The 531678-nt window shown below is 42.1% G+C and overlaps 3 protein-coding genes and 4 long non-coding RNA genes across 11 annotated transcripts; 3 read left to right on the forward strand and 4 right to left on the reverse strand.

Moving 5' to 3' along the window:
- Positions 1-5371: 5371 nt before the first annotated feature.
- Positions 5372-52651, forward strand: LOC125182125 (uncharacterized). The gene is made up of 3 exons (XR_007161144.2): positions 5372-5748; positions 25759-25817; positions 51905-52651. It is a non-coding gene; the product is annotated as an uncharacterized lncRNA (long non-coding RNA).
- Positions 28240-54475, reverse strand: LOC106039994 (uncharacterized). The gene is made up of 4 exons (XR_010832181.1): positions 53478-54475; positions 52736-52777; positions 29029-29126; positions 28240-28443 (listed from the first exon to the last, which is right to left on the reverse strand). It is a non-coding gene; the product is annotated as an uncharacterized lncRNA (long non-coding RNA).
- Positions 54476-90120: 35645 nt separating this feature from the next.
- TMEFF2 (transmembrane protein with EGF like and two follistatin like domains 2) lies at positions 90121-421827 on the forward strand. 2 transcript variants are annotated; one of them, XM_066999055.1, is made up of 13 exons: positions 90121-90219; positions 187021-187116; positions 236420-238041; positions 301384-301493; positions 307038-307167; positions 309511-309537; positions 373863-373959; positions 391700-391848; positions 392710-392769; positions 413792-413915; positions 415024-415182; positions 420040-420126; positions 420529-421827. In XM_066999055.1, exons 3-13 carry the CDS (start codon positions 237777-237779, stop codon positions 420623-420625), a joined length of 1305 nt encoding a protein of 434 aa, XP_066855156.1. In that variant the 5' UTR covers positions 90121-90219; positions 187021-187116; positions 236420-237776; the 3' UTR covers positions 420626-421827. The 2 variants fall into 2 exon arrangements, with proteins under 2 accessions (XP_066855156.1, XP_066855157.1); XM_066999056.1 differs by lacking the exons at positions 90121-90219; positions 187021-187116; positions 236420-238041 and adding an exon at positions 299769-300216.
- On the reverse strand, positions 415181-470093 carry LOC136791048 (uncharacterized). Of its 3 annotated transcripts, XR_010832172.1 has the most exons (10): positions 466537-470093; positions 465925-466129; positions 463002-463098; positions 453883-454131; positions 431894-432218; positions 430528-430760; positions 429208-429381; positions 425686-425944; positions 422951-422992; positions 415181-416059 (listed from the first exon to the last, which is right to left on the reverse strand). It is a non-coding gene; the product is annotated as an uncharacterized lncRNA (long non-coding RNA). The 3 variants fall into 3 exon arrangements; XR_010832171.1 differs by having other exon boundaries at positions 465925-470093; XR_010832173.1 differs by lacking the exons at positions 465925-466129; positions 466537-470093 and adding an exon at positions 463647-464022.
- Positions 440744-450532, forward strand: CAVIN2 (caveolae associated protein 2). The gene is made up of 2 exons (XM_048058197.2): positions 440744-441158; positions 447950-450532. The coding sequence occupies exons 1-2, from the start codon at positions 440769-440771 to the stop codon at positions 448739-448741; spliced, it is 1182 nt and encodes a 393-aa protein (XP_047914154.2). The 5' UTR covers positions 440744-440768; the 3' UTR covers positions 448742-450532.
- Positions 470094-486955: 16862 nt separating the features above from the next.
- Positions 486956-495575, reverse strand: NABP1 (nucleic acid binding protein 1). The gene is made up of 6 exons (XM_048058198.2): positions 495107-495575; positions 494724-494862; positions 491543-491614; positions 490197-490269; positions 489883-489949; positions 486956-488510 (listed from the first exon to the last, which is right to left on the reverse strand). Exons 1-6 carry the CDS (start codon positions 495558-495560, stop codon positions 488323-488325), a joined length of 993 nt encoding a protein of 330 aa, XP_047914155.2. The 5' UTR covers positions 495561-495575; the 3' UTR covers positions 486956-488322.
- Positions 495576-498062: 2487 nt separating this feature from the next.
- LOC136791049 (uncharacterized) lies at positions 498063-528187 on the reverse strand. 2 transcript variants are annotated; one of them, XR_010832175.1, is made up of 4 exons: positions 527464-528187; positions 514397-514475; positions 510374-510469; positions 498063-500243 (listed from the first exon to the last, which is right to left on the reverse strand). It is a non-coding gene; the product is annotated as an uncharacterized lncRNA (long non-coding RNA). The 2 variants fall into 2 exon arrangements; XR_010832174.1 differs by lacking the exon at positions 527464-528187 and adding an exon at positions 524270-524599.
- Between the last annotated feature and the right edge of the window lie 3491 nt (positions 528188-531678).

Raw genomic sequence — 531678 nt, forward strand, 5'->3', positions numbered from 1 at the left:
AGACATCTCTTATTTCACATCTGTGAAATTAGATTAGATACATCTCTGTGGAAAATGGAGTAGTTATGCCTTCCCCAAACCATCTTCAGGAATTAGGGACTGATTCCATAAGGTATCTAATGCACAAAAAAGTGCTAATTATTACTGTATTAATGTACAGACATTTTTCCTTTTCCCAATTGAAAATATAGTGAAATTTTACGGTGTAAGTGGGATGTTGATACATCTACATTTTTAATAGGTGGATAATGTCATCCTATATTCAGAAAAGTAGAAAGCAACCCTAAGATTTTACATGTAAATAAATAACACAAGCTCATACTGATGCATGTGTATTGGCAGCTGTTGTCCCATCTTGATGTGAAACCATTTCATTTCATGCATCCCATATGTACAAATGAGTATTAAGCAGCCTAGAGTACTGAATGAGGATAGAAGAAAACTACTAATGTCCCAGGCATCTTTCTTCCTTCAGTTCCATGTGATTGTGGTTTACAGATGGACAAAACAGTAATGATGCTTATATTTTTTTGCCAAAAAAAAAAATAAAAATCAGACTTGTGGATAGAAGTATCCTAAGAGTCATCTGTTACTGTATTGGTGGTAGCATTATAGGTCCTTTAAGACTAGAACTCATTTTCCACAAGATAAGGGATGAATCAAACAGTCAAGTGCATTTCAGGCTGCAAGAGCATCAGTAGTCAGAAAAGACACACTTTCAGATACTGTTCAGGTTCACCATGTTGCTAGCTGGCCAAAAATGTAGAAATCTTTGATTATTGTGCTATTATTAACTTAAATTTAAGGACTAGGAAGGTCCAGTGGAGGAAAAGGTATATAATTATCTTGCTGGAAGACTGCTTTAATTAAATTCTCCCAACTGAGACCTGTTCCCATTTTTCAAGTGAAGCATACACTATAATCAGTTACATTAACATTCAACTTGCTTCTCTGCAGATGACCATAAAAGTGAGTGCAACTCAGCTAAGCTGTGCTTCATGTGGGACAGTTCTTTCCGAAACCAGTGAAGCCATCACTCCTCCACTTCTCCCACCCTATTTAGATATCAGCTGATGCAGCCAATAGGAAGAAAAGATGTTTCATATTGCAGATGTTTGTCAATACCCACTTGGGTGTATACATAAAATTACTTTCTTAGGCTCTTTTTAACTGCTTATCAACTCACAAGCTATATACCCCTAACTTCCATTGATATAAGAGCTATTTGCCCCAAATTACACTCATCTGAGTGTAGAGACTTTAACATTCAACCAAATTAATTTGGTAGGTTTAAACCCATGTTTTGGTGTCCTTCAAAGTCACGACTAAATTCAAAGAACTGGAGTTTTTTTCATTTTGGGAAACAGGCTGTGAAATGCTTGGTTGTACGTGAGGATGTGCAGTATATGGGTTGCTTTCAAGCCTCAGTATCAGTCTAACTCTATACTTGTCATGGTAATCATGATTCAGTGTACCAGCTCATGCATCCGTACAAAGCATTTGTGCTAAGGGTGTTTTAGTTGTACTTTGCCTAATTATGATCAGAGCCTGGATTTGCTGAAAGAAAAAGCTTGTAATGCAACGACTTTTAAAGCAGAGTTCTTGTTCAACCATCAATCCTTATCCTTTTTGAAGGACACCTTGTGGATATAAATTATGAGGTCTGTCAGGGGAAGGTTCATAAATAAATGGGTTCAGTCACTGGAATATCACTTCCTACAGAACTGACTACTGAGTAACAGTAAATTGTGGGGACTAAAGAAGTTTGTAAAAGCCAGATCAATTCAATTGCCTCACTCTGAATAGATAGCAGAGTATGCAAAAGTCAAGGATATGGTGTCACATGGCAGGTTCACAAATGTCAACCTGACAATTAAAATATACTTGGCAGTATGATAAAATCCAGCACTAGTATAAGATTAACTGGCTTTAAACTTTAGTTTTTTTTCAAGTGTTGTGTAGATCCATCAAGCACAACACATTAAAAAAAAAAACCAACATTCAAATAAACATTTTTTCTGCCTTGATATCTTCCAGTGTCTATACAGTAACAGTCCCAACCTTTCACAGCTCCATCATTTGTGATCTCTTGCCTTAAATTCTCATCTCAAAGAGTGCACTAGAACAATTCTCTACTTTTTTTTTTTTCTGAAATGCTTGATCAATCCGCTTTGAAATGCTCCATATAAGAAATAAGTAAGATCTCAATCATTTTTGCATATCTGTCACCTCTACTTGTGACCATTATGTTCAATTGTTCCTTGCCTCATTTTAAAAGCTTGGGAAACATCTTTTATGGTGTTTTTTTTTGTTTGTTTGTTCTGTTTTGTTTTGTTTTGTTTTAAACTGTGAGCTAGGTGCTTGTATATCTGTCTGCTGTTGTATGTGAAATAGTTCTGAATGATGAAAGAAACAAGCCCTTTAATGCACGACTGCTCTTTCCCATACTTGCAGAAAGAATGTGAAATAGTTTCCTTGGATACTATCCAGCATGTATGTCAGTTTTTATTTTATTTTTTTTCTTTTTAATTTTTAATGCAGAAGGGCATGATATATCCTATTATTTGTTAAGAAAAAGGGGATTTGGGGGGAGGGGGAGGGGTTGGGTTTCCAGCATTTTCTATTCAGAAGTGCGACCTTAGTCTCATAAAGATGAAATATTTTCTTATACAATAATTATCTCAGGATCATACTAGAGGATCATAAATTTGATTTTCCCCAAGTGTGGCTGGACTAAGTAAATCTGGATTATAATACCAAGGACAAAACTTAAATCTACATAGAATCAATTCCATCATTACATGTTTATTTAACAATTTTGCTGACACAATTTTCTTTGTACATTCAGTGAACTTTTTTTCTTTCTTCGTCAGAAGCTTGGGAAATCATCATCTACTAGATACAAATGGTTTACAGGATGTTAAGAGGAAGACAAATAGAAGGAACACGTGGTTTATAGGAGCCAGTTTAAAGGAAATTCCTGTTTGATAGAGGTGGTTCAGTTTGGGTTTTCATATATGATTCAACTACAGGTTTGGCTCCATCTCCTAGAGAAATACTTCCTTTTCTATTTTATTTTATATTTTGCCTAAAAAGAAGGAATTTAATTCATCTATAAAGACTTAGCTTTCTGGCTTTCTGGTTTTGCTGATTCTTCGTATAGCTCTATACTCAGAAATAAGTGTCCTGGTTCTACTTTAGCTCTAGAAATCTTCATCATCACTGTCTTTCCAATGGAATTTTTGTGTCATGTGTAAGGACAGTTACTCTTCCTTTTGCTTTTCCATTGTTTTTGTTATTTCTGTTCGTGATTTTTGCATCAGACAAGCAGGTGTATGTAATATGTTCTTTAAGGTGCAATACAAATTTGTTAACTTGTCTACATCTGGATTTCACCAAAAATTCCTGCCCCAAAAGGCAAGGCAAAGGTTAGTTGCCATAAATTTTGTGCAGACAGGAAATACTAACACGGAGGCAGCATTCTGATCAAAGATAACAGATATGTAGCCAAAGGAAATCAGAATATGTCCAAAAAATATTTTATATGACCATTGTTTGTATATTTATATGGTTGAACTTTTGATGTGATCTGGGGCCAATAGAAGTGTAGCCCAAATCCTGTCAGTGGAGAATTGTGCACAATTTCTGCATAACTACAAAAATTGATTTTGTGTAATCACCTGAACCAGAAAGTTGATTGAAATTCTTTCTTTTTTTTTTTTTCCTTATCTGCAAAAATCAGATATTTTGGCAATTCATGTGCAGACTAGTGTTACATTGGAAAAATATGTTGCTGAGATATTTTCAATCAGATGCATCTTTTTCCTTTAGAATTTGAAATACACTGATAACCTCTACAAAAGTACATAAACACATATATGAACACTAAGACAGACAACAGAAAGAGATGTATATTCACTTCAAATTTCCTTTAAAAAATGCACCAGGATTAGGTAAATGAACAGGTACTGCTAGTACAGGTAGAACGGATAGTTTTCCTTTACTTTTCACAGTCAGCTTCTGTAATTTCTTCTTATTCATTGTGGGCATGGGTATGGAATTATGTTTCATCCTTTTGTTTCAGGAAATATTGCTTCTTCTGTAGTAGCTTAGAATAACCATTATTATGTTATTTTCTAAAGGGATACTTTCTTTTGCAAATAGAAATTGTTCCTTGTTACAAACCTCCTTTACAAGATTTATAGATTTCTCTTGCTTTCTTTTTGCTTTCCTACCCTGATGAGACATTTCATCCCTGACCTGTGTCCTAATTCCATAAAAACAGAAAAAGAAAAAAAAATGTTCATGGCAAGCCCACAACATAATACATGTTTTCAAAATTGCATTGAATCGCCCACCTCAAATGACTCAACGAGTGGGTAGCAACAGAGTCATTTCAAGTGGCTGTTTTCCAAATCAATGATTACTTACCACATTTCACTGTGGGCTGACTTTCTTCTAGTAAAAGGTATATTTTAGAGCCTGGAGACAAAAAGGTAACATCAGTCTCAGAGTCTTGAATCAGACCTGCTATTGCATTCCTATTGTTAAGCCTTGAACAGCAATATAGACATAATGAACTCCACTGTCTCCCTCAAAAACCACCTGTTTGGTAGGTTGAAGACCTGGAAATGAAAATAAACATCCTTGTGCATGGATATACACACATATATATGCATATACATGTAGCAATAATCAGCCTAAAACCATATGAAAATGTCAGAAACTCATGGAAATTAGTTCAGTTGCATATTTTCCATACTAAGCATATTCATATCTCCAAATAACCAATGTAACTTTTAGCATGTTTATTTTGGCTGGCAGGAATTGTCCCTTTTTTAAAAAGTGAGAAACCTGGTAATAATGTTTGCTATGGAGGGCTTATGTTAGCAGGTGGCGGGCTTCCCAAGCCCCTGAATGGAAAAAAAGCACAGATCTGTTTCACACGTGTATCTTTCAGGGAAGGCAGCCCACTGTAAGGGGTGTGAATACAGCACGCTGTGGAAGCCACTCTGCTCTGAAGCCACTGCTGTGACTGGGGACCAATTTCTGATTGTTTATAATAGATGAGGGATTTATGTAGGAATCACTTCATAAGGATGCTGCTCAAGGATTGCAGTCTTCCTTACATCACAGTAATTTCTTTTTGACAGAAAGTTTTCAGTGAGGAGAGTCAGCTAGGCTGCCGGCCATGTTTTCGCTAGGCCTGAGTTTTAGGTAGGCCACCATTCAGCTGTGGAATTACAGCTGCGTGTACCTGTGGGTACAATCATCCCTCAGATGGGAAGATTACAGATTTGTGGATGCAACTATGTGGCAAAATGATCTTAATTACAGCTGTCCGTGTGCGCTGCCGGGCAGGTGTGACTGCCAGGCCGAGCTTTTGAAAAGAGGCCCACTGGCTTCAACTGCAATGCCAGCCTCACCTCTGCCAGAGCCAAGTTACACACAGGTACCTGTGATTAGCCTTGACTAAGGGCGCGATTGCATTTGCTGGGACTAAAGTATTGTTTTAGGAAGCATTTAAGGCAGGGATTCCAGTGGTCCCCAAATTAACAGAAAAAGCAGGCATCTGGGTGCACCTTGTGGGCAGGTGATGGGGGTGTCAGGGCGCGAGCAGGCTCGCTCTTCACCCTTGAGGGAGAGGAGCGCATTCGTGCGGCCTGGTACGACGCGCGTTTGTGGGGACACCGGGTGTGCAGAGAGGAGTGATAAAGCATTATTTCGAGCTGTGCAGCTTAAACTCTGGTAACTTTTTATTATTTTTTTTATCATGACTGAAAGATTTGTCCTTGTGTGGATGTCATAAGCCCCTGAGTATGATTATTTCCATATGTGATCTGTTCTTATAACTGAACATTGAATTCTTCAAGCTGCTGGCACCTGGTCCTAGGATGACTGTAATGACTCTGTAATGTGTCCTTCCCTGAATAACTTAAATATGATCTCATTTTTCACTTATTTTCTAATGTTGTTTTGACAGGTCACTATTAAGGCAGCCTGACACACCTGATAATAAGATGACGATTCACTTGCTAATTATTTTGCCAGATATTAATCATTTGTACTGAAATTTTACATTCCAGATGTCTATTTGAGGACGTTTTTGGTTGTAAGTTCTTTTAGTTCAATTGAAACGGTCTGTTCATTTCTGACAATGAGGTAGAAAAGGTCTTCACCTTGAGATATTATGAAAATATCGTGATCATTTCTTTGGGAAACTTAACATCTTTAATGGGTTGAAGCAATTTACATTTTCCAGGAGGTATGCAGACATCTTTTGTCGAACATATTGCTCTTAGTCAGTCACATATTCCATTTCTCTTTTGAAAAAAAAAAAAAAAAAGACCCTGGTGGGGGCGAAAATTAGGCAGATTAGGCAGGCAGTGCAGATGGGTTCCTGCTGAGACACTGGGGTCAGGAGTGGAAGGGCACTCAGCCTGTGCCTTGAGCTGGATGGTTGACTTGTTCAGGTAGCATTAGTCCCCTCTTTGGAGCATCTTAATTGCACTAATTTTTGTTTAATGCATGTCTAAAGTCTAGAGACTTACCTAATGCCTACAAATGTCAGTGGAAAGGCTTAGGTCAAGCAGGGCATGTACAGCAGGCACAAACCACTCTCCTGTTTTTAAATGCCCTAATAATGTCATACTGTTGATGCAAGAAGTGTTTTTGTAAATATTAGCTCATGTTTTGAAAACAGCAAAAATACCACAATATCAGAGAAGGTATACATTTATTTTAGTTTTAAGCCAATGTATGAACTTAGTTATGTTAATTAAAAAATGAGTATTAGCATATTTTAAAATTCCTAGCATGCTTTTAGGATTGATTAATAAGGGTAATACTTAGCTGGCACAATGGAATCATTTTCAACATCATTACCTTGTCCCTTGAACAAGTCAAGCTTGAACCCTCGGGATTTGGCAACACTTTGTAAAACAAACATTACCAAATGCATCTGGCTTTCTGAAGGACAAAACTTTTATAGTAATCAAAGCATTTGAATGTACTAAACTGGGAAGTGATGCAAACGAAAAGGAGTGATTTAGAGAGATTAGGATTAGAAAAACTGTTGATGGGAATTAACTAACTATTCTTCAGCCTTGAAAATGCAGGTAGAAACTAAAGTTAAGCCTAGATATATGATGGGAAGATTTACGTGGAAGCACTGAAATGATGGCAGCCACCAAATTAGATACTAGTTAAGTAAGTTAAGTAACTATAGTTGACTTTATCAGATATTTAAATGGATTAAGGATTAAGAATGTATGAATATAACATATATATGTAATAATATATACAAGAAAAATAAAATATTTATTATACAATTAATAAAAATAGGCATTTAGAGGGGGCTGCAAGGCAACTGAGAGATAATTTATATGTGATGCTGTAGAATCATTGCGAGTACATCCCATAAGCACCTTACTACATGCATTGTTGGAACAAAATGAGAGCAGCAATTTCTAGTTGTCTCCCCAAAGATCTCAAGACCAAGCACACTCATGTATTCTGGCAAATATGCTTGGTAAACCTTAAAACATTAACTTTATCCCAGAATATTCCCCTAGAATTTCCTTAGGTCCAACCCCTAGGAGAGTTTAGCCTTAAAGAGAAGCGTCGTCAAGTTGGTTGGGGCGAAACCTGGGATGGAGCTGAGCTTCTCCGTGGCATTCCAGGACAGTGGTGATTCTGCACATGGTCAGGTGAAGATGTATCTTTAATGCTTGAAAACTGAAGGTGAGGTGTGTTTCCCTTCCAGATCAGCTCCGCAGGGAGCTGATCTGATAAAGTTTTGGACTTGGTCTTTGAACTTGGTTTTGTTCTCTTTTTAACTGATTCTCATTACACCATGGTTGTAATTTAGATATCTAATTCAGTTTCAGCAGTGTTACTCTACATAATCATGAAGACATAACCTATAAAACACAGTCCTATGACATTTGTTAAATGCTCTTACAATCATGTGATCCTCAAAGCAACAAAATAATTCTTCAAGAGGAGCATAGAGCTGCTTGGGCTCACGCAGATCAAAAGCATAGGGACTGTCCATATAAATAAATAAATAAATAAAAGTTTTTACCGCTGTTAGAAAGTTTACTGAATAAGCTGGCAAGTGGATAAAGAATACCAGGGAAAAAAAAAAAAAAAAAAGAGGTAATAAAGAAAGGTTATTATACACATTATATAAAAGAGGAAAATAGAGATATTCAAATAGTAGCCTAGTTTCAATTTCTTACATGAAAGTTATGTTAAAAAAAAAAAAAAGCTTGAATTCTTTCCTTCTTGCCCAAACTGCTGTCTTTCACATTTAAATAGTTGCAAGCAAATTGTCAGCCATAATGAGACTTTGCTTTAAACTGAGAGAGGAGCTTTTGAGATTGAAGACAACTTTTGCCGTCCTTTTTGAGCCTTCATCAGCCTCAGTACAGTGTATCTTATCTCTGAAAATGTCAGAAGACTTAGTTTTTCAGTGTGGTTATCTAGCAATTTGGAAACTTGACTTTGGCCAACCAATAGCTATGGCTGTTTTCAAAATCAGCCTTCAGGCTGCGAGAGCGGAAAGGTCAGTTGCCCTGAATATGGCATTGGCCCCAGTATTACAATAATTAAAATTACCAAGGACTTTTTCTTTTTTTTAAACATACGAAAAGTTTGGCTTCATAAATCTTACATGGTATGTTGTCAATTACTATATAGAATAGCATTTAAATATACTTTCTGTTGTACTTTAACATTTCTGTGATTGATCTGTCTGCTGTTGGGTACTTGCAAGTCTTGTACGTCCTGCCTGCTCTCTGCACCTACGTATGTGTTAACATATTTGCATAGTGTCTGCTCAAGTCTGTATATGATTTGCGTAGATTTAATGGGTTCGTCTTCTAAAACAGATTTCCTGTCATCTTAGCTTCATTAAAGCTGACCTGTCTGTGTATCATAAAGTTCTCCTGTTTTAGATAATCACAACAGGCCTATTACACCTCCTGCTGTAGAAGCTCCAGCTGGGACTTGGCCAGGTTATCCTAAAAGGCACCCATCCCTGACAATTAAAATGGGTGGCACAGCAATGACAACATGGATTAAAATGAGCTGGCCCTTGAGGTGTCACCTGTCAGCCTGCTAACTGGGCAGTCTCGAGAGCAGGAAGGCTGGAAAACAGCCTGGCATCTCTCCTAGGCTATTTTAATGTCACTGATTTATAGATCTGTTATTTTGTTTAGAGGATGAGAAAGAATAGCAAAGTAAACATGATGGAGAGGGCATCCACTTAAGGCTAAGGTCAATTACTCCAGGGAATAAATGTGCATAATTGTACACCTGATAACTAACAGCATAAATAGACTGTTGATTTATATCATGAGTTTTAAACTGCAACCCTTTTATCCAAACAATTATAATAATAGGAGGTTGATTATTTGTATTTGTTCCAAGTACTTGTGATGATCATCTTTGCAAAGATACGGGAGAAAAATAGACTAGTGTTCTGTTTGGCAGATACCCTTTCTCATTAGATGATAACTGGCATTGTGGATAAACCTTTTATAGGTTAGGGCAGACAAACACTTTAATTATGCTCAGGAAGATTTTAATTCCCAGATGCCTAGATCAGAGAATCTTCTGGCATCTCAAGTTGTTGAATAAAAAGCATCTATCTGTCTTGCTAGTTCAATGACTTTTCATTAGCAGTGATGTTTTGCCGCTCTTCTCTATTCTTAGCATAACTACAGTAATTAAGAGGCACTTTTTAAAATTCTGTGTTGGAGCTCGGCTTGATTCAGAGATAGAGCTGGGGAAACAGATGTCTGTCGGGCAAACCAGAGGCCAGTCCCCATATTCCAGGCCAAAATCATCACTACTTAACCATACTGACATCCCCAAGCAGCTCAAGTCCAGTCCTGGAAATAGCAGCTTCAGCAGACAGAACTGTGCTTTTGCTGCGTGCATCGGGTGTTAGGGGGTGCTGGGGCTGGGATTAGAAAGGGGGTGTTGGCAGGGAATAGGGATGGCATGAAATTAAAGCAGTATTCAAAACCTGGTGCAGATAGATGTCTTTCATCTTCCAGAGCAGATGTATCTTTTTTCCTCCATGCAGATTTTTTCATCTTTCTTGGCTGCCCCTAAGTCTGTCAGGGTTCAAATCTGAAAACTATTATGCATTTTAGTAACTCCACATATATGCTAGACAAAAATATTGAAAGGTATCTTAAGATTGTTTCAGATAATACTTCAGTTAAATCTTATCTAAATTAATTTTCTGTTTCATTGTAAGTCTCCGTTATCCTTTGCAGATAAATACAGGCATACATTGCACTGTTTGCTAATTTTCCTGTCATGTCACTGATAAATCTGCCTGAATTTTGTGCACTGTTTTCTGCATACTCCTTTTTTTCTGATTTTGGTTGAGGTGAGGTGTAATTCTAAACTGAGACCAAAACAGTCTCAGCCTGGGTTTTTCTCTTTTGCTCCAGAGCTGAGGAACTTCACAGGACTTACTACCTAAGCCCGTAACACAGTAACAAAACCTTGCTAAGCTTCATAACACGGTTCAGCTTTGTCAAAAACTGCTATGACCTCACTAAACTTATTTTATCCAGAATTCTCAAGAAACCGTAAGTGACATAAGTGTTCCTGTATTCAGTATTTACTTTGGTAGCTAATTCTCTGAATTCTGTGAAAGTACCTATAAAAAAAAGTAAATAAATTTGAATTTGAGGGTATCACTTCAATATGTTAAAAAGAATTCCCCCCCCACCCAAAAAAAAAAATATGTATGTTGATGCATTTACTGAGTTCAGTCCTCATATCTAGTGTATCTAGTGAACTCCTAGTTTTCATACCCTTAGCCCTCACAGAAAACAATAAATGGTGCTCCAGCTCGGTCGAATGATTAATGGCATCGGGAGGTGCAGCAAGCAGTGGCAAAGTTGTTCCTTGGGGTGGCTTCCTCCAGCTGGGCAGCAGAACTGCACCACTCTTGCTCCCTCTCCTCCAAGGAAGAGGGGGAGAAAACATGATGAAAAAGGGCTCAGGGCTTGAGATAAGGACAGGGAGATCACCCATCAATTACCATCGCAGACAAAGCAGACTCAGTGTAGAGGGATTAATATAATTTATTGCTTATTACTAATAAGCTAGAGCAGTGAGAAACTAAAAAATAAAAATAAATAAAAATAAAAGAAAAAGAAAAAGAAAAAGAAAAAGAAAAAGAAAAAGAAAAAGAAAAAGAAAAAGAAAAAGAAAAAGAAAAAGAAAAAGAAACTAAAACCACCTTCCCCCCACGAACCCTCTTCTACATCTTCTCAGCAGTGCAGGGGAACGGGGAATAGGGGCTACGGTCAGTCCCTGACGCTTCGTCTCCGCCACTCCTTCACAGTCCCTCCCTGCCCCTGCTCCCCGTGGGGTCCCTCCCACGGGATGCCGTCCTTCCCAAACTGAGCCTGCGGGGGCTGCCCACAGGCAGTAGCTCTTCAAGAACTGCTCCCACACGGCTCCGTACCACGGGGTCCATCCCCCAGGAGCAAACTGCTCCAGCACGGGTCCCCCACGGGTGGCAGCTCCCCCCAGATCCCCTGCTCCTGTGTGGGCTCCTCTCCACCGGCTGCAGCTCCGGCCTAGGGTCTGCCACGTCAGGAGCTCTCCACAGGCCACAGCCTCCTCCAGGCCACATCCACCTGCTCCACTGGGGGCTCCTCCACGGGCTGCAGCGTGGAGATCTGCTCCATGTGGGACCCATGGGCTGCAGGGGGACAGCCTGCTCCACCAGGGGCCTCTCCACAGGCCGCAGGGGAACGGCTGCTTCATGCCTGGAGCACCTCCTGCCCGGGCCTTGGTGTCTGCAAGGCTGGTTCTCTCTCATTTCTCACCCCTCTCTCCCAGCTGCTGTAGCACAGCAGGGTCTTTTTTGATTGCTTTTTCCCCCTTTCTTAAATCTGCTCTCCCAGAGGCCCAACCATTGTCACTTATGGCCTGGCTCTGGCCAGCCGCAGGTCCCTTTGGGAGCTGTCTGAAGCTGGCCGCGGTCTGACATGGGGCAGCTCCTGGGCTCTGCTCACAGAGTCCATGCCTGCAGCTCCCTGATATAAAAACTTTGCCATGTTAACCCAATACATTCCTTCAGACTTCCTCATTTAAAAACCTGCCACACATTCATCTCTCTTCCTTTTGCCCAGTATCTGCTTTCTATAGAGCTGCTGGCCAGCAGAGCACAAGTATGTATTTTGTCCTGTTGGGTTCCCCTTTTCTGTCTACTGTCCTTAAACTCCATAAGTGACCGTGAAACTATTTCTTGGTTACTGAGTGCATCCTAACAGGATGCATCATATAGTTGGAAATTGTACAAGAACATTGTTTGAGGACTTATTTTCAGTACAGGGTAAAATAAATAAATAAATAATAAATTTATTTGCTTGGAAGGAATTTTTTACTTAGGAAGAGGGGAAATGTTCAGCCCTCCCAAATAAGAGCAGCATTGTGATATAGGAGTTGTATGCTGACCTTTTAAATTGTTCCTTCAGTCTTGTGCGTGAAGTCCTGCTCAAGACACAGACACATCATTTACACTGGATCTGTTAAATAAGTTAGTGGTTTGAATGTGTATAGCTTTGTGAATTATAAAATTACTGTTGGTAAAATGTATTTTTGGACTAGATTTTTCAGTTTGCTCTAATTTGATATTACCCATTATAAGATTTGTAAGATTTAGCCATGTATTTGTCCGTGAGAGCAAATTAGAGAAACAGGTAACTAAATAATGACATTTTAACCTGCTATTAAATCAAGTGCAAAATTATGCCTGTGAAAGTGTAAGCTATGTTGAGGCCTGTTTATGCACTTTGAAAATCAGAAGCCTCTTATATCTTATTGTTAAACATATGTTTTATATGTTCAGCAGCAGATATGTATTTTAATACAAGTAAGAGGTCAGTTTCTGAAGAGACTGTGGATATTATTTTAATAGCAGATTAGCACATTAATACATGTTAAAAGGCTATCCCTTGCTTCAGCAAATTGTGCTCAGCTACGGAGATAAGGTATATTTTCAGGAGGCTCCTCTAACTCAATTTGGCATGAACTACGTCAGCCTCTCTTGCCAGTGGTATTTTACCTTCCTTGCTCTGAGAGCGGCCCCTTCTTCAGTAAAGTTCTGGATTACGTCAAATGAGGAAGGACTGAGGATGGCTTCAGAATGGTGGTAGCCAGAGGGTAAACATGAGCAGCTTTATTATACACTTAGAAATAGCTGTTAATGACCTTCACCCCTGGAGGACAGGGAATTATTTGCGCACTTGTACTTTCTTCTGTAATGATCCTTAACAGAATAGCACAAGGTCTTGTAATTTCTCAGTTTCAGAAGCATTACTGAATGAAACTTCATACCCAGTTCTGGTCTCGCAGCCACAACTGGCATGTGTGGGTTTGGCAAGGCCCATCATATTTTTCTCTCACCCCATTCATCCTTCACAAAGAGTCTGGCAGGTCCTAGGAGCACAGCTCAAAGCCTGTGGCTGCAGGTGGAGGGAGTCAAAGAGGTAAACTGCAGTAGTGCAAGCTAACAGGCCGATAGATCTGCCTGCTAAAATTCCTACCCAGAACACAAAGAGATAAGGAAAGGTTGCAGTTTGCAGCCTGTGAATGGGGGTGTTAAGCTAACACTTTGTTAGCTGCTGAAGATGGAAAATATCTGTCTTTGTTATGCCTTCTGAGGGTGTCTCTTGGGAAGTGTGAGTCAGCTCCTCTCAGCTGAATGATTCCTAAGCCCATGCTCAGCCTGCTGAAGAAGTATTCTGGAAAAAAAAAAGTAAGGAACATAGTCTCCAGAGAGCAAAATCAGGGAAAAGGTCTTTGCTGTGTAATTCACTGACACACTAGATTTGGTTTCAGGGAGGCTAAACATTGACAAAGAGGAATGAGAGAAGAGAGAGAACAGAGACTGTTTTGCCTGTATTTTATACCCAAACAAGGTACTTTTAACATTAAAATGGTGGTGGGATGAATAGGACGTGCAGCACAAACATGTTGCCTGCCATTCCCGCAGATCACCTTAGAGCAAGAATTTCAGTTCTACAATCAAAGTACCAGTTGTAATCAAAGTCAATGTTGACTTGGAAAATCTCTTTAGATTTCTATCCATGCCACTGTTTTCTTCCACAAGAAAATCTTGTCTTTTGGACAAGGCTTTGAGGTGAAGTCAGCTCAGGTCATTCATTTCAGTTGAGTGAGAACCATTGAGTTAATCTCAATATCTGATTTTAGGAGCAATTTATCTTTTCCACTATCTCTGTGGTGTTTTACATTATGAAAAAACTGGATAGAAATTTTCAGACTGTCTGTGCACACAGTGTTTGGGGGTAATATCAATTATTATTTTCTTCTTGAAACCAGCATTGAATAAAACAGATGTGGCACATTCTGCTATGAAATCAGAAGTCTTCTCAACAGTGAAAAAGATGGCTTTTAAAGGGCCTCACTCTCAAATCAGCATTCTTGGCAGGATAAATAAAAATAGTTGGATGTTTATGTTAAAACAGGTATAAGTCAGTTATAGCTTCAGAGCTATGATTTCATGTCCTCCTAAACCGCCTGGAGCATCTCACAATTAATGCTTACAATATTATCAGTACAGAAGAATGGATTTAGAGCAAAAGACATGAGTTGAAATTCATTTTTTTCTCAAAAAAAAAAAAGAATAAAGGAAAAGAAAAGGTATAGATGTTTTCTTTGGGAAGAAAGAAATTATTCAGACTGCAATGTACTTTCAAGGTAGAGCTGTTCATTACTTGTCTCATACCAGCCTAGCACTTCTGACTTTTCTGAGTACATTAGCAGGCTGCAGTATGGAAATGTAGATCTACTGTGAAGATCTGAGGATAATTTTGCCCTTAGTTTGGCATGCTGACCCATTCTTCAAGTGGAGTCCACTCTTAAAATCTCTTATTTATGCAGTTAATACGGTTCAACATTATTATGTGATGCTGTTGACCTGAGTGCAGCCAACAGTTGTAACCAGGCTGAGAGAAATTGTATAAATATGCAGGGAATAGTAGGAAGCATGCCTTAAGCCCGTGCCTTAACAAATTCTATGAATTTTCAATGTGCTAAATGTAGTACAATTTATTTGTTCAGAGACCAAGGCAAAGCATTGGAATCTAAAGCTGTTGATATCCTTTGTTTGAAATAAGAAAGCACAGTCAAAACAGACAAGGAGCATTTTAACAGAAATGCACACAAGAGCAGTCACATACAATCAAAGTCACCAGGGTTTTTACCTCTCACACACTACCTATCACCTTTCCTTACAGAGGCATTTACTGATCTCAGCATGTAAATGCAGTCATCACTCCAGCAGTGTTCTCTGCCTTTCACATGGCAAAGCTTTTCTGCAAAGTAGGTCATGTGAAGGCAGGCTGTTGCTCACCTCTCCCCGTCATTTTTTAATATGCAACATGATGGTACTTTCCTCCTTTGTAGAATAATAATAAACCCCCGAATGAAAGTTTTTAGGAGTATTCTTCCTGCCTTTTCGTCCTTATGTTTTTCCATTCTTGCCATGATGTTGAATATGTTCTCAGCTACCTTGAAACCCCAGCCTAATTTTAGAGTTCTATTTCTTGTAAGAGCATCCATGAGATTCTCAGATATCTTTTCATCCTCAAGGTGGTTTAACAGGAAGATGCAACTGAACTCCAGTCAGGATTCCAGTGCAAGAAATAAGCATCCAAATTTTATGGTCAAGCTCTGCTTTTTCTTAATCAGTTTGTGCCCCTTATTCTCCTGATAAAGCATTTTGACTTTGGGTGGTATTAGTAGAAGTAATATAAAACCAGGCAAAATTGGTGTTCTCAGTAATTCTTCACGTGTCAAATCTCCATGTCATTACATCAGGATTTTCCTAGAAATAAAATCTTGAATAGTTGTTCTATTCATTCTTCTCCACTCATTATTGTTAGTGAAAAAGAAAAAAAAAAAAAAGAGAGATAAAATAGTTTATTTTTTAATGAGGCCAAGACATACATAGTATGGCAAAATAGTTCTACTTGCAGGGACAAATAAGTGCTTACATCCAGCAGAAAAATAGACACATAGAGACACACCAACAAGAACGGGAGAAACAGAAGGGCAACTAAGCTCTTGACAATTGCAGAAATTTCTGCTGACTATATGTTAAAATACTTTAAAGAAAAATCTGACTGTAGTTCACTGAAGGTGGGGAAGAGGTGAAATAAGGGAAAAAATACTAGAACAAGGGAGGACTCTTTGCCTAGGGTTTCTGCCTTGTGCAAATGCTCACCAAAGTTCTGCCAGTATCTGCATATCTGCTTATACTCGTTTACTCTTTATTTTTCGTCACTTGCGATCAACCAGGTGTTCTGGTGGTAAAAAGCAATGCTGCTTTACATCTTCTGGGGATCTGTCTCTTGAACAGTAAAGTCATTCAGCAATGTTAAAAATAAATGAAGATAATCTGTAATTTTTGTGGCTGTACCTTTTTACTTTCATTCTTAGCATTCCTTCCTTTTAAATTTCTTAGTTCTGTATTCATGCTCATTTAACTTGACCAGTAAGGAGTCAAGCTCACATGCTATAAACAAAAGCAACCTGTGACCTTCTCTGTGTCACTGATTTCAGCTTACTCGGGCACTAACTAGGGTTCACGTATAAGAAAAGCTCTAGATGAGAGCTGTGACCAGCAACAGTCTGCTCTCCACTGTCATTTAAACCTACTGTATGAAATATTTCTAGAACAACTGCTGTTAAAAAGCAACACCTCTGGTAACAAACGGAAACGAGTTGGTAGGTATGTGCCCAGCTAACTTCAGTAATCATAAATGGAATAATTATAAATCATTACTCACTAAATAGTAGGAAAGTTAAGCTTACCATAATACCTTTCATCTATCTGAGTGTGTAGTCTATAATGGATTCCATGCTGAATGGAGCCTCAGAGATACCCCAGGAAGCAGAGCAATAGCTTACAAAACAACTATGAAATCAATCTGTAACCTGGGGGGAAGTTTAGTTTAGATTAGTGTTTTGGTTTTTTTTTCCCCAATATAACTGCACATTATAGTAATACATACAATTCTATAACAAGGCATACATTCTGTTCACTTAATTTTAAATACTGTTTTTACAATTCTCCTCTGCTATTTTCTAATTATTTCAGGTGACACTACTACAAAAAAAATAAAGAAATAAGTAAAAAAGAGAGAGAGAAACTCTTGGAAAAATGTAAATAGTTCAGTCTGGCCTAGCATGGATAACTAAGCTGCAAATGACTGTACACTGAGAATAAAGATTTAGGAGAGATGGGTGTTTTTTTCTACCTGAAGTCAGTAAATAGAAAACTTATGGGATTGTTTCTTCCCTTCACAGGGACCTGTGAAGGTCCCTGCTACCAAGGGGACCTGTGCACTTGGAGGACCTCCAGGCATCAGGGTGAATTTGGTATTTAAGGCTGTGAAAAGCTGAAATGCTGCAGATTGCTCACAGAATGACTCAGAGGTTCATACACACACCATTTACATCTTGTCTGCTCAGCACACTCTAGGCAACTCTTCATGCCCTTCCATTCATAAAAATCCCTTTTGAAATGCATCCTTCAGTGGCGGAGGCCCTCTTCTTACCACTGCCAAGTGCAAGCAGCAAAATTCCCCTGAAAAATTGTATGACTTCTGTATTCATGTACTTATTTCACACAACCTTTCATACTATCTGTTTCAGACTTCTCAATCTGAAGAAAGTATTCCCTTTTACTTGTGTAATTCTGGAGCTGCATGGGTTTTGGTGGTGGTGGTGTTTGTTTGTTTGTTTTAGTAGTAGTTGTAACTCTATTAAAATTAATTAACTTTTAGCTTTTATAGAAAATAAGTTTATTATTAATAAATTATTTTATGAAAGCCACACAAACCAAGTAAAAAGTTGGAAAAAAAGATGTTTCCATTTTCATACAACAGCAACTCCGGTGTCTCCTGGCCCATTTTTAAATTGGAGAGAAGCAAACAAAGTAGAGAAGAAGTCATAGGGTTTCATAGGTACATTTAACCTATTCGTGGGTCCTAAGTCTCACTCTTTTGCTTTTGCCACAGAAGGCTTTCTTCACGTGTTTGCTTGCCGGAGGCTCCACTGTCTGATCAGCCCCAGAGCCAGGTCTGTACTTTTCCATCTCCCACAGTCTTGGGTGTAAAACCTTTCTGCTCTAATTTGAGCCCCAGGCCTCTCTCTGTTTTTCGTAAGCCATCTCCCTGTACTCCAGACCTCCCTCTAGGCGGTATCATTACCATTCAGACACCTTCTTTGTTCCTGAGCTCTTTCTTATTATCCCCATGTCATATGGCACCTTTGCACTGCTCTACTCTCCCCTGTTGTATGGGATGATGTTGGTGCTTGCTCTTACCTTCTTTCCCCCTCAGCCACTTCACTGCTGCGTTTTACTGGCCTGAGGCTCAGGAATTGTATCTTCAGATCCTTTCTGTCCCAGACAGTCCGATCAGTTTTCAGGGAAAGCATTTTCTAGAATAATACAAAGTTCCTAACACATAAATGAGGCATAACGAATAAAGGATAAATGCCATGTCATTAAACAACTAGACAATGCACTAAAACAATATGAAATGTTGTTCCTAATAAGAAATTACTGTGATAAGGCAATTGTATAAGTATTTACTTAATATTTGCTGATTGTCTCAGTTTATGAAGTTTTCTGACTTCAGAAGGGTCAAATGGAAACAAATAGTTTTGATACTGATGGAGCAAAGATAGGCAGATATTCCAAAGATAGGCAGATATTCATCTGCAAAACATTTAATTGTTCCAGACAGTAGTTAGTAAGGGACTAAATTTTGAACAATGTAATCAAACTAAAAAAAAAAATACCAAATTTATCATAAATGACAAAAAAAGCCTCTCATTTGCACAGAATCATGAGAACCCTTTTAAAGTCTGAATTTATTATAGGAGAGTTAAACCCTTCAGGCAAAGTTAGGTCACTTATGAGAACAATTTATTTTTCATTAGCCTAAACCTGCCTGACCTGTTCATCTGTTTGTGTCCTATAAAATACCCTGTTAGAACATGCAGATGCAGTATTAGCAGAGCAAATTATATTGTCTCTTTGAACCCAAGAATTCTAGGTACAAGTCAGTGAAAACGGTCATCTTCCCCAGAATCCTGCTGGCTGTCTGGAGTGAGCCTTCAGGAAATAAAAAACAGTAGATACCACAAAACAAACTACAAATTGGAAAGTTTTACTTTGAGGTAGCCAGGATTGCTTTGGAAACAAGGTATTACTTAATTTTATGAGGAATGAGTTCTGGAACAGTTTAAAGAGATTGTAAAAGCTGAAGCGATCTCAGAGCAGCACCAGTAACTTTGACTTCCTTACAAAATTTCCAATAGAGCCACTCTATCTGCATCTTAAGGCTCACACAACAGCAAGTTTCTGTAAACGTCTGTTCAAGTAGGTGACACCAATCTGTTTCCTTGTCTAGGGAAGAAGATGGTGATTTTGTATTTAAGAGTATCCCTTACCCATGTATACAGATTTGGGTAATGAAAGAGCAAAATTATTCTTCTTGCAAAATTAAAATAGTCCTTTTTAGGAGAAGTAGTTGCAGAGATTTTAAGCTGTTGCAAATCATTACCACTCTGTGTTTGTGAATGGTGTATGTCTATTGTAACAGCTAAAGCTATTTGTCCATAAAACATTATACATTGGTTCAGAACATGCAGAAAATATTCTGAAAATATATAATTGCAGAAAGTGCTGGAAGGATGCTCTAAAGCCAGTGAAATTTCTGATGTGTTATGCAGTCTTATTTCTTGCACACACATTTCCAGTGTCGGTAACTGCTAAGCAGAAGACAAAGAAGTACATTAAAACAAATGTCTTCATGGAAATTCTGATGATGGGAAACATGCACATTTTTATCCTATTTGTTTAATAAATATGTAGCTTGTAATAAACCTCAAAACATTTAGACTGTGAGCACAAGCATCCAAGGGCATTACAGCAAAGTCAGGACTCCACTACCATTTATTGTGAGACTTTACAAATGCTATGGCAAACCAACAGCCTAATTTTGGTGCTGGCACTATCATCCTTGCAGGCTGTTTGAGCAGCTCCCCAGGGCCTCTAGCCCTCTAGTGTCTTCCTAGATGTGATTCCGTTCTTCCCTTCCACCCAAGCTCAACAATGGAAAGATTTCTCTTCTCTCTCCTTAGAGCGTTGACAGTTTTGTCAAAAGCAGTTTCTCATAGCAGGTATTTAGTTTGCTTGGGCCCTCAACCTGTTCCCTTTCATATATGTGAAGGCTCAGCACCTGCCCACTTATCTTCTGGGCTCACCATCACCCACGGGCTGAGGCATGAAGCGTGAGGGCTGCTTTGTAAAAGGAAGTCTGAAGAACATGCAGGGAAAAAAAAAATCTCAGAAAATAAAAAGGAAGATCAGGGTAAAATTTACTGAATTTTTTAATGTTGATTAAGATCTGCATTACATTAAAAAAAAAAAAAAAAGCCTTTTCTTGAAGTATTTTTTCTATAAAACTGAAATGGGACAGCATGCAGGAAGACTATCAGCATGAATGATGGGAGCCTGAAAGACTAATGGCAGGGAGATTTGTAATATCTCCAAAGCAGTATTACCACTTAGGCAATATAAAATCCAAACTGGAAGTTAAAAGTTTAAAGTTTATCCATCAACACAGCAAGGGGCATTTTTTTAGATGAAACTCCACTACTAGCGTTCCTCCCACCCATAATTCTGCAGGAATACTGGGAACTGAAAAATCTAAGGTGGTAAATATGGTCCTGTAATCTTGAAACTGAGAGAGAGCTTTCCTCCCAGGCTTGGAGTGTCAGGTTAAAAGAATTTCTTCTCCCAAAAGCAAACACAGAATTTCCAAAGAGATGCAAACAGTTTTATTACCCCTCCAGTTGGGGATAATATACCCATTGACAACCCGATTGCTCTGTGCAAAGACATAGTACAGGCTAATACCACATAGGATCAAAAGCAGAGGACGGGTTTTGATTTTACCTCTGCTCTCCAGTGTAACTCCACTGATACCATGGACTTACCTGTTACTAAACCAGTGTGAAATTACATTCTTATTTCTGACTTTTAACAGCGAAATACATTCCACACTAAGAGGAAAGCAGGGGCATAGAGGAAGGAATGCACTTCTGAGGGTAAACATTTGCCTCCTAATTAAGAGTTTCTGCTATTAATTATTTCACATACTTGGAAAGCAGAGATGCTTGAGGTGGAATGTACATATCTACTTGTGCAACACATTTCTTCTTTTTTTGTTCATTCAGATGTTTTTCAAAAGCTTTAGGTTACACTTTGGAATTTCCAGACATTTCTGCCAATGCTAAAGAGCTATTCACCAACTTTACAAGAAATCCTCTGCAGTCCCTTTGTAGGAGAACAGTGTGCTACTTCATTCAAACTTAATGAGTTGAATAACTTGGCATCTAATTGGACTTTAGATCACTGCTTGTCTTGTTAATGCAGTGTTAAAACTGAAGGTGACCAGATGTAATCGCAGTAAAGACTATTTTAGTACTCAGTATGCTACATGAGATCATATTTTAATTCCTATTAAATAGACTTCACTTGGTGTTACAAAATCCCAAGTATTTCTCTGTGCAGGCACCTGTTGAGCACCCTGCATGCTAATTTGTCATACAACATTAATAATAATGAACTTAAAGTCTACTGAAAGTACTTAAAGTGCCAGAATACCCCTGGAAAAATGCTTCTAGAAGATAAAATTACAAGCTTTTTATTTTCTCTATATTTCCAGTCTATTAAACTGCGTTATGAGTTGGGATTCCTTCCATCTTACCATTCTGGGAATGACATAGGGATAGCTATATGGGCTATAGTTATTACGGGCAGCTTTATATCACATTAATATGCTTTGGGGCTACATGAGGATCTCAGAAAGATATTCCAAAAAAAAAAAAAAAAAAGAAGAAGAAGAAAAGCAATGAGGATGAAGGAACAAACCATGACCTTGAATGCACTGAGTGCAGTGCAGAGCAGTAAGAGCTGAATTCAAAAGCAGGGCCAATTTTTATGGGGAGAAAATAAATGTGGAACTGTTTAAGGCCTCTATTCTGTAGTACTTAAGCATGTGTCTGTTTTGAAGCAAGTGACTTCCTTTTATCCAGAAGTCAAATACAAAACCAAATGGAGTTGGGTCTTGTGTCAAGTGTAGGTCTCGCTTAACAATTTGGGCTATGTCCTAAGACCTAACAAACTTCCTTTTTGTTTGCCAGTTCCCAGAGCACCCAGTGCCATTTTTTGAACACTTGCAAAACTGTGTGCCCTAGTGTTGTGCAGTCCATGCAATGCAATTTAAGACGAAATGTAAGGGAAAGAGACATGACTTGAACTATGTCGGAAAGACTGATCCAAATTTGATTGATGCCTTATCTTTTAAAGCTTTATAATCTGTTGGACAGAATATTGTAGGTGCTCATATGGCTTGAGAGTTAGATTTTGTACCGTACCATTTTAGAGCTACAGTCTAGTGATTTATTCGTAGAAGGAAGCTATCAAATATTAACCATTTCAAGGAAAAAAAAAAGTTTATATGGGTAAGGTAAGCATTTGGAACATCAAGGCTGACTAGTGAACACCTAACTACATGCTCTGTCCTTAATCTTGGTTAAGTAGTTCACCATATTGGTGTCACAGAAAAAAATCTGAAATACTTCCACACACTGCCAGTGATTTCTGTGCTTTATGAACTGTACCACAGGTAATATGTACAATCTGAAATGTTTGCGAAGCTTTAAGATTTAGGCTACCTAGATCTAGTGGTACTAAAAGTGAAATGTGGTCAAGGCGGGACCATTCCTTTTGCCTTCAGACAGTAAGAATTCAGTCAGATACAGTCTGCTTGAAATAAAATAAAAAAAAATAAATAAATAAAAAGTACTGGGGCAATAGTAGACAGGGTTGCATTTTTCACAGTTTTTCTTCATTCCTCTAATATTCCATACATATTTTAAGGTGCTTGTCACTTCCAGCATCACAGAAAGTTATTATGCATATACCTGATCTGCCCCAAAAGGAATTCAGCATTTCAAGAAAGCCATTAAATTATGCACTATCTTAGTCTATGACCATCTATTCTTATCTGTATTACAGTTGCTGCCTATCTTCTATTTCTGCTCCCATTTCACTGCTTTCTTCCCCCCACTGCTTAGTTATTTCTTAGTTAAAATTCAATAGCAAGACCTTTGGGAGAAGTATCAGGTCCTCTTCTCCATTGATACAATTCTGTGGTCTGTGAGAACGGAAATGAAAATAAGTTTGAATAAGAAAAGTACTGATGGTTTTGTACGTGACATATCATATTCCTGTTAAATATTTCACTGTATGATTGGAGATGGAAAAAGTATTTTCTCTCTAAACCTATTTGGAACATGTAGAAGGACGTTTGATCTTAAGATTTTCAAGTTCATCCAGCAGGTTTTCAGCTGGAAGACCCTCGCCTCCTAAAACATCCAATAGACTCAAAAAAGAGACTGCTTAATTCACCTCCATAAATCATTTTTTGCTCAGTCTAATTGGAATGTAAGCTTTCCCCTTCTCCCCAGACTTACGTACGTGCTTGGGAGGCCTCCTAGTAATGCTCCCAACTCAGAAATTCCACTTAGGGCATGAAACAGTTTTTGTGAAAACTTCAGTTGATCCTGTTATTTTAGTAATCAGCAATCAGCTATCCATATATAAAGATTTCTGAAAACTTTTCATCCAGCTCCGCGGGTGACATTATTACTGTGTTCTAGAACAAACATGGTGTTTATAATTGTGTATGTTAGCAAGTATTTAATCTAGCTCCTCTTCGGTGTGGGGCCGATAGAAATGCAGGTATTTAATGAACCTTTTCCATTTGCCTAAACATTCTGAATTGGCAGAGAATGGACTTGTGCGAAGCAGTGTTTTTGTCAGTGTCTAATACTCTCCTGTGTAGCTAACCTGAGGAACCGGGAGTTTAAAAAGGCAAGCCTAGCCTAGCCCAGCAGCACAGCCTTGGTGTACAGATGGAAAAGTCTAAAAGGTCAGCTAGAGAGTCAAGTGGGCCCAGAAGCCCTGAGGACAGGCAAGCTTTGTGGGCAGAAGTTACCCTCCATGGACATGGCTTGGGTGCTGCTTGCAGACAGCTACCTGCTTGGAAAAAATAGCAACAACCGGGTTCTCGGAGGGACTGAAAGCTTGAAGTGATACTTGTATTTGGGTATGGTGTATTTCACGGGATCAGACCCAAGAGCGGGAAATTGTCTTCAGAGCTCTTTTATTTTGAAACTGAGCTTTATTTCTGTAATCTTTAAGATTCTGCCAGGAATTATACTATATATTTTCTTTAGATTCAGAAATCTGATTTCTATTAGTGACTGTATGAACTTCAGTTTTATTAAACAGAATATATTGGTGGGAAGGGGAATGTAGTTTATACCGTAAACATATGCCTGTGGGACTTTGGAGAAGTGAATTGTTAAAATGGCTCCAACATGTAAAGACTGCATGAAAATCCCACAAAAACCTGAGATGAAGTTAATGCTGACAGTGTGTAAGCTAATAGTACCTTTATTGTAGACATCTGCAGCCAAAGGATCCTCTTGGGATCACCATTTGCTTACCCAGGAAATTTGTTGACAAGTTAGATGTCAGCATCCTCAAGTTTTATGGACTGGAACGGAAGGGTGTTTCCTGCTCTATGTTTTATAGACCAACTCTTTGGTTAGTGGTGTAGCAGTCAGTTATACTGTTGGACCGGGGAGGGAGACAATTTGTCAGGTCATAGGTGGAGACTGGTTCGGTCAGTGTGCACTGAGAAAGACTACACCAGTCCAGGAGACTCCTGACATAGCAGAAAGTGTTAAATGTCAGCTTAAAATCATCTGTGCTAGTCTCAGACTTCAGTAAATATTCGTAAACAGTCTCTAAATTACAGAGAAATTCCAATAGTATTGCATTCTATATCAAATATCAAATGAAAGCAGCATCATTAGTGACACACTAATGAATACCACATGAATTAATAATAATCAGCTACTTTTTGATGTCTCTCTGGCTTCCATCTGTCTCTTAAATCACTTGAAATAATTAATTGCTTAATGCCTTTCACCTCTGACAGACAGAAATAAATTGCAGATTAAAAATACTTGTGTTGGCAGTGGGCAGAGCCAACTAAGGCAGAAGTACAGCTTTTGCTGCTGATCTAGAGGGATGAGGCATTTTGCCCTGCTGAGCCTACCTTGCCCAGGTAGCAGTACACAAATAGAGGAGGCGATGCTATACTGCTCTCTTCAGTCAGATACTTTCCCAGGCCCACAGGGTTTTTGTGGAGTTTGTTCTCCTCCACAGAGCTGGATCAATAGCTCTGAAGTCTCCAGCCCTCTCTTTGTAGCGCTGCTACAGTAACTTTCCCCTTTAACTTGTGCGTGTTGGTAGGCCACAAGGTAGTGAAACACAGCCTCAGTCACTTCTGCCGAGATGAGTGGGGAGTGTTAGAGGTCATGGATAGAGTCACCTCTCTGTTGAGAACTGCCCTGACGTCTCTCTGGGTGATAAGCAACAAACTGATTGCAAGAAATTCCAGGCTTGTGGACATGGGATAAACGTGAATGACAGCCTGATGTAAATGCAAACGCTGTAATACAGCATTCTTTATTTTGAAAACTGCCTGGCCATGAAGATTTTAGTATTTTAATTTTGATTATCTTTATTTATAGATACTAAGGAATTCAGTTGCTTGGAGACCTGCATCTCGTTATCTGTGCTGAAAGGCCAGGTAAGGCCAGTTATTCAAATAATGTTGTAGTGACCAGAGAATGCATGAGAAGCACATTAATTTTTAATCAGCGTGAGAACGGGGAAGTCAACTGTGATTTTTTCTTCTCAGAAGCTTTGAAAGTTGCAGATTTTGCAATCTTTTCATTTCAAAAAGTATGGGAAGGTATTTAGGATAGGCTGTGGCAGGAGTCCTCCCACCACTGTGTTCTGCTTCATTGTACAAGTGGCAACCCCATTACAGCACTGGATGCAAGAGTATCACTTTCATAAACGGTATAACTGACAACACCTATATATATTATAGTGTCTAGGCAATGTATGAGTTTCATATTTTTTTTTTATTTTAGGCTTTTTTTTCAACTTTTTAAATTGCCTCTTGATAAAGTGTGTGAGAGGGAAGGCATGGGTGCTCTGTGATTCACAGTGAAGGAAAGCCTGAATGTCTGTCTCTCAGCTTATGACAAATGCAGCTCATAGGATTCAGCTGCTAACATAGAATTTAATTTTAGTTCCACATTTTGCCTTCCTCAAGCTTTTAAGCATGATACCAAATCGCCACCTCTTACTTTATACTAAATGTTTTTAAATGCACATTTTCAAGCTCTGGAGTTACTAGGGGAGTTCCTCACAGAAAAATAACATTACCCTGCATGCACAGAGAAAATGGAAGGCAAAACGAATTTGTTTTGCTGGAGTGATAGCTACTAGACCTTCACATATTTAAAGCTCTGGGAAAGCTACTACAGGAAAAAATAAAAACAAATAATTAAATCGTTCTTTTGCACATTTCTATTCCAATAACCACTACAGATTCCTTGCAGAAAATTCCCCAGGCAAAACAGTTTCTTGCAGGTACAATGATGGTAGATTGAAAGAGCTGCAGGGGCTAGGTGCTCACCTGGACGGTCTGTGATCCCCCTAACATCAGGCTGGTGGCAGCAACAGAGCCAGGCTGAGCCTGCCTGAAGGATTTCTGCCCTCCAGCCCTGCTCCTCCAACACGGGGGCTGTGGCGACAGTGGCTCCAGCTGGCTTTGGGTGGCCTTTGCTGTTGCCCATCTCCATGGAAAGGGTTACAGGATGGCACACACAGTTTCTCTCTAAAGGTGTATAAGCACAGCATTTAGGAAGAGATTAAAAAGATACCGAGTATTAGTGGCAGGGAAACTGCAAGTAGAAAAGGTCCCTTTGCTCCTCTACCACTGCCTTGCAGTTCCCGTCACCCAGGTGGCACTGGCAGTGGTTGGGAACCTGTCACTGCAGGGCTGTCCAGCCCCATCCCTGCATCTCTGAGTTCAGTTCTTGCTACAGGGACTGTGTGCAGGAAGCAGAGTCGATGGTAAACCTTGCAGAGGAAATAACATGAAAGTGAGGAAAGACTAGAAATGAAAAGTAGATGTGGTCTAGGAAAAAGTATGAAGCAGAAACAGGCAAGAAAAGCAAACAAAGAAAACAAAAGAATAATGGGCAAGCAAACTAGAAGCAAAGCAATAACAACATAGGACATAGGCTCAGAAGTGTTTTGCAGGGGTATTACAAAACAAAAACTCCACCGGGGAAAGGAGGGCAAGCAGTGGGTTAAGACAAGGTAAGATTTCACTGTGCCTGAAAGCATCTTGTTGAGATGAATTTTCTTTATGCATCCATACCCTTTACCTAAGAGCAGTGAGAATAGTTTGAGGCTTGTTGGGTATGAAATGTATTTATGATTTTCTACTCTCATATAAATGTGTACTTTGTTCAAAAATTGTTTTCCTTATTTACTCGGGGCATGTACTTAGACTGCCGAAGTTAAATGTGACTCCTATCTACTAGAAATATTTTGTTCTGGGTAATAGCCCAATGCCTTTAAAATTCAGAATATTATGCTTTAGTTAAAAATAATGGGCAATATAGCTGTATTTCACAATGAATAAGTGTATTAATTATGAGACAAATCACACTGGATACTGGTTGCTGCTCAATTCCCTTTGAATTTTAATGAATAATAACTTGCTTGAAAATAAAGGACACTTTTAATGCATCCAGCAATGATTAAGTAGGCTAATCACAGGTAATAAATATATTTTTATTGAAATCTTGATGACTACACTTGCATTGTCTTCCAGAAGTATGCTATTCTCATTTGAATTATATACTTTAATATGTCAACTAATTATATATATGTTCCATCCTTAATTTAAAAAAATAAAAAAAAATAATTAAAAAAAAAAAAAAAACAAGTTAGGCAGAATTTCATCAAACACAATTTTCCTCAAGTCACAAGGGTAAAGCTTGGCGTGACCTAAATGGTAGCTACGTTCATTCTGCATTCTGAGGCATAGGAGCTCTCTGTTCACGTTAAGACGTGTTTTGCAAAACAGAGGATGCAGCACTAGAAACTAAGTATTAGTTAAAAAGGCAGGGAGAAATCAGGGAAAAGAAAAGCAATGCTAACCCAGGGCAACGTTAACCCATGCAGAGTTCATCTTCTCATGGCATGCTGGCTCACAGGCATCCTCCCAGGTGAGCTGGAAGGCTTTAGGCTGCTGTTGGCCCCAGCGTTAAAAGCCAGACCTTCTTCAGAGCAATCCCTTTTCTCATCAGTAGAGAGAAACCGCAGGTCCTGTGGAGTTCTTTGTTCTCCTGATTCAATAAAAGTTGCATAAATATCTTTAACCTTCTGAGATGGAGTTGCCAAGCAGTCCCCATGCCCCACTGTCATGTAAAAGAATGTTGGAAATGCTGGACTCCTTTGTGTGACTCTCATAAACATTACGCTCATTTAAATGGTGAGTGATAACCCCCCCCACACAAACAAGTTAAAATATGAGTGTAAAGGTGTCTGAGATTCCCTGAAGCAAAGGAATTAGAGCCCCTAAGATACTGAAATAAATTTTGCTGCCCCATCCCTGCCTAGTCTAACCTCTGGTGAGATCTGGCTTGTTGGAGCTTGGGTATCACCTGCAGGCCGAGAGGCTGTACCATGATGCTCTGGACCCATGATCAGGGGGGAAAAAAAAATCAGACTGTCATCTTAAGTTTTAATTTTGCTTGGTGTAAGTCTCTGCAATGTTCACTTAAACTTAGCTGTTTATGCAAATATGCCTGCTAGTGAATTCATTTTCTGTAATATTAATGGAAAGGGAGCACAAAGGGTACAATCGGTCTAAGTTAATTTCAAAATTCAAATAAATGATTGTGCATAGGTTGTTTTTCTTCAGTACTCACCATTTCTAATTAGGATGCAATATGACATGTCGTTTTCACATTTCATATGCTGCATATTTCAAGTAGCAAATCTAGACTCTCGAGATGATGGCTGGCAACTCGAGAGAAAGAAAAACATAAACAACTAGGAGAAAGAAATTGAATATAATAAAAATAATGTTGAAAATATTCCAAGGCTAAGTCAATTCAGAAATATGTTCAAAATATGGAGTGTGAACATTGGTTTTCTGTAATACAAATGGAATCGATGCAAGCAGAATATTGACTACAGATTAAGCTCGCCTTATCGATAAAGAACTTTTGCAATCTCCATCTTCTGGGGTATCCATCATGTGGTTCCTGTCAATCCTAAAAAAATCTTTCCATCATTAGTGAGGTTCCATTTTTCACTTCAGCAGTCTGAAAACAAAGTTTCTCATCAAGCAAGTTCCTAAAGAAACTTAGCTTTTTTCCTTTTCTTCAGCTATTACAATATCAACTGATTAATATCACTTTCTTCAGCACTATTGAAGAAAAAAGTCTATTTATTAAATAATAGCATTATACTGAAGGCATAATGCAGGTAAAAGTATAAGGACACAGTGGACTGTGAAAGAAAATTTAAAATTATGTAACAAAACATAAATACCATAAAAAGAGTGAAAGAAGTGTCTTCTATAAAAAATATGCAGTACATATTCCAAAACACAGATCTATAAATGGAATAAAAATAGCAAAGCTAATATGGTATTCAGCTCATTCTGCTCCTACAATTAACTGGTTGATCTAGCACACATTTAAAAAAATAATATTTCCATTTGGCAGCTAACAGATGCTAGTGGAAGGAACATAGCCAAACAGTGAGTTTGTGGTTATTTCAAGTCAACAATGAACTATTTTAGTTGTAGATGGGTCATAAGAGCTAGAACAAAGCAACAAACCATGCATTTTCCAAACCAGCAGCAATGGCAGTTCTATCACGAAATGGCAGAGCTCTTCTAATCAGAGCTAAGTGGGACTTAGCAGCCCTTCTTTCACAGGTATGGTTAATTTTGTCAGAAGTTGCCTTACAGATGTATCAGGAAAGAGTAGTGCTGACAATGACCTGAAGGCTAGATTCAGATCAGAAGCTCATTTGACATATGATAAAAAGCCACAAATGGAAAAACTGAACAAATAAACTGCAACATCCTTTTACCTTGTACATAAAACAATAGATCAACCTGCTTTCAATAGTTCAAGTTCAAACTCTGTACCCCAAGCAGGCATGAGAAATCACATCATTTAAATAATTGTGGTCTCCATTTATACCTTTAGAAATGCTCTCTTTAATCCTGTAATCTCAAGTATAGGAATTGTTTGTTTGATTTTTTTACTACATATTCTAAGATAGTTATTGTTAATGCTTAAGAAGACATCAAATGCTTCAGTAACATCAAGGCTAATTGCTCATTTCATTAGCTTGTTCTCAAAGTTGCACAAGTTGTACTCAATACAACAGTAATACTGCTTTTTTCAAGGTATGTAATTGACAGTTTAATAAATTGACAGAATTACGCTTTTCCCTGAAGAGAAGGAAAATAAGAAAATGTTGGAAAAATATTAAGAATGGAGAAGTTAATAACAAACTTCAATGTGTTGTGCAATACTCAAATAGCAGAGATTTCACTTTACCATTAGAAGGGTTAGTTCTTGAAAACTGTCCTGGAAGATAAAATCCTTGAAGAAAGCAGACGTGCGTTGCTAAGTTGGTACAGACTGGGTGATCATGAGAGACATCTCTCCCACACACTCCATTCAGGGTGACTTTGAGGCTTGTTTTGCTCTCATCTCAGTGGCAACTCAAAAGCGTTAGGTACCATCAAAGAGTTTCCACCACATCCAGAACTCTTCCTAGAAGCATTTGTCCATTTGAGAATGTCTCTTCCTTGTAGACTTCCCTGTCACTAAGTATTCCTGTACATATGCTAAAAGGTTCTTGTTCAGACTTTTAAAAAAAAAAAAAAATCAGCTTTGTATCTCATCTAGTAATGGAATACGCTATTAACATGACAAAAGCAAACTTCATGTATTATAAAACTATGCACCACTGTGATTATTTAGAAATACAATATGCCTATAAGTGCATTTAAATTACAGTAAGCAAAACAGCACTTTATGAAGAGTTGGGTGGTGTTGGGTTTGGGGTGATTTTTCTTTTTAATGGACTGAACCACCCACTGAAAGATTTCTGGTTTCTTGGATGATTCATTAATGCTTCCTTCATTTTCCAATTTCTATGGGACCATCTGGCCCATCTTTGTAGAAAGGCATTTAGCTGTAAATATATTTTACAGTCTTTCTCAATTTAAAAGTAGTTGCCCAGCTGCTTCACAGAAACTGTCAGCAATTGGTAAACTCCTCAGAATTGCCAGCCTTCATTAGTAATCCAATCAGGATGTAGTTTAAAATACTGCAAATCAGATTATGCTCCATTGGACAGGAATTGGAGTGACATGATGTGCTGGGTTATCTTATTTTGCATCTGTGATTGCCTTTAATCCAGGAGATGCATGCACTTTCTTTTGAAGAGAGGGCACTTAGGCTAAGATTGGCTGTGCCTATGCATGTATGTGTTTATGTGTGTACGTTCCCCAGAAACGAGTCCTGTACCGGTTTAACCTGTCTGATTGAATCACATTCAATGTCAGGCATTGGTAGTATGAGTTATATGCAGTATTGGCTATGCTTTTGAGTTCCTCTTTTTATCTGGTTTAGATTAATTAGAACTGTAAATTGATGTTTTCTGGTTTCAGTGGATTTTAGATCGTCTCTTTATTTCTCCTTATTATCTTCTGTACTATCAAAATTATATTTCTTTAACAGCTAGCCGTGCTTACCGGTAATAAGATTAAAATGTGGAGGTAAGGCAATAAGGCTGGCACTTGGCTGCATTAAACAATTTCTTTAGTACGTAATTTCTGCATTCGTGTAAGACTGGTACAATATGCAGGTGAGAATATCTGTAAGAAGAACAATCTCATTATTTTTTACACCTAGAGAATGTTATGCGTTAGAGACCAAGCTGTACAAGGACCTGGACAGACAAAGAATCCTGTATTTATTTATAAGGCATAAGTATTGCCTAAATAAATACATTTAAAAAAAAAAAAGCACTTTATACTGGACTGTATATTCTTTGGGCTGTTAATTTCATAGTATTAGATTTTCTGATGGTACAACTCATATGAGTCAGTGAAGAAGTAAAGTTAATCCTGTCTAGTTAACTGGTATTTCCTACGGTACTTTTCTCTATGTTACACTCAAAAGTAACTCTGAACTTTGTGCTTTATACAGGTATTCTGTGTTACTCATTACTATAATAAAAGAAAATGGGGTACCCAATACCTGCTACACAGTTATAGAAATCTCATCATTTGTTAAAAGCTGAAAAGTCTTTTGGTTTCTATCAGTCAGATGCAATCATGTATTATAGAGCTTTTATCAATTGTAATTTATGTGTCTCTAATTAGGTGATCCTGCAGGAACAGCTCTGAAACTATGAAGGGATCATGAAAACTTTATGTAAAAAGTTCTATGAAACATTAATACACTGCTTCCAGTTGAACCAAAGATTTCCTTGGTGTGAGATGTAAAGAGAAATGTTAACAGACTAATGCAATGCCAGAGAAGTTTGTCTAGTCCTTGTTTTTAAGAGGAAGTTAGAAATAGGTAATAATGTGAAGATAGATTCTGACAGACAGACCTATACAAAGTAGAAAAAGAAGACAATCGTGTCTTTGAGATCTATTCAGTTGACAGGACAGAGTAAGAACATGTAAGTGAGTGGAGGAGAAGAGAGACAGAAATTGTTTGGGAAGTTGAAATCATTAAAGTAGCACTTCACTGGTTTTGTCCAATCTGTAACTGAATAGTAATAAAAAGTACTAAAACCAGATGTCTTGGTGGTATGCAAAGATTCAGGTTTAGTGAGTATCTTCTACTCTTGGAAGATAATATGATAATGAATCTACTTTCCAACACAAAGGAAAATCATCTTACAGTTCATTGTGCAATCCATTTTCATCTTTCAAGTAATATTTTTGGTTGGCATTAGGGAAGAAATTACAGAGTGCTAGAAGTGACAAGTATCCATTATCGGATGTTTGGGAGGGGTAATTTTCCTTAATTAAATACATTGTTTATGGAATCATTGGCACTCAGTGGAAAGTTTCAAGATAGCTACTTTTCTCTTAGGCAGTTGCATGGAATTATTTGAGCGTGTTTGGTTACTTTATTAAATTCAGAAAGCTCTGCTCTTTTTGAATTTCATGTATCTCTCCATTTGTCTGCTATCAATGTGATCTGTGAAGACTTTGGCTTTTCAACTAAATACCCCAGTTCAGTTCCTTGCAGGCATAGTTTGAAGACTCATCCTAGTGGATAATTACGTATTTCATGGCATTTTTATGAGTCTTTGCTTCATAGCTTGTGGATGCCTAAATTTTGTATGCTTTACAGTCCATGAAATAAAAGGGTTGTGTTGCAGTACGTTTATACAGCTTATACATATAGCCTGAATGCTAATTTTTGAGAACTGAAATTGTAGAGAAGTGGCATAGTTTTCCTCTTCTGGTAGTGAGGTTGGAATGACTCTACTGAAGCGAATGGAACTGTGCTAATGAAAAGCCTTTGAAAATCTGGTCGGTTCCTAAATACAGCATAGCTCCCAGTGGAATTTTCTCTAATCACAACAGCATTAGAAATTAATCTGTATGTCTTCATATATTTCTCTTGACAATGAGAGTACTAAACACAGACTATTCAAGCAAAATAAACAGTAATGTACAACAGTTTTTCCACAACTGAAAAACTAATATGTGAAGTAGTGATTACATCGATATGAACTCAGCTATCAGAGAAGTAAGTAAAAGGGAAATGAAAAATGGTACATGAAGGGAAGAATGGGAAAAGGAGGAAGATGCAACTCAGCTGTCATCTCCAAAAAATGATCCAGAGGAACAGCTGCTGTCAATTCTCAAGTGTGAGAAAAACAGCTCCCATATTCATGTGAAGACTGCTATCGTTCTGTCCTTGTCTTGTTTAAATATTAGGTTTACTTTTGTTTAACTATTCAGTAAAGAGCAGTTATAAAATTTCATTCCTGCTAGATTTGGTGATTGATTCTTTATTCAGATCTTCATAAAATATCCACCAAGATCTACCACTGAGTTAGCTCTTTTGACTGGTAATACTGACAATTTTATTAATTTAAGTGCAAAAGAGAGTATGATGTTTGTATTCAGAAATCCATAGTTAAAACCCCATGTTTTCTATGTTATTAGTTGATACTGCTATGGATAAAGTCCATACACTGGATATGTAGGATATATTCCATAGCTCTGGCATAGAATTCCTCACTGATTTCACTTTCATAAATGATTGTTGGATAAATCTCAGAGACTTCATAATTCTTCCCTTTTTCTCTTCTGGTCTCTTCCTGATTTCTCTCTTTCACTCCACCTACGTAAGCAGTAGGAAAATGAGATAAAAGGATCAGTGGCATTCTTCCACATCAACTTCTGCTCCAGTTGCAACATGTTTAACTCATGAATTAGGTATTATTTAGCCTTAAGAGCTCTCTATAATATTTAAGTGCAAAATACGCACATACATATTTATACATATTTACGCACATACATATTTATAAGTATTTATAGATTTATGTATAGTTTGTTTAGCAGTTGGTCTTCAGCAAAGCTTTTGTGGATATACAAAAATCCACGGACATTTACTTGAGAAAAAGAAAAGAGGGTTATACTATACAGTTTGATTCAAAGAAAATTCTCTTAAAGACAGCTAAGAAAATGAAATGCATGTTTCTATTGCAATCCAGAAACGATCCTTAGAGAGGTATCTCTATGAAAGTGACATTCTCAGTCACCTTTAGAAGATGAGCAGTAACTAATTAGTTAGTTCTGTTTTGATCCATTTTATGGGGGTTCAACTCTGTCATGCGAGAACCTCAGTTCTTCTGGTACTCGATAAATGCAATGCTGGAATGCTTTGTCTAAACTATAAGTCTAAGTCTATTACTATTAAGTCTAAACTATTTGTCTAAGCTATATATATATAGCTTATAACTTCCTAGTATTTTCACTGGACTTCATAAGAAAATGTGTGGTATTTTGGCACTTCTTTCAGCCATAACCAAACATCACAGAACATAAAAAGGAAAATAATCCAACAAGAAGTTATGCAGAACTTGAAATTAAAATATTTTACTTGGTAAAGATGCAAATCACTGATTGTTTTAAATGATTCTTCTGTATTTTGCTGGTCAAGTAAATGGAACCAGCAGAACAAGATTTGGAATAGGCTGCATTTTGATGACTAAAATGATAAACTGGTATTCTGGAGGAGGAGATGAGCTCTAACTTGACCAATAGTTCAGCTGAAGGTCTGAAATATTAAATTTCAACATCATTTCCTCTTTGTTTATGGACCACTTAAAAAGGGGTTCTAATCCCAGGTGACTTCTAGTGATAAAAAATATTTCAAAGAAAATGAAAAGGGCATACATTGTATCACTTGCAGCTGCAAAAGTCTAAGGGACTGTAAATGAGAAATAAAAGCATAGCTATTCAGTGACTGAAAGTATGTCACTAGACACAACAGTGACTCTGATCCTGGTGTATAAATGGGGAGAAAACAAAGCAGCTTTAGAATTTTGGACATGGACTCTGTAAGAATTATTTGACTAAACTAATAAATTAAAAAACAACTTCATAATGTGTTTTTCCAACCTAACCCTTGATCTGCTTGGGCTTTATTTTTGGACTTTTTACTTTATGTTTTTAATTAGTGTTTATGAGTCTATTTTACAAAACTACTCTTTTTTCTGGTCTCTATTTTTAAAATGATACATTAAAAGTCAATATAAAAATCTACAGGAGAACCATAAATTTTAAGTAAACTAAACATCTAAAGTTAATTTAGTATTCAAGGTTTGGTTTGAACCTGTGACACTTTGAAAAAAAAATCTGAGTCTAAACTATACACAACAGGACACACATTGATTTTTGTGTTTTCCATTTTACATAGTGGACATTGATTTGCATTCCTAATAAGGCCATTAATAACAGAGTGAGAGGAAGGGTAATAGTCATCTGGTATATCTGTAATAAGTAGGAATATCAGTCATTAACTATTATGCCTGTAGTCACTTTCTGAGTACAAAACTCTAGGTGCCCTTTTAGTGTACACAAATTGAGAGAGTATAGTACAAAAGAGATTTTTATGATTTTTTTAAATGGTCTTAATAAAAAATGATGCTTACATCAGATAGATAATATTTATCTGTGCCTGAAGTAAGATGACAATTAAGTAACCTTAATTTAAAGAAATATTTTTATTGAAAGTTTTCTTCACTGGGGAAAACATGGGTGAAATATGGTGGAAATTCAATGGTGAAGTGCATTGCAATTTAATTGGCTGGAGTAATTCAATGAGATAGCAAATGTGAATTACAAAAGTGAAAAATAGTAGGTCAGAACCTCTGTCTACTCAGCGTACTTTAATATAAGTAATAATGGTGGCGCTACCAGCTGGAGGGCAGGAAGGATCCACCTGAATTTGGGCTTTGGGGTTCTAGGAAGTGCTGAGGAAAATTGATTAGTGGATAGGAAACCGATGGTATGAAAAGATGTGTTGTCATGTGGTTACCATCACAGCATAGCCAGAAATAAAATTTAACACTAGAAAACACAGCTACTATGGCGTACATGTAGAAAAGCATCAAACTTAACACATTCACTTTCATCAAAAATCATGCATGTGTTACCAGTCTCCCTGTTGTATGTCCACTTGTATGATTTCTCAATACAAAGATACGCGTGAGAGACACTAACATGTAGTTTGAGCTCTAAGTAGCAGTTTTGTAAGTGTGAAATAATTGAATCATATACCGACCTATTTCATACAAATATTAAACAGAGAAAATATTACATAGATGAAATTACAGATCACCCCTGACATAATTATTAACTTGTATATTCTCCATAATTCCATTAACTTATCCAATATAAGTTCTTCCTTAGTCATTCTCTCTGCAGAGGGTCAAGGATAGAAAGTAGCAAAGAAATATCAGTCTAGGAAATAGTCTTCTTCCTAAGGATGAGGTCTATCAATTAAAATCTTAAAACTCATTTATTATTTACTATTTTTTGTCTGTTGGACACCGTACAGAAACAGCTGGCTTGCTTATAGTGCCACAAACTCCCAAAAGTCTCTTGCATAATTTCTTTCCAATTTATTTTTTATGGTTCCTTAACAAATGCTATCATTCCATGTTGGGCACAACAATTATATCCCTCCTGAAACACTTTGGCGTGCTCCACTGGGAAAGCATAGTCATTCCCTTCTATGGAGAACGTTGCTGTCTTGTGTTTACTGCTCCCCATGCAGTCCCGTCCTTTCTGGCTGGCTCAACGGTTCCCTTTCAAGCACTTTCATAAGTATTTCAAATCAAAGTAATGGTGGATCTGATCATTGCTTTATGATCCTTCTGTATCCCTGTGAGTCTCAATTCTCATGGTTACAGAAGCGTGCTCCCTGGTTTCTTTTGTCCATCAAGTTCATCCAGTCATTGTATTCTTGCCACCAGTAAGTAAGGGAAAACGTAAGCTGCTCTCTAAACTGATCACAGAATTCAGGCTGTGCTTTATCTACCTATTGAACTATCTACCTGCTGATTTGAATGTTAGTCAAAACCAAGTCCAGACATTAGCCAATGTATCTGTAACCACAAAGATCTTGACACTATGGGAGGTCAAGGTTTACTTAAGGTCTAACCACGATAGTACCTTTTTGCTGTTGAAGCAAAATAATACCTGGTCAGAGACTTGTCATGTGCCCACCTTTTGATTCTACATTATAAGAAAAAAAAAATGTTTTAGATGTTTTTGATAGCTTCCTGAGCTTTCTGGTCTTTCCTCCTATGCCTTCATTTTGAACAATTTCAGAAGAATTCAATGTCAAGGATGTTGCTGCTTCTGAAAACTGCACGCCTGCCACTTTCAGAGTATCCATGCAGTTGTCTACTGCCACCTGCAGTACAAGCTCTTTAATATTGAAGTCATCCAAAAGGCCGCCATAATAGTTTAAGTAGGAGTGCCTCTTTTCCACACCTGCAAACATTAGTGCAGACCCTGTTTGACCTGTCAGATCTGTACAGCCACCATCAGTTCCCTTGGGTTTCTTGCCTACTCACCATCATTTCAAACCCCTTTTTAATAGGAATTCTTAATAAGATTCACAACTTAAAGACATTTGCAACAAAACAAAATTCGAAGTTAGTAATGAAGCTGATAGCACCCAGAAGTGTCTCTTTCCCCAAGGGTGGCTGTTTGTGCTAAACCTCCTCCCAGGCCTTGTCTCTCTGAGCTTGATGAGACTAGTCCAATAAACGATGAATATCCTGTGGCATCTCAAGTTTCTGTCATTCTCTGGTTAGCCACTGATAAAGTTTGAAGACAAAGCAAGGGCAAAGGTGATGACCTGTGTGAATAAAGAGTTGCCTTGCTCTTGGTGAGGTAGAGAGAGCAAGGTTTGGTATCTTGTTGGAACCGATAACCCTCTCCTGCTGACCATGTTTTTCTTCCCTGTTTTTTCATGAGCACAATGATCTTTCCTAGTCTTCAACTCTAGCATCCCTGCATATATGATGATAAAGGCATTTTTCAAGAAAAGGTTGCTTTCTTTCCTTGCCTCTGTTTCTACTTTCCCATTTCAGAGAACATGCTCTCTCTACAGTCCTTCTCAGTTTTTCCCTCTTAAGATTGTTGTTCTGATTTCTGATCAATAATTCCTCTCCACATATCTCATGTCAATTAAGCACAGTGAGTAAACACGCTTTTGGTACAGAATTACTTCTGTAATTTGAGTAATGTTTGTCTTCATGTAACAGAGTTTGAATGAATTATTAGTTTGCATAACTGATGAAATTTTCTGAAATATTATCAGCATATGCTCAAAAAATAATTGGCTTTTTAATTTCTTCAGTACCCTATAATCTTCGAGGAAATCAGAGAAGGATCGTGTATTTAGGATGTGTGGGTATGCACAAAGCTTCTCTTACTTACACTCTAGAAAAATCTCAAAATTCTTTTCATTTTCATTTCCACATTTTAAGAGATTACATGTTATACTAGCATACATGCTTGGGAAAATAACTTGCTCTTGAGGTAAGTGTCCAGATATAAATCAGTTTGACATATTCTGTCTCCATGGTTAGGAATGGCATTGAAAGGAAGGTAACATAATTTTAAAGTTAAAGAATAATATGGGCCATGGCAACTGAGACAGTAATGAGTAAAAATTGCTATTCATTGTGCAAACTTGAATATAAATGAAGCCATATCTGAGAAAAGAATCTGAGAAAAAAGCTAAAATCCAGCATCAGTTCATATTTGCTCTTTGAAGTCTGATTTTGTCCACAGAAAATGAAGAAAATAAACTGTGAATGCGTTTTTCTGGTGATCAGTTTTTCAGCTGTTGACAATTCCAGGTTTTTACCTGTTAATACACTGTGTCAAGTATATATTTAAATACATGTAATTGGAGATCAGGAAGATTCCTTTTAATCTTTCTTACCTTCATTGCCAAGCATAATGCTTCAGTGTTAGTGACATGCATATTGCTGTTCAAATCAGCAGGGTAGAAAGAATCAAACCAAGGAGACACCACTCTTCACATCCCAGGATGTTCTGCTTTATTAAAAGAGAATCTCGGGGAAGCAGGTTTAACTGAGAATTGACAGTGCTGTAGCAAAACTGCCAAAACCTCTACTTTTACACAACATTTAACATGACCTTTTTTACTGTATGGTAGAGGAGCTGATATCTGAGAATGAATACAACCACAGCTCCAAAAGTTGGGTGGGAATACTAAGCTGTGTGTACATATTCCATTTTCAGATTGCCATGCTGTCATGGTAAAATCATCTTTGTTATCCTCAGCCCAATGCCCTCTGACCACATTCTTTCAGATATTCCTCAGGTGGAGGGTTTAATGTATAACACAAACTTACTTACTTGAAGTGACTTGAATTTACCCACTATTTTGATTTAGCAGAGTGGTAGAGCAATGAATCGAAAGCACAGCAAAAGTATAAATTACACAAAGCAGTGTAGCAACTGCAATATACAGCTGAATCACAATACAAATGTAAATTTCATTACAAGTCTCTAAAATATTGTCACCAACAAGATGCTGCACATCCCCAATTGGCAGGAAGGAGTACGTGAGTTAAAACCAACTTGATTCTGGTGCTTTCCTCAAAGTTTTTTGTTTTGTTTTGTTTTGTTTCTGTTTGATTTTCATACTTCTATGCTGGGCTGAGCCATGTATATTTTCCCATACTGGTCTGACTAACTCAGGAAGACATGTTTGTATTCCTTTCATTAATTCAGGGACAAACAGTTACACAGCCAGTTGATTTTCTCAGCTGATGTAGCTGAGAAATAATAAATAATAAACACTGCCCTCTGGCTCCCTGAGTGTTAGGAGTATTCCTTTGTACTAGCTGTGGTCAGTCACCCTGTATGTTCTTCCCTGAACTTTATGAGGACATTGCCCTTGCCCATCTCTTCAAAGCCATCTTCCACTGTAGTGGTTCACTGGTTCAACATATTTTTTCTCAAATTCTAGGTGCAATAGACCCTGACCTCCTTCACTTTCAGCACAGAGGTTTCCGTCTTCTTCCAGCTGCTGTCTTTACTATCGGGTCACAAACACCTGTTACAATAGTTTCGTCCAGTAACAAGTAAGTTAATTCATATTGTGAGCAACTGAAGTAAATAGGGAACCAGATCTAGGATCTTGAAGTTAGCAGAATTAGGCTCCCTCCTTTCTCAGGTATCTATTGCACAGCATTTAGCACAATGCAGCTAGAGTGACGGAAATCTTTGGGCTGATCCCTAATCAAAAATAACAACGATGAAATTATCAAGTGTAAAAATAAAAAATGAGAGTCTCTCTCTCTCTCTTTTTTTTTTTTTTCTGACTGATATTGGCTGGTTTATGTGGTTGCAGGGCAGCAAAAGCTTTGCCATTTGTGGCAAATTGTTGATTTCATATGTTGCAGCTGTGTTTGCCTGGAGTTGCAACTCTCACAGCTTCCTGCAAGCTTGTAGCAGGATCTGTGCAGGGAGAAAAAGCAATGGTAAATGTTGCATGAAACTATACCTGTTATCTGCACATCCAGTATGCCACAGGATGCAGTGACCATCCACATCAGCAGCATTTGATGTGTGCTTGGTGCAGGATCATGTTACAGGTGGGGGACTAAGTCTGTCACCAGTCTCCCCATATACTCCCAGATGGACACAGAGGTTTGGGATTCATGCTTTTGTGTTGTTTAGTGGATAGGTGTCATGGAACATTATGCTGTCTGCTGTTACCAAGGAAACTTAGGATACAGATTTTAGAAACTGCCTAGGAAAGAATTAATGAGCAGTTAACTTAGTTTCAGATCTAGCTGAGCAAAACTATTTGTGTGAAAAATGAGGGTTCATCCACACCAAAAACCTTTAGCAAAACCTTGATTCAGGTTCTTTTTCAGGGTTACCTAACTGATTGCTTTGAAAGATATTCCCCCAAATTGTAGTATTTTATTTCATATTTTTCTAATACATTGAACCTTAGAAATGTTAACATTAAAAATATTTTCACTGAAGGAAGGCTTTAAAAAAATAAGGCTGAGAAGGACCATGTTGTCTTCTAGTCCATTTCTTTGCCCCAGGAGAGGAGCTGTTATAGCTGAACAGTTTTTGTCTGATGCTAGTCTAACCAACTCTTGAAAATATAGATCCCTCCACTTAGTCACCTTAATTCCTTCTTTATGCTGTCAGTGATAGGTTTCTCTAATGTAAACCTCCATTGCTGCATTTTATGCACATCACTTCCACCGTATTCCCCAATGGGTATGGAAGACAATTTATTACTATCTTTGCCAGAGTAACGTCCTATACGTGTGACTTGTGCTCCTTTGTCTTCATTTTTCCATTCAAGAGAGAACAATTCTCTCCAAATTTCCTTTGATTTCAATTCAGTCTATCCTCACAAAGTCACTATAAACAAACAACTGCTACTCTTGGAGCAACCTTTACTGAGAGCTGTGAGAATATTCTAGATTCCTTTTTGTGGGAAGGAAAAGCCAAGCATCCAGTCTAATAGGGTGCATTGCAAACCCAACAAAGAAAATTCAAGAAAGTTCCATAACTGACTGAATTAATGGAGAACATTTTTCAAATATCCTGATTATGTCAGGATACCATTATCACAGGTAAATGTGATTCTTTCTGCTTCTTCTATTTACATTGGGTGGATTATTTTTGTTTGCTCTTCATTTTTATTGTTACCTGCTTTCAGTTAGCATGTTATTTTTGAAAACTCATTTTTACATCAGAGCATATAGTTATGTGGAAACATTATCCCTCATCATTACAGCTCAATTATAAGTGGGATGTTTGTTCTCGAACAAATCATATTGAAGAAAATATTACCAGGAGTTAAATCATAACTAAGCATATTTGCACTTGAGGTACATGTTCTACAGTCTCTCTTTTTGCAGAATAAAAGATGGCCTACTTTTCCTAATGTTGCTATTAATAATAGTTTTCTGAAGTTGCCTTTAAAAATAATGTTGTGCACTTCTTTGCAGGAAGGAGTTTATAGCAAATTAAGAAAATCCCATAAGAAGTCAGTTATTTAATTCCGGCAACATATGAAACAATGACAGGTTTGCAAACCACAGCTTTGTTTTCCTATGTAGATTCTGAGATGTGCACCATTGTAGGCATGGGTAGAAGCCTCTTACAGTTAGGGAGACAAATTCCTTCAACAGACTCTCTGGGTTATTAGAGAATCTCCAAGTCTATCTCATTGTTCGCAAGACTTAATCTTACTAGTCTGCTACATGTTAATTACTACTGAGAACTAGTATTTTTCCATCCTGAATTGCACATGTAGGAGCACTGCTCTACATTTTAGTTTGATGAAGAAAAGGATTTGTTCAGCTATTGCCAAGGAGATAATGCCAGAAAAAAAGAACCCCTTTTTAATTGTGCCAGCTTTAGTCAACACAAAATGACTAGTCTAAGTCAAGGAAAGCAAACAGTTCCTGTCCTTGCCATGCCACGTATCAGTGACAAACAGTATCACCTTCACCCAAAAGGAGCATGGTCTGCTCATCCAGGATGCACAAGGGTATAAAATATCCACACCAATCCTATTCAAAAGGAGGGAATAGACCCTAGAGCTGTAGTACAGCAGGAATGTTGTTCTTTCCTTGAATTCTGTCTGCTGTATGTAGTAGGGTATGGCTTACTAGAAGAAAATTATTAAATGGGCACTTGACAATCATGGAAGCTCTTCAGAATATTCTAATATCTGCTTGAGTTGTACTGATACTCAAGCACAGTTTAACAACCTAAAAGAAATTACAGCTTTAAAAAGAGAAGTGGATAATTTTCTGAAATACAGGAAGAAAAAAAAAAAAAAAAAAGATTGGGAAAATATCTTTAAGCTCAAAAAAACCCTGTCTGTCTGGCAAAACCTGCGTGACTGGAGTTTATTACTCATATTCTTGAAGGTCTGCACTGCCCAGGTATTTTTGGTTCACTTGCTTCTTCTTGAACTGGCACACATCACCTGTTTAAAGCAGCTATTGCAAAGCAAACCAAACCTGTGACATTTAGCAGCAATAAGAATTTGTTCTCATGGTGGGAGGAACTAGGCAAAAAAGCCTTTTCCTTAGTCAGTCATATGGGACCCACACCCTTCTCAATTGCTCAATCTGAGAGCACTTTTTTCCCAAGAATGTCATTTGAACTAAGTTTCTTTTCAATTCAGAAGCAAGAAAAATAAAAATTGAATCAAAAGTGAGAAACATAATTTTCACGTTAACTGCACTGTCCATTGCTGACTATTAAGCATCAGTTTAATTTTCATTGGTCAATGAAACTGAGAGACTGTGCTGAATAAAATTAGCTGTCTGTGTTCCAGTAGCAATGTCCTTTCACTTTATATTTGTATATGCTAAGGCAGAATGCAAGTTTATACTGTGTAAATATTTATTTCATTCATGTAATGGTCTGATCTATAAATTAGTGAATATATCTTTTCACCTCTGTTTTGTAGTCAACTTGTGTACTGTTTTACACTGTGAACATACTCTGTTGGTCATTTTTCTACTGAATTAAGATTAAAATAATGTGCAATCATTTATCCACATAACCTGCTGACCCATTCTAAAGAGAAAGCATGCAGCAAGGCTTTCTCACTAAATTGGGATCATCTCTGACAGGACCCTCTGTACCTTGCATGCATTTGGGTTGTAGTCTCATAAAGGTCTATGACACCATGTATTACTGTTTAAACTGCTCATAGTTTCAATTAAACAAGGTTTCTTCCATTTTGTGAACTGCAGTTATGTCTTATTCTTGGTTATTTTTTCACACAGTTCCCTGTGAAGAAAGAATGAAGTGGTATCAGCAGTTTTCATACACACGTACTTTTCTTTTTGTGGACACCCCTTTTTCCCATTTCTTATAGTTCCCAGAATAATATAAACATCTCAGCATATTAGAGTGAAATACTCAGAGTATTAGGGTGCAATGGAAAGAGCTAAAGTTATGAAAAGTCCCCTAAAATTAAAGAACTAATAGCTTTTTGTGAACCCTTAAGATATGTACATTAACCTCTAAAGAGAAGAGCAGCCTTTCCCTCTGAAGTTGAGAGAGAACCTTTCTTCATCTTTAAAAACTGAATGGTGATTTTCACCATAATATTCTGAAGTGTATACATATATATTGTTAGTGCTATGTGGCTAGTTTGCATTCCAGAATTGTGCATTTTTTTACTGCTTAGTAAATTTAAGGCAAACTAACCTGTTTAGAGCCTGCAGTGTAAAAAATATATAATTCTTTACATTCCTCATTTGCATTAATTGCTAACAAACAAACTGTTCTTTTAAGTACAAGGTCAGGCTAATGGTGAAACTAGTTAGGTATCTAATTGTGCATATCGTTTTACAGATACACTTCAGCAGCGCAGTATAGTCTAAATATATATCATTGTTCTCTCCATGTAAATTCTTAAACCATTGTGAAAATATTGCCGTGTAATGGTTTATGCATATTTACTATAAGTATTATGTATCTGTTTACAAACTTATTTTGTCTGCATCTAATGTATAAAGACACAAATTCCAAGTAAAAAGGAATGAAAGAAGTTAATCTTTTCATGGCTCCCAAGTTGGCACCTCTTCCAGTAAATAAATAATTAATAACGCAAAGTAGTAAAAACATTTTATGTTTTATGTAAGTAGCAAGAAAAACTCAAAACTCATATTCAGTTCCTTGTATCTGCACCTGCAATCTACACTTGGAGAACCCTAGTGACTTCTATAAACATTGGTTAGCAGGTGAAAGCATTTAAAAGTCTTGAAAAAGCAACAGATATCTGGCAGTCACCCTGTCCCATGACATGTGAGTGAAAACATTATTAAGGTTATTTTCTTAATGAAAGAAACAGTTTCAGTGTTCACTCTGCATACCTAAAGTAAACCAATTTAAAAATTTCATGACTATCAAGAATGACTACTGGCAGAAAGGTAGGAAATTCTTGAAGAGAGAAAAGAAAACCTTGGTTTAATTCACAAAAAAAAATAATATATATATGTATATATAAATTTGGAAAATACATAATGATAATAGCAATAATAATGTTGGAGAGATTTGAGTCTCATTCCTCTTTCCTCCTAGTAAATTCTTATCCTGGAGCAGATTTTCATGATAGGCAAAAAAAATAAACAGGTAATTTTCCTGCCTACAATAACCTTAAACTTGATGCAGAGGCAGAAGGAAAGCAAAGGAATCAAGTGCCTAAGTGACCTCTGAAATAGGAAGTCTTAAAAGCAAAGTTACAGTGCATTGCACTGGAGGTATTGGCAGCAAAATCTCTTTTTTGTTTGTTTGTTTAGCAATTCCATTAAGTGCTAGTCAAACACTTGCCTGTCCAATTGATCTGTGTTTTTCTCTTCTTTGTGCTTATCGTACCAAGATATTAGTTGTCAAAGCCAGCAAAAGCACAAGGCTCTTAGCGGAAAACACTTGCTCCAGAACGAGGAGGGTGGGAATGAAGAAAGCCAAGTCAAGCTTCTGGAATTTATTCTGGTAGCAGCCTGTGGCAGCATGAGTTTAACAGGAGCTTAACTGAACCCTTCTTGAGGAAAGAAAGGAAATTCTGGTGAAAGCCTGGAACTGTAAGAGGTTATCAGGGACACAAATTTAGCTGATGAAATGTTATGCCACAAAACTTGCTCATTACTAACAACATGAAACAGAGAACATGCTGCAGGATGAACCTAAGTAGTATTCTCTCTACTGATTTTATTCAGTCTGAGTGGCTTTGTACCTATCAGAGCTGATCCCTTCTAAATGAACAGTGCCACAGGTGTTATGTGCTGTTCATAGGTTTCTAGAAAAGGTCTTACCATACGTGCAGAATAACATTTGGAAAAGAATTATGCTCCCAGCAGTCAGCAGGTTATCTTTACACTAAGAATACTTTTACCAGTAATGATATCCCTAGAACCAAGAGTCATTTGTTGTCCTAAAAACCAGAGATTATGGGTACTTCTGCCACAAGAAAGCTCCTTCCCCAGGCAGGCACGCAGATACAGGAAAGGCATAATAGCAGAGTGATCAAAATCTTGAGGTGATACAATGGAATGTGGAAGTTAGAACAGTTTGTCTTAGTTCTGTCATCCAACAATACTTCATAACCCAAAGGACATGGTTTTAATCAGTGGGTCTGAAATGTAAATGAAGCAAATTCTGACAGCCTTTGATCAAAGGCAAAGAGAAGGATGGAAAGCTTCTCAGATAAGTCTCTAAGGGAGCAGTCAGAGTTAGTCAGATAAACAGAACAAAAGTAAAATATATTCACATCCCAAATTTGACTAAATTTAGCTTTGACAAAAGAACCCAGAGGTAGCCTTAAGCCAATGTAATTAACTGGTTAAGAAAGTAGCAGTGGGCTAATACTTTTTGGTGGCAGACTTTCTGCCCACTGAGAACCTGTCTGATAAGGTGTGGGCTACAGAGATGACACCATCAAAGGGATTTTGAACCCTTTGATGGGTGCCGAGAGACACAGTTTCTAAATGAGTATTCAGTTACTTACTGATTGGTAATTCAGAAGAATCAGGTTAATACTTTCAGCTCTGAAAACTCTGAATTAGAGATGGCTGACTTAAGATTCATTAAAAAAGCAATCAGCTGGAGTCAGACTTTGGAGCTCTTTGGTTTTTGCGGAAAGGAAGAAAAGGCATGTTAAGATGTAAGTCCCATAGCAGTTTTCTTTCCAGCAATGGACAGCAATTCATTACTACCATTAAGTGACAAACTAAATACACGTCAGAATCTCATGGTGACGGATGGTATCCCACAAAATTATCCGTTTCCTTTGTTAAAAACAAAACAAACACTAGAGCTTGCGTTATTTCATTCATTTTGAACAATTTACTGTGGGAAATAGATGTGATTGAATTGGTTGCACAATGATCAAAGTCATTGCTCCATTTTTAAACTGTAAGTTTGGAAAAAAGTAGACTTCAGTTAGCATTTAACTGACATACAGTACTGAAATGTTATCAATTTCTAAATAACTGATTTAAATATTATTGTAAGCTTGTAAACAGGACATTTTATACACTGTATTTTTGGAAGTCACTGTTGGAATCACCTGGTCTTGTTACAGAGCATATTCTGTATGTTCTAGCTCTGGTCAGGCATTTTCCAAGTTGTGAAAGTGAGACCATTGCAGAGACTGGGTGTGGTTTCAAAATGTTCAGGAGGGCTATGCATAGGATTTTCACAAAAATCTCTCAGATTGCCTTCCAAAGCTTTCAACAGCCTGCTAAGCTGGCAAATAGGCTGCAGAGGTGGGTGTCTGAGGACTTTCAGGTTCCTCTTGGGCCCAGTAGCCAGGCCACTGATAATCGAGGGCTTCCTTCAGCTCCTTGGCTTCCTTACATCTGCTTAGACAACTAGCAGCACAAGAAACCTTAGGAGATGAAAGCTGATAAATGATTTTTCGTAGTTTCCTTGCTGGCTATCAGTGAGCTGTAGAAAGAAAACCTGACCAGACTCTTCTGGTCAGATTAACAGAAACATAGTGACATTCTTCTGTCTCAAGTCTCTGGTGGGCAGCAGGGAAACCAAGCTGAATTATACAGCACTTTTAATCAACAGCTGCCAGGACAGGGGTTTGCCATCTGGCAGGCAAAGACTGCAGGCTGCTTATATGATTTCGGGAACTTCAAATTTCATTCTTTCTCAATCAAAATACATTTTCATTAAGATTTTTAGGAGCTTAGATTTTTGATCTTAATCTGGGATGAGACATTTTTTTTTTTTTTGAGATTAATTTATTATGTGGAAAATTGGCCACTATTTATAAATTTAACCCCCGCGTATCCATCATTCAGAAGTAACATCATTCCTAGGAATCCTCACAGTTAAGAACAGGTCCACACACTGCTTCATAATTCACTCATCAGTCCTAAACATGTCTGTAATTTAACAAATGATTTTTTTTTAATGATCATGTCAAAACAATCATCTCAATGTCACAATATTTGGTTTTGTGAAACATTACTAAGGGTGTTTCTTTGATTTTGTGTTGTGGGTCTCGTCCATCCCCCTCTCCCCAACTGTAGTGTAGTGTCTTTGAAAATACAGTAAATCTTAAATTAGTTTGATAACACTTGAGAGAATATATAGTGACTCACTTAACTGATTATAAAACATTTCTTTCAGGATAAAAGAGGTATGGAAAATACATTATTAATATTTCTCCAATATTCATTAATGAATCTTCCAGTATACATTTAATAATAAATGGGCATTTACTGAGAGAAGTTCACTTCTAGTTTTAGAAAAAATGTTCATAAGAGAAAAGTAATAATGTATCTGCTAACATCACTTTCTTTATGTTAGAAAAATCCTTTTGCATTGTTCCTTAGTATTAGAACACTGCATATTTCAGAAAGTGAGAGTGTCTGTGAAGCAATACAAATAGGGTACTCTTGACATTAAAATAGGTTGTAAATCTGTAGACAAATCAAAAGAAGTGTCTCTGAATCACAAATTTTGTGCCCCAGTCATGGGGACGGGGAAAGTCCCTCACTGATTTTAGTAATCATTAGATTTTGGCTTAATGCCCACTTCAAGGATTTGAGCACTCAGAATTGTAAAAATAATATAAAGCATATCTAGCTTTACAATATTATTTCACTGACCTTTAAAATGATTTCAGATGGGCCTAGTTTTTCAAAATTTGGAGTACCCCTGCTGAAGATAATGAAAGTTATAGGAACGTCTTCTACATAAGTATATAAATGTAGATGTAGAGCCTACCCTGCAAACAGTAAGAATATTCTTAATTTCTGTGTAGCTAATGGAACTCAAAATCCGCAGTTTTGCAGGTTCATAAACGCATTCAAGGTCAAGTGCAACGTTTTAGTCATCAAATAAATATAAGTACTGAAGATACTTCTATCTTCTGCCTCAAAAAAAAAAAAATATCACTGGATTCAATTTTAAGAGAACAAGCATGATGTGATTTAAACTGTTTGGCTCAGAGTCTTCAAGTTACCTTTCTTCTACTCTAGACAATAATTTTTCCATGGCAGCTGGATCATAAACTATATATTTTTCCGATTGTATTTTACTCCCAATTTACTTGAGTACTTCATAACTCACTCTATATTTGTCTTGTGGAAGGAACATGTCATCAACATGCTAGAGATCACACTTGGGAATAGTGCATATATATTTCATGTGGCTATCTAAAATACACAACTCTCAAGCTCGCAGTGGTTTTTTCATGTTTTATAAATTCACTAGTCCTGGTGTAAATACTTTTGCATACCACTAAGGCACTGGATTTTCCTTTGGACAGTTGTCTGTCTGTCTTCTACAGAGAGAATATAGAGAATATTTGTTTGATATTCACTTAGGCTTCAATTTTTCTTTCTGCTTGAATCAACATTTTTAAGAGGACCAATACCTTTTCTAGAATAGACCTTCAGAAAACTGGATAATAATTAGATTATTAAAAGAAAAAAATCCATCTCAATTAAAGAAAAAAGTCAGAGCTGGAGAAAGAAAACTTGCACACCAATTTTGGATCCAAGCGTGTTTCAAGTAAAAGCTCAGAGTTGCCGTGGACTTAGTGAGCAGAAACGGGCAAAACAAGATGACAAAAGCTGAGGTGTAAGTTACAGAGCCACGTAGTAGCTCATATTAGGAGTATGTCAGTCTTTAGGAACAAACCTATGTAGAGGCTGACTGCAGCTGTGGAGGATAGCTCTGCAGACTCCACTTGCAGAGTGATATAGATACAGCCAGGCAGGACATTTCTTCCTGTAAGGAAAAAAACTTACAGAGAAAATAAGAGTCCATCCTGAAAGCAATAAGACAATCTGAATTCTCAAGGTCAATTGGGTAACCAGCACTGCCTAGTTTCCAGAATATATGAACAAACAATTTGGCATGAGTAGAAACTACATCTACTCCTTTGTAGCCTTTGTCTTAGAGGAGCTCAGTATATATGGTAGGATTGTTTATCACTGCTTCCTACAACTCCAAACAACTCTGGAGATCTGAAGACAAATCGAAAGAACTGTCTCTGAATCCCAAATGTTGTGCCCCAATCCTGGGGACAGTGGAAAGTTTGACTGCAGTTTTGTGTTAATTTACAATATGTTGGCTTTAACTTGTTTAAAACTAAACGTCAGAGTTAGAAGAAATAAAAAATAAAATAGGCTCAGATTAAACTGGGGGATTTATTCCCTGATTTTATGTTGTAGAGAGTTAAGAGCAGTAAACAGGAGTGAGTTAAAAATAATAGTAATAAAAATAAAAATCTCTACCATAAAGCACACTTGCTTTTTTTTTTTTTTTAATACCATTTGAGAACAGCTATTTGGTTAGTAAGAATGGTGGATGTAACTGATTCTTTTCAGCTCTAACTTTCATTAAACTTCATATTCATTTACATGATTGGAATATCAAACTCTATTCCAAAAATCCTTAGGGGAGGCCCTGCAAATACTTTCTGAAGTATCTACAAAAGAAAAGCAAGGGTATTATTAGCAATCTTAAATTCTCTATATAGGCTATCATATCTCCAGAGGAAAATTGTCAGGGTGGCACCTCAAGGAAAGCTGAAAGTCATCACTGTGTTATTAGGATCACAAAAACTTAAGATTATGAAAAATTTTAGTGTAGAAATTCTTTTCTCATATTTTCAGAATATGTTTTACTTTTTAATTGAGCACAATTTCCAGCTGTCATCCTCAGCATTCCTCCATTCTCAGCTGTTGTCTCATAAATGGCTAGAGAATGCTCTTTCACTATTTAGTACTAATTAATTTTGTTAATTAAATGTCACCCTGCTTTTTTCCTTATTAGATGTTTTGTACCAAAATAGTTCCCAGGACATTGCTGCTAAAATCACTAAAGATTAAAAAGAAAGGATGTAAATTGAATGTGCAAGCACTAGAGAATTCATTAAATGCATTGTAAGACTTGCAAATGCCTCTTGACAAGCAGGGTGGGAACTATAAGACACTTTCCTCCAAGGGTGAGTTAATAGGCTAGCCAGCTATGTCAAACGTTTTGGTGGTGAGCAATAGTATCACAAACTGCTCAGCTCAAGAGCCAGTGTCAACATGTAATCCTATTCTGAAATTTCTTGTTATAGCAATTACATTGACTGGGAATTTCCTCGTATTAATTTCGTAAAACCAGTGGACAAACATCTTGTTATTTCTTTTTCCTTTTAGATCTAAAGTAGCAAGTGCACGTGGGAAGAAAATGAGAAAGACAGGCTTTGTCTTCCTCCGATTTGTTGGCTGCTCACCCATCCCTTAAAAAAAGTCTTGGATTCCTTTCTGGGGGCATGTCGATGTATGTAAGTAGGAGCTGGCAAGTCGCCACGTTTAGATGATCACTGCTTTTTGAACCCCTACATAGCCTATGGCACAGTGTACCACATATGTTAATAATGTTCCTTTGTAGCGCTGGAGGGTTTTGCTATCTTTTGCTGGCATGATACCCAAGTAAGGACCAATTGTATTAACACAGAAAACTGCCAGTGAGGAATGTAGTCCAGGATATTATCAGGAGAAACATGCAATCCTTATTGATTTCTTGACACTAGCATTAATAACAGAGGCAAGGTTTCCTATAAGTCTCTCAGGTTTCAGTCAGCACATTCAGTCTGTTCTGCATGCCATTCATCCTTCTCAAAGACTATGAGGGGAGCAGGGAGAGAGAGGGTAAATGCACCCCGTTGTGTTCGAACAGAACCCTTCTGCTTAGGTTTTCTCAGCTGTCCAGGCAGGTGACTGGGAAATACTGCATGCTCTGTGCCAGGCACCAACCCAGGAGAAACATCTGCTGGGCTTGGGTACAGGTTCAGATGATGCCAGAATGAAGCCCCAGATTTCTGTCCACTTTCATGGGTACTGAATGGAGGTATTGGTGCAGGATGTTTTTCTCAACCCCTTTCACTTGTGTATATGCTTGAAAGGCACAGGGAGGACCTGGTTTGTCAAAGGCGATATGGCTAGGAGTTACCACACGTACTGATAAGCTAAACCTGTACTACTTACCCATATCATGTTCAGCCTGTGCTAACCATTTCCAAGCAGCATCTGGAAATGTTCAAAAAAGGTTATATGGTGAACGCAATTAGGGTTTATATAGCTGAGCTCTCTAAAACATTGTAATTCAACATTAATCCCACGTAGAGCCTCTCTTGCTATACAAAACCTCTTTTTCTCCTCCCACCCTCACATAGATCAAGATTTCATGTGGAAAAAAAATCTAACTTGCAAATACAGTAGAGGTCAACCCATGTCCTTTCCAAGACAGGATTTAATTTAGATTTGCTTCATGAACTTTGTAAAATTTAAATATGCATGTACAGAGACAGTCTTGTGACTGCTAATCCTGTTGTGTTAGTTTATTAGCTATTTTAGTTAGAGTATTATTTAATAAAGTGCATGCAAGACTTCTCTTGTCTGTTTCTTTAAGAGTAAAAACCTCTCAGTTACTATTTAGGGAACATAGACACAGAGACAGAGCAATAAGAGTGTTTTCTGATACCAGTGAGAAACTGTTGTGGTTTAACCCGGCCAGCAGCTAAACACCACACAGCCATTCGCTCACTCTCCCCCCTCCCTCTCTGGGATGGGGGATAGAAACGGGAAAGTGAAGCCGGTGAGTTGAGATAAAGACAGTTTATTAACACAGGAAAATAAAATAGTAATAATAGTAATAGTAATAGTAACAGTAACAGTAACAGTAATAATAATGTGTACGAAACAAATGATGCACAATGCAATTGCTCACCACCCGCTGACCGATGCCCAGCCCATCCCCGAGCAGCCGGCCCCCCACCCCGGCCAGCCACCCCTATATATTGTTTAGCATGACGTCAGATGGTATGGAATACCCCTTTGGCCAGTTTGGGTCAGCTGCCCTGGCTCTGTCCCCTCCCAGCTCCTGCTGCACCCCCAGCCTGCTCGTTGGCAGGACAGAGCGAGAAGCTGAAAGGTCCTTGGCCTGGTGTAAAGCACTGCTCTGCAACAATTAAAACATCAGCATGTTATCAGCGCTCTTCTCATCCTAATCCAAAACATAGCATCCTACCAGCTACTAGGAGGAAAATTAACTCTGTCCTAACTGAAACTAGGACAGAAACCAAGGCAAATAGAAGAGACAATAAATCCTCAATAAAGCTGCAATGTAAAATATATAGAGTAAGGAATATATACATGTGCGTGTGTGTGTGGATCTTAAGTAAAAAAGCCTAAATCCAGGAGTATGGTAGATTTATCAAATAGATCCTTTCAAATGGCTTCAACATTCAGTCTTTTAACTACTGTCTAGTAAATATCCACTAGCCTTGAAGCTGCTTTCAATGCCAACATGCACACTTATGTAGGGCAATCCAAAGTTTTCACAGTTTAATGACTGGTTTTGGTTAATGAAGCAGTTAATACAGGTCAGCCACTACTATCCAATTTATCTCCTTGCCATTCTGATGCAACGTGGGAGGCATTTGTTTTGCAGGTTTTTACTAATACCCTTAAGAGATGCTGAAACTGGTCTCTGTCAAATGTCCAAATTCAGCAATCAGAGCCAGCCCCTAAGTTTCTTCACATGTTTTACGAAGTTGTACTTCAGCAAAGATCTCTTACTTTGGTTAAATCTTAAGGAATTCAAGCAGTCTGTGGGCAGAAATATATTGAGCTGATCTGTTTTGTAAATATTTCAAAATAATAAATGTCTGTAAATACTTCAAAATAATGAATGTCTTCCCAGAGTTTTGGACAGCTTATCCACAAACAAACATGCAAACATAATCACTTTTTTTCAAACAAGTTCTTTACAGTTAAGACTTCAGCCAGCTCTGGAGATGTGGCAGTATTATAATGGTTGTCAGGAGAGTAAAAACTATTTTGAGAAGTTTCAAGACAGTAATGTGGCATGAATTAAATATATGAAAAAAAAAAGTATAGAACAAATTTAAAAAAAAAAAAAAGAAGTAATAACAACTATAAATATGCTGGCAACCCTAACAGAAATGGAGGATGAAAACTGTCCAATCAAATCGTAAAACAGCTGGTTAATGTATACATATTACTGGATCTCAGTTATGCTTTTCACGGCATAATAATGGGAAAAAAAAAACTAAACTTGTATCTGGCCTAGAGTTACAACATCACTGGGAAATTGCTTAGAAATAAACTAAAGAATGTGTACTATTAAAATAATCTGCCAAAAGTGCACAGTCGATTGTATAATAATAATAATAATACCCTTTATCCCTGACATTAACATGCTGAGAATATTGAACAACACTATGTCCAAACAGCTCGCGTGGGAAACTAATCCATGAATGCAGGTGTTTGAGATGAACTGGTTTCTAGACACAGGAGAAAATTAGGTTGCCCGTGTGGATGGACAACAGGAGTATTATAACCTGCTCCTGGTAACAGGCTGTCATCAATTACCTCTCTCCTGTACAGGTCAACGGGGGAGCAGAGAAGTCAAAGGCATCGCTGTAGCAAGCAAGATCTAAACCTCAATCATGTCATTGATCCACCCTCAAATGCCCTTTCCTGCGAGTTCCTCGTGGCAAGGTAAATACAGTTATTTTTTCTGACTTCTCACTGTTAGATATTACACACAGTCTCACAGAAGTATAGTCAGTATCTCTGGTGTAGTATACGCTGTACCTATTCTATTGGCTAGCATTCAGCAAGTTTAAGTCAATTCCAATCATTTTCCAACTTAAGTGCCAGGGAGCATTTGGTGCCGTACAGCATAACGCCAATCTGAAAAGGACTGTTACAGGAGATTAGCTTGTAGAAACATCATACTAACTGAGGGTACAGAAATAAAAGGGAAATCAAAGCAAGATTGAAGGTTAAAATATAAATATCAGGAAATCATTTCAGAGCTTACCGGAGAATGGCTGAAGTGAAGCAACCTGAAACAGACAAAAATAAAATGAAAAAAAAATCTTGGGATTGTAGAGAGGATGTGGGAAAATATTACACACCTTATGGTCATGTCTGAAAACACAGTCCTTCTGTCTGCGGAGATACGCGGAAAAAATGAAACATGAACGCCTTGGGTTGTGACATTCCTATGCAGCCAAAAATTGGAGGATTTGAGGGATCTTGTAAATTGAACAGAGCACTGAAAAAATCATTTTAACAGCTTCTGCAAACAACAAATTTTTTATTCGAAAAATGGGACTTGGTTATAAAACTATGTCTGAAAGTATTAGATATACTCTGAGGAAGAGGCTAGTGGATCTAAAAAGACAAAACAAAAACAGAAATCTGGGGTTAAATTAGAATAATAAAAAAACTGTACATAGATGATCAATGATCTATTGATTCTACAATCATTCTTAGAAAGGTTAAAACTTCCCAAATCCAAGTGACAAAAGGGATTTTTTCAAAATCCCTCTCACATATATGTAACAAGTCTGTAAGTTAAGTTAGCCACATGCACAGCACTACCAAATCTGAATGACAGTGCATGGTTAATGGTTTGAAAACTGGTAGTAAAACTTTAGAGATGGGTAGCTGTAGTTGAGGTGTAGGACAGGATCCATACAGGGATAGGGAAGAATGGATGCCTTAGCACACGGGAGGCTAGTTTTGAAATGGGAGAGGAGATAGAGAGCTCCCACATCAGAGCTACCTGACCTGAGCACTCAAGCCTATTGCAATACAGGGGAAAAATATCTGTGGGCAAGAGGTTTTGAATATTTGGCTCTAACACAAGTAGCCCAGGAGCAGAGAGATTTTTTGCCACTCAGCCTTGCAGTCTTCTCTTTAATATCCCTGGTAATTCCATACAGGCAGAGTTTGAGGAATTCCTTGTCAACACTAACCCATTATCTTGTTTCATCTGCGTACATTATGTTTCATCTGCGTACATTATGTTTCATCTGCGTACAAGTGCAGTCATTTGGAGGGGGTTCACAAAATCCAAATAAAATTTTAGACAACAACATGATTTGCAATCAGAGATTATTTTCTAAGAAGTTAAAAGAAACAGCTGAAAACCCATTATTAAACAAAAAAAAATATAAAAGTCCAAAACAAATGTGGAGTAATGTATCGATTCCAAGCATTGTACACTTCTCAGGTACAAACTACTTGGTCTAAATAGCTTTGAGTGACATTCAGAGTCATAGATCTTGGAAGAAGAGCTTGCTCTCCATTTCACTGACTTGTGTGCAAAATTTGACAAGAAAGGCATGCTAAACTAATATTTTGAGGATGATTTACAATTTTAGATTTAAATTTACCGTATAAATCTGTAAGTTTCTGGTGATATTGGTGAGATTTTTGTACTGTCTGGTTTCTCACAGATAGTGTCCTCATTTTTCTAAAGCCTGCAATTCACATGACATACCTATCACTGCATGACATATCTGTTTCTTTGAATGATGGGAATGCAGTTGGTTGCATAAAGAGAAAGTTTAGTGAATTTCTACATTTTTTTCTATTATGTTATGCTATGGTGCTGAAATTTTAATACATTGCTTTGCCTCCAAACATACCTTTAATGTTTCCTTTATTTTATTTTATACAACACCTACTGCTCCTGTTAACATACATATATGAATATATATAAGATGGCTGGTAATATCTGTGTGCATTAAGTGTGTCATATATAGCAATTTCTGTACTGAAGTTTGTATTTAGAAATGTAGTCTTCTAGAAGGATTTCGAGAAAAAAACAATAGAGAACCAAGCACAGCTAGTGGTGGCACAGCACAGCTCATTCATGGTGGAAGGTATTGGTTTGAAATGTTAAGCTTATGCAAAATTAAAACATATTTAATGGGGTCTATCTCTAAGACCAAAGAACCACTTTGGTGCAGCACAGTTCTGCAGGTAAAATAGAGGTAAGGTGTGAAATGAGAACAAAAAATAAACTCATGAAAAATGAGACAGTGGAACTCTACCGTGTTTTGTAAAGCTTGCAATCCATTGTCTTGGGTTTTAACATATTTAGAACAGTTTGATTAACATTCTTTAGGAGGGAAGCAAAACTGAGATGTTGACATAGCTGCTGGAATATTTACATATAGATACAAAAGTAGGGATGAACATGTCTGTATTCTCATGTTCATTCACAAAATGTAGGTGTTCAGTTTCATTTTATGTGTTAGTTTTTGTTTTGTTTTGTTTTATGTATGTGAGGAAGAAGTGATATGAAGAAGATATGAATTCCATGATAACCACAAAGTGCCTGTGCTTGAAGAGTTTCTTGTTCTGTTCTTTTTCTCCCTTAAGGAGAGAACTTTAATGGTTCCAGAGCACTGCTGTAGACTTCAGAAGCAGCATGCCCAGCTCTGCCACAGGCTGCTGCTCCAACCCTGTGGCTGTTGAGGGACGCAGATTTGTGCCTTGCAAAACCATACATGCACACAGAAATACACGTACAGATATACAGAGATACACGTACAGTACAGATAGAGAGATACACGGCACACCTGCATGTTTATATATAATACCCCAAAAGGTCATTTTCTGGTCATTTGAATACTAAATCTAGTCTATATTTACTTTTACCTGTAAATATATTCTAAACATTTATCTATGTGAATATAAAGTCAGTAATTTTATTCTTCCTCCTTCTCATTTTCAAAACAAATATTTTTAAACATATATCCTCTTACTTTCATTGGAATCATAAGTACTACTTCAAAAACTATTATACTTTGTTATGCAATCTACCAGTCTTTAATTAATCTATGTTTTAATATGTAGCAACAGAAAAACAAAACCTTGCTCATATGGACTGTAATTTGGATATTTTACAGTCATGTTTCAAAACAATGAAGCAGCTGAAGCATGTGCAAATTGGGCTACATGCCAGCCAAAATAGCCCAAACTGTGTTTTCTTGTGGGAATTATAAAACATCTGTATTAATGAAGGTAGGATGCAAAGATAGACTGCACTTCGTAATATTTTTCTTGTTGTTGCAAGTGTTTTTAAGTTACTCCGTTCCCTCCTGATGCAAAGACCAGTGAATGATAGAGGTGGCTTGTGACAAGAAAATTCCATGTGAAACCATGGCCAAGTGCAAGCAGCATGACTTTTGCCTTTCATTTCAATGTGGGAAGGTTTTCTTCTGGCATACTTTCACTGTGTATTTACAGACCCAATCCTACAAGTGTCTTCCATGGCCATGCAAGGCTTTTTAGTTTGCATTATCCATTTCCTTTTTTCTGTGGAAAGGTTGCATAAGGTAATAAACAAAGATATGTGGGAGAAAATAGAAAGTTGCTGTTTTTTCTTTGCTAACACCAAAGATCAATAATAATAAATCTTGGCTCGAAATGTAGTATATAGCACTGACAGTATCTTAGTGGGTTTTTGTTGAAATCATTAAGCTGAGCCACTTCTGCAGAGTCTAATCCTCATTGCACACTGTTGCATACAAAGCATCTTCTACTACAAACCTCTGCTCGTGTTATTAAAGGTCATCAAAACAAATTATTCCTTTTCAGATTTTACTGAAAAGTCAATTCTCCTTCTGCTGTCCAGTAAAATTTTTATGGCTAGGATTTTTCTGTCTAGGATGGCTATGCTGGGTCAGGTGGATTTAGGGGATAATAGTAGATGTACTTTTCTTGCCCCACTACCCATTTAAATGATGAGTTAAGGTATCTCTGAAGAGAGTTAATAAAAATGAAGTTGCAGACAGCACAAGAAATCTAGGGTTAGGATATTCTTGTAGCAATGAAGAAGTAAGGATTTCTTCTGAAGACTTTTTAAACTTAGTCCTCTACTCATGTACCTGCTGCTTTAGTGCTGAAGTCTCGTTAATGTTTCTTCATATCAGTGATCATAAGAATTGAATTTGGGTTGTAGCTATGGTTTAATTATCAGATACATTTTGGTTTGTGATTAAAACTAAGTTAACAGAAGAAATTTGTAGTTTCCAAAGATCGTGTCAGGTAACAGGAGTAACAGTGTGTTGATGACCACTCTTACAAACCACTGACAGTGACTCAGAGATATTTGACCAAAGCAGACAAGAGCCATTAATGGGCTGAAACATACCTTCCCCCAAAAAGAATACTGCATAAATACGTATGGTGCTATTCAGCACTATCAAAATAATGAAGACTACTGACATGATTTATTGATATATTTTACAGTCAATAAGTTGTAGTAGAAACTCTGAGGAACAAAAAGAAACAGTAATGCATGCTTTTATTTCCTATTGAGCTACTTTGCACCAACAAGCAAAAAGTTCATAACAGCCATGTTTTTCCTCAGTGTTTTGCTTTTCCATTTCTTTGCAAAATCCATCTGTCAAAGAAATTAGAAATGTGCAAAACAATACAAACAAACAGTAACAAAAGCACAAAATGCTTGATCTAAGGATTGTACAAACCAACTTCAGAAGACAAGTTAGAGCATAAAATTTTATAGAATTTTTGCAGGTTTTTTTTTAGCACAATTGTATATGAAAATATTTTCTATTTTCATTCAGCTCTTGCAAAGGCCTCTCTATGCCTCTTCTTAGCTGTAGTACAACACTGTTAAATCAGCCAGAATAAGATACATATTCAAAGGATGGGGAAAAACAGATAATTAATAGTAAAGAATATCAGTTCTGGATAATGAAGAAAATCATAACTGACAAACTAAACAAAAAAATCTGAGAAAAATCCATAAATCAAGGATGTTAATTGTTATTTCCACTACTTGTTAAGATGAAAGATGACAGTATCTAGGCATTTTCTCAGCATGATCTCTCATAAACAGATGTCCAATGCCTTGGGTAAACCTGTACAAACTGAGAAGTGTCTACTGACTGCATCATTAGTCTTCTTCTGATTTCAAGCCAGGGATACTGAAGAACAAACTAGTCAACTGATCCTTGCCAAAGTTGAGTTTTATGAAGCAAAAGTATTCGTTGAAGGGTAGAAAGGAACACTGTGTGTATGCTTAACTTTATATAACAAGATCCTGGTGAAAAAATATTCTCATAGTTTCAGATTTGAATAATTCTTTGCAAACTTGACATTCTTCTTCCTGTGTCCAATTCATAATTTACATTCATCTTTCCTTTAAAGCATGCACTTTAGACATATTAACAATGTGAATATGCTCGAGAATACATCTGATATTTAAGTAAAATACCACATCATTATTCACATGTACTGTACCCATCACTATTTTCTTGCTTACACCTAATAAAAGAAGTTAAATGAATCCTCAGATCACCCGTATGTGAATTCTCAGCTTTAATAAGCCTGAAGGTAACAGTAAACAGCAAAACCACATTTGATTTCTCCAGGCATTATAATCTGAAAAGTGACTGATGCAGACAAAAATGTATAGAATTAACGTGTTCTTCAATATGTCTCATATTTACTGAAGCTATTTTTGTTGCAATATTTGAAAAGTATTTTGTAAAAACCAGAAAACGTGTTTTGTAAATACCAGAAAGGAAAAGGAGGAATTTTTTAGGGTTATACCTATCTGAAAAGTGGGGAATAATAGAATGAAATGAGGAAAAAAAATAATTCAGACATATCTGGAAGAAATTTCTGACTGAATGATTAGGTCATGGAAAAATACTGCAAAAGACTTAATGGAAGAGAGACATTTTAAGCTCTTATCTGTATATTTCTAATAAAAATAATATCTAAAAAATTAAATTTAAGAAATAATTATACATTAAAGGATGAGTAGTCTGGATGATTATGCATTAAAGGATGAGTAGGTCTGGATTAGATCAATTTAGCATTTCTTCCTATCTCTGCTATCTATAACTCTGTGCTTACTTTGTATGAACACAAACCACAATGAACACAAACCACAATGAATTGCCAGAAACTAATTATCAAGGATGTAAGTGGCCTTAACTTTAAATTTACAGTTATATTGCAAACAGGCTTAAAATAAGGTTGGTAATAGTTTTATTGTCATTGTTTAGCTTTTGTTGTTAGATGAAACAACATAAAAAAATTATGGACTAAAATAAAACAGAGGAGCCCAAAGACCCTTTTTTCCCAGCAGTCCTTATTGCAAAATTTACACTGACTGCTATGCAGTTGCAAAGTTGCAAGTGACCTGATAAGTTGCTTAGCTATTACTGCAGCATCTTTTTACCACTGCTTCAGAAATTAAATTAAATAAGAGCTGATGTATCTTGCAGAGATCTGACCATAATGGCTCTAATAGATGTTTGCCTGAGTTCAGGCTGAATAAAACCAGAGTAAGAACCCAGGAATACAGCCCTTTAATGAGGAATATCCTCATGACGCAGAAGGATGTAAGGACTCTTTTGTGTTTGAAACGAGCCTGATAGGAGTTTGGCTGTTGGCTTCAATAGCAGCAGCACCAAGCTGCAAGCCTCCTGCTCTACCTGGAAGGGAGCATTTACTCTGTGCAGGCAGTTCAGAGCTGCTTTGCCAATCTCTTGCACTCCTTCCGCAGCCCTTGCACATCCAAGGGTGCTCCCCATACATATTTCTGTTCCAGAATTGCTCTCTTTTCCCACAATACTGCATTGCCAAATTCATCATCTTGCGTTAGGGGTAGCAATACATGCAGGAAGTTCAGTGCATACGTCAGATTTTTTTTTCTTTGCACATAATATCCTGAACTAAAAAGCCTATTACTCTTGCTTGCATTACGCTAGTGCATTAGAGGTATTCTGGTTTTCTGAACAGTAGTTTCTTTCTAAACTCATTGGCATTATAAATATTAATGATGCGTGTTTAGAAACAGGTTTGATTAGCAATTCCATTAGATTTGAGTAGACAGCAGAATAGCAAAATGTCAGTGTTTAACTTTGTCTCCCAAGGTATGCAAGATACTTAAAAATAACATTAAAAAATCATAATTACAAAAAAGCCAGTGCTTGTTAATTTAAAATAAAAGTATTACTTGTTTCCATCTCTTCGGCCTATTTAATGTTTCTTAATAACAATATACAATTAATTGGATGACAGGACCAAATGTCTTGCTAGTAGCTTTTGGAAAATTCAGTATGAAATAACTATATTTAAGAGCAAGGAATTTATAGGTAAAATATGAGAAAGCCCTGTCATCTTAAGCACATACTTTACCAGTAGTGTTATTTTATTATTTTTATTATTATTATTTTAGTCTTCCTCACATCTGGGCATTAATTGCAATGCATCCATCAAATACTGCAGCTGATGTGACAAATTGAATATAAATATACATAGAGGTATATTATTTCTCAGTGTATGACTTTAGTATGTTTTTGGTTAGCACTGACAATATGAAGCAGCAAAAGCTTTTATTTAGCCACCAGTCATTTTTTGTTTCAACACCTACATCTGTTTAAGCCATATTCTCTTCCAAAACCAAGTAATAAGAGCAGGCAATTTAGGTGTAAGCTTATTTGAATTTGTGAATGCAATTTGTCTACAGTAGCTGTAAGTATGTATATTAATGCACTGTAATTGCTAAAATACAATAACCAGATATGCTAGATGTATAACCTAGCATAAAATGTGTTAAAGTTTCCCATCAGAGGAAATGTCAAATAACTGCTTTAAAAGATCTTGAGAATATGAATGCTTGCTAAATACGAAACCTACAGCTTACCAAACTAAGATTAATGTATAAAAATATTCACACACAAAGTATTTCTTTAGCATTTTTGTTATTCCTATTATTATCAACTGCAAGACTTGGATGTTTCATGCTTCTATGTCAATTATGCTTTTCATAGTGCAAGAAAGTAATTATTTCAAATAATGCTGCATATTGATGAATGAACTAGAGCTGAATAAACAGCATATCTAGATTAAGCTGTGCATTATTTCAACAGTGCAAGTCTAGTAATTCCAAACTTCATATTGTTTTAACTTCAGTTCCCAACCAGAACTGTGCTAGAGGGTCTCTTATGACAATATGACCCTCCCAAGAGTAATGGAGATGTCTGATGCCAAAAAGCTGAACACAATAGTGCAAGAAAAGCTTGTACATCTAATTTTGTATGCAAGTTCTTGCTGTACATTAAAGTACCTGGTTACTGTGCCTCTGGGCAGCACAACAAAACTCTCAGTACAACATTATGCTGCAGATAACTCTTGCAGTAACTTTATTAAATATTTAACTTCAGAGAAACTTAACAGAGACATTGTGACCCTCGTTTTCCATAGGTTTACATGCACTGTGTGTAAACATTGATGGCTAGTAGGACCAGACATTTTGCCACAGGCCCCAAATGAGAAATCTCCTGGTCTTTTCTCTTACTGAATCATGCTTACCTAGTGTGCCTCTTTACATTAGAAATGAGTGTGCTGGTTCTGACAAATTCAGATTAGGGACTTGAATGTTGGTCTATCACCTTGCTGTGGAGGAATTTGTATACAGCTTGTCTAGGAGGAGAGGTGGATGAAACTCCTTCATTCTCAGTCTCTTGACTCTCAGTCATGTATTCTGAAGATGATTTTTAATATCAGTTTTAAAGTAATAGTATTTAAAATGTTAATATTACTTTGTCAGAAAAGGAATCTGACTATAGGTCAGTGATTCAGAGACTTGCTCCAGCTGGAGTAAGCTGAGGTTAAATCGTAAGATTTATGGACATATTATTCTTAAGCAGTTTTATTATTTGCATTTTTTCATGAAAAATAGGTAAGACAGCTAATTATAACAGGAGTTTGCTCCATAGATTAAGCATAATCTTAATTTAAAAGTCATAAATCTTAAACAGCAATACAGAAGATCTAGTTCATTTGCAGTTTCACCCTACAACAGGGAAAGATGGAAGAAAAACTACAAAGGATAATTTAAAAAAAAAAAAAAGAAGAAAGAAAATAGAAGACATTAGATAGAACCTGAAAGTTGTGAGTGTGGGAATCTTATAAACTCACCCACGTTCATCCTTACTGCTTACAAATCTGGGAAGAACGTGACAGCTGCTTAGAGTCAGAATGGAAAATGATGAATCAGGTAGAAAAGAAAAGGAAGTAGTACAAGACATCTTATTCTCAAAGTACCTACTGAAATGCGGAGGAGTCTGTCATCTGGCACCCATCAGGATATAAACCATGGCAACAAACACAAATAAATCCCAGAGGGAAGTTAGCAATACTTCAAAGACACCAAAGTAAGTTCACAGTTAGCTAGTGATAGGCTGACCTCAGAAGTTTATTATTAAGGGGATATATGAAATATATTTTCTGTGAATAAACTGTGCAGAGATTTAATCCTTTTTTTTTTTTCTGTTGCTTCTTAAAATGGTTAATTTGTTGTTAGTGAGTCTTTGATGAAAAGCTTATGCTAATAAATTTTAGCCTGTACAACATCCATGAACCACTCATTAACTATGAGCTTTTATAGTGGGTGCTTTGCCATTCCAATCATGTGCCGCTTTTTTTGTTTTCCAATTGGATGAGTAAAATATTCAGACATAGAGAAAAAAAATTACCGCTAACAAATGCTTAAAAAAAATGTTTTGCTGTGAATGCCTACCTCTTCACAAAAGCTATGCAGGTATTAATATCGGGAACGGCAATTCTTCAAACATTCATGCAGAATCTTAATAGTCCAGATGTTCATGAATAGTAAATAAAAAGCAGCAAAAACATGAATGAATGGAGCAGCTGCTCAGAATGCAGAAGAATGTTTGCAAACACCATTTTGAAGTATGCAATCAGCCCTGGTTCAGAGGGAAAACTTGGATAGCCAACAAAAAGTTTGAATAAGCAACTGAGCATGTCAACAGTATTATCTAGTCTATCCAAGCTTTGAAACTATTCAGCTGAAACAGAAGTCTCCTGTTCTTTTATTACTCCTTACTTCCAAGTGGATCAAAACTAGAGCAAGAAAAATGCTATCAGTTTTAGGTTGATGTGTTGTTATGAGGGCACAGAGTTCTACACGCTCGTGTACACATCTTTGCTCATTAATCTGACTGCCTTACTTTGGGGTTCTTTAGGTACTTAGGCCCTAAATTTTTAACTCACGAACCTGGCACTCCAAAATTAGGCTTAATTGTTGGGCAAGTGATCAGTGTATTCCACCCTCCCCTCTCTTCTGAAATTCTTAAAATAAGCTATTTACAGGGCTGGTAAATGGGATGGAATAATCTTTATTACTTTAGTTGCCACAACCCATTGCTTGTGAAAGACCTGCCATGGAGCCTCATCTTCAGTCTGTTTCTGAAAGATGTTCTGTCCAAATGAGACCAGGAACCATCCAACAGGGGCTTTTATCTTAATTTACCGCACTCTGAATTTCTCGCTCTAAAAATTGTGCGTTGTAATTTGAGCTCTGGTAAAACACTGACACAGAATTCAAAGCACCTGTTGTGTTTTTGCTGTGTTTAACAGTAGGTGTAAGTAGATCCAGCCCAAACCTCTGGATAGCCATATGGTTAATGCTCTCTGGCCAGTTATTCATAAAAAATAACCCAGTGATGATTTTAAGCTGAGCACCTGCAAACTGCTCCAGAAAATGAATTTCCCCTCTTCTCTTCCTTTACATTCTGCTAGCAGGATCATATTCTGCCACTGTGTGAGAAACTGATATTAACAAACTGATGGTACAGATTGAATTAAAATTCAGAAGAAAGACTAACAAAAATAGCAAAAAAAATTCAGTAATTTGTGTTATTTTCCATTAACAATTTCTGAAACACTCTGTCAATTGTTTGTTTCATATTAATGTTAGGAAACAAAAAACCCACTTCTTTGTGTCTGCACACAGACTGGTTCCAGCCATAATCAAGCATCAGAAATTGAAGATGAGAGAGGTGGGTCTGCTTGAGGAGATCAGCCCAATTGTTTTGACTGCACACAAGCAGTGTGTAGCAGAATTTTTATCTCCAGAGAGGGAGGACTGTTTTGATCTTTGTTCAAATTCTGTTGCTGATTCAGATTTCGTATTTAATGAGCCTTGTCAAAAGCCCAATGAAGCCAATGCAAAGGTCCCATTAAGCTTTAATAAACTCCAGTTTAGGCCCATAACAGAATGGATATACTTATGAGCATAGGGACATAACAAAATGATAAACTTACTGGGTTACAAGTACCTAACAGTCCAAGTAACTGCCTGTATGAATGCATGGATATGTCTCAATAATTGTGTAATTTTATCATTTTAAATTCATATTGTCAGACTAAAATCAGCTCACAGCTAACCTACAGGCAAAACTAATAGGGATGTAGCCTGGAGTTCATCCTAATACCTTTTATGTTTTTCAGAAACACCTTGAGTCTAGAATAACAAGGGCATTACTCTATGCAGACATACAAATACCATTACACTTTTTTTTTTTAAATTAGTTTAAAGATACATGTTTCCAGTCCTGTCTTAACTAAATATGCTCTAAAATTTCCAGCTGCTTATGGAAAATAAGCCTACTTGCATGCCATTCTCTACTTTTATTTTATTAGCCTTTGCTACTTTCTCTGTCAAAATATAAGCATCCAAAATATTCATTTTGGCTCCACGTTACCTACAGTTCTCTTAGTGCAAAGTGTTCCAGTTGCTAGCAGTCTCACATCATCTGTCTCATTCCTCTTTCAAATTTGGCTGGCCAGCTTAGAGTCTTTCAGCAGGAGATTTAAAAAAAAAAAAAAAAACCAAAAAAATGTAAAAATAAGAATAAAAGACAAAACAAAACAAAACTTCATACTGTTTTGAAACCAGTTTACAAAATGAAGCTAATGAAATGAATGGAAAGGGTGGGGTTTAATATTCCCAAAAGCAATAGCACCCAGAGTAAAGGCAGAATTTCTTCCGGCATCTGTGAATGATTTGGGTGAAATCTCTGAGCTATCAATATCAAGAGGTTCTGGTTTACTTTCAGAATCTTCAGTTAGGCTAGCCAAAAAAATAAATCCAGCTAGAGGTGAAATGTTGAGCAGCATTGTCTTCGTGATTCTACTTTAAATCCCTCTGAGGACAGGCAGCTTTGCTAATATTGGTAAGAGCTTATTTAGGGGTATTTTCATAGATTATGTGACAGAAGTAGGATATTGAGTAATGTAATGATCTCACATAGGATAATTCTGCAAAATCAAGTTGGAAGTTTAGACCAGATCTTGCTTATTTGGTCTTTTTTGTGCTTAACCCAGAATTGTCATTTTTGTGAATATCCTTTGCACATTTTTCAAATCAGTTTAACATCACAAAAGGATAAACAATGTTTCACTCAAAACAGCTTACAATTTTCCAGCTGTTCCCTTTGATTTCGTGTTTTGCATGTCTAGTGCTCGTCTACTATAGTTTAATTAGGAGATGCTGGACATTGTATCAATGAATGGTTGAAAAACTTGACATTTTTTACCTTGTTTTCTTATTTGAAATCCCACATGCTGTATTTTTAAATGAAAATAAATGATTATAGTATGACCAGCCATAAAGCATTTTTTGGCAGAGTACTGTGTCATGAAAGGGCATATGCACAGAGCTAAGTGTCTAAAATGAGATCTTTATAGCCAGCCTAGACACAGAGAACAATGGACTGAAAGTGGTCACTAATGACATTGTTAATGATAGATACCATTACCTTAGAACAGATGTCAAAGTGAAATAGCATTATAGCCTTCAAGATGGACTGCCTTGTCCTTCTCAGTAAATCTATTAAGGAGGTATGCAAGAACAAAACATTGGGGTGTTTCTTTTCTCTCCTTTTTCTGAAATGCAAAACACTCTGTGCCATGGTTGTAACTCATTTGCCTGCAAAAGGCTCAAGGAAGAACAAATTTTGTGAGTGGAAAAAGTGTGCGTGGTGGGTGTGAACGGAAGAGAATAGACAGAAAAACAAGGAGATCATGCATATCAAAAAAAAAAAAAAACAAACCTCCAATTCTGACTACACAAAGACAAAAATGTAATTAATCTAGAGAAAGATAAGAAACTAAAACATTGTCAGCACAAACTAGGATGAACAGAAGCTTCGGATTGCTAGAGCTGTACCTAAAAACTGCAAAGAAATCTGCTTGGTGATAGGTATAAGGCTTAACTTTAAGAAACTGTTTATTTCTAATCTGGGAGATATGAATTCCCATGTCTGCTTGCCTACAAATTTCTGTAAGTATGGTTGTGTGTCTATAGGCATAAATACAGCCATGACTATCTTTAGAAAGGCAGGGATAAGTGGCAGTGCAGGACTAAAAATATCAGCAGAGTACAAGGTACCTATAGCTCTTACTTTATTTCATTATTTACTTTTAGACCTATTAATATGAAAGATAAAGTTGTTTTTAAAATTTTAAGTTAAATTATGTATATAGGTAAACTCTCATCTATGAAACATACAAAGGTAAAAAAAAAAAAAGCTGAAATGAAGAATGAATCTGAGAACAGTGACAAAAGAAAAGCCCTGATTTTATATTTTATTCACGTATCATTCAGTAAAGCAGTCAAGTGCACTCCTGCCATATAATAGATCAATGAACATGGGCATCAACTTAAACATGTTACTGAAATATGAATTGTACTTTTTCTGGGTGGTCTATAAGTACAGAGTATAGAAAGTCACTTCAGATGACTGTTATTTGGAATATCACATTGAATATTGGTTGCAAGTGCTCATCATATAAGCTATAGACGGAGTTTATTTTCTAGAATATTACTTCTCTCTATCTGTAGGTTTTATCTACTATAGTATTCATTTCTTTTTGAAATGTGTTTATATTTCTGGTTTAATAATGAAAAAATAAATGGACATAGTCTTTTGGCTAGAACTGTAGTTTAAATTACCTGACAGCAAAATTGAGATATCCATCAAGCATATAAATAAATACATGAAATACTCATGTGTTATGCACTAGTATTATCTTGATGATGTTCAGGGCCTCTGGATCATCAACTGCTGTTGCAGATCATCTGTATTTTATGGCTCTGCAAAGGAATTTGCAAGGTAATATGTGTGGTACCAACTTTAGGAGGATGGCTCAGGTACAGGTAGATGCTCTCAGTATTGTTCAATCAAATTAAATTTCCAGTTTTTAAGGGGGTTTGCAGCATGTCCTGGAACAGGAGTCATTTTGATTTTGTAAGGGGAGGAACACTGGAGAAGAGAGAATATGGATCATAAAAACTGGATCCACAGTTCAGTGAGTACAACAGGATTGTTTCCATTTCTGCTATTTCAATGTGTTCTGGATCATGCTCCAGGAACTGATCTCAGACCAAATTTCCCCATACCCACAAACACATTTCCTCACACAGACAGAGGAAATGTATGTCCAAATTTTGCAGCATTCCTGCCATACAAATTAGGGAACTTGTTATTACTCTCGGTTATTTCATATCCTCAGTAATAAACAGGGAAAATGCCTCACTTCACATTTTGCTTCATGTATCGTTACATTATCTTTGAGGCAGAATTTTTATCATTTTGCTGTTGCACTGAACCTTGCCAAAAAAATCAGCAAAGGAGAGGTAAATGGAAATCATTGTCCTTGCATTCAGCGGTGCCAATTCTGCAATAGCACTGGCTCCAGCTGAGGGAACATGAAGAATTTACGCAGACCCACCCTTCCCAGTGCCTTCTTCCAACTTCCCAAATCTACTTCCAAGGCAAGCAGCAGTGTTGGGTACAGAATTGGGATCAACAGCAGTTGTAGTATCATGCAGAGAGGTGCTCTTTTGCAAACTGACAACAACCATGAGTAAGTTGAATGGGAGCCTAATGAGCAACTGGAGGGACAAGACAGTGATTTTCATGAAGCCCAGTGGGGCCTGTTTGTTTGAGTTGGGATCTTTAATGAACAGCTTGCTGCAGCTATGGTTATTGTCAGCACCTGTATCAGTTGCTGCTTATTGGGACTTGCATTCAAACTGCTGCAGGAAATGTCATTTGGCTTTAGCTTTGGGTTTAAAAAAAATTTCTTGCATGTTGCAACATCGTACCACATTTTCTGATCCTTGGCACTAGCCAGGTGACACTAACAGGAATTAGAGCTCCTACTGACAAAGGACTTTTATGAGCTTAGACATGCTTGTGGCTTCCAGACACTCAGCAAATAATAGAACAGTTGCCAGTCTAACAGACTTTGTTATATATTTTTTCAAATGAAATATGTATATATATATAATTTAAACAAAAAGCCTCTGAGCCAGAAAGCAACAATTTTTAAAGCATTTCTGCTTCTGGGCTCAAAATGTTTACGGAACAGCTGAATACTTCTTCTCTAAACAAGAATGTGAACATGACACAAAGGCAAGTAGTGGTGGTTTTTTGTTGTTGTTGTTGTTTGGTTGGTTGGTTTGTTTTGTGTGGGTTTTTTTTTTTCTGTTTTCATGAGTTTGAAAGAGATTCACAGAGATTAGCCATATGGGTTATCCACATGTGCAAGCAAGAAAAAAACAGCATGCAGCAGAGCCTCCACATCCCCCTGCCTAATGCTTCATTCCCTCAAAAACTCTACTTGACTCCAAAAACAGTCATCTTTCTTCCAAAATCACATCTGGCTCTGGCTCACTTGCACTCTGCTTGTGATTTTGATTGGGTTATCTGGCCACGTGAGCTATCTAAGGATGGGAGTTCTCTAAGAAGGTATTGCATGAAGTAGAATCTTTAATAAAGTTGGGGTAACTGGAGGTGGGGAGGTATTATGCACGAGAAAATATGGCCTTCAAGTTCTCAGCTTCTGTCTTTTATTATAGTTCCTAGAAGAAGCTCTATTAGTAGCTAGATTTCTGCAAGCTGTTAGTGTAAAACTGCAAGCAGGCCTATTATTAGCCCACAAATTCATAGGGAGGATTTTTTTTTAAAAAACTGATTTTCCTGGCTAAAAATACAAGTAGAGTGATGTTAAGTTGATCCAGCTTCCGAGACAATGGTTCTGAGTCAGTTTTACGTCTAATCATTTTTCATAACTTCACTCTGAGAAAGATGAATTTTCTTTCTCTGCTGTTGGAAATTAAAACAAATGGCTGACATTTGATCTGTTGAAGTATCAGACTATATTTTACTTTTCCTGTAAAATAGACTGTCAGAATCACGAATGTATCTGTTAACTTCACCTCACTCTGAACTAAGGAAACTTGCATACTGTCCCACAAATGATGATAAATCCTGCTCCTTCCATGCTGCATCCTCTGGAAGAACTCCTGTCATTGCTAAGTTGTTTATTTATGTACCACAATGTCTCTTCCTGATTTTTGATTTCATACGAATGCTATTTTATCCAACCAGTAATACTATGGACAATGATATGCCTGTCTGAGCTTTTTTGAACACAAACTATGGAGAGGAAACGTATCAGCATACTTGCCTTCTTACAGAACCACAGCTAATTTACAAAGAAAATTCTGTCTTCCAAATATTCATAAATGTACATGCTTTTTTCTGTCTCTACTGAAGGGAGAAAAAAATGTAGAAGTCACACTCAAGTTTCAGACAATTCTTGAGCTTTTAATAAATAAGGATAAAGTCCAAGATCAACAGCCTAATTTCTGGAGTACTTCTTTTCTTGTTCTCCTGTTTTTCACAAATGAGAATACATTTTAACAAAGACAGCCCACTCCCTTCCTAATGCTGAAGAGGAACAGAGGTCTTCCCTGAAGGTTCTGATCTTTAACCCAAGAGATTTTGTAGGAAGGCAATTGTTTGAGTTAAATAATTCCTTTTCAGGAGCCATTTATTTCTTTTTCCTTATGAGCGTACTACATCAGCCTAACGTACCAGATGGACCTACTCTAAAAGCATCACACTCAAAGACTATTTCTGAGAGATTTGTTACAGACCAAAAGAGGCCCACAGGTACAAACAGGTATGACTGAACTATGGTGAAACATTCAGGTAATTCCTGATTCAATTTTATCTCTAACACTCTCTCAGGCTTTAAGTCTGAGGACTTAGATGTCCTAAAATCTTTCATAGAATCTCTGGAATTTGTCAGTTCCAGCTCTTTGGCTTAGGTAAGGTGTGATTTTCTTATTTCTATTGAAATAACACAATGAGCTTATTGTCTTCAGTATCTTCTTTCTCTCTCTCTTTTTTTTTTTCCTCCTCACATCTGGCAAGGCAATCTATATCCTTTATCTGAAATCATATCATTGTAAAATGAGATAAAGCAGAACAAAGAACAATTCTCTGACCTGTGGTGGTCTTCAGATATTGACCAAAGCCAACTATGTTCTCCAATTGGTTAAAAGCTATTTCCCCTGTTTTCTCTATTTGGCAGTTCAGGCGCTTGGACTCGGTGATTTATGTTCTATGCAGGTGTCAGTAAGAAGCTGTCAGAATTGGGGGATATGGATGTTTTTTAGTCAAGCTATGGATGAAAACAGAAAAGATGAAAACTGACACCATAAAACAAGGTGTAGAATCCTGTCCGTATTGCCGTCAATAGCAGATTCCCTAAGATTTCACCAAAGGGATTTTTAAAAGCATGTTGGTGACCTAGGAGCCCTTATAGCAGGGTTTTACAATGGAAACACACACAAACACTTTTTGAAGTTTCTGGCTGACTCAAATTGAAGTATTAACTGGTCGAGTACCTTGTGATTTGCTCTTCTTGATGTCTACACTGTACTTAGGAAGCAATTCAAACAACCCACAATACTAAGGACTGAAATCTCTAAGTTTATTCAAACAAGGGAGGCAGGGTAGCTAACAACTATCAAAAGTTCTCTGTGCTTCTTTATTAACAATTCTCACTTGAAGACTGATGAAAAGTCAGTTTCACCACTGAATTCCTGCAAGTTGTATAATAAGAATTGTATTTTCCATTCTTCTTTAAGGTCCAGATTTCCCTGCTGTGGGGAACTATACGCTACATTCAAACTGCAGGGAAACTTGGACTTAGATGCAATGTGTTTAGAAAATTTTATTCTCTGTATTATTAATATTGAAAACCTAAAATCATGATGGGTAAATTAAATAATACATGGTAATCAGTTTTTTACTGTATTTATAAAGTATGATTAAGAAATAATAAAAAGGAAGAACAATCTATTACATTCATAGCAGACTTCTACCGCTGAAGTTTCTCCTTTCCAAAATACCCACTTATATGTGTATGGCCAAACTTTATGTGTATGGCCAAAATTCATCTATATTGCAGTCAGCAAGGTTTTATTAGTGATTCATCCAGTTCCCTTCAGGTAGATCCGGTTCTTTATTATTTTATATTGTCTGACCAAAACATGAAGAGATTCAGTCAGCTAATTAACTCAAAGAAATGAAGCAACAGCATATGTATCATTCATGAAAAGTAAAAATATCAGGATTGTGCTGTGCACATCTTACATATTCAAGCAGATGCTTTTTACTTCTATTTTTTTGAGTAATTCCTTAGTAATAATAGTAATAATACTCAATTTATTTTGGATGAGAGATGGTGGAAAGGGTTTTCTCTGAGCATAACGAGGACATTTCCAATGACATCTTTTCATTTATGAGAGAAGAAATTATACTTGTATTATATGTTTGTTTTTTAAAAGTCAACAGTTCATCCTGTGGTTGTCTCTGGCTTCCAGAGCTGAGAATAATTGTATGTGCTCTAAATATTACCTGTGGCTTTCTCTTGTCCTTTATTGAAAACAATAACTCTCAAGATCACTACCTTTCATCCCTCCTGTAATTTTGAACTTGGCTGCAAGATAGGCAGTTCAATACAAAGGCTTCTTTATATTGTCTTTTCTCTTTTCTTTCAAACCCAGCATGTCTTCTGGCTTTACCAACTTTCTCATCTCTTTTTTTTCACTCCCAAAGCATTTTCCCCAGCTCTTGTCTACTGTGCTTCACAGGTGATGCCCAGAGTGCTAAATATTGGTCACTGCTGGGCTCAGTGCAATGCCTGTGCTGTGGTCCTGGCACAGGAAGTGGGCTGGGAGCCAGAGCAACGCAGTGGTAGTGCCCCAGCCAGCCCTCAGCTGGTGGAGTCTCGCTTAGGGACTGGTATCAGTTACACGGCTAACCAGGAAGAGCCAGAGGGACAGGCAGCAAGGAGCATCCTGCTTGCTCCTATCATATAGACCAAGCAAAGGTACACCTAGTATTTATGCACTGTTTATTAACAAAAGTATGCTTTACTGCTATGTTGCCTATTTTTCCCTTTTGAACTTTTAGCTGCTGTAATAAGTACCTTCACCATCTTCAGCTAAAGCAAATACCCAACAGGAACAAAAAAGAGAGAATCATGTTGCCAGACACTGAGCAAGAATTAAATGCAACATTTTCCTGCTGCAAAAGTTTGCAAATCCAAACTTCTGTGTGCTGATTATGGCCAAATGCTCCAGAGCACCTTTGAATCCCTTGGTGGGAGCAAATCTCTCTGAGATACAGGTTTTCTATAGCAGAACCCACAAGCGAGCCCACTGCAGCTGTGACAGAAATGCTAGGCCTGGGTTGGGTTGTGCATGAATTTTAGATAGATCAGAATGCAGACCGGTGTATATGCATCTCATTTATGAGAAGCTGAATATAATTAATGAAACAAAGACAACTTTAATCTGTAAGAATGTAACATAGAGTAGACAGTGCTCTTTTAATTCTGCAAGTCAAAATATTTTTTTGCAAAGAAGGAAGCTTACTAAAATCACTGGAAGCCTAATGAAGGCTGAGAGTAGACAAGTTCCTCTTAAATATGTATCTACGGTGAATGACATCTTCCTGTCTCTTAATCATAGGAGGTACTGTCAACCATTGCCTTGCATGAGTATTCTACACACCCAGTCCTTAGACATACCGTGCTTTGAATGACTTAATGTTTGAATACTAATATTTGCAGCATGTAGAGGGAGACTAACAGCAGACTGAAGCCCTCAAACAGTAACTCAATGACAGCAAGAAAGATGGGTGAGGTCATTATGGACCACAAGGATCATAGCAATATGGTCATTCATTTTGAGTTCATTTGAATCATGGGTATTTGTGCTGGGGCAAATTCTTGTTGAGGGCAGCTCTTTCTTTCTTTACCCAGGCTTTCTGCCAACATACTTTTAATGAAATGTCAGTAATTTGTATGCATATTGTCAATTTGATGTAAACATTCTCTTCATCTGACCCATACACGTAGGTTGTAGAGAAACAGTTAGGAGATCACTAAAAATAAAGGTTAATTGTACAACATCAAAAGTAAGTAGGCACAAATGAAGTGAGCAGACATTTCAAAATCTTTCCAACTTTCAAGTATTATTTTCTTACAGGGGGAAGGAATTTTTTATAGGATGTCTACAGTGGCTCCAAATCTAAAACATGCAGCTACTGAAAACAATGGCAGGACACATGCAGCTGTAGGGCTGTTGGTGCTAATAGCAGGCATGGAAGATATTTTACTTACCTGGCACCTTTTGGATAACCCACAAGTGAAATGTGAGATATGTATTTGCTGTAAACTGCAACTAGAGTCACACCCTCTGTAGTGGAGTAGGATCTCTTCCCACTCTGTCACGCACAGTAGCTTTCATGCTGTTAGTGTCTAGTGTTTTCAAAAAAAAAAAAGAAAAAAAAAAAACAAATGCAGTTCATAACAATGCCCACCCATAAGAAGATAGAAGATTATAGGATGGTAGGATTATTCAGGTTGGAAGGGACCTCAAGTAGTCACTTTGCCCAACCTCCTGCTCAAAGCTTTAGCTTTCCCTGCTGCTGCTTACTCCTGGTGGTCTAGCCTCTCCTTGGTTACCACCCATTTAATTGACTGGAGTGTTTGTGGAGCAGAATTAAGTCCTTTCTTCCTGTGTTTGGGTCCTACAAAGCAGCTTAAGCAGCTTTGACTGGGAGTCCCTCTTTTCTCTGCTCACATCTCCATCATCCATCACACTCTTGTGTAAGTGGCAGACAGAATCTGGTGCTTGGGTGAATTGAACGAAATGCTGGATTGGGAGCAGTAGCAAATCCCACCATCCCACTGCAGTTATGAGCTTTTAGTAAATAAATGTAAACATTTCATATAATTAAATAACATCTTAGGAAACCAGAAAAAAAATACCCTAATTTAGAAAATCATTCAGAATGGCACATAAAACATGCTGCTCAAGTGTATTTCATAGTGATTTTGCAGCAGAAGCACACATCTGAATACATTCGTGAAAGACCACAATTATTCAGCACATGATCTTTCAATCCGTTGTGGTTTTTTAATCATTATTTTTTTATTTATTTTTTCCTAGGGCATGTTGTTGCTGACATTGCTTTAATAGCTTTACCATATCCAAACTCCACCTGCCCACCTTTGTGTCCCCTCAAAATTCCCATTTAACCAGGGTTCTCATTTTATCAATCACATTTTGTAATAGAAGTCCGTTTTGTGTCTCCCAAGTGGCTAAGCATTTCCATCCTTATATCAAGAATTAAGCATCTCCTGAGAAGGAAGAGAGGTCAAGTGCTGTAGTAAACCAGATTCCATCAAGAATGTGAAAAAATGCTGCTCTGACCGAAGCTAAATGGAAGTATAGCTGGTTTGAGATGTGATGTGAAAGTATAATGAATAAGCTGAAGCTATTGCTCGAGTTTATGTCCACTATAGTTGATTCTTCCTCGTTCTCTCTGACACTATTTACTCTGAACCGCACTGAAAACTCTTTATACATACATGATGTATTCCGAGAACCAGACCCACAGCCAGATTCAAGTGCCATAATTCCATAACACGTAGCTATGCCTTTGGACTCTGTCCCTTAAAACCATAATAAACCATTGGGAATGAAATCTGAATGAGGAATAAGCATAAAATAGGTATAAGCAGGCAGATATTGAATAAGAAAATAGTTTACCTGACTTCTAGTTCAGAAGGAAAAGTGACTCTGAGAAATCTGTCAGCCTGTCCCTGTAGGTCAATAGGTGAAATGTTTGCCCTATTAATAGCACTGGAAAATCTCCTATTGATTTTGGAGGAAATGGTATTTTCTCCATACTTGATAGCATACCACAATCATTTTTTTCCATTTTGTATATTAAATTACAAGAGGAATGAAATACAGGAGAACAAAAGGGCTTTAGTATTTAGCAGAAACAATGCTGTGTTTGTTGGCTTGCTGTAATATTTCTTTCTGGCAAGAAATCTGGTAATTTTCTTTTTAATGAAAAATTAAAAAAACTGGCTCCCCAAATATTCTGAATATCCAACTAACTGACTGAAATGAAAGAAATTTTTTAATATTTATTCTGAACAGAACATTTATTATCTGATTATTAATTTTTAAAATCTATTTTATCTTTTTATTTATAATTTCTAATGGAATAATGTTGATAATCACTATTAACAACTATTCTTACAAAAATATTGCTTCATATGCAAACTGCAAGAGTTGTGGCTGAGAAGAAATCAGACTTGTATGACTAATACATTACAGGTAGTTGGGAAATATAGATGACATGGAACTCTGTAGATTAATGAAGGTAAAATCAACCTTAAATTTTGAAAATAATACATCAACATATATACATATATAAAACAATATATGTATAAATAATTCCTTAAATTTTTCATAAAATCCTTGAAAACCTTAAATTCCTAATGTTTCTTATGAATACTATGTCTGAAAATATGAACTACCCATCTGATATTATTCCTAAATTACTTTTCTTTAAGATTTCTATTTCTGTGTACTCTGAGAGGAAGCTTACTTTTTTTTTTTTCCCAGTTATATAAATTAAAAATAACAGAGGTATTATAAGTACCTGCAAGCTTTATCTCTACTATATCATAGCACTACAAAATAAAGACAATACAGGACGTTATAACGATTGCCATCTATTTCATATTTTCAAAAATGGAGATGAATGTTGAGTGTTGCTATACAACAATGTGTTGTCCTCTCAAAATAGTGGTGATCAGCATTCCAGGAGCTTTTGAAAGCACCCACCAACTTTGCGACCTGTGCAGTGTTTAACCTACCTACCTGCATTATTAAATAAATACATATATATTTGGAAGTTTCCTTTTCTAGGAGACATTTTCTTGCATAATATCCAGCTGATTTACATTCTCTATCTGCACAAAAGGGAAAAATGGTCATCAGTATGTGGAACTGTGCTGTGTGTTGGGTTCTCTGAATCAGGCCAGGTGAAGCTACAGCTTGTTATTCCTGCTGATTATGGATATCAGTTTCTCAAAATGCTTCAACATTGCTGAAATAAATATTTTCTAGTGAAAAATATTCTCATTTCTTTTTCATATCTTGCAGCCAACTGAGTTTCATCACCATTACTTCTTGCTTTTATGCAAAAAAATACTGAATATTAGTTCTTAGTTTTCACTTTTCTTTCCCTGAACATAGCAGAAAAAATATCCCAGGAATAATATTTTCACCTTAAAGATTAATCAACTGACATTGTTTTTAGAAAGAATGCCAAGATGGAGGCAATTTTATTTTCATAGTCTTTCCAGTGAAGTGGGTAAGGACCATTTCTTTCTTTTTCTTTTTTTTTTCTTTCTTTCTCTTTCTCTTTTTTTCTTTTTTCTTCCTTCCTTCCTTCCTTCCTTCCCTTTTCCTTCCTTCCTTCCTTCCTTCCTTCCTTCCTTCCTTCCTTCCTTCCTTCCTCCCTTCCTTCCTCCTTCCTTCCTCCCTTCCTTCCTCCCTTCCTTCCTCCCTTCCTTCCTTCCCTTTTCCTTCCTTCCTTTCCTCCTTCCTTCCTTCCTTCCTCCCTTCCTCCCTTCCTTCCTTCCTTCCTTCCTTCCTTCCTTCCTTCCCTTTACTTTCCTTCCTTTCTTTCTTTCTGTCTGTCTGTCTGTCTTTCTGTCTTTCTGTCTTCTTTTTTTTTAACAATTGAAAATAGCAAAATTGTAATTGTAAAAGGTACATTTTGAGATTTCTGGACAGAACAAAATGTGAAAAATTTAGTTACATAAACTTTCAGCTCTTTTCCACAGGCACTTTTTTACTTCCATAAATCATAGACTGGTGTCTACTTAGGAATATAAACGTGTTTTTAGTTCTAAGTGTGACTAAAAATAATCAGTCTAAATGAAATAGTTTGAGAAAATTAACTTTGTGAGATTTTCTTTCAGGAAAATAGAACAAAAATACGGGTGTCAGGTAGTATTATCCTGAATTGATTTTTTTTTTTTGAAAAAAACTTTTTCTCTGTGTTTGTATTTTTTTTGAATCAAAAGTGGTATATGCCAGCAAACTTAGTCTCTCAGCAAATGTTGATCTCTGTTGCTTTTCCCTCTATGTGAAGCTTTTTCATTGCAGAAAGAGGCGATGTAGGAAAGTGATTTGCTGGAGGTCAACAAACCAATGGTAGGATCATAAGGATTATAATTTGAAATCCATGTTTCCTGTGCTAAGTGCATGAGGCAGAAGGATTTAGTATATGATGAAGACATATGAGAAAAATAGGGAGATCTCATGGTGGATCTGCCTTTGCAAAACTACCATTAAACAGGAAATTAGTATATATGAGGGAGATAGATTTATATTTTCTTAGTTCCATGTTGTTCATGTGGATTCTGTTTTTTAAAATATTGGAAAAATTCTTGAAGTTAAGAGTCTACAAAACATAATGCTTGTATATGTTTGGAAGCCATATGGGGGCTTCTCACCACAGCTGTATGAACTGTGGTGTGAGGCTGGGGAGAAATGCAGCACATATAGATCACAGGCACTCTCAGCATGCACATATTTAAATTGTGTGTGTGTGTGAGTGTCAGAGAGAAATGTGCCAGAGCTCCCAGCAAGTATGTGTGCACGCACTTCGGACACCAAAATGTTTCCCTGTCTAAAAGGCTTGCTGCAACATTATGATTTAGATGTTTGTTCTTGGACTGATTCCTGCTGTTATTCACTGGAAACATAATCAATTTCTCCGAATTTTGTCTAGTCTTCCTTTAAATACCCAAGTGATGTAATGAAGATGTAAAGCAAGTCTTAAATGAAGTTTTTGTGGCACTTAGAAGAAAAAATTCCAAAATCCCTTTTTACAGCTTTAAAACTAATCTCTCCATTGCAAACTCATGCAGGCATGATATCACCTTTTGGCTTAAAATCATTCCATCTTGCCAAAGAGTGTTGCTACTCCTCACCTTTTAAATGCAATTTGATCTTCTCATGCAGCTCTAACAATAAGATTTTTTTTTTTATGGGTTGAAGGTAATCACAGAAAATAACAACTTGGCACAAGGGAATGTAGAATGACTGATAATTTTGCAGGAAAAAATATAAGTGCTTGGCTTCTGAGGCTGTAGGGCAACAAATGTCCTTGCCTAAGGCATATAAACAAAACAGAGTTTCTAGAGGGTTTTTGTTTTCCTTCTCTATTTCTTAATCTTCCAAAGTCACTCTTATTTTTTTGGTATTTGGGGTTTGGGTTTTTTTTTTTTTTTGCTAATAATTTTACCCTCATGAAAGGGTATCATTGTCATCACAGATTTTCATGTGGCAGGCTTCCTTCCAAATATTTGTTCAAGAGGTGCAAAAATCTATTCCAGACCTCTTCCTTGTTTGACTAATGCTTCTCTACATAGCTGAGAAGAACCCAGGAGCTACACCAAATGCTGGATCCTTTACTATATCCCCAACTAATTTAAACCTAACTCAGTTGCATCGTTACATGACACCGCAGCTTACAACTTGTATAGATACAAGTCCTTAGTCCTTGGTATGTCACTGTTAGTAAGATCATCTCTTTTAAGGTAAAAGAAGCAATAAAAAGGCATCGTAAATTATTTAAGGTAATATATGTGTCATGAGGGAATCTATGTCACTTAACAACTGCTACTGACATTATATTTAATGCTTACAGTATTTTAGCACTGTGGCTGGTACTTGTCAGTTCACTCCTGCTCCAAAAGTACCCCTGCACAATTAGGTTTCAGATATGAAACATATCATTGCAGTGAAGAAAACGGTTTTGGTCCCCATACCATCACTGCCCTGGAAGACATAAGCTCTGAAAAACACATCTGAGTTTTGGAGAAAAGTGTGTTATAATGGAGCTGTACACAGTACTTGCCGATATGTGATAAACTGACATGGTCTTTATAATTTATATTCCTAGCAAAGATATAAAATCCAGTACATAAACAGAAAAGAAAATAAAAAAAATAAATCTGTTTTTTCTATGTGAGCCTCTCACTTGTTTATCAGCAGATATTTACAAGTGAAGGGCATAATTTTTTCCTGATTGTATTGATCATTCAAATTATATACTTAAACCCACTTCTTTGGATATCTCGGTTTCAAGAAATATCACTTTAAAAGTATAAATCAATTCAAAATTTGCCTCTGCAATCTGGAGCCCAGGATGGAATATATAATGTTCCAACTTTCAGCCTGCATGACTATTAGCATTAATTGCTTCCTGAGAATACTGCAAACAAGGCATATTAAGATTTCTTTTCTCCTTGGTAGAAGTCTAACACTATCATTATGGAAAGTTGATATAAATTTTGTTGCTCTATGGGCAGAATTTTAAAATATTAGAATTTGAGCAAGTGTATTACAGGCTGTGTTCAGACTGCTAAGCATCATTAATATTTCCTGCATGTAGAAATATTTTTCCTCATTCTTTTCCCTGGTACTATAATGCTAAAAAACAATCAGTAAGATATAAGTTGTCATACAGACCTTCCACACACAGAAGATGTTAACTATAAAGATTGTGAGAAAATGCTTAAATTTTCATCTAAAATGGTTACATAAAAGGGAATCAAAATATTATCACCCAAGTGAAATATCTCTTGTGTTACACTATATAGATGGTCCTGAGAAGGCAGAAAGAAATTTTCATTGTTTTTTGGGGAAAAAAAAAAAAAAAGGCTGTTGTAATGCCATGGCATTTTATATAGATCAATTTCTGTGATCAAATATGGAATAAAAGATTCATACAAGATTCAGTCCAAGCACTCTACTGCATAATTTAAAAAACTAAACTAATGAAAATGCTTAGCAGTGTAAGTCAATCTGTGCTCAAAAATCACCTTCTTAAGGTGGAGCCTCCAGGCCCCTCCAGACTACTAATCTAGTCCTGAAAAAGAAATGTGACATCACTGCCCAAAACCTCACCCCCCCCTGCTAGTTCTGCCTCCAAATTAATGGGATTTTCAGCAAGTTTTAAAAGTCAACACATTTCATAAGAAGGACTGGAGTGAATTCCAGAGTTGAAATTCTTCCCACAGAAAGACTTGCCAGGATCCAGTCTATATGCCAAGAAGACTAGAGTGAGATATCCTCTGCTGCTGCATTTTCACAAGCAGATAGCTGTGGTCTCACTGGCATGCAGCTTCCAAGCCATTGACATTTCTGCATTTTTCAGAAACATCACACTGCACTCTGCCCACTGTTGGACAGCCAGCCAGTGCACACTAAGGAGCACTCTGCTCTTAATGTGTGGGTCACAGCTTTCTAAATTACCTTGTTTCTAAGCTGATAGGAAAAACAACTTTCTGAGGTGTAATAGTAACAAAAATATTATCTATCATAGTTTCTGTAAAAAGCATAACACCTGAGAAAAATAGTTATTCTTCTCTTTGGATGATCAAGCACAGTTTACTAGCATCTGAAGCTTTCTTTCTCTGTTGCTCCCTCCAGATTAGCACCTCACTTGGCATACTGAGACACAAAATCTTTGAGATACACTAGTTGTTCTCCCAGATCTACCAATATCCCTTCTATTTAATCAGTGTCAGTATTTAGCTTACTGCACTCCACAGCCATTTCTTGGTCTGAGTGATGATAGTGAAACGAGGGAATATTATTAGCAGTCTGTGAACACTCTTCTGCTGCTTTCTTTTCCCTTAAACATCCACATACCCATCCCTCTGGGAGATCAGAGAGACTTTGGTGGCCAAATACGGAGAATCCCTTTAGCAGAGAAATGACTTCAGCAATAATGACTGCAAGTATAGACGTTCCTGGGTATTCGTATTCAAGTGCACTGTGTAGGGTCTAAAGTTCAATGCTGATGATAAAAATGGTCATTAATGGTATTACTGTAATCATTATAATGTTAGATTTTAACAAATTCATCTGTGCCTTTAATAAATTTAAAGGAATAATTACAGGCACTTTCATATACATGAGTGTTTTAAGAATAAATCTTCTGAATATTTGATTTCTTGTTTTATTAAATGAAAAGTCCAGACTAATTAAAGAAACTCATAAGAATTTCTGCTTCTCCTCAAAAAGGGTTCAAGACAAAGAACTATTTCTTGTCCCTAAAATCTTTACTTATCATCTCCATATCCAAACTAATCCTCTGGAATAACGGCTATATTGTTTTTCTATACAGTATGCATTTAGGAAAGACTGAAAATATTAGTAGCTATGACTGGATCGTTGTTTTGCAGGTTTGGCAGAAGTTATAATTATGTATTGCTGTATTTCCACTCTAGATGGTACTCTTAAGGAAGTTAACAAATTAATAAATTGCATCCCTAAAAGCTAAGGGAAGCATGGGAAGAACCATTCCAGGATTAAGGAGCTATAAGGGGTAATGCAAAATGTTGCCATTTCCCCAAATCCATCCATTCTTTCTCCATTGGACGTTTCTTGTGGAAGCTAAGTGTTAGAATACCAACCTGTTTGTTAGGTATTGAACATTTCAGGAGCAATTTAAACAGAATATTTCAATATTTCATTAGGAATGGATGGGTCCATCAGCAGCCAGGAAGGTGTTTGCTTTCCTGTGCCTGCACTCTTAGGGTTTATGTTGCAATTCTGGCCGCTGTATTGGGTATACAGTATTGCTGAATGTTGAGGAGGCAGAATAATCCTCAGTGGTGCTTCAGAAAAACACTCCCTAACTCTGAGAAACACTTTCAAACTTTTATTAATTTTCTTAATATTAAAAAAGATCTACTGTGGCATGTCTCCGAAGGTGTTTTAATCCATCCCTCTAAAGCGTGAGAACCACATTTTGTCATGTTAAAGCTGTTTGCTAGGTTAAAGGTACACATTGATTGTCAGTCTATTTAAGTACCTATCCTTTCATTCGATCAGTCTAAATATTATACCGTTCATTGAGGTGGATTGAACACATTGCATGTGCTCTGTTTCAGTGAGAATGAGTATTTCTAATAATCTGTAATATTTAGTCATGCATTCCCCATGGAGTACATTCACATTTTCCAAGAATTTCTATAGTATCCAAATGTATTTTGTATTCTGAGATGTGTCCAATAACATTAGTTAGCATGAACAGGTCAGAAGTAACATTTTCCATTTATGTATGAGAACGTGAACAGCATTCTTTGAAAAGTAAAGCATTGTTTTTGTATTCTGTCGCATTATCCTGTCCCACTGATTTGCATGTCCACTCAGAGCTGCACATTGAGATGCAGTGGCGGGGCAGGACAGCCCTCTTTGGATTACTGAGGTTCAGGAATGATGCAATCAGTAACCAGCTGTGAACAGAATCATCTGGAAGTTAAATCCCAGCTATAATTAGACTAGCAAAGGTGAACATATAAGAAAACAATGAGTAAATAAGGTAATGGTCTTTCCTATAGTCAGATATGGGAAAAAGAGGACCATCTGATTTTTTTTAGAGTTGTTAGATCCCTGTCTGTAAATAGATGCACTCAAACTGGTAGACGTGGTTTCAGAACAGGCTGTTATCAACCCAGTTTTGAAAAGGCTTTAGCTAATAGTATTTTGACACTGTTTTGACAGAGGGAGTTGGAATGGGTCCTCTCTAGCTTAGGGACTGATTGAAATGTTTCCCCTGAAGAGCAATGTATACCTCAAGCCACTTCAGAAGGAAGCAATTCTGAATATAAAATATTCTTTATTAAACAAAAGACAGTGGAAAATCCATCTAAGCCTGGTGCTTTTCCAGTTTTAACTTTTGTGATTGTTATATTAAGTTTTCTGCTTTCCAAGGGCTACTTTTATAGAAAATAACAGAGAGAGAAATAACTATAGATATATAGAGAAATAATAAAATTGCAAACATCTGCACTGATTCCACTGAGTGTAGCATAAAACTTGTGAAGTCAGTCAGAGATTGTCAAATGTGGTGTTATTCCTGTCCAAAATAGCAACCATTTTTGTTTACCAGGTTTTTTGGATAAACACCCAAAAACATGTCCTGACACACTGAGCCCAAAGGTGTTTTGAAAAAATTAGGGAAATTTTGTCTCTGTTTTTGTAACTTGTTAATTTCAGGTGTGCATTAAGGTCCGTAGCTCCTACAAGGAAAAGACCAATGTATATCATAATCAAAAGCTTTGATTCCTACTATGCCAGCGTTTTACCACTCGTGTAATAAAAACATGCAAAAGGACATCAACTAAGAAATGCATTGCTTGCCATCAAAATATTAAAGAAGGGTCTTTGAAAGCACTCTGAAAAATAAAATAAAAAGCGAAATAAAACTTGTGAAACTGCAGGGCATGTGCTACAAGCGCAGAGAATGGGATTACATTAGGTTGCAAAGTGGGAACAAACAGGGTATGTTTAAAGGGCCAAACTTCACTGCAGCACAAGATCTTTGAAAGTAAATTGCTCTCCTGAAAGTCATCCTTGTTTTCAGTTAGTTCCTGACAAAGTAATTTGGGTCACTGTAGATAGACTGCATTGCAGGAAAGGCAGTGATCCTGAACTGCAGAGCTACACAACCTTCAAACAGAAGGTAGGCTCAGACCTGCCATAGCAGACTGCCTTACAGGTTTGTGCCATGGGAAGAGGCACTGGCTTTTCTGTGATGGAAATTGAGTACCACAGCTACATCACCATCATGGCAGAAACACCATGTGGCATCCGGATTTGCAAAAAAGGTGCAAGTAAATCAGATCATCCACAATTACTGGAAAACAGGAGCTTATCATATCTAGCCTCAGTGAACTGGACTTACATACTGAACTAACTTCATATCTGGAAGCACTTTTTTAAAGATTTGTTCATTTGAATGATTTTTTTTATTTTTTTTTTTTCCCATCTAAGTGGGAGTACCAGTCCCCCCTCCTTAGCATGACAAAGTCCTGTGCCGTAGCTTAACCCCAGGTCCTTTGCAACATGCATCTCCCTCACACCTAACTCCTGGCCACTTCAGCAGTCAAAATGCTGATCAATTTTCCTCTCCCACTTCATTGGATTATTTAGACTCTTTCTATTCGAGAAGGCATACTGAATTATTGGGTATCATTATCACTAACAAAGAGACAGACCACCTGCAGTTACTCAGCACTGAGATGAAAAGGCAGCATAATTCAAGGCAGGTTTTTGACAAGCAAACTGAGCAGGTTCCTGGATCAATGAAATAGAAGGGACAGTTTCTCGAGCTCCACTGGAGAGCAGTGCCACACTGGCTGGCTCAGCTACACCAGCATAAGGACATACTCAGCAAATCCTACACTGCCCAGCAAATTGTTCACTGCCCAGAGCAACGACTGGTTACTTCTGCTTCCGCACTGCTCCCTGGCCTTGCCCAACAACGAGTTTTGACACTTTCATGCATTCATGAATTTGATTCTTGCTCTTCCTAATTTCAGAGCTACTGGAATGCTTCTCTACTTGTAAAGTACCTAGAAGAAACATTACTGAGATAAGAGAAGGAAAAGAAAATTTGAACACTACTTATGCTGCAAAAAAAAGTGTGTTAACAAAAGAAGGAGACAACTGACAAGCTGTAGCTTTTAGACTGCTTCAGATATGCAAGCAAGTCACATTCAGCTTTCAGTCCCAGCATCTTGTAACATACTCAAAATTGAGCTTAAACAGAAAAAGAAGGCAAAAACAACTGTTTACAAAAATAAAAAATATCTCACAATATAACTCACAATATAAAATGTAAATACTAATCCCAGAGTAAGGGTACATAATCATGAGCAATGAATACTGTCGCTGGTCAGTCCTTTGATGCAACCAGCCTGGTCAGCAGCGGGCTGCTTCACTAGACATGCCCAAGTTGTAGATGAAGCAGCAATATGTCACACAATACATAACAAATCCATCAACACAGAGGACTTGGAGGAAATGTGTATAGTATTGCACACAAAAAGTGGGAGAACTTGAGGTCCCTATCCACTCCAAAGAAAGACCCAGCTAGAGAACACGATCAAGTGAAAATAGTTCCAGTAAATATGCTGCAAGCTCGCCAGCAGAGTGCCTCTTACACTTCTTACTAGGGGACAAGAGCAACATCTTCAAAAATTTGGAAATCTTTCAAACAGCATTGAAAAGAAACAAGCCACTGTGGCAGTGTCAGAGCTGGCCATTGTAGAGCTTAATCCAAACAATATTCATTCAGAACAGGAAAAAGCTAAGTCTATTAGGAGACTGCTAGTGATTTATTTGCCTGTTTTATGGAGTCATGCAGTGGGTAAAGGTGGCTAATCTTGTTGGGCTCCATTAAGGAAGTCTCTTCAGACTTCAGAAAGCCATGCATACCCACCTGGGCTTCACAACCAACATGACTGGAAATTTCATGCAATGTTCACAGTCTATTTGCATGGGCCAGGAAGCAGACTTGCATTGATAACACCTGTATGAAGGGCCTAAAAAATCCTGGTCACATCGTTAGACATGCTCCCTGGACATTTTTTCTGCATCAGAAAAGTCGCCTTACTACCTTATTTTTAAGGTACCTTATCCTTTATTTTTGTCACATCCACAATGTTTTTAATAATAGCTTTATAGTACACCTGAAGTCCATGGAGGAAGACATTTTTTAATTGATTCTTTGTGCTAGAGGAGAATAAAGACTTTTAAATATGTCAAACAGTATCTGACTTGCAGGGAGAGATACTACTCTTACACCTTTGAGGTATAAGATACAGAAAAGCAACCATAGGAAGATCATGGGCAGGATTTGCCTAGGAGGGGATGTGAAGTCTGGATTCATTTTGTCACCTATTAAGGAGACTTAGGACACTAAATCTGTACTTCTCACAATCCAGGATTTCCCCTGGAAATGTTTTACATATCCAAACAATCACACAACCAGCTAGTTAAGTAGAAGCTATGGAGCTGCAGAACAACTGTGCCCTTCCCAAGGTCCTTTCAGGTTTGTGGGAAAGGCTTGTTTTGTGAGAGTAATGGTTTTTTCCGAGTTTGCTTTTCTTTTTCCAGCCCAGAGAGAGATGGTTTTAAATTGTGAAAACACACTGTGAGGTTGTCAAGGGGAGGATGGCTGCACGCCAACAAGTACATCTCCACCTCTGAAAGATAAAAGCGGGCTCTTTCCACGGCTGAGTTGCTCTAACAGGTACGCTCACTTAAAAGCAAGAGCTGCTTTCTGCCACTTGCTCACGGCACCGCATCAGACACGGCTGGGGCTCCAGGTGCCCCCTTGCCAAGGGTGTCAGTGCCCATGCCGACAGCAGCTCTGCTCCAAGGTAGCGGCATGGCCTGGGCCAGGCTGGGAGCTGCCAGTCTGGGCCCTTCCTGGGGGTCCCCCAGCATCAGCACTCAGCGCCACCAACTTGTCAGTGAAATCCAGACATCCCAGCAGTTTTGGGGATCTGGTAATGCGTGTGCATTGAACACAGATTACCTCACAGGAACACAGGTCCCCTAAAGTCTAGATGAATGAAAAAATGAGTTTGGCAGCATTCAAGCAATACATTCGTGAAGTCCTTTGGAAAGGGAATTCCAGTATAATTCAGCACGATTGTAAATACTCTAAAATGTGTAAGCCTAAACGGCAAAGGGAATTGTATACTGCAGTTTGTGATAAATGTTCTGTGCAGTGTACTGGTTTGAGCTGCCCCACTTACCCAATGCTCAGTGGAGTTAAGTAGTTAAATTTATATGCATGGTACTGAAACTGTAAAGCTGAGTGTCAACCTCAGACCTGTTTTTTCCTAAAGCATAATAAAAATACCAGTGGAAAAACTCTCCCAAACCTCAGTCTGGTAAAAGGACTGCAAGTCAAGCAGAAAATTTAAAACACCTCTGGTTTTCCTGATCAGGCTGTCACAGCCCGATCTGCTGTGACAGCACGGGAGGCAGAGCCTGAAAGCACGTTGGGGAAGGGGTCACGGCCTAGGCCCCTCTCTTTTTGACAGAGGTGAAAGTCTAGGCACAGAGTGCCTGCTTGCACGTGCTAACAAGGTGGCTGTTCTGTGAGCCATCAAAGACGGAGGTAGGACATGAGGGCTTTCTGCCTCCTGGGAGGTCCCAAGTTTGCCACCATCCTTCTTTCTGGGCTGGAAGTTCTCTTAATTTCCCGTTAAAGCTCTAGCTGTGAATGTACTTGCTTATCCTTAGTGTGAAAAAGACAGTACTAACTGTAACATACAGCTCTCCCTAAATTCTCATTTGAGGGTTTCCAAAGCCATGGCGTAGCAGTGGCTGACCTTTTCTTCCTCAGCCAAGGTGCATGAATTCGTTGTGTGACTTGGGTGAGCACTAGCAAGGGTCGGCCTGCAAAGCATAGTCCTTCTGACCACATCACATTAGAGGGGGGTTCTAGACCCACCTCTGAACCAAAAAGCCTCCCTAACTGCTGACCTAAACAGATGGAAGAGCTACACCTGCGTGGGTAAGACTGGCAGGCCATCTCAGGTGTTAGCGGTCTCTTGGAATGAGACAGGGTAAAGGAAACCAGCTGGAGTTGGGGACACTTTTTGTTTGCAGACAGCTAGCTAGTGCTCTCTTTCTTCAGAAAGTTAGCCTATGGGGAGAAAGTGTTATATGCAAAGCTGGGAAGAGTCCCTCACCGTGCCAGGTACCCCAGGGAGAGGCTGTGAGGGTGAGTTACTACTTATGGCACAACCCTGCTTTTCCTGTGATGTGGATGAGATAGGAGAGTACATCATTCCTGAGGTAAAGGCTTAACAAGATGAGAGATTGGAGAATGCAGAACTGAGTTGTCCTGGCTCTTTTGTTTTGTTTTTTTTTTTGGAACGTGTGAGGTTAAGGACAAGGTGAAGTTACTGGTGGGTATGTCTTCTAAAACATTTTAAGAGGGCCTTTCTTACGGGTGTGCTGATTTCTCTGTCTCTGATTGTGTATGGATAAGTTTTCTGACTACAACTGAAAAAGTTCTGAAGGTTCTCTGCAAAATAACCAAATAAATGACTGCGTTGTGTATCCTAACGTATATCTTGAGTACTAATAACTGTACCTGTATGTAGGGATAGTCCCTTTTATTTTTTTTAATGTGTATATATATATATGTGTGTGTGTGTGTATAAAACCTGTTTGTCTGGCAACTGTCCTGAGTTCCTGCCTTTTTCTGAGGGACTTCCTGGAGCACTGAGTTTTTCTAAACAATTGCAGTATAACACCAGCAGACCTTCGTTTTCTAGGAAAACCAATGCCGTAAAGAACGGAAGCTGTGTACTGATTGCTGTAAGACTTCATATGAAATATGGGGAAAAGGGAGATACTTGCATTATTTAAGCAAAGCTAGCTGTAGTAGAGCCTCATGAGTGCGTTTGTGTGGGTAGGCCCTTGAGATGCTTCTAGCCTCCAGCTAGGAGCCTGAGAGTTATCAACACATCAAAATGGAGAGCATGTTTTCCTTTCCCCACTGTCTGATTTTCTTCAGTTGTTGTTGTTTTTAATAGTAAGTGACTTTTTATTTCTGCTTTTACTGTAGTCTGCTCTTTGCTTTTACTTCTTCAACTGGGTCAGGTGCAATGCCTTTTTTCCCCCTCTAAAAAAAAAAAAAGAAATAGCACGGAGTACTTTCAGTACTTCAAATTATTAGCAAATCTGTTTGTTCTTGTTTGACTAGGATAGTCCCAGACTGCTTTTATTTTGCATTCTTAGCTCAAATGTAGGATGCAAAGTGTTTAATGTGTGTATTCTTTCCGAACACGAAACTGAAGTTTTTGCTGAAAAAGCATTTTAAAAGCAAAAAAAAACATACTTTTTTTTTTTTTTCGTGTTTGACAAACTAATTGAGTAGTTGAGTCAATGTGTATTAAGATCTACTGATTCAAATGGGCACAAGGTTTTTGTGGAGGTATACTTAACTCCTTTTTCACTATCTCAGGAATTAAACAGGTGAGTAAAATTTCAAATGTAAATTATTTTAATATTTCATTGTCTCTTTTTCCCCACATCTGGAGTAAAAAGTTTAAATAGTCGATCCACTGAAAAGATTCTCCAGAGCTTAAAGTTAAGGCTAATATATTTGTGGTTTTGAATTCTTGATTGAAATGCATGAACACGTTTTTACTTTATATGTTATTTATGTTCAGCTTTTTAAAAAAAAAAAAAAACTGTGTTAAGTCTTTCAACATACATTTGTTTGTTTGTTTTTGCAACTCTTTGAATTCCTGAATCTGAATGTGAGATTTCCGGTGACTTGCAGCCAAACTGGGAAAGGGACATTCTGAATAAGATATAAATGTTTTACACTATCAGAACCCGAATACTTAAACTTTGAGGTTGTCACATATGTTGTTGTACAACATGTAACAAATGCACCATAATCAACAAGAAAAACTAAACAGCTCAATATACCAGGGTAGCAGAGGTAACTGTAGCTGTACGGGGTGGGGGAGAACAGAGCCGACTTCTGTTCAATTAGTGATGAAGACTGATGCATCAGGAATGCAAAGCACATTCTGAAAGACAAATTTTCTCTTATTCCTTCTTACTACACCCCCCCACCCCTTTTTTTTTTTCTTGCTAAGTCTCTGCAGCTACATTTCAGAGTATCTGTACATACTTGGAAAGATTGGAAAAGTCTGTACTGACAAACACCTCCGCTGACATCAAAGGGATGACATACCTCTTGTCTCCCCTGCTTTAAGTTTAAATAAATAAAAATGCACAAACTGAAAAAATATATCTACTGCTTAAAGAAGCATTAATACTGACGCCAGAAGGAGAAGGCAGACAGTACCTAAAGGAAGAAAAAAAAAATGAATTAAAGGTAGCTATGATCTCCTCTGATCTCACGCATCTGATGCTGGTTCTGACCTACCAGGCCAACCCTTGACCCCGAGTCCTCCACCTCCCAGCTGCGTCCCTCACCAAAGGCAGCTCTCATCTTGTGCTGCCTTTATTTAAGCCCTTTGTATAAGGAAAACCCTTATACAGCAAAGCCTCTGGGATCCTTCAGCAAATCCTTTAGTCCTGCTGCAGACACTCCCCAAGTTAAAGCTAAGCCTTTTGGGGTTGTCCTGTTGCACTGAGGTCACAGGAGTTATGGATTTCCAACAGGAAGGGCAGCCCCTCCTTCAGACTGAAAATGGTGCAGTGAACAATCATGTTTTTCACTTTGCATTTGATATTATTTCTCAATACTAGGAACGGGGGTGGTACTTTCACAGCAACTGTCTCAGGAAAAGTAAATATGTATGTCAAATGCAATATGCCATTAGGCTTTTTGCCTCCCACTCCCCTCTCACCAACCCCCTGCTCCAATACAAACCATCAGGAGGAAAAAAATATATATATAGGATAAGAGGAGACAGCCCCCCATATTTTGGGGGAGTTATCAAATATATGCTTAGCTAACTGTTCTGAGAGTCTCAAAGCAGTTTTCAAAGCATGATTATGTTTTTATTTAGGTTTTACCTTAATAAAAATTCTTGGTGGCAAGTATACCTGCATACTATTTTAGGTAATGCCATTAGATATAGCAGTGACAAGTTAGCAAGCATGTAATATCCTAAGGCAAATAGATTTGTATGTTCTTTTTCAGACTGGATGATTGTCGCACTCTCTAAAGACATTTTAGATCAGTAAGAATGTCTCCTCAGGGAATCATAGTGATAACTACTTTTGACAGGTAGTAATAACAGAAGTTCAGTCCAACCATGAAATGAAAGACTCATGCTGAAGCCAGGATTACCGGTAGTGGACTGCAGGGGCACTGTAATTGCACACCACTCGGTTTAGTGATGGCACATCTGCATTCACTCTGTCTGTACTTGTGAATTTAGAATTACCTGTTTCATAGTATCAAGCAAAAAGCATAATATTGATTTGAGGAGATCAATCGTAAGAAGCATTGTTTTAACTTATGAGTAGGTAAGATCAATCCCTTCCACAGAAAGCCATTGTATTTTATGTTACAACCTGAAATACAGGGAAAATTCCCAGATTCTCCATGTGACTGATTGACATCACTCCTATCTGATTATAAACAACTTAGAGGATCTTTCAGTAGCTCGGTTAGGTGGCAAGATTCCCCCAAGCAGGTGTTATCATTGTATCATGGTACTTCGGGGTTACCCTTTGCAATGATGACTCTCCCTCAGCTCTTTGTTGTTGTTGCTACTTTACTGAGCCATCAAAGGCTATCGTTATTACACATTGACACCGAGCTACAGAATGGTTGATAAATCTATATTCAAGTTGTGTTTAAGATCAATATTATAGCAGTTACTATGCCAAATCGATATTAACCAAGTTGCTAGCTCCCAGCGCCTGATGTGCTGTAATTATTTCTCTTTTCAGATAGAATATAGGAACCTAATCCAATGCTCGCTGAAGTCAAGAGAGACTCTCATTGATCTCAGACTTTGGATCAACCCTTGCTTGCTTTTATTTACTCATATTTGTCATAGGATTGTACAGAAAATTGCACACAACAGAAGGCCTGTTTATTCGGTCCCTACATCATGTTGTAACGTATGTACTATGAGCTTCTGCTGTTATTAAAGCTGGCACGAAGATGCTAACTTGCTACGGTTGGATTTTTGGACTATTTTGGTAGTGTTATACAGACAGTGACTGCTTAATACAGATTTTAAAGAAATTGCTTCAAAAATAATCCATAAATTCTGATGATACAGCACTTTAGGAACAACACATTTGAGACAGATCAAGTAAGACTAATTATCAAAACAGACTTGTGTAATCATTTATGCTTCCATGTTTTAATTGAACAGTAGGATATTTCTTTCAAAAAGTGTGTTAATTGGGGTCTGCTCATGGGAAGGGCTGACTAATTGAACTGGCATGAGCCTGATAGGTTTTGTCATTAAAATATTAACTTTTAATATCAGTGTTACATTACAAATATTGTCTTTCTTTCAGTTGAACTAGTCTATCTGGCACATGCTAGCTCAATTAGTAGCTTGCTTTCATGAGCAGACCCCAATTAACAAACACATTTCTTAAAGAAATACTCCACAATTTAAATTAGCACATTTACATTAGAAGTAATTATACTGGTTTTGGTTGATAGTTGTTCCTAATTTTTGTGATGATTAAATATGCTTTAACGGAAAATAACACTTGCTGATTAATTAGTCAAGTCATACTCCATTTTTGTAGATCTTCAAATGTGGAAGACAGAAAAGCTAAGCTAAGACCATAAATGGGGGGAGGACATTGTTTATAAACAATTTCCCCACACAATAGGCTGCTATCTCGTCTCCCCTGTGGTATACTAAATTTTTTTTTTTGACTTGTTTCTGTATGTATGGCCTAACTCTGACCTTTGAAGCAGAACCAAGTGAGGTAGCAACTAATTGGGACACCTCAGCTGTAAGATAGGTGAGCTCATTATCTTCTGTGAGTGAAAATACCTAAAAAGGCATCCTTGGCATAATGCAGATATGATGATGAAGGTCTAATCCAGAATGTCAGGGGAAAAACAGGGAAAGCAATGAGCTGGAACAGACAAAAGCGTCTAAGCTCAGCCCTCCCGCTCATGAAGGAGTCTGCTCTCAGGTAACTGTTTAGGGGACTAAAGAAATGGCTGCAAGCTCTCTAAATGTGTATTTAAGAACTATATGAAGAACCTGATCAATCTGTAGCATAGGCTCTTTGCTGTCATTGACTTCCCATGTGACTTGAAGTAAACCATGCTGAAAGTTTTATGTTTGAGTAGTATTGCTGCTGTGTGACAGGGTTTTTGTTTTAGAATAAAGAAATGTTTCAGGCTTAAAAAGGTTTTGGTACTATAATCCATATAAAATATATGAAAGATTTTTTACAATTTGCATTTACGTTTCAAAGGGATCATTAAGCATCGTACCCATATGATGAGTCATTAAATCTTCCTACCTCTCTGTGACTCACCTTTAAAGCACAACTTGTGGCTGGCCAGAGCATTCCTTCCCAAAAAGGCATCCACTCTTCAGGAGATGCAATCTAACATTTTGCTTTGTAGTGTGTTTCAATGATTAATCGCTCTCATTGTCACAAAACTGTCTAATTATCCACCTGGACTTTGTAAGGCTTCAGTTCTTGACTTCTGAATCTATCTAATCGTGGTGGTGGTGGTAGGGATACTTTACTCTTCATCACTGGTTATTTCTCCTTGTTTTAAGAGGTGATACACTCTCAATGTTCCTATAAAAACGTACTTAGTGTTCTAGTGTTCCTCTGCAGAGCTAGCAGGAATACCTATCCCTAGGATAGGGAGGATAAACACTCATGCTGAGAGTCCCTTCTGTTGTAACTCTACATCTTCAATCACTGAAATGTTTGTCTTTGAAGTGTATGTATCCAGTGAAACAATGGTTCTGTGTTGTCAATCCATTTCTAAAAACAGCATTCTCCAGAGCTCCTGTACATCTGACATTTGGAGTTCTCTTAGATACTATGTGAACAAGATATTTAAATATATATATATATTATAACCTATATTAAACCTGACTTGCATAAACTATAAGCTTTGTCAAAACTCATCTGAAAGAAGATGGGAAATTTTGATGAGAGCAAATGTAATCAGGTTATAGCTGAGTGGTTCTGTTTTTCTTAACCCTCCTCTACGTAGTGGCTGTGAAAAACAAGAGAATGCTTTTTCGAAGTGAAGCATCTGTTATGAACAGGCATGTGTGCCATGTAGTACAACATCTGACAGGAAGCCATACTTCAGAAATAATGCAATCCTCTGGAGACTTGTCCAGCAAAAGTATCACTCAAGGTCACTGCGATTCCACCTGCGCAGTGGTACACACAGGCTGGGAGCTGCTTCAGAGGAAAAGATGTAGGGTCACATGAGAGCTATGTTGCTTCTAAAAGCAGAATAACTTTTTTTTTTTAACCTAGCTCAGGGTAAATGTACATAGCAGTAGTGGAGAAATGAAAAGCCAGATGGACAAAACAATTCCTTCCCAGACTAACAACTCACTTCTGGAAATAAACAGAAAGAGCTTTATGTTATACAGCATGAATTTTGAAACTATACAGTGTATTCAAAGAATATGGTCTGTGGTTTTCTGTATCTGTACATGCTCAGATGTGTTGTTAACTGATGGCACGCAGGTAATGGAGAGTCAAATGAAGGATCTCCAGAGATGTATGCACATATCAGAGTTAAAATTATTTTCCTTTAAATTGTGGTAGTCTGCATCAATACAGTGCCACAAGTATGTTAAGGCAAAGAACAAAACACAGCCTACTATCACAGATCCTGTGGGGTTCAGCTCAGGTGAACCTGTAAAATAAGTCATCTTTTAGCTAAAGAGGAGAAATGTGAATTCAGCGTGGTATTGAGGCCTATTTTGAAGAAGAGTGCTTTTAATTTCTCCAAGTACTTCAGCATTTCCTTAGCTGTGCTCTCAACCTGTGGCTCAGGAGAGGCTCACTGCTGTGTTTGCTCAGCCAGTGTCCAATGTGCGTGGGGGCTGTAGTGCTGCTATATGTCTCATTTCTGTGCCATCACAGGTAAGGGAAGAGTAGACACAGAAGAAGAGTGAAAATAATATCTAAAGACCCTGTTACTGAAGAATCTGCTTGTACTTCTTGTGAAGAAGAGGTTACTGCTCCCAGCAAAGTGATAACCCAAAGCCCCTTGCAGAGCTCTGTGCACCTGGGACACGCTGAGAGGAGTTCTGTGCACTGTCACCCAAGTTTCTCAGATGCACTGCTTTCCTTCCCCCTAAGTGCTTTGTGCTGCCTTTTAACAGTAGAAATAGTATCACACTTCAAGAAATAAAAAAAATGACAACTTGTGGCCAGCCTGCCTTTTCTCTAGGAGGATTTTTTAGCTTTGCAAATGTACGTATTATTTAATGCCTTAAGATGGAGTTCATTATTCAACTGGAAGAAAAAACGCTGTCAATAGAAGATCACCCTAAAGCCAACAAGCAGGACTTGAATTCAGTCAGAAATTTGAGTAGTTTATATATGATGGTGTGCATGCTGTATTGTTACATTACTGAAGGTGAATTTGTGACTGGAAATACACCCAGATGCAATTTCCTACTCAGCAGTAGATTTTAACAAGGACGCAGCTTAGGTGACTGATGAGGTCTTTTCCCAACTCTATAATCTGTGTTTCTAAAGGGGAAAAAATAAAAAAAAATCCTTTGTTCAATTAGGTGATAAATTAAGAAATGAACACTAATGCCATCTTTAAAAGACTGTAAGCAAGGGATGGCTATGATATTAACCAAGATATTAATGTGTTGTTCTGTATTTAAAAATTTTAATCTGAGTTTAATTGATAAAGATTCACTTCGTATTGGAATCAGTGAAAAGGTTTGAGGGAGAAAAATGTACAAAATGGAAGAATGGGGCTTTCTAATTTGTTGAGGTAAAGGTATTTTGTGACATAGCATTTTTCTAATTCCCATATAGTCAAATACCCAAGAAGTCTGCTGCTGTTTAGCTATATCCAAAACTTCCTACATGAAAGACAAAGGTGTGGAGGCATCCTTCAAAAGGACTGAACAATTTTTTTAATACTGATCAATAGGCAGGGTTAGTTTCTTCAGTAATCTTAAGATACCTAGAATGCAATGAATATCAAATAAAATGTGTAACCGTAGGCCTCGGATGAGGCCTAATAAACCCCTACAGCCTTGTTCGAAATAGGTTATAACACTTCCATGTTTTTGGGTTTAACTTGCATCTCCTCATAATGTGACTGTAATCCGCCAAAGCCACAATGGTGTAAGAAATCTACCCTGAGTAGGGAGCAATATTTTGTCCTAATAATGCCAACAGCTGTCTTCTAACATTTAACCATGTAACAAGGCTTAAAAAAAAAAAAGAGAAGCAGCATGTACACAGACAACTGAAGTGTGACCATCAGGCAATCCATTAGATAGCCATAATGCACACAGCTGGAAGGTGTTTTTTTTTGAGATGGCATTTGATATCATCATTGTTAGCCTTCATATAATGCAATATTTATTACAGTAAGGGAAGAAGGGAGTATTTTTAGCTGCATCTTGAGTAACTTATCTCCATAGCAACCCCTTACTTTCCTGCCCTGTTGCTGCTCTATAGAATGTTGTCACATTAATAATAAATGGAACACATCTAACACATTTGGCTGCCGCTTGGCTCCCAGCCACATATTTCTCTTGTTCCAGCTGAAGGGTTTGCAAAGCTTAGGGTCCATAAGCAAATTTCATTCATTTTGTTTCTTAGAGAAAATTGCCTTGGATTATATTAAAGCACTCAGGAGGTTTCATCAATGTATGCATTGTGTTTGTTGGGTTGTATTTTTTGTTTGTTTTTGTTTCTAGTTCCACTTGAAAATGCCAAGGAAATCCATGAACAAATACAATTAGAAAAGCTAGAAACCCAGCAGCTGTGGAGTAATTTTATTTGACTTACATTTGTATGGATAAGAAAACAGCATTTTTTAAAATTGCTTATGAGGAACCCCTGTGACATGTTTTTGAAGAACAATACTTTCATTAATGGTAACTTGAAGCAAGCAGCTCTCCAAGTGAGATCCTAGACTTGCTGATCATGTATGCATATATACAAAAAAGCAGCTGCAAGCAGTCAATCCTCATTTTGTGGTCTTAATATATGGATTTCAGATTTGGCAAATGCTTGTTATAAAGGTGAAAATAATAGACAAAAGAACGTTGGATTTCATCTGTAATTGGTCATGTTTTTTCCCCCATAGATTCTAGCACTGGTGAACAATAAAATTGCAACGTGCTTTCAAGTTCACATACTAGGACTTAAAATATTCCCTGCTTGGCATGAGAAACTATTTGGAGCCTGTTCCAATGGCACTGTACAAAAGTACTTAAATATTCCATATTCATATCTAAACAACAGTCCCAATTTCTTTTGTCCAGTCTCCATCTCTTCTCAACCCTTATTTTGAAATCTGCATGAAAGAAAAAGGACAATTAGAGCTGTGTTTGTTGTATTACATGATTATGTGATCTCTTTCTACAGCCAACCTTCAGTTTCTTTAACACCTCAAATAGACACCTCCTTTAACACCTCATACGTGTGCCAATAGAAATAAGGACTCTTATCATTATTTATGGAACACCTATTGCATTTTAGTTTACGTAATGTTATGAATGATAAGTAGCTGGTCTTGGATCATGTATGCATTGATAAAATTTCCAGCTATCTCCCTCAAGTTCAAGACGTAAACAAACATAAAAAATAAAAATTGTTCATTCAGGATCTCAAAACAAACATTCTGCTGTAAGTTAAGAAAAGAGAAGAGCATCCCCAAAATTTACAGAACAGCATTTAACAATTATTAGTTGGGAATGCCAGTCATAAACATGATGTTGCTACTCCCAGAATTTATAAATAAGGGAAAAGAATAGTTCTCAAGTTCTCAAACACTACTGAAGAACTGGAAGTTTCTAAAAGCCTGATCCAAAATACTTAATAGCAATCCCCAGGAGCAATATTACTGACCTCTGAGCTTTGAGTCAGTCTCTACTTTGTGAGGTCAAAAGTCTGTAAAGTTTTTACTCCAGACGCTTTCTCTTTTTTTTCTTCCCTTCCTGTAAAATGTCTAAAAAAACTAGAAGTCCGCATGCAGGGACATTTCGTCTTTTTTTTTTTTCTCTTTTTGTTGTTTTAAATCTTAAACACATACAAGGACTCAGTTTGCTCAGAGAAAGTAAATAGTATCTTTTTTTTTTTTTAAAGGGGGCATTAAACAGTTCTGAGTCTCAAATTCAGTAAATACTCTAGCATTAGTACTATTTGTATTTGGAGAATCCTGCTTGTACCACAATAATGGCGGTACTACCTTTAAGAGAAACATGCTGTGTGTATGTAGAACCCACTGCTTCTCAATCATAGTGGCCCTGTTTAGTAAAAAGCCCCACTCCTAGGACTTCAGACATTCATGCTTATTTAATGTAGAACTGGAACTTGCTTGACATCTGCTGAAAGTCCAAAAGATGAATGAACCTGGAAAGAGATGATTTTCTCTCTGTCGGAGCAAGTTGCTTTATAGGATAGGTGTGCTTCTGAACTTTAAATGAGGGGCTTTGGGCTGTGTAGTGTAGTGGACAAAATAGGAAAGTAAAGTAGGCAAGTAGATAAGAAAGGCGAAGTCTTGCAGGATGCTCATCTCTTGAGCAGCTGGAATTCAGACTTCTCAGTTGCTACGTTTAGCATAGCAGAAAGTCATATTATTAATTAGGGAAATTTTCTAAAGTGCTATGAAGATGAAACTTTATATGTATAATTGCTATTAAGGTGATTACATGTTAATTCTTGGTTCATCTTGGCTTGAGAGAAATCTACAGTCAAAAAGTTCCTATAATTAATTTTTAAGGGATAGATTTCAAAATGAACTGATTCTCTCATCTAGGACTTAGTGAAGAGGAGAAAAAAGGAAGATTACTTCTGTTCTAAGCTTTGTGATACTTTCTGGGAAGACCAGGATTTATTTTTATTTTTTTTTAAGGAAGCACTTGTAACTGAGGCATCATCTTTTAACAGTTTTGCACCTGACTTTAGTGCAGTGAGAGTCTGTCTGTATAAAACAGGAGGTCTGACCTCCACATGTGACTCCTGGTTACAGGCTACATTTCCACCTCACTTCTAGTGCTCTCCTTCAGCCTGTACAGGCAGTGTTATAATAGGTTTGAAAGTGGTTGCAGTGGCTGTCTACATTGTGGAGTTCACTGTTTGACTACACTGGATGAGGGCAAAAAGCACGTCTTATTTTGAATATTTTATTAAATATGTTATGCTTAGTTTATTAAACAGTGTCTTCTCAGAGAACTCTAGATATTTGAAGAAATTCTTTTCATCTGTGACATTATGTATTTCCCTGATTTTTACTTGATTTCTTTGGTGTTGGTTTTTTTTTTTTTTTTTTCCCTCCCCAATGTGTCACTTAACTAAAAATGCTGACTGGAAGCCAGAACCTCAGCATCAGTACAGGAGCTTTAAAGCTGAGATTACTGCATTCTTTGTGCAAAAAAAGGTCTCTTATTCTACATGTAATACTGCAGATTTGGAAAAATACCATGAATTCTTCCTATGCTACATGTGTTTCTATCCTTTCTTAGTCACTGGAGCACAGTACTGTACAGTAAACTAAATCCCAAAGACCACCTTGAGCCTTTTGCTGTTTCCATGATTTAATTCTCTGTAGCTTACTGGCTCAGGTCTTATCTGAGAGCAAGGTAGGAGTAAGCAACATCTTTATTTTAACTGTTTCACTAAACACGCTTTTCCTTTGTCTCAAGGGCACCGCTTTTACTCATTTTATTCTTGGAGTTACCTTTCATCAGGTATATAATGAGCTACTTTAGATTCAGAAAGAAGAGACAGCTCTGCCTGAAAAACAGTCATTAACTCAAAAATTTGGGGAGGGCTCCAAGCTTTCCGGAGTGTGATTTTTTTTTTTTTCCATTTTCTTGTGCTGTTTCCCTGTTCAAACCTGATCCCTGTAAAACCGGGGGGGGGGGGGGGGGGGGGGGGGCAGTAAAAACTGAACAAGTATGAGACATACATGCGTTCTTTGTGGTGAGATGATCGTACTCAAGCTTTTCACAATTGTATTTATTTTTCACTTTCTCATTTACTGTACACCTGTCCCATGCTGGCATGGTTCTTAGATGATTCTCACTTTCAAAGCCAGATTTGTTCTTACTAGCACATAATAAAAAACATTTCCTGCTCTTAGTGAAATGCAGCTAAACAAAGATGCCAGATGGGGTGTACTTATCAGCTTTTTTAGAGTAATAATAATCTTTGCTCTAAATAAATAGCTTTAACAGACTATAATAATAACCTCTTGGCCAGTATACCTCAGGTAAGAAATAGAAGGTACTCCAGTACTTCTGAACACTGAGATTTTTGCAATCGATCTAGCTGAAGCTTGTAGCATAGTTGTTGGTGTAACTGGAATAACAACATATGATGGGTATACATGCAGCTTCAGACAACTGCTTGCACGGGAGTGGTGTAGCAGCTTGTCATTAATAGCTGGGATTCCAGTCTGACTCATATAGGAGATCTGGTCCAGGCTGTGTGTGTTTTTTTTTTTTTTTAAATTAAAAAATAAAAATAAAAATCAAGTTTTGCTGCTGTTTATACAGCAAGAGTTAGTTTTTTTTCCTATATAACTTCTGTATATTTGTGTTAAACTGATCACTCCACTTTCTCTTGCTCCCTCTGCATACACTTATATACTTTAATATGTCTGTGTACATGTGTTTATATACATTACACTTCATAATATGTAAGCAGTGAGTTAATTCATGGTCAGTCCATGTTTTAGTGGAGAGTTAGTTCCATATAAATACGGATTTTGAATATTTTAAGATTTCCAGTATGTACTAGTACATCTAGACTTCTTAAAAGTAGCATATCTGTTACGTGCACAACAACTTATACCTAAACATTTGACAGATGCAAGCGTGCAGCCTTGGTAGATGAAAACGCGTGCATCTGGAATGTCTTACTGCTGAGAATAAGGAGCTATTGTATCCTGTCGAATGTACAATCCTGAACCATCTAAGCTGCTTGTTTAAGGTATGATCTAGGGAAAGAATTTGGCTGGGCGATTAACTGCAAGGATGTGATTACAGTTTTTGTGAGAATATTCGTGTTATTAAAATGATACTTCTGCTTTTTCTGTGCTACTTGTAACTCTGCTTGATGGGATATTTGCATTCTATGTAATTCAAGCATAGTTACACAGACACAGAATGAGTGAACCAGTGTTTTCCTGCAACAGTTTAGCTAGACAATGTGACATAACTGAGTTGTAAATCAGACTTCAGTCTTAATTCATTCCAAATGTTCACTTCCTCAGTTGTTGCATGATTTCTTCTTTTCATTGTGGTTTGTAGAATATGTAGAAACAAACAGATAAGTAATATTTTGGGGAATATTTAACTGCTCTAAAGAAAACAAAAGAAATGAGTATACACTCATCTGAGCGCATACTGGTTCATTTAAATGTGCTGTAACTCTGAACTTGCTGATTATCCTTTTCTTTGTCTTGAACTGTGTGACTAAGAGCAAGATCAAGCACTTGCTCAGATCTGTATTGCTTGCTTTCTTAGAGGCCTAGCTCACTGCCTGAATCTGCTGCTTCATGCTTTGATATGGCTTCAAAAACCCAGATATGTCCCACTGCTGGCTATTAGTTGAATTCACAAGAGACTTTCAAAGAGATTTTGTCTGGACTCATTTCCTGAACTTGAGCTTGGATTATTAACCTTTAAATTGCCTATTTTGTCTAGTATTTCTTGTATGCTTGCTGCAAATTGTTCCTCTCACCTATTCACTGGAAAAAGCAAAACAAAAAAAAAAAACTGCAGATAGGACTGTTGACAATGTCATCAACACTTCTATAAGCAATGGAGGTGGAGAAACACCTCAAAGGAATCTCATCCCTGTTATCTTAGAGATGTATTTCAAGATGGATTGAGTCTTCCTCTGGAGCAGTTGTGTGCACTCTCTTGCTCTCTCTCCAGTCAGAGTTTAGGTGCCTTGTTTAGTTTATCTTAACGTTTAGCCATCACCAAAAGCTTGCTGAGGTCAGTTCTCTCCGTAGGTATATCACAGTTAGGCTGATACCTACTGTTTCAGTGTAACTCTTCCATTCCAGTGCCCCACATCAGTCACGGTCTGGGTTTCCAGAATGCCCAGGAAGTGCTGCTTCCTAAGATGGGTGCTCCCGATGGGTTGTGGTGGGGAGCCCCACAGCTGCAACGGCCCTGTTTGCTATTGCAGAGACAGTCCTCAGATGCTCTGCTAGGAATTGTCTCCCCTTTTGAGGCCTCTCTTTCAATCTCTTTCCCCTAGCAGACAATCAATTCCTAATTCATCACCATATCTTTTATGAAAAAATTGGTTCAGTCAAATTGGTAAATTATTAATTATTCAAACTTCCTTATAAGAACTATAAATCCTCAATATATAAATACACTTGTCTTGGTAGTGGCATTGAAAAACGTCAGCCAATTCTATAGCTGTCTCTTCCAAACCTTGGCTTGCCCTCGCAAAAATCAGTGAGGTCTGTATTAGCTGTCCCACCCATCACAACAAAGCTGAATAAATCTGTCCCATGCTAATCTTTATTGAACTTTCCACTGTGAATGATTCTACATCGCGTGACTCCCTTCAATATCAGTGTGTAAATTGTGTCATCAAGGATATGGCAGTACAGAAGCAATTAAAAGAGCAAACAGAATAATTCAACAACTTAATTTGTGTTCTGAAAAGGCTACAAATGAAGCAACTATGACAAAATCAGGAACCTCTAAGAATTCATAAGCTATTACCATGGTTACAATGTTATCACATATATGTCGGGAAAATAAATCCTCACCTAAATACAGCACGTAGAGAAGAGGAATCTCTTTTGCTTTTGCTTAGTTCTTACATCATACATCTTTTTTTTTTTTTCCTGAATTCCACCACACATCCTTTTTATAAAGTTTTCTGATTGTGATTTGAATCTCATGGTCTCATATGAAGACACATTCCTAGTCTCATGTGTGCTACACTGGGTAATATGCGTGCTCCCTATGCCAGTCTTATTCACATTCCATTTTCACAGCCCTCAGGATGTTGAGCATGGCTACAGATGTCTCCAACTCCTTTGACAGACTGTTAAAGGGAAGTACAGCTGTGGCTTATTGGTCAAGTATTCCAAGAAAGACCTTTGGCTGTTTTTCAGATGACACTGTATAATTATAACCACGTCAGTAAAAGAAGGTCAGATCTATCTTTCAGTCATGCTTTATTATGATGGAAAGACTTTGGAATAATGCTCATGTGGACACAACGCCCAATTACTGGTTATTGATCTGGCATCATTCCATGTCAAATCATAACTTGATTCTTTTGTACTGTGATCTCAGTCAACTGTGGCACTTCTATCCTTTTGTTAACATCTCTTTTGTTAGGAAGTTGTAGAGTAAATATTTTGGTTACTCAGTAATGGGCATCCACAGATGTGCTTTGAGGAGGAAGGAGTATATTTTCTCAATTCCCAATGGGAGAATATCCATGAAGCATCATCTCCACTTTTACCACTCCCAGAAATGGGATACACACTTTAAAGTAGTATGTGCTCTCTTGGCATAGGCATGTTGGTAAGCAGTAGAGGGTACAAACTTCTTCCCTATTTCATGTGAGGTTTATTGCAACTGATGTCTTATGGCCAAGGTTTTCAAAAGTATGTAGTATGTAGAGGAAGTAGCTAGGCAAAGCTTAAACTACTCATCTCGGCCAGTGAGTTAAGTTTTCCTAAAAAGCATAACTTTTAAGGGATCTTACTTGTGACATTCCAAATGCAGCCAAAATACTTCAGAATGTCAGTATTCTCTATATGTTCAGGTGAATGTACTGTTAGCATAGTTACAACACTTCACTCTTCTGGAAATAGAAACCTGCATCAACTTTCCAGAAAACTCAGTGCTGAGAACTCCAAATGTAGTATTTAATTTCTTATGTGGGCTGTTTTATCATGTTATTCTGGAAGTTGTTCCATGGGTGGTGGGGTAGGAGTGTGTGTAGATAGAAAGAGCTGAGTTTTCGTGGATCTATTTATAGTATTCATTAATTGATTTTATTCTTGTGGTTACCCTCCCATTAAAATCTATTTGAAGCTAGAGTGCTCTTGCCTATTAAGCTATTCGCCAAAGGTTTTACATTACTTTGATAACTTAAGGCAAAAACAATGAGATGCTAAGAAATGAGCATATTTTTATAAAATTTTACATTCATAATTTCTCAGCCTGTAATATTCTTTCTAGATTGGTTCAGAATCTCCACAAATTGTGAGTAGGAAAAGGCCATTGAAATTGGAACTAGTTCTTGCTATCGAGCTCAAGCAGTTTATAGAATTCAAAATGCCATGCTTAGCTTGTGTCCTGTTCAGTGTGTAAGTTCATTTCAGTTATGTACAGAGGACTGGAAAAAGGATGTTCAGGTGAAGATGAACAAGTAATAACATTTTTTAACTTAAAAAATAAATTAGATATGCATGTGCTTTTCTGCATTAGAGCACGTGGGAACACAGAAATGATGGTGCCTTGCGCTGTTCTCCACAAGTGCCCGTGGTCCTGCTGCTGAGCTGTAGCACCGCACAGCCCTGCTTGTTGGCTGCTGGCGGGTGACCCAGAGCAGAATGGTTCAACATGAGCTGTGGTACTCTCTGTGCCTGAAGAAGCAGCCTTTGCCGATGACACCCAGGTGATGCTGATGGTCTGCAGTGACACAACAGCTCTTGTCCCTTGTGTTGGTAATTCCTGGGCCTGGCTGGCAGCAGGTTAGCCTGGTGTTACAGGTGCTTTAGCTTTGATTTTTTTTGCCTTCTGCAGCAAAATTCCCATTCTGCTTTGCAGCTGCATTTGAGTTGGAAAAGTATCTTCAATGTCCTTTAATGAAATACCTTTTTATGAAGATATCAGGGGAAAGTATAGTTATAAACACTTTTCATGACGATATAAATTCACACATTTTTCATGCTTCGTTGGACTTACTCTGCAAGATCAGCATAAAGCCATCTAGAAGACTATGTACCTTTAGCATACTGATAATATTCAACAACTAGATAATAACATTGGTGACATTTGCAAAGCCTCAGAGACTTAGGCCTTTTTTTGCATTGACATTAATAGAAATTAGACATCTCCATTTCTTAGGCAGTACTGGTCCAGCGACCTTTCTCTTCTTTCTCAGAAGAGTACTTTTGCCTGCTCTTTGTGGCAGCTGTAAGAAAACAGCAAAATACTTGATTTTCTTGTCTTCTCATATTTGTCTTAAAATAGTCTTCCTTTTAGAATGCTTGTCAGAAAGCGTTGCTTTGTAGACTTATCTGATTGCTAAACATGTTGAGCATTTGAGCCTTAGTTTCTGATTAGAGCTGACCAGAGAAGTAGAAGCATCAGATGGAAGTGACGAGGTGTCTGATGGTTATTTATCCCTGCCTTGCAAAAATGTATGTATCATATTCTGCTGCTCATGGAAGTCAGCAGAACTGGCCTCTGCAAACTCTCTTCCCCTTAATCTGGGAGTACTCCTATCCACTGCAAAAGGCTATTTATATTTCATTATTCACTACAAAGGTAGAAGATTGACAATTGTGCACTACTATTTTGCTGTAATTGATCTTTTCAAAGCACTTTGGCTTTCTCTCAATATCTCAGCCATGTGATTCTTTACTTTCCTATTGCAATAGGAATATTTTATTGGTTTTTTTCTTAGAGAAGTGGGGATCAAGGTATCATGTTTTTAACCACAGATTGCCTTTATTCTGCATTTATTCTGATATTCAATGTAATATTAATGGAAGTACACTTCTGGCAGGGTGAGCCACGTTATCAGTAAATGCGTAATTGACTTCTCTACTAAATCTGAGGGAACAAAAGGGACTTGGAGATCAAGAGCCCTGTGCCTATCTGTCAGTGCCTCAGCCTGTGATCGCTGCTTACGCTGCATAGCCCTTTGTGTAGCTTGCATTTGAGGACTAGACTGTAGCTTGGTCAACATAAGTGGTAAATGACTGTGCAATTCTATCTCATGCTGTTAATCAGCCTACCTGCATCTCTGCTTAAAAAGACAAGGAAAGGTACTCTGGTACTCAGCATTTTAGATGTACATGAGTCTGTGAAAGAGAGGGAATGGGCAGAAAAAGGAGAGCGGTGAAAGTTCAGTACTTTGCAGCCAGTGAGGAAGGACCATGAAGGCAAGACTGAAACACTTGAGCTTTTTGTTCAGTCATTTCTACCAGGGGGAGGAGACAGATCGAGAAAGCATTGTATAAATACAGTGAATGCAATAGGATGTTCTCAACACACTATTTTAAATAGGAAGATCTCAATTGTTTAGATATTTTAAAGATTTAAATTACTTGGCATTCATAACATTAAATGATCTCTCATATTACGAATCAAAAGACAGAAGGGAAAAATACAACTTTTATATAATACTATTCATCATGACAAATGATCTGCATCAAGGAACATAACATCCTGGCAGAGCTTCAAGATTACCCAGAGGAGAAGCAATGGACAGGCTGTTGAGCCAAAGTAATTTCAGAAACAATTCCACACCTTATTTATCCCTAGCATGGTGCAGCAAAGCTATGAAACTACCTAGCACAGTCACTTTGTGCATTTGTTTAACCTACTGACCTTAACTCTCATCCTCCCTGAAAGTGCTTGTGTTTCTTGGGGGATGTGAGGGGGATTTCTATGCAGCCATGTAAACAATAAGGTATAAAACCCTTTTCCTGTTAGAGATGAACTTGTTTGCAACCCTGGAGTTGCAAAGACAGTGCCCACCGTGCATGTGGCACCAGCACATGGCTGCTACAACACCCTGCACCATCTCCCCCAGCATGCACAGGGATCTGCTGCGGTGACCGAGAGGTGTGAAGGAAGACAGAGATGTGCTGGAGGCCCTGGGCTTAGCTGGTGGTCAGTGTTACAGCAAACCAATGTGATTGATTATGTGAGACTTAGCTGGTTCACAGCACGTGATTATTTCATTTCAGAACAGAAATCTATTTAGTTCCTATTTTCATAACTCCAACCAAATGGTTAACTCCTTCCAGCTGCAGGCTCCAGCATGCCTGTCTCAAAATCTAGCCAAACTTATTCCAAGTACCTTTGCTTGATTGCTGTGTAGCTTTGGAAGGCAAAGATCTCTGTTCATATTAAGCATATGCATATACATACCAGAGATTATACTGGATCTAAAAAAAAAAAAATCTTGGCTTAAAACTAACAATGAAAACTATCTGTTTTCATGAAACCCTAATTTAATCCTCAGTAAGTGCTTCTTCTAATTTGATCAGAGAACTCATGATTTCATATATTAAATCCATTTACTCAGTATTCTTAGCGCTAAATGATGTGACTTATCTGCAGGAGTACTGAAAACTAGAAATCTTGTTTATGTAAGTCAGTGTGGTACAGATGGAAGCATCTACATAATTTATCCAAATTACATACATTTTACTCATCGGTAACAGAATTTGGCATTATAGTGAGGGCCACAGAAGAAATCCCCATGTTCTTAAAAATGACTGCCTGTCCAGGCAGCAATCACGATATCCAAACACTAGTGCTGCGTTATGTAGCAGATGCCAAGACTGAGCCTGAAGTGTATTTACAGTTAACTCTTTATTAGGGCACATGGACAAGGCAAAGCAACTGCTGTGTTAAAAACAAGACTGGAGTTAAATGGGAGAGTACTCTAAAGGTCACAGTGGGCAAGGGAAAGGTATGTGTGACACCTTTTGTCACATACTACACTACACATGAGTTTGCTTTGTTTTGTACCTATTTTAACTTCTGTTTGAACAAAAGCCAGCTTTAGAAATTGGGCCTTTGAGTGGCTTCTAGCATGCTTACTTCAAGAATGAAATTGCTAATTTCTCCTTAAAGCCCTGGCCAGGCTGGTGTCCTGTTGCAGCTCCATCTGTATTCACAGCATATGCGAGGAGCCCTGGATCGCAGCCCCATGCTGCTCCAAAGCTGTTCTGGTGCTGCAATGGTGGGCTGAAAGCTGCCTTCTGTTCCACTGGTACCCCTGTTCTCATGAACAGTCTGCAACATCTTAGAGGTCTTCGGTTGTCAAGTAGTCCTTGGGAGATTTAATTACAAATGTGTCAAATCCATCACATAATTGCATAAGTTGTTTAAGAATCCCTAGTGCTGGAAGCAGTCCTCTCACAGTGGTTCAGTCTTCGTGTGTTAAATGTTTAATGTGTTCAGTTTCCTGCAACTGAATTGTTACTATATTTTTATGTGGAAACAGACTGGATTACTACCGTTGAACTATGTTAGAGTTGCTGCAAAGAGAGACTTCCCTTCCATTTTCTTTTCTTCACTACGTTAACCAACTAACAACCAAGTACTTCCAGAATTACCTCAGACACCAGGAGCAGTGACAGCAGTTGGAGAACTCCTCTCTCGGTTGTCTTCAGTTGTTTCAGAGTGTAGTATCCAAAACCACACAAAATACTTCAGATGAGGCCTCATCAATTTCTGCCTGAGTCCTGTAGGCTAGGCGTGGACTGCTTCCCTCTTCACGGTGCTGACAGTTCGTGCTCAGTTTGAGATTTTTTTCTGCGTTACTTGCTTGGTTGTTTTCGAGTATGTGGTTTTGTAGGTGATTGTTCCTGTCACTTATCTGTACTGAGATGCAGCTTTCTGCTTTCTTTGAAGTCTTTTTGTATTCCAGCTCAATTGGGAATCCCCCTGCTTGGCATCAACTGTCAAGTAAGCAAACCTTGTGCTAGTTGCGTATGCATAAGTATTTTCTATCTCCGTTCTTTGGCATTTTTAAATGTGGCAAAACCTGGAGAATATTTAACCTTCACTGGTTATGTGTGTCACATAGGTTGGCCAATGACGTTTCCATAGATTGAGAATACGGTTTGACAAAAACAAGCTTTCTGCACAGGGCGTGATTCTAACCAACCTCTTCTTTTCTGTAGGAGAAGTATTTGGGAGGTTATTTTTCTAGGTAAACTATTTATTGCTTTTATTTCTAGCAGATCCGAGGTCATTCATAACTCTTAACTCCTATTACTTGATACTCAGATCCAATCAATTTTAATATAACAATAGCATAACGCCTTTCAGGGAACCATTAAATTTTAAGACAGACTTGATATTTTAAATCTGGGAGATAACATAGGCTTTGTATTTGTATTTCAAATGGCATTCTGTCATGGGTATCTTTTAAAGTACACCTGATGATTGAAGCTAACTTATTTTTCATGTGAAATATGAAGCTTCTTGAGCTTATTTGTTTCACTGAAACTTCATTTCCCTCAGCTCATGGACTTCCACAGAGGCCCTGTGAAGCCTCAGTTTTGTCCAGCTGGCACTGATTTGAAGCTGTGGTGTGATTATAATGATAATGTTTCAGTTTTGCTTCGTGATAATGGGCCTGCTTGAACATGGAGTTCTTAAGGGGCAAGCCCACATGACTGAAAACCAGAACTGGTTGACCTAGCTGTTAATGTAAGTGGGTCTCAGAAATTATGCAGTTCTTGTAAAAGTTTTATGGAAAGAACATAAGTCTCTTATTGTAGTAGTGAAAACAGTAAAGCTAGCTATCTCACAGAGTACTTTTGATTAAAGATGAATCTGGAATTTGGCTTTTAAAAAGTAGCAATGTAATCTTAGTCAACTGGATGTTTTCAGTGAGTCTGTGTACCAGCCTACAGAGCCAGCTAAGTTAGAATAGTTTGTATAATAATTTATTTGCTTATACTTTACAGCAAGATCACAGTATAGCTGACATTTATTTTAGAATTTTCAAAAGCCAAATATTTATTTCTGATCTTGAACAGAACAACCCTTTTCCTTCCTGACAGGAGAATCTACAGGGAAATATAAAGAAGCGCCTAGGCATCATCTACCAGTGATTTAACACTTCTTATTTAAGCAGTAGCCTGAATATTTTATCAATTTCAGGATCCAAAAGCATTAAATTTTTGCTTTTAAACTTCAATTGCCAGCTCTAAACTGTGCAATAAAGGACTTTTTTTCCCATCTTAGGCTCTTTCTTCATAGTGACCCTAGGTTTTAGTGTTTCCTCTTGCTTTTCCTACAAGAAACCCAAACAGGAGCTCTGCTTTCTTGCAACACTTTCTCCTCTTTGGTGGGGAGGTGTCATAGGGAAGGAGGTCCTGGCTCACCCAGCGGCCTGCCTTCCCACTTGCAGGTGACAACACAGCCCTTGAAGCATGCTGTGCAGTTTGGGCAAGCAGGTACCAAACCCTCTAATGACTTGGCCCAGGTCAGTGCAGAGAATGCATCTAATCCCAGGTTATCCTAGATGCTTGCTTGTGTCTTACGAGCAGAAATGCCCTTTCTCTGCTTGCCGGGCTACTGATATAAGTAGTGTGCTGCAGGGAAGGGAATGTATTGTAATTTCAACACACAATCAGCACAGAGAAACTTAGTAAACAAAAGAACATTGCTGGTGGCAGTCAAGAGAGGAGGCAAGAGGAAAGCCTCATTAAGTCTGATTGTTATGGCACACAGTGATAATGGTCCTGTATATCAGATAATGAGTTACTTAGTGTCTCCAGTACACATTAGATATATTATGTAAGTACATTATTTCTTATCAAAAGAACAGCTATCATTAACAGCCAGTGAAATAGTTGCATAAATCTTCATGCTGAAGAGAGGAAAAAAAGTTAGTAACATTAAAATAATGCAATTGCATCCCAAAGCGAGTCATAATTACTACTGCCAAATGTTTGACCTTCACAATACAAAACTTTCAGAGAACTGTATCTTCATCTTTCCATGGTTTTGCAGCTAATCACAATGTAAAATTATGGTAACACTCAGTGACTTGAATTTAATTCATGCTAATACAGAACTTGCAGGATGTGACAAAACTGAAATCATTTCTTAATAAAATTTTAGGTTTTGAGTTAGAAAATAAAGTAGTAGGAACAAGTCTATTTACAGTCATCCTCCAGTTGTATGCCTGAGTTCATCAAGTGAAGAAAGAAGGCATGTGGTTTGTCTTTCTGTCCTGCTTTCACCACTAGCTAAGAATTCTTGCTTTTGAAGGTTTATCTTAATTTTATTTACTTCACAGTCTGGTACTGAGTCTAGGACCCTGTGCTTGATCTTCTCTTCAGTCTGCTCTCTTTGAAGTCCCATGTATGTGAATTTTGTCTGTATGAGAAGAAGGAGCTGGCTTGAGCCGTTTGTCCTCTTTTGCCTATAGGGTGGGGTGGGAGCTGGGCATCCTTGCCCAAGTTTTCTGCCCACAGGCCCACCTTAGGCAAAGTGCCAGCCACCAGGTGATCAGAAGAGGTGCTGGAGAACTGGGTGGTCTGAGAAACGATGTGTTGTGGCTGTGCTGGAAGACCTGTTCCTGCCAACGGGAGGTGCGGTTTGCTCAGCCCTTTACTTGCAGCAGACAGCACCCTCCCCAGCCTGCTGCACTGGTGGGGGTCAAGGGGAAGGGAGGACTGCTGGCTTCAAAAACTTGATCCTTGGGCCTTTTCCTTCCTACATCATCTTTCCAGAACTCTGCAATCTCCCACATTTGCCTCTCAGCCTACCAAAGGCAATCCCCTCAGTCTTTTGAAACAGCAGCAAATTAAAGCTCTTTTTGAAGCTTGCAGACAAGCTAATATATATTTTATATGTTCTGTGTACATACATGCACTCAAATATCTTTCAGAGTTGAAAGGAGACCATTTGAATTAAAGAGAAATGAAAATCTGTGCAGATCAAAAGAAACATTAAACTTTTGTTTCTGGTTTTAAGGGAGAATTTTTAAAGAAATATCAAACCTTTTAAGGTCTTATTAAAGTAGTTTTGAAACTGCTGACAGCTTATATGTAAAGTCCAGCCTTATGAATTGAATATAAAAGTCACTTACTACTCTCAGATTATCTTGTCATCTCTTTGAAGTTGCTGCTATTGTAATGAAACAGTGGTTTACAAATAACTTATCTACAATGTTTTGTCAACATTTTCCTTTTTCACATTTGCTTGTGCACAATCATTTAAATATGAAAGTGCTGATGAATGTATTTCTCAAACTATTGTAATCACATTGTATGGCTGCAGTTACAATTATTCATTTATCAGCCATACCTCCACTAATCACGTTATGCAGTGAGACGAATCGCGCTACAGCAAAGCCATCTCATCTTGATGGCTAGTGAGGAGGGCAGGCATGTTGAAAAAGATGTGCGTTGTGCTTAGCTCTTGATATGAAGTCACCAGGTGGATCTTCAAGGACTTTTCCACTTAGCCACCAGTGGCCCTGTTGGTTGAACAGGCTTTACTGACACCTTCACTGGGCAGCTTTTCTCTTCTGCATGCTTGGTGAAACTTATTCCTTTTATCAAGCTTAATAATAATAAAAGTACCCGTGAACAATTCAGAAAACACTATTCCAGAACTGCCATACGAAGCACTGATCAGATTAACATTATTGTTTTTCTTTATTAAAAAAAAAAAAAAGTTCCCTAGGCCATGGGCAAAGAAAACCTTTAAGGAAGCATTGGGAAAAGAAACCCCAGTGAAGTGTGGAAATAAAGTTAGTGTGAGTCTTGAATAAAAGTTTTGTAGAAGATGATTGCTTCCTCTTTAAAAACATCTTTACTGCGCTACTTCTGTGTACACAGTCCTGGCAGAAAAGGCTCCAAGTTCCTAGGCAGCATCACAGTAATAACACCAATAAACTCCAAAACATGCACTTTAATCCCCAATACTACCGCACTTACCCAACTGCCCGTGCACATTACACAAAGGCATCAATTGACAAAAAAAAAAATTAGTATTTTTTTAATTTTCATTAATGTCACAGTTGCCAGCCTGCTGCACCCTGTGTTGTTATGTTCCTTGAGTTATGCAGCAAGCTTTGATCTTTGCTTTGTCTCCTGGCTTCAGTAGCTTCTTGGGAGGGGGAGAAAATAGCATTCTGTTTTTGAAAAGACTTCTCAGAACCCATACTCTTTGGGTAATGAAACACTCTTCTGTAAGATATTCACTGAGGAGGAATTTCTATGTTGGCGGAGTTGCAGAAACTAATGCCTGCTTTTGCTATAGCTCTTTGCATAAATAGTGTTTCGGTTGTATGTATTTTATTTTTGTATGTATGAAGGAATATATGGATCAGAACGTGTTCCTAATTTTGATGTCAAGTTGAATTCATTAGTTTCTGAGAATTGTAAATGAATCCCTCGTGAAGATTTTTGGACCAAACATAAACTTCCATTTATTTCTGAATTCTCGCTTGGTTGTGTAAAAATCTGCTCAGTCTTCATGTAGCAAGTTCCTAACTTTAATCTAGATTGTAGTCTGTAGTAATCTATCACTGGATGGTTAAGGCAAGGATGTTATTCTAGAAGTAATCAAGCCTTGCGCATCTATGGCAAGGAAGGGGAAGTGCATTCTTCCTGCTTTAAGCTGCTTCAGGCATTGAATTTTGTTGCCATTCAGAAGACAGACCTTAAGAATTTAACTTTCCCCTATAATCAATTGAAACCAATGGTCCTCTCTGGGAGGAGGATGGCATGAGACAACCTGTTGTGATGGCAGATGCTTCAATTTGGACCTTTCAAGATCACGCTCGAGGCTGTTGTACAGTGTAATGTAGTCCTCTGGGCAGAGCTGCTAGTCCCCGTGGTTGATCCACCTTATCCATGGGCTGTTTAAATGGGACTTGAGACAAATACTGTCATGTATCCTTTCAAAGGTTTAAGTGCTGTTTGAAATGAATATGAGATTTTCTCATGAGTTTGTGACATTTAGGTTTCTAATATATTAAGAACCAGTTTAAACGTTTTGGAAACAATGGAAAATAGAAAGGGAAACTGAGCACTTCCTAACTGTTATCAGCAGAGCCTGTGACTGACACTAAAACTCAGTCTTTGGTATTGGACTGCTACCTCCTGAATATGTGAGGAGATGCAGAAAACTTTCCTGTGCTAAAAAGGAGCCTAGCAGAAAGAATAAGAATTCTTTCACATCTTAAACTGCAGAAAAGAAACACAGCTGTAATGGGAAAATCGATAATAAAGCCATAAAATAACACATACTGCAAGGGGACAATATAAGCTCCTGAGGATCCACGGCGGGGGGAGAGGGGGAAATAATAATAATAAAGCATTTACAACCATCTTAGTCTGAGAGAGACCAAAAGAAAAGACTGGATTCTTTGCTCTCATCCTGGCATAAAGCTGAGGAACTTAGGATGCTGGAGGTAATGGAACTCTCCTTTTTCTCCTGGATAATATAATAATCATTGTAGCATCCCTGTGGTTGGAAATGTTCTTCTACTTCCAGGGGATTTCCCTGCTCCTACTTAAAACAAAAAGAAACAAGCCATAAAACTTGTATCTTCTCTGAACTTAAATAGTGTTTTTCTTTTTTTTCTTGTCTTGATAATCAGTATCTGAAATTTTAATTAAAACTAAATTGCACTTGCTGTTAACATCAAAGATCAATACTCTGCTATAGAAAATGTGTCCTTTTTCATACTCTTTCAGTATGGTATCATATCCTATGGGGGAGTTTGATCAGTATCTAGATGTTCTCTTTTTGTACCTTATGTTAGAAGATGCTAATCAGTAGGATTTTGCATGTGCTTGAATCAAAAAAAAGAGTGTTCATCAACCTTTTTTAATCCAGTTTGTATGCTATACAGTATTTCTAGGTTTAGTGGAATGGAGTTTGATGCCATTTACATGCAAACAAAGCTTCATTATTCAATGTAAATTGGTAGCTGTGTTGGAATTGGTGGAGGTGATGTGGATGCTGGGGTCACTGTGGCAGCTGCTGAGGCTCTGTGTTTGGAGCCCAGCAGGAGGGACCATCGAGCTGACTTGTGATATGGCTGGGGTGAAATTAGTGCTAATAAGCAAAGACTTAAATTAGCTCACACAGAGCCAGTGCTGATAACTCCAGTGTCAGCACTGGGAATGTTGCTGTGCTGTCTCTGCACCACCCTTCCTGGTGGCTGCCCTCAGAGAGGGCTTGTTTGTTTATGCCAGAACTGTTCTGGTTCAGTGCACTCATCCTGTGTTATGACTGTGCTAGTGGATCAAACTCCAGAGCGCTGCAGGATGCAGAGCATAGATGGGAAGCAGGCACCTGCCAGCAGGACTCACAGACTCAGGACACCCGGTAGAGAACAGATGCCATGAGAAATAGAGCACAACTTCCAGGGGTTGGATCCATCCATTTCAAACACCACCACCTCTCTGAACTGACTTCATCGTTGGATAATGTACTGAGTGAGGAACACAGCTGAAGTTACACCAATGTTCTTGAAGGCTTCTTCCTGATGTCAAATTTTTTTTCAGAGGGATATTGAGATTTACCTCTGCAGTACAGGTGTTCCTGAGAACAACAATGTGGATTTTGCTTCTGTGCAATAATGTAAACCTGCATGGAAAATACAGTGAGAAAGCAGCTCCATGCTGCGTTCCCCAGAACCTCCCAGCCCAGCAGCTGCTCAGAATGCCTTGGAGGTGGACACCATATCAGCAGACAGCTTAATTTAAAAAGGAAAGGGGAAAAAAAGAGCAATGACAGCTGACTTCATATCTTCTGGGCTAATGCAGAATGAAAAACAAAGATGACTGATAAAAGGAGTAAAGATGAAGCCTAACAAAAACATATTCAGGTGTGGGCAGCAGGCAGTGGTCTCTGTGTCAAAAGAATCCGCAAACCTTCAATTCCCATAGCTGACACTGCAATGAAGCTTTGATAGAGTTGGAGAGTTTGAGAAATGGTCTGGGAAGAAGCAGGGAGATCAGGAGGAGTCCTCTGAACTCAGGGGAGGCCTGAGTGAAGTTATAAAGTCCTCAGTATTATCACAGCTGGCTAATAACAGCAAAAGGTCAGAGCAATATAGTAATTACTCAAACTTAGAATCACTTTTCCCGTTGGAAAATAACACCAGCTTTAAGTAAGTCATGAATAAAACATGCTGGCCAAATCTATTACCTTAAGCATCTCCAGAAAGGTTTCTAAGAACTAGGGACATAATGTATATTTACTTGCTTGATGAAAACCTACTCATTGCTGATAAATCCTCCCAGCCTAATTAGGATGCCTGGTATATTTCAAAGCCTGATATATTTCCTCTTGCATACACTTGAATGGGTCAAATCTTGAACTGAGTCACACCAATATAAATGCAGAATGAAACATGATTTCAATGGCTTAGTCTAAACCTATGATAACGTAGGAAACCAGACAATGCAGCCAGGAACTTTTCATTACTTTTAAGTAAAATGTTTTTTAAGTAAAAAATATAAACATCTGCAGAAAAAAAATCATGAAATGAGTGTTTATTAATTCTCTTCTGCCAATCTTAAAAATCAAACTTCCTTTTAAATATAACAGTAAAGTGAATTAGGCTTTTTGTACTGATTGTACAGCTATCTGTTTAGGTTTTGACATTACTACATAACTTCTGTTCAGCGGTTCCATCAAGTTAACATAATCTAAGTATCACTTCAGCAATTATAAAATCTACTTGTTATGCATTTTCTTTCCTTGTTTTGTGAATGAAGTGTAGTTACTTTCTCTACATTCAAATAGACATATATTTAGTTAAATACTTGTGATGTGTAAGATGCTAAATTGTCCTTAGAGGCACCTTTAAAATTGTTTTTCTGTTCTCATTTATTCCCCGTTACTCTTCTTCCCCGATTATTCTACTTCCTTAGAAGCAGATTAATACTAGATTATTCAAAGGGTTTCTTTTGAAGCTCCTCCTGTTACCTTGTGACAAATACCACACCACTAGTGTGTGAGGTGACATCAGCTGAACTGCCTTCCAGCCCTATGAGGCCAGAATGATGGCACTGGGCAGTCTCACTGTGCAGGACTGCTGCCATAGTGGTGATGGCAGCGATCACAGGTGGTCCCCAAAATGCCTCTCTGACAAATGTCTGCAGTGTTTATAAGAAATACAATATTCCCCCAAAAGAAACACTTTCTGCATACAGATACTTGCGCATGTCTTACTGGTCTGGCTTCTCACATGTAACTAGTACAATCAGACTAACGTGCTTTGTTCATTATTATTCACACATCCTAATGTGAGGGAACACAGTAATGGACAGTTGCAAATATGTTGCACAGAACTTTAAGACAAACTCTTAATCTTGTTGGGATTAAGAAAGCATTAAAATTAATGAAATGATTGCATCTCAATCTGCATATGCAAATTAGGGTAAATGGTATGCCCAACAATAGTAGAAGCAAAAGATTATGATAATAAATCACGTTATCTGAATTAATGACTGGCTAACCCCACTTGATAAGGTCATAGTAAGTCCCAATGCACTTATTACTAAAACTTATTGTTCAAGCATGTATGTGCATTTAATTATTACAGCCTATTTTAACAAGCAGATAAACTGAGAGCAGTGGAAAGTTTTTCCTGTCCAGCACAAGCCTGTAAATACAACTGTTCAGAGCACTTCATATTTCAATGTGAGTAAGGTAAATAGATGTCTGTCCTTTATAATTTGACCCAAGGATTAATGGATCAGTTAACCCCAGTCTCTCCCTTCTTTATGGGGTTAAAGACTTATGCCTTCCTTGCAACACAGGAGAATCAGAACTCAAATAGCGGTGATGAAAAAAAGTCATTAAGTTTGCTTTGTCTTTACATCTATGTTTGTTGATTTCCCAGTATCCCAGTCTAGAGACATGTTTTCTCAAGGCAAAGATGTTTTTTAGCTATGTGTTTATAAAGTACCTTGTACAGTAAATAATAAATTTCAGCATGGGCCTCTGAGTAATATTGCACTGTAAGTAATGTTTATATTTAGTTGGTTTTATCTGGAGATCTCAGAAGGTGTAAAAAACATTATTATTCTGAGACTGGTTTCTGGAAAGGGTATCGTAATCTCATTTGAGTTGGGCAGTAAGAGAGTTGTTTGCTTCCCCTCAGTGAAATGTAATTTCATGCTCACTCACATTTGTGTGAATCTTAAGTACCCTGTGTCTGTAAGCATTCACACAGCTGGTAGGCAGCTAATTTATCATATATGGACACTTCAGCTGTATTTACTGATGATACATCTGCATGAGTACAAATATGTATGATACCACGTTCCTAAAAGCCCACAGACAGATTAACCAGCCGTTTAGAGAGACTCAGAGCAGAAGATCTGTGACTGTCAAACTGGACCCAAATGAGTACAAAAACGTCTGTGGAAGAAGTCTTTGTGAGCTGTCTCAACTAGAATCTTGGCTGTCCTTGTGAAATGTTCATGGAAATGTTCCTTTAGGTAGCTACTGCCTGGATGGAGGGCCATGCCCAAGTTTGTTGAAGCAGACAAGGTAGAAGCTCATTCACCACTTGGAGATTTAAAAAGGAGCTGGAAAAACTCAGCACAGCGTTTTTCGGTATGTGCCAGGTACTCGCATTGCTTTGGGAGGGCTGCTGCGAACCACCAGCCGCTGCCCTTGCTCAGAGCTCCAGGGAGCAATGTCTGAGCTGGCCATGAGCTGAGTCAGCATGATCCCTATTGCATCCGGAGGCACGGATAATTTGAGGTGACTGGCAAGGCAGAAAGGTTGGGAGGTTTTAAACCATCACTGCTGCAGACAGCACAAGAGCCACCGCGCCACGCGATGCTTTGCTTCAGAGCTATCAAATTAAGTTCAGTAAAAAGGCACTCTAATGAATTAATCATAGGAATACACATTTTACTCCTGGAACAAAACGGGGATGATCCAATTAACCAATTTCTACGAAGGCCTACGATTACTTTATTAGGGCTTTAAAAAATGGTTTCTGCAAAGCAGTATTTATTCCCAGTTTGCTATAGTTATCAGACAGTGCTGTCTAAGACCTGCTGTTGAGGCCTGTGCCGTCCCTTATCTCATTAAGTGTGACATAAACACCTTTGATGAAATGAAATGGTGAAGTGCAGCAAATGGAGTAAACTCTCTTTTTACGCAGCAATGCCCAGCTACATGCTTGAAATCTGATTTGCTAGCTGTTATTGACAGACGATAACACGTTTTGTACGAGTGCCAGCCAAAGATAGCCATTTAGAGCTTCTAAATAATTAAGTATTGATTAATCAACCTAGGAGTATACAGAACATTTTTTCAGGCTTTTGTCCATTCTTAAAGGTCTTATTATTTCTGCCAGAGGAAGCAGGGGAAGCACAGACCTTCTGTAACTGTCAGGGGGCTTAAAAAATTACAGGTCTGCACTGCTGTCCCTGGAGAAAACAGCACGGCTGACAGACTGCCATTGAACAAGCATATGTGCCTTCTTGCTTTGCTGCACTGCTTGTCCACTGTGTCAGCTGTCGGTGAAGAGAAGTGCTTGAATTTCATAAGCCACAAAACAGGTAGAAGGGGGCTGAAGCTGAATGTTTTAAGGGTTTGCTGACTTTGACTTTGGATTTAAAAAAAAAAAAAAAGGCAAATGGAAACTTCTGGTGGCTTATTTGACCTGTCTCTGTTAGCATGATTGGACTGGGAAAGTCTGTGCTGTGCCGGACTTAGGGCAGAGTTGTTCAGGCAATAAGTCATCCTGCCTGAAGGCTTTTTGGTATTTCTGTTGCTTCTAGCATCTTAAATGTGTGGCCCATGCATGCGAAAAATGAAGCCTACAGAGTACAACAGAGATACTGATGAAGATGATGGTCATTAAATTATCGCCCCTGTAATCTGTGAGCTACTTGATCTTTCCCATCTGGGAAAGGTTTCAATACTAATGAGCTAGTACATTTCTCTTACCTTGAAAACAGCAATTGTCCTATAGAAGGTAAGCAATTTAAATGTTTTTTGTTGGTGATGCTCCCTATGAATCACTAATTACTGAAACTGCATTTACAGCAGGTTGAGAGAATTTTAACAATATTAGAAAGGAATTATTTTAGACTGAAAAATGCATCTTTCTTGCTATTTCCATACAATGCAAAAAAAAAAAAAAGTGTTCATTTGCTTGGAAACAGCTGTCACATCGTGGCTTGAAAATAGGGACTTCATGGACCTGGAAATGAATAAGGATAATATATCAAGAGCGGGCAGGAAACAGATGTGCTGGGTGTGCCAGATGTGGCTCATTATATTAAAAAAAAAAAAGTGAGGACGTGGGTAATTTCTGATAGGAGAACTAAAATTCTGTTTGACAGAATGTTGTTTTATTATTATTATTACCAGTTTCTCAGGTAAGAGAAGTTGAAGGCCAGTAATTTTGCAGGAATGAGGAGAGTTGTGAGATTTGTCGTATCTGGTATTACAGATGCTTAATTACCTTGCTTACTGGACTTCTGTCCTGTAAGTGTTAAGTTACTATCAGTGAATGCAGGTGGGCATTTCCATAAGGGATCTGCAAGAATTCAGAAGCACTAATACAGCCTCAATCCAAGTCATGCTGAAAGCATTGAAAGACGCCTCGTTATTCCCATGCATAGTGAGCCTGCCTCTTCTTCCTCGTGCCAAAGGCAGTTGGAGCATGTGTCCTGGCTACTCACGTTCATATCCTTGCTGCCTTAAGAAACACCCTAAAGCATGCTATCGTTTGGTCGTCTACTGGTATGTTTACTGTGCTAAAACAAGACAACTTCTTGCCCCTGCAGCATCACACTCGCTCATGAGGATTCTGCATTGTTAAATCGGTGGCTGGTTTATGGTTGCAAGCTGCCTGTGCAATTTCTACTCGACAGAAAAATCTCTACATTTATTTTTCGCATTAAAGTACAGTTTAACTTACAAGCTAGTAAACTGAACGTGAACAGTTCATGTGTGGTAGAAGTTCCAAGTACCATGTGGCATGGCATGGCATCCTGCCTTACCCCTGCCGGCATGGAGGAGCAAGATTACAGCTCAGCTGGTGGCGGTGAGCCTCTCGGCGAGGTGAAACCCTGTGTGTCTGTGCTGCTAGCAATAACCAGGTAATTGCTGTTGACTGAGTTTGAAGCTAATGTTCCTGCAAGGCAAAGCAGAACATTTTTTTTTCTGTGTTATCGTGCACAGAGACAGCCTTTTTTTAGTCACAGATGCCACTGAAGGCAGCTCTCCCTTAAAACCACGGGTCATTCTGTCTTGAGTGTAAGAAAATAATGGAAAATACACCAGGATGTAAAGTAGCTCTCCTAGAAAGGTGGTGCAATATGCCTACCTATCTGCCCATCACTTATGGGCAAGCGACAGTAGCAGTATGAGGCCAGATCATGATTTTCAATTTCCTAACACCTTTGGTAATCAATGAGAGGAAAGGAAGCTTCTCTGCCACGGACCTCACATTTACATAGGATTCTGTGTTACGTTCTTTATTGTCTGTTCTAGTTCAGAGTGTATTTGATGCAAATAGTGCCTAAGATGTTGCCCAAGTTGTCTGAACACAAGACAGGCAGCAGATCTTGTTCGGAAGAAGTCTGGATAATCAGGCTTCTGCTCTGCTTCCTATGAAACGCAATGATAAAAATTTGTCTGACAGGCTGCGTTCAGCTCTATGTCGTGCTGGCTGCTTAGGCATGAGGTATAAATACTCAAACATCACAGGTAATTGCCAAATCCTTTTTTAAAAAGGGATCATTAATCCCAGTAATAAGCCACATGAAGTATTGTTGTGGAGAGTAAGGGAGCAACTGAATGGCAAACTTCTTCAAATATGGCAGGTGAGGTAGATTTGGACTTAAGGAGGTGAAGTGGCAAATAGATAAAATGCTTGTTTTGTTTTGTTTTTCTGGAGATTTATCATTACTCAAAGATATCTTTTTATTTTAGTTTGAGAGGATCATTTTCTTTAGCTTTTATTGTTGCATGTCTCCACTGATTAGTGTCCTAGTTCTCACTTATGACTAAACCTCTGATTTATTTTTTCTCATAGTTCTTTTTTTGTACGTTCCTAATCACTCTCACTTGGTTCCCTGAAAAGAAATACAGTTTGGTGATATTCAAATTGAAACATACTTGGAGGGGAGGGAGGGTGTTATAGCAATTATAGGGTTATGACTTTGCATGAAATTTAGTGCTATTGCTGTTATACAAGGTCATCACATGTTTGGGGATTCATTGGTACCTTGCTCTCTTTGTTTTATTATTTGAACATGACCATATTTAAGCAAAACGGTCTCCTGTTCTATGCTATGGTAAAGGTCACCCTGTTTTCGGTGGTGCTTCTATCTTCTGGATCCTTTACTCACCATTCGGGTATGTTTGGGGGAGGGGGAAGATGCTTAGGATAGACTTAGTGTCACCAAACTGTTTTCTGGAACAGTAAAGGTAATTTTATTGTTTTTAGTATTCTTTGATATTAAGGAATTTTATGGGTGAGATTAATAAACTGGGAAGCTATTATGAATCCATGGTTAGGCTTGAATTTTCAAGAGCAGTCTATGGTCCTGATCTTGAGCTCAGTGAAAAAGTCTCCGTTAATAAGAACGCAGACATTGTGAGCATGGCCATTGTGGGATAAATGCTGCAGCATTAATGGGCTATTAATACTTGCCTTGGTGATCACCAAGACAGTTGATAGAACAGGAAATATGTCCCACTTCTAATAAACCAAAAAAAGGAAATAACCACATCTTTGTCTGACAGCTCTTCATACCATTCTTTATCATAGCATTGATTTATCTGTGCTAAGGAATATGCATTTTTTGTTGGTGGTATAAAAAATGAGATATACAGCTTCAATCTGTTATCTTGATGTTGATTTCATTAGAATGCATTAAAATACTTGATATTCTTTCTTAAAAAAATAAATAAAGATAAAAAAAATCCAGCAATGGCATTAAAACCACTGCATAAAGAAAATGAATTCAAGATTAATAGAGAAATCCAGAGGAAGACTGGAGTAACATAGATGTATAAAAAATAATTGTGTATTGATTTCTTTTTTTAATCTGTGGTGTAAATACACCATCTCGCCACTATAAAGCTTCAGCACAACTATGGGTGTGTTAACTTCGGTTAATTTTATGGAATAAATTTCAGTAAATGTTAAGTTTCAAGATAGGATTAGGAAAATAAATTTGGAAGGAAAAAAAATCAGCTCAGGATTTATCCTAGGACGCAGGGCATTTCCAAGTTTTGGAGAGCAGTAAAAACACCTTCAGACAGTTCTCAGTGGCACTTTTAGACTATTCAGAATGCAGTTGGATTGAAGTTCTTACTGTGCAACCAGATAAGGGCCATTTGAGAGCTACCTGGCTTTTCGTGCATCTCCCACAATGGTTCCAGTAGTTAAAACTGGCTAAGCAAAGCTCTTAGAGATGATGCACAGCGTATGAAGAGGCTTGCTCTCACCTCAGCATTGCTTCAGCCAGGCTAAAAGGATGAAAAATGTGAAAAGTTGGCAGTTGTGTAGGTAAGAATGATTCCTAAATAAGAAACTGCAACTTTAAAAAGAAGAGTGCCAAGGGAGTCTGATATGTCTCACAAAAGAAGTCTGCATCTCTTCTACCCTGATTTTTTTCACTTAATGCAGGTAAAAGGAGGCTACACAATAGCAAAGAAAATATATTCCTGTGACAGTCTTAAAAGATTATGATGTGCTTGTAAAGAGATTATATGTTTAGAAGATTTTTTTGCTGTTGCAGACTCGAGTCATAGAGAAGACTCGAATCAATACTGAGGACTGAGTCTCCACCCTCTAATGTTAATTTTCTATCAGAGAGATTATTGATTTCTGAAAAAGTTACAAGACTGTCATTGCAGCAGCAAAGAAAAATGGGTGTAGTAATTTAACTCTGGTTCTGTATTTTATTTTTTCAAATCTAAGGTGCACAAGTTTGTTTTGAACAAATACCTGCCTGCTCAACCTGATACTTTCTGTACACATGTAACAGTGAAACGAGACATCCCTGAAAGATCAGGGGATCTGCTCCCCAGAGTGAACAGAAACCATATAGTCCTTTTCTGTGAGTACAGATAAATCAGTAGCACTTTCTCATTGCAAAGCAATTCTCCTGGTGTGCTGTTTCTCTCTCATGTGCTGATGCCATGGCTGCTTCTCTTCTAAGCAGATGTCCAGTTGAATTTTCAGGAATCTGTTGAGTAGGTCTATTGAGATGATCCACTGTAGTTTTTAATGCAAACATTGTTTACATATGGCTGTCCGTTCTTGGTATTATATCTTTTAACATCTCTTAGGAGCTTTACAGGCATTTTAAAATTATATGTGGCTTAAGTTTTTTAAAAATGGTTTTGTTGTGCAACCCAGAAGCTAGCATCATATTTGACATTTTGAAAATGTTTCTACAAAATCAGTACAGTTGCCCTTGTTAGGCAACTGAGGCCAAGTTGTAGCTAAAGAAAGCTTATGCGGTTTTATTCTGCATGTGGGAGGAGGGGAAAACACTGAATTGGCTTAATTTTCTCTGCCTTCTTGCTCCTTCTGCTTAATCGTCATTTCTCCATCACCCTAGCAGGTATTGCATATTTACAGTCCAACCAAACAACAGGCCTTATTCAAATCTTTTCTCCATAGCAGACATAAAGCGAAATGATTTTCATCCTTCAGCAGTTCTAGTCTTTCAATAGTGTCATAGCAATAGAAACGGGGCACTTGCACTTGACTATTCAGTAAAGGCTAACTAAGTGCTTTTGAAGTACTCTAAGGTTGAGTGACCTTCAATGACTTGTGCGTATAGATTATCAAACATCATAGCTGAACTAACAGACCATGAACAGTGTCCGATTCCTTTCAGGCTAAATAGTGCAGATAATCATAATTATTCTGGTTGCCAGGGTCAAAAGAACTGTTCATCACTTTTCTGGCTTACTGAAGAATCTTTTAAAGTACTAAATGATACATCATCTCTGTCAGTGTGTTATAAAGGAATTAAGCGAAGCGAGTTCTAGAAGAGATTTTTGACAGCACATATCTGATATGTCTCTGTCCTTTCATTTGTATCTCCCTCCATTTTTTAAGGCAGATTATGAATTCCAAGTCTGTCACTCAGATGCTTTATTTTGTAGAGGGCTGGCTTTCAGCCCCAGTGGAATTTTCTCCATCAATTTGAATGAACATTTTAAGTAGTTAATTAATATGCCAGGACTACCTGTAGGTGAGACACGCTGCCTCAATAGCCAATTGCTGGAAAAAATGGGTCCAACATAGCTACTTTTTACATCACACTAATTATTGTTTTACATCAGACCCTAGTTGATGAAAGTATTAAGTAATTTGTGTCCTGAGTTGCCCACCTATAGACTGGTTTGCATGCAGCTTCTTATTAGCTTACAGTAGCAAGGAGGAATTGGTAGAATTTGTGATAACACATTGGACAGGCATTTTCAGAAATAATTAGAATACACCAGGAAAATAATACCCTGGAAGTTCTTACTTCTAAAGTCTCATTAGTATATTACTGTCTTATCATACTGTCATATATAACAATATACATATAAGCTACATATATATAGAATGACTAAGACCATATGCAAATATGTGAAGGAATGTACATTTTAAAGACCTTTCTTTGATTAATATAGAAAGCTTAAAATAAGGTCCTTAATTAAATGTACTACGGAAATAACTTGAAAGATGAGGGATGGTAATAAAACCGAGAAGAAGGATGACATCCAGAGCAATAGTATAATAAAAGTTACGCTCCTGCCAAATGAAGACTAGAAAGTGCAGGTGAAATCATGAACTGGCTGGCCAATTTTTATTTCATGTGTATTGTCTCTGCCTCCTGAGTCTTGGCAAGAGTACAATGGAATCAAGGTAGGCAAAACTGAGCAAAAATCTGTCTCTGGCAAACCTCAAATAAACACACAAATCAGCATTTAGGTGAATGGAAATGTACTTTAATGCTTTTAGCTCTATAAATTTAATTTGTAGGAAGTAAGAGTATAAAAGTAACAATCACAAGTCTGAAAGCAAAAACAGAGCAGAAAATAACAGCTATAGGTACAAAATCAAGTATTTAGCTTGAACATCTGGATAGCACGTTACAATCCTTTATACACTGGCTGCAATGGAGATTGTTGTTCTTCTGAACAATCAAATAGATCATATTATGTTTAAAGCTCTAAGAACATCGCTTGCCACCAATTTGTTCAGTGCTGTGCTCAGATGCTCTGATGGCATAAAGTGCATCCTGTATAAACTGTGAACTCTATTTGAAAATAAAGTTTATAATTAAAATTGGCATTTGTGGGCCTCCAGCTGGTGAGTGCTGTTTTGCTGACGTGTGACATCACTCCCGACATCCACAGTATGGTCGCTCATTGTCAGACTTCGTGCCAGGTCTTCCCAATGCCAATGCCTCAGATGTTGCAATCTCCACAAAATGGCACCCAGCAGCAGGAGGCTTGCAAAGGCTTTATCTCACAGTTTATACAGGAAAGGTTTTTCCTCACTCTGCAAATAATCATTTTATTTTATTAAGCGATTATCTTGACTTTGAGTTCTGTGCAGAAGTTAACCTGTCTCCTGTAGCAACAGCAGCGGTTGCTTTTCTGGAAGGCCCATGTGCGAGCACAGGGGGAAGCGATTAGGCACTGTAGCTTAATGATGCTATATTAGAGAGAGCTGGTCCAAGACAGCACAATATTAATGACAGTGGGTCAGGTTCCCTTGTACGATCTGGCTTGCTGATGGCTCTACTTTGTTGTAAAGGAACTAGGTTGTGTTTTGTTTGGGTTTTTTTTTTTGACCTAATGAGCATCTCATGCATGCGAGGAAACACTGTGAGCAAGAATTCAGGTTCAGTACATGTGCTAGGCAGCCAAATATGAGAAAATTATTACAGAAATTAGATGTGAGCCTAAAAATGACACAACCTACCAAGCAGTATGAAATTCCATTTTTGCTTATAGTCTTAAATGGAAGAAAAACATTGTTTTAAAAGCTTGATAGTTCCTATAAAGCTATGTCTGCCTTTTGTAGTTTCAGCTGTTAATTTCATGTTATAAATTCTGCTTTACTTTGAGATTTCAGAACAAATTTTAACGGTTCTGTTTGCAAACACTATTGCTAACTCTGTATTAAGCTTACTTATTCAGCAGGTGACAGTTGTCCAGCCCCTCCCTACTAAATTAGTATGAAGTAAGAATTTGTGCATTGTGCTTCTTAAAGCACAAGTTGTTATTGATCAGTTCTGAACACAGAGACTGGTCTTGCTTTTAACAAAAGTTTTACACAAATCTTTTCTAGCTTCTATCAACAAATATTGAGTAAACATATGAAATAGAAAGCTATAAGTGATTATAATGTTGCTGTTTAAATATTATGATGGTACCGTTAGTACACTCTTCTGGATATGGACTTTTTTGCCTTCATCATTCTGTCCTTGAAGAAGGCAATAACAAAATTACCCACCAGACACTGGAATATTATTAAGTGACAATATAATTCTCACCAGAAGGGGGAAAAAAAAAAAAAAGTCATATGAAAATACCACCTATTGCAAGTTCTACTGACCTTTTAATGCCATCAGTGGTGCCCTTATACAAACGTGAAGAATGAGATAATTACAACAGCTTGAAGGCTCACAGTATAAATTAATCTGTGTAATGATTACCTGGGTTCTTAGAACAATGACAAGTGCTATTTTATAGGCTAATATTTTTAAAATAATTTATGTAAAGCAAGCACACAGCAGAAATCAATTCTGGTGCACTGACTGTTTCAAAAATACAGTGGTTTGGTGGTGGCGAGGGAAATTAGTGAACTTAAATTAGAGGGATCAAAATTTTTAGGTGGAAAGTTATGAAATGCCTCTAGGCACTGCAGTCAGCACATGTAGCTGAAGACAGTCAGATGGCCAGGGACCCAGACAAGCTAGGTACAGGTTAGCACCCCCTCAGCTTGCCACCCAGCTGGTAAGCCTGCAAGTGCACCAGTGGCTCAACAAAGCGTAGAATGCCATCGTTGCTGAAGCAGTTAGGAGAGGTAAGACAATGAAATGAAAAACAATGCTACACAATATTCTGATCAATATTAGAAATGCTAAGCCATTCTTGTAAATATTCATATTTACGTAATGCGAATTGAGTCAGGTCATAAATTTTTATGTAGAGACATGAGAGAGAAGGTAAAGAACTTAAGATTATGGGCAACTGTCTCAAACACGTCTGTTCAAGCAAAGGGCCAAGGTGGGAAGGATGTCTCTAGTGAAGTGCCCGTTTGAAGCTGAAAGTGAAAGGTTGTTGAATAGAGGACAGTGGGGGGGAAAAAAAGTGTGGCTTGGGCTGCTTTGATGTTGAGGCGATGTCCACAGAAGAAGTCTGCTGGAATTAACTGAATCAAGATTCATGGAAGAGGATCTACAGATATAGATGCATGCTTTTTTCTTTTTGAAAATCTGTCTTGGTCAAGGGGCTGAAATCTAGCTTTAGGGAGTAGTTTAATTGTGAATGAGTTTCTAAGGAAGAAGGAAGAGTAACAGGGCAACAGGATGACCTGTCTTCTGTACAAAAGAGACTCTAAACAGATTGAGAATTTATAATACACAAATGGCCCTGATTTAATTGCTCTCAAAATCAGTGAAGGAAAAGTAGAAGGCTCAAAATGTTGATATGGAGCAACATATGGCTTGTTCAGACAGCAAAAAAGGGGACTATTTTCTCCAGAATTCTCAGAAATCTAGCAAAATGTAAGAGACAGACTTCATCCCTCTTTTTTTAGGGAACATGAAAAGGAGAAAGAGTCAGTGTGTTTGAGAGACGTATAAAGAAAAATAAAAGGTGGATGAGAGCTATTTTTCTGGATGATTAATAGTGTATTTTAATTATTCTTTTTAATTTTCAGTTTTCCCAAGTGTAATATGAGTATGCAAATACCATGATCTCTAAAAGGCTAGAAACTGTGGAGTTGGAATAAGATCTAATATGCTATAAGGTCTTACAGCATGTAGTACTTCATTTTAGTACTAAATGATGGTGTAAGCAAGATGGTAAAGCATTCTTTAGATGTGATAGATAGCTTTTTGTTCCAGAAGGTGGAAGACCAATAAATGTGTTTTTATTTAAAAAAAAAAAAAAAATCATTGAGAATCTGAAGGTAAGAAGGATCCTAAAATGATGGTTATGTATTCTGTATGTAAGGCCCAGAACAAGAACCAAATTTAAGAAGTAGATTTAGAATCTATCCTTAGGAAATTTCATATGGAAAAACACGTTCTGAAAAATTGGTTTAAAAAAAAAAAAAAACAGGGCAAGTAGGAACCTCTGTTATCTTTCTATTTTATAATGCATTTATTGATGATACTGATGATCCAGAGGAGCTACAAGTTTTTAGGACAGGATTACAATTCAGAATGATACTGGCAAACTAAAATAATAATAATAATAATGTTGGTTTTGTACGTTCTATTTCATTGTATTTTAAGAAAAATAATAAAGATGTGCTAAAATATGATATAGGAGCCCCATAATTAGTAGTGCAATATTGGTCTCAAGGGAGAAAAAGCACCCACAATTCCCGTTCTCAGTTGAACAGATGATAGCAACAACCATGAGTGTTTAATCCATTGCTTGTGGAAAATGATAATCCAGGTTTGTTTTTCCTGGAAAAGACACAAGGAGAGATTGTCATAAACCCTCATTTATGTGAAAGGGCTGTAAATAAAGAACAGTGGTTTGTTGTTCCCCATGTCTCCACTGAGTGAATTAAATCTTTTCCTAAATATGTAATGGTTGTTAAAGATGTTGCAGTGCTCAAAGTACAAGGAATGCATTATCCTAAGGGAAGTATTTCTTTGTTACCGGGCACTTAGCTGAGTCAGGGGAGATAACATTATACTTCATCCTGCCACAGAGGAAGAGGGTAGATCAAATAATACCTTCACATACTACTTACCTCTCTGTTTATTTGGTTAGTGGTAAATATTGCTGTGCACTTTACTTAGCTGAAGCAATTAAAATACAGATATTAAAAATAATGAAGAGATGAAGTTGAACTTTTTTCTGATTATGAGATTTTAGCACTTGCGCTGCTCCTTACACAACAAAAGCTCAGTGCACTTTGTTGTGCGTGCCTGTTAAATTTTCCCTATTAAATTATCTTCTCCAATCTACACACCTGCAGTTTTATTTTATCCTCAGAATGACTCACTGTAGTTCAGGTACACCTACGTGAGCCAGTAGTGTAGAGGAAGAGTATATGGCCTTTTCTCATGATTGCTATGAACTGAGCCAGATTCCCTTATAATCCCACTGGTTTTCATTATGACTTTTTTTTTTGATGATTTCAGTGTAATTAGTTGGTTATTAAGATCCTGAGGATCATCCCCAAAACTACTGGTATAGTATAAGAAATGCTTATCTGTATGTAGGAGCTCACCTCTGGTACAGGTATGTTTTTGCTCCTTTATATTTGACCGGAGCAAAGGTAGCATGGTGGTTTGGGTATCCTGGCACTAGGATGGACGGTACCAACTACGTGTTACTTGGCAGTAGTCTCCTTTTAGTGAAGCAATTCTTCCAGGTTCTCAGTTTGAAAAAACACTGGGTAAGAAAGGGAGACGTACATCTTATCCTGTACCCATAGAGCTGGCTGTGTCGACTGAGCGACTTTTACATATGCTGCTTCCTCTCAAGACAAAGCAATTCTGCATGCACTGTCTTGGCGTGCCAACAGCTGTATGCAGTTGAACATGCTGTCTGAACATGAAAAATAAATTTAACTTGTTCGTTAAATGTCACTACTGGTAAGACCAGGGTTGTATGGAAGAGCTAAGTAAGGAATTAATAAAGGGGTGTGGGAGGATTCTGAAAATTAAAATCAGTATTTCTTTGGAGGTGAGAAGAAGTGAGAAAAGATAAATTAAACACTTGATGATTCAGGATGTGAGCCAAAATATTTTAGGCACATAAAACACAAAGCACTCCTGAGCTTTTCTGCTTATACAAATGGCTACTTTGGTCCAAGTCCTATACTGCAGAGTTAAATCATGGCAAATGCACACCAAAAAGGAGAGGAAACCAGAACAATTGGTGGGACTGAAATGGAGGATATGTAATAAAAATGAATGAAACAGCACCAACACAGAAAAGAGAAAGTCCTGAAGACACAATAAGCTTGGGTCTTGGAACAGTTGGTGTGGTTATTATTATTTATTACTGCCAGTCTTAATGCTTGAAAGATGTTTGATATGTGAATAGGCAAGAATTTGTCTGTGAGGCAGACAAATGGTCCTCAGGTGCTCTGAGCTCTTCTGGAGCCCAGAAAGGATCAGGAAAGGACAATTCCTTTAGCAAGTGTTAGGAGTAATTGAGTTTCACTGATTTGATACACAGGTTAATACCTACAATTAGGTAAACTGCATCAGATCAGTGTGATGTCTTCCTTGTTCTTTGCTTCTGGTAGGCAGTACCTTCATCAAAATGAGCAATGCTTTCTGAAGAAAATAACTTCTCTTAAAAGTATATATTCAGATGTTTTTTGGAAAAATCCTTTTTTGGAGAAAAAGAGTGCTTCTTCAAACCAAACCTTGATTATTTTTTTTTCTTTTCCTCAGCCAGGAAAAAAAAAAAAGCCTGATATTAATTGTTTGTCTCCCCTCCCACCTTCAAATCAAATTGTGTTACAGCCAGAATTCATTGGAAATGGTGGAGTACTTACCAGAACAAAGAAAAGCAAACAGCATGCAGACATCTCTTCTTGTTCCACTACTACTTCTGTGGGACATTTAATCTTAATGATATTGACATGAGCCTTTTATCTTTGAAATGAAAATTAGTGAACCCATTAGAATGAAAACTGCTATATTCATTATAAGCTGTATGTGTCAAATAGAAATGAATCTTTCTCTCTAGGCTGTTGTTTGTTTTCCATAACTATAAAGAAAGAATGACATAAATCCCTGTGTCTTTCATTGATTTATGGAAATCCTACTCTGGTGACTAAAATCATTAATTTGGCTCCATATAAAAGGTACTTTAATTGTTTAAAAAAAAAAAAGTTGCACTTTGACTTCAATTAAGCTTACATAAGCTTGTACACATGGGGACTACTTTCAAGAGAGAAGTGAATTTGCTAACCTGGCATTTTTTCTCAAATTCACATAGCACTAATCAAAGTGACATTGATTTGCTTACATTAGCAGCTGACACCTCAAACTTCCTTTTATCTGAGCTACCTGGGAGGGTGAAATTTCCTTGATGTAAAACTACCCATTGGCTTTTCACAGCCAAAGATCTGTATCACAGCAAGTCCTGTGTCTTTAATCTGTCTTGTCCCTTTTTTTTTGTCTATTCCAAGCACTGTTTCATGCTTAAAAATAATGTATCAGGGATATAACTGGATTTCATTCTTTCCTGAAATATAGAGAGGTAGGGAATAAAAGTCTAGAAATGTACCATGTAAACCTGCTTCCAGAAAAGTCTGTGAAAGAGATTCCAACATAATAACTTTATGCTACATAAATTTCTTGTCATGGTAAAAGGCTGATTTTAAATTATATGTTGAGATCTTTTGCTACTAAAATAGCCTCTTATAAGCCACACACAGCAGAGATTTGTCAGTAATGGAGGCTGAGCTGGAAGATACAGAAGTCTACAACAAGTCTAAACCACCCATTTTGTTCTCTAGCCAGATCAGAAAATCTCTGGTAAATATATCTTTGGAGTATGTGTCCTACTCCTAGGGTGCGGGAGTATTTCCTTTGGTTACTACATGCTAAACTAAGAGTACTGAGAAAATTGAGAAGAAGTCTTAGCAGGCTACAAAGCTCTACTGGCATTGTTTGGTTTGCATCAAGAGAAGTGGTTTGGTAGCAGTACAATGCATAAATAATGCAGGTAACAAGCTGGCATCAATTTGAGCTCAATGAGACCTCAGAGCTGGCAAAGCATTCTTGAAACTTATGAGCCTTCTGTAAGCCTATAACCTTTCAAAACACTTGAACCTTTTGAATAATGTTTCAGAAAACTTGCTCTTGCACAAAAAAACAAAGGTGCTACAAGCTCATTCTCTTTTCAGCTGAAAAGGCTTTATCATCATGTCGAGTAGCTGGCATGGCACAGCATTAGAAGCAATCTTCTCTTGGCATCTAATCAGCATATAATTTCAATTGTCTGTCTGCTCTTCTTCCGCTCAGCTTTGTGTGACTGGTCTGTGCTAGGAAGTTTGGGTGATCGCAGTAGAGCAGGGAGCTTCGGCAGGATAAAACCATGGCAATTGCAGGGGTTTACGGTGGGTGAGCTCAAAATCTGCATTGTGCCTTGTTTAATTAAATGAGAAACTTGCAGGAAACACATGGCTAGTGCCCCCAGAGGTGCCTTTTCAATTTCCCAATCAAAGCTGATGAAATTAGAATTGGCTATCAAATCCTTCTAGCAAACTTGCATCATTCTTTGCTAATTTCCTTCTAGTGGTCCCTTGAGAGATGGAGATAGTCTCAATGCTGCATATTAAACTTTAATTACTGATTTCTGTTATGAGGGTGAGATAGCACTCGGACAGAGATAGCTGCATCCTAGCTTGCAAGCTCCTCATGCTGAAAACCATCCATAAAGTAAATGAAAAATGAGTCAGCAACCTATCACCAATCTCTGTCAGTGCATGCAGCACCTTCAATTCCACAGTAGGATGCCAGCTGGTCTTCTATTAACAGTAAATTGAAGATTTTTATTTATTTATAAGTGTCATTAATCTGGTAGGATGAATGCAATTTGCTTTCCAAAAAAGATCATGCAAGGCTTAACATCATCCATGCAGATGCAACATATAGTTTATGAAAAATATCAAAACATATAATCCGTAACAGCAGCGCTGTTACATGGGTTTTGAAGCTTTTTGTTTATTACATTACATAAAGGAGGAGTTCCTAAAATACTGCTTCATTTTTATTTATTTATTTTCCTTAAGGAAAAATCCTACAATTTCAGGTAAACTGTTTCTACCACTGCATGCCTGACTTGGAACCGCTTTCCATTCTATGCAAAATGATCGCACAGGATTTTAGGATTGTGATAACCTTGCTAAATTAAGCGAGATTAGAGATTTTACTTGAAAGGACTATATCTGCCATGATGGAGCAGGTATAGGGGGACATACAGAAATGAGGCAACATATCCTAACCAGCAGATGAACTGGGGGGAGAAATTGCAGCATGTTTGGAAGTTTCTATTAGAATTCTTCAAGTGTTCTAACAGGCTGCAGTAGAGACACTTGCACATTTATAGAATTGGAATGGTACAATGTTTTGTTACAATTCTTTCCATTTTATGTTCTTGCTGTTCCTCTCTGAATTTGCCTGACTTGCTACTGCCTTCTCTGTCCTCTCATTTCTTTCTGCTAGACCTGCCTGGAGTGTTGTATTTGAGCACACTACAATATAGCTCAGCACTTGAACAAGTGCTCTGAGGTAAGTAAGTCACAGTTCTCAGCTTGAAGATTTTTCTGTGTACTCAATTAGTATTCTTCTTTTTGTTCACTTTTTCTGCTTATCTAAATAAATTTGTCAGTCATTAGGGCTTGTTTGCACAAGCCTTAAAGCAAGCGTATCATTACACGGTGGATGGAAACTCTTCTGTTTGCTTAGATGGACGTTTTCAGTCATTGTGTGCGACTGGCATAGCATTTTACCAGATTAGTGTGCTGTACTTGATATGTAGCAGGAAACATGGATCTCCTGTCTCTTATAAGCAGATACAAATAGCTGAAAGTACAACCATCATTTGTAGCAGTTATTCAACTTTTAAAAAATAAAAGCTACTTCATCTTCGTACCCCAATCCCACACAAACCGACAACCTGCTGGAGTTCCTGCTGTACTTTGAAGTTCATTTGTTCTAACTTTGTGTTGTCTTCCCTTTTAATGAGATGTTAGCATTTTATTTCTGGACATCTGGATAAGGCTTGAATTTATTACTCAAGTACAGTTTACGGCAGTTCATAAATTTTCATATTTTTCACATCTGCATTTTTGGTACCATTGGTACTGATTAAACTTAGGAAAAAAACAGTATTAGAACTTTAAAGTAGATGTGAGTGCATAACTTTAAAAAATTACAAAATATTGCTGAAACAAATATGCATTTTATACTGATAGGTTTTCAATTTGCTAAATATGCTATATGGTTCCTTTTAATCGTATAACCCCAAATACCACACTTGTCTTCATTAAAATTTATTAGTTCACTCAGTCAAAGAAATTCTTCTAAGTATCTCCAGTAAATATTCACTGTTGTGGACTATGAAAATAATTATCTCCTTAAAGCTAATGCTTTTCATCATTCATTATATACTAAGCAGGCAAAGTGAATTTCAGTATATTTCCTGGTCTGCTTCTTAATTTTTTTTCCTTTTGTTTAAACCAATTTAAGTTTACCCAATGAAAGCACGCTGGAAAAGTAAGTCACTGAAATGTAGGGAGTGTTGTATAATGGGCTGTTTTGATTTACGTACTGGGGTGGAGGAAAGAAGCAATTCAAAGCAGCAAAGTAGTTTTGAAGTTGAACAGCAGACTGTTCATAATTGAATCATAACACACCGTACAAGTGGGAGTTTGGATTGCTGTTTAGGGGACACTGTCAATCCAAATGTCAGTCGGAGCTCCCAGCAGCAAGTGCGAAGCTGTTTCAGATGGTATTCCTGCCCAGCAGCCGCCTGTCTCTTCCTTCCTGCTAGCGCGTGAAAGCCTTCCAAAATTAAACCAATCTAAGGTCTTAAGTTTAGGAACAGATTGAAGCACATGCCTGGTCTGATGTTTGTGTGTCCTACTGCAAGGTAGATTCCAGTTTCATGCAAAAAAATATGCTCACCTGGTATTTTCTTCAGTTCTGCTTAATTTACTTTTTGCTACAATCAGTAGCCATCTGGTCAGATTGTTATGGTATTTTTGTCTAGGTTTAGGCCATTTAAAAATCTACTTTAGTGCTTTTGTCATTCTACTCACCAGTGCAGAATGCACCTGTACTTGAATGGCAATAGCACAGATTGCTTTTAAAGCAACCAGCGTGTCCCAGCATTTTTCGTGGGTTTGTAATACCTGGAGGTCATATTTTTATGCTTATGCTCCATGGAAAGGATGAGGACACAGTAGTATTACATGAAGTATGCTTCATAAATAGGGTAATATACTTGTTTCATGTGGTCTGAAACTTGTGTTCTTTACTGAACACCTTCCATTTTCAAATTCTGAAGACCTGGGCAATTTTTTATTGGTGCATTCTCATTATGGTCAAGTGTGAATTTACTGTTTCTTGACAGGTCTAAGTAGAGATTTATTGGGGAGGGGATATTTTACATGAGTCAGAACCAATGTAACTCCTAACAGTGTTCATTCTGATATTTGCTAGAATTTCTAATAAGATGAATGGGCATATTATTCCCCAATGGAGTGTAAAGTATGTCATTTTATTCAACTCCAATGGAATTCAACGATTTGTCCCATTTTAATAAAGTAGGCATCTTAAACAGAACTTCAGATGTGACTGTAAACCATAACTATATTTGACTTTGGAGAAAAGTTTGCTGTGACTTAAGAACTCAACACATCTCACTGATCTCTACTACTATTATTATTATTAGCCTTTTACAATCTAACCTGATAGTCTGCTTATCAAGAGTAGGATCTGATGCTTTATCTGTTCCTCATTCACAGTCGTATCCAAAAGGAAAATCCAGTGTAGCTCTAGTTTTCTATTATGGATTAAGAAATGGATAAAAAGAAGAAAAAATACTCACAGGGCAATAGCAAGAGCTTATATTGCTCTTAGCAGCAGTAGCCCTCCATAATGGGTCTAATACTCTCCTCACTCATCTGTTATATGCCGATACCTTCGGCAGATGGGCCAGGTTGGGGAGTGCACAGAATTACTTGATGAACCTAATGGTTCCACTGTTTCTTTTCATTTAAAATTTATGAATTAATCACCTGCCAATGTACCGTAGCCATGATGTTATGACACCACGTGTTGTTACAACACCAAAAATAATCTTGCGGATGGATTTAAACAGACTGAATTAAAATAAAAGCCATCTTTGCCTACAGTTAGCATTGCGTTGGGTATTCACTGAATGTTCACATTTAGCACAGTCTGGCCCTATCTATATACCACGAGATACTGCATGTTAGTGCTTAGTTATTACATTTGGACATTCAAGGAACACCCAAGAAGCAGATGGCGGTGTTTCTTCCATGGGATCTCTTATGCGAAAGAAAAGACTTCATCATGAGGCAGGACAAGCCCAACCAACATTTGCTCAATGAGTCCTGCACTATGCCCTGAAGTTGATGAGACTATTAATGTTAATTATTCATGTGCTGACAAAGGTCGCTGCAGGAGACACAGAATGAAGACTAATAGGGTAAAATGGAGAAAACTGGATGCACGGGAGAGCTGGGAGAGTGGAGTATCTTTCAATATTTTTCCTCATTAGTTTGGCTTATTTCCCACAGGGGCGCCAACACAAATCTTTGACACTAGGACTTTTCCTTAACTCTGACTGCAAATTCAGAGCCACATTTCCTTTGTGAGCCGCACTCTGCTCCTGAGCCCTGACCCCGTTGGCAGCTTACACATCCTCGCTGATTGCCGCTGCCCTTCAGGCTGACAGCTGGGCCTCACCCGCCTGGGGCACAGCACAGGACAGGGAAGAGCTCAGTTCTCAGCTCTGTGCTTAAAAAAAAAGAAGGGCACAGCGTAACCACCAGGGGAAGTCAGTGACTTCCCGCTGTACTTCGGACTCCATAGTTCTCCCGAGGGTGCTCTGACAAGAAGGAGCTTGGCAAGAGGCCTCTGCAAAGAGAAATGCTATTCTGCTTGAAGCTCGGTGTTTCTCAGGGCAGGGCGGGTAGAGCAACAGATGGATGGATGCTCAGAGGCAGTGCTTCTTGATGAGCTTCCTCTCAGGGGCTTTATAAAATGCTGATAGTTATATTTTTAAGTTACTGGAGCTGAGAAACTGAAATATACTGTTACCTGTAAATGTGACTCAAGTTTTAGGGCTATCAGCTAAGAAAATCAGTATCTGGTTCTCATAAAGTATCTTTAATTGGGCTATTTTAATTTAGAAAGGCAATTCTACAGAATATTCAATTAGTCTGATCAGTACAGTGTTAGGGAAAGACTGAATTTTTTGCATTGCTCCAGCTGACATTGTACTTTCTCCCCTTCCCCCCCCCACCCCCCCAAAAAAAAAATCATAACTATCAAAAAAAGTTTCAAGTTTTTGGCAATTTGTCTTATGTAGGGCTGGTAAGGTTCAGATGTGAGAACATCTACTGCAAGCTGGCATGTATAAAGACTGCAAGGAGTGAACTAAACACTTCTAAACTAACTTCTTTACATGCCATTAGCCATGTAAAGAAGAAAATTGTCACTTGGTTCTCAAGAATGGAAAAAGCCCGCGGTCCTCATAACCCTGGCATGTTCCCATAGTCACCTGATTCAACCAGTTATCTAAGAGGAAAAGGCCCTTTGCATCATCATTATTAAAAATAAGAGTTGTTATGGCGTATGGTCATCCAAGGTTTTTCCATGAATACACCTGCAGTAAGATTTTGAATTGGATGCTTGTGTGTTGTGGAATGGTTATATTTTAAATCACTCTTAGCTCAGCAACATGTGCTAGAAGGCTGCTTGATGTACAAGGTACAAGTGCAGTTTTTCCTCTTAGCAAGCTTGCTCTGTAAATTTTTCCTTTAAAAAAAAAAAAATATATATATATTAACTCTGATGAAAAATTTCTGCCCAAAATATGCAGCTCTAGTGTTTACTATTGGTTTAGGGTGGGAAGGAAAAAGTCAATTTTTAACAGAGGATTTCTTAAACTAGTTTATTATGGATGATATTCTCCCAACCACACACACAGTTCTGGCACCACTTTCAATCTTATCCTACTTTTGGTATTGTCTACAGATACTCTGAGCTAAAGATAGGGAAGGGAAAAAATGGACAGGGAGGAACAAAAGAAAACCAAACATCCCTACACAGGGCTTGTTTACAGAACCATTTGTTATGAACAGAAATTGCTGCTGCTCTGCACCAGGTCCTGTGGTAGGAGATAGTACTCTGGGAAATAAATAAGCTTTAATGGGAGATTGTTTTGCTGGTGACTGGCACTACATTTCTGGAAACTTGCTGCAGCAGTTTGGAAATGGTAGTGACGTGAAACAAGGGTAAAGTCTTACTGACAAGTCAAGGATGATCTTAACTTTTCCAGAGGTGGCATTACCAAGTAGTAGCGTGAAATACTTCCCCCAAACCCCAGTGTTTATGGGCTGAGTTGTTCCAAGCTCTGTCCACCACAGCTGGATGCCTTCCCCAGGCGCACCCCGGGGTGCTGGTGCAGAGCTCCCCTGCAGCCAGACGAGCATCCTGCCCTCAGCTCGGGAGTGCTCTGAGCTCTGGCCATACAGACTGCATCAGGGACTGTGAGATGATGTACCTTAGCTCTTGGCACGTGCCCTGCTGCATGGGCAAAGTGTTTAATTTCTACTATTTCTGCTAGTGCTTTCCTTTCTCTGTGCTGGAAAGGATATTTGACTCTCTTTAAAGTTGTTTTAATCAGCTAATTTTTCTCAGGGTTCTCATTGCACTGTGAACTCTAGGTTCAAAGTATTAATAATTTACAGCTCTCTAAAGTTCAGTGGAAGTGCATTTAGTTTTGTTTATAATAGAGAACTGGAAAATGAATATTTCTTTCTAATTAATGGAAGAATAAATTGAGTATGGGTTTTTTGGTTTTTTTTTCCTTCCCCTTTTGCCCTTTGAATCTATTCTGTTGGTGGTGATCTCAGTTCTGTGGGAATCTGGAGCAGCAGAGAGCCAAGTGATTCACTTTGGGGAGCAGCGTGTCACACCTCAGCCATTGCTCCAGCGTTAGCAGCATGTTAGCAGCATGTCCCCAAGGACTCTGTGGTTGTATAGGCTTCCTTTCCTGTGATTTCATCTGGGACATCAGCTAATGCTAAAGATGTCCACTTTCTCCATGTTCTGTAAATCAATAGCATGGATAAGAAGGGAGTCTCATGTTCTTAAAATGGGTGGCTATTTGTGTTTGACAGTAACACAAAGAGACTTGGTTACTTATTAAGGATTAGCCTTTTTTTGTTATATTAGATATATCAGAACCTTGTGCATGTGATTCTTTTTGTTAAAAATAAAACGAGTAACTCTAGGTGACCTGTACTCCTAAACCATGTTAGTTAATAATTAAAATGTGTTCAAACATGAATGATTGAGTTGTTTCTAGAGAAACATAATTTTCTTATGCTGTACAATTAAGCAATATTGTTGAAACTAGACATTCAAAATGCTGAGACTTGCTTAAAAATGCTGATTTTAAAGAAACACCCATATGACATGTTCTCATAATTGTCCTTTGAGGTTTTTAAAGCTATTTTTTCACTTCTCTTTGCATCTAAGTTTCTAATTTTGAAAAGAAATCAGAGAGTTATGCAATAATAGGAACCCTACAAAAGAAACCTTGAAACATCAGGGGACTCAATTTTAATAACTAATAGCAAAATGGTTAGAAGAAAGGGGCACATTGAAAGTGTCTTGTGTGCAGACATCTAAGTGCCAGATTACTTACAATAACACTAATTAGCGGGGGAAAAAGAGTGCATCACTAGCTCATGGTCAGTCTACTGCCCCCCAGGATTTCTAGATTTTTTTCTGCAAAGCTGCTTTCAAGACAGCCTGCAGCAAGGCAAGGGATAATTCCTCCCCAGGTGTGGGGCTTTGCGTTTCCCTTCCAACCTGGTGACATTCCTGCCTGCCCACTTCTCCAGGCTGGTGAGGGCATCCTAAACAGCACCTCAATCATTCCCCAGACCAACCTGGCAGTTTCCAATCCACCTCACGGTCCTCTCCCTCAGTAGTAAAATCAATAGTAAATCTGAGTAGAGGGGTGTTGATACTAAGAAACAGGAAGCTTCTGAATATTGGTGATGCTTTTAGCCCTCTTCCCCTGGGCATCCTCCAGGGGAGACATTTAACTGCATTGAATATAATTGTATAGATCCCTGAGACACTCAGATGAACTTCTTAACACTGCAAGATTTAAACAATTTCTGCTCTCCCTGAATAAGATAAACCCCAAAGTGAAAGGCATGGGACTGCAGACTCTTTCCTAAGGTGAAAATCGTATGCAGCTTCATTAGTGCAGGAAGATTCAGCTGAGCTTTTGGAAATTAATCCAAATGCAAATGGCCTCAGAATTATGACAGATTTTCTCACAAGTTATGTTCTTAAATGATTAATTCCTTTGAATGTTTCCATTTGGAAGGTGATATCTTTTATCTCTGTGCAAATATTCTTACTATAGGGCACATAAGAAAAGAAGCAGAGAAAATCACTAGCCAGAGAGAAAAACAATGATGCCAGGAACAATGGCTGTTAAGAAACAAGCCCGTGCTCATCCATAGCTACAACTAAATCCATTGAAGCCAATGGGAGCAGTTGCTTTTGATGATCAGGTACCTTTATAGCAAATCTTATGAGCTACCCCTTGCAATATAATTTGGAAAACACTACTCTGCACTGCTGCCTTTGGTAAAGAGTCTCAAAAAGCTTTACACGTTAATCTAAATCCCAGTGCACTCAGGGATATTATCCAGAAGTAAGGATGCAGAAACTGAGACAAAAAGTGGTTTTGCTTTGCGCAGAGAAGTGACAACTGTAGTTGTCAGAGCAGTAATTTTACACTAGTTGTTGGGCAGCAGGGTACCATTCCTACCTCACTGCTGGTAAGGTTTGGGCAGTCAGGAAGAGCAAAAGGGTCCAGAAACAAGAACAAAAAGGGAGAGGGTACTGCCCTGTTCTAATTTGGGTTAGTCTATTCGTTTAAATTCAGACAGAGCTGTTTTAATGGAGTAAAATTGTGTTGCTTTGCTTTAACTTGCCTTAAAATCAGGAGCTTAAAACAAATATTGATGATATTAAAGCCATTAGATGAATAAGATAATGTTGCAAATGATGACATACTATTTTTAATATTGTACTTTTACTTAAGCTATATTTTTGTAGTGCTACTCATAAAAGATTGTGCACCTGTGTTCGTCTTAACTGGAATGTCCAGTCATCCGGTTACGCATCTGGTAGGACTACATAGGGCTAGAAGGGTGTCAAAAAGTATGTCAGAAATCCTCATTTCTTATTTAAATCTTAAAAAGTTGATGTTTAAAAGCTTATTTAATTAAAAAAAAAAAATAAGATTCTTCAGATCAATAAAATATGAAGAATACCTGCAGGCTTCACAGGATATCAAGATGTGAAGTTCATATGCATCTGCATAATGGTGTGAGTCACAGATGGATAGGGGCACTGGAGTGATATTTACAATACCTTTATTCGTTAGTTGTATAGTTCAAATTTGCATTGGAAAAAAACTTCAGGCGTGTTGTATTCATTGTGTAAAAATGAAAATTTGATTTAGTAGACATTCCAGTTTGGAAGACAGTAGAAAAAGTAATTTTAGGTTGACTTTTTTCCCCACATCTTTTTATACTTTGCATTACACTAAGACTTAAAAAAAAAAATAATAATAATAAAAAATGCTGTATGCTAGTCTTTTGAATCTGGTACAAGGACTCTTCCTTCTTGGCTCTTTCAGTGCCAGTAATTAGGCCATCTGGTTGGTGAGGGAAATTAATTCAAGACCATATTAATTCCTACTTTTACATTTCTTTGTGAATAACACTTCAGGAAAAAATGAGGCTTGCTGGATAATCAGATCTAAAATTAAGAGAATTTCTTGTTGATCATCCTATGGTGCTGGTTACAAAATTAATCATAGATGCTTAGAAACTCTAGTGATAAATCTGTTGTCAACATCTAGATAGAAAAAAAGATCAGGAGGAGCATGAAATTGTCATAGATTGTTTAGGTTGGTGCTTGTAATGAGAATGACTGTCCAATTTGTTCAGAAATTCATGCTGAGCCTTTAAAAGACAGGAATGAAGTATAATGGTTTGGTTCTATATAGCTTCAAACCCCATGCATGTGATTTTCATGACAGTGCGCTGGACTCTTAAGGTGCAAGAGTGGCGGTGAAAGTCAGGAACATGAATTTAAGTTTTCCCCAATCTACCTTTACAGTTGTGGTTTTTGTTGTGTTGTCTGTTTGTTTGTTTGCTTGTTTAGTAACAGTGAAGTGGTTTTTGATCTTGTTGCCAAGAAACCCCCCCAAGCAGGCAGCTGATACCATGTCATACAACTTCTTACTTCCTACTAAAAGGGGCCATGGCTGAGTAAACAAATGCTACCCGTACTGCTTGCCTTGCCCTTGAAGCTTGTACCTTGCTTACTGTCATTAACGCTTTCTCAGACCCCTTACAAACCAATCTATTTGTGAAGAAAGTGGTTATCATGATAGCTTTCTTTTGTAAAGAAACCATTCTTTAAGTAGCAAACTACACTATCAGATACAAATTTCAAATTATTTTGCAGTTGCATGGAAATGGTCTTCTAAATTGCACTTAATCATGTTCTTGCAGGGAACTGAAATTGAACAAAAGCACTGTCTACTTTCACATCTATAGTGGGTGGCTAAGAAGTGTGATATCCAGGCAGACAGCAATGTATTTTCTGTGCTCAGATTATCATTCTCATTTCTTCAGGGTTCCCCCATGCTGAAGGACACCTTGCTGTCTTCTCCTAAAGGCGTCTCCTCCATCTGACAGCATTTTGTGAACTGAACAGAGCTACCTGCTTCTGAGGGAGCTGATGCACATGACAGCATGGCCAGTGCTTTACCAGCTCAATTGTTTGAGATGTGAGGAGCAGGCAGAAATGTGTCCATCCTTCCCAGATTCAAATGACAGAGGCTTGTCTTCAATTTTTAACCATCTGTTAATTCTTCTAATGTCAGTGATTTTGCTCCGTGGTTTCCGCTGTCCCAGCGTCAGTGCAATAGGTGTTAACAAGCAAAGTGGCTGTTTAATGAAACAAGGGTTTCTGGGCAGTAAGTAGTGCGTTTAGGACTTGGGACTGAGTTTTAGAAGACAAAGGAGGGATATTAGGCTCAGTTTGCACCTTTGCCTACCAGGTGAGCAGGTAATGATGCGTGCCAGATATTGGTGTGTCCATTTGTTTTCCTAATGCAGCAGGAATTTGAAAATCTTCTCATCAGTTTTCTCAGAGGAGGAAAGCATTTGACCAAACATCAAGATACTATTCGGGTATTCAAGTTGTCTAGCATCATGAATTACTATTTTGTGTTTTATTTGTGGAGAAGAAGCCTTACCCACCACAGTCCTCTGCTTCACAGTCAGTTATTTCAAACTGTTAGATCAGTAGAAAAATTAGTTAAGTACATAAGTTTGTTCTTCGTATCGAACATGGCTTAGATCAGACTTGGGTAGTCATACCTGTACAAAGTGTTCCAGCACAAAACTGAGTAACAAAAACAGTGCTGTTGTGAGTAATTGATCCTTTTTCTGATCATCTCATCCCCATTAAGCTGCTTTTGAAAGGATTAATTCTTGAGGCACAGAACTCTTATAATCCTCATTGTGGAGGTAATGACAACTTATGTTCAGCACTGTCCTGGAGATGCTTAGACTCATGTTTACAAAGACATCGTATGCCAAAATTTCTATTTTCCAAAAAGATTAAGCCTTCAGGGTGGGATCACAGTCCATTTAGACTAATTACATTAGAGGTAGCCTTTTGCTTTGTTCCTGGGATTCAAGATGCACAAGGCTAGTTGCTGTGAAGCCATGGTTGCTTCAGGGTTGTAGTGTGCAGCTCTTTAAGAATATGGAGAAGATGCTAAACTCCATGGAAAATCTAGTAAAAAATGTAGACTCTAGGGATTCCACTAGATCTCAGCAGTATTGAAGTCAGTCAGCTTTCCTAACTTAGCACACAAGCAGCATGAAGTACGAGCGATAGCTTTTAAACCACAGATAAAACCTGCAAACTCAACCAAAAAAACTTTGTGAGGAAGTTGTTGGTATTCCTGAGCAACGAGAGTATTACACCCAGTGGTGTCAGAGTACCGAATGTACAGCACAATGCATGCTCTCCTACACCAACAGTACTCCCTCATCCTCCCACTCAACCAATTAACAGTAATTAGATAATTACAGTTCATAAGAGTCTTCAAAAGATGAAGATCTTGCTGCTTGGGACTCATTAACCCTTCTTAACATATTTATTACACTTTTTATTTCTGACCACAAAGGGGAAAAATTTAAAATATTTCGTGTTGCTTGCCATATTCTGCTCATGAAGCATAACCTGCAAAAGCGCTCCTTCTCCCAGATGCCCAATGTTAGCTCTGTTCTGAACTGAATGTGACAGGTAATGATGTAGAAAGGAAGCTTCTATAAAACACCTTGTATTCGATCATAAGATTTTTTACGAGAGTTTCAAAGCAAATGACATTATTTTTATACTGCTGGCAAAAATTTAGCCACTTGTTCTCCATAATAAAAATGATGGTTTATAATTATGCATGCAGCATCTAACACGCAAGACCAAATGGTTGCAGTAGATATTTTCATGCAAGGCAACCACATTTCATATGGCTGACGGAACTCAGCTTTTGTTGTTGTTTGTTTCCTTTTCTTTTCAAAATTTCCCTTAAATGAGCAAACTTTGGAATTTCTTTTTTTACCTACAAGCTTTGTTTCTTCAGCTACATTTCTGGAGGATTCTTGTTTTTTTCTCCTTTCCCTTTTTACAGAATGACATATAGGAGTTGCCACAACGCCAAACACAAGGCAACTAAGTAAGGAAGTAAATGCCTTTATGGTCCTAATGATGATGAGAGGATCCTCTAGAACGTAAACCAGAGCCTACAAGTGATGCAGTGAGTCTTCTATATGGGAACTGGCCTTCTTCATCGCCCAGCAAAGAAATCTATTAGGGCTAACATAAATGCCTAAACTTTCTATAGAGTGGATACACCACACATGCTTGTGCATGAAGTCACAGAGACTAGAAGCCTCTAATGTCAGATGCAAAAACCATTTCCACCTTAGAGAAAGTACTTCTCGTGTAGGAAACTACTGCTAGCATGTGCTTCACCTCAGTTTGGGTCCAAGGGGCAGAAGGCTAAGGAGTGCTTGTGTAGGGCCCTTACTCTGGATCAACCTCTAAAGGAGTTTTCCTTTCAGGGGAAAAGATGAAAATACATAAGTGGCCTGTGTTACTGATGGATGGGAGGGATAGCTGAAGGATAGCTCAGTTGTCAGTGCACTTTAAAAAACAATTTATGATGATTTCTTTGTCAGTCCTCCACACACTTTTTTTTTGCCCTGGTGATGTCTGTTAGAGTATGGAGCCTGTTACAAGTAACACTGTGGCTGCTGTTTTCCCAGTCTAATAGATAGCTTATAGAGAGCAAAATATTTGTTGACTGGTTGAAGCAGCTTTCTTATCCCAGCCCTCCAACTGCAGAGGAACACTAAGAGGCCAACTGGGACCTAGAATTTGAGCCTTGCTTTTGATATTTGTACTAAATGTATTTTCCTGTGTCTACACCTTCATCACAGTTAGTGAGGTAGAGCCAACCACATGGGGATTAAGCTATTTCTTTCTTTTGATACCATGCTGTTTACAAACCACTCTCTAGCAGCGTATTGTACAGCTACAATTATAAGAACTGAGCATAATTGAAACACTGGTGAAATTAAGTGGAACAAAAAAAAAAGTTAATCTGTATCTCCCTCTTTAATGCAGAGCTTTTATTTATTTCCAATGTATTTACTGCAGATTGTCCAGCAGTATCAGAAGGACAGTGGCATGATGGTTATACGATGCTGAAGCTCCAGGTAGCATTGGTGATGGTGGTGACATTTTGTGGTGGTGGCTGGCATTGTTGGATGTGGGTGCTGCCAATGAAGCTGCTGCAGTGGGGCAGGAGCTGGATGAGACCCAACGATAGGCTGGTGCCAGGGAGAGATGAGATGAACAGAAATCAATGCAACAGCTCTGTTCTGTGATTTGGCTTATTATGCTCTCCACTGCCTGGTCTGAAAGGTTGGGTTTGATCGATTAATTAGAGCGCTGCACGATCAAACGTGGGTCACTTGACAGCCTGTGTCAGCAGACTCAGTATTTGGTGACTTTGGGGAAAGGGGTGGTGGATTCCACCACGTGGTTTGGCTTCCACGTGATGCTGAGACCAACAGGCGAATCATTTCAGGTTCGATAACCAGTGCAGAGCTAAGTCAGGCCTGGCAGGCAGGATGGGCAGCCAAGGGGGTTGTGCTGATTTTGCAGGGATGTACTTACAACGTGACACTGCAGTGATGGAGGGGAAATAAAGCTGGTACCTGACAGAGCTTCCCAGGGAGGATTGTCACATTGCATGCATTTACCTGGCTGTATGTGCACATAGAGAAGGCAGAAGCAGATCTTATTAGTTCTGAGAAGTTTGATCAGGATGGGAAAATCTATGTTGACACCAAAAGGCAGATCATTTTTTGGTGGTGGCACAATTAGGTGGTTAGCTGTTTTTTGGCAAGCAGCTGGTTCTTTGCTCTAAATTTCAAGGTTGCCCAAGCAGAGGTATTCTAATAGCACCAGTTGTAATGTAATCTGTTTGTTCATCTCTTCCCATCGGAAGGGAGGAAGTGGGTGACTGTAGGCCTGCCTTCCTTCCATCCTTTGGGGCTAGCAAGGGCCTGTGGTGGAGCAGCCTGTGGCCAGTTCCTCACATCCAGCTGCTGGGAAGGCGCAGTGCTCTTGCTGGTCCCCAGCCCCTGCCCTGTGCACCAGCTCTTCCTCCAACAGTGAATTGTCATGTCATTAACCAACACCCCTCTTTCTGTGGGAAAGGTGATCACTTGTCCCCTTCCTGCTTAAGAAAAAAGAGCAGTTTTTCCCTGCAAGCAATTTTCTTAAACCTTTTTCTTAATTGTCTTAATTAAGCACCTGAAGCTTTAAGATGCTTTTCCAAACTGAAAGCTACTTACTGGAAAATGGTTTGTGGAACAACTGAAGAGGACTTTGCTAAATCTTCATTAAATGTACATCGAAAAGATCAGTGCCTTAGAGTCCCAAAGGGTGCATACTGCAGATTTCCTCCCCTCTTACTCAAGCTCAGCTGAGACAAGGAGGTTACCAAGAATTTACACATCTTTGCGGATCCTAGACTAAGTAGCAACAACTGCTATTCCATCTCTCCCTCAGCTCTCCACTTGGAGCCTGCTATAATCCAAGCCAGTAACAAATCAAGAATCATAAGCATGGCTACGGTAAGGTTCGTTTCCTCAGCTCTTAAAATTAATGAGGGAAGACTTTAAGACCTCATTAGTTGCTTGTCTTTATTGGCTGGGATTGTACCACTGTGTTGGGAGATACTACCTGTCTGATGGTATTTGAAAGCTTTTCTGCAAGCTGTGCATTGGTTGTCTAAAGACATCTGTCTCATAGCCCCATCCCTCCAAAATCAGACCAGGAATTTCACTGATCTATGAATGTTCAGGTGCGTAGGTGTGCTATCCCTCCCTGCCAGCAGTGCAAATGGGAACAGCTTGCATAGCTGTGGATGTGCTTACAGTCCCCCACAATTTTGAGTGATAATGAAACCAAACTGGAAATTGTTTCCTAATCTCTCAGCTCATTTTTATTGGTGAGCTCTGCAGATCACAATGGGGTCAAACTGGGTACTTTCTCAAAACAGGCCTATTTAAAGCAGGCATAGTACATGAAGTTGTAGTTACTGGAAAGTTAAGACAGGTCAGATAATTTCAACTCTTGTTATGACTGCTTTTCATAGGAATTTGTTGTTCTCCCTCACTTGTAAACAAGCACAGAAGCACGCATTACCACTGAATCATCTTTCTGATGTTTCATGCAGACAGTGTCTTGTGTTAAGATCTGCCTGACTGTTTTTAATGAGAACTAGAAGTAAATATATTTGCATATCATTCCAGTCTTGTCCTGTTTGAAGTGCAGAGCAACAAAAAAATTGTGCATGTCTTTGACCATGAGAGTTAGCTTAATTTTGCAGTCTGAGGGTTAAGAAATCCCCTTATTTATGTAAATAGTAACTTGCACCATTTTCAGGTTTGTCCAGTAGTCAATTCTTAATCCATTTAAAATGTGTTCTACTGATACGGTGCTAATCTTCTACTCAGAATGTCATGGTATGCGTAGTCAAGTGATTTAGAAAAGTCTACATTACATCTACATAGTAAAATTCATCACATGAATATAATCTCTAAAAAGAACAATCATGGTAATGTTCAAACACTGATAGTTTCTGTTTTAATACAGATACTTACACTTCAGGTGAACTTTAAAAGTTTTAATTTTTTTTGTGTGTGTGTGTATCAGATATTGCTAGTATAGCTTTCAGAGGGGAAGAAAAAGTGGTCTTATTTCTTTCAAATTGTGTTTGGGAAATTGCTAGAACATCTCATTTTCACTTTTATAAAAAGCTAGTCTCGACAAAATGTTTCTGGCTTGGAAGATGGAGGATTTGTATAAGATCAAAACAATATATTTTTGAGAGGTAATATCATAAAAATTCATATTTCTCTGCTTCATTCGGCTTCAAGACTAAATAACTGAAATGGAACTAGACTCTAAATTATAACCGTGAAACTGTCTAGCTCTTTTTCAGTACTAAAGACTATTTATATGACCCTTGTGCTCTGAAATATAAAACAGCCTCCTTTACATGTGAGACAATAATTAAAAGGAAGGAAGCCAACATCTAGACCTCTTAGCTCTTTATTCAGCAGCTAGCTCAGCATTCCCACCAGAGGTGTACAAAGCATTACCTTTGACAAATCAAGCAAAAGCAGCTCTTGAAGATTATCTATCTGATGGTAAAAACACATTCACATGCTCTGTAACACAGCACAAGTCTGGCAGGTACAAGAGAAAACACAGTCAGCTCGTTAAGAGGTTGTTGCAAGTCATAAATACATACTAATATGATGCCTTTGTTCCAGCTCTGTTTATTTTTCTTGTAGAATATAGACATTTTAGTTAAAATTGGAAGCTTATGACATTTAATTTTTCCTCTGGTTTGTAAAGCTGAATACGTGAAGTAGTATCATATGTTGAGTGAACAGCATCCTACTGAGGACACAACACTCTGACTTCACAAACTGTATTGCAGAGGATGTTGTCTTTGTCACTGCTGTACTGTAGGAACTGTTATATTCTTTAAACTGTGTTCAGGTGGCTTTATGGCCAGTCTTCCTCTAGCTTTTCCTATGACAGTTCAGCAATAACCTTGCCATCAGCCGAGGCGAGCAAACAGCAATTTTGCCTTATCAGCTCATCTGAAATATATACCAGGTTCACATCATAGTATATTCTGAAATCCCAATTCCCAGGCCTCCACACTGAAGAGTGTGACTAAATCAGGCTATTGCTGTCACCTGCCCTGACAGCGTGGCTCTTCAGGGTGGCTCAAGTGCCCCCAGGCTTGCAGTTGTCATGTGCTGTTAATGTTCATCTGAGTATCTGTGAACAGGCTCTTAGGGAAGGACTGGTTAACATGATTAATAGCAGTTTGTTTAATGGACAGGAAAAGGGGATGCTATGCAACCAGGACTTTTGCTTGGTTTTCCACCAGAACTCATACACGTGAAAATATCTCAGTATCCGTTATAGTTCCAAGAACAAGAAAGCTGAAGCTTAGTCACGTCCTAAGCGTGGTTGAAGGGATCTCTAAGATTGAGATTAATGTTAGAGTTCTGAGAAGGAGAAATCCAAGCAGTCTGGTGGGAATGGGGCTCAGAAAGCTTCCCAAAGCAAAGGAGGGCCAGCTACAAGGATTGGCATCTGCACAGTCCTTACCCATGGTATTGGGGTGGCTCAAGGCAGAACTCACAGCCTAGGGTTAGGTTTAGGTGGCTCTGGCTCTGTTGTTTATTTAAAGTAGCAAAAAACCTGTGACAATGAAATTTCAGGTGAAAGAGGTAAGAACCTATTGCAAGCTTTCTAGGTACGAATTTGTGATAACAATAAATGTACCGAGGTCAGAGACTTCAGGAGTTGTATGGTTTTCCCAGTGCAAAAAATAAGCATGACAGCACTGCGCTGTCACAGCAGAATTTTGGCTTCTGGTTATCCATCTGTATTCTTAGAAACTAGTAACTCTTGCTTAGCGTAATTCTCAGTGTCTATAATTAGCATGAGGTAGCTTGTGAAATTACTATTTTAATAATACTAAATTAGATTTAATTTTTGCAATAAAAATGTATGCATTGCAAGTTCATTGAAGTGTTTCCCTGCATTGATCAGAATAATATAGCACTGTGTACCTATAAAGAAACACCAAGTGAGTTTTGACATTGTGTTGTACATATTTCTAAAACTGTCTGTAAATCCATTTGAGGTGGTTTTGTTCATATGCAGATGATATATTCCAGGTTGAGAACCTACCATCAGTCTGGCCTCTCTCTGATAGAAACCCTCCACCATCAGCAGTCTCAGTACAAATGTCAGCACAGAGTGGTTTATAGGAACGGATGCTGTGAGTGACAATGTTTGGGAAGATGATAACATCTGGAATCGCTGCAGCTAAAGTTGAGAGGTTTTGGGGGGTGTAAAGATCTTTAAATTCCTGATTTTTGAATGTCGTGATATTGTGCTAGCTAAAAAAAATAATCCTGTAACACCTGTCTCCACCTTTATATCTGTAAGTCCTGTCTGCACCTTTCTGTAACTGCCCTTCTGTAACCTACTTCACTTAGAACAATTGGTAAAGCACTTATTTCCATAATGATTATGCAGAGAACTACATAAAACCCTAGAGTTACAGCTAAGGACTTATAATAGTCCTTTCAATTATAAAAGAGGAGAAAATAGGGGACTTTATTAATTGAAGATGACAGGCTCTGTTCTGTTTCCTCTTCTGTAAAGTTTCAAAGCTTCTTTGAAACAAATGCAGAACTTAATTGTATAGGAACAGTGTTATCTAGTGTGCACCATATCAAAAATGCTCATTCATTTGGGATTGTGTTGTGATGTAGTCAGAAGAAGCAGCCCCTCAAAAAAGCTCTAGAGATCGAGAAATGAGGTGGGTGATGGGAAGAACTCATTGAATTATTCAGAGTCAAGAACAGCAATGTATGCAGGTGCATAACTTACTTTGTAACCTTTAGCTTCTGTTTAATATCTCTTTCTCAAGTAAAGAAAAAGTATCACTTATGCAGTAACTAATCACTTTGACATGAGAGTTTCCTGATTATGGAAGTTTCGCAGAAAAACAAAAGCACTCTATCTGCTCTTCTTTGCACAGCTTTCATCATCTTTACTGAATACCTATAAAACATTTTACACAGAAGTTTTACATTTCATATGTTATAAAAACAAATATATAAAAACCTGTGTTTGAGACTGCAGGTAAAGGGAGAGCTGGTCTTTAAGTGCTTGAACTGAGAGTAGCTCACTCTGATATTTAGATCTTCTAAAGACTTGTATTTATCCTGAATGGAGCTCCCCTTCATCTTGGTACAAATATCTTTTAAGATTTATTTTAGTGTTTACATCTAAAATCTGTTTCCTGTTCTCTCTGTGGTTTGTGAAGGAAAAAAAAAAAGTTAAGGAGTAAATACAAACATGAGCAGAAGTCACTGCCTTGTTCTGTATCTCTTACTGATGGCAAGATTGCCTATGTATTTCCTAGTTGAGCAAATCCGAATTTTTAAAATTTTATTTGCACGGTGCCCCAGCTGCTGCAGAACAGTCCCAGTATAAGAAATCCCTGCCCCTTGCAGAATCCCTCTGCAGGAGGCTGGGTGCCGCCAACACCCCTGACTCACACCTGGACCCTTCACCAACACCCTCTACCTCAGGCACCACTCACAAAAGGCTGGCTTCTGTGACATCAGTAACTTAATTCTCTGTGTGTGATTAGTTCATAACAGCACACTTGCTGTAAGAGTAGGACAGATGCAAAGAAACAAAAAAAAAAAGTTTGCTGTCAGCAGATCTATACCTTACCTGGTGAGGGATGTGCCCGCTCTCTTCTTGCATCCATGCAGGTCTGGCCTCTGGCCCTCTACTGCTGGCAGGAGGAAATTACACAAACGGCACAGGGATGAGAAACTCCTCTCAACTCGCAGGGATTTCATTCCAAAAAGCAGCTGAGAAGCATGTCTAAATGAGAAAGACAATTCTAAGTTAGGAAACGTATCCCATCTGTGATGCTGAGTGAGATTTACCCGTGAGCTTCACAATTAAAATTAGTAAAATTAAAATACTGCTCCTATTTGCAACCCTGTGGAATGAACACACATTCATTGAAACTGTCTGCAGGGGAAAAGCTAAATAACCTCATATCAAGTTAAGTGAAAACATCTCTGAAAATTCAGTTTCATGGCAGAGAGAATTGATTCATAGCTGTAATTTAATCAGATGAGAAGAGTATGGTAAGCACATAACCTAAAAATGACATCTAAAGTTAAGCCAGTTACGAAGGAATCGGAATAATCAATATAGCCAAACCAGTAAGGAATAAATCAATTTGCAGCCATGTGAATTAATTTCTACCACTTTGCAAATGCTAGTGTGTTTTGAATTGGGGATTCAAAGACTTCATTTGAGGGTAACAGCCCCCCTGTAATTACACAGATTCACGTATATTTTTATTCTACAAGTGCTGGTTAATTTTCATTCTTAAGTTTCTGGTTTATCTATACAAAAAAGACCTGAGGGAGGAAGAGGAAGATGATCCTGTGTGTCACTGACCATTCTCATCCTCCTCTGACAAGGAATCAAGAGTGTGTCTTAATTCAGCCAACTAAAGGATTCTGTGAAAATTGTTGATACTTTAGCTTATCGGAACCTATATGGTAAAGAAATTGTTACTGTTCCATTATTCAGACAATGGTGTTTCTGTAAGAGCATGCATAGTGTCAGTGGAATTACTCCTGGCTATGAAGTCACTTAGCCCCTTGCTCAGTATTTAGTCTGTTTTATTTTCTAAATTACAAAGCTTGTAATGAACACTTTTAAATTGGAATGCTATGCCTCCTGGCCTGTTAGCTAACCATTTGCTTTCTGAAGTCTATATTTAGTCAAAAACTCTGACAAAAAAAGCATTAACAAGTAGCTTAGCTCTTGTACCTGTATCATACTGAGCAAGTTCCCAGACTACTGCAAGAGCCCTGAGCCAGCTTTCCAAGGTGATGAAAAAGAGATTTCCCAGGGATCAGAAGAGACAGGCAGAGTTTAATGATACCCAAGGTTATTCAGTTCACTAAAATCAGACCTGTAAACAAGAACCTGATACAGAAAGAGACAGTCAACTTGGAGAGATTTGGTTATGAACTGTATTTCCTTCTCCTTTGGCCAATTCTGATATTCCCATTGAAAAAATGAAACACTCTAATATGTGATAGTGCTTTCGTACTCAATTCAAATTAAGCTTTTTTGAGCTCTAGGTCACCTTTGGAGGCCGCTCCATAAGGAAAAGTAGTGCCTGAAAATTTGGGCTTTCTTTTTTTCAGATGGGTGATTAGAATTTTCTATTGCTGCACAGCTAAGTGCAGCAAATAGTTGAAGATACATCATATGATAGGAAATTCTTTTGATCTGTTGTGGTTTTCGGTGGTGGTGGTGGTGTTTTTTTCTTGCTAGAAATCACTGGGAGGTGTAGAAATAGCAACCTGGGAAAATCAAGACTTTGAGGATGCCCTGGTTGGCTATATAAGCAATGTGGCTTATAGCTGTGTCCAAAGAATGATGAACATGAAATTAAACAACATGTGTAAGAAACAAATGCATGGCACTGGGTTGTGGTACTGTGAACCGAACACATATTTGTGTTCTTTTTGGGGTAAATGGAAGCTTTCAAGTCAGACTTTCTGACATCAGATTCAGTCTGTACTGCTACCAATAACTCTGAGCAAGTTTTTGAAGGTGAAGTTTTTGAGCCGAGACTTTCATTGCATAAAACAAAAATGATTCCTAGAGGTGGTTCTTTTTGATTTGTGATACTTGCAGGAATCTTTAAAATACCTGGAAGTTAGACAAGAAACAGCCTATAACATAAAAACGTTGCAGTTATCTGTGCAGTAACACAGATACTGTGCTTATCTCCCTGGCAAAGATAGTCTTTGCCATTAGTTTAACTGTTTAGATCACCTAATCCCATTTCTATTTTGGGTGTCCTAAGGAAAACAGTTCTGATGAATGAACTGGGTTTGTTAATAACTGTGCCAGAATTTAGGTCTAGTGTATAGTAGATGAGTGCAGACTATCCAAAGCATGATACTAGAGTGTCGCACAGTATTGCACCTGTGTAACTGTTTCACTTGTGTAGTAATTTGTCCAAATATCTCAGTAGTTTGATTTTTTTTTAAGTTAATTCTCTTTAAATGTGTAAAAGTGCCTCATAAATTATAGCTGCGGCAAAATAAGAACTGCTGAGTTAATGAAGATGTGGGAAAATAACTGAGCTAACAACTGTGAGACATTTCGTGCCGTAGCCCTTGATTATAAAATTCTAACTGAACTCTCTGCATCTCTGCCGGCCAGTCACTCCCGTCTTTTTCTCCTTCATGCAGAATATTTACATTTCCAGCTTTTTCTTAGGTTTGTATGGCTGAACTACAGCCTTTCAAGCTTTCAAATACCAGAAGTCAAAGCTTGTTTTTCAGCACACTGATGAACTTATTTCAAGGAACAAGGTTATTGAATGTAAGCAAATAAATGTCAGAAAAATCAATTTCCTTTTGTTGGTCAACTATTAGTCGTCATTTAGAAGTGCTTGATTAACAGAGAAGAGGAAACACTGCTGATGTTAATTTGGACAGATCAGTGTGTCTTTCTGTGCTTTTCACAAGTATTAATGAAAGTAGAAAAGAGCTGTGTTATGTTCTGGGGCACCCCACTTCAAACAAATGAGTAAAGCTCCCTGTTACGGTTGTGTTCAGACATTGTAACCTCGATTGGTTTCTTTTAGAGCTGCAAACTCACTATTGCCTTACGGACAAGCATGTCGTATAATGCGCCATTATAGACAGACCTCGCTCTCTTTGCCACAGGCACGTGATCTCTCTTGTGTGAGCAATGCCACGGACAGCCAGCCAGGTTATTTTGTATTGGCTCAGCGATCAGTCTGGGTCTGGCAGGTGCAGCACCAGGCAAACACGACTAAGTGGTTTTCAGATCCAACTGTGGCCCTGGAGCAGGCTCCATGTTTCCCCACCCGAACCTGGCATCGTGCGCAGGTGGGTCCGGGCTGGGTTCCCAGCGCCAGGCAAGAGCAGGAGCATGGTGGGTGATGGAGAGCTGGCCTCTCCGCAGAGCTCGCCCGGGTTCAGCAGCGCTCGTTGGCCTAGATTCGGTGCCAGCCTCGCTGGATGTGCACCAAGTCATGCCTTCATGCCTCCCAGAGCTGTGAGCAGAGGGTAGAGACTCCTGGACTGCCTGCCTTTCGCCATTACTCAGAGTCCCGGATAACAGATCTGCCCATCCTTCAAAGGACGCACAAGATTTACAGGACAGTAATACCGGCAATCCTTCTGTGAGGATGTGAAATGTTAATGACATACAGGAGGCAAACCCAGGCATGAGAGAAATAGTGCTAGAAATTCCCAGTGTTTGTGGGGATAGTGAAATTTTGTGGTGCATCATCTGTGTGTGCTTTGGCCAAAAGGTTAGACTAGATGGCTTCTGGGGGGTTTCTTCAATCCCACATGATTTTATAGCTGAAACTCAAGGACTGTTAGCAGCACCTCTGTTCAGATACAACATTTATTCTTGCATGTTTCATATCGAACATATGCTGCTGATTATTTGCACAGGTCATTGTTCTCACCTCTCAGAATAGGTAGCCACGAGTTATTGCAGTGGGTATTACCGGCACTCTGGTTTTATCAAATTCTTCGGTCTTTTACACAGGTGTATTGATACTCTTGGTGTGTAGCTCTCGTTGCAGGATTTTTTGTCATCAGCTCATGCAACTTCTCTGATTCCCACCAGTTAGCGTTGGCAAACCATGCTCTGTAATTCAGATTCAAGTTGTAGATGGCATGTGAACACCCAGGTAACTGTAATGTGGCAGCTTACAGCTTGGCAAGAGCTGAAGTTTCCCTCTCGGGAGGTGACTGAAGGATGTTTTAAGTGCTACCTAGCAGAAAGCAAAATACTGATTGGTCACAAGTTCTCTGACAGCTGACAGGCAAAAAATAGCGTGCCAGGGTAGAAGTGATGTATTTTGAACAGTGATGACATGTTGAGTTAGAACATAAGGCAAACAGAATAACAACAGATTGATTGAGAGGATGAGTGGAAATGTGAAATTTGTGCGAGGATGAGTGTTGTAAAGTGGCCTTGATCGCATGCCCGATATATTTCATTGCTATCTCTGCAGGCCTGCTGCCATTTTCTTCAGGTAGGAAAAAATATGCATGAAAGATATTCAGTTTTCACTTTTAGCAGTCATACTGCAGCAGCATCACTAAAAGTAAAAAACCCAAAATGTTTGAAAATGTGAAACTTCCTGTAAGAACTGGGCGGGGGAGGGAATCTCTTCCTTCATCGGAGATTGAAAAAGAAATTAATCCAAAGTCAAGGATCTGCTATTTGCTTGCAAGCAAGCCCATCTGGGTCAAAGCAATGCAACACATCCATGTTTTATATCTCTATGAGACAGAGCTTCCGACTGGAGCAGATTTTCCCTCTGTGTCTGACAGTTTGCTTGATATCTGTTGAGCTAGGCCACAGTTCCACCGAAAAATGATCATTAGGATAGAACAGTAGGAGCAGAAGGCTCGTGACCTCCTGGGATTAGGATGAGTTTGATAACCTAGGATGAATATTATCAGATCTAGCCAGGCTTTTCCCAAGAACAATTCCTAAAGTGCTATTTCAGTAGCAAACTTACTGATACATACGTTTCTAGGTTTAACTTACACTTCAAAGGTCTATTCTTTCTGTTCAAAGCCAGGTCAAAACTTTGAAGATCCAGAAGAGGTTGGTGTTGATGGCACCTTTCATTTAAATGGAAAGTTGTGTGTACGATCCCTACGGTTCCAAAATCTTGCTGACTGCGTAGTGCGGGAGCTATGTCAGTAGCTATTTACAGTATGCACATGGGTCAAAATTAAGCAACAGTAGTTTATCAGAGAGATTAATCTAGGAACTTATGTTTTTAAATGAAAGGTTTATATAGAAATTTCCCCTGCTGTTTTGTTGTTGGTGTTTTTTCCTCTCTTTGTGTGTTTGGGTCTCCAGGCAAATCAATAGTGCTCCTTTAGTATGGCCTTCTACTGATTTTATTAGGCTGTTTTGCTACTGGCTTCCAATCTCTTGGCTCTTTCCTTTTGGCAGGCCGTGTCATAAACTGTCATTGCAGAATCCTGTTCTCAGTATCATGCAATTAACACCAGTCTTCGCAAGGAGTGAATGAGGTCAGGTTTATCTGTCAAAACAGCGCCTTGCTTTCCAGGCCAGCTGGTAGACATGAGCAGCCCACGGCTCTGCAGCCCACCTGTCTCCCATCAAAGACCATGTGCTTGATCATCCTGCTGCTGTCGCCCTGCCACGCTGCAGACTTCAGTGCAGAGATGGCCCCGCCACGCACAGCGCTGCAGGTCTTATGTCCACATGTGGCATCTTTATAAAACAAAAACCCACCAAGGCTGGAATTGTATTCAAACTGTGGAAAAGGTCAAACCACAGGAAGAAACTATCCCTAATCTTGTTTACCCGTGGACAAGCCAAGGCACAGACAACCACCCTTTCTTTGCCATCTAAAAGGCAAATCACAGTATCGAAGCAGGAGTCCAGTTTGGTGTTCTGTCTTTACAGGGAATACCAGCATAAAGATCTCGTGTCTTTGTGTATCTGGGAGATACATACATATACACCTCTCTATATATACAAATTAGTTTTCCCAGGAAGAAATCCCAATTGAAATGACCTGGCTCTGGGTCAGGTTCTAAACAAGCCAGCAGAGAAACAGGGATGTTGACTATGGAAAGCATTTTGTGCTTAACAACTATTGAACACTGAACTTAATATTAATCGTGTTATGGCAAAACACACCATGTGCTGTAGTGTACTGGATAGATCTCATGAAAAATTCATCTGCAAACATTCCTGGGCTCTGCAGAAAAAAATAGCCCAAGAGAATATTTCTCATAAGAAAATTATCTAGTTTAAGAATTTAAAAAAATAAAAAAATTAAAAAAACCTTTACATTACTGTTACCCACTTCCATGATGACCGTGGGAAAAAAAAGTGAAGAATAGCTATACAGGAAAAAAAAAGACAAATACTTGAAATCCATTTCTCCATGAAAAATATAGGAGAACAACTAGGACAAAGGTACTTTCTATGATGCCACCACAAATAATGCTTCCAGTGTGCTTAAGATGCAAATGCGTTACACTGGGTGCTATGTGCTTCAGAATAATTTCTTATTTATCACATTTTACATAGTGACTTTAATTATGTCTTACTGAAAACATCGATTTGCCGTAAACTGCAGTATATTTCTTATTACTATTTTGCTGTTTTCATAGCTCCAGAGTATAAATACAGTGAAATGTTTGTTAGGAGATATTGAACACTATAAGAATGTCTCGGTTCTGCTTTTGAAAACTGTCAATTAACAAGAGTTCTAATTAAGAAAAAGGGAAAAGAAAAAAATGCAATTAAAATTGAGGCACTCCATAAATTGTCTTTTTTGCTTTTCAAATATGTACAGTTTTTGCAATATAGCAAAACAATGAAGCTTTAAAAACACAACATGCCAGAAAGAGATTCTAAATCCTATCTAGAAAGTTATAAACATGTAATTAAAAAAGAAAGTGATAAAATAACTAATTGTGGATTTAGTCATAAAATAACTACATACAACTTAATCAAAAAAATCTGTGGTATTCTCTCTGTTTTATGGAATTTAATTTTCTACTAATTCAGTTAGCTGACTGCATACCCTGTACCCTAACATCAAATTCAGTGAAGATAAACTATGTATACAACTTGGCCAAACCAAGACAGAACACTTTTGACATAATGTTTTTAACTTTATATGGGATCTTTGAACATTGCAAACTGACCTAGCTCAAGTTAGTGGTGCTGGGATTTAGCAGGGAAGAATCTGAAGAGGAGATGTTCATAGACTTTCAAATTGACTTTTTTTTTTTAATTGGAGAATAAAAAAGACCAAAAATATTCCTATGAGCTCTTCAGCAGTCCCAGGATTTCTATCAAAAAGTACATACATTTGAATAAAGCCATCCAACTCTACAATAAGAGACTGAGTTTATGTGCTACTTGACCTGCTTTCTGGAACCCAGATACTGCACCTCCGAAACATGCTAATCATCACTTGTTTGTTTAAGGATCAGTTTCCCTCAGGTTCTTTCCTTATGGATGCCCCCTTTTCAATAAACAGCATTGTGTTGGGAAGGCCGGTATTGGTGGTACTTACTCAGTTAGTAATGTGCCCTGAGTAACAACCACCTGTAACTCATTCTTGTTGTCATTCAAATGTTAACAGGGCTGCAAAAATTAACTTTTACTGGAGAGGGGTGATTTCCCCAGAGTATGAGATGAGTAATTACACTGGTGAAGAGCTGTTTAACTCTTTCTTCATTAAAGAATAAAAACAACTCCTAAAAGAAAAAAAAAACGTCGAAGAATTTTGGGATTTCCCCAGTATGGATCAGAAGAGATTCTTTTCTTTACACACTGAAATTTTTATAACTCAAGAAAGCCATTTTGTGACCAGGTCCAGTCTGAATCAGTATTTTCTCCAGCTGTTCACTCCACGGTCCATTTTCTCCACGCACAATTTAACTCATATTGAGCTCCATTAGTCTCTCCCTACATGGTTAGTAACATGCCCGTTTTCAGTTCATTGATACCTATGTCTGTGGCTGTCCCTAGTTTGGTGTGTTATGTATATGTAATACTGCACCCTTTGCAAAGCTGAATAACTGCTTGGTAGGAGGGACATAAATAAGGTGAGCTCTAAAGTTGAATTGGGAGCAGGAATCTTGCCTCTGTGTCTTCAGATGGTGTTTTGAAGTCTGTACCTGCCTGTATGAAAGTAAAGCAAGTCTGTAGTCACAGAAGAAAGTAAATAAAGGGGAGGGATGCAGTGTGATTATCTAGATTTCAAAAGGAAAAAAAAAAAAAAAAGGCAAGACCAAATCATTATTTCCTAACAGAAGTATAGATACAAAGAGCCAGACCAGCCAAGGGTGTGGAAGAGGACAGTGACTGGTAAGAGATTAAAAGAGCTGGGAAGAAGGGACCAGATTAAGGATTCGGCAGACAGGAGAATGACAGACACTTCTTGAACTGAAGGTGGAAGCAAAGGTGTGTTGCTGGCTGGGGATTTCAGGAACTACATTGGTACAGACTAAAGGTAACTCCATACCAGAAAAAGAGAGCATCCTCAGCTTACCCTGTCAAAGCATTGCAACAAGCAATTGGACAAATTCCCTTGGTTTACACCTGGTGAAGTAGGAGAGATTGGCAAGGTGAAGTAGAAGAGATGGGGCAAAAGGTATGTTAATGAATCTGGGATGGGATCCAGTGAAGTGGTGAGGACCTACAGTAAGATATGGAAATGTCAAAATAGAAAAGCAAAAGGAAAGAGGAACGATCGAGAAGTAGAAGAATATTTCAGAAACATAATGGATCCTGGTAAAAAGATGGCACAGCACAGACTTGAAGCCATGTGTAGTTGTTTTAGGGGAGGGAAATGAAGGCAAAACAAGATGGTAATAAGCAATTACTGAGAATTTAATTCCATTCTGTGTTTCTTCTACACTTCAAAATGATGATAAAACACACAAGGCAAATCAGTGGAGGAGAAAGTCAATTACAGTAGCAAATCAATTAGGGTAAAGAGTCAAACCAATCAAAATTGCAAGGTAGCTAATGAAGGACAATTAACAACAATGAGTGGATCCAGTGCTGCTCAGATTCAAAAATGAAAGGAAGACACAGAAGTGACATCAAGTTTTAGAGGCTACAGAAGGTGCCCTATTCCAAGGGAAAATATGCTGTGGGGCTGAACAATTTGTATTCAGTAGGCTTTAATAGCCAACTTCAGGATGTACTAGGGTGAGGGAAAAAAATGACTTTATAAGTTCGTATTTCTCTACTGATATTTACTGTTAGAGTAATAGTGAGAGTCTAGCATCCCACTTTATCTGTTACTAATCTGATGGCTGGCTCGAAGCCCTCCCAGTATGCCCCATTGACATCTGTGGAGTTTACTTAGACCCCAACCTTTTTGAACCAGCTATATTTAAACTGTTTAAGCCTGCTTGCCCACAGTGGAAGTTCCTTTATTTCTGAGGATTGAGAACATCCGAGATATCATAACAAGGTAGCTGTGTGCCTAAAATTATGTATCGCAAACACTCTTCAGGAAGGGAGCGGCTCCATGCACTACTGTCAGTCTTAAAAGTTATCTGACCACTCTAATATCTGAATGTGAGGAAGGAACAGCTTAGTTTAAATCTGCCTGTGTTGATTCTTGTATAAACATTTTTACATTACAGATCCTTCTTCACACATGTGAAGGACCAGTGACCTCCTTGGTAGAGGCCAGAAAAATGTTTGCTGTGGAGGAGCAGAGATTAGTAATCCAAACTGTGCTGCTAATGGTGTTGTCATCTTTTATAGATTTCCATTCAGTCTTAGCTAATACTTGACATTCTTTCTTATACCATAGCACACTTTATTCTAAATTGTCCCTACAGAGAACAGCGCTGCTTGATATACTCAGAATTAGATTGGCTAGATGATCTTAATTCAAGAAAGTACTGAATTTGTCTGTGGTTCATCTATAATGCACTAAAAGGAAAATTCCCCAGCTAGACAAGTAAATTATTAACTCATAAGTCTATGTGTTGTAATTTGTGTATAGTAATAACTTATCTTTAAGGAGGATTGAAAATGTGAATGGAGAATGTGAATTGAGTTAGAAATAATTGCTTATGTTGAAACCCAGGGATGAATTCTAAAGCTGAACCTAAAAGTTGTGGTCAAATTTTTGCCTACCCGAAGGGCTGTCTGCCAGTCATGGCCACATTGAAGCTGTTACTATTGGCACAGCAGCTGCTAGGAAGCAAGTTTTTCCTATAACAAGTTTTCCTATAACAGTTTTTTTTTTTTTTTTTTACTCTGAGTTTCCAGTCATACCATTAGCTGTATTATAGCTTCCTAAGGTTTTGCATTCTGACAGAGCTATTTCTTTAGTTGCTCTGTCCATATGCTTGATGCGGAAGTAGTCAACAGCTTAAGAGTTACTTATAATGCACTTTACTTCTCAGAAACCCTAGCCTTTTTTAACTGAAGAATATCCATTTTATACCTAAACCCCAAAACAACTCAGCTAAAGCTGTAATCAATAATTTTACTCCATCATTAGGGTTACAGACCTGTACATAACATATTGCTGGCATGTTCAACTGTAGTTATAAGCTTGATGGCTCTGGTCTTTGCAGTTCTTTTTATATTTATTATTTTAGACTCTTAAAAATGCTTGCTCTTGTGAAATAGACATTATTTATTTGAAGTGTGTTACCTGTCTAAAGGATCCAGCAAAACCCTTTTTTAGTAGGGACGTCGTGATGTGTTGGTGTTGAGGTTCTTTTCCCTCATGGCCCTGCTGAACCGAGGCTGCTGTTGTGGATCAAGACTGTTGTTCATTTTCCTGTCTGCTCACTTAGCTAATTAAAATAACAAATCTTCACAGCTGTCTGCTTCAGATTCATCCTTATCACCATAAACTAATTAAAATAATGCAACTAGTTGCAACTCATTAAATATCAACTATACTTTTCATATAATTATAAAACTTAAAATCTTGGTACCTCTTTTCTCTTTCTTCCTTAGCTAATTATAACAGTTTTCTTAAGATGCCTACATGTTAACTTACATTTTCCTTTGTGGGCTTTTTTTTTCCTGATATGTTCTTGCGATTATATTTTGGTAGCCTCCCACTCAGCCTTTTCCCCTGTCACGCTTAAGTTTTCTGAAGAGTGAACATCAAAAATACTCAGGGTTCCTATTCAATGTAGATGGGCACCCTGTAGAGTGCATGCTTGCCCAAAGCTTTTAAGTCTTCTTAGGGGACTGGGGAAATCACAATAGGGACTATAATTCAAGAAAGCATATAAGTGCTGGCTTAATTTTATTTCCCACTGGTAGGTTTATTCATGTGCTTTAATATGATACTGAATCAACATTGTGGTCTGTATGTAAAATTCTTTCTAAAATGAAAGAGATGGGGTTTTCTTACTATATAGAGATGAGAGATTCCCAAAATGGAAATAATGAAATTACTTTTATTGGATTTTTTGTATCCAAGGAAATGCATGTTGCCTAAAAGCTATAGGAATCCTAAAGTAATTGATTAGGCAAGCATATCTGTACTTTGACGCTGTGTTTATAAAACAGTAGGAATCTAGTGCTACTCTCTTATAAAAATAAATAAATAAATAAACTCTCCCACCAATTTTATCATGGATTTTTCCTGCACTTTAACTTGGTATTCTTCTCAGGGAGTAATGTTTCTACACACTTTTGAAGCAAGTTTAATCATTTATTTACTGCAAGACCTTCACTTTTAATTAGGTCTTTTCTGTCTTTCTTTTCTTACATGTTTCCCAAGAGAAATTTTCCTTACACTGTTCTGTGCTGAACTCTACTTCTGTTTTGGCAGACCTACTTTCAAAGGGCTCCCTTTCCTCTTCAACAGCTGACAGACATTTTCCCAGTACCAACAATTAATACCTTTCTGTTTTCTTTGTTCTATTTTTGCCCATTCACTGTTTCCCAGTTCTAAAACAGGGTCTGGCCAAAAACAGATAACAAAACTAGAAGAAAATCCAAGTTACAATTTGTTCATCCCTGGTGTTTTTCTTCAGATCTGAAATTGCTTTAAAAGCCTGAGGAAGAAGACCTACCACACCTCTGCACAGGAAAAGCAGTAAGAAGGGATCATTTTGCTTACCTCTGCAACATCCCTTCTTGCGTCTTACAGCTGCAGCTGTGAGCACACAATAATTGTATGTGCTGTTACTCCACGAAACTTTAAAATATTTGCTCAAGGAAAATACCTTGACACATACACTGATTGTCCTTCTGAACAAAGATTGCTGTGTGAATTGAGTTCTGTGTCTTGCAGTTCCTTGCTCTGTAGCCAGGCTGGGCAGGTACTTCTTCAATGATGTGCAAACAGGTGGGATGGGAGCTGCACTTCCAAATGGCCAGTTACGCAGCTACCTGCCAATTCTCTTACATAAATACCTGCTTTGTGTCCTTAGCTAAGGTAATTTGACAGCTTTCCTCTTTACAAGTGTAATTGCATATTCCTGATCATGTGAACATCCTGCTATTTTGATAACCCATGGGCATGTACATTACTAGAATCCACCAGTTTTAGCCAAACACACAGTGTGAAACATAAAATAGTATTCTGCCTTTTTTCCTTCTGGAATTTAATTCACAATAAAAGAACTGAAGTGAGTCATAAAGAATGAGGAATATATTCTAAAGGGGCAGTTCCAAACGTTCTTGCTTTATGTTCTTTATTCTTAAAAACAGTCTCTCATTTTATTCTTTTTCTGTCTTTAGCAGACTTGTTTCCGTGCTCTCCACTAAAATAAATGCCTGAGAAAGTTTAAACTGTTCAATTTATAACATTCTTTTTAAACACTGCAGGTACAAAGACAATATATCAGAAAAACACAATGAAGCAAGCATTACTATTAATGTTTTCCATGTTGCTTAAATTACAAGAAACAATCAAATCCTACAAACAACTTGCTCTCTTGCATTATGCTGCTGAGCTGCAGCAATGGTTTGCCTTTCAAAGTTATTTAATTTGTTTGAGCTTCCTGCCCATTTTTCAGTACGGTATTGTTGAGAGGACATCAAAGTTCACCTTGCTCACTCTTGACAAAATTCAAATGAAGAGAAAAACAATGATTTAAAGTAGCACCTGGGGAAATCAAAGCCTGATACTAGCAGGAAGCACACACTTGCTCCACAGTTGCTTTTTGTCAGTCGAGATATCGGTAAGCTTCAGTTAAAAGTCTGGTTTACTTATTTTCAGCAGTGAACAGGGCAGAGAAAGCTGGTCTTGAAGAGAAATGTGGAGCTTAAGGGCTCATCCAGACACCAGGCTACACTCATTCCTTCACCACAAAAAGCTGCTAAGCTATGCTTTGTTGAATGTGAACTTGAGTTCACCATCACATGACAGTTCGATCAAACACTTTTTTCCCTTTGTTGTGAAGCCAGGTGGCAAAATGTCTTCTGTGAAAACAGGACCCCTGACGACTCTGATTTTTCACTGTCAGTACAGCATTCATTAAATTCTGTGCCCAAATTAAGGTAATGCTGTTAGTTGTTGGCACATGCATGTATATATCTGATACATCAGTATAAACATAAATATTTATATAATATCAACAGTTACATTGGGATGAACTTTCAATGCATATTGAAAATTAGTATTTGACATTTTCCCTATTTCCTTTGTGTTTTATGAACTACACTGTCTTTAATTCTGCCCTTGTTTTGTCACATATTGAAAGGTGTAGCTTTTTGTTCTTTTTTTCTGGCATACACTGACCATTGAGATGTGCAAACAAGTTAATGGGCTCATCTTCATGGCCACAAGTTATTCGCAAAGCAGTGTGCACATTCAAAACTGAAATCACCACGGAAAGCTTTACCTTGGAGAAAGATAAAGCACACCTGTCAGAGACAAGTCAACACCTTTCCACATGAGAGCTATCTTACTCATGCTTGGAGAAGATCGTGATTGCTTCCCATTTCACTGAACAAAACTGAAAACAAAAGTGTGTGCATCGCTTGCAGTTTAATTACATTTTCCACCTTTTCACCTTGATCTCAAATGACTTTCAGATTGATGGGCAATCTGGGGCAACCTGGAGTTTCTGAAGGATGGTATAGTGTAAACTTAGCACTGGCACTGCCATTTGAGAGGTTTTGTTTGTTTTGGTTCTGTTTGGTTTTTTTACTCTTGATACACCTTTACATTTTGATACACCTTCAAAATCAGCTGAAACATTACATATGCAAGAGGCAGAAAATTAGTGATATAAGTACACGTACATCGTGAGTAGTTATTTTTTTTTGTATGTCCCATGCATCTTCATTTGAGTAGCTACATTTTGATATCTCCTTGATGAGCAGTTTAAGGAATAACAGCTGTGCATCAAGAGCTGACAACATGGTGTCCTTTTGTGCAGCTCTTCAAATGCGTGAGATTTGGCAATTTCAGTTTTATTAAGCTTGCATTACAGGTTGTTTCAGAAGGCTCTTTTACAAATGCAAGCAAGAACGCAAGAACGGTTTGTTTGTTTGTTTGTTTTCATTTTATTTCTGTTCTCTGAGAGATATTTCTCTCAATTTGCTTTTGTTTTTTTAGACCTTTACTGATAAATGATGCAAGGCACTGGTTTGCTTTTGTTGCCGCTGTTAGTAAAATCCACATGATAGACAGCTGGGAACATATTTTCTTACAATCTTCTGCTGTCTCTTACCTGTAGCAAGAAGCTACGGACAACACCACATCTCTTCAGTTTTCTCATGAAGGCTGTTATTCATGCAATCACCTTTTTCATCAACCGTCCTTTGTGTTTTCTTTGCGTTTTTCTATTGAAGGTGTTGCTAGAAGCTGAAAATTGCAATTATCTATTCAAACATGAAATCACTTTCATTCAGACCATATATAAACCAACACAAGTCATTTGAATACAAGGCTTGAAGATTAAAAAGATATTTTAAATGCATATGAATTCTGTAGCTCGAGCTGAGGCTTCAGAATGAATCCAGGGCTGACCTCAGGGAGCTAAGTACTTTCCTCACCTTTTCTTTTAGTCTGAATGATCAACAATTCATTGAATAACTGCCCTGGAGAAGACACAGAATGCTCAAGTTAACTGGAATATTTTTGGTATTCTGTGATTTCTGAAATATGAGTTTAAAATAATAAGTAGTAACTCTAATCTTATGACCAATAACTCACATGGGTTTATATTTGTGTTCTGTAGTACACAATTTTGCCACTTCAAAAGGAAGGTTGTATCTAAAAATAGATAATTGTCATTAACATGCTTTATTTCAATACACAGTGCAGGAAACTGAATTCTTTGGGAATCTGGGGGATAATCAGACGCTGTGGCTTCGAAGGTTCTCTATCTAACTGTCCCAGAGTCCTTCCTGGGACCAACCCTTGGATGTCCCATCTGTTATGACAGCTGTGGACTGGCAGTGTTTCCGATCAACCTGTGATTTCCCAAACAAAATGTTTGCTTAAGACGTGATAGTTGCAGGACTACACACAGCACCGTCTTTTTGAATCATGCTACCGTGTGAACACGTTGCTGACACCAGGGAGCAGTAAGAGGTATGTTTTCACACGTCCGTGAGTTTATCCAAAAAAGGGGCTCAGGCACCTTCTTCTGGTTCTATTGGAAGCTCATTCTGGTAGATGCCAAGTCTAAAGTCTTCTGTGTCTCCCCAAAGGGTGAGTCAGTAGGCTGCTGAGCCGTATTTACTCAACTACTGTATCTAAATTGTCAACAAATCATGCAACTGCTTGTTTCCATCAGATGAACAACAACAACAAAAGAATAGAAACCTTGCTGATTGATACCAGTAACTCATATTATAATGTTCAGTTATGATCTCTGATTGCAGAAAATTTCATAGCAAAACAGTTTTTCGTAGTTCCAAAGTCTTGATGCTCAGTGCTTTTCATAAAAACATTGAATACTCCTGCTTCCTAAGGTTATTTACATTTTTCTGCTCAATGTATATAAATATTTCATATCTGCTGTTGCAAATGTATTCTTGGTTTTTTTCTTTCACAATTCCAGAGATGTATTTGACAGGTAGAAGCGTTTTCAGTATGAAAAATTATAGCTCTAATCCTGCTCTCCTAATGCACAGAATTTCACGTGAAATTCTTTTAGTGCGCACACAATTCACTAGGGTGGCTTGGGACAGTAAGATTCTACCCCTGCAGAGTCTGGTGCCGTATCCTCCTCTAATTGTGGGGTGATCGTAAAACTAATTCAGTAGCAGATCTCTGCATAGTATGAAATTCTTATACTTGTAAACGGAGCGGGGGCACAGGGGCAAGAGAAATATTTTGTTGCTCTGCACCACAAACTGCAGCTTGCCAGAGTCCTGAGGTGGTTATCCCACCTCCCTTTTACTGAAGGGAATAAATAAAAAGAAATCTGATGCCTCCAATTAGTAAAGCTAAGTTTTATTAGACTAAAAATATAAAATTTTTAGACTTAAAATATAAAATTGAACAAGGTAACTAAAGGAGGATTATTAAATAGAGAAAATCCACAATCTTTGCTCTGCAGATTAAAATAAGTCTTACAAAGGAGCATGTTCTCTCCCTGTTGTGTCATACCTGCTCAGGGCCTTTCCTCTAGCCCTGTTTCCTAACCAAGCAACTTTCTATGGATTTGAATCACTTTGGGCAACTTCTACCATGAACAAAGGGACTCTGTAAGCAATGTAGGAGTTAAAACTACAAAGCAAGCATTTACTGGTTAATGTACGCAATGGGCGTTAGTTTGCTCACTGTCCCCATCTCAATGAGGTAATTTCTGTCTGAAGTTTTACCTTTCTGCTCTCTCATGGCTCTTGCCCACATGCTTCCTAACAGCCCGTTCCTCACAAGTTTGAGCCAAAATGATGTGAGCTGTATGTTGTTATCACACACAGCCCAACCCACCAGGGAAGGATCCAGCTTTATGGATACTAAGAAAACATCTTCCCATTGCTTCTCAGAGATGTTTTGGCATGTTTCTGGCTTTCCTTGGAGGAATCCCGTTCTGCACTGCCACTGCAGGTCCCTTGGCCCATCCCTGCCTAGTTTCTCCCACATGGGCTGCTCTCGGGCAAAACAAAGTCTCTCCTCTCTCTGGAAGTCACTACCTGCCCCAGAGCACCCTAGGTAAGCAGGCAGCTTTCCCCTCTGCTGCAGAGCTGTACCTTTTTCTATATTAAAGCAGTACATGCGGTATTTGCAGTAAATTCTGAACAAATGAACCGAACAGTTCTGCAATCTGCCAGAGGTAATAAGATTTTTGACTGAGATGTCTGCAAATGGATCTTCAAGTTAGATATTCGCTTTGGCTCTGCGGTGTTACACTGCTGGGCATCCTGGCAGCCATCCAGTAGGAGGCTGTATTCCACTTACATTCAAAATAACTGCATCGTCAGGGATTTTTTTCATGGCTGTTGAGATCTTTGAGCAAATCAGTAGGGAGCAGAGGCCCTGTTGGCAATTCTGATTCACCGGCTGTATGGCCGGAGGAAGAGGAATGTTGAAGTCTCCACTGGCAAAGCAGGATGTAGTATGTTAAAAGAAGATATCTCAGTGGCCCTGCATAGCAAAGAACACATTTGACTTGCTAGTGTCACGAACAGGGGCACTCGAAAACAAGGTTCTCCTCCAGAGCGGAAAATCACAGGCAGGGACGTTCTGGCAAAGAAAACCTCAACCCTTCTCTGGCAGGTTTGGATGCTAAAATGTTGTCTTTTGTTAACGGTAATAATATTCAGACAAAGATGCCAGAGCCAAGCAGAGGTTTGTTAGCAAGCATGTTCTGTGCCACCAGGAGCGTCCTGCTGGGAAGGAGCCCCAGATGGCCACGCACCCGAAGGCTGGCTCTGAAAGGCTTATTCGAGGAAAGGCACTGAGGCGGTCAGAGCTCAGCAAAGGAATTTTGGGGTTTGTAGCTTCAGGTTTGGTGAAGCGGATCAGGTGACAATAGGCGGCACATTTACCTGTCCTGTAAGGCAGATAAGTTAATAACACTTTTTGTTTGCTTACTTGTTTTGAAGAACCCAGAGGCTCATCCTTGAGGTGAGTTTTCTAAGAGTTGATACCAAGGAAGAAGGTTTTCACAGCTTTCTACTTAGCATATTCAGCAAAAAACAATCAGAATAAACAAGAGCACTGCATTTAGTCAGGGAAATAGTAGTGATTTGGTTAATAACTAAGCCACTTGAGTTCATTCTAACCTCTTTTGTTTGTCCAGAGTGGGGAAGCAACTTTGAGCTGCTTTTGCTTTCTAAGAAAGTAGCTCCATGATGCCCATCATGGGCAGTAGCACTGCTTGATGGGCATCATTCATGTGTGTTGAAATTTCCTGGAGAGAAGTTTAAGCATTCAAAAACTGTGCTTTCCCTGCCTCCAGGTTTTTCTGGACTTCCTCTTTAATAAAGACTTTCTCTTTATTATCAAAACCCTTTACATCTAGAGCTGGCTAAATGCTTTCAGAGAAAAAGAACAAATTTTCATATAAAAACGCCTTTTTGTTGAGCCCCAAACGTTCCATTTGTCATGTCCCTGGTTCAAGGGCTTGCGAAGCGAGAGTGCCTGGGTGTGTGACGGGTTGTCCTGGGGGGCACGGATGCAAAGAGCTGCCAGGACTTCAGTCTCTGGTCAGTCTTCTGCTGCCGGAGCCCCAGAGCCAGCCTTTGTGTTGCTCTTCGGTGAAATTGTCATTCTTGCTCTGGTCATGGAAGCTGACAGGAACATCAATATCACTAAGTGGTTGCGGGGCCTGGGGAATTTAGCACATGCTAGTTTTTGGTCTGATTTAGACTGTGACTTAAAAGAGTGAAACAAAATCAGCCATGAAGAGAAGGCCTGCTTTCTAGGCAGCTCTTCTGTGTAGCCCTCAGATGGTGCTAAGGAGGGAAGGAAAACTGCAGCCTCTTGTGCTGGACGCACAAGGTGCAGGCAGGTTGTACCCAGTTCTGCTTGATTTTCTGTAAGGCCAATTTAGGTTTCTTCACAGTTAATGAATTTAAGACTGAATGCAACTAGTCATTAATGTTTGTGACTGGTACCACAAAAAAAAAAAAAAAAAAAAAGACCAGAAGATTCAAATAAATCATGTTAAAGTATAAAGATCAAGAATGTGGTAAAAATAATGCATTTCCTCTGTTTTAGCTGAGACCAGGCTTTCAGGCTTTTCACACTGCCATGCTTAAGCTGCCTGAATTCTGCCGTCCAGCTCGGTGACCAGCGTAAAAACTAGCATGGGTATGGCAGCGTCAGTGGACACAGCAAGAGTTAGAAATGCTGCCTTTTCCAAGCAGGGTAAGATGGAATTCCTTCTCCAAATATGAGGAAGAAAATATATATCCCTGTTTCAATGCTGAATGGCTCGTGTTCCTCCTGTCCCAAGCAGGCATGAGTTTTTCTCTTGCATTAATATTCTTAATTTGCCCATAATTGCTTTCAGGCATCACATCTGAGGCCAGCCTTCATTAATATGTTAATTGTGCAGGCCCTCCCAGTGGATTTTCCAAAGCTAAGAGTAAACAGAAAGGTTTATTTCCCCCACCCTTCCCCCAAGCCCTCTAACAGAAAAAAAAAAAATGTAGACATGACACTTGATGAAGCTTGGACCTCTGTTATGATGGAGCGCGTTTCACGTTTTTGGCTCTGCCCAGAATAGATGATCAGGATCCTTCTGAACAGATCAGATTCTCATAAGGTCACAACAAAGCTACATTTTTTAAGGTGCAATTTAGGACCACTATACACATTTCACTCGTCCTATTCCACATGGATATGCTAAATGGATGGGTAAAAAAAAAAAAAAAAGCTGACATTATCAAAGTACTATAGGGAATTGCACACACACTTGCTGTTAATTAATGTGAGATGTACAGAGGATTTGCCCACTCTGCATTGAAAATCTCTACTAAAACATGTTAATGGTGAGTATTGTCAGGGTATGCAAAAATATAAGGTGCCCTTTAAAACAGGTTCCCTAACTGTTTACTATTGCCTCCCTCAGCCCTTAGAATTGGATTTATGGAAGGGTCACATGCAGAATGCCCTTACAGGGTTCATTTTAGGCTTGTCCTGAAAATAGCCCTCATAGCTTTTGACTTAGGAAGGGTGGAGGTTATTGTGAATAAAAATTATTGGAATTCGGATTCTTCCAGCAACCTATCTCCATTAGGACTGATGACAAACCTACTATAGTGCAAAGAAAAGCCAGCAACAAGGTGCAAAAATATTTCTCTGCCTGTTCCCTTCTTTCTCTCTTCCTTATGTCCTGCCTCAGGTGGAGGCAGCTTGGAAAATTGCTGTAGGTTGGCTGGCTGAGTAGGGGTGTTCATTGTCAGCTACAATTGATGTGCTAAAGACTTCCCAAAAAAGGGTTGTCCTCCTGCATTTGTTGATATCCTTCTTGTCTTGTCTATAAAGTTTTACCTTCTTCGTCCACCCCCTCGTGTGCTCTGTAACTGTCCTCTCCACCTAGCAGTGCTCCTGGCTTTGGCCACAGGCTCAGTGCATCTCTGACATACCGTGCATTATTCGCTTAGTAGGAATGAAAAGCAGAAGCAGAGTAAGAGGGATGCTGGCTGTTTTAGGACCCATTCCAGCAAAGCCTGAGGTACACATTAGAGCAGAAAAAAAAAAAAAAAAAAAAAAAAAACACGTGTGCAGATATTTTCAACAGATATAGAAGACTCATACCTGGCTGCTTTTCCTTGTGTTTAAATACAACTTGAAATGTATCCTCATTCCTTAGATATTTATCTTCATGTTGCTCATCCTTGCAGGTTACACGGATGTGGAATGGTCACAACAGGTTTATAAGAAATCCACTTTGGCAGCCAGAAAACAAAACATACCTCTGCTCATTCCCTAAGCTCTTGCAAATTCACTGAGTCCATCATATTCTTTATTACAAGTCAGGATTCATTCAGCAGCTAAAATTGTGACTCATCTTTCCTCTGAAACCTGCTGACTTGTATCCTCTGTCAATTCAACCTTTTGGATCCATTTACTTTTTATCCTCTGTGTAACGAGTATCCATTTCTTATACATCCTGGCACCTGCATTCAGTGTGACAGCACTGCCTGCCTCTGTATTTCAGGCACTGTCGATGAGATGTGATGCCTTTATTTTTCGTCTAAATATTTCTCCTACTTCTGGTAACCTGGATCTTTCGGGTATCTGTATTATCGCCTCTCCAGTCCATGTGCCCATTTGCAGAGTATTGATAAAAATTGATTTTGTCCTGTGAGTAAATTGTACTCAGATGAAAGGAATTGCTCCCCCAGGATGTATGAAGGATTTTTGCGGAAAGCACCAGAGCACCATTGAGAGAGGTATTTTTCATAGCTCTGAAGACTTTCAGGTAGGCTTGCTAAAGATGAGCCAGATGGGAAGGCACTGTAGTGTCCATTAATGGGGTCTCAGGGACTTTACATCAGTGTGGTATTCCTTCTCTAAGCTGGAATGGCACTTAGAGAGGAGGTGTGCTTAGTCTGTAGCTAAATCCTTGTTTAAAGTAGTATTTAATTGTCAGGCTGTTCCCCATCCCTAGCCATCCCCCATAAATTACCTACAGGGATTCTGAGTGATTCTTTGATCAGAGCTTTATGGAACAGATGTATTTCAGTTTCAATCCACTCATTGCATAAAGTAATAATTTTGCTTTTAGTAGCAGAGCAGTGGTTGTAACTCTTCATATTGTTAGGAATGCATATGTTGCTGAATCTGGTTTTAGTGATTTTCCTAGTAAGCTGAACTTTGCTATACTTTTCCTGTTTTCATCTTCAAGCATACTGAGTCACACACTAGTAACTCTTACAGTAAATAAGGGTCACGTTGCAAGGCGAATCTCAAAGGCAGTGTCTGTGGAACCTGTCAGGTAGTCTTTTCCACCTGGATCCATTTAATTCCCTGCTTTCCCATACATAAGGATGTATGCCATGCAACTGGCCCAATTTAACAGTTTGTGCTACTGAAATCAGCAAAAGTGTCTCTCATTTCCAGAATTGCCCATCTATGTCATATTTAGGGGGTTCATCTACAAAATAGCTACTAAAGTAGAAAAATTATGTATAGTTGTTAGAGCCGAGACTGAGGAAGTTCTGCAGCTAGTACTACATTGTCCTACTTTGTGGCTAAATCCCGTGGTCACAGCACGCACGCCCTGTGCTTTGCAGTGCACTGGTCAGTCCCTCAAAGAAGGGGCTGTCACACTCTGATACAGACATGGCAATAACTGCTTCAAAGAAATCTTAATTTCTTAACTTCTATTCGCTGCGTTAATCTTTTTCAGTTATAATGAAAGCAATTTAAAACAATATGGAATGCATGGAAAAAAAGTATTTTAAATTACTGATATTTATAGCTGCTTCATTTTTTTAAGAAGTCCCTATTCTTAATAACCAATAACAGGAATTCAGTAGCAATACAGTTCCTGCCAGTAACCTTCTCCTAGGAAAAAGGATTTCAGTAAGCTTTATCACTCAGCGTAGCCAACAGAAATATTTGATACTAAGAGCAGTGAAACCAGAAATCCACTTCAGATGTCCTTCAAACAGCTAGATGAGGAATTCAAGGGGATATGGAATAGGAAACTCAGAAAATGGAGCTTGACTTTGATACTTACTTGGTGTGATAGAGTAATTTACTCTCCATATAGATCTTACTGTATAAGAAAAAGGAGGGAAAAGGAAGCAGTAATGTGTCACCTTATCTAAATAAGGTACCTGTCATTCCTGAAATTCTGTTTAAACTATGATGGATGTTCTTATTCAACAAGAGAGATTTTTCCGCCAGTGAAAGCAGATCCTTTCAGACAGAGAAGGACTATGATGAGACCAAATTTCCTGCCTGTGGATGAGACTGAACGGTGCAGAAATAGTTGCAGAGCAGGTTCCCTGGGATTCCCTTCTGACCACTTGCAATGTGTATAGCAGTAGAGAAGGACAGTGATTTGGATAGGAATATTTACGAAAAAACAGCTGTGCTAATAGTCTTGCTAGAAACATCAGTATTCCTTGACATGGTAACATATTCTCACAACACGATGTGTTTATTTCCTGAGAAAATTTTATTTTCTTTTCATTTAATTTTGATCGACCAGCCTGTCATTCCAGAACTTAATCTTTTTGCTGCTTATCCATGGCTCTGCTGTTAATGTTTTGCTAATTTAACTAAAGACATTAGCTGGAAATAGATCTGTGGTATTTACTCTTTTTTTCATTATTTTCCCAAAGCAAAGGAATTTTTCTATAGCTTCTGTTTGAACACTGTTTGTAGACAATTAATCTGACCAGTGCATTGACCTATTCTTCAATAATCTAGAGGATAGTTCTCCAAGCTGTGTGGCAAACCACTTCAGTATTAAAACAATGTGCTACGCTATACATACTAGGCGGTAAATTCACTGGTGTTTACCCTAGACTAGTATAAGTAGGTAAAGTAGCAAACAAACTAAAACAATTTATTTGCTACTGTTATCATAGCATCAATTAAAACCTACTTCAGCAGAATAAACAATGTAAATTAGGCCACTTCATGCAAACATAGCTATCTGAGCATGATGTTACAGTGATGCGTGTGAGTGTGTTTTGGGAAGATTGGGTGAAATAGGAATGAACGCTGACTGCCTGTATCACAAATTGCTATTATTTTCTGTGTTAATTGTAACCTCAGCTGGGAAGCCAGGGACTATCCTGGCCAATGGGAAGCTGCAAGATAATTGGAGATCTACAACTCGTTAGACACTTTAAGTCACCAAAGCTAGCAGAGTTGCTTTCATGCACACCACTAGTGGATCAACCTGTATTCATTCTTGAATATAATAATCTTTTTAATAGCTGTGGGATTCCCTTATTTGATACTTCTGAGCACTTGTGCTACAGATAGCCTTTAGAGTGGTGATTTTTAGGAATGATGATTTGGAAGATGATTATATATCCATGCACAAAAGAATATTTCATGATCTTCGTGTATTCTTTTGGCCGAAGTAGTTTAGTCCTGTACCTACAGTTGAGATGGTGTTACTTGTAGGTCACAGGAACAAGCAAGGATTTAGGCAACTCTTTCTTACAGTCCATCCATTGGAACCACAGACTTCATATAAAAAAATTAATGATTTGTATTTGTGAAAAACTTAATGAAAGACCTTCTTAAACTGCTTTACCGTGCCCCAGATACATCGATGGTATCAGGAGACAATTATGTTCTAGGGACGAAGTAGGGTTTTGCAGGGCTGCCTTAAAAGTTCCAAATCCTGTTCCGACGGAAGATACTGCAGAAGAAAGTTCATTTACACCTCTTCAATGTGCTACTTCATTGTTTACACAGTATTTTCATCAAAGAGCATGCTGTTCATTAAGCATGGGAGAACCTGACAGACGGGACCCAGAACACTTGCCATCACATTTAGCCCAAGCCTATCTGACATCTCAGCAGGGGAAGTGGAAAGCTGTGATTCTGAAGTAGACGCTTTGTGCTCTCTATCCTCTAGTATACAACACTGAAAAGAACTGCTCCTGCAGAATGCAATTCTTGCCATCAGACATTGTACATTTTACATCACAGATCTGGACTTCATGAACCTCATTTTTTCAAGTCATTTTCTTAACTCATTGACATTTTACGTGTTTTGTGTTTGGTGCCACTAGATTATGACATTTTAATGTTCAGTTAGAAATCCAAAATAGCAATTGGGGAATTACAAATTGTAGAAATCATGCCATTTAACTATTAATTATATTCCTTATTCTCTCAGCTAGTAAATGATTATATAAAAACGTCTCTTAAATGTAACATGCAAAGCCTTATTGTTATTAAGATCTTCTTGAGATGTCAGTCCACACTTCATGGGACTGACTGGCCTCTAGAGCTTGTTGAGGGTGACGGTGTTTCCATGCAAAGAACAGTGCTGAAGAGAAATAGGAGTATGTATGTGTGAATATAACCTGCAGCCTCAGATATTCACTTGAGTTCTGGGAGATGTTGAAATTCCTGCTTAATCCAGAGCAGAATGTGTCATCCTGAGTTGCTAAAAGTCAAGGAAGTCTTATTCATATGTCCTTTTACAAAGAGATTTATGAAAGTGAAAACATTTTGGCTTTGGGGGAATAGGATATTTCAGCAAAACCATTCCAAACCCATCATAGAGCGGTAACCTGGGAGTACTCCTTGCTTTGTAGCCACAGCACTTCAGCAGAAATAGTGCTATATGACATCCATAGGTAAATAAAATTTCTTCTTTTAATGCTGTTTTCTAGGCTGAAATTGATCTAATGGTATTCTGCACCTAACCTACCTTGATGCTTATATTGTGTTAAGCAACACTGCAAAAGTGCAAAGATGCAAGTAAAATTTCCACATAATGTTAGATATGAAGGTCAAGTCCCTTGGGGAGCAGCTGCATGCTGACCTGCTCTCAGGAGGTTAGCTCATTTTCTAAAGGCAAAGCAATGGTATAGTAAAGACAGCTCAGGAAATTACTAGGAAACTCAACCTGCTTTGGATTTCCAACCAAACAATTGGTGCTTGTGCAGGCTCTGTGGATAACTCCTAGTTTAGATAAGGTAACATTTTCCAGAATAAAAATCTTAGAAATGCACATCGTACAGGTCCTCAGTCTCAGAGTTTCATTCTACAGATCCTCTATTTTTCAACACTACTTTCTGTCAGCATAAATCTAGCATGGTCTCTTGTACTGAATACCCAGCAGGGGCTGAAGAACATCTTCTGGTTTGGCTTCCTCCCAGAGGAACCCCGTTCAGGTGTTCTGAGACTATCCATGGTGCGAACCAAGGTACAGAAAGTGAAATTGGCATTATAACATCATCCTGATGTGAACTAGAACACTTACACAGCCATAATAGTTGTGCTTCAGATCTGAGACCAGCACATGAGTGAAAATCCCCAAAAGGCTGCTGTTCCTCAGAGCTATGCGTTTTGAATTTTGTGAAAGGAAATTATTTCAATTCCAGAGGCGTGGTTGGAAAACTAAGTTGAGTAGGGCTCCCTCTTCAGAAAAGGTGGGAAGAAGAAAAAAAGGAAATTATTTTCCTGTGCTGACAGTTGAATAAGACAGGAAAAGTTAGGATGGGGGAAGAAGTAATATTTTGTTGCTGTTATAAATTAACCTTTCTTCAACACTCAAGAATACGCTGGGGAAGAACTGCAATTTACTTGTGCTTGAGTCATAATGTATGTTATTTGTGCCAGTACCTTTATGTTTCATTTGTCTGTATTTAGAGACAACCTCCTATTGATGGACTCTTCTGAGAGTTTAAAAAAAACGCAACAAAACTTGCTTTTTTAATTGCAGCTCTCTCTGTTATACAACCAGATTTCATGTTTATAAGTGCAGCTCTGTATTTTATCAAGATCTCTGAGTGTGACATGATGGACACAGAACTCCACTGAAATAGGAAAAAAAAAAGTGTTTGACTTTACAATAAGATTTCCTAACCACTTTTTTTTTTTTTTTTTTTTTTAAGCAAAACTAGCTGGGAAATAGAAAAAAGAAACAGCCTGAGAGATACATTTTCAGTCGTCTTGAAATACCCTTTTACCCTTGTAATTTACTTCCAGACAGTGCACCCGTTTTAGATGAATACTTTGCTAAAAACTGAAAAGATGTTAAAAAAGTGAAATGAATACATCGTGTTCTGAAGAATTGGAGATAGAGGTCATGCAGATTATTTCAAAAAGGGCTGTATCTCGCAGCAGCGATGACAATAATGGCAATCAAATAATGGAAGAGAAGCTGGGAAACAGTCGCTGGAAGGCTCTGAAATGCAGCTCTTACAGGGACCGTGTTTTTCCCAGTGCTTGGTTATCAGAGATACTATGAATATTTTCTGAATTGTGTTGGGATATAGACCAAGTAGTGATGTTGGTAAGAAACTATTGGAAGTAGCATATCCTGAAGCGCTGGCTGACCCCATATGTGACCAGCTCTTATTAGAGACCTGCACTAGAGGCTGCTAATGTTTGGCTTATTAAAGTACTCTTAATGTGACATAAGTGTTTTAAAGCTTAAAGAAAAAAAAAAAAAAGAGAGAGAGAGAGAGAGAAGATTTGTATTTCAAGTTTTTTCCCTAAGGAATAATATTGTTGACGACTGCCTTCTCCAGAATTTACATATTGCAAAAGTAACATACAAAAACATGCCAGAAATTACTCTTAATTTACTTTAAGAAAGTGCTCCTAATTTATGTATCATTTGGGAGTCATTCCCTTGAATCAAGAAGTTCAAGTGATAAGAATTTCAGACGTATGATTTGACTAACATTCCTTGAGACATTTGAATTACTTGATTAAAGAAATTAAACTTATTGTAAACATTTCAAAAGGTTACATTAGGAGCCTAATGGAAAACTAACACTGAACGAGTAGAGCTAATTACTGGAGGAAACCATTCAGAAATAATTTGGCCTTCAGACAGGTCTGGTTTTATTAGCACTGTCCTGCACAAAGGTATGTTTACTTCTCCGGCTGTGTTGTGTGCTGCTTTCTCTATTTTTCAAAATGCACTGTAAATATATGGCTATTACTGAGAGATTAGAGTGCAGAGCTCAGAGCCTTTCATATAACAAGTGGGATAAAAAGAAAAATGTGTAAGCAAAGGGACTTCTCTCTCCCTTTATGGTAACACCAATCTATAGCAACTGGTTTGAACTAGACCACGCAGTCCAGTCCAGTAAGAGGTCTTTTTTACAGGCATGTCTTTGGTAAATAATCATTTCATAGAAACTTTGATAAAAAGGGTTGAAAGAGCTGTGCTCTGCAGTTGCTTGTACATGAATTGTCATGTGGCTGCAAAGTCGGTGCTTCAAAATGAATATTTAAAAAAAAATCTTGAAGCATTTGTAGAATTTTCAAGACTGCTGTGTTTGCCACGGTGGCTATGCAGTTGAGCAGGACATTCAATTCTTGTGTAGAAAATGCTAAACTTTCTATTAAACCTGGTTTTGTGTCTCATAGATCAGGTTCTGAGGACAATGATAATTTGATGATAAATTGGCATTTATGATAATGCCAAACAGAAATCTGCCATTGATTCTTCAAATAATTTAAAAGCATTTTTCATCAGTTTTTAGCCATTATTTTCCACAGGCCAAGCACCTTGGATACCCTGGACTTAAGAAAACATTTAAAATCATGCTTTCTTGCTAATCCTTTACATTCTTAACAATCAAATTAAGATATGTTATCTGCCTTTGTCTCCGCTGGTATGTCATATCTTGCAAATAGAAATTTTATATCTGAAATTAAATGTTCAGTGATTTTATTCCCTACTAAAGTTCTAATAATAGACTTTGGAAGTGATAACTCAGAACCAAAATTAACTATTTTTCTGGTATATAAAAACAAATCTGCTCCATATTGAGGGCCTTGAAACTGATGTTTCTTTAACCATATTTTAAAGCACAGCATGGGACACTGATGCAGTCATAATTATTGCTTTCTGTTTGTTCTGGTTTTGTATGCATATCAGAAGTCAATAATATCATTATCTTCACAACATACATTAACTCATTGGGAATTTTGTTCTTCTTTTACACATTTCCAATGAGATTGCACATGTCCTATTTGTTCACTATCTGCTGTGTGTTGCAGTCTGTAACAGTTCTTAAAATAAATGTCTGCACAGCAAAACAGGAACCCAACAGTTTGCCTGGTGATGGCTGTTGCACTGGGTCACGCAGACCTTCTGGAGGGAGGGCTTGGTTGCTTTCAGCAAAGGAAAAGCTCAGCCAGGAGAAACTTTCTCAGTACAGGCTGGAAAAAGAGAGAAAGGCTTGCATCTGCAGCATAACCGATGGTTTGGAAACTGTGAAGAACAGGCAGCAGAAATATCACAGCAGACTTCAGAGCTGATGGAGAAAAGTCCTCTTTGCTGTGCACAACATGCATATATGTCTTTCCTTTTAAACACGTCTGGTTGTCTTCTAGGCTTTTGTAAAACTGACTTGCTGCTTGCAGCTACAGAGAGTGTCCAAAGTCAGGGCATGGTTTAGGTCTTCCTTTACTACCGTTTTTCTTGCCTCAAACTCCGTCTGGTTTGATTATGCAAATTTCTCCATAATATTTTACTTCATTTTTTCCTCTGTAGCCCTGTGTTTATGTTCATCGCTAACCCAGTCTAATGTTACATTCTGTTGTTTAGTTTTCAAAACTTACTATCTGGTCCTGTTTCATTCTCGGTTTTTTCACATTCTAATAGCTTTCTATAAGTTTAATCTGTCTAGTGATCTTTTCCAGTTATGAGTCTTTGATCCCCATTACCATCTGGCCTTGGATAAGCAGTTCCACAGTTTAAAATGACGTGTTTGCCTCAGCATAAGTGAATCTATCAAATCTCCTTGTTCGTGGTTCTTCATATGAAGAAATAATTTCCAGAAGTTGTATTATTTTAAGGAGTTTAGCACTCTGTAAATTTTGTAACTGATAATTCAATCTTTATCTGATAACTGACTTGGTCCTCACTTACCTTTTTAAGTATAGATTGCTCAAAGTAAAATAAGTGCCCCTGAATTGCAATATTGAAATAAACTGGTATCTTTTTCTTGTCTTCCATTTTAGGACCTCAGTTTGTCTTTACATAAAATTCTTGTTTATACCTTCAGTGTCTTGCTATGTTTCTGGAGACTTTCTATTTCTTGGAGTCCTCCATTCCTTCTTTTTTCTAACTTTTGTTCTGTCTCCCCCAGTTCTCACAGCAGATGTAGTTCCTGCTCTCAGTTAAAGATGAGTTTGAGCACTATAGTTTTGATTAGTCTTTACTATAACTGAGATTAAACATAGAGGTAGAAGGTTCACATCTCCTCTGTTTTGCTAAGACTGAGCTCTAACGCACAAGTGTCTTGATCCAAGACTCACATTGCCTTTCCAAAGGTGTGTTTCTGTCCTGCTCCTATTCAAGTCAGTGGCAAAGCTCCAACTGATACCGCTGTTGTATTAGATGAAGTAATCCACCTGTGCTCAGCCATTCTATTTCTTCTCTAACAATGTACCAGTAAGCACAATGAAGTTGCGTACTTGTAGTCATGTTTTCATTTAAACACCAAACCAGCTTCCCCTCCCAAAACTATTCACTGAAAAGGGATATCAGTCTTTGCTGTGATGTACCTCTGGACTTTAAAAAGGTACTGGATGGCATAATCCCATCAATGTTACAGTCCTTTGTGTTGGGTTAGGTTATCTCACTCAAACTATTCTCAAATGTTATTTTTTGGGATATCCAGCTTTTGGGATTAATTCCAAGAATATTCTGTTATAAAGACGCTGTAAACATGTAGAACTAAAATCTTGTATAACCTGAACTAAGGGTCAATCATACAAAGAAAAAGAAAAAAAAAAAAGGAAAAAAAAAACAGTAATAATGGCTCCAGAAGCTTTCAGAGTACCTGACAACTATATTGCATAAGAGTGAGTATAATACTGGGACAGTATTTGCCTTTTACCCAGTATTTGAAAATAAACTTTCATATGAATTTCTGGGACCAAAAGATAACTGTCATGATTTAGTTTTCTGTGAGATCACATCTGTCTGTGTAGGAAGCAAATGGCTGGCATGCAATTAAAAAAGTTCCTTGCTTGCTTGCAACCTGTAGTGGGTTTGCGTGACAGGGTTTTGGTAGCAGGGAGCCATAGGGATGGCTTCTGTGAGAAGGATCTAGAAGCTGCCCCATGTTAGGTAAGGGCCCCACTGCTGACCAGGGCTGAGCCAATAAGCGATGTTGTTTTGCGCCTCTGTGAGAGCATATTTAAGAAAGGGGAGAGAAAAAAAAAAAAAAAAAGCTGTGCCACACAGCAGCTGGGAGAGTGAGAGGAGTGAGAAACAGCCTTGCAGGCGCCAAGGTCAGTGAAGAAGGAGGGGGAGAGGTGCTCCAGGCGCCGGAGCAGAAGTCCCCTGCGGCCTTTGGTGAGGACCATGGTGAAGCAGGCTGTCCCCCTGCAGCCCATGGAGTACCGTGGAGCAGGGTTCCACGCTGCAGCCCGTGGAGGAGACCACGGTGGAGCAGGTGGACCTGCACTGACGGCAGCTGCAGCCTGTGGAGGACCTCTGCAGGAGCAGGCCCCAGGCCGAAGCTGTAGGCCATGGAGAGGAGCCCACGCAGGAGCAGGTGACCTGGCAGGAGCTGCTGCCTGTGGGGGATCCAGGTTGGAGCAGTTTGCTCCCGAGGGATGGACCCCGTGGTACTGACCCATATCTGGAGCAGTTCTTGAAGAGCTTCTGCCTGTGGGAAACCCGCGCAGGATCAGTTCAGCAAGGACTGCATCCTGTGGGAGGGACCCCACAGCACAGGGGGCAAGAATGGCTATGAAGGAGAGGCAGAGGTGAAGCGCTATAGACTGACCACAAACCCCATTCCCCCGTTCCAGAATCTGTTGCCCTACTGGGTCCTAGGCTATGGCAAATAGAGGTTAGGTATAGAATGGGTGCTGGAAGGAAGGAGATTTAAATTGCACTATTGTATGAGGGTGTGTACATATTGAAACACAGCAACGATCCCCAATTCAAGGACTATACGTACTTTAAAAGTTTATTTTCAAGTGTGTCTGCAAACTGCTAAAACAGAAAGAGGGAAGAGAAATCAAAGAGGGTAATGGTCTGAGCAAAAAGTATCAGTTTTCACAAAGCAAACAGTACAGCCATCCTACTTCTTCCCAGCACAGTTTGTTTTCACCACCTGCCTCTCTTCTGTCATCTTCTTCTGGATGATCAGTAGAGCTCTTCATTATTTGTCTCTGCCTGCCATCCCCTATCTCATTGTCTTAGTAATGCCTTCACAATCCTTAATCCTTTGAGTATCATTTGTGCTTTCTTTTTCTTATATTTTTTCCCCTAATTTCTCACACAAACTTACGGTACCTCTTTGACACTGGTATTTCTTCACTTTCTTCACTCTCTCTTTCCACGTCCAACTGAACCCTCTGAACCTCACTTTTTTACTTTATCTCTGATCTCTCAGCAGTGTGCAACAGCCCACGATTTTGTTTTTCTCTTTCATTCCCCTGCTCAGTTCCCTGTGGAGTTTAGGTTTTCCTAATTTCCACCTCTTTCTCTTCTAGTGTTTTTTTTCGGCAGACTCCTCTTATGTTGCTATGTGTCCCAGAGGACTGTCCATGTGTTGGAAGATTTCAGTAAGCTCAGTATCATCTCCTTTTACCCATGTAGACGATAGGCTCTATGCTGCTGTATTTTTTTTTTCCTTTTTAAACAACCCCCACAATATTGTTGATAGTCTCAGATGGAGATATTTCTGCAAAGTAACCTGGCTTTCTTTTCTCCTTTCTTACAGGCCTGGTCTGCGGGAGATGGACAGAATAACGGGGTGTTGTGCTCTCCTCCTGGTTCCTGCTTGGGCAGTGCACATTTGGACAGGCAATCACACCAGGTCAGTAGCCACAACGGGTTTTGAAGTGCAAAGTAAATAAGTGATGTCTGACTGTGATAGCTCGAAATCAGCACTAAAAGTTCTCCGATCATTGGTATTCCACAGGCCATACTCATTCACAAAGAAAAGATCAAGCAGATTAACACCTTACCTTTCTAGTTGCATATAATTACTATAACAGAAGTTGCCTTTTTGTAAATCTGAAGATAAAACAATAAACTTTGACTGTCTTGATTTGGTGCTTGTGCTTGGCACATCTGGGAACATCAATACTCACTGGGTAGTCATAAAAAACGTCTTGAAGTTTTGTTGATCTCAGCATCTTTCTAAACTATCAGTGGAAGTTAGTGTACCACAGATATATTTTTCAGTACGAACTCTTCCCAGATCTTCAGGAAATACACAGATTGTTTCTCTGAAAATGCTCGTTCACTGCATCAAATTGTTAAATCCATCATTTTAAAAGATACGGTATATTGAATGTTCACATTTTAATGATTAATGCACTTACATTGTTGTGTCTTGATTTTCTCTGCATATTACAAATGTTTCAGCAGCAGATTCCCAAAAGGATCAGTATTGAAAGCAGGACTTCAGATGAATTCATGTGCAATCAAGGTCAAAGCTAAAGTTTGGTGACACAAGCTTCTTTTGGTCCCTTTGTAGCCTGGCTGTCAGTTACGGGAGACATTACCAGTATGCAGCTTCACGTCTCCCTGTGAATAGTGCTAATCGTTTACTAGTATCTGAGGCATGTACTGGTACAAAAGAGGTGTACCCTAGCTCCTGTGCTCTTCTCCTCAGTTAATTACCATACAAACAGGGAGCTGGCATACTTGGAAGGACTATTGACTATGCAAGTAATTAGCTGCAGTAAATATAGGAGAGAAGACAGCTAGCAGGTTTTTAGATGTTACTTGCTGCTAAGGAAAACTGTTTTCTTTGTTACTGTCTTTTGTGTGAAGGCCAGGAGCTTACCAACTCAGGTTCGAACTCCTCAGAGGCTGCAGGGCAATGGAGTGTGCATGTAATTATTTGACAGCCTGCAAAGGGGCAGATGTATGCAGGCAAAAGTCGAAAGCCAAAGGATGGTTTGAAGGCTAGCTTTATGGTTTGTTTGTTTGCTTTAACGTGTATCATTTTGCACCTGGTATTTACAGCGAAGCCCACAAATAGTTGTATTATCACAGATTATCTCAGATTTTCTATACAGCCTAAAAATAAGGAGCTTGGCATGGCAGAAGACTCTCCTTTTAACTCCATTTCTGTCATTCATATGACAAAGTGACACACTGCATCCTAACTGTACAGAGCTGAGAGCATTGGTGCCTTTTGATCTCCCAGGGCTAGGGGAGCCTAGATATGGTTCTCAACCACGTAAAGGCATTCCAGAAGCTGGCCTTTTCTTAACTGTAATTTTAAAAGCTAGGTAGTGTGACTGAAATACTGCGGTCTTAATTTGTGATCCTTGTCCACCCTTTTTATGTGGGAGCAGCAGCTAGCGGCTGTTTGAGAGTAGTGCTGGCATGGGAGCTGCACAGGGTTGTTCTCTCTCTGAAGCCCCCCTGCAAGCCCTTCTGCAGAAGTGGTCCTAGACTGATCTCATTACAATACATCAGCATTCAGGCATAGTCAGAGACACAAATCTTGAGTGTTAGCTGTGAGGGCCTTTTAAATGAGTGCTGATACCTAGAGTGTAGCATTTGCCCAAATTCTATATTGTAGATAATTTTAGCCGTGCACCCAGACTGTATAAAACATAAATCATTTAGCTTATCTATTTTAAAGGCTTTTACACAGCAGTCAGCTACCATACTTGGTTAAATAGGTGCTTGTCACACCTATTTAATGAATTAAATGTGAAAGCCATTTCTTCTTACTTTTGGCTGTAACAGGGCTGGCACAGGTTCTGTTCTGCTGAAGTAATGGAATGGTAGGATCCATGTAATATAATTTTATAAGTGCAATACTCATCAGTACATCAGCTAATAGGAAAAGCAGAAAAAAATAAAAAAGAGTTAGAAATTAAGACCACAAGCCAAATATAATCATTCTAATTCCTCATGGAAAGTTACTATTTTAATTGAAAGATATGACAATAAAAATGAAAAATATGAAATAATTTCATCAAAAAAGGTGTAATTTATGTGTTCTATATTTCATATCCTATTCTTTACTAGAACAGAGTAACACAGATTGATTATTGAGCTGTCTAATTTTTTAGAATATTTTGGTATGTAACACCCATTGTAAGCTCTTAGAGATGATGTGTCCATGTGAAGATAAAGAAGGAAGCATTACTATTGGGAGAAAAATCTGACAATTCAGAATCATTTTTTGGTGAAAATTTTTGCCCTTGATATTCCGAATATGTGAATCCTTTTATTAGGAAAAGACTAACAAAGTATTCCCACTGCAGCAAGCTTAGATTTTAGATGCACTGTCTTCACACACTGTAAAATGTTCCCATTGCGCTGGTGGTGTCTGGCGATTGTGAATTATTAACTAGGATTGCCTTATTCTCCTTCTGACTCTGGCACCGACTTACATTATCTCTTCATGCAAATCTTTCAGTTTAGGTATTATAAAGTAACTCAAAAAGCAGCTGTTAAGTAATATAGTGTATTATGGCAAGATGTAATTGTTCGGTTATACTTTTTTTGAATTTCTGTGTGTAGCTGATGCATGCAGTATTTTGGAGTAAATAATATCTTTTCCTCATACTGTGGCAAAGAGGAAGTAAAATGGAGTCAGCCAGTCCTTACTATGTCTCTTCCTATCATCTTGGCTTTATCCTGCTGAGCCAAATCATCTGCAAAACACAAGTCATATGCTGATACCATCACGAAAATGCCCCATACAGGTGCACAAGCATGTAAGAGTGCAGATGATAATCAGTCGAGAGGCAGACAGATCTGACATTTCCTGAGAGCAGTTCCTATATTTTATTGAGTTGTCATGCCTTGTTGCATACTTAATGAGGATGAGCCCCTTTATATGCGGATTTCACATTACAAATGTTTCGCTGCAAATAACTTGTGGCAATACATCTTCCATGCAGCAAGTAAACATATACAACACTATAGCACACCCATGTTATTGTCACAACTGTAAACAACTAATAAAAGAATGTATTTACTGTGCCTCAGAGTCATTCGCTTCCAGTAATATTTTCTCCATTTTCAAGCCTATTGACTTTATGGAACATTTGGCATTATTTCATTGTATCATTATTGCTTATTGTGTCATCATTTAAACACAAAGCATGCTATGTATCTGCATATATAGTAGATCTGCATATGTAAGAGGATATTTCTGTGACTGGCAGGTGTATTATGTATCATCCCAAAGACTAGGGAAGTATTTTGTGTACTATAGTTGTCACTGACCTCAAGACAAGTGATTGAAAAATCGACAGTGGGGTGCCGATGTCATCAAGTTTCTTCTGGTAGCTTCTGGGTATGGAGGGAACCAATGTTTTCCTCTGCAAAGGCAAGCAACTTTGCTGGATCTGCATGGAAATATGTGTCCCTGTTGATGATGTGAGACCAAGAGCTTGAAGACACCAAAAGGTTGTTTTGGTGTTGCTTTTAGTGGTGTTTTACTAATATGGAAGACAGAAAAGCATGCAGTTATTGAAATGTGTTATCTGGTTGATGTTACTGGACTGTTAGCAATTGAGAAAAACAAATCCTGCTTTCTAGAAATTGCTCAGAAATTCAGCTTAGTTGTTTTCCCCTTCAAAGATGATTTGTAAGAACTTAACCCAGAAAGGATCACCAGTATCAGTGAACCCTAGCCATTGCAACTTTGCTGCGCTCTTTCAAAACCTTGCTTTCCTGGTGGTCCTTTATCACTAATTTCTACCTTACGATTTTTTTCTGGCCTGTTTTAACAATTTGTTCTCTGACTACCATTGTCTTTTTAGACTGAGTAACTTCTCCTGTCCCCTTGTGCATACCCCGTATTATTCATTGAGAGCAACTGTTGCCTTCACAGCTTTCTGCTTGGCTAAACTAGGTGAGCTTTTTCAGTCTGCTCTCATAAAATAGACTTGTCATTCCCCCATTGTCCTGGAAGCTGTTCTGAATTTTTTCCGATTTGAATTCATCTATTCTAGGTTAACAAAAACTGTACAGGGTATTCTAGAGAAAACTTGTATCCAGTACAGTAGAATGAATAACCTTTTATATCCATCACAAAAATCTTGATAGCGTAATCTCAGGAGTGCATTTGCCTGTTTTGAGGGCCATCACATCTATATATAATTTACCAAAGAGAAACCCATATCTTCTAACTGATAAACCACACATTACAGTAGAGATCTCCTTTCTGAGTTTTTAAATGCTTAGCTTCGTTCCCCCTTATTCCACAACACTGCAAACCTGTGCAACACCTGGAAGATCTCTTCCTGTGCCTTGACCTTTCTTTTATCCCATACTTCTCTGGCTTACTGTCTTCATCTGGAGGTCTGCTGTGTTCCCTGTTCTGTATGCATTGGCAGTCTTGAGTCTCCTGGACAGTTTCTCAAAGTAGACCTTTGAACCTCTGTCTGATTTTTGTTCCCAGGAATTATATTTGATGTTGCATAAGTAAATAGTTTCTGTAATATATCCAGCCAATGGTAGTGAACATTCCTCAGCTTCTGAATCTTCATGTTCTTGACTCAACCATAGTCTTAGTAGCCATCCTGATCTTCTCCTTCTTGATTACTGCCAAAGGAAAAAGGACCAATGTACCATAAATTCATCTCCTTGCTGGCTTCCACTCTGCTCCCTGGGACAACTTAAATGTACTGACAAAAATACTTTCCTTGTTTTTTTCAGTTTGATGGCTGGGTTGCCAGTAAATGCATTCCTCTTTCTATTGCCTTTCATGAGTGATACATTCTGCAAGCTGGGTAAAACCTGATGAAGCTCAGTTTGCATCATGATTTTTCTTCATACATCACTTATATTACAACACAGTTTTATAATGCAGAAGGATTACCTGCTGCTGAGGAATTTTAACTACATCTCCTAACTAAGCTAGTGGCAAATTGAAAACTAATAAGATACGTTTTGTATATCAAATACTGCTCTGGGTACAAGCTAACCTAGGCATCCAGTAGATTGCAACTTACTGCTCAGTTAGGGAAAAAAAAAAAAAAAGCAATAAAGAAAATTGTGACAGCTTATTACATGAAAGAAGAAAATCATCACCCAAAGCAGAAGAAATGCTATTTTATTATACAATAATTGTACAGGGTTCTTAACATTTTTGTATGTGAAAATGTTAAATGTTTTTCAATGTTATCTGTAATAAATATTAGTTTGAAGGCAGAAAATAATGTAATATGTTTTAGGAGTCAACAGTATCTACAAAACTGAAGCTATTAGCATAGCGAGTTGAGCCATCTACCTGTGCAGAGCAAAAGCCAGGCAGCACCTTTTACTGTTAAATGAAAACTAATGTTCAACTAATGTTATCGTTGAGTACGGTGATGGGGAATGTCTGTCCTTCAGGACAGATATACTTCAGAGCACAGGAAGCAGAACATTTTCCTAGTTCCATGTTACAGAAATTTTCTGATCTTCATTAATCACAAAATACTGCACTTCGATCCTATCATTGATGGAAAAAAATAGGGGCATCTTGCAGTTCAAGCCAGGAAAGGAGAGTAAACAGGGAGAATTATGGGGATAAAGTTCAGTATTTAAAATGATTAAGTTATATTTTACATATAATTATCTTGAAAACTAACCAATTTCATTGTAATTTAAGTAGCATTTATATAAATTAGGCACATGTGACATTTCTAATTAGGAATAATTTAATGGTTAAATCATGAGTTTTTAAAATGATAATTGGGAGAGTTGTAAAATTTCAAGGTCTGTGATTTTAGAATTGGATTGCTCTTTGACTTATGTGAAAGAATAGATTGTTAAGTGAGTGCCTCACAGGAGAAAAGCAGTCTAGGATATTATGATTTGAATTAGTTTTTCAAAGGAATTTTGAGTAGGCAATCTGTCCTCTGATCTTTCTTTGCACACTAAAAGTATGAGTCAGTTATGTTAAGATAGTTAAATCACCGTATTCTCAATTTAAGCTAACAGCTGGAATTGCTGAATTCAATGTGTGAGGAAAGTGATGCATTAAGAGCACCCCATACAGATACTCTAATGAATCTAACGTATTCTCCAGGGGAAGCTATTTTTTTAATATATAGCTGCTTGTTACAGATGCTGTATAGCTTCTTTGAGTTCAGAACAAGAAATTAAGAACTTGGAATATTTATAGTCACCTGGAATATTTATAGTCAATATATAAACTTGTTCCAAAGGCCCCATATATCGGTTCACAAGACTGGGAGGTAGCCAAAGACACGGCATGTGTACCTTCTAGCAGCGCTTTTGAGCGAGAACCCTTGGGTCCAATGTAATTAATTCCCTCTCCTTGTGCATGACCATATATGCTAGCCCCAACAGTGGAGCAAAGCATAGCTCCATCGTGGGCAGAAGCAAACGCGAGGAGCACACGCGTTTGGGAGAGCATGAGCCACAAATCTGTAATGTGCTGATGGTGGTATGCCATTGACTGAAGATCTTCGTGCAGAAACATCCGGCTCCGTGGAATACAGAAATACGCTCTGCAATGCAGTAGCAAATATATTTATCACAGCTTGGTAATACAACAAACAAGAACAGTTTGCAAATCATTTCTGCCAGTACAAACTATTTATTAGTGGTTTCAAGAGTTACACTCAAAGTGGCTCTCTTAGTGGTTTTGGTAGGGTAATTTGGCCCAAGTATTAGGACCGTGTGCTTTGATTCATGTAGAAGAATTAGACAGGTGAGTGCCTCACAGGAGGGAAGCAGCGTAGGGTATGATGACTCAAAGTAGTTTTTCTGAAGAATTTAGAAGAAGCAATCTGTCCTCTGATCTTCCTTTGCACATCATAAGTATGAGTCAGGTGTACTGGGACAGCATGTCCGCCTTCTAAAGGACCGATCGGACACTTTTTTTTTTCAGTCTGGGAAAGAAGCAACTGGAGAAATGAGAGTTTATAAAGCCGTGGGCAGTTTGGTGAAGCAGGACATGCTCTCCTGCGTCTGATACAGAAATGGAGCCTTCCAGTGAACCTGGGAGGAGGCAGGTCCACAACAAATGAAAGCGATCCGTGTAGAAAGTGGCTGAGTTTAGGAAGTCATTGCTAAAGGATACCTAGGAGTGCTAGAGATTTGCATAATTTTAAAAGAAAATTCAGGGAAGAGAAACCCCTTGAGGATTACCTAATACCTAGAAACTATATTTGGCCAAGGAAGTCCCTGAACAGAAAATGTTTGGATGCTTGAGGAACATCACAGGGAAGGTGTTACTGTGCTTTTTGTTTTTCCCTTGACATCCACTTTTAGATACTGTCAACGATGGAGTTAATGGGACTATTTGTACCTTTGATCTGATCCATTTTAGTGGTTCCTGGGGTTTTCCTTATTTTAGAGCACACTTTGCTCACAGTTTCCAGTTTTTACCTCCTTCTCTGATGGTCAGTCAAATCAATGAAAAGATACCACTGTCTTCACTGAGGAAGCAAAATGGGAAACCCTACTGGTGATTATATGAAGCAAATACCCATTTCTCTCTTCTTTCCCTATAGTTTCATTATGATTCAAAATCTGAGCTCTTTTAATTAATTTCATTTTAATTGCCACATCAGGAAAAAAAAAAAAGGAAGAAAAAAAATATCTCACAGTCTCAATTAGAAATCTGCTGGACCTTCCAGCACAGGTTCAGCAAAAGATTTAACCTGGGAAATATAGCTCAGTTAAACTAACCCCAGATTCATCATCTCAGGTGGTTGCATCCCATTCTCCTGGACTAATGCTGTAGATGGCAGCAGTTTTAGTTTTTGTAACTGTACAAACTTGGGTACATGTGATATTCCTTTAAAAAAAAAAAAAGTGCTCCGTGCAGGTCAGTTTGGCATTCCTGTTTAAATTATGTGTTGTATTTGATTATGCTGGATGGACCTCTCAGATTAATTTCATTTGTATTTACTGTCTTTTCTTTCAGAGTTGGCTCTGACAGAGTAAGTATGTTGATTTTTTGTATGCTGCTGATCCCCCTCTCAGGACTCACCAAATAATTAATACAAACATCTGTGTAGTATGCAAATACTAAGACTGTGCTGTCCTCAGATTGCCATTTTGTTATGGGAAAAATGAGGCAGCAGTTCCCCTCCAATCAGATATTCAGTCCCAGCCTGTTTTGGCGTGGTTTTTCTGCTCGGTACCTCAGAAAAGGGAGGTGGCAGCCTTCTTGGTGCAATCAAGCACTAGCTCCTAGTCTTAAAAGCTGGAGCGTGTCCTCTAGCTTCCCTTTTAGGGAAGGAAAAGCTATTTTAGATTATTATAAGATAGGTCATGTTGTTTTCTCCCATATAATGCACAAAGAGAATATAACAGAGTGCCTCTTCATATTGCAGCCATCAGACACTCACAGAGTTGAATACTTTATGTACAACACCATCACATATATAAGCATGAGGATGTGTGGTCTGCATAACAAATACCTGTTCAAAGCATTCTGCAGAAATTGTTGGAAATTCACAATTACAGTTATGCAGCAGAATTGCCAGAGGTCACACTGCAGCAGTCAAACAGGGGAGAAGAGTGGCTGGCACCAGCATTTTATAAATTGGAGGTAACTATTGCAGTGCTGTGGCAAACCTTGCCTCTTTAATATCTCCTGCTGTGCTGCCCCGTGTTCATGTTCTGTTGGTACCACTTTACTCCTAAGGATGGGAAGCAGTACAGCAAAGGTAAATAAAGTAGAACAACCGTATCATGTTACACGTTGTGAAAAGCACTCCGTTATCACTTGAGGAGAATTTGTTGTGATACAACCGCAGTATCATAACATGCTTACATTTGCGGAATCTTTGCCAAAGGATCCAAAGTTCCCCTATACTCATGAAGCCTAACTTATGCTTTCTTTATCAATGGATGAAAAAGATACTATGAGCCTTTGCTTGTTTCCCAGCAGTGTGAAAAACACTGATGAAACTGCAACATTTGCTAAAACTGTAAGTGCGGGATCCTGCAGCACCGAGTAGTTTCTTATGTTTTGTTTTGAGAACTTAGAATGAGGAACTACAGCGTGTCAAAGGGACTGTCAAAATGCTGTCAGGTTTTCTTCAAAACAAATATTAACTCCAGAATCAGCGTGGCTTCTATTGCAAGAATCAGATAGCTTTGTTCAAGAACATAGTCCACTTTTGCTTGAAAAGTTTGGGCAATATGCTTTTTCTGTTTAGCTTATTGTGATTTAGGACTTGTAACATGTCAAAAAAGAAAGACTTGCATAGTCAGGACTTTTTTTATTAGAGCTGATTAGCATTGCTTTAATACAACAGTTTCCATTTAAAAAATCAGATTCATCATAATAGTAACTGAGACAACTCAATAGTAATGAAGGTCCAGGGGAGCCCATAAAATAACCTTATTTTTTGCACTGTGTGCATGCTTCTTCTAAAACATAAAGATCTAACCCAAACTTACAAGTGATTTTCTAATGCCATCAATAAAAATAAATAAATAAATAAATAAATAAATAACAGTTGTAGTTAGAGTTGTGGAGCTGTTCAGGTATATTTAGGAGCAATTTGCATCTTTAATCACTGGAGTATGAATTCAGAAAAAAAACATTCCCTCTGAAGGCCATTCTCTTAGTTCATATAAGAAATTAATAACTGCCTCAAATATAGTGAAATAGGTTTGAAATTGAAAAGAATTAGAATGTTTTGAATTGGTAATAAGGCCATATCACTGATTTCTTACAGGTCAAAGTAGAATCTTGCCTGCACTTGTGCAGTCTTGACTCCTCAGTCTTGACTCCTATAGCCAGGCTGTTTGCTTAAGGACAGTAATAGTTTGGGAGTTTGGGAGGTCTGCTCTCACTGGATAAAAAGGTTCGTTAATACTACTTGTGTCTGCAGAAAAACATATCTGGAAGAGTGAAGGCTCATTCTGAAATAAAATTTGTATAAAGAATATTTGAGGAGGATGAGATTCTGGAAACTATTCTGTCTTTGGGATTCTCTGTACCAGGAAAGAGCATCATTTTAGGTGATACTAACTGATACATAAGGGTTAAATGTGATTTTATTTTTTGTATATGTTAGGAAAGTAACAATATGTATTAATGGAATGAAGTTAACCATGTTATCATGATATCATTAGTCCCAACACTAAAATAAGTTTAACAGCATTTATTTAATGCATTTTATTATATTTGGCCTGTCCAGTTAATGAGCTTGCTGGAAGACTATGATTATGTTTTTTGTTATGAATCTAAGGCAGCATTTATCATTATTTTTGCTAGGAATAAGAATTATTTTTATTTTTTATTTTTTCTACCGTACTAAGAACTATATGTCATCTTTTAAGATGATCCAGGTAAAGGTACTTTCCTATTTTATATCCTCATATAAGAAGCATAAGAAATAATGTACAGAGCAGTATACACTTCCAAAAAAAAAATGTTGCTGGGCAATTTTACTAATAGTTACTGTAAACCAAGACTCTGTGGCAAATATTTCTCTAAATAAGGCTGTCAGGTGGGAAGAGTTCAGGCAAATGATAAGACATAGTGCAGTATTTTTGCTCTAATTGGATAATCTCCGTGGAAGAAACGATCCATCAGCAATTATTAGATAAAATGTTTCTGCTTTGTTATAAAAGCAGATCTCTTCCCTATCTACTGGATTGCTTCTTCAGGTTCTCATCTCTTGCTTCATTCCAGGTGTGTTTCGACATCTTTGCCATTTCCTCTTTTTCTTAAAGGTATTATTGAGCATCTTATTATTTTTTTCTGCTTAACTACTGAAAAGAGTCTCTATTCAACACTGTTGAAAGTGCACTGTACTTATAATGAGAAGAAATATATATATACAGGCTTTCCTGAAATATAGGAAAGCTTCTCTGCTTCTGGAGAATTCGAGCTGCAATCAGAGTCACCTGATACATTGGAATTGAAGGAATATTGTTCTACTATGGAATTGGCATTCAGTACAGAAAGTATTGGAAGTAAGGGATATATATATATACACACACACACACATATACACTTTAAATGCAGATGTTTTAACATCTGGGCTGTTTTCTCATCCCTAGTATTTGAAAGGGACGGCTGCATACCTCAGCGTTTGATTAAGATACTACTCTAAGTAGATCACTCTATCACTCTTCTGATACCAAATGATCTATACATGGAAAATAGAACTTTCCTAATAACCTTTTGGTATTTTAGCATCAGCTAATTTTCTGCTGAGGAGAGCAGAATGTGATTAAGGCAATGGAAAACATTTTATGGAGTGACAGGTGGTCATGAAATTATATTAGCATTTAAATGACTAAAATGGAACCTTTCCTTTCCTGGTCTGAGAATGTCAAAAAGCGAAGAGTCAGAATTTGTCCTCTCCTCCCATTCCCCATGGGTTGTATTTTACTTTAAAAACAGCTGCTAATTCTGTGTCACAAATTATGAAGGATTTAAAAGCGGGTGTCATGAATCGCTGTAGATACTACGAGAAAACATTTTCCATCTGTGTGACATATTTAAGAAAAGCCCTCAGTCACTCAGAGAGCCAGCTCTGTGAACTTAATCAGATGTTTTTCTTCTCTTGTTAACTAAGAGTCAGCTCTGGGGAGTGTTAAGATCACCGTGGCATTTATTTTAAGTGAGTGATTGAATGATTCCTGAGCTGCTCTTCTGGAAAATGAAGCAAAGCCCTGCTTTGGAGGTCACCTTTAATTAGAGATCAAAAACTAACTTCAGATAACTTCATCAAAAATATAAATAACTAATCAGTACCAGTCCGGTGGCTTTGTTTTATAATTAGTCCCATACAAAGGCTCCTTGAAGTCAGATGACGGCTGGGGGGGCTCCTGCCTCAAACTTCACAAATGAACCAATAGTTTCAAGCTGATGCTCCCTTTGAACTGCTCTCCCCGGATAAATTACTGGTGGCCTAAATGTTACATTTACATTTATTATTCTCCATTACCAAGAACATGTGAAGCTGCAAAAGATTAAAGCGGCAATTACTGAAGTTAGAACATTGGAAATGAAGTTCAAACATTAGAAATGAGTGTTTAGGAAAACAGAAAAGACAATTACTCGAGGCCAGTTTTAACTAAATAAAAGCAGTGGCTTCTACATCAGAGAGGACGCTTACTGATGATTGTTTCTGTGTTCGTGAATCTTTGTTTGCCTCCTAAACATTTTAGAACTAAAATAGGAAAAATACGAAGTGCTGCCTGAGAAATTCTCTGCATCACGCGGTGAAGGGAGCTTTGTCATGGACTGAAAACGTGGAAGAGCAGGAGTTACTTACTGACATCCAGTGGGGTGGTCCAAAAGTCGATGATGAGCCCTGGGCCTGACAAACCCAGATTTCAAGGCAGGTGTCAGTGCAGGAGGGAATGAACTAGCTGTGCTAGCAGGTGCCGTGCAAAGAGTGGACGACTTTGCAGTTCCTCTTTCAAAAAGATGTTGTGTGTTGCTGAAGTTGGTGGTTATCTTGGTTATCTTCCTGTTTTGTTTGACTTTTCTGCATTTCATAAAGTGCTGGTTCGTTCAGTCCTTTGATTGATTGCCCTTGATAGAGGAAAAAAAGCTCACTGAGCCCCATTCAGTAAACTCTCAAATTCAGTGGGAGAGGCACTCAAAGCAGCACAAGGCAGCTGCTCTGGCAGGGAGGGCACAGCGTTGCTCCCGTGCCACAGCCCCCGAGCACAGGGTGGGCTCACGGGGTGCCAGCGCGTCACTGCCCGCCTGCGGCATCCGCACAGGGACGAGGGCTCACGCGGTGGCCCCTAATGAGATTGGTTTTCAAACACTTCTCCTCACCTTTAAAAGGATGAAATTAAGCTCCTGTAGTTATTAAGAGCTAAAAATAATGATTTGATTGCACTCTTCGTCGTAGTAGCAGACAGCAGTATATTGATCTACACTCTGTGTCATATCATATTTACAATACGACCTGATCAATATGCTATTTCTGAACCCATTGGTCTTGCATGTATGAAATTGGAATATTTTATTGTAAGACTAATGCACATGACTGAATCACAATAGTGTAGGTCTAGAGCACTGTACACAAACTAGATGTGGCAAAGAAAAGGTCAGCTCTGTACTATTTCTATTTAACAGTCCTACTATTTTTTTTTACAGCCGGTAAAAGAGAGACACCGGTGTGATAGGCACTATGTAACTGCATAGTAAGGGACATGCCCTATCACAAAGACCTTACAGTAAGTGCTGACAGACAGACAAAAAGCAGGAGGAGGAAAGAGATGACAGCAGAGAAGTGACCTTGCTCAGGTCCCTAGAAAGGCTGGCTGCAGCACTGAGGGCAGAACACCTTCATCATCCAAGCTCCACCTTAGCATTTAATCACTCAGTGATATAATTGAAGGGCATTGTTTTCTGCTAGTATACATCAGTATAAATCCAGACTATCAGTGGAGTTAGAATAATATTATGCTGAAACAGTGAAAAGATATTCAGCATATCATATACAGCAGGTGTGTGGTTTCTCTTAGACCTCTTAAAGGGTATTTTCTCTTTAAGGGAATAAGGAGGTATCACTCCACCTCTTGTGCTGACAATAACAGCTGCTGGAGATGCTCGGGCTCCAAAGGACTGCCGGTGAAGGCCAAAAATAAGAATTCAGCAAAGAGAATATATTGCTCTTGAGGGTCGTGGTTGCAACCAGCATCATGTGTAGATCTGAATGTTCCCCAGAAGAGATAACGGAGTGATTGAATAGAGTATTTCATTTGGTCTTCACTCCAGTTCTAATAGGTAGAAGAGGAGATTGAGGCTAACAGTGATGCACTGAAGAAAAGGCTTTTGGGGACTCTTTTAAAAATTGATTTTGAAAGTAAATCCCCGTGCGTGTATAAATATGCCTCTTGCAGGCTTGTCTGTCTTCTATTAGTTTCATTTGTATACGAGTTTCACTCAGTTTTATTCTTATGTTGAGCAAATAATAGTAGCATTGAGGTGTCAATTTGGATTTATTAACTTGCTCTACCTTTTGCAACAATTCTTAATTTTTGGAACAGTTGAAGGCATCTCTCTAGCTGTAAGCGTATTTTCTTATTAAAAATCTCCACCTACTCCTAATGTACTCACTTAAAATTTCAATTCCAGGAGGTAATCAAGACATTAACATGATAAAATATAATGTGCTTAAAACATTTTCCATCAGCTCCACCAGTCAATTCAGGCCCTCCCACTTTATAATAGAGTAATCATTTTCCATCGTTCACTACATAAAGTGAGAGTTGGGCTTTGTACATTGAATAAATGTGGAAAACAGCATTAAGAAAATCTAGCTACAATTGTGAGAAAAACTTTAATGAGATTGCTTGCATGTAGCCTGGAAGTTATTGTGCACAAGTTATTTTTTTTGGTTTAAGTGGTGTAGAGAACTGTGCTGCTTTTTAATTACCTGCAATTTTGCATGCTTTCATTGCAACAGTATATTAAAAAAAAAAAAAATCATGTTCCTATGGATGTCAAAGTTTGATCTCTTCATTGCATCATGCCTTAGAGGAAAGGTGCTGGAAGTGCAGAGCCTCGGAAGCACTGCCAGGTCTTCCTGTTGAAGATAGGTGTCTGAATTTCAGAGAAGCAAATGGGTTTGTGATCTTGAGTAGCTTTCCTATGAGTCTCGAAAATGGACATAACAAAACTGATCCAAATTGTTTGATTTTCTGGGGTTTATTGGTTTAGAAGATAACTCTGTCAAATTTATGAAGAATTCTGGATGTTTGGGTGGGAGCAGTGGGGTTGGGAAAGTGTTTAAGTTCTGTTTGGTGGAGATGTGAAAGCCATATCTACTTGTGTTCAGGCAAGATGTGTAGATTCTGCTTTCTATGTTGCTTAAAGCTGGTAACTAAATTCTGACTTATAAAATATATCAAAAGCAAGTCTGAAGAAAAGTGAGAAGAATCCACTATGTTCTCCTGTTTTGTTTCATGCACAGTTCAAGCTTAACATCCCCAAAATAAAAATGCATAACGCAATTCAAAGTTGAAAGGAGCTGAGAGACAAAAGTGGTGTGTATTTAAAAGATGATTTACGCTATCACCCTGTAACTGTGGATGCTGCTGTGAAACAGTCTGTCTCTGAGTAGTAAGTTTTTATTTCAGTGTGGCTAATGAGCCTTTTTCTGAAATACGAATGTCAAGCTTCAGAAGCAACGTAGCTGTAGAAAGTCAGTGCTCCTAAAGAGATGGGCATAAGGTAAACAGATTTAGAAAAAGAAGTATAAGTCGTTTTGGAAGATAACATTTAGGAATGAAGAGAAGGTGTGGATGTTTGTGTTTTTAAATAGTCTCTTTCCTAAATCACCCTAATTCCTCTCTTAGATGTTAACAGAAGTTTGTGTCAACAGAAGTGCTATCATATAAACTACAATCTACCAGGCTTCAAAGTTAAACAAATACACGTTTTTGCTCCAATTGATAAGTGTTTACTCTGTTATTTGATATATTTGCAGTGCAATATCATTGTGCATAAGTCATACACGAAGAAGACAGGCTAAACCCTGCTCATTTTAAAGAATTCATTCAATTAAAATTATCAGGACTGCTTGAGCGAGTAATGTAGACCATGTTTGGCACTCAAAGTCTTTACATACAGTACCAAATGGTATGGGGTAGGACCACAGCTGGTATAAATTGCTCTTTCCATTAGCACCATCTTCAATAGAGTTATGCTGATTTATGCTTAGAGAGTCCAACTCTGCATGTACACAGTGCAGTAAAATTAATTATTTTTTTCACTACTGTTTAAAAAAAAAAAATTTAACAAATGTGTCAGAATATAGACAAATCTGTGGAACCTGTAGTATTCCAAGATCTTTTATTCCCAAGCAATAATAAGGAGATTAAGAACTACAATACTTAGGGTATAGATATATAAATATATGCGTATATATATATATATGTATGCATAGATACGTGTTAAAATTTACCATTTTCACGGCTGTAATGAGGTCAGACTCATGCTTCTGAGGTATAGCCAAAAATTTTAATTAAAATTCTATATTTATAACAGTCTTCTATCATTAATGAAATGTAGACTTAAATCACCCTGTAAAAATGATGTAGTGTTCTGAATTATTGAAACTGCCGAATATGTAATATTCTGAGTGCAGGGTATCTTGTAGCATCAAAATTACAACAGTGTGTATTGGGAGGGGTTCTGCCTTGCCCTGCCTCAATCTCAGCAGAATTGGAGTTGTCAGTGCTTTGAAAATCTGTTAATCTGCACTGAAATCCTCAGTGCAGCACAGTCCTCTTTATATCCTCAAAAAAGGTTTGCAGGTGTGAGACCTTAATTCTGTTCTGGGTTTTCTTGCTGGTGTTGTAACCTGCGTGTTGTGCCTATTCCTTTTTCTGATGATCCAAAGATTTGATTTTAAAGTGCTCAGAGAGTACATGTGTTAACTTTTCTGCTCATACACAGATACTGAACGGGCCTCTGAATTCGAGTGCTTTGTTGCAGGAAAGGTCAAAAGCCAAGTAAAACCAATTTAGATTTGACAGCTTTCAAGGACTGTCTTCTAAAATAGCAAGTAATTTATATTTTTTCCACATTGATTAAATCTTTCCCTGATAGACTGTATTTTGCAGCATCTTCTTTAAGTGAAAATCCTGTCCAAGGCAGAAGAGGGGCCCTTAAGTTTATTTAGGTTAAGCATACCTAGTTCTCCTCTGAGGTTTCTAACTCCAGGAGAGGACAGGTACGCGCATGTGGTGGTTGGCAACAGACTAGGCTCTGAAGTACACTCCTTCCCTTCCTCACCAAAGGATGGTGGTGTAGGGAGAAACGTTTCAAGACACTTGAGCTGCTCCAGAGAGCGAGAGTGAATGTAAGGTTTCTGATGAAAATAGACAAGTTGGTGCGTCGTCTTTGCACAGTCTTTCTCCGGAGATCAAGAGCAGTGTAGCTAGAAGACTTAACTGGGTGCACTGGGTCTGGGGAGAGTTGGGCAAGAAGGACTTTTGATGAAGGTGACTTCCACTGGGCTGTCGGTGCTGAGGCCAGCAGGAGAACCCTAGAGCACGACAAGCCTTGCTAATTCTGCAGAACTAAAAAAACGTGCTGTGTAATTAGTGCTACAGTGTTTATCAGCTAAACAGAATGGTTAATGAAAGGAAAAACAATAACCATTTATAGGTCTTTGCCTGCATCCCCGAGTGTCCTAGAACCATTGGGTCAGAGGGGAAACTCTCCACCATTCCTTCATCCCCAGAAGGATGTGGGATGGGTAGCAAGAGCCCACTGGCAGAGACCTGCCTTTTGCTGCTTCAAGTCTTTGTTGAACTGTGTTGTCATGTGAGAAGTGTGTCCAAAAAGGAAAATGGCCTCCCCGTATGCATCAGTATCTACAGTGACTGATAAATGTTTCATGAGTGGCATGAACATCTACATTTCTTAATTCTCAGAGCATTTGCTATGTTCCTCTAACACAACTAATAATGACATTCTCACATCAGATGGCGTTGTTGTAGATAGATGTTGTTCCTATGCTGAGTATGAATTTGTATGATGACTGTCAAGCAAACGCAATACTGTGCTGCTGAAATATGGAAGATCAGGTGTAATGTGACTGGTTAGGGAAAGCGGGATGTGTTCTAACTGTCCTGGGGGGAGTTTTGTCTTGGGCTTGATGTTAAAACACTGCAAAATGCTAGTTTAGGCCCAGGTGACTAACATGAGTTGAGAGATTGTAAACCACACAGAGGTTGTCCATAGATTTTCTTGGCAAAAATCTATGAGAATGTGGCTCTTCACATACGGTACAGATGCAGAGAATGTTCTCTCTCGGAGAGAAAGGGATGGACTTGACAGTCCCTGTGGCAAAAAGAAATCAAGTAGCCTCTAATTGCTACAATTACTTCCCTAAAATTTGCTTATTTAGTCTTATAAAAACAGACTGGAGGTGAGTGTCTACACCATACCCTACATGGAAAATATAACACTAGCTTTTTTAGGTTACAGCTGGAGATGTAATCAGAAGTAACAGATAATGTGTGTGCTTGACTATTTGAGCTGTAATAGGCAAAGGAAGGTGTGCAAGTAGGGGAAGACCTTTTATTAATTTACATAGTTAATTTATTAGTATGCACTTGTTACTATTTGTAAGTAAAGACACATTAGCTTTGACTAACGGTCTTATCTGTGAGTTACCTGCAATTATTTTTTATTTTTTTTAGTTCAGTCACCATTAGTGAAACTGAAATGTAGCTGTGCAGTTAACTTGGTGGTGGCATCCTGCCATTGCCTCCAAAAAGAGAAGGGGATGGGAAATGGTTCACCCAAACCAACTGCAGGAGAATTTTAAGAGTTCAGTATTCCTTTTTAGCTTGAGGTTAAAGGTAATATTCAAAAGCAAAGACAGTGTAGTGTCGCGGCTGTGGGACTTACTAGTTTAATGGAGGAGTGGGTTCAGTCTATGGGCCACCCTGGAAAAAATAGGAATTTAAACCTATGACTTGTCATTTGAGTGACTGTTGGTGTTTTTGGGTTTTTTTTTTTTCATGTCAGAGAAGTCCTTTTATCCATTAGTGCAGCAAAGCAGGTGAAAATTTTGCTGACTTGGATTCTGCTATTTGTTCTCGGTATGACATAATTTGACGTAATGACATAATTGCTGTATTGCAAATACATATATCTATAGACAAAGGCATCAGAATAGTGCCAATATTACCATTTGGGACACAAAGTCACTTGCATCTATATACATTATTAATGTTAATTTAGTGGTCTATAAGAAAGTAAAAATTATCAGAACTTCTTCAGTACATAGTAATTCATAATCTAAATTTTGGTGCATTTCATAGTGAAACGCTCCTGCAAACCTGAAATGTACTTTTAGAGCAAAAAATCTCTCACCTCTTCTTCCCTCACTCTCCCAGGCTTTAGGCAGTGATTTCTGTCCACACAGCAAATTCAGGACTTGAATGTCAGGTGGCAGTGGATCTGTCTAGTCCTACTAGTCTTCCTGAAGCAGCTTGATGTCTGGGTATTTCTTGCCCACTGGTAATCCCAGGCACAGCTGATACTGGAAGCTTCTCTTCTAATACCGCATTAAGATGTTTTCTGACTGCTTATTGATTAGATCACTATTTCATTGGCCCATCTCCAGAGCATTGAGTGTTTCCCAGAATCTGAAGAGTATCTTTAGAATATCTAAAATTCGTCAAAACATCGATATGATCACGTATTTTTTAACTAATAGATTATCTGATAAAGCTTTAAAGCACTTTTCCTCCAGCCTGAGATCCCACCTAAAAACATGATTCAGCTTTACATAATAAGAACCCAATAAAAATTACTACTTTTTTACAGCAACAGTTTTTAGTGTTCACGTTTTTTCAACAGCTGATGTCTGATGTTAGTAGACAAAGAAGACCCATTCCAGACTCAAGCAAATCTTTTTTCTTTTGTAGCTAGACCTCTTACTTCAGTGAGAAGTTAATTCACTGCACCTGCTGCTCCCAGATGTAGAGCGGTGCACAGGACTTCTGAAAGTCTCTTACTGCACCCTAATTAGGCTGCATGGTATTGAGAACAAACTCTAGGAACCAAATTCAGCTGTTGAAATGCAAGTTATACATTCTCTTCCTTGAAGGCACAATGCAACAATGTGCCTGCCGGTGTTTGGTGTTGAAGATCAGGGTAATGTGGAGCCCCATCCAAAGAATTATCACATTGAAACCTTCATCAGTGACAGTAACACTCAGAAGCTGAATTAATGAAACCTCAAGCAGAACAGAAAGAACGTGATCTACCATGCAAATCTTAAGAGGCTGCTATTTTATAGTGCTTCCAATGTATGTCTGAATTAAGTCAGATACTATGTCCTTCTTTCCCATACTGAACTTCTAGATAAGGTACTCCAGCTATAAGGAAGCCACCTGGAATAAAACTGCCACAGAACAAGTAAGGTAACATTGCCTCAGTTGAAAGTGATTGAGGAAGAACAATAGGAGGATTTCTTTGAGCACTGATGTTGTTTTTCATCCTGCTGTCTATGCCAGCTTCTACAGCTAATTAAGCACAGGAAAAGACAATATTCACCAGATGCCGAGAGAGCCAGTTAGCAGATGGGATACTTTCTCCCTACCCCATGTGTGTATGAGGGGAATTTTTCTTGGAAAAAAATGGTCAAAAGCTGCCAATTATGCATGATTTGAACATGAACAGATATGTTCCTGCTGCAGTGGAAACTGGTTATGGCACAAATATTCTTCTAAATATGCATATGCCTTTTCTTTAAAATGTTTAAAATACGATGAAAGATTACAGTTAAGTTTCCATAATGCACTTTCTCTGTTCTTACACTTATTCTGCTGCCATCTTTTCCCTAGTTTGAATATTATTTTTGCCCCTCACTAGCTGAACCATGTTACCACTTGCTTTTTGCAGTCTTATTGAGGGGGAATGTCTGGCCATTAGGGCAACTTCTGAGTAGGAAATTGAACTGCCTTCATTTTTTTCAAGGTTTTGTTTTATAAATGTTAGTCCTTCCCCTTTCCTCTTTTGTTCTCCTGTAATAAAATAAAAATAGATTTTGGAGTCTCTTGCACTGCCTAACAGTTCCCAAAGTTTGAGTTTGGCTCATTCCCATTCAAACCCTAGCAGGTCCCTAAGGTGCAACTCTGGTTCTAATTATTATTTGTTTTACATCAGATCCCACTAGACTTGTGGCAGGTGGAAGGTCTGATCCTGTACATATCCAGCTCAGTAAGCAGGACTAGGCTTACAGTCACGTGTTACAAAACCCAGCCACGCAGTTAGATTATAAAAGTGTAATGGTTTCTTGAGAAATAATAAATTCCGTCTATGTATATTTATTGTGCAATGTTGCATACTAGAAAGATTACTTAATGGGGTATTTATAATCTGTTTAACTCCTATATGAATTTATGACAAAGTTGTTTTGTTTAGGAAAGAATTAGAAATTTTCCAATTAGCCTTTGATAAAGAAATCTGATTACACTCTAGTTACCAGATTCAGTTAAGGCAGGCATTAGAAGTTCATTGGTATGCAATTTAAGCTGTGATTATTATGGTGTCAATGGTGATAAATCTTCCCCGGTAAAATAAGTGTTGTATTATATAATAGAGAGACAGGTGTATAACAGATTAGTACACCCACTCTCTTCCCCCGGAGCCGTGGAAGGAGACTCCAGGCTATTAATCAGAATGGCCTGTGGCAGGGAGTGTTTTTAGAAACTGGGAGCATGTATGGTAACTCGAAGCACTTGGAGTTTGACTACAGATGTTTATTTCATACTTTATTGCTGCATTTAATCCTTTTAATAAACACTTCTTCAGCATTGTCAGGTAAATTATTCAAGGTTTTCGAGATCCAAGACTTGTAGGTGCAGTTCCAGGAGCTTGCCTTTGGCTCTGTTTTTTATATAGAAAGTTGAATTCAGCAGTGGCTCAATCTGAGAGTTATGAAAGCACCACTGCATGTTCAGATAACACAAAAAAGCCATGTTATGTCTTGATGTATTGCTAGATGTAATGTGCATAGATCAGGGAGGAATGGTTTAGTGATTTACTTTAAAAAAACAACATCAAGGCTTAAAAGAGAGTAAATCACTGCTGGAGGAGAACAGAGATACGTGTTAGTAATTAGAGGAGAGGACTGGGATTCAGGAGGACTCTGTGCTTGCTATATTCTCTTCTTCTTGTGACTTGAATAAATCATGTGGGGCTGGACACGGGACTTTTCAAAAGCACTTGGGAAGGTTAAACTCTACTTTGGATTTTATTCTCTCTTCACTGATGCCACATTGCTTGGTGTTACCTTGTGTATACTGAGGATGTTAATACGTCTGCCTCAAAACTTAATGCAGGTCTTTCCAGTCTTGTGTTTCTGTGGTTAATGAGTGCTCAGAGGTCTTTGAAAATGACAATATCAATATAAACCAGTTGACCGAGATCTTAACAAATACCTAGGGGTGCAATATTCAGTCACCTCTCTTTAATTTCATTGCCCTCCTTCAAATAAGATACTCCATTTGGTACAAATTTTTATTGGATTTCTCTTTTTCAGGGAAATTTTCATTGCCTTACAGTATTTTAAGTACCATGGATGTTTGTGACATAAAGTAAAACACTTTATTTTGGAATTGGATATACTATTAGGTTATACACAGTGTGTCTGCAGGCTTATGGATTGGATCATCCTATTTTGATTATCCTGGATGTTAGGGAGAAAAGAAGTTCAGGATACCATGAGCACTCAGATTGGTGTGGTGGGTACTCAAGTTTGGTAACTTCAGGCTAGCCTGCTGCTAATTAGAGAAATTAGAGAGTAGTTGAGTGTGAGTAATTCCCCTTTTTAACTTAAAAAGCAATCTGCAGTGCATGGCCGTGACTTCAAATGATTAGGATTCATCTGTGGTAGCAGACGACTCACTTTATAACTACCTGCCTATGCCCCTTGCTTTTTAAGCAGCCCTCCCATAGATCCACTTTGTAGCAGCTCTTACCAAACATTACACCATTACTCTTTACTTATTTCGGGGCTTTGTTATTATTATCATACTCTTGTGTTTATGACAGCAATGTCATCCAAGCAGATCGTAAAACGCAAAATCTGGACACAGGGTGGAAGGTAATGTGCAGCAATTGAATACAGCTGCTCCACAAATGAAACACCTTTTTTTGTTATGGGGAGTTGGAAGAAATTGGCAACATGATTCTTAGTCATTCTTTTCTTCCATGTGGCTTTGTGAGCTTGAGGCAGTCGTGGAGTTTCTTTTGGCAATCAAGAGAGCTTATAAATATGCTGTTGCTTATTGGGGCTGTACAGAAACAATGCAGATGCCTTTTGTCCAAAAAGCTGAAATAGAAGCATTAGAAAATGGTCTCTGGGAAATTCCAGAAATTTCTGTCTCTAATGAAAGCAGAAATGCAGGCAGTGTGTCCTATATCCAGTATCTGTTCTCTTTGTTTCCATTCCCCACCTGGACTGGAATACAGAAGCAAGACATAATTAAAAATTTGCAGAACAGAAGTGATTTCAGCTATTAGTCATTAAAAGAATTGTTCTGTTTAGTTTTGGGAAAATGTCAGCATCAGCCTTCACTTAATTTGTCTCCTCGATCTCCTGCTTGCGGCTGGGCAAAGTACTGTCATCTGCAAGCTGGAGAAATAGCATGGCACTGTATCTTCTGTAACATTGCCACAGCAGTCAGACATTATCAGACAATTATTCTTAAATATTTGCTTTGACGTAAGTTCAGTACAATAAACTATCACAAGGTTAAAGACATCAAAGGTGTAATGGACTTGTCAAACCCTATCAGGAATTTGTATAATACTGTACCTCACCTATCTCATGAAGTTGTAACAAACCTGCCAGCTCCACAGCAGGGAGGTTAGTGGGCTGGAGTCTATCCTGTAATAAATATTAAATTCTTGCTATGTTTTTTATCTTTTTCTCCTATTTTGAATGGTCTTGAACAGCCAAGGCTAACGTTAAATGCTGTTATGTATATTAGCTTGGACACCAAATCCTGACTCCGTTCATATTTTGAGTTTTCAGAAACTGTGCCCATTCTGAATTGGGATAAAAATTCAGCACCACCACTTTCTTTACAAAATGCAGATATTCATAGGTAAAATGCAAGTCAAAATCGGGGCTACTGGAGGTAGTTGAAATTGCCTCACAAAGCAAAGGGATATGCAGGTCATATGCAAGAGTGGGAGGATTTCAGTGGGTACTTTTTAATTAGGATTAAAAAGAAGTTAGATAACTAGCTACAAAGGCAGATTTCCAATGCAGATAGGTATTGCAGTGAAGCAGATACAGAGCAGCTGTAGGCATTTTCGGTGGCTAACTTTCAAAAAGCTGGAATTAAACATCAAGTGCAATAGCAAGAAACAAAGTGATGATCCACTACTGATGGGAAAATGTCACTGTGCCTTTCTGCATGACATAAAGGCTAGAGGGGGAGGTTGAGGGTGGAAGTGTAGAGTTCCCCACCCCATACTGTCAGAGATTCCTCGCTGTATTTACATCTGACTGCCTTCGCTCTTGTAGCTTTCATTTGAGGAAGAAAGGTGATTTTTCTGCTAGGTTTGCTTTTTTTTTTAATGAAACTATTAACACGCCCTAGATGGTAACTCACAGTTTCCGATGGCTGACATCCAGAGATGCTCAGCAGACTTGCACAGTCTCCAAAGCTGAAGAGGATCATGATGGAGACATAAAGTCTCCATTCTCCATTGTGCTGTGTAAAACAGCCCATGTAAATGAGAACAGATATTACCAAATGCAGCAGTACTACAGATGCTGGCAGCTGAAATAAAGAAGCTGCCCAAGGAATAAGGTTGAGCTGTACTTTTCCTGACATTGTATGATCTCTCCAGGTGGGTGAATGCTGGAATGAGACAACTGCAGTTCTTGGGGCTGTCGGTCAAGGACCTTGGTCAGTTGTCTCCTTTGGGGGAGTGGAGAAGGACATGAAAGAGCAAATCATCTCCTACATTGCTGAGCTGTCATAACTGCAACAATTGCTGCCCAGGCAAGCTGAGAAGCAGATGTTTCCAAAATATAAGGTCGTTTTCCTAGTTTGAAAGTTTTTTAACAGTCTCTACAAACAGCAATGCTTTTCTCTACCTGAAGTTTCCTGAGTTGTGAGCTGTTTTTAAGCTGTATGTTGCAATGTTTGTTATTATAAAAAAAAAAAAAATTCAAGTTCAAACCCATGTGAAATTATATGTAATTTGAGGTAGAATTTGGTTCAAATGTCAAAATACTCTGGGCTAATAAAAGCTCCTCTTTCAAGTATCAATGTCACCCAGCCTGTTGTGATGAAATGGAAAGGGAAGGGCAGCAATACCAAATGTGGAAGGCTGCAAACTGTGTTGGGGTGGTGGTGAATAGCTAGAGGTAGTCATCTGGGTGTCATTCAGCTGAAATTAAGCCATGGGACCATAGTCTGAGGCACCTTGTGTGACGTTTTCAATCATGTCAGCCTCAGTTTTTCCCTGAATGATAGGGCTCTACCAGTTTCTCATAGAGTTAAGAGGAATTTTGACCTTAACAATAAGGATTGCCTTGGATGCTTTGCACATCAGTGAGTTGCTGCACGTGCGTATCAGGAAGACTGTTACAATTGTATTGTAAATGCAAATGCGTCTCAGATCCCGTACATCTTCAAAGCTAGAGAAGACAAAAATATGGCCCAGAGGATTCTGTCCTTTTCCTCCTTTACAGATGTAATTTTTTCTTTGACTATGTTAAAGTCTTAAACCACTCCAGCTGGCTTCAGTGCCTCAGTTTTTGCTGCCTGCCCTACTGTAAGCAAGGAGGCAGCAAGCTTGTGAAGAACAGAAAGTGAAACCTGTATGCTTTGTCCTCTGATGGAGCCTTCTGTTTGTCAAAATTGGAAGAGTTTCCATTTAATTACTAATTGTGCTGTGCAATTGTATATATTTAAATATATACGCATGTATACATACATGCATACTCTCATATGTGTGTGTATATTTATATACATATATTTATATGAGACAGTTCTCCCATGGACTTTGCATTGTGTGTTGCTTCTTGTCCGTAACAGTATAACTCCTCATCTTCCATCACAGCACAACAGCAGATAACAGCTAAGAATAGCCACGGTTAGAAGCAGCGGCATTATAGAGGCAATACAACAGGAAGACCTGTAACACAAAGATCTTCGAGCTTCATGTTGAAAGCTGGTTGAGAAAAGCCCTTGTTGACATCTAGAAATTTTTATTGGACCCACTTGGGGGGTGGTGAATCTCTGCCCCCTTTCCTCCTGGCCTATGTACTCATTTCTTTTTTTTTTCCTTCTTCTGCGCTTATGTTTTTGAAGCAAATCTGCTTGTCAGTGCTTTTAAATCAATACCATTAAAGCTCTATTTGAAGGTAAACTCTTTCAAGAGGCTGGCCTGCTCTACCCTGCAATTATATTGTGTGCTAAGTGAGTGAAACTTTCAAAGGTATTGAAGGCTTCTGGGTTTGTTTTTTTTTTTCTTTTCCATTTTGCTAGATGACATCCAATGATAATGGCCTTAACATGATGGGAAATTAATTGAGAGAGCATTTCTACACTGCCGTAATTTTATCATCCATCCTATTGCTACTATTAGCAGGAATCCATAACCCCATGGGTGTTTTGAGAGAACCTCCGTTAGCAGGACTTATGGTGGAGAGGTTACATGGTTAGCTCCTTCCATCAGCTGGGTGTCAAATCACTGTCAAGAAGAAATTACTGGTGTATTCATTTTTTTAGCTTCTAGCCTCACGCTGCGGTGTACGAGATGATTTGTAGTGAGCCACTGGGGAGAGAAGAGTGCTCGTGGCCATCCAGGGCTCCTCTCGCAAAGGTACTTAGCAGGATCATTGCATGTTAACACAGATGCGTGCAGCAGCACTTTCGATCTAATGTCCATTATAAGGTGGTGCAAGGGAATTACGCCTTCTGACACCCCGTGTTGTAGTAGGATAGCAAAATAATCATGTTCCACTGGATTTGTTTATTAAATTGTTGCTGAATCTCTCTATGCTGATGACTACAAAGGAGGTTTTCTTAAATACCTAGCAACAAAGTAGCCTCTTAAAGTCCATAACACTGACAGCTTAAAATAATTTAATTTTCTTCAAAGCCGGTGGTTTCTTTCACACTCTTGAATGACTTTAATACATGTTAAGCTGATTTATAAAACATCCTGTAACTTAAAAGAATGGTTTTGGAAATGGTTGTTGCAGGCTGTGTAACTTCTCTACCTACCTTGTGACTCTCACCCTCATTCTGCTTGTTTTCTGAATTAAGTGCCTCTTTTCCTTTTCTCCTTTTCCACAGTAGTCCAGTAAATCGGGATAAAATAGACTTTTGCTCTTTTTTTCCTGTATGTCACCTGTAGCAAAGCAATATCAACTCTGAAACAGATCATAGCCATGGTTGTGGAATGTGCCTCAGCAATTAAATTTACACTTGCTGAAATGTTAGAGCTAAAATGACGTGTTTAGATAAAAAATGAATTTTTGTGAAAATTCTCTTTTTATTTTTTCACTTGAAACTTGCTGCTTTAAAATGCATACTAAAGCATCAATGCATACTAAAGCATTCAAATTCTCTTTCCTTTTTCCATTATTTTTCTCCCCCCTTCTACATTGCCATTAATTAGGAAAAGGAAAAGAGGTGAGAAAATTGTAGAAAATCAGTAGATATTTTAACTATCTAAAATGTATTATTTTCTTTTACTTTTTTTTTTTTCCCTTAAAATCACTCATGATCCTTTAATTTAGTCTCTGCCAGCAATGTTGATGCATCAGGTGGGATTACTGCTGATCTCTGGCTGCACAGATCTCTTGATAGTTAAGCAATAATCATGCTTAATTCTTCCAGTGCAGCCAGCTGATGTGACACGGGATGCAAATTACTTGTGTGGAAGTGAGGTTTTTCCGGGCCTGATCTTCCAAGCAGAATCACCTAAAGTACAACACTGAAAACGTTGCTTCATCCTCTTCCCCTTCCTTCTGTGTAATATTTTCTCTCCAGCACACCCTTCACTTTCCTCTGTTTAGATTCCCTTGTGGGATTCCTTTTGATTACTGGTATCACAGCAGGAGTTAGCAGGATGGTTCAGATACTTGAATGCGCCTCCCCAAACAACCCCACCGTGACGATATGCTGTGGCTTCTTATGGAGTATTCCTGTGCCAAAGTCCTTTACTGAGGCTGGCCAGAATTCAAAGAATAATTGTAGGGCAAGGATGAAGGGAAGTAAAAGAGAAGAACCAGTGAAAATCTTTGCAACGTGTTTTGTGGCAATATTCTTATCAAATGAAAAATACTCTTGCAAAATGTTGGAGTGCGTCTTTTGGAGGAATAAAGCAATAACAACAGCAAAAACACAACAGGATGAGTCCTCCCTACCATGCTTTTCTCCAGAATGGTACCAGATCTTCTCAGATTTTGATAATTTTTTTAAGTTAAATTCTAGGAAACGTTTTCATTTGTCAGCTCTGCTAAATGTGGTACACAAGAAGAGCAACATCTTCTTGATTAAAACACACAAAAAGCCCTCCCTCTTAATACTTTTTCCTTAGGTGTTGTAAATGAACACTTGTAGGAGCTGGGGGAGCATTTGCCTGTTGGGGTGTGCTTGCTTTCCCATGGTTTCACTTACAAGAAGGTAATGTAACCATTACGTGGGTTTGGTTAAGAGAGCTCCTTGCCTATCGTAACTACCAAAGACATTCCAATTACTCAACATTTCATAAAATGCTGCTTTCAGAGCTGTTACTGGGCTCAGGCCCATAAACATTTCACTGCCTGAGTAGATTTAGGTGACAAATTGTTTGTAGGACTAGCAGGGGGGGACTGGCACCTCCCCGGACATGAACCTTGGCAAGGAGTCAGCATGGCGGTGTGCTCTTCATTGCTTAAATAATACCTTTCCACTAAGATATCTTTGAAAGGAAAACAAACTTGTGTTTTGTTTTAGGCATGAAAATGCCTAAATTCCCAGGTTCTTAATTTGCATCACATTTATTAGATTTTTAATTTGTTACTTCCAAAGTTGTGCGTTGCTCTGTCAACTGTTTGTTGCAAGATTTCCCTTAGGGGAAAACCGAGCTTCATATCCATGCTCGCATATCACAGTGTGAATAAGACTTGCCACACTCCAGTTGGCAGGTAGGGAATATTAGCAAATAACACTGGAATTTAATTGGCTTTAGCTTCTCATGTTGTGTCACTAGACACAGCTTCATTCTTATACAGCCTGACCTGAGAAACAAGAAAGTATTTCAAATTCCAGCAGACTTAAGTCACTGCATTTGAGGGGTTTTGATAGAGTTCAAATGTAGCTATTAAAGTAAAACTGCTTATTTTTCAAAGTAATCAGATGTTTCAATGGTGATGTTGATTTTTGTTGCTGTTTGTCTGAAGACATCAAAATGCTGACAATTTTGATAGGGACATCTGGCTTATAAGTAATATCTGTTAAGTTTTATGCCAAACTCCGTATGAACTGCAAGGGATAGTTACTCCAGCTCTTAAAAAAAAAAAAAAAAAAAAAAAAAAGGAAATGCCTTTTCAGTCCTTCTTTCACAGTAGGCTCTATTATTGTCTTTATTGTTGCTGCATTAAACATATGTTTGAATATGATCCTTAAACTTTCGTAGCTGCTGGCTTGAGAACAAAAAGAGCATGCCCCCATCCTGATTAGTTGCTCTTGTATAGCAGTACACAAAAAAAAAAAAAGCACCAATGGTAATTTCTCAGCTCATTAGGTGCATATTCATCTTAATGGGGCATCAAAGTTAAAAACTATAATGCCTTCCTCTCATTTAATACTCCAGAGAACATTCATGGTTACCACATGAAAGCAAAACAGATTTCAACACTGGAGCTGCAAAAGTAGGTGTCTTCATTCCCTCCAGGCAGACAGAGACGAGAGAGAACTGCTTTTTTATCCTTAACCCATCTAAATTGCTTCGCTGTGCTAGTCACTGGTCACTACAGCCATATGAACACAAATGTTGACCTCTGCTAGCTTTTCTGGTTAAATCCATAGTTTATAAATGCTTGGCATCATCTGAGGAGCGCAGTGTAATAATATAACCCAGGTTATTTTATTGTTTATGGGTATGTAGACCCATATGCCAAGACCTTTCACTGCAATGGAAAACTCAAGGTGCCTTGTGAAACATTTGGGTAAACAAACCCCATCTTTAACAGTACTGTCGTTCTGTAAAGTAGTTGTGCCAGCTTAAGCTCCAGAATTTAAAACGGCACAATTCCCCGTGTTTCAGTTAATAGGGGTGCCAAATTCATGCAATTTACCGAAACAGTAGTATTGCCAGAAACTGCTTCTGAAAGTATTTCTGAGCCAGTGCCCAGCAAGAGTTTCTGGGGCATGTTTGCAGATGTAAAACTAAGCTGTGTATGCAACTAAATTTACTTGTGGTTGTAAAAGTGTTCTGCAACATGCTGATTTGAGATGTCGGTGTTCTAGCTGTGACAGGGCTGTAGAAGAGACTGTAATCTGTATTATATGGTCAGTTCTCTAGAATGCAGCATATTGAAACATAGTACGAAGCCACTGTCTCCCAAAACCAAATTCCTCAGTAGATTTTGTTAGTCTCTGCTAGCCATAAAATGATGGGATAGGTAAAAACAACCGTTGATAGCATGTGCATTTATTCGGGATTGCAAACTTTTTTTTTTTCCAGATTGGTGAAGTTTTCATTTCTATTAGTTGTATTGCCTACATTAAGGATGGGAAAAGGATGGTTCTTTCCCTGGTATATCTTCTTCACTGGGAGCCTAAAAGGAAAAATTCTGCATGGGCCTATATTCCATTACTGTGTTTTGTTTAAAAGGCAGCTTTCCCGTATATAATTCTTACAAGCCATTTAGGTAATGATATAAATTCAGTGACATAAAACAAATAGAGAATTTTATGACAGAATTCAGTTGGTGAGTTATCAGTAGAACGGCAGAGGATGTAACAAAATGAAGAGACTTAGAAGCGGAGATTTTGAAGTAGGTAAAAACTACCAGTGAAACAGAAATACTGGGAAGCTCCTTCAGGAAAAAGGATGAGAGAAGAAAGGAAGAGGCAGCTGACAGAAAGCATTTGTTCCTCACCTGATTAAACTGATTAAGGCCCTCCAATTTTGGTAAAGTTTATGGATTTACATCAGATGTGAGGATTTGTCCTTAAAACAAAGAGGGTCAGAGATGAGTGATAATCTTAAAGAGAAAGGAGCAAGACAGTAAGAAGGTAAAAAAGTGTGAAATGAGCATAGGCATGATGGGAGGGAAGGGAAGGAGGAGTATTTCTTTGTGAGAGGCTGTAAGGCAGCCTCCTGCTCCTGCACGTGGAGCTTGGACCTCAGGGAATGAGGATCCATTTTGCAGTCTTTGACGTTTTAATTTTCTCCATAGTATTTGATTATGGTAGCTTTTGAATAAAATATTTTGGGAAAGAAAGCTCTTAGCTCTAAATTACAGTGTTTGGGTAGTGGGAGTCCATTTGCTGTGAGCCACTGCAGCAAGGTACGTGCAGCCAGTTACTCAGTACGTCCTGCGTTTTTCTTTTGGCAGCTTGGTTTATTGTCTAGTTTAAAAGTTTTCTGTATTGCTTGTGAGCTAAATATTTTATTAGGAAAAGTGCAAAATAACCTATTGATGTGTTGCATCAATATGTATTAGAGAAATCCAATGATCCAGCAGCTACATGCTGCCTTCAGTCATCATGAATGCTTAGTTAGTGCAGCAAATGCCACCACTTTTCAAGTTTCTGTGCTGGCCTTCAGAGCAAGACTGGTCTGTGTGAAAGCACCGGGCATTGGGGCAGGGTTTGATTTGATCAGGGTTGCTCACTAGGCTCAAGATGGTTTAATTTTCACGGAGTCGTTCTTCAAACAAATTTTGCTGGATTCTTTTCATTCCCAGTGAAGGGATTCTCAGGGGAAAATTCAGCCATCTGTGTTATGGAAGAGGTAAGAGTAGACGTACATGTAAGTTCCTTCTGGCTTCAAAACGTTAAAAATTGTAACTTGTGGCAATACAGGTTGTTCTGCTGGATTCATTAGTGCTATCCTGATTTTAACGCTAATAAGGAATTAGTCTGTGTACTCGAGGTTGTAGTTGAATTTTGAGGTCCAATTAAAAGACCTCAGTGTGGATGTGTAGACCTGCTGTTTGTAATAGCCTGACCTCTGGTAGGGGCTGTGTGACACGGGGAGGGTCAGCAGCATGGTGCGAGAACAGGCAAATCAGATCCATACTCTGGGGAGTCACAAACCTTTATTTTTAAGACTTCTCTTGAGGAATACAGAAACTTTAAAGAATAGTTTCATGTCTAGAACCCAAACGCAGGTTCTTCTATACCACCTCCTAGAGCAAATAAGAGATTCAAGTGCTTTTTATAGTAATAAGGTATAGTCCATAAATCGTATTGCAAAATTCTGAAAATGGGAGCCTATAAACAAGCAGCCACTCTCTCTGTGTGACCTTGTAGAGGCTCCCTTCTTCCCCAGCTCTTGCAGTAGTTAAAACCTTTCTTTTCTCCTTAGTGATTCATGGAAGGTGAGCTCTGCTGGTATGGCACGGTGCTCTGGTATCCCTGAGGGATAACTCGCTGCTTCAGACCAGCAAAGCCCCGTGCAGGGTGTGTGAGTTTGTAGTACTGCTTCTTGCTGAATGTCTGGCCAAGAAGTTAAATTGAGAGAGGCCCATTAGAAGAGATAGAAAAATCATCTTCAGATGTCTTTTATTGAATCTAATGGTGAATCTCCCATTCTTTCTGAACCCCAGGAGAGCCCAATTTGGGTGAGCTGGTAGGTAGGATGGTGACTGATATTTGGCAAGCCAAAGGCTTCACGTGCTCACTTGAAGAGGCATCCTAATGCTGCTGGTTATATTCACTGCATTGCCACCAGTGAAAATATATTCCCTTCCTTCTGAGTCGCATTTATTATTTTCACAAATTAGCACATTTGTGTGTTTCATTAATATTTGTCACGTATACTGAGAATGATGTGATGACATGCCACTGGAAAAAAAAAATCATCAGAATTGTGCAAATTAAAACAGACTGACTTGGATTGGAGAGAAGGAGAAGCAGAAACCCATTTGCACATTGCAGCTTGGGAAACAATGAAATACCAAGGGCAGAAACGCCCATACTGGTACCGCAGACAAAAACTGCTAGCTGGGCTCCTTGCACCAGCAGCTTTGCAGGCCAGGCTGTGCAGGATGCTGTGCTAAGGATGTGTCATTCCTGCTAGAAGGTGTCATTTTTTTGTGGCTAACCTTCATTTTGTTGTTTTTTTCTTTTATCTTTTTCTTTTCTCTGGCCAGTTTTTGTGTTTGGCAGAAATCATCCATGCAAGAACGTTACAACCGACAGCAACTGCTGTTTTCAGAGCAGCTTTGCTCTTTTTATGAAGTCTTTACATTTTAGCAGAAAGACAGCTAAAGGGCAAATATAATCCTGTCAATATGGCAATAAAAAAGCAGATCATAGGACTGGACCCTCAGAAAAAAAATTATTACTCATCAATAGGCATTCATGGTAAAATATAAAAGTCAGCAAATCCACAGGTATGGAGCCTCCATCTATGCAAACAGGACAAAAGGGACTTTTACCTCTGGGTTTTACCCTCCTTCCCCCCCAAAAGAAATCAAAACAAATAAGAAAATGTAACTCACAATGTATTTTTAGTTGCTGGTTATAGAGTTTAAATGTGACTTTTGCTTCCATTTGATTTTCTGACTTAGTTTTGAAGCTCTGAAGGTAAATGGTCGTTGCTCCAAGGACCCTTCTCTAAAACAATCTAAATCCATTATTTCTACGTTAATGCATATTTCTGAACACTGTCAGGTGCCCAGATGAGGAAGAGGTTTACTTCAGATTCATATATGATCCCTGTAAAACTTTAAGGCTTCCATAAATGCTTACAGATTTTTTTTTCTACTTTGATATCGCTGAAGTACAACTTGTGAGGGTCTTCAGTTTGCCTTTGTAGCATGAGACAAAAGATGCAAGTGCTTTTTGAGACTGTATTTAATCTGAATCAGCACTAATTTTGTGTTGTCTGAATCAATACAGTCTGGAGAGAGCGCTGCGAGAGAGGGACGGGCATGCTGTTTAATGAAACAGGAGCCCGTGCCCTGGCTCTGCAAATCTGTATGATGCCATGATGGAGAGGCAAGTATTTAGGCTTAGAGCCTGGCTAACTACCAGTATAACTACCTGTCTGCTGAAGATGCTGTGCTTAGTATCTCCTTGGAGAGGTATTTATTCCTCTGATTTCCATATCTCCCTCACAAAGCATATGAAGTTTATCAGATGGGAGAGAAGTGCAGAACTGGGAAAGGGTGAGTGAGTGGTCTGCCCCCCAGCCTGGTAAGCACACGGAGATGGCCTGCCTGCCTTCCTTCTCTCCTTATGCCTGCCTTTTTAAAGCCTTTGTGAACTCAGACATCAGACAACCTGCTTTTGTGGCTGATGAATGAGTCTCCAGACTGAGGAAGTCTGATGGCCAGCTGGAGAATAACTGCGGTCCACAATTTTTGTGCTGGTAGGGGAAGAGATAACACTGAGGTGGAGGAAATACATCTCAGAAGACGACTTTTCCATTTTCTTTCTCACAAGAAATCTGTTCCCTGTTCTTTTTTTTCCTTCTCTGTCTCTGCTGATGCTCTCCTAATCAGCCCGTGCTCCTGGTCTGGCGCTGCCACCGCACGTAATGGGCCCCATCCCTGGAGGTGTTCGGGGCCAGGTTGGACGAGGCCCTGGGCAACCTGATCTAGTGGGTGGTTTCCCTGCCCATGGCAGGGGGTTGGAACCAGATGGTCTTTAAGGTCCCTTCCAGCCCGAGCCACTCTATCATTCTGTGGACGGGCAGCTTCCCAGGGAATAAACGGAAACTGGCACAACATCTCCAGCCGACTCCAAAAGCACTTCTCCAGCTGAATGTTGCTTCTGTAATTGTCACTCTTGCATAATAACTGTGGACTCCTTAATTCAATTTATCATTAAAAAAAAAAGTGGAAACTTTTTTTTTTAAGGAACACTCTTTAGCAAGTCTTTGTTAAGGCATTGTTCCTCCTTTACCTTTAATTTTTTCATACCTCTCTTGCCTAATTAAAATTCAGTTTATTTTCCCCCAGTTGTTAAAAACAAAAGATAACTTCTCCCATTCTCTAGACTAAATTGGATTTTAAAAACAGAACACCCTGACTTTTTTGTCTAAAAGGATTTATTACACTATTTTGTACAATCATGCTAATTAAGAATTCTGTGCTGCTATTTTAACACAGCTCCCCATCAGAAACACTGAAAATCTTACGGTTCTTATGAAAGGAACCGACTCTGAGCCACAGTCTTTACTTAGACATAGCAAATTGTTCATGTTGCCTTCCTTTTTCACTTGCACTGCAAGCAATTTATTGGGCATCCCCTCCTAAAAGCAGATCTTTTCACTTTATACTAAGATTCAAACCAACACCTGTTTTGCCTAATGCAATAAGTAAAAGCAGGACATTTTGACTGCTGGTCAACTGCGACTGTAAACCTGTTTGCTGCTCCTGCTGAGGGCTGGGCAGCCCGCAGTGTTTGGCACGTGCAGTAAATACAGCACAACCACCCCACAGGGAAGCCGACATGTCCCACCGTGTGCATCTCCACATCTCCCAAGCCTGGGACCCTGGGGGCGGCAGAGCAGTTGTCCTTCTCCATAGAAGCTGGCTCTGGGATACAGGTTTCAATTTATTTCACTTGTGCCCCTGTGAGCCCGCAAATTTCAGAAACTCACCAAAGGCAGTTTTTAAATCATGAACAAAGTACATTCAAACCTATATTCAGGTATACCTATATTTCTATATTCAGTTTTTCCCCTGTGCCTCAGGTGGATTGCTAAAATATATGTAATCTGTGTGTGCATTTCAGCATCACTACTAATATTAAAAACATAAACACACAATTCTTTGTGATTATTCCTATTTTTCAGTGCATAATGACTGCACCCATAAAATTCACATTATAAAAACCCCAAAATTGGCTTTACTTATACATTTTTAGAATTCGTGCTGCTTTTCAGCAAGGAATTCTTGCGATCTCCCATATCTCTCTGTTGTCAGACCGACCTCTGTTCGTGCCAAGCAAACTTGCTGGTAGGCACGCTTTGGTTCAAAGTGGTTTGAATAATAACAAGATATCAGGGGAGAAAAAAGAAAAAAGGGAAAAAATATTTTTTTAAAAAAGGCCTGAATGGAAAATGCTAGTTTTGATCTAGTTCTATTCAAGGGGAGTTGCAGTAAGTTTGGCCTTTTAGTACCTGTGGTTGTGTAAAGCAGTTTCCACCCCTGGGTAGGCAGCAGAATTAGTTCTGTATTTTGCTCCTAATTGATATTTAGAAAATTAAATTTGTGATCTCAAAAAAACAAACAAACAAAAACCCCACACATTTTTCCAGTGAAAATCTATCTAGATTTTCATGAATCTCTGATTTAATTAATGAATGGATTAATTTAATTAATGAATGTAGGAAATAGAGGTACGTAGATATTTTTAGATCAACAGACCCATCAGTAATGAGACAAGTAACTTGCATGTTGCTTGTTAAGTACATTTATGAAAAACATGACCATCATCTTCAGATAGTTTAAAATGTGAAAAGACAAGGATCTCTAAAAATTGAAAATAATCCCCTTCATTTATGTGTAACAGTTGCCTTTTAAACTGATTTTCAGAATTTGCAAAACCCGTACGACTGTCTTTTAATTCCAAGACACCATGTGCGGGTAAACAAACGTATATGTTTTACTGAGATACTTATGGAATTGTCTGACGGTAAATATTGCCCAGTAAACTAAAGGCCGCACAGGCTTTAAGGCCATGCACTTTTCTCTCCTCGGAGGCTGGTGTGTGGTTGCTATGTATGAGTGGTACGTATGACTCGGGGTATCGGGTTGATGTACAAATATAATGTGAGGATGTCTGAGACTCTCAGAGCAGGAGGTGAGGAGGCACAGACTCTGTACTTCAGATTACAAGAACCCAAATTTTTTGATCATTTTGATCACTTAACCCCATAATCACATCAAATTTCCATAATGACCCGTAACATCAGTCACAAACACAATTAATGCTACCCTGAATATTCAGGGTCTGAACTCCAAAGCTGACAAGAAAATGCCTCTTGATTCTTAAGGTAACCATAAACATGATTGGGCGTGGCGAGTTCCTCCCTAAAAATACCACATATGAAGCTTTTATTGAATAGAGAATTAAATGTCTTATAGGTAGTATACCAGATAGTAAGCTGTAAGATGATGACAAGCTGTCCCTAGCTAGGAAAAAAGGTATAGCAGATATATGCTTTGGTGTTTTTTCTTTTTTCTTTTTCTTTTTTTCTAATTAAAATAAAATAAAAAATAAAAAAAAAAAAAAACAGTTTTCCTTTCCCCACAAAACTGATTGCAGACTGCATGCATATAATAGATCTATGAACTCACTGATCTCCAGAACTTCCATATATGAGAGTCTAAACACCCTGCTACTGTCTAGAAAGATACTTATTCATGCAGGCCTGTTGTGGTTTAACCCGGCTGGCAGCTAAACACCACACAGCCGTTCGCTCACCCTCCCCCCTCCCTCTCTGGGATGGGGGAGAGAAACGGGAAAGTGAAGCCTGTGGGTTGAGATAAAGACAGTTTATTAAGACAGGAATATAATAATAACAATAATAATAATAGTGATAATGATAATAGTATTAACAATAATAATGTGTAAGAAACAAGTGATGCACAATGCAATTGCTCACCACCCGCTGACCGATGCCCAGCCTATCCCCGAGCAGCCGGCCCCCCACCCCGGCCAGCCACCCCTATATATTGTTTAGCATGACGCCAGATGGTATGGAATACCCCTTTGGCCAGTTTGGGTCAGCTGTCCTGGGTCTGTCCCCTCCCAGCTCCTGCTGCACCCCCAGCCTGCTCGCTGGCAGGACAGAGCGAGAAGCCGAAAAGTCCTTGGCCTGGTGTAAGCACTGCTCTGCAACAATTAAAACATCAGCATGTTATCAGCGCTCTTCTCATCCTAACCCAAAACATAGCACCCTACCAGCTACTAGGAGGAAAATTAACTCTGTCCTAACTGGAACCAGGACAAGGCCAAATTGATTTGAAGTGTCCACTTCTCCTCTCAAAGGCATTATTTCTGAAGGGATAGTAGGAGTTATTTTTGCATGCTGTGTCACATTTGACTTTGATTCACTGTTGGATAGATAGTTTGGGGTTTGTTGCTGCAAACCTCCTGTTCAGCACTAGGAGCAGCAGTCTAGAGGTCACCACAGAATCCTCATCTCCGTTATCAGCAAGGACTGATGCTTTTGTTTAAACTCCAGCATCCACTAGCAGGAGCATATGCGTAAGGAGAAGGTGAAACTTTTCTAAAACCTGATTTCTGAGTGATTGCAACTAGGGGGTTATCTTAAGTCTTCAGCAGGCAGATTTTTTAACTAGTATCTTTATAGACAATCCTTAATTTCCATGTATAGTTTGTGGAAACTGTGTGTTAGAGGTCAGTGAATAATCCATGTTATTGAAGATATATGTGCACTGTAATTTCAGCATTTTAACACTGCACTCAGAAAAACATATCAGGTAATGACATACATGGAGCTTGGTTCCAGGATGAAAATGAATGGTGCACTATTTATGTTATGCATGCTGCTTGAGACAGGTTTACAATAGTGAAGTCTGCTAGGGACTTCCTCCTTTTGAAGATCTAACGCTGTATCTTTGTAAGTTCTATCCTGTGAATGCTGGACACTTTTGAGATTCTCTCTCCTGCCAAGGGACAGGGTTGGGAAAGAGTGTCTGGATGCAGGAAGTCACAATTTCAGAGCTCTAAACTCCCATAAAAGACAATTGTAAAAGTTCTTGCTTCAGCTCTCTCTCTCGCTCACTTTCTTGGGAGAAGAGATTGCTGTTCATCTGATCTGTGTAGTTTTAGAGGAAGAAATATGTCAATAAGTGATGTTTCAAAGTCATGCTGTTTCTTACATCAGCCTGATTTTTGCCTAAAGGCAAGAAGCTTTCTAATTGGGCTTGAAGTTTCTGTCATTTCATTAAGCAATAATATAATGTTAAATCATCCCCCTTTAAAATTTTAATTTTTCAGGGGTTTGGCATGGCATATCAATGCATACAGTAACTCAAGAACTCTTAAATAATCATAAGGTGGTGAGTCATAGGACTAAAGGCCTGCTCCACCTCTCACTCATTATTTTAAGCCAACTCTGCAAGCACTGCCTGCCTTGCAAACCAAACAGTCAAATGTCATTAGAAAACAGAATTTTGGGATAAGGGTTGTGGTTGTCCCACGCAGGTAAGAAGCTTCTTCAGCTCTTATGAAAATGGAAGTGTATGTATACAGAGGTGTGCTTATCCTCATGATCCTAATTTAAATGCCAAAATGGACATTTGAAGTTGGAGAACAGATGGAGAACAGATCTACTGATGGATTAGAGACAGAGCAAAAGGTGACAGAAGACCAAGTTTTCCATTCATGTAAGCTGTGCTGTGGAAATGAATGTGTTTGACTTCGTTCAAGGCTAAATAAAATTCAGCCTCAGTTAACAAATATGATAGGAGGGAGAGCTGGTGAATGTTTCATCACTCCACTTTGTGCCTTTTGTAAGCAAGAGGCCATCCTGTTTATCATTCCTCTTATTCTCACACCAAAGTCCCTAAAGTCTCCTTCACCACTTGTGAGGGCACCTGGGTTGTGCTTCTGACAGCCCTGTGCTCTCCTCCTTGTCATCATGGTTTGCCTGATGGAGCAGGAAGAGGAGTTGGCACGGGCTACACTGATACCAGCAGCGACTGCTGGGAGACCTGCTCCAACTGCATGCGGGAATGTTCCTGTAATGAAGCAGATAACAGTGCAAAATTAAATAGCTCCAACTTTTTTTTAATAAAGAGGTTGGATATGAGAGTGATGACCACAATTCATTTGGTTCTGGGAAGGCATTCACCAGAAAGCTGGTAATAAAAAAAATGGAGACGTCTCAAGAGAAAAAAAAATAGAAATGGAAGAGTGTAAGGAAAAAAAAAGATACAGTTTGAAATAGGCATATATATATATATATATATCACCTGGGGAGTGACAATTTTGGTTCTGATTCAAGAAGGCACTTAAACATTTACTTAAGAGCTGCTTTGAATAAGAATTCTTTCCTGAGCTGAAAAGCAGAGGAACTGGTAGCAGTCTTAAGTACCTAGCATCATGCCCCTGCTGTAGGAAAGGAATTACTTAGGAAGATGTAAATATTAAAAAAGCTACATTTAATCTGTTTGGAATAGAATCTTTGCTATTTCAAGGGAAGCATTTCTTGGAACATTTTAAGGTAACAAAATGGAATAGTAGTAAACATTTCCTTGGGGATAATTCCAGGCTGGCAGGGAAATCATTTCATTGACCCCAGAGATGGTTTTTTTTCTATTCTTTGCTCCATTGGTACCTTTTAAAATATTTTAAAATTGTGAAAGCAAACTGGAATTTACAGAAATGTGAACCCACTGCTATTTCAGTGTTAACTTTCCACTAATGATCTTTGAAGACAGCTGAGTGAAACCCTCCCTCTTCCCTTCCCCCTTCCTATTACCCTTAATATATTATTATCCTATTTAGCTCCACTGCCGAGGGAATCTTTCCCACTCTGATCTCTGCTGTAAAATGAATGAAAAAGCACAAGTAAGCTGACAAATTCTGAAGGAGCAAACTACACCAGGTTCATGCATAATGTAGCCATCACATCTTCTGTTCTTTTAATATTACTGAATTCACGTGGTATTCAATGCTCGCACTCAGAGGAGATAGAGATGTATCTATTCTTTACTTATGGATATTATTTCTACGTTAATGAATTCTTTTTCTATCAACAGACAAAAATTCAGGAGATGAGGGATTCCTCCAAGTTCTCTTGATTATAAAACATTATACATAATTACCAATAAATTATAGTAATTTTATTTTCTTAGAAAGTAAATTTTAACATAGATCTCACATACTATATTATGTCCTTCAATACTCCAGCTTCCAAATGCAAATGTAAGCTATTTAGCATTCTGAATTAAAAAAAAAAAAAGGGGGGGGGAAATAAATTTAATTACAAAGCAAATTCGCTTCAATGGCATAAAAAATTAATCTTATGTAACTTTAAAATGTATGCCTACTGCACTAAGTCCCAAGGCAATACTGTATTGAAAAGTATGAAGTAGGCTTATTTCAACCATGAGGGAACAGCTCATGCAAACTTCCTAGAGCACTTACTGCTCTATAAGTAATATGAAATGTTTGCTGAGATTTCGTTGTGAGTGTTTCCTTCAGATAGATGCATTACAAACTATTAAGAGCAGAGAGTCTGCAAGGAGGTTCCTTCTGTGTCTTTAAAAGTGAACAAGCTACGCAGGAAGGGCACAGAGAAGCCTATTATACCAAGAGAAACTGAACACCCGAGGCAAAGAAATGAAGGGGAAAAACGCTTCTGTGCCTCGCTTCTGCTAAAGCCCATGTTCAGAAGAACGTAGCTGCTCTTGGTTTGCCATTGCCAAGCGGCATGGTGTCATATTCTGGTTTCTTTTTAACCAGCATCATTTGTAAGGAAAGAATCACCATCAGTGAGCTAACTCAGTTTGCTGAGAGAGCCAGAATGACCGAAGGAAAACAAAATTTCGTTCTGAGTGACAACCGAGGCTAGCGCTCTGGTAGCAAAATGCAGCCAGGACATTGGCTGCTGCACTGGGAAGCGAGAAGACCAAAAACATTTAGAAGCAATTTGTTTTTTCCAGAAAGATCATCTGGAAGTGGCTGCAGCCTTTTTCTTAAATGGGTGTTCCCCTGTGGATGGGATGTGTGGATATTAATGCAACGTGCAGAGGCTGGAAAAAGCATGGAAGGGAGGAAGAACCTGCACAGTGAATCTGGTAGATAAAATGTGTAAAAGATGATACCTAATGCGTAACTCTTCGCCAATAACTCTGGGAAGTACAGATCAGTGCTTTTGAAAATCATTTATTTCTTCTAGCTTTTCCAGAAATACCTAGTTTGAGGTATTCAAATAGACACAGAAATTACGAGGAAGCTTAGAAAGGGGTGAAGTCCTGCCATGGGATGCAATGTACTCCCAGCTCAACAGCGAGTCTCTTGTGAGCCAGAAAGTCTTTGGAGGGCTTGTGAGTGAGGGAGGATTTGCTCTGGAGGGGGATTCTCTGCCGGTACCGCTTCATGCAAACCAGCGCCCGGAGAAGCAGCAGCCAGCCTTGCCGTGCTCTCAGCACTGCTTCCCGGCCTGTGGGAGCACGGGCGGGAGCTGCCTGCTGAAAGGAGCTGCAGGTGGCTGTTTCCGTGTCCTGGGGGTTGTCTCTCTTAAAAGTCCCGGAGGGATAGATCACGGGCATTTTATCTTTGAAGGCTTTCGAGAACAGGTTGGACAAATGTGGCACAGATGGCCTTTTTGAGATGGCGTATATTAGTCGGGCTCTCAAATTTCTTTTCACCCTGTTTCCTGCAGCTCTGTGATCTGTCTTTTGAGGAATAGCGGTGTCAATTTGAGATCCTCAATAGCCTACTATGAATGAATCTTCCTGATGAAATGCTATTTCTCAGTCCTGCCCCATGTCTTACAGCCTTTCCGTATTACCAGCTTGGCAGACAAAGCATGGGGCCAAGCAAGACACCTGGTGAAGACAACTATTTGTGGTCACAGCTTCTCTTAGGAAGTGGCATGGGGCAAAAGAGCAGATTTGGCCAGAGCCATTACAGGATGAGGGGTTGAGCTGTTCCATTCTCACCAGCTGCACTGAGCACGCAGAAGGAGATTGGCAGCTGGAAAAAAGGGAGGACAGAAATTAGGTTGCTCTTTTCTGGCATCCCCTCAACAGTGCAATATCTGTACCTATCAGGGAAAAAATATTAGTCACCTGTGATATCACAGAGTCCCATTAAAATGACAGCATATACAGCAGTTTTTACGAACTTTCTCTGCAATCTCTTGGCAGCCCCCGAGACGTTCTCCAAGGGAAGGCTTACTGGCAGGCACTTTGTAGGCCTGGGACACGCGTAAATCCGTGCGCGTTTTTGGAACATATTGCTTACAGGTTGTCTCTCCCGAGCACATAAGTCAGGCCAAGGTCCCAGCAGGGTCCGGGCAGAGGTACGGCAGCCAGATAAACACGCCAGATGTGCTTGGTGGGCGTGCTGGTTCGTGGGAGGTGGAAGTGACAAGAGTCAGGGATGCGCTCTGCGGCAGCAGGGAGGTGACCCAAGCAGGGAGGCTCTGTGTCCAGCAAGGAGCACAGGCACCAGGGGAGCAAAGCGGGGTGGGAGGGCAGCAGGAGAACCAGCAAAGAAGTTCTTATACAGACCGAGGGTAGCAGTGAGGCCTGAGAAACCATGCCTCTCGCTGTGGTGGGCGCAGAAGCTGCCCAGAGATTTGCCAGTTACATAGCTGTGACAAGCTGCTTGTGGTGAATTCATATCACTCTGTACCCAGCACCTGCTTTACACTGCCCACGTATTTTTAAGCATTAAAAAGCTACTTTCTGTTTCCTGATCTGCCAACAGGAACAGCTTCCTGTTATGCTAGTAATGCTGCCTGAATATGTATTTCTAACCGGGTAGTACAGTTCCTATCTGCTCTCCCAGCACACCAGCCAGGGCACTCTCACCGACCAGTACGTCATTGCTTGCTTCTTCTCTCGGTCCCCCAACACATCCCAGGAGATGGAACATGCTGTTTGTGCGCCCCCTCTGCGTGTCTGAATTTTAGGTATCAAAACGACTTATTTCTCACTACAGTTAGTGGGAAGAGAGAGTCCCTTGCACAGCAAAACACAGAACAGGTCCCTTACTGCGGTAGGTGTCCCAGGGTGACTGCCCTGTCCCCCGGTGCCAGCCATGACGGACTGGCAGAGTGCCTTGGTGCTGGGCGCTTGGGGACAGCTGTGCTCCTCTGGATGGAAAACCTGCCTTGGGTGGTGGTTGGCACTGGGCAGCAGAGAGACCGCAACTTTGGTGTGCCTGGAGAGGAGCAGGACCATGCAAACAGCTCAAGTAAAGCTAATGGGCATAAATAAAAGCCTGTTGTACTACAGTGTGCGTGCCCTTGTTTGGGGTAAAGGACTCTTAGGTTAATGTAGTTTGAAGGTCACCTTACTCCCAGAAGAAGTGAAGTACAGAGAAGCATGTACGTGGTTGTTTAAGAGGCTTTGATAGATGCTTGTTAGCTTTACGCTCTTAGTCGGCTCTTCATAAATTTCTGATGTATTGAATCTGTTGGGAGTTTTGTTGGCTTTATTTTAGTTCTTTGGTGCAGTTTTAGCAGAAAATAACAACTGCTGTGATTTCTCCTTGAAAACCCAATGCTCCCCCAACCCCCTTCCAAAATAAACAGCCCCAGAATAGATTTTTTTCAAAACCTCCCTACACAAAAAAAGTCAGCAGTGCTGGCAGAGGCAGGTGCTCACAGAGGACCCGGTGTAACTGTCAGGAAATGCTGACAGCACCAAAAAAGCAAGGTAGGGTCAGATACTAGAACATGATTTGATGAAAATACATTATGTAGTTTAAAGGTCCAGTTTTAACAATCTTTATTATTACTTTATGGGTTTTTATATAAAATGTTGGACTTAGCCTGCATTGTGCTAGTAATATTTATGAAATTGTATTAGAAAATACGATAAAAGTTTATAGGAAAGTCATTACTGTAACTACAAAGCACATCCAAAATAGCACCAATGGAAAACTAATCAATCTGCATCAGACAAGTCAAGTGACTTCAGGGTATGGAGGCTAATCCAAGCATGGCTGTGAAAATGGGGTTTTGTGAGTCTGGGAGCAAGAAAATTATGTTTTTTATCACAATTCCTTACAAAGCATCGTGTCCTTGCAGCATGGCAGCCTGGTCTCACAGCAGAGGGTGATGGCAAAACAGCTCTCGGTGCAGTGGAGAGCTGGATATGCAGAGCCCAGGCTTGGGGAGGGGGGCTCAGCCCACCCCTGGAGCGGGTGTCGGTAATTATTAACCGCTAATAGCGAGAAAAACCATTATGGTACACAATAGGCTTTCCTTTCACACCGCTAATTGTGTGATGAACTTACTTTGGCAGTAAATTGTCACATCTGCTGTGGAGAGAGATTACACTTAGGGAAATAAAATAAATACAGTTGCTGTTCCTTTATCCCTGGATGATTGAGTCGTTAGAAAAAAAAAAAAAGAAAAAAAAAGGAAAAAAAGAAAACTTGGCAGATGGAACATATTATTTGTTAGACAAGGCTTCAGGGGGAGGTAATAACTTTTTTTTTTTTTTAGACAACTGATATTGTAGGAAAAACAGGCAAGCTTTCACAAGCGCGTCTCAATTTGTTCTTTCTGCTCTGATTGCACTTTGGAGAGCAGTAACTCCAAAGGTCCCAGACGAGGGACGATTTTTGGTGGCAGTGCTGGCTTGAGCTTCCTTCTGCCCATCTCCTTTCACATGTTCCTGCTTCATTGGCTTGCTCTTGCTTTGTGCTGCTCCTTCAGCTGCGACCAGGCAGCTGCCTGCATTTCTTCTCCTTCCTCTACCAGAACTTCAGCTATTGGATATTTTGGCGGAGACGGAGGCAATGCTGTTACCAGAACATTGTTCCTAACAGTCCTGAACAGTCTTCCTAAAACTACACCTGCACAAGACATATTTTCAGATGTGCCTAATAATAAGTGGATGTCTGTATTTTTGAAGGATAAGGCATTAGAGGAATTTGTTCCTCCTGATGCTGGGTGTGGTGCTCTGTACAATATGTGCAGGGTGATTGTCAAAGAATCACAGGAACTTTGGAGTGCCTTAGCAGTAATCTCAAGTTGCTTGAGAGAAGTGACATATCTTTTATTTAAATGGCCTCTTGCAAGAATCCTACTTTCAAATGTGTCTGTGTCATATCAGTCCCTCTGTACAATACCAATTGCCTTTTTTATATGTCAGGTCTGTAATGCCGTGTTTGCGTTGCCCAAAGCCACATTTACACCATCCTTTTGTCAGTTTGATTGAGACAAATGCAGAAAGTGACAGATGGGTTAATGGCCCAACCATGGTGTCATCACATCGCTGCAGGAAATGGCATCAACATGCAATCACGGCAAGATGTACTATTACACTTCATTTGTCTCTAGAACAATTTTGGAGAATCAATGGGTGTCCCATGGTTCAAGATCAGCCATAAAACTGCATGTCCCACTCCTCCGAGTTGTTCATACATTATTCTCTGCTTTAGCTCCTGCAGCTGAAGCTTGAGCCTTAACTCTGCCTCTGCCTCTGGAGCTGGCCAAAAGTCAGAGCTTCAGTTTTTCAGAAAGTTTTGTTTGTTTCAGTTCAGAGGAAAAAAAAAAATGTATAGTCTTTTAAAAAAGAAGCAGTAGTTCACTCTAGGTCCCAACCCAGTTTTGCCCAGGAACCAGGAGCATCTTTGCAATTACCATTGCAGGTGCTTGGTAGAACTCATATTTTTGTAACTTTCTGTGCTCCCCCTGTCCTTGGGTTCAGTGAGCATTCAACAGCTAGCAAAGGAGGATCCTACAGACTTTCATTTTCTCACAGGACTTTTTGTCTGTAAAGAAATCTTTTCTACCGGTACCGCACACGGGGGCACATAGCCGCAGTCCTGTAAGATGAAGCCATTTATTTGCATTTTGAGTTCCTCTCAGAATAAAAACATCTTCCCAGTGTTCAAAACCGTTCCCATCCTCTACAGAGCTCTGCTTTCTCCGTGTCATTCTTCGCCTCCTAATTATAGCCTCCTGTCGGTCCAGCATCGCCTCTTCTCCTGTACAAAATTCATCCCGTGATTCTCAGCTGCTTGTAGTGATTCCCCTTCTCACCCCACCAGTCTCGGACCTTCTCTGCCTTACTTCATGTCACTTTAACAGCCCTTTAGGAAAGTTTGTGCTGCTTGCCTTAGGCAGGTTTCTGCCCGGAGACTGGTCCCCTCAGTGCTTTCTTAGCCACAAGCTTCCTTAGCTCACTTTTCCCTCCGCCTCCTTTTACACCGCTTCCCTCTCATCAAACCCCTCCACAATAGGACGCTGTGGTATTACACATCTTCTGCGAACAGCAAGGCATTTCTGTGAAAATGCATTCCAGAATAAATTGTAGTGCATTGTATAGGAGTCATAAAACAACATTCACTGCGGGAAGCAATTACTTGCTCAATAATGCCCACAACATTCAGCTCTTCACCTTGTAAGGGCAGAAGGGTATGTTTCTTAGTAAAATAATTGTATTTTAATTTGGAATATCCTCTTTCACTAAACATGAAAACTATACAAACCTGCATGAAAGCAGTCTCATCATGCTCATAAGAAAAGTGTGGACTTTCCTCATTTAATTTATTTTGAGAAAATGTATTTCCTGTTTCTTTTCAAAACTGTGATTTCTAGACATGGATGCTCAAATAAATTAGACTTCTTCCTGTCTGAATCACGGACACAGTATAGGATTAGGAGAACACAAATTGCACAAGTCGTTTTTGTGGAAGTGTGGTTGGGCCTGCCATTCTTTAAAGGTGTGTTTTGTTGTTTGTTTTTTTTTTAATTATTTTTTCAGGTCTTCTGTGGATTGACTTGTAAACAAAAAATTTAAGTCCACTCGCATTTTATGTAGACAAATTTAACCATCCTTTCTTCAAAGGGCTAGTGTCAGCAAAATGACAAGATTTAAATGGTTCCCAGTAAGAGTGCTGTGTCCTGACAAGTTTGGTTTGATGACGACATTCAAAAAAACCTTCAAAATATTAGAAGGTGTTCAGTAAGAAGCTTCTTATTTCTGGCCTCTTGGTTAATAATCTGGAATTTCCCCGTGACATTAATTTGGACCACAAGCAGTGTGCAGTCCCCTCGCTATCTAGCAGGGGGCACAGCAGGCTTCGACCTTTGTGTGATGCAACCTTAGTGATGGGCCAGGCCAGCCAACAAATGAAAGCAAATTGAAATTGGATTGTGGTTTTCTATCAAGATTGCCCACTTAGCAATGTGTAAAGCATTAAATACTTCTGCAGCACAAACGATGTGCATGTTTTCTCAGTGTAAGTACTGAAAAAGCACAGACAGGAGGCAAGAAAATGTCTTTTTATGCCTCTATATGCTTTTTTTTAATAAAAAAATCTTTGTAAAATGTGTTAAGCACCACCAAGTTCCCAATCAAAAAAGCCCTTAGAGATTTTAGTATGGCGTGCACACATATACATAACATCTTCTGTGTAGAGCTGAGTAGTTTTTTGTTCTTTTCCCCTTTCTCCCTTTTTTTTAAGCCAGTTTGGTAATCCAACCCCCCTCAGTAAGGTCATAGCAATCTACCAGCATCCACGTGGAGCTTTCCTTTGGCAGGGTAAGAGTCTGTGAGATGAGCTCTGATTAACAGAGACAAAAAAAAAAATCAATATTTATGTTAAGTAAATGATGGTTGGCAAGTAGATGGGGAAATGTCCAAAGTTAAATGTAATTGATCCATATAACGCGCAAGTGGAAAAGGAAAACTCTGACAAGTTTTTTGGGGGGTCATAAAGTCTGAGCAAGGAGCAGCTTGCTGTGAGCACCTCTAAAATGTCTGTCTTTATCTTTGACTCACCCTTCCCGATGAAGCATCCTACTGCTGTTTTGAATTTGTCAAATTCAAACCATGTGGGAGCCCCTCCTCGGCACGGAGCACTTTTCCCTTCCCCACTAATGCGTTGCCTGTCACATAACAATACCCCATTCAGATATTTTTTACTTGAAATCAGCTCAAGTACACTCAATACAGATATGCTTCTTTTCAATCCTCTCATAGAAAGAATTTTCATATAGGCTAATCTAGTCCTAAGCAGTAAATATATGTGTAATCTATATGTATATTATATAGAAATATTTGATCTAAATTTTCTTATCCAGAATTGCCCTTCAGTGAAGTGACATGATGTACGAAGATGGGTTCTGTTAAAATTTTCTTTGTAGGATTTTCCAGTAAGAAAAAAGCTCATTGTTGCTTGCTAAACCTGGGAGAAGGGATAACGTCTTTCTTTAAACATGTTCAAAACAGGCACCCTCTAGCACGAGGAGCAGGAGAGCTCCAGGAAGAATGACGTAAGGTTAAAAGGAGCAAATTTTTCCTGCAGATGTTTCAGTAGGTGTGTGTAAGAGTGACTGCTGGAGAAAGCAAACACATCCCATTGCTGGAAGACCGGCAGCAAAATATGTAAAATCAGACTATTCAAAGCTTATGATGGAAAATGGTGTGGTACTGACACTTCGCTGGCTGCGACTTTCTGCTAAGGGCACTCAAAATGCGTATGCCACCAGATCTAAAAATAAAGGATAGAGAATTGGCAGGGTGCTCCCTGGGGTCTAAGCCATGTAATGCCATGTCGTTTGTAACCGCATGGGTATTTGTCACCACAATCCTGCATGAAGGACAGACGCTGTGCAAACCCTTAGTAACGCGTTGTGGTTGTGGGGGGGCGAGTTCAGTCTATGTCCCTGTTCTTCCCTGAATCTGTTGTGGGAAACTAGCTGATACTTCAAGGGGTGCATGATAATGTCTGTCATGAAGTATGCAAGTACTTGATTACAGCACACACCTGTACTTGACACTTTCATTGACAAATTTGTTAATAAACCTATTTTCTCTTTGTCCCACCTCCAGGGTATTATGAGCTGCTCGTGCTGCAGGAGGTCAGCCAGCAAGGCCCGCACGCTGAAGGGGAGCACCTTGTTTGCCATCTCATTCATACCTCTCAAGTTTTTGAAGATGAATTATTTATCAAAGATGCTTCTTTGGACAGTAGATGTCATCTTTAATTATTCCTGACTTGTTTTTCCAGTGCAGCACATGGCGAGTTTCTTAAAGAGAGTAAAGATGCTTTATCTTCAGGATACCAAAGAACAGACTGAAGAAAAATATTTTTCTACTTAACTTGCATGCTAGCCATGATGAAAGGCAATATTCTCCTCCTAGATCCACGTCACAGATTCCTGCTCAGATGTTTGGCTACCCACATGTGGGAGACTCCCGCTAGCACCAGTAGGAGCTGAAATCAGCCAGACTGATACTTCTGGATGCTGAAGGTCTTTTTGTAGTGTGTACACACTGTAACAGACTCAACAAGACAATATGCAGTATAATCACCATCTTGGCAATGAGAAGGAAGAGGTGTGCGGGGACTTGGAAGTTAAAATACTCCCTTCCTTGGGCTCAGGCATGTGTGAGAGAGGAGGAGCCTGGTGGGAAGGCTTTACCTGCATTCAGTGCGTGCATTGAGCTCACCTGTTTGAAAACCAGCCTAAGATTTTTCTGTTAATTAAGTACTCACAATGAAACTTCACTGATGCTTCAGCTGCATGCCACCTCTCTGCAGAGCAGGGAAACAGCCTACATTTACAAAGCAACAGCATGCAAAAATACCAAAACACAAGATTGTTTTTTTAACTAAAATTTACATTACATACAACTTTATGGGAACATTTGCATAAAAAATATATTGTTTGCAGAGACATTTCTTTTAGAACCTTAATATGTGTAAAAACTTAAATAAATGCATATCTAAAGAAGCCCAGTCATTCACAGGCTCCCACAAGCATCCTTAAATGCCATTGTGAGGAACCACCACCACAAAACATGCTCTGTAATTACCATGGAGAGATTATTTGGGCACCAGACAATGCAAAACTGGACCTGCAGCCATCAGTCACTGCATAGCTATCGACCTGGAATTAGGCAGCTTCTAATGGGTAAGGATTGCAGCCTCTGTGCAGGGAAAGGCAATTCCTAAGCGCTCCTTCCCACGCCTGTCCTCCAAAGCACCTAATAATGGAGCGAGGCTGAGATGGGGCTGGGTCGGACTTGTGCACCAATGCAGCAATAACTGCCGTAAGCGAATGTTTTAGTGAGCGGTTTGTGAAAGACAGTTGCAAAAATATTCCCTGATAAAACACCAACAGCTCTTGGATACAGGGATTCATTTATCAGGATAAACTTCTTCTCCTAAAGTCCAAACCTACACATGGGAGATGGAGAGCATTTTGTTTTTAACACAGGAGAATCATTTCCCCCTTCCACCTGGAAGCAAGCGCTAAATTGCTGCCTGCAGAGTTTCACCTGGGAGCTGAATTACCCCCACTGGTTTTGTGCTGTCGCCAAGGCTACAAATGAGCCACAGGTGGGGTGGCTGGGGTCGCAGCGGCTCTCAGACAGCAGGTTCTGTCTCCCCTCCCTGCAAGAAGAGGACACTGAACAAGAGCAACTCCTTCTTCTCCCCCAGCAAGCAAGTAAGAAGCTTTGTGTTCGATTAATTGATGCAGGCAAAGCAAGTAGCATTAATATTTCCCATGTACTGGGGAGTGTGTTCTTTCCTAGTGTGAGCTGAGGTGCTGCATTTCCTGCTCCTGATCCGTGTTAGGGTAAAGAACAGGTGCAAGCGGCTGTCTTTGTGCTGCCTGTATGATACGTTTTTTGGTGAAAAAGATGATGCTTTTGGAGTAGAGAGTGAACTTTGAAGGAAAGATTATTACTTTTAATCACGTCAGAGTGGTGTGCTTGGGCCTGTTCCCAGAGGTCCTCAGAGAAGCAGGCCTCTGAGTATGTAGCCTGTGGTCTCAAGCAGCAGGCTGGTGTTTGTTGGGGTGTGCATCTCCAAACCTTCGCTGCTTTGGGCACATTAGGCAGTGGGGCTCCTTGACCTGCTCATGAGTTTATCCTTTTCTTTGCCTGCTACAGCTAAGGGAAACATGTTGGGTAGGCTGCAGGGTTTGGTCAGCTTTAGTTACAGTTTGGGACCGAGGTGTTGATAAAGAAGCTGTAATAAACATCACAGCTGCCATATTTTCCAGAATCCTGTTTCTTGTGCTGCAGGGCACTCCACGGGTGGGCGGTTACTTGGTCAGCTCCCAGGAAGCTCCCAGCTCCTGCTGGTGACCAGGAACCTCGCTGGTGGGCCACGCTCCGCTTATCCCTCGTGGTCTGGCATGGGGAAACCGAAGCCGAATACCCACAAAGCAATTACTCATTGTGCTCCAGCTGGCTGCTGAGGAAGCGTGTGCTGCTCGCGGTGGAAGTATTGAGTTCTCCTCAAAATACCAGCCTAACATTTCTTTAGGTGTCAAGTCTGAGGAACCCTGCTAGCTCTTTTTCTGTTTGCTTTGTCGAAACTTACCCTTTCTTTTTTTACAATTATGAGCCACAGTAAAGGTTAGTTGTTGTTTTTTTTTTTTTCATTTTTAAGGCATACTCTGTATTTCTACTCGCATAATGATACAAGTAGGCCTTTCTCTTTGATTTCTCCCTCCTTTTATGTTTCTCTGCTTGTGACTAACAGTCTTTTAATCTGCAGTTTTCCCTCCATATAGGTTGTGCCTATGTCACACCATACATATATGCTGTTCTCTGAACCTTCTTCAGTATTTTTCGTTGTCACCTCTGACATCCTTATTTACTGCCTCCTGGTTTGGGATGCTGTCAGTAGCTTTTTCTTGGATTACTCAGAGAAAATGTGGAAGCCATCAATACAGGACTGTTTGAATGTGGTTTCAAAATCTCTCTCTGTGACCAAAAAGCCATCTATTCTTTACAGATGCTTGTTTGTTTGCTTTTAATTACTGATAGATGAAACTGCGTGGCACTTAGCTTCAACTACAATCTGCTGCAATGTGAGATGGGGGAAAGCACATACTTCAGTTATCTGTTTTAATAGCGTATATCTGACCTTTCTTTTTTCCTGTGGATTTTGTGCTGTTTCTGCACATCTGTGTTCTCTGCCTTTTTATGATCTTGTAGTGTTTCGTGTGCTGCTGCTTTTCATATTTTATTTCCCTATATGGAACGCCTGAATTTGTTTTCAGTTCTCCTGGAACAGAAGTGTGTTATCCATACTAATGGAGACCCGCAACAAACCTTTCCTGACAAACCATATTTACTGTACATAATGTATTTTTCAGCAGTAGAGTAGTTGTTTTGAGTTTTAAAAAAAAAAAATCTCATTTTCTTAATTAACTTTTTTTATTGAGGGTTTAATGCATGTTCATTACAGAAATTGCAGCTCTCCTCTGACAATTGACTGTAAAAAATTTCTTTGTGGGGTTCCTTATTTATTGTGCCTTAGTGATTTTTTTTTTTCTTCAGATCAAATGCGCTCAGTTTGGTAGTAAAAGGCTGGTTTTGTCTTTCTACCCTGCAGCCCTGCGCATTCAGCGTGGGCTCTTAGGCTGGGTTTTCCCCTCACCATGCAGCAGCATCAGTAGGGCTGGCTGCGCTTTCTGTTCACACCTGCCTTGCCGGTGGGGCAAACACAGTGTGGCAAGCAGCTCCCCAAATTTGGTTTGCCCAGCACTGCCTTGGCTCTAGAAGGACTAGTGAAGAGGGGCACATTGCTTTTCTCTTTTTGCTGTAGTTAACAGCACACCTGTGCTTGGGGAATGGGCCTGCTGGACAAACAAGCAGCTGACATCTTCACGTGGTCATATCCTGAAAAGCAGCCATGCTTCCAGCCAGGAAAATAGATCTGTTTGGCATGGGACCACCACAACTCCCAAGCACCAAGAGGTCCCTTACCTAGAAGCTGCGGTGGGTTCTGGTGCAAGACTCATGTTGCTGCTTGACGCACACAAGCCTGGGGCACCTGCGCTTAAATAGAAGGCACAAGTACCCATCGTCTGGGCGAGGTATCCTCATCTGGGTGCTCTGTTTAAAGCTGCCGTAGAATCCCAGCGTGTTTCACCCCTCTGCTTTTTTTCCTGCCACATGCCTTTTTTGCTTGTTTTCCATCTTAAAACGTTGTCACACAGTTGCTCTAAATGAGCTTACAGGTTTATGAAATGCCATTACAGTCCATCTTGTCACAATGCCAGCATATTGCTCCTTTTGGTGTAAAGGTTAAGAACTTTATTTTATTTTTAATTGCCTGTATTTGGCTCTCTGGAACTGTAAATCTGCAAGTAGAAAGACCAGCAGAAAAACACTGAGAAGTAATTAATAACAAATGGGCTTCTCAAAACATAAGGAAATGGTGTCATTTTGATGTTAATATACTGAGGATATGAACAAAATGCACCAGGGAAGAAAGAAAGGCATTATTTTATGCTGTTCATTTGAGGTGCACTGGATGTGAATAGCAGCATTACACTTATCTCTTGAAGTACGAGATTATCTGCTCGTGTCCCAAAACTGTAGTTCCATCAGTTGCCAGAAATGCTTGGTGGCAGAGCGGGAAATAGCGTGTTTAAAAAAAAAATAATAATAATAATAAAAGGGCAAAATAGAGGAGTGTCTCCTCACATGGGGCCTTCCCTGTGTGCAGCAGTCTGTGAGCTCAGGGACTTCCCAGGCTTTAGAAGTCATCCCATGTCTATACATTTGAGAGCTGTGATACATTTCCTTTAACTATGTGTCTAATTTGGAAATTGCTGTATGTATTTGGCCTTCAGACTGCATATACATCTCTTCTATTCTTGTTTTCATCCTTTCTTGTTGTGAAACTACTGTATTTGTGGGTTAATTATCTGCATGTAGCAAGGAATGAAAGTCAGGGATCTGTGCTGATATTCTGAATAAAAGTGAATTTTCCGAGTAATTGCTGAAAGAAGTTAAGGAAACACTGGACTTTGAGCTTGGGTAGACCATGATCACTCCTTTCCTGCCTTGTGATGCAGATGAAATAAGCTGGTATTAAGAAGCACAGCCTCCCCGATGAGTGGGGAGTCCGTATAGTGCCAGCTGAGTGTCTGACTGTGGTTTGAGTGCCACCTCCCAGGGACTGCAGATATGTAGGCTGAACTTCCAAAGCACCAAGGACAGCATTGCTTCCCTGGTGATGCATTCCCTCTCTTGTGCGGCTTCCACGCTTGGCTGCCCTGATCCTGAGCACGGGCTGGAATCGATGGGTGGTCTCCCATGGAAGACCGCAGGATGCAGAGGACATCATCTTTCCCTTCTTCCTGCTGGAGCTGCAATTGTTGTGGCTGTGAGTGAGCAGATCTCTCAGAAAATAAGGGTGGGAGAACTTCATGGAAATGCAGTCCCAGAAATTGAGAACACATTTTTTATTTAATCTCCTATAGTTGCTAAACAGTGGCTTGTAACTTAGTGGTCACAAAGGGGTGCATTACAGCAGGGGGAGTGAGATGTCTGATGAAGGACGCAGATCTGAAGTCCCCATATCGACCATGGGGGCTCTCTTCCATGCTAGTACCCTATTCCAGTGTGTTCACTGCTAAAGTACACATGTTGCTTTGTTCGCCTCATCCATTGCTGTACACTGCTCTGTATGTCAGAAAAAGTGGACCAGAGCATTTGTAAAATTGGCTTGTGCGTTAGCAGTTAGCAAAAGCACTGTAATTTCTATTTTTTTGTTTCAAGGTAGCATCGCTCTGAGGAGCAGCTTTCCAAGACTGCCTGAAACAGCTCAATCTTTTGGTGAAAGCTAAGACTGAAAGCGGTATGTTAATTAGCAGAGCAGCAAATCAATAAATGTATCTCTGTTGTCTCATCTGCTGTCCAAATAAAGGATCTCAGTACTTTACATCTACATTTCCCTTTTTTTACAGTACCCCTGCCCTCAGATGGAGAATTGAACGTATTGGTTTCACTTTCAGTTGTATGAAGGACAAACCAGAAACTGCTGTTTTCTGTGGATACAGCAGACTGATGTATTAGGGATTTTTTTTTCTCAAAATGGTTTTCATTGGTGCAGCCAGATGAAGCAATTCCTTTTAGATCTATCTTTGCAAATAGGTCCTGTTGAAAAGGCTGACTGCTAAGACTGTTTGGCTCTCAGAATGAATTTTCCTTTGAAAAGTGTTTAAAGATTTAAGTTTAGCCCTAGACATCAATTTCCAAAAGCTTTTGGACTTCAAACAATGAGCTTAACTAGCCTCTGGAATAACATGAAAGCTAGTACAATGTCCAGCACATCTATTGAAAAAGCCTCTAATATCTTTAAGTGCCCAATTTATCTTTGGATTTAACTTTAAAACTGATGGAGTTTTTAAATGAGGAAAAAGTTCTTCTAAAACATAATCATAAGCTGCTCTAAAACACTGATCTGAACCGACTGGGACAGATTTAGTTTCTTACATACCTATTTGCAGCAAGATATCCTGCTTGAGGGGATGATTTATTGTTTCTGTCAAAAGAAGCTGCAGTTCCTCTTACAAAATTGTTAGAGACTGAGTCTAAAGGGATTAGCAGACTTTAAGTTTAAGCTTTTTAGTGTGTCATTTGGTTAATTTACAGCACCTCTTTTAGCAGCTGTGGAAATGGGCTGCTTTCAAATAGGGTACCACCGATTAGTTTTATAGTGAATTTTAATTGCTTTACAGTTAGTATTTTTAACTCTTCTACCCACTCTGCTCTTTCCTTTAAGACAGGTCTTCAGCTGTGCAGCTCTGGTATATCTGCTTTCTCCTCACTTCTTTGTTGCAACACATGTACTTTTTAGATGTGGATGGGAATGAGTGGGTTTGTTGGAGAGTAATAGCAACCATATTCCTTCCTCAGGTGTCTCCCATGTCATCATGATAAGGAGACCATTGAAGACTCACCAAGATTTGGCCTTGTCCACATATCCATGCCGGTTTGTCAGGCTTTCATGCTGGTTTAATTTGCATTAAGGGGAGAAAAGGGAAAGAAACAAGCTTTGCTCTTGTGTCATGATTGTTTAACCAGCACTGGTTTGTTTTAACTGTGCCCTGTTTCCTCTTTTAAAGGAGAGGGATTGCTACGTTTGGCCTTTCACTAGCTTTCATTCAGCTCTTGGCATAGATGTGCCTTGCGGGTTTCTTAACCCCAGCAGAAGTTATGAGCATTGCATTTACATGAGATCACTGAAAGAAAAAAACTTGGAAGAATGAACAGTTCAGGTAATTTTTTTCAAGAAGTCAGCTTAAAATAGATTTTTTTTACTACTTCTAGCATTATCTACTAGAGTAGATAAAATCTGAATGTCACTGGTCTTTCTCAAGCATCCATGTACAAAAAATGTATCTATCCATGATGTCTCTGAATACAATTTTTCCAATAATTATTTGATGAACATCCGTCATAAACTTGGTTGTCAGATGTGTATTGACCACTGAATAGAAAACTCAGTGGTTGCTTCTTATAGCCCTCATCTCTCCCAGCCCTTCAGGTTAGTGATCGTTGCTAAACAGGTCGTATCTTGAGATGTTAGTTAATATTTTTACATGCTTAAAACATGTTTATCAGGCCCTCCCTACCTAGCCCTTTTCTTGGATTAAAAAGATGTCATTCTGAATCCCAGCTTTCTTTGGAAATGTTACAGAATTGTTTACAAGACCATGCTGGCATTAAATACCTGCATCTTTCCTTATCACAGAAGGTTGGTGAAATTAATTTCCTTTTCATAGACTCCAATTAGAATATAGCTTATATAGTTTGTCATGATGTTTATTGTGAGTTACATGAGAAGACTTAAAGGTGTTATTTTTCAGCATTGAAAATGCTATTTGTAAGGCTTTGGTGGTTGATTTTGTGTGGTGTTGCCTTTATACGAGGGAGGTGGAAGAAAATTCTTGATTAGTTGATGGATTGTTTCTAAACTGTCCTTGTCCTTAATTTTACAGTTGCTAATAATGTTTTATAATGCTTGACCATTTTCTCCTTTAGGAACAGATTTTTAAAATTGCAGTATTAGAATCTTTTTTTCCCCCCAAACCTCATTTTTTTTTTAGCATGTTTATTGTTTTGTTCTGTGGTAGCACAGTGTCATGATATGAGGGATAACCTTGAATGCTCCAGTGTCACTGGTGGCAGTGAATATATTTGCATAACCTGAGGAAATGTCAGTGTAATTATTAGCTATCAGGAAATATTACCATGATACTCATAATGATTCCATAAATAATAAAGTTACAAAGAATAATAGGTGCTGTTTTCTTTTTTTTGCAATTTGCTAAACTAACAAACAAGTGTGCCCTTTGTAAGCACTTAAATGCATGACTGAATCCATTCTTTCAATACAGATGGCTAAATATCTACCTGTTCTTAAGGATGCTATGAAGTGTTGTAGATATCAAATGTCTGTTTTAATACTAGGAAAAACGGTGAGGTTTTGAAGACTTTGGTGGTAGTTTGACAGATGTACCTGATAACCCCAAATCAATTTCTGTTGGGTTAGAATAATTTGACAGGTTTAGATGTTGATGAGGAGGGTGGGACCATTTTTCTTCAGTTACTCTGCCCAGCTATTCTAATTAATCTCCACTTAATTTAAAGAAATTGCTTACTGTATCTGATAATGAGTTAATTTGTAATTCAATTAGCGGCACCATTTGCAAGCATTTTATGTGAACAAAAACACCTGCTGAACTGCTCAGTCTGAGTTATACCTTGAAATGGCAAGATGAATTTTCCTCCTTGGGAATGCCAGGACGGGCAAAGCCAGGTCAGATGACCATCCACAAAGATGGACCACTACGACCTGTCTCAAACACCAATCTGATTTTACTCCTTATAAAGAGCTGCCAAATGGCAGTTTGAATGGGTTCTTTCCTGCAGTGTTTTCTGGAAGCTTGCCTTACTCAGTCACATTGTAAATATGGAGCTTTCAGTTGCTGTAGGAGTGAGAGATGCATATGTTATAGGACAACCAGCTCAGCCCACTGCAATTGAGCAGTGTCCTTGTGGATGGGATGTTTTGATCTAGCTGTTACTGATGGGGTTCTCTCCCACTTCTCCAATACTAAAATGTTATGCGGTATTTGCTCCCCCCAGGTTTTGTGAAGACTTCTGGCTGCAATTTAGCAAAGCAGCTAGGTGCACGTTGAATTTTCTTGTCTATAGTGCCACTGAAAACTGAAGGGTGTGCTGTAGAGCAGAGGAGCTTCTAAAAGCCGGCTCGTCTTCAGACAAGCCTATTTTGGAGAAAGAACAAAAATAAAATTGATCTCTTTATTGGTTATCTGCAGGCATGTTAGTGCTTTATAAATACATGTGATTCTGGGGCTTCTCTAGTGTTTCTGTATATGGAGCTTTGATTCTTAGCAATGCCCTGGAAGTACTTTCTTTGAAAGACTTTTTGGCAATATTCTCATAGACGTCACAAAGAACAGTTCCACCTTAAAAATAAATCAAATCTGCATATTAGTCACTTTCTGAAATTGGTTTGCAACTAGTTAATCTAATTAATCAAACATAAGCATGTTCCTTAGTTTTGTCAAGTTATTATGAAGCGAAGAAGGTGGATCATCTACTCAGAATGCTTAAACAAAGGACAAACCCTTCGGTCAATAGATTTTCTTTGGTAGGCATGATGGTATGATCTAAAGTAAGGGTAACGACATGAGAGAAAAGGCATGTCTGTATAAAAGTGGCATAACAGGAAGGGTGACATAGGGTGTCATAACATTTAGTTCACTGGGAAAGGAAAGGACAGAGGAGGGAAGAGAGATCAAGTGTCTGTATTTCCTACTAGAGTGTGACTCAGGATGGGAATTAAGCCAAACAACCAGATTTAACGCTTCTAATCGCTTTTTTTCTTCTAAGGTTCTTTTCTTCCCTTCATGACTAGCACCATTTAAAGAAGACCTAGCAGGCCAACGTTCATCTTAATTATTCTCTTTCAGGTTTGTGTGCACTCACAATGCCAAGTATTCAAGGCGATCCAATTTTTTCTGCCTTTGGCAAAGGGAATTAGATGCTTGCCCCTAACACTTATAGCCGATGTGCTGTATGTCCACAGCCCCACTGAAGTAAGGGTGGGTTACTTCGACTTAAAATGAGGCTACAGCTTCTGAATTTTTTAGGTAATTGCAATCACAAATACATGGTAATAGAAGCTAAGCGGAGGAAGGCAGAGCAGAGCTTGACAGCTGATTGAAGTCTAGTGTTATCTGTATCACTTTAAATATAAAAGTTGGTGGTTTGTTCAGTAGTGGATATACCACTGTGGATGTAGATGAGTCCTAAAAATGCAGACTCTTGGTGTCTGCATCCAGAATGGCACCAGTTGCCTCTTGGAACATTTTTTCAATGAGCATTAGTGTGAAATGACAGCCAGCTGGCTGTGTTCTTTTTGTTTGGTTTTGGAGCATTTGGGGGGGGGGGGGGGGGGGGGGGGGGCTTGGAGGTTTTTGTTGTAGATTATTTCCCTGTGGTGAAATGTGGTTCCTAGGAATTGAAGCTACTCTAGTTGGTCACTGGCTCCTGTTATTTTATTGTCTTACTCTGTGATATGTATGAGAGCTTTTTATTTGTGGCTTTTGGGAACAGTAAGCATCAAAACCCTAAAATTTCACTTCTATAATTGATGTTGGATACATTAAAATAGACCAGGCAATGTAAGCAAAATACAGTTGTTATTTTTTCGGCCACTGAAGGATTTTTTTTAATTCTTTTTTTTGACTTTCTATTATTACTATTTCCATATTCTTCCTAAAATGTAGGTTCCTGAACTGAGATGCAATACTTAGAAGTGTATTTTCCTCAGTATGCAACTCAGAATGACATTAGCTCTATGAACTTAACATTTGCTAAGAATTCCTCGAGTGACCAAACTCCCTTCCTTAAATGCTCTATGACCTACCGAGACTCTTGTCTCATAGTTAGAGCTGTTCTTTTCGTACTGACTTGCGGAAAACGGACTCGACAATCAATAAGATTGTAAAGTAGGTATGTTTATTCAGCGCTGGGCAGCACGGGGGGTAGTCCTGCCAAAGTCCTGCGCACCTGACGCGGCAACTTGCCTTGGTTATATGCAGTAAAGAGTTACATATGCATGAAGTTTCACAGTATGCCTATACATATTCATAACCTGTCCCTGCTTCGTATTAAAATTAGTTCCAAGGAGTCATTTCCATAAACTCCTCCCATCTGCGCTTGTGCAGTGTATTCTGGTGGTGGTCGTCGGGGGTCGTGGGGATGAAGATTGACTCTTCCTCGTCACCGCTAGTTGACCTCTTGTCTCTGTGCAGACTCAGTTGCTTCTTAGATCTTGTCCATCCACAGGACCAGTTTATACCAGTTTCTTAAGATAGGCTCACACTCTTATTAAGAGACTGACCTTGGTAAAGGGGCCCAAGGTTTCTTGCTTTAATTAATTTGCACAAGCACCATAGTTAGTAAAGACACTAAGTAGGATCCTAGTTTCATGCCGTCAGCACTCTATCTCTACTTGATAAGATTCCCCTAACTCCCTCTCTCAGTCCCCCCTTTTCTAAAAAGTTAGTAAATTCTCTAAAAGTTAGTAAATTATTATATTCTCCTAACTCCCTCTCTCAGTATGACGGTGTTGAACATGTCTTGACTCGTTGCTGGTTCACAGATCACTGGACTGTCAACAGTTTGCCTACTTTTTCATCTTTCATCATAACAAAATATTCTTTGTGCCCTCTTCAGACTTGTGTAACTTCTTTCTAGTTGTGTGCGCTTAGTTACCGTGTTACATCAAACCTGATGCCTTCAGGACTTGAGTAACATCTGGTTTGCTGATTTCAACTGTGTCTGTTAGTAGCTGTACAACTATAAGTCTTGAAATCTAGAAACAAACTATTTTAGGCTGCCATGTTCGTTATTATGTGCATTACAGCATTTGACAAGAGACTTTTAATTAGGGTGTGAACCGTTAAGTCATGGTAATACCATGGTAAAATGCTAGGTTGTTTTGGCATTGTCACCTTGGTGAGTCACATCTTTGGCATTTCATGCTTGAAAAGCAGAGGGGGAATTTTCCCAACTAAAGTATGCTAGTTATCAAATACTTTGGTAGTCCATTGTTAACTGTGAAGTGACTGTCTTATGTTTATGTCAGACAGTTACTTTCACAGAGTCATGGGATAATCCAGGCTCCAAGGGACCTCCTCCAAGCAGTGGTAGTTGTGAGATGAGGCAAGGCTGTCCGGGCTTTAACCAGTCAGGCTGGGGAACTTCCTGGTGTGGAGACTGCATGGCTGGCCTGGTCCCTGCTCCTCTGCTTCGTGGTGGAAAGGTTTCTCCCTTCCTGTTCTCCTTCATGTGTGTTCTTTTTAAGAATATCTGTAGTGTTTGAATTTCAGGGTGTTTTCAGAGAAATGAAGTATTACCTTACAGTGCTCCATATCTTCAGGTCAGACGTTTGTGTGGCTGAAGGTTGTTACTGCTGAACACGGATGTTCCTGTGCAGTGGAGTGGTCCAACTCTAGTTATCACAAAAAGCACGCTGGGCTAGACAACATCGGTTTGTGCTTCAGCTGGCAGAAAAGCTGTGCTGTCCCTGGGGAGCCTGATCCAAGGCAGAGAGAAAGCTTTTCCAGAGCTGAGCTCTTTCCAGCAGAGGAAATGACATCTGGTTGTATTGTTTTATACCTGTTCGGAGAGTCCCTGCTGAATAGTCTACTGCGTTGGCGTCCGAGGCTGCCAGCCCGGAGTACCTCGCAAGCACTGCAATTTTGCTCTAATCCCTCCCGTGTGGATTGAGGCGTACTCTCTGCGAATTACTGGGAAGAATGATGGGAATCATGTTGTCCTAACGGAAGCACTTTAGGAGCAGATACGGAGTGCGGGGATGATACCTGCACTGATCGCTGCACACTGCTCTGCAGTAAAGCACCCCCACTTTGTCTCCCATGGTAGGCTTAAGGGAGTGCTTTATGTGGTTTATTAACCTTCATCTATCCCTCAGTTGTTTCTTCCATTCTTCACAATCTCCCCATCCTTCTAGTGCTGAGGGAAGCAGAAATCCACACAGGAAAATAACTGGTGGGTCATTTACTCAGTGAAAGTCCAACAATATCACTAAAAGAAGGAGAGTCAAATTCAAAATGACATAAGTGTTCATAATGATGAACTTCAAACTGCTTTGAGGACAAAAGTTAGAGTTGCTTTTTATTGCAACTTTAAAATACTGGTGTGCACCTTTAGAATATCAGCCCCACTCTGTGGTAGAAATTTTTTTTTTTTTAACTTAGTACTTCATATATCCTGATAAGGGCTAATACTGAACTCATACGGTGTCTGAAATAGGTCTATAGATTTGCTAGCTTCAACACTTTAAAAGTCTTAGTATAATGCCCGAGGCTTATATTCCAAAATGTGTGATTAAAAGCATTATTGTGGCACCAGGTCAGGTGAAAGGTCCAGCCAGTTTGTTTTTCATTTCCAACAGTAGCTTCTTGAGGATACTTAAGGAAAGAACATTAAAAATGGTGAGAAGCAGATGATGACCATTTTCCTGGTACTTCTCTGACTTAAAGACTTCATTGGGTAGTATGCGTTTTCAGTTCTCCGGGAAGTGCCAACATGGAATACTGGTGGCCAACTTTGATCACTAGTTGCAGATAGATACTGTGTTAAAATAAACTAATGTTTGTAATCTTGTCTACCCTAAAAATTTCTGTCAAGATTTATCAGATAAACTGCATTTCATTCAGGAAATTCTGGCTGATGATTGAACAGTAGGAAACTCAAGAATGGGAATGTTTAACCAAGGTGTACACACAACCTAAAGCAGTTCTTTGCCAACAATACATATGATTTATATGATCTAATTATTTTAATATGGTCTCAGTTTGGAAGAGCTGTGTGGTTTTTTTGGTTTGTTTTTGGAAGACTCATCCAATTGTTCTTTTTTTCTATTGTTACCATTGCTATAGGGCAGAGTTAGGGCTGTTTGGATGCCCTCAACTGTAATTATGCAATTGCAAGCAATTTATCCAGTGTTTACATGCATATAATACATTCAATATTAACTTCATTGACCCTAATGTGCTTTGGATCAGGTCCAACATAGATGTGTTGCTGAATTTGTAAAATGCTTTGGGATACTTCAGATAAAAGGCATCGTGATAAAGTGGGAGTTAGTAATTACTATAAGCACGAGGAAGTGGTTGTACTTGACTCTAGCCGTTGACCCATAACTCTTGGTAAGAAATTGAAAGCTAAATGATAGATACTGCAGAGTAGCTTCCCATCAGAAAAGCTATGCAATTTCATAGTCTCTAATCTAACCGCCCTGTTCTGGAGGCAGAAGGTGAGACATTTTTGTCTGGCTGCAGTTAAACAAAGTGCCAAGTATTTCTTCCTCCAATTTGCTCTTTGCATGCTGAGCTGTAGGCTCAGCTGAAGCGTGTCGCAGCCTCCAAAGCATTGGTATGATCAGCCATGTGGTTTTAAAGACAATTTCATTCTGCATTGTCCTCCTTCCTCTCAACTGTTGTGACAGACCTTTCTTTGTATTGCTTTAGCGCAGTGATTCACAATGCACGTATGAAGCATAGTCTTTGTAATCCTTCTAGTGATTTGGTATTGGCATTTAACCTTGTGAAATTACTCAGCTAAGTGTAAGCAAGAGAGCATATTGACATGGTCAGATACCCAGCAGAATGGGAATTTGCAATGCTCCAAATATCGTGAAATCTGGGCATCATCCATTTGGCTGCCAGCAGTGAAACCTGATTAGCAAGAGAGGAGCAGAATGTATCCAAGAAGCTACAGTACAACGTGTTGCCCTGCGGCCAAATCAGGAGGAGAGCAAGTGGTGTCACAAAGTGTATGCTTGCATGTAAGTGTAAGGAAAGTACGCATATTGCTTCTGAGGCAAGGAAAGAAGAGAACTAGTCAATCTGGCTTGTGTAGACAGCAACTACTCAGTGTATCTTGTAATTTGGGAGGGGAGATTTCTTCTTGTTTTTTTTTTTTTGAACAGAAGATTGTTCAACCCTGTATCTTTGTATCGAAAAACTATTGGAGATGATTGCAGTGTTAAACACCAATCACTCACTGTCACGATAGCATAGCCAAGAGCTTTCTGCGCAGAAGAATAAATATGGAAACACTCACAGGGTTTTGCATTAAAAATTAAATAACTTTAAAGCAACTAATGAGTCTTCCATCAAATATGGATAGTGTTGAACAGAACATAGGGAAGAGGGCATTTCTTCCAAGGGACCTACCTGACTTTCAGCTACCACTGAGCAGAGGTGGTGTTCCCAAAGCGGCATATGTTCCCCTCTGGCCCCCTCGTCCTTCAGCAGCAAGCTGGGTTGTCTGACCTCTGCCATAGCTCTGCCATTCCTGTGACCCCTCTCAATTTGGCCAATGGGTGGTGGGGATGGATTCCCTCTTCATTTCTTGGTGCTTAAGACTTTGCTGGTGCATGGAAAGTATGATTTTTTTTTTTCCCCTAGATAATATAAAAAATATTTGTCATGGTAAATCATAAATGTAAATAATACTAAACACTTTACTAAATATAATTTAAGAAAACATAGGTATTAACCATATTTTCTGAGACTTTTTTTTGTGTAGAAAAGCTGCTTGTTACTGATGCAAAGATCCCAGTGTAAGTCTGTAAAATACAGATATCATCAGTAAGAAGGTGGTGGACAGAATCATCCCCACCATTTGCAGGGCAGCTGTGTTTCTGCACAGAAAACATCTTTAATTTCCTTTAAAAAAAAAAAAGTGAAAGAAAAGCAACCTCCCAGCAAGGAGTTCAGACCCTCCTTTCCCAAAGAGAAAGAAGTCAAGTGTGTGCTGTGTGGCAGTAATTATAATCTCCTTACAAAGAGGGCATATTTTTGCCAATAAAGCAATTTATTTAGAATAACAGACATATCAATCTAAAGTAATTACAAATTGCAACAGGAAAATTAGAGTAAGTACCTCAGAGGCACTTGCTGTGGAAGGAATTTTCAAATAGAAACATACCGCGTGGAAAAATACAATACGTATTTTTTCTGTCCACTGTCTAGATTAGCTGCTGCATTAATGTGCGCTAATGTACATTTATGCACTCCTGCTAATCATATCCAGAGCCTTTCTGAAGTAAATAAAGACTCTCTCTGTTCCAGCTAGTCCTGTTGTACAAAGCATCGTGCTAATCAAGCAAGTTATCAGCGTAATTAGGGAATAGAAATCACTGGGGGCATCGTGCATTATGATTTGTCTGCTCTATTTTTAAGATCCCAAAATGCAAATAGGTAATAAATTGAGTTAGTGATAAATTGTTTGTACTTTATGTTGATATGAGACAGGCACCCAAATGGCACATGTCGACAGGAATGGCTGGCTTCTTTCATCCCTCCCCCCTCCCGCTCCCCATGCGTGATGTGTTACTGAAGCACCTAACCCTATTTCCTTGCCAGGAAAACAAGAATGGGGCTTCTGTTAGGTCCTGCGCTGTCCTGGAGGCAGATGCTGTCCTCTGCCTTGCAGCATGCGGAGGGAGGGGCTGGGGGGAGAAGTCGAAGGGAGTCGGGAAAGCAGGTGCAATGGTCTGTGCAAGGCACTCCGAAATACCCTGAGGGTCTCCCTGGGCCTGGAGGAGGGAGGGTGTCCTGAGGCTAGATACCAGGAAGCAAGAATTCGCTCATTTTACTTGACAAATTCCCAGCGGGAAATCTCTGGCAGGAGCTCGAGCCTGAGCGTTGTCTTCCCTTCTGGAGCCTCTGCCCCTCCAAAAGTGGTGTAGAATAAAGCAGGCGGTAGCAGAGGCTGTCAGTGCCAGCCAAGCAGCTATGAGTGTTGGCCTGGCTGGACTGGGAGAGTGGCAGTGGCTAAACTAATCCATTTAATAAGGAGTTGGGTCAGTGTACACGGGGAGCAATCATCTCTTTCGTGTCTGCTTGCCTGAGCTGTTCATGGTTCAGCTGGAGCACGGACCTAAATCCCTGAAACGATTTGTTGTGGCTGCTTCTGTGTTTCCTTTTATAACCTCCGAAAGCACTTGTTTTGTAACTACTTCTAAGTTATGTCATTTGGGAGGATGTAGAATCACATCTTGGAAGCCAGTAACCAAAGTGGTCTGTGCCTGTAGGAACAAAGGAGATATGGGCTGAAACAAGGGAAGCTCAAATAGTTGATTTTTGAAGCAACAGTTACTTAACAGAGAAATGTGTTCAAACATCCTTAGACCAGTCTGTCCATCAGAAAAGTCCATGCAAAGCTATGAGGGAAAGATGCTGATATCGATCTTGCATCCCAATGGAAAGATTAACTTGCATCAAAGAAAGCCACCATCAGAGAGAAGTACTGTGACAGCTGTGGCACTTTTCTTCATTATATTCCTAAAACCTGGATTTCTAGGAGAATGTGCCCTTGTTTAGACACAGCGTGAGTCTGAGATTAAGGCTCCATCAGTCAGTGACTGAAGGATCCTTTTTAGTATTAGTGTGCTAAGCAACAGTCTTGCTTAAGTAGTTAAATCTTCCAGCACTGTGCAGCGGAGCTAGCGTTGTTGCCTTAAAGGAGGGGAAAATACTTCTTTCCGAGGGAAAGCCCCAAATTTATTTATTTATTTATTTGCTGTTGTATTAACTAAACCCAACACTGTGAATGGGTGGAAAAGCAATGAGGATTTTGTGGATCTAAAACTGTACAAACTCTATTACCCAACGCTAAGGGAGAGCAAATCCGAAGAGGTTGGTTATGGGCAGGAGGTTATTACTGATAAACAGCTGAAGCTGAGATGGTGGCAGGTAACCTCTTCACATGGTTCATGCGCACCCAGAAGCGGTCAAGTTTTGATTTAAATATCTGGCTTGGGAGACTGGGTACCAATTGCACCTATAGAGAACTATGGAGGAAAGAACTATGGAACTACGGAAGAAAACAAAGCCTTTCAAGTTCAGAATGGGTAAGGAGAATAGCCGAATGCCGTATAATTATCAACCAAGCAACTGTACATAGTTCAGCCTGGAATTTCTGACTCTGGTCAGCTTCTGGCAAGGTTGTTCCCCTGTTAATATAAAAGTATATATACAAAATTATGCAGTTATGCAAATGCATCTGGAATTCTTATGATGGATCACATAAATAATGGTACAAATGCGTGTCTGTATGTTGTGATGTAAAGTCGTTCCCGATGGACTTGCTTAGAACTAGGGGAAGGAAACAAGGCCACCAACAACCTGTATTTATTTACCCAGATCCAGTAGGAGGTTAGGGCAGGAGGATGTCAGAATTTGCTCCTCTTGTGCTAGTTTTCTGTAAGTTCTAGTTAACGCTTTGTTTAAAGCAAACTGAAATTACCAAAAATTTGCAATGCTAATAAGGAACTCCTACCAGAGCTGCCATCCCCTGCCACACAGGGGCTAGGAGCAAAGCCCTAGGGTGATGCATTTTTACAAGCAAAGAAGGATCAGGCCCACAGTGCGTGTAAGGTCCCATTTTGTTTATCCAGGCAGTTAGCTGAAAAGGTATGAAGTGGCATGTGACCACTGATGGCTTTAAATCTGGACATTAGTACTGAGCAAACAGTTTCTTCCCTCTGGAGAGAGGGGGAGTTTCTCTCCTAAATGTGAATAATCTCAAAGACTGAACGCATCCCACAGATGTTCCTACAAGTAGGAAAACAGCCTGAATGTATCCAAATGTACTTTTTCTCCAGATTGTTTGCTTATCTCAAAGTGATGCTTACCAGGCACGCGCCGGGTCTGGTTTTGGGGGTGGAGGGTTGGTGTGTGAGTGTTTTATAAATAGCTCTCTCCAAATAGCCTGGCCTGGCAGCTCTGAATAAAGAGTAGGTGCTAAAGGGTACGGTGGTGGATGCGGGCAGCAGAAATTTATTCACTGTTAGCTTGGAAGGAAAAGTGTCTCTCCGCATGTGTATTGACCCGCACATCCCAGGAGTACCCACTGTCAGGTAGTCTATTGATCGCAACAAGATTGTTGCAGGAAATGGGAGAAGTTATTGGTCAAAATCCGGTTCTCATAAGCAGGTATCAGCCACTGGATTTGATCAGAATTATTCACTGCTAATAAGCTAGCCAGCCTGTTTGATCACCTTCCTCCCCCCTTTCCCCAGGCAGCCCCAGATTCCTGAAAATGTGCTGTTCAGATCTATTTTTCAGAGGTTTGGGATAGGGTGGGCTGTTTTATTCTGTCTTTCAGTAGTAAATAAATCAATCTTGATCCTGAGGGTAAGGCTGCCAAGTGTCCATGGGTCTTGAGCCACTGCTTGTGGGAATTGCCTGCTGGGAAGGGCAGGCAGAGCGTGTGCAGGCTGGTGAGAAAGGGGAACGCAAGCGGCTGAGCCGGACCTAGGGGAGAAATCAGAGGAAACCAGAAAGGAGTAAGTGCTGCAGGTGCCAGGCAGACTGGACGGTCTGAAAGATGCTCTCTGGCCACGGCTGCTCTCCCTCTGCATTTGTTGAGCCTGCTGGTCTTTGAACCTGTGTATTGTAAGGGATTGGCGCTTGTTTGCTTTTAAGGCAGCTTTCAGAAGGAAAAGTGGGGGTGGGATTTGCTAAAATTAAAAAAAAAAATGTTGTGTTTTTTTGGTATTGCTTTTGCTATTGGGATGCTACAACTTACTACCACCCTTTTTTCTGGGTATCTCCATTTAATAATATTAATTGAACGAAACATTCAAATCATTAACGTCAATCTGAATTACAAGGTATTTGGAAAAGGAAAAATATTTCTGCCACTCACATAAACAACTTCCAAGAGGAAAATCTTGATTGGAGGGAGGGAAACCAAATCAAGACCAACTCCAAATATTTATCCTGGAATGAATCACGAGTTTTGCTGTGACGCGAACACAAATCTGCAAAATACAAGTGTGCTAAAATAATGCTACAAATAAGTATTTCTTGCAGTGAGAGTATGTAGTTCCACATAATGTGAAACCAGCTCAGGCTTGGTGTCTGTGCGAGTGCTTATTTCTGCATCAATAACAAGGCACTTAGAGCCCTGATTAAGCAACTCACACTTCGGAGGGAGGATTAGCTCCAGTTGATCATATCTTTAGCGGCTTCTGTCTCCTTTACGCTTTCCTCCGCTCTTCTGAACAATAATCAAAAAGAATGTGTTTTTATGCCTCAGAGGAATGATGTTTGTTTCTCTGGAAACGTTACCCTCCCATTTAGACGGGATCTGCTGGTGGCAGGGGTGATCAGTGTCTTCACGTGGGCTGCTTCTAGTCTTCAGTGTCAGAAGGTCGCTTTCCTGTTTTGTTTATAAGAACAACGACAAAAGGAATTATTGTATGTCTTAAAAAAAAAAAAAGTTAATAACTAAAAGTCTACTTTATGAAACATCTGCTCTGTGCTGTACTGTACAATCCAGTATGCCCGTATAAAACCCCAATGCCAAGTTAAATATTTCTGTCCAGAAACACAGCTGAACTGCAGCCCTCTATTGCTTTCCAGAGGACTTCAGCTCTCTGTTATGTGTGCTCCTGTTGCAGTGGCAGATGCATAATCCCAGCTGCATGCTTGGACGTGAGAAATGCAGGACATGCTCTACTACCTACCCGTATGGGGGAAATGAAATCCTACTCCTGAAGATTTTTATGGATAACCTCTTCTGAGCAGGATCGGGATTTCAACCTCCAAATTCCTTTGATATTGTTCCAGCTGGAGCATGCTGCAAGGTAGCCCACCACTGTTTTTTTTAAGCAGTGTGCAAATCAATAAGGCCATGAGTTTGAGCATTATTATGCAATGGATTTGGAGAGAGAATCTGCAATGTATTTCTTCCAGTCAAGAGCTCTTTAACCTTTCTGCACAGCTATAGGTGATACGATAACCTCAGCTGACGTGCTTTATTCTCTGCTTCATGAGAAAGAGCTTAACGAAAATGTACGCACCTGTAATCAATTTGTTAGTACTACTTATGATTATTCTGTTTACATTAAAAATCTAAACAGCCACCATCTATGTGTTTTTTAATAAAGTGTTTGTACCCATGGCATTGCTTCTGATGGTGTGATCATAGGATGATTTGAGAAATCTCTCTGTCATGAAGCGTGGTCTACTAAGTTGCTGTCTTGGATTGTTTCCTGAAAAAGATGGATTTGACCAATAACAGGGCTTTATGTTGCCATCCCTCTGTGTTAGGAGGGAGGCCAGGTGTGAAGGACTTAGCCATTTGGCAGTGATCTCTAGGTCCTGTGCAGATACTCAGAGGTCACAGGCCCCCTGTCTGCTCCAGGAGGTGTTTAGAGATGGGATGAATTTGCAGGCAGTTTAGGATTTGGGAAACCTGGTGTTTACTGAGTTTACTCCTTGCCTGTAGCTCTCCTGCATTTTGCTATGTGTATGCGTGTTGGACTGAATGGGGACCTCAACCTCCATCTGGTGGAACAAGCCTAGTAATTTTCAGGAGAACCATGGTATCATCTGATGCTTGTTGGAATAGCATCTGCTTCGTCGCAACTGTTATGTAAAATTTGGATGGGTTTTGGTGACATCGGTGTTTCAGTAATGTCATAAGAATGTTAGGTCATATCCAGGTCCTCTGGGTCCCTTTTTAGTTAATGGAATAACTTCTCTCCACCTTTAATTTTCTCCTCCCTAAACCCTCTTTCTCAAGTTACCAAGTGAAAAGCAAAGACCAAGTTGCAAGGCACATGTAGCCTCCCTTTTGAAACCAGAGGAATCTTCCTGGTTTCTGTAGGCTGCTATTTAAATGGGTACAGTGATAGAGGCCAGCAGCAGGATTCAGTGCCCACATCTGCCCTGAGGTGAGCATCAGTCCATGTCAGCCTCATGGTGTATTGCTAATGTGTATTTAAAAAAAAAAAAAAAATAGTATCTGGAGTTGTCTGCCTCATTTCTTGGATTTTCCCAGTGGACTATTTCTACGTAGACACCATGGGATTTGCAAAGAAATGCAAAATGACATTGGAGATACCAGTCCCAAACAAAGACAGGTGAATGTATGATAGATACCAAAAGGTCAAATTCTGCACTGACATTTACAGAGACGTCTCTGTAGGTCTTGATATTTTTTTCTATTATCCTTGTGCTTACATTTTATATTCACGTTGTCTAGATCCTACAGTTCACTGTACTCACCTCCAAGCAGACCTCTTATTTTAACCATCTCTTTGTAACTTTTCTTCTCTGTGTACCTATGTATTAAAACAATTACTGGCTAAAATGTACACCTGGCTATAGATTTCTACAAAGTTATTTCGGGGTGGTCAAACAGAACACCACACACGTGTAATATGTTTATAGAAGGTTAGCTAATAAAGCACTTGGTTTTCTCAGAAATCAGACCAGTCCAGTAAAGGCTTGGTATATAATTTGGGAAACCTTGGAAGAGGGAAATGGCTGGGAGAGCCTTACAGCCCAGGCACAGCAGCTTACCAAAAGCTAGCAGTCGTAGCTGTGGAGTGGTGACCAACGTGCTGTGGTGAGATCAAGCTGCAGCAGGAAGCAAGCATAAAAAGATGGAGAGCACTTAAGCCTAGGATGGATGAGAGCAATTTGTGCTAGCTTCCTCGCAGGGCTTATTTCACCTAGAGACAAGCAATAGCAACAGAGGTAATGTAGTCTCATAGAGCAACAAGTAATAGTGCTTTATAGATATTATAGATACCGTGTAGTTACATGAAGTCCTGTTTCATTTCCTCATGGTAAATAGTTAAAAACAGATTATATTATGAAATTGTATTATGAAATAATAAGCAGGAGAGCAAGCTTATCCTTAAGTGAAGAGTTTCGGAAGGCCAGGAAACACCATTTTGTTTTGACCACTTGGAGTATCTCTGTGTCCAGTGTGATCTTTTACATTGAAAATAATTCAAAATGTGTTGCTGGAACAACTTAAAGATGACAAACTCAAGATCTGATTTGTTCAAAAATTCCTTAGTTCAGTGACCTTGTTCATATCCTAAAATACTAAAGTATTTGATTCCATGCATTAATGTTCTACTTTTTTCTTTCTGATTTTGAATTCTCACCCTGGCTTGTCAGAGCTATTGGCAAAGTAGAAGGAATTTCAGACTCAGGAACTCTTGTGGTGTTCTGTGTTCTGGAGGGGTAGCCACATCCTCACAGCAGCATAAGTGAGGGGCCTTCAACTGTGTGACAAGGCCTCTTGTGCCACTGGTATGTTGGTAGCATTAGCATTACCATCCCCGTGTGTATTCCCTTGACTTAAATCAGAAGGATGCATTTAGTTATTGAAATTGAATATGTTTCAATTCAATTCACGCCAGTTCAACCACTGGCGTGAGCTGCTGCTGAAGTTGCATGTGAAATAGCTTCAGCTAAAGGTATTCCTGTGCTTTTCCCTTCTGTTGTAAGCCAGGTCCCACCACAACCCCCTAACCTCAACAACAATGCGGCAGTAAATTAAATGCATTCATAGAAGCTTATACTCAAAAAGCAGTTCTTCACTTGTAAGGGAAGCAGAATCTTCAAATATTCAGAATGTAGTAGCAGATTTCCCTTCTTGTCTGTCTGCTTGAGATGAACATGACTGGGAAAGAAATTACAGATAAATAAAGAGATATTGAAGTGTCAGTGGTGATAAAGTATGATCTGATTCTGCTGTTGGAATCTAAGTGGGGTGGTAAAACTGAATTTGTATGTAAAGTGACTTGTCTTTTTGGTTCCTCTCCCTTCTTATAGCACAGTATGGAGGATAACTTCTTCCACTGTAGTAGCTTCCTTTTAGAGGTGAATTTTGATCAGAATTAAGCTGGAGATGTTGGCTGATATTTATTCTGCTTTATTCAAGTGCTAGAAAATGACCACAGAGATGAGGATGGTTGTGATCTCTGCCAAAGAGCAGGCCTTTGCCTACGTTAGACCTGACACCTGACTTGTAGAATTAACCCAGGATGCTCATGAATCAGTTTCCTGAAGTGATGCTTCCTGATGTTTGTTTTTTTTGTCTGGGAACTGCAAGTGCAAACCTTTGTGTACATGGAGCACTTTTGTAGTTTTGTCATAGATCACAGACCTTTTTTCCATTTTTGCCGTTCCTGTGCCCCCTACCTTTTGCCCTTGTTTATGATACAGCTTGCTTCATGGGACTTCTGATGTACTGGAGTTTCTGTGCGTGTTTGCTGCTGGATGAGAGATTCAATATTTCTGATTTTTAGTTTTCCATGGCTAGTTATTGACTCCAGGTTCTTCTTAAATAATATTTTATTTGGCATGACGCTGTTTACTGTAAAAGAGAGAATAGGACAGGTATCTTCTTTATTTGAAAGAAACTATAACGTAGAAGGGAAAAAAAGCAAGCTCATGTAGATATTTCAGTGCAGCCAGCAGACATTTTACTATTAGCTACTTGAATCAGATGAAACCTTTCCATTGATAATATATCAAACATAGAAGTTGTGGACCAGAATTTTAGAGGAAAAACTTCTTCAAATTTGAAGAGATTTAAAGAATATTACTGCCAAGGATTAAATCTGCAACTGAAAGATGCTGTAGTCATGATGGAAAACAAGACACTGACAGTTTTATAAAGCTCAAGCAGCTGTGCATAACTGCAAAACAGATGTTACAGCGTGCATTTGATCTAGCCACTCAGCCAATATCCAAATTTGGAATGAACACCTCCTGAAAAGTGTTTTCAGGAGGGGAATGAGGTTCATCCATTCTCTGTGAATAAATACAGTTGTCTTTGTCTCCCTCGTTGCTGACATCCTATGAACTATGTGTATGAGGGCCAGATTTTTTTCTGTACAGCGAAGCAAGGCTTGTTGCTGGTTTCACAAGCAAAGAAGCTTCTGTCTGTAAAAATTTCACCAACACTGAGGACGTTTATTGAGTTAGATACCCACCAGAGGTTGGGCATTTCAATTACAGAGCATCACTTCTTGCCAAAGCTTGCCATAACAGATGTCTCATTTCCTAATACAGTACTGAATTCTCCCTGACATCCAAATTTTCATCATGGAAATGCTCTTCTGCAGACATAAAGGCAAACTAAATTAATCTGCTGTGCTCTGAGTAGAGAAGAAAGAGTCTGAGCCTTTTATTTTTTTGAGATGTGTAGAGCATGGTAAATAGAAAAGCTCCTGATGGCTTTGTTATGGCTGTTGTTTGTTTTTTAAGTAGCAGGAAAGTATTCTGAAGACATATGGAAATGCAAAGCAGGCTAAGCCATGAGAACTATCTGATGGGGTATGTGATGAAAAGCAGGTGTACTGTGTAGGAGGACAATGGAGTAGCCTCCAGCACTTTATTTATGAGAATATCCTTTGTCTTTTTCTCTCTGCAGCAGACGTGTGGCAAAACTGTCTCTTCAGAAGTGGATCAAACAGTGCTACCAACGCATTCTTCTCATCTTCCATTTCTCCTTCCATGTCCATCATATAACTAGTTTTTCAGGCTCAAAGGATCGCTTAGAAATTAAATTTTCTGCCAACTTGATTTCAGTGGCATGTTCTTTTACTTCCGACTAATTGGTGTGCAAAGTGTGAAGTTTTTATATTAGCTGTTATCTAATGCGGTGAAACCAGTGGAGGGGCCAGGGATCCCCTTTAGTGAGAGTGCAGCTGCTCCCTCGTATGACTGCTATGCATTAGCAAATGTGACTCCTGGTCTTCTAGTTCTCTTCAGTAAAGATCTATCAATGACAATCCCAAGAGCAATTTAATTTGAGAGACGTGGGCACGGAGGCGTAATGTCTTCATACTAAAATACCCTGCCTAGAGTCATCAGAGAGTGCCTGACTAACTGCAGTCGACTTAAGTGCCCTGTGCATCTGTAGGGGTATTATCTCATTTAAAATGACTTTGCAGTGTCATGGGCATACTGAGATGCATCTAGGAAGTGAGTCAGGACCTAGAATATCCTTTCCTGAAGCCATTCAAGCATCTTCCTTTGTTGTCCCTGACCTACTCCATTTTGAACAGAAGCATATCATTGAGAAGCATCAACTTTTGTTTACTTGGTACTGAAGAGAAACAGCCATTAGTAGGACATTTTCCCTCCAAAAAAAAAGAAACAATCTGTTGTTTAAAATCCTAATGAGAACAGCCTTGCTTTTATTAGATCCTTTTGTCAAAACCTCTGCTATCATGCATCTAGAAAGAAAGAAAGAAAAAAAAAAGGTGGGGGGATGAGGACAAGTAATGATGGGGGAATAGCTAGAAATTAGAGTTCACAGAAACGTGGCAGTTTAGTTTCATCCAATTATGCATTTGGTCCCCTCTATTCTCACTGAACTCAGTGGCATGGTTCCCACTTCCTGCAAAGGGACAAGAACAAATAATGAACCTACAGAGTTGTCTGTTTTCTGAGGATACATGTTTTGGAAATGGAGAGAAATGGAAAATCATCAAATGCACTGTCAGTGATTGCATAATTGGCTAATTGACCACTGCTGCATGATTGCTGCAGACGAGAGCATTGGACCTGTAGCTTGGTGTAGGTCAAACATTGCTCTTCTGCGCCCAGCTTTGTGAAGATGGGGAATAGGCTTTCCAAGACAAATATGTTAAAAAAAAAAAAAAAAAAAAGGCAGCAGAGTAACTGGGATCAGCTGTAGCCATGAATTCTATGAATGGCTTGTTGGAAAGAGCATTAAATGGTAACATCAGTCCAAATACGAGGTCTGCATTGTTCCTGTTCCAAGCCTGCAGATGGATAATTCACTGTGTAAGAGGTTTTCATGGCTGACATTTCAAGCAGTCCTATTTGCCTTAGACTGGCTTTCTTTAAAAAGAGAAAATCTTAACCTTTTGTGTCAGAAAGTTTTTATTTCTTTTTGGTAAAATGTGGAGAGAGGAACCTAGGAAAAAAGCTGACTGAGGTTTATTTTTCCCTCCTTAAGTGAGTGAGAAGTCAAAGGAATCTCAGGTTACATGGAAAGGAGGCAACTAAAGGTTGGGAGGTTGGATGGGATTTTTTTTCTTTTCATAAAATGTGTGCTAAGACATGGAAGTCATTGCCACGAGAAGTCATCCTAGAGAGAAATTTAGTAAGAGTTGGGAAAGTAGCTGAAGTATTAATAAATTTTAAAATGTGTATTTGAAACAGCTTGGGAGGAAACTTAAGGTTTTGTGGTATAAGCTCATTACTAGACCACAGTAAGAGTTCTCCTCACTTCTTTTCTTCCTCTCTTCCTTCCATCGGTGCCCAACGTCCAGCTCAGATGCTCAAATGGAAACATCTAAATGAAAGCCATGTATCTTTTCCATTTTGGACAAACTGAGTCTGCTCATCATGAACGAATTTCAAACATTGTTCCTGAGAGCATGTTCAAGTGTTAATCCACATTTGCTCTGCAGTGAGTTACGGTTAATGTTGCTAGGTAGCTACCCTTCTGTTTTCTTGTGGTTTCTCTTAGCTTTTTGCAGACAATGAAAGCAACGGGTTGGTGGGGAGCCTTTCGATAAAAACCCTTTGCACTGACTTAGGGCAACTGTCTGGTTAGAAAGATTCTCTTGACATGCTCGATGGTGCTTCCCTTCTGGCCTTTCTATCTTGTAGTTGAGCAAATGAGCCTTCATAAAGGAAGACTCTTCACCTGGTGCTTAAATGACTGAAGCTGATGAGGAGTTCTCATGCCTGTGTTCAATATGTATACGTGCATACTGATTTTTTTAGGTCTTAAAATGCAATTCCATTGAAGAACATCTTCCTTGCTCCCACAGGGAAGCAAAACTGCTGTCGCTTCTAAATATCATTATTTAAATAAATGTAAAAATCTCTGCTAATTAATTCGCAATAATAAATTAAAATTGTTAATTTTCTGACCCATGTCCACTTAGCATTGTAGATAACGAAGACAGGTGATGTGAGCAGCAGTAAAATTCCTACTTAACACCAAGATGAACTGTGCTCTTGTAGGGGTGAGGTCACACAACAGCATAACCACACGCTTGATGCACTGGGCATTTTCCCCTAAAACTACAAATATGTTTTCAACAAAAAGGCTAATATTTTTGCTTTCTATTTTGTCCCACAACATCGCTGGTAAAGTTTAGAGGTTGCCTGCCCCTTTCAACTGTAGCCTCAAAATACGAAAATGCAACATTGCCATGGTAACAAGCTGCTTCTACCATCCATAAAAATAAAGGGCTAGCTATTTGTTTCCAATGATAACATCTTATGTTTAACTGCCTTGAGCAGTGCTGACAGGGTCAATCCTTGTTACAATATTCGGTTCTTCTTGGTCAAACAAAGAAAAACACTGTCTGCTAAAACTGACTGTGATGGACACAATCATAAATCCTCAATGTTAACCGATTCTTCTTCTTAATGCTGTAAACAATCAAATGTGCAAAGCACCCTTGTCACCGCTCCCATGTGAGATGCACAGCACTCAGGCTGGTTTCTTAGTTGGAGAAATATGATAGTGAATTTAAAACTTTGTTTAAAAAAAAAAAGTTTCACTCCAAGGAGCTTTAAGATGGATGTGTCCTGGAGAGACACTGGCTGGTGAGAAATACCAGTCACGGTTATCTAAGATGCTTCATGACTGTATTTTTCTTCCACAGCTATTACAAAAACGTACCCAGCCCTCTGGCCTTAAAGATTGTTGTGTTGCATCCGCCACTAGGATTTCTGGCAACCTTGCTGACCTTCCTTCCCGCTGCAGTCCCCTGACAGCTCTCACGCGTGCCCTGTTGAAGGACAACACCATTCTCCTTAATGCACTGCTGAAAAATGAGCCCTGGAGTGGGGAATGGGAGTGCTTTTACACAACTTACTTTCACGTGCTTAAAGGAGATTGTGCTGGAAGTTACAGATTGCCCTGCTTTCAGCTGGGATAGAGTTAACTTTCTTCCCAGTAGCTGGTGCGGTGCTGTGTTTTGGATTTAGGATGAGTATGTCTAATGGGACTGCAAATTTGAGTCAAAGGTGAGGATCCAGGTGTCTCACTGTACCTGAGTGCCTAAATGTACCAAGGCGGGGAGAAGGACAAATATTTGACTCTTGGTTATTTGGAAATACTCACTAGTTATTCTCTTCATTGCTCAGATGAACTTGGTGGATCAGGCTTAAAATTTGCTCTTCCCCAGCAGAGATGCTGGAATATAGATGCTTTGGAATTTGAATGTATATCAATACGTATGGGAATCTGCATGGATTCCTTTTTAATAAGTCTTGTACAGACATCTAGAGCTTGGGATAGACTCAATAAATCAAAATAATTACACTTAATGTTAAATATTCACTACAAGGCCCAGCACTGCAGTAAAAATGTAAATAATCTATATCTTCAAAGTGTACCAGGTGTTCCAGTAATGTTCTGAAATGCATGTGTTGTCAATATGTACGTGCTTCTTAGGGAAGGCTGAGCACTGCTTAAGCTCCGAGGGGCATAAAACCATGCTACTCGTTGGCTAATAGCAGGCTTCATCCAGTGACAAGTCAGTCCATTGATACGTAACGCACGGTGATAGCTGCTAGTGCAAATGGACAAAAAAAATATGGGTTTAAATAGCTTCTACGGCTTTTTGTGCTCCAGGCATGTTAGCGTTATCTTGCACAAAGGTTATGCAGGGCCATTCCATCCATTTCTATACTTTGCTTAATTGGGCTCAGAAAGCATTCGATACATAAAAAGATCGTGATGTTTCCGCAACCGCATTTTAATTGAGGTCCTGGAGTTTCCAGAGGATTTTCTCCTCCCTCCACCAATTTATAAAAGAAACTACCTAGGGAGCTCTTTTCCTTCCTCGGGTTGCCCTCTTGGTTTGGTTAGTGAAGGAAGGACAGTCAGACCTGGATCCTGGTGTCCTTGGAAGCAGCGAGGCTGCGCCAACCCAGGGCGATGGGAGCCCTGAGGAAACCTCTCTTACTACCCTCCTAACCAACCAAAATGAAAAAAAAAAAAAAAAGCTTTGAAGCTAGTTGCTGGTAGTACAAACTTTGTGAGAAGGATGCTGTGTAGTTCTCAGCTGAGCAGTGACACCATGGGACCTCCTTTATGGACCTGAACGTGCCCAGGGCAGCTGCGTGCTCCCCTGTGGCAGCCCCTTTGTGCGTGCTCAGCTCAAGCGAGCTGAGTCCAGGTCGCTGCCCCAGGACGCAGCTCTGTGTCTAGAGCAGCAGCGCTGCAATATGTGATACCAGCCCATGCTTGTGCAGGTGGTCTGTGCGCCTCTTCTGCTCTGACTGAGGGATTAACAAGGGATTTCTTTGTTTAATGTAGTGGGTGTTTTCTAAAATGGTGGTTCAACTGCAAAAAGTCCACTAAACCACTGTCCCTTATAGATGTGAGTATTTTAAGTGAGGCCAGTTACATTCTGCCTTTTTGCTTTCTTGACTTAACAAGGAAAAATGTTTCTTTCCTCCAGCAGTCAACACTAAAATACCTTTCCCACAGGCAAGAATTCTGTCTAGGTATCTGGCACCTACTTAAAGAAGACTGTCTGCTGCAACACATGCTACTTCTAGGACTGTACCGTCACTGTCAGGGTGGAACGCAAACGTTTTTTTCCTATTTCATCAGCAGAGATGGAGGCATGCAAAAGTTTTCTCAGGAGCAGTGTAAGATTTGGGTGCTTTGTTCTTGGCCTCCTTATTTTCATCTCCACTCAGCCGTGACTCTCTCCTATGTGACACGGGCACTCTCCACTGACAGCTTTCTGGTGACACCACCAGCTTGGGGGAAAGTAGCATGCAGGGTGTGCGAGGCTCTTCCTCTGGTAGTCAGACTGATACGGGCCTGGTTACTTCAAAATCAAGGTTTTGTGTTGTAGGATTGTAGGGTTTTTCCTTCACCACCCCCCTCCTTTTTCCCCCCTTTTTTGGAAAGTGCCTGAGGAGTAGAAACAACACCAAGAAAGCTGTTCATCTTTTTAGATCAAACCTGAGAATTTGAGATAGATTTGATCACCCATTAGATGAACATGTTCTGCACTTTTGAGTGATTTTGTTAAGGTTTGTAACTTTTGTTAAGGTTTGGTTTGCAGCTCCCGCAGACTTCAATGGGAGGAGGTCAGGCTGGGTGCAGCAGCTACGGTGAAGGGTGTCCTGGAACACGTCTCAGCATGGAGGAGAGACAGGAAAAGGGAGAACGCCCTTTCTGATCCCATCTTGGACTTCTTGGAGAGAAAACAGGAGAAAAAAACAAACAACCAATATAGCTTTCCAGCTTTGCCAAAGCATGTTATTAAAATTAAAGCAGGCAAAACTCAATAGAAAAATCATCCTGCTGAAACTAGTCAGCTACAGGTGTAAGCTTGGATCAAATCACACTTTTCTAAGGGCAACACTGCAGAATTTTGTTATTTCCACCACTTTTTTTTTGAAGAGGGTTGTTTTCTGAGAGTTTGGAAGGAGGAAAGCCTCAGATCTCAGGCATCCCTGCGTGCGCCTGGGGTGCGGGGGCTTTGTGCCTGGAGAGCCTGTTCCTCCACCAGAGGACCTGAGGGCTGTTCCCCCTCCCTTCCCAGCACCACTGCATCAAAACAAAATAGAAAACCAGTAATGAAAGAGCTTTGGGGGAAAACAAATAATAATTAGTAGTAATAATAAAAATGCTCAAGGCCAAAAACAGGTTTCGTATGAAAACAAGTAATAATTTATGGACTTTTAACGGGGCTGGGCCTCGTTATGTACCAATAAGTGTTGATGCCAGTATCTTGGAGCTGGCTCGTGCTTTAAAGCTGTGCACATTTAATCGTGGGCTGCCATTTAGAAGGGAAACTCTCTTCAACGGCCACACGCATTACTGGAAAGGATATTGTGGTGTGAGAGAGGTCCAGTGGTAGACATCCAATGGTTTGCTTCTACCTGAACTTAATGGATGATAATGCATCTTTTATGTCATGTGTAATGATAAATTTACTACGCTAATAGGTCCATATGCCATAACAATAGACCACTGCTCCAGTAAGTTCCTCTTTTGTATGAAAAATTGCTTGTGTATTGAGAAGAGGTTGACAGGTAAATTGCTGGATGCTACCATCTTTGATACAGTGATGAACTACCTCTTCAACAAAAACTATTAAATCAAAATCTGTTAACAAAAGCAGAAGGGGAAAACAAGAAATTAGGTAAGGAAGAGGCTTGCATCAGTTCTCTTAAAAGTAAGCCTACAGAGAGTAGGGACTGCTGTAAAGAATAATCCCGTTGTTGTACTGCAGATCTGCAGTACAATTTGTAAATGCTTTTGCGAAGGATAAAATGTATTTCAAATCATTTGTGTGCAGGTAGTGGGCATTCCTTGGTAATAGGAAGATGCTAAGCCTTCAGCTTCTCTTAATGCAAGAGCACCTGAAGCATATGTTCAACTACATACTCAGAATGTATTCAACTTTAATGAAGTAAGATACGCTTCTTCCAGTTAGCTCCTAATTTGGGGGGGGGAGCTTCTCACAAATGTCAAATTTCCATTAGTCCCTCCTTTCCCACACCCTACCTTTGTCCCTCCCACCCTCATCCTTCCTCAGTATCCAGCTTGGTGGGGCAGGGAAATATGTTCCAGGAGAAGCCAAACCTCTTCAGACCCCAGATGCTGATGGCCTTCCGTGCTTCTCTTAAATAAGCTATTCTTTTACTCTAGAAATTTTGTGGTTCTTTTGTTTTACAGCATGGTAGAAATGCTTTTTCTTCATGCATATTTAGAGAGAATTTTTTTAAGGGTCATAAAGTTTTCTTGACTTACACAAGCAAAGTTGAAAGCAGTGCAACCTTCATGGCTGCTGGAAAAATGAATTGAGAAAATATTTGCATTGTATTTAGCAAAGGTAATTTGTACTGCAAACAGTGAAGGTGGTAGATGGAGAGTGGTGGTTGTATTCTTCATTTGCATTAAAAAAAGTTGGTGGAAGAACTTACGGGGAGGCGGAGCAAGCTGAAAAATAAAACATCCTTTTTTATGGAAACAGCCAGAAACATCCTTTCTTCTACTACTCTTTTTTTGTATTAAAATTGTGTAAAATTCCCAGAAGAATGTGGGGTAGATATCAGATGACTCAAAACACTGTTAAGAAAATCAACTTTTTAGACTTATTTCTTTTGTATCCTTGAGCACCAGGCATGCATATTCCAGCTATAAATAGTGGCCATCTGCAAGCTTGCAAGAAATTTAAACTAAAACTTGTCACTATTTAGATATTTCCCATTGTCTTCTGAGTTAAATCATTTACTGGTGGCTCATCTGGCACATTTCTAATTGATATTTCTAGCCTACTTCATTGGTTACTTGATGTTCAGTGAAAAACCTCCTGAAAATGAGTAGTTTACTGAATTTCTGTAGGAGGACACTTGCAAATCAGGTGATGGCATTAAAGCGTCCCCAGGCAGTTCTAGGGACCACCCTTTTCATCCATCCTTTTTCACACGTGCAGTCTGAGGCGGCAGCTACCCCACACAACTCACGATCTAAATGCGTCAAACGTGTCCTGAGTGAACCAGAGGGATCTAGTGGCTCGATGGGAATTGATCAGAAATATTTGGAGTTTAAATCAATGCCTGAGCAGTAGTATTATCTAACTGGTACTGAATAATTCAGAGGTTGTGTTTTGTTTCATGTTTGTGAAAAATAGACAATGGCTCACCATTAGTGGTCACTTGGGCCACAATTGTTCACAAAACTAGGCATAACCCACAGAGGGTTGCTTATAGAAAAGCAGTGCTTTATTCCTTGTGAAGGGACATCCATGTGTGTTGCTGAACTGCAAAATGCAAACCCTGAAAAGCTGCCATTTAAATATGAAAATCTGAACACTCAATCGTTTGAAAAATAAAAATCTGACTTCAGTAGAAAGGATTGCATGGGGCATTCCCTTAAAAGTGGGGCGGAGGGCAGCTGGAGGGTGTTGGCAGAGATGCTTACTTGTTGAAGGTGATCCTCCACTGAGCAGGTGGACGACCTCTGTGGCAGATACATGGTGCTTGCCACTGTCCTCCACAGCATAAATGTCTTAAATGGATCATTAGCACCTATTATTTCGGTTTATCTTTAGCTTAGTAACATAAATTAAAGGTAATGACTCTTATAGGAGATCTATTCAGCAGTGAGAAAAGCACAGAAAAAAATATTTACCATATTTCAGCAGATTGTTGTGAATTTGGGCCAGGTGGAGCTGTGCCCGCTGATCCTCATGGATGCCGTGGCTCAGGCCCCCTGCACAACGGGACTGGATGGAGAATGGCTGACACTTGTCCAGAAGCAAAAATAAACACAATTATTATCATCATTACAGCCTCATTGTTTGCCGCACCACAGAACAAATGTGTCACAACTGTTTTTTGTGCAGACTATTATTAGAAGTTGACCCTTGAAACATGTGTCAGAACTGTGCTAAAAAGACCGTTTTGTTTGAAAGAAAGTGGTTGTCTTTACGCAAAATAAAAGCATGAATTTAAAGCTCAGCCATTATCTTGAAAAGAGGCTGTAGAATTTCTCTTTCCTGTGAATGACAAGAGAGAAAATGCACCACTGTGAGCCAGCTTCTGCTCCAGGGGCTTAAAATCATCTCTGCTAGTGTCATGGAAAAAATCCGATTAACTTCAGTCAGTGCCGGGTCAGGCCCGTATTTCGTAGGGTATGTTGCTAGCAGGGCCCATCCCAGCTCTTCTAAAACACATGGGGCAAAGCAGCTATCAGCAGCAGGCTGCGGTCTGCCAGCACTGCGTATGTTGCACCAAGCCAAGAGCATCCCGCCTTTACTAGCGCGCAAGCATATGGCAGCCTTCGTTGGTCGTCTTTCCTTCCTTGATTAAAGAGTCGTGTAAAGTGAAGTTGTTTGGAAAAAATAACACACATGGCACCTGAAGCATTTCAGATTTTTAATTATCAGCTTATTCTACCTTGTAAGCGAGAGGGAAAAGTTGAGCGTAGAGCTGTATGCATCTTGTTTTTCATTTCCGAGCAACTTCAGGTGATGCTATTGCACCATGTTAGCGCTGATCGGGTATCTCTGGTGTGATACCTTTATTCCCTTCTGGGGCCAGTGAAATGCAACCTGAAGTCAGCTCAAGGACTGGGCAACCAGTAACCCCAGTGACTTCACTGATCAAAAACCTTAGTAAGCAGAGTGACCAGATTATTTATTATTTTTTCATTACTGTTGATATTACAGTAGTACTGAGCTGGATCCTGTGCAAAGGGGTGCTTGGGGGCAGCCCCGGCTTGTGCTGAGGACTAGTAGAGGTTTTTTCTATTGCAGAGCACACTCTAACATTGAGATTTGTGAGTAAACTCTAGGCTAGATAATTTGGGTACCAAAAAAATTTTGTGACCATATTGTGAGGCCTCCTTGCATCTTTTATTTGGGTTTAATGCCTGTTTTATTGGGCTGTTTTCCAGTGAGTCTGACAGTAGAATAAACATGGAAGGAAAAAGCAGATGCAAGAATGAAGGCGAGGCTTTGTGAGCCAGAGGTTGCACCCAGGTCAAGATGAAGGAAAGAAACCTCCTAGGGCTGACTGATGTGTCAGACACCTTCTAGAGCTCCCCTCTGATAGAAGATCAGGCCCAGCTGTGGCTGCCTCTGTTGCGTAGCTGTTTACCACATCTGGAGAGCAGGAGGCTGGGCAATGCTCCCCTTGGTTTTTTTTTGCCAGCCATAGGCACAGAAAAGCAGAAGCTGCCTGGGGCAGGAGAGCGAGGGCAGCGCTGGGGCACACCAAGGCCACCGGCACCTCGCTGCTGAGGAGAAGCTGGGGCAGGGCTGGTGGCAGCTGCAGAGGGGAGGACAAACAGCGGGAGATGTATGGTCCCAAGGCTGGGGCTGCCAACCTTCCCTTCTGACCACAGCACAAGAGGTGTGTTTCTCACTCAATTGCCCTTACCTCTGGGTGACTGCAAGGGCCGGCTCCCCTCCATTTGCCCTCCAGGCAAATTTACCCATTTCACTTACAATTGGGTTCTTAGCCCTATATATTATCTATGGCATGGGGTGGTAGAAAGGCCAGGTGTTCATCCCTTGGTTTTAAGGCACTTTCACGTACCAGGGCTACGGTTCCCAGATATAACTCTAATTTTATGCTTACTGCAATGATCTACTCTTACGGAGTGCTGCAGCAATAGCCAATGCGTATGTTATTAAATGCACAGCCATTTTCCAAACATTTTTTGGCAAATCCCACTAAAATACTCTTGAGGATAAAAAGCTTAATTAATTACACTGAATGTTCAGGCACTGAATCCAAAATACCACAATAGAGAATTTAAGGGAGGAAAAATATTTAAAGGGAAGTCTTGTTGTGTTCCTGTTTATGCCAAAAGCCACTTAATTGTTCAGCTTTATTTGTGAATATAGAAATGGAAGTTTTATCCCCATGATCATTTTTGCAAGGAAAATACAGATAATATTTGTCAACCGTAAACAACTAATTCTAATGGGAAGTAAAGACACTAAATTGATAGAGACGTGAGCATGAGATAGGAGTTTATCAATGAATTGCAGGGGATTCTGCCTGGGACAGCACAGAGAAACAATTAATTTCACAGTATCGTTGCCTGCTAGAACACACTGATGATTTACAGGGGAAAAAAAAATCCTCTGATGTCAAAACATCTTAGCAATATTTCCCTGACTGTCTTGCTTTCAAGAAAATGCTGTCCTTCTTTGGCATTGACTTGCACTCAGCTTCAGGGCTCTTCTCCTGACAGCCTCCTTCAGTTGTTTGCCTGCAGCCTGATGCTAATGGAGCGAAAAGTCACCAATACTTGGAACACCCTGAAAAGCGTTTTTGGGTTCAGACAGGCACTCCCTCTGCGATCCTTCCCTCCAAAACCTGCTTTTCCTGGAAGCAAAGACATGCAGTTGAGGTCTGGGGATGCCATTATATGCTGCCATCTCCTTTACCCAGAAGTTTCACAAGCTGCTTGAGAAACTCAGCCTCTCTGTAGTAGTTCAAATCCTATTTTAAAGATTTAAATGTTACAGCAGAATGGAAACTCATGTATCCGCTGCTTTGACTCTGGTGTGGAGAATATCAAGTCTGTAGAGTTTTGCATTGATTTCCTTTGGAAGGAGCTCTGCAGCTGGATGGTGAGATGCTGCACCTAGAGCAGGCCTGGCTGCTACATCTACCTGCGTGATCCAGACTGATGAACTTGGAGATGTGAAGGGAAAAAACAACAGTGAAACTTGCTACTGAAAATAGACTGATTTTGCATTTCTGGTCCTAGCTAGGGAACAGAGATGTCATGGCACTGCATAATCACAAGATACGTTTTTTACATGAGCTCACGTTACACTTGAAAACAAACAGCTCGTAAATTTGGAATGCTTTATCTCATCTCTTTCCAGCTCTTTCATCACCACTTCTCACCCATTAGGCTGACATCCATCATGCCCTCAGTGCGAGGACAAGAGATATGTGATCACTTCAGCTGGGGGTGAGGAAGGAGAGCCTGACATCACCAGCGAGTGCCCACCCAGGCGGAGCGCTCTGATCTCGCTCTGCTTTGAAATACTCAATTAAAATAGGTGTAAAGGATTGACAAGACCTACTGAAAGAGGCTGAATATTTCAAAGAGAAGAACTTGTCATGCTGGGCTGCAGGGTGTGGGAATCTACATAGGAGGGCAAAGAGAAAAAGATTTTTAGTTATAAAATATTCAGGAATATCTTGGCTCAGCTGGGGAGGGAGGACAGGAATCTGCTGCTGCTGGAAGAGAAAGCTCACCAGAAGAATATTTCAGATTTAAACATATCTGCGTTATTCATCCTTGCGTGAAAGAGATCAGATAGAATCTGTGCTTGGATTGGAGAAGCTGATTTCTGATTTTGAAAATCCAGGTTTCCAGTCGTGCCCACTGTGGCTGACTTCCCACCTGTGGCTGAGGTGTTAGGAGGTGGAGCAAAGCGCCTCTGGTTAAACAGGTGAATTTGCAGCCACAGATGGGGAAACCACAGCTACCCTTTGTGCTGTTTGCTAGGGCTAGTGTCTGGCTTCTCACCTGCATGCTTTTCCACTGTGTAGCTTGGAGATATGCCTTGATTTCAGTTTTGTTTGAGGGCTGGTCTAAGGCAAAATGAGGAACGTTGCCACGGGGGGTTGCATTGGGAATGATATCCAGCCTTTGGTTACTCTTGTTGCAGAATTACAGTTCATAATTCCCTCTGTGCTCGCTAAAAAGCCTTAGAGATTTTCAGCTTTGGAGAATGTGCTGACACTTCCCTGAAACGACAAGAATCATAAATTTACAATCAATTTGTTATTCGAGTGAACAGCCCTGAGCTGCACTTGCTCATGTGAAACTTCAGCAATGGCGTGGTGTTCAAACCTCAAGTCTCCTGGTGCTTCTTTAGCATCCTTAAAATAGTTATTTGTCAGCTACTGCCAGCAGGAGCTCATCTTTCCTTCTGTACTGTAAGGGACGTGTAACATCTTACTGTGGGGGTGAAATCACTGGAGAACCCCACCAGCTCCACATGGAAGGGGATCCAAGAGCTCAGCTCAGAAGCCTTTAGGAGGAGCTTGGTGATGCCACCCGGAGGCTGCTGTGGCTGTGGGATGCTGCTCCGTGGCTGCAGAGCTTGTGATCAACATGGACACGGAGCCGAGAAGACATCTCAGCAGATGCTGGCAGCTCTTCCTCGCTTCCCCAGTAAACACACATGCAAGTCTTCCTCTGTAATTCTCCCGTCTAGGCATGTGTGGAGATTTCTCTTGTATTTACAAGATGCGTGAGTTCCCTTTTCTCCACCCCGCTGTATTTCAGGCCCCACCTCCAATGGTTATGAAATGTTGTTCCTCGATTAATTGCTCGCAGCCAGCACGTACCCATCCCGCTGTATAAATGATTTGCGGGAATTTTTTGAAAACGACACGCACACATAAATCTTGAGATGATTGCTGCTCATGCTGGTTTGTGGGGGCTTGTCTTCGCGAATTTATAGTTTACAGGAAACCAAATATGCAACCGACTAGAAATTCCTGGAAGAAAGTGTTAGTCTTACTTAACTGGAAGGAGGAAAACAGTTTTTCTAGCATCTTTGCAGATCTCCTATATATATAAATATGTGTGTGTGTACCTATACATGAAAAATTATTGATACTGCATTTCTCTTTTCCTCTCTTTGTGTGTGGAGCACACAGCCTGCAGTCTGCACGGAGCTGGAAATCTGTGATTTCTGACTTCTCTATTAAGAAGCACTGGTTATCTCCAGCTTGAGCATTTCTAGGAGCTTGCATTTTGGGGGCTCCAGTCTGTTACATTTGGGGGTTCAGGCACCCTTCTCTGTCCTGCAGTGGGAAGTGTCAGGAAATCCCATGCCTCTGGGCATTCCCATCACTTCTTGAGGTCTTTGTAATTGTCCAGGAGCAGCTTTTGCAGGCACCTTCTCCTGAGTTGCCCATCAGGTGCTGTACGTGAACTCAACCGCGTTGTTTGTCAGAGCTATCCCTTCCCTCCCTCCTTCCTTCTAATCCTGGCGTGAGGCTCAGAGGTAGCTGTCTTCCCTGCACTGGGAAGAACAGGCTGAGAGACCCACTGGCAAATCCTGCAGCCCCTTCAACTCTGGGGAAAGGGAGCATCTCAAGGAGGTGGAAAGGCCTGACAAGTCCATGGGTATTGCCCATTCCCTCTATCAGTCTTAGCTCCTGTTCGTATCCAAGCCACAACCATCAAGCAACCCATCTTTCCTTTAAATAACTGTGTTTTTTCTCCAAAAACCATATACAGTTTTTACAGTTGGAATATTCCCTTTAAGAACACATTCCTGCTATTTCTGCAGCACTCGTTGTGTGTCGCTGCAGCAGTCTTGAGGCTGTCACCACCGCCGTGCTGGATGTGTCCGAGAGGTATGGAGCCCAAACACAGATCTATGCTGGGCTTCCTCACACTGATTTCTTTATGTTCATGCAGTGGATACAAAGCAGAGCCAAAGCTCTCGTTTTCCACAATATCTCGAAATAGCTTTACTTGTGTATCCAGTAGAGTTAAAAATAAAGGAGTCTTATTTCAATCAAAGCCTTCTGTACCTTCCAACATTAAGCAGAAGACTTTGATTTGTTTTGTTGCATGAGAACAGATGGGGTCTGGCATTCTGCTGAGTGACAGCCGAAGCCATCCCGGACAGGTTTCCTCATCTTCCAGGACAGAAACCAAGCAGCTCATCCCCCCTCTCACACACTCCCTGAAACACGTGCGGTGCCAGCGCTGTCTCTGCTCAGCAGGAGATCGGTGGCTGCGGCTGCCACGGGGGTTCGGGTCCAGACCTTTATTGTTGTGAGGGAGAGCAGATCATGGTGTGCTGAAAATGTTGGTAAAGCCTGACACGATGGTAAAAGCGATCGTGTCATGGCAACTTACTTGTCCGGTAATTAAGAGTGGGAGTTTGCACTCCTTGGCTTGTCCCTGTGTCCCAGCGGGGGGGGAGGAGATGACAGCTGGTCATCTTCTGAAGTTGAAGATGGAATTTATTAGAAACTACTGTTATTAGCTCTGGTATTTCTGTTGGAAAACAGGCACGGGAAGTCTCTCTCATCACCTCTCTCTGTCACAGGAGAGCATTAAGCGTAATTAAGTCTTGGAGAAGATCATTACGTACAGTTCTGCTGTATCTCAGGAGCTCCTGGTCTCTCATCTGCCACGGAGCTGGTCTGTGCTCTCGGCACACCACCTTGCTGTCCGAGAGGAATGAGGCTGTATTCTGAGCTGGCGTTACTGGCTTAGCTCTGCCAAAGGAAGTCAAATCCGTATTCACCATATGCATCCACCAGTGCTCTGACTTTCAGAGAGGTAATTACAAGTCTGTTCCCAAATCCTCCAGCTACAGTGGACATTGGGTTGGGTCATATGGCTACCAGAACATGGTTTTATAACACATGGTAATTTTCTTAATGGCAGTTTCCTGGGAAATAATCAAGTTGTTCAGCTTTTATTACGTGCTGTTGTCTTTGAGTTCTAATAGCAAACTAGAAAGGTCTCTGAAACATTCCAGTCTCTCATCTCAAAATATCTCTCCCTAGTTAACCAGTATCCAATTCACTCCTTGTATAGAGATAGAATGAAGCAATTGATCTTTCATGTTTTTGAGCCCACCCTGGATGGTGTTTTTTACTCTATGGATTGAATAAAGACATTCCAAATAAATTATTTCAGATTCTTCAAGCTTAATATAGTCCTGTGTAACTTTGCCAGCAACTTTTAGTATTGTCCTATGTGTGATTCCATGTGAGCCATCAGATGCATGGTTAGCCATATGAATTCCACCAGGATAATCAATATGTTGTTACCAAATAGGGTTTGATCAGTGTATTGTCATCGAATCTAAGGATGTTCTTTAGAATTAACTGAAGCTGGTAACATAGAATATGTGGCTGAAGTTGCATGGACTTGTGGTGTAATATTCTGTGCTGTAATAGAGATTATTTAGATTATTTTACAGTTGTTGGAAAGGACGTATCACCTCTATAAATCCGAAAATTATGAGTAGAAGTAGTGGGAATTCCACATAATTGCCCATTCCTAACTTGTCTTTAAGTTCTCTCTCTCTTTCCTATTTAGTTCTGCAAGCAGGTGTCTCAAAAATGAGTTTAGGTTCCTACTGAACTCTCGGCACTCCCCAGCCCTTATAGAAGCCAAATTTATAATTTATTTTTAGAAAGTGTTCTATAGCGTGCTATTACTTCAGGACAGTGGTGTTAAATTAAGCAGTCCATAATATTTGGGAAGGCTTCTTAGGTGTGTCCAGCTGCTCAAGGAAATGCCCGGTGCAAAGATGGGCTCTGGAGAAGTTGCGACCTGAATTCAAATGCGGTGTGAGCAGCAAAGAGGGGGCAGAGCAGGGAGGAAGCACTGAAGTTAAAGTTACTCCGTAGCTGCACGATCCTCCAAAACCTGAGCTCTCGAGCAACATTCAGTTGAGCAGCTCGGTTAAATATAGCGCTCTGCTTTAGCCTTTACTTTTGGCTGTGACTCTCTGAATTCTCATCCAGCCTCCTCCAGGCTGTCTGTCTTGGTGCTCGTCCCGCTGCCTTCCCCCGGCTCTTGGCTCTTCCACCAGGGGTCTGGCACAGCACAGCCGCACCAGGCGCTCGCTCTGCGGGTGGCTGGGGAGCAGCTACTTCGCAGCCCCTTTTGTGGCTTTGGGGATGAGCTCGGGGAATGATAAGGTGTTTTGTTTTTATTCTTCATCTCACAATGCACCGACCGTCTATTTCTTAAAATCTGCAGCAAGAAGATAGGCAGGAGGCTGAGAAAAGAGAGTTTTAAAACCACAACAACAACAGGTCACTAAGAAAAGGGCAAGTTTTACCTGCTTCAGCTGAGGCAGCCTGTGAATTGCATTCTGCCAGATTCTCTGTTCATCTCGCTTTCCAGCGATGCCCTTGTCTGCCCTGAGCGTGATCCTCAACTCCTCTTCTCTTTGACTATCCCCATGTGCTGGAGGAATTCACATTCTCATTTAAAATGCTAGTATAACTGGCTCACACTTCTCATGCCTTTTTTTTTTTCTTCAGACACCTTCAATGCTTGGATGTTTTCTTCTAGCCAGCGCTCCAAGAATCCCGCGGTTATATGGAAAGCTGTTTTTTACTTAAAGATGGTATTTCTCTGGACTTTTTGAATATGAAGGAAAGTTTGAAGGATAACATAAGTGTTCTCTACTTGCTCAGAGGGGGCAGTTCTCTGTCGGCCAGCTGGCGGAGGTGCCTGTGCCACCGTTAGCAAAGGGATGCTGCTCCCTGGGAGTGTAATTGGGGGCGAGGGGCAGGAGCTCGCAGCCACGGTGAGCGCGTGTCCGCTTCCCCACACCAAGGCCCAGCAGAGCCAGAAATAAAGTATTCCCTTCAGCAGTATTCCCTTTCCACAACAGTGTGTTAACTCTGTAATAACAAGGGCTGAGAGAAGGTAATCACACTAATATAATAATTTTCTTTCTCTGGTAAGAAACAGCAGCTCCGTTCGCCTGGGTCAGCAGCCTTTCTGCTACTTAAGAGAGAAGCTAGAGTTCAGCGGGTCATGACACCTGTGCTGGGATATGTTGACAGGACTAAAGGAGGAAGCATTCTCATTTCTCTTGCCCCAAAAGTTCTCTGTCAGTGGCCTGTCCGGGTACGTGTTCAGTAGCATTATCATAGCCTCCTGCAGTTTCTCTTTGAAGGGACCGATGGGGCTGCGTGTACAGCTTTGAGCCCGCATTTCTTCAGAGGTCCTCTAACATCCTCCCAAAGCCTTGCTTGTCTCTGCCCTGTTGGTGGTGAGTCATTGGCTTTGAGTCCGTATTTCTGCCTGAAAACAGAAACTGTATTTTTTTTCTTAATAATGGATTTGTGTAGTCCCTAGAAAATGGAGCCCTGCTCCTAAGATGCACTAATTCAGAGACTGATATGATTAGTTTCTTTTAAATTATGAGTACTCACATGGTAGTTTGAGGTAGTCAGTCAGTCTTATGTTTATTAATAGCTCTTATTTTATATTTGCTTCCTTATCTTTTTAATAAAGCGAGTATATTACTGAATAAATGTGGAACAGTTTCACTGCGATCACCAAAAAGGGATGTGATGACTGAATCACAGCCACAATTAAAACAGAATAGATACAGCCGGAGACTCAGCTGAGCACATCATGAGATTAATACTGCAGATAACTTGTCAGGGGGTTATGCAAACGCATTTGCGTCGCAGTGCTCCGGCATGGGGGAAAGTTGAAGGAGACGATTTCGTTTCAGTGCCGGACTCGAGCCTGTTGGAGGCAGCGTGGTGCCTTGACCCAGACAGCGAAGATACAACAGTCCCTTCTGGTCTTAGACCCTTGCCAAGTGAGCCTGCCCAAAGCAGATGGTAATCCATCTTGGTTCGTTTAATTTGCCCTCAGCAACTCTATGCGAATGGTCTCTCGTTAAATCTCACTGTTGTTGCAAGTTCCTAATTTACTGTTGTGGGCTTTTTTGTTGCTTCCCCCTTCTGCACGGTAGCACAGAATCTGTCAACACAAAGATGCCATTTAAATCCTACACATTAGCAGTTTTTAAATAATGTCCCTTGCCTAGCTCAGACTGTACGCAGCTGGTGGTGGCAGACACCAAAAGGGGAGTGGGAGGAATGGACGGGTGTGCTTTTGGGAAAAGAGAGCAGCTGAGAAGTAACCAATATTAAAAGTTCCCTAAAATCCATACGTTTGCCACCGAGACATGGGGACATTTTCCCAGGGCGATACAAAGAAGACGCCTTCAAATTTCTCATGCTTCGTGGTTTTGGCACACTGATGCCCTGTGGCTGGGGGGCTGGGGGTGGCTCGGGCAGCAGGCTGGCCCTGCTGGAAGCCGTCTGTCGGGTTTTTGGGGCAGGAGGAGAGATGCTCGGTCGGTCAGGTGGCACTGACGCTGGCCAGAGAAATAGCGCCTCCCTTCCTTCTGTTTCATGTGGTCGTTTCCCAGCACAATGCTTTTGGGGTCCTAAATGTTCCCCATGCGGTTGACCAGTGTGGGGCCTCCATCTCCCCATGGGACATCCCATAGCCACACAAACGTCCTGGCTTCCTGCTGCAGTCGTTCCTGGCATTGGGGTGGCCAGGTGTTCTTGCAGAAAGACAGAGCAGGGCAGGGGTGGTGGGTCCGTGCTAGTGCTGCCACTTGGGTTAATGGGCATTAGCTGGGCTGACTGTGGGTCCGATGGGCTAATCTACACAGTCACTGCCTCTTCCTCACCGTTGTTGTTCCTGGAGCCAAATGGGGAAGCTAACAGTTGTAAGATCATGAGTTGCTCTAACGACTGCTAACCCAGAATCCAAAGCTGCTTTTGCCTCCAAGTACAATCCTCCTCAAACTAAACAGTTACAGTTTTCCCAGCTCAGCTGGAAGCTGAACCCATGTCCCTCATGTGCAGGCTAAACTGTATGTAATTAGCTCTTTAATTTCTATTAGAATATGAAACGGCAACCTAAGGTTTGTCAAAGATGGGACAATTCCTGTAACTGCTAAAGCACTTCAGTGTTTGTGTGAAGTCAGGTTGTGGCCCCAATTTATTCAGGAGTTTTGCTGCTCCTTGCAAGGACTCTCAGCTTCTGTTTTTCCCCTAAAATAAATCTCTCCTTAGGAGAGTAGATCCTTGGTGATGAAGCAGAGAAAAAAGCGGTGTGCATCAGAGAGCAGGAGCCAGTCTGGCAGCAGGCAAAGGAAGAGTGCACAGGTCTGCAACGCATGAGTTTGTTGGGGGAAAATCTTCCCCCTATGAAGAAAATCCTTCCTTCTGCTCCTGCCAACAAATCCTGTTATCAGGAGCAGTCCTTTAAAGTGTGACACTGGGGGAGGACAGACAGACAGACAAGCAAATGGTCAAATGGGCTGCAGGAGCAGCGGGTCCCCAGCCCATTTCTCAGCTGTGGAGACTGAGCATAGGTACCCAAAGTGCTGAGCCTTAGAAAGCAGCAAAACCATCCAAGAGGCCTTGTAAAGCTTCTTGGAAATACTTCCCTTTAACACCTTTTATCAGGAGTAGCTGACTGTACTTTTATTTTAATGTTTGTCCTTCTCCTTAACAGGGAGGGACTGAGGATCAGTATATGCGTTGGCTTCTGTGTTCAGCCTCTTGCTGCAATTAAGTGTTTAAAATGTCTTCTCATCCCCTGGTAGTATAAATATTTAGATAGCTTGTTGTATGATTATACTTTTGCGTGCCTCTTGTGGTACAGGCTGATGAGGATTTTGAAAAAAATCCATAATGCCAAGAAATAGGGGAAAACTAAAGAGGCCTATGGGGTTTTGTACATTTCTATGCATATTTGTTTCTGTGGTTCATGTAGCACGCTCTGCCACTTAGCATACAGCTAGCACATTTCACAATTGTGTTTCTGCAATAATTACCCTACTGATAGTCATTTTTTATTATTTAGGCTGCAGTAACCCAGGTGTGCTATCCGCGTCCCAAAGGGAGACAGAAGCTGAGTCTGTCACATAAAATCTAGAAAGTATATAGTCATACAAACACAAGTAGGGAGGTAAGCATACAGAACTGAGTGGTTACAGTAAAGGCTGGGGAAAATCTTGTAATGGAGATGCTTCCTTGGTTTTCTGTGTCAAATACTTTTATTTCCCTTTTTCCCATCAAAATTCTAGTTCTGGTATATATACTGTCAGTGTATATTATACCAAATCATGCAGCTCTATTAAACAGGCCTTCAGCTAATATGAGCAAAGATACTTCTCCTGTAATAGGAAAATATCCTGGTAAAAATGCAGCTTATAAAAGATCTACTGATTTTTCTGCTATTCGCTGTTTTAGGGCCAAGACCCAAGTCACCCCATCTATTTCATGGTAGGTCACAAAAGGTAAATAGCATCCTTATTTTTCTCTAAAAATGTCCTTTATTGGTAAACATTGATACTGTATGCTTCGTGTGTATTTTCAAAGGATCCATCCCAGTAGCACGTTATGCTATTTCACAGTGGCCTTTGTTCTGTCCCCATTCTTCAGGGTAAATCCAGAGTAATTTTGCGGAGGTCAAGGGAGTTACAGTGATCCCAAGCCAGTCCAAATGAGAGATGAATGAAACCATGCAGCTAACTCTGACAAAGTTTATGCATTGCTTGAGTTGGGTATAGATTTTTTCTGATCTCTCTGCAGACAGATGAATTTAGTTTCCAACCCTCATCTGCTGGGAAAAAAAAAAAAAAGGATGCCGTCTTTCGCACAATCTAACTTGAAGTGCAGTGAAGTGTGTGGAGACATTCCTGTTGATATCAGAGAGTTTTGGGTTGGACCCATAGAGTTTTGAACAAAATTCACGTTATATTGATTAACCAAACTCTCAAAAGCAGGAAAATTGTAACGCCTTCCAAAACATGACAGCTGCTTGCAGAAGTGGCCTTCCAACTTCAGGGAAAAGCAGTATCTGCCCAGCGATCTCCTGCAAATGAAGCTGTCTCACAAAGCCAAGAGATGCCTCTAGTGAGCACCCTCTGACCAAGGGGAAGGTATCTAGCTAACAGCTGTTTTCCAGCTGACTCAGAGAAAACAGCTGCTACCAAAACAGCCACGCAGCACTCAGCATAGCCACAGCCAGGTTTTTGTTGTTTTTTTTTTTTTTTTTTGAAGTGCCTTCTAGGTATAAAGCCAGAACTTAGCAACACAGCATCTGTAATTTGCAAGCTTAAGTTTGCATGTGATGAAATGGAGCCAGCCAAAAAAAAAAAAAATTTAAAAAGTCACACTCTGTTTGTACAGTAGATACAAAGACGTGAGCTTATGTTCCAAGATGGGGGAGAAGCAGAATGCCACTTCTTGGTTTTGTGTGGCTGTGTATACAACAGCTGCTGTATCCGCATAACTTTGTGAAAGATGTGGCTACCTTTCAGAAAGCAACTTGCACCAGATGTCCTCAAGGAATGAGCAATTCAGAGGTGTAATTGGAACCAAACTTTGTGAGCAGATGAAGTGAAGGCCGACTTAGTGGTCCATCTCGAGTTGGCAGATGCATCTTGTTTTGCTACCCTGAGTTTTTGTGGTGGTTTGGGCTTCAGTAGTTTGGCAGAGCAATAGACCGTGCCACTCAGGTGTGACACCGGGAGCGTTCTGCTCTTTTAAGATCTACTTAGCTATCTGCAAGCTGTGTAGTCTGCTGAGCTGCTTAGATACAAATAATCACAGGGAGCTATAACACAAGTATGTCTTTTAAGCTGAAGACGAGTCTTCCAGCAGTATGGGAGAGTCTTTGTTACTTTCATTTTCTTCTGTGCAACAGCAAGGTGATCTACGCATGGACATAAAGGGATCTGTGGGGAGCCACTTAGTTTCTGTTGTTGGGTTGTCCACTGTATACGAAATGGCTACTTCTTTCATTTCACCTGGATGAAATAAATAGAAGTTTCCTTCCTTAAGCATTTGACATTTCAGATCTTGTGGTTTTCTCTCTTTTTTTTTTTCTCCTCTAAAAAGGGAGATGGTTTGGGAATAACAAAAGGTGAAGAGAAAATGAAAGAGATTATCCTAAGTGGAGCAGAACTTCACCAATTAATAAAAGTTGAGCTTGAGAAATATTAATAAAATGGGAGGGGAAAAAAAAAGCACAAAACTGTACATGATACATTTAAGATATATATGTGAACTGTGTGTGTTCCTGAGAAGTTACCCCTGTTCTGCTATTGCATCCCATCCCTGCAAACGTAGTATGTAAAAAGTGAGTATAGCTATAAAGGGACATCAGGATTTAGGAAGATCTGAGCTTTTCTGTAAGTAATGACCTTTCTCCAGCTGCTGGGGATTAGTGGATTAGATGCCATGCCCTCTGTCTATGGCTGTTAGTAGAATCATAGAATCACAGAATATCCCGAGTTGGAAGGGACCCATAAGGATCATCAAGTCCAACTCCTGGCACCGCACAGGTCTGCCCAAAAGTTTAGACCATGTGGCTAAGTGCACAGTCCAATCGCTTCTTAAATTCAGACAGGCTTGGTGCAGTGACTACTTCCCTGGGGAGCCTGTTTCAGTGTGCGACCACCCTCTCGGCGAAGAACCTCTTCCTGATGTCCAGCCTAAACCTCCCCGCCACAACTTGACACTGTTCCCGCGGGTCCTATCACTGGTGATTACAGAGAATAGGTCACCTGCCTCTCCGCTCCCCCTCACGAGGAAGTTGTAGACTGTGATGAGGTCTCCCCTCAGCCTCCTCTTCTCCAGGCTGAACAGGCCCAGTGACCTCAGCCGCTCCTCATACGTTATCCCCTCTAGGCCCTTCACCATCTTCATCGTCCTCCTCTGGACACTCTCCAACAGTTTTACACCCTCTTTGTACTGTGGTGCCCAGAACTGCACACAGTACTTGAGGTGAGGCTGCACCAGTGCAGAGTAGAGCGGGGCAATCACTTCCCTCGACCGACTAGCGATGCCGTGCTTGATGCACCCCAGGGTACGGTTGGCCCTCCTGGCTGCCAGGGCACACTGCTGGCTCATATTCAGTGTGCTACCAACTACAACCCCCAGATCCCTCTCTGCGGGGCTGCTCTCCAGCGTCTCGTCGCCCAGTCTGTACGTATAGCCAGGGTTGCCCCGTCCCAGGTGCAGGACCCGGTGCTTGCTCTTGTTAAACTTCATGTGGTTGGTGATCACCCAGCTCTCCAATCTGTCCAGATCTCTCTGCAAGGCCTTTCCACCCTCAGTCAAGTCTACAACTCCTCCAAGTTTGGTGTCGTCAGCAAATATGCTCAAAAATTTGCTTCTAGTCCTACATCCAAATCGTTTATAAAAACATTGAAGAGGACTGGCCCTAAAATGGAGGTGAGAGGTATAGAGTAGGTGGAGGTGGAGGTATAGAGTAGGTGATAGCCACATATATATTTTTCCTACTTGTGATGCTTTTGTCTGTAGACCTGTTCACATTTTTTAAGTTTGGGCAGTTGATATTATAATGACCAAGTCTCAAGTGAAGACTGTGCTTATCCCATGGGAATTAACAGTGGATCTGAATCAAACTGTAGGCAAAGAGTAGAGGTTCTTTGAAATACAGGCTGCCCCTGGAAATGTATCAGCTGGCCTGGGATGCCACCAGCTATTTCATCTTTGTATTTGAGGCATTCCCTTTCTGGTCCCATGCTATGCAAGTACATTATAAGCCATTTCTGTATGCAGGCCAACACTGCCATTCTCATTTTATAGGTGAGGATTTGTACAATGATTCTAAGATGACCCAGAAGGTGAGATGAAGAACTACTCTCTCTCCAAGCCTTAGGTCAGTGTCCTAAACTTTAGGTTAGGGGCATCATGCAGAATGCATGGTGTATGCAGTAGGTGGTGATGATTCAGCAAAGCAAATCTCTTCCATGACTTCCTGATGCTTTGGGCTACTCATGAGGAACAGGGGAGCTGGCTTGGCTGTAGCACGTTATGCCTTCACCATTCTTTCACTGGTGATTGAATCTAGTTCAGAGCAGTCTTGTAGTATACCTCAGACTCAGAACATGCTGAATGTCTTGGATTTTGAGGATCTTCTGCATGTAAGAACCTCCCAGAGCATCAGGACTAGATTTGCATCTAATGGTCAAAGTTTCACATGGATTTTCATGTGTGGCTGAGATCATTTGAGGTCTTCCTCTTGAGGTTCTTTGGTGTCTATGAAAAATGAGCTTTTCTAGGGTCTCTGTCCTTTTCCTATTCATCTGCTTCAATGAAAGTTGAAGGGATTTGATTACATTCAAGAAATCTGTTGTTCTCTAGTTTGGTTAAAGCAGGCAATGAAATACATAAAGGATGAGGGAGGAAAGAGTTGCGTGCTCATAATCAGTGTGACCATGGAAGCCCTGTTTCCACTGGAAACAAGGCTGAGAACTGACCTCCTCGATGTATCATGAAGTCATGTTTGACACCTGTGCTGTGGACAGCGGGGATGCAGGAGTAGTTTGTTACCTGTGCTGAAAATGAGCAGTAACTGAAAGTGATTAACGTTTCTACAAACAAAGCACGTGTAGGAACTTCATACTGAGCGTTTGTTTGAAATCCTTGAAGCTTTTTCCCCAGAAGTTTTCGGAGGGTGTTTTTATGAAATTTTTTATCTCAGATGGGCACATACATTGAAAGAGTCCAAGACTGCATATGCGTGCGGCAACACAGTTAAATAATTTCTCATAACAAGGTAGTTTTCTTGTGGTTATTCCTCCAGTTACATATAAACCAATGGTCATTTCATTAAGAGCTTGCAGCATGCTTGCTCTGAACTAATGGAAGTACCAGCTCGAGTGGCTTAGCTTTTCTAGCAATAGCTGGATGATCTCATTATCATTCTATGAGCCAAGCAACTGCTGCTGGTTTGAACTGCTCAAATTGATGGGACAATGATTGTGATAGTTTTGAGTGCTCCTGTGATTACTTCCTCGGGATATTACCTGGGAAGACTCTCTTAACATCAAACACCAGTTACTATTTTGTCCACTGTTGCATGATAAATAACAAGAAAGAAAAGTCTGTAATCTTGCTAATCTACTCTTTGCCAAGCTGCACATTTTATAAATAGGGCAGGGGGAAGTCAAACCACTCCTTCCCATTTCTCAGCAAAGATCAAATGACAGAGGCTGAAGTGATTTCCTCTGTTTTCCTATGGCTTCATTACTTTTTATAAAATGCAGCCTAGCCTGTTAAGAGAAATGATAAATTATTAAACCTAAATTACAATTCTCTAAATCAATAAGCAATATATATTTTGGTTGCAGTATTTTTCTCTCTTTCTTCACTTACTTAGTAATTAACAAAATTCTGTAATGTGCTATGGGTCTCCTAGGTATTAGAAGCAGAGTGTGCGTGTGGTAATTGCAACTGAAAACCCCAAGCTAGCTATTTGCTTAATGCTGATGTATCTTCATGCTTTGTCACTATCTACAGCAGTGCTGTAATTTTGCTTTCATTTTGTACGTTTTCCAGAAATCTTACTTCTTAGCTGCTTGATGGTCTTTAACAAACGTTATTGCTTACAAGACACAAGAGCGTCTGCCTTGTGGTTGCTGTCCCTGGCGGGTGGGGGTTGCTTAGATAAGCAGTGCCTTCGGCTCTCTCACACCTCCATGGCCACATGCGCCCTGAAGTCCTGCTGGTTGGGCTGGGAGCCTCGTGCCACTCTTGCTGCAGAGGTACCTGGATGGATCCTCCCTGTTGTTATTGCAAAGCAATGCACTGTTATTGCAATGCGAGCTGTTCGCACTGGTTAGCCTTAAAGAAAAAAAAAAAAAGAGGAAAAAAAGTGTGGTAATCAAATAGTATTTACTTGAAATAAATATCATTGCCCCTCAAAATGGCAGCTTTTTTACTCTTTTTTTTTTACTCTGCTTGAGGAGTGGGGGATCCCTCTCGCTACAAGAAGGTCTGCTGTACAGCATCTAGTGCAAGGGACGCCTGGCCCTGCCTGGAGTCAGTGTCCACTACTGCAAGGCCACAGGAAAAACACAGTGCTCCATGTGGACTCACGAGCTCCTGGGGATCTGCGTTAGGGGACCACATTTAACGAGCGGCATAAGAACCGTACTGCTGCTCAAACTCCTGACAGCCTTGAGTCTGTGATTATTTTGCTTCATTTGCTGAAACCATTGGCGCTAACCTCTGCTCTGAAGACACATGACACTAAAGAATTTTGTGTGTGATGTTCACATCCAATCCAGATTGTTTTAGCTTTCTGTTTGGATAGAGCTTAGGAGGTGCTAATCACCTTTCCATCTCCCAAACACAGTTTGTGCCAGCATGTGGCATTAACAGGCGCCTTATATTGGATTGTGCACAGTTGGGGAGCGTTATGCCTCAGCATCAAAGAACATTTCAGGCAGTAAGCTATTAAGGCAACCATCATTTAAATTAAAAAAGATGCTTTGGGGTTAAGTGTGGGTAATAGACACCATTCTCAAAACAAGGGCTGAAACTTTCTGGTACCGCTCTGCAACTGAGACACAGTCCATGTGTTCGCACAATGAGCTGCTCCTCCTGATTGCATTTCCCTCGCATAACATCGGTGTCGGCTGTAGCTGGGGTGTGCTGATGCGGAGAGGGTCATAAGACTGAACGGGGCAGGCACTGAGCGATGCCTGGTGGTCCAAACCTCTGATCCCTCAGCATTGCTCTCACCATCTTTTGCAAGTAGGCTTGTGTGCAGAATTTCTGCCCTCTGGTTGCTTGGAAAGTACTTCTTAATTTTTTTTTCCTTGTGGTCCCATATCTGTTTAGAGCTAGACTCAGGAAGTACCAAGATAAATGAAAGGGTTTTGCTTGACTGTTAAGTAGGCTTTTCTAAATCTCCTATGCTGTGCAGTTTGCATTAGTTTTAGATTAAGTTTATTTTTTAGATTATCCACACTGGTTTAACAATCCTTTCTAAAACCCAAACGGTGTAATAAATAATAGTTGAGGAAATTGGGAACTAGACTCCACATGGAAGAATCTTCTTTTCAAGACACACCAGATGTTCAGAATGGCAGCCTGAATCAGGGCACAGATCCATAAAAGTAGAAGCATGATAAGTGCAACTCTGAGTTTCCTTTTTATCAAATTTCTGTTCAGAAACTCTTGTTATCCCTCACCACAACCAGAACAATTCTGTAGGGAAAGCTGTGAGTTCATTAGATAGCCCATATTTGCAGAAGAACCACCTTGTCTTCGACACTTCAAGGTGAGCTTTTCTTTAATGGTTTCTAGCGCTCTAATAAAAAGAAATGGGCACTGGATTCTCCAAAGTTCATAAGGAGATAATAGTACGTAAATCAAGGAGTGACTATATTAGTCATGAAAGCTGATGAGAGAAATCCCGGCTAACTGAAATAACGAGTGGAATCAGAATGTCATCTGACTTTCTACCAATGATACCACCAGTCCCTACCTCCTTGTATACGAGGAGTTTTGGAAAAAAAATAGAAATTATGATCTTATGGAAGCTTTTTTACACGACTCCCAGAGCTTACGGTACACCCATTGATAGGCTGCAGTTCAGAGCTGCAATTTACACTGGTGTAGTTTCAGTTCAACAGTTCTCTCTTAAACCTTAGAGCAGAGTTCTGTGCAAGGTTTGGTGGTTGGTTTTTTTTTAGTAGGCTGAAAGTAGAGAAGTGTCTACATATGAAACAGGCTGGAAACCTGACTTACCTGGCTAAACTAACCCAGCCGTTTTCCTGAAATTCCCTTTGCAGTCTGTGGTGGGAGTGGAGGGGATGGGGGGGAGCAACAGGAAAGAGACATCCATGTGAGCAAGACCCGAAATTAGGAACTATTGTGCCTCTGGAGGACACAAATTCTCTTTGCAGTGGCCACAGAAGGAAACCAGGTCACTAAGGGGATTCCTGACATTGGGCAGTTTCAGGATGTGCCTTGTGTCTTCACCCTTGTTTTGCTTGTGGCTGTGAATGACAATAATTATTTTACTATGTTATTCTACTACCTTATATAATACTATAATATTGTATGCACTCCCACTTTTGTTGAGGGCAGGAGGGGAATATTTCAAGCCTGCATTTCTCCCTTTTATTATGGTGGGAAGCAGCAGCTTTACACCTTCTCTTCTGTAGCTGCCTTTATCAGGCCAGATTGAGAGGAACAGGTATCATTAGTCTAATAATGAGTGTGTGAGCTTTTAGCAATTGCATTTTCTCCCTACTTTGCTCCCAGAAAGTGCCAGGTACCTATAGGGAAATAGATTATGAAAGTAAGTTACGTTTTCTCACTAGCCTAATGAGTACAGATACATACAGAGAAAGAGTTCCCTTGGCTAATTATTTAGTCAGCAATCACTCCAGTTGTCCCTGCCATGAAACCAAGAAACAGAAGGAGTATAATAAATATAGACTGGGGTCACTGACCAGGAAAATATATCCCAGTGGGGTGGCGTGGGCCTCAGGACATGCTATGTGGAAAAACAGCATTTAAAGCATCAAAAGAAACAAATTTAATTAAAGAATTGAATAAATTGTCAAGCAGAACTTCTAGTTCATACACTACATGGCCAGCTGTCTGAATAAAGTTATGTTGTACAAATCCTCTCCCTTCCTTTAGACACAATTATATAGCTGGAAGAATTTGATTGCTTTTGCTGTTATCTATCTTTGCTCAATTCACAAAATTTGGGCTTGGGATATAAATCACTGCCCAGATTTAGAATGAGATCTCCTCTCCCTCTCCTCTCAAAAATGGCAATTAAATATTAGCTACTTCACTCACACAGTACTAAAAATTAATTTCAAACCTCCATAGCATTGCTAACTGTGAGCTTCCCTCGTGAACCCCCTCACTTTAGGGGTGTTAGTTCATATGCTTGAGAAAACCAACTCTGAAGAGGCACAGCTCCTCTGTTTAGTTAAGAAAATGTAACTTACTGCATTACTGTGCTGGGGCTGCCAGCACCTCTCTCACAGAGAAACAGGGGTACTGCAAAAGTATTCTCTCAGCTATAACAAGTCTGCTTGAGCAGCCCTTAAATCTCACTTAAAGAAATACAGGGAAATTTCAAGCATGCTTTACTGAAAGGAGATTGCATTTTTTGCCTTGAATAATTAAAAATAACTAAGCTAAGAGCTTTGATATTTTTGAGTAGGTCTGGATAGAAGATGCCCTTTTTCATGCAGTCTCTATCCTCTCACCTTCCCAAAATACAGTTTGAGTGTTTTTTTAACTAACTGTCAGGCAGCAAAGGCAGCTGTTAGGCGGTAGCCAAGAAGTTGTCTCGGTCCTATAAAAGCCATAGGCCTCATATCTTGAGAGCCATCTACTGGCACCTTATCTGTTATCCACATATTATACATCCACAAAACCCTTCTCAGTTACAGAGCTGACATGCAGCAGATTTTACGTCTTCCTGCTGTGATATAACTAAGAATTATTGGAAGCAGTCTAACCTTGTAAATCATCTGTGTGGGGTCTGGGAGGCCTTCCACCACCAGACACCTCCACGTCCTGTCCACAGCCTCGCAGTGAGAGCGTGGCTTACGCAGGGTACGGGACCGCAGCGAACTTTTCCACTCGCTCGCTGCCATTATCTGCTTTGCATCCGTTTTCTGCCCTTTAGGTGAGGCAAAAGGAGCCTGTTAGAGCAAAAACCCAGCCTACAAATTGAGGTTATTGTGAATCTGTTTTGAATGGTTGCACAGCAGTACGTCAGAGTAAGTCTCTTGTGTGATCAGGTCCTCACAGAGGAACTTAAACCCAAGAGCTTGGCATCCCACACCACCACACCCTGCTGGCAGACGGGGATCATGCCCGCAGCCACGTAAAATGACTGTCTAGCATGAATAGGACTGTGCTGTAACTGCTGTGTATTTCTCCTGCGCAGCGATTAATAGGAATAGTAGCAACCTTGCTCCAAACTTGTAGCACATTTTATGAAATAAAGAAAAAAGCAGGGGACCGTGGGATAGCATGATGCATGGTGTGCCTCCGAACCTCACGGGAGAGGTGCTGGGAGTGGAGCAGGATCAGCAAAGGAACGGATCTTCAGCAGAGAGGGATGAGTAAATCCGTGGCTGTCACAAGCACAAAGGTGCCAAAGGCACTTTAATTTCCATGTGTTGGGCAATCAGTACCCAGGATACTTTCTGTTTATGCACATCGCAGACCTATAAAAAATCACTCTGTGCTGGTATTTAGGGCCATACGCTGCCTTTTATCCCTCTTTCTTTAAATGGAAGCTATTAAACTTTCAATTTAAGGCAGCAAGGGTCTCTTTATTATTACAGAGCTTTACTTGATGTACTTTACAAGTCATTTTAAAAAAAAAAAGTTACTATTTATATGTATCATTTAGCATCAGTGGTTTAGGTAGTGAAGCACCTTCATTTGCATTTTTCACTGTTTTGAGTTGGTATGCCTTCAAATCATTTCTAAATAATAGTTACTTTTGCCTGACTGATCATAAAAAATGTTTCTATCACACACAAGCAATGACATTTTGAATAAAAAATTAATTACATGATAAGGAGAGAAATGTTTCCTGGTTTCAACAATGCTTCTCTGTATTGCTGTTTTGTTTTAGTTTAAGGTAGTTAAATATATGCATGATAGCTTCCCATATCAGGTTGGAGATTAGCGTGGCTTGATGAAATATTATACCTGGCTAAATATTGGTGCTATATGTTAATGGGAAAACAATATTGGTTTTTCTTAGAACATCATCTAGTAGGTGGTGGTCTGCTGCTTACAGCGTTGGTATTGACCAAGAATCCCTTGCAGGTCCTTGGACAGAAAATGCTAAATGGTCATTTTGTCAGAACTATAGCTCTTCCAGGCCTTTTTCTTCTCAGATATGGAATCTGGCTTTATGAAACCTAAACGGTGGATTTTTAAGCACGTGTATATACATATAAAAATTTCCTACGGATTTCTGATCCTGGTGAGAATCCTTCTTAGGCAAATCCTTCAAGAGTTTTTCCATGGCTAAAACTAGAGATTTTTCTCTTATACTTAATTCTCATAAATGCCAAATTCCCAAGACCAATCAGGAATACTCCTGTGACCCTTCATCCTCTGACCTGATAGAGGCCAGGTGAAGGTTGCCCATAAGCTTTCCACAGCTTTTCACTGCAAAGGAACGAGCTACCATGCTGGCTTGGTCACTTTGGCACGATACCATATTGTTGTAAATGAACTGAAGTCCACGTTTATCCATCTCTTGATGCTTGCCTGGGGCATACAAGTGTCCTTTTTCCCAAAAGCCTCGTGTGTGACAGATAATGTCCTTGTGAGCACGTCCATAGCATGTGCTCAGTTATAGAGGCAGGGACACTCATGCGGGCAGTGCACACAACGGTCAGACATTGTTTGTTGGCACTTCTCCTGTGTAGGGACATTGATGCTAGATCTCCGTCCATATGTGAAAGGAAAGCACGGACAGGCTGTTATCTGTGAGAATGATTTAGCAATACATCGGGAGACATGGAGCAGGGCTTACAGATACGGTCTGACACAAGGCACTGAATACGAAATGATTGTTTACTGCTTCATAATGCATGAAATAGGAGTATCAAATGACGTTAGCAGGTGCCTGATTTAAGAAAGTATCTTCTCACACAGTACAAGAAGCTCTTGGCCACAGGTCCTCCTGGCTGCCATATGGTTGCGTGGTTCATGGGAAATTCATGGGAAGACAATCCATCAGGAGCTGTTAACCACACAAATACTAACTATTTCTTGTCCTTGAGAAGTCCCAGCCTCCAGCTGCCTGTGAGATTATGGGGAAACCATGCCTGTGGTCTTGCTCTGATCTACTCTTAGCAACATGTCAGAGGACCCATATGAGGTGTTTCAGCACAGCGTGTAGTGTCTTCTGTGGGCCTTCAGCAATGACAGCTATCTCACAGTAAAGAGCACTTCTCCCTTGCTGTACCTGATCTGTTAAACTACTGAGCGGTCCTATCTGCCCATCCTCTAGCATCTATTGAAAGGAAGCAGAAATAGCTCATGCGTCTTCCATGGCTGGGCTCTCTTGCCTCTACAGATAGATACAGTTCAGGTGTTTCTGCTGACAGTATTGCCAAGAGTGGATAAGACAGACTACCTGGGATTTGCTCAGTTAAACTACTAAATTGCCTTGGTGGTCTGCAGGAATTATGCCTGGGTAAGAAAAGGATACAGTACAGTTGATTGAAGTGAGCTGAACTAAACTTCTGCAAGATTCATCTTCACAGAAGGTGAGGCTACAAGTTGACTGAGAAATGCCATTTGAAAATGTTGTACATCTCCAGGTTGGTTTTCTTCTTCATTTAAACAGTTTGATTACCCACTAGGGGAATAAATAAATAAATAAATAAATAAATAAACCTCTACACTTCCAGTGAGATAAGATAACTGGAAAGACCAATTGTCTGTCTTGACTCTCTGAAGAGCTGTCAAGTCACTTAATCCATTGTTGTGCGGTCTGTCTGGGGAGAAGGAGGTGATGCCTGCTGCTGGTAACAGGATGCCTAGTGCTACAAAGGTGCTTGTAGGAGTGCTAGAAAGGTGCATGTAGGAACAAGTCTCTTCATAAATCAAAAAATAAGAGATTTAAGTTGGCTAACCCTGGTAGTCAACCAGAGTTATGAATTTCTTCTTCTCCCTTGAAGATGTTTTGTTGCTCTTCAGGAATAAACACTGCTGAATAACCATGACTTTATATAAATAATACACTCCCTCCTACAAGCTGCATGAAATGTTAAAACTCCAGAATGGACTATAAACAGATGCATAAATCTTTAGCATCCATGCATTTCAATCCATCTGTTTAAAACTGAAGGTAAAAGGATCACAGCATATATTCACATTTTCCATGCCCTTTGTGCAATTTTTTCTGACATCAATTTCATGTGTGGAGCAGCACGAAACAGTGTTCCAGTATATATTGCAATACTTTGTTCTGTTTCTTGGTATGTGCCAGAACATTCAGTTAAAAGTAAAGCATAACACAAGACAGCTTTTTTGGCATAACAGGTCACCAAAGCAGTGGAATGTTTCAGTCAAAAATCAAAGTGTGAGACGCATTGCTGAAAGGCAAACCATCTTTCAAGGAAAGCTGAGACCTTTCTTCATCTTTATACATGAGGATTCTTGCTCTGAAGCGGTTAATTACAATGAAAAATACAGCACACTTTTCTCAAAGCTGGCCATGAATTGTTCTTGGATTACACACTAGTTCAAGTGAAGAGTAAGAGCCATGTTTTTCTCAACAGTAGGGAGAAAAAGAGTCTTGACTGTATGTAGATGAATGTAATCTACTTGTTGTTTATAGACCCAAAGGATCGCTCAGAGCTTTAAAAGTTCATGTGATATCTAGGAATGGTACACTTTGCATTGAGATATGTGATTTAGCTGGAAGCTGTATAAAATCTGTAAAATAACATGTAGGCAAAGACTACTGCCTGTGCGTTTGAGTGAGCCCACATGCACTTTTCCTGCACACATGAAAAATAGATGAACATAAAATCTGCTAGAGACTCACAGACTTCTGACAGAAACATGTGTAGGCTAAGTCTGCCAACTTTTGGTCAAACCAAGCCTGAAAATACACAGGCCTTAAGAGAGTGTTGTTCTTCCATGAAGGGGAAGAGTTCCAGCTTCATACACAGCAAGTTCATCCAGGTTGTGTCTCCTTTACTGGTCTTCTGCTGGAGCAGGTGGCATCTGTCATGTACCTTTCCTTCAGGGTTGGTTCCTCTAACTGGGAGCTGCACTCCCAAGCTATTTCTGGTGGGATTTTTGCATATTAGAATCAAACCCGCTCATTTGATGCGAGGAACTGCCACTGAAAACAGGTGACCCCCTTTGTACTCTTCTTGTTAGTGTTAGCTAGGACCTTATTTGCTCAATTCTCTTTCTTGTAGACTTAATAGATTTTTTTCACCATTTCTAGGAACTAACACTAGTGGTGGTATCTTGCAATAGTTCACTCACGCAGTGTAGCTCTTATACTCTCAAGAATTGTGCAGGGTTTTGTTGTCGTTGTTTTTTGTTTGTTTTTTTTTTTTTCCAAAATTCTGTACATACGTGTTTCATGAACATAAGGTAATACGGTATAGGTAGTGAAGAGGCTAACTCAAGTGTCCCTTAGTAGGATTTGTTCTTAGCAGCTGTGGAACCTAGGTCCCGTACTCTTGGTGCTGACCTGAGGAAAATGTTGTTGATGAACGTTAGCTGTATTGTAAAAAGAAGCCTTTTTTTATCAGCATTCTTGACCAAGGTCATTATCCTAGGGCCTTTAGAGACCTCAGACACAGGCCATACAGTGTTTTTAAGACAAGGATTCATGAACTCAGCTTTATAGTCTTGGGTAGACAGAGCAGAAAAAGAACAGGTCTCATGTACCCGTAGCTTATATTGCCAAGGAGGTTTTGCTACACTCTTCTGTACCAGTTGGCTTCTCCCAAGTTCTGGGAAACTTGTGGGAGACTGCAGGCTTCCAAGAGCAGCACAGCCAAGATGTAGTGCAAGTGTGAATAACTGAGGTTGCGTAATTCGTCAGCAGTACATCGTCTCCCAGCCAAGCGCAGCAACAGAAGGCATTACTCACAGACGTGGCGACGTGGGACGGGGACCAGGTGCAGCCTGGTCGCAGGCCTCAGCCATTGACCAGTCGTAGCTGGAGGGGTGCGGTACAAGCCAGGGCAGGCCCTGCCCTCACCCACAGATCCTTAGAGCACGTGAAACATCTCAACCTGCTTATTTTCTGGGAGCTGATGTCCTCCAAACACATGTAGATGATCACGTGCATTGGATAAAACTATATCCTTATCAGCTGCCTATTTTATGTAGTAAAGGCAACTAAAAGCTGCCCAGATAGTGGGCTTCATACACAGGATGTAGTTTTCCCTTATTACATACTCGTTATCTTGCACTGGAGCCAAGCACATAACTAAAAGGAACTGTACCAATGGCTGTTGCTCTTTGGTACCTGGCTTTGACACAGGGAGCTGGGGTACCATGGACTCAGTATGTCTTTCAGAGGATGCTGGTTGCGATTTGTACATCATGCGAGCGTAAAGCTGCCTGCTTGGCAGTGAGCTCGTTGCGTGGCTTACGAGTAGTAGTTCTGTGTAGCAGTGAGGTGGGGTGGGAGCGCCAGGGAGTACGAGATTCACAGATTCACAGATTTCTCTAGGTTGGAAGAGACCTCAAGATCATCGAGTCCAACCTCCGACCTAACACTAAGTACTCCACTAAACCATATCCCTAAGCTCTACATCTAAACGTCTTTTAAAGACCTCCAGGGATGGTGACTCCACCACCTCCCTGGGCAGCCCATTCCAATGCTTAATAACCCTTTCGGTAAAGAAGTACTTCCTAACATCCAACCTAAAACTCCCGTCGCAACTTTCGCCCATTCCCCCTCGTCCTGTCACCAGGCACATGGGAGAACAGACCAACCCCCACCTCTTTACAGCCTCCTTTAAGGTACCTGTAGAGAGCGATAAGATCACCCCTGAGCCTCCTCTTCTCCAGGCTGAACAAGCCCAGCTCCCTCAGCCGCTCCTCGTAAGACTTGTTCTCCAGACCCCTCACCAGCTTGGTCGCCCTTCTCTGGACTCGCTCGAGCACGTCCATGTCCTTCCTGTAGCGAGGGGCCCAAAACTGAACACAGTACTCGAGGTGCGGCCTCACCAGAGCCGAGTACAGGGGCACAATCACTTCCCTCGACCTGCTGGCCACACTGCTTCTTATGCAAGCCAGGATGCTGTTGGCCTTCTTGGCCACGTGAGCACACTGCTGGCTCATATTCAGCCGACTATCCACCAATACTCCCAGGTCCTTCTCGGCCAGGCAGCTTTCCAGCCACTCATCTCCCAGCCTGTAGCTCTGCTTGGGGTTGTTGCAGCCCAGGTGCAGGACCCGGCACTTGGCCTTGTTGAACTTCATGCAGTTGACCTCAGCCCATCGCTCCATGGGCTCCATGGGAGATGGCAGGTGTCAGCTAACCACAGTGCTGAAGTGCAGCCGGGAATAGCGTGTTGGCAAGTGACTGCATGGGCAGCACGGGATCAGTAGGGCAAAAGAATTCCTGATTTGGAGCTAGGAACTGTATGAAAAAATGGTTGTATCTCAGTCTCTACAATTCAGAAGAAATTGCTAGAGAGGGTAACGGAGAAACGAGGCTCGTGGGTCTATCTATCCCTTTTGGAACACTGGCAGATATATTTTTTTCATAAAAATATTTTTATGAGTAAGGCTTACATATCAACAGGGAAAACCTTTTTAACGAAAATACCAGTGTTAGTCACAGCAGAACCCCTTTAACTGTGCCTTAACCAGACTGCCCTTCGGGCGGTTTCAGGTTCGTAGTTCAGGCATGGTGTTGTGACAATTACAGGACCTCTGGTGGAGCTTCCATATTCCAAAGTCAGAAAACAAGCATAAAAATAGAGGGGCTCCTTTGTCTCAGCAGACAGTGCCTGTTGTCTGAGAGGCTGAAAATAAAACAGGGTAAATCTAAGTCAGAACTGTGCGCAGGAGAGTCAGTCACTGCCGTGTTATACGGCACTCTGGGGAGAGGACGGGCCATAGCTGGGCTTCTGCTGCTGTATTTAATGACACTCTATGAATGCCAGATACTCGTGTGTTATCGTCTCGGTTGTGAGTTATAGCGACAGGAGAGACGGATCAGAAAGGGCCTGGCTGTGAGGCTGGTCTAATAGTTTGCTTCCCTGCACCGTCCGGTCAGATGGGCCTGCAAATAAGGAGCCTGCCAGTGCCTGTGCGATCGGTGCCTAGGAAGTGAAGGGGCTGGAGATGGAAGAAGGGAGGAGGTGGAGGAAATGGGAAAAAGAGAATGAGAAGGGAAACCGGGGGCTGTGGTAACTGCGAATGGGAAAATGGAACCGGTGGAGTGGGACGAGGAAACGAGGAGCGGGTGGAGGCAGCAGAAGGCAGGAGCAAGCAGGACATTCTCCTGGCGAGGCAGCGGGGCTGTCGTGCCCGGCCAGCCAGCGCCTTGGTGTTTGGGCACCTCAGCGACCACCCGAGCAGAGTGTCGGTGAGCAACGCCAACTCAATGTGAGAGAGAACAAGCAAGTTAAACGCAAAGAGGAGGAGGTGAGAGGGGAAATAGAAGATGATTGTAAAGGGAATAATGACACGGCAAAAAAAAAAAAAAAAAAAAGTGAATCGAAGTGCTGAAGGAGGACACAATCGCTCTCCCAGGCGGCAGGCGCTCCGCGAGCCCCCAGCAGCTGACGGGCGAGGCTCGGTTCGGCCGCTAGCAGGCAGTAACAACCGGCGCTCGCTGCCCGCCGGGTGCTCCCGGGGCTGGCTGCCAGCCCGCAGCGGGACGAGCGGGGCCCGGGGCCCGAGCCCCGCGTGGGGTGCGGCGGCTGCCCCCGCCACGCCCGGTGCCGGGGGGCGGGGGGGCGGGGGGAGCCCCCCGGGGGCGCTGCCGCGGGGCTCCGCCGCCCCGCCCTCCGCCCGCCGCCCGGCCAATGGGGGCGCGGCGGCGGCCGCACGTGACGCGGCGGGCCGGGCCGCGCTGCTTCCCCCGCGCAGAGGGATGCGGGCGGCAGAGCGGGGCAGGCGGCGGCGGCGGCGGCTGCGCGGCGGCCCCGACGGCCCCCACGGCCGCCCCGACGGTCGCCCCAGCGGTCGCCCGGCGCCCCGCTCCCCGCCGCCCGGCCCCTATGGCAGCCGCTCCCCGCCCCGCGCCGCCCCGCCGGGCTCCGCCGCGCGCCCCGGCGTCGGTCGCCGCTCGCTGAGCGACTTGTCGCCGCCGCCGCCGTCGTCGCCGCTGTCGCTGGCCGGGGGGGCGGGATGCCCGGCGGCCCCGGGGGCCCCGCGCTGCCGCCGCCGCCGGAGAGTTGAGTGTGGAAGTCATGGTGCCCGGGGAGCCCCCCGCGCCCCGGCAGTGCGGCGGCTGGGCGCTGTGCGACTGCTGCTGCTGGCTGCTGCTGCCCGCCCTGCTGCTGCTCCTGCTCGCCCGCCCCGACAAGCTGGCGGCCTTCCCTACCTCCCTCAGCGACTGCCAGACGCCCACCGGCTGGAACTGCTCCGGTACGCGCCGGCACCCGGCCCGCACCCCGGCTCGGGAGGCGGCTCGGGCGGGCGGCACGGCCGGCCCGGGGGGAGCCCCCTTCCCATCCCTTCCCATCCCTTCCCATCCCTTCCCATCCCTTCCCATCCCTTCCCATCCCTTCCCATCCCTTCCCATCCCTTCCCATCCCTTCCCATCCCTTCCCATCCCTTCCCATCCCTTCCCATCCCTTCCCATCCCTTCCCATCCCTTCCCATCCCTTCCCATCCCTTCCCATCCCTTCCCATCCCTTCCCATCCCTTCCCATCCCTTCCCATCCCTTCCCATCCCTTCCCATCCCTTCCCATCCCTTCCCATCCCCACGAAGCAGCTCTGACCCCCGCGTTGAGTTCGTACGCGGGGGTCTGCAGGAGCTGGGTGCGCATTGCCCCCGGGGCGTCCACTGCGCTCTCCTGGCTGGGAGCATGGAGCGATGCGGCTCAAGGAGAGGGGGAAGAAAACTAAAAATGATGGGTTTAAATGTTAATGGGCTTGGAACGTGATCTAGCTGCTCTGCTTAATCCTCTGCCGCGCGCCGTTGGCATGGGAAGTCGGCTAGCGAGATCTGAAATTCATGCTCGGGATCTGGGTCTCTGGGCAGATCTGTCGGGTTTTGCTGGGGGAATTGAAGGCAGGGAGCTGGGGTCGCTCGGCGGCTTGCAGGCAGCCCGGCGCTCCTCCCGTTAACTTGGGGAGAGCGGTCTTCCTTGGGGTCGGGCAGAGCATCGCGGAAGGCACGCAGCCTGCTCGTCTTCGTTACGGGGGGCTTTGTTGCACCACGGGCTGGAGAAATTCCAGTTTGGTCTTCTGGCCAACAGATCTGCAATTGTGTGGGGTTAAGTTGATGATATTCCTGACCCGGAGCAGTGAAATAGCGTAATTACTGGGTGACTTTTGAGGAAATTGAGTCGTGAAATAGAGAGGGGGAAAAAGTGCGTGAGGCTGTGGGGAATAAGGATTAATAGAAGGACTGAGGGAGAGATGAGAGGAAAAAGTGGAAAACTGAGGACAGGGAAGGACAAAAGAAAATCTGGACTGTATCGTTTCATCAACAAGGTTATTGTGCTCTGTGCATTAAAACACAATCATCCTGTATTGTTCCTCTTGCCAGACCAAAGCTGACATCTTTTTTTCCTTTTACATTCGAGGTTACGATGACAGAGAAAACGATCTCTTTCTCTGCGACACCAATACCTGTAAATTTGATGGGGAGTGTTTAAGGATTGGAGACAGTGTGACTTGTGTCTGTCAGTTCAAGGTAAGAAGATTGATATTTCCTTCTGTAATTCATTAATGAGAATACAAAGCAAGGATCCCTCTTTATAACCCGTCACTTGGCAATTTATTTCTCTACGTGCAGAGAAGTTAGAGGGAAAACCTGGCAGCATGTATAAAAGCTGGCAGGAGAACCAACTGGTGTCAAGAAGACATAAGTTTCTCTGGGAAAATGCAGATGCTACGGCTTTAAGTGTCCCCTCGGGTCTGCAGTTTCAGGTTGTGCATTTCTGATTTTGTTTCTCTGCCCTTTTAACAAGGATTTAGAGTCCTTTCTAAATTCATTTCTGATACAGATCGTGGCTTATTGTATTCAGAGTTCTGATCTAGTTAAAGAAATGGATCTGTAATGTGCTTATGCAATATTTTCAGGAAGGGCTGCATAGTGACAATGCTTCTGACTGTTTATCTGCCCAGCTGATCAGATTAAAGAGAAATCCCTCTGTTCCAAAATCATGAACTTCCTTTAGGTTTTATACAGCCGTAGCGGGTTATTGCTGAGCAGTGGGGTTTTTCCTTCTCCTCCTGTGCCGTCTCTCTCCCTCTTGCAGCTACATCTAAACCTCAGGCATCCTCAAAGTCAGACAATTTCATTATGAAGGATTCCATTTAATATGTTCTAGCCAACTTGCAAAACAGCTGTGCTTTCCATAATGACCTGAATAAAAACTGAGCAAACTAAAGGAGTTTTAAGCATGTACCAACACGTGTTGCATATACGTTTATGCCTCTGGTTTCTCGCATTTTAATGCAGATCTGTGAAGTTGTGGAACTTGCAATGCTGATGTGAGTGTTTACAGTAGAGCAGGCCAAATAGTGCACAGTTCAAGATTGTGCACGTCTGTAATGATTAATTTATTATTGAGCTTTGATTGGCTATTCGCTTTGAAGCGTGATAAGTATCGTTTATATTTCTAGAGCCAAATTTCACTTTGGGTAAAAATTCCAAACGAAGGAACATTAAACAAATGTTCCTTCCTTTAAAACAAAGAAGGAACTTTTCTGCAAGAAGAACAAGACAGTTTGCTGAAGTGCCTGCGTTTCCTTGCGTGGGGAGAGAATTCATACTGACCGTGTATTTCTGGTGTTCCATTTTTAGCTTGCGTGCGATCAAAAATCCATGTTAGGATGCTGTTTTGAGCAGAGCAGCAAGGAGCGTTTGCCTTGGCTCAGCATGTGCAGTGATTTAAGGGTTGCTCTGTTTTCTCTTTCGAAGAAAAGGCTGTGATGCAATGCAGCAGCGGTGCCTTGCTCCACTGCTGGGGCAGACGTTGCCCCATTGGTGCTGGGACCTTTGGGGACCCCGAGAGGTGCTCGGGTCCCATCATCGGTGCCCCATTTGGCATTAAGCAGTGGACTCGTAGTCTGCAGGGAGTGCAGCCAGGCGTTGGGGGTGGTGGGAGATGTGATTTCGCGAGGCAGGATACGAGTCCCTGGTGGCTTGGGGCTGACTGCAGCCCCCTGTGGTGACACGGGGCTGGCTGCAACCTTGGAGGGAAAAGCACCCGCCCAGGGGGCTGCCTCGCTTTAACATCAGCTGACAAAGTGACGAGCCAGAGCCACACGCTGCCGGAGTAGAAAATCAGTTTCTAATGCGGTGTCTGAGGCTGGCCAAGTAAGGCAGAGCCAGCCAGGTAATTTATGTCACGAGAAAGGGGGTCCTCCTTCAGAATTCAGGTGTCCCGTTTCAGTGACAGCTCTCTGGGGTGATAGTGAGCAAATCAATAGCAGGCTCCTCATCATTCTAATTACTTTTTATGTTTTCTCCTGAATTTGCCAGGGGCTTTCGCTGCAGCTTGAGAGAATAGACAAGGACTGAAAGCTAATTTTGCCTCCGTGTTGTTTGAAAGGCCTGGGCTGGCCAGCCCCAGGGTCTTGAGGTCCTGGGGGAGGCAGAACTGGGGCTGCTGCAGCCTTGGTTTGTGTGGGGTTGTGTGTGGTTTTTTTTCCCATGAACCAGGATTGCAGATGTACATCATGTCTATCCATGTGGGGTTAAAAAATTAATAATTGTTGTTGAGGGGGTAAACCCCATCAGGCTGCTCTGGAAGATCTGAGTTGTACTCTTCTCGCTGAAGAGCAAGCGGGCACGCGCTGAGACAGGGCTGTGCGTTCCTTGGCTCTCCTGTCTTTCTCTTTCACAAAATGACGGGCCATTCACGGACTCCTCGTGACAAGAGCCAGGCGTTGTGTCAGAGGACGTTGTGTCCCGCTTAGCCCCACCTGAAGCCCCGGGGGCTGGCTCCAGCGGTGGGGCTGAGCGAGGTGGCAGCCACCACCCTTGCTCACCGCACAGCAAGCTCAGCGGGGCCACCAGGAGGTGCAGAGCCACAGCTGGGGACACCGCTCCCTCTACACTCAAGTCCTCCCAAAGCCATCGTCTGGCAGCTTGGGATCCCTTCCCTCTCAGATGTTACAAATGAATCCAAAAATATACGAGGGCGTTTCCATCAGCGTTGCATCTCTTGACCAAGACTGCGAGTGTTCACTGCTCTGTGTGTGAGGAGCCCTGTTCCCACGCAAGTTGAATCCCTCCTGTGCTTCTGCATTTCTGGAGCTGGAGCCTCGCCTGGCCAGCTTGCAGCTTGGTATTACGTTTCTGGAATATATTGTCGTGCTGCTTGGTTCCAAACAAAGCTGGCATTTTGGGAGTGGAGTTTGAGAGCAGGAAGAGGTCAAGCTTCTGACAGTGTTACCTGGAGAAGGAGTTACACAAGTTCATCGTTCTCTTTAGAGAGCAAACCTTCATGGTTTCAGTGCACAGCACCGACCCAGCACTTCCAGAGCTGGTTTGTCTCCGACTGATTGTGAGTGCTCAAGGCTGCTCATGCTGAGAAAGGCCACCTCCAGCTGATAGTTGGTTGAGTTTGGATACATTTATATACAGGTGTATTTTAAAAACCCAAGTGCATAAGAGAGGACATGACAGTATGGCACCATGCTGCTGGGTTTCTGGGAGTTTTGACGTGGATTTCATTGTGTGCTTGATCAGGCCTTACTTTAGGGCTGGAGAATCGTACTCATGTCTGGGGCTTGGTCTACGGAGTCCTAAACCAGTGGCACAAATGTGTTGCTAGACTGAGGAAACCATGATAGTCAAGGTCTGATATCCTCCAGTGCTAGAAAGAAGGCCACGAGTTACTTGACTTCTAACACCAAGACCTTCTCATCAGCAGTCGTTTTCTCTCCTGGGTGACTTCCACCATGGCTTCATCATGGCTTTCTGAGCCCCCAGCCCAAACCAAGGCAGGATCCATCTGGAGGCTCTTGCTTCTCACATTCCCTGCAGCTCCTTAGTTTGGCCTTTTCCATCCAAACAGCAGTTGTGCAAAGGTGGTGGTGGGATGAACAGGCAGCAGATGAAGAAATGCCTCTGGGACCAGCACAGCTTGAGAAAGAAAAGGATGCATCACTAGTGCTCATCGTGGAGTACCTCCACCTCTGCTGTCCAAATCCAAGTTCGAGCGTGTCATCAGCTGCACGAGAGATGGGGAAAACCTCTGCGAGGAGAATTAATCCTTTCAGGAGCCCTGGTGTCTCTCAAATGTGTCTTAGCATCTATGAGCTTTGGAAGAAGTTGCAGCCCAGCTAACAGCAGCTCTGTTGCCAATTTGTGTGGCTCAAGATTTCACTCTTGACGTTTTATATTGTTAACATAGGGCTGCTTGGCCTTTCAGATTTGAAGCTGAGTCAGTGTAAAAGATCATCTCTGGCTCTGGGCGAAACCAGCAGTTTCCACCGTGTTTCTTGGGAACGGGGTCCAGCATTGTTTCTACACGTCAGAGGGCTTGTTGAGATGCTTTGGGCCGAGTTCTGCACAGATTGCTCTGACAAGAAGTCCCACGGGTGTCAAGCAGAGAGGATGTGTAAAACAAGCATGATTTGAATCTTCATGCTTTAAAAAATTTGCATGATTGTGTTAATTGTCCTGGTTAAGTATTCCAGATCACCCTCCAGCGTTTGTTGTAGAGCTTTTGGATGAAGTCGGTGTTTTCTGCTTGCAGCGTTGTTCAGCTTTGGAGCATAGTCATGAAAATAATCTCTGCGTGGAGCAGCCCTTCGTCAGGAGAGGAAGAAAAGGATTTTCCCTGTTGTTGCTGCTGGTTTTCTGTCCTGCTCTGAAGGAAGAGGACACTGGAGGTGGGACGCAGCTCTGGAAGATTTAAGAAAATACAGCGTGTGAGGAAAATGTCATTTGATTTGGCCCAATCAAAATGTCACTCTGATCAACTATGAATAATTTCTTGGCAGCCGCTCCGCATGGAGGCCTGCAATTAATGCAGTCTGTGCAATTGTTTGTGTTAGTTGTTTCTCTAGTCATTCACGTTGAAGCCTGTTTGATGCTTACATGCCTGGGATTTCGGTTCTGCGCTTTAGGTTGCGCGTTAGGAACACACCTTTGCCACTTTGTGGCACGAGATAGCTGAAATAGGCAGTGTGATTTCTTTTTAATTTTTACTTGGATTTAAGCAGAGGTGAGCATTTGTAAATAATAATTGCGATCATTCCATTTGTTATAATTAAACAATGAGGCATACCAGGAGTACAGTAATCATGAGATAATCATATCCCCAGTATAATTACCATGTACAGGGTACATCCAAGTATTGCTAAGCCTCGGAGTGTGATTATCTTAAGATAACGGCACCCGGTAGGTTGCCCAATTTTCTATATAAAATGGAATTATTTTTATTAAAACGAACAGGCGAGGGCGAAACCATCCTTCAGCGGGGGGGGGGGGAAGGGGGTGGTTTGGCGAGCTGGGCAGGAGTTTGGGCTGAGGCAGGGGCACGGCTCCATGCCGAGCTGCGGCACCTCTGCCCCTGCCCGCCGGGCGCAGCGGGGTGCGCCCGGCCGTGGCGCAGCAGCAGCATCCCGGCCGCTGCGTGCCTGCCGAGAGAGGGCTGCCGAGCTCAGCACCGATTGTCCCCTCGCCCCGTTCCTCCAGCTCTAATTGCAGCGGGGTGCTGGAGCAGGGGGGTGAGGGCAGGTGGACGCTTCCCTGGGCACCCAGGAGCATCTCTGTTGTGACTAGGGTGTGCGGATGGGGAGGAGGAGGGGAAAGGAGAGCCTGCTCCTTGCAATTTGCCTGTTGCCATCCAGTGGAGAGGCAAGAGGAGCCGCTGCTGCTGCGGAGAGGAGCCGCTTGCCTTGCCCGATGCTCCCTGTCCGGGAGTGCCCCCTCCTCCTCCTCACAGGGGACACCTCAGTGAGTGGTTGCTGAATATTGCCTCGCTCGGGCGATCTCTTCCCTCACCCGCACAAGGCTGTTTGCTGCTCCTCTCCCTTTCTTCTTTACCACATCCCCCCTCCCTCTCTTCAAGCCCCTGTAAATGTGAAGCAGGGAGGCAGTGCCTCCCTCCTTGTTGTTTTCCCGAGGGATTAGTACTGGAAAGGGCAGGGGGGGCACACAAATCGGGGCTGCCCCATCCATCCATCCATCCATCCATCCATCCATCCATCCATCCATCCATCCATCCATCCCACCTGCATGGCTAACGCTGCCGCTCCTGGCCTTTCCCCCCAGTGCAACAATGACTACGTGCCCGTCTGCGGCTCCAACGGCGACACCTACCAGAACGAGTGCTACCTGAAGCAGGCTGCCTGCAAGCAGCAGAGCGAAATCCTCCTCGTGTCCGAAGGATCATGCGCGACCGGTACGTACCGTGTGCTCCAGGCTGCGTGCCCCTGGATAAAACTGCCTGCGGAGGGCAGGAGCTGTTTGAATCCCTCCTTTGAGTTTGTCGTGGGTTAATTCTTGGCAGTCCTGAGTGTGAGAAGATGCTGCTGACATCCTTTCCTTTTAAACAGCTAGCCTCACATAGGTTGATAGGGTGCAGCATAGAAGTTTTTTCATGCCTTTTTTAAAGCGTGTATCCTGTGCTGCTGGTCACGCAGCCCAGCCTGCAGTTAGGGGCCATGATGACAGGTCACTGACAGCAGATTAAGCAAGCAGATGTTTGATAAATGGGCATCTGGATTACAGCAACCTACTCTGTAATCTGGAGAGGGTAGGCCTGGAGCATCACTGCCTGTAATGCGGTTCCTTAGTTTTTTTTCTTGTGTGTGTAGGGCCTGCTTCCCAGCTTGTAGTTCAGCAGACCTCCACTGACTGTAATGAGCCAAGCCAGTTTATACCAGCCCAGAAAACCCTTAATGAACAGCTCTGCGCAATAAATTGTTTTTCTGGATTTGTTGGAAGAACTCATTGAAGAACATGTGTGAAAACTGACTGGTATTTGAGACGCCTTCACTTAACTCTGAGCATCATGAGCTGTTCATGTCTCTACTTTTGTGAAGCAGCTAGAAAAGCGAATGAGCCACATCAGTCAGGAAAACCGAGTTGCGTAGGCACAGGGGTTCTTGATGTTTTTCCTTTGTGATCAGTGTCTGTTGGAGCTGGACAGTGAACTTAACTTGAAAAGAATAGGAGGAGTAAGGCTTTGTTCTTGAGAGAGCACTTTAAACTTAAAGCAGATTTTTTTTTCTCAGGTGAGGATAGAGGTGTCAATAAAAAAGTGCATCAGGCAGACTTTGTGCAGTGCTGTGATTTTTTGTGTTTCATACACACAAGAGGAAAAAAAATCCAGGAAAAGAAATTTCTCTGAAGCTGATACCTGACAATTTTCAAGAAAAAAACACATGCAGATTTTTTTTTTGTCTATAAATTGATATTAAGTAGAGCTCAGGCTGACAAAGCCTGTTGTGGCATAGGATTTCTTTGACTCGGTAAATTCTCTCAGCACAGCAACTGGTCTTTTTTTGTTCAGACTTCATGATTAAGGGGTTGATTTGAGTGCATTATTTCATCTTTTCCCAACCTTGCTTGCTACTGACAGTGGAACAGGGCAGAGTGATGCACAGGCCCCCAGCAGAGACCTGGGCTGGCAGAGGTCTGGGCATCAAAGGGTAGGGCAGGAGGAGAAACGTGGGATTCTTCTCTAAAGAGCCAGTCGTTTTCTGTTCTATTTTCCACCCCTCTTTTGTCTCTCTTCCATGGAGTCTTGCTGTGCAATTCTATCATTCTGTGCCTTTTTTGCGACAGGTTTATTTAAATAAAGGTTTTCAATTTTTTAACTTTGAGTAATGATGGCATGTGCAAGCCAGTTCAGATCCACCAGATCCTACTGTCAGTAAATTAGATCTAACAGTTCATAGGGTAATTGAATCCCCAAGCAGCCTTTCCAAACTCTATTACTCTTGATGCTGATAAATGGATAAACCCGCTGCTAAGGGAGGTGAGGGGTGACAGCCTCCCTCCCTTCCCTCCGGGAGAAATTCCTCGTATGGATTTTCTAGCCCTACTCATGCGTGCATTCCTGTACTTTGTCTTGGTTAGAAAGTATCATAATGAAGTTCAGGGCTTGGAGATTTTGCGACGTTGCACTTTCAGAATTTGTGAATCTGGTCATTCCATCCAGCAAAACGTTGAGCAGAAGAAAACAAAAACGCTTGGTTTTGAACCTCGGCCACAACCTTAAGAAAAATGGCATTTTGATCATTTATCTACGGACTTTGAATAAGGATTTAAATGGTTTATTCAAACTAGTGATCTGATGAGATGTCACTGTTCTGTGCAGACAATGCCATGAATTTCCAATTGGTCTGGCCTCAAACAGATGGGTTTAAAAGCCCTGTTTGATGCTGAGGGTTTAGTAGTGGCCACGTGAAACGACTTTGCACAACTGTTGGGAACAAAGCTCCTGGAGCTGCTTTATCAGTCTCAGTACAACAAAATGAGGCAGCGGCTTCTGAGAACATCACAGCACTCCAGGGCTTACGTTATTTTAGTCTTATATAGAGACTTTAAAGTAAGAGAGTTCAGACATGAGAAAGACGGCTTGAGTGAACTACGTTCAGATTACATCTCTATAATTTACCCAGGGATGACATCAAACATGAGATACGCTGTAATACATTTGACTGAACAATCTTGCCTTACATGCTTACAGGACATACGGTAGCACATGAATATAAATTTCATTCTGTTCTTTTCTCAGATGCTGGCTCAGGATCTGGGGATGGAGGTAAGAGCCATCTTTTAATAACACTGCTTATGTGTACACACGTTGTCTTTTGCAATTTCAGCTTCTAAGGGGATGTGCTTTGCAGTTTTGTTGTTACACTACATATTGTCTTTTGCTGGACTTTTTTTCTGAAAAAGTGACATTTTGCATTTTTGTCAAGCTGGAACCTAGTTAATGACATGCTGTTTTCTAGGGAAATTCAGAAAGCTGTGTTCCTTCTAATAGGACTTGGAATTATTCATACGTTGTGCTAGGAGCTCTATCTCCATCTACTGTTACTGTTGCACTCGTTTGTTTTATGCTTAGAGTAATATTTCCTTTTGTTTTTAAAACATGAGCCAAACCTTTGGCTTCTTCTCACTGGAGGATTCAAGCCAAATATTTTGTGGTACTGGAGAGCGTTTTTTTTAAAGATATGAAAAATGTCACAAGAGAAGAATTATGTGTTTCTTCTAAGAACAGCAGCAGCAAAAACAAACAGGGAAATAGTCCAAACCCTTTGCTGCATACGGGGGATGCTGTAAAACAGTAGCAAACTTGCATTTAAGTTGAGGGTTGGCTTTGTGGTTTTATTTATTTTATTTTTTTTTATCGTTTTGTTCATTTAACACTGATTCTGGGATGTGCGACCGGTTCTTGGAAGTGTAAGTAGTGGTTCAGGGTAGTGCCTCACCTCAGGGCAGGGAACGTGGCTTCTGGGAGATGCTTGTATTGTGGGGCTGGTGGGTCAGGCTTCCCAGGAGGCTGGGAGACCAGGGCTAGTTTGGGTGGCTGTAGAGGGTTGCCCTGAAGAGTTACCTTCATTTCTGCCCAGGCACTGCAGGAGACCCATGGCAGGTGAGGGGCAAGGTCAGCATTGGGCTGGGATGCTGCCAGGCTCCTCCAACCATGGTGGCCATGGGGAGCTGAGCCAGGATTCGGCATCAGGCAGCCAGCAGGTCTGGGCTCTCATGTAGTTTTGTGGCTGGTTCTGGCTGTCAGTCCTGTCTGGATTCAGGTTTTTCAAATACATTTCTGCGATCTGGTAAAGTATCACCCAGTCTTCCTGTAGTTTTGGTAACAAGCATGCTGGAGAGCGCAGCGTTTTGGTGAAGTATTATTTTTACCTGTGAAGTAATCAACAGCCTGAGCATGGGGCATTTGCAAGGGGCCTAATTGTCAGAGACTGGACTTGGTTTGTTTTCTGGAAATCAGAACATTTTAAGATGCTTCAGACTTGGCTCCCAGAAATCACAACTGAAAATATTACACCTCATTAAAAAATTTTGTCTAGCTATTCCTATTTTGCTCTCACGTCCTTTAAATATTTTTTCTGAACTGGACTAGATCAAAGAGATTCCTGATTCAGATCTCAGATTAACAGAAATCTACAATTTAAGATGGGATTTTCACACACTCAGTCAATAATCAATTTTCAAATGATGGATTTTGTGTGACTTTTTCATGTACATACTAAGGAAAATGAATAAGATTTCCAGTCTGTTTTATAACTGGGGGAGATGGGGAAACACACATGCCCACTTCCTAAAGGAATGAATTCCATACTCAGAAGGCATAGGGTTTTAAAAGCATGATTTCCAAACAATTTCGTTTTAAAAGCTGAGGTTGACAGAAGATGAGCAGAACAGGGCCATGGGGACTGACTAGGCAGATAATAAGGAAGCAAATTTGTGAAGTAGACAGAGTCAAGTTGGTGTGTGCTTAAAGGTCTACAAAGCTGCCTTGTATTATACAAGATTTAGTAGGCAGCCACTGCTGTTCTTAAAGTGCAAAAGTATATTTATGTGCCCTAAGAAGCTAAATCCAGCCAAGTAAATATTGTCACTACATCACTCTTTACTACACATGGTCTTGTTGTAAAAGCTGTAATAAATTTTGGATGTCATCACAATAAGTCTTGTAAAATCCACTCCAACAGTCATGAGTGGGAAGTTGTTCTAGGAGAAGTCTGAGGTCTTCTGAAAATTTTCAGAAAAACAAGAGACAAACAAGATTGCCTTTCGTAAGCTTCTCCAAGCAGCCCTGGTTAACAAGCTGCCAACCAGTGCCTGGGGCCCTGGAGGCCTGCTGGGGGCTCGGGCAGGCTGGGCAAAGCCTCCTGGAACCGGTGGCTTAGGAGACTCTTGTTGAAAAGACTTTTCAAACAAAATCCAGCCAAATAACGTCAGTGGGGCTGGGAAGTCATAGGGATCTCTTCTTTGCTGTGTGATCTAGTACAAAAGCATCTGTACTTGGCGAAAAAGGATCTGGGTCACAGAGAGTATTTGTGTAGGGCTCGCTCTCCTTGGGTAAAGGGTGGGTGGATTTCTATTTGAGGGCACCCATAAAGGGTGATCCTTCAGTGTGATCAGTGTGAGTACCTGGGGACTGTCCTTAGCGGCAGGAACATCTGCCTTCCTGCACTCGGAGGTGGACAAGGATGTTGCTTCTTACTGGAGCCCCTCCATATTATTCCCATAGATTTCTGCACTGTTTCTGTGTATCATTCCACAAGATGAGCATACTAGCTTTCCAACAGACTTGTATCTTGTGGTTGGATTTATGTGGTCTGATAAGGTACGCACCTAATGGGGAATTAACTCAAATTGCCAACTGGTAGAGGACACAATGTTTTCCAGTTCTTGGAACATGACAACCTTATTGCTTTGTGGTGGTTTACCTCATGACTGGTAACAGTTCAGCTCTCAGTCCTGTTTTTTCCTCAATGGAGTTTTTGTCAAGTGAAATCATAATTGGATGATGGTTCAGGAATCCCTGGAAAGGGGTTGGTGCAATGGACAGATGTCCACAACCACACCGCGTGGTCACACAAGCCCCATTTTTCTCAGGAAGCTGGATAGAGCAGAAAGAGTACAGCCAGAGGTCATGTTTTGCCAGCCACGTTTCCCTTCTGCTCGTTCCCATATGGGTTTGCAGAAAGCTCTTCTAGCTTTAGTATTTAGGTCTTACAGTTTTCTGATTTACTTTCAGGGTTGCTGGGAGCAGGGGGTCCCAACTTCTTAACATTTTAATGATCCTGGGGGCTTTCCAGAGGTGATGTATTACTGCTTTAGGCAGCAATCACATATTCAATACAGCAATACAAAAGTCCCCTTATTTGTAAAGTGATGGGAGAAATTTAATGTCACTGGGTTACTGAGCCATTGGCACACAGTCACGTTTGGGGATATCCAGTAAATGGGTAGGAATAGTAGGTGGTCAAGTTTCTTACCACAGAAGACATTTTTTCCCCAGTAAATGAAGACTAAAAATGCAGAATCAAGAGTTGTTTCTGTGTTTTGATTGCAGAAACTGAGTGCAGTGTGGAATTATTTAAAAGCCAGTATCACAGAGAGATACTAATCAGCGGCAGAAAGAATGAATGTGAAAGAGTTTATACAGAGTAATTTAAAGAGATTCCATTCATTTTCATCTACGCCGTTCTCTAGACTACTGGGCGGGTTTTTTTTAGAACCCAGTGATTCATGTTTTGGTCTTGAGTGAGTTCATAATGAATTCGTGCTCGTTTCCTAGCTGCCTTCAAACAGTGACATACTCAAGATGCAGTATTTTATTATAGTACTTAACAGACTAAGAACATCTTTGGTTGGTTTCTTTTCTGCATTGAAGGCTTTTTCCCCCCCTCTGTGTATTATCCATGTTCTTAGCTCCGTTGATTGGCTTGCATTCATAGCCTGATCGATTTACTGTGGGTGCCGATCACGCCAGGTGTCTGTGATCCCCCGGCGCTGCAATACACAAGCACCTACATCGAATTAGTTTCAGAGCCTCATTCAATTTCCATTAAAGTCCCACTGACTCTAATGGGAATCGTACAGGGCCCCTGGGTATGCAGATCTTATCAGAGGTTGGTTTTTATGTTAATTCTTCATGATCTAGACTAAAGCTGAATGAATAAACAAGTCGTAATTCATCAATATCATCGTCACCATTATTTTAGAGTAGCATCTAGGGGCACTAATTATAAGATTAGGGCTCCAGCATGGTACACCCTGATACCGTGAGGCACTTCTTTGCAGTGAGGGAGAGGATGAAATCTGTGAAGCAGAGCCTGAACGTCCAAGTTAGGCAAAGGCTGAAAGCCGCATCATGCTCCAGTGGCTGACCTGGGGATAACGCACGGTGCTTTGGTGCTCTGTCTTTTGAACCACGCTGCTTGTCAGCAGGCTCACATGCAATCCACAAAGAATGTTCTTAAAGTTATTCCTAATGTGCTGCTGTTAGGCATACCTGAGAATCAACAGCCTTTTGGGCAGTCATTTTTTTTCTCCGTCTCATTTTGTTTGTGTATTTTAAGGATGAGAATGGCTTTTTTGTTTGTTTGTTCTCTTCGGCTTATGCCTTCAATCTTATCCAGAAAATTGGAGTCCTGCAGCTCTTCGTAGGTGCCAACATGTAGATCAAATCATAGATTTGGAATTCTGGTCTGCCTTTCCTGTCGGCTTGGAAATGTGTGAGTAAACACGTACATATTATGAATCTGTGCGGAACAACAGTCATCTTGAGAGACTAATACAGTCAAAAGAGAAGAAAGAAAACTTAACGCTGTGAGGCCTGAATTGTTTTTTAAGGCAAACTATAATACAATGCATATATCTTTTTATTTAATTAACAGCCAAACAGCTACTTTGACCCACTTGCCTTTGCCCATGTGTCCATGCTGGATTTGTGTGACTGGCTTGGATTCAGCAGCTCTGCTGCTTTTCCCTGGATTTCTCTTTCTGCTTTATTTCAGGGCTGATTGATAGGCAGGGCTATGCAGAACACAATGAATATTGCTGTAAACACCGTCCTAGCAATAACAGTTGAGCCAAAATACTCCATAAAACCTGGCGTGTTTATTGGTTTGAATGAAATGGTGTATAAAATGCAATGCTGACCTGCACACATATACACGTGTATTAGTATATGTGAAAATAATGGGACTATTCCAATTTAACTTTAAAAAGAAAGGGAATTCGTGTTTTGAGCCTGCACATCCTGTCCTTTTTTTTCTTTTTTTTTTAGCTGGGTATAACAGGTAATACAGGGCTCTCTCATGTGAGTTAAGAATATTTGCAGACCCCACATGCTGTTATCAACTGCAGTAAGGCAGTAGGAAAACTGCTTCTACTCTAATTTCATTTGGTTAGTATAATTTAAAGCAGTATCAGCAGATACAAAAGCAACTATAAGCAACGTGCGTGTGACAGGGTAAATACCTCTGGAGGGAATGTTTAAATCTTAAATGATTGACCCGACTGTGGATGGTCAAATATATGTCTTCTTTGTTAAACAGGTTTTTACCTTGTTAACCTCAGCGTGGCACCGAGCCTAAACCAATAAGCTCTGTGAAAGGCTGGGTTTATTAGCTCAAGCTTTTCACTGTCCTAACGTGATTACTTGACTTTTAGTTCAGGGCTGGTGCACATCTGACCTGTGTAAGAGTTTAGCTCGGGAAAAGGCAGTTAGCATCTTTGTGGCCTTTAAAAAACTGGGAAAGGATGAATCTTGTGTGTATTTGGTGACCGAATGGGAAGTCCTTGGGCATTTCTAAGCAGTGAACTTTTAGGTCCCCATTGTTGGTGTTTTGCACTGGGTGGGATGCAGTAGATATTTTGGAAATCCTAGGAAGGTATGGAAATGATAAGAATATCCTGCTTTTGGATTCCTGTAAAGTTGAGCTAAACACTGAGCTAATTGACCCTGCCTGCCTGAGATGTTCCAGCGAATTCCCCAGAGCTCCTCCAGACTTGAAGCTCTCTGGGGTTATTTATAAGTGCCAGCTTGGAAGATGCTGGTTTTGGATTTAGTTGCCCAAGTTCTGCCCATGTTTTGCTTACTGCTTCTGAAATTATAGTGCAGGATTCCATGAAATGTGCTGTGCTTTATCCCTGTGCTTACTTTGTTATTAACGGGCCAAAGTCCTTGCTGTGTTCTTGATTTGAATGCACAACTGCCATCAGGTAGACAGTCAACGCTGAGAAATATCATGGGAAAGAGTTGGCCCATAGTGAATGATATGTGGCCTGTTTTTCAGTCATTCCTGGGGGGAAAAAAAAATCACCAATAAAACAAATCGAAGATACCCTGAGGATCCAGAGCCTTTTGCTGACAAGAGGTCAGAATGACTTCCATTCATAGCTGCTTTCTTAAATGATCCAATTTCTTACATTTTTTTAGTACTTCTTTAAAACCGTTCAGAGCTACAGAAGGAGGCTGTGAATACTCACCTACACCAAAAAAAATAATATCCTGAGGATGCTCTGGTTTCACTTTAAAAATCCAAACTACCCATCCACATCAAAACTGAATAAAAAAAAAAATCCAAAATATGCTGTCTAATCATGTGCAATCTGTAAATCCACAAATAACTAAGTCATCAAACCAGCAAACAAATCCTATGATACTCCAGCAAACAGATTAAAAAGAGGGCATCCTATCACAAACACTCATTTATTGGTCTGTTACTGTAAACAGAGCAAAAGAGAAATGTAGTGGACTAGATTTGTCTGCTACATCTCTGTAAACCTGGATTAATTTTCCCTGTGACAAGTGGGGAGATTAGCCGTGCTGACAGCGAGAGGTGAATCTAGCTCATCGTTTGGCTTTCCTACACAGGAAATTCTTCCACAGGGAAGAAAGATGCTTCTCAAGCTTTCCATGGGCTCTGTTACGCTTGCTCAGAACACATTGTTACTTCCTGGGCCAGAGTATGTGTTTAGGCATGTGCTTAATTTTTAGCACATCCTTAAATACCATTGACTTCAAAGTTTACTTCTCGATGTGGATGTTTTCCACAAGTGGGGCCTGAGGCAGTCCAGGAGTGACCAGAAGGTCTTGAGATCCTTGTGCATCTTTCAGTTAGGTTCCCTGTGGTTTATTGCTTGAAGAAGCTGATTCACTAGGCACTTGCTTTGAACTGGTTTTGGCGTGACATAGGATTTGTTAGATGCTCTCATGAGACCTAACAAAGAACAAATAGGGTGAAAACTGCCAAGTCCTCTCGCAAGGTTTGTGTACTTGCTTTTCTTTAACTCTTACGTTTCAGACCTCCATTGCATCTGGAAAATTTAATGCATTCTGCATCAGACGCTTACATTCCCTTTTGTCTAAGAGGATTTCTTCCCTTTCAGAGATTAGTAAATAAAAGCATAAATTTTGCCTGCTCTCTTTGAAGTCAGTGGGAATTTATCTTCAGGAAGGGCATGACTGCTTCCCAGACACTTAGTAAACTAGAGATTGCTGGCTACTTTATGTAAACACACATATAGGGTAAGTTTAATGAGCGTTTCACAAGCCCAAGAATTCAGAATAACTCATCAAATTCAGACAAGTTAGAGTTTTACGGTACAGTGCAACCAGTTAAGATGATATCATCACTCTCTCAGCCCAGGCTTTTGAATAGGTATGGAAGATGCTTGGTTCTCATTTAAAGCAAACTTGTAAAATGTTTCTAGTCCTTGTTGGCCAGGAGAACACTTGAATACAAGCCCTAAATACTACATAATAGGAAGAACTCCAAATTGCATTTTGAAAATAATATGATCTGGGGAAAAAGATGTCAGAACTCTTCCTTTGGACTCCTCGATCTCACTTGTTCTAGCTACTCGTGAATTAGACAATGATGGTGCTTATTTAAACCCATTAAAACAAGCAGCTGCTGAAACAGGACCCTTTTTACTTCAGCAGCTCCAAATAACTAGAGCCAGGAGTTTAAAAAGAGCTAGCTAAGGACCTTAATTTGTGGTTTTTAGTACATCTGAGAACATGGAAGAGTTCTAAAGGTCTGAGAGAATGTAGGTATGTGGGTATTCAAAAGGGTAGGGAAAAAATCTAGTTATTTATAGGCTTGTCAATCTGACATTGATCGAGGTAGAGCAGGACATGCTGATCCAGACCTGATTAATAAAGAAATAAATGAGAACTAATGCCAAGCAATATGGGCTGATGTAACAGATTTTGTCAATTAATTGAAATGTTATTTATGAAGCTACAAATTTGCTTGATAAAGACAGCAATATTGATGTAGTGTACGTGGATGTCAGTGAAGTATTTGGCATGCCAGTACACGACAGTATGATTAAGGAACAAGAATCATGCAAAATTAACATGGTACATAATTAGTGGAGTAAAAACTGCCTTTCACAACATGATTGTAAGTGGATTTATCATTTTCATACGGCCAGCACAGGCATCAGCCTCATGCTGTTTATCTGTTTCTCTTTGCCAGTGGCTCGGGTGGGAACATACATTACTCATTGGTCACGCTGATGTGGCTGGGGAGGTAAGAAATGAACAGATCACAGAAACAATCCGATCTCGTTTGGTAGGCACACTGGTACAAGAAGGAGTAGGCATTCTGATGGGGCCAAATGTGATGCCACAACCGTGGAACAAAGAGGGGAAACCAGAGGAGCAAGGTGGGGAAACCCCCAGGGAACCAGTGATGCTACAAAGAAAGTTGGAGCCTTGGCAGTTGATGGGCTTTTTGTGAGATTCCTATGTAAACCCAAAGGGCTACCATTATCCTTGTATATTTAAGAAGTAGACTCTTGAGGATGTCAGATTGCCTCCACCTTTTGTGTTGATGCAGCGGAGGCAGCACCTCCAGCTCCAAAGGTCCTGAGCAGCAGGAGAGCCCCCTGTGTGCAGCTGGGGTGGTGGTGGGGAAGCTGCCTTGCTGGGAAAGCTTTGATGCTCTGAGCTTTGTCTGGGGAAAGGAAAGGGGCGTGTAGGACGCAATCTGTAAGTAGCTCTGTGGGGAACAGAAATGAGCAGAAAAAGGGTTCTTTTTTCTGACAGACAAAGGTCTAACAAGATGTCAGGCTGGAAACGAAGGTTAGACTCTTAGAAATGGAGGCAACAGCAGATAGAAGCAAGCAATTAAAAGTTATGTCGGATTCTCTGTCACTTGAAGTTTTGACAGTTGCGTGCCTAGATTGCTCTGCTCAAACAAGGATGAGTTTGGAAGTCCCAGAGCCTGTGTCACGTGGCAGGTCACAGCAGGTGCTCAGCAGTCCCTTAATTCCTGGTCCTGTAGATTAGTTTGCATGCCAAATAGGCTGAGATGATGTTCAGCAAGATTTCTATGTTAAGAAACCTGGACCGATGATGTGAAAATATTTGTTCATTTAAAAATCCACAACGCTTTCATCTCTTCTCTCTCCTATCTAATTGTGTACATTTACATATGCAGGTAATGGAGGAAATGTGGGCTCTAGTAGCAAATAGAAAACCTCACGCATAATGCCCTGCTGATTGCTCTGTGTTTAAAAATAGGCCACGCTATGGTGCATTTCATCCCAAGACTTCTTGATGTTGCCCTGTGCTGGATAACTTCAGCAGCCATTGACCTTCTTGAGTCACAATGGGCACCGTCGGGCTCCCCTCTGGCCTGTAGGGCTGCTCTGATTCTCAGGGCAGGGACTGGTACAACCGCATCCAGCACCAGGATCCTTTTCCTGCCTGTTTATTCTGGCATAAGGGGGCAGGAGCAGAGAGGAGGATCGCACCCAAGGAGCTCTGAAGCTGGAATGTGTATTGATCACAATTAAATATCATTTGATTTTATCTGTTATTACAAAAAGCCTCCCTGGCTTTGATGTATTACTGTGTGAGATGGCTTTGGGAGGTGGGAGAGATTAATTGCTTAGGCTCATACATGTCTTCCACTAGACTCAGAGGCATCTTCATCTTTGTTCTTACAGAGTCTTGATAAACAAATAACTTATTCTTTTGTACTGCGCCTGAGATTTTCATCAAAAGAGGAGGGAGCCCGTTGTGTGAATCACAAGGCCAGTGCAGGACAAGTCTGTGCTGTAATTTATTTAGACAAATGTTGAACTAAATGGATGGACTAAGGTTTGTTTAGATTAGTGGCCTTTTGAAAAATGAGTTGTCCCGTGTGTACAATTTTTCAATCTGTTTACATCTAATTAGCTGTTCAGATTGGCTAAAATTAAGCGATGTCACTTGTAATGCATTCAGGGGTGAAGATATGATAAAATGGGCTCTTTTAGGTTCTCACTGGAGAGTAGCTCGGAGCACTGCCACAGTGTGAACTGAGGGGGTATGGAAGATCAGTCTGTAATGTGGAATCGGGTATAGTCAAGCCACAATTTCACATATATAGTGAATAGTACATAGCATCTCTTGTACTGATTCAAAGAGAGAGCACGATTTTCCATCACCCTCTCTCACATCTTCTCAGTAGGTTGGCCTGGCTGACTGGGGCGTTTTGTTGGGGCGGCTGCCCCCAGACATTGGCATCTTTACCTGTTTTGCTATTGATTCCTGCATGCTAGATATTCCTCCCTGGAGACAAGTCATTTGAACAGCTTGAAATCTAAAAACTGACTGCTGCAATGTTAGGTTTCTAATTCTGCAGCTCAGCTGACAGCTCTGGAAAGTCCCAGTCAAAGGCAGAAATACACCATTCTTCAGCAGACTTTGTTCACTCACCATACGGCCCCAGTTCTTTTTTATTGCTCCAGTGCCTACAGATTTTCACATGTTTCTGACCAAAACTTCTGCTATTAATATGTAAGCTTCTCAGCAATTAATCTGTGCGTGTTGTTGCATCAGTGCTTTTAGGGCATGACCAGAGATCAGCACCCTCTGTGCAGCAGCAGCAGCGTAGCTATAATGCTTAGTCATGGATACGTGTCTAAGGTGGTTTTGGCACAGGTTTTCTCAGTTTTTGTTAGTCTTTTTTTCCTTCCTTGGCTCTCAGAAAGCCTCTACTTGGTATCTTCTCTCTCCTTCTGTGACCTGATGTGCCAGCATCGGTGGTGATGTACCAGGGTATTTGTGCTGGAAGTGAAACTGTGGCTCAGCGGGACAGGACTGCGTTTGGTGGCTCAGGAATTCAAGGGTAGTGTCTTCCAGTCACTCCAAGGAGCCGAAGGGGACCTTTAAAAGCCAGTGGGAGGATTGCCATATGAAGCCTTTGCAGGCAGCACTGGAGGTGCTCAGCAGGAGATGTGGTGTAGATGGCCCCACTGAGCCATCCGTGAGCAGGAGTTGTGCTGGGAGCTTCCACCTGGGCAGTGGCAGGGAAGAAGCCAGCTGCCACCATGCCCGGCACCCCTGGCATCCTAACCCCTTTTGACCCAGCTCTCTCCTGCACTGCCCGTAGCTGGTTTCCCAAAAGGAGCCAAGGGCACTCGGCCAGTTAGGATGTCAAACCGTGAGATCTCAGATGCCGGGGCTGAGCTGCACATGGCTCCAGCCTTGCTATCAGAGCTCTTTCTGGCTTCTTCCCGCTGGTGGTGAGCATCTTGCTGTGGCATTGGTGGCCCAGCCGTGGTGGCAGTGGTGGTGCCAGGCAGGGCTCCCTCGTGTCAGCAGGGGGAGCTCACAACTTGCCTATGCTGTGGGTCCTGGAAAAACGCGTTTGGGCATTTTCCTTTGGTTTTCATTTACCATTCACGTGCTATGCTCTACTAGGCTATAGCATGTGAAGTAGGTGACATTTGAGGCCCTCCATCCTAACACCTGAGCATTCTGCTAAAGGTGAGGGCACCAAATGACCGGATGTCTAAGCATCACCAATAGGCAGCAGCAAAAACATTTCTGTTAAAAAGAGAGCATTTTACACAGAAAAAAAAACCTTTTCCAATCAGAATTACATCTGTAAGTGAACCCATTACCACTAAATATGGATACGGGTTGGAAAGCTGCAGCATTTTCTAACTCCTCTGCTATAAGGTACTCTTCTCTGGATGTCTTTATCTGGATGGCGGGTGCTTTTGGGCTAATATTTTCCTTCTAAAAGGAAAAATCCTTAAGGAGGATTTTTTGCTACTTGAAAACAATACCATGAGCAATTTTTGAGTTCACAATAGTACATAAGATGTGAAAGGTTTTAATATTTAAGACACTTGTTCTTACTACTTGTAAGTAAGACTTTTAACAAGCAAGATGCAGTCTTCAACAGGATTTTTCTGTTTTCTTTGTGCCTGCCCATCTACCCTACACTTACAGTTTAAGTATCTCTTTTCCATCTTGTCTGCTGCACTACAGCATGTGTTGGTTAAAAGAGATGCTCTTGATTTCACTAGGCAGTCAGGAAGTCCAGTCCTAAGCTATGTCTGTTTTTACAGAAGTCAACTAGATTGAGAATAATCTACGTTTTGTCTCGAGCTAGTGCCAGGGCAGACAAAAAACAAATACCCTTAATGTGGAAGTAACGCTGAAAAAAAATCTTTCAGTAATTTAAGCATTAGAAAGAAAATACGAAGTCATTTTCTAGAACATTATAGTTATTTAAAAGCAATTACACAAAACAAGAAGGTTCAGAGTTGAGAAACAAATGGGAAGAAACCACGACACGTAGTAGCATAGAAATTCACCATCATCGTGTTTTGCTGTCTTTATCTTTAGATATTCCTGCCTCATTCCTTTTTAACCTAATTCATAGGAAGGAGAGATTTTGCTTTATCTTAAAAATAAAATTGATTGATCCTAGGGGCAGGAAAAATGGTGGTACAAAAAATCTTTTCATCGTGTTTCATTAAACTTTTCAGAAGTCTCTTCTTTCTAGAAGAAGAGATTGCTTGTGCAATTCAAGCAATTAGGAATATGCACCCTCGTTTGTCTTGGACATTGCATGGTGATGAGGCATATAATCCGCATTTTCTCCCTTCCCTTCGGAGTGCTGTGACTTCAAGACAGGGCCGCAGAAAGTCATCTCTGCTGTTTCTGTGTTTAGCGGCACCGTAGGACTGACTGATCGTACGCTGTTAATTTGAAGGGACGTGGAGGGAATGCGAGAGCCTCGGCAGACTCCGATCTGCCAGCAGGTGAACAGCATGGGGAGCTGTCAGATTGCACAAGTTGTTAAGGTCAGGTTAAATTAGTGCCCACAACTGGTATGGTGGTAGAAGCTGCTAGCACGTATGATACAAGTGTCACTGCATAAATCCACACCAATTCTAGCCTGAAATTAAGGCACAGGCAAGTCATTTTGTTCTGTCATTTGTCAAATGGCAGTATCTCAGAGAGGGGCACGTGATGAAAATTCTCCTTGTTTTTTTTAGGATTCATTGTCATTTGCAAGGGTTTGGACCGGTTCAGCTTGGTGTCTGAGCTGAACGTATAAACATGCCGAAAGTACTGGGAGCCCTCATTTTATTAATCTTCCATGACAAAAGAAAATTGTGATTAAGGTGCTGTGGTCTCATGTAGACCAAAGTGAGCATACTCTCATGCGCGTGTGTGGGTGTCGAGAGGGGGAAGATGTCACATGCCACCCTGGCGTGGTGAGCAGCTTTTGGGAATCCAAGAGAGACAGCGAAGGGAAAAACTAAAGAAGAAAGAGCCAGCAGTGAGGGAGAAAACTATTCTGTCAACTGATCCCGTTTACTGTGGATGCGTTGTCATTGTCTGGAAAGATTCAGTGCTGGAGGGCTTCATAAAGGACAGCAATCCTGTGACTGTGCTGCAGAAGGCTGTGTTACACAGCTTCTCTTCCTTTAAGGTAATCTATAGCAGCCTTGTGCAACAACGCAGCTCTTAGGAGCAGTAGCCAGGTATCCCAGAAATAAAGTCGAGACAAATGTAATGTTTTACCAGAGGCAGCTAGCAGATGCTTTTTGTAATCCTTAATCTGTTGCTGACTGGAATAATTTTTGATATATTTTACATTGCATCATCTTTAAACGTATTTGTAACAATAATCCTCTGGTAACTTGAGTTTCTTCAAAGTGCGCGACAAAGATTCACCTCCGTTTGCAGCAAGAGCAAAGCCTGTGCTTTATAAAAGCTCCTGGTGTAATTGCCACTTCACCATATAGTTTACAGGCAGCGCAGCGGATTAACTACAGAGTACTCCAGAGGTGCTCTTCAGTTATCCTATAACTGACAATGTCAATTGAGGGAGAAGAGCGTAGATAAGAAATGCAAATAAGCTAAAGAGAGTGAAAATGTGGCTTTCTCCTTTGGCTTGTCTTTCATAAGCAAAATATGTAATTTCTGATCTTTGAAACCTACCCATGAATGAAGGCATGTCAGCAGGTGCTCCAAAATATTTGGCTGCTGGTGTTTCCTACGCAGAACCCGTTCTGTATCTGAAAAGCTGTGTCTCTGCTTTTACGCTCAGGATAGCAATATTCTACAAAATTCAAGCTTTCAAGCCAACCACGGTATCCTTGTGATGAAAGGAAGAGAAAGGTCAGTGAGGCTTGTCCTTGCTGAGAAACAATCCCAACCAGTGCTCAAAAACCTGAAATGTTAAACCAAGCTATGCTCACGTATGGCAAACACGATCAAGCTTTTTGCTCGTTTCAGCTGCTCTGGACAATTCTTTTCAACTAGATCTAGTCTTCAACTCAGCTTAATTGAGAAGCTGGCCTTGCTAATGAATTTGTATGAGTTTTCTGGCCCTGGCAGTTTTCACTTTAATGCACTCTGTATATTATATTAAAAATGTATATCACAACTGAAGCAGTTTTGTAAAACAAGCTTTAATGCAGCATCTGCTTATTTGTGCCTTGGGGACGTGAGACAACAGCAAACTGCTTACTGCTTGAGAAATCAGCGCACCACCACATGCCTTGCTCTGGTGTTAGAAGTCAGGGCAGTGCCTTAATCTGGATGCAGATCAAATTGTTGTGTTGATAATTAGAAGACAATAAGCCTGCATGAAATTGAACCAAGATGTATTAAAATCAGGTAGTAATTCTCCTTAATGCTGACTGGAAGGAAGCCATGTCAGAAGGTAACCAGAATGCATTATTGTTTGCCATTATAAAAAGGTCCATTTAAATAGCTCTCTGTCACCTAGGGCTATTTAACCTTTTGTAGGTATGAGCATTACAAGGCAGCCTAATGCATATTTTGTGTGCATCACTGTGTATAAATGCATGCACACAGTTTTTATGTTCCTATGTGAATATTCATAATGAATCAGGCTGGGGTCAATGTATTTCCAAATCATGTCACTGGTGATAGCCAGGAGCAGCTGTTTGCAAAGAAGGTGAAAGAAGCTTCATCCTTGAACTACCCTAGTGGGAAATTACTTGCTAAAACCTACCGGTGAACGCTTGGCTTTTGCGTCGAGGTTCATAGATGCGAACATGAATGGTCTCATAGAAGAAGAAGATGTGTTTGTATGTGAGAATCAACTGTGAATATGAATCCTGGGCTCTGGCGATATGGTCGTGAGCTTAATGGTCCCCTTGCCAGAATGAAATGTGTTTCTCGTCATTTCCCTGAATATCCTCTTTTCCTGGGATTCTAAGGGCTGAACACAAGAGCTGTCAGCTCATGCAGGACCCTTCCCTATGCTGGTTCTTGTTTTGTATGCATCTGTCCACCCCTTTCAGCTTCAGTTCTCCTGCAAAAGAGATGTGGCCTTTAGGGAGGCACTTCCATGCTTGAGAACGTTTTCTTTCCCAACATTTCAGCTTGTCCATTTCCTCCCTGTATATTTTGTATGCTATTTTATATGCTAATGGGACATTATTAGTTTTATTTATAAGGAGTAGTGTTACAAATTGTTAGGCGATTGACTGCGGTGCGTTCCCATAACCTGACATAACTGGCTGCAGTGTGCCCTCTTTTTTAATAACGCTCCCTTCAAAACAGATCAACTCATACACTCGCATAGATCAATAACTAAAAGGAGGAAATGAAGGCAGCTTTTGAAAGCTTACAGATATTGTAAGCTCTCTCTTGGTCTGATCAGTGGCCTTATGGTGGGTTTAATTTGGAAATCATTATTTGGGTAAAACTGGGGCAGAGCTGAATCTCAGCTGGTCTTGGATAACTTCAGCAGCATGAGCCTCTCGGTATCTGCGCAGCTCTGACAGCAGATGTGCTGCTTATTTACAGGGAGGCGTAATTGGAAACTCAGATCTAAAGCTAATTTTGCACTGCCACAAAGAATTAAAAAACAAAACAGTTGTTTTTAAAGGTCATGGTCAAACCAAAGAAAGGGAAACAATTTGACGTTCCCCATTTAGAGGTAGTAGCATGCTGGGGTCCAAATTGTTCCTGTTGTGACGTGGCACAGCCAGGTGTAGTAGAAGAAGGGATGCATTGCTGCTGCTTGGGAGGAGATGCTCAGAGGCCAGATGTCACAGCTTCCTGAAGCACAGGTTTTCTTAGGTTTAGCAAGAAGTCTCTTATGCCCCACAGCCACGTTTTTGGTCATTGCATTTTGGCCATTGCAAATTGTGGGCACTGCGGGAACCTTAACAGGCAGTGGGAGGGGGGACACATCCTGCAGAGCTTGGCCTGCTGTGGCCAGTGGCACCAAAGCAATGGAAAGAAAGGAAAAAGCTGCCCATTTACTTGTCTCTTGTTCTCAGCCCCAAGTGGTGGTAGTGATATGGGAAGAGTACCTAGGGAAAGTGGCATTTCTGTTCACATTTACAGTTTTTGTTAAACTATCAAAGATCAGTAGAAACCCTTGCTAAAACTAAAGGTGTTACTGTGCTGTTCACATAAGCAGAAGAACAGGAAAGGTTTTTAACGCCCTTCATCCACTCCAAGCCAGAGTGCTCTGCGTATAGGCAGACCCATCACATTGATCAGAGGTTTAAAGCTTCATCTGCTGCAGTTCTGGGAGAGAGCCTGGTCCTGTAGCTCTGCCTGAAATCTGACATCTAGCTACCTTGTCCTCACTTAAACTAATTTCAGCATTTAATGCTTTTCCTTGTCATGCAATAGGGAAAAAGGGAGTACAAGGAAATCTGAAACTGGGTTCCCTAAAGTGTGATGCCTCAGGAAATGCCTTTGTTTCTAAATCTTGTGCCTTTAAGTATCTATTCAAGTGCTTACAGACCATGTAGTTGAGTGTTTACACAACAGCAGAATTCCTGAAAACATACTAAATGCTTTTCATCCATAATGTTTTGAAAGAAGTTGTCAGGTAGCTGTATCAGATACAATGGCTTGTACCATTCCATAACAGGTTATGGATTCAAAGAAGAAGAGGACTCGGTGTTTTCTGTAAAGTCATTTAAATGGCTGATCCTTTCCTTACTTGGTTCTTGTGGAATCCCCACCTCTCTTTGCCAGCCTGGTTGTTTCTTTACATATAAGGATAAAGATTGGGGCACTTTGTAGCTGTTGCTTTGGCCATTAGCAGAAGAGAAGGGCTGTGTCAGTGTTTGTATAGGTAGCACATAATATATCAACGTACAATATAAAAGATTAGGTTACTTGCATTTTTTAAAAAATAACAAAATAATGGTCTGTTCATTTTTAAACTGAAAGAAAGCATGATTGTTCTTTTTTATTTTTTTAAGGCCTGCTGCAGGCACAGCCTATGAAAACCTGAATTATTAAAATTGACAATCTCAATAATGCTCTAAAATCCACAGGAAGAGGCTCTGATGATTGAAAATCCGAGGAAATCATCAGTAGTCAAGGGCAGACGGGGCTGGATCCTAAAGGGATTCCAGCTTGTAGAGAAGAAATAATACAGCAGGAAGTAACAAATGGAATTAATTGGTTCTTCAAGTAGAACAGTTACAGGAGGAAGGAGGATTATACATATGCATTATTATTCAAATAATGTGAATGAATAGAGGACTCCAGACCCATGGGTAACACACAAGCAGCACCGAGAGAGACCCTGAGCTAATGAAATAAATCCCCATTACAAATGGGCAAGGAAGGAGGAGAATAAAGTACAACAGCTCCACTTGAACTTTATTTCATCTGCTGATGACTTTGTTAAAACGTTAGACCTTTCGGTTGCAAAATCACATTTTCTGAACGCCGAAAAGTTCCATTTGTTTTTCATTTGTTTGTTTGTTCAAGGGTTACTGGTTGCTCTGAAATAAGCAAATTCAGAGGTGGGATTCTGCAAGTCTGACATTTAAATGGCAGTTTCGGTTATATGCAATTTTTCTTCAGTTCTTTTGGGAGTATTTTAGTGTCTTATTATGCAGTGACTGCACTACAAACTCAAGTTGTCTGCATGGTGTGGACTGCATGTTTTCCTGTGCTTTGTCTATGACTCTGCAGGAGTTCTGCGTGGAAAGCCTGTAAGATTTGAGAGAGATTTGTTAGTAATTTGGCTGTGTGCTCTTTAAGCATGAGAGTATCATATAAGCATACTGTTCTAATTGTGAATTGGAAAACCTTCAGCAAATTTTAAGTTAGAAACTTCTCATAGCAACTATACTATTTCCATTAGAGGAAATCCCTGTAGCATCTTCCAAACAGACTGTGTGTTTCTTAAAGGCAGAAACCAACGGATCCTTTTTGCTTTTCCCAGCTCTAGTAATTAGTAGGAATAAAAATGTTCAAAATTTCACCAAGCCTTTTTACTGGAGTGCAGATGTGATTCTTGGTGACTCAGACATTCCCCAGAACTTAGTTAGACTCAGAGTAATTATTCCAAAGAATTATCCTTCCAAAATTAGAAGAAAAAACCATGTAATTACAACTGCAATATTAAAATACTTAATGTCTGCCTAATGTCTGAGCATCAAGTCAGAGGCTGTATTTTCACGCAGTATACACACTGTAAGCAAAATGAATTGGGGCACGCAATTTCTTGAACAAAGGTCCTAAATATGAGCTCCGTGAGCATTTGTGCCATGATTGGCAATGGAAGTTGAAGAGAAACTGAGGAAAGCAGTGCTTTATTTTTCCTAATTACTCTTTCTCTACCCTCCTTCTCCTTTACATATTGATCTGGCCATTCTGACAAGCACAGCAATCTCGGCTCATCTCGCTGCGGGCTGCCGAGGTCCTGCCCTGCATTTTGCTGGCCTTGCTGTTTTCCTGGCCTCAGTACACCACACCAGCAGAAAACTGCTGGCGTGTCCGCTGCTTCATCCTCTGCCGACTGTTGCATTGAAATGGCTCAGCATGGGGCCAAACCCCGTCCAGAAGTGCCTCGGGGAAGGGGCTGAGGAAGGGCAGCCACCACTTACTTAGATGAGATGGTTGTAGGATTAGTACCTCAGAGTTGACTCTCATGTCTTCTCCAGAGAGACGTTTCGAGCCACCATTACGTGATGTTTCTCTAGGGATTGGTTCAGCTGGCTGTCTCACATGGGGGCCCTGAGCCAAAGAGGGGCACAAAGCTGAGGTTCTCCCTCCAGAAACAGCCACCCTGTCCCTTGCTGGCCTCGAGGAGCTCCTGGCCCAGCTTCCCATGACGTATAGCAAAAAAGGCAGGCAGGATAGGCGAACCTGTGTTTGATGCTATAGCTGCTGTGCAGTTAAACGGTGGTCCTCAGTCCCACTTCTCTCTTCCTCAGGGAAAAAAAAAATTTGCTTTTTAAGTGGAACAAACATTGCACCACCAGCCCTGAACCTTTTGTGGGAAATGGGGAGCGGGAGATGGATCAGATCAGAGGTGTATGTATTAGCAACAGCAAAGGAAGAAGAGATGCTGTTGAAAGCCCTAGAGAAATGTTTTGTTTTAAGGGATTAGTTAAAAAGAAACGCTAGAGCTTTAGACAAAGTAAGATTGCATAAAATGTGCATAATTTATGAGTATTTTTAAAAATACAGCACCTGGTTCAACTCCCTCTTTTTTCTATGGAACTTTTTGTGCTTTATACTTCATAGTAGCTAATTTGACTTCTCTTATTTCAAAATGCATTTCCAGATTGCTCAGTCTGATTAACTCCTGCTGTACTTTTGTTCACAAGGAGCTGTGAGAACTGGGCCACATGGAAGGGAGGGCAGCACGTTCATACAAGTGGTAGCAAATGTAACTTGCAGCATGCTGTTACACATTTATGTGACATGACATGCTCGTGCGAATCAAATGTGCTATTTTTACGGCATGTATTAAATGTGAAATTGTGACTGGTGTTAGAGCAGGGTCAGGGCTCCTGCCAATGTGCCATGTAATTTGGTTTTAAGAATGAAGGTCTCGAACGCAAACCCTCTATTTCCAGCAAATTTACTCTGTTTGTCCAGGGTCAGCCATGCCCATAGGTCATTGCCCCATTTTGTTTGATTCCTTTCTTACACAACATTTGATATCATACCAGAATATGAGCAGAGAAACCTGGATGTGGCTTCTGAGGCTATAAACTCATGTGCAGGACAAGGGATCTTGCGTCTTGTACACGTTGTGCTCCAGACTCCAGCTGATGTTGGCCAGCATCACTGGAGTTGCGTTGATGTGTGTCAGCAGAGGCAGAGCCAACCTGAGAGGTAAGTTTGGTCCATGGCACCTTTGGCTATGAAATAATGCCTTCCAAAGGCAGAGGAATTGTTGGTCAAGTTGATTATTGACCTAGGTTGAAATTCATGCCCAAAATCACAGCACTACCGGCACTTCAGGACAGGGCCTAGATATGTTCTCAAGATGGCGATTAGGCCCGGAGTACAGTAAATAGTTTGTGGGTGCCTAACCTGTGAGGAATTGGCCCCATAAAGTCCTGTCATGTTGCGCTGAGGAAAATGTCCAATTGGGAAGCGCAGGCCTGGCTTTGATGCCCTGCCATCAGGGGCAGGCCGATGCCTGAGGAGAAGAGTCACCTCTTCAGGGACTGCCACAGCGTGGGCCAGGCCAGGCCAAGCGTCAGAGCAGACATAAATCACTCTTTTGGCTAATTGGGGCCTGTCAGGGCCGAGCACACAGCAGGTCCACCAGGGCCAAAAGCAGGCAATGCACAGGCATGCTCGACAAGAATGAGAGTGAGGAGGGGTTGATAGTTACCTCTGAAGTGTTTCTCGGCTCTAATATGTTCGCCTCACATTTGTATCTCTATGAAAAAAAAAAAAAAAAACAACTTACAAATATAACTTCTTATGATTTCAGGGAATTATTTTATTGTAATTATAGCTAATCCAATTAAAGGTGATTTGTAATGACTGCTGAATTAATTCCAGAAATACTGGATTTAATGAGTGGATTACTATTTGTTTTGATAAAGGGGAAAATGCGAATACCAAGGTAGAGTATTTAGTTCACTTAGATCACGCTGTGCTCAATACTGCTGGGTTTACAGAGCTATTTGTTTCCAAAACGTGGGAGTGCATGTCCCTGCTGAACACACTGAGACAAATAGCAAGCTCGTTTCCTTTCAAAGAGCGTATCTGTGCGACAGGGTCAGGCTTTCTTGATTTTCCTGTAATGGAAATCAGATGTGATGTCTGAGGTCAGAACTTGGTGTGGTGCACTGGGAAGCAGAGTAGTATCTCTTTTTTTTTTTTGGTAGTTTTCTTATTTAATTTTCAGCACAAGTTTGCTAGCTTTTGCACAGGGTGCACCTTGACAAGCTTCTTTATGTGCCACATACTTGTTTTTTTCCCTTCAGTAGCAAGCTGAGCCATTGCAGGCTTGACTGACCCAGGCAGTCATGGCCTGATCCTGCAGCTGGTAGGATATATGCAGAAATGATATATGCATGTATGATCTGGCCAGTGAACTCATGGCCCAGCAAAAACAAGGCAGCCAACTGCAGCAATGGGTATGGTGGTAAACAGCCATGGTAAAAGCCTTCTGCTGCTGGGGCAAGATGGTAAAATACAGGGTACATCTGTACCCCATCCCTGAAGCAAGGGAGGGTGTAGCTCCCTCAGGACTAAGCTGCAAGGGGCCTTGTTTACGGCTTTGTGTGCTTTGTGTAAATGTGTTGACTGGGACAAAGAAGCAGATACCATGGCTGTTTCTGTGCCTTAATGATCAAGAAGTAGCACAAGGTTATCCCACTTTGCATGGGACCAAAGTGTGAGAGAATTGAAGGTGAGCACTGAGGTCTGCATGGGTGTAAGTTGAAGCTGAAAGAAATAGTCATTGATAAGGTTCAGATCTTAGGGAGTCAAGAGGTTTAGAAAGCTAAGAGGAGCGCCTAATTTAGAAAACTAGCCTCTGTGGGAGAGTCTTCTGGTTAGCCAGCATTGTACAAATACAAATGGAGAGTCTTGATTTGGAGATGCATGGAGACATTGGTCAGGTGGTTTCCTCAACAGGCATGCCATCTTCATCACTTTACATAACTCTTCTCTTTCCTTTATCTCCTCTCATCAAACCTGTCTCTTCATTGTGACTTTCCATCAGCTTCTCATGTAAGTGCTGTCACCTCCCTGTCTCGTGCTCCCCTGCATGTGTCACAGCCTCACTTGCTTCATCCTCCAAGCCTTTGCAGCTCTAAGTCGGTCTCAAAAAGCCACCCGTCTGGCGCTGCCGTGAGCAACTCACATGGATTTGGGGGTTGGACTAGATGATCTTCAGAGGTCCCTTCCAGCACTGGCCATTCTGTGATTCTGGATGTGCATGTAAAACCGCTTGAGTATTATTGTCACCCACTTCACTAACCCATCAGCTTGTGTTTGACTGCCTCTATACTGGGCATTGCTTCCCTGTTTTCCCCTTCAAGCTGTGTGACTGTGAGTTGAATATTGCACCAAATTAATACGTGGTGGCAATTGCCATGGTGAGGCACTCCTGACTGTAAAAACAAGCCTGCAGTTGTGTTTGTAGATTTTCTTCAGACAGCAAACGGTCCCTTTGCTTATGTTATCAAAGGTGATTGACTAAGTAAATGGAGATGAGTCTCCTTCCCAGCAGCTCTTGCAGCAAATTAGGTATGGAAAAAACTCTGGTTCCTAAGGAAGTCAAAAACTACTGAGCAACCTGTAATCAAGGTTCTCCTAATGTTGTGTTTTAAGTAGACCCATTATCATAGCAATGTCTTCCTGAAAGCATTTAGACTTCATTACCCCATTAGAGAAATTAACATATTTTAGCTGATAAGCTGCTGGCACATTCAAAAACTTGCAATAATGCTGGGTGTAGAAGCTCCTCCAAAATATGCTTTCATTAAAGGGGTCTTGCGCCACATAGGAAATATATAAATAAAAAAGCCATAATTAAAATGCCACATTATCTTGTTCTAAAGTTAGCGTGTCTTGAAATTTAAATACACGTTGGTATCATTAGAACTTTCAGAATTTTTCCAATTTTATTATCATAGCAGAAAAGAAGCCATTTAAAAAAAAAAGTGCATTTCAAATGTGAATGTAATAACTATCTTTTTAATTAAAGTTGGGATAAATCTTTTAAAACCAGTTGCTGACTCTGAGAGGTAGCAGAGCATCGTTGCTGTATTCAGAGCAGAGGTTGCACAGGAGCAAGTCAGTAAAATATGACAGGGAGGATCAGCAGGATGAGTGTGTAGCCAGTGTAAGCGTTGTGTGTAATTGCAAAGTCAACAGAGAAACGGCAGTTTATGCCAGTATTTGATCTCAAAGAAAAATAACAAAGTCTATAAATAGTGATGTAAGGAGGCTTCCTTTCTGGCTTTTTAATGAAAGAGGTTGTTGTATTCCTACTTATCTGAAGTATGTGTTGTGCAGGACCTCCCTGCTCTGTTCCAAATGAAATTCAGCGCCTTGCCATAATGGAGTTGTGAAGGCTCAAGTTGCCACCCATACGGAGAGCACCGCACGCGCCCCAGGGTGAAAGGGAAAGCATCCAAGGAGAGTGATCAATACAGGGACTTGATTAGCAAAAGGGTGATTCAGAACGTAAAGCTGCATCCTTGGACAACTCCTGATTGTAATTACTGTCACCTTTCCCAGCTATTTTCATGCAAAGGGAGTTTTACAAGTCTTGCATTTTGAAATATTCTGCCAAGTGTTTTAAGATTTTTAAAAAATCATCGTTTCTGTTTCATGCACAGAAATCTTTGACTCGTTATTCTTTGCTTGCTTCTCTAAGTTTAATATTGTTGTGCTTTATAAGAGGAACTGCATCACCCCCAGAGGCATGCGTGTGCTCCTGTCCACATGGAGCACTGAGAAATCTTACAGATGTGGGTGGAGGTTTGAGCACTCATGCTACTTAATGGACCCTGGATAATTGGCTGCCTTATTAGTCAATAAATGACTTTCTATATGCTTCCAGAAAATTATACCTTGATTGATTGTAGGCATGTTATGTATTTTCTTGATTTTGTTTTGGCTGAGAGGGAACGCCCTAGGAGTGTGGTCAGAGGCAATCTAAAAGCCATTACCTGGGCATAGCTTTCTGATACATGGGCCCAGCTGAATGCAAAAGTAGCAAGTTCCCATTCATCAGCCTGAGCTTCAAAAGCATGGCAGGGAGAGAGGGTTGTCTCTGTACTAATGATCTAATACACACTGTTTGTATCAAAACTGTCATACCAAGGACACTGGTGGGAGTAAGAATGCAGTCAACTCAAAGCTGTGCTTCTGGCATTATCTGGCACGTTTGCAAAATACATCCTCAAAAATGTAATTATACTGAATTCACAGAGGTCTTATGAAAAATGTATCAAGTTGGATGTTTATTCTGATGGTAGACGAACTCTGACATTCCTGTTCATGTTGAAATGTGATCATGTGTGGGTGTGTAATGATATGTATGCATACACACATAGGTATCTCCGCATATGATATGCAGACAGAATGTGTATGTCAGTGTCTGGGTGTATATTTATATATTTGCACTCTCATTCATGCAGGCAAGTGGTGATTAGACGCCGGGGACTGTAACTTTTCACAACAGCTTTGTAAGGGCAATCTATAATTTCCTGATATTTTATCTTATAAAAATTATAACATTGCCTATAGAGTTCAATAAAATGATTCTGTTATCTCGGGTAGAGCGAAATCCTTCAGCCAGCAGCTTGGGAGCTGTCTCACATGTGCACCACAGCTGGGTGGTCGCCGGTGGCCAGGCAGGAGGACAACTCCGTGTCATTTGCTAGCTGGCCCAGCATCGCTGCTCCTGCCAGCCCCGTGCTGGAGGATCAGCTGGGCACGTGTGTCCTGGGCTGGAGGAGTGCTCCTGTCCCTGGGCCCGAAGCAAAGACGCAGGGCAGAGCTAGTACAGCTGCTTGGCAGTCTGCACGGACACCGGGGAGTGCTTCCAAACACTATCTTTGGCTTCTTGTGGTAGCCTCTCTGTGCTCGACTTTTAGCACAGCGCTTGACCTCCAAGCCTCTGCTAAATTTATAGACGTGGTTATGCCAGGAAACTGCTCAAAAAATGCTTGCAGTCTCCATAGAGAAGGCAGGCGAGTGGGCAAGCAAAAAGTAGTAGCTCTCCTCCCATTTTGCTGCAAAAGAACTGAGATGCAAGAGATTAATGGATGTGCCCAAGGTCATATTGGAAATCTGCAGCAGAGCCAGGCACTGAATCCAGATATTCTGCATCCCAGCTCAGTGCCATAGCCATATTTTTTCTGCTAGTATTTAAAAGAAATACTGTTCCTGGAGAGTGAAACAAATCAGAAAAATAAGCTGGTAGTGTGCGAATGAGAAAAGGTCATTTGTCCTGTTTCATCACTTTGTTGTCCAAAGATCTAATTACTTCTGGAATTACCTCAATGGCTTTCAATCAGTGCCTGTCTGTCTCAGGTCATTCCACACACCTCACCTTGTCGGTTTAAGATGCTTTCTAAAGATTTTTTTTTCCTCTCTTAATTAAAAAATAATGCTCCTGGCCAAATCTTCTGCACGTGTTTTTCCAACCTATGCATGAGGCTGAATACCAGTAGAACCAAGCACTTGCACTTCTGACATCTGATGATTGCTGTATAAGAAGTGAGGTGCTTTTACCTGTAATATACCAGAGCTTTCCACAGATTTGAGATGACTTATAAATTACACTGTGGAACTTCTTTACCTGCAATTGAATTGTAATCACCGTGGTGCTGCTGGAAGGTGTGGGCTATTTAAGAACACAGAATTTCTACGCCGCTCTTTCTGTCATGGCACATTTCAACATTGGGAATGATTCCCAAATCAGCTTGTTTTTAAAATAATGTGTTTCAGTTCTTTTCAGTTCTATTATTCCCCTTTGGTTTCAGGATCTTTAAAGGTGCAGTTATATTTTCAAGTTTTTTCTCTGCAGTCATAGCGTCAGGCAGGATTCCTCCACAGTCCTTCCACCACCAGCTCCACCAAAGCCTTTGTGCATTTTCATGGTTTCAGCACCGGAGGTCTGCACAAGTGCAGCAATTACCGTGCGATTCACAACAAAATCATGACAGTAAGTGGTTCTTGGCACATGGCAGGTTGGGCAGACAGCTGACCTGGAAGAAATAGAAAATCAAAAAGAATGTGCTCATTCTCAGTGAATAGCACTTCCAGCTTGGAGGATGGTTGGGATCATTCCCCAAGAGGTCTTCTCCCACACAACTTTGTAATTCCACCAATTTTCTTACACTGACCCAGATTTGGGTTGACTGATTTTGGGTGGAACCATGTGTATACATACCCGTGAGCTCTCAGGAATATGTTTTTCCTGGCATGGCTGTTAACTCATGTTGATTTCTGCATGGAGAGCATGATTACACGTTCTAAAACCAGGAATGCTAGGATTTCATTATTATGAGGAGTTATTAGGAAAGATTGATAATTAAACTAACCAGTTTAATTTTTCCCACCTCCTAAATCTCAAACTAAGTTTTGTCCTCCCAGCTGTTTGGGCCAAGTGCAAGCTTCGGAGGTCCTCTTGCAGTGGGCACCGGTGTGTTAATGTAGCAGGGCGCAGGAGCTCTGATCAGGGACATGGACTGTGTTTTGCAAGACATACAAATACAAAAAGAACAAGGCTTTGCCCCCAGAAGTTTACGATCTAAGTAGGCCAAATCTCAGTTAATGGCTTGAAAATAATTTTTACAAAGCCATAATTAGGTTAGATTGTACCTTACCCTCCTTTCTTTCCCCCTTCCATGAATGGAGTCAGTGACCTAAAAGCTCTGCTAGACTCCATCCCTTTGTTTCTATTATTAACACTGTTTACTTAGTATTTTCCTTACTGCTGAGAGGGACAAAAGATTTTTTTGTTCCCCTTAGATGCAATTTGTATGATACTGTATTTATTTGGAATTAAAAGGACAATAGCAATGTCCATGCTAGGCCCCTTTGCAATTAATCAATCTTCCCCAGATTCTGTGCAATAATGAGCTCACTTGGGCAGTAAATAAAACAGCAAAACTGCTTCATTTCACAGCCTCAATAGAAATGTACCCTCATTTTCTTTTCTTCACTTCCTCCTCTTGCTGCCTTCTCCAGTTTGCAGACCAGCTTCCCTTGGTCTTTGCCTGCACAGTCTGCTGGAGCTGATTATTGCAGTGCAGACTGATTGTTGCTTAAGAGCATAATGACAAATTTAACCCAGAAGTTGTTTAAAGTAGCTTCTGAAAGAAAGGCAGAGAGCATGACACTTTTTCAGCTTCTACCTTGCAGTATTTGTGCAGCTGGGGACATAGAAGGGTAAACTCTTCAGAAGAAATTGTATGGCTGTTTTCTCAGACTTTTTGCTTAGGTAGTGTTAAGGCAGTATCCATTATTGAAGAGCTCAGAGGTGATGGCCAAACCAGTTCAGTGCAGGCTGAGTAGAAAGGAGCAGGAAGGGAAGTCCAGTGGCTCTGTACCTCTGCATCAGTGGGGGAGACCACAGGTTCTTAGAGTTCATACTGTGCTGGGAAGCACCGGGGGATGTGTTTCATGACAGCACTCCCCTCCCAGCTCCCCTTAGTGAAGGAAGCGCCAAAAAAACCTTCAGCCAGAAATTAGGAATTACAGAAGTCATCTGCTGATGTGCTCGTACTTCAGAGCAGATCTGTATCAGATTTGCATCAACTCCTGAACTAGCAAGTCCCAAACTGAGCAAAGCTGTGTTACTATGCGTTTCTTTTTTCATGTCAGCAGCTAATTCAAGTTACTGTTGACCAAAGGTCCTTTCACAGTCACCTGGCAACTTCTGCTATATCACATTAATAATCCTCCTAAAGATGTGCAGCGGTGGAAGAGCCTTTATTGGTTTCAGACTGAAAGCGTATTTTGAAAGAATAAATGGAATGATTTTGTGGCATTTAAAATACCACAGTGCTGTGCTTCAGCCTTCACATCCTTGGGTAAGCTTAGAGTTGGCCTTGCATTAAGCACAGTTAATGGGTCTCTTTAGTGTGTCTAATATTCTGCTGCAATACATACAAAGGATCACTTTTTTTTTTTTTCCCCTGATGGGACAAGAGGAGCAATATCAGTTTTGAAACTCTTGGACTGGTCCATTGGCTTAGCTCTTTACTCAGCGTGACCTTTATCATCCCATATCTCATTAGAGGCAGAAATCTGTGATTTGTCTTTTGAAAGATCAAAATCACCGTTTTTAGATTCTGTTTTGTTTTTATATATTTATACTATTCTCTTTGCCCTGGCATTTCAGTACATGATATGAAGCATTGTTTTTTAGCTCTAACAATACTGAGGAGAAAAGCTAAAACACTAGTAAAATGTCAGCATTGGTATGGCTTAAAGAAGAATACTGCAGCATTAGCAGTCAGAGTGTACGTCATCTCGTGATGAAGTTCCTTTATGAGAAGTGCCATTACTTTCATTTTACAAATAAGCAATTGAGATACGTTAGATAAGTGTAATAGTTTTCTGGAGATAGTAGAAGGAGCTTTGAGAGCGCAGATTCACGCTTCATAAATCTGACCCTGACTAAATGAGCCAGTGGAGGAAACAGATTTCTGAAAGAACAGAGGAAATGAAAATTACCAGATGTGTTTATCCTTAACTCTGGCCCCAGATAGGTGCTTTCAGAAACATCACTCTTTGTACCCGGAATTTGATTTCTAAGCATTTTCAACAGTTAAATAGAAAGTGTTTGTATGTATTCTTGATCAAAATTACATAGTAAGAAGTGTTGCTGGTTTGTGATCACAACAAGCACTGGTACGTATGTACAATTTCATGTAGTCGCATTGGTAGAAGCATATTTTGCCTTCTGAAGCAAAGGTATGTCGTTAACCAGAACCCAGAAAGAACACATCACCTTACCTGCTCCTCCCTCAGTATTACATTCCTTCCAGTATAATTACTCATGCAAGGGAGGTGCTCTGTTCCGATGCCTCCTGCACTTGTCGCAGGGCAAAGGGAGGCACTAGCATTGTCTGCGTGCCCCTGGACGTAGGCACCTGCACGGGGAAGCTGCGGTTACCCACGTGGGCAATGGCAAGTGGGACAGGTTGGGCCGGAGGATCTTCACAGCACTCAAATTCAGCTCTTCCTCTGAATTATTATATGCCCTCCAAAGTGTTTTTGTCTCTCTGCGTGTTAATGTGTATATAAACCTTAGAGACGACAGGCACCAGCGCCTCCAGGACAGAAGTGTTTGGGAGCATCATCTCTGCTGGCAGGGATGACATCAAGGCCTGGCCCCTCTCCACAGCTCCGGGCCTACCTGCCCTCACCCCCTTGCAGGAAGCCATAAGCTGGGACAGGCAAAGGGTTTGTCCTGTACTTGTCTCCTGCATGGTGGCCTGGGGAGAATTTTGACCTTCTTGGTGCTGTTAACAGGACGTTCATGTGGAAACGATTAGCGTTTTTTCTGCTCAAGGACTTTGTGATGCGTCTGGGGTTACCCATGGGATATAATGGGCAGGGAAATATGCTCAAAATATGTGTTGAAGTCAATTTACCATATCCTGTAAGAATTACTGCATATTGGTTGAACCCAAGAAAATTGAATATAACTGTAATAGCTAGAACGTCCCTGTTTGTACAGCACCTAACACAACTGAGCCGTGGACCACCCTGAAACCATAGTAAGAGCATCCCACAGCACCAGAACCTCTCCTGCTCCTGTGGAGGGCATGTTCCAGCCTTGTTCAGTGGTGAAGCATCAGCCTGTAAATCAGATTGACCTATAATGGATTATCTACATGGCAGTTCTCTTTTTCTTGCAAATGATAGTAACCAATTCCAGACAGAAAACACTGCTGTTCCTACATCGTGTGGAATTTTATGGACGTTCAATACGGTTATTCTCATCATTATAGAGGGGTAATATTTAGGCAAAGAGATAAACCTAAAGACTGAGAGGAAAGACCTTTTTCCTTTTAGAAATTATGTAGTGTGTTGTTTGTTTTTTTTAACAAGAACCAAACTTTATTTGTTGAACAAAATGCATGAAAATTTATTAAGCAAAATAAATAAAGGAAAATCAAAGGAATTAATCACAGAACTACAAAAGAAGAAATAAAACAGCTTGGCAAATTGCATTTGTGGTACAGTAAAATGCATACTGTGTCTGAATAAGTAGTAAATCAGCATTTTTATAGCAATACTATGTGAAGCCACAAACTAGATATATGTAAATATCACAAAATATGGAGATATTTGAATATAAGAAAGTAAATACAGCAAACCAAAGTCCAAAATTAGGCAATCACCTCCTAATAATTATTTGTAAACATCCTGTTAATCTTAAAACTCTTTATTTGATGTTTTAATACTCTGTTCAGTGATGATACATGACTTGTAAGGCTGCATTCAAATAATCATTAGTCTGGAAGTTTCCGTTGTTAGCAGGATACCAAGAAGATAAATGATTAATTGTGGTTTCCTGATTCCATCTTTTCTTTGCTCCCCTTAGGCCTCGTTCTGTCTCCTCTTGATTTATGCCCGAATCAGGTCTTGCTTTTTGTATTTCGGTGCAACTGCAGGCTCACGTCTTGGTCCAGGTCAGGAAAACCAAGCCTCTGGGGAGCTGCCACTCATCCTCCCTGTGGGGTGCTGAGAAAACGCCCATCTCAGTACCGCTGCCTTTCTCTTCTCTGTCTCGGACAGAGATCAGCTGTCTCTAGAGGCCTTGTTCGGAGATCATTAAAAGCACTGGGAATGCTAATATTGGCTTAATGAGTTCAGCTCTAGGTGTATGTTGTCAAGAGAACCGTAAATGCTTTACGAGCCTTGGGAAGGTTGCCTCTGTCCCAACTGTGCGTAGCAGGGGGTGTCACCTGTTAGCGAGTTGTGTGGTTTTATCATGGGCTCTGTGGTATTTTGAATTCATACGCAAGCTCAGAGTTAACTATGTGTGGTTTAGTGAAGATCCCAAGCTTTCTTTTTTTTTAAAGGAGATTCTCTTCCCCCTCAGTGGTAGAAAGAGAGCTGGAAATGCAGTCTTGAAACCCAGGGGAAAAAAATACTATTTTTAAGGTAGTCTCAGGGCTTCTTGTACTTCCCCATCAGTCTTGAATCCTTGTCCTTGCTTGCTGAACTTTTGCTCTGCAGCCACTCTTCCTGAGCTTTGCTTGCTCACTCCTCGTAATAGCACTGCATTATAACTTGATTTATCCTGCATGTCCCTGTTTTATGGTCATCCAGAGTAACTACAAAGAATAGAAACGCATAAAGGTCCCTAAATGAAGCCTGTATTTAAAGTGGAGAAAAGTAAACTCTGGAAATGCAGATTCATGGGCCCAGTCCAAGCATCCAACTTAACAGAAATCTGTTGATTGTAGATTGGGTCCTGCATGCAAATGTCCCAGTCTGAAAAGTCTGAATCTCGATAAAGTGCTTTGACATGAATACGTTTTGGGAAATAAACAGCAGCTTCCCAGTACAAGGCAGATTTTCCAGTACTGCATGAGTAGTGGAGAAGCTGCTTCCCATTACTTCGGCCAGGGCTTGCTCTGAGAGTACACAAAGAAGATGAAGAGCCAAAGGCGAGTGAAGCTGAACGGAAGCTTGCTCCAATTAGCAGAAGGCATCTCATCAGGCCAGGCTGGGCGTGTGAGGGGTTAGCTCCAGTCTCGCCTTTCCTGTCTCACAGTTACATAAGAAGTATTTGGAAAAATAACTTTGCTTGGCAGAACACGGTGTATGGAAAATTAACTCATTTCTCACGGTTATGTAGATGCCACAAAGATTATGATGTTAAGACTGTTGTTTTAGAGGGTTGCAGACTTTTAACAGAGATCACAAGGAACATCTTGCTTCAGGATTTAACGTTTATTCATTCATTTCATCAAATACTGATATGCGCATAGTACTTTGTTGCAGGCAACACACTGCTGATAGTGGCCCGAGGTTATGAACAACGTGTCTCTAGACAGTATAGAAAAGGTTGGCCTTGCATAGTATAGTTCCAGCTAAGTCATCAAGTACTATTTCCTTAGATCTAACTTGCACATTTTGTACTTTGAACAAATACATGTAGTGCTTTTCCTCACCTCCCCTGTTTTCTGTTTATAAAGGGCTTTACCAGTTGATTCTGGACGCAGTTGTGAAATGGGTGATTTTTTTTTCCAGTGAGTTTCAGCCATACCAGGCCTGTGATAAAGTCACCGGAGCCCATATGTTCTGAACGCTGAAGGCATCAAAATGAACCTATTACTACTTTTAGCAGCAGTCTTTGAGTAAAAATTATTAAACATCTTCCATTCCTTAGGAAACATTAACCCAGCCTGGATCTCATTATTGCAGAGATCATGCAGTAACTACAGCAGACTTAGCTGAGCTCATAATGTCAGGATTTTACTGGCCTCTTTCAGAGGGGGAGGGAAGTGGGCATGACAAATGCTATATAATGTTATCAAAACCAATACTGATTGATTTCATCAAGGAATAATATTTCCATATGCATTTTCTCCTCTTCCTCTCTCCTTCTCCTTTTTTCTACTTTGGAAGACATCATAAAGGGTTTTAAAACCTTTAGAAATGCTGTCATTTTCTTCCAGAGCAGTGAAAAGCTTAATGTAAAAGTTCAAACAGAAAAGCTGAATTTTATTGGAATTCCTGAGTGTGGATCAGGAAATTAGGGAAAGGAATTATCAGGAAAGAAGTTGGCCATGGTGACCCTCCAAATGTCCTCTGACAGGAGCCAGCTGACTAGCTACATATAGCCCTGGCAGAGACCTAGTTCTTCCCACTTTCCAACATATCTCTTCTCTCTCCGTTCCCACAATGTCCCATAATAGCCATCACACCTCTTCTGAACCTCTGTCTTAGGTCAAACAGGCCGTGATCTCATGTAGTTGTTTCTTCGTTTCCATTTCCGTAGCCATTCTTTTCAACCAGTTCTGCTGGATCCAGAAGTTCCGATTACCTGAGCATGGCTAGCCAGAGCTGAGCACAGCATTCAGATACTGGCACTAATACGTATCTCATTCTCCTGTTGGAGAAATATGTCATCAGAAAAATCCCAAAGTTTTGTTGCCTTACTCACAATCACACCACAGCCAGATTGGTTATGGTCTTTCCATCACTGCCTCAGTGCCCCAGTGGTGTTGCTGTTCCTGTTGTATTTCTTACGATTTGAACATTGCCACCACCATCTAAATTTGACTCTAAAGTCTAGTCAAGAAACTGATGATAGCTGATGAGCTGAATGGCATCAGGCTTGCTCTCCGTTAATGCTTTGTGACTATATTACACAGTGCCGGGATCTGCTGTACACAATGTGTTTTCATTTGTGCTAAGTGTTTTCTTTTTTTTTCTCCTCAGAACTCAGCTCTCCGTATTCACAGTAACTATTATCCTAAAAATCTTCATGAGAGGTTATTGCAGTTGTAAGTTAATTTGATGAACCGACACTCTTAATGCAATTATTCATGATAACAATGATCATAGAAATGAAGAAAATATGTGTTGAAAAATTTATTATGAAACTGGTAAAAGCAATATTGCTTGCATTGTTGCTTAACAGCGCTCAATTGCTTTGCATTGCTTGTTACATTGAAATCAATGGCCTTGTTCGCTATTGTCTTTTTTCTATTTGTGTAAATATAATCTATGTTAATGAATATGATATTTGAGCACATCCAAACTGGTTTTTCTTGGAGACCACGAGGAACAGTTTATTTATAACCTCATGGGAAGCAGATCAACATCCAGGCCAAGTGTTTTTTCCTCTCCCTTTATTAAGGGAGCAGAATATCTTTCATACAGTGATATTTATGTTGATGGAATAGAAATCATGTAGTGCTGGGAAGCTCATAGCACTGGATTATTCACTGTGTCACTAATGTTTTCAGCAGTGCTGCAAGCTAACCCCTTAGAAGTCAGTCAGTGCTTTTTACTAAATGGTAACATTTAATTTTCGAATGCTTTTACAAAATCCACACAGTTGATGAAAGCAGATTAAAGGAGCATGAAATTAGTGGGGCTTACATGTCTTTATGGTTTGTGAGCTGAACTATTATTGGTCTCCAGACCTGATTCTGAATCCCAATAAATGAAGGCCAAAGTTTCTTATATTTAGATTTTCTAAATAAAAGAGCTTTTAAATTACCTTCTTCACACCAGATGAACACCAAATCTCTAGCACATTTGTGTATGAAATTACCCTCTGTCCTTTTCTTTAAGCTGTAACAAAAAAGAGCAAAACGTTGAATGAACTAACACTTTGGCGTGAAATTTAAGGGCCAACAGTGATGATTAGGGCCTAGGGGGAAGCATTCCCTGGGGCCACCTTATTGCCTTGATGTCTAATGATGGGCTGGCGCTAACTACATTTAGAAATCAAATAACGCATCAGACTGTTAAACTCCCATTAAAATCATGGTGTCTAATACGTCTGTGGATCAGAGCTTGCATTTCTGTATAAATCCCAGTTCAGAGTTAAAGAAGAAACACTCTGTAGGAGCACCTATAAAGATCCATGCTTGTCTACTGATGCAGGTGGATAGAAGACTATTTTATTATTTATGGTGATAATATCCATACTGTGTTAAGCTCCTCCTGGCTAAAAAAGAAGACCTAGAGAGTTCACATTCTAAAAGTAGAAGGGTGAGTGAGTGGAGCCTCTAATTACAGAAAGGCTGCAGGATACAGCCGAAGCTGTAAGAATGGACTGTGGTCACACCACGGCGACGTAACTTCCCTCTGACTGTGCTGCTGAATTTGTTCTCTTTTGGAGTATGATTCATGCCACAAGATGATGTCCAGGAGAAGTGTGACGAAGGATTATGGACTTCATAGGTCTTGTAGCAAAGGCACAAAACTGTGGGTGTTGGGGTTAATAACATTTCTAAGAGCTAGAGGAGAAGGGAGTGGGACTGACACCTGAGGACCAGAGGTCCCAGGGGATTCAAACATGTGGGGGAGCAGGGAAAAAGTATCGTGATTCTGCAGGAGGTGTGAGCGAGCCTGCTGGAGGAGGGGAGGGCTGGTCAGGACAGAGGTTTGAGAATGTTTCTGCTGGCAAAGAGCCTTGTTTGTTGGCAGCGTTGGAGATTGGGACTGTAAGACTGCATAGAAAATGATGAAATCCCAGATGAGGTAGATTTCTTCTAGAACGAAGAAATGGAAGGCAGTGAAAGACCCCCATTACTTGATGCAGAACAGCAGGAGCTCCAAAAAATTCTGATCAGTGGTGGATTTGGACAGGTCATTTCTTTCCTCCTGAGGAAGTGAGAGTTTTCTGGGATTTGTTCTATTTTCTGAAATATGCTTTTCCTAAAGTTGGTGTCCTAAGGACCATTTAACAGGCAGCTTTTTTTTCATGGTCTTCATGTATATGGAAGCTATGTTGACATTTTGGCAAGTTATTCTCACTTTATACCCAAAAATATGTGGCACACATAACATATTGAGCCTCTTCAAATGACTGTTCAGAGATGTGAGGGGAAGGGCTGTGTGAGGTCCAGCAATGAGTCTGAAAGGAGTTGAAGTAAAAAAATAAATAAATAGTTTCCTAGAAGTTTAAAAGCTGTGCTGCCAAAACCACTCCAGTGTTTAGATCATCCGATTTCATGTCAAAATTAAAAAAAAAAAATCAGATACAATCAGAACCAGAATGATCTGTGATTCCTAGAAAGCTCAGCTAAGCAAGGTTTCCAGAGGCTATTGCTTAGGAAAAAAAGAGGGGAAAGGAATGTTTTCTAAATATGGTTGCACTTACACTGTGATTTCTGTTAGTGCTTTCATTCTTAAAAACTTCTTCCAGTGGCTCGATCACAAAAAATCTGGTTTTAAGTGTGAGACACTTAACATAGATGAATTCTCAGCCACCCCCATAGTTTTAGTTTGTGAATATAAAGGCCTTTATTCTTCTGCCTGTCTCTAGTTAGAGCTGTGTAGTTATTATCTTGTAAGAAAATAAATACTTTTTCATCTTCATTGTCTGGAGAGGTACATGTGTGCAAGTCCTACTGGCATCACCGTGTTGGGACTACAACCACGCTGGGAAGATAAGTTGCACAGAATTGGATCCCAGATATTTCTCATATAAGAAAAATGCCAGCTGAATTGCTGCTTATGCCTGTTCACTTACCCTCAACCCAGCAGCAGAATCAGTGTCCTAACAGCTGGGGTGGCAGGAGAGAAAGCCTTGAAAATACCGGTTTGTTTCAGTGACTGTGACACCATTGTAATGGATAGAGCCACCTAAGTTAGAAGTTTGAGCTCTTTCATAAACAATACAAACATTTTCATACAATCACAGAATGGTTTAGGTTGGAAGGGACCTTAAAGTCCATCTAGTTCCGCCCCCCTGCCATGGACAGGAACACCTCCTACCGGATCAGGATGCCCAAAGCCCCATCCAGCCTGGCCTTGAACATTTCCAGGGATGGGGCAGCCACAGCTTCTCTGGGCAACCTCTTCCAGTGCCTCACCAACCTTAATTTAATTTAAAACAGAAACTTTGGCATTGAAACACATACTTTGGTTAAAAAGGACTTTTTTATTTAAGAAAAATGATGAATTTTTAGTCCAGTTTAGTTTCCTAATGATTTCCTTTTCCATCCATCCATCCAACACATCAGCCGTCTGCGTTGCTTTTGGTTGGTGTGTTCAAGTTTGGGCTTGAGAGTAAAGAGCCAAATATCCGAAGGCAGCTGTCTGGGCTGCTTTTAGTGGGCAAAGCCCGAGCATCATCCACTCCCTCTACCAGGCCATTGTGGAGAGCTGGAAGGTGAACCGGCAACACAAACAAGCAATCTGCACAGCACAGAGTTTCACCCGAAGGCTTTTGTGTGTTCCTTTTTTATGTGCTGGGTTATTGCTGAGTTATTGCACTCATACCAAGGTACATAAATGTTGTTATTTTTTTTCCTTCTCCAAACACACAGCTGTAAAACCCTCCTTGCTGGGAGAAAACACAGTCCTAACAACTACATTTTCTTCAATCTCTTTTCGTTTCTGTTTGGTCACATCTAGCTGGAAAATGTTTCAGTCACCACAAGTTTAATCCAAACTAAGTGTGCGCACATCCCTCTGTTTTCATCAGGAACTTCCATTCCCAAACCATTTTTGTTAATATTAACATCAGGTTTTAGATTCTGAGTTCGGATGACAGAGGAGACCTTTGAATATAGCTTGGCTTCATCTCCTGCATACTTAAGCACCCTCAGGTATTTCAAGGCAGCGAGTGAAATCCAGCCGTGTGGCCACAGTGGTACTTTCGGGGTGGGGGACGTGGAGCAAGGCCAAGAAATGTCCTCCAAGGAGATCTCACAAAACAGGCAGGGCACCATGATATTATGCAGTATCACAGGGAAATGAATCTGAATGAATCCTTTTAATCAAATAAAGATCAGAGTATTAAGACCAGAAGATAGGTTTTTCATCTGCAGGAAATGAATTCGCAGATGAGAAATTCTTGACAGATATTCACAAACATATGCTCACTTCCAGCTAATGTAAGAGCAAAGATCAGGTTTACTGTTTCACCTGCAAACAATTAAACAAGTGAGAACTCAAAGAACCATCTATTAATAATGTTACAAAGTGTGAAAATGTGAAATTCTGGCAAACTCGATGTGAATCTCAGTTCCATTAAGTTCTCATTAGCACTGCAAGTTTGATGTTGGCACCAAGAAAAAGTAACTGTTGGCAAAAGACAATATAATGTGCTAAGTGTTACAAGTGGCAAAGCTATCATATGTTTTGCATAGTATTTAATGAATTACCAAAAGATGGATCCTATAAGCAAGGTGTGAGGTGCATTGATAACAGCTGAGATCTTCCTGACTGGCAGAGGAGCTCTCTGATTCATTCCACATGAGAAATTGCCCCAGCTTCTCCGAGACTGATTTATTTTGCCTTTGGTTTAGAGTACTGGATTTTTTGAGGCCAGGCTACCAGAGGCTGTTGTGACTTATTCATCTAATAACTTGCAGAAGAAAGGCAAAATAGAGAACTTTTTGAAAGGTCAGTCAGTCATAATACCTCGTTTACCTGATCAGATCAGTGCTCAACAAGGTACATGGGCAACGAGCTGGGTGGATTCCTTAGGTGGTAAGCTGTCCTAATCTGGTATGTGACGGTCAGAGCATACAGAGGTTAACAAAAAAACCTCCATTGATTTTGGTAGATCATGGCTGTGATTCCCAAGGCTCGTTGACCTGTATAATTTTTGTATTAGGTAGCAGTGGTGCTACATATGTTCACCACTAGTAGTACCTGATGGGTTAGTCCACATAGGCAATATTCAACATCTCAGTGGAAGATTATACTTGCCTTTGGGATTTCGGGTTTTCTGTTCCTCTTGTTGCAAGTACCATTTGTTACCAAGATTAAATTCTGCATTTTATTTGTAATGAGTTATCTGACAAACAAATGAAAACACAGATCATCGCTTGTCTGAGCGAACAGCCTGAAAGCGTTGGTTTAAAAGAAATGGATAGGCCGAGATAAACTCGAACAAAGGTAGGCATGGCAAATAAAATGAGAATTGCATGTGACTTATTTGTCATTTTTTCAGCTGAAGATTTGTACCCCAGTGTTCATATCTGAGGACAGAAAAAGTGGTACAAAGAACACCGAGTTCATGTTGTACTAATTGTATTAAACTCTGCAAGTTTAATACAATCTCATGAATTTTTTAAAAGTCACGTTTGACTTACAAGTGATTTTTCATTGTGTTGCACAGGGATATGTTCCTACTATGTAATTAATTGTATCTCTGATTTGATGGATTAATGGAGCAGTGTCCCTTTATTACTTAAGTAATCCATGCATCAATTCCTATTAGAGTCCATAGCAATCTGATGCGACAGTTGTGTATTTAATCTTAGATCCTTCCGTTTCACGGTGAAAGAGTATATATATTGCAAGTTATTGCAAAGTTCACAGCCCATATTATACCTTATAAAGTATTGAAGGATGCTACTAAGATGAATTTATCACATATCTGTGAAGGTCCTTTTGTGAAAGGTATGAAGTTTATGGTGTTCCTACTTTGAAGTCAGTCTGGAAGAAGGTGTATTGAACTTTCTAGGCTCCAGATGAGTGTGGTGATTATACGTGTGAGCTTTCTTGTGATTCTAGAGAGTGAGACTAGTGCATCTATTGACTCACTTGATGTCTTCCAATCCTATTTTTCTAAGAGAAAATTTCTGATTTCTCAAACAGTGGGAGTAGCAATTTGGGATTTTCTCTTTGGGTCCAGTACCAGACTGTTGCTATTAAATGATTGTAAAGGCCACTGTAAGGGGAGAGATGCTGACTTTCAGACACAACATCATTAACTTGTGGTCATTAGAAAATCCCATGATACTTTTTGAAAAAATGGAGTAGTTAACCTTGGTGGCTTGGCCAGACTCCAACTTCTGTAATTGCATCCTGCCTAACTAAAATTGCATCACACACGCTCAATTGGATGGGGTATTCTTCACCTTTTACCCTCAGCTGCTGAGTAGTTCTGCTCAACATTTGCTATATTTCAACCCAGAAATGTCTTTATTCAGCATTATTTGTTTTGAATGATCGTTCATAAAGTGCTTTGAAATCCTCCTGGCTGAAAGTTGCTGTCTACTATAAATGTAAATTTTCTTTGTTGCCAGCTGTAAAATCATACAGGGTTTGACATCAAAAGATCTATGTCTTGCACCATTATGATTTGGCTTAAAGAGCTCCTGAAAACTTAGGCAAAGCATTCGTTTAGTATAGCCATTTTCTGCAAGGGTGCTGCGAGCGAGTGCGTATCTCCCAAAGCCAAGCAACTAACATAATCTACCCATGGATCAATAGTACGCCCTTCAGGGACACTGATACTCGGAGGCAGTCGGGAAATTAGCTGCACGGTGTGCAAATATTGTGCTGATAATGGTGGTGTTAGCTTTGAGAGACGGTGGCCATCCTCGAAATACTGTAAGAGGTTAAAATCCATCACCCTGGTAGACTGCTGGTTTGTCTGCAATGTAACTTTTGAAGGCAACCAAGGGGAGCCTTTGCTTGTTTGCACTGAACTCTGTTGGGCGTTTGGAGTGGACTGTGGTCTAAATACAGCCGTGATTTATTTTCTAAGCAAATCTTATATTTTGTGACAGCAGTCCTCCATCTATGCATCAAAGGAAGTGCGCTTTAAGGGACTCTATCTGTGTAGATAAGGCTATGTGATACAGGAATTACGAAAGGAATAAAGCTGGAATTAGTGCTAAATCCACAGTAATATTCTGCTGTGAGATACCTCGACCTGTAGCTCTTTCAAGTTGTACTGTGTGCACCGCAAGCTGGCTGTATGTGCTTGTAATGAAACATTAAGAAAGTTGCAGGCCCCTGTGGAGAAGATCACCTATTTATTGTCTGCTGTTTAAAATCTGCTGTGGCAGCTGAAACCTGCCCGCATCCCCAAGAAGTAAACGAAGAATTCAAGGGTGAATGTGAAAGAGGAAAGAGAAGATTTGCCCAGGGAAAGGGGTAACAAAAACAAAGCTTTGTGCTTTGCCCAAGTGTAAATTCAGGATTACTTTCCCTTGGGATAATTCTCCGTATTCCTCCTTGATGTTTTTTGTGCCGGGTGCAGGCAGGCTGCACCACACCGGCGATGTCGTTCTTGGGACGGCTTCTGCTGGCATCTGTGGCTGGGTCCAAAGCTGACCCAGGGCAGCGCAGAGCTGCCATGGACTGCGGGGAGTTTCAGAGGAGAAAGCTCCAGCCGTGCCTTTCTTCTGCCAGACCCCTCTGAGGGAAGTCGCTTGTTTAAAAAAGCCTTTCATCCCAGACGTCTGAAAGTTTCCACACTTCACATGTTCATCCTTTCCTACCTTGAGCAAGCAGCCCCTCTTCATAGGCATGTAGCCTGTTTGGGATTTGATGTGTCCAAGCTGCGTCCCTTTCTGTAGGGCTTGCATGGAGCTCAGCAAATCTGCTGTCTGCTGGAGGGGTGTGGACATTTTCCTGATATGCTGGAGGATCACAAACAATATCAGCTCCTGTCTAGCAGAGGATTGCTGCTCCAATCTCCTGGCAGCACAGCTGCAAATCTGATTTCAGGTCATTTTCCAGTATATGCAGTGGCAGCTAGGTTTTATTCACACGCAGCCAAACTCCCTTCTGTAATGCAATGACTTTCCTTCCCTTCTCAAGGTATCATCATTTGTACAAATGGTCAAATTGAGCCCACAAGCTTATTTACTCAGTGATACGCCTAGCCTCATGAAATGCTGAGGTCTATAAAATGAGTGATAGACAGAGGTGGGGTTTGTTTGCTTATTTTTTAAAGGCTGGAGTTAACTCTTGTTCTTGCGCCCTTAGTAGCCACTTGGATTCAGAACCGCTACCCAGACAGCACTGTATTGGCTGTACGTCTGTTAAATTGCTGCAGTAACCTGAATTGCCTTAAAAATATGATATATATGAACTTCATAGTTGAAGTAAGTTTGTGTTTTTAAAAGATGCAGATGTGGTCTTGTTTGGGTGGGCAAGGCACAAATTTCGGCGTCGCTAGCATGGTTCTTCCAAAACTCGATGGTGGAGGCCCTGGTGTTCTGTGTCTCTGCTTTCTGCGTGTTCTAGCAGGATAGGCCAAGTGTCTGTACTGCTTCATCATCGCACGCCCTACCTGCCAGAAAGCCTTCTGCTCCAGGCTGAGATGCTGAACTGGAAGAGGAACACTGCCTGGCAGTGAGAGCATTGGCCTCCACTTCTGTAAAGCTGAGTTCAGCTCTTAGTCCCTTAGCCCTTGAGGAGAGTGGCCAGTCTCTCACTGGCTGTCCCCTGTCCCTTCCCATTGCCTTCAGCATCACACAACCACCACTCCCCTGTGCAAAGCCTCCCTCTTCCTCCGGCTCAGGAGTCCCCCAGCTGAAGGTTAACGTGTATGGGAGTGTTTCCAGGATGCTCTTGCTGGGTTCTCCTCTGGCGTTCAGCAGCTTTGAGAGCAGATGACTTGTAAATGAGAGTCTGGTAGCTATGCTGTGGTTATGGGAGTCATCCTGGCACAATAAGCGTCCTTGGGGTCAAACCTTCAAAGCTTACCAGTGGCTTGCCCATTCCTAGGAACAATATTTTTAGCACTTAAAATCCCAAACGTGATGAAGGGGGTGGGTGCTGGATATGTAGAGAGAAGAAAAATGCGTTAGGAATAGCATGAAAACACTGTCTTCACCCCACAGCCTGCTCTGCACAGGCACTGTACAAAATTGCTGTGAATTATAAGTGTACTTAAGAGGTCTGAAAAAATGGATCTGCAACAAATACCTTGTTCTGAGTAGTCGGTGGAGGTTGTGGTTCACTCCTTCCCATCTAACTCCAAAGTAAGAGGCGATAGCGATGTTTAAAATTTGTGGAAGCGATTAAGGAAGAAGCCGCGGTGTCACGAGGCCAATTTGGGACTGCAGAAGTGTTTTATGGACTCGCCGAAGAGTGCGAGCAGACAGGGAGGCTGGCAGCTGCTCAGCGAGAGCAGCACAGAGAGGGCGAATATTAAGGAGTTTCGGCCTTCTGCACGCAGCAAACAGCGTGTTGAGGCGTTACGGAGACGGCAGGGAACGTCTGCTGGCACGGTGCTGGCTGCAGAAGGTAAAGAAAAAATGGCACAGTGTGCCCAAGGACTGCCCAAGAATAAATCACTGAACTGTGGGCAAGTCTCTGGGTTCTCAAGCCAGGATAGTGACGAGAACGGATGGGAACACCTGGGTTTTGCATAGGCTACAGGAAGTTGAATGTATCCTAGAAGGACCTGTGTTGTTTTATCTATTTGTTAATGATGCCTTTGACGTGATTTAGAGCCCAGCGAATTCAACCATTTAGATCCATCCATTTGAGTATTGGGAGCAAGAGGGAAGAACAGCTCACAGAGACGTGGTGTTTATGACCTGGCAAGGATTTGTGCAGGTGATTACAACATTTTTCAACTGCTTAATACCCTTGCTGGTTTTGAAAGGGTTCTGAACCAGATATTGGAGAGGCAGGCAAAGAGCAGGTGCACCGTCTTACCTTGCCAACGTTGAAGGAGCACAAGCAATTTGGGACGGCTTTTACACGTACACCTAGGTTTGTCACTGGTTTAGAAGGATCAGAAATAATGGGATTCAAAGCAAAAGTTAAAGCTGTAGTACTACTGGGTAAATAGTAATATATTTCAGCCTCAGATCCTGTATTTGAATAGGGATGAGTTCAGAACAAGGATAAACTATTCTGGACCTGTCAGGAGAGGCAGTGACTGTCAGTAGGTGTAGATAGTGCTGGCCAAAAGGGGGAACAGGTACGTACCTCTTCCACAGGCACACCTGACCAAATGGTGAGACGGAGCTTTCTGATACGCAGCAATTGCTGTTAATCTATGTTGTCAATAGAAAGTACCCATTGTAAAAAAAATTATGCTTCCTGAGGGGAAATAGATGCTCTGTAAAGGTTAAAATCCAGAATCAAGTCTACATATGGACTTCAGTTTGTAAATACATTTTATAAAGGGTGGTAAATCAAATGAATAAGAAAAAAAATGTGGAAGCCAGTAGAAAACAATGCTGTTCTATTTATTTTTCTCTATTTTCTTTTGCTTGTTCTAAATAACGATGGTGTGGTAGAATAGCTTTATAGAAGTTTTCCTTTGATCAGATGCAAATCCAAGAACAAAACCGAATGCACTGAAGTAGGATACGCATATATGCCTTACAGGTCGCCTGCTGCAGGCGGTATTTTAGTAAGCCTGACCACCCGACCCCAGACACTACTTCTGATAGCAGGGAGGGTCTAATGCGCGCTGTTCTTCAGGGTAATTACCAGGAAATGCAGAGGGATCAATCATGCTTGATGCGCTCAGCAATTATATTTTATCCCTGAAAAGTCCTTTACTGTGCAGGGGATGCGAAGTGTGTGAATTTTATTTTCGTGCAGAAATACTGCTAGGAAAACAGCTGCATTAACCAAGCAGGTAGGCGCACCAGAGCTCCCAGTGGTGAGCACCACTTGGGCGGGCACATCAGCGACCGGGATGCCGGAGGTTTCTGCTCCCGCGGAGCATTTTCCTCAGACGTAGTGCAGCGCCCGGCTGGGATTTTACCCTCTTGCCTTTTTAGCTCTTTGATTAAGCTACCTGCGATAGGAAGGCTGTGAGAGAGGATTTCTGTTTCCGTTAATAAGGCGGTAACACAGCCCAAGAAGGAGCATCTGGTGGATGTGTGCGTGCAGCTGGGTGCCCTTGGCTGGCTCCCCGCTGCCCACCAGCCTTCTCCCAACATCAGCAGCCATCCATGCAGGCTGACCTCACCTCGCACCTGAGTGATGGAGGGCAGAGGAAGTGTTCTGCTCTACCAAAAGCGAGGCCATGCAGACTTCGTACATCCACCGTTATCTTTTCAATCCTGTGCAGCAAAGCAAAAAAAATGCCTTCGTCTCTGAACGCTCCCATGCAGATGTTCAGGCTGGAAAGAAACTTGAAAAATGAATCAAAACTTTTAATAGTTTTTGTTCCACCAATGTAACCAGAAAGGTGATGCTACCCAGCCACCACCAAGTTTTTGTTTTTGTTTTTGTTTTCCAAAATCTTGGAATGAAAGATGTGACAGAGAGACACAGTTTTGTTAAGCTGAAAGAAACCTTATCAGTCAGTGGGCTGGAGATGCGGTGGGTTGGATTAATCGCCTCTGTCTGGAGGGCTGCAGCTCAGTGGGGCTGCAGGAGGGATGGACAAGCTCACCCCGCACAGAGGGGCTGAAGCAGTCCCCGGCTCTCGGGGAAAAGCCTGAACGAACCGTGACTGCTCAGTGCTATCGCCTTGACGTTTGTTTACTATCCACACTGCCAGTGGTGTTATTTAACCAACGTTTCTTTCTGCTTTTTTTTTTTTCCCCCTTCTGTTTTTGCTCTTTGAAGTTTGTCTTTATGAGGTTCGTGATGGGGCATCTTAAAGGCTCCCCCTCTTGCCTCCAGCAGGCAGGACTGGGGGGGCTTTGCGTAGCCCTGCCTGATGCCGAATGATAACAGAGGATGCAAAATTCCCATTAAAAGAATTCATTACAAATATATCTGCAAAGCATGCAGGTGCTAAGAAATTGGTCAGGCACAGAGCCCCTGTGGGTGCTATTAGCGAACAACCATGCCTGCGGGGCGTTCTGTAAACCAGCTCATATATGTTGCACAAAATCAGAGCCCGTGTTTATTTTTCACCCCATCAATCCATTACCGTGATTCTGCTTGCACCCAAAATGGAAAAGCAGCACTAAAAGACATTTGGAAAATAAAGCAGGCAAGTAATCATGCTACAGAGAAGATGTGTCTATTTTTGAAGTGCATCCACAAGTTAATTCAGGTAGGAAATTATTCTGACAGGTAGAGAGTAAAGTTTATTCCCATGGGATATTTGTGCTTTATTTAGGGCTTAAATGAAGCGCAAAAGCTGATGAAAGACAGAAAATCCTTCAAAGTGAAAGGCAACCCTCTGGACTTGAAATATGGATAATCCCACGCCACCTTCCCCCAGAACATCTGTAATTGTCACCCCACAGCAGCGGGGAGGAGCAGCTTCTCCCAATGTACCTTTTAACCCCAGGCAGCGGCATGTGCGGGGACCACTTTCTCCATTCTGTCTCCATCCCCAACACCATCGCCGCTCCTTTTCTCCTTACCTATAAATGGACTTTTTTAACCTTGCCTTTGCACACCTTGGGGGTGCTGGGCTCCCAGGGAGGATGAGCGCTCTTTAGAGGCACCAGGGGTTGTTTATAAAACCTTGCACTGCTGGCAGCAGGGCTCCAAGCAAAGGCAGGTGCCCAGCCTAAATTATGACAGCCATGGACCTGGCAGAGAGCTTAATGCATGTTTTTCCCCTCAAATGAGTAGTCCTCTGTTCTTCCTACAGTTAAAACACGGACATGAGCTGTGCACCTTGTACTTACATTTTAATGTGGAAATATTATTGCGGAGCCTGAGGTAATTACCCGGTTGTTCCTTTTACTGCGTGTAATTACAACAAAATACTACGGGGATAGTTTATGGCAACTCAGTGTAAAATAAGGTACATGAAAGCAGTGGTTAAATTAGGTGATGTTTACATTTCTTCCACTCTGAAAAGGCTTTTGCAAAGAGACCTACGCACATCTACCATGTGCTTAAAGGACATGGCTGCCTTCTGTATGTTTTGTGTTGTTTTGTCCAGATCTCCTCTTCCCTTGTTTAGGAGGAAAAAATAAGGGTTTGGCCCTCTGCTGAAATAACATCCATACCATCTCTGTGCATCTATATCCATTCTCTCTGCATTCGTACGTACGCATTTACAGCATCACAGTGCGTTCGGGTGACCTGCCTGATGCTCAGCTGCCATTTGAATTACTGAGCTTCCTTGCTTCTTATCTATGGGCTGTCTCTACTCACCCGAACACAAAAGGTTTAACGCGATTGTTAGCAGAGGTAATGGAGAGAGGCCCGTTGATTAGAACAGGACCTGAATCAGACCCTTCATTTTTCCCAGCAGTCACATAGGACACATTTATTATTCTGGTTTGTTTTTTTTTTTTTTTTTCATCAGAATTCACTGCAGACTATTTTTCCATCATTATCTAAGAGGTTTTGGAAGGAAAAGTTGCATTTTAAAAAGAGACTGCCTGGTTGAGATTTATTCAGCTCACCGTTGCCTGACTCCTGCTGTGCCCCCTTGCACTAACAAGGTTAAAGAGGGCAAGTTCCCCCAGAGCTAAGTGAAGAGAAAATGTGAAGGTATCTGGAAGTTTGCATGTCACATTCTTAATTGTTCTGTGCATCAAAATACATTTCATGAATTCCTGGCTGAAAATTGCCCATTCAGCTTTTGCAGCTAATTACTGGAGTGACCAGGCATTCACATGGCGCATGCATGCTTATTGGATGTGACAGATGGCTGTGTCTGGACCTCTGATTCATCATTTTACATCTCCTTTCTGAAAGGCACTGTGCAAATCAACCATATCACTGTGCAAATAAACCATAATTCTGCTCTGGGCCTGACAAAGGAAAACAGGGGAGAAACCTGCATCCATGTGCACCTTGGCAGCTCAACGGTGTGGGCACTCACTGCGAGCACCAGCACCTGAGGAAGCTTTGAAGATGGGATTTGCTACAAAAGGCTGGATTTGCTATGGGGACAGACGATGCAGCACAGCTCCGAGATGCTCAGCTCTGCATCCCACAGGTTCGGAGCCGGCAGATCCCTCCACCACCTTTGCATGGGGACACAGCCGCCACCAGGTCCGTGATGGGTGGCATCAGATAGATGTTGGGGTGGCCCACTGCTGGGCAGGACCCCCACCCTGAGCAGGAGCAGCCCCTGGGTTTTATATCCCCAGAGACAAACAAAGAGATAGCACTGGAAATGCATTGCTGACTGCCCAGGGAAGCGCAGTGCACTACCTGTACTGCTATATTAACATAGATTTTACAACCCATTTAACAAATTTTTAAAAAATGTTTTCCATTAAGAGAGTTCTATGCCTTTTCTCTAAAAGATATTTGATTGTAATGGAACTAAAAAGTTGGTCAGCTGGAACAGACATTTTCAAATCATGTCTAAAAAAATCACTTCAGGGGGAGGAAGACAGCTCCCCTGCTTTTTCAGGATCAGAAGAGGGGGAGGCTTGTTCACGAGGTCCTAGGCATTACCTGGTCCTCTGAATTTGCAGGAGTCAGGAACTTGTGGAGATTATGCAAGTATATATACTGGCCCCATACTTGGGCAGACATCACGCGCCCAGCCAACATGAAGACGTTTTAATGAAGTTACCAAAAGATGCCCCTTGACTTCAATGGGAATTTGTACAAGACTCAATCATGTGTAGTACACAGTTAGCCCTTGCCTAACCTGCAGAAAATGGATCATAAAGTAGTAGATAAATAGTTCTGGAAGTGGCTTCACCTGATCATCTAATCCATCTTTCTCAAGTCTGCTGTTTCTCGAGACTGTTCCTTGCTGAGCTCTGCACAGACCAGTCTCGGAAGGGCAGTGCACACTGGCTTCATTCCTCTGCATCCTAGTCCAGTACCTGATAGTTCTTAGAAGTTGGAAAGACTTTTTTCCTAATACCTCTCTTAAATCTCCTCTGCCATAAATTAAATCAATTATCTCTTGTCTCAGAAATACTGGATGTGGAGAACAATTGATTATCCTTTTTATAGCAGCCTTTTTAACGTTCCTTTTTATATCAGACGACTAGTCGCTTCTCAATCTTCTCTTTCCCAAAGTGAAAAATTTCCATTCCCCTGAGCTCACCATGGAAGTCGTTTTCTGAGTCACCTCACCTTCGTGGCTCTCCCTTGGACTCTGCTAAAGTAGCTGCCCCTTCTTAAATGCTCAGCTGGAGCATTTCTCTACATGAAACCACACCGGTGTCGAGCAGAGCAGGGTAAGAATGCCCTATAAACAACTAAGAATGGGAGGGAATCAACAGACATTGGACTAGCCAAAATGTTGGTTTATTTTTGAAAGTGCAAAATAAAATGGAGGATGGAGTTTCTTCTGCATTATGCTTTTTTTTTTTTTTCCTGCCAGTTGTCATCTTTTGACCCAACTTGTCCCCAGGAGCAGACTGACAGCTTCTGTCATACTAAAACAAGGTCCTAGTTTATCAGTGAGCAGGGCTCCCAGTCTCTACCTGGCTATATGTCTGAATTCCCTCCTCTAAATGGTTCATGCATTTTCTGTATTGATGTGCAGCCACTCTGTTAATAAAACTTCGGAGAAAACTGCTTACCCTCTCTGTCAAAGGCTAGTGTCTTGCAAGTCCCACTATCTTGTAGGTCTGAGTTTTCCCTAACTGATTGTTCTTACTCTGCCTTGGATTTCAATTTAAAAAAAAAAAAAAAAAAAACGTTAACCTGATATTCTCAGCACTGGTGGCAATAGACCATTCATAGGATTTTAAGTCCTCGGGGTAAATAGCTTGTTCCCTTCACTGTTCATTAAAAACAAATACAGCTTGCACCCTTTGTCTGTTCGCTCAGAAAAAAAAGCTCTACTACATTGCCTGCCAGCGAACATTTCATTATTTATTGTTTAATTGCTGTCTCATACGTGGCATAAAAGATGTAAAATAGGATGTGAATACTAGAGGGCTAATTATTAGTAGCGAATGGGAGAAAAAGACCCAGAGCATCAGTGCCGGTGGCGATGCCATTCCTCATCCCGCGGCGTGGGGGATCGTTAGCCGTGGTAGCAAACCCTCCCAGCCGGCATGGTGAACCCTCGCGCCGTGAAGCTCTCGTAATCACTCCTCTGTGGCCCAGCACTAGGGCGAGATACCATTTTCTAACTCGTTTCTATTGTTTTGGAATGAGATCTACGGTTTGTGGACGCGACCTCTTGAAAGGAGCTCCGTGCTCGATCGTCCCTCGTCGTATTTAACTGGGGTTTATAGCGTCCGCTTGTGTGTACTGACACAGCGGGGGAGAAGATAGAGAATTAATCTTCTATCACATTCCCTTCTGTAGAGAAACTTCCTAATTAAACATAGCAGAAAATTACTTTAAAAGTAGCGGGAGGAGGAAAAAAAAAATAAATCTTTCCTCTGTTGTGGGCCTGGGCAGTATTAATTGAAAAAGAGTAATTTATGCGTGGCGAGCTTCTAGCCACCCCTCGTGCCCACAGTGGTTTTTCCAGCGTGGAACTAGTCTTGCCCCCAGTGAGGGCTTGTGTTAGGAAAATAGAAGAACATACTATAATTACTGTTTTGCTTCTGGTTGGTTTGCTCCAGCTTTTCTGTTCGTGTTTATCTGCGTTTCCAAAGTTCAGCAAAATCCCTTGATAATTGCCTCTTCTATAAGATCTCCTCGCTATAGTAGTTGCCACACACACCGAGAATTTCCCAGTTTAATATTCTGGTCTATTAGCTGCTAAGAGCATAGATAAGATAACGAGAAATGAAAGTCCCCCTTTCAAGCGTTTTTGTTTTAAAATGACAACTTTAAATGCATTACTCTATTTAGAAAGAAAAATCGGAGTGGAAGGCATTGTGGGTAATGATATGTAAATGACCATTCAGGCATGAAAATCAGGGCCACAGTTGAATGTATTAAGCAGTGACTGATATAATCATTATTTTGGGTTTTGCATCTGAAGAGGGGGATTGCAGATATCAAGTCAATTGCGTATTTAAAGAAAACATCCGTGTGCGTGCGGAATAGTGGTTTCAACATTTTTGTGTTAAATATCCTAGTGTTAAACTGTTTGGGCTTAAATAAGGTCAATATGTTGGTTTTATGCTTTTCACATTATCTCTGGCTTTCACTTTGGCAGATCCTCCCTCTCGCTGTTTGTGCAGCGTGACATCGGAGTGCCAAGTTTGTAATGTCAACTCTTTTCAGCTCCCTTTAATGCTTTTATCTCCAGAAAGCTGCTTACTGCTTACATGGGGAGAGAGCTCAGGGAAAGCCAGCTGCTAGAACGTTAAAAAAAGATGTAAAAATTCATCATCGCTGCATTTCCTTTGTCAATCTCGTGCTTACACGAGCTTCCCATGCTAGCAGGGTGGTGTGGCGGTTCACAGAAGTTAGTGTAGCGGTTTTCACAAGATTGCAGAACCTCAGAAAGGTTTGGGCTGGTAGGGACATTAAAGCCCACCCAGTGCCAACCCCTACCATGGGCAGGGATACCTCCCACTGGATCAGGCTGCTCCAAGCCCCATCCAGCCTGGCCTTGAACACCTTCAGGGATGGGGCAGCTTCTGTAGGCAACCTCTTCCAGTGCCTCAGCACCCTCATTGTGAAAAATGTCTTCCAAATATCTGTAGAATAGTAAAATGGTTTGGGTTGAAAGGGACCTCTGAAGATGCACACGGTGTTGCGTTGGACACCTTGTGGCTGTACGCAGGGACCCCAACAGGGTTCCGCTGTGGTCCCCCGTGTTCCTGGGAGGAGGTTTGGTTGGTACCTGCTGGTGGCTGCTGTGGGGCCTGGGCCAAAGCAGGACCATGGGGGCTGCAGGTTGGGAGCATGCAGGCACCTACGCACCTTAGCATGTCATACGTTTACAGATGTAAGTATATGTATGTTCTGCGTGGGACCACCTGAATGTCCTGCAGGCACTTGGCTGGGGTGCCCAGGGTTGGCAGGTGGGATGTGGGCTGTCCGGAGCCCACCCAGAGGCATGAGGAAGGGGGCTCTGGAGGCTGCTGGTGGCAGCGCATCATGCGCCTGCCTTTCGTCTTTCCGAGCCGCAGCCCCGTGGCCCTCCTGCTCTCACCTGGGCTCTGGCAGCCAGGGCTGGATGAAGAAAAGGGCGTAGGATCAGTGGGTCTTCGAGACAAGGATGCTTTCTTCTCCCCTTTCATTTTGTATCATGAACTATTTAAAAAAAAAAAATAAAAGAAAAAGAAAACACTCAATTTTGGAACAGGAGAAAAATAAGCCTTTGTTCTACAATACCTACCTTAATGGATTCCTTCTATCAAAGGTGGAAAATAGCAGTGTTACTAAATATAATTAATGCATCTGGAGTTTGGAGAACATTATGCTAAATGTGCATGATACATTCTCTGTCCCCTTCGGCAGTAGCATGTGATCAATTTTGCTACTCTGGCCTTACCTAATTATTGCTGTCGCTAATGAAGGGAAGTAGAAAAAACATGTCTTAGTAGGTTAATAAGCCATCCAGAAAATTATATTAGCATGATCAATCCTTAATGATTATGGTTTCTCATAATATTAGATCACCTGAAGGGTGGTTTTTGTAGGAGATGGGAGGGGAGGGAGGCATCATTTCCCAGCCATTCTTCCAGGTGAGCTCAGCTGATCTGGGGAGAGAAGAACAGTCCAGCTGCTCCTTGGGAGTTTTGACTGCTCTTGCAAACGTCCCTATACTTATCAGAGTTGATTTATTTTATCACGTACGCATCTAGAATGGCAGCAAGTACAGGAGGTTTTCTCCCTTCCCTCCTCCCACAGATACCTGTGGCATTAGCTTTCTCTTGAACTGACGGTGCGTAATCTGTGTTGCTTTTCCCAAGGTTTTGTGAGCAAGCCTTCAGTCTCCGATCAGTCTGAGCAGCTTCCAACTGGCATTGCCCCTTTCCTCACTCACTGATGGCACGCGTTCATTTGCAATCTAGTATCTGGTTTAGCACATCAGGATTTCTTTCATTTGTTTGGGTTTTGTCTTGATGTTTCTTTATATACCTGCCTATGTCAGTACTGCAACGTACTCAGGATGTGTTTCTGCTTATAAAAGCACCTCTCTTAAAGCATGTCCAAGGCACTGAAATGAATACCAAAGGGGAATGATCCTCAAACACCAGACTCATTTTTTAAATAAAGATTTTCCCCAAATTAAACTGAATCACAGTCCTCCCTTTTAATTTGTTAATTACACTTCTGCAATGGTAATGCAATCAGCGAATATAGCTAAAGTGTTTGTGTGCGTGAATCAATATTAATGAGGAATAGCATATTTGCAAAGCCTGATACCTACCACCCATTTGCTCGGTGGTCTTCTGCCGCGCGAGGCTACTCCGGACGCAACCCGTGCGGTGCCAAGAGGCGCAGTTGCTGGAGGAGATGTGGAAGGAAAGTCTCTCCAGACCATTATCTCCCCACGGCCCCTTCTACACTGCCTGTGCCTGGGGGAAGGTGGGGAGCAGGGTGCGATGCTGGGGGTGGATAGTCCCCTCAAAGAGCTCCAGCTCAGCAGCTGCTGTGCTCTAGCCGGAGCAGAAATTTCAGGGCTTTCACATCCTCCCTGATCTGAATGACTTTGCAGATGACAAAACTCTGGGCGAGCTCATAGAGGTTAATCACAACTAAGTGAGAATGAAATCTGGCATTTTCCTGCTGGGCTTCCAAATTTCTGTATATGCAGCATATTAAAACAAAGTGAAATTAAATGTTTAAACCTTTCATGCCATATGGCTCCCCCCTATCATAAACACATCTGTAAAATTACACTTGGGGGGCAATGTTGTTCTGGTGTAAATGGATTTGCAGCCCCTGCTCTCTGCTTCTCATATCAGGGCTGAGATTGACATGTTGCACTCGTCCTGTTTGCCCTGTTTGTAGGGGACTGGGGTTTTTTTCCTGTGTGCAGTTATGTAAATTCTAGTTGCTGGCACAAAAATGGCATCCCTCAATTCATCCACACAGCTGGCTTGGGGAGGCTACTTCTCTTAAACCTTTGCCACCCTTCCAGCAGAGACTGTGCCACTCAGGAGATCCCTTGCCTTTCTGCTCAGGCTGCCAGCAAATGGTTCTGCTGATTTTTCCCATTTATCCTGAAGGGCTATCTTAGTGCTGGACGTTTTCACACCGTTAACTGCTGTAACATGTATTTGTATTTGTTGAAGGACAAGGTTACCTAAAAGATGGGATCTGTGTTGCATAAATACTGTATCTTCTGCAGCACTCATAAACTCTGCAGTCCCCCTCATACTACCTTCACTTACAGAGCACAAGCAAACACAGGGATGAGCCCTGATTGTGAAAGTTTAGAGATTCGGCTCAGAGGTGAAAACAAAGGAGCAGGGAGTGTGCCTGCAGAAATCTGGAATTATTCTGGGCCAGGAACTGGACTGGGGGGGATTGGGGCCTGCTGTTTTCATACAGGCTGATGATGGAGCTGGTGGGGGAAGAAGCAGCTGAAAACCCATCTCTGGTGGCTCCCATCCAAGAGGGTACAGCCTTGCTGAGCCCAGTTTTTGGCTGCTGGTTTCCTTCTGAGGCCCCATTACGGAGTGTGAGCTTGTCACGTGCCTCCTCCGCTGCTCAGTCCCCGGGCTACGCGTGCCTAACCTGCACGAGCACCACAGAAACATACAGAAATTAATATAAATTAGAAGAAAAGTGGAGCGGATGAAGAAAACCACTCTCTTCTCGAGTTCAGTGAAAGGTAGGCCCAGCTCATTTTTACCGTAGAGCCACTTTACACCACCCTGATTATGTAAATGGACCTAAAATAAATTGGACTTTCACTCGCTCTGACACCACCTTCCATTGCCAGTGATTTACGGAAGCCTTTGTGCAAGTTAGAACCAGGCCCGGCTTCTCTGGGCCACATTTTAGAATTTAAAACCCAAGATAATTGTGGTGCAGTCAAGACTGGAAGCAGCTTTGTAAAATTGGTTAATACCCAGATTTGGGTTTCTTCAATGGCTTAAATGGAGTGGCATATTATCTCCTCTATAGTCTGCCTAAAAGATAGATTTGATGTCTGCGAGCAAAGACATGAAATTGCTATAGGCTTCCGCTCTTATAGCCTGCCACCTATTTGATTTATGTGATAAGTGATCTCAGATGACCCTCCAAGGCACTGAACCATTAGAGAGTTATGTTGCACAGTGATAAGAAATCTTCAGAGATGCCTAAATCTTCTTTTACCACTGGGAGTTTCATCTGTTCTGGAATAAAGAACATTTTTATGTATGATGTTGCTATCTTGCTAGCCATACTAATATTCAAAAGGATACACAGACTTAAATCAATAGCAAAGCAACAAAGACCTTAAAACTGAAGTAGTCACCAAATGAATACTAGACAGCTCTTTTAGGCTTTATCTTTGTTCCTTTCATTCAGATTCTTGAAAACTGAGCAGCTATACAGTTTCAAATTCAAGTCTTCTGTTAATCTTTCCACCAGGCAGGAAGCTGGCAAAAGCACTTTTCAGTGCAAGAAGTCCCGGAAAGTCACATCACCCATTTTGGGCTTCCTTATTATGGACTTTGTGAAACCATGGGTTGGATCCTTCCTTTTTTTTTTTTTCCTTTTTTTTTTTTTTTTTTTTTCCCCCACTGAGTTTCTTTAAATTCAGAGATCCAAGTTCCTCCCTGCCTAGAATGAGTAAGTGTTTAGGATCTCAGGCTGGATGTGAATTCTTGACTGGGGTCAAGGAAAGCACAGGCAGGTAATTTCTGGGGTTTACGTCTGACATCTTCCCACGCAGAAGGCACTGCTGATCCGTGCTCCTCCAACTGAACTGGTGTCTGCTGCTCACTGGAACTTGCTCTAAGGGCAGTTGTAGAAAGGATGTTTGGGGCCACCTTGGCAATCTGCAGAAGGGGTGAAGGGGGTTTTGAGCCTGGCCGGCTCCCCTCCCTTCTGGCAAATAGGGCCAGCTGGCCTCAAAAAGCTCAGGCTTGATCCTCCTTCTGGGTAGCCTCTGAGGGATATTTTCCTGACAGTAAGAAAGGTGTTATGATATTGGCTATGTTCCTGAACTGCAGCTTCCCATCTCCCTTGACACAGCACCGGGGTTTAATGATCCGTGCAGGCAGGCTAGTCTACCTGAGGGAGGAATCAGACATCTTTTTCTGTTTCTCCTCCATTCTGATGGATCATCTGGTCCATGCAATTAGGACTATAGTAATCTCCTCCCTGGCCCTTTAATAACAGCCTTGATTGGTGACCCGTCGTATTGCATCCGTCCAGCTGTGGGCATGTCCATTCGGTTGCTTTGTTCGCACTGTTGGGCATATTGGAATACATGAGAGCAGGGACTGGTGCCACAAAAGCTTTGGCAGCATCGCAGGCGTGTTTACAACAAGCTGCATCTATTCCTTAAATTCTCCTGCAAGGAAGTGATTTCTCTTTAAAATTAAATTAATGCAAGGCAAAGATGAATAGTCCCCACGTGCTATTTGGCTTTTTGCTCAATGCTGTTTATGAGAGGAAGCTCTTGGCAAAATTAAATGAACCTCCTCTTCCTCAAGCTGGCAAATACTGTCAGTGCTGGTCATCGTACACCTTCATAAATCTGAGATGTTGGCATCCCACATGCACCAGGCAAACATCAAATTTTGTAGAGGGACCGCACAAGGGTGCAATAATCACAGCTGTTTCATGTCAGCATTCAAAAAGCTTACAATAGGATTTTATTCAATGAGCCATTCCTTTTGAAATGCCATTAGAGATATTTGCTAGGAGAAACTGGCCTCAACTAAACGTATTTAATTTTTTACCAAATGCACTGTGGGAGCAGCAGGGATATGCATGAGACAGAAACAAGCAAATACTGTTTATTTAGAATAAATAAACTTTGAGTAAGAATTGAATGCATTCCCTCCTGGCAACAGTTGTGCAAATACAGGCAAGTCCCTACAGAGGTCTGTAGGGGGTCGTGTCCTGACCCAGGTGCTCTTAGAGACCTCCAGTTGCGCCCGTTGAAAGGAGAGAACTGCAATCAGATAGACGCAGAGGAGCAATTCTGCTCCTCTGAAACCAAGTATGTGTATTGTTAAGCCATTTTCTTATTATTCAGTATAGAGGAGGTGAAGTGGAAATTGTAAATCGTAATTCTCCCATTATTTCATCAGACTCCTTTGTTCAAGTTGCTAAGCTCAGACAGGCATGTGTAAATAAAAGGAAAAGCCAAAGATGAGTTTACTCAGGATCATCCCAAATTGGGGTTTGGTCAACAGTGAGCTCCCAGGCAGGTGCCGAAAGCCTGATAATAACCGTGAGTGTCCTGTCATCTCGTGTCCGGTCATCTCATGTAGTGGGCAGCCAGCAGAAGGCCACCAGAGGCTTTACACCTCGGCATTAGCCAAAGGACACCTTGTGTTGAGCTCATGGGAGGTAGCTGGTGAGTGGCTGGGCGCTTATCTCTGGTTTTCTCCGAATGCTTTTTGTGTCATTTAGTGAAAATCTTAGAGATTACAGCTTAGTTTCTATATTGAAAGGAAACTGAAAAGTTGGGGAAAGGAAAGAAGCCGAAAGATCATGGGAAGAAAGGCATGACAGAAAGCAAGATAGGAGGTAAAAAATAAAGATGGAACCAGAGAGAGCAGCAGTGCTCAGAGATAATGCAAAGCAATTTTTACACTAGTTATTGACTGAACTCGAGGCACATCTCAGGCTCTGTTTTCTTGTACAAATTATACTGTATCCATGGTAGACTCAGAGCTGGTAGCACAAAGTGCAGGGGAACTCAGCACAGCGCGAGCTCTGGTTCAGAAGTGCTTTTTTCCTGTTCAGCATAAACACAGCATTGCACATGACTGCAAAAACGTGAATCAGCCCCATAAAAATAATGAGTTTCAAAAATGATAAACTTGATAGTTTCTGGCATTTATTATACTCACAAGCTTTTTCTCCACAGCCCTAAAGCTTAGTCATACCTTTCAAAACAAATACATGTAGAAACTGAGATCTTTCTACATTGAGATAATCCACCAGCTGTGAGTTTAAGAAAATATATAACCTGAGAGTCACAGCAGATGTATGAGAGCTGGAAAACACTGCAAATTGAATCTGATTGGCATCAAAGCAGTGCCTGGCTGTATCTGCATGGTCTTTAGCAAGAAGATAAGAACAGACTTTATCCGCAGTCCAAGCTGGCTGGATACATCTAGTTCCACCCTGAAAACCTCGCTAGGTACGTGCATCGTGCTGAGCTCAGCCCACCAACCTTTCCCAGCTGGGAATGGCAACATGAAGGCACCCAAAGCAGGACCCGAAGCAGTATAAGCCCTGCAAAACATGACCAGGTTTTATGGGCATCCAGCTCAGCTATGGCACAAGCTTGGCACTGCTTAAATAACCTGCCCATCGATGGTGGAGAGGTGATTTCAAGGAGTGACCCTTGGTGGCATGGAGAAACCGATGCAGTCAGCGCCTGTTGACATGGGGGAGAATATCTTGGGTCCCCTTGAGAAGTTCTGAGTCAGGTCCTGAGCCGGGCAGAGACACTGCTTCCTCATGCGATAAGTAATTTCCCCAGCATGTTTGTGTGTGTGAAAGAGAGATAGTAAATTTGTATTTATTGAGATGGAGCCAGACAGCAGGAGTAAAGCAGAACAAGACGTGTCAGAGCTGGGATTTATTACTGACACAGTAGACCATTTTCTTTTCATTTTGACCATAATGTCGTTCTGAGCCTCTGCCAGGCTTCGAGAGCAGAGCCATTCGTGAGTCCACCCCCTGCTTCACACCCTTCATTTTTCTCACTTTGCAGGTTTTGACTGAGCTAATGCTTTCAGGAAAAAAGACTTATTGATTAGAAAGAAGTCACTTGCAGCATCTGGGCTTTTATTGGCCTCGTCCGTGAGGTGTTTTTAGCTGTTCAGTGGAGGTGCAGGTAGTGTTTGTTCTAACACATTTAGTAAATTCTCCTGGTTCCCTGCCCTTGTTTCTCAGAGCTTTCTCACGTTGTCTGCTCTTCCTTGTCACCTGTCCAGAGCAATCCTGTTCAGACTGCAGCATGTGACAGGATCACCTCAGCTGCTCTGGAGATTATCATCCTTCTCCTCCTCCACATTTTAATTTGCATGTTGTCTTTCGTTCCAAAACACAAAAACAGCCATTGCCCCTCATCTTCATGTGATTCTTGTTACTACCTAGATTTTATAGCTAAAAACTAGTGGATAATCCTGTTAAAGGGATCTAGATCAATTTCATTTGAAGTTCTTCTTTCAGCGAGAGCAAAGACATCCGGCTGTGACAAGTCTAGTAGTCAAGTATTAATTCTGTCGTAATTTCTGCACGTGACCAGAATGCTAACAGTTGTTACTTATAATTGCCGTAGTGCAAAGTTGATCTGTAAAAACCCACCCTGACAGGAGACATTTTTGCAGTTAGGGAAAGAGAGGTTGTGATGGACTGGGCTGTCCTTACAACTACTTGCTAGTTGGGTTGCATACGGAGATGTGCAACGAATCAGGTTCGCTTGACGAACCTGATCTCCTTCTATGACCAAGTGACGCGCTTGGTGGATGAGGGAAAGGCTGTGGACGTGGTCTACCTTGACCTCAGTAAGGCTTTTGACACCGTTCCCCACAACATTCTCCTCAAGAAACTGGCTGCTCGGGGCTTGGACTGGCGTACGCTTCGCTGGGTTAGAAACTGGCTGGATGGCCGGGCCCAGAGAGTTGTGGTGAATGGAGTCAAATCTGGTTGGAGGCCGGTCGCTAGTGGAGTCCCCCAGGGCTCGGTACTGGGGCCGGTCCTCTTTAATATCTTTATTGATGATCTGGATGAGGGCGTCCAGTGCACCCTCAGTAAGTTTGCAGATGACACCAAGCTAAGTGCGTGTGTCGATCTGCTCGAGGGCAGGAAGGCTCTGCAGGAGGATCTGGATAGGCTGGACCGATGGGCTGAGGTCAACTGCATGAAGTTCAACAAGGCCAAGTGCCGGGTCCTGCACCTGGGCTGCAACAACCCCAAGCAGAGCTACAGGCTGGGAGATGAGTGGCTGGAAAGCTGCCTGGCAGAGAAGGACCTGGGAGTATTGGTGGATAGTCGGCTGAATATGAGCCAGCAGTGTGCTCAGGTGGCCAAGAAGGCCAACGGCATCCTGGCCTGTATAAGAAACAGTGTGGCCAGCAGGTCGAGGGAAGTGATTGTGCCCCTGTACTCGGCTCTGGTGAGGCCGCACCTCGAGTACTGTGTTCAGTTTTGGGCCCCTCGCTACAGGAAGGACATGGACGTGCTCGAGCGAGTCCAGAGAAGAGCGACCAAGCTTGTGAGGGGTCTGGAGAACAAGTCTTACAAGGAGCGGCTGAGGGAGCTGGGCTTGTTCAGCCTGGAGAAGAGGAGGCTCAGGGGCGACCTCATCGCTCTCTACAGTTACCTGAAAGGAGGCTGTAGAGAGGTGGGGGTTGGTCTATTCTCCCACGTGCCTAGTGACAGGACGAGGGGGAATGGGCTAAAGTTGCGACAGGGGAGTTTTAGGTTGGATGTTAGGAAGTACTTCTTTACCGAAAGGGTTATTAAGCATTGGAACGGGCTGCCCAGGGAGGTGGTTGAGTCACCATCCCTGGAGGTCTTTAAAAGACGTTTAGATGTAGAGCTTAGGGATATGGTTTAGTGGAGTACTTAGTGTTAGGTCGGAGGTTGGACTCGATGATCTTGAGGTCTCTTCCAACCTAGAGAAATCTGTGAATCTGTGCAGCACATGGACTGCAGTAGACATAAAAACCTGACTTAGGGTGTCTTTACGCAGTGAATTCCTGCAGATGCTGGGTCATACAAACATGTTGGCTAAGAAGCCCAAGGTGTGTTAGCTTGGGCTCAGCACTCTGCTGAGGCAATCCCACAGTTTTTGGTCAGGATTAAGCACGATGAAAGCAAGAAGGTCACGCCTGCTCGGGGATTGCAATCAGCTTACATCTGATCGCATCAATCAAAGAAATACTGCATAATACCAAAACAAAAATCATAGCAATTTTTATACTCATATTTTTGTATATTCAAGCGTGTGATGATGATGTTTAATACATTTTGTTGTTGTTGTTCTCCAGTAAAGTTAAAATGTATTGAATAAGGATTATTGTGATAATAGTAGTAGTCCTACAAAGGCCTATGAAAACTGAACTAAGACTCCCCTGAGTTTCCCTGTTGCCTTCAGAGACATGTATGTGGAAGGGTTTTAGCCAAGTGAGATGAGTGTTTAGCTGAGGGTGCCACCCAAGTGCCTCTCTCCCTCATGGCTTACCAACTCCTCGTTCCTCTTCAGCTCCTCACAGTATGATTGACCAGGCAAGTTGTGTGTCCTTGTGTCATTTAGGAAATAGGTGCCGCCGTGTGTCTCAGATCAAGACCGTGAACTGCTCTGCATAGTCCTGATGACCCCATTTGAGCGCCTTTTCTGGAACTTGCAGAGTTTAATTCCATTCCACCTTGGACGTCCCTGGAGTGTCTTGGAAAGGCACTGAGGGAGTTTATCCAGAAGCTCCCGCACAGATATTCTGGTGTCCTTTTGTTAAAACAGATAAACCACCAGTCATCAGTTCCTAGCAGTGTGTGTGTCTGGGAAGCCGTGCCTATAGCCAGGGTTGCAGCACCTACAGAAGACTCTTGACTCAAAGAGATGGAAGTATGAAGAAAAAAAAGAGGTACCTACAGGGGTGGCCAGTCTGAGGTTTCTGGATTTCTCCTGATACTAAGAGAGTCAGAGCGATGTACCGATGATACTTTCAATCTAGTTTTTCACCTACAGAAGCAAAGCAACATCTCTCAAAGGCGGTTTCTTTCTTGTATGGCTTGCAAACAATACAGATGTTTCGGAAATCACGACTCTGATCTGAGTGCAGTGAGAATGCCAGAAAAGGACCAAATGATTTAAACAGGAGCTGTTGTGGTTACCACAGCCCATTGACTCTGTAAATTGTGTCCCAGCTAAAGAATTTGTATTGCTTAGCAGAGTGAGATAGTCTCTGAAGTGACTTTCAGATAATGTTAGTGACCTGCTAACCCATGCTAGCGCATTCCCTTGAACTCTGCAAGTTGCTAATCTTGCTAAGACAAATAGGAACTTGCAGCTTAACATGTCTCAGCTGCGTGTGTAATAAGCAGCGGGCTTCAGCAATTAGCTCCCCGGGAGCCTGCCACGTTCAGGCAGGGTCCTGGTGTTAAACCTCAACAGTTGCTAATATGAGAACGTTTTAACTTGTGTGAGAACAAAGAATCGTACTGGTTTTATTTTTAGCAAGAGGAATCCAGAATCTGTATTATTCCCACTAACATTTTTTTTTTTCAGTTGAGATATGAAAGCAAGTGCAAATCAGCAAGTGCAGCCAGGAATAAGAAAGGAAAAAGAGTATCCTTAGAAAAGAAGCATCTGCTAGTCCTCAAGCTAAGAAGCAGCAGGGAATATTGGGAAAATAACTCTAAGATGCCCAGATTTATCCAGGCACTTACCTGCACAGCATGCAGAAAACAAACCTCTGCATCTGTTGGTCTGTGGGTGGGGGCTCTCATGCGAGTATGTGTGTTTGTGTAGGAAGAGAAAACACACCTTAAGGAAATGTAAATAATAATATTATCTGTAGATACTGAGGACAGAGGAGAGAAAGAGAAACAGCTGTGTTTTTTAATGAAGGCTGCTGTATGCTTGGACATGTAATGACAGCGTGTACATTGGCATGCTGGATGCAGAGCTTCTTTATAAAACATGGGGGGGTTACCTGTTATTTTCTCGTGGAAATTCAGAACTGCATTGTGCCTTAGTTTGGATGTTCCCATTGAAATCAGTTCCTTCTATTCAGACTGCTGAATCTTTCAAATTATGTATTTTAATGACTTAAGTAGCTATTTTGCTCAGCTAGCGATGCGGACCCGTGTGAAGTCCCTGGTCAAACCAACCCTGCTAGGTTATTATAAGTAGAAACATTACAGGGAGGAAAAAAATAGGGCGCCTGCTTTTAATTAAAGGAAGTGGTTTTAATTATATGTTTTTAATTATGAGGGAAGTGATTTGCAAAATAACAAAATAAAGAAATGACTGCTCCTTTCCTTAAGAACATGTTCTCACGCTCGTGGATTGGAGCAGTTGTCATATTCCTGGTAGGTAAAGAGTGCCTGACTGTCACAAGAGTCTTCTGCCCATGGGTCCCTTTGTACAGTTATTCATTACAGCTCCCAGGGAGTCTGCCAAATACTGTTCCCCTTTTACAGATAGAGAAACCGTGGCACAGAGAAGCAACGTGACTTGATAAATCCAGATCGTGTTTCCTGCCTAATATCTTAGCCACTGGAAATCTTCTGCCAAGAATGCCTGTCAAAGTTGTCTCTCCAGAAAAAAGATTTCTATATATATTAAAAAAGGGCGGGGGGAGGGGAGAATCAGTGAAAAACCCGGGCATGGATGCAGCTGCAGAGAAGTGGGGAGGAGCTGTACGGCAGCAGCAGCAGCGTGAGCTCCCCAGTGCAGTAGGTTCAGGATCACACACGTGGCCCATGGAGATGCTAATGGTGTGAGGCAACGGCACTCAGACACCCTGTCCGCTCTTGTACATCGGCTCGTACAAGATGCGAGCCTAGCAAGTTCCTCAGTCACTGAAGGACAGAGAAAACACACATCTCAGACCCTCCCTACAAAGCCTGCAGTAGAACGAAAATCCAAAGTGTGTTTTCTGAGTTTCCCTTTTTCTTTCTGCAGATTAGTATTATGGATGTAAAGATGAGCAGACTTCTACAAATAGGGCAAAACCTCTTCTTTCTTCCTTTTATGATCATCAGAAAATGTCATTTTTTCCCATTTTACAAAGCAGGGAACAGGGCAGAGGCTAAATAACTCGTCCAGGGTATGAAAGCAGATGTGTTGGAAAATGGGGATTGGGGTCACAGTTTCTCTTTTAGAGGCAAAAACCCTTTCTCCTCCAAACGCTTTGTGAAAGCTTGTGCCTCTGGTTCTTTCCTGAGTACCTAACAAAAGCAGCCTATTCAATTCAGAGCACTCCAACCCGAAAGTCTCCGGTTAATGCTCTCCTGCAGTAAACGCACATCAGGCAGTCAGTTTGTCCCATCGGTGTTACTGGTGACCAACACGCTTCAGTGTGTCCACAGCTTCAGCTGGCTGGGCCAAAACATGCAGTAAACCCACACTGCAGTGCTGACTCCAAATGGAAGAGAGGAATGAAAGGGTGGTGCTGCAGGGAACGTATCTGCAGATAACAGCATCTGTCAAAGCTGATGGATACCTGAAGTCTGGGCTGGCTTAATTATTCTGCAAGGATATCGCTAGGTAGAGTCTTGATAGAAAGCAGCCCCTTTTGAAAGATATCAAAAGGTGCTTGTATACTTGTGTACAAATGTAGATAATGCCTCTTGAGGCTCTTTGTACAAACCCTCTTCTTGGTGCCCTTAGATGCAGAATTCAGGTGGGCTGTTCCTGCTTTTCAAAGGTTATGCCGCAGCAGCAGCAGGGCCGCCTGGTTTTAGGCGCTCTTTGCAAGTAGGCTGGGAGCACCAGAAGCAAAGCACAGCAGCACTGGATGGCAAAAGCCAGTTGGGGACTTGTGGGATTCACTTGGTTTGTTGTTTTTTGCTAAAAGTCACCACATCTCACCTGCCTTGTGCCATGGTCAGCATGCAGGGCTGCCCACGTGGTACATGGAGCAAGGACGCTGCTCCGTGGAGCTTTGTCTCTGCACTGCTTGGGACTTTTGGAGAGCATTGTGCTGCAGGGGCCTTTGGAAAAATAATGATGCTTCGGAAATGAAAGGAGGTTTGGATAGATTTCCTTACCCATGTTGGAGATTGTCCCCTCCTCTGGACAGCACTAAATCTTTCCTGCCAGGGATAACTGGTCCTCGGGGCTTGTAGCAATACTTCTGGAGAGAAAAACGTTTTGTCTTTGGAGTGGATAAAATTGTACCAGGCAGCAGGTGCTTTCAAAACATTTTTGAGGAAAGCATTCCCGTGGGTGCCTCTCAAGGCTTCACCTGTAAAGGACACAAGGCAGCGGGTGATGCTGTCAGTGCGCCTCAATTATTTTCCCGGGAACAAGGCAGTGAGGCTCGGTGGTGATGCAGACCTCCAAAGCTGCAGCTGGAAGGAGTCAGTGTTTGAAGGGAGAAGGAAGAGGAAGGGCTTTTCTCTGCTTTTCCTTTTCACTCCATAACGCAGGGAATTTCTCACAGGCCAACAAGGAAATCTCTGTGTAGGTCCCATTCAGAAACGCTGTCTGTTGGCCAAGCGTCACCTTTGTGAGCAGCGCATTAAGCTAACACGGCGAATAGATTTTTCTAGAGAGAGAGGAGTGCTTTGCTACGGTGCTGTCTTTACTAATGTGTATTCTTCTGCTTTCCATCAAACAGTCAATGAAGGCTCAGGTGAAACCAATCAAAAAGAGACATCGACCTGTGACATTTGCCAGTTTGGGGCAGAGTGTGACGAAGATGCAGAGGATGTTTGGTACAGTAACTTGGTCTACTCTTCTATTTTAATGAATGTTGTATTATTGAAATATACTGTGAGTTAGAAAGCATTTAAAATATTGGATATTCAATTTTCTGCACCCAGAGATTCATCTGACAGTGACTGAGGTGGTTATTACTCTAAAAAAATGTATAAAACAGATTGGTTTATAATTCTTGAACATGCACAATTTAGAAAAAGTCCAGAAACACTGTTATCCATTTTGTTGCAGTTACAACTTATGTTACTCCATCTGGGGTTTCACAGCTTTATTCTTTGATAAAAATAGAACTGGGAAAACTAACTGACCTACAGCTTTTCTGGTTAAAAAGTATCATTAATATTATCATCATGTTAAGTCATGTGTGGCATTAGAAATGTGGAAAATCTGTCTCACTTTTTTCTAGTTGCTGGAGTCAAAGATCTAACCCTCAAACGTTTGAAGTAAATAGAGTGTACATTCAAGCATTTTCTCAATGGAAATTTATTTTTTATTTTTAAAAAGAGGTTTTTAAAATCTTCTTGTTTGTTCATTTGTTTTAAACCTTAATCACATAAGCTGAAGGGAAATAATTCTATCAACTCAGAATATTTTTCTGAATTTTTCAATTTGCCTAGATACTATGCAAATACTTCATAGTAAGTCAACTTTAAACTAATCATTTCATCCTGATTTTGGAACAGCCAATGTAGATCAAAAAGCAGCTATTCACAGAGCTGTACTTCTAAGGCTGCCTTTATAGCAAGACTCATATTTCTAAGTAATTAATATAAACTTAGAGAGACAACAAAATAATCATGCAAATGTTAGAGCTTTTGATCTGAATGATGCTTCTGAAGCTGAGGGCTGACAGCAGTTAGAGGATGGATAGAGAAACTGGGCAGTGAGATATCAGTAAGGCACTATTGCCCAAACTTCAACTTGAACAGTAAGAATGGAGCAGAGGGGAATGAATGAATGAATGATGAACATGATAATTGGGACCAGTGTTGGGCAGCTGACCTCATCCACACAGGGCATCCATGTGATATTAGTCAGGCATGACATTATAAACATTTCTGCTATTCAGTGAAGCAGCTTAGGAATATGGTAATCCATTTGTGCTCATTTTGGTTTGGTCTTGCTAAGCTTCTAATAACCTCTTGTTCTAGTCTTTAAAAAATACCAAGCAAACAAGCCACAGAAGTCTTGCTCTGTTTCCAGTTACCAAAAGAAATTGTTGTGTTAAAAAACAGGAACAAGACGCATCTTGGTTACAGGTTTGCAATAACGCAAAGAGATTTGCATGGATGAAAGTGCTTAATTTTGACTCTGTTTAAGGAAATTACTTCTGGTGTCAGGATTTTTGCTGTCTCCTTGACCAGTTATCCTTGAGAGTTTGGTGGTGCTGTGTTGAAACAAAATGATGGTTAAATTAATATATCAAAATCCACAGTCTGATGCTCATGTTTTCATAATTAAGTGCACTTTCAAGTTGGAAGGCAGCAGAAGAGAGGGGCGAGGAATAAAATTAGCTACCAGATAACATTATTAATCACAAGTACTGTGTAGCAGTGTTTATTTTTTTCCAGAAATAGTTCGATAAAAGAGCCGGATCCAACTTACCCCAGTAACGTTCCCACTACAGCTTCTGCAACTAATTCCTCCCCTTTGAAACAGCTTGGCGTATACAGAGCAGCGGAATAGCTGCAGGAGCTGAAGTTCTCAATCTTTATTGACAGGTAGTCGTTCTGCAGGGGAAGATGCTTCTCGGGGCGGGAAGCAGGGAAGGGCATTTGCTGGGAAGATGTTAAAAGGCAGTAAAGCAGATTTCCAACCAGAAGTAAAAAGACCGTGCAAAGCCTGTTAAAGGTCCGCTTTGAAGTAAACAACTTCATACGCCACAACAGAGCTCTGCTTTCCTGTCCCTGCCCCTCGATTAGTCGTGGATAAGCGTCTTTCTAAAAAATGAGCCTTCCGGGTGTTAGTTCTTTGTTATTCTTATTTCTGGAATAAAAGCGGGCCATGTATGGGGAACCTAGATCCCTCTTTCAAATGTACATTAATTGAATTTCCGTGTTTGGCACCAGATAGTTATATCTTGGTGCACTTCCCCCCTCTCCCTGCGAAGATTTGGTGTGCAGAAAATGCCCTTAAATTAAATGGGAAACGAAATTCCAGTTTACTATTCAATCGATGCTTTTACACCTGTCTAATTTCAGATGTAAGCAGGGCTCCTCTGGTTATCTCAGCCAACTGATGAGGTTTCTAAAAGTCCAAATGAGGTCAGGGTTCCCAGCAGCCCCAGAGCTGCTGTTACGGGGTGAGAAGCCCAGCACTAGCAGTGTTCCCTATCCATCAGGGGGGTGCAGGATCCGTGTCCAGTCCACTCTAAGTAATGGGGATGCACATTGGCAGCAGAGCCAGACCTTAGAGAGCTGGAGATGTGAGGCTGGCTGTTTGCCTAATATTTCTAGGGTGTCAGAGTAGATCAGAGGAGAGAGCACAGGTGTGATAGCAGATGTGGTTGGGCTGCTGATGATTTAAAGCGACAATTAACATTATTCTGCATTGCCACAGTCTGTTATTTTTCAGTCCCTTGTCTCTGGTTTAACTCTTTTTTTGTTGTTATTCATTGTCAATTGTCACTCAGCTGAATTGTGCTATTGTAGTGTGTCACCATTATTTTAAAATCGTTTTATTTGCTTAAAACCAATCTGTTAATGGCTAGACTCCTGGGATTTCGGTAGGGTTTTGCCACATAAAAGACATCTCGAAGGGCTAAGATACGTGTGTGAACATTTTCTGGAAAGTACGAAGAAAAGGCAGAAAAGAACCGTCTGTAATAACAGGTTTTCTGAGGCATGGTAAAACACACATATATTATTATCCTATTCTGCAGTCTAATATCACAAGAGTGAATGCAATTTGGCATTCCATTAGTGAATCTCTTTCTCTGGGTTAAAAACAAAGACTGTTCAGTTGAAAGTCTTTAACATCTTGCTACTTTAATATGTGAAAGCTTCTTGTCACTAAGAAGATCGTGTATTACTGGCATTATTCCCACCTTTAATGCATTTTGCACCAGTGAGCTTCATGAATATTTAAAGCAGGGCAGTGGCTATGCTCTTTAGCACTGGATTGCAATCTATTGGTAAATTAGACATTTGGTGTTGCTTACTTTGGGTTTTATTTCTGAGCTGCCTAAGGAATAATTGATTTTGTAAGACAGGGCTACTCAACATAACACCCCGAGAGATATACTTAAAAGGAAATGAAGAATGAAGCGTAACGCTCTGAACAGTGGTGTGTTTCTAAGATCTTCCAAAAAGCATCCATGAAATACTCACTCACTGTATATAAATAGTACTCACCAAATGGAGTGCCTGCTCATCTGCTAAAGTGGCTTAGTGTCAGTACATAACCATGTCAAAAACCTAGATTCCAGTATCAATCTCCTCCTTATGAGCCACCGAGGAAATAAGAGCACTCCACACTGGGCAAGCCGTGGTTTGGATGGATACTGGGCAGCTATTCCAGAGGTCCATGACACGTCCAAGTAAGTGAAGGGAGATAAATAATAGCAAAAACCCCTCTGTTGAATTTCCTTTTGGAAGACACGGAGAAGAGAGGACAGGAGTGTTTTCTTAAAGCAAGATTAAAGCCTACAAACCTCTGACTTGTAGAGTTAATCAAAATCAGAATGATGAATTGGGGTTAGATATGCGTGCTTTTCCTTTGAATTTCAAAATCAGAAGGTCAGCCAGCAGCAGAGACTCAAAGTGCAGGATTGCCCAGGATAAGATGCAGTTTGCTCGCAGTAAGGAGACGCAGAGATGTCCAACACGCTCGGGAGAGAGTGCCCTGCAGCCTGGCAGTGTCCAAGGAGGCCATGCCTACAGATTTCTCCTCTGCCTTCCCCACAGGAGGAAGAGGAGAGGCAGCAGCGTGCCTGGCCCCAAGTGCCTGACCTCGAATGGGCTGCACAGGGCTCTGCAGCATGGCACACTCGATGCCTAGGGCAGAGGAGGGAAGTCCCTCAGATCCCACTTCCTCCACCCTCGGATCCGGGGAGGGCAGCAGGTTTCCTGAAGCGTTTGATGCCTGGCCCAGAAGGGCAGAAAGGCAGCCTTCCTGAGATGCTGAGCATGGTGAAGGAAGGGACAAAGCTCTCCTGCGTGACGTGCAGCCAGGTGGTGTTCCCAAGGGAGGCGGTGGAGTTGCAGCACGTCCCTTGCGTCCTGTGCTTCTTTCCGCATGGCTGAGACAATAAACTCCACTTAGCCACAGCAAACAGACGCTCAAGATGTATTAAGAAGGTGAACTGTTCCAGTCTTTTGTTTCATATCTTACTGCTAATCACTAATATATAGCGGGTGCATGCTCCTGTACAACAGGCAGGCAATCCACAACACGTGAGGATGGTGAAACTGCTTTCTCATGCAAGTAGACTGCACTGTACATGAAAGATATCTGTGCAAATCATGCAGCTGCCATCAACCACTACCCCTGTAATCAATACTGCTCCAACAATCAATATTTATCTTTATTATAGTATAGAAAGAAAACACATAAAAGAAACGAATGATTTTGCCAGCTTCTCAATCCACCCAGCAATTAGGTCAGTCAGCTTTGGGTCCCTTCCCCCTTCCATCAGTTTTTCTCATCGAAAGCATCTGCAAACAAGATGCTGTACTACTATAGAGTACTAAAAGGTAGTTTGAAAGCTCACATACTTTACACGGGTATTGGCTGCTTCATGTTCAGCAGTGTGTATAATAACTGTGTGTGACCTACTTGTTCCAGATGCAGAAACAACGAGCTACTTTAACATCTGCAATGTCCTGTGCATTATACAGTAGCTATATGGCAGTTTCCTGCTGCTTTCCTTTCTCTTCCAGAGAAAGAAGTAGGTCTTAAAACATAGTGGTTGGATTCATGGTTCAAATAAACACCGAAATGGAATTAAATAATTAAAATCCTCAATCTTGCAAAAGCTAACATTTCTGCTTAACTTGAGATCATACCTAAGGCATAAAACACGGTTGCTGCTGCATAGATCTTCATGGGGAGCACGGTAGTCATGTCTAATAACAGCAAAGCAAAGGGACTGTGGCATGCAGTCTTTGCATTGCACAACAGGAGACAACCAAGCAGCTTACACCCTCTGAGGATCTTAGCCCTGGCCTAGTAGCAGAGCTGCCTCCACTGTCTGCCACGATTCCTCTCAGGTTTCTCGCTGGCAAGCTACTGAGGTATTGTAGGTATCTTTCAGTAGACTGTTTGAACTTAAAACCAGCCCAGGTTAGTGCCCAACCATGTCCAGAGAAAGATTCCCACTGGCTTTAAAAGGGCCTTAGATCAAGACGTGATTTTCTCCTTTCTCAGTGATGAATCCATAGAAAGAGCAAGGGAAGATACGGGGAACAGGAAGTTACATTTATCTTCAGAGAGCATTTCTCTAAAAGCAGCTTATGGTCCAATCTTTTTTGAGGAGTGGGAGGCAGGAACGAGCACGTTGTATTTCTAAGTTGAATGCACTAGTGGCTTGGCCAGAAAGAAGTAATGCTTGGAAAAATGATGACTTGTTTGGACATCTGCTGAAATTGTTTTACTCTGCATACATTTAGTTTGGTTTTAGTCTAAAACAGCCATTTTTTCCCAGTCAGGTAAGTTTCCAAAAATCAGCTTACCATCTTTACATCCTATATCCTGTGCCAAAGTATCCTATTTAATTTGGAAGTGAGACTTTGGTCCCTAACTCCCACAGGTTGGTACTTGGGGAATTTGACCTTTCCATCCACTGAGTGACCACAGTCCTTCAGAGCCTTATGCTCACTTGACAAGCTCCTGCCTTTCCAGATTCTCAAGATTTATTTTCCTAATAACATCCTTTAAAAAAAAATGTTTTTAACATAAGCCAAGATTGTCTAGAGTTACTTATACTTCATAGTGTTTTATTACCAATACACTTTGGAGCGGTCTGGTAAATAATTTAGCCTACCCAAAGAAATTGACTGTATTTTCTCTGTGCATCAAGGAAGTCTGTCATATAGACTATATATCATGGCTCTAAATGTTCTCAGATAAATGCAAAACTGCATTGTGTTCCATCTGTACTATTCACCCAAGTAAGTCTTTTAGGGACCCTATATGATACGTACATTTTTTATCTTTTGCAATTATAGCAAAACTCACCATGTGTCCAGGGGATAAAACTCTTACTCAGCCATAAAGCTTATAGATTTTTATCCTTTCAGATGCTTGGTCCAGACTTGGTTTTCAGTTTCAGTTTCAGAGGGTGAACTTCCAGCTTATGTAAGTCAATGAAAGTTATTCCACCGACTTCAGTGAGGCAAATATTCTCTCCCAGTATCGTAAACAGGGAATAATTTCTTGGTAGCCAGTGGAGCCTTTCACTGGCAGAAGGGAGAATAGACTCCATACACAGTTGTTCACAGAGTGCAAACTTGGAAATTGTGATGATAAAAGCAGAATTTGGCTTACTGACTGCTTCAATTGCTTCAGAGGAAATATTGATTTGTGAAAAGCCAAAAATAGCTTCTGAGATTTTTTTGTTTTGTTTCCTTGTCTTATCATCTTTCAATGCTCCTGTACTAGGAAGACACAAATTCTTCTGAAATTTAAGGGGGGAATAGCTTATAAGGCATGTAGAGCTGTCACCTGTCTTTACAATGATTAGTCTTTTCAACTTAAAGTAAAAGTAAAAAACTGCAATTTTAAAGCGTGGCTCAAAATAGCCAAGTTTTCGTGTCAGGTTTACACAGCCTAGGGGCCCACCACTCCGTTCCTGTGGACAGGAGACACAGAGGCAGCAGAGGAGTGGGTGGTCACGGCAGGGAATGCTGGGGACAGACTGGGGAAGGACAGAGGGCTGCGAAAGTAGGGAGATAACCTAAAGCTGACTTCCAGCCGCTCTGCTTTGCTGTTTGCTGGGCAGCACGGAGGAGCCACCATGGATTATGGAGGCCCTACCTGTAGGCAGCACAGAGGTCCTCTTCGCCGGTGCTTGCTCTGCCTGAGCCTCCACAGGCAGCGTGTGGCAGGCACATTAAACATGTTCATGGTGGGGCATACACGTGCCGGAGGACGTGGGGGTGGCAGCACTGCTGGCCTCGAGGTTTTGGCTGTGGGCTGCGTGAAGGCTGATCCATGAGTGTTACAAGGGTGCGTGAGAAAGCAGCAGCATCCCTCTGTATTTTCATTTTGTGCAGATCACTGGGGAGCCTACACAACAACATGGCAGAGCAACCATTTTATGTGCCCCGTTTAACAAGAGAGCTAATGAACCTGGGGGATTTTTCTTCTCTTTTCTTCCACAAGCTGAGACTGCGTCTTTCAGTCCTTGGTAGGAAAGCGTAGCAGCTTTCTGAGTGCACACCTTTATTTGCATTTGAAGGAAAGGTTTTGGCAGTCTGTTTTGTGCTCTCGCTGTAATGCAGGGCATCGTGCAGACCATTCCCAGCCTTGCTGCTTTGTGTGCGGCACACAAAAGGGCCCCGTTTGACTTTGCAGAGCTGTGCACAGGTGCTCCCGGTCAAAGCCACCACCCGGTTGTGCAACCCCATGTCTGGGAGACCCTGGGCTCACCTGATTGCGAGAGTGCACATAAGAGATAATATGATAATGCACATCAAATATTAATGTGCATTGACACATAATCACCTGTGTACATCAGGGCATTACTGCATGAAAGAACAAGTGCACAGACCTGGAAGAGCAATGCATTTTTGCAGCTTTTTCATATTTCCTGTTTACTGCTACCTTTTTTGTTACTTAAAAATAAGCTTTCTTTGCTCCCCAGCCCCACATTTAGCCAAAGCCGTGCCCTGGTACTAAACTGCAAGGTGCCTTCATGACAGCCTATTTAGTCTCAATAAAAAGCCGATTGGCCTAATGCGCAATCAAGAAAGGAGTGACATTTATTGCTTCAGTTTTATGATGCTGTGAACTGAGCAAGATTTGGAGTCTTACAGTGCCTTCAGGGGGCAGGAGATCACCAGCAATGAATTGTATTTATACCTTTTCCAATTTCCTACTAGCATTTTAGCAATAAATAGGCTGTGTTGTTATTGGGTTTTATGTAAGTATGTTTACGAAAGCAGGGATACAACTTTGTAGTTCAGAATTACAAGTGTCGGCTAAATAGATCAGCAGAGAGAATAACTACATAAAGCACTGGGAAAGCACTTTCCAATTTATTATCAAATGTCTTAATAGAACACTTCATCTCTTCCATCCCACTTTATGTTAACTATTAAATTAAAACTACATCCGTCGCAGAAGGTCGGCGGCTCCTTCACATGCCCATGTAGGAACATCAAGGCCATGATGTGTTCACACATCCGAGCCATTAAAAATACATCCCATGCATTAAATATCAGCCTGGCAAAAGCTCAATACAAGCCAAAGCGCAGGGCTGACCTCAGGCTGGCAGGTGTCCCTTCCCCACAGCAGCCATCTCCTGCCCCGCTCCTCGGGGAGCCCACCGCGACGCCGGACCTTCCCCACGTGTGCTTGCAGGATGCAGGCGGTTCTCTAGAAAGCAAATCACAGCTAAAAGCCTGCGTGGGATGTGCCCAGACACAAAGACTTAATTGCTGTCTCTCGGTCTGCCGGTTTTGTAACGAAGGCCTCCCACACTGAGGCGCTCCTGGGACACGAGTCCCTCTGGGAGGTGCAGGTGGGTGGCACTGATCTGTGTCCCACACCTGTAGAGGGTTACTTCTACAGCAGCGTTCAGCTACAGAAAAAGAGGGTTTCTTAGAAAAAAGGAGGGTTAGCAGTGCTCTCTTCTTCTTGTACATGTGAAGCGATTTGCTCCAAGTTGCACAGGTCCCAGTCTCATACCTGTGGGCTGCACCAAGATCTCATTTCACCACTGTGCGGGATGACATGAGGTTATCTTGCGTTATTTCCATCAGCACAGGAGGTGCAAAGCCCGGAGGAGAGCCTGCAGTACCTTCCTAAAATTTCATTAAATAGCTAGACTGGATTTTATTTTGTAATTGAAGTCAGCCTACTTGCCGAGCAGCCAGTTCAGATGGTCCTGCCTCAGGCAGGTCTCCTCGGAAGCGGGAGGCACGGGTCTTTGAGGACACAGAGCAGTCTGTGGTGAGGGTTAGTCTGATTCCGCACGTGTGAAGGAAGCCTTTACAAGGAGGAATTAGTTTACTGTGGTTTTCGTCTCACTGGTGATACAAAGGTCACTCATAATCTTGCCTTCCCCACCGGCAGTGGATGTCTCGCATGCTGTGTGGTATGGGGCTTGTGACACACAGGTGTTCATCCCTTCAGTCTCTCGTAAATCAAGGCCCGCTTTCAGAAGTATCTTCCAGTGTCGTTAACAAAGCTGTTATGTGGAAGCACAAACCAGAAATTTGCCATGGGTCCCAGCCCAGCTGGTGCCACATTTCTTGGTGAGCAGATGGAGCCTTCCTGTGTGGCCAGGCCCGTGCCAGGACCTGCAGCTAGGCCGCTGTCCCCTGCTTCCCGACGGGCCTCGCAGGCCGGGGTGGAACGCGGCAACTCATTGGAACAACTCCTGTCTTAATGTCGGCTGCAAAACCGGAGCCAACGGTATCAGCAGTTGGAGCACACAGCGATAAAATGTTGGTGAAGGACAGCGTCAAATGTTTACAGAGGGAGAGGAAGGAGTCAGCAAAGCTTTGTTTTAACACAGACAGTAGAGACGTGAAGGACACCAAGTGAAGGCAAGCCATAAGAACGCATTTGTTTTATTCTTCGTGCTTTAAATAAACTTCACATATTAGATACCTGTAGACACTTGAATTGGCAATGAACAGAATTAGAAATTTCTTCTCTAGTCACACAGTTGGGGTGAGGATTTTTCCATTGCACTTCAAACCCAATGATCAACCTTATAATTCTCTGTGTTTAAAGCATCCAGTCTAGCAAAGACTATCGTGCTCAACTTAGTTCCTTGTAAAGGGAAACGATATTAAAAAAAAATTAAGTGAAACATTTATTTTGCCCTGAAGGTGTTAGTATACAATTCAACGTGCTGTTGAGGGCACCAGAGACATCAGGAAGCCAGATGAAGGTCATATTATAATTGGTGCTTTGAACTGTAAGAGGGAAGCAAAGGTGAAGTTTGTGATGTTTCCTACAGAAAACTTGGTAAAGAAAGTTATGAAAAAAAAGAGAAAAGAAAGGAGGATTAGGAATCTGCTTTCAGCATCTCACACAGCAGATGAAGGCAGCCGTTTCATGAGCTGCAGCCACCAGGCTGAAGCCTTGGAAAACGGTGGAGTGTGGGACCAGCTCCTCACCGGGGCAGGCAGGTCCAGCATGATGGAGGAGCTGGTGCCCAGACGACACTCACGAAACCTTTTGAAACAACCTCCGTGAGCTGTCATTGTGGCAATTTCAGAGCAAACGTGCTCTGAAAAATGCCTCCCGTTTTTAAGCATTGCCAGTCACTCCCTGCTCTCCAGCAGCAGCGTGGCAGCTGTACAGCGATTACCCCGGCTCCTGGCTCCATGCTGCAGCTAGGCTTACAAAATCTGTTGCATTTGGTATGCAGGGAAGGACAGCAATAAATATATTCTCCACTTTAGTGCATTTTAGCTTGACATATGTCCAGTAAACAACATTTTGGGCTCTTGCAGTCCAACAAAAAAAAAAAACAACACCTGATTATTCAGCGCTTCCTTCTGTTATGATGCTTTGGGGTCCTTCAAATCATTTTCATTATGCACTGCATAATAAAACTCTCTATGCAGGATGCTGATAATTCCTTGCATGGTCTCTGTGATTTCTAATTGTTTGAATAACAGTGTGCTATTGAAATGCCATGCAGAAACATTGCATCACCCTGAGGGAATCAAGCTTTTCTCCTTTTACTCGGGGTGAAGATAAACATTTGAACAGTCGAAATAGGTAAAATATCCTAGGGAAGCCACTGTGAGAAGTAGACGTGCTCAGAGCAGAAGCCAGGCTACAAAGGACAAAAAGGAAAAATAAATAAATAACTAGATAACATTGAATGGAAGGCACTCAAAGAAAGCCACGCTTTTTCTTCTCTTGTGATCTTAAAGCAGAAGAGAAGCACCAGCAGACCCAGGAAAGTAATATCGCATTCTATTTTTGTGCTGCCATTATAAAATATGTATTGTTTATTGTTCTGCACTGCAGCTAAAGTTTTGCATCTGCCTCAAAAATAAAGTTTGTTTTGAAGTAGACTTGCAGCATCTCTGCACTCTAAGCCTTTCAATGATGTTTTTAAGAGTGCGGTAATAGGATTTCAGTCTTCCAGCATGCACAAGCAGGTGTTAAGGTATAATTCAAAGAATGAGGTAAAAATTGTGTCTGTGCATTCTGAATACATGCTTTACATACTGTTTTATATGGATGTATGTGTGTGTACGTGATATTCAGCCTGCCTCAGTTTTGCCTTCTTCCTGGAGCACAGCTTTGGTGCCATCTTCTTGGGCTGTGTTCTGTAAGCTGCAGAGACCACTGTAGTTCACTTGAGCTTGACCAAGCTACCAGAAGTCCATATGGACTCAACATTGAGGCTTCCAGGACATTGGAGTATGATTTACCTCTCTGTAAAATGTATATAATAACACCAAATCATGGCTGCTCTAGGTCTGTATGAGATCAGTGGTCCACTGATGGCCTGCTACTGAAATGGAGGTGCGCACAGGCCCCCCCAAAGGAATCCAACTGCTGAGCTGCCCTGATGTGGTGGTGAGGCTGGTAGCAGAAGTGACCTGTAAAGGGCTCTATCAGGCGGTGTGTTTTAACAAGGCATGGTGCAACAGCACAGAGGTGGTCTGAACAGCGGAGGCAATTGAGGCGTGTGAGCACGGACCTGCCCAGCCTGGTTAACCTCGCCAGCCCCTGCTCAGAACTGGTGGAAGTATCTCCACGTGGGATTGTGTTGAGATGTATTCAACATGCCCAAAGCTGCCCGGGTAAATGAGCACTCCTGCCTGCCTCCTGACACCCAGCTGAACCACGCTGCAATGCCTGTTGGAGTATTGAGGCATAATGTTCAGCCTGGCTTCATTTCAACTAGCCTGCTGGTAATGTCAACAAAGGTGCCCTGTCTACCAAAAAGAAAAACCTTGCAGGAATCCAAATGATGGAGAAAACATTTGGGAGTGATTGCGGAGCTCTCAGTGCAGGCGTACACTGCCAGGTTAGCTTTAAATGGCCATTTAATGTCCAATTTGGAGGGGCAGGGGCTTGGAGAGGAAACTACTGGTATCCGACCAGAAATTTGAGTTTCTGATCACTGCTTTCAAGTCAGAACAGAGGAGGGTAAGAAATCTTACTGGCGGAAATATCATAAATGTACAACAAGCGTGTTTTTATTTATACACTGTTTTATGGCAAAGGGAAGGCTTTGGGCTTTTTTATGCTGCAAAATGTTGTTGTTTTTTTCCTTGCTTTTTTATTTTTGCCTGGAGAAAATATATGACATGTTTAAAATGACTGCAGAATGGAACATCGCTTTCCCTGTAAAATAGTGTGCACTGAGACATGGCTGGATCTCACACTTGACCAAATTAGCATATGCACTCAAATATCAGAGCTCTGACTAGTAAAAATAACACTGGATTTGCATTTTCACATTTTTAGCTCCTGCTTCCCTGTCTGTTTGGTTTTATGCCTTTTTTCTTGACTGACAATTCTCTTTGTGGCAGATTTATTGCTGTTCTGCTGTTTGGACCCTGTAATCAACTAGACACTTGGCTGAAGACGTTAGTCATTTCATTAAGTACTTTTTGCAGATATCTCAGACACAATTTTCTGTTGCTCAGGTTCCAAAAAGCAAATGACCCATGGCCAGCAAAGTCTGAATATGAATCTTTAATAAACAGAGGTAGTACCAACAATGCTCTCAGGTTTCCAAACTACGGCAGGCTAATTAAAATATGTTGAATAGGGAAGAGCTGCCATTGCCATCTCACTCTGACAAAAACATTCCTGCATCTGTTCCCAGTAAAACTGCTCTTTTAAAAGCATGGTCACATTTATCCTTCTTGCTTCCTATCAAGCTACATATGAAACCTCCCTCATGCTACATACAGATAGAGTGTAGTAATTTTTTTTAATTATTTTTCATTTGTAGATTGCTGAAAACAAAGACTGAATAGTTGTCTTAGGAGCGGAGATAAAGTGTGGAGTGGGCTTCATTTTATCATCTCTGTGTCACTGATGATTATACTATATTCATGAACTAAGGAAGTATAATTATAGCATTCTCCTGCACTTTATGGGTGAGGAACTATTCTCTCTTTCTATTGAGACACCTCCTTAAAATGCTGTTCCTCACTCCAGGGACAGTCCATCATAGCTGTGAATCCTCTCTTCAGCAGCATTCTCTCTGCAGGCAAAGCCTCTCTTTGTGCTCAGAGAACAATACTATATGCTATTTGCAGGCGAGTGGGGAGGTGGGAGACCAGGCGCTCACTGTGTACTCACCCAGGGCGGGTTCACTGAGCCCATTAATTTTTACAGAGACCAGTTCAGTAGAAAGCCAAATTGGCTGTTCCAGCTGGCCAAGCAGCATTGCCATCACTTCTGGGATGCAGACCTCACTGAGGCCTGGCTAGGTTCTTTTTCATGGTCCAGATCTGGATAGGAATGGGCAGCTCCCTACAGAGATCTTCCAGTTGTGCCTTGACGCGATGTCCTCATTGCAGGGTCTAGCAATGCCACAAAGCTGTGCCACAACAGGTACAAAGGCAGTCAGCTCCAAATCCCCCAAGGAGGAGCCCAGGTTTGCTGGTTTTCTTAGTTTGTTTTGTTTTTATGCTTTTGTGATCAGCAAAATAATTAAGTGGATTGTGGGATGTTGAGCTTCTCCAAGATTTTAATCGTATGAAATGGCATAGAATAGAGCATATAAAAGAAACGGAATTCATCAGAGTCAATCATAATGACCTGGAAGAATAAATGTAAGAAATTGAGCCTTGTTTAATGATTGTTTACAGTGATAGCCCAAATTTTAATCAATGAACTTGTGAGCCCCATTACTTGCAGGATGCACTGAGCCTGTGGGACAACATTCAGTATTTTTTCCTTTCTCGGGGGAGCTGCAGGGTATCGGCTGACATCTTAGAAGCACTCCTTCCACACAGATGCTTTTAAAGCTGCTTTTTTTCCCCTGCAGAAAGCATGGGTAAACCTTACACATGTATTTTGTGTATGCTCTTGGGTACAGTTTCATCCTGTGACCCTTAGGAGACCTCATTAACCTTCTCGCAGCTTCTTGAGCCCGAGGAAAAAACAGCCAGCCTTTGTGCTGCCGAGCTTTCTGCAGTGCTACCCTTAGGAATACGGAAACCAAATGGATTTATTGATGTAACTATAATCGGAAGTCAAAGCCAGGATGATAAAATGGTGAGACGGCCAAATTGCTTAAAATCAGAGATGTAGTGCAGGATCTGAAGGACTGAAGGGGGTCTCGCCTGGCCTGGCACCTCACACTGGGGCCCAAGCAGGGACATCACAGCTTGGTTCTCCTCATCCAGCAGGAGATGGTCATCATGCTTCAAGAAGTGAAGGCAGCTTTGCCTCCAGCGATAGGATTTCATTAAATGGAGTATGTGAAGTGCCACTCACTTCGTATTTATTCTGTAAGCGATGGATCCTGCTCCAGAACGATGTGTGCTCTGTGGCGGTGCGTGCCTGGACGCGCACGTTTGCAGTAAATGCTTCACCTTCTTCCCTGTAATTTGCTCTTCTTGACTTTGTGGGCATGGCTGAAATGGCAGCCTGCTTGTTCCTCTAGTCTGAAAAAAATGTGCTTTAATATACTGTCATTTTCCCTGATAAGATGAACACTATAAATTAAACAGAGTCAGCAACCCAGTACATTAATCTTACTGATGAAATCCTACCTTTAGCTTTTCCTGACATATATTTAATGTTGTCTTAATTGTGCAGCCTTTAAATAGGATTTGTGTATGCAAGTGCAGAAGCCATAAGAAGCCACAGCTGCAAGCCAGAAGCTCTCCTCTCAGAGCTGTGCGAGAGGTGGATGACAAACAGACCTCTCAGTCAGGAGATCCTGGTGACAAGTGTATTGCAGTGCTTTTTCATCACCTATCTAGTCAACCCCAAAATGCAGGCTTCATGCAGGGGTTCCCGTAAGACTTGAGCATATAGTGTCATGCAGCAGTTGTCCCTTTCTGGTGTCCCTCAAACACGAGCATCCTGCCGTCTGCACAAGTAGCACGTGCTTCATCCTGCTCATACTGTGCTGCTGTAGGCTTCCTGCCTGGTAGGAAAGGTTGGTCTCGCAGTTAAGGTTTGAGGTTTAGAAAATCTTTGTTTTCTTCTCACTTTTACTGAGAGAGGTCAGAAAAGTCGTTGGGGAACTTTTTTTTTTTTTGTAAGGTATCAAAAGATGCGAACAAATGCCTAATAAGCTCTAAAATGGTCTTTGAAGTCAGCGAGAGAGAGGTCTCTGAGATTTCAGAAATCCCACACAAAATGTTTGCATGCGTCTTTAAGCATCTAAACACCTTTAAAAATGCGTCTCTTAAGTGCCTTACTCTAAGATTAGCTTCGTACATCCCCTGGGTGTTTTTTAAATTGCATCCCAAGTTGCTTAGATTTCCCCTAAAGAGTATCCTTTTGTTTTAATTTTCTCATTGACTTAATTTTCTCTTGACTTGAGACATAATATATATTAACCCACACTCATTTTTTGTAGCTAGGTGTTGAGTATTGAAGCTGTTTCTTAGCTGGTTTATTACCAAAAAAAAGAGCATATGGCTGATTGTGTCCCATCTGAAATGCAAATGGTAGAGCAACGTGGAAAAAAATTCTGATTACTCGAGCAGTAAACTGTTCCTAATGAAGTGAGTTTGACTAAGGTGGGAAGCTGGAAATGACTGCAGGAAGAAATGACGGCTGTTAATACTGTGGGGGAGCAGAACATCCTTATTCCGCTGATAAGGAGGTTCTTAGGAAAGGGACTGGATGCTTTCTTATATTCTGTATATTCATCAGTGTGGTGAAATTGCTACACAGGGAGCCAGATTCCCATCTTCTACTAGTTATGAAATTGTTTAATTTAATTTATAGCCTTGGATTTTCACCTTTGGCCTCTCTTTGAGCTGAAGTTTTCTGTATTTAGTGATCTACCTAATGTAAAGTAAGCCTAAATGTATACGAGCTGTGGTTCCCCAGATTTTCATTTCACTGGGCACATTTGCAGAAGTCAGAGACTAAGGGGGAGTGATGGAAGAAATCTGACCCACGCCATCTGATTCCCTGTGATTCCTCTTTCCGAGTCCTTGCCCCCAGAGTTTTTCTGTTGCTGCACCTCCCGTGGCTGAAGGTGTCCGAATGCGTGATGTGAATGGAAGGGGAACTGACTTTTAAACGCTTTCTGAAGTCAAGCAGTGAGGCTGGCAGGCTGGCATTTCCATTACTTAACTTTGAAAAGGCACAGCCGCGGAGCAGGCACTGTGAGACTGAGTGCGACCAGCGGGCTGGAGATGGAGTGGCACTGGCATTGCTCTACCTTAAATGTCAGAAGGAGCCAGCAAGAGTTTGGATAGCAGCGTGTGCACAATTACATGCTCAGAAGAGCCGAAGCGGCTGCCAGGTTAGACCTCTGGCTTTGTCCCCGAGCAGGATTGCCTCGGTGTTAATGTAAGCCTCACCGAGACTGAGCTGCCTGGTACAGGGGGCGGAGGATGGAAGATTAGCATGGCTTTCCTCCACCGATGATGCCCAAGGGTGTCTGACATCACTAATGATAATGGAACAGGAGAAACCTAAAGAAAAAAGGCTGCATTGGAAGGTGGTGGAAGTAATTAGGCTTCTCCAACTTCTGAGCGATGGGCAAGGCTCGCTAAGGTGAGGATGTGTCCACGTTAGCATGTTACTTGAGATCCAGATCATGCTTTTAAAGCAAGACCCCCAGCTGTCCTCACCAAGCTTTTGGTTCACGTCCTGTAGCAGCCCAGGAGCTCACAAGCTGGGTCATGGCCCTGGCAATGCACCTGATGCCTCGCTGGTGCCACCCTCCGTTTTGGCACGGGGGGTCATCCCTGTAGGATGAGATGTGGTTTCAACATCTCTTCTTGTACTATGATCAGAATGCCTATAGCTGCCATATTACCTGATCCTAAATTGATATATGGATATGATATATAATGGATAACACTGATTCTGTGTTACATACCCATGCTGTTTGGGCAGCACCTCAGCAGAGGTCTCCCTTGGTCTCCTTCTCTGGAGATATTCAAGGCCCATCTGGACGCCTACCTGGGCAGCCTGCTCTAAGGAACCTGCTTTGGCAGGGGGGTTGGACCCAATGATCTTTCAAGGTCCCTTCCAACCCCTTTAATTCTGTGATCCTGTGATTCTGTGAGGTAAATTTTGTGGTTTCTTTAATCTAAGAGGTACAGCAACGTAAATTACTCATATATCTGCTTGGATGTTCTTTGGTTTACAAGAAATTGCAGTTGGTAATGCTGTCATTTAATTTTCCATCTATAACTCTCTTTTTAACGTGTCCTTTTTCTTGCTTTTGTTTTCTGTGTCTCTCCTCTTTCCCTGCATTCATTTCCATCCAGAAATACAAATGACCTTTTAAGAGAATTTTCCACTTTCGTTCTGTTGATTTGCATTGTTCAGTCAGGAAAATACAAACACTTTTCTTTCTGAGATGCATTTATGATGTCACGAAAGAACTTTCTCATATTAGCCTCTTCTTTTTTCTCTCTTCTGTCTCTTCAGGTGTGTGTGCAACATTGACTGTTCTCAAACCAACTTCAATCCTCTTTGTGCTTCCGATGGGAAATCTTATGATAATGCATGTCAAATCAAAGAGGCATCATGCCAGAAACAGGAGAAAATTGAAGTCATGTCTTTGGGTCGATGTCAAGGTAACGCTCATAACAAAACTCATTTCAAAGAATGTTTTCAATTTTCGTTCAGAGAAGAAAAAAAAAAAAAGAGAACTGGGGCTGGCTTCTTATTTGGCACTTCTCGCATTTCCATTAGACTCCTGTAATGTGTATGGTACACAGTGCTGGTGCTTGTTTCTCATCTGCTGGGCTCATGGGATGCCAGCAGTGCCTGGAAGGAAATTTTGTTAATACCACATCGAGACTAGCTGTGTTTGCCACGAATACCATGCTTCTCTGTGCCCAGCTCCCGGGGTGCTTTATCACCTGTGTGACCCTTGAATTGACTTTAAAAACTCTAGTCTGTTCGGAAATAAAAATGAAGAAAATTTGCCTTTAAATAGCTCCTGTAAATAAAGTGTCTACTGGGGCTCGGACAGTTAATAGCTTTTTTCCCCCTTAGCTTCTGACCTATAAATCCTCAGTACGTCTACTTACAAGGCCATACTATACCTGTCTATTAGACGCATTCTCATTTATTCCCATTTCTTTAAAGTTAACTGCCCTACGTGACAGTTCATTTCAGGGTACATATTAAAACTCCCCAATTACTTCAAGTAGAGCAGAAATGACAAGTCCTGCTTTACACTGATAGATTTATCCCAGCTGCAATCTGTTGTCACATATTGTTAGAAAAAATGTGTTTTCTTAATGGAAGATATTTCGTGTTTCATTCCAAAAAGCCCGCTCCTGCTGTTTTCACCTGGCAAGCCCAGGGGAGCCCTGCAGCCAGCAGCGGTGCTGTGCGTGGAAGGGATGCTATGTTTGCATGGGCACTGGGGCGTACTCAGTAGGAAGTGGAGGCTCCCCAAGCAATACAACGTATTTCTTTTAACACAGATAATACCACAGCAACTACAAAATCTGAAGATGGGCATTACGCACGGACAGATTATGCAGGTATGGTTCCTATTCCGTGAGAATCACAGTTGGCAAGAACATGTAAGTCGCTTTTTTCCTCTGTTTACGGAGGTGATGTGTCCTCATCTTCTGCTATGGTTTTGTTTGTTTGCTTTAAAAAACATTGTGTTCTTATTACTTTGTTTTGCTAGGAGCTATCTCCTTAACAAATGGGCTTCTTTCATTTTTATCAATGTACAGATACTCTGAACATAAAGCACCTGTTCCAGCAGTGGAAATAATAAATGTTGTAAAACTGTTTGCCAGAATTAACAGACACTGATGAAAATTACTGAATTACTATGCATATAGTATGCATATTCTTTTCATGATATATACAGGCTTAAGAAAGCGAAAATTCAGAGCCTAGCACGGCTGTGATATGATGAAACGTTTCCATAATAGATAAGATTATCTGTCTGTGTTTTACTGTTAAGTTAACAAGGTTCTTGAAATGTTTTTTACAGTGATAAACGGTTTTAATATATTTAGAAGCTACAGTAAAACATAATGGCCAAATAGCCTTATATGGTATTTGAAATTAAAAGCATGTAAATACTAGTGAGGTTTGGGAGGTATTTGCTTTACACCCTTTGCCTCGGAGGATTGATTTAGAAACTGAGTGTGTGCGGGGGTGTGGGTGCGCATGCACTCACCCAAATGTTCACAGCTCATGCTGAGAATTCAAGCATTTAGGAAGGTATGGTGAAAATGTGTCAGGTGTTGTATTCACAGCTTAGGTTTGTGAGATTTTTGTATTTCAAAAGGAGGTCTTTCAAGAGAATAGATGCCAGTTGCTGGGTTTACCTGAGCAGCTCGCTCATGGCTTAGGTGAAATCCAGCTGATGTTTCACGGGTCTTAATATCTCTTACCATGAGATTGCTTCAGTGTTACTGAATTTGTCTGGTCACCCCTTGTGAGGGCTCTGTGTGCACGATGGCCCTGTGTTGATATGACACCCAACCGTTAGAAACTGATTGTTCTGATCCTACTTTAAAAATGGTACGTGATGATTAAAACATAGAGCTATGAATAAATGATGTGCCAGAGGAGCTCGAGGTGTCAGGGTGGCTGCAGGACAAAGCAGCGAAGGAAGAAATTTCTACAGAAAGTGAATGCTGGGATTACTTTCCAAAAGATCAAGACATGCCATGGTCCAGATATTTCCTGCTGCCAAGGAGCCCTTCCACAGGTGAAGAGAGTCATGCACAGAAAGAAAAATCTGCAGTCAGTTTTCTTAAAAGACTGGAAGAGCTGAGGTTGTGTCCTGGGGTGGGCAGAAGTTATGGCAAACTAGGCCAAAATGATTTATTTTGAGTCAGAAATAAGGACAAGAAATAGAGCTGTGTTAGATCCTTTCTCTTCCTTGCTGGAGAGCTGGGGAGATTACTAGGGTCCCCGAATCAGACTGAAGGCCTGCAGCCCCTCGTTGAATCTTGTGCAACCTGTCCTACTCCGCTCCTGCCCGGTAACTGAGCTCCCAGCTGGCAGTGACCCACATCACCCAGAGAGAGGAGACAGCATGTTTAAGCATGAAGCAACCAAGTTGTAACAAAATGGGAGGAAAGGCAGCTTGAAGACGAGGGAGGAGGAGGAAATAATAGCAATGAGATGAGAAAGCAAAGTCATGGGTCATGGAGGATGAGGAGCACAGAAGGCACCTTCAGCTCAGAAGTGGGCAGGAGGAGAACAGCTCCAGTTTAGCAGACAGATGATATTTCAGCCCACACTCGAAAGGAGAGATGGTGGGTAGCAGTCCTGAGGAGAAATTTGGTTGCAGCAAAGCTTCATGGAAGTTGGAAGTCAAGCAGGGAACACAAGAGGAAATTGAGTTATTGAGCAGGGAAGGCAGAGCTATGGCTACTCACGTTCCTTAAGTGCAGAAAAGTTTGATTATGGCTAGTATAAGAATAACAAGTGGGAATAATTGTTGTAGAAGTGGCTTAGTAAGTCAAGTTGACAGTTGGACCTGATGATCTTGAAGGTCTTTTCCGACCTAAATGAGTCTATGAGTCCATGTTGTCTGTTACACTAATGCAGTGGTGCCAAATGCTCGTCGTAAAAATGACAGTAACCAAACGGGATAGGTAGTAACCAAACAGCACATCAAAACCCACGCACCCTGATCTTGGGGTCCCAGGGAGGCAGTTCCTTTGCAGACAATCCAACAGCCAGTGGACTTTTTTCATTATGAACCATTCACACTGTCTGTTGAATCAATGTCTTTGCTCCCTCCTGTTCTTCTTTGAAGCCCATTGATCCCAGTTAATGAACGCGTAAATCTTTCAGTCTGCAAAGCTGAGAGCACTCATTCCTTTGGAAAGTAAATCTTTACATTAACTTGGCATAGCCTTGTGTTTTTTAAGTGCTCTTTCTTCATGCAGGCATGATTAGCTTTTGAGTTGAAAATGCCTGAGACACACAGAAGGCCGCGTGCTCCGTGCCTGTGTGTGTAACACGTGTCAGCACAGTGTCTGTACATCTGTGTGTCCGTGCCTCTACTTGGACAATTCTGGCCCCTCTCATTTTTCTGACACCCCGAAGAATTTATCAGACTTTGGGGGATTTTCACTCTTTTCAGCAAATACCAGCATGTTGATGTTGATCGAGTTTGTGAGATGGCATTCAGTTTTAGCCAATATATGAAAGGGCAGGGTTTTTCTTCAAATCCAGTAGAAAAGTACTTGATCTCACAACTTCTATGGAAAAATATTTGTAAGCATTGTAAGTGTAATGTACGTTTTAGAAAGTAGTGTCTGAAAGTCCTGTGAAGGATGTTTTCTTGGATAAGTTTGTTTTTCTTTCTCTGCATAAAGAAGTTGGCTGTTTCAGTGGCATTTTTGCATTAAATAGTCTGAGCAGTCAAGGAGTTTTCATCTTGTTTATTCATTTGTCTTTTTATTATTATTATTATTATTTAATGCTTATATTCCCTTCTTAAGATCTGGATATTAGCTATTATACCCCTTACTGATTTTATCCTTTTTCATTATCAAATTAAAAAGATTTTTTTCCAAGCCATTTTAACGACTAAAAAGAATAAGTGGGCATGGATGAGCCATATTTCAATGTTATATATTCATGAAAATTGTCAGTGAAGACACTGACAAATTTGATAGACCTACTCAATAATACGATCTTGCAGGCCAGACAAAACTCTCTCTATGAACATTGATTAGATCAAGTCTCAGCAGCCAAACTCCAGCCATGCGGCAAAGATGATGAAAACAGGGAAAAAAAGGGCATTTTAAGTCATGATAGTCTCTTTTGGTGGAAAATTCACATCCACAAATGGTTGTTTTGAGCTGTATTTTGGGGTTGCTCACTAGCAGATGGCTGTGTTGTGAAAGCAAACTGAATGCTCCACCAAAAAGGGCAAAACCCATCTGTGTCAACACACTGTCTGCCCTTGGCTGGGCCAAGTCTGTGGCACAGAGGCCACAGGAACTACCACAGATTATTCACTCCAGGGATAAAGAAGAGTCTTGGACCGTGCCTTTTCCAAAATAAATACAGCATAACATTTATGTTTGAAAAAAGAAAACTATCCTCAAACTTGGTGAAACCTCATCGTTCTGCATCATTAACTTCTAATCTCTTTGACTGGGGGAAGAAGCCACGCTTCTCTAAGAAACTTGAGAGTGATCTGCTGATCTAGAATGTGTAGGAAGCACCAGTGGGTGATGCATGCCTTTCTTCACAGCCTTGATGCCGACCCCTCTGACTTCAGCCACAGTCGTCTTCATCATCTGTACTAGTCCCTGGGTGGGGCCCAAGAATCAGAGCAGCAGCACCAAATTTCTCTACAAAGTGTGAGGTTTTTTCTTCCAATTCCAGGAATAAAATAAGAAATTCAGAGTGGATTCCTTCTCCAGATTGTAAAAGTTTCCAAGTTTCCAGGTTGTTTTGAGTGTAAACCACTGGACATTGCCCCTTTAAATTAATTTTTGTCAGACATATATTAAACTGGTGAAGGATAATAAAGCCTCAGAGCTTAGCTATGGCATATAAACTATCGTGCAATTCTGCTCTGCCTTTGTGAGCCAGACTTGCCTTTCTTCTTAATGGAATTAGCAAGTGAGACATAGAGCTGAACACCGTGCATCCATCACAGAGAGAGAGAAACCATTTCTCATCTTCAGCTTTGTAAAAGCACTAGGAAAATTGCATCCTTGCATATGCAGATTTGCTTGGCTTTCAATTTAGTCAGGCTCTAAGTCAGAGGTTGTCACACTAAACAAATAGATTAGTTAGGAAATGTTGCTGCTTTTCCATCGAATTGCTTAAAAATTGAAAAAAAATATTTTACCATTTTGACAGCTGTGTGGCAGCAGGAATGCTCTCGGTGTGGCTGCCACCCGCATTCACGCACATTACTGACATTTGTGAATACAAGAATAATACAATTTATACATTTCTTAAAAACATAAAGCTAGGATTGTTAGCTGCATTTACAAGTGCAAGATTTTATTAAAACACACATAAGGTTTATTTGCAGTGAAAATCCACAGAAGGCAACAGATGAGCTCTTCAAAACAGTGAAAGAGCTCCATATAGACTGAATTTCAGGCCATACATTTCAGATATTTTTGGCCTGTGACTTGGGGAAAGCAATGAGGGCATTTCCCTCCAGGAGATACAACTGTATCATGCCCCATGTGCCTAGATAGCCTTCAAGATGTCCGATTGTTCAGAAATGTAAATGTCTACAAACAACCGAAGCCTGGGGCTTATAAATTCAATATGATGTAAGAACAGAGCTGGTCTTAACTTAAGAAATACTTTCTTAATAGAGTCAGCTGGAGAAGGCATTTTTGTCTATTCAATCCAGGCAATCCTGATAGAAAAGTTTTCCAAGAAGTAAAGCAGAGGAAACGTCTCAGTTCTCTGGCTGGGATCTGGAGGCTTCCAAAATCAAGCTTACAGAAAGCAATATAGCATTGACTCAAAAATAATGACTGTGTGTAGCTTAGTTTAATTTATGTAGCACAATAAAACACATAAGAAAACTCTTCCTATTCAGGAGCTCTTTGAGTGATTTTCAAAGGCAAAAGAGAGATTATCATGTTCTGATAGCACCATGGTCTCTAGCCCCTCTGCTGCCTTTCAGCTCCTCCACCGTTGGTGATATCCAGAAGAAAATAAAAAATGTAAAGATAGAGTCTGCCTGGTAGGTTAATAAATCTCACTGTCAGCTACTTCTGAACTAAAGTGTGAGTAGCCAGCAATGTCAGCTTGGTCCCCGAACCTTCACTTGTCCTGCAAGCTTTTTTTAAATGAAAAATTGCAGCTGCTTCTTTTTGTCATTTAACTCCTCATTTTCAAAAGGTGCAGTGCAGAAAGTCCCACTGGCATTTTTCTGTGTCGTCAGGTAGACCAGATGTTTTCCTTCTGAAATAGGAAAAACTGGGGCATTAACGTAATTTTGCAGGTGTGGGAATTGCCGCCTAGGCTATCCCAAGACTAGCAGTAGTTCTATGGAGTGCTTTTCTTACACAGAACAGTCTTAAATTTATCTTTAGATCCTGAGAGGTCTCCTTTAACTTTGAATTGCGTATGGTAAGCTTGGTAAAATGTGCCTCATTATTTTGGATTTTTGTTTTTGTGTGTGCGTGTGGTTTTATAATGAGAGAAATTGTGCCTTTTCATTACTTATGATTTCCCGGTGTCATGCTCATGGAACCTGTAATTGTTAGCATTAAAACTTAAATTGGGTCTCAGGTGAACTGTTAGACATCTCTTTATGGAGACTTACGTAGCTTGGGAAAAAAGAGCATTTCCATTTGTGCCTTTAAAGCTTAGACCTTAATTTAGTCACTAATGAATGTGAATCAGAAGTTGCGAATCAGTTTATGCTTTTACCCCTAATAAACAAATTCAGTAATGTTGTGAATGAACTTTATAATAAAAGCTATTTCATTTGGGCACAAGCACAGTAACCTGAAAATACATTATGTCCAGGCTAAGAATTTGATCTGCAGGGAATGAACAGGAAAAGCAAACACCGCCTTGCAGCACCAGGACTAGCATGGGCAGCCTGAAACCATAAAGTTGGACTAGGCTATTCTGCTGTTACCAGCTTCCCTGAAATATTTAAGTCCTGAAAATGAATTCAGCTGTCAAACTTCATCAAGGTTTGGGGGCAGGGGTGGAGTTCATAATACAAGTATATTCTTCTATCAGTTTACTTCCAAACTGTTCAAGATTCGTGAATTTTGCTCACGCACTGTCTCCCACTTCTTGCTTCCCCAGGACCGTGTACCTTACGTGTTGTTATTTTCTTACACCATTGTGTAACCAGTCTTCTGTAACATTTTGCTTTGTTAAAGGTTATGGATAAAAACAGAATGGTATGTGGTATAGGGATGAGCAGACCAGGGCTCACGTAGGCATTCCTACAGGTTCTTCCATTTGTGTCCCAGTCCATAAACATGTATCATTTCTCAGTATTTTGTTGTATTTGGAATATAGAAATCCACCTTCCTGGGCAAATATAAGCCTGCTTATCTTTTGTCCTCTGTTCCGTATTTTGGTGAGAGGCGTGAATAAACTCCCAGGGAGGTAGAGCCTGCAGGAAAAAGAAAAGAGGCCTTGCTGCTTCCACATGAAAATGTGATCCCTAAAACTCAACACAGCTTGAAACAGGCCTGAGTCCTTGAGTAGTCCTTAACCAGACGCCTTCCTTCTAAATAGGATCACTTCAGGCAAGGGATACCCAGAAAAAACAAATGCAGGAGGGGACCCTCAGGAAAACAGCATCATGGTTGTTAGTCATGCAGTTATGCTCTACTTAAAACCAGTCACAGGATCTGTTTCTTCCCAGCCTTTGTTTTCAGAGGGTTTTGGAAATGAAGAACCAGCAACACGATCTACAATCCCCCTAGAAAGCTGTCTTGAACATCTGGAATACCTGCCGTAATGCGTGGCCCCTCAGAGCACGTGGGTGCTGTCATTGCGGCAGGACTTAGGGTTATCAAGGAAAAGGTTATTCTATATCTGACTAAATCATGTTGTGCCACCAAGTCAATACTGTGTCTTTGCCGGTTCTGAGCTAAGATAGCCCCAGGTGCAGCCCCTAATGGGAAGAGTACCAGCGTTAACGCCATCCAACAGTGCAGGAAGGGTCCAGCCACTAAATGGCTTCCACAGACCCATATTTAAATTTACTGCAAGTGGGCCCAGACCCAGTTGGTGTCAGGTTTATCGGCGTTTGGGGAGGAATTTCTCTCACCCTCGGTTTCAGCCTTCCTCTGGGCTCCATGTGCTCTGATTAGCTCAAGAGCTGTCCTTGAAGGATGCTGCTCAAGATGGTGCCCAGCAGCTGTTTGCCATCCACAACACTAATTTGAATTAGTTAATGGGAGTTGAGGAGTATCGTGGTATATTTTTATGCCTAGCAGCTCTATTTTGGGCCTCGTCTCTGAAAATCTGCTGTTAGGAATTCTTCCCAAGGATTTGAGAGTTAAAGTTGTAATGAGCTGCTGGAATATCCATTTTCAGGAAACATCAACATTTAAATATTCATGTTTGATCTAGTCTGAAATGTAAAAAAATATTTTGAAATATTCATGGAACTGAATTTCTTCAGAATTTTGTTTCATGGGTATTTTGGCATTCTTTATGAAATGTTAGATGTCAAAATATCACGAGATGAAAGTATATGACAGTTGTAATAAATAAGTTGTATATTAAGGAAAGTTGCTACTCAGAACTGACTAAAACATCTTTTATAGAAGGTGTATCATCATGTCAAATTACAGTACAAACATGAGATAATTTGCTCATTTCGACACCTGAAATGGTAACCTAAGCCTAAAGATAAGTAAGGAGTTAGCCTAGACACAGAAATTACAAATGCATGTGGTAGAATGAAAAGAAATTTGGTTAGGGAAGAGAAGAAGGAACTGGGAGACCTTCAGAAATAGGCTATATGGAGAAAAGTAGCAGGTTTTGCCTAGCTTAGTATATTTTGGTAAAGAAAGTAAAGACAGACAAATATTATTTTCACTTTGCTTATTTCACTTTTGAATGGTTCCACTTTTTTTCATCGAACATATCTGCTAAAACATGCATCTTGCACTGCTTGGCCAAGCAATGCAATGTATCTATTCTTTTCACATTTCCTAACATTTTGTGTATTAGACACTGAAACCATTAGTGACAAAAATTTGTGACATAAGAAAAAAGGATTGTGCTTATAGGAAGTAGGCAACGCTGTGGGAGATGCAGCATTTGAATGCCAGCTCTCTTTTCTCCACTCGTTGCCAAAGGAGCATTCCTCTGGACTCAGGAGAAGCCCAGCTGTGGAGTTTCCGGACACACATCCGTACCACTGAGCAGGAGGAAGCACTGTTATAAACCGAGGTTCAAAAGCAGCATCTACCTGCTTAGCAAGGTGACTTCTCCCCGCCTCGGGCTGTCATTTTAGCATGTACCCGTCAGTGTTAGGGTAGCGTGAAACTCCCCTCCTGTAAATGCAGCAGCTGCAACCGAAATGTGCTGTTATGTAATCAGTGGTGGCGCATTTCATAATTTTATCAACACTGAATTGAAATGCATTTCTTTGCCCGCTGCTGCTCTGACCAGCCTTATCCATTTTAGACAGCATTACATAACGGCAAAATATTTTTTAGATGGGAAAAAAAATTAAAACCCTCCCTATGGTTTTAATCTCCCTCTTTCATCTGTAGTTTAAAGCTGTGTCAGGTGTACACCAAAAACACCCCCTCCCCAGGGTATTTCATTTACGATTTCATTTAATAATGGAAGCATGCTTCCATCAAGCTGGGATGGGAAAGGATTAGGTAAAAAATATCGTTCTGAAATCAAGTAGCGTAAGTCTAGCCTGTCTGTGTGCTCTGCAAATGAAGGAGCCGTGGAAGGGCTTGCTGTTGGTTGATAATACCAAAACTGATAAACTATCAGTGTTTTGTCAGGCATAAGGTATGCTAAACATCTTCCTCTGCAGCTTGCCTCTACGAGAACTCTGACTGTTTTTAGACACATCTGGCACTGCAGATTTCTTTTTCTACCCTGTATTTCAGTGATTTGCAGGGCCTTGGCTGGGCAGAAGGATGTCAGCTGTTTGGTTTAAAATACGATTAGAAGAGGGGATAAGATTTAAAGAGGCAGTAGGTAAAATCCGGGCCTCATTGAGGCTAGTGGGAGAATGGCCACTGAATTTAAATGGCTTCCTGATTTCTCTGGACATTTTTTCATCCATCTTCATTCTTATTAAATTTTCCATTTCGAGAAATTGCCCTTTTTTCCCATTTGGCTTCTTTCCAGCTTGAGGCATGCGAAAGGAAACATATTGAACTCCTCACTACTGAGTGGGAATTTCTAACACACAGTCTGCTAAAAAACAATCCTCTCAGGTGTTGCAAAAGATTTTAACAACAACTGGGCAGATACAGAAAGCAAAGTTGTAGGCCACTGCCATCAGTTTTATGATTCATTCCTCAGGGGAGACAGGTGAATAAAATCGAGGCCAGCAAACTGAGCAGGATTCATCCCTTCAAAAGTGCAGTGCTTTGCTCAGTGCAGAGGAATGATCACAGTTGAGCAACATGCCAATAAAATGTATTTACTTTTCTGTATAATCTGAACAAAAGCAGTGACAAGCTAGGTTGAAACCATGCTTGTTAGTCAACATCAGTCAACATCATCTCTCTTGAATAGTCTTGGGCCATTCAGGGTCGTGTTCTGGTAACTAAAATAACCAAGGGTTGCGCAAGGGATTTGCAAGGCACGTGGTTCAAGACGCCTTCAAAATACCATGAATAGGAGCTGGGCATTTTTACTTCAGTCTCCTATTTTCTTACAAATTTACAGCTCTTTCTTCAGTTTCCTGGGTTAATTCTCTCAGGAACCATGTTCTTACAAGCACAGATGCTACCTTGGAAAAGAAGAAAAAGGAGGGCAGGGAGCTTTTGGGTATCACTCCGAAGCTTGGAAGCACCTTACAGACATAAGACCCCCCTGAAAAAAAATAAAATGAAAAAAAAAAAAAGAAAAAATTGCCTTCAGTAGTCAAAATGGAATATAAAGTTAGTGCAAAAATAGGGCTGTGAAACTTTCAGGTTGTCAAAAGGGTTGAAGGAGACGCCCTGCAGCTAAAATGACGTTGCTTGTCCGTTCTGTCACGTACCTGGGCTAACCTTTCCGTCTCCGTGCCTGCGATCAGACCTCTCTGGCAGGTTTGCCATTCATACTCGCTCTCAGCTGTAATTTTTTGAGTTTGCTTGAAGTGTGCAACCAAACACTAACCTCTTATAACATCATGCTGGCGGGCCTAAAAATAAGTCGGAGACCTTTTCAAATACTGCCTCATGCCATCCATTGATCTCAGCAGAAAACAATCCATTCAGACCTGGAGTTCCTATTGGAAATTAGGGGACAGCCTGGTAATTGGATTAGGGTGTGCTTTTATTTGCAGCAGTGTCTCAAAATGAAGCTCCTGCTTTGTTTCATTGATTGTCTGCCCGATTATTCTGCCAGTAAAAGCCACTCACATCACTGAAGAGACGGGGTGAGGATTGATGGAAATGCAGAATCTTGTTATATAATGTGTGTGTTCCTATGAATATAATCAGGTAAATACAGATGATAAGTACATCTCCGTGCAAATATGAAAATGTGCTTTGTTAATCCACAGTTAAATTGCTTAAAAGCAATTTTCATCAACATGGTACTTAAATATTGGAAGAGTCACCACTTGCATCAATGTGAAAATTCCTGCCAGCCAGCTTCATGGGTGCCAAAGAGGGAATAGCTTGAGGACATTGGGATAGTATGTGTGAATCTGTGGCCCTTGGAGTAAACATTAATGAAGGGCCTGGAAGGGAGAGAAAAAAGCAGATTTGACTTACGTATTTCCAGAGGTGGGTCAGAAATCCTGAAGTGAATTTAGGATTGTAGTTGCAAGGCACGTAGGGCACTACAGTGCTCCTTTTCATTAATCCCCCACAACAAATCTGCACCAAATTGGTGTTTATAGCTCTTACCCAACGTATCGTTTTCTTCCATCCAAACCAGGCTGCATATTTGACCCCATTACATTTATGAAATTCATCTGTAGGCAGCTTAATTCCTATGTCGTCCTTCAGACCGTGCAGAAGTCACAGCTGGTAAGAGGCCCATGCCAGCCCACCAAGCCAAGTCCCACCAGGCACTGAGAGCACTGGCACCGTGCCTCTCCCCTTCCGTCATCCCCATGGAGGAAAGCGTACATCCTCGGTGGGCAAAGCTGCCATTGCAACCAGAATCCTTTATTTCTGCATGGGCACCAATGGCACAGCCCCCTGGGCCCCTCCCCACACACGTTCCTGGGCGAGGGAAGCATCATTCGTCACACAGCCATCCCCCGTGGCGGAGCCGGCCAAACGATCCAGCTCCCTCCATACATCAATATTCTTGACACCTGTCTTAAAACTTAGCTCGTGCATATCCATCTATTGCTGAAAAAGTGTCAGAAGGGTACAAATATCCCATCACTATTTTTAGAGTTGTATCAGAAGTATTTATCAGCTTTCTGGCCCCTCATCCCATTTGTCACATCGATGCTATCCGCCAGTCAGGGAGGTGAAGTCCTTTAGAAACACAGTGGCAGATGGGTGAAACTCTATAAGCCATGATGAACAGGACTGCAGCCATAGTTAAAGGTGACTCCTGGGGGTTGCTGTGCCTGCTGTTACAATCAGAAAGCTCCTGTTGTTGTCACCCAGCAGCAGGTTGAGTTCAGGAGGTGGTTCCTCCTCACCTCGGCAGGGTGGGAGGACTTGGGGGCTGTCTTCTTGCCACCGTGGAGCTGAGTTGAGTCACAAGTGAGAATCCCAGCTGATTCCTGGTTACTCCACGATCTGCTGCAAGAGCCACCAGCACTCCCACACTTTCTGGTGGCTCCCAGGTGCCACATCCTGCTATTCATCCCAGTGCCAATGTTCACAAAGTGGAGGTGTTGAGAGTCTGGTTTCTCCACGCACATGTTACTGGTGGGAAGCTCTTCAGCTCCGTGATCCCACATAGGACAGCAGAGGAGCAGCTCTTTAATGTGCAGGTAACATACAGCTGCCTCATGCTCCGAAACTGGGATGCCTCCCTAGCACTGCTGTTGTTCAGAAGGCAATGTATTCAGGTTGAAACTTTGCCCACGTACCATCTGCTCAGCCTTATCTTTCTTTGACGAGAAAGCTGAATATGTAATGTCCAGTTGGCTCTCGTGGCGTTACGTAAGGTTGTGGTTTCTGTTGATATTTGCAGTTTTGGAGGTCCCAAGCAGCCCTTGCAACAATCTCCTGCTCTTGTTCAGAAGTGGAAGATCAGCAGCAAAAATCAATGCTGTCTTCATAGCTGTAATGAGCATGTCCAACCGCCTTTTTTAGGATGGCCACAAGTTCCATCAGATGTCTGAGGCCTATTTGCAAATACTGATTTATATTGCAGATCTTCTTCAGCCATTTCATAGGAAATCTTAAGGTCTCGCAGTTTTGCTCTCCATGCACTCTGTTTGGTATCAAAGGTAGAGCTGTAAAGCAGAAGACCTGCCCATAGACTGTATTGATAGCTAAGGCTGCCAAGTTATGAAAATGAGTTGTTTCAGGGCTTTTTAGCCTCTTAAGGAGGATGGTTCTGAGAAAGCACTACTTTATTGAAGGCATTGCTTTGGAGTCACAGCAGACTCTGTTTACTCAAAGGGGAAAAAATCGTGGAACCTTCATATGCAAATGTATGGCATTTGGAAATGTCATATAGCTGCATCTACATATAAATAAGCTGCTCTCCAGTGCTGCACTAGCAAGGCAGCTTTGATATAGAAATTGCATGGTAGCACACAAAGCAGAAACAGCAGGACACCACTCGGTCAAGTTTGAGGAGTTTTGTTCCTTAATCACCACTTAACTAAGTTAACTAATGTTGCTCTGTCGCTGCATGTTGGGAATAGCTGCTGAGTTTGCTCTAGAGGAGACGTAGACGTGGATAAGTGCTGCACAGGGCTGCACAACAGGGACAAAGGGCTGGGTCCTGAACCTGAGTGCTTCCCCTGTTGCGTGCACAGTGCAAAGAACCCTTTTTCTGGAGGTGCACTAAAATTTGGGCCCTGAAAGACAGTTCTGAACATAGAGGGTTGTATGCTATTTGGTTTCTAGGTCGTCATCCCTCCTAGCCACCTTTTGCCTCACTCTGCAGATCCATGCCTGTTTGCTGTGGAGGACACACGATTTGGTCATGTAAAGAAGCATCTTCTGCCAGTAACAACCACAAACTGGGATGGTGTTTCTATCTCTGTTTAATCTGGTGTTAAAGAGTAAATTGCAACTCCCAGACATAGTTCTTCAGAGGGGAGGATGCATAGAGAGAAGCCGTGGTCCCCTTATGACCATGTCCAGCACTGGCATTAAGGAGAAACTTGAGGAGAGGTGGAGGGGCAGGAGGGCGAGCCATCCTCTCAGCCATCGAGAGGGCTCTCGCTGAAGCGGTGCAACCCGCTCTGCCCGTGCCGCGCCACGTGTGATGGATGCAGCCTTCGCTGCAGCCTTCGGGCACACAGCCTAATTGGAGGGAACCTTACAAATCTCTACACTGACAACAACTTTCTTTCCACACAGCATTACAATGATAATAAGGTTAACTCATTCTCTAAGGGCTCTGTCATGAGCTGCCTAAGGAGATCATACAGGAGGAGAAAAAGTGCTGCTTTATTCCTTTACAAGATCTGGCCGCTCATCTGGTTCCTGAACGGGGAGGAAGCAGCTCCTGTGGGGCCCGCCTCGCCTCTCTTGTATGGGGGGACCTGAGTGACGGGGATATCAGTGGCGTGCCAAAACCAAAGATTAGCTGAGTTAGCACAAAGGAGGATTTAATCTATTCTAGGAATGGTGTTAACGCAGATTTATTCAATCCTGGAACAAAAGAAGAAAGCACAGACTGTCAGGTCCCCTCTACCCAGGGCTTTGATACATCCACAATAAGGCCTCGCGTCATTGAATTACATCCACAGAAATGACTGAAGGCCCTGAGATGTGCCCTTACAGTGGCGATCTTAAAAAGTCTAGTTTGTCCCCAAAAGCATGGGAACAGCTAACACAGAGACATTACGGGGTTCTGAAGACCTTCTCAGTTTAGTGGTGACAAGCCGGCCCCAGAAGCTAGGCTGACCCTGGCCCCAAACACGCAGTGATGCACCACTCTGTGGAGCTGCTGGAGGAGGCAGTCAGGTTGTCGTCTCTTGATGGCCTCAAACCAAGCGTGGATATATTTTTGCAAGTCTGCTTCTACCAAGGGCCGCTATAGGGGTAAGTGGATGAAACGTGGTGGTGGGGAGGTAGAGGACAAAGCGAGATGGCAGCCCACCCTGCTCATTGCGTCCCTGAGTGAAACGGTAGCTCCAGAGAGGACGTGTGTCTGATATGAGCACCTGACTGCTGAGGACATGAGGTTTGAAGAAGCGCCTTAGCCCACAGGGCATTTTTTCTTTTCCCCTTCAGCCTGGTTGATGCTGCAGAGTGTTCTTGTCCAGAGGGTTGAGCAGTGGTTGTTGGCGTGGACTTGCACGGCTGTGCTGGTGTGGGGTTGCACTGCACCTTGTACCGCAGTAGCTGCTCATGTGGGTAGAGCCTCAAGTGCTGGGGGTCTCTACAGTCTCTAGGATGAGGCATCTGTGCCTAGCCAGTGAATATGGATGGGCTGTGGCCAGTGAAAAACACAAAAGAAGGTTAAAAAAAAAAAAAAAAAAGGTTACATTTACTTTTGAATTGACAAATAGACTTGTCGTGTACTGGAAAAAGATTAACAGGTTGCCCAATGTCAAGCAGTCATCTTAAATAGGGAGGAAACATTCATGGGCGTCAGTGAAAGTACTTTTGAATTTCTAAAGTTCCGAGATAGCTTTAACATATACGCCATAGCCCATAGATATCTGCCTACAGGCTTCAAGTATTTTGTTGTCCATTTGAACATCTGTGATTATTAGTGTCTTAATTCAGTAGTTTCTATTACTAATTGGCAGCAGGTCGAATAATTGTGATACACTGCTGCAAAAGACGGAGCACAATATTTTTTTTCGAAGTGTATCAGGACATCTTACCATCATCTCAAATGTAAAAAGCACTAGATTATTTTTAAAAAGGAAAGTGGATGTTAGCTTATTCCAGGAAACTCATTTGCATGGGGACATTTAAAATTAATAAATTACTGTGATGAGCAAGCCTATTTTCTGCCTGAGAAAAGGAGTGAATGTAATTTAATTCATAAGGTTACATTTCTTTTTTTTCCTCTTGGTGAAGTAGCTAATATGGGGATGGTATTTTTTTTGTGTGCTTTATGCAAAAAGATTAGCTTGAAATGTGTACTTGGGTGGCTGCAGGATGCATTTAGCCTAGGGCTACAGCATACTGGTGCCAGACAATTTCAGCTGCCATTTGGTGTCTCACCTCCACCAGCTTGCAGGGAGAGTGGGCTGGTGAATCCCCTCTCGAGTGGCAGCGAGCACTTCCTCCTAAATTGCCAGTCCAACGCCTACCCAAGCTGTAATTTTCAGGCAGGTTGCTTGCGCATCTTTTCTTCCATGTACGGAGCCGCTCTGTTCGCAAGATCATGAGCAACAAGGTGCTCACAAGGTTTTCAACGAAAGGAACATACTGGATCAGGATAATTAATAGGTCAGGTCAGAGCAGCAATGGCAAGGCAGGGCTGTGCTGGGGGACAGCAGAGCCAGAATTTCTCAGTACGCTTCTTCATTGGAGGTACAGAGGAAGCCTGCTGAAGGGCTTCACCCTCGTAAGTTGCTGTGGGGCCTCAGTTCCTGGTGGATGATACCAGGGAGGGGAAGGTACCAGAAAGCCTGCTAAAGCAGTTCTGCACTTTCAGACATGACACCATTTTCACTTCATTCCTCCTGATCTCACAGCGGCACCTTTGAATTTCAGCAGACACTGCAAATGCTGCCGAGTCCCTTTTCCCCAAAAAGAGCAGCAGATGCTTACTCTGCGAGGACTGCAGATGAGCAGCATGACCTGTCCCTCGGCTCAGCCGCAGGATACGGGCTCCCACCCGCAGCCAGTCACTCCGACAAACCTCAGGGCATCCTCTGCTTTTGTGCCACAGGGCAGCACTCTCTGGACCTTTATTTTGATTTCAGATAAGAATTGTCTCACCGAGTCTCTCCTACAGATCAGAAGAGCTTTGTTAAATAAGTTTCCGGTGCTATGCTCTAGGCAGTGTCCTTTTGGGAGAGCTGCCAAGGATGTAGAAGGGGGGAACAGTAAAAGGGGTTGAGAAGGTTAAGGATGTATATTTAACCCAAGAATCCCTTCCCCTTTTATAAATCCTCTGAAAATGTGATGTATAAGGAGTCAGTACCTCAATATCAGTGAGAGCTTTTGGCTGCCAACGTGACTGACCTCAGCAGTATTAAAAGATTTAAATTATTAAGTCTATTCTCCTTAACCACTGTCTCCAATGAGATAGGTATCAAAATATTTTTCACTGCACATCAATTACCATCTCCTCCTTTATTTGATACAATATATGTGTATATATGTATTTGCAGGACCTCTCTCAGTCCTGTGATGACTGTACACAAGGTATTAGCACTGTACTTGAGCCAATATTTTATCATATGGACATAACCGATCAGTTATTACTTCCATAAGCTCCTCAGCACTGTAAATGCTAACATGAGAGTTTACAGGCTGTGGCCCTCCACTTTGCTTGCCTGAAGCCATCTGGAAAGTCTCCCTGACTCAAACAAGAAGAACAACAGAATTAATAGCCCTGCACAATTGATTGTTAAGTGCCTGGCAGTCAATTGTTGGACATAAGAATCCTATTTTTGCCTAGATTTTTATCTACTTTCTCCAAAGTGGATTGCAGGGACTTACGCCTGGGAGGAATTTGCTGTGCACTTCAGGCAGTACTTCATGTAATCCTCATCAAGGGCACTAATGGATTTATTCCTTTGTCAGTGGAGCTACTCCAAACGTTCAGTTGTGTAACAGAAGCTCCATACTTCTGCCTTCTTGAATAGTTTGGCTGCCTTGTTTTCATCACTTGCAAAGTCAGGTCCCACAGCTGGACAGCCTGCTTCATGGTTTGATTTTCAGCCTTCACTGAGAGACTTACCTGAGAATCCTCACGGTGCACATTCCGTTTCCAAAAACCTTGAAAGGAAGGCATATAGTTAAACCAGAAATTAAAATAGTACAAAACATATTTGAAACAATTCTTCCTTTTTTTTCTTTTTTTTTTTTTTTTTTTTTTTTTTTTTAAGGAGAGGAGAGGAACAGCCCCATATGTTAAGGAATTTAGACAAGATAGCTTTAAATAATTTGTATAACTTCTCAGAAGATAATCCATCAGGAGAATGAAGATCAGTCACACCGGATAATTTCCAGGACCCAATTTCCTACCCCAGCAAAATAGCTCATCATCTCAGCATGTCCCTGCCATCCAAAAAAAAAGGTTGGAGAGCAATGTTCAACTAGGAGACTCTTCTAGTACTCAAGATGATAAGCTGCTTCAGTCTACACAAAGTAGCATCTGGCCTCAATGCGTTTAAAAATAATCTGTTTTGACTAGTGTATCTCATATGATAGGCTATCATGTCATGTTCTGACAGTAACAAAAGATGCGCACAATATGAAATGTCATGTTAGGCTAAAGACGCAAAAAAATGTTGCAGAAATGCAAAGATGTTGGTTTCATCACACTGGCATTTTCTGTCAGGAAAACGCTCCAAGAAAAAAGTTCCTGAATACTGTTATCAGGAGGGTGAGGGTGTACTTCTTTTTAAAATCAAGAGGAGAAGCATTTTGAGGATTGTGGCAGGAATTACATTTGTCCAGAGGTAGGAAAGACTGGCCGAGTCAGTCCAATTTTATCTTTAGGCTTTACACCTTTCTGTCTCAAATTCTAGCCATCAGAAAAACATACGAATTCATCCTTCTGGTGCACACAGTTGCCAATAACAGTGCCGCAAGCCTGATGTTTGAAGAGTTGCTACTGAATTTAGCATTACTGCAACCTGACTAGCTGTGCCTTTGGTCCCTGTCATTGCTCTGTGAGTGCTCGGTGAGCGTGTGGCAGAAAGTGGGCAACTTCATCTTTAGGCTCTGCTCTTTGTAGGCATAAGGCTGGCGTGGTAGAGGGGCTCCTTAGTTCAGTGGTGCTGTGATCCGATTAACGAGGATTGCCTCCAGCACTGAATGTACAAGTAATCCAAAATTATAATAAGGGGGGGAATTGTAATTTATTTGACTTAATGCCTAGTTTTCATTTCTTGAACTTTGTCAAGTTCTTCCATCATTTGTATTTGAAGCATATTTTCCTTCATATCCTCCCTTTTTAGAAATGATTTACGGTTCTTGTTCCACAGTTGGTACCACCGATGTAGACCCTGGGATGTGTTGGTGGCAGTTGCTGTCTCATCGATGGCTGTATTACTGAACAGTGCCCAGCGCCCTCAGAAACGAGAGCAGGCAGTTCAGTGTGAAGGAACTTCTAAAGCTCGTCTCAGTGTTTGGATCTCAGTTTTGAGTCTGAGAAGATGTTTTGTGTAATGAGAAAAATAACCTGTTTTGAAGTTGGGGAAAGATTTTGGGGGAATTCAAAATGTGCCTGAAGAGGAGGGGCACTTCTTAGTCTGAACTAAATGGTACCTTTATAGTGGTCTGCCTTCTGAATGACTGAAATGGCAGATCAGACTAAGAAATAAGCTTTTCCACCCTCTCTGCCTTTATGTTCAATTTCTAACTGCTCTAGAAGAGTCAGCAGTCAAAACAAGAGTCTATGGACAACTCATGTCTGAATTTTGTGGTTTGTTCCTAGCTAGGTGATGTGTTAGGAAGTGTTTGTCCTGTTCAAGCGCTAGCAAGGCCTAAGGCCATTTCATTTTAATTCAGCAAAGCATTTTTTCCATCCTAACATTACACTGTAGGTGTAATTACAAGTTCTGTGGGATCCTAGATTTGCTTAAAAGTGTGCTAGAGACCCTTTTAAGGAAAACACAGTTTCTACCCACACGATTGTGGGAAGAGGGAAAATCGTTCGTCTCTTTACCGGCCTACACATGGTGGAGAGCATCTGCATCCCCCTCTCAGGTCCTGGCGGATCGGGCTGTCCTGAAAGTAACAATTTCCCTCACCATCTTGAAGCAAGCCTTTAAGAAAACTGAAACCAAATGGTATCTGACTGTTTTAGTAACACTGCCGGCTAATCCGAGGGAGGAGGGATCCTCACGCTGGCTGGTGCTGGTGCACAGGCATCGCACAGATGTCGTGGTACCTAGGAGGGAAGGACTGGAGCCCGACACACAGGCACAGGCAGAGCACTCTCTTGTTCTGCAGAAAGGAAGCAAACTTCCACCAGAGGAAGATTTGAAGGAAACAAGTAGAAGCAATAGAAAAAAAATGCAGGTTAGTAAGGATCCCTTATTTCTTTCTGCATTTTTCAGGACAGAATCCTAGAGTCATTAAGGTTGGAAAAGACCTCCAAGATATCCGGTCCAACCATCACCCTACCACTGATATCACCCACTAAACCATGTCCCTAAGCACTATGTCCAACCTTTCCTTAAACATACTTGAATGTGGACCATGGCAGAGGTCCAGCACAGCCAGCAACCATCGGGCACGGGGCACTGCATGTGGATGGAGCCCAACAAGTCCTGGGACATCAGCATTTCTGGGAAGGTCCATTGGTGGCTGGCACTTGCCACACACATACAGTGTTGGTAGGACAGAGGCAGCCTCATAGGAAACTGACAGGTTCTCCTGGAGACCAGTGCTACTAGCTCGGTGTCTGCTTGTACCTCCCTGGGGACCCGCAGGCTGGAGTATCTCATGGAAGCATAGGAACTGAATCCCTTCTGTTTAATAAAAAAGGTGGAAATTCAGTACTGTTGGTTCGGTTTATGACTTCATGGGCTGTGCTTTTGTGTTTGCTGCAGATTTCTTCTGGAGGTTAAGAGAAAACAGCTAGGGCTGTGAAAGAAGTCTAGCATTGCTTCCTCCCATCCCTTCAACCCTATTCTTTCATCTCTCCCAAAGAGGAGAATGTCATGCTTGATCCCAAAATGTCCTGAAAGTCCTGGAGATGAAAGAGCAGTTCGTGCTCTCTAAAGGGATGTAGAGGGTGCCCTGTCATTCATGTTTTCTGGGAGTTTGTCCTTGTCTGTCTTAACATAAGGACAACATCGCCTACTTTATTAGTGCAAGTTGTCAGAGACTCTTAAAACTCTCCTTGGACAGCAGCAACAGGAAAGAAATTCTTTCTGAAAATCTGAGTCTTGGAGCTGCCGCACGCGCTTTTCCCACAGGTGGGAGGATGCCTAGGCATGCCTGCAGCCGGCCACGTGGCTGAGGGGCACAGCACGGACCGCAGCTGGGCCTTAGCACCCAGGGGCTTCGTTGGGAGGATGCAAGTGCCTCAGCTCACTAGTGTGCAAATGGCATTTCCTCAGACACCATGAAGTTTTTCTCCTTTTTTTAAAAAATAATCGTATCTAGATGACGCTATCACAGGAAAAGGAGTATTATTGTTTGAGATATGATAAGCACTGGTTACATGGAAAAATTTGTTTCTGGTAACTGTGAAATATTGTGATTATGACTTCTCCCAAACAGAAGAGGAGTGCATCCTAGATTATATTTCAAGCCAAAACAAGCCTTGCCTGGGGGTGAGGGGGCAATCTGTAGAGGGTAATGGAAATGATGGAGCATCTCTCATGTGCAGCTCTGTAATCAGTTTGGGAATAGTCAAATTTTGTTTTTCTGGTGTCTCATTTGCTGTAACTCGACAGGAATTAGCTATGCAGAAGAATGACAGAAAACCCTGCAAAGCTTTACGTCTGCATCAGTTTATTTTTCTCCTGCCTGAGCACCTGTTTCAAGATGCCAAACCTTGTCTTGCTTCACATAAACATCTTCCGCATCTCTTCCTTTTGATTTTCCTCTCTTTCATACGTTGTGTTCTTCACCTTGCCCTGTGCTGTCAGGTTAACGTTGCCTTCACTTGTGTTCACAGAGAATGCAAATAAACTGGAAGAAAGTGCACGAGGGATCTACATCCCCTGTCCAGAGCATTACAACGGCTTCTGCATGCACGGCAAGTGTGAGCACTCCACTAACATGCTGGAGCCGTCCTGCAGGTAACCCTTGTCCTGCTGAGGAGGGAAAGCTACATGCACGGAAATATCAACTTACAAAAATACTTACTCTAGATAAACTATGGAAAATGATGGTAACCTCGGCCCTTTGTGCTGCAAAATGGATTAGGATTTAATTATTCAACAAAGTCCCCGCTTTATGTGGCAAGGCAGTATTGAGTTATGCACAGTGTTAATTGATTGTAAAAACACTCGGTAACCTCCAGGTGTGTTTAAATATTTTTGAAACAGCACAAAGTGCACAGGCAGCCACCCTCGGTCTGAAGGAGAGGGGTGCCACCAGGGCTCTGTCCCCAGTGTGGCGGGGCAGCAAGATGGGGTTAAGGAGGTCCCCCTGGGTGGGAGGTGGCTTTGGAGGACGTTAGGGCAGCATGAGGAGGAGTGGTGAAAGCACCGTGGTTGCTGCTGCTGTTGACCAACTTTTGCTTCTTCCTGCATGGGCTTTTTAGTGGAAACAGAGCTAAAGGGGAAAGCCGCTGCCCGTTCCCCAGAAACACAGAGGGGAGCTGCAGGGCTGCAGGACGGGAACCGGTGAGCAGCGCAGCGGGCGGCACTGGGGTGGATGGTTGCAGCATCAACATGGGGTTTTTTATAGCAACCAGACAAAATGTAAATGATGTATCCACTTGCAGGAACATCTAATCACATTTCATATGGAGCTTGGATGATTGCTTATCACCTCCTTAGGGGTAATCTGCATAAGGAGCCACAACTAGATGGCTTTCAGCCCTCCCCCACCTCCCCAAAGAAAGGGAGAAATCTAAAATATGTTGTGCAAGGTACTAAATGGATTCTTTTTCTGACGTGCGAGTGCTTCCACGCGGTGCTAGATGAGTTGTGGTCCTTTGGGCACCTCCCAGCACAACCTCTGTGGTTTGCACTCACAGACCTCAGTGACACAGGACTTGGAGCCTTCCCTATGAGACGTCCAAGAAGGCACCAGTGCTCTTGCTGGGGACCCATCCTGCAAAAAGAAAATGCATAAGCTCGTGCTTAAGCCACTGGTTATTTATTTATGTTTTAGATACACTTTGTTTCAGAGTTGTTCAAAATTGGCAGGTGTAACTGGAAGAAGTATTTTTCATTTCAGATGTGATGCCGGCTATACTGGACAACACTGTGAAAAAAAGGACTACAGCGTTTTATATGTGGTTCCAGGTCCGGTACGATTTCAGTATGTCTTAATAGCAGCTGTGATTGGAACTATCCAGATTGCTATCATCTGTGTTGTAGTCCTCTGTATTACAAGGTCAGTATCTCTGATACTTTGCAATAGAAAAAAAAAAAGGACATTTTTTCCTGCTTTATGCACTGATTATACAGATTTCTGCAGTGACACTTGTGATAACAAATACCATTTAATTCACCAGCAAACAGGTGATATCGCCTGGTCCCACCAGCCAGTGCTCCTTTATTGTTACAACTGCATTTTTACTTGCTTTTTAATCAAACTTAGGTGGCGATGGTGCCTACAGCAAATGAAGGTTCCTATTTTGTATTCAGATGCTTGGACAAATATTGTTCATATAAATAAGGGGGATATAAATACGGCAGCTGGATCAACACTTAATAAAACTAATCGTATCTCCATCTGGTTTCCTTAAGGGCCCATTCCCTTAGTCCTAATCAGGCAAAGCATGCAAACTTCTAAGCCTGTTTGCAATCCCATTGATTAAATGATTTCATTAGGCTCATATACATGTTCAAAGGTACTGCACATGTTTAAGGTCTAAACTAGACGGTGGCACACCAAGCCATGTGTTAAATTATTTTTTAATGAGGAGGAAGGGCTTATTTGAATGGAAACAACAGCCCCAAGGTGGCTCAGAAGGGAGGGATAAACACAGTCCCTCCACGTGTGCTTCCCCTCTGAACTATATGATTGTCTCTGGGAGGGTTGGGGGTGAGTTCTGAACTTCAGGCATCTTCAGGCTTCTCTCAGAAATCACAAGGTTAAATTCACTCAGCTGGCAGCACCAATACAGCACTCTTTTAGAAATAAATTTCTATAAAAAACACAAGAAAGTAAAAGCTAGGTATAACACCTCTGTAGAAAACAAAATTTCTAATATATTTCAGTCCCTCTGTTGCACTACCTGGTTGGAAGACAAGCGTAGCATTTCCTCCTGGAAAAGACAAAAAAAAAAAATCGTAAATCCTTCTCTGGCCTAAATGCATAAAACAAAACCATCTGATGAAACCAAGCTGTTTTTTTGGCTAAGCTGAGGCCATCAACTCAATGCTAGATGCTGGAAGAGGCAATGGATAATATTGTGGTGGTATTCGCAGAAGTAATTCAAACAACCAAAAAGGTTGTGTAGGAAGAAGGTGGTGTAGTAACTGATAATGGAAAAAATGCTTAGTATCATTTTTTTGAGCAACTGTGGTTTTGGCACCTTCATGCAGTAAAGCAAAGTACCTTATACTGAAGAGTGAAGACAGTATGCGCTGAGTGATCTGGCACTGCAATGCAAATTACCTATCACCCTGTTTTCGTACATAGATATTACCTTTTCCCACAGACTTTGTAACCAAGTTAATTTATGATCTTTTGACTCTTCTCTGTAATGCGTGTAATTACTGCAGAGCATTCTCCATCCCGGCATAATGATTTGAGATACATTTGCAAAAGTGTACTCTTAAGTGGCTTAAGAGAAATCCATGTGACAGGAGAGTGTTGTGGCAGCATATGCATAAGTAATTGAGTTTTTGAAGTCATCTGCTTCAGAGAACCTGACTGCACTGGTTTGAACTCCCTGCCCTGAACTCTTGAAAATGCTAAAACCACCCTCACAGCTTCCTGGGAGAAAGCAGTGAAACTGCACGCAGTCAGAGGCCAGTACAGCCACATCCTTCGCTGCTCTTTTCAGTGCAGCTTCACCTAATTAATTTATCAAAAGAGCTTGGTGCACTGTGTCCCAACCCTGCACTTGAGCTGCATGAGAATACCACTGTAAATATTCTAGCTGTTGTTACTGCTCCTAAAATCTTACCTGTAAAATGGTGCATATACGGGTGGTGGCTACCAGCGCTGGAAGGCCCTGATTTGGGCTTCAAGGGCTCTGCTCCTTGATGAGCTTGGCCCCCTGGCTACTCATCACTAGTGCCAGCAGAAGGAAGGCACTGGGGAAGGCGCTGGGGTGGAGGATTAGGGGACCACTGAGCAAGAGGTACGGGGGAAAGTGATGGAGCACGGGCCCTGCGCCAGAGGACTTTGAGTGTAGAGATAAGGCAAAGGGCAGGCAGCAATGGAAACGGAGGAGGATGGTAAATAACGTAGGTACGGCCTGGTGTCATAATGATTTTCAGCAGTTTTCTTTATGGCTTTGCATTTTTTAGTGCTTCCCTAATGTTTAGTCACTGCAGCTTATTTATGTGAAGAAATAACTTAATTAAAAATGAATGCGTAATGCGTTTCACCTGCTATGAATCGCACTGTGAGTAACTCACGCTTGCGAGCAAGCCCCAGTGGAGGGTGGGCAGGCAGCCCGTGCTCTGGTGCCTCGTTCACACCGCTGTGACTGCCGTGGTCGGAAGGGAGCGCATCTCCACCGCCAAGCGCCACAGAGGTCTTCTGGTAAAAGTTACGGCTGAGGAAAAGCTGTCACTCTGTTTTTAGTAAGTGATTATTACATCTGAAAGGCTGGTTAAATGCCAACACCCCTCTTAAGAAACCCAGACACAACATACTTGTAAGTCCAATAGCATTGCATTTAAGCAGTCGTCGTGTCAGAACCTGGCCCTGGTGCCTTTCCAGAGTACATCTTTGCTTCCATCGATCGGTGCCATAGTGTATTATGCAATGAAAACACGGGTATTTTGGGTTAAGAGATGCTTTCTCATAGCCTTAATTGGAGTAATCTCTATGGTTGAATCGATTTCTCTCAACCTCGGACTGAGTGACCGTGTAGGTACTGTCAGATTTTGGGGAAGCACCTGCGAGGTGCATGTCTCCTTGTGTCCAGCTGGAGCAGTCCATACCCTCTGTTCTCCAGGAGCACACGGCCACATCCCCCGGGACTGCTGACCGCCCTGGCCATCCCTCAGCCACCCACTCCCTCCGTGTTTCTTACAAAACCACTCCAGTTTTCCCACTGGCCACATCAGCTGTGGCTTCCCGGCTGAAACTGCCACCAAAGGCTTTTTTTCCCCAACTCTGCTTTGCTTGGCTGGGACAGACCTGGTTCAGATCCTCGTCATGGGGGACGTGGGAGGAACCCTTGGTCACCCTGCCAGGTCCTGCTGCGCCACTGCTGGCAGGAGGGACAGGAGAGGCCACCTGGGGATGTCGGGGCTGGGAGGCTGTCAGCACACACCAGGTGTGGGGCTGAATGAATCAGCCCAGCGTCTGCTAACGATGGCTCCCCGATTTGCTCGGGGAAGGTTGGCGGCCTTTTGGGGAGCAGGCAGTGAACAATGAGGTTGTCGTGAAATCACAAACTAGCCCAAGTCTGCATTACTTTCATAATGAAAGCTCTGCCATAACCTCTGAGTGCGGTGGGAATGCCAGCCGATTTTTCCCGTAGTAATGATAGCAGACTGCTTTCCTGCTTCCAAGCAAGGAAAGAGGCAAAATTAGCACACAGCTATACAGTTTCTCATGAGGGGGTGGTCCTGTTGGCTTAAAAGTGCGACAAGTCAGGACAATCTGACCCATATTTCGTTAGACACTTATATAATTGTGTTTCAGCAATGTGAAATGCTTCGTAAGTCCTCATGCTCTTGCTCTTATTTAGCCTTTCAGTTGGAGTCATGAAACTATAGCATCATTTCCATTCAACAGGGAAAAAAAAAGCCCTAGCCTTTTTGATTAGAAAGGGTCACTGAAATTTTCACTGCGTTTTGCTGCTAGAGAGTGACTTGACAGGGAGCTGAAGGCAAGTGCCATGAGCTTGCATGGCACTGAGAAGGGGTGCCCCCCCCCGCCCCCCCCCGGCATGACCTATAGGGCTTCACAAAGTGCCGCTGAAGGCAGCTTCATGGCACAGAAAAACAAGTCAGCTCAGTGCAGAGGGATTCTCCTCCGTGTCAGCATGCTCTGGGGTGCTCCAGGTGGGTGTAACTCCTACTGAGCATCAGCTGGAGACAAGAGGAGCGTGGCTGCCTCAGGAGGAGCTTGTTCCTTGCCCTCTGCAAAATGCCAGCTAGGTCACCCCCGTGAGGGACTGATCCTATTGCTGGCTGGTTTTCTGTAGCTCACCATTTTCCTGCTGATCCCACAAATACAAGGAGTGCGAAGATCTTCAGAAGGTGTTGGTGTCACCCTGCTGCAGTTCTGCTAGCCCGGCAGTTTCAGCTACAACCCTTTGGCTTTCCATTGCTTGTAACCTGTGACTGTCACCAAGGGCTGGACATCCCCACGCTTTCTGTCTAAGGGTGCCTCTCTGTGGAAGGAAACGTTCCCCGTAGCCAGTGCTGCTTTGGGTGCAAGGTTGAAACATGCCCTTGCCAAGGAGCACCATGAGGTTTGGTCCCAATGCAAAAGAGCTTTGCTTTTGCAGCCAGTCAAAAGAAAATAAGGCTTTGTCTTTCCAGTGCAGCTGCTGTAAGGAGTGTAGCATCCACAGGGAAAGGTGTGGACACCCACAGGGAAAGGTGCTGCCCACTCTTGTCCCAAGCATGGAGCATTTCCCTGGAACCTGATAGCGGCTGTAGATGCTTAGCTCTTCAGGACAGTCAGCAGGCACATCTACTGCTGCATCTGCTTTGTAAATACTTTCTGGGCCTGTGGTGCCGGGCAGGTGAGCATGAGACCCTCCTAAATTGTCCAACAGCACCTTGCTGAAAATAATCTCAGTATTTTAAATAATTGCCCAACTACAGCTGAGCACCACAGCACAGTAGGGGCTGCAGTAAGGAGCAGGAATCTTAAAAAGTTTCCCCTACCATGCTTTTGTTTATGGCTTGGTGCTTTTGTCCCCTGACAATACGGGGTGAGGCACAGTCCCCTCGACATCAGCCAGCCCTTCCCATCGCCTCGAGGAGGAAACCCGAGGAGTGCCAGAAGGTCCCTCTTTAGCACTCACGTCCACTGCTGCCCGCGGGCGGCGTCTATGCAGCAGATGCCTTGTTGCGAACTGCGTGCTCTTACAACTCTCTTTTCCAGGAAATGTCCCAGGAGCAACAGAATCCACAGACAGAAGCAAAACACAGGGCACTACAGTTCAGACAACACGACGAGAGCATCGACAAGGTTAATTTAAAGAGCGCATGTTTCCACAATGGCCAAACTAACTGCAGAGAGCTTGGACTACAAAATACAGTATTATAGACAAAAGATTAAGACAAGATCTACACATGTTGCCTTGCATTTGTGGTAATCTACACCAATGAGAACATGTACTACAGCTATATTTGATTATGTATGGATATATTTGAAATAGTATACATTGTCTTGATGTTTTTCTGTAATGTAAATAAACTATTTATATCACACAATATAGTTTTTTCTTTTTCATGTATTTGTTATATATAATAAATACTCAGTGATGAGAAAAAAATTGGCTTTCTTAAATTTGCTGTATCTCATAGCTGTGTATAGTCTTGGGATATTGTACATGGACACTAACAAATCTTCTTTTCTTTCTTTTTCCAGTTCTAGTGGCAATTTTGAGTCTACTGAGCTCAGTAGTAGGGTTTTGAGTTGGTCCAAGATCAGCGACAATTATGGATGTGGGAAAGGTGAAGAATAATTTAACCTACATTGAGGAGGGATAAAATATTTCAGATCCGGACTCAACTACATTTCATCAGCTGCCTTCTCCCATACCATCTATCTTTACTCTCCCATAGCTTAGAAAAATCCTTGCCTTCTAAATTAAGTCCTAACTGAAGGGGAAATGGAAATTCTTGGTAACTGCTTATGGGAGTGCCGGGGGTAATGTCTCAGTCTGGGAGGGAATCAGGTGTCCGTCAAGGTGAACCCTGCGAGAATGCATTGCAGCATCTCCAACTCTGGTCACTGGAGTGAGTGAAAATTGCTTCCTACTGTTGATTGAAAATTATTAGGTTAAAAAAGTTAATAACATAATAACAGCTGAAATGCCAGCACCATTTGTACCTCATGAACATGCTGATATAATTTATTTTTTCAAAGAGAAGGTGAAAAACCACTCAGAAAATACCTTACGAATAACTTTATGGGTGACCCTACTCCATTAAATGTAATGAACTCAAATGTTGGCTATATCTCAGGAAAATAAGGGCATGTGTTTTGTCACATCCACATGATGGACAAGATGCAAAGTTATTTCCATGGTAGCTGAAACTCTCCAAAACACTGTCTTTTGGGAAGCTAATATTACTCGAGTTTGTGCTATGAATTTTGAAGATGACAGAGTGACACTGAAGGGCAGAGAGTGGGCTCTTCACTCATGCTGGAGCACATCCACTCCACTGATTGACTGCTGGAGTACTGGTCACACTAAGTAACATAATTGAACTAAAAAACAAAACAACTTGTAGCATTACTCATTGTGCTTCTCCTTCTCAAAGAGAATTTGCCTGGGCTCAAACTACTCATGACAAACATTAGGAGTATTTTTCACCGTCACCTCCATGTAAGAAATTGCATCTGGGGCTCAATCAGATCTGGGGTTACCCGAGGTGATGGATCATGTGTGTGTTTCCATCTCCTGCCTTCAGCATTAGCCTGGTCACTCACAACAGTCGCCACCAGCCCTACTGGTGACAGCCCACCCGATATCTGGCCTTCAGACATGGGTGAAGCAGTATTTCTACTCTAACATGGCTTTTGGTTCCCCACCATCCCACCCCAGCCTGCTTTAAAGTGAATCCATTGCATGATGTTCACATGGTCTCAGTTTTTGTCTTGTTGTGGGTTTCTTGAATTTTTTGAAGGTAATAAAAGGCGATTGGCAAGAGATGCTTCCCAGCACCTGGTCTATGCTGATTGATGGGCGTGGGAGTGCGGTGCCTGGGCAGGCAGCGGGCAGGAGGCATCTCAGCAGCACCACGCTGCGCCTCTGCAGCTTCCGCCACCAGCTTAAGGCGCCGCAGTGATGGCAGGGAGCGCCGCAGCGTTGGGTTGAGGACTGGGCTGGCGGGAGCACTGCGCTTCAGCCTCCCTGTGTGCTTTGTGCTTTTCTGAGCGAGGTGTTGGAGGCCAGCCTTGTCACAAACTCACATTTTTGAGCGGCATCCAAATGTCCCGTCCCCCCGCCCCACTGGGACTATCAGCTCTGGATTGTTTATTTCAGTCACTTACATGAAATGCAAAAAATCAAATGTTAACACATACACATAGCCATGTAACTAGAGCAATAAAATTACATTTTTTTTTTAAAAAAAAAAAAAAAAAAAGCAATTCTTAGCCCATCTGAAAATAGCTAGAAGCGGAAATAGGAGTCCCACACACCGTCTCTAGCCTTGCTGAAGTTATTGGCCCTGCATTTACTGTGTAGTGCCACATTTAATCCCTGAACAGCCCGCGTTTTAGAGGTGTTATTGGCTGCATCCCCAGCTGCAGAGCCTGCCACAAATCCTTCACACCTCCGAAAAACCAGACTGGTTTTAAGTACCTGCTGCAGACTTAAGGGCAGAAAGAGGAAAGTGATGTTGTTTGTAATGCCCAGGGGACGGCTCCCACCGAGCATCAGAGACCTCCTTGTGCCGCCAAAACGGAGGCCTCAACATGCTAGTGTGGGCATGCAGGCTGACAATAACAGCGTCTTCAGGGTGTACAGGAAGCAACGGCGATTTCTGCATAAAGCATGTGCAGAACTTGGCTCAAAGAGGGTCATGAATTTGGAGAACTGGGGTTTGGTTTGCTTTTTTCCTTTCCTGAAGGGATGGAAGCATCGTAAGGCCACACACCTCCCTGAGTCACTGTACTGGGGAGCATGGGTGCATCCCTATGGGCAAGGCAGCCGAGGTCAAGGTTTTCAGGCCTGGGGTAGGACTAAGTGCATCACCCCCACCACCAAAAAAAGAAAAAAAAAAAAAAAAAAAGACACTGTGTACTGTGTGGAAGACAAATTCAGTTATTCAGAGTGTACCTGGAGATGCGTGGGTCAGCTGCTTCAGGGGTGCTCCTTAAGCTGGAAGCAAGAGAAAAAATAATGTCATGGGCATGGTGGTTAAGAATTAAACATGAGGCAAAGCTCAAGCATTCACCCTTGGGCTGGAGGTGCACAAATCTGCTACTTGGAGCGCTGCACCAGGTCCCATAAATTACACAGCAGCATGTATCAGTACCACGCATACACCATGCAGCCCAACTGCGGAGCGGGGCATGCAAGTCATGCCTTCTCCCTCCCCAAACACCCCGCCATCATAACGCTCTTCTTTCCAGATGCTCGCTATCATTCCTTCCCATCCAGCACTAACAATGTCATCAGTACAGTCATATTGAAGGGAGACTGGGAAGCCTGTTGTAGCCACTGTCCCCTTTAGCTTGCCTTCTGCACCAGGAGAAACGGTGATTACCTCAAATAATAACATTTAAAAATATAATAATTAGATCATAAGTACCAGATAATAATAACTTGGGCTGTGTTTTCTTGCTGTGGCAGAGATGAGGCAGCACGAGATCAGGCCCACGTTAAAAGCCCCTTTCCCTCACGGCCGAGCAGGCCGCAGCCCACAGAGGTCAGGGCCGCAGCCAGGCTAAGCGAGGGGGCGGGTGCCGCTGGGCGCCGCCTGGCGCTGCCTCCGCTTTTCCAGCAGCCGCTCTCGCAAAGTTTCCTCTTCAAAGCGCTCGCTAAAGCTTCTTTGAAAACAAAATGATTAAAGGCTATCTCTCCTCTCATCCAACATCAGACACATCTCGCTCCGCATCCTTGCTTTCACCCCTTATTACGCCTGCCGCTGTGCCGCGGCGTTCCGCGTCAGCCTGGAAGTTACCACCTCACGTCGAAGCCAGGCTCATTACCGCCCATCAAAGTCCACACACCTTTCTTTTATTCATGGGTTTGCGCCTGGCTGCACGGCGCTTACAGGCACTGGCATCTGTAGGTGAAGTGGGGCCGGGAAGGCCCACGGTTTGCTGTAGTGTTGTTTTTTTTTTTGTTTGTTTGTTTTTTTCCCCTCCAGTGACTTCAGCTGGACTTAGAGGTGGATGGAAATACTCTGAGCCACCACAACGAGGTCTCTAGAGCCAATTTATTATTGATAATATCCAGCGTTACGGTGTGGATGAGCCACAACCTGGCCAACTGAGCCCATTAAATTCAGGTCTCTCTGGCACGGGAACCCAAAAATGCTCATTTTTTTCGCCCTGCACGCAGACAGCCACCACATGGGGGGCAGCCAGGAGGCTGGGGCACTGCAGAGACGGACAGACAGACGTGTCAGAGGCAGCCACGTCTCTCGGTGCCACCTCTTCGGTCTGCCGTAATGCTTTTTATATTAGGTGGGTTTAGCTTAGTTCAGCTCCAGTTTAATTAACAGTTTTGTCCCAGCAGGAGGGCTGCTGAAAACAAAGGTGCATTTAAAAAAAAATAAATAGAACAAGTTTTCATGTTTTTTTTTAACCGTATTGAATGAGAGCCACAAAGCAGTAAAATATTCCGCAGTCTCACACAGAAGCAGCCAAGGCTGCATAATAATAAAAAAAAAAAAAAAAAAAGAAAGAAAAAAAAAAAAAGAAAAGCCAGGTGAGCACTCTGTTCTCTGAGGCTTATTGATGGCTTTGTCAGGGAGCAGCGAGCAGTTTTGATGGGCATCGGAGCCCGGCCCCGGCTTCCTCACCACTCCCCAGCACAAGGTGTTAAGGCGAGGAACAGGCACGAAGCCTGGCAGCACCTCGCAAGGCCACAGGGCAGGAAGCTGTGGGAGGACCTGCTCTGCACCAGGGCACCCACACGCGGGTGTAATTACTCAGGGTAAAAGCCCGCATCTGCGTGCGGCCGCCTGGATGCGGCGCAGAGGCAGGCTTTACGGCGAGGCGCTTTCAGCGGTGTAGGTGAGGAAGAGCCGGTTAATGTGACCTGGATTAGAGGCTATAGATAGCGCTTCCTGCATGTTTTACATTTTCAAATAAAAAGAAGCTTCTTGTTTAATGGTTAATAAAAATGATTAGTGCTCCCAGGGCACTGATTCTGACAGATGCAGAATGGCTGGAGGGACCAGCTACAAGGCACGTGGGAAGATGAAACCCATTTTCTTTTTTATTTTTTTTAATACCGTTGAGTTTGTCTCCACCAGCATTTGCAAGTTAATTTGTAATGTAATTATATGTTGCTGCTGTCACAGAAGCAAATCGTGCGTGATGGGCCAGGGCCCGCCAGCAATGGCACGGCAAACATTTCTGCAGCGAAGGAAAACTGCCAGCTAAGCGTGCACACACATATGTATATATAAGTGTAAAACACATATCGCTATGTATTTTGGTGGATATTGTACATGAAGAAAAGCCCATTCCCCTGCAGCACATGCTGCCACCCCTGGCCTCACCACCTCCCCAGCAAAACCCAGCCCCGTGCCTTGGCAGCCCAAAGCTGGCTCAGTTTCTCCCTTCTTTTTTTTTTTTTTCCACACCGTGGAAAAATGATGCACCACTGGCACATCACCAGGATGGGACGGGGGCGGCGCGGGAAGGCGATGGTGCTGTCACCTCCACTGGTGTCCCCATCCCACCAGCCCGGTCTGCCCGGGGGTGAGCCCACACTGGGGCTCGGCTCCTCGACCCACAGGCCAGCACCACCCAGCACCCAAAATGAGCCCTCACTTCAGGTTCACCTGTCATCCTTTTCGGTTGGGTTGCTTGCACGGCAAGGTGAGGCTTCCTTACCTCTTGGGCTTCTCCACGGGAGGGGGATACCTTTGGTGTCGGCTGCAGAGGGACTCATTTGCTTTATTAAGCATTGTTAAGGGTGCCCCGAGGTCTGCGCACATGTGGATCCATCAAGCAGGAACTGTTATTATGATGGCTATAATCAGTCATAGTCGTTTTCCCAGCGACGTGTCTCTCGTCCAGATGTCTTGCCATCCAGCTCTTGAATTTTGTGATGCCAACACAAAACCGTCAGGAAGACAGGCTGGTCCAAGACCTGCTTCACACAGCACAGGCGAGAAACATTCATGAAAAAAGTACATATTTTTTTTAAATGAAAAGACAAATGCAAGAAAGGGTCATAGTTGGGTAAAAATGAATTGAGCAGTGCATAAGAGAGACACAAGATTAGGGAAGATAACATTTTAGTTTAAGTGTTCCATCATTATTAATTCATTTGGTGCTCTTTATGATAATACCAATCATTTGGAATTCATTTGGTGTTTATGTGGATGTCATCTCGACTTCTGCAGAAATTCCAAAGTAATTCAGCATTAATGTGCTATTAAACATTGTTACCAGCCAGTACCTTCATTACTTTACCAGCACAGAATAATCTTTCTTTCCCCATTCTCTAAACTCAAACTCCAGTGCTTATTTTGCTTTTATCTTTATTAGGGTTTTAAAATGTAATGCTTCTATTTAAAAATTCTCCTTATGCTACATTACTGTTGTCTGTTTTTTTGATGGCATCAAAACTATGCAAATCAAGGAGGGGGTTAATGGTGATTCCTCATTTTTTTACTGGCGTTTGACTGCAAAACAACCAAAGATGGTTCAGCTCCTCACTGACAACAGCCGAGCCACCGAGCTGGTATTTGTGCTCACGGCAGATGACGCTGAACCAAACCCAGATGCGATGCCTCCTGCAGCGGGCTGGTGCCTCGCCCTGGGACACGGCAGGTCCCCCTGCCCCCGGGTCACTTTGGGTAGGGGCAGGCTTCCCAGCTTTCCACACTAGGTGCTGAGCTGGGTGGGCTCAGGAGTCCCCAAAGCGGTTTTGTTCTGAATTTTATTACCTGAAAAGCTCACCTTGACTGCCCCATCTCTAAGTCACCCATCGCTTTTTATTATTAAACAGACCCCCCCAGACTTTTTTTTAAGACTCTCTCAAGCCACCCTTGGGTGCATCCTGCGACGGGAGCACCCCTGCCCCATCCTGCCCCTGGCCCCACCAGGACCCCTGAGCTGGGGAAGGGACAAAGAGAGGCAGGGAGGGATGGTCTGAAGGGGCCAAGCTGCTGCTGACAACCTCTTTCTGGGCTCACCACGTGGAGCCGTGCAGCTGGTGCCCCTCTGGGTGAAGCCTCCATCTGCTTCCAACCATGACTGCTCAGATGGCAGCGGTGGCAGTGACTATTTTGGGGCCAAACCCTTGTCAACAGAGGGAAATAAGGCTGCACTTCCACATAACATTTAAAAAGATACTAACGATTAAAAAAAAAAAAAAGAAAAGAAAAAAAACAACCTTACATTAAAAGAGCATTAATTAGGTTTTATAGTCAAGGACTCAAAGATTACAAAGTGCCAGGTTGCTGGTAGTCTGCAAAAATAATAATAAAAAAGGAAAGCAGAAAGGCTGGGTTCAGCTCCTAGCTGCGGCAATCCTGCCGTGCAGCCCTCTCATTACCCCAGCACACACTGTTTTTCCCCAGGACACCTGCTTCTTTCGGCCCACGGGACAGCGGCGTGCAGGGGCAGAGCGAAGTTTGTGCTCGGCAGCTCTAGAGCTGGCAGCCACAACTGCAGCACTGACCACGCAGCCTCATCGCGGCTCTTCGCAGCAGATGATTTTGCCTGGAAGCGCAGGCATGTGTTTGTCAGCAACCGACGGCACGTCCTACCCTGACCACGCAACTGGCCGGGCCGCTCCCTTCTCCTGGGTGCTGCATCCCGGATGCCCTCCTTCCACGAAAAGCAGCAGCCCCCTGGGATGCCGATGGAGCAGGATGTGGGGAGAAGGGAGCAGGGTCAGTGCGGTGGCTCCAGGGCTGGCACAGCCCCTGGCAGGCAGAGGAAGGCTCCGTCATCGCTCTCTCCCAGCCCCGGAGGATGGCGATGCCACCGCCTGGCCCCGGCCAGGGCTCGGCCTCCTCCTCCGCCACGCACGGCTTTACACGGAGCACCGAGCCTGCCGCTGAGGGATTTTTCCACTTAATGAAAACCCCGGGAAGAATATGAATGTGTAGAGGTTAAAGGAACCTGGCAGCGCTTGCTTGTCTGTCATGTCTTTAAGGATTGCCATTAAGTCATAAACGTGACAAAGATTAAAGAGTTTATTAATGTTATTAGAGACTTGAGATAAAATGCTATGCCTTGCAGGGTCTCTCTCCCTCTCTCACTATTTAATGAAAACATTTTCATCACTTTCTGAATCTATTATACCAAATATTCATTTCAGGAGTCCTAAGATGATTTTATTTTAATTAGAAAAGATGTAGCAACCACCTGAAAGTAATACAGCTGAGCACCTCGCCACGACTCCCCTCTCCCCGCTGCCGGCAGGCGAGCCTCCCCGCAGCGGCTGAGCTGCCCCCGAGCCCCAGGGGACCCCAGAAGCCTGCCCCAGCCTGCAGCCGAGCCGTGACATCTTTATGCCAGAGCCTTCCCGGCCGGCTCAACGCTTTGCATTTGCAACGCAAGCAGCTCGCAGACGCTCTGTCTTTTAAACTTTGCAACCAGCCCGGCTTAATTTGTTAATTTATTCTGCAACCTGATTTACTGTTAATTTATTTTGGTGAGGAAGGTAGCCCAGCTTTAAATTCCAATTAATTAAAGGGGAGGGCTTAATGCTTTTCTGCTGCGCAGTAGCTTCACGACACACTGTATCCTGTTTTAGTGCCGCACCGAAGCACTTCAAAACTTTATCACCGTTACCTAATAGAAACCCATACACCTGCAAATTAATTTCACGCACACAAAAGATTGCTCTTCGCAAATGTACCTTTAAGAGCCGAATTTCGGCTATAGCGACCATCACCTGCTGCTTAGCAACAGCCATGGCATCACTGGCGGTGGGTTTGTCCTACACAAAAATGTCAAATTCAGGATGGGCTTCTCCACCCCACCTCGTCCAGCCCTGCAACTGCTGCCCAGCCCCTGGTTAACAGCATCAGATTTTGGTTTTTTTTTTTTTTTTTTTTGGAGGAATGTCCAATTTTAGGGATCTTAAAGATGTAACAATAACCCCTGGCTGTTTAGGTAATTTGAAACGGCGATAGGAAGCATGGTGCCCTGCTGTGACCACGATGGCAACCCCGACGCACATCACCATGAGCACAGCTGTGCCGGAACTGCTACCGCCTCGCCATTTTGCACTGAACACTTCTAAAAAATTTATACCGAGGATGTTGCAATAAACCCAAAGCTAGAAGGGGAAGAGGTGATTATATCCAGACCGTCTAACGGGTGTCCCGAGGCTGTTTTGTACTTCCCGAAGCCCAGGGAAAACTCCCCCAGCCCAAACTTGCCACCTCCTACCTCCATCCTTGCTACAAGACCGTCCTGCAGCAAACAACTTTGCGTTTCTGCAGGCATGCCTGTGTCTGTCCGTCCACACTGCCGCCAGGATGCGGCTCCATGCAATGCTCCTGCCTGGTGCCAGCCGGCTGCTCCCCGCGGCAAGTGCGTATTCCAGCAACACCCTTTGATGGCCTGCAGAGAGGAAACCATGGGCTAAATCCTGCCCTTTAAAACTGTTGTGTGGGCACAACTAATTCACCAGAAAATGAAGGGCAGGTTTGCATTCAAGAAAATATTAGCGGGAAGGGTGAGCAGGCAAGACAGGCAGTCCTGCCAGCAGCCGTCACTCCGTTTTTGGCAAGAACGGCTGGCTTGGCAAGCACTAAGGTAGTAAGACAAACTGAAATACCAGGCACCGGGGCTGCTCTTTGAAGCAATTATCCTCCGGAGCAACGAGGAACACGATGAAAAGGTTTCTGGAGACATGGTGTGGCTGCAGGGCGAAGGCTGCTTGCCTTCCTGCAGCCAGCGCCAGGCTTGTAGAGCCAGGTGGGGCGGTCTGCAGCAGGGAAGCCCCAGCAGCTGGTCTTAAATTCATAAACACACAACTTCTCCAAGCAGCAACTGAACTATTTGGCATCCCAAATGCACGATGTGCCATGACCAGCAGCTTTTGTTTAGGAGCGGCCCAGGGTTAAAGCTGCAACTGCAGCAGCTCAATGGGGACACGTCCCCGCTCCCAGGTCCTGCAACAAGCCTTGGGAGCTTTTACATCTCTCACCCACAGGGTATCGGATAGTTTAGTTTGTAAAACCATGGCCATGAAAAGCAAGAACACGCGAGGACAGCCTCGAAAGCCAATCATCCCTGTTGGCACAGGCAGAAATGTCTGTCACACCAGGGAATGGCAAGGGAGGCGTGCCCGACTTCAGCACGAAACGCAGAACAGGGAAACAAATCTAAAAAGCTCCATAAAAGTTTTAATGGGTTCTTTCATATGTGGAGTGGCATTTTAATGGGATGTTTTAAATGATTTTTTTCTTCTTTCTTTCTCTCCAGACTTCAGACATACTATTAATCTGAGGGGCTCCTGCCTGCAGAGGAATAGCGTTTCACAGCAGTCGCCCATGGCAGTGGGGATTCAAACAGTGGAAAGAGTGGCAAGCAGGGTGGGCTTGGCATGGGGATGGGACACAAATGGTATGTATGCATCTCTCACTGCGAAAAAATGCAGAAAAATATATACATGTATATATATATATATATACACATACACACATATATATGCTCCTTCCAAACATACATATTCCTTTCTAAAGATGGAAACGTTTTGCTCACTGATGTTTTCAGTGCAGGAAGGCGATCTCTGGCTGTTGCTCTTTTCACAGAGAACCTCTCAGATGTCAGTGGAAAACATGTCAAAAGCAGCACAAACGGCGGCTGGGTTGGTTTGTGTTTGTTTGTCGGTATTTGGCTGCATCAAGCCTTCTCCTCCTCGAAATCCTCATTCTCCCCAGCTGCACGGGATGATATTCAACCAGGAATAGTGATGTCTTTTAGGGAAATGTTACCTAATAAGAGCAAATAGTTTCAAATGCTGCAGCACAGTGTATGCAAAAAGTATTGATTTTGATGCCTTCAGAGACTCTGCGCCAGCTAAAAGGAAATTAAAAAAAAAAAAAAGCTGCAATTTTATCTAGCACACTGCAATGTTGCTTTCGTCAGAATTTGGTGTGGTTTCTCCAGAAGGAGTCTGGAAAACCAGTGCAGGGGAGGGAAATGAACTCGCAGCCACTCGCTCATTAGCGACGCAGCAACAAGCTCGGTAGCAGCAGCAGTCGCTGCCCGGGCTGGCCCTGGCTGCGGAGCTGCTCTGTGTGGAGGAGCCCGGCCGGCAGCCCCGGGAGGCAGATGGACGCGGGCTCTGACCCAGCGTGGGTCTGTCCAGGCAGCAGAGCCCCCACCGAGGCGCAGCCCTACTCCCGCACGTCCTCCCGCACCCAGCGGCACCGATGCCGTCAGCCGAGGGCTCAGCAAGCAGCAGGGCTGCCGAGGCCCGGAGACCATCCCCCTCTGAGGAGCCCGTGGCCTGCAATGAGGGCTGGCGCAGGGCTCGTCGCCTGTCCTTCCCCTAACGCTGCAGGAGAGCCTGGCGAGGGTTCCTCTGGGACCCTCAGGGGAGGAGAGCTGAACGTACATAGCTTTGTTGGTCCAGCAATATTGTTTTTTAACTGCTTGTGCCCTACCAAGTGGAACTTTGCTTTTAAATGACAGGTGACAAATCACTGATTTTGTTTCTCCCATGGGGAACGGAATGGCCTGATCTGGATGCAGGTCACCTCCCGAGACCAGCACAGCTGCTATGCCAGCAGCTACAAGCACCTAGGACCAGCCACACCAGGGCGTACCAAAGGTCCAGCCGCCCAGCCTCTGGTCTCTGACCTCAGATGACAGCAGAGAGTCAGGACACGCAACAGTGCTCCTCTTGCATACCTTCACCCTGTCAGTGCTGTGCTTCCTGGAGAGAGCAGCGTGAAGCCAGCCAGGACCAAGGAGCTGCCTGTACCTGAGGCCCAAGCCTGGGGCTGGACACAGTGCACCAAAGGGGCCCAGGAGGCCTCTGAGGTGCCATCAGACCCAGTGCCTTAATGCCACCAAATATCATCCCAACCACTGCTAAAAATACCCGTCACCACCCTCTTACCTTCATTATCACACTCATGGCCTCCCCACGTCAGCTCTCAGAAGTCACTCGGAAGGTTTGAGGACGCAACACTTCTTCTGCAGGAGGACCAGAGCAGCAGCCCTGATGTTCTCCAGTAGCTTTTGCCTCTACATCTTTTCACGGTATGGCTTACATTGGTTTCTTTGGTGTTAGGCGGCACCGCAGATCTGTTTCTCAGCTGCCCTGCAGACCTGCAGCACCTCCATTCGATGCTGGCTGTGCTTCCTGGTGCTAGCTTTTGAGAGTCACCCTCAGGCCTTCTTCCACTGACACTGCTGGGTCCCTGGAAGGGCAGCCTGGAGACCTGGGGGAGAGAGATGCCGCAGTGAACCACCACTGCTGCTGTGAGCAGTAACAGCAAGGCCAGGGGTCTTGTCCTCACCCACTGTGAGGTGGTTATCTCTTTTGTACACCTCCACCTTGTCCTCTGCCAGCAAACGCTGGAAAGTCATTTGGAAGCATGTCTTCACAAACGTTGGTGTGTGCAACCAAACTAAAAAGCACCAGGAGAATTTGGCAGCCTTACGGACTGAATAACCATTGATGACAACTACCTGGCCAGCTGGCAAAGTCATGCTGAACTCAATTAATACTTCTGATGAGAAAACAAAACCTAAATCCAAAAGTAAAAAAGCTCAGCTCTGAAAAGCCTGTGTAGATGACCACTGTTGTCCACTAACTAGAATGAATATGTCAAGGGACATCGGCTAGCCCTTCTTGCTATTTGTCACTGCCGGCTGTCAAACCTCTCCTCCCACCAAGTTTCACAATCCCCACATCTCTTAAGACAAAGAATGCAGAGATGTGCCATTTTCCCTTTAAAAGAAAAATCCTTTCAAAACTAAAAAAAAAATAATAATAATTACATGGCTTTCACATAAAGTGACGCAAGTAATATGCTTTTAGATAGAGACATACAAGGCAACAGGCAAAAATACAGAAATCTGAATCCGACTTATCTTTAAAAGCTATTTTTACATGAGAGACAGAGGAAGGAGGGTGATAGGGAACGGTAACCAGAGCCTGAATAATATTTGAGAGCAAACCACAGTGAGGAATTAACCTTTTCCTAATTAGAAGTTGTGCAGCAAAGGAAACCATGCAGTCGAGAGCAATTTCCGCGAGACAGGGCTTGTGATACATGAGACAACTTGGCTGTCCTTCAGAAGGAACAGCAGCGGACGGGACCAGGCTCAGGAAGAGGGATGGAGACGGGGCCACGACCCTGCAGCACGCTGGGCAGGGCGATGGACAAGCCCACCAGCCCAGGAAGCAGCAAGCACTGAGGTTTCATTGCAGGATGTAAGCTCGCAAGATAAAGATCAACAAATGCAGTCTAAACAAGGCTGTTCTGGAGGCAATCAAATTTTTTATGCCAGAGGAAAATGATTTGGGAAGTTAAAAGTTAAAAAAGTGAAAAGACTTTAACCTCCTACAACCTGACATTTCATGTCCTCCTCTGTATGACTCTAATTGTCCAAATATTACCGCATTTAGTAACTGGAGATGTGGAAGTATTCGCTCAAAGTATGCGGTGGAGAACATCTGATTATTTTCTTTTTAGCCTGGATCTGAGCTCCTCAAATCACCCGCCGACTCGCTGCAAGCCTCGTGCATCATCCCTATGGCAAATATCTTGAGAGCAGCTTGGCCAGAGGCTTTATTTTTAACTGCTTCATTTTTATTAACACCCACACTTTTACATCTCAGGATGGAGAGCTCTCATGGATGCACGATGCAGATATGGCAAATGACACAGAGATGATGCTGGTCCTGTTGACCTGGTCCTCTTGAAACTCATTAAAGCTACAGAAGGCAGCTAGCTACCTGCTGCCTGACCCAATAATGCTGAATCTGTGGGGAATAAATAAATAAATAAGCATCTTTAAAGCACGCTGCCCCTTCAGGCTATGTTACCTCGAATTATGTGCTACTGCCCTACACAAAATAGTGGACCGATGTGATGATAAGCTTGGGGAGAGAAAGGTTTATCAGCATGTAAGAAAATGAGAGTGAGAGAGAGAAAGAGGATGGAAAAGAAAGACGTTTTAATGCAAAATTCAGCTTGCATTTTTCCCTGTAAGCTTCTCAGTCAGCTGGGCGTTGTCTGAGAGCAGAAGGTATTTTTCTGAATCTCTTAAATGATATTTTTCATCACCAGTCAGCTAAAGAAGTATTTCCATTCATATTATTTCTTGGAGTTACATTTAGGAAATCTGCAATCTCTTTTTTGCTGTCTGTCCATGAGAGTTAAAAGCTAAACAGCATCTAGCACACCCCTGCAGCATCTCGCTTGCCTTACCCCACCGGGGTACCCCCTGATGCCTGGAGATCATGCAGAAACAAGCGAGCAAACAAACCCTCCGTAACGCTGTGAAGCAATACACTGCAAAGTAGTTGCTGTGATGCTGAGCGCTAGGAAACATTGCAGCACTATTAGCAAAGCTCTCAGGCTGGACAAACGTGTTTAGCAGTCAGGAAGCAGGTTTTTGTTTGTTTTCGATTTACTATTGTTTTTAGAAAACATTTTACTAAATATAATCCTGAGGCTCTGTTTCTTCAATCACAACTTTCTCCTGCCGTGGCCTTGCCAGCTCCTTTTAGGTATTAGATTTGTGGGTCCTGCTCCTGGCAAGCACTGAAGAGGTTGGGAAGTGAAACTGTGAAGAGAGCAAGCTGGGAGAAAAAAACCTTCCCCAGATGAAGACCTTTCTTTCAGCAATCTGTAATGCCGTCAGAAGATTTGGAGGGGAAAATGGCTCGGTTTGTTTTTTTTTGTAGAGAGGACTTCCCTTTAATTGTAGGTCTGCACTACCAAAAAAATCCCAAGCTGAGGAAAACTACAGGATGGGGGACATGCCCACGTACCCGTCCTGTGCCCTGAGTCCCCAGAGCCACCCCCTCCTCACCCTGTAAGCAAGGTGAGGCAGAGGAGATAAGGCTCCGTGGCAGCCAGACATCGATGCTGTGGGATCTGGGGACCCGCCGTGGTCCAGGCAGGGCTAGCTACACGTGCCATTGATTTATGTCCCACTTCAGAGAGGGGTTTTGTGGAGTTACTCAAGCAGCACGGTGCAGGCATGAAGCAGTGCGAGAGGCAGCTGAAAAGCAATGGCACAGCAGCTGGTGGGTTTGGAGGACCAGCAACAGGCTGCCTTACACATCTGGGTCATCGCTTCACATCTGTCTCATCGCACAGCAGCAACAAGGTCATTCCCCTTTGATAGGCCCTCTGTGACAGACACAGAAGGGTTTGCAGGGCCGGACCAGTTTGCCATGTGCTGCTTTCCTGCTTGGAGCAGCCCATGTGGCAGGGATTAATTGATTTTCGTGTTGGCAACATGAGCAGCAGTCAGGGCTGATCTGTTCAGGAAGGACATCCTGATTTGATGCCCAGCAAGAGGCCAGTGCAGGAGATGGCTGTCCCACCATCAGTTCCTAGAGAACCTAAACTTCTCCCCAGATTTTTTTCAAACACATTCAACAAACCCCAACCAACGCAAGAGCTGGCAAAGAGCTGTTAGTGGCAGGGGGCTTCGCCCTCCTCTCTCGCAGAAGACAGACCATCTCCAGCAGGTCTGGGGTGACAGCGGGAAGCACGGGCAGAGCTGAACTGGGGGAGGGAGGCAGCACCGGGGCACCAGCACATGGACATCTGAAACACAGAGCAATGGTTAACGGCTCAGCGCTGCAGCCAACGCTTGTAAATAACTCCTAGTGATCTGTGCCCAGGCTAAAAAACCAGTTCACCCAGCTTCGTGGCTTTGCTTTGAATACAAGTTTCCTGCCCGCGACCCAGGGGATGACAGCACATAAAGGAGCGCTTCGGAAAGCCTCGGTACTCGCTGAGTAAACAAACTAATTTGCAGCTTGACATTTTAGCCGTGTCCTATGTAGAGGACTTTCTGCTTATTCAATCTTTCTGAATAAAAACACTTAATAGCTGTGTGATAATAAATAGGATATTAATACTATGCGTCATGGATGCTCGGTACCTGATTTAACCTTTTTTTTCTTCTAACCTCAACAGGAGCTCTGAAAAATATGCAGCTTTTTATATAACTAAATTAATAAGTGTTTTCAGCCACTGAAAATAATTACCACCGAGAACTGAGGCCAGCCGGCCCGTGGTGGATGCTGTTCGCCTCTCTCTTACATCGCTGTTGTGATCTTTGCCTTGACCAGGGGCGTGAGACTGAGCCAAGGGATGTGCACCCCCAGGGTGATGCTCTCTCATCCTTTCCATGCCCTCCTGTCCCATCATCGCCGCTCATCAGAAGGAGTAACTCAGGCTGATATCATTCCTTCCAGAGATGGGAGCCATCGAATTATCTGAGGACAAACCTAAACGCTCGCTTTTAAAGGGTAACTGATCTACTAAGAGCAAGTATTGTTTTGGACATGCCACGTCGTGTTTGTGACGCTTCGCTTTGCATTGCACTGTTATCTCCTGCGATGTCACTTGAAGACCGTGAAGCAGCAGGACACGACATGACAGGAGCCTCGGCACTGAGGGAAAGGCACTCGCCGGGCTCCAGCTCCGCTACGGCTCATCCCAAATAAAAGAGTCGAGGGATGCACACGGCGGTACGTCTGCAGAAGGTTGCTCGAGTCACCCAATTATCTGCAGAAAACAGATCGCCTAAATTCACCTGCTTCTCACATAATTAATGCACTATTTGCTTCCATTAAATGTGATTTCATTATCTTCGTCTTCCAAACAACCAGATTACAAGTGAGGAAAAGCTCTTCTGCCAGCTTTTTACCAATAATGGCAGTCCCGAGGAATGTGCCAGAGAAAGGCAGCTTCCTTTTTAGCAAAACACTGATCGTAACCCCGATTTACCCTTAGAAAGCTCCCCTCCGTGGGGAAGAGGCATCGCCTCCAGCAAAGCCCCCTGTAACAGCACGGACACAGGCTGCGGGGGGGCGGGCTGTCCTCGTCCTCGCCGGGAAGGTTGTTTTGCCCAGCGTTCCCTGAGAAGTTCCATGAGAAAAGAAATCACTGAAAATGCATTGTAATAAAAAGGGTCCTGGTGTAAAAAGTATCCATGTGCATCCAGTGCAAACTCTAAAAGCTTTCTAATTTTTACTTTCTTCTAGTGGAGGAGGGAAGAGGAAGCAGAAGGGCTATCTGCCTGCCACTGAACACCTCCTCCATCAGGAGGAACACCACATCCATCAGGATGCTTACAGGACCGAGCTGGGTCCTCGCCCCAAAAGCAAAGCTAGTTCCCAGCAGGTACCCACGGGCCATGCTGCAGATGCTGCCATTTTCCACGTCCTTTTAATATCACCTCCCTTTTTTTTTTTTTTAAATCATTATTCTGATACTAATGGACTTGCCTATCCTGCTCGGTGCCCCACATATTCTCTAGATGAAAACAACAAATTGCCAAGCCCGGCCTGACTGCCCATATGCTGTTCAATTTGTGTCCGCTGGTGTCCTGACCTCGCTTTTGCTCAAGCTGCTGAAAAGCCCAACCGAGTGCCTGAAATATTCTCCCATATCTTAAGCTAAGGAAGCTATTCTTTTCCCCTGTCACATAAACTTAATTTGCTTTTCGAAGAAAAATTGTAGTTTATTATTGAGCTCCTCAAACGTCTGAGGAAATACACAGAAAATGCTTGGCACATATGGTATTTTTATGTGGCTTATTTTTTTACTTGTCTACAAGTCTGCACAAAATTATTACTATTTGGCACACGGCAAAAGGAAGTCTCCTGTGCATAACATGATTTAGTCTGGCCGATAAAGTGGAAGTGGATTTCTTCGTTGCATATTAAGTTCCGCTGGATGCCATTTGCACAAGAGAGCAAAATTGCAGTTTCATGTTCTTTTATGATGATACATTTCCTGCCAGGCATCCTCATCTTTTTCTCTTCCCCCAAATATTAAAATCTCTCCCAGCAGTGACTCTCCAAATTTCCCACTCCCATATATTTGTTCTCCTAAGACTCCAGCCTGCAACAGCCCCCAATTTGGACAGGAGAGACGAAGCAATAGCCCTGTCTGCCTGAAATAATGAATGATCAGTGGATCAAATGAGGCTTCAGCAGGGCCACAGCCAGCCAGTTAGTGATCCCCAGGGCTGGGTTCGCTGTACTGGTCCAAACTGGGCGCTTAGTGACAAATGCAATGTAAATCCATCACTGTGCCTCTGTAATTACCTTTCTTCTATAACGATTTTATAGCACAAGGCAAAATGGATGCTACCGGTGAACCTGCTCATAACATACATAGGATTTCATTTTTTTAAATATTTTTAAAAGGCAGCATTATGGTTTGAGGGACCAACTTAATCTCATTTTTCTGTACCTCGCTTAATGCCTCCTCTTCCGAGACAACCTGAAATGAAGCAGAACCGAGTGTGACTTACACGTGAGGAGGGGGACATCCCTCCCACTGGGTCACTGCAGTGTCCCCGCCTGGCAGCCGGACCAGCCCCAGACCAGAGGTGACACATAAGCCCCTCCTGTGGCCACTGGGGCAGGAGCATGGCCTGAGTTTAGCACTAGGAGAGGGGCCAGGCCAGAAGCGATTTAATCAGCTCTTTGCCTCCCAGCTCTCCACGGGTAGATGGCCTCATGCAATCCCTTTAAAGCCGGTGGGAGCTTTGACGTGAAATTCGATAAGCTGAGGATGATGTCTACAGTCCCTGCCGTTCTTCTTCCCCTATTAGCTCCCCTCTCCTTCCACTCCTGTCATATTGTTTTACCTATTATTCCATGCCTAATAAATTATCAGTAATGCTCCGGCATAAAACATTTATTATCCCCAGCATCATGTGACTGATGAGTGAGTTAACCTCAAATTTCTGCCCGTATAATTCACGCACATTGACTTTACATGAAAAGAACTCTTGACTTACGGGAGATGACCCTGATAAATTTAATCTCTTTAATGCTGCTTCTTTCTAAATAAATGTAAAGTGTTTTCCTCTACGAAGTTTCTCACCAGCAAAACCTGCAGTGCAACTTGGCAAAAAACCTCCTCCACTGCTCTTCTGAACTAATCGATAAAGCTTAAAAAAAATAATAAAAACTGGATCAAAACACTCCGATTCCTCAAAGACCAGGCAGCCCAGCCAACCTGACAGCTTTGTTACAAATGTGCCGCGTAATCAGACCTGACAGCTGGTGTCAGACCCCACAGCTGGAATTCGGCGCTGGCTGGAAGCGGCACCATCCCGGGGCTGGCTCACTGCCGGCCTCGTGCCACCGCTCCCCCGCAGCGTGTCCCTGGGGTGGGGACCCCAGGGAGACCCTCCTAAGTCACGGGGACCCCAAGGAGTGGCCCACGGTGGGTGCTGAGGGGCCTTGCTGCTAACGCAGTGATGTTGTCTCTGGATTTGCTTTACCAGGGCGGGGGATAAACAGGGAAAATACTTCTTGTGTTTCGTGCTGACCACCATGCCGTAGGTTTTCTCTAGGATGCACAGCGGGCCAGGAGCTGGAAGAACCTCAAAAACCTTCAGGACCTCCAGAGAAGGCTCAGAACAGCCTGGCCAACACGAGAAAAAGGCAGCAACTTGGTGGGAGCCTGGGAAAATGCCAGCGGGTCGGGAACAACATAGCAGGTAGTGCTCCTCAGGAGGGCAGGCGGGAACACAAGGGTTTTGCTGGGGCTGTTCCCTTTAAAATATGTCCACTCCCCTCCCAGCCCGCATATTTTACAGTCTCGGCATACTTTCCTTGTTGACAACTCTGGCAGACTCAGTGGGTTTTTTCCTAAGTGAATTTACTCACGAAATAACATTTTTTTCAAGCTCTCACAACTTGCAAAATACAAGCTGCAGCCTGAAAAAAGTGACAAAAATAACAGAATGAGGTAACAACAGCAGTGCTGCAGGACCTTCGGGGGCTTGACCATTTGGTGATTGAATCAGCTAACTCATCTGCATTAAGCCATTGATTCACATCCATTTTCAAGGCAGCGTTATTAAAATATTTTGTTTCCTACATAGAGAAAAGGGCTGTTCGGACTCCAAATAATCCATGCTCTTAGTCTACAGGAAAGTCATGGAGGACTTGCATACACCCAAGTGTTAGAAACGATGACCAAAACTATCTGTGCTGCAACAGGCAGTCCTGCTGCCAAGCAAACGCCAGGCACAGCAGATAAAAAGAAACGTCCTGGGCTTGGGAACATCAGCACAGGGATGAGCAACCAAAGCCTGCTCAAGTTCAGAGCCTTTCCCCCAAGCGACCAACTTTGGACCAGCCCTGGGAGCAGCTGTGCATTATTCTAAATAATGGGGTCAGTGCTCCTGCCTGCCAAGCAGCTCCTGGTGCTCCTTCCACCAAGCGAGCTGTCCAGCACCAGACTGCTATTATTATTACCGTTGTTGATGATGATGATATTAACGTTGATGGCGATATTGCTGCTGCTGCTATGATTGTTGATGATGATACTGTCGATGACGATATTGCTGTTGGCGACGATACGATCGTTGATGACGATACCACCATTGACGATGATGCTCTTATCGCTATTACTATTATGATTACCGCTATTATCGCTACCGCTATTACTATTTCAAGCCCCGAGGCCTCGTCCGCTCTCCACGGCCCCTCTCCCTGCCTCTCCCCGCGACGACGAGGCCACCGGGGCCGCCACCGGGGCCGCCACCCCGCCTCATTGCGCGGTGTCTCCTGCCACCTACCGATGCTCCCAGGGAGGCAGCGCCACGCTACTTCACCCGGGGGGGGCGAAGGGGGCCCGGCCACGGTGCCGGGCGGCCCGGGGCGGGCCAGCCCCGGGGCCGGGCCCGTCCCGAAATCCTCCCCCGGGGTGGGGATGCGCAGCGCTTAAGAGCGGCGGCGGCGGGCGGCGGCGCGTCCCGGGGCGGCCATGGGGGAGGCGGCGGGGGGCAGCGCGGTGCCGCCGCCTCCGGCGGAGGCCGGCGGGGGGCAAGTGAACGCCCTGACCGTGCTGGCCCTCCTGGAGAAGCTGGTGTCCATGCTGGAGGCGGTGGAGGGCCAGCAGCGGCAGATGGAGCAGAGGCAGCGGGGGCTGGAGGGAGCGGTGCGGGGCATCCAGGGCGACCTGGGCAAGCTGTGCCGTAGCCACGGGGCCACGGGGGAGGCGGTGGAGAAGCTGCTGGAGAAGTCGCGGAAGGTGTGCGCCCACACCCGCGCCGTGCGGGAGCGCCTGGAGAGGCAGTGCGCCCAGGTGCGGCGCCTGGAGCAGCACCACGCCCAGCTGCTGCGCCGCGACCGCTTCAAGGTGCTCATCTTCCAGGTGAGGGGGCCGGGGGACTGCGCTGGGCGGCACGGGGGGCACGGCCCGGCACGGGGGGCACGGCCCGGCACGGGGGGCACGGGGGCACGGGGACCCGTCCTGCCGGCCTATCCAGCCTGGGGACAAGCTCCTGTCCCGCTGGCCCTACCCAGCCAGAGGCAAGGTCCCCATCTCCACCACCTCTTACCAAAACCGGGGAAGGAGCCCTCCTCCACCGACCTTCCAACGAGGAAGGAGCCTCGCTTTGTTACCCATGAGCAAACTTGAGGACAAGCGCCCCGTTTTGCCACCTCTTCGCCAACTGGGAGAGAGCACCCATTTGGCTACGCCCTAGCCAGCGCAGGGGAATCAGCCTCTTTTGCTAACGTGGGGAAAGAGGCCCTGTACGCTAACTGTTTGCAAACTTGCAGAAAAGGCCCTCTTTTTCTTTTTCCTCCAAACTTTTTTTCTCCATCTCGTTTTTCCACTAGCCCTGAGCCAGCTTGGGGAAAGAGCCCATTTTGCAAACTCTTCGCAAACCTAGGGGAAAGGGCCCCTTTCCCTAACTCTTAGTAAGTATTGAGAAAGATCCCGTTTTGCTCTCAGCAAACCTTGAGAAAGAGCCTTTTCCTGCTGTTAGCTAATGCAGAGAAAGAGCCCATTTTGCTAGCTCGTAGCAAGCTCTGAGAAGGATTCCATTTCGCTGACTCCTCGCTAACTTGGCACAAAGATCCCTGTTTTCCTAACTTTTAGCAAACTTGGGCAAAGAGCCCCTTTTGTTAACTCATAGGAAACTTTCAGAAAGTTCCCAATTTGCTAACGCTCGGCAAGCCCGGGGAAGGAAGGGGCTCCTTTTGCTCGCTGCTGGCAGCCCCCAAACAGCACCCATCCCTCTGCCCCCAGGAGCAGGGCAGCACCGCAGCCCTCAGCCCTGCTCCCACCCCATTCAGAGAGGAGCTAAAATCTCAGCTAAAACTCCTGGGAGCCCATCCAGTGATAGCAGCAGTTTGCATATTTTCCCCTTTTTAAGCAATGGGCTGGATGGAGCACGGCGCGAGCTTTAACTAAACACAGGACATGACTTTTACATCTGAAAAAAAAATAGAAAAAAAATAGACCTACACAACATGCTGGGGGAAGGAAAGAAAACGTGTTACAGCTGTCAGCTGCTCACTCTGCTCCTTAGGCTGTTTTTTTTTTTTCTGTTGGGGGGAGAGAAAAAAAAAATTTAAAGCTTGGCAGCCTGGCCAGTGCCCAAGGCATGTCCTTCCAGGGAGGAAGCCCGCACCTCCCTGCTTATTGTTCTCCCAAAATGACAGCTTGCGGTGGCACAGCCAGAAGAGGAGGAGCCATGGCCTGTCCAGAGCAGGGCAGTTTCCACCCCAGAAGGAATGTGGAAATTAGTCCATGAAGGAGCTAAACTGAAAGGCGTGTACCCCTGGGCTTCTCCAAGCACTTGACATGTTAGTGTTTTAGGAAGGAGTGGCAGGGAGAGGGCAGGCAAACGCACAGCTGTGTGTGTGCTGGGCAGGTGGGACCCCCGCTGCTGCTGCCCCTGGGTGTGATTGCAGCAGTGGGTGAAGGTAAACCCTGACCAGGAAGGGGTCAGAGGACAAGGAGCTTCCCCACAGCTTGTTTCCTGCTGCTGAACAGCACTGCAAAGTCAAAGCCTTGGTTACTTGAGTCAGAGCCTTCCCTTAATACCGGGTCCTACATCACGAGGATGGTGCTGACCACGTTCCTGGAGGGTGGCTACCACCAAAAGGAGGATGGCAGCTCAGTGAAGGCACTGACTGGGGTGCTGCAGAGCAGCCCCGGGGCTTTCTCCTGGGAGGAGCTGGGATTTTCCACTGGGAAGTGGCCGCACCCAGGGGGGGCAATGCCAGAAGCCCGAGCGATGCACCCACTGCCACGCAACCACCCAGGGGCCTGCCGAAGCTGGAGGTGGGACGAGCTGCTGGCCAGCACAGGAGAACTGCAGGGAGGAAAACAGAGCAAAAGGCCGGCTGGGGGACCATAATTTTCCAAAGAAAAACAATAGCAGGAAGGAGAAGTCAATGAAGCCATATTGACGCCAGATTTCTTTAAAAACAAAGGGAAGTCTGGATGCGTGTGTCTTCATTTTGGGGAGACTTCTTTTTGACTAAAACTAAAAACAAAGCTCACGCAGGTCTCATTAGGCCCTGCTTTCCCAGCTTAGGAAGGCAGTATGAGAACAGGGCTGTGCTTCGCTCCCCGTGTGCCTCCAGCTCCCCGACACCTCGGAGGAGCACTGAGCACATCCCGTACATCACTGTTTTCTGAAACCATGCCGCAAGTCACCAGCAGCAGCTTTCCCCCAGCCTACATGCTGAGAGCGAGCTGTGTTGAGGAAAGTTCAGCTACTTACATATTTGCCATTCAAATGCTCCTAGTTTTCTCTCCCTAGACTGTCCGCATTGTTCCTAGTTTGCATGTCTTTTAATTGGTGACATATTCCAGTGGCGCTGCATCCGAGCGTTTGAGGAGGCAAAAGTTATTACAAATGACACAGCAATTTAGCAAAACACTGAAGTGACTGTTTCAAAAATCCTCGTTAAGCTCTGGCATTGTTCCCCTCTGTTTTGTGCTTGCCACATGACCAGGTTTTTGGTGGCGGTTTGGTAGGTTGTTTTATTTTTAGCTGCAGAAGCAAAATACAAGATAAAAAAGGCTGGTGTTTAATTTTTCAATAAGATGTCATGTTTAGTAGCGAATAGGCCAGATAAAATATGACAAAATTACAGCTTAGGGGTCAGGCACCCTAATATTCAAGCCCCTTTCAGATGCTGCTCTTGGTAAATGCTTCATCCCCAAATGAATACTCTTATATTGATAACTCTTACACTGATTAACAACAAAAAATATCTCATGTGGCTCTCGGGACTCAATCCAGCTGTGCTGTGGGGGCAGAGGGTTGCTGTGGCCAGGACCAAACCACCCCAGTCTGAACAGGAGGTGCAAATGGTGGCCAGCAACATCCTCCTCCTCACCCGCAGTCCCAGCAGCTTTGGGACACCCTGGTCTGAGGAGCTTGTACGTGCCTCAGGGAAAGTAGGTGGAGGCACTGCTGGTTTTAGAAGCATTAGTCATTTTCTGACAAATACTTATTTTGTGTAGCAAAACAAGTGTGAGGCTTGTAATCGTTTAGGCATTATAACACCATCTACAACCAGAGCAGCATGAACTGCCGTAGGCGCAGAAAAGTCTCCTCTTCTTGAGGCCTCTTACTCCTTGCAGTATGGCAAATCTAACAGAAATCCGAAACAAAGCAAAAGATTTTCCCTTCAGCATCACCAGAGACTCAGCAGTTCTAGGCAAATCCCCCCCCCCCCCCGTTCACGTAGGCTGTGGAGTTTCGCACTACCCCGTTACGGATGTCACCTTTTTTGCAGTAACAGATGTGGGTGAGATGGTGACCTGCAGGAAGTTAAGGATGGCTTATCAGAGAAAACCAGGGCACTGCTTTTAGCCTTGCAAGTACTGCTGGTGTTAACAACAGCTCTTGTGCACGGAGAACTTGCACACTTCTGTTCAGACCCTACATAGAACAAATAAAACTCAGAGGCGCTAGGCTAGATACAAACTTGTGTCAGAAAATGCAGGTACCATTTCTGAGCTCAAATGTAAAAATAATAAGATGTATCGCTCCTTTCTCTGAATTTTTGATTAGATCAAGAGGAAAAGATCAAAGTTTTTTTTTTTTTGTTTTGTTTTTTACATGGAAAATAGCTATGCAGTTTGTAACAGCTGGCATTTTTAAGTGTATTGTTCTCGTCTTCCTAAATGGAATACCAGGCTACTTGAAAAACGTATCAAAACAGAACACAGGTGCCACGTAATTGTGTTAGGCTGAAAAGTTACCAATAGCCCACTTACGACGTGATACCAGCAACTCTACTTGAAATAGAAAAGGCTGTTCCACCACAGAGCACCGCTGCTATACCTCCTCTGTATTTCCAAAGCCTTTTACCTAATTTATTTCCATTTGCATTTTAATGGTTCCTGTGATCCTAAGGTCTCTTACAACCATCAGATAGGAAAGCATGTCATTCCCATTTTACAAGCAGAGTAATAGATGCCCACAGGCTGCTGTTTTTCAAGGCCATGCAGGAAGCTTAGACCGAGATGGGATTTCTCGAATGTCAGCACTATCTGATAGCCAAAGACCACCTAGTGCCTGCTTTTAATTGAGTCACTAGCTCATTAATGTATGGAGAGAGAAGTTTGGTTGATTTACTTTTTCTTTTAGTAAATATGGAGTTCGACAGTCTCCCTTCTACTTGCTCACAAACATGATAGAAGTTGAAATAAAATCTAACCCAGTGTTTTCCAGGGACATCATGCAGTAGTTTAATGAAAACTTTAACATGACCACGTCAGGCACAGCACGAATCTGTCCTTGAAAAGAGCCGTGCCGACCCACCTGTGGATCAGACCACAGTGGTCAGCTTCGTATGATGCCACTTTCCTAGATTTGATACTTCAAAAGCTACAGCCCCCTTTCCTCATTAAAATCAGAGTTTTCTATTCCATTCAGGCGCTCACACCTGAACACTGAGGTGTTTAAAACCCTACGCAATTACCTAGGTTTGCAAAGAACGCACAAGACGAGTAAATTACCTTTTATACCAAGTTCTCATGCTCTAGGGAGTAATTTAGCACTGCGCCCACTCACACAATCCACGTTTCATTATCTACAGTGGAGAGAAATACAAATATTTGTACCAGGGCTCCATTCACTCACAGCTAGTGCAGGTTTGTTTGGTTTTGTTTTTGATATCTTGGTCACTGCTGCAGATAGCTGCAACAACTGGATGGGTGCATGGAGAAGGGTGCTGGCTTCATTGGGTGTCCTGCTGCAGAGAAAGCGTTGTCTGTGCAAGTGCACCCGAGAGAGGCTTCTCATCCCGGAAAGCACGTGGAAGCCTTGAGAGCACCCAAACTGCACCCAACCATCAATTTTGTGATAATCTTCATTTTTATATCCTCAAGGGATGTTCACCAACACACTTTGGTCCCACTGGTGTAAAATTATTCACCGGCGTACTGCTGAGTTCCAGGAATGCCCTAAGGTAGACTTTGCTATTTTGTTTTTAAAACAGCCATGCACAAAGTAGTGTGGCATCTTCTGCTTGTTCATCAGGACGCCCTTATGCAGCCTGGCCAGCAAATTTAACTCGAGGCACTACTCTCAGCAATCATAACTGTATGCTCAGCCCTGAAACAACGAGCATGAACTTGGAAGTGTGCGTGGCCTTTTTACCCCCTTTAACTGTAATCCCAGGCCCACATCTCTGGGGACAAAGATGAGACTATTGCAGCCAATTCTCTCAGCACTTACTGCTTTCTTATGCAATGGATAAAGCAAGCCCAGAGGATGCAGGTGTGAGGAGCAGCAGTCCAGCGAGGACAGGTACGTGTGCTGGGAGCCTTGCTCTCCTGGCACGGGCAGGTGTCTCCTTGTGCTGCGCCTGAGCTGCCGGGGCTCCGTACAAGCTGCACCTTTTGCCCTTCTTCAGTCTGCTTGGTTTTTAGATACCTTCCTTCCTTCCAGGCCCTCTCTTGGCTTTGTTTCTAAAAATCAATCATTTTCTTTTTAACTAGAAGTGACTACCAGTGTTTTCTATGTGATACATTTGTTTATTTTTGTATGTCGTATGCTTTTTTTTCTCCACAGAGTTGCCCTGTCCACATTTTTTAATATTTCCCAATACACCAACCAAATTTACCATTTTTTTTCTGTGCTGTAAATAGCTGTAGAACAGCACATGCTCTAACCATCCTGGGCCGCTTGGCTACAGCAAAACCCGTGGGAGAAGAAATCGACAGATTTTCCCCAGACTCCCCGTCCTCTCCCCAGGACGACAAGAGGCATTCCCCCAGTGCCTCAGTATAGTCATCTATGCAGCACGGAGGATTTCCAAGCACATTTATGGCACACTGACACTAGCTGTGGTCCTTTTGGCCAGCCCCGCTCCTGATAGTTTTTTCCCCAAAGACCTCAGGCCATGGCAGTGATGGTACCTGCCACCCAAAGCAAGTAGACTTAGGCAGGGAGTGGGGAGCGTCTCCCAGAACCTTATTCTCATGCATCCAGTGGGCAAAAGCTGACTGCCTCGACTCTTGAAAGTAACATTCAGACCACTACAATGATATAAAGGAGAAGAGGGAATAGCAGCTCATGCCCTACATCCTGCTAAGCCCGGTGCCAGCCAGAAGCTTCACTGTTTTTTCGAGTCTTCTCAGTACCAACAATCCAGTTTTAACAGCAACACGCATTTTTTCCAAAATAAGGGGAAGATGCTAACTGCATTTGCTTGTCAGATGCACCCAGCATCTCTGCAGAGACATTCCCAGCCTTTGCCTAGAGAAACCGAAGGCCCTACTGGGTTACACGACTTCTTTAGGTCAACACAAGGTCTGTAAACAGGGCCTCATCAACCATGATACCATCCCTTCTCCCCAGGGGTAGGCGCACAACTTCATAGCTAAACTGTTCAATAACAGTACCTAATTTAAATGACAAAGAGCAGGATTGCCATTCTGTATACATCCCAACTCACTCCAAAAGAGAAATCATACAGTTGACAGCTCATTAGTCTTAAACTGTATCAGATAATGGTTCAGTGGGCTTTGAGTGGCTTGTTACTGGTTAAATATACTGAAACAACGAGAAATGTTCAGCAGCCTTCATCTCATGAAAAAAATGAAGTAATTGTTCAGGGTTGTGCTTTGTTTATTAAATTTGTGTCCTGTGAACTATGAAACTCAAATATTGTCAACTCTTCCAGGAGGAAAATGAAATCCCTGCCAGTGTTTTTGCAAAAGAGCCTGTTCCCAGCATCACAGAAGGAAAAGAAGAGCCTGTGGATGAGAACAAGACACTGGAAGAAACCTTGCATACAGTGGAGTTGTCTTCAGATGACGACATGCCTCACGAAGATGATGTGGGTGACAGTGCAGAGGAGAAAACAGAAGAATCGAGAGCTGAGAAACTTAAGAAATCCAGCCTGAAGAAGGTTGACAGCCTCAAAAAAGCATTTTCCCGACAGAATATCGAGAAGAAGATGAACAAGATCGGCACAAAGATCGTCTCGCCTGAACGGAGAGAGAAGATCAAGAAATCGCTTACAGTACATCATCAGAAATCCTCCTCTTCCAAGAGTTCAGCTTTCAAAGTGTCGCCCCTCACATTCAACGTGAAGAAAGGCCGAGAAGGAGAAAGCCCTGCCGAAGCCGAGGACAGACCTGCAGAAACTGCGAGCAACGACCAAGCCGAGAACGAGGAGGAGATGTCATTTGCCGACATGCACTCAGATATGACACCCACCACATCTCTGACCGAGGAGAGCAAAGCAGTCGTCGATTCTCTAGAGAAGGAAGCCAGGATGGAAGGGAGCGCCGTGATGAACAACAACATCGAGCTGTCCATCATTGAAGATGATGAAGAGTATGGGGTGCCTCTAGAAGTTCCCAGCCAGAAACTGTATGACGAAAGGAACAAACCGGTCAGCGGGGAAATGGAAGAGTCCGACGAAGAAACGACCCAAGCAGCGGTTCTGCAGATAAACCAAACGGCGTAAAATATCCAAGCCTTCCTACGCCTTCTGGATACGCATGGTTTTGCCTAGGCGAGTGACTGGTTTCTGCTACACAGGTGGTAGCGGCAATCCAGTTTCCTCCAGCCTGCTCTCTGCAATGATAATTTATTGCATCACATTGGAACGCAGAGTGAGTGAGGTCAACGACAGGCTGCAACGTGCTCCAATTTTTAGGCCATTTCACTGGTGTTTATTAATGTAGAGATGCTGTCAGCTGGCGTAAGAGACTAGCAGGAAAAGAGTATGTCTAGCAGAAGCAAGCCGGTTAGCTGGCTTTGTTATAGCTGAGTCAGAGAAATGCAGGGAGAGTAGTCAAAACCCAAACATTTCTGTTTTCTTCCCTCACAGATTTTCCTAGCACTGTGAGTAGTTTTGTATGTAAATGTAGAAATACCGACGAGAACACTTGATTTCAGTTTCCTTGCTATGCTCTGTGAATACTAACAGCCTCGGTAGCTGCGTGCCCCTGTAGCTGGTGGGGGGCTTTGCTCTGCCACGCCGTAAGGCCAGAAGAGCAGAGGGCATAGCAAAACTGAAAAGTTGGATCCATCAATTTCAATGGGCACAAGATTTTTTTGCCAGTAGTCTCTCGCTTAGAAGAAATGACTGCGTTTGTATGGAAATGAGAAGATGTTTTTCAATCTACTGGAGTTATGGAAATACATTAGTGACAAGCATGAATGTGTAATCAGGTACTGTACCTGTAATGGATCATAAATCTAAAAAAAAAAAAAAAGGAATTTGGTAGAAACAGAAAGAGTCTGAAGTATGAAATGCTATGAAATGTTAAAAAAAAAAAGGGGCAAAATCAAAACCTGACAATATTAAATCTGTACTCCCAGCTTTAAGAATATATACTCAGATAACACTAATTAATTGATTCTTAATCCTTATAGCAATATACTATTGAACTTTGCACCTGCACAACTTTGTATCTCAGAGTATTTTGGAAATAGCATAATTTATCTTTTTACAAAGTATTTCATATATAGAGCTATATCTACACAGAAGAGTTAGATAGTTACAGGGATGTAAGGACAATTACTTCAAAAAGGAGAAAATGCTCTTTTAGGCATGTGTAAAGGGAAAACTGCATTAGGGACTGAATGCGATGGCAGGGATGAGTTCTTGCAAGGAAGAGTCTGCAAAGCAGATTTGATTCTCTGCTAATAGCTTTTCTCAAAATTGCCTCCACACCCTCAAAATTGCATGTTTAATTTTTCAAAATTTGGGGAAAACGAGAGGTTACAGAGGAGGTTGTTCACTATGAATGCCCATTCTTGTCACTATACAAAGGTAAGGGTGCGGGGAGGAAAGGGAAGCACAACACCCACAACTGTCACCTTACATCCTTGTTTGTTTATGCAGTGGGTCTTTTTTTTTTTTTAATATATACATATAACTCTACTGATACTTAACATTGCACTAAAAGTTTGCTTCCTTCAACTTGTATTTAAAATCACAAATTATAGTGGAAGTAAAAGCTACAACAGGAATACCATTGTGAAATGATTAACAGATATTGCTCTGCAGGGGCGGTATCTGTGACCAGTAAATCACACTGGAAATTAGTTGATAAGAGCTTATTGTAGGCGAGTACTGTTAAGAGTTAAGCTCTCAAGTATATGGCATCGTATAGGAGATACTATTCGCAAGGAAAATCATGGCATAACTCGTGCAGCTATATTTTTATTTTGTATTAACTACAATGGATTTCCAGCGTTTTTACTTGTAACTAATGACAAATATGACAAATAAAAGCATAACATGAAACACGGCCATGTCAGTCTTTGGGAGAAGCAGTGCAAGGAGACAGCAGAGATTAAATTCAAAGGCCAAGCATTTATGACAGGTGTCCCACTGTACCTATTCCATTTTCCTTCTCCCCCTCCGCTGCTATTTAGCGATGCGAACACCAGCACTCAGGCTTTGCTTCCCAGACCCTTGCCACATCTCCAACACATCTGAACATGGCCAGGCAGCTCCCCAAACCTGCCAGCTCCTCCTGCACTCTTTTTGGACTGCAGCATACTTCTAATGCTTGAAATAGTCCCGAAAGCATATTTGTACTGAACGGCGTGTTCTGCCCACTGCGCTCCCAGACACACCTGGTCTGTTTGTCCTGCTAAGCTGCAATTCAGACACTGCCCCTGGACACGCTTTGTCCAGGTTTACAGATGCTGACATGAATCACAGGTGCGATGATTTAAGAGCATTACAATGCTATTCAGCAAAAAGCATAGAAAACACAGGTATTAAGCACCTTCATGAGTTAATCCATGTACCCACTTCAGGATACACTACACACACAGTGATCATTTGCAGAACTAAAAACTTTTTCTCCATCACAACTTTACAAGTACAAGCAGGTCTTTAGCCCTAACAAGAGGAAAACTTGCTTTGCAAGAGGGAAAGACAATGACTCAATTCACAAACGTCTGCTTTTGTGCTCTCATATACACCAGAGTGAGCAGCTCAGGCTCCTTAGATGTCCTCCGGTCTGTTCCTTCCCCTCTCCTTCCCTTCTCAAGTCCTAACCAAAAAGATTAGTCCACAAAACTTGCTGTTTCAGGACGAAGAATGACTGTGGCAGCAGTCGTAGCCTTTCAGAGCATCTCAAATATGTGCCTGGACCTTGTCATGCTGGCAGGTGTCAAGTACATGCAGGGGTACGCCACATTGGCGGTGACAGGTTTGTTCACGCAATTGCTTCTTAAAAAACTGCTGGCTTACCCTCCTTGCCACGGTAACTGCGGACACTTGAAATGGCAACCATGCAGCTGACATTTCTGTCCGCTTCAGGGGGGAATGACAGCATCCTGCTGCCCCCCATACTGCTCCCCCATGGGCAGGCTGCTCAGGGCAAAGGCACAGAGAGTGGCTTTCTGCAGCACTTCACTGCCAAATTACAGTGAAAACCCTCGCCTGACTGAAACATGTTTGATGATTAAAGAAACAAAGGAAAGGGACGAAGAAGAAAAGGACCAGAGGGTGAAATATACCCGTGTACCCTTCAACGCAACGAAAGCCATTTGTTGTTACAGGCTGCAGTGCCAGAGAGGTGCTGACTGATGCCTCACGAGCAAAACACCAAGCGAGGGTCTGACCCCTTGCTGCCGGTGACTGTACACCAAGGAGCGTGCATAGCTCAGGTTTGTAACAACAAAACCGAGCGTGCAGGTACAAAACTCACACGGTGAGCCCCTGAGACAGGCACGCCAGCCCTGGGTGCCATGAGGAAGATGTCAGGCAGCTTTCTCACATGCAAAGAGCACCAGCAGCAGGGCAAAGCCAAAGTCTGGCCCCAGTGAGGGCTTTGCCTAGGCAACAAAACAACAGGCAGGGTGCGGGTGCAGCTGCCAGCGCAGCCGGGAGGTGCTGACTCAGCACGCAAGCATCCTCCACCGGCTGGTTCACCGCCCTCGCTTTCCCAAATAAATGGGAAAAAAAGGCCAACAGCCACTTTCCACCGCTTGAAACCGCCTGTTGCGAGGGTTTGGTTTCACAAACCACCTTAAAGCCAGCACCAAGGCCAAGCTGGGTGCACAAAGACATTTTAATCAGCACCTTTGCAGCTGTCAGTGGTGGCTGATCCGTTCTGCCCTCCTTCTGATCAATACGCCTTTCTTCCCTTCCTCTTTTCCTTCCAAGCCGCATGCCTGAACCTGACGCATGCAGTAATTGAAGCAAGGGGCTCTCCCTAACCTCGTGCTGATAACCGATGTCATCTCCAACTTCCCTTACGCGGTTATCCCCTTCCACGCAGCGCGCTGCTGGAATAGAATAACTCTGCTTTGGGTTAAGCTAGAGATGGTTATTTATTTTTCTCTCGGATCACAGATTAATATCGTTGCGTGACCACTGGCACTAACCTCTTTTTCCATAGCAACACTAAAGAGAACATAAACTATGAGTCATAATTTCTCTCCGGAGGACTTTTTTGTAATTATGATCATTCCACAGTTCCTAAAATATATTAGCTGATATATAGCTCTAGTAGAACAGCTTTGATTTTCCTTCGTTTGAACACACAGGCAGAAAGAGGAGACTCCCATTATTTTCCCTGTTCCAGGCTGATCTAAACACTGCACAAACCCCAGTACATTCGTTACTCATTACAGCCGGGTGGCTCCTAAAGCCTCCACGGCAATGTTTCCCTTGTAAGAAGGGGAAGAAGTTTCCTTGTTTTCACTAACCGTAGATGATACTGACCTTCTGAAAGGGAATTCGTGTCCTCCCCACCACAGTTAGTAAATTGGGGTCTGGCAGCTGGAACTGAGCCCAGCGGGATGCCCTGCTGTGACAGGCAGCTGCACGGTGGCACAAGCATCGCCGCTCTGCCCACTGAGGGCATTCGGCTCTCCCGTGTTTCTCCTCTCACCGAGCACTGCTGCAATACACAGCCCAAAGAGAGTTACAGCTAATTCAGAAATAATCCCATTCTCTTTCCTTCCTTAAGTGAAAACCTGGCTGGGGAGCAACTTAACCACACAGCTCCCTGGGATAGCTCAAGAGATGATCACACCAGATCATCACCAGAGATTTCCACAGCTGTCTCCCACATTTCCCCTGCAATGCAATCTGCTGCATGCTGGCGCAAAGCTCCCACAAAACCCAAGGTGTCTGTTGCAGGAGCAGAATTAGGAAAGAAGATGAGCAAAACAACCAAGGACACCCACATGCAGTGAAGAGTCATGATCTGAAACAGGGAGACAACAGGCTTGTCTCACTGCTTTGCAACGCCAAACAGCTAACCTGACCCCAGGCCTGCAGCACCGAGGACACTGGGCTCTGTCTTGCCTCACCAGTGTGCAGCAGCACGCACAGGCTTGTGCCGGCACACAGCTAAACACCAGCTAACGTGGTATCAATCACTCCACAGACTCAAAAACGCCTCCCTGCAGGTTTGGAAAAAGAAACGATCGCCTTATTTCTGAACTCGGGGAACAGAAGGTCACTGTAATGCCCTCTGCCATTGACTCCACCTCTTAGCCTGAAGTTATCAAACCCTAAACTGTGTTACACTTGTGTATGAAAGACAACATCAGACAGGAGTGTCAGCGACGTACAGACCCGCACGTTGCCCACACCTACTTATGCTCTCTGTAAATTGCAAGCCTTACCTCATCCAGGAGCAGTCCCTGTGCAGGCCGAACCCAGAGCACGGTGAGATGCAGCAGGAGAGCCAGGATGACCAAATGGCGGCGGCAAGCAGGGACCTCTGGCGACAGCGGGGTCCAACACCGCAGCTCGGAGCAGGTCTCTCAGGACTGTGGCCAGATGGGTTTTGAACACCAAGGACCAACTCTGCAGCCTTTCTGGGCAACTCGTACGTTTTGTAGAGGTGCGGGTGACGCCAACGGTGCTGGATGCTGAAAACGTGCAAGAAACTTTGTTTTAGGAACAAAGAGCACTCAGGGGATGCCGACACTACAGACCATGTACACATACCTCATTTAGATCAAGTACTAGGCACAGCCTAACTGCCTGAACGCAATGCTCCGTGCAAGCAGATTTGTCTTACTTCTCAGCTCCTTAGCTCCCGCTGTCCTACGCTATTGATTTAAAGTGAGCTTCAGCATCTTTTCAGTGCACTGCCAGCTACGGTTATAGATACCCTTATATTACTTGTTCCTTCTGACATGCCTGTAGGCAAATGAGCCCCATGGGGGTGACAACATGAGCTGCATTACCCAGCTGCCTGGTCCTCGAATCGTTACAGCTCGACACAGCACCGAGAGAGACATGGGAAAGGGGACGGCGAGAACGTCTGGCTAGCAGTAAACAAATTACAAAAGCACACAAGTTGTCTATATTTGCAGAGTCAATTGCTGTTTCCACGCTATCACAGGGAAAGCTGTATGCAATTTGCTACCTCTTACAAATAACTCTCATTTTCCTACCGTGTTTACCATTTTTCTGTCGATGACTGGTGGAGAATGAAAGTCACCGAGCACATTATGACTGAGAACGTCAAGAGGCGGCAGGCTATGTAAGACCTGTGTAAACAGGCCCTACGTAAATCCGGAAAGAGGGGATTTTCTGCTTGCACGTCCAGGTGTGAGCTCTTTGGGAGAACGACGACGTCCACAAGCTGCTGCACACCTCTTCAAACAACAGCTGAGGCCACCATGCTCCAAAGCATGCACTTCTGCTTCAGGTTTGACAGCATGAAGGGCTCAACTCAAACAAGACCACGTTATGCAGCAGCTCTGAAACACTACGTGTGACATATACGCGATACATATGGCATCCACTTCCAAATAACGTGAGAACCTGGAAAACTTTTTATGGATTTTTGGAATTGTTGCAAATTCCTTCACTAAAAAAGATGAACAGAATCCTATAAATCCATCATTTTTTTAAGCAGTTCCTATTACTTCTTAATTATATGATACCTGACACTTGGCTGGGAGCAGAGGGAGGAACTGAGACAGGGAGAAGTACATGGGAGGAGAAACAAATAGGAAAAGGTAGGTGAGAAACGGAAGAGCAGGACGTGCACGCGAGATGGAGCGTGAGAGGGAAGCCATCCGTAGGAAGGGTGGGGAGCTGGGAGGAAGGAGCTGAGAGGCCACCAAGAAGAGACTGCCAGAGCGCACCGAAACCAGACAAAGACCTCAAAGCAAAGGATGGGGCAGAATTAAGAGGCAGCAACAAAACCAGGAAACCAAAGGAGAATGAGAGTTAGTAAGGCCTAGGGTTCAAAAGGATGGAAAAGGAGTAAGAAATGTAAAAAGACTGGGAGATAGCTGCAGTGCAACATCAACAGTGAGGAAAAGCGCAGTATCTATTCTCACCCTCCTTCCCAAGTAGCCAGCACTGCAGCAGGAAATAATTCTGGGCCAAATCCTGCTCATGCAGCACCACCACATATTCGCCATGCCTGTTTGCTTCCACAAAGACTTGCAGGGAGGGGTGGCGGGGCCAGACACTGGTCACAGAAGAACGTGGTGTCCTCTTGGCCAGGCAGCCACCTAAACCCCACTGAGTGCACATTTCCCATTGCAGTGGGATTTCTTTGCAATGGCAAGCCGGTTGGGAAAGCAAACCCAGCTCTGCTCCCTCCCCGGGCCTCACCCCTTTGCTTTGCCAAGAAGTCTGCTATATTAAGAGATGAGCAACCACACTGGGCCACTTCTCCCTCATGTTTGGCCTCCCCCGGGAGTTGCTCCATTCCTACACATCTGCTGAGAAACAACCAACCCGTTCTGCCCGGCTCACCTCGGCTCCTTTTTCCAGTCGTGCCTTTTTTTGGTCCCTTCTCACGGCGTGGGCCAGGCTCTGCGGGGAGGTGGGCACAGACCCGCTGGTTCCCCTCCTCTCCATGCTGCCCCGAAGTCAGCAGCAGCTTTCTCCTGCTCTGCTCCTGGCATTTGCTTGTACTTTTCCAGAAACTCTCAAGTTTGCTACATTTGCTAAAATTCCCCAACATATATGTATCTCATACATGCATATGTATACATATAAGAGAAGTTTCTCTCTGCACAACTGTATATCCAACCTCACCATCAAGGATTAGCAAACTAAAACCTAAAAAAATATTGGACACCCAAGTCCCATTAACTTTCAGACACCTTTAACTAACTATCAACTGATAATTACAAAGCCCCTCAAAAGTTTTCCTCCTGACGTTTCTTACAGTGCCTACACTATCGTGGTATTCAGCATCCGTCCTGAAAAACTGAACAAATTCAGGCAGTCTCCATTCATGAGATGTGACAGTAGTCAAAATCGGTGCTGGCAGTCGGAGATGAATAAGGTCTTAATGTTTTTAGAGAAAATCAGAGATAAGAGATCTTGAGTTGGTGGTTCTTGATCGTGCAGAAAAGTTACTCAAATAGCAGTTCTAACAGCAACAGCTTTGTATTACTGACAACGTTTCACTTGGTAAGGATTTTGCAAAAGCCCTTTGCAAGCCTTTCACACACCGTTTTGTGCAATACTTCTCAGGCAGAGGCAGCGGTCGCACTGAGACAGACATGAGCTCACCCTGCCCGTGCTTCAGGCCAACTGGAAGACACGGTGAGAGTCAGATGCTACCCCAAGATAACGCGCCACATCTCGTAGTAGCTGGAGCTGGGCACCTCGCTAACTGCATCCATATGACGCCTGGTCAGCTCAAACACGGACGGGGTGAGACCGTCTCCATTCGGCGACAGCCAGGGTGTTTTGTCTGCACGAGCAACGCACCTGTAGGGGGGTCAATCCTACCCCAAGCAACAGAACAAAATCAGATCTGCAAACTCTATTTAAAAAAGAAAAAAAGGAAAAAAAAAGAAAAAAGAAAAAGGAAATTATCTCAAATTGTGTTACATACAGTAAATACTGAAGGTGGAGAAAAAAATTGCCTACTTGGAACTTATCTGATTTGCTTGTTATAACAGCAAGTGTGGCAAAATTCCTCTCTGATGCACCCTTACAGGAGCAATCTGAAAGAGTACTTGGCTCTATAAATCTTAATCACCACACTACTGTGCGGTGCTCAGTGTCTGCTCTCATTTTCTTTGTACCGTGCTTCAACGTGAGAGCACAGAAACGATCGGCTATATTCTGCAGTGCTTTTCTTCTGGTCTAAATGCTCCAGGCAAGGTGGCATGACATACACCTGGGGACTCAGCAGCAAGGTGCACACAGGCCCCTCCACGACACGGGGACCTGTGTCACCTGTGTCACCGCCGGGACCACGTGCAGAACTCACGATCTGCCAGATCTGCCACCGCGCTGCTGCCCAGGTGACAACAAACTCGGGGTAAAAGAAACAGTAAGACGTTTACTTGACATTCCTGAGATCCACAGAGCTCAAGGAGCTCGCCCAGAATAACGCTTTGTGTAGGTGAGGACAAGTTTCAGACGGTTTCCATGTCCCCACCACAATGGGGATATTTTCGTCTGTAAGATCATACATTATTCAAGGAGCTCTGCATTTTTCCCTGAATAGAATTTTCACTCAACTATGGAGCTGGCCAAACACTGCAAAAAAGCATTAGCTGAAAAAATGATTTGACAGGAAACAGAGTTTCCTCTCCTCCACCTAACGCACCCCAGCAAGTTCCAGCCAGCGTGCTTCCTTCCAGCACTTAACTCGACAAAGCACACGGCGAGCCTGGCAAGAGCCTGGGGACGTCAAACCTTCACCATCAGCAGCATTACAAGTTGTTATTGTTCTTACACCAATAGTTAAGTCTTGCCCTTAGCAAGAAGTGCTCCTTTCTCCTCCCAACAGCCACAAATTTCTTTTGCACGATCATTCTCTTTAGATACCATCGTGATGCTTTCAGATTTTCGTGTTCAGCTTTGTGTGCTACGTGAATGCTGCCTGGTGAGGAAAAGCCACCTACGTTTAATATATATAATAGCTTCATTCTTCACTGGATTTAGCACAGGAAATGTGGTTGTTGTTCCTTCCCCATCCTGCCTCGCTGCTCTGCCTGCTGCTTTCCAAGCTTCTTGCTTTTCTGTCCCGATTCTATCCACTACCATTACCACCACGACTGGCACTATCAGGTTGATTTTCACCAGGCCTCCACTAACCCACGTTAACCTTTGCAGCCACCTAACTATAAGTTTGGCGGGTTTTTTTGGTGGCTTTGTGGTGGCTGGGTTTTTTTTGGAGGGGAGCAAAGGGGCGGGTGGTCCTGACATCCATCAGCAGTGACCTCTCAGAGTCACTTCTTCCACCATCCACTTATTTACACCTACACCAGCAATACACAAACCAGCCTGTAAGAGACCTTTCCCTGAGCACAGATCGAATATACCTCTGCAAGACGTTTCCTTGGGTTCAAGGTAAAGCAGCCAGCTCCTGTTCGGAGGAGCAGGCTACACAATATCTTAATTCTCGCTCAAACACTTCCTGTTTGCCGTCATGGAGGGCTACCTCAAATATTAGCTCTGGGATTTGATAAGGGCCACATTAAACAAACACCGATGCCTGTATCATACACAGGCTGGCAGCCAGCCAGGTGAGCAGAGCGCTGCCTACACGTTGAGCATTACTATTCAAGCTTTGCTTGCAGTGGTGTTTTCTCCTACAGCCTGCTTTTTTTTTTTTTCAGCAATGCATAAACACGTCTCATAGAGTAGCTTACAGGGAGATTTCAATCACCCCCTGGTTCATGGCAAATGAGACATCTCTTACGCCAGCTCAGCAGCACACTGCACTCCTTCCTCCCCCAAAAAAATCTCCAGGACTTCAGGTCTGAGACACCATTTTGTTGCTCCATTATCATGCAGCGATGAAAGAAAGAACATTTTAATTGTTTTCCATCCACGGGATAATGAATTCTTCCTCTCCCTAAAACAAGGAAGCAGCAAAAGGAGGAACAACACGAATGCTCATTTTCTCTTCCAGTCAACAATTAAAATGCTTGTCAGAAATGTGACAATTGGTAAAATCAATGTAAGATTTGGTAATAGCTTGACACCTTCAATTTTGCAGAAACTCTTACCTAATACTCTTCACTAATCAACTTTACCAAAGCCGAATTGTTCCTTGAAATTAATGGTGCTTCCTGTGGATTGTGCTGCTTGTCAGCATGAACTAGACTAGTAAAAAAATCTCGGTGATTTAGGAAGAGATTTTGAACTAGATCTACAGTAACTCATAAGGAGCTTCTTCTCATTAATAATAAAAAAGAATAAATAAAACAGAAAGGGGGAACTAGGGAAAAAAAGATCATGCTTGACAGAAAACCGAGTTTTCACAGGCACCTACCAACTTCCTTACCCTGCACCACAAAAATGTCTGAACACTTGCTAGATCTTCTGATACATGGTGAATATCTGACTCCTTGCGTTTTTCACACCTGCTTTTAACCTTAGCATTTTCCAAAACCAGAGGTACAGGGTAAGAATGGCAAAATTTGCTACTCAGGTGTGCAATGCTTTCAGAGCCTGGCCTACCAGATCCTCTTCCCAGGGATCAGCCTTCTGCTGCTCAGAGCCTGAAGTAAGATGATGAAATAAGTTATATCACTCGTGCCGGCCGTAAATACCACCAGTTCTGCCGCTCGTTCAGAAGCTAATATATTTTTCCATAAAACTTGAGAGAAATACCAAACTTGAGCCTGTCCCTGAGGAACTCTCCTCTTTCATCTCAGGCTCGCTCGTAATCGGTTCCCTGCACGACGCAACTCTCAACCCTAACTGTGACTCTCAGATACTGCCACAATAAAGTGCAAATAGTGGAAACAAGCAGGTTTTTCCCCAGAGGACTGCTTCCAGGCACCTGTCTCACAGCGATAAGCAGGCATCCAAACAGAGACGCAGACCCTATTATCCTCAGAATATTTCATATGTTCGCAAACCTCATGAGAGGTGGAGGAGAAGACTACTCTCTTGAGGACATCATCTCCAAAAAAGAAAGTGCTCAAATTGGGTTGAGATGTGGGCAGCTTGCTTGCACGCTGTGTGCCATAGCCATAGCGTGGCTCAGCAGTGTGGGCTGCACACCAGCACCGCTACCTGCACGTGGCAGAGAAGGGTCGTTGCTCAAGTGGGTCACCTCTCAGAGAAAAGCAGCTATGTCAGAAAAAAACTAATTCAGAACCTAAGCTAGCAAGAAAAAAAGGAGGGATAGCATCTTTTCCTAAGGCAGGCAAGCACCCATTAGAAAGCTGCTTCCAAAGGCTTCAGATGGACTGTTTGGTGGCACCCAGTAGGTGAAATGAACTGGTACCCACTGGTACCCACCAGGTGAATGAGCCTGGAGCACCCACAGCAGACCCTGTTCCACAAGCAGGTAAATGTGCTGTCCACAGCTGTCGCAGAACACCACCCAGCTTTGGGCTCCTGTCGTGCAATCGCCCAGGAAGTAAGATTTATTTAGCCTAAGGGTAAAGGAGCTCTGTTCCCACAGGAGAGCTTCACACCCTGCTTTGGGAGAACCAAATGGGTCAAACACATTTTCTGCAGCCCTATAAAGCCCTGCCAGCAGCTGCCTCAAGGAGATCCATGGCTCCTCTGGGTGGTTTCCTTCCCACGTGGAGATGACGACCAGCTGGTGACAGACATCACGGCTCCAGCAGAACACCTACCCAGAGCCTTATGCCACCGAAGCAACAGGTTTCTTGGGGGAAGTCACCAGCTGCACTCAGGCATCTGGATCCCACGTGGCCCAACACAGCTTCTGGCTCCAGGGTTTTGTCTCCAGCCCCCAGGGAATGTGGGCTCAGCCCTCAAGACACAGACATAAAGGCAAAAATATCAATTATCTTGAACAGGTCCAGTAAAACCAGATCATTGCAAAGCTCCAAGTTACCAAAGAGTATAAAGTCCCCTTATACCGGAGCAGAAGTATTATCCTACCAGCCAGTATTATTCTATTATGTAGTATTATTACTTTCCTAGCTAGATGTGTCCAACAGACCCCAAGCAGCAGATAAGAAATGCCAGCAAAATCAAAGCGCAGATAAGCAAGGCAGCAGCAGCAGCTGAGGAGACGGACCAAGGGAGCCAAGCCAAGCGCAGTTTCAAACTTTAAATGTCCTTAAACCCATTTTAATAACAACAGGGACATCATAAGGTGTGAGCTGGGAGGGGAGGGAGGGTGAGCTTTCCTCTCTCAGCTTAGAGGGGAATTTTCGTGTATCAGTGCTTGCGAGGATGTTTTCATCTGCTTTCCAGCAAACTGTCAGAGCAGCATTAAAATCTAAAACTATTACTATGGGAGTGATCTGTCATTCAGACATGCCTGATGCGTAAATCTCTCCCTCCAGCACAAGCATTCCCTGGAACTAACACAAGCACAGCCACGGGAGAGTTTGCCTGCCCTGGAATGAGCGTGTCATGCCGCGCCAACGTAAGGAATGCCATCAACGCTGCACAGACAAGACCTGCGGTATTTTCCAGTGCTTTAAGGTTAGAAGGCAGCTCCCATCAGGGATACCGGCCAAACACACCGTGTAAATGAAGCTATGCAAAATGGAAGCGGTCCCTAACAGAGACCCAGGAATGTCACAAGATCATGGGCTTCCCCAACTCAGACAACACCAGGGTCTGATCAGGCAGCGGGATCTCCCACCAGATGAAAGTAAAATTGACGTTTATGGGTACTCAACATTTTTGACTCTGACAACGTGCTGGTGGGTCTCCTGTGAGCTGGAGGTCATCGAACAGTCTGAGCACTGAAGAAGACTGCATTAGTCCTGAATCCCGCAGAAGCATCTCCTACAGCGAGACCATCATCCCTCATTTCCAGCAGGACCAGGGACAAACGCCCCAAAAATGATGCCCCCAACCTGTGAGGTGGTGTTGTAGGAAGGGGAAGCAGCTAGCTGCCTCCAGCAGGACTGTGGAGCAATTAGAGCACTTTAAAATTAAGTGTGTTTTATGTTACTTAGCTTCTCTTCCCTCAAGACCTTCTTTCCATTTAATAAAGTATTGCTTGTTAAACCAATTGATTCACGTTTGCAAGTGAGGAAAATTAGCTTCTCAGGCCCCAGGTAGCGTGGTGTAATTCTTAAACTTCCAGGTGGGAGCTCCAAGAAGCACCTGACTAGCAATCCCTCTCAACTGGGGCTGGGCCCATGCAACTGCTAGCCAAATTCTGGCAGAGGCTTCTCCCGTCAGTGACACGAGAGCATCACCCGGCCGCCAACACCCTGGGACACCAGCTATGAACGGAGAATCCTTTAACAGCCACTGGTATTTTTTATGTCTCCCCAGAAGGCCAGACACAGGGCAGTGTTATCTCAGGTGGCTTTGTTCTAGCTGGAGACAGGCATCCCCCGAATACACCTGGCAGAAATCAGACGTGTGGATTTTGAGATGTGGCACTCAGGTGTGGTGCTCCCTGGGGCAGGCCGCCCGAGCTTCCCACGGGACCTGTTACTCATCGCCGCCGCCGGCACGCGGAAGGTTTCCACAGACCAAACGGCATTCAGCAGCTCTCTGGAAGCACTCCGCAAATCGGTTGTTTCCACGACCCAGAGGAGGGGAGAAAATCAGTTGCAGTGTTCATTCTCCTTTTTGTGGGACTTTCAGGGTCCCTGTTTTTCCCCTCTCACAATAAGCTGAATAAAACAGGCCTGAACAAAACTGCCAAGCCTAACACAAACTTGCAGGACCATTTTTAGAGCTCCAGCCATCCAGCCCATTGCCTGCTCCGTGCAGCCGAAAACAGGTTTATGCTGCGATGATCAAATTACTACAATGGTACAGGAGCTAAGAGAAACATCCAGGGTGTTATTAAGCGTCAGTAGAAAATCTTACGGCACTTAAAGCATCCAGTTATTTTTACCTGGGGTGCTGGTGATTAACAAGCTGTGAATGTCAGATCCATCTAACTCGCCCTGAAAGCACAGGAGAGGGAACCGAGGCACGGGTCCTTAGCACCACTGAAACAACACAGAAGAAAGAACTCTTATTATTGCTGGTTCCACTGCCGCATGTCAGTTCGACTGAAAACCTGCCCTCTGACAGCACAGAGGTGACTCAAACGCCTCAGGAGATGGAGCAACCAGCATTGCTCCCCAGCTTAGCTTACGTTACACCTCACGAGATGAAACCCTGAGGAATCAGCATTCCTTGTATTCCTGCCATCCACGGGGGGTTTAATTCAAAGCTCTGCCCCCTCCTCCCCACGAGGGAGCCGGAGCTTTATGACTACCAATTACGACATGGTGCAGAACGCCTGGCGTGCCTCGCTCGGTGCTATCACCGGGCTGCGTGCAGAACACAGCGTCTGCTCCAGGAAAAAGTGTGCGGTGAGGAATCGCCTTCCAGGGGAAAATATGTATCCAGAAGGAATGCTGTGTATTCCTCAAGCCTCCCATTAGCGGACACAACAAATCATGGGACAAAATCTCTTCTTATTACGGCACTAGAGTTGTCCCAGGCAAATTGTGATTAGGGCACTGTTCCCTCCCCGTTCCCCAGCCCGTACCCTCGGGCTGCCTGAGCAGCAGGCCCTGAGCCACCCCGTCCTGCTGACCCGCGTGGAGCAAAGCCAGGCAGATAAGGAAGGAAGGAAGGAAGGGACTCTAGAGACTGGAATTTGTCGCGGAGCTATGAGTCACCGCTCGTCTATGCGGGACGCGACGCAGCAGAGCCCAAGGACACGCTGAAACCCACCCTCGGCATTTTCCTCTCTAGGTGGGGCTCACTGCACAGGATTTCCCCTTCCTCGCACAGATACACAAGGTCATTTGTAAACCAAAGCGACAGCCCGGCCACAACACCTCAGGGTGGCAGGTTTGGGACAAGCAGCACCCAGCTCTCGGGGTGGCAAATCCGAGCCCAGCAAGGCACAGCCCTCAGCACCTCCAAGCAGGCTGGGGTGAAGGCCCCATCTTGCAGTTTGGGACAGTGGTGATAAAAACGGCTAAAAACGACCAGCACACCCCGTGCTGAGCGCCCAGGCCCCCTGGCCTTGCCAGTTGACAGGCAGGGTGACGTGGGGCATCTTTAGCTAACATGAACCATAACCTAGAGTGCAGAACCTCAAGACTCTCCTCAGAGAGCAGCACCAGCGGCTCGCTGTCAAACTGAAAGGCTGTTTTCCACCATGATCTGTCTTAGGTGGCCTGAACACTTTCACAGATAACGTGGACGATGGAGAAGGACATGCTTACTAATTCTGCAGATGACAAAAGCTGTAAGGAAGTTTGAAGACAGGGCTAAAATGAACATGATCTTGACAAGTCAGAAGAACCAACAGTCTTAAAAATGTAACCTGTTTTGTACTCTTGTGAAGAAAAATGCAATGCTCTATACTTAGGGCCGGTATGAAACAGGGCAGGGCAAGGCAGTGGTGCAGGAACGCTGCTGGAATGGTGGCAAGGAGCTATAAAATAAAATCGGACCAAAAACGTCCTACTGCAGACTTGCATCATAAAATGCAGCATCTATAACAAATCCCCACGGAGTAGCAACAACAACAACAACCCCAGCCGTCTTTAGACCTCAGAAATTTAAAAATCTGTGGCCAACTGGAGAGAGCCAAGTGTCAAAGGAACAGTAAATAAATCTGTCGTAATTCTTTCAACCTTCCTGCCCAAAGAGAAGATCAAAGGAAATCTTCCTAACTGTTATATATGAGAAGGACTTTACAAAATTAGGGATAATCTAGATATTATCTCCCAAAAGGAAGGGGAAAAAGTAATGAGGTGATATGTCAGCAGATAGAGAACATCAGAAGGGGATGCTTCCTAGCAGCAGCCACCACGAGGCACTAGCGAGACTGCTGGGGGGCTGAGGAGCATCCATCACCAGACACAGCTAGGAGCAGGACGGCCAAATCCCTTCCAAGGACGACATACCTGTAGCTGGACAAGCTGGTGGGACTCAACCCTCTGGAGAGCTTGCAACACCAAGCCTCCTGTTAAGTCCAGTGGCAGGGATGGGAGCCAGCCTGCCCCCAAGCTGCCATCAAGCACCCACTCAGCTCTTCGTACGGAAGAGCAAGTAAGTTTGGAGAGGTCAAACAGACCTCAAAGCAACACTGCTTCAAAATACCTGCCTTCCTCCCAGGGTTGTAGGCAAGCTCTGCATCGGAAACTTAAGAACGGAGTTGTCTCCAGCTGGACACAGGAAATGTGAAATAACATACTCTGACTTGAAGAGTTTATGTGAATCCAGTGAAAACTTCCTGAAGTGGCTGCCTCAGCTCAGGCCATTCAGTCCCCACACGGCAGCCTAAATCGGTGGCCTCATTTCCAGACACCCACTGAGCGCTCAGCAGCTCCTGGAGAGCTGAAGAGGAGCCCGTGACTGCCTGTCACATCTGAGAGCTCAGGCCACTTTGGCCCTGAAACGTGGACCTGAAAGTAATTTTCTGTGCAATTTTTCACAGTCCTAATCCTGGTGTTTTGTGAACACTTCCCCTTTCTAGGCCATTATTTTCTTTGTAATGTAAAAATAAATATTTCACATTAAAGCAATGCTAAAGCTCCAACTTTGGAAATCTTCAATGGGCACAGAACTTCAGGCTGAGAACTACAGAACTGCTACGATTTTACCATATCAAACAGGGTTTGCACTCCCACATCCCCTCCTGCATTAAGAATTACGTCCTGACTTGCATTATAATCACATTAGGGCTCCAGTCCTGCTTTGGAAATTTCACGGCTGCGGGCAGGGACGTATCTTCCCAAGCACAGCACCCATCCCCAGCTAAGCCACGTGCAATCATTAATGCTGCAGCCAAGAAGCTGATTTCTCACCTTGTGAACGTCCCAGTTACCGCATCCGGAGTTTTGGCTGCAAAAGCCATATGGTGCACAACACTAAACACCCCCCTCTATTAAAAAAAAACGCAAAGAAGGAACACAGCTCCAGCGTGACATGGAGAGATCTTGTTACCATCACTCTGAGAGAATTATAATGATGGATTTCTTTTTGTAGCTTCACCAAACAAGTATGTTGTACCTGTAGGAGCGACAAGAAGTTGAAAAAAATAATTTTGCACCCCAAAATCTTAAACAAAAATAAAATGTTTCAAACATGATTTTGGGTAAGTTTTGAACTGGCACCACAGCCAGAGCAACAAGCACACAGTGCTGACCAAAATCAACTCAAATGGGGTGCCAGCGTCGGCACAGCACTGAAGGGAAGAGCTCCCACCTGCTTTAGGAGCTGCTGTATTATCTGTTGGCTTCCTTTCATCTGTTGCATTCATCTGAAGTGGTGGCTTTTATTTATTTTAAAGGGTTCCAATTCAAGTGTCTCAAAGTTTCCTTCCCTTGACCCTGTCCTTTTTCGTCTTCACCAGCATTACAGACAGTTAAATGAGATTTATGGGGAACAACAAGCCTGCGGAGAATAAGAGCCCTTACCTGACCTAAACCGCTTAAATCTTGGCTATCTTAAATGAAGCACCAGTGAACCGCTGATCCAGTTACAGTATTTTAAAGACATAATTCTTTACAAAGTTTTATTTTGCATCTGTTCATGCTGTCTTCTACTTTTGCCACCTAAAAATTCAAAATATCCCGATTATATCCTTGAACCAAGCCTGAAACGTGAAGCATTGCCAACAAGTACCTGCTGAGTCCACTTCAGTTAAACACAAAGATCAGCAGCATCCATTGTCTCAGTAATTTTCTCTTCATCATTATTAAAATGTGAGATTTTCTTACGTTCACATTCAAAACCTGACAATGAGGGAAAAAAAGCCTCTTTCCCCTGCCCACAAATGAGTCACCCTGTCACGCAGCAGCTACAAATTTGGAAGCCATTTCGCGCTCTCGCATGCGACACCCCCAGTTTCTCAGCAGAAAACCAATTTCTCAGCAGAAAACCATCACCTTGCAGTCCCAGCTGCTTACTCGGAGTGACCGGGAGGCAGCATCCCCGCGACGGCACGGGACGGCCCTGCGACGTGGCCAGCCCCTGCGCTGGAGCCATCCTGCATACTGCCGACACTGCCCACCTCTGCAGCGGCTGAGGAGGCAGCCACACGCAGAGCCAGCACCCCAGTCCCGGCCCTCTCGATGTATTTGGTTTACCAGATGCTGAAAACAAAGCAAGAGCTGAATCGCCGTCAGCAGCATGCACCTGAGGTAGCCAGAGCTGAAGAGCTGAGGGCGCAGCAGTTCTGCAGGAGGTTGACAACGTTAATGTTATTCTGGGGTAGAAGTGCATGTGTTTCGAGAAGTGACTCAATACTCCGTCTCTCACCGAGGAAGCTCCTGTTATGGTCAATTATTTTATCCACGGGGTTCATAGAAAGAACTGGCAGTGGGGTGCTCTTGATGGGAATTTGGCTGTACTTCGCTATGAGGAAACAGACCCTGAGGTGATTTTCTCTCCCAGCTACTCCAGTTAGCGATGTTCAAAACAACACAGGCGATACGGATCACGTGTTTACAACTCTTCATTAGGTGACCAGGGGAGACCCTCAGAAGCAAGCCCAAAGTACAGATCACAGCCACAAAGGAGACGCTCTGAGCGAAGGGTGAGGTGTGAGGACAGCTGATGGGTGGATGCACCCACAGGATACACTGCAGCCGTCTTCAACATCCTCTGTCAGCCACAGGAGGGCAAAGCGAGCCTGGCCGAGCTGCACAAGCCCAATGAGAGCAGACAAACCACACAAGTGGCGAAGGAGAGAAGGGTTTTCCATACAGCAGCATCTCCCCAGCCATCAGCAAGCATCCTGGCAGCCACCCAGGTGTGTCCGCCAATAACAGTACCATGTGTGGAGACCTGAGCCAGCTAAACGGGTCGAGAAGACACACACACACACACAAAATTAAAGTAAATCTTTTTTTTTTTTTCTTAGAAAGATAAGGCAGACCTTTGCTGCAGGACCTGTGGGAAATAAAGGGTACTCATTTTATTCATTTTTCATCCTAGCTTGGAGCTGTTGTAGACGGGGTTTGCTTTCTTCCCCACTTGGACGTGTTCTCTTTTCTCACTACGATAAAGTCAAAATAAATAAATAAATTTTCATTTGCCCTTTGCATGTTCGTATCATCTGAAGGGGAAATGACCTCAACACACAGGTGTTGAAGATGTGACCAGAAGAAGACAACTTGGAATAGGCTGCCTCCACCTTCACATACCTCAACAGCCATGCTCAAAGCAGTTTGGCTAAAAATCCTGATCTCCCAGTCTAAGAAAAAACACATTTCAAATGTAAAAATCATACAAGACAAAAAGACTTCTCAAAATCAAATAAACAAAGCTTTTCACAGGGAGGTATATCCTAAAGAAACAAAACCAGGGGAAAAAACCCTTAACCATAAAAGCCAGCTGCAAATAGTTGCCATTAACACACCAAAATTATCACCTCTGGTTTCCTCAAAAAGAAGCCATGACCTCTAAAGCCAAAAAGCTTTACAACATAGGATTATATATCCTTGCCTCGCTGTTTTCCAGCCTGTAGCATCTCCTTGTTGATAGCCCTCATACTTTCAGGCCAATTTTAGTTAATGAAAGCAGTCTCTCATAATCAGAAGACTGGAAGCTTAAGCCTTAAGGAAAATACTGTCACAAGGCACCCAATAAAGAGCAGGGCTGGATTGTGGAGTGCAGAGACCCTTGAAGATCAAGGCCGTGTGTTGTATCTGTGCCACTTGCCTGTTTATGCGGGAAGCTCCTGCCTGGTTGCCTCCCTCGGGTGGCAGGCAGTTGAGTTTTCCATCTGAGAACTGAACTTACAATTTCCAGGTGTATTTCAAAAGGAATTTGAAAGATCCCCTGCTTGTCATCGGGTATTTCAGTCCCATCACTCACCTCAGAGCTGAACAACTGAGACATTAAAGGGAAAGCCCATGTGTCAACAGCAGAAAAGAGGAAGATGTTACGAGCAGACCTGAGGAAAAGGCAGCTTATGATTAAGTCATGAAATTGTAATTAGGGGCTTAGGAGAGCTGGAATACCCGAGCAGATAGATACTTTCTTTGAGGCTTCCTCCTCGGGAAGGCAAGAGGCTCTGCCGTCAACGTGTGCGGAATCTGTGTCAGATCCCTGCCAACTTCCAGTGCTCCGAGAGGAGGCTGAAGCAGGGGTCAGAAATTTGTGCCACCGACTTCTTTGGGAAACGGCAGAGGTAGAGTCAAGAGAAGCCGGCAGGGGTCGAGCTCAGGGGCAGGCAGGCTCGGGGGGACGCTGCAAGGGAGACTCCGGGAATGCCTGCAAAGACAGCGAGCGGTGCTGGGGTTAGCAAATACTGGGACAAAGCGCAAGCCAAAGAGCTGATTCAAGCCAGGCTGACTGGAGGAACATCAGGATCTGTTCCTCAGATGTACATGGGGAACAGATGAGCGAAATATCTGAAACAAGCATTTTTGCTGTTTTGAGGTCTTGCAGGTTTTTAGGGGGATGGAGGTGCTGCTTTTGAGGACCGCTTGAGCAAATGCACTATTTGCATGTGATTAGGTTTTGCTGCTAGGTGGTCATATTTGCCATTTCGAGCTTAATTAATTACTAAGGCACCTGGAGACTTACTAAGATTTGAGAAATTTGGTATATAAAAGCTGGAGGAGAGACCTCGCTGCGACCTCCCCGAACTTCAGGCAAGTAATGAAGTATTCTGAATAAACTTGCATCGATTGTCTGGGCAGCCAGCGGTAATTAAAACAGTAAAAATTAATAACAGAAAGGTCTGTGAATATCAAGACTCACAATAAAAGCCTAAATTTTTCCTGAGTAAATTAGACGGAGGAAATGAGGCGCATTTCTCTCTAACACTGATTTACTAGAGCTGCTCTTTGCATTTTTGCCATTGCCATTAAAGTAATGGTTTTGATTGACAGGATCTCATTTTTAATTAGCCAGATCAACCAAGGCACAACATCAGCGTTTCTGAAAGCATCTGAAAAAGCAGCCTACTTCTGCAAGAAAAGCTTATTTCCATGTGAAGATTAAAGCTCCCAGACAGCAGCAATATGTTTCTCTCTGCCATTTCACAAGGCAGGCTCGAAAACATCAGGCTGTACCACACCAGAGATTAAAAGATCCACAGAGATAACGCGTAACCAGTCCTGCTTCTCACGGGTCTTTCTTCCTTAACCCCGTCCAGCAACAGCCTTTAACAGCAGTATAACCACGTTAATCAAGGATTATTACGAGAGATCTCGATGCAGCACTTTCACTGTTGCACCGCAGAGCACCCCCGCCCCCTGACCCAGCGCAGAGAGAAGTGCCCCATCGTGCTGGGCAGAGCCTGGGGATGGTGGCAGTCTGCTCCTCTGCTGTGCCATCTGCCAAAGGCCTTGGTCAGGCAACAACCCCGGCAAAGTCTCCATGCTGTCCGTGTGTCCATGCCGAAAAGCTGTCTAAACCCCGTTATCTGCTCTGCTTGCATCTCCGGTTACATTCTTGCTGCCCAAGACATTGTTAACCAAGCAGCATGTTCCTGAAGCACAGGGTTTTTCCAGAAGACCTTTCAGCTTGGAGATTCAATTCACCTGCTCAGGAGAGCATGCAGCAGGGCTGCAGAGAGCACAAGCAGACGCACACCCCCTGGGTTTTGCAGGTCAGTGCTATATGGGGGGACTGAACGTCCCGTCTTGGCACCTAACAAACACTGGAGCAGGCAGAAGCAAAATTGGCACTGCATTGGAAACACACCCGCTATCTTTACTCCCCAGCCAGATGTTTCCATTTTGATTAAAACAGTCCAGAAGATTTTTTTTTTTGGTTTGTTTCTACATGAAACAGACACAGTTAAAAACCTTGAAAGCTGCCGCAAAGAGAAATCATCGTTCCCTGGACAGCTGCGAGCAGGCGGTCTGCCAGCTCCCGAGCAGGGAAACAAACCCTTGTAGAAACTGTTCCTGCACACAGACTGCTTCTCATGGGCTTGTGCTTCCCTCCTGGGCTTCATGGCCTCCCGGCATCAAACACTGCAGGGCCTGAGTGTGGTGAGCCGCCCTTGGGTGGACTTGCAGACACCTATCCGCAGGGAGCTATTTCAAAGAGAGGGCTGGACCAAATATTTCCATACAAATAAGTTCAGACTCCACAACCCCACCGTTAACGCTATGGCAGAGCTCCGCTGGCGGTGGAGGTCCTGATGGCCTCCTGCTCGTGCAAACCACCAGCTCTGCCTCTCTGATTTACACCAGATTTCCCAGACCCGCGACACAACCCATCTGCGAATCCTACAGGACACTTACACGGCCTGATCAGCAGTCGTGCAATTACGTATTGAGTCTGCAAAGCTCTACTGCAGCTCCCAGCTTTGTTTTAGATTCCCCCTCCCCCCCTCTTTTTTTTTTTAGCTCTCAATGACAAGCTAGGGGCTACGCTGACTTCTGCTCCACGTCAGCAAGGTTTTCACCTGTCGCCACGACCCCTTAATGCCGTGCTGAGGATGGAGACTAGCAGTCTCCTTGCCTGGCTCTCCTCCCCGCCGCAGCTTTTTTCCTCCAGGAGCTCATTTGGGCTATCCGAGCTCCCCCTCTCGGCTTCAGGCGCTGGCGAGGCTGGGGCAGCCCCGGTTGTATTTATGGTTCAGCTTTTCCCTACGGCTGGCACAGCACCGAGCTTTCACCTCCCTGATCCCACTACCGGCGGTACTGCAGCCCTGGAGCAAAAAGCTCCAGATCCCCACAAACCGCAGCAAGCTTGCACCACCTATCGACGTGCCCGAGCCATTGTTTTAGGGCAAGGAACCGAGCGCAGCATCTCAGCAGAGCCCCTTAATAACACAACCCATCACATTTCAGAGCGCCCCAAGTTTTTTCCACAGCAAGAGGGCATTGATCCCACTGTAATGGTCCGAGCTTCCTGCTGTGGGCATTGTCCATCTGTTTTGTGCTATAACAACCTTAACGTGCAGGCTGCAGCATTACCAGTGCACATCAGGCTCCTACTCCTTCAAAGCTACGTACTCACTTGGGAAAGCTGGTCTTATTCCCATTTCCCCCCTTCTGCCTAACCCATGCTCCACTTTCCACCAGCTCTGATTTTTTTTCCATGAATCAAATCCAGGCAACGGTGCCGGCATTTTCAGGCTACGCCCAGACGCCTGTGACACTCCGGGATGCATTTAATTTTCTTCATAAAAGCAACACAAGGAATGAGCAGCAGGAAGTGCTACCACATAAACACCCAAATCTTCCATTCAGCCCTGGGTCTTCCCTAACCTCACCAACAATGTCCTGCAGCACGTGCAGGGGGAAGACTTGTAGGGGGGACTTCCTTCAGAAGGGGAAGGCCCCGTGTGGGTCCCACATCTGGAGCCAGGCCAGACACGACGGGGACAGGCGGGATGGACCACACGACTTGTGCTACGAACCCTGGGGACAAGCAGAGGCGGGCCCCGGCCAGGGGCTGGGCTGGGGCCATTTCAGCAGGGTCCCCTCGCACTGCGAACTCCCAGCATCCAGAAAAATAAGACCAACCTCATCCATCCCTGCTGCTTTGACTCCTGCACAGAATGCCTTCCAGAAACCTCTGTGCCAGCCCAAGGTCCTCAACAAGCTCAAAAAACCACCTGAAGTGGGAGCACGGGCTGGCCACCCCCATCAGACAGCACTGTGCACGAGCTCAGCTGAAAGAAGGAATTGAATTAAGGGGGTGCTAGTGCTCAGAAATGCTTCAGCAGCTTCAGGTGAGTTGCCTCAAGCACAGAAATTCTACTTTTGAGGGCATTTTGACACCTAGCAATTAGGCAGAGCTTTCTTCTCTAATTGAAGTAACAAAAACCAAATCCTTCCAGGGCAATCATCCACTGGAAAAACACATAGGTTTTGGAAAACTGGGGGGCTTGATATTTTTTTCTCTAGCAGTTTTCAAAGACAGAGGGTGATGTCCACTTTTACAATGGAGCTCGTTCAAGTAAGCAGATAAATAAATAAAAAGCTATTTCAACCTTACTGGCCCGATCTGCTGTGTTAGGAATCCATCAAATCTTCGCAAGAGCCCAAGCCGCTTACCTGCATGTTATGTGCTTACACCCAGGGCACATTACTCAGCACTTGGAAGAGAGATTGGTGGCATCCAGAGACCAATTTATTTCTTTTTGCAAAGGATTCTGCTCTGTAGCAGCTTCGATGCTGTTTCACATAGTGCAGCACCTCCCAGGTGCCAGCCATCTCCAAGCACAGGTAAGAAACCCACGCCAAGAAAATACAGCAGTTATTTCTTCTACACTTCTAAATAAACATACCTTACTTTTTCAATATATCCACTAATATTACCCGGTTCATTAAATGCTGCATGGGCTGTACAGCTTGAGAGGTCTGTCACATATGAGGTATTGTAATCCATTTTCATCCAACTCTTTGATATCTGGAAATATATGTTTGTATATATACATATATTATAATAATATATATAACACTAATTATTTTCAGAACAACCTACTAGAAAACAATATCATCATTGCAGAACGCATGTTACTTGCCCAGGCCATTCCTTGACTGTGATAAGGGAAGCACCAAAAAGCACCAACAATCCCCAAAGTGCTTCCTGACTCATGAGAACCAGATTCTCATCTTTATTATAATATTATTTCTTTCCAAAAATTATGGATGAGACAAGCCTTTTGATATTCAGTAACCTGTTTATGGGAAATGACTTTACACAAAACATCAAATGAGTTGACAGCAAATTGAATTTAAAATATGATTTTTTTAAATGCTCATGAAATTCATATTGCTTTAAATATGAATTAGCAGCAGTGCCAGAAGGGATGAATGCATTTCACTACCCGGCTGCAGATAATTTAACTGTACAGTTTTACCTCTATACCCTGTATTCACTCTACTTTCCTATTAAGCGGGGAAGGAGACTTTTGGGGTACTCTTGCTTGGTTCACACACATCTCATGGCAGTATTGTGAATCCTGGTCAGACTTCAGATCTAATAATTACATTCCTCCTACAAAAATTCTTCCCACAGCTTTAACAGAGTCAATATTCTTTATTTTCTGCCAATAAGTAAGCTGGGCTTTTAAAGATTTGCTGCCTGCCACCCTGAAGTGAAGCTGAAGCGATGCATGCAAATTATTTTGAAAGGTCTCTGGGCCCCGATGAGAAAACAGGCTCGGCTTCAGGATCTCACCTGCATTATTGAATTCACACAGGAAATAGTAATGCACATTTGATGATTCATACTAATCTGATAGTCACCTTAACAATCATACTCCGGCAGGTTAACGGGCTCGGATAAGATTATATCCAAAACTGCACTTAAAACTTCAAGTGGACCTTCTCCCTTCGCTCCACGGGCATGCAGCTGGATGCCCCTGGACTTCCCACCTTTGCCATGGGAGCAGGTCGTGAGCAGCCAGCAGGACCAACCAAGAAGCAACCTTGCTGATCTCCAAAACCAGCCAGAAACCATATATTTGAGCCAGTGTCCTCGAAATCTAAATACCTGCATAGCCCTGTGTGCTACAGAGGCATCAGCTCATGTTTCAGCCCACCGACAGAACATTTAAAGACACGGCGAAGTGCCACAGATGTATAAAATTTAAGAGCGCTCCAGCAGAGAGTGACAACTAAAATAAAGCTCTCTGCATAAAATCAGCTTTGTGTATTTTTCCACCCTGTATCAAATTACAGCATCCCAAAATTATGTTAAGAGAAGCCCTGCCGAAAATGTGAGTTTCTGTATTTCATCAGCTATCAGAGATGACTCAGGATTACAAGTACTGAAATAAAATGAACATCCTGTTCCAGTTTCTTAACTACATTCTCTCCCTCAAATAGCATCAACAAGTGACTCAGTACAATGTCATAACAAACAGTACTTTTGTTACAGCAGTGTACTTGGCAAAAAGCAGCTCTCTCAAATCAGCCGCATTTTACTGTAGTTGCTAATCAGAAGATCTTCATTTTGTCTTGGAAGGAAAAAGTATATATAGTGTAGAATAAACAGATGGCGAGTAAACGATGTTATTTTCATAAGCAAGTGGGAAAACTATTTGTCTGCATTTGGATGAACCAATAAATGATGTTTACGACTACATTCGGCTTCAAACTGTAACACCATGCTCTTTGATCTCACAGAGACCAGCCAAAGGCACATCCTTTTCTCTTTCAGATTTCGGCTGAAGGGCCCCAAGTGCTAATGCCACCCAGGCGAGGGAGAAAAGAGCTTATGGCACAGCAGCGCCAGCCTACATCACTACAACATCCAATTCCTGGTGAATAACTCTGGATGAAAGGAGAGAGCACCCCGAGAACCCATTCATTCCAGCAGACACAAAAAAAAACCACTCAGGAAAAATAAGTTCCTTCTCAGCTGTAGCTAACTCAGTATTTAGGTGTAGCTATATTAATTAGTTACAATCCAGAGATTGCACAGGGTAAGTAGCAAGCTCTAATAAGGCAAAACGATGTTCTGCTTTTCAACACGCGCATTTGTTGCAATTTCCTCCAAGTGGAGCATGCTCTATGAGAACTACAGCTTCAAACAAAACAGCGATTGCAATTCTTTCCTGTGTGAAGCGAATTTGAATACGGTTCTTGAAACCCACCTGGCTTCTGCTCTGGCCACCCTCCTCCCAAGCCCAGGCCACTGCTTTGAAGCTCGGGTTTTAACACAGCGGCAGCCCAGCGAGGAGGGCGGCTGTCGTAGCATCACGCACAAGACCTGGGCAACCAGCAAACACAGGGTTTGGGATTTCATCACAATACAAACCTAAAAGTACTAGCAATGCAAAAACACGGAGCTGAGGTTTGAAGGTTTGGGGGAATGGAGTTGCTTTTATTATTTTAAGCAGGGACCTCTCCTGCGTGCCAGCAGAAAGCAGCTTCCTCCCCTAGCCCCTTAGATTTACAACAGATGTTATATCTATTGTCATCTCATGGCAGTTCAGGCATTCACACGGATAAGTATTTTGCTTTCAGTCCCCTCTTTCCAACTTAAGAAAGTTGTGCTCTTCTAAATAATGACTTCTATTGCTATAGAAACCATATAACTATTTAGCTTGCAATCCAGCAGGTCAGAATACTTCTGGTCATCTTAAATACACTCAGTCCTGCTGTGCAGATATGTCCATGCCAAAGCAAAGGCAGTACTTGCAGGATACCTTCTTTAGATCACATAGAAGTGGGCTGCTTTGTCTCAAAAGAATTATTTGCACAAAGGGTAACAGACTTCTTGCTGCAGAAACATAATGAACGTACCCCAAATGGTTTTAAAACACTTATTCGATGATGATGCTACCAAAGTTAGGTATTTTCTTAAGACACTGAGGAAAGGCAGATGTGTGGAAACAAACGTATTGTTCTTTGGTAAAACTAAACATTTCTCTGCTAAAGAGAAAGAAACGTTTTTAATGTAGATATATCTTGAAAAGGGCACGTTTTGTTCGTTCTCTTACTCCACCAATGTTGTAGTCTCCCAACAGCCCCTTACTTCAGATTCAGGCTCCGTCCTGGTTTCACATTTTGTTTGGGAGCCAAAATAATAACCCCAAAATGCCCCAGCCCTGCTAATCCAGCTAGGAAGGGCAGCATGAGCAGGAATATGAGGCTGCAACGTGTCCAGACACCGCACACTAAAGGCAGTATGGCAATAATCTCTCTGTCATTAGCTAAAGCTGCTGCTCAGACTCCGGGTATTTACTTAGGTTGGTGAAAGACAGACGTCTAGCTTCTTGATAGGGCCAATGTTTGAAGCCATCCAAGTCAGAGGTTGGATTTGAGGTCCACCAGCCCAATGCTGTGTTTGTTAGCCCCCGCCTGACTGCCCACCTCTGCCTCAGCACAGGAGGGAGGCCCTGCTCTGCAGTGAGCCTCCTTTAACAGCTGTTTCTGCCACTGCTGACAGGATTAAAAGGGAAAAAGAAAATCAAACTGAGATTAGCTGCAATAATAATTAAAAGCTGACCTTCCAGCAGTTAAGCAAGACATCCTGCCTTTTGAAAGGGCCAACCCCAAAGGCGCAAGGGACAGTTTTGACACTCTCCTGCTGAGTTATTCTTCACCCATTTACAGGCATGCAATTCGACATGTTTTATAAATCACCACCTCAAAGCAAGACTGAAGTGACCAAACCCGCTCACATTTCCCATTTGCAAGACTTCTCAGTTCTTCAAAGAGCAGAAAGGTATCTGTTTCGGTAGTAGGGGGAGAGCATCGTTAGCTTTTCTCAAATACCAACCACTCCTATCCTTGCATAGAGCCAGAACCCTAGATGCTAGAGATTACCACTAGAGACAAAACTTAGCTGCTCCGCATTTCATTACTTTACAGGTCAGCACCTCCCTCCCTCTCCAGCACTTCCCTCAAAACTTGCTGTCGCAATGGGTATTGCCCAACAGAGCCAGGCTGGTGACCAGCACACCAGCTACCACCTTGCCAGTGTCTCTCTCCACAAGTTTTGGCATTCAGAAACACCACAATCTTGATATTTAGATATTTGTTTAGCCATTTTCCCCTAAATCTCAGTATGACGTTGAAATGGGCTTTACTAGGCACTCGTACAGCAGAGCTGTAGGGAAACCAGCTGGTTGATTCAGAAGAGCGTGGTCCTTGTAGCATTCTCCTCTGGGATTTTCTTGAAGCATAAAATAATAATAATTTCTATCACTTTTTCTACCACATCATTAGTTTTATTTCCAAATCCATATTCTAGGGGGAAAAAAATCAATATCCTGTCCATGTTCAGACTATAGATGTTGCAGCACAGAAGGGGTGAAAGGATCTCCTACATTAGGAGAGGAAACATGAGGGCAGGATTACAATGCCGCTCGCAACCCAAAACCACAAAGACGTTACCGCCCCTGCCAAGTGCACATTTTGTCACTGAAATAATTGCTGCTGCAGACCAGCATCAGTCCAAATCAACCACCTATCAACAAGAGACAGCATGCACCTAGAGTTGTGTTATGACTTTTATGTTTTATCTTATGGAGAAGAAAAGCAGGAAGGAACTAGTAAGGAGGTAGACAACCTGGATAAGGGTATTTTTCCTGTCCCCACAGCTGAAGGCAGTGTAAGGTCAGGATTCAGGAGCCCAGTTTTGGTAACCTGCATCAATAACGCAAGGGAGTTTGTCAGACAAGCCACAGAGCAAGGCTGGAGGCAAAGAAGCCAGAATTCATCTGTAAGCCTATTGCAGCTGAAGATGTGAGAGCAAAAGGATATGAAGGAAGAAAGGGAGGTGGCTGGCAATATTGCCCTGCAGAAATGATGTGTACCAGACACAGCTGCTTCAGTGACCTCCCTCTGCTAGAATCATGTACTGTTGTCCAGACAGCCTGAACAGCAAACCCTGCCAGGGCCACAAAGCCAGCCAACGAGCCCTTATCCCATCCTCGCCCAAAGACACCAAAAGAAAAAGGAATAAAGACATTTACACACCATTGCCACCACCAGTTCTTATTTGGCATCCCGCAGCCCACCTCCCAGCACCAGGCATGGCGGTGGCATTCAAAGAAACCCACTTCCACCAAGGGCACCTGCCGCATGTCAGAGAGGCAGCTCTACCCGCAACTCCGCGGAATTATTTACCAAGCAGTTTGCTAAATTATACAAAGGGAATAATTTGCAATGTAATGGTGTGTTTGCATTCTGAATATCTGATTTCCTGTTCAACAAATAACCTAAACACTCCCAACCAAATGAAATGTAGACAAGACTTAAAACATTTGAGGAAAAGCACTCATCCAGAAAATTAAGGTCAACATGGAACAGATGGTGCCTCTGCAAAATGTGTCTTCAACATTTATCTTTATGTAAAATAAAAGTCTTTTAAAAACCTCTGGCTGTTTGGTGACAGTTGGACTTGAAATATTGAATCTTGCACTCCACGTATAATAAAGAAGCACTAAAAAATTACTTCAAAATACTAAATCTAAATAAAATTCTCTCAAATGCTGCACAATAGGATTTTTGTGGGCATGTAAATACTTATCAATAAAAGATAGATTCAATCGCTTCTGTAACCACTATAAATATTGCAAGTGCTCTCCACATTTCCATAAATATGACCCGCAACTCCCAAGTGAAAAGCTTTTTCATTTGCAGCCGTCAGGAAAAAACCCATCCTTTCTTCTTTACCAAAGTCTTCTCGAAGGCCGAGCTTGAAGCCCGGTGCCCGGGGAGTTGTGAACGACTTGTTACGAGGATGCACGGAATGCCTTCCCGAGCCCCAGAGGCTCCGGCGTCGGGGCAGCGCTGCTAGAGGGCATGCAGTGCCACACGTACCTCAGGAGAAAACAGGGGGGCTCCACTTGCCGAGGCAATCGGCTCCAGGGCAGACGCGATCCGCAGCGGTGCGGGGGATCGAGGCGGGCACGGCTTTTTGGCCGGCATCGAGGCCGCTCGAAGCAGCTGAGGGAGCCGCCAGGACCCTGCAGCCCTCGTGAGGGAGGCTGAGGAGGCAGAGCCGGCAGCGGCGGGCCGTCTGCATGGGGCATCGTGGCCATTTGGCAGTCACCCGCCGAGGCGAGCGGCTCGGGGACGGGTGCATTCTTACAGGCCTGTCAGTGCCCGGCAAAATTACGGGGAAGATGATCCTTGAAGTTACTGAAGCACACCTGGGGGACAATGCAGTCATTGGTCCCAGCCAACATGGGGTCACGAGGGGTGGGTCCTGTTTGACTACCGTGATTTCCTTTTATGATAAGGTCACCCATCTAGTCGATCAAGGGAAGCCAGCTGACATGATCTTTTTGGATTTCAGTAAAGCTTTTGACACGTTTCTTTTTTGACACAGACAGTCACCAGTGGGGTCCCCCAAGGCTCCATTTTAGGGCCAGTCCTGTTCAATGTTTTTATAAACGATTTGGATGTAGGACTAGAAGGTGTTCTGAGCAAATTTGCTGATGACACCAAACTTGGAGGAGTTGTGGACTCTGTTGGGTGGAAAGGCCTTGCAGAGAGATCTGGACAGATTGGAGAGCTGGGTGATCATCAGCCACATGAAGTTTAACAAAAGCAAGTGCTGGGTCCTGCACCTGGCACGGGGCAACCCTGGCTATACGTACAGACTGGGCGACGAGATGCTGGAGAGCAGCCCCACAGAGAGGGATCTGGGGGTTGTGGCTGACAGCAAGCTGAATATGAGCCAGCAGTGTGCCCTGGCAGCCAGGAGGGCCAACCATGTCCTGGGGTGCATCAAGCACGGCATTGCTAGTCGGTCGAGGGAAGTGATTGCCCCGCTCTACTCTGCGCTGTGTGGCCTCACCTCGAGTACTGTGTGCAGTTCTGGGCACCACAGTACAAAGAGGATGTAAAACTGTTGGAGAGTGTCCATCCAGACAAGGGCTGGTCAAGGGCCTAGAGGGGATAACGTATGAGGGGCGGCTGAGGTCACTGGGCCTGTTCAGCCTGGAGGAGGCTGAGGGGAGACCTCACCACAGTCTACAGCTTCCTCACGAGGGGGAGTGGAGGGGCACGTGCCGATCTATTCTCTTTAGTCACCAGCGATAGGACCCAAGGGAATGGTGTCAAGCTGCAGCAGCGGAGGTTCAGGCCAGACATCAGGAAGAGGTTCTTCACTGAGAGGGTGGTCGCACACTGGAACAGGCTCCCCAGGGAAGTAGTCACTGCACCGAGCCTGTCTGAATTTAAGAAGCGATTGGACTGTGCACTTAGTCACCTGGTCGGAATTTGTGGGTAGACCTGTGCGGTGCCAGGAGTTGGACTCCATGATCCTTATGGGTCCCTTCCAACTCGGGATATTCTGTGATTCTACGATTCTAATTGGGCAGGCCTGCAATTTACTTCGGTAAGAGAGAAGGGAACCAGAACCAGCAGGAATGATAAGAGACAGACCTGTCAAACACCAAATGACTAATAACACGTACAAGACAGATGTGAGTTATATGAAAGAAACTGGGTATTGGCAGCAGGGCAAGGCCACAAGGCAGAAGATAAGCAAGAGACAGAGGAAGTTCCTGCAGGACCGCAGGTGAGAACCTGCCACTGCTGCTAGCACAGACCTTCTCAGGAGAGATAAAAGAGGGGGCAGACAGAGAAGAAACAGCTGCACAGTGGGGTTCTTGCAAGTTCCCTTGAAACACCAACAAAAGCACAAGAAGAAAACAAAATCACAAAGTCCTCATGTCGTGGGATGGGGTGAACCAAGCATCTTTGGAGGAACAGGAAACACCTGCAATCTCTAAAAATACAGTCGCAGGGACACCTCCTCCCATGCACCACTTACAGAACACCCTGACGACAGGCAGCATCCTCTGGGAGGCTAGTACTTCTGATCCCAGGCTAAACACATCATCACAATCCCTGCATGCATCATCCTGATCCCTTAAGTCAGTTCCTTGGGGGGCACAGCAACACCACCTGGGCCAACGTAGCAGCCTGTGGTAACAACTGCAATTTGCCAGCTTTGGTCATCAAATTTCCAAAACCATAGAAGGATGTGCCTTCTCCTGTCACACACACACACCCCAAAAATGAAAACTCTGCCCAGTGAAAATGGACTGCTGAAGCACATCCAGAAAAACCCACAGTCATTACAGATACTACCAATCATTAAATTGTCACCAGACATGCGACAGAGTAACTTATCAATGCACCTCTTTTTCCCAATGCCCCTTCCAGCCATGTGCATCCACTAGAAAGACACAGGTTTTTGTAACTCATGTCTTCAGCTGAAACACTGATGAAGTGCCCCAGAAGGCTTCTACAAATCCACTTTGCTAAAAAAGCTATGGGAAGCTAATTGCAGCAATTTTCCAAAGTTGACACAGCCTTCTTAGCGGCTTCATGATACTTACTTACGTTTTGGGTCCTGCTTCCTCTAGAAATTACCTCTGATGCCCTCCACTACTGAAGGAAATAAGCTCAGCAAGAACATTTAGGCTCACTGTCCTTAGCAATGGGCCCTGCCAGCAGTAAAGCACAGCCAAAATGAAACTCGATTGCAAGTGCCGAGGCAAAGATTTCAAAAATGGCTTTTGCACAGGGCTTCCTTACCTCAAGGTCATCCTAAGCCACATCACAGGCAAGTCCAATAAGCAACAGCACAGGAGCAGCTCACTGGAGTCTTGCAAATAACAGAGAGGGGATCAGCTTCTCTTTCCCTCCCTAACTAAAGCTTTTAATTAAATTGCATCTATTTGTTTTTTATTTTTAAGAGAAGGTTGCGTTGATTTTGCTAGTCCTACTGCATGGCCAAGTGCTGCTGCTGTACATGGAAATGCCTGCATCAGGCCTCGATCTGCTATTTCTAAAAATAAGTCATATTAATTTGTTCCTCCAGCACCTGGTGTTTAAAGTTATTTCTTGGCAACCACTGTTCTTGGCATTTAAATGTTTTTCACATTCAGCTGAAGTCTGACAGCAGTCTTGGTTATCCTTCTCTGCCTTGCTAATAATTTTGTTGATGGCATACAGGTGGGTCTCTCATAATTAAAAAACCCATTTACAAAGTTTGCATTAGTTGATCTGAAAAAATAGAGCACTCCATTCAAAGGTTAAATATAAGTAGGCTGCAGAGCTCCCTGAAAATATTGCATAATTTAGCGATAAAAATAGTTTTGCTTTATGTGAGCTAGGTAGATTTTTACTGCAATCAACCTAAACCTCATCTCTCCAAGTTACACGCTCAAGTTGATTACAGAAAATTAAATTTAGTATTAATCAACCTATGAAGGAGGAAATTACAAAAACGAAGCTAATGCATATATCATAGAAAATAACGGTGGAGAGGGCTACAGTAGACCATTTAATGCATCCTCCTTCTTGCCCTGTGCCAAAATCAACTCCCCCTCCCCAAGCCACCCCTGGCAGCATTTGCCCGATGTTTTAAACATTTACCTGCAGAACAGACTCGAGAAGCCACCAGCCAGATTCCTCCAGCTCCACCAGCCCTCCTGCCACAGACCTTCTCCCAGCGTCTCCAAGCTATCCTGGTTTTCCAAGCAGGCATGAATGCGCCTGAGAGCATCAGCCCACGCCTGCCCTGGCGCGGAGGAGCTGAGTGGAGCAGTACCACCAGGTGCAGCAGATCAGATGCTAATAGCTGCACTTCCCACCTGGCAGGATTTGGGGGGGGTGGGGCATGGAAAAAGCAAGCTTCACCTGTGTTTCTAAACTTCTCTTGATTTAGAAAGAAAAACCTACACATTGGTTGTGGCTTTCAGGTTTTCCACTGTGTTCAGCCTCTACACCAGTTAGGAGTTCAGCTTCCAACAGGTCTGCCTGACCACCCCTGGTTTCACAGATGGGAACCTGCTGCCTGCACAGGACCTAGTGCAAACCACGCTTAAATTCAGAGGGAACTCCCAGCCACCCCCATGGGGTCACGCAACATGCAGCTACACACTCCTAGAGGGTCCTGGTTAATGATTTACTAAGCTGATTTTGTCTTTTATGTGCCAGCTTACCTAACGTGGTAGCTAGTCAGCACTGGAGGGACTGCACTGCCTTGGGTTGTCCCTCTGCAGAGCAGATCTCATCCCATTTCAGCTCACACGGGAAACAGCTAACTCTGAACGTGCATTTACAGCACACAAGAATTTTCTTTCCTGAGCTCTGATAAATCCTGATGTTTTACTCCGTCCCTAATCTTGCTCCCTAGGAAACATACAACCCAGAGCCTGTTTATCAGCTGGGAGGTGGTTTTAGACGAAGCTCCTATATCTACATTACTTTCTTCCTGAGGAAAAAAATAGTTATTTAATTAAAAAGCTAAATGAAGTCCTTAACTGTTCCCCTTAGTAACTTCCACATTTAGTTTCTAACCCCTCTGAAGTCTATCCTCTGCAGTTTAGTAAACAGGGTTTTTTAGGATTATTTTTTTTCCATCCCAATTGCAAGATGCTGTGTATACACATATAAATATATATATACACAAACACCCATCACAGATCAAAAAGCATAATCCCTACAAAGGGCCGCAACAACTTCAAATTCCCTGGATGAGAATAAGGGAATCAGTAACGTGGTTAAGGCTCACGTCAGAAAGTGCACCTCTGAATGAATTCTTGAAGAGATTGTCAGGCGGTCGCCCCTTGCTTGGTTTGTCACGTCTTCCACTGCAGAAGAAACCAGAAAACAAAAAAAAAAAAGAAACAAACCAGGGTGGTACCAGCACCATGAGGACTGCCCATGCTTCCTTCTGAGCACAGCTACCAAGGTGGGCACCCAGGGGACAGACGCGCAGGGTGCTGGCTGGGGGTCTCCTGGCACCCTGTGCCCCGGTAGCAAGGGCAGGGTTCACCCAGCAGAAGAGCACAGCAGGGGGAGCATCTGGGTTAAACACACTGCTGAAATCATTACTGCTCCTGTAATCATTAACAGAGCCTCATCAGAGCCACGTGGAGTCACAGCCCCGCAGTCTCCTCAGTAGCACACTGGTGCTGGGCTAAGGGCAGAAACTCCTGAAACCAGTCAAGAGCGAGCCACTGACAAGACAGACAGAGCCACACGCCTCACTGGACCCCCCTGGAAAACACTGCGAGACTGCACCTGGCCATGCAAAGCCTTGCTTGGTTCGAAGTTTAGGGAAAAATAAAAAGAGCAAATCTACATATGTGAAAGAGGAACAAGGAAATCACTGGGCCACTGAGAACACATGGGCCACGCAGCAGCCCAGCAAAGCTGTCCCAGAAATGCCTGAAAACCCTTTGCTTTTACCAGTTCCCAGTTCTAGCAAGCACTTTGGGAGCTGCTGATGTAAAGTGCCTTTATGAAACAGATAATAACCCTTTGTTTGAGGGGTGTGGACATTAGATACAAAGATCCCTACAGGAAGGGTACAGCCAGGTCATTAGCTATACACTAAAGCCTATGAAAACGCTAAGGACCCAGACAGCTAACACTTTTTTTTCCTCCTCCCCTAAATGATCCCCTGGGCTCAGAGGTGAGCCATGTTCACTGACAGACCATGACTGACATCCTTGCACTTCTGCTAAGGGCATCATCTCTGCAGAGACTGCACTGACACAGGAAAGGTGCTTCACACAGCCCACAGCATCTCTGCACAGGCAGCAGGTGCCTATCAGGAGCCTATGCTCTTAATGGTGTTTGTAAGGACAGGAATAGCTGTCACACAGGACAGCAAGCTGCCAGTTCTCAGGCCAAAGCTATTGAGATGTCTTGTGAGACCTGTGATTATGCAATCACATGCCCTGCTCCAGCACTTGTGTGTTACAGCACCTTCCCCTTTTCACTGTGGATGTAGATTGCATGGCCCCCAAGCACATTGAGGGTTAGGCACTGTTTGGCAATAGAGGGCTGCTTTTCCACTTTGTGGATGAAGGGGATTCAGGCTGAGGAAGGACTAAAGCAGCACAGAGGACTGCAGCAGATAAGCAACAGAACTCCCTACTGCTGAAGTCCCTTTATGGAGGAAGAGGAGAGTGGCACCATGATGTGACATGAGCTGGGTGTATGGTGGCTCCAAGTGCATCATGACTACTCAGCCGCACTGCAGAATGCTGTTTGGGGAAGTGGACAGCTTCCAGCTTTCTCCTTTGGTGGCCTGTGTTACCTAGACTGAAACTACCCTCACAAAAATCCTACCTCTGGTGTCTTCCACAGATAGGTGTAAAAAAACTCTGTAATGACCTAGCCACTGAACCCTGTGAAGCAGCTTATAGTGTGAGTAACTCATGACCACTGCTTGTTTACATAGGGAAACGTTTCTGTGCAAAGCCTCCATACACTGAGGTGATAGGATCCAGATGTAAGGCAGGCTCCCAGACTCCTCTGCAAGTTGAGAACTCACTATCTTGACACTGATACCTCTGAGGGAAATAACTTCCTTGTCTTAGGTTCATGGGAAGCTCAGAGGAACCTTGAAAAGTTGCTATTACATTTACTTTAAGTCCATGTGACTTTTCAGGGCACAGATTTCCCCTGCAAAGAAGTAAAAATTTATTAATAAACTGAAATAGTTTCACATAAGAAAGATGAAGGCAGGAATGCTACTAACCTTGAAAACATGGAGACCAGCCTCTTGTGCTTTTTTCCTCCCAACTGAAAGTCATCCACTTGACAGCAACATTTCAATTATAACATTTATCAGCAATTCTCAGTTTTGAATGGTAACAACTTAATTTATTAGCTTAATAAAAGCCCAGATGCATAAAGCTGCAAACACCAGGTACCTTTGCATACACTGAAACCAGGTTCCCCATTATTTCAACCTTCTTTATTATTGTAGAGAAACCAAGACCACCAGGACTTCTGAGATCCACAGCTGAGACACCCCAACGAATATGAAGTCACCACCATGCCATCACTTCAACTATTCACTTACTACCTTTACAGTTACAACTGGAAAGCACAGCTCTCACACCATACTTACAGCTCATTTACCTTCGGAACATGTCACACTTACTTCACAGGTTTAGAAGTCCTCTTGGATTCCTTCTCACAAGCGTATCAAACATCTTAATGCAACACCACATAAAAGGTTGTCTATACATCTAGACTCCATAGATGACTTTTTCTAAATATGTAAGCAATTTAAAGTCCCTGAGTTACACATCACCTTACACCACTTCCCCAATTTCACTGCATGCTTTACAAGTCAGCACTGTTCTCCCCTAACAGCACCAGCGATTGACCTCAGGAGGCATGCCACTCTTTTGTGTGCAGGACAAATTTTGGCAACAGGCATCAGGGTAGCACTTTAACAAATCGGAGGCAAACAGCATACAGGTCTCCCTAAAACTTCCTTCAGGTATTTGTTGTTGCTGCTGCCCGCTTTTAAAGACATTTTGGTATTTCAGATTAAGCAAGGAACTTGCCCCTTAGAGGCAACTGTCAACAAATCGTGCGACTACCAAACAAATATCAAATGTAACTTGTAAACATCAGTAACTTAGGGGTAGTTTCAAATAACATGAATAACAGAGACAACTTGCAATTCAGAAATAGCCTTTTGTCATTAAGTCTTTATGGCTTGACAGAAAGAAAGTTAATTTGTTTTTGAAATAGTTAGTGCAATTTTTATTTGAGAGGTCAGCTATAAAGAAGAGTTAAACAGATGAATCCAGTATGACACCTCAGCTTCAAAGTTGTTTTTTAAACCTGATCTGAAATATGGCACTGGACAGTTACCTAGGGTCAAGGCATTTGTAATGTTGGAAAAAAAAACCTCAGCTTCCCCCAAGGGAGAGTGGGGTGAGGGTTAAGTTCTTTAAGGGATAATTGATATTCCATATAAAACAGAGGAAGGAAAGCTTAGCAGCACCAAAACTGCAGCTGTGTGCTTGGCCAGTGCCTCTGCAATCCACACATACAACTTGATCTAATACAAAATTCATTTGGAAAAGTGAATGAAGAAAGGAAAAGTACTCAGCCTCATTAAAAAGATATGTAATGCAGCATTTGAGAAGTTTGTGAAACTCATTCTTTCCTGGAGATTCAGAGTCCTGTAAAGTAACTTTGAGCTTTTACAGCTACTAACAGTATTCTCCAATGCTGTCTGAATTTAGATCTTCCTTTCACATTCCAGGCAAAGCAAGAATGAGCATCCAGGCTTTTACCCAAAGCAAAAAAAAAAAAAAAAATTAACGTTGCTTTCCTTGACACTGATAATGGTGGATTATGGAGAATTTTTCTTTAAATAGCATATGCCTTCTCTGGAATTGGCATGATGAAGAATTAGTCTTTAAAATAGCATACTGATTTTTGGAATCAGAAGTCAAGTTTCAACATGCTCACCGGGTCTTTGACTTTTGTCTGGGTTATTCATTCGCTGATTTAGGAGATACCACAAAGTACTGGCACCACCATTTCCTTACACTTATTGCTTTTACAAGCTGTATTCATTCCAAGTACACCTAGTTTACTAAGGCTGCTTTGCCCTTCTCCCTCATTTCTCTTCCAGTACGAAGAACTCCCATTAACACTAATGGGAAATCAACGTTATGTGCACACAGGACATTACGGACCTTTTAAGGCTATATGGCTGACCAACAGAAACAGAAAAATACATACATGTAACTGAAATTTTCTTCCATTTAGCAAACAGTACTGAGTTTTAACTGAGGCTCTTCAAACCATTACCCTTATGTCCTTATATCCACCTTCTCCCTCTACCCCTTTAATTTACAGGGAAGACTCACTGTGCTTCCCTAAGCAAAACAAAAGATCACATCGTCTGCTCCATAGACCAAAAGGTAAAAAACGAAGGACAAACTGGTTCACAGTTAACCATAAATAAAAGTGCAATAAGTGTTCAAGTAGAGTGTAGAGTTTAAGCAAGCTGTACAACCACATTTGGCATAGTCATCTTTTATAGGCTCTGCGTGGGTCCCTCCCATTACTGACAGCAGGGGGAAGAGGCTGAACACTGTTAGCTGTTGTTGGATTTACAGGTCCTCGTCCATTGCCTCTCCCACTACCTGCATAAGAGTGGCCATGATTATATGTAAATGGGAATCCACTTGATTCAGGTCCAGTTTGTAAACCGTTTCCTAAAAAGACAGAAAAGAGGTCATCACATGTTCCATTGAACAAAATCACTGCTTCCCTACACAAGTTTAACAACAGGGAACATATGGAGTTTGCAGCCATCAGCAAACCCTGAGCACTACAAAAAGTCCCTCTGGCATTCCCAAGATCCCAACTGCAGCTTACCTTCCCCCCTAATCCCTTCCCCAACACCTCCAACAAAAGCAAGAAGGGCCACAGGGAGTTGCATGCTAATTCCCTGCCCAGGAGAGACAGGAGTCTAATAAAACTAGACTGATGCTTTCAGAAACATGCTCTGGCTTGTAGGTCACACAACTAGGATGTTCCAGAGATATAGCAGGGCAGAAGTCAAGTAGAAATGAGCAGAAGACAATCAAGCTGCACATAGCTTATTGCATCTTTCCCTGCTAGCAGACAGAAATAGAAAGCTGTCTTGTGAGGTCCAGTCACAGGAGCAAGTCAGCTAGCGCTAAGTTCTCATGAACATGAGGTCAGCAGAAACAAAGCTGCCCAAAACCCAACACCGGGACACCAAGGAGATGCCTGCACACCAACTGGGCTAAAAGCCCACTTGCCTCACCCTGGAAAAGGAAAGGCAGGGCTCTTTGCTCAGAAGCATTATTTTCAAAGGAACACAGAGGGCTCCTTATTAAAGTAAGAAACGATCATCATGCTGCTAAGGAAGAACCAGTCAGTCACCAAACTGAAGTGACATGGAGGTTTCCAGCAGCAAGTTATGGATCAGTTCGCTGCCATCCACCAGCAAAACTCAGCTACAAAACACCAGGCACTGAATCTGGGCATTGTGTAGGCAGGCCACAAATAAGGTTCCCTCTGAGCTTACACCCACTCAAGCCTTTGAAGCAACTTCTTATTAGGCATTAAAGCTTAAATAGTATATCACAAAGCCATGCAGTCAGGTCAGATATTAGAATTCAGATTACCTCCACTTCTATCTATTTTGAGGAGCTAACCTGGCAGAAAAGCCATGGTAACTGGCAAGATTAAAGAAGGCATTTTTAAGACCAAGGTCTCAGGTGGTTTAAAAAATAAATGGTTCCTGCTACTCCACTTTATAAACAGAATTTCAAGTGCTGCCAGAACTCTTTGAAAGCATCAGAACAACCTAGGATTAGTAAAGTCTTTTTACATGACACAGACACTATGAATATTTTCTTCCTCTTCTTGGGGACAAAACCTGAAACCATTATTCAGGAAATGTCTGTGTTTGTGCTTGCAGACTCATGCCCCAAGTGAAAACACTTTTTAGAGCAGGCTTGTACCCCCCAGTGTCGAAGCCCTTAAGGTAAATTTATTTTCATTCCCATTAACTGTTTCTTATACTTTCACCTCCACAAAATGAAAGAGACTTACCCAGTGGCCCGAATGTACAAGAACTCATATTACTTGATGCAGAACTATTATTCTGTTCACCTTGTGCCTTCAGAGAAATGTAAAAAAAGACACGGGTCAGAAAGAAGTTCCAAAGATTCACAGAACGGGATTTTTCTCCTGTGTTCTTATTGTGGCTCTACATAGAATTTATTTGCTACGCTAATTATTGACTTTTATTTATGTATCAATTCAAATCCATTTTTCCAGAAGGACCATATCTTATCACAGCCTAGTGTGAAGCATTCAGAACGAAGAGCACTTTATAGCTGAAGTCTCAGACAAGTTTAACATACCAGTTTGTTCTGTCCAATGTGTTCTGAGTTGGGCTCACTGAAGTTTGGCACTTCTGAGTATACCATGCAGAACCTGAGAAGAAATCAGCATTATGATGACATTCTAGAGCCGTCCTTAAAGTTCTCAACTCTGCAACTCCAGGAATATATATTCTGCACATATCCCACCACCAAGAAGTCACTAACCCAGATCTCACACCTTCAGAAAGTATCTGTAGGTACTAAAAGGCCTTGCTAGCTTTTTGATCCCTTCACAGGCTTGTGGTAAAGCTGTCACTTCGTCCAGGTGAGGGTATGTCAGTTAAGCAGGAGCAAGTACACATCTACTCTAGGAGGTAAAATGGTCTAAAGAAAACAAGAAGTAACAAAAGAGCTCCCTCAGCCTCTCCCATCTACACAATCTTGTCCAGCACCCACTCACAAGGTCAGGTGAGGCGCAGAGTCACCCAGCCTGCTCCCAGTTATGGCTGGATTAGATCTCAAGGGAAAACAAATACTCCCACACACTCCCATACTACAGAGAGCTCCATTACCATAGCACAGAGGAGTATGAAACGAGGGATGAAATTCAAAGCATCCTTTTCCACCTACAGGGAGTCCTACGCAATAGGCCCACCAACTAACCACATGGAAGCGGTAGCAATGACTTAGCACCACAGAAAACGTGGTCATCCCTTAAAATCCAGATGAGCCCAGGGCATTTTTGAACCCTGTAAGAGGGGGCCACCCCACGGCACTACTTCCCTAATGACTACAAGGCCTCTTACAGCACTGTGTGAAGTGGAAAATCTCTTCTCATTAGAAAAAGGTTGCTGTTTTCCCTGTTGCCTGTCAAGTATGTTACTCATGCTTGTTCTTAGTCAAGAAAAGTCACCGCCTCACTCTGTGGGCAGTTTAAAGGAGGTTTAATGAGGCTTGCTTCTGTTTAGATATGATTCACTGAAGCTACCTTTGTCTTCTTTACACTGGTTGTCTCTCAAGCATGAGACAGACACAGGGTTTCCACCAAAGTGGTTATTCAACCTGAGGTCTAAGGAAGCAATGCAGACTAAGTCCCTCATCATTTATCCACTTCCCCACCACCACCTCCAGGTAGAATCCAGACCTGTACTGTGACAGAGGCTGATTTACCTCAATATGCCTAAAATCCTTAGAGGACTGGAACTCATTACCATACCATGTAGAAAATCACATCACAGATGTCTGTACTGTACCTATCCAAGGCCGATCAGCACCTTTTTGCTGACCAAGCTTCTATTTAATGAGAGCCACCCCATCCTATACTTACCATGATGCTCTGTTGGGAACACCACGTAACACCACAAATACAAGCATGCAATACTTACTCCCCAATTTTATGCAGCTCGCCTCCTCGTCCTGTGTAAAGTGTCAGGCATCCTTTCCACAGAGATGCATACCTGGCCAAAGAAAAGAAGAAAAAAAGTCTTAGATAATAAAAAAGACCAGTGCTGAAAAAGCAAGCAGAAACATGCCATCTTCAAAGGTAAAAAAATTACTTCCTATCAGGATTAATGGACTAAAAACAATTCCCAGAGATCTCGAGTGCAGCTTTAGTGCATTAGAAGATTATAGATTCCTATGTTTTACTTCTAGCAAAAGGTATTGGAAGCTTGGCTGAACCCTTTGGGAATTCCAGGAAACCAGCCAAGTATTTTGAGATCTGATGCTCTTTCCCTGGCTGGAGCAAACCTTGTGACTACTCCTGCGGAAGAAAGGCACTTTGCCAAAAGCAGTACCCATGTTACCACTGTTACAACTCTCAGGTCTGGGGCTTACTATGCTTCCAGCAGCAGCCAGGAAGAATTAACTTTGTTCATTGGAGGATACTGCTACTGAATGTGTGTAATAGTAAGCGTTTACTTTTTTAGTACAGGTCCTTACCATGTTTGCTTTTTGTTTTTTTTCCAAGGTACAAGTTTGATCACTGCATTCCAAGTGACATGCAAAAGTATCATTTTTGGATTGCAGAAACAGTCACTTACAAGGCAGAGCACGAGTGCACTCTCTGTATAGAGGCACTTGGCTCCAGGCACTGGAATTTGAGTTATACAAAGCGTTCCACAGAGTTTTCCTTCCATGGAAGAGCATCATGTAAGAGAAGCGTTGCAAAATGCACATTGGAAGCGCAGATGCAGCGCAAGGGAGCTAACAGGAATATGGGCGTGTTGATCCGGCAAAGGAAGCAGGAGCCCCAGACATTCCGCTGTCAGGAGTCACTGATAATCTCAACGAGTCACCACTTCCTTGTGCTCCAGGTTTCTACGAAATATAGATAACAAGCCCTTCTCTTGCCCTTCGCCTTATCTACTCAGACTGGGAGCCATCCTGCCTCACAGGGCTCTAACACAGGCGCCACGGAGGGGCCCCGCTGGCAGAGCAGGACCACAATGCCAGTTCAGTGCTGGCCTTTTCTGTATCTCAGCATAGCAAGTGAAGAGGTGGGTCCACACTTTGGTGCACGTCTCAGGAGTTTCCCATCCAGAAGCAAGATTAATGCTCTTCACCTCATAACGCCACCTTACGCTTTAAATATGATCCCCTCTATGCTTAACCCTTGATAACAAGCTAGCTGGACAGTCTTGAGGCAGAGCACAAAGGAAAGCAGAAACAAGCGAGAGATGTAGAGCATTTGTTTACTGGGACAAGACCCAGCAAATCATGATAATCTCCAGCACAATGGTATTCCAGGTATGTAGGTATTTGTTTTTGCTTCAGAAGGAGCTGGTTATAAAACACTGAATTCAGTATTTCTAAATTCCAAGTTCTTAACTGCAGCAGCTTCCTGTAAATGAGTTAGTCAGCCTACGACCAAAATCAGCAAGCGTCTGCTTTTGAGGAGGAATGCATCTAATGGCTTGAAATTCAGCAGAAGAAAGGGGTAATTACACATAGGGCCTAACTACACTTTACTACTTGCAACAGTAAGCACTGGAAAGTCAAATTAACCTGCCAGAAGAAATCAAAATCTACCTGCCTTTCAAAGGCAACATCCCACATTGAATCCTGAGTTATATATAAATTTGTGTTCAGAGAACCCTGTATGCCTGTGTGAGGGCATTTTTTTTTTTTTAAAAAAAGAGCCAAAGCAGAACAGGCTTAGCTTTAGCCATTACACAGTCCTAAGCAAGTCTGCAATTTACATACATGAAGGCATGACTTAGCCACCCTCAAATCCTGGTGTCAACTCAGATTTAATTCATACAAGCCAAACTCCGTTTCTGACACGGAGATGGAACAACCCTCCCATTGGTAGCACCAAACTAACAAAGCAGCCACAGTAAGCCAGTCTCAGAGCAGAGCACAGTACGGCTGCTGAGGAGTATCACAATTTGTTTCAACACCAGCTACACACAAGGCCTTGTGCTGGCCCAGAGCCCTGCTTTCATTCTGCATGTTTCAGCGCTCCACGTGTTCTCCACGCAAGCAGGCTTCCCCAAAACCTCCTCCCTCTGAGGAGTCAGCCTATTTCATAGAGAATGATATTTGCATAGCAGGAAGCAGCTGTAGTCTTGGTAGCAAGAGTCATAAAATTTCATTCCAAAAGCAGGAATTACACTCGAATGAACCACTACAAGAGCTCAGTTAGCAGCTCCACTGAGGAACTTTTACCTAGTTTTTCATAGAAACAGATTAAAAGGACCTGTACTTGTTGTAGCACCAACATCTCCTGCAGTACTGTAGGCCGGAGTGCCAATGCAGTACACCTTTAAGTGTAAACTAACTGACATGAACTCAAATGAAATCGACAATCATTTTGCTACTGACAAAGTAACATGGAAAAGTATTTTTAAACTCTGTTTTAAGCTAGTGTACTTTCTCTCAGCTAAGAAACATAATGTGGTTGTTTTTTAAATTAAACTGGCTCTCTGTGATAAATCCAATCGCACCTAACCAAGCTCTACAGCGTAGTCCTAACATAAATTTTTACAGTGAATTTGAGAAGGTTCCCCTCTGCCTGTCATTTCTGTTAAATCCACCCCAATCAAAAGCAACTTTCCTGTGTTGCAGGGACATTCATTATTCCCTCCTTTCATTAAGGAGCTGACTGCTAGAGTAAAGGACTAGCTATTAAAAAAAGAACATGTTTTTCATTGCCCTGCTTGATTTACAGATGAGGAGTGACTGTTGCATATTCCCCCCTCCTACAGAGAAGTGGTCTCCTAAAGAGCTTTTTTAAAGCCAAAGTAAGTCTCTGAAACACCAGCTCCTCATTAAAAATACAAGCCCTCCCTACATATCCACCAGAGCATACGTTTGTACTAGGCATGTTCTGGGGCGGAGGAGACTGCTTTAATTTGGCAAGTGATCTCAGGGTTCTGCCTCCGGAATAAGGACACGGTCCAAACAGGGCAAGCTGTGTCATCTGTGTCTTTCCACAAGGAGTCAAAGCCTGCTTCCACTCCCAAACCGTCGCTTGTGTGCCAGAAGGCTCCCCAGGACTGGGCTGACGGCCATGGGGGGGGGCAGCTGTGCTGTCCGGCAGCGGTCCCCCAGGCCCCTACGCACCCTTTGGTCAGGCGGATGATGTCCCCGGGCTGGATGAGGCCGCCGATCTCGTCCCACACGGAGATGGTGATGCTGCCCGTCTTGTCGGCCACCTTGCAGGACCTCACCTCGTGCCCGTCCTTCGTCTTGGTGACTCGCCCTGCGGGGGGGAAGCACAGCTCGGGTGGAAGCACAGCTGGGGGGCTGCACAGCACCCACAGCTCGGGTGGGAGCACAGCTGGGGGGCTGCACAGCACCCACAGCTCGGGTGGGAGCACAGCCCGGGGGCGCACAGCTCCCACGCACGGCTCGGGGGCACCCACCCCCGCCCTGCACCCCCGCCCACGGGGGACACGCGTGGGCAGCCCGGGGCGTGTGCGGGAGGCGTGCCGGGCGCCACTTACCGATCTCCAGCACAATAAAGACGACATTTAAGTTTTTCAGTCCGGGTTTTATGTCTTTTATGAAGAGGTACGCGTCGCTCGCCGCGCTCATGCTGCGGCCGGCGGGGAGGACGGGGCCGGCGGGGCGGGCCGAGCCCGCATCCCGCGGGGCAGCGGCAGCGCAGGGCCGGGCAGGGGGGCACCGGCAGCCCTCACACGGGACGGGGACACGGGCACCGAGGGCTGCTCGCTGACCGGAAGGCTCTCCCGCCGCCCACCGCCCCCTCTCCCCCCGACACGGCGGCGCGACCCGCCACGTCCCGCTGCCGCCGGCACTGAAGCGAGCATGTGCTCCGCGGCCGCTTTTATAGCGCTCGGCCGCCACCACGCGAGGCGCCGGGCGGGGGGGCGGGGGGAGGCGGATGGAACCGTCCGCGGCACGCGGAGCGCCGCCATTGGACCGCGCCGCCGCCATTTTCTGCTGCCCGGGGTGGGGGGGGGATGCGTGTCCCCCGCCATGATGCTGCCGGAGCCGGGTGCCCGGTGGGCAGGGGGAGGGACGGCCTGGGGACGCGCCTTACCGTGCTTTGACCCTTACTGTGGCAAAAACACGAGACCCGATCCTGTTCGGCACACGCACAAAAAGCCCGTGCGTGCGCCCTGAAGCCACCTGTGGACACGTTACTGTGAAGGCTGGGGACGTGCTGGTCGGACATTAATGGATGGCAGCTTCCCCGCAGGGAGCGCAGCCACCTAGCCGAGCAACCTCAGCCTTCATGCACGGTTCCTACGCCGGGAGCTCCATCCTGCACAAAACCCAGCACCCCAACATCACGCATCTCTCTGAGCTCACTGCGGTCTGTGGTGGGGGCTGTCTGGACAGGAACAGCTCGCCTTGCTGCCTGTGGACGAGTGGCCAGAGCGGCAGGCGAAAGGGCCGCCAGCCGCGTGAAAAAACTCTGCCGGTTCTACAGATAAAAATACTTTTCTCTAACCTTTGCTAGGGACACTGGTGCTCCTGGAAAAGAGTTTGGTTTGATCTCTTTCCCAAGTGACTATTAAAGCAATTCACGACCACTCTGGAGGCATTAGCATTACCAGGTTAAAGTCACTGCTGGGGTTCTTCAGGACAGGGCTGCAGAACCAGGGAGCTCGGACTGAAGAGACAGGCAGGGGAGAGGCCACCGAGTGAGTTTGTCATCTCCCTATCTGCACTGACTGCAGGATTCGGGACAGAAGTGTGATATTAAGCTCTTGGGGGCTTTAAGCAAATTTTCCTGTGGTTCGTACCACCTTTCCCTCAGATTCTTGCGTCCAGCACCTGTTTGAGCACTGAGTTGCACCCAGCAGGCCTGCTCCACGGCCTACAGATGAGCATTGCACAACGTTTGTGTGACCAGAGCCCCAGTGTGGCAGAACATATGGCCAAGCATTTCCTAACTGCTGTCATCTACAGATTTGTGCTTACAGGAGTAGAAGGGGAAAGCCCAGCCAGCTAAGTATGCTTTTGCAGAGGGGAAGCAAAGTGCCTTGCTACCTTTCCTAAGGGGGAGAGCTGAATTGCAAAACCATCAGGAGCACTTGGACGGAGAGAGCTGGTGTCAGCTGCTGTGCAGTTTGGGCTGTTCTGTGACAGCTTTTTGACATTAGCTGAGTGTCAGTACATCCAGCTGGAGTGCCGATGGTGCCAGAAAAAGGTGCAAGGCCTGGAAGGTTTACCGTGTAAATTCAACTAATTGTGAATGTGACCGGAGAAGGAAGGGGCAGACGGAACTTCATAAGGTTGCTGCTACTCAGCAACTCCCTTCCCTTGCGGCTGTTTCCTCAGGACCTGCTGGAAGTGTGTGTGCAGTTAGCTACAGGACTATGCCCTCACTGGGGTCTTTAAACAACTGGAAGAAGCGTCCCATTCACAGGTCCTGGTTGTCGTGGGGGACTAACCACCCTGATACCCAAGCCCTGGATACAGCAGAGCTCAGGCAGTCTTGGAGAGTTCTAGAGTGTGCTGGTGACAACTCCCTGGCACGAGTCATCAAGGAGCTAACAAGGAAGGGCACTGTCCTGGACATGATACTTAAAAACAAGCAAGAACTGTTTGGGGATGTGATGGTGGGATCAGCCTTGGCAGCAGTGACTATGAGATAGTGTGGTTCAGGATTAGCAAAGGAGCAAGCAGGGCAAAAGGCAGGACCCCAACCTTGATTTCAGAAGAACAGACTTTGGCCTCTTTGGAGATCTGCTACAGTCCTGGTGAGGCTAGGTCCAGAAATGCTGTCTGGTATTCAACGATCACCTCCTCCATGTTCAAGAGAGGTCCATCCCAACAAGGAGGGAAGCAGACTTATCTAAGTAGTGCCATGGACAGGACAAGAGGCACAAATCAAGACATGAGATTCCATCTGAACACATGAAAATACATCATTTTTTTATTTATTTTTACTGTGAGGGTGGTCAAAAACTGCAACAGGTTGCCCAGAGAGGTTGTAGAGTTCCCATCCACGGAGATATTTGAAACTCAGCTGGAGATGTTCCTTGGCAACCTGCTCTAGCTCACCCTGCCTGAGGACGGTTGGACTGGATGATCTGAGGGGTTCCTGCCAACCTCAACAATTCTGTGATTCTATGGAAAATTTCCTGTCTGTCTTCTCAAGCGCAAAAAGAAACCCAGAGCTCTACTAAGCTTGATGCATAGAGTAGGAAAGCAAGGTCACAAACTCCCTCTGTATCTGTAAGGGGCTGGGACTAAGCTGGGAAGACAGAACTGGCCATCTTCTCTTATCTGTCAAGGAGATACATGTTCCTTTCAGATCCACTTTAAGACAGTATTTCCAGTATCTGTTCCACTGATGAACAATTTTGCTCTGTCTCACAAAGAGACATTTAAAATCTTACTCATATTTTTTTCAATTGTCATTCCAATTGCCAGCCCCTGAGAATGACTTTGATATTATCTGGCAGTGATTGAATGATTCCCATTTGCCATGAAGGTGACCTGCAAAGCAAACCACTGCTTCTTTATGATGTTTAAAGAAACCAGAATTTTATATATATTTTTTTTTCCTAGCATTATCTTTCCTGCTTCTTTTTTAACCTTAGGATGATAAGGCTACCTACTTGCATCTGCAGGCAATGGAAGCACCAGCTTTCTGACCTCCTTACTGGAGGTGTAGTCAGTCTTCCACAAACAGCATAAGCACAGAAGGCACTGATGCTGGTGTATCTTCAGGCACAAGACCCTCCAGAAGACTCCCAAATACTCAGGAACAACAAGTTGGCCAAAAAAGAAGCCCAGAAGCCATGACAGCATTATGCAATTGGATGGGAGAAGAGAGAGATGCATTGTCAGTATCTAGGACTCCTGCAATAATCTGGTCTTAAAAATGTTAATGAGCACTGGCTGCATGAGTGGGTCATGCCAAAGAGGCAGCACCAAAACTGTGCTTGTGCACTTCACGGGATATCTGGTAAAGTGTGTGACTGCAGCCAAATCAGGAGCCTTTCCATCATGGAGGGTCTTGAATGTGCGTGCCATTCAGCCAGTGCCTTACCCACACAAGTCAAATTTTGCCTGCAACGAATTCTACAGCAGGGTTCCAGTGATGAAGCTAAATCCTCTTCCAAGCTCATTTGCTTGCTGCAGAACATTCTTCTGCGTGCAAGATATGAATGTTTGTAGGCTAAGATTCACAGGGAGGTTTCTGTTCAAAGCAAAATCAGGGTTGAGTTATTAAAAGAGTTCTCAGCAGTCCTGTATCTGGCAAAAATCCCATGCATCTCAACAGGACTGTGATTTCACCCTCTGGCTTTAATGGAGTTATGCCAGCAGAGAAATTGGTCCAAACTCCCCCTTTCCTTTCAGTTGATTGGTATTCAGAGCTACTGGAGTCCCCAAGTAGGTCTTCCTGCAAGAAATCTGCCAGCAAAAGCAAGAGCTGATGCTTAGCGCTTTATTGCACGCAGAGATTAAAAATATACAGAGGCCCCAAAACGCCACCTTTCACCAAGTTTTACTAGGCCATTACCTACCTCTGACAAGCTCCTAAGTAAAGCTACGGATTTGGTCAGCTGTTTTTTTTAACATTGATTACACTTCAGCTCCCTGAAGCATGCCCATTTAACAAGCTGGCAGCAGACCCTGGTGTCTTGGTGACTCCAGGAAACAGCAGCTTGCTGCTTTCAGTATCTCCTGAGCGCACAGTATTTGGCCTTTGGGGTCATGATTTCCCTGACGACACCCCAAAGGAATATCGGTTTAAATTTCCCCCATACCGATGGGGAGCATAGGAGCTAGTCCTGTCTTTTCAACTGGAGATCTGAAAAACCATGAGTGACAAGTCCCAAAGATTTATGGGCTTAAAGCCCCCTAACATTCACAATTGCTGTTTCTTGGATCTCCAGTGAGTCTTATAGCAAAAACCAGACCTCACAGCCTTGCTCCTTCATCAGAGGGGTCTTTACTTGAATGGTTTAATAAGTGCAGCTGGGGAAGATTAGCACTTTCGCACTGCGGCTGTGCCAGAAAAGCCCCACTGTGTCCACAAGGACACCAGTTACAGACACGCAAACACATACAGTACCTCCTTTTTTATCTAGAGAAAATAGGTATCAGCTTTCCACTAAAAAAAACCAACGTGCTGAGAGCCCTTAAACCAGCCCTGCTGTCACGGCTGGCTGGCCAATACATGAGAGAAATACTTAAAATCAGAGGGAGAACAGCAGTTGGAGTGGGGCACAGCTTTGCACGCACCTCTGCGTTTCCCCTGGAGTGAGATGAGTCACTTGCTTCACACACATGTGGCTCAGCACAGGGCAGCCAGCACTGGGAAGTTGTCTGCAGTGGCTCACCAACCCTTAAATTACCAGCAAGCCGAGCCCTTTTCCATCTGTTTTAGCCAAGGGAGTCAACATTTCAAAAAGCTTTATGAACACCTTCTGCAGGGCCAGTCCCTGCCAGGGGTGATTCCTGCATGAATCGTCACAGGACACCCTCTGTGGCAGCCCCACAAGCCCTGGAGCACCTACCTCTTGGCTCTTTCTGCCCCAGGAGGGTTTCACTGCTCTGCTCTGCAGACCCATCACACCACCCTGCCGCCAGCCGGCTCCACGAAGGCTAATGGGCTGGAAGTTCAGCATTGGTCTTGCATCATCTAATGATAACCTTCCAAAGAAAAAAAATATAAGGGATTTATGTCCAGGAAGGAGGCTTTGAAGATTTAATTTGGTTTGGATTTTTTTTACGGGGATTTCCCCCCCCCCCCCTTTTTTTTTTCTGTGGTGGTGCCTGTTTTTTCCTGAAAGCTTCCTGGCAATATTGGTAATATGGACTTCTGCCTTCCTCTAATCTTAAAGAATGACAAAAAGTTATCTTGTTCACCCAGGTCAGTGCCCTCGGCAGAGGAACCACGTCTTGTTCTCAGTGCCACAGAGCTGGAAGAAGACATTGGGCCAGCTACCAGCCCTCCTCTTTGTCCTCCCGGCACCCTCCATGTGTGCTCGCCGCCTTCCTGGCAGGGGTTGAGTTTTGCTAACGAGTCAGATGTGGCCATAACACCTGGTGAAAAAAGGGGAGGCACAGCGCTGTGCTGAGTAAGCGTGGGAATAGGTCCCTGCCCTCGGCGCTGTGCAAACAGCCGCAGCGCTGCTGGGGACGTGGCTCGGGGCTGCCCGCACAGGAGCGTGTAGACACGGTCTGGGCTGCTCAGCTCTGTGCTAGCAGCGAAAAACAAATCCTGCGCGGGCTAAACAAATCCCATCCATAGCAAAGTGCTTCATACATTACTAACTCAGCCTCCCGCGGACCAGTGGGGAATCCAGCTGCTCGCCCCGGAGCGCGGCACATTTTTCTTCCTCTTCTCCCCTTCTCCCCCTGGCACCTGTAGCTGCTCTCTGATGTGCACAGCTTTGTGTCAGTGACTAATGAGGAGTACATAACAGGCACCGCAGGTTTCCGTAGGCTGCACGCTGTCACTGATATTTAGGAGCTCAGGAGAGGTCCTAAGAACCACCCACCTGGCCCAAAAATGGGTGAGCAGATGTTTTTTTTTCAGAACATCAAACCTGCCATTGCAGCACATTTCAAGTGCCACTGGCAACTCAAAGGGGTTTTGTACTGCAGCTTTTATGTTCCCCCCTCCGTCTTATGAGCATGTGTAACATCAACATTCCTGCCCAGCTAGGATAACAAAGGAAACAGTTCCTCCTGAAAGCTACCCATGCGCGTGAAATGCACGGGTACTGTAAATAGTCATTTCTGATTTAGCACCTCTGGAACGGTACCGTTTGAAACAAGCCAAGCCAGTTCGGGATGTCTTAAAACAGGGTATTAAAATAAATAAATAAAGTCTTACTCATAGTGATAACAGGTTTTTAGGAACCATTTTACTGCAGCTTGGGTGGGTAACACAGCCGAGCTGCTCTGACATTGCACATACGGGGAAAAGAGCGCTCCGGCTCCTTGTGATGACACAGAAACCCCAGCCACAAAGGCGGTGCAGCAGCACATCAGATTGCAGCCTCATGTCATCAGCCACAAACCAGCCCGTTCCTCTCCTCCTGGCACCTCACGCCTACCAGAAAGTTAACATTTAGAGGCCCGATTTAGGTCTTGCTCCAGTCCCTGGGAGCTCCTCCAGACAAAGCAATGCTGGTGGAGGTGGCATCACCTCATCATCAAAGTGGTTTTTGCCCAGGCTTGGTTCAAAAGCCACATGGGATGTCTCAGTGACTGCAGCTTCGCTTTAGGAAAGAGGAGCTCGATTCCTTGCTGGTGGGCAAATCCCAAGGCATCAGATATTTTCATGGCTTGTATTGAAATGGATTTACCAATTTGGAGCATTTCTGCTTTTGTAAAACCTCTTACCATGAAATAGCTATCATTTCTGTTCTGCTGGATCTCCTCAACCAATAAACTACTTCAGTGACATTAAAATATCAGATACTGTATGCATGTTGTGCAGCAAGTCACACTGTTCCCTTCCTGTTACTTTTGATTATATAAAGAACTAAAAATTTGATTACTCTGTGGACTAATTTTTTCTCTTTGTAACCACAAAGACACTGGTGCCAAGTACGCTTCTTCCTGTTGAGGTTGTAGTTAAAAGTATTTCTGAGAGTTTCATGTTTACTGAATGGTGGTATTGCAGAAGACAATAAAATACTTTTTTTTTTCTGAAAAAAGTTAATTAATTATTGGAATTAAGCTTAAAATTCAAACATAGCTGGCGGACCAAATCTCCAGGTTGATCAATTTTCAGTTACATTATCTAGCAATGCCATAGTTTCATTAAGTTCTCCAGTCAACCTAGATTTTTCACACATAACACAATACTGAAATCTTAATGTACAGGAGAAATATTTTGTATTAAGATGTTTCAAGCCTTTTTTTTTTTTTTTGTAAGTATAAAGGAAGAACATCAATCCAACTGTTTTAAGTAAATCACCTTTACTGTATGCGGATATTGGCCTCCACCTATGCCTGGCACCTTGAATCCCAGGTTGATCAATCCAATCCTTAAAAATTCCACCCAGCCATTCCAGAAAAATACCCTTAGCCTCTACTCCAGAGGCTGAATACAATGACAAGAAGAATATGTATGACCTTACAGCAAGCCTGAAACTTGGTCCTCTTTTTCTCTCGTATCCCTGGAACAATTAGACTAACTATGGGACAAGTCATGGCAATGCCAACAGTGAAAGAAAGGGATGCTCCTGAAGTGGCAACACATGAAGGCAACGTGTAGAAGACTCCAGGAGATGGTTAACTGGCCGAGCTTTTGCTGGGCAGGTGACTGTGAACACAGAGCAGGGTTCTTGCTGTGCTGGTTTGTTTCAGACAAAGAAGGCTTTTTAGTGTAATCAGAATCTTTCATCTCTTTGTCTTGCTTCTATATCCTGGCTTCAGTGTGAAAGATTAAAGCCAATACACGTTTATTGTCAACATTTTGTCTTACTCCTTCTACAGCAGTGTCTTTCCTCCTGCTGGGTTCTCTGAGTTTTCCTGTACCAAGCGTTGTTACAGTAAGTTACAGTACAGGTTTGCTCCTTGCATTGTTTTTCTTTTGAGTGTAATCTTCATTCCTGCGTGCTGAGACTACTGTTTCATATATTGTTATCGTATTAGGTAAACTAAAATGAAGTCCTAGAAGAACAGTTTACTCATCTCACAATACTGATGAAATTAATAATATTTTATACCTATGTAGCATCTTCCACTGGGTAGAATCCAGGCATGTTATCAATGGTATATTAATTTAACCTCTTGAAGTGGTTGCAGATTATTGAATATTATTCTTGGTTAACAGGTGGGGAGATATTAAGGCAGTAAGAAAAGTGAGTGCCTTCTCAGTTTGGGACATGTTAGACTGGGAAGTAAAACCTGTAGTCCCCCACTTGCATCGCAGTGCTTGCTGTTTCCTTCCAAAAGAAGCAAACAGCAAACTACTAAGATGATTTCACCACTGGCATAGTGGGAATATACTTCACTCCCTGATGCAAAGTATTCTCCTGTGGTATCTTCAAAGCATTTTACAGGTCTGGGTAAAGTCAGGCCACCTCTCCCATGTGCTCTCACACATGGAGACCGACTGAGAAGGTATTTACTGGCCCATACACATGTCCGTGGAAAGTCTTCCATTCTGCCCGGTTTGTTTACTTCCCGTAGGATCATTAGGAGGCACATCATCCTCTTCATTATCCACACATTTATTTAGTCATCAGTCTCATCTGACTGAGCTTCAGTTGCTGTGATACAGAATTAAGAGATGGGAAAGCCACAATAACACACTTCAATAATCCCCTAAATAAGTCTGATCCTAGGCATCACCAGATGCCATGTAAAAGACACACGTTGCAAATACCCCTGCATTCACTGGGATTTCTGACATTAATTTGTACAGCCTGAAATTCAATACCTTTCATTCTTACAGCTAGTTTGTGAGAAAATCGGCTGTTGGCAAAGGCTGAGGGGAGGCTGGTGTGCCCTGCTGCCTCCTGAGGCCTCCTCGCTGCACCCAGGTGTGGTGGACCCTGGCTGAGCCCTGGGCTGGAGGAGGCATCTGCCCTGAGCTTCCCTGGCAAAAGGAAAATACCCTCTTCCACTTCTTAGCTTTAGTTAAGCCACTTTGGACCTTCTGTAACCAAATTTGATGGTCACTACCCCATCTCAGCTTTGCAGCTCTCCTTAATTAGCAGGTTGCAGAGCAACACATAATTAGCAGTAAGTGCTGTCTGTCCGCAGCCAAGTGATGCACCGGGGAAGGATGCAGATGGTTCACGTGGAGCCTGTGTCACACCAACCGCTCCGTCCTGTCCTTACAGCCAGGCAGGTTCATGCTCATCAGGTACCAGTTACCCAATACCTCAGCGGTGACGTGCAAGATGCCCAGAGCATCATTTCGATTGCCACTGCCACCCTCTGATCTCACGGGGCTGATCCGGTGTGCAAATCGCAGGGCAATTTAAGGACTGTATAACTAGCCCCAGGCTTCCTGTTAACCATCACTCCCACACCCCACCAGCAACTGGTGTAACCCCACTGCTAAACGTGCCCCAAGCAACTGCAAAAACTGGCAGCGGTGGCTAGCGCTGAACACTTGCTTTCTTTAATGCAAAAGCCCCCCGGGACTGACTGCGCATGGCACAATCAATGCACAGCTGAAAACAGCACTCAGGGGGTTAATGCAGCTCGGGGAAGCATCGGTCATTTGAGGAATTGGTCACTAATCACCAGACAGTTTCCCTGGCCGGTAATTAAACCGATCTGGACATGCAAAGGGCAGTTCCCTTGCCGAGGTGCAGGTCCTGGCATGGATCTCCAGCACCCTGCCACGGAGGATGTGCTCCTCCACGCTTAGGAGGCTCCAAGAAGCATTTCCCATGTGAATCGGGCACAGAGCTGTTAAACCACCACGCTATCAAGATCAGCAATGGCCACAATTACACGAGACTCAAAAAGCCAGAACGGTGCTATTTTGTCTGCTTTGTGTGTCGGCTTTCCCTGCTTGAGGCTTTACCTCTCGACTCCACTAACCCGTGGCTGCTACCTGGGGACATCAGATAAACAGCCTTCCTCTGGCTCTGCGTTTGACAAAGGAGCCCTCCTCCCCTTCCCTCCTGTTACAGTAATTCCTTTAATATTTGCCCCCCACACAGTGTTTATTCTGCAGTCAGAAAGGAAATTCATGTGCCGTGCCTGTGCTGGTGACCCCCCCGGAACCACCAGCAGCGAATGTAAACTCCAGCGTGACCTCCTGGGTCCATAAATCCCATCGCCCCGGATCACACTCGGCTGTTTTAGTTTTCCTAGGATTCCACAGATGCCAAAAGCAATCTTGGTTTACATTAAATAGAGGCAGGTCAAAGACACTCCACCAAAGCCAAGAGCACTGCTTGCATGGGTAGGGACTACTCACAGAAAGAGGATTACTGGTACAAATAGGGATTAAAAGGCTGAAGCCATCAGACTGTAAGTCTCTCTTTTTTTCTTTTTTTTTTTTTTTTTTTTCCCAGTGTCAAGCCTCGAATACATAAGCTGGTCACTGGAGCTGAAAGAGGCCCAGGATGACGTTTCCTGGAGCTCACAGCCCCACGTATGTTCTCCCAAGGTCAGGCTTGGGGCTTTTGAAGTTTCTCCCATTTTGGAGGAAACCCAAGCCTAATTACATCAGGGCCTGGGTGCTGCCAGAAGCACTGAAGCTGCTGAAAACGTCTTCATACGGCAGCACAGCAAAGACGGCTGTGTGAAGCCAAGCAGTCGGCCTGGGCTGCAGCAGAGATCGAGGAGGGAGGCAGCAGACGAAGCACTGGCAGCAGTGAGCTTCTGGGGGCTGTCCCAGCATCCTGCACCGGGACAGCACGCGCTGCCAGAAAGCACAGGAGGGGCACAACATTTGCCTAGCTCAGTAACAGGTTTAGGATAACCCCGTGGGTTCATCTGATACCTTTGCTGCGAAGCGGGAGCAGGCAGCTGAGGCATGCCACAGCCACTGCGAGCAGGTGACTCGGCTGCAACCTCTGATGGGGTAGCAAGGACTTCCCCGGTCACCTTACCTTGGTACTAGTTTCCCTCTGCCCGCACACAACGCGCACGCCCTCAGGGTTGTGAGCAGCAGTCTGGCAAAAAGTGCTGTGCTGACAAAAGCAGCGCTCTCCGCAGCGTGGCTGGGAGCAACATGGAGAACATCAGCAGCAGGGACGGAGCAGAGAGCCGTCTCCCAGCGGCCTCCAGCAGCAGCACCTCAAACCCACACGTGCCTGCGAGCCGATATTTCCGTGCCTGCAGGTTGCCACGGACAACCAGGGATTGCTGAACTGTCTCACTGAGCAGAGCCCTACCACAGCGTGCACAAGGCGAGCGCTCGGCATGTTTCTCACTGAGACGTCCATCAGGAGGTAGCAGTGCCATCAGCGCTTCACAGCTGGAGGTATCGCCTTTGTGTAAAAGCAATCCCTCGGGTGACCATCAGAAACCTGAGTGTTCTGAAAAACCATGTCCCCAGCGTGGCACTTCTCATGCTGGTCCCACTCTGTGTGCCTCCTGGGTGCCGGGAGTACTGCTACCTGCACTTCAGATGAGGGACACGAGGTAGAGGAACTTGAAGCGACCTGCCCAACATCATGCAAGAGGTCCGTGGAGGAGCTGTGGCAGACCTAGGTCTCCAGGGTCTGCTGACCACATTGCGATTTCTAACAGCACTGAGACACAACTATGAAAAGCAGTGGCTTTACTCCCATTTAAGCTGGTGAAAATGCCCGTATGACCTGCAGCGTCATGGAAGTTCACCTCCACCACACCACACCTGTTGCCTTAACCATATAAATACTTTCATTTGGTCCAAAATGAGAACTATGATATAAGATGATGCAGGACAGTTAATAAAATTACAATCTCTGGACCATTTTTTGGCTTGGCACAGAGAAAACATCAAAGAGAAACACCTCACAGTAGATTTTGCTTACCCTTTCTCTATCTAAACTCAATGCATGTCCTCCTCTCCTTCAGCAGATCCGCAAAGAGCCAAGTGATTTATCTTCCTAACGACACAGCCGCGGAGAGCACACCTCCCAGATTAATGAAGTTTTCTACCCGAGGACTTGGTTACGTTGCAGCAGACAATGAGAAATGTGATTACTGCTAATACGACATTGACACAAATGTCAATGATGTAAGGCAAGCAATATCTTTCTGAATCGAGAGTCCCTTCCATCATCATTATTTTTGTTTGCTTCTCACATTTTAATAAGCTGTTGCTCTATGCATTACCAAAACACTCCCAGCTAAAGCCATCTAGGGACAAAATCGTTTTTGTGTAACACTTCATGAAACAGGAGGCACCTTTAACAAAAAAGCTGTTGTGTGTTGACGTAGCCCTGTTATCATTTAAGCACACAATACTTGAGCCCAAAACTCCAGTCAGCTGATGCCTTTACCTCAGTGATAACAAATCAGTTTCTTTTATCAAAGTCAAATACAGTAGGAAGAGGAATAATGGCTTTTTGTCTCCCGGCCTCCCCGGGTTCTTCCAAGCCCCAGATCTCAGAGGGCTTCTAGCCTGGGAGATGGAAATGGGCTGTTGGAGAAACCACTGTTGAGCACCTAGTTACACTCACTGAGATATCATTAGATTTCTGTGTCTTTGGGGAGGAATTAGCTCAGCTTCGGACACAAAACTGTGCCTCTTACTCCAGTAAGGACTAGAGGAACAGGCAAAATCCAAGGAGCTGAGTTTCTAGGGATTCGAAAGAGAGTTCTTAGTGGTGTCCATGAAACCATTACAGTCCTTATGCTCAGTACAGAGGTCACATAAGAAATTATAACAAGCCTTAAAGCTGATCACATTTCTGTACAAAAAAAAAAAAGAGAAGCAAGTGTCTGGACAGGAGCAGGAGGCAACAGAGAGAGGAGCATTGTGGTCAAATGGCAAAGTTCACACATGGGACTGAACTTTATACCAATGATTCAGGAAGCGAGAGCGCAACCCAGGCAAAACAAACAGAGAAAACATGCCTGGGTAAAAGCTGGAGTGGATGAAAATGAACTTTAAGAGCTAACGGTTAATGAAACAGCAACAAATCAATTTTTCTTAATACATTAAAAGCAGAAAGTCTGCAAAAGCATTTACAGGCAACCTAATCACAGAAGGGCAGACAACAGAGCAAGTATGAGGTGTAAAAGTACCGAGAGGCAGCCAAGTCATATCACCACGCCTGTCCTGCTGCAGGAGAATCAGAATGAAGTAGTGATGAAACTGGGGTGTGGAAAGAGCACCCAGAACAAACTGATAAATAAATAAAAATAAAATCACAGGACTGGATGACTTTCATTGAAATGTCATTTCTCATGCTGTTGCAAGTTTGCTTACTACTACATCTGCAGACTGGGAATGCCTTAGCTGAAAATAAAGCAGGCCAGAGGTAAAAAGCTGAACTGTTTGAACAAATGAGTGAATCACTCGTGCTGAGGGCATCAACTCAGCTAAAACAACTGTCCTCTTCTCTTCTTCAGACATTATGGCCCCTGGCTTGTTTCAGCTCATAAACATGTTATACCTTCTGCTCAGCAGTTACTTAGGTGGTCATTTCTTTCCTCTGTAACACCTAGGCATTCTCACAACCCAGTGTTACCGCAGATTTATTATTTAGGGATGACAGCAACTTTAAAAGAAGTTTTTAAATGAAGAAACTGGCTCACTAACAAGAACAATTTGATACGTGCTAGCAGGATCAAAGGAGTAAAAACGATGCGTCTGTCTCAGAAAATGCACATGGCCGGATTTTAGAGATCTGGACCCAAGAGTTCAACATCTGAAGCAAGACATTTGACAGCAAGATCTATGAAATTTAGTTGCATCCAAGCCTCAAGAAGACAGAGGAACACCAAAGTCATGGAACAGCACTGGGGGAAAGAGCATGGGTAACAGGGCAACTGTAACAGCAGCTGGGATTCGCATTTACACTTGCATTTATGGACTCAGACATATTATAAGGAGCATTTTTAATGTACACATATTGCTGTGCCTTCAAAGTAAAGGCATGCAAAAAAAAAAAAGACAGACATACAATAGAAACCTGGTCATATTCTCTTTGTGGGCTGGAAAGAGAAATAAAACCAAAGAAATTCACTAGCACATATAGGGTGAAAAAAGAACAAAGCACAAACAACTTAAAAATATCTACCCCTCCAATAAATTTAACATTATACTAGTAAAGCAAGAAAGATCTGTTCTAATCTGAGAGGATCCCTCTAGCATCAAGCACGCACACAGTCTCCGGTGCAGGAAGCCTGCAGAGCGCTGGAGAGCGGTTTGTTGGCAGACCATGTATTGATTGCATCTCACAAACAGCACAGACAAGCAGTGGGATAACAGAAATGTGTTTCTAGGTCAATGCTGCTTGTCAGAACATCTTGAGCCCTGCAGTCACCTGGATGACTCTAAACCAGTGCCGTGATGCTCCTTGCTTAATCAGGAAACACCATCGCCCCCATCACAAAGTCTCTTTCTTCCAGGCAAGAGCTCACAGAGGTTAGCTGAAATCAGCTCGCAAGCACAAGTTTGCACTGTCTCATCACCACAAAACGTTTCCCAGGCGACACCGGTGACACACAGCACCCATAGTTTCTCCTGAGTTTCCTATCCCTGTTGTAACACTGAAACACAAAGCCGCTGAGCAGGTGATGTGTTCAAAATGAGTGTTGGAGAACAAGGCTTCTGATCAGAAAAGGACTGGTTTTCCCCAAAGTGAGTGGTCTTGCTGACCTGAATTATTATATTTCAGCATTACAATGTCACTATGGACTTGACATTTCATAGATGTCAACAATATCTTAGCTATGCCCTCTGTAAGACCATCAGTGGCTGCATGCAGCCACGGTGGCAGCATCAACAGGACGGTGTCAGCATAAGCACAGGTTTCTTTTCCAAAAATCAGCAAAACAAGAACTGAAAAAGGTATTTTTATTTGTGATACCCACAATAATTCATTCCAGTTATTCACAGTACTGTTGACTATGTGCCCTGTGAAGAAGGTACATGGAGTGCCCTCTACAGCACAGAACTAGACTGCACTCACTTGGCGCGTTCCTCTGTCACTTGGATTATTTTAAAATTTAAGCTGCACGTTTAATTTATTCTTCACTTACCCGTACCTTTCAAACCTAAGAGTGACAGCTTGTCTTTCCAGACATTTATATATCTTTACTTTGGACACTGCTTTTTATTTACTTGCCCTAGAAGAAATAAATGCTCTTTTTCCTTCACCGATCTACTTTAAAACCCCTTCATTGGTACTCACATTTCTGGTAGGGATGTCCTCTATACTTCCAATCCTTCAGTCCTTATTTGGTGAGTTATCATTTGGGAAAAACTCTTCTGAATCACCAGAATTGGCCTGAAAATGAAGTGACAGAGCCTTTATTCACCCCAGATGCAGCAGAAGGTTTCAGTGGCACGATGAGCATTAAATGCTCACCAGTAAAAGCTTTCTCAGCTTACTCTCAGGTACGTAAGTGGGACTTAGCACCTCGTGTCCCAGCACTGATCATCCGCAGAGATTGTCTTCGGCCTATTTCTAATGCCGTGAAACTCTGGTGTTTTGCACCAATTTACCGAGGCACAGCTTCATGCCGTGTACCCCATTGTCATTGCCATGCGTAGCACTGGGATTTCTCCCTCCGTGAAAGTCTTCCACTGGGACCTGCTTCTCTGCAAAAGGCCCTTCTAACAGCATCCCAAATTCCTTTTCCCCAGCACATAGTTTCCCATCCTATTATATTTATGGCTCTATTCGACTTCCACTGCCAACACATTTGTTGAGAAAATAACAGCCCTTGGGGGCAGATATTTCTTAGAGTTTGCTCATGCCTAAAATAATTGTACCAACTTATTAAAAACCCCACTGACAGAATGATACAATAACCTCTGTGATTTATTTATCTTTCAGTGAGCTTTAAGGAAAGCTACTGCCTCTTTCCAGCTTTGCACTGTATTGTCCATCATCAAATGCAGCCCTGCACTCTGATGTTTGCAACACAATACAACGAGACATTGGGCTTTGAATTACATTTATTCTGCCGTTATCTCATTGATTTACTGGTTCCTCAAATATTTGCTTCCTTACACTATCTTAATTGCAGATTCCTTCTGCTTCTATTTTCTTTCACTGCCGTTCTACAGAGAACAACTCTCTTCAAGCAGCACTCTTACGCTCTCTTCCCTATTTTCTGTGTATAGCACCATACCTATTTTTTTTTCCATTGCTATAGCCTTTAAAACTTCCAAATAGAAGATTTCAAGGACATCAAAAGCAACTGGATTCCACAGTACTTTTTTTTTTTCCCTCCCAAGGCAGCATTGCCATCTGAAGGTACAAGCAAAACATTTATTGGAGGTACCAGCATTCCTAAGTATACCTCCTGTATTATCCAGAATTTTTCGGATAACCTTGCATGCAAGGCAAAGGGCCTATTAGTTGTGTTTTGTTTTGTTTTGTTTTGTTTTTTTACATTTTCTGGTAGACGTGCCTGGAAACATGGCCAAGACGTCACCAGCTCCTGGGCTGTTCCTGCTGCTGTAGCTTGGGCCACCATCAATGTGCCACTTGTGTAACGAAAATCAGAGCCTTGCCCCACAGCCTGCCCAAAGCAATGCTTCATACGCCCCAAATTAAGAAGCTCAAGTTTCCAAGGGCATCAAAGTACTCGTAGTTCCCACTGTCCAAGTCAGCCTCAGAGGGCACCGGTACTTATTTTAGAAGCTACTGCTCAGAGAAGGCTCTCAGAGGAGAGCAAAGCACAACCAACATGCCAAAATTGTAAGCAAACGGTACCAAGTGCTAGGAATAAAACAAACAAACCAAAGCAATGTGCTACTCCAGAAAAATACCAAACTGAAAATGCAATTCCTAAACCTATTGGAGAGGCGGCAGTTGTGTCATGGGGTTGATACGACTCAATCACATGGGCTAAGAACTTCACTTTTAAATCTCTCCTGCACGGTATTGATCTCTTTGATACAGTGGCATTTTGCAGCAAGGTTTTACACAAATTCCAAACATTGCTTTGATCAGTTTATGGCTTCTCAGTTTTCATATCTTTAAGTGTCCCATGTTTATCCTTAAAAGAGAAAATGGAAATAAAGCACCTGGTTATCACCGCACCATCTCACAGAGCACAGCAGGGCACTCCTTGCTCTTTTTGAGTATCTTTTAAAGTTTCCTGGGACTACCAGCATGTTTGTAACCCTATTGCAAAGTCTCTTATTTCTCAAAAAAATAGTCATCCCGTTGGAAGGGAGTTTAGCCCTTGAGAGCAAGGGAAATTCAGTGCACAGCAAGACAGGAAAAACATGAGAAACAGCTATATCTTGTCATATATTTTTTTCAATTAGATCCAAAGAATGCAACTCATAATGACCACAAATAGGAAAACTTTGCCTGAAGTTGCAATTAATATTCTATCACCTTATCTTTAAATTGTTTTTCATGGATTATAGAAGTTTATTATCACTGTTCCCCTCAGCTTCATTTTACCTGGTACAGTAACATAATCAAAATCCTCCTGCACCAAACTCTCTATAGCAAATCCTCTTTTTAAAACACTTGTTCAGTGACTTCCCTCATTTCCATTTTCTTTGCTGCTGCTTATTATACTAAAGCCTAGTATCTGAAAAATTGAACTGTAGCGTTGACCATTTTTTCAGCACAGACCATATCTTTACTTTCTGGATGTTAATACTGTAAATATATTTTAAAAGACAAGCCTGTCTGCAGTGAAATGCCTTGCATTCCCATTGTGGTACTGTAAATGCCATTATTATGAAGGAATGATTGACTTTGTTTAATGTACTGTTCAAATAGTCTGCAGAGATGTCTGTGATGCTCGTGTCATTCTCATGCTTTAATTATAATTTTAATCATCCATGATCTTCCATTTGTTTGCTATAAGCTAATTATTTTTTTCTATCACAAAGCACTAGAATGATGTCTTAGTATTAATCATTTTTATTATTAAGCAGATTTGAATTTTAACTCCTGTTCTCTTGCTCTGTGAGAGCAGAGAACTTTCTACTTCCAAAGCTGCTCCTAAAGACACCCAAAACATTTATTCTCTGCCTGCCTCCCTCTGCACCTAACCAGAACATTTGATCATTTATGTAGATTTGGGCTCACGTTAGTAGTGTCACATCACAGAACTGATGCAGATCCATAATTACAGGGCAGCGGAGAAATTCAGTGCAGCCCACACCAGGTCCCACGGCTTTGGGGACCTCTCAATCCCTTTTCCATGCACTGCGGCCAACAATCTACATCAGATGCCCTTCACAGCTTGCTGTAGATGATATCCTTTTCTCTTAGGCCTTCACATTCCCATAGGAGGGGAGATGGAAGGCATCAACGTTGAATAAACTCCTTAAACCACAGGTGGCCTTTTAATTCTATGATTGCCTGCTACACGTACATGGACATTACAAAAAGAAAGAGAGAGAGCATGTATGGCACTGGAGCAACGTGTTGCTCAGCTCGGAAATTCCTTCAGCCCCCTGGAAGCTCTGCAAGGAGCTGGAGGCAGCACTTCTGCGAGGAGGCCCAGAGGCTCCTCGGGGCTGCCGCTGCCTCGCAGCAGGCAGAGGGGGCTGTCTCACCGATCTAGCCTACCCTGCATCTCTGCCGCCTCGAGCTTTATTCCTAACTTAATTCCTAGGAACACAAGGGGAAACACAGAAGCCCTGTTAGGAGCTATCCTGTATTTGTGAAGGCCCCGCAGAAATACATTGCTTACACCTTCAAACCACTGAAACGTGGAATGTCAAAAATAACAGAAAGCATTGTTTGTGTAGGATTTGCTTTACTGGCTTCTCGGAAGGAGATTCACAGTTATGTTGTGACAGAAAATGTCTCTCCTCATGTATAAATAGCAGAACACAGCCACCAACTGCTGTGCTAGCACTAGCTTACAGGAGAACCCCAGCAGCAGAGGAGGCTTCACCTCAAAGACACGCAAGGAACCTGCAAGCAGCTCTAGTCTGATGTCTTTGGACATACATATCCAAAGTGCCAACAGAGAGATCAGTGTATGTTTGTCTGCGTTTTTGAAAACACAAGAACACATTCAAGTCTGAATATGGAAAATCTGGAAAACCATGCTCAGGGCTCACCAGCCTGCTGCTCCACACACCCTCCAACCGCAGCCCTAGCAGGCACACAGAAGACTTGCGAGCCCTTTGCCAGATCTCCATTTTGCTGCAGCAGATGAAGTAGCAGGCTGCAATGCAGCAAGAGAAAACAAAGGAAACCACTGCTGATTTTAGGAAGTGATACCTGAGTCGCAGAGCTTGGTGCCCACAGTCTGCCTGGGCGCTCAGCCACCTGCAGTGAAGTGCCAGGTCACCTTGCTGTGCTGCTCAAAAAACAAGACAAAGGAAGGGAAAAAGAATTAAAAAAAAATCTCCACCTGGTTTTCTTTATCAGTTGTCTTTGGACAGCTGTGCATGCTGGAGAGCCTGTGGCTGAGCTCCAGGAACAAGCAGGGAAATACCACTTAGAAACAATTAAATATTATTAAAGATCAATCATTTCTCTTGCCATCAAGTTTTTTCTTGGTCGGTAGCTTTTTTATTTCACCTCTAACAGAAAGCACAGTAGCCATTTACGCACAGCCTCACCATTGGTGTAAATACACCTCAGGAAATAAGCTCACCAGGCCAAGCAGCTACAGCACAAGGAAAGCATTAGGCTTTCACACTGTGGAATTAAGCAGCCTTAATCTGTCCAACATCCAGACACAGAGAGCAGACATTAGGGTGACTCGGGAAAAGCAGGAAGACCTTGGTTCCACCACCACAACGTGTGGTAGGACTCTGGAGGCCTCAGAGGGACGAGGAACTGGGCCAGCGACCCCAGCCTCTGGCCTGCTCCTCAGATCAGCCAGCCATGAAGACGCAGCCCAGCCATGAAACCAGGCTGGCTGTTTCCCCCCTGGATGCTGGATGTCCGTCAGGCAGCAGGACCAGGCCCTCAGGCACGGGCCTGTTTCCATGGGCCCACCAGCAGTGTAAATCTCACGTGGTTAGGAAGAAGAGCACTCATACACGCTGTTGCTGGAAAGATGCTACTGAGCGTGAGTCACCTCTTGACCTTCTGGGTGGATGATTCACCCGATTCACCATCAGCTCACCCTCAGAAAATGCTTCTGAACTATTTTGTTGACCCAAGGGTGACGACAGCCCTCAAGTACAGTTAGTGACCAAATCAGCTCTGGCTTGACTCCCTCCACATCATACCCTCAGCATCCACAGCAAAGCTTCTGGATAACGGAAACAACCAAACCAAATGGCTAAGCTATAAGACAAATATTTAAGTTGGAAAAAAACTCCTTTAGGTTGCCTCTAACACCTGCATAATTTTCTCTTGTTGCCTAATTAACAGCACTACAGCATTTCCTACATTTAGGAGAGGAAATACTATAGATATCAATGCAACGTTAATTATTCACAAAGCCTGTCAGGATTTCAACGGTGATGAAAGTAACACAAGTCCATTCACAGGTGCTGAGAAGAAACTTCCATCACAGTTCGAAAGAAGTGAAACAAACTTCTATTCCATCATCGAAAGTGTGGGGCCCTTAAAGCCAGACTTGTCAGCACCTTCGGGGCTCATTTACTGTTAAGCAGTGACTGGAAATAGTTAAATACACTTGCCTGAGCTCACTTCCAAGACAGTTTTCCCAACAGCTAGTCTACCTCCATGCCTTCTTGACCTTCTTCAAGAGATTACTTCCAGCTCTTTCTAAGCTTTCCTTGGAGAGGATGTTCTCCAGCATTCCTTCCAAGTTACACGAAAGCTGAATCAGATGTGACTTACTGCCATGACTATTAGCTTCCTAGCAGCTCCACAATTCCTTTTAAAGGCCACCCAGAACAATCACCTCTTTTTTTCTTCCCCCTCAGTGGAAGAGTAATTAGCACTTAAACCTTCAACACGTGTATGCCAAATGCTGTGGTTGTGTGAGCTGCATGCTCATCAGCTGCCATTTTACACTGCTAATCCAAAAAGATGAAGTCATTTTTCCTCCATGGTCACCTCCACATAACCTTCTTGGCGAGCTTTAGTTTACTTGGTTATTCGCAGCGAAGGGCTTGTGCATCTCAGCTGGCACTGGGGTTACACAGGAAAGATGCTGATCTAGAGCCGCCATCGTTTCCTTCTGTAGTATCATAATATCTTTGTTTTCTGCAGAGGTTGTGCTTTCACATTAAATACTGTCTTCCTTTTAATGTTGCTTAGCACGATTTATCTCTATATAAAATGATTACTGCCTTGAAAATATTTTTTCTAAAAAACAGCAGCCAATTCTTAAAAAAGTGATACCTCAACTTCCTCTTCTCTCTTCAGCGAGCTATGAATTAAAAGCCAGTTCAGGCACATGTAACGAGCTAACAGCATTTACTCAGCAAGGAGAGGAGAGAAACCTGGAACCATAGCAGTACAAACGTTTTTGTGGGGATGCAGCAGAGGGTGGGAGCCCCCATCTGCCTTTCCCCAGGAGGGGAGGAAGGAGAGCACTGTCCACATACCCTGATGCGGCATTCTCCATCTCGCCCACTCCAGCCCAGCACCATCACCACTGTGGCACCACACCCTCCTTTTTTCTGGTGGGTGACAGCTGAGGAGACCGTACATAGGAACTTCAGTTGCGAGAGCCTTGCTTGTCACCTTGTCACGCTGTCACACCGTGAGGGAACAGAAAAGCATCTCCCTTCATCCACGTATTTCTGAGATTATTTCACAGCAGATTCAAACTCAAGTCCCTCAGCATCATGTTTCATTCAAGACTGTTCACAGCCATCAGAAACAAGAAACCAACACAAAACATTACGCTTCAGAAACACAGCTGGAGTCAAGCAGACTGAATGCAAGCTTCAGAACCTGCTCTAAAGGCCGTGGAGCTGATAGCAATGCAAATACCCCCCCGACTTCAGATGGACAAAGTCCCAAGGGAAGTGCAAGCTAAGGGCTGACCTGCTTGCCTGGTAGCAGAGACCAAGAAAGGGAGCTGCAGCACAAATCTCTTTGGCGCATCAAGTTACAAGCACGTCCCCCTAGCACTGCAGATGCCACAGGGAAGATGAACACAAGGCCTGGCTCTCCCAGGTTTGTTTTTGCTGAAAGCTGCTGTTATAGGGAGACTCTTCTGCTAAGCTGATTTTCCCCAAGTGTTTGTGGTTGATTGAGTTTACAAACTTGCACAAAATCTTAGCATTTCAGAGCATCCCCTTGCACACCTCCTTGCTAATATTTGCCCATTCCCTTCCCTCTGTCCCCAGCCACTCCACGGGTATCAAAGCTTTGTTGTCGGACTCTTCCTTCATGCTCTAGGCTCACAAACAAACAGCATCTTTTGTTCTCTCCCCCCCCCCGAAGACCAGGACACACAGTACAAACTAAAGCGCTCACACAAATATCAAGCTAGCAGCAACACAGTCTCACTTTGTGGCTCCGCTGAAGTGTTGTAACCTATCAAATCACAGTAATCTGGCACCTTAAGATTGTTCCTTTAGGCTCAAACACACTGTTCTGCACAAATGCTAGACTGCACCTCCAAAATACACATAATGTAGGTACGAAATGTGGTACAAACTTTTTTGTTGTTGTTTAAATCTCTCTCATTTCAGGGAAAAAAAAATCAAAACTGTTCAGACAATTATTTATGATAGCCTAACATCTTTCTTTAAGTAGGAGTTTGAAGGAGGTTGCCAGTCCACAGTTACCCTTCATTAAAATCCTGTAGGGTAGCATGGGAATAACTATCCTTTAGAGAACAGATAAATTATACATACCAATGAAAATTCATCATAAATGCGAAGTCCGGGTTGTTGTGTTTTTTCCTCAGTTCTCACAGCATCTTTTTAGCCTGTATAACACACAGTATGTGTGGTTTCTATTTCTTAGGGGAAAAATGGTTTGTTGACTATGACAGGCTGTAATTAGACTGTAATATAAAGCAAGGACGGTGTAACGCTTTGTGTTCATGCACTGTGCATCACAATGGGATGTCATTCTGGGTTGCCTGTTCCTTGTGCCTGCCATAATAACCATCATTAGCAATACAAGTGGGTAAAAGCTCTTTTCTTTGCAAAGTCAGCCTACAGGTTCCATAAAAAGAAAGTGATATTAGACTGACCCTGCCAAGCATTTGGGATCTACAATGGGCATGCTTGTTTTCTTCCTGAGCTAAAGCTAACCCACCATAATAGGTTCCGTGCAAGGACAGCTCCAGGTCAATCAGGTGTAACCGCTGGGCTCTGCAGAGTGGTAGGTGTTCCTGAGCACCCTCACCACTGACAGAAAGCCCCAAGACAGAGGTGCAGGTAAGATATCACAGGATATGGGGTCCAGACAGCACACAGGGAGGAAAGAAAAAAGAAGGGGGTTTCCAAAAAGTGAGTTCCAAAAGCATTACGTCTGGGTGACGCAATTCAGGCTGGATAAATGTCAGACCTGCATACAAATCAAACCAGTTTTGAAGATGCTCCACCATGAGGCATCCTGTATTTCCAGCTCCCAGGCAGAACAAGTATTTTCCAAGCTTCCAGAATTGAACGCAGCTGCACAAGTCCGGTAAGTCAGTTCAGCTTGCAAAAATACAAGTCCATTTTTTATTTTACCCAGGCTGGCTTCTACTTAAATGCTGATTCCAAATCCCTGAAAGTGTTGAAGATACAAACAGCTGCCCTTTCTGAGAAAGGCCACAGACATTTCCGGGTGTTTGAAGCTGTTGAGAGACTGCTACAGAAGTATGCAAAGGACAGAGTAGTACAGCAGGTACGATGAGGGGAAAAAATTAAAAAAATCAGAGGTACTGTGGAGGAATAGGAGACGACAATGCCAGATCATAGGAGAACACATAGGAGCAAGACTCCTATGAATTGACCCATGAAAGACCCCAAAAGTGAAGAGAAGGGTGACCTTGGTCATGCAGGAATTCAAAAAGAGGACAAGTGACAAGGTCACACAGCAGGAAGCTCAGCCTAGCTGAGTATTGTCTGAATTGGAGGGAGATTTTGTGTATATTAGGACACAAGAGGGAAAGAGGATGCAGCAATCAACAAGGAGATGTTAAAAGAGACTTTAAGGGGGAAAGAGAGAAAACAAACGTGAGCACAATACGTGGCATCTGAGCAGGGTCTTCTGAGAGCTTCCCAGGACCTAGTGAGGAGGCTGATGAGGAAATGACTCTGCCAGGCTTGCTGCAGCAGTTACACTGCTGAGAGATACAGAGCCATGCCCAAACTGTGAAAGCTCCGCAATGCCATTTCCCACCTCTGGCTTTCTTTGCTTTCCTCTGTGAGTGGCTCCCATTTAGATGCTGCGATAGAGCAGGTTTTGCATTTGCATTTTCCAAAACAAGTTGATGGAGTTATTTTAAAAATAAATAAAAGCTTTCCTATGACCTTGGCTGGAGAAAGCCCACAAATTACTTCTGATATTTGACTTGACCACTCGTAGGAAACAAAGAGAAGAACATTTCAGCATTCCTGAGCCCACGCACATCAGTGGCAGCAGCCTGGTTTCTCCCAGGTTTCAGCTCCAAGGGCTAAGCCTTCCAGAGAAGCCAGTTCAATATGAAAAGTTGCTATATAAACGGGAAATAGAATACCACACGTGTCTAATTACTCTTCCTCTGCTGCCCTAGCAATTAAGAGCAATAGTGAGTGAGAGTGATGTGTGGACCGTCACCTTTGTGCTCTGTGTGCTTTCTCAAAGGTTGATTTCACACTCAGCACGGCACATGGTGCACATGAAAACAAAGACCTCTATTTTTCCATGGCAATGACGGCTTGTGAAAGCCTTGCAGCACTTTATTATAGCCTCTGTCAGGGAAAATGCTGCTGAAACATCCCCAACATATCAAGTCCAGCACAGCCTCTCTCAGGGAAGATCTGCAAGTCTCTCAGGAGAACAGCATGCATTTGGTGGTATACTGACGACCCCCCTTTTGTTTCTGAAAGGCAGATACAGGGATCTGCCAAAATTTAAAAGATGACAAACAAACCACAACCAAGCAAAGATCTGAAAGACCTGCAGAAAATAAAACCAGTCACTGAGGCAGGGATTTTTCCAAGGGAAATTAAGTGGGACAAACTTACTGAACAGGAAAATTGGGACCTGGAGTACTGTGAATATTGCTGTCTCGCTGCGACCAAATTAACTTTCCTGTGACTTAAAAGAGAGCTGACAACTCCATATGTGATCCAAAGTAACTTCATATAATGCAGGTTCCTTAATTTATTTCCACTAAGGTGGTCATCTGCTGTAGATTGCAGGAAAGCTGGTGGTCTTTGTGGAGGACTCGGGCTCCAAGCCCAAGACAGATGAAGAAGCAAAGCTTTGTTTAATGAGTTTAGTGCATCAAAGGAGGGTGTACTAAGTATATTTTCTATTGAAAAACCTACTGCCTTTGTTCAAGGAAACGTAAATGGTTTCATTTCTCTGTGGCAAACAATTCACTTCCTCCTTCTATCAAAAGGAAGTTGCGGGGATTTAGGCAGGAGGAGAACATTAACCCCAGTGAGAGGCCACCTCTGAAATACACCTACGAGTCACTCATGGGTGCCTCGGAAATGCTGGTTTGCTGCTTGACCTATTTCTAGCTTAAGTAAGGAAAAAAAAAGAAAAAACACATTGATTTTGCAAGTAGTTTTTCTGCAGAATAAACTAAACCCAACCCAATGTTTATTTGGCATCCCAGGGATCTGTTAGGGAGGTCACTGGTGAAGGTACAGAGATTTAGAACAGGAGATAAAGAAAAATGAACTTGTTTTCAGTTCAAGAGGTTGATACTTGCTAAAGCTACCCACCTGTGCTAGATTTCCCTCCTTCTCTCCCTTCCTGCAAGAACTTGGTAGATAAATAAATCTTATAAACAGCGCGAATGCCCTCAGTGAGGAAACTGCTCTCTGCTAACTCTTTAGAGAAGAGCTGAGCTCTCACCAGCCCCTCAACAGGCAACTTGGCTGAGACCTCCTGCGGTGGCTGTGTGTGCCAGGCTGCATGGAGGTAGAAACCCACAGGAGGACACTGTCCACCTGACCTCCACGCAGACATCGGTTCTTGCAGATTGCAGTCAAAGCTCTGACCTTGCACACTTGTTTCTGCAAAAGGTAGAGCAAGACAAGCAGCAATGGCTATCTAGAAGATATGTCATTTCCCAGGCGCAGCGCTGCTGGGGATTGTGTTTGCATCAGGTGTAAGTCAATAGGTTAAGCACATGGACACATTTAAGGTCTCATGAATTAACTCAGGATCACAGCACAGACTGCAATCACCTTAGAAAGAAGATAAGAGACATCTGCCCACACAGATGTAAAGTGGGAAGCAGGAGGTAACACTGTGACAACGCCCAGGATTTTATTTATTTATTTATTTATGTTTACCTCCTCCAGAAGATGATGAATGCAAGAACAGCCAGACTGGGAGAGAGAAGATATCTTTTTGGTCCAGCTCCCTCTCTCTGACCATAGCCACCTCATAGACTGGGAAAGCACACCATGAAGCTCCCCCAAAACATTTAACCCAAGTTTCTGAGGAACTGAAGCCTCCCTCTAAGACACGTGGAGGACTGGAAATGCCAACATGCCTGCACACACCCTGTGCGAGGAAGCACAGGAGGTAAAATGGCCTTTGAGGCCTATTGGAGGCAGCAAGGCCTTGAGGAGCAGCTTGAGGGCAATGAGTGCCGCTGAGAGGCCTGCAGCAGAGGTGGCACCAGGGCAGGCGGGCCTGGCTGCTCAGAGGCACCCTGTGGGCGTAGGACTTGGCATCGCTGAAGCCATCTCCTCTCTCTCCCCAGAGGAAGGCACTGCCCCAACATGGGGCACGTGTAGGAACGCAATGAAACAAGAACCTGAAGGACACGGTACTCATATTTCCTTATTTACCTCAGGAAACCCAGCTGTTGGGATCCGTCCCTGTTTGACTCAAGGAAGCACTAATGGGGCAGGAAAAGATCCTCAATTTGCCATGAAAAAGACTGCAAATCGTACATGCAGGCAGAATTGGGCCAGGAAATTCAGCTGCCGTGAATGTAGTCCTGAATGAAAGAGAGGAGGAAGCAAAGCAGCGCACTTTCACCTGGCTCCTGCTAGGACACCAGCAATTATGTACACAGAAGCATTAAGTGTAATTAGGCAGAGTGGCCTATTTTGTGAGTTACAAAAATGAAGCGAGAGTACCTAAAGTCAGCTTCTCCTGGAACAGAGCAGGGAGAGGGGTTACAAGCAGCAAACACCACCTGAAAAGCATTGGTGTCAGCTCACCACGCTCTCCTGACAGGGCAGTCACAGGAACATAGGAATCCACAAACTTTGGCAGCAGAACGATTGAAGATTTTGTAATTTGAGGTCTTTACCCATGCATGAGGCCAAAATACCTGATCAGCACCTTACAATCAAGCCAGCAGGACTAACATATCAGATATGGCTGCTATTGAGAGCTAAAGAGGAATTTCAGAGGGGAGAAACAGCAGCTTCTCCTTAGCCAGAGGCTGTCTGCCAGTAAGGAGGCAATGAAAGAATATCCAAGGTGAAAACAAAGGGAGCTAGCTGGAAAATCCCCCTTCACTATATGAGTGAAGAGTGCTGTCCTAGCAGGAAAAAACGGGGAAAGAAAACAAGAAATCACTATCTCCTAAACAGATTTTTTTTTTTCCTGAGCACTTCTGACCCAGTAGCTCTCCCTGAAATACTCCATCTCAGAAAACAGAGCTATAAAGTTTGCAAGGGAATTATGCATCTCACCTAGGAATGTGAGGGGAGTGATGCTAGGAAGAAACAGAGACTATGTAGGCCGTGTTGATCTCTCCAGTTAACTGCTATGCAGGTAAATCAGTGGTTATTTTTGAATTAGATCTACACCTCAAGAAAAAGTGACTACTACTCTCAAAATAATAATGATAATAATAGTAATGTAACTTGAATATAAAAAAGGAAAAAAAAGGCAGAGAGGCATGAACCCACTTCCAGTAGACACTTTGCCATCATGCAATGAATGCACAGAGTGACATTTTTTTCCCCCTACTGAGGTTGGCTCCTGGGTCTTCATGCCATTCCTGTGCCCTAGTGCTTCCTCACAACCTCATCGGTTAACCGAGTCTTACAGGGTGACCAAGACCACCTTCTCAAATTGTACTGGGACTGTTAGTGCTGTCCATAGAGAGACACTTATTTCTGCATCCTGTAGCAAAAACCTATCGGGGACGTTAAGAGAGTTTTTCAGTTGTCTCCATGACTGTAGCTACCATGTGCCCAACGCTTTGATTGTTTTTCCTGTGGAAGTCACAAAGGCTCAAAGGCATTTTTTACCCCCTAAGAATGAAAACAAATCACTCCAATCAGCTGCCTTTCTTGAGGTGCTACAAAGCAAACTACAGTAGAAATGTTATCATTTGTAACAGATTTAGCCTGCAGGACAAAGTGTTAATTTAAATTTTAACATTTAAAAATAGTTTCCTGTGACACCATGTAAATGCAAGGTATGGCCAGCACAAGCAGACCCAAACTGAACACAGTTATATTGCTTGGAGTTATTTATTTCTGCATGTGATGACTACTGACAAAACCTTGCCTCATTACTCTCCTATGGCCCTGCATGAATTCAGGATGCTAGAATGGCTCTGAGAAAGACACAGAGGATACAAGAGATATTACCATCCTAGTGTCATTGCTACAGGAGGAGGTTCTGCTGCCCAGACTGCCTCCAGAACTGCTTCCTCCAGGGCAGCAGCTAGGCCAAATTTTGCCAAAACCGAGCAGATTTTCAGCAAGCCATATCCCCACCAGAAGCTCTAATTTCTCCAGATGCAGAGGCTTTGCCCTGTAGAGATACTGCAGCTTCCCAAATAATAGGCTTTGCTCCTCTTCCCTTGCCCGCAGAAATGATACTTTCCTAAAATACTGATGCTTACCTAAAAATATTCAGCTTTAGTCCTGCTTGGCACAGAACAGCTCAAGCCATGCAGTTAAATCTTGCCAAACTTACAACAAACTGAGAGCAATGTCCAATTAGCAGCAATCAAACAAGCTGCCCTTTGAAACAGAGCCACCAAATACCAAAACAAAAACAGCCAATTGCTTTATACAGGCTGAATACAAGTGAGAACAGAAGAACTGAGCACAGCACTAAGATGCTGCCTACCTTGTGCTTGCTTGGAAAACAAAACAGGAATAGGAGAGGCCAGGAGTTGAGCACTGAAAGGAAGAAATCTTCAGATGCTGAGAAGCAACAAAGCAAGGTTAGCTCAGAAAAACAGCAGTTTCTCTCCCACTCCCAGTTTAATGAAAGGACACACAGTCAAGGGAAACAGAAGAATATCTATCCTAGCATTTCTAGGTTACACGTAGCTGGGTGTTCCTCACACCATGATTTATTTGCCCATGCTGTGTCTTCCAAAACGATCACACTGACCACATGCTGCCTGCCATAGCTGGCTGACGTCCGAAGGCTACTGCCCTGTAACAGGGTTGGATTTTGGGCAGCATAATCTTCAGGGAGGTAATGACACAGGAAGAGGGAAGTAGGGGAGAAGAAGCATGAATGACCAGCAGAGCCCAGGACAAGTTTTCAGGCCTGACATTTAGGAAACTATTTCTAACGTGAAGTAAACCATATCTAGGGGAGAGGAAAAAGAAAAAAAAAAAAAAAGAAAACACATGGAAACCCTTAGCGTTGGTCTTACAGACTGGCTTTCCAGAAAAGCCAGCTTCTAGGGCTATGGGCTCTTCTCCCAGGTGGCACATCCTGAAAAGATGAATCATTTCCACAAACGGGCTTTTAGCTGAATGTGTTTAAACAAAAAAAAAAAAACCACAAACAAACCAAACAGACACCAGAACTAAAAAACCCACCCCATAAAAATACATATATGTCCAGGAAAAACTGTCCCAAATATCAAAGATTTGTCATATCATGAATTTCTTAAAATAGAGGTTCTTTTGTAATCCTATAAACGTAAGGAATCATGGCAATAGTAGGTCAGTATTAGAACAAAAGGTGTTTTTAGCTTCTTTACCTGCTTCAGTGAATCAGAGTGGCTACTGAAGAAGGTGCAAAGCATTTGGTCTTAAGTGTTGTACTTTCAGAGCATTAATGGCAACAGAGACACACCACAAGCCACACTGCCTGTGATACAGTTCAGGTTCCACAGGATCCTCCCAAATATTTGCTGGAAGTTGCATTTTAGTCATGTTTAATTCCTTTTTAACATTTCACAAAAGACGGCACTGCCTTCCTCTCCAAGCTGCTCCCAGCAGCCCGTGGGGAATCGTCACACTTACTGATGTCCTTATTTAACGCTTCAGTCATTCCTCACACTCCTTCACAGAAAACGTCAGGGCTTTGAGACAGGTCCACCAGCAGGTGCGCTGGGACTCCGGCATGCTGTGCAGGAATACAAACACCAGCTAATTAAATCTATTGTTAAAACAATTTGTTTCTTGCTGGGGCTGAGTCATCTGGAAGTGTTTGAACAAGGCAGGTTTCATTTCTGAGGGCAGACTGCCATCTTCACTCGGGGGCTCCTCACCCTCTTCAAATTATTTTAGATTTCAAGTTCAGATCAGGAGCAGAGTAAGAAGATATATTAAAATAATAATTAAGTTAAAAATCCAAGGGCAAAACTCTAACCTCTCCCTTAGCAAGAGCAGTGTTCAGCAGGAAGATCCACAGTTTAGCCTGCCTGTGTTAGTTCCTTGAAAAAATGAAAGCAGCAGACAATGAGACCAGCAGCATAGCAATCATAAAGGTCTATTTCTAATGAACACCTGCCCCCAAGAGGGCATTGCGTATATGTACTTCACGGCTCCCAAGCACCCACCACCTGTATGGTCAGCAGGGCATGGGCACGCCATCGTCCTTCCATCCCAGCTCTGCCTGTAAAGCAAGGAGAACGCCTCATTCCTGCTTTCCATGGATTTATTTTAGGAATCTTTTTAGGGAAACTCACAAGCAAGCCAGCAGCTCAGTTTTCCAGGAAACAAAGCAGCGAATACAATGCAAGGTCTTCTGCATAAAGACACGCTCTGCTACTCGTGAGACCAGATCTGTCCTCGCTGCCCAGTAACCAGCCCCATCTCACTGGGCTGATTATTCAAGCACCTTCAGGAAGCGTTTGAGGACGACTTCAGAGCAACTCATGAGAGCAGCCTCTGACAACTTCCATACCATTGTAACATAGCTTCATAGCCAGAGCCCTTCACCAGCAACTTTCCAACTCTGTGTACCACAGACTGTCGTGTCCTAATTACAGGCCAAGTTCTGCAGTCCTTAATTGGACAAAAATTAATTACAATGTGCCAGACAACTAAACCTCTTTCTGAATACATAATGCTCTCTGATGAGGTTCTACACAGACAGGTAAGTAAATCAGCGTGAGGAAAAAATTTAAGTGGCATTCATTTGGGATAGTTAAACCACAAAACACTTACCTGCTTTTCTAACTTAATTGTATTTGGCTTTAACTGTCATAACTTGATGCAGTAAGAAAAGCTTCTGATTTCCAAACTTTTCTCCTGACCCCATCACCACACAGCTCCAACGTCATTTCCACCGACCCAAGAGGTACTTGCTGTGTTCAGCTGTGTCCAGCAGTTTTGGGGCTCTTCACTTCAAGTCTCACATCCCATGCGCCTCTGATTACATCCGGACTTATTAATGGTCTTTATTAGCTTACTTAGTAGGCATGATTTTGCTCAACTATTCTCCCCACCGTAATGCATTATTTTGCTGTGAAATGTATTCTGAAATGCACATTTGAAGCAGCACACAAAATAACTATAGCAGCGCTTTAATCATATCAGGGGACAAAATAAACACACTAGGAGACAATGATGGTTGCAAAGGTAGACCCTGACAGTGCAACTTCATGTCAGATACCCACGTGGGGGTGCATTAAAGATGCTGTTTAAGCGACTGCAGGACCAGAAGGGGCCACGTTTAACGACACTGCTACCTCAGAAGTCTACCAACACCTCAATCAACATCATTATCAGGGGCACATCTTTCCCCTGGTTCCCCATCCCCTCCCACTGCTTATTGTATACCATCCTCCTCATCCTCAAAACAAAGTTACCCAGGGGCAGGGGGCATCAGGCTACCTCCATCACAAACCTCCTCAGGCTCTGCCAAGAGCCCCCAGCCCAGCTGGGGAAAGGGTCACTGGAAGGCCCACAGCACAGGCCGAGGACAGAGGTGGTGGGCAGCAGCCTCCTGAACAAAGGCACGTGAGGAGTGATGCCTCCAGCCAGGCTTCCCATACTGAAGAGGAAAAGCTTGCTTCCCTATGCAGCTAGCTTTCTCTAGCTCCGATGAGCCATACATGACTTTCCACTCACCATATGGACAAATGCATAAGATCTCAATCTTCCTCCCTCTTTCCAAAAGGGATTTTGGTGCAGCCCTGCCAAAGGAAAACCCCTTACCCCCAAGCAACCAGCCTGCACCATCCCTTTTGTCTCCTACTCCAACCTCACTGATTGCCTTCAGGCGTGAGACTCTTGGCAGGTGAAGCCCAGCAATGCCAGCTGCAAGAGCATGTTTGCAGACCAGCCCATTATCCCTTCTCATCCTTCACCTCATCTGGCACTCACAAGCTGCCCAAGGGGTGGTGCTGTGGCCCATTGCCACACGTCAGTTCCTTCTGACTGCTTGCATCCTAATTCATATCCCCCACACAGTTTAAAAGCTTATTGGCATGAAGAAATGTTTCTGGCACCCAGGGAGCGCCAGGCTCTGGGTTCCCTTTGGTGTCTAAACAACCTTGGTTAACCAAATGAACGTCCATAGAGTTTTCTGTTTGGCATTCATCTCATTCTGCTGAATTTTTAAGAAACCTCTTATCAGTCCTTGCAACCAGCCTCACAAATTTACTGTGTTTTAACACAATATAGGCAAGATCTGATGGCAAACAGATGTGGGGATCACATTAGCTGCTGAACACCAGATCTCCTTATCTACTAAGCGGGGGGAAGAATCGTAGCCAGAGTATTTTAAGCAAACACCAAATCCCAAAATCAGAGGAAAGAAAGAAAAAGCAGCACGTTACCAAGCACAGCATTCTACCTACAATGTTGTTTTCTCCATTGCTAACGCTGCTGTTGCTGCTGGTAAGGAGCTGTGAGACCATGGCAAATCCAGGCTGCAGCTGTACGTGCACACACACAGCTTTCACAAAGCACTCGGAGGTGAGGCTTTGCACTTAGCTGCTTTTGCTTCTGTTCCTTCGATTTTCCAGGTCGGTTTAATAGCAGCGCCTAAAATAACCCCACAGACAGTTTGATTTTGCAGGAAAGGATTGAGGGCAGCAACAGTACTCCAGCTCCCAAGTCAGCTTGCATCCAGTATGCTTTTCATGGGATCTGCCCCATTTTTCCTACTGCTCAGACATCAAAGAGGCCAGACCTCAACTACCTTTAAATAGGTCACTAAATAGAGCTTGGCAAGCGAGGGGCAAATAACATCAGCAGCAAAGTGAGAGCACCTGCCAACAGAATAATGTTCTTTACTGGTTATGTCCCACCTGTTACAAGACAGCCTCACCTTTGTTTGTTCCCTCTGGTGCTAATACCTAGAGGTTGTGATACAACTCCAAGGTACCTGCAACATTTGCACCAGCCTGCAGCACCTGAACAAAATTCCCCACAACATTCAGATGGAGGAAAAAAAAAAGCAGGTTGCTTGTCATGCTAAGTACTCTCTGTGAATATAAAACAACTATATCTAAAAAATAATATATGTGTATAAATCAGAGATTAAAACAAGTAAAGCTAGTGTTTAAAGAGCCCCTGGACAAAATATCTTTACTTGTATGGAGACAGAGGTATTTAAAGAAATCTCAGGGGCTCCATGTAAGTGCCAGGGTTGTTCCACACTTTGTAACTCAGCCTCGTGGTGTAAGGTATGAAACTGTAGTTTGTTTTGGCTTCTAGGCCATCCGCATTAACAGGGGTCATATTTTGGTACGCTTGTGCCGGCAGGACCCGCGCTACGTTCAGCTGCGCTCATTCACACGAGAAATCCCTGCCCAGAGATGTCAGCCCGTCAGCAGGTCTGAGCACACGTGGCAGCTCTGCCCGTCCCCTGCCCGCGCCGGCGGGACTCCCTGCAGCTAGTTGTACCCAGCTGGGTCAGGCCACAGGCCCGGAGGCTGCAAGGGCAATGAGATCGCAGGGGAGCGGGAACGTGGTCTGGGGCAGAAGGTTGGAGACCTCCGAGGCTAGGTGCTCCACGCTGCGTAACCGCGGAGCACTCGGGACCCACGGAAGGTTAACTCAGAAATCTTCCTGAAAATAAGCGTATAAGAAAGCTCAGAGGCTCAGCTTCCTCTTGTATGTTAGTAGAGCGCCCATCTGAAATGCATCAGTGTGACCCAGATACCACGGGCAGCAGGACCTGCTGTGGAGGGATTGGAAGCAAAACAGGTTTTTATATTTTTATACCAATAAATGCTGAGCCAACAGCTAACAAGGCAAAAATCCATTTCCCAGTAACCTACGCACAGCACAGAACAATAAGCCCAGATATCTTTCCTCCTCCTCTGCCCGACAGCATCCTGCAAACACGAAATCCCTCGTTCGTTCCTCGGGCTGCCTTTCTCTGGAGCTCCTTCCCAAAAGCCACCTGCCGTGCTGTGAGCTGCGGAGCAGGCTGAGAAAGATGGGCAGTGATGTCTGCATCGCTGCAAACCAACCCAGCTCCTCTCGGCTTTGCCCGCAGCGTACAGGAGGGGGAGCATTTGCTGCAATATTTGCTGCTTCCCCATTTCCACCTGGGCTCGCTCTCCCGTCCCCTTGTTAGGGGAGGACTCATTGAATCATTTCTGAGTCTGTATTTGTCTCCCTCAGCCAAGCTTGCTGAAAACCTCCCAAAACCTACAAGCTCCCCCGAGCAGATGGAGAGTTATTAGCAGTGTGCGATCCCACAAAATTACCCCTTACCATTTCAGCATCACTCATTGCCACTTCAGTTTTTCCACCCCACTTTAGACAACATCGCCTGTTATTACAGGAGGCTTCAAAGAGGTTTTCCATAAACAAGGACTTTATCTACAAGCTTTGGGAACACGCACATGACTTGATTTCCATCTCCTGTTTCAGGAGCTACACCAAGCATCAGCCAAACCCCTGTAGCTACACATACATCCTCCTGTCCATCAGATCACGGGCAGCTGAATTTTCCTGAGATTTTCTGGTAGTAAGAAGGGAAAGAAAGCCTGGTGTAAGCATTTTCCCTTATAAAAATATTCAATTTCATTCATTCAGTTATATTTAGTGACCCAAAAGCTCCCAACTCCTCTGAAAAGCACAGCTCAAACCTCTGCTGAAGTCCCTGTGGTTATGACTCACAGACCAGACAGAGGTGCCAGGAATCCACCGCTCAGAAGGAAGAAATTCCTCTGCAGCTATTTAATGGCCTAAGCAGAAAAAGACCCTTGGCCAGATTGCTTTGAGCACCTCCGCATGCGTGCAGGGCATCCTCCACCCAAGCTCCATCCCAATGTCCTTGCAATCTGATGGGGCCTCTGTCCTCTTCAGGAGAGCCAAGGAACTTCCGGATGGACCAAGGACATTGCTCAGTGGTCAGCAGGGCAGCCTCTGCACAGGAACAGGGAATTGCTGCACTTCCAACTTGCCTGCAGAAATAGCATCCACAGCGGGCAAGCGGTGTGGTTTTGGCCCACAGCTTCTACAGCAGATAACACTTGGCATCGTTATTGCTGCCCTTGGGAGCCAGGGCAAAGCAGCCCCACAGCACGTATGGAGCTGCGTGTGCACGGTTCCATTAAGTTAACTTCTCCAAGTGACTTCAAAAGGCTGACAAGATGGACTCACGAGAGACATTTTCTCAGCCTTTGGTTGAGCCTCACCCCTCGTTAGAAACAATTTGCTCAGCAAAATATATATTCAAAACTTAAAAATAGCATTCAGGAACGTGGACATTTTGTGGTCCTAGGCTCCTTTTTATAGCTAGAAAGGAAACGCATGCTCCACGGGGAGGCGAAGGTCCTTGAGTAGCACAAACCAGAAACAACTGCTCTTGAGAGCCAGGGATGTGGCATGCAGAGGAAGGAGCCACTCCTGGTCTGAACCCCAGCACGCAGCAAGAGAATGCCTTGTTTTTATCATTTCCATCAATTTTGATAAAAAATAGAGGCAGTGCAAATCCAGGTTCAAGAAGCTGAAAAGCTGCTTCTTCTGAAAGATAAAGCTCCCCACCCGCACCACACAAAGCGAGAAAGCCCATCTAGAAAAATTGCTTCCTGCACCATCATAATCAAAACCTACATATTTACAGCCAGCCGAGGTGGCTTGAAATTAGACACGGTAGAAATCACTCTCCTGTGCCACTCCGTGCAGTTCTGCTGTTAATATAACCAGTATCCTGCAGAAAAGGGTCCCCACGGTGATTGTTCACGCCAGAACACTCATGTTTAAACTCATCATCAGACAATTCTCTATCTTGAAAATGCAAATGAAGAGAAAAATGGCTTAAAAAATACATATATAAATAAATATAATATATAAAATAATATATATTCAGCAGTGAGAGTT

Source organism: Anser cygnoides, chromosome 6 (genome assembly GCF_040182565.1).
Source record: "Anser cygnoides isolate HZ-2024a breed goose chromosome 6, Taihu_goose_T2T_genome, whole genome shotgun sequence".
NCBI lineage: Eukaryota > Metazoa > Chordata > Aves > Anseriformes > Anatidae > Anser > Anser cygnoides.

Coding starts and splice junctions, on each gene's coding strand:
- CAVIN2 (XM_048058197.2), top strand. CDS start 440,769: ATGGGGGAGGCGGCGGGGGGCAGCGCGGTGCCGCCGCCTCCGGCGGAG. Junction 441,159..447,949: donor TCAAGGTGCTCATCTTCCAG/GTGAGGGGGCCG, acceptor CAACTCTTCCAG/GAGGAAAATGAAATCCCTGC.
- NABP1 (XM_048058198.2), bottom strand. CDS start 495,560: ATGGCGGCGGCGCGGTCCAATGGCGGCGCTCCGCGTGCCGCGGACGGT. Junction 491,615..494,723: donor ATCATCCGCCTGACCAAAGG/GTGCGTAGGGGC, acceptor TTCTTTGGCCAG/GTATGCATCTCTGTGGAAAG. Junction 488,511..489,882: donor TTGTACATTCGGGCCACTGG/GTAAGTCTCTTT, acceptor CTGTCTTTTTAG/GAAACGGTTTACAAACTGGA.
- TMEFF2 (XM_066999055.1), top strand. CDS start 237,777: ATGGGAGATGGAGAGCATTTTGTTTTTAACACAGGAGAATCATTTCCC. Junction 238,042..301,383: donor TCTTCTCCCCCAGCAAGCAA/GTAAGAAGCTTT, acceptor TTTACATTCGAG/GTTACGATGACAGAGAAAAC. Junction 307,168..309,510: donor CGAAGGATCATGCGCGACCG/GTACGTACCGTG, acceptor TTCTTTTCTCAG/ATGCTGGCTCAGGATCTGGG.